This window comes from Anabrus simplex, chromosome 2 (assembly GCF_040414725.1).
Source record: "Anabrus simplex isolate iqAnaSimp1 chromosome 2, ASM4041472v1, whole genome shotgun sequence".
NCBI lineage: Eukaryota > Metazoa > Arthropoda > Insecta > Orthoptera > Tettigoniidae > Anabrus > Anabrus simplex.
The window spans coordinates 324104167-324680882 of NC_090266.1; the positions used below are offsets into that span (position 1 = coordinate 324104167).

Below are 576716 nucleotides of genomic sequence, written 5' to 3' on the forward strand. Positions count from 1 at the left end.
ACATCTAGTTACAAATCCAGTTGTACAATGCAATTTAGTAGGTAAGAAGAAACGTAATACGCTATTACAATTTACAGCGAAGTTAAAGGTACCTTCCAAAACTCTAGCGTACATCAAGTGACACGTAACTACCAGAGGCAAAACCCCAAGGTAAATATATTGTGCCCGTTCGCACGTCCACGACAGATTACAAAATGGCGCCGACCGAAGTATGGGCCTTGTAATCTAAAACAAGCAAGGGATAGTCACCTGCTATGATGTCTCAGAGGGCCATATACTTCATGGTATGGTCATGTATTCGAGTAAAACGGCAGTGGACGGTCTACAGTATTGTTTTCAAAAAAATAGAAAAAACATTATTATTAAATAATCTTCATCTTGAATTTTCACGACATCGAGAGCGGACGCAATTACCGTCATCGGAATATTTCTTTTGGAGAAGCAAAGGATTGCGTAAGAGAAAAGAAAGAATACAACGATTGAATAAGAATAAAGTATAAGTCTTCGCCAGAATTCAAAATCAATTGAGACGAAAATTAACGTATTGAAGTCGTTACGTAAGAAATTGCGGATACGTCGAAGAGTTGAGAAGAAAAATAAAAATAAATTAAATTAAGGATAAACGACGTCAGAGAAGAATATTAAAATGGCAGTATATTGCATTATTATCTTCAACATTGAGACTGTCAAGAAGATGATCAAGATGATGTGCTAAATTCAAATGATGGACCGACCTGGGAACAATTCATCTTACCATACGACCTGGAAATGACGAGGAAGGCGACGGGTAACCATCCGAACGAGCCATGACGTAGGAAGGCGACGGGTAACCAGATTGTACTACCAGAACGAAGGAGCGAATGACGTTCCAGATGTCTAACCCGTGACCGAACCGAAGACCCATCTACATCCAATGGGAATGGAACAGCTGGACCAGGGACAACCATGAGCGAGCTAAGTCACTCATAACATTTTATTGCATAATTTTTGGTTTGCTTACACATGTACCTTAGGTATGTGCTGATGGCAATTGTAGACCGATAATATAGCAATGCAAGTGATGATTACCAACAAAGTGTGAGATAATTAAGTTCGAAGTTACGATTTAGTAATATGGCAATAGTTTATGCTATATCGACCTGAACATTCGTAGGAAGCGTGAGGTTTGAAGAGAAATATGAAACAGCTGATTGAAATGACATACTGGGAGATTATAGACATTGAAGTAATGCATGAAGTTGACGTCACGTATGGTTGTGCGCGGTGTAGAAAGAAACATGGAATTACGCATTTGTTTGGTTCATATAAAGGGCATTGAACTTCGTCTGTAGGTTATGAGAATCTGCAACTTGTAAATATTATTAAGAATCAGTGTGGTATTTTATCGTAGTCGTCAAGTTGGGAAACGCGATATATTTTTATGGAGGCTACGGTGTTTATAATAGATTGATGTTGTTATGAGAATATGAATATGGTAATTGGATGGAAGTTTCGAGTTATGTATAGTGATTTGAGAAGGTTTTACGCGATGCAGGATCTTCGTGTACCTGCAAGTTATACCACACTACAAGGGAATTTTATGATTTATTTGCGTAAGAGTGCCCACACCGCTGGAGTTACACAAGCCAAGGTACGAACTGGATTTATTAGTATAGATGTATGCTCGTGACGTAATTCTATTTCTGTGTAGATGACTTGTTATGAACATTAGAATACTACGACTTTGAATAGCTGTAGTTAACCAGAAGCATTACGATACCGATAAATATGAGATTATGTTTTCCAAACCTCGCAGCTTAGCGCTTCCATGTTAATTGCAAGAAAGTATAGTAGCTTGCATTGTGGTTGAATGTTATTGAAAGATAACTATTAAAAGGGACATTGAACCTATAAGGGCAAGTGTGAGACAGCCAAAGATTAAGCTAAAGTTAGATAGATAGCTAGATCGGTTAATATTCTCCGTTTTTGAACGTACATTTCTTTAACGAACTTCAGCTAGGGAAAGGCTAGAGTAGGAGCCGTATTTAACTGGCACTAGGAAAGAATGCCTTAGTTCGTAAGGAGTTTCGATGCACAACGAGATCGTTGCAACAAAATCATGTTTTCGGATTTTATTAAAACCTAACTTAATATACTCAGTTCTATTTTCGTTTTCCTATAATTCACTCAGAACTACTTAAACGTATTCCAATTCATTCACATTTAATTTATTAGTGTATTTGAGATGCATTGCGGCTGGATATGGTATCCAAGTGAGACTGTTTAAATAAGACTAAAGAAAGTGAACTTTCGGAACGAGTTAATTCTGTCGATGTTATACTTACATTGCAAATGCGAGGTGGACCTCAGATCTGCCCAGTGATCATTGTAAATGAGCAAATATTGAACTTCAATTTCACAAAGGAACTGATCATTTTTAATAATTTAAATGCTGAATATTATTTCATTTTATTATACGAGCCAGCGCTGACTCATTTTCATTACGTATTTTCAGTTATTTTGAATAATGCGTTGCATAATATGAAGTTAGTTATTTAATATTTTATTAATAAATATTTTGTTATTTTTCTAATTGCTGGTGTCATGAGTTCTTTAATTACTGTCTAGATTGTAAGTTAACTACTAGCTAAGTAAGGTACCGTATAATTAAGTGTCTATTTAACCATGGTAAGTTCTCTCGAGATCAATATTCTAATTAGGTTGTCGGCAATGATTATCATTATGTCATGAGTAACGATAGGAATCACCCGTGAGTTGGAATTCTCTTGGACTCACGTAAAGCGAATTCTACAGTAGGATTACATGTCCTACTTGCCATAAGTAAACCCTGAGGTATCCGCTGAGCGACTCCATTTCGTCAAACTAGGCTGCCCAACGACGAGTTAGAAAATGGAGGTATCGGGCAAAGAATGTTTAACCCGGAGCGGTTGCAATATTAAACTACAATCTACATATTTAGCGAAACAAGAAACGGGGAATACCTCGAAAACAAACAGGCAAGCCCAGCTGAAAAGCTAAAGCATCATAATTAAGTGGCGAATCTGGGTTAGGTTAGGGCAGACTGCTATATGAAAAAGCAAGCGAACATTACAGGAAATTTAAGCTGGAAAGGAAATCAAGAGTGCTTACCCACAAGGTGGCCCATCCCGGTAGCGAGACGACGTCAAACCTTCGGACAACCAGATAGACTGCTGACAGATCACAGACAGACCAAGAAATGCTGCCTCGCTCTCTTTATAAGGGAAACCCTGGCCTTCGAGTAGCCAATCAGAACGCATGAGCCCGCCTATTGTCACCCAGATTCACCAATCACAACTCCTACTTCAGTCGCGAACTTTAACATATTTTCTCGAATACATACGATCGCGAATCTTCCATTTCCAGAATAGTCAGAAAATACTTTCTAGAATACATAACCAACAAAAGGCAACACACCCCGTTCAAAATTTCGCGTCACAAATTTTCTGGACTGTTCCAGCCAATATAGAAATGAAATCTACTATTTACAAATACCATATGTTATCAAAATATTACACTGTACAGTTTCGGTCGTTTCATGGAATACAAATAAAACATATCACAACACTTCAGATCATACAGTAAGTACTACGGAAGGTTTACAAATAAAGTCTTCAATAAACACTTTCCGCTTCCAATATATTCTACAATAACATTACCGTATTTATTCTAAACCAGAATATTGCATCTTTACTCAGACTGTTTATTCGTGCATTCCACTTGTACTCGGAATATATGAAATGCTGCAGTGATGTTGGGTTGGGAGTAATAAAGGTAGACGGGGGGGTTTTCATCCAAGGAGTCCAGGGTCCCGGGTTCGATTCCCGGGCGGGGCGGGGATTTTAATGGAGTCTGATTAATTCTTCTGGTTCGGGGACTAGGCGTTTGTCCCAACACTTTCCTCTTCATATTCAGACAACATACCTCACTACCAATCACCACAGAAACACGCAATAGTGCTTACATCCCTCCATACCGGGTTGGCGTCGGGTAGGATATCCGGCCGTAAAACAGGGCCAAATCCACATGTGCGGCACAGTTCACACCAGCGACCCCACAGATGTGGGAAAAACGGGGGAGGAGAAGAAGAAGAAGAAGATTACTATTAGCTTCCGGAATCCGCACGAATCTACCACTTTTACTTGGATCCGAGGACACTAATTTCCTTTTTAGGTATTCTACACCACCTAAACTCTGGAAGTTTGGACACCTATCAAAATAAAATTCTGGATGAATGGGCCCCCGCCCCCCAAATTGAAATCCTGGTTACGCTACTGGCGAACAGACACTATAGGGACTGTCAGACTGACAAATGCGCACGGCATACGGGTGAATCACTGGCGTAGCCAAGGGGGGGCAGGGGGCCGGGCCCCCCCCCGCAAAATATTTCCTGAAACTAGAGCGAGGATCAGCCGTTGTTTTACGGACGGTACCAACAACTTAAAAACTTACGCCGAAATGTTAAGTTAACGTAGCGACAAAGAATCTACTAGCAAGGCTCAATAGGGCCACACATAATTCTCCATATTTGTACTGTTTGAATGAAAGGAAAACAATTAGGATTGTGATGCGCGGGGATATTTCCCTGTAGACGTCTCACTATTGAGAATGTAACCGTGTGTTGACAATAATGTCAAGACATGAAGAAAGGGGCAATTAGCAAGGGATTACTCAGATTACCGAGATAACGGGGGCCACGTCCAGAAACATTTGCAAGCTTACAACATCGTGTCAGCTATTGCATATCGGTTCCAGGAAACAACAATGTCCTAGGGATCCTCGGGTTGTACTGTGGTTGAGAGATGTGCTGTGTTTAAGTTGCAGCGTTGGGAAGACTGTGACGGGATTGTGAGCTACACGTTAGTTCCTCATTTTGTGCCATATAAGTAACTTTTTTTGAAGAGGAGCCGTTTTGTCACTGAGAAGCCAACACTGTGCATTCTCGGTACGTTATGAAAAAAGTTTTTTTATTCTTTTTTACAGTAGCAAGACAATCGCGGATGCGTGCCTAAGTTCAATAGGTGGGCCTGTATATCTTGTCAAATGCCCGGAGACTGATTGGAACCTTAAATGGCACCATCAAAAGTGCTGGTAACTATCTTGTAATTGGCGGGCGTGATAACTCAGTCCCAATGGTTCTATCTTCTCAACAGGACGGCCCAGGCTTGAATCGCAGTCGATACATGAAGCCTTTTTAAAATGGGAATTCACGTTCTATTGATACGGATTCTACTTAAAACACTAGATCCCGTCCCTTACCTTTCCTTGTACTTTTGAGCCAGGACCTCATCATTTATGGTGGTGTATTTTGAGTATCCAACCATTCTTCGGACTTACCTTGTACCTTGAATGGTGAGTGGATGCAGTGGCGTACCCACAAAATAATTTCAGTGGGTGGGGTGTAAGTCCAGACCAGTAGTGTGGATCCAACTTTTCCTTGGAAGGGGTTGTGAAAAGATTTTTTAATTTTTATTTAGAATTTGCTTTACATCGCACCGTAGGTCTTATGGCGACGATGGGAAAGGAAAGGGCTGAGAGTGGGAAGAAGCGGCCGTGGCCTTAATTAAGGTATAGCCCCAGAATTTGCCTGGTGTGAAAATGGGAAACCACAGAAAACCATCTTTAGGGTTGCCGACAGTGGAGTTTGAACCCACTATCTCCCGGATACAAGTACACAGCTGTGTGCCCGTAACTGCAAGGCCAACTCGCCCGGTGAATATGAAAAGAAAGCCGGTCCTACCGAGTGCGGTGACGGATCTTCAGTAGATATTGTTGGTTTTGATTGTTACCATGTACAATCATACCTTCTGTACTCTTAACATAAACCGACTGCATTATTGAAACTGTTTCTTCTTCGTTTGTGAGGAAGTAGAATCTTAATTTAATTTGTCTTCTTAAAAAAAGGAACCACTTTGGTACTACATCCCGTGAAGGTGACTACCTTCCAGGTCGTAGATATTTCGATTACGGGAGACTCAAGGCCAACTCCACTGCACCCACAAACAAAGCTATATCCTCCCCATCCCATGCCTTTCTTAACTCTGTCAGTGCCGGGAATCGAATGCAGGATGCCTTCAGTCAAATTCTAAAATAAGGAGACCTAAAAGTATTCAGCCGGCCCCACGGTGTAGGGGTAGCGTGCCTGCCTCTTACCGGAGGCCCCGGGTTCGATTCCAGGCCAGGTCAGGGCTGGTTCGAGGTACACTCAGCCCACGTGTTTATAATTGAGGAGCTCTCTGACGATGAGATGGCGGCCCCGGTCTAGAAAGCCAGGAATAACGGCGGATAGGATTCGTCGTGCTGACCACACGACACCTCGTAATCTGCAGGCCTCCGGGCTGAACAGCCGTCGCTTGGTAGGCGATGGCCCTTCGGGGCTGTTACACCACGGAGTTTGGTTTGGAAAAGTGTACAGAGAAGGAAGCGACATCCCTGCAAGGCTCTTCAGCTTCCAGCTAGTTCTTCTGTCCGGCCTCGTGCATTTAGGGCAGTAAGAAAACGTACGCCTTAATAAATGTAAAAGTACTAACTGCATCTATTTATAACAATAATCACAAACGCCTCCTTTTCATGTGGTTCAGTTGGTTGAGTCGCTGCCCTTCTGAGTCTAAGTTCGCAGGTTCAAATCACGGCTTGGGTCGGTGGCCCTTAAAATGGTGTTGAAATGGCAACAGCTCAGTGTCGTTGGTTTCTGGCACGTAAATAAAAATTATACATACGAATATTAGCGTCATAAAACTCTAACTTTATACTACTATATTCTGTATCCCAGGCTTGCGTGGAAAAGTAATTAACAATGTACTTTACGTCGCACCGACACAGATAAGTCTTATGGCGACGGTGGGATAGGAAAGGCTTAGGAGTGGGAAGGAAGCGGCCGTGGCCTTAATTAAGGTACAGCCCCAGCATTTGCTTGGTGTGAAAATGGGAAACCGCGGGAAAACATGTTCAGGGCTGCCGACAGTGGGGTTCGAATCCACTATCTCCCGGATGCAAGCTCACAGGTGCGTGCCCCTAACTGCGAGGGAAACTAATAGGACAAGGTAAACCCTACACAGTATACGTTGTGAGGTGTACCCTTTCTTTACCAACTAACAAAATATCTATACCCATACGCTTTACATTATATATTTATTTGTTTGTTTGTTTATTTATTTATTAGTGCCTTCAGTACAGTGGTGAAGTTAGGGCTCCAGGCCCTCTCGTACACTTAACCGCATATTAATCAGAATCTTAAATAAAATACTGAGATACTTAAAATAGTTAAAACTACATAAATTAATAGAATTGAAAATAAATTTAAATAAATTACTCACTAACTTAATATTAGAACTAATAAATGAAAACTCTTAAAATGACTAATCCTCAGGAACGCACACATTCTTCAACCATTCAGTCAGCTGTCCTCAGCAGGTAGTCTCGGCAGGTGACCTTAAATCGTGATTAAAAACAGCTACTTTCTCTGACCTGGCAGGGAATTCCATAATCTGGCGACAGTTACTACTAATGATCTATTAATTTTATTTGTGCGGTGCAGTGGAATAGAAAGAATGAATCTAGAACGTGTATTTAAGTTGTGAAATGATAAGAAGTTGAAAATAGAAGAAATATACAGTACATTGGCTGACTTTCAGCTAACACTGATCACCATAGTTAAAGTGTGTAGCTGCCGACGTTTATCAGACATCAGCCATGAGACAGCTTGATAGTGTGGGGTGACATGAACATCGTACCTGATATTGTAAATAAATCGCAGGCAGGAATTCAGTGCTCGTTGAAGTTTAAAGTTTCTTCTCTCGTCATGTCAACTAAAACAACGTCACAATAATCAATAATAGGGAGAATGAGTGTCTGTATTAGTTTGGCTTGTAGCTCAAATGGAAATACATCCCTCTGCCGTTTAAGAGAGTGAAGAACTCCACAAATCTTTTTACGTATTTCTTTCGTGTGATTAGACCAATCAACTGTTTCATTCATCATTACGCCGGGATTTGTAACCGTTTTACTGTAGGGAATAATATTACCATTCAGTAGGATAGGCGGGATTGCGACATTGTTTGAGCAGTTCAATAATATTCGAGATCCAATTATAATTGAGATTTTTTGCAGTTTAGTATAAGAGAGCTTCGTTGTGCATATACACCGAGTCCTCGGAGGTCCCTGTTAACATCTTGTCTTGCAGTGTCGATATATTTGAAGATCGTCAGCAGAGAGGTAATGCGTGTTATTTCCTGTCACAGATGGTATGTCATTGATATAAATACAGAAAATTAGGGGCCGTAGAACACTGCCCTGTGGGGCAACACTAAGTTTAATTTTCCATTTAGAGGCCTTGTCGTTTACTGCTACACGCTGTTGACGGTTACTCAAATAAGAACTAAAAACCTTAAGCGCAGCCAGGTCGAAATTTAGCAGCTCCATTTTCTTTATCATAGTCGGAGTTACTATAGTGTCAAAGGCGCTACTGAAGTCAAGAAGGATAAGTATAGTGAGCAGTCGTTTGCAGGGGCGAAGCGTCAGGGGAGACAGGGTAGACAGCGTGTACCCTTAACATTTTGTGAAAGAAATATTGTCTAGTTAATTCAATTACTTTTTAGAACATTAATTATTTCCAGATTCGTGACATTATTGTATTCCCCGCTTTACTTATTTTCTTCTCACTTCGGCAATGCTAAGGCTCGCGTTAGTTACACGAAGCATGTAGGCGAAAGTAGACGCTGTCCATTCTGTGTATTTTCCCTTTGATTTTCAAAGGTTTCAGATAGAGCAACACTAACGCTATCTGTAGGTACTGACTGTGGAACTATGACTTTCCTATAGCTAGATGTCTCCGCCCAGTAGACAGACTTACCAGCGTCTCTTCTTGCTCCCATTGGCTAGTATTTGGATCTCTCTTATAAAGGTGCTCTTATTGGCTACCATCTTAGACATGCTTTTAATGTTATTAATTTGAACTTACTTTATTATAAGACACGTCTAAAAATAAATTAATAATATTTAAATACGAAGTATAGTAAACTTACACCTAATAAATGAATGACAGCATCAAAACCTTTCAAGTACGTGCATTTTCTTGCCCGCCAATATCAGTTGCGGTATTATAACCCCAACAACTATTGGCTTCCAGTCTTAATAAGGTATTCTAGAGTACGCATACGGAAAAAATTGCTTAACTTGAAGCTGTATATTCCGTTAAAGTCAGTTTCTAGTGAACGCGCTATGAGTGCATTCAAATAAATTAAAACGTATTTCTCTAGCTATAGAGAAGAAATTTCTGTGGAATCTTAGCAAAACGCCTGACTTCAAGACAAGAGTAATAGATATATTTGCCGAAATGAAGGACAGGCGAATTAAACTCATTTACAAGAATATTGTTTAAGGTGACTTGTACGAACAACTATTTATTTCTTATTTCTCTTAGTAAATCTACATAACAATGAAATATATTGCTATTTTTATTCTAAAAGTATGTTGTTATTTGATAACTCCCGCAGCCTATTTCGTCTATATGTAAAAATAAAGCAAGTGCACGTAGGGTTATAGGTTGTTATAGGGTTTGTCTTATTTTCAGAATCATTAATATAATACTGAATACAGATGTATGCGTCGAAAACAAAATTCCATATAATAATATTATTAAAACAGTTTAAATAAAAGAAATCTCTGTCTACCCCCTTACTTAGTTCACGCTTCGCCACTGGTCGTTTGTCCATAGCGTTTCTAATGTCTTCAGTAACCTTCAAAAGTGCTGTCGCGGTACTGTGACTCTTCTCAAATCCAGATTGCAAAGGGTCCAAAAGAGCATTTTCATTTAGGTATTCCAGAACTTCCTCGTATACTAAACGTTCAAAGTCTTTAGAAAGCGCAGGGAGTAGAGCGATAGTCAGAGGGTGATTGTGGGTTTAAACTCTTAGGTACCGATATAATATTGGCTGTTTTCCAGACAGTAGGGAAAGTTCCGTTTAGTAAACAGTAGTTCAGTATGTGCGTCAGTATAGGCAAGATAGCACCCATAATGTTATGTATAAAAGTAATAGGAATATCATCTATACCTGTAGTCTTTGATTTAATAGAGTACAATGCCTTTTAACCTGATTTTGTGACACTGTGAAATGTGAATGGTGGATTGGCTGGAGGGGAGGGCGGTGAGTCGGTGCAGTTAATTACTAAAGTAATCGTTCAGTTCGTCAAGTGGAATGTCAGGAGTTATCTGTCTCTGTTGATGTTTTCCTATTCCTAGAGCTCTAAGTTGGTTCCATGAGCGATTAGAATTTAAGTTGTTAGCTAAATTCCTGAAATATATACATTTTTTAATTTCTGATTAACTGCTTTGTGCGATTTCTGAAGATGCGGTTAGATTCGAAGTCTGTCATCTAGGGTTTGTTTATAATGTCGAAATAAACAGTCACGGTGGGCCATCATTCTCATGCCTTCATCATCTAGCCATGGACAACAAGAAGGATGAGAAACCTGTATTCGACGTGTGAGTGTGTATATCTTGGCCGCATTATTTGTATAAAATGTCGCTTCTTTATTGCTTATCACATGACCATTATTATAACATTACCGTATTTATTCTAAACCAGAATATTGCATCCTTACTCAAACTGTTTATTTTTGCATTCATTTCACTTGTACTCGGAATATATGAAATGCTGCAGTTATGTTGGGGTGGGAGTAATGGCGGTAGCCGGAGATGGGGGGGGGGGGGTGTCGTCCAAGGAGTCCAGACACCCCAGGAGTTTTAACGAATGTACTTTTATTAAGCATTTTATATAAAATGCATATTAATATTAGCTTCCGGAGTCCGAATCATTGGCTGAATGATCAGCGTTGAGGCCTTCGGTTCAGAGGGTCCCGGGTTCGATTCCCGGCTGGGTCAGGGATTTTAATCGCGTCTGAATAATTCTTCTGGCTGGGGACTGGGTGTTTGTCCGAACATATTCAGACAACATACTACACTACCAACCACCAGAGAAACACACAACACTGATTACATCTCTCTATATAGGGTTGGCATCGGGAAGGTCATCCGGCCGTAAAACAGGGCCAAATCCACATGTGCGACGCAGTTCGCACCCGCGACCCCACACATGTGGAAAAAGAAGAAGAATAATAAGAACAAGATTACTATTGGCCTCCGGAATCCACACGAATCCACCACTCTTACTTGGATCCAAGGACACTCATTTCCTTTTTAGGTATTCTACACCACCTAAACGATGGAAGTTTGGACAACTATCAAAATAAATTTCTGGATGAATGGGCCCCCCTCCAAACTGAAATCCTGGCTACGCTACTGGGGTGAATCATACCTCAGTGTCCATAACTTGGGCAAATAAAACACTGCTACCCTTCCTCACAGCACATGCAAATGAACTTGAACTTGAACTTGCTGTGGCGCTATACAAATCGGTTAGCAGCGACAAACGACATTTTGCGCGTATTTCCGCCAAACCGTTTTAACAAAATAGAGTAAGAACTGAAAAGACAACAGGGCTTGAATAAATTGCTTTAAAATAATAATTACCAGTTTCAGCCGGCTAAAATGTAATACAAATGCAATGTTTTCTCCACAAAGTTGGGGGAAATTGCCCCCCATCCCCTCTACTGTTTTTAAGTGCTGGATCATCCCAGAAGTATTTCTGCTGACGTATTTTACTCCTTTTGAACAAACAACACAGCTGGCTGTGCTATGTGGCATCTCTTCAAAATAACGCACATCCGTGACTTACGCTGCATTTCGGGCATCGTCTTCAAGTTGTCGCGTACAATTAGACACAATTACGCATTGCACCGTCATATTACGAAGTACCTAATTATGACGCGAATACTCTATGGCATTGTAAGGAATTATTTCCGTCACCAAAATATCGGTAAACACAGTGGTCATATGATATTGAATGTGGGGTCTGATAACTATATACAACTACTTGTCGAAAAAACTGGAGGAAACTCAGGCTCTCACGGGTAACGGTGGTTGCATATGCAGCAAGGCGCATCTTGTCCCGTCTCGAGTTCGAATAATGCACGTGTCTAGTATCCAGGTAGGGGTGCCTACAGAAGCCGTCAATTTCTGTACTTAGCCTGCTCATTCGTGTACTCACTGCTGCATACAATGCCAGAATGCCTTTATAATTATATTATACTGCGCCGAAGTAGACCCCTGTAGAAATGAAACAAATGAACGCCCTAGTCGCTTTTTGACACGTAGGCCTATTGACGGCATGGCGAAGGCTTGTGGCTGGCTATTCGCATAGTCGGCACAAACAACATTAAGCTCACGCTACCTGTTGGCCTACGACACGCTGCTCGCCACACAATGCGGAGACAACGCTCTCGAGATCTCTCGAAATTCCTCGTAAGAAATAGTGTCTGCGCTAGTCTCGAGAAATTTCGAGAAATCTCGAGACCTCATCTCAGACTGCCCATCACTAGGCCCGAGTGACCCCATCCTTACCTTGGCAGCAGCGGCCGCTCTTGCCACCAAACCTGAGCACTACAGATCAGACCTGGACTACTTCGACAACACTATCAAGACTACTTTATTGAATAAACAAACACGAATATATTCTCTATCAAGATACACTCCAACTTACATTTGTTTTTCTCAAAATTTTCTCATGATTCAAGATTTCAAAATTGTTCATACCATTGTAAAACCTTCGGGGGTGGAGATCTGTACTGGGAGTACATCTTCTCCGGCCAGTTAAACTGCGTGCCTTCTATGTAATTAACTTGAACTGACGTATTACAATATATTTTGGTTTTCAACTGTTACATGTCTCTACCATAGCTTTAATTGCTCCACCTTGCAGGATAACCTACAATTTGTAAATATTTTCTCTAGCCTGTCAAAATTGGGGGCGTGTACAGTAATCCAGCCTATCAGTAGAGTGTTCTGGAAGCTTCTCCAAAATACTATAAAAGCTGGGCAATTTAGGGCCGTATTGCCTTGTATGCTCCAGTTAATTGTGTGCGGCGGGTCCTAAGGGAGGCAGGGGCCGCGAGCAGCATTCGGAAGGCTCAGCAACGCAAGGCAATGGCAGAATTTCCTAAACATGTGATAGATCCTGCTGATAGCTTGATGGGAAGGTTTCAATCTCTTTTTTTCATGTCAATTTTTAAAGTTGGTGGTTTAAATGTAGAATTTTCAGCAAGTCTGAGGACTCTATTCTATTCTATTCCCTACTGGGAAATATGTAATGTAAGGGAACAAAGGGTGATTACCCTCTGTTGACTCCCATTCAGTTTGGCATGGGGTGACTAAAGTTTCGAAGTCTTTATTTTGGTATTTAATGTTTCTCACTTAGTCACCCAGGTGTAGAATAGGCTTAGCCTCTGTATCATTCGGCCATAAGCCCACATGGGGTTTTTACGTATTTCTAGAAGGAGTGCAAGTGCTTTGCCTCCTTGCATTTTGTTTTTGGCTGGTCCAAACCAAACTTTTCCTTTTACATTAACTCAATTTAGTATTGGCACTCGTGCCCCTGTTTATTTGGTAATTGTTTCTGGTGTTAGTACCCTCTAGGAACAGTGTGTTACAAACTGTTGAGCAATAAATAAGCCCACATCAGGGCTACGATGTGTAAATACTTTGATTAAGGACAACCGATAGGTTACAAGTGCGCAAATGAAATGGCGTACGGTATGGCTTTTAAAACCGGGAATGTCCGAGGACAAGTTCAGATTGCCAGATGCAGGTCTTTTGATTTGACAACACCCTAGGCGACCTGCGGGTCATAATGGGGATATGATGATGATGAGTACGCCACATACACCCAGCCCCTGTGCCAGCGAAATTAACCAATGATGGTTAAAAATCCCGGCCCTGACGGAAATCGAACCCGGGACCCCTGTGACCAAAGGCCAGCACGCTAACCATTTAGCCATGGAGCCGAACTAAGTGCACAATTAGAAACTGATCCCTCTGCGGGGCTGGATGATATATATGGAGCACAGAAATCGTGCTCTTGCAAATCTTGTAACTGCCAAGAGCAATTCAGCTCTTTTCTGTGTAAATTAGCATTTGTAATTCTCTCATGTTTTGTACCTGATTTTCGGACTTTAAGTCATTATTATTGTTGGAGCTGATGAGCTCATTATATGTTTTTTTTAAAAAATTCAGATTCTTTATTTATCAATTTTAAATTAGAACAAAAAGGAAAGAAATAAAATTTCAAAATTTGTTATGTTAAGTTATGCTGTACGAGTAGTTAATTCCTTGTCCACCCATTCAACCTTCACGCTTCCTTACACCTCTGTGAGCCACAGCATCCCCGGAACACTAACAAACACTTTGAACAACAATGTGGCCATCCTGTGCCAACACCCATCGGTGCTCAAAGCGATCATGTACCCGGTTTAAAATAGTTTTTCAAATACCTGTCAGAGTTTCTGCCAGTAGAAGCCCAGTTCCTTTAACCTTTTGCGGACGTATGTCGATATATGATTGACAAGCGTGATATGCTTACACGGTTGTTTGCCGATGTATATTCGACATCTTACATTTTCCGTTCCCTGCGGTCGCTTGTCACATATATATCGCAGTGTCCCCAAGGGATGTGTTCAAGGAACCATAGAGTAGCTTTTGCTGACATCTCTATGCAATATAGGAAAGCTGCAATGAAAAACTACAAGATACAGCATGTGCTCTGTGTCTCTTTGCAGTGCTTGACCATGTGGTTTCAGACGAGGTTGCAGCTGGCCCTTCCAGGTTGAATAGAAAGCGATATGATATTTTAGATGAGGAACAGATAAACGAAGTGTCGGGAGAAGAATCCAGCGGTGATGGTGATTTTGAGAATGAAATAAAGGGACAAATGAACAACTGCGTGATGAAAGTGCCAGTAGTGATGAAAATGCGGGAAGTTTGCCGTATGTTGACGGGTGGAAGGAAGTGAAGTCTGATGGAAAACCGAAGGAACACACGTTCTGTAATAATTCTGGACCTAAGACGAACTTGCCACATGATGCAGAACCTATCAACTATTTTCCCTATTTTTGGCCAATGAGCTGTTCGGCACAATTGTTAAACCAACAAGTACGCACGTAATATTATCGCCGAACTTCAGCTCAGCTCTAGGTCCATATGGAACAAGTGGACCGAAGTAAATGTTACTGAAATTAGGGCATTTATCATAATAAATATGGATATCATTCCATTGCCTGATAGAGCCTCCATGGCTCAGGCGGCAGCGCGCGGCCTTTCACCGCTGGATACCGTGGTTCAAATCCAGGACACTCCATGTGAGATTTGTGCTGGACAAAGAGGCAGGACAGGTTTTTCTCTGGGTACTCCGGTTTTCCCTGTCATCTTTCATTCCAGAAACACATTAACATTTCATTTCTTCTGTCAGTCATGTATCATTGCCCTAGAGGAGTGAGACAGGCTTCGGCAGCCGGCACATTTCCTATCCTCGCTGCTAGATGGGAGAGCTTCATTCATTCCATTCCTGACCCGGTCGAATGACTGGAAACAGGCTGTGGATATTCATTTTCCACTGCCTGATATAAAAGATCACTGGTCCAGTGAGTGGGTGTTAAGACATTTTTTTTGCTAGTGGCTTTATGTCGCACCAACACAGGTAAGTCTTACGGCGACGATGGGACAGGAAAGGCCTAGGAGTTGGAAGGAAGCGGCCGTGGCCTTAATTGAATTGATTATTTCAGAAAGCAGTCAAGTGCCAAAAAATGAAAAAATGAGTTAATGGCAAAATATGTTACTAAGAGGGTATACGCACATTTTGGTGCTGAAACCAGTCAAGAAACGTCCTCCTATAATGGTCGGGCTTTACACAGAATTTCGTATTTAGTTCAGAAACGAGTTAAGTGACACCGCTTGGCTGGTTTCTGCAGTAAACTGCTGGTACATTTTGTGATGTGGGTCATCTTGCCAGTTGCCGCTGCTGCTTGAATCCAGAATAGCCAGCTTTTCAGCTGTTTTTATTGTCATTGTAGTGTTTCTGGAATCGCATGTTCGTAGTTTTGTGAACAACTGATTGAAAAAGTGTTTCTTTTGTTTAGTGCAGTGTTTTTATAATCGTATTGATATGTCTGAAAGTTCAGAAGACGAACCTGTATCTAAAAGGAAACGAGGAGTGGCATACAAGCAAACTCACATGCGTAAGATTATTCGGAATGCAAGTGTAAAAGAAGTAGTTTATATTTCTTACTCAGGCAAGGAAGTACCTGGTCTGAGCCCTACATCATCATGATCCCATATTACAGAAAACCAGGGATATGAACACTTTTATGACAGCATTTTACAATGGCCTACTACAGAGACAGAATGTGCTGTGGAGTTTATTTATGAGGATTGATTATCTCCTGTCATGATAAGCAGGCATTGCTGATTTCATCCTTTTAATAATTATATTTATAGTCTAAACCTATTAAAATATTTTCTATTTCCTCACATATGGGTTTTATGACAAAATCCTTTCAAAATTCAAGAATTATCCCATAAAAATATGTTTGCAACACTCGTTTATTTCAGAAAATATTTTGGATTTTTACAGCATAGTTAATAAGCACAAAATAATTTTCCTTAGATAGAAAGTATTAAAAGATAGAATAATTTCAAGCTAAAATATTAAAACCCCTATTATAACATTTTGTCTGATGCTAGACAGTTTTTTAATTTTCCCAAAAATGACAGACCTGGCACTTGACTGGTTTCTGAAATAATCGATTCAATTAAGGTACAGCCCCAGCATTTGCCTGGTGTGAAAATTGGAAACCACGGAAAACCATCTTCAGGGCTGCCGATAGTGGGATTCGAACCCACTATCTCCCGGATGCAAGCTCACAGGCACGCGCCTCTAACCGCACGGCCGACTCGCCCGGCGACAAAATTCTTTCGTGACAATGTCAAGGAATCAGTTTCTACAGATCTCTTGGATGTTGCACGTGGGAAATGATTTAGTGGAATGTAACAAGAGAACTCTACGGAAAACAAGGAAAATTCATGGTGATGTAGAAAATATTGAAAGAATTTTCAGGAATATTTTGTACCACGAAAAAATGTTGCTATTGATGAGTCAGTTGGGTTCAAGGGTAAAATTTAATTCGAGACGTACAATCCGAAGAAACCTACCAAATGGGGCCTACGATTATTTGTTCTTGCGGACAGTTCTACAGAATACTTACATAGCATGATCCCATATTACAGAAAACCGACAGGTGAAGTGTGTAATTTACCCTATGCAGATAAACTGTTCACTGCAAGAATTGTTCTGTCATTCATGGACTGTCTTGAATGCAACGTTGCCAACATTGAAGGATATCATCTCTTCACTGACCGGTATTACAGCAGCACAGACTTGGCTAAAGAACTGGATAGCAGGAAATGCCATACTGCCAGTACAATTATTTGTGGAAGAGTCGATAATTCCAAGCCAGTAAAATGGGGAGCACTGAAGAAAATGAAGAGTGGGGATTTCCAGGGCTATAGGTCAGGTAATGTCCTGGTACTTGCATGGAAGGATAAGAAAGTGGTTATGGTGTCATGACACAAGTGCCGAACAGACAGCTACATTTCACAGAGGAGGACTACACAAGATAGTGATGAAACCAACTCGTGTCATCAGCTACACAAAAAATATGTGTAGTGTTGATCGGAATAATCATTATTGTAGTGATGGGCAGTCTGAGACGAGGTCTCGAGATTTCTCGAGACTAGCGCAGGCATTATTTCTCGCGAGAAATTTCGAGAGCGTTGTCCCCACAATGTGCGGCGAGCAGCGTGTCGTAGACGAATGTTGTTTGTTCCGAATATGCGAATAGCCAACCACGGGCCTTCTCATTTTCGTAAATACGTGTCAACAAGCGACTAGGGCGTTCATTTATACCGAGGTCTATTTTGACGCAGTATAACAATTATAAAGGATACACATTCGGGCATTGTATGCACTGGCAGGTACACGAATGAGTGGTTTAAGTACAGAACCTGACGGCTACTGTAGGTACATGTAACTGGATACTAGAGGCGTGCATTATTCAAACTCGAAACGAGGAAAGATGCGCCTTGCTGTATATGGAACCACCATGTTCCATGGTTACAATTGCTCTCTTCATTAGCCCAGCTCCTCTCCTTTCAACATCTATGCCATCACGCTACTCAAGGTCTCCACGTTTCCATACTGAACTGGGAATCGTGACGTTAATTCAAATTATGATCTTCACAAGACCACATTGTTGGCTTCAAAACCACCTGAATTAAGCCTGTTAATTACCGCAATTAAGAGAACAAGATTATTCTTCCTACTGATAACATATGAGGCCTTAAGATTTATGCACTTCAAGCTGGACTATTCTCTTGTTTATCAAGACTCAACAACTGGGATACCTTCTCAAAAATGTTATGTTTTACAGTCAGACACACCACATCATTTCAACTGGTTATAATCTAACAGTGACTTTATAGGTGCTGTCATATGTTTTAGATGGTTATACACACCATACCCTCATCATTTAAATGTTACATTTAAAATTTTCCTTAGTTGGTGCATTTAAATGTTGTATATAGATATGCCTTATGTTCTACAAACCTCAAGCTGGACTACTTTCTTGGGTATCATACCCTAACTATTGTTACCTTCTCTGTTTTGATTTCATTGTTTTAACTTTTGACAATTTAGCTTTCAACATTAATCCTTGTATTTGCTGTCATGTGTTTTATATTTCAACTAGTCATAGTTTAACATTTGTCTTGTAGGTGCTATCATGTGTTATATATTGCTATTCAATAAGTTGCATTCTGCTCAATTGATTTGTTGGCTGATGACGACGCGCAATGAGCGTCGAAACTAGTACCAACCTTCTCTAGACGTTATGTGATATATATTAACATCAATAAACATTCATGGTATTGAAAAGGTGGACCTTTAACATTTTCATTTTACTGTAATCCCAGATCAATATGGAACAAAACGAAGTTCTTCCACTGGACATTGGCGGGGAGCAGAGCTTTCACTGCCGTGAGACACAGTGAATCATGGCACACTGAAAGAATCGTGCGCAATCACAGCTGAGTGTCCGGCTCCATGGTTACAGGGGCCCCGAATTCGATTCCCGGCAGGGTCGGGAATTTTAACCAAAATTGGTTAATTTCGCTGGCCCGGGGGCTGGGCGTGTGTGTCGTCTTCGTCATCATTTCATAGTCATCACGATGCACAGGCCACCTAAGGGTGTCAAATCAAAAGACCTGCATCTGGCGAGCCGAACTTGTCGGACACTCCCGGCACTAAAAGGCTTACGCCATTTCATATTTTTTCACAACTCAGTGAGACACAAGACACACATGGCTCCTTATCGGTACACTGGACACTAGTGGGGAGCCGAGCTTCCACTGCAGCAAGACATACAGTGAGCCATGGCACACCGAAAGAATCATACGCAGTCACGGATCAGTGAGACACAATACAACACACACACACAGTTCATTATCGGTACACTGGACATTGGCAGGGAGACTAACTTCCTCTGAAGCAATACATACAGAGGCATGGTACACGGAAAGAATCGTGCACTATAACGGACTCTCGAGCTCAGCTCTTTTGAAAATAATACCCACTTCTATTCACTGTCCTCTTCTTGCAGGGAAATAATAGATGGATTTATTTGCAGTGTTAAAAAGGTAGTTAAAACATAGCTTGTAAGTAGGTAGGCTATTAGGTTATTCTATTTACCATATTAGTTTAATCAATCAGTATTTTTATAACCAGTTGATGTTCGACAATTAATTAAACTCAGCTCTCTAGCCTACCCGCCTGGCTGATCTTAACTTGGAAGGTTCGATCCTGGCTCAGTGCGATGGTATATGAAGGAGCTCACCCTCATGTCGGTAGGTTTACTGGTACGTGAAAGAGCTCTTGCAGGACTAAATTCCAGCACCTCAGCGTCCCCAAAATCCATAAAAGTTGTTAAGTGGGGCGTAAAGCCAATAGCATTAATATCTAGCCTACCCTATGACTATGAATCATGCTCATGACCACTCAAAATTGTCCGTTTTATATTCTGAAGAACTGCTCGGTATTCTCTGTTCGTATGACGCATCATTGCACAATACTTCAATAATCGAATCACCTGATCACTGGTGTAAATGGACAGTGAGTAAGTTAGCAGACTGATGCAACAGCTTAAATAAAAAGATGTTTAATAAGAAAACCAGTGGGCTACTGTACATCTCATGTAGCCTATACAAAATATGATGATTTAAAAAATCCTCTGCTGATAGAAAAAGACATTTTCAAAGATTACCAAGCTAGTTTACCGTGCATTTAGGGTCGCATAGCTATGAGCTTTCATTCGGGGGATAGTAGGTTCGAATCCTACCGTTGGCAGCCATTACGATGGTTTTCTGTGGTTCCCCATTTTCACACCAGGCACATGCTGGTGCTGTAGGCCTACCTTAATTAAGGCCACGGCTACTTCCTTCCCGCTTCTAGCCCTTTCCTATCCCTTCGTCATCATAAGACCTATCTGTGTCGGTGTGACGTACAGCAACTTATTTGATTTATATTCAAGAGTTGTGACTTTCAGAGAACTGTGGAAAACCACTAGGTAGTGTATAAAATTTGAATTAGATCAGTAACTATTATTATTAACTACGTAAGTTTTGTGCTGTAGTATAAGCAAGTATATTACTGAATCTGAAAGATGACTCATAGGAAAAGCAGTTCATGGAATGAAGACCAGATGGCAGCAGCAAGCACTGAATGTTGTTGCTGCTGTCTTATCAGTACACACTACACAGATGCAATAGGATCGATGATTCTAATGAGCCGTGAATAGGCTCACTGTATCAATTCAGTAACATGAATGGAATCAATTGATTTATTAAAATGAATCGAATATCCCATCACTAGTTTCAATACCATTCTAGGACGAAAACATCACAAGATGCAGTTCTCTGTGCTGGTCTAACAATTTTCTTTCTCTCACACGATTATTATGGCCTCCCTCACAGTCTATTCCTCATATTCATGCTTGGCCATCACTTACCTTCCTTCCTTATTCCAAATACTGCTCTGCAGAAGTAACTGAGCAAGTTTTAGACGTCCGAAGTTGCATCCTCCCTCAAGTTTAATTTTCTTCATCTGCATTTTATCCATCTCGCTCAATCAACCTGTATAGTCTTCTGAAACACCATGTGCAAAAGGGTTCAGAACCTTTGTTTGATCCATCCAGTACCCAGCTCTGACAGACATAATGTGAAATAGTATTGCAATTTGTGAATCTATCTTCAGAGTTCAAAAATTCTCTCCTGAAAGACCTGCTATGCTTGGGTTAGTCAACATTTTTGATCAGTCTACCTTTGGAATAACTGCCCATTACTTTTTAACTGGTGGAGCTCATCTACTGTGTTAACACTTCCATTACATAACCTGTGAGTTTCACAAATAGGAAAAGTCCCCTCAGTTTTAATTACTGCATTGATGGGGTGAAAGTTCCTTATGGGGATCATTGTAAGTACCTAGGTATTAATATAAAGAAAGATCTTCATTGGGGTAATCACATAAATGAGATTGTAAATGAAGGGTACAGATCTCTGCACACGGTTATGAGGGTGTTTAGGGGTTGTAGTAAGGATGTAAAGGAGAGGACATATAAGTCTCTGGCAAGACCCCAAATAGAGTATTGGACCCTCACCAGGATTATTTGATTCAAGAATTGGAAAAAATCCAAAGAAAAGCAGCTCAATTTGTTCTGGGTGATTTCCAACAAAAGAGTAGCGTTTCACAAATGTTGCAAAGTTTGGGCTGGGAAGACTTGGGAGAAAGAAGACGAGCTGCTCAACTAAGTGGTATGTACATTGAATCAATAACAGTAAATTTCCACCTTTTTGATACTTACATTTGCTTTAAGCAAATCAATCATTTACAAAGTATATTATCTTCCTACAAACATTTTAATGAGTACCTTGTTTTGCTTAAAATCTATGTGAATTTAAAAAGAAAATCAATGTTGATGGTGAAACGGGAAGGAAAAGGGTTTTACTTATTTTAACCTATATTAAAACTGTATCTATTCATTTGAACAGATGTTAAAAATGTTTTTGTTCCCAGCACTTTTTCCACCATGATGTATGATTTCCTAGTTGTCTACTAATAAAAAGTTTTTGAAAATTAGTTTTTCTTGTCACTGTTCTATTTTTTACAAGGATGTTCTCTTCATTAGCTCTTTCCAAGGCAAATGATATTCATTTTAATTTTATAAAAGTCTCTCTTGAATTCAGTCAATGCAGGATCCATAAAGCTGATTGCTGTCATACTATTATTAAAATAGCTTCCCCAAAATCTTGTTGACGGCAAATCTACTGTGTCCTTGGAGGAGCGACGGCTGATGTAGCCTTCTGTATTGTAAAATCAGGTTGCAGTAAGGGGTATGTTCCAAGCTGTCAACGAAGAGACTGCGTGGAATAACATTAGTAGACAAACAAGTTTGAGTGGTGTCATTAAAAGTAGGAAAGATCACAATATGAAGATGAACTTGGAATTCAAGAGGACAAATTGGGGTAAATATTCGTTTATAGGAAGGGGAGTTAGGGATTGGAATAACTTACCAAGGGAGATGTTCAATAAATATCCAATTTCTTTGAAATCATTTAAGAAAAGGACAGGTAGCTGTAATATCAAAAGATATCCCAATGCATCAGGTGTAGTGTCAACACTATGCATTCAAAATAGGAGGCATGACCCCAACTATGTTAGTCTGAATATTAGTCATCACTGGGCAGCTGTAATACATCTATGCAATTAGATTTCTCAATTCTGAAATTGGTAACTACAAAGGAATTTGGTAACTAATGCAAAGATCACAGTGACATTTCAGAGACCTGCACCTGGTATCCAAAGTCATAGTGTGATGATTATATTATTCAGTGAATGAAAAAATTTTTCTGGAAATTATTCCATTCTAACAAAAACATTCCATTTTTATCATAGTCTAAAGAACCTATTTTCATCATAATTTTTTAGGAACTTAATATTTAAGTACAACTGTGCTTAATGTTCTAGTCATTTATGTTAGACAAATTAAATTTCTTACTTTGAAGTTTATAACAAACCAAATATGCTTAACCCTATATCGAACTCTGTATGTTTCTCAGATGTAGTTGCCAAGAGAAATTAATCTGCACAATGGGGCTGCTGAATTCCTCGCAGTTTAATAAGTACAGAATCCAATATGGCAACAACAAAAACCTAGTGCTTCAACACCTTTTTGCAATTTTAAGTTGTCAGCCTGACAGCACAAGATCAAGGCATATTGTGAGGAAAAATCAACATGATCACCCCCAACTAATCTCAAATCAGAAAACTTTAATTAGATAATTTATTAGGTGAAATGGCTCCTGAACCATAATGTACAACAGTAGAAATGAACAGAAGCATCATATTAATAAATTATAAGTTATTTTCAACTTCACTTCCACTACTGTCCAAAGGATGAAGACTGATGTATATCAACAGCTAACGTCAATGTTTCTCAAGTGAAGTGCATGTGTGACAACAAATAGTTCTGAACTGAGTACAGTATACCCAACAGAATTAAAATTGTCACCTTTTGCTGCCTGTATCTTAAGTATAGGAATAAGCATTTGAGAGTCATCCAACGTTATTGCCAGTTATTTATAAGCAAAGAATGGAACTAAATATTACAGATTAATTTACAGAATCTGAAAACTTCACAGTAAATCAAGGTTCTATTGAAGGTCCAATTTAAATTCAGTGCCCTCTTAATTCCAGCTTGAACTAGCTGTACACACTACTTATCACAGTCTCAACACAGTCTAACAAACCATGCAGAATTTCAACAAGTTTTTAAAAATAAAATAAGGCTGATTAGAATGTAAAAAGTAAAGGTTATAATGGAATGAAATTTCTAAGGTGATAGGAAAGACAGAGCGAGAAATGAAGACGTCAGGAAGGAAACTGGAATAGAAAAGTTGAATGATACAACTGAGAACAAACTAAAATGGTTTAGGCATAGAGAATGAAGGATGAAAGGATAACAAAACAGGAGATGGAGGCTAAATTTTATGGAAGGAAAGCAAGAGGGACACCCAAAGCAAGATGGATAGACTTTATCAAGATCAGTTTAAGAAGAAGAAACCTAGAATGGAAGACAACAGAAGAATAATGGTGAAGGAAAGGCGAAAGTGGAGTAAGTACCATAAATTCCCCAACCCAACCAGAACTGAAGTGGAAATAATGATTCAGCAATGTATTTTATAAAATTATAACCTTAAAATGCAACATTAAATACATATTTGGAATATAAAGTTTAATTTCGCATGTTCCTTCTTGCCAGAAATGCACCAATGGTAGTGAAATGACTTAAAAGTGAGATAAATAGATTAGAGTCTTGTGATGAGCTGAGCATGTTTTACATTAAGCCCACAAGAAGCTGATGAATTTTGATAAAGCAAATCCAAATTTAAACAATTAAACTTTTAAAGACTTTGTGAAAAGAACAGCAAGTTTCAATCTTAAAGTAAAATATGTTCCCCTTTCTGTTCAAAATCATCTTACTGCAATAATTTTCATTTTTTCTACATTGACACATACTGTGTCCAGTTATACAAGGAGAATTCAACAATTATTTCGAACAGGAATAGGCTGCAACCTTAAACTTATTTCCACACATTAACAATTTTATTATATACATGTTCTTAGACTGAAATGCATTCCTACTGCCACACAGTCTTAGTTACCTTCTATGCTTTTCCCACATTCTTCTCCCAATGGACAAACTAAATATGATACTTACAAACAATAAGTGCATTTTCCATTAAAATAGGAAGTGTGGGATTTGGACCTGGAAAATCTGATGTATCTAAATTCAATGAATTATAACAGTCAATCAAATAGCCCAATTCTAAGACTGGAGAAAGATAATCCAGGGCCCAAAATAAGAATACAATACACAAATCAGTTCTCTGTACCCCCCAAAAATATAAAATGTCAACAACACATCTCAGTGAGTGAACGTGTTCCTCTATTATAATGTAGGCCGCGACTACTACCGAGCAGTGGAAAATGCACACTAGAACAATAACAACAAAGAAAACATTTAATTAGAAAATAAGTTTACATGTATTATAAACACCATGAAACTGCTCAAAATTTAGGTGAAATTCCATAAAAATTCTGAGATTTCATTTATAAGGCAGTTCACAAATACACACATTTCTTCAAATCACTGATGCCGCTTCTCACCAACTGTACTCCTCTTGCACACAATCCAAACAGAATACACCAGTAGTCCATTCTTCACACTTACTAGCAGAGAAATAAATCATCACAACTTTCACTTTTTTGCCAGTTCATTTGAAAGCCAGTCTAAGCCTTCATATAATCCATGACCTTGGGTAGCACATGTTGCTTGAATGTACCACTAGAAAGAGAAAAGGAAACAAACACTTAAATATTAAGCAATGAATATCCTATCTTCCTTATGTCTGTCTTTATAAAGACTAACGGCAAATAGGACTCCATAATCACAAACTATTTTTTTTTGCTAGTTGTTTTACAAAATTGGAATTGAGGAAAAGTTCAACCTATTCAATACTAAGTATGTCATATAAGATGTTTTAAAACATCTTGTGTATTAGTTTAAAGTACTGGTTTCGATGCATAGTAGCATCATCTTCAGCTTGAAGTTACAAGATGGGCAAGATACATAACACATTACTGTGTACAATATACAGTAGCAGTCCGTTATAGCGAGAATTCGTAACAGCGAAACATTCACTCTCTATAACGGATTGTCGTTATATCAGAATTTGTATAAAATGCGGAAAACCCTTCATGCACATTAAAATCGGTATGAAACGGCAATCAGTTTGTTCAAAACTTGCGTTTCCGCAGATGATATCGACACAACGGCTTACTTGTTTGTAATTTTTTTGTAATCCGATACTACGTGAAAGTGCATGTTTAATTTCATTCTGAAAAAATATAGTACCTTATCTCTCCGAATACTTCAAAAAATTGATATCAGGCTCAAAAAGAAGTTTGTAAAATCATATGAATGCCTTGTACAGTAGGCCTACGCATTTTTAGACGCCGAACATTGACTTCCGTCACGCCGTATTTCTTCTTTTTTTTTGCGGCTGCACAATTATTCTTTATTTCCGCGGGTTTGAGGACCATTAACTTAACATTGGCATCATAATACCGAAAAGAACTCGTTGAAAATGTTCCGGTAATACCTATTCCATGCCTCTCTACAATACAACAATCCATCAGGAAATTATTCCTGCTGTCTATAAAACTGTTACTTCTATTACGCAGCGTCAGATATAACCAGCTACCGCTACATCTCGTTTATTGGGTTCGGCCAAATTCAGCGGCTAGCGATGTATAGGCCTAATCGCGAACGTTGAAAGTCAACGAACGAGTTTATTGCGCCACGGTATGGCCATTCCGCTCTTGCGTTTTTCGTGCACATACCTCACAATTTCATCATCTACTTCTTTAAAGCATCACGGCGATCCACTGGTCTCTCTGACACCACAACAGCTTGTTCAGACCTCAATGGGACACTAGCAACGGTCAACACCTCTGTTGTCCTCAGCCCTAACGCACAGTCTCTCACTTACTTCACCACGGAATCCAACACTGACCGACTCCACCAGTGGTATCCATTAACTTACTGTTAGGCCGCGATTGCAACAACCCTTGAGTTTGCGCGCGACGGAACAGCAGGAGGTCCAGCTAGTTTAGTCTACCCGCGGATGCTTAATTCTTGCTTTCACTTACCCAAATCCAGTCACCTCATACAGCAGATGTGTGTAGACTGCTGGATCTGAACACAGGGCTAAGGGCCACTCGACACACGATGACTGTATTGCAAGCTGTCCACTTCATGGCCGTATCGATGAGTATAATAAAATTAATTTAAAAAGCCACCTAATCGATACTTTATAAATTAATTTGACATGATGACTGCTTGTTGGTTCGACTCCACAGACAGTCCAGTAATTCACACAGTCACATGCAGCGAACAACTGAACTCAACAGTATTCAACAGCGGGATGATACAACAGCAAACATTAACACAGGTCTTTTTTTTTTTTTGCTAGGGGCTTTACGTCGCACCGACACAGATAGGTCTTATGGCGACGATGGGATAAGAAAGGCCTAGGAGTTGGAAGGAAGCGGCCGTGGCCTTAATTAAGATACAGCCCCAGCATTTGCCTGGTGTGAAAATGGGAAACCACGGAAAACCATCTTCAGGGCTGCCGATAGTGGGATTCATCGAACCTACTATCTCCCGGATGCAAGCTCACAGCCGCGCGCCTCTACACGCACGGCCAACTCGCCCGGTATAACACAGGTCTATTTAGCCTCGCACTCACGATAGCGGGTTTCCTCACCGACTCACGGCGATCCACTGGTCTCTCGGACACCACAACAGCTTGTTCAGACCTCAATGGGACACTAGCAACGGTCAACACCTCTGTTGCCCTCAGCCCTAACGCACAGTCTCTCACTTACTTCACCACGGAATCCAACACTGACCAACTCCACCGCGGAGCCCAACTGTCACTCAGTGTCCGCGGCTAGTCTCACTTTTTATAACTTCGATAATCTGAGCCAGAAATTTTGCGATGTCACTACAGGCAGAACATTCTTGTTGAACCTCCAAGATACTCGCAGGCAAGCCGGCTGGGAGATACCAGGTCGGGTGAGTCACTAGCCCCTTCCTGGAAGTACCGAAAGAGGCTACCATGGGGTTGGCACGTAACAATATTAAATGCTGCATGCCCACTTACCACAGCTCCCCCAGCACAACAACTGCGCGTGGCTTTCACCATGGTGCGCCCAAACTTTTTCAGAGGCTGATAATTACCACTATAGAATATAAACTTCATGGTTTTGATCCATATTGAATTGTGATCACAATAATAAACTTATGTTGTAATGGTCCACCTTTTCAATACAATATTATGCAATGTTTAAATTACGTTTCTAATCTTGGAACTAGTTTCGGCCTTGGCTGGACATCATTAGCCTTAATCCAAAACTGTACAAACACATCCAATAACTAAAACAAACCTACAAACACACACAAATGACATTAAAAAATGTTAAAAACATCTGGGATGAACTATGTGCACAACGTGTAAAATATGACTAAATTAAAATCAGGCTCCACCGAGTTCGATAGCTGCAGTCGCTTAAGTGTAGCCAGTATCCAGTAATCGGGAGATAGTGGGTTCGAGCCCCACTGTCGGTAGCTCTGAAGATGGTTTCCGTGGTTTCCCATTTTCACATCAGGCAAATGCCGGGGCTGTACCTTAATTAAGGCCATGGTCGCTTCCTCCCAATTCCTAGGCCTTTCCTATCCCATCATCGCCATAAGACCTATCTGTGTCGGTGCGACGTAAAGCAAAAATCAGGCTCTAAAATTCTTTGATGCGTTGAATGATGTTAAAATGTTCCATTAGTGCTTGTTAAAATATGAAAATGCTGAAATGTTCCTCTGTTGGACATTGTTAATAATTGAATCAAGGAATGGCACACGAAGATATGGTTAAATAACTGGCATGTTCCTTATTTGTAGCTGGTAGATGTTCGCAATTGTGTAAAACACTAGGCCACACACCACATGCCGCAACAAAAGGTTAACTTCATGGACACCGAATTGAATTGTGAATGTCTACCAGCTACAAATTAAGAATGTGTCAGTTACTTAACCGTACCTGAACTACGCAGCCACTTGCTCTGTTAAAAATTAAAACAAAGCAATGAACTATAGATATATATTTCAAACCAGTATAAATATTTGTGTTTAACTGTGAAGTAATTAGATTTGAAGATAATATATTGCAAATTTTGTGTTTTCATCATCACATTTTCCTGTCTATGAAGTCCAAATCCTTGGGTTTTTTCAAAAATGTACTGACAAGATTCTATTGTATATAAATTTCTTGCTAAATATATAATAAATAATTCACAATCAATTATTTGAACGAGATAAAGCAAGAATTTCTTTCACTGATCTGTGTCTCAACCTTGGCTTTAATAATATACAGTAAAACCTCGATGCATAGTTTTTCAAGGGGGAGGGGGAAAAATTATGATGGATGACTGAAAACGATAAATGCGGGTGACAAAAAATTAGGGTGAAAGAAAAATAATGAAATAGGGGTACTCTATTTGGGCATTTTTCGTCATGTATATATAACAAAAATGATAATGGCGTGTGGCCTCCGAAGCCGGGTGCAGGTCCTTCGAGCTGTGGTGTGATAGGTGATCTACGCGCTTATGAAAATGTGGCCCTACCTAAGATGAATCCTCATCCGTAAGTCGGCGCGTGCACACACAGCCCCTGAACCATTGGAATTCATCAAGTTAAAATCCCCAACCCGGCAGACCTCTTGAACCAAAGGCCAGGACGTGCTAATCATTTAGCCATGGAGCCAAACTATATACATGACTGTATCAAAATATTGCAACCACGATATACGCAATGAAAATAAGAAGTGATTGCAACCACGATATACACAATGAAAATAAAAAGTGCGACTTACGCCGTTTTGTTTCACTTAACTTCACATCTCATTATAACTGTAAAACTTTAAGGTCAGTTCTCTTATTGCAAATTAATGATATACACGGCTATTACGGCTATAACCTGTAATATGGTAAAGGTTCCACAGACCCTTCGCGAACAATAGGTTAGAGATCTCACATGGTGCAGCTCGAACGAAGTCACAGCGGGCTAAGCGAGACTGCAAATTTAATTTGAATACCAGGCTACTGAAAAAGAGTATTGGTCTGGCTTGTAATAAGACAATTGGGCATGGGACAACAAAGTTGTCAACAGGCCTCTAGCATCCCACACACTCCACAAGGTACGACACGATTAATAACCCTGTGACTAATTAAAATGTACCCAGCGGCACACGTCGTGACTATTTTAAATTGCGTGATTTTCTCATTGTCAATGAAGACAGCAGCCCTAGCAAGCCAATAGCAACACAGAAAATCGTGACAAATTTGAGTTTTGCAGTGCCTCGGTTTAAATTCTTGAAAATAAAAGAACTTCTAGGGATCTGTTAGTGGGTCTAGGAGAACCGTTGGCACCAGGAGGCTCGTAGTGAGGTTGCGCGTGAATAACTTGCGAACAGCACTTCAGCCTACAAGATCCTTGCTCAAGACTAGCAACTCTGCATCGCTCGTACATTCTCGTGTAACAGGTTGCCGCTATTATATGCTGGAATATTGAGCAGTCTCTTTAAATTGAAAACAACTTTTACGTATATTTTCCTTACATACGATTGATCCATGCAGGAAAGTTGTGGCCGAGGACAAATACTTTTTTGAGGATCGATGCAATAAAATGATAGTTCGAGGAACGATAGTTGCAGGGAAATTTAACATCGGTTTATATGGAACATGTTTGGGACCGAATAAAACGAACGATGAATACGGGAAAACGACAGTTCCGGGAACAACGCATCGAGGTTGTATAAGCAACTGAGGTATGAGGAATACTATAGTGCATCTCTAACTTCGACTGCAGTATGCAGTGTGCACTGTTGCCAGATTTCTATAACCATATGATGAGACTGAGGATCCAGGCGCTGAACTGAACTTCGGTGACACCGAGTCGCACATTTACCCACGACTTATCTGTACAGATAATAGACTTCCTCAGATCCTTAAACCTTTTCACTTGTGCTGGGCCGAATAGCTCAAACAGTAAAGTGCTGAGCTCAAACTGGCAGGTTCAATCCAGGCTTAGTCTGGTGGTATTACATGGCACTCTAATACATCAGCCTCGTGTAAGTTATTTGCCAACACATGAAAGAACTCCTATGGGACAAAATTCCAGATTCTCAGTGTCTCCGAAAACCGTAAAAGCCTTTAGTGGATGTACAACATTATTATTAGTACACCTTTTCGGCTGTCTTTCATAAGGATAGTGCTGATCTATTATGCTATCTGCTTCTCTCTCTCTCTCTCTCTCTCTATGAATGCTGCTTAATTTTCCCTTCTTAGATATTCAAATCCAATATCATGAAAAAGTCTCTGAAAGGTGGAAGGAGAGAAATCAGGCAATGATTTGTCACTTAACTTCAGCTAAAATTATATTTAAAGTAGGGGCAATATTGGAAAAGAAAACTGTGCGCATATGCCGCGACACATTATTTTTTTACAATCTGCTTTACACTGCACCTACACAGATAGGTCTTATGGCGACAACGGGACAGGAAAAGGCTAGGAGTGGGAAAGAAGCGGCCATGGCCTCAAGGTACGCCCCAGCATTTGCCTGGTGTGAAAATGGGAAACCAAGGTAAACCATCTTCAGGACTGGGGTTCAAGCCCATTATCTTTCAGATGCAAGATGGTCAGAGCTAACCCATTTTCTACAATACAGTCATAACTTACTATTCTGTCCTTTTTCATTTCCCTTTCCTTTTTGGTTTCTCAGGTGGTCTTTCTGTTCTTCCCTGCTAATCTTTCTTTCAAAACACCCTGTTGCTCTGGAAGCTTCCTACTTACATTCATGGTTTTCAGGAAATGTTTAAAAACATTTTAACACTATTGCCTTTACATTCTTCAGGTCTGCTGACAGTAGGGTTCAAACTCAGCAATTCCCAAATACAAGTTCAGAGCTATGCAACCCCTAACATGCAGCCAACTTGCTTGGCGTTTCACTATCGTTCTCAAATGCGATTTTGACGGAAATAAATATCACACGAGAACACATTCCCTTCCTTGAGTAAATTACTTTATTGACACTGTAAGCAAATGCAGTAGAGATAATACGCGACACTGAGCGAGATATCGAGGGACAGCTACTGGAGCTCACTCTAGCGGATAGACCTGAACAGTACTGATTCTCCCACAAGAGCACGTGTATTTTTGTATGAAGTTTTTGGTGTTATTTGTGCATTTTCAGTGAGTTGACATAAATAGTAGTGTGTGTCATTTCTTGATATCTCCTCTCAACATGAGGGGAAAAGTATGTGCTGTGTTTGGCTGCAGTAATTACGAAGTAGAGAAAAATGCGCGCTCGTTCTTCAGGTTCCCTCGTGACAAGAACATGTAAGTAATATTGTGTTTGCATATATATTCTTCCAGTGACAGAGATTTTTATAGTACTTCATAATCATCTGACCTGCTCGACCCATATTTTAACTGGCATAAAATGTAATACGCATATTTTATTGTATAGTGCAGCGGTTAACCTTCAATACCGATGTGTTGTTGTAGGTGTGATCTGTGGGTTTTGAAATGTCACAGAAGCGATTTGGATAAGGTGTACAAGAAAGAAGGGACAGTACGCTTATATAAGAATTATAAGATCTGTTCAGATCATTTCCAGGCCAGCGACTGTAGAAATCCTCGACAATACAGCCAAGGGTATGTTAAATTTTTGCTCTAATTGTACGTAAATATTCCTTAAAGCATCACTATCGACAACATTTTCATACTTTTCTTTCTTTATCCCTCTTCTCAGATTAAAGCCAGGATTTTATAGATTATCTTTCTGTTAGTAGGCTTCATGTTAGGAGGAAAATTGTCCAGCTATTAATTGTTAATTCGCCGGGCTGAGTGGCTCAGACGGTTAAGGTGCTGGCCTTCTGACCCCAACTTGGCAGGGTCGATCCTGGCTCAGTCCGGTGGTATTTGAAGGTGCCCAAATAAGTCAGCCTCGTGTCGGTACATTTATTGGCACGTAAAAGAACTCCTGCGGGACTAAATTCCGGCACCTCGGCATCTCCGAAAACCGTAAAAGAGTAGTTAGTGGGACGTAAAACAAAAAACACTATTATTATTATTATTAAATGTTAATTCATTGCATCATATGTGTAAGGAATATCTTTCTGTTAGTAGGCTTCATGTTAAGAGGAAAATTGTCCTGCTATTAAATGTTAATTCACTGCATCATATGTGTAAGGAATGTGCCGATATTTTTATTGACAAGTGTCTTGATGTGATGATACAATGTTTTTAAATGAGAAAAAAGACAAATCCAACCGTAAGAGTTCAGGCAGGAATGCTAAAGCTAAAAAAGTAATGCATAAATGAAAGATCAAGCCATTTCACACTAGTCCATTTCACTTCTTGTTTATATGTCTCAGTCTTTGAATAATAACCTTTTAAATAATTCTTCATGTATTTATCCAGAATTGCTTTAGCAACTTCGAAGTTAATATCTCAATAACACTTTCTTTCTAGACGTAATTTATCCATTTCCGTATATACATTTCCATTGATATTTGAATTTAGCGCGATTTGTTCAGGTCAAGTCACTAGGAGCGCCACCGTCGAATTGTCTCCCATTTTAGCAATGCGAAATCCGTGTCGCGTATTATCTCTACTGTATTTGCTGTAAGTCACAACACACAATTATACACAGTAGAGAGTGACACTACAACACTTAACAGCAGAGTACCCTGAAGTCTATTCTGACAAGTACAGATATCAATAACACTGACTCGTGCACTATAACATACGCTCTCTTTAACTCACCGCCTCACTGACTGACGGCTCGCTATACGTAGGTCGAGTCTTAAGTCATGGCAACTAATTTTTTTCTTGCGAACAGGAGACAACACGGAAAATTTAAGATATGCATTTGGAAACGTACGGTATGTATGTATGTATGTATGTATGTATGATGCCACTAGATGGTGTATGTAAACTACAGTGTGGGTCTTAGCATGCCCCCAAGTTCAGTGTGTGAGTGAGAGCATCACAAAATGGAAGTCAACAAGCAGGAGCAACGATCGTATATTAAAATAGCAGTTCTCCGCGGCAGAAATGCAGAAATGAGCCCATGTGACTATGATCTAATCCCCAAAGTCAAGAAGCCATTACGTGGACAATGGTTTGCTAACAAAGAGAACATCGTTACAGCATTTCGGAGAGAGGTGTCACACAACCGCATGTCATGACGTACCCCTTTCATGTCTCAGTGCCGAGCGAATGGACTCTAGCAAGTCTCGAATCCGAGACTAAGGATATTGAATACCAATATAAAGTTAATATGATCATGTAACAGTGGCAAGGAGTTATAGTGTTTCAAAGCACAAGACTTCATACAAGTTTTACTTGAAACAAGCTGGTGTAACACAAGTGAGTTCGTGTGTAACATTGTGCAATAGTCAGCTACACGGTGTCAGTGTAAATCAGAGAACGCAAAAGAAGTTCTGTAAATGTTTCAAGAAACAATCGAAGCAAATATTGAGTAGACACCATCAACATATTAAATGTTAAATGTTGAATACTGTTTCATGTAACATTGTGTCCACACTTAATAAACATGTTAAACTTTACTTTCTTCGTTTATATATAGGTAGTTCAGCATATCAATTTGCGGTAATACATTTAGGTGGTATCTAGTGTTTTCAGTCAAGGACAATGGACTCAGATGAAGAGGATTTGGCCTTTGTTATTGCCACTGTTGCTTCTTGTTATGATTTAGAAATGCAGTTTTATTAAGACACATTTCCTCCCCTGATCATGCTCATTGCTTGAAACTTCGTCCGCTCCCGCCCCCCGACTTCCGACTTTTTTGATCTTGTTGCAATACTCGACTGTACTGGGAGCGGAGGGACGCTAGGTTTCTTTTTTTGATGCACTCGCGGGAATAATTACAGATCATTTAGAGTTCCTGGAAACTGTCGCCTTTCTTCGCTTTACCTCTGTATTCCTTTGATGAGACATCTCACAAAAAAGTCCTTTCTATTATGTCATTAAGTCCAAAGTAATCTTGCTCCACACCATTTCTGACTATAAATTTTTGTAAAGTGCAGAGAGAATGACACACATGCGTGTACCGGTACTGTATTTGTAGCTTATAACAAAGAGACGGTGTTGCGGAGTGTTGTAACTATAATCCTACTTCACGAGAAGCACGTCATTTGCGTCGTTTGGCTGTCTGTTGACATGGGAACAGCAAGAAAGTTGCCGAAGCTGTGCCAACATCTCACGAACAACAAATTGACTTGACATGTTTTCCACTTGGAGCGGTAAACACGCGAACATGTCAAAAGTGTTAACCTCAACATTCTGAGTTAACATGCAAAGTCAACTGGAAGACACAACCACAATATACATGTCAATTGTAACATGTTAAATTTAACAGGTTGGTGTTAAATGTTAATCAGTGGAGACCGGCCTTTAGTTTTGCGATACAGTAAAACTTCGTTAATTCGAAGTCTTTGTAATACAGAAATCGGACTTCCAATTATGTGATTTCGAATTAACAGCTATCTTGTAATTCAGAAATGCCAACCCTCGCCAGTTTTCGCGGATTCTGCTTTTCCGCGTACTGCCTTCTAGGTGATATTGTGGCATTCCTTAAAACGCTGAATACAAAAGAATTACAATTTCACGCTATTTTCAACTATGAAACACACTATAGACACACCGAAGCGAGTGAAAGTGCAGGGAGCTACCGCTGCACGTTCCGGAAGACGCGTTCTATTGTGACGCGGAGAAATTTTGAATTTGAATTACTCTGTAAAATACGGCACTATTTTTTTAAAAATGTAGTCAGTTTAGAATTAAAAGTCTGAATTGTTTTCCGTTTAAATATGACATACGGGGACAGTTTTCTTCCATCTACGGTTGCACAAAGCATAACTGTACACTCAGCATCGAAAACTAGGTGAGCCAGGAGCGTGTTGGCAACCTTGATGCAAATAAAACCCGCACCCCAATTTCGTACCTCAAATTTTAAAAAAAATATGCAGGGATTATTCGTGTAAGAACAGTAAACCTTACAATGAGTTTCCAGAACCCTTCATATATTATATCAAATTATAGCAGAATAAATCTAATATACGAACATTATACTGTAGTTTTCTACTGCTTTTGACTATATTGATTTTGAGGTTAAACCTATACACAATACGTATTTGAAGTTATACAAATTTATAATAAATATTTACAGGGAAACCATGTATTAGTCATATTTAACATTTAATAAAAGATAATTTTGCACTTAATAAAGTATGACCAACCACAATAATTGAAGGTTTTATACCAGTTACGATTTCGTAACTACGAACGCATATTTTACTACATTCCGGACATGTCACTGTGAAGAACTGATAATAAATCTCAGCACTTTTCATATACACAACACATTACATTACACTATATGCCAAATAACAAACTGATTAAAAGAACATTGCAGATAGAAAATAGGAAAATACCAAGTAAGGGTTCCCCTAAATCTCTAGGAAGAACTATCTTTTATCTTGTATACATTGCCTGCAACTTAATGAAAAATCACTATTGATACGAGAGCAAAACGTAATGAACCCTCTGTTCGCTTTCATCTTCTGCGCTACAAGCATCTGCTCAGTTATTCCGGACTATACAAGACACTACTAAAGCTACTGTGCTAGGGTTCTCCTAAAACAAATTCAAGCTGTCCTTAATATTTTTCACAATTTCACCTCTTTCTAACGTTAAAAACATTCTTGGCATTGTAACTTTTTGATGTATAGATTATTTAACACAATGCGGACCGGTCCCAAGAAAACTCATGTTTGCCTAGCCGAGCGTTGTGGACTGGTGCCGAGTTATCTCGTGTTAGCAGCAGACTGAACTTGAATGCTATCTTTTGAGATATACGGGATCTATTTGGAGGTCAAGGGTGATAGAACTTTGTTATGTATGGTTCTACACAAACAATAGTCTCATTTCTTTTCGAGTATTCTTCATATCGAAGATTTTCTTTGCATTTCTTGACAACATGTTTACAAAGTTCGAAGAGCCATGCAAGATGGCAGCGCCCAGGAATCGCACGCGTTTACACAAAGATAAAATTATTCTCAAATTATGTGCTGATACAGGCTCCGAATATCTAAGTGATACTGAATATTTAGAGTTCGATGATGAAATATCTTCTAACGGAAATGTTTCAAGTGATGACGAGGATATAGTCTTATCTTCAAGGTGTGGAACTCACGTAGCGCAGAACGAGTCTGATATTTGTGTTACGGGTGTAAATATTCTAAATAATGCACTGTTTTCTGACAAATGGGTTATGGACAACAGTGAACCTAGGCTAGAGGATTTTGAAGGTGCTCCTGGTATAAAGGTATGGCCTAATGAATCTGGAAACATAGGACAAGTAGCAGGACTTATGTTTGGTGAGGAATTTTTTCAGTATGTAGCTGAACAAACAAACTTATACTATGAGCAGAATTCACATTCTTATAATGTATCCCCTAAAACACTAAAGTGGATTAATGTCACTAGCAGGGAAATTTAAAAAATTATTCCTCTGTGTATATTGATAGGGCAGGTGAAGAAATCACGTCTGAAAGATTACTGACCAACCGATCCCCCAATAAAAAGACCCATATTTCCGAAAACTATGAGCCGAAATAGATTTAGAGAAATACCCTGCATTTCAACAACTATTCAAGAAGGCCACTAGAAAAATACAGAGTAGTCCTTCAAAAGCTAGTGAAGTTCTGACAGTTTATTTGAATGCATGCACTCCAGTTTAAAGGTAGTTAGAAAGTGACCGCGCATGGGGTGAAGGGCACCCGGTCCGCAATGTGTTAAAAATGCACATTGGGTTTGAAAACAATCTTTATTCATTAAACCATCAGGAGTTTATCCACGACACTTTTCTAGTAGTTACAAAAGGTTCAACCAGATGTATGTCTACCCCTTAGTCCCGTTTCCTAATACATGGGTTGGGAATAAGACGAAATGAAATTATCTCGCATGATTTTACGGCTGGATGCCTTTCCCGATGCCAACTTCAGTTGAGTTAACGAAGATGAAATGAATGATGGTGAATGAAATTGGATAAGCAGGTGGAAGGAATACGCTGTGTTCTATGAATAGGAACTGTCCCGGCATTTGCCTGGAAGTCAAAATGGGAAACCACAGAAAACCATTCTCAGGGCAGCTAACTGCAGAGTTCGAATCCACTCATCTCCTGAATGCGAGCTTGGCTTCATAGCCACAGCGCGTTAACACACACGGCCACTCCACTCTGTATAAAAGTTTCAACCAGATATGAAAGATATTATAGATGTTGAAATATTTGTCCCGAATGACATGTCGGTATCACAATGTGATAGGTGTATCAGAACTAATCGGAAGAAATTATGTGCAAGATTTCTTTCTTTTAATTCTTGTCACACCTCTGAACGGTCTTAAAGACTTATGAATGACCACATCGGGTGTGGCTTTTGGGGCTGTACTAAGATATAAACCATAGACTTACCTGACATGAGGAAATGCGTGTCAGGCACCGACCATCTAGTGCATAACAAAGTATCGACAAAGCCAGTGGTAGCGTCTTCGAATTGCTTTCAACAATCAAACGAGCCTCGGATGGAGATAAAAAGTAATACCGAAATTGACAAAGTCTTCGAGCAGATCTGGCAGGTATGCCGGCCAATATGGCTCCGATGAAAGACAGATATGTCCGAAGAACAATGAAGGAATTGGGACTATGAATACTTTGACCCTGACTGGAAAAACTGAAGAACTTATCGATATGATGAAGAGGAAAAATCTATCCATATTGGGAATGAGTGAAACAAAATGGAGAAGGCAGGTAGCAAGATTCTTAGAGATGGCTACAAACTGGTATGGAGTGGGCGCGAGGAAGAGGCCAGAAATGGTGTAGCTTTCCTGCTAACAAAAGACATGGACACCATTACTGAAGTATCCTATAAGAATGATAGGATCATTAAATTATCTATACAGCTGGAGTCCACAAATTATACGGTTGTCCAGGTATATGCACCACAGGTTGGATGTAGTGCTCAAGAGTAGGAACAATTCTGTCAAGATCTAGAAGGTATAATTGATGAAGAAAATATCATTGGGGACTTAAATGCACAAGCTGGGACAGACAGACTTGGTTATGAGGAAATCCTTGGACCACAATGGGTTTGGGACCAGAATTGCAGAAGGCGAACAACTGCTTGATTTGTGCAGAAGAAATGGATTGATCATCAAAAATACCTTCTTCCAAAAACAAGACAGCCGCAAGATAAGATATAGCTGGGATGGAAAACGCAAGTCTCTCATCGACTATATCATCACTAACAAAGGAGGAGGGAAATATGTAACCGATGTCAAAGTTATCTCCAGTGAGAGTATGGACAGTGATCATAGTTTATTCATTGCAGACCTAAATCATGTGGCTAACACAACCCCGAAGAAAAGAAAAAGAAAACGTAAAGTGAAGACTTGGAAATTAGAAGAAGCCAAGTCTAATACAGAAGAAGAATGGAAAATTTTTAAAGATACTTTGGTGGGTGAAGCTAAAGACCTATGTGGAGTAACAGGATCGACCATGAAAGAAAAAGACACCTTGGTGGAATGACAGAGTCAGATTGGCTATAAAAGAGAGAAATTGGAGAGAGAAAAAAAAAAGTTAGACAAAGAAAAGCAGAGAGATGCACAAGATCCAGGTGGCCAAAAAAATGACTTTACAGGAACTCTACAGGGCAAAAAAACTTACAGCTAAGAGGATAGTAAGAGAAGAGAAAGAGAAAACATGGAATGGGTTTGTGGAAGTTGGAAGAGGACAGCAAAGGAAACAAGAAACTTCTTTACAGAGTAATTAAAAACAAGCGAAATAACCTAGAAGACCTCAAGGTAATAGAGCAGGACAATGGATCAGTAGTACGAGAGGAAGATGGAATCAGGAGAGAATCAATTTCAATCACTACTGATCTGCATTTAGGGCAGTCACCCAGGTGGCATATTCCCTATCTGTTGTTTTCCTAGCCATTTCTTAAATGATCGCACAGAAATTGGAAAATTATTGAACATTTCCCTTGGTAGGTTATTCCAATCCCTAACTCCCCTTCCTATATACTAATATTTGCCCCAATTTGTACTCTTGAAATCCAACTTTATCTTCATATTGTGATCTTTCCCACTTTTAAAGACACCACTCAAACTTATTTGTCTACTAATGTCATTCCACGCCACCTCTCCGCTGACAGCTCAGAACATACCACTTAGTCAAGCAGCTCGTCTCCTTTCTCCCAAGTCTTCCCAGCCCAAACTTTGTAACATTTTTGTAACGCTACTCTTTTGTCGGAAATCACCCAGAACAAATCGAGCTGCTATTCTTTGGATTTTTTCCAGTTCTTGAATCAAGTAATCCTGGTGAGGGTCCCATACAGTGGAACCGTACTCTAGTTGGGGTCTTACCAGAGACTTGTATGCCCTCTCCTTTACATCCTTACTACAACCCCTAAATACCCTCATAACCATGTGCAGAGATCTGTACCCTTTCGTAACGATCATATTTATGCGATTACCCCAACGACTGTTTTTTCTTATATTAACATCCAGGTACTTACAATGATCCCCAAAAAGAACTTTCACCTCATCAACACAGTAATTAAAACTGAGAGGACTTTTCCTATTTGTGAAACTCACAACCTGACTTAACACTATCGAGGTCACCCTGCAGCCGCTCACAATCTTGTAACTTATTTTAGTATTCTGTACAAAATAACATCATCTGCAAACAGCCTTATCTCTGATTCCACTTCTTTACACATATGATTGATATATATAAGAAAACAAAGGTGCAATAATACTGCCTTGAAGAATTCCCCTCTTAATTATTACAGGGTCAGATAAAGCTTCACCTACTCCAATTCTGAGTTCTATTTTCTAGAAATATAGCCACCCATTCAGTCACTCTTTTTTCTAGTCCAATAGCAGTCATTTTTGTGAGTAGTCTACCATGATCTACCCTATCGAATGCCTTAGATAGGTCAATCGCAATACAGTCCATTTGGCCTCCTGAATCCAGAATATCTGCTTATCTCTTTCTGAAATCCTACAAGCTGAGCTTCAGTAGAATAACCTTTCCTAAACCCAAACTTCCTTCTGTCAAACCAGTTATTAATTTTGCAAACATGTCTAATATAATCAGAAAGAATGCTTTCCCAAAGCTTACATGCAATGCATGTCAAACTGACTGGCCTGTAATTTTCAGCTTTATGTCTATCATCCTTTCCTTTATACACAGGGGCTACTATAGCAACTCTCCATTCATTTGGTATAGCTCCTTCAACCAAACAATAATCAAATACATATTTCAGATATGGTACTATATCCCAACCCATTGCCTTTAGTATATCCTCAGAAATCTTATCAATTCCAGCTGCTTTTCTAGTTTTCAACTTTCCGTGCGCGAAGAGGCGCGCGGCTGTGAGCTTGCATCCGGGAGATAGTAGGTTCGAATCCCACTATCGGCAGCCTTGAAGATGGTTTTCCGTGGTTTCCCATTTTCACACCAGGCAAATGCTGGGGCTGTACCTTAATTAAGGCCACGGCCGCTTCCTTCCAACTCCTAGGCCTTTCCTCTCCCATCGTCGCCATAAGACCTATCTGTGTCGGTGCGACGTAAAGCCCCTAGCAAAAAAAAAAAAAAAAAAAGAGTTTTCAACTTTTGTATCTTACTGTAAATGTCATTGTTATCATAGGTAAATTTTAACAGTTCTTTAGTATTAGTTACCTCCCCTATCTGGACATTATCCTTGTAACCAACTATCTTTACATATTGCTGACTGAATACTTCTGCCTTTTGAACATCCTCGCATACACACTCCCCTTGTTCATTAAGGATTCCTGGAATGTCCTCCTTTGAACGTGTTTCTGCCTTAAGGTACTTATACATACCCTTCCATTTTTCACTAAAATTTGTATGACCACCAATTATGCTTGCCATCATGTTATCCTTACCTGACTTCTTTGCTAGTTTCAATTTCCTAGTAAGTTCCTTCAATTTCTCCTTACTTCCAAAACCATTTCTAACTCTATTTCGTTCCAACCTGCACCTCCTTCTTAGTCTCTATACTTCTCTGTTATAATATAGTGGATCTTTACCATTCCTTACCACCTTTAAAGCTACAAACTTGTTTTCACATTCCTCAACAATTGCTTTAAACTCATCCCAGAGTCTGTTTACAATTTTATTTACCATTTTCCAGCAATCATTGTTACTTTTTAAAAACTCCCTCATGCCTGTTTTATCAGCCATACAGTACTGGCTAATAGTCCTAATTTTAATTTCTTCCTTTCTTTCACATTTATTTTTAACTACGACAAAAACAGCTTCGTGATCACTAATACCGTCTATTACTTCGGTTTCTCTATGGAGCTCATCTGGTTTTATCAGCACCACATCCAAAATATTCTTCCTTCTAGTTGGTTCCATCACTTTCTGAATCAGCTGCCCTTCCCATATTAACTTATTTGCCATTTGTTGTTCATGCTTCCTGTCGTTCGCATTACCTTCCCAATTGACATTTGGTAAATTGAGATCACCCGCTACAATCACGTTCTTTTCCTTATCGTTTCCGACATAGCTGATTATCTTATCAAATAATTCTGAATCAGCGCCAGCGCTGCCCTTTCCCGGTCTGTACACTCCAAAGACATCAAGTTCAAGACCTCCTGGAAAAAGTGAAGAGCCCAGTAAAAATATGGAGCCATCAATCACATGGCTGGAGATAGAGAAGAGCCTTTAACCCGTAGAGAGCCAGACAACGATATATTGTCGTTTCATATAAACGCGTAAAGTGCCAACCATGATATATCGTTGTTTGGATAGCGCGCAATTCTATACGAGTTAGTACAACTTGGGCCGTCAGATTGCAACATCTTATGTGTCAAGTCCATAGATAATTGTCATTATATTTCAACTACGCCGCTAGATAGTGCGTAAATTCATTCGCTATCATGCATTGAATTTCTAAAGTCCGTGTTCATCTACGACGTACGATCTCCATGCCGCACGAGTAAAGTGGCGACTAGCGGGAGAAGTTATTTTGTTAACGATGACGAACTGGCTGTATATCTTATTACTTTTTAGTGAAGAAGAGGATGATGAAGACTCTGATGAGGAATTCATTCCTCCAACAAGTGAGGAAGGGTAAAGTGAAAGTGTTATTGGGACTGATAACGGCGAGTTTTCTGTAAACACTCAACCACATGCTCATTGTCTGAATGTAAACATTGAAAGTGGTAATGACCGTCTGAGAGAGAGTACTGATAATGGTGACGGCTGTAACAATATCCAACAGCAACAATTTCCTGTTTTTCGTGAAACCTGATTATTATGATACTCCTAGCCCGAGACAACCCCCTTCGTCAGACGCAAACCTATAGCGTATTTTTATTTTATTTTTCACGGCTCAATTAATGAATCTCATAACTAAAGAGACAAGCAGATATGAGAAATCACGTCTTGTCACCATATGCCAGAGCACAGCAGTGGCGCCCGGTTACATTGACTGAAATGAAGGCTTTCATTGCGGTTTTGTTGGAAATGGGCATAACTACAAGGCCGAGCATATTTTCTTATTGGGTCAAAAACTCCCGTTATATTCCGTGGTTTGGAAATATGTTCTCAAGAAACAGATTCCAAATGATCTTGAGATTCTTTCATCTTGTGAACAATGATAATGTATCACCATCTGGTCACTGTGACTACAACCCATGTGCCAGGTTTGATCCCATTGTTGAACATGCCAATTGTATATTACGATACCATTGTACATAACTCTTAAACTATTGAAGATAAAAATGTAAAACTTTACATGTTTATTCATCTAAAATAGGAAATTTCAAAGAAGTCATCAATATTTACCGTTGAGTTGAATTTTCTGTTTTTTCTGTTTTGTTTCTGATTTTTAATTTTTGGTGTTTTGAAATTGTTTGGAAAATATTTTTTTTTCAAAATACCCAAGAGCATTTTAGTGCTGTAATTTAGTTCAGCAGCAAGAATGTTTTCTTGTTAACATTTAATAAAAATTTCAAGTCATAGTTATAATATTTGTGAACTATATAGTCCAGAGAGTGAGAACCTGCAATATTCTCTAAATCTGTCTGGCACTCTTGGCATACTGTGAGCAACCGGGCCTGGCACTAAGAGGGTTAAAGTATGAAGAAAGGGAAAGCTGCAAGAATAGATGAGTTAATTGTGGACATGTTGAGAGCAGGAGGAACCCCAGCAATCCAAGGGCTATATTGACTCTTAAATGTAGTATGGCAGCAAAATACCATCCCAGAAGACTGTAAGAAGGGTATAATTGTACCTATATTCAAACCTATATTCAAGAAAGGCAGCAGACGGAAATGTACCAACTACCGTGGCATCACTCTACTCTCTCATGGACTAAAAATTCTGCAAAAAATTATAGAGTATAGATTACGAGAAATTGTAGAACCACTTTAGAACAATACGGCTTTAGGCCTCGAAGATCAACAACAGATCTTATATTTTCTGTCAGGATGCTTAATGGAAACACATCGAAAAGGCCTATGACAGCATACCAAGGGAGCTTATTTGGGAGTGCCTGAGAAGGCTCAAAGTTTGAGACAGTCTAATTTCAAAAGTTAAGGTGCTTTACGGGAAAACCAGAAGTTGTGTACAAGTCGGATCTGGACTGTCAGACTGGTTTGGGACAAAAAGGGGAGTACAACAAGGTAGTACTTTGTCGCCCCTATTATTTATCATTGTAATGGATACCATATTAAAGGCGCTAAAAGAAAAGGGGCAACAAGACTTAAAGCTTTTGCAGATGATGTAGTCATTTGGGGTACTCAGAGAAAGATGTGGAATAGAGACTGCAGGGGTGGAGTCAGGAGTTTGAGAGATACGGATTAAACATCAACAAGGCTAAAACAGTGGTGTTGAAGGTACAGAAGGGTGACAATCAGTCAGAAATCATACTAAATGGAGTTTGAGAGATACGGATTAAACATCAACAAGGCTAAAACAGTGGTGTTGAAGGTATAGAAGGGTGACAATCAGTCAGAAATCATACTAAATGGCTGGATTCCGTCTCGGCAGTGGAATACAGGTGTGACAGCCTACATGTAGAGCTAGGCAATCCGCACACATGTGGGCTGTTACATGAAGGAGTGGTGAGGAAATAACATTGACAGCTTAAGGGGTCTATGAGGTTCCGAGCCTCATGAGACATGTCTGGTCGTGACATCCCAGGGAAGGGTGGTATGAGTTCCTCACCAGGGGTGATGTCGCGGCCAGACAGATTTAGGATAGAGTTAGTATATATTTAATGTAGTAAAGTAGTTCGTTTAGTTCTAAGTAGAGGTGGTGTGTTGCATGTGGAGCTGGCGATCCGCCCATGTGCAGGATGCTGCATAGTAGATTTAGAGGTAGTTAAGTAGTAAGTAGTTAGTGCTTAGCTATAAATAGTCTGTAAGTGTTTATTCTGAATTGCATATTGGAACACTGTAACTTGGAAAAAGCCTGTTATGTTCGGTTCAATAAATACAAGAAGTAAATATTACTAAATGGCACTAAGCTGGACAGTGTCAGAGAATTTAAGTACTTGGGTAGTATAATGTCCAAGGATAACTTAGCTAAATATGCAGTAAACAGTCAAATCAGCAAAGCAATACATTTTTCCTCCAAGTAAGACACCTACTATGGGATAAACAAGTACCACTGAAAACCAAGATGACACTGTATAAATCATACTACACCCCTAGCCTCACATACAGCCTGGAAACCGCTACATTAACAAGAAAGGACAACTCGAAACTCTAAGCAGCAGAAATTAAGTTCCTATGCACAATGATCCAGAAGACCAGGAGGGATAAAATCAGGAATGAAAAAGTCGGAGAGGACATAGGACTAGAAGACTCATTACTCCAGAAGATCTGAAGTGGTTTGGTCATGTGAAAAGAATGAGTGCCAATAGGTCCGCAAGAAAGGAGTGTGAAAGAGAAATAAGGGGAAAGAAACCAGTGGGCAGACCTAGAGATAAATGGACAGACTTAGTCGACAAGGATGTAGAAAAGAGAGGTGAAGATTGGGAGCGGATTGTGAACAAAGAATGGTTCATGGACCAAACAAAATGGAAGGGGCTCGTATAACACACCTGGGAAACTGGAGTTGTCAACGATGATGATGATGATGATGATGACTAAGATATAACTTTACTCACCCATATTTCAATATTTACTATTTAAAGATACTTGACATTAGCTCACAAAAATACAAGGACATGATAAAGTATGTGTATTGGAAAGGAAAACCAGATGTTCACTGAACTGCATATTGCAGTCTAAGGTAAAGCCATTCCTTATATACAATGTCCTTGTTATGAATGGTAATACCTAGGTTATCTATGGCAGCTTATTGAACTGAAAACTCAACATACATCATACTATGAATTGTATCTATGGCAGCTTATTGAACTGAAAACTCAACATACATCATACTATGAATTGTATCTGTTATACCTGGTTCATTCTATGAGATAGCAACACCGTTGGCCATCAGTCCCACACATTTAGTAGGTACATCAATTCTGCTTGATAACCTGTATTAGTCCTATGAGTATATGTTTCATAGTAACTGGTTATGTTTATTATTAGGAAGGAAGGGACCTGATTACACCATTTGTCCACAGTTCAGTCAGCTAGAAAAAAAGCAGCTTAAATAATGAGCAGTTTCTAAATGTCTGTAAAAATGTACTCATTTCTGGTCATGCTAATTAATAATGAATGTATATGTGATTTCTACACCTACTCATAAGGAAAGTCCTAAATGTCTCATCACCTTCCACTGAGGATAAGGTATCCTTGGAATATCTATGTTAAAGGTGGTCTTATCTAGAATAGCAAGCTATTGTTAAAACTTTCCTTAACCCTTCAACACTCACATTTTGTGTTTAGTTTGTGTACATGAACAGTGATCACTTCAATAAAGTTGAATATGCTTGACAGAAGCCAGTGATATTGAGCCTTATAGAATTAGGTGGTGTCTGCAGACGTTCAGTGGCTTAATATTTGGCCACTTACTGTTTGTGTCATTTCCTGCACTGTGCTGCCATTTGGGACGAAAGTGGCTAAATATTTAGACACTGAGTTCTTGCATACCTAGCAGTATCACGTGTATATTCTCAGTTCGTTGCTATACAATGAGTGTTTCTGGAGTGATTGCTATATTATATCCCGATATTCATAATTTCATGTAAGTATAATGATTTTTAACCATTGTCAATAATCCATGTGAAGCTAATAGCTAATAGTACACATATTTAGCACCAGCCTATTGTCAGTAGGAATGAACAGTAGCTAAATAATTAGCCACCAGGTTCTGAAGTTCATTTGAAAGGGTTTTATGAAAAAAACCATATCAAATCCAAACACTTACCCCTGCTACAAATAATGTTCTTCTAATAAAATTTTTAAAAATGATCACTCGCCACTGACCTACAAAGGGTTAAATATTTTGCTGAAGATAACTTACATGTCGATTGCGAAGCTGATTTAGTCCCAACTTGTCGGTAAGTTCAGCTGCACTCATAGCATTGGGAAGATCTTGCTTGTTTGCAAAAACCAACAATACTGCATCTCGAAGTTCATCTTCTTGGAGCTATAAAAAAATACTATGAGTAAAGCCACAGTTCAACAATGCTGTTGCATATATAAAGCCATTTAAAGGTGCATTAGGAATATTTTTCATTAGCAATATTTTCAAAATTCAGACACATAGTATAAAAATACCATATGAATACAGAGAAATCCCTGAACCACTGCTTTATTTATATGCACCAAAGCCAATAAGCAGCAGGGAAAGTATATAAAACATTTCATCATCAGCATCACAGTTAACAGATGTGATATACTTAGCAAGTCTACTGCCTTCATCATTATTTCTAACAAATATACACAAATGTGGAATCAATTTACAAATATCAGTACACTATGGAGGTGTTATAATTAAATGCAGAAATACAACCACAAGACGTCACAATCACACTAATTCAACCCTACCTTCCACACTTGGGAATATCTTAAACCTGGCGAGTTGGCGCACGGTTAGGAGCGTGCAGCTGTGAGCTTGCATCCGGGAGATAGTGGGTTCGAGCCCCAGTGCCGGCAGTCCTGAAGATGGTTTTCCGTGGTTTCCCATTTTCACACCAGGCAAATGCTGGGGCTGTACCTTTTAAGCCACGGCTGCTTCCAACTCCTAAGCCTTTCCTATCCCATCGACGCCATAAGACCTATCTGTGTCAGTGGAATCTAAAATTGTAGGGAAAAAAAAAAAGTTCTGGGCGTGACGAGTTAATTTGTCTACCAATAGTTGTTAATCAGGTAATGATGAGTTAACTCATCTAGAGCCTTCGAAAATTGATATCTGCTGGGCGGGACGTGTTATCTTGTCTCTTATTGTTGTTTAGTGTAGTTCTGTGATCGCGTTATAGATGTCAGTATGTACAAGACTTGCTGCGATAGAATGCGCGCCAATATTTAATTGTATTTTCTACCGTACAAAAAGGCTAAGCACGGTCGTTTGTATGATGAAACTATTCTTCATCGCACTGATTCAAATGATGTATTAGATGACAACTCTTTGGATAGCAACGATAACAAGTAGTGAAAGTGGCAGTGAAATTGCTTCTGGAAATGAACAAGTGATGCAGCCACTTCGCACTGGCACAGCTAAGGTAATCCCCGTGCTCCCTTCAAGTTTGTATCGGGCAGTAAAATAAGTATTGATGTAAGCGATTCCAATAAAGCGAGCCCATTGTTCTGTTTTAGCCAGTTTATAGAGGAGGATCTAATGAATAATGTGAGCAAACAAATGAATATGCAGAACAATTTTTCGAAGTGCATGCGGTATTGAAGCCTTGGTCGCGAGCTCGCAATTGGACTCCAACTACCACACGAGAGATACAGTTATTCCTATCCCTTCTCATTTTTCAAGGAATAATAAAGAAGCCTACTTATGAACTGGACTTTAGTCTCAAGGATTCCATCTCGACACCATTCTCCAACAAAGTGATGAGTGAGAACATTTTTTCACCATTATTGAAATTTTGTTGACAATAAGACTTACGATGCCAACGAGAGTGGGAAGTAGTTCAAAATCTTACCTGTTTTGAATCCAATTCAAAAGAAGTGCCAAGAATTGTATACAGCACAGGAAAACATTTGTGTGGATGAATCACTAGTGCTGTGGAAAGGAAGGCTGCAGTGGAAGCAATTCGTACCTTCAAAAAGGAGTCGCTTTGGTTTCAAACTGTTCATTCTTTGTGAGAGTGGTTCAGGGTACATTTGACTTGGGGTACCTGATGTTCTCAAGAATGAACGCTTGAAGAAAGGTGAGCATATTGCCAGATATAAGGACAAGATTATGGTCCTGCGCTGGAAAGATAAGAGGGAAGTTACTATGATTAGTACGATTCACGACGAGACCTTCATAGAGTAAGAGAAAAGGAACAAAGTGGAATGAAAACCCAAGCTAGCAGTGGACTACAATGAGAATATGGGTGGAGTAGAGAAGAGCGATGGACAAATGGAGACATACCCTATTGCACGAGAAGGAGTAAAGAAGTACTACCTCGAACTCTTCATGCATTTGTTAGACATTGTTTGTTTCAATGCTTTCCAGCTATATACGAAAAACGGAGGAACCAAAGACAGGCTGCATTTTATGATTGAGCTAGGTGAACAGATAGTTCAAGAGAATCTCGAAGAAGCAGCCAACGGAATGTCAAGCCCCCACGTAGGAAGGCCATCATTGAAACCTGCACCAACATGACTTACACAGAGGCATTTCCCAGACTTCATCCCTTCTAGTGACCAAAAGAAGTGTGTGACAAGGAGGTGCAAAGTGTGTTATGACAAAGATGTTAGGAACAAAAGTCAGTATTAGTGCCCAGATTGCAAGGTTGGACTTTGTGTAGCTCCGTGCTTCAAGGTGTACCATTGCAAATAGAAATTCATTGAAGAGAAACAATTTTGAAGATTGTCTTACAATTCTTTTTTGTAATATCATGTACAGTATACTCCTCTACTTTTATTTTTGGCCGTTTTTCTTGCTATATTGTTATAAAACAAATTCATATAGTGTAATAATAACGTACTTTATTACAACAGTGACATCGTATTATTGGTTGTTAGTTACAAATTCAAATCAAAAGAAGCCAAGTTTCCCTTTGCAAAAATAAAATTATCATGAATATGTCTCTTGGTCATGGCAATCCATAAACGGCTGCTAATTACAGATGACCACCAGCCATCAGACATAGCCGGCACGGTTGCTAGGTAACATTGTATGTCCATCGATCCATACCTTACATCACAGCCTGCACGGTTGCAAGGGTTACACTTCCGTCACAACTTTTGTGACATTAACTTCCGTAACACAAATTTTCAGATGACCACCAGCCATAAGGCACATTTATGTCAAAATGGGCAGGCTAGATAACTCGTCTTCCGAGAAGGCATGCAAGCGTAATGGGCAGGAAGAGTTTCTTCGTCATTCGCGAAAGCATAATGGGTGTGACGAATTAACTCTTTTTCAGTCAAAATACATCCCCGCTTCAAATGTTTGTTTCTCGGTGAAAACTCCCCGGTCAAGAGGTTAAATAAATATTGTCCAAATAAAACACTTTATGACATCCCAGTTTTCTGCGTGTTTAAACCTTGGGGCTCGAATAAGTTTGTCTGGTTACACAACTTTACTCGTACTTATTTTTCTGGAAAAATATGGGCATAGTGCTATCTATTCTCATGGCTAAAAGTGAACAAAAACCAAAATGAAGTCTTTACGTAATTACGTAAATCTGGAAATGAATGAGTTTTTAGGTAGGCTTTCGTTGTTTAATTCTACCCGCTGTATTGCAAGTCTCGAAGCAAACATCTCAATGAAGACCTAGTTTCACAGGAAAGATTTCGAAGAAGAAATTAGTTTTTCTCTGCCTTTCTTTGTTGTGTCTATTACTGCACTTAGCAGAGTCGTTTGTAATATTCCGAGTGTGTGTCTAGATGAAGTGTGGCTTTCCATTCAGTAGCCCGTCATCTTGACTAAATTTTTTTTATTGAAATGGTACTTTACAGATGGGATACTGTCTAAGAGTTGCTAAAAGCTTCATGATGCCAATGACGTGTGCAGGTCTTGGAAAAAACTTATGTCGGAACATACCATATATATATATGTGCAAAGGGTTAAAAATAGTATAATGTGAATTATATTTCCTGCCACCTAAAGAACAAAAAGTACAATTCCAAGCAAAATAATTTCTTAATATCACAGAGATTGTATCCTATATTATAGTCAAATACAGAGTTCTAACAAATACATTTTCTTATGAAAGAAGCATGATTTTCAGCACACCAAATATATACATCTAATAAAGTATTATTCACTATTTCAAAAATATTTGGCGCACAAAAGTTCCTTCTATTACTGCAGCAATTTGGAAGAGACTAATGCGGTTACCTAATATGCCATGCCCTAAAACAATGATAATTTTGCAAAAGGTGTAACATATGGTCTCCGATCAAAACTGTGTGTGAGACTTATACGTACTACAAAAAATGTTGGGCCTCCTCCTACTTTCCAAATTACTTGAGGTTGGCAATATTTTAGGATTAACACATTGGAGACGCCACTCGTAGGAACTACGGGCGCGCTATTTCATTGCTGCTGATGGAGCTCTGAGAATCTACGCGCACATTTTCACTGTCGGTAAAAAAAAGTAGGAGCTGCCATCTGAGCGAGCTGTGACTTCACCAGGTTATTGCTGAATGCTTCTTTAAGCATAAAATGTACTAGTTATGAGCGTAAATCAGAAGCTCTTATTTCAAGGCACTGATAACACAGCCACATTCCTACATAAACTGGGGCTGCATCATCGTTGACTCTCAGCTGTGAAAAGGGCGGGTATGTACGTATGGTACATGCGGACAGGAAGAGTGTGTGTTCGAGAGGCAGGCTTGGTGGTGTAATTCTTGTGAATATTTAGCATATCTAATTAAAGTGTACGAATTTCGACAATGAATCCATAATGGATGTTGTTATGGAAGACACGAGTTCTGAAAATGAGGGTGAGGATAACAATTGCACACTAAGTAAACATGATGATTCTAGCCCTTCAGGCAAGTAAATGTAGATAATGGACTGATTTCAAATTGGTGTGAAGTGTAACGTAGTTTTATACAGCTTCCTTGAAGTGGATTCTGTAATATTGTTCTGTACCGCTTCCTAAAAGTGTGGGCGTTTCTCGTGTGCCAGCAGCAACTCGATGCAACCCCGTCATCTAACAACGAACAGTGGGAAAGCAAATTACTTCTTGTAAAAAAGGATATTGGTGCCAATTGACCAATTAGGTTAGAATCTGTATTAGTGTGTTTCAGTAGACGTGTCCACAATATTAGACAGATTTCGAAATATTAACTGAACTGGCATCCATAATTGCGTCAGATTTTTTTTCATTTGTAAAAGTTATCTTCATGAATTTATATTTAAAAATTGCTGCACTGTTATGATAATTATAACTTTTTTTTTTGTACAAGAAAGTGTGATTTTTCTAAATATTCCAAAAGTTGTTATAATCATGGCTTACTATGGCATTAAAAAAATGTCAAAAATCATTAAAAATCCCGAGATTTCTGGAGGGTAGTACATTCAAGTTATGGCCGTCTCCAGTGTGTTAAGCCCAGGCTTATGGGTGTATTCTTTTCCTGACCTCCGCCTCATGTGAGGGATTGCATTAATGTGTTTTCGTGCTTGTTGGAAGTGCGATATGTTGTGTGAAAATGAAGGATTGTAGTAAGACAAACACAAACCCCAGTCCCCAAGCTAGAGGAATTAACCTGGCCAGGAAATCAAATCCGTGAACTGAAGGCCACTACAATGATCAACCAATCAAGGAGCTAAGTACCTTCTACCATCATGGCTTCTAAACAAATTGCTGACATGCATTAACTAAAAGCAGTATACTGATTATTAGGGCTAGGATTCTGATGATTTTGCATTATTTTTTTTTGTAAGACTGACATGTAAATAAATAAATAAATAAATAAATAAATAAATAAATAAATAAATAAATAATTAAATAAATAAAATAAATAAATAAAATAAATAAATAAATAAATAAATAAATAAATAAATGTTTCACGAAAGAATGAGTTCAATGAAGTTATTTGTTAGTTTTTTTTCATTTTTTGCCATTTTTGAAGCATAGGGCATTTTTGGGGGAAATTTTAGGTCAATTTGGTCATTTTTCTACTATTTAAGAAAGGATAATTTTTTTTAATGTTTAGCTATTTTAATTCTGTATTTTACTAAATTTCCATGTTGAATATTTTGTTTGATTTCATACAAGCACAACATGGATTTTCCAGGAAACGGAAAATGGGGAACCACGGAAAACCATTTTCAGGGCTGCCGACAGTGGGGTTCGAACAAACTATCTCCCGATTACTGGATACTGGCCGCACTTAAGCGACTGCAGCTACTGAGCTCGGTGACTTCAGGATGAAGGAACATTACTACAACAGAAGCTTATTGGAGAAACCCATTCATCCTTTTCACCATTCTTTGAAGACTGTGTAGATTGTTTCTTTGTGCCGATATTCCTTTGAGTAAGTTAAACTACCCTAAATTGCACAATTTCTTAGAGAAGCACACGGGCAAATTCTTCTACGTTAAGGAAAATCTATGCTATGAAAAACTTTGGAAAAAATCAGGAAAAGAGTAGGAAATTAAAAAATATGGGTATCGATGGACGAGACGACAGACTGTTCAGGACGATATCTAGCTAATGTGGTGGTAGGAACACTGGATGAGGATGTTCCTGGGGAACACTTTCTACTCTATTGTGAGCATTACAAAATGTGAACTACTCAACAATCAGCAAAGTTCTTGATAAATCGTTGACGTTGTGACCTGATCATGACAATGTGTTGCTTTTAGTAACGGATGCAGCCCCCTATATAGTCAAGGCTGCTAATTCGCTTTGTGCTCTCTACTCTAAAATGGTGCATTTAACTTGCTTGGCCCAAGCATTACACGGAGTCGCGGAGGAGGTTCGCTGTCATTTGCCAGAAGTTGACCAATTGACAGGATGTGTGAAAAGGTATTCTTGAAGGCACCCTCTCGAGTTTCAACTTTCAAGTCAAAAGCTCCAGACATTCCACTTCCTCCTCCCGTTTTGACAAGATGGGTAACCTGGATTGAAGCCTGCACGTATTATAGCAAGAATTTAGAAGTGGTGAAACAAATCATGGATTCATTCGACAACAATGAAGCTGCATCAATCAAAGCAGTGCAAAAACATATGGCAGATAGTGAAATTGCAGGGAAACTTGCTTACATAAAATAAAATTTTGGATTTCTTCCTACTGTCATAACTGCTCTGGAAAAGTCGGAAGTGCCGCTAGTGCAGCAGTTACAACTTGTGCTGAAAGTGGTGAATGAATTGGATTGCACGTGTGGCAAAGTGGGACAAGCTGTGTCTGAGAAGATGAAGGTTTTGGAGAAAAATTTTCTCTTTGTGATGTTGATGACAGTGAATTAAATTCAAGTGACACTGTTTCCTTTAAGTATGTTCCTGATGCGTCGGTGGAGGTAGAAAGGAGCTTTTCTATGTATAGGCACCGTGTGTGTCGCTCTAGCGGCCGGGTGGAGAACAACACATGAGGCAGACTCCAGACTCGCAGTAGCTGTTCTGTTATGACTGAGCATGTAGTTACTCCGATGATACTGGCAGAGAAAAGGAGATCAAGTAAATGCAATTGTTGTGTTGTCGGATGTTCCAATACGCTAATACGGGAAGTGAAGTACAATGTTACTGTTTTCCAAAACGAACGATAGAAGTGGACCGAAGTAGGCGAGCACACAAGCAGTTAACCGAGCGAAGTAAGTAGGCCTACACATGTACTGCACATGTTGGCAATAAGTTCAATTGATCCAATTTAATTTAATTTTGGTTTTAATTTTTAGCACTGATAGATCACTTTGGCAACCTCCGACTTACTCAAGAATATGTAGTGCACAGTTCATCGGAAACAGAAGATCTGGACACCCATTAAATCCAGCCTATGTTCCGACAGTATTTCCGGATGAATACAAGAAGAGGAATGTGTCACCGGGACCCAGCTTACAGTGATTTCACAGACAACTCAAGCGATTAAGTAAAGGAAAAATCAGATGGAAAATTTTCAAGTACAGTTTGCCCAAATAACATAACCAAGGATGCATCAGTGGGAATAGATGCATTTGATTTTCATTTTTCAGACTTCATGTTTTCTTGTTCAATAAATGAAAGTGACGCAAATACACAAGCATGTATTCCACTTAATTTCGGTCTGGGAGGGGACATAACGAAACATGATAAAATGTGTGGAACGGAAGACGATCATGCAGACATCAAGGGTCCAGGTTTCCAAGGCTACAGTCCCATAAGGAACAATACACAAATGCGTGATTTAAGAGGTATGAACGTCTTTGCCTTGCTGCTTGCATTATTACCAAACTGCAATGTTTCAAAATTATGTAAAGAAACCAGATTGATTTTCCTAGTGAAAATGAAAACCAGACAGTCCTATTTTACTTTGAGAGTGCTATTCGGTGTTCACAGGACAACACGGTCAAGTATTATTAAGATTGTGCTTATGCAAGTGGAACTGCGTACGAAATATTTCATATTCTGGCCTAGTAAGGAAAGTATTCAAGAAACAATGTCTCCAGCAATGAAAAGAAATTACGATAATTGTCTAGTCATTATTGACTGCACGGAATTTAGGGTTGAACAGCCTCTCCAAGTAGATCAGAGTGTGTATTTCAGTTCTCAATACAAGGGTTGCTATACTGCAAAAGTTTTAATTGCAATCAGGCCTAGTGGTATGTTCGCCTTTAAATCCAAAAGTTACGGTGGAAGAGCTAACGACTCATTCATAACAACCGACAGTGGTTTATTACCTTTCCTTCAACCTGGCGATGAGGTCATGGCTGATAAAAGGATTTCCTGACATCAGAACTAATTTATCTGGCCACAGTGTCGTAATCGTTACACCACCATTCTTACACGGCGGGAGATTCACAACCGAGGAAGTTGAGAATACTTACAATATTACGAGTGTTAGAATTCACGTAGAAAGGTTTATTCAAAGAATCAAAATATACAATATATTACAGAAATTGCCAACAAATTTTTCCACACATGGATGACATCGTGCATATGTGTTGCGTGTTAACGAATTTGCCACCTACAATAATTAAAGAATAGTTTGAGAATTGTTCTACCATCAGTTTGTTTTATATATTCTTTGTTTACATTTTGATCTGTTCAGTGTTCAACAAGCAAGAATTGACAAATAAATACTTTATTATTATTATTATTATTATTATTATTATTATTATTATTATTATTATTATTAGGAATACTGCTAATTTTTGGAAAGTAATTATTGAAATAGAACTTTATCACTTTGATGAGACATTCCTCGACATACTTATTGCCCTGATAAATAGGCATTGTCAACTGTTGTGCTTTGCTATATAGACATAGATCACATTTTTCGAAGCCAGTTGCGTACATCAGTATTTGTGTGTAATAGATGTGACTTGTCTTTAACTGTATTCTATTTTGCTCATCAAAGTAAAGATAACGTACTCGCACATTTCCTGACTCATCTACTATTAGTTTAGCTTTACAGAAAGATGGACACTTAACTTCTAAAACTCTGTCAGCTACATTTTCTTTGAGAACTATGCCATCTGGAGATCCACAAATCCAAGGTTGTTTCTCGTGGATTATTAACCCACATCGAATAACACGAACACCAAGTGAACTTCCATAGCATTCTACAGCTTCACTTTCCATTTCACTTCCATAAGAAAGATTGTTCAAAGCAACTCCCCCAATTAGAAATTCAATTACAAATGCGAGAGCTAAAGTATCAAAGTTATGTCGCCCAGTTTTGATCCGATGTACTTTTGTGCTAGCGGATATTCTTATCTTTCTTTCTTGAAACCATCGAGGGCTACCTGACAGAGAGAGAGTCCAGGGAGATTTTAATTATATGATCTGTATCAACCTGCACTTTGTTGGTAAAAAACATTTCGTCACTCACTGTGCGAAAGGTGTATTTGTCTGGCAAGCGCATGTCGTTAGGGACTTGTAATAGTTGTGTCACAATTTCCTCAAATTCTTCTCTCTCCACATCATTGACTACCCTGCCTAACAATGAGGTGACTACGGCCCTGCACGATTGTTCAATTTCAGTACTTGCTTCTGCTCGAAGCATTGTATGAAGACTGCAAGGTATGCGTTTTAAAATATCCTCAGTTAATTCGAAGGGGGGAAGAGATGTCTCCAAAGTCTTTTTACTGAACAGTTCTTCTACACGTTTGCCTTTTCTATATTTTTCTCTTTGTTTTCGGGCTAGGCTTTCCCCATTGTTGCGGACGGTCTGTTTTGGAGGTAACACTTTCATTATTTATATAATACACTACCACAGCTATGTGTTCTCAAGTTCCTATGGCGCCAACAGGACAGGAACATTCGCTGGTAGACACATTACGATTCTGGTCAACCTGAACACACAATAAAAATGCGTACAACTTAGCAAACATGCATTAAGTAATCCTTACTAAATAAACTTCATAAATTGTTACCTAACTACACCTTGCCTACCTCAAGTTTCACGATATAAGGCAGCCAAGTGACAGACAGTTGTCGGGTGACTCTTCCTGTGATGTATCCTAAACCATTCGAAATTAACTCTTCAACGCCATTCACGTGGTCACTGACAACAAGGTTTCTTCCTTTATTGCATGATGATTCACTTAGATCCCAAAATTGAATCGCTTTTAAACCCGCAACTTGTTCGAATGTCACATGTTGTACTGAGACTCTCGCACTACGCCTCATCTCGTTTCAGAACGGGCCACTATGTAGCGCTAGTAGTAGCATTTCGATCTATCTGCACGGTGCCTATAAAGCTTTGTTGGCTGATAATAGACAAATCATTTTCATTTGAAAATCTACACCATGTATTCATTGTTCACTGCAACTCTGATATTTTGGAATGAACAATTGGGACCTTTATGATTGACAAATGTCTTTTGTAAACACGTGAGTATTATTTTCAAAATTCATAACTAAAAAAGTATTACAAAATGTCTGTTTTGCCAATAATAATAGCTTGAATTCATTTTGTTACCGCACAAGAATAAAATAATACAGAAATCATAGAAAATCAAAGGTCTTTTTTTAATTTTAGGTCATAAATGCATTTTTTATTTTACATTTTTGGCAGTTTTTTAGGTCATCATAATCCTAGCCCTACTGATTATACAAGTCAGGGCAGCAGATAAGAGCACCAACCAATCCAGAAAGAACATAGTTTTCAAGAACTACTACTTCCATGTGTGTGGTCTCACCGCACTTTTGCCTCTAATCTTCATCCATTTCATGAACTTATATTGCATACCAGTTGGTAATATTCTGTAGAGGAACTAAATACAGAAGCTAAATATACAAATATGTTATGAATCAACCACAATGCCACTCAATTTTAACTCAACTACAATGCTACTTAATTTTAACTCTCACATAAAAAAAAAAATGAACTCATCCAATTTAACCTGAATTTAAATCAGTTATTCCAGCTGAATTGCATGACCAGAGCACACTATTACAGATGTAATACATAAATAAATAAAAAACTGCACATTATACTTGACTCCCTTCCTAATATTTTTCACAAGGGTACAAATACTACAGAGTAGATCGACAGATGTCAACAATTTCAACAGTGTTTGCTTGGTAAGCACAACTGCAGTTATTTTCCTTTTCATATGAAAACACCTTCCTAGCTACATAGCAGCCTATTCTAAAATAAAAATAACATAAGCAACAAAATGGTAGAGATAATTACCATATTCTGGAGCTCTTTTTCTGCTTCCGCAATTCTCTCTCGATCATTTGAATCAACAACAAAGATGAGGCCTTGTGTGTTCTGAAAATAATGCCGCCATAATGGTCTGATCTTATCTTGACCACCAACATCCCAAACGGTAAAGCAAATGTTTTTGTATTCAACTGTCTCAACATTAAAACCTGCAAGCAATAACCACATTTTAGTCAATACTTGTACAAAGAAATCTATTTTACCATACTAATTCAGTATTTCCGTGCATACAAAATGAAACAAGAGGATCCATCATTTAAAAGGTTTCAAACATTAGCAACTCCTACAAAATGGGAGCAAAGCACTTGCAACAACATTTTGCCTCACTCAAACAATGAAGCACAATGACAGCATTCATAAGTAACTTATATAAATAAAAATTTTAATTCAATTTACCAAAGGAAAGAATGATTAATAATTGTCAAACATTCCCCTTTACACCTCTGTACTGCCACTGTATACAGTGCTGCTTGCACAACTCGTCAGCACACCAAACAGGGTTGAATTCAGGTTTGAGATCAAAATAGGAATGTGTTTTCTAAAACTGCACACTTTGGAAACAAAAGTCGAAAAGACATATTTAAGGGGGAAAAAAGCCATTATCCCATTGTTTTCACCTCATTAACAAGATTTAACCCATTGGGATCAAGAGCCCCATGTTTGGAATAAGTCTCTACACTTAACTATTGCTAGGAATGAGAAGGAAGCAGGTAAGGCCTACATGGTAGGTACTATCGTAACATCCACCTGGAGTTGAAGTAGTAAAACCATTTTCTAATAGCTGACAGCAGGGTTATCAAACCAGTCTCCTCCTGCATAATGCTCCAGTCCTTCAGTCTACTATGTGGCAGAGATGGGAACTGAACCCACAACTAGATGGGAAGTAACTATGGTTACCCCTAGGCCATAGCACTACAGTCCACCCATTTTCATAAAAATGCCTATGCTTTGACCCACAAGAGTTGGAGTCTGATGACATTTGAGCGGCTAAAGCAGCAACTACACTGTGAGCTGCATTGACGTAGTTACCTCCGCTTGTGATGCATCATCCTTTAATACAGGCCTAGTGTTTAATAAAACACGAAGGCCTAATGAAAGTCAAAAACCTTTGCCCATTCCTAAGCTCATACTACCAATTTCAGCATTTGAGTCAGAACATGTCATTGCTGATAAGTACGAGATCTCATAATCAATAACAAAAATCAACTGCTGATAATTACATAAGATACAAAAAAGTTGCCAGTCTATATCCATCAGCTGATCATAAGGAAGTCATACAGAATAGAGGTAGCAGATAGGGACCCTTTTCGGAGGCAGCCCTACCCAGGGAGTGGCGCCCCTGCCTGTGTGAGTCCCACAGCACACTGACCCGGTGTGTAACATCTGGTAAGGGTCCCAGCTCAGGGTTACGAGTGAAGACATTAACGACTTCTACAGCGGAGAAGGTGGACTTCGGTACGGTGGAGATGGCGGAAGAGGCAGCCCTGTATTCAGGGATTAATATGAGTACAACCTGCTGCCTTGTAGGTTGAGGTGACTGGACACCAAAGGCTAAGGGAGAAAACCCTGAAAGAAAATCTCCGTCTGCGTTAGGCTCAGCAGGTCAGAGGGATTGCTACAGCCCGATGTTACACCAGCTACCCAAACCAAACGAAGACAAAGTATCAGAGTGGGAACATTAAATATCCTGACATTGACTAACAAAACTGAAGAGCTGGTCGACCTCATGGAAAGGAGGAAACTTCTGATCATGGGCCTGAGTGAAACAAAGTGGAAGAAAACTTGGAAAATGAACATCAAATTGGACTATAGTCTCTACTGGTCTGGAAATGAAGAGTCTAAGAATGGAGTAGGATTTTTAATACATAAAGACATAGATGCTTGTAGTGAAGTTGAGTTTGTTAGTGAAAGGATAATTAAGTTATCTGTGAACTTAGGAGGGAAAAAGTACAATGTGATCCAAGTCTATGCTCCACAGGTAGGATGCTCAAAAGAGGAAAAGGCCAACTTCCTTAATAACTTAGAAGAACACACTGAGTACGACAATCTAATTGTAATGGGTGATTTTAATTCACAAGTTGGCTCACAACGAACAGGATATGAATCCATACTGGGCCCTCATGGAATGGGAAACAGAAATGAAGAGGGAGAATATATGCTAGATCTATGCATGAAAAACAACCTGATAGTGAGTAACACTTGGTTCAAGAAAAGAGACTCCCATAAAATCACAAGATATAGCTGGTATGACAAAATAGGTACAGTAATAGATTATATTCTGATAGATCAAAATGTATGGAAAAATGTCAATGATGTTAAGGTCATTTCAAGTGAAGACCTTGGTGGAGACCATAGACTGTTGGTTGCAGTTATTGCAGAGAAAAGATCTCCCGAAGTCTATAACAAAAGAGACCCAAAAATAAAAACTTGGCGACTAACCGAGCCAAGTGTAAAGGAAGAATTCAGGGAAGGTGTCTGCAGGTTGTTGCCAAGAGAAGAACTGCAATTTGTAGATGAAGAATGGGATACTCTAAAGAAGGTTGTGGTTGGTACAGCAGAAAAAGTATGTGGACGACAGAGTCAAATAAGAAAACCTAAAGAAACTGCCTGGTGGAATGATATTAAAAAGACTATCAATGACAGAAACCGTGCAAGAAGATCCTTATATCAAGCAAGAACGCGGGGAGATCAACATGAAATAGAGGAGAAGCTGTCACTTTACAGAAATAAAAAATTACATGTCAAACAGTTGGTTGTAGCTGAAAAGCAGAAATGCAAGGAAGATATGGCTACCAAAATAACGCAGGATGGAAATGAAAAACTGTTATACAGTATTGTTAAGAATAGAAGAACTCAAAATGAATCTACCCAATCTGTAGAACTTCCTAATGGTGAGGTGACTAGGGATAAGACCAAAATATTACAGGAGTTCCAAAGGCACTTTGAAACTTTGCTGAACTGTTATGAAAATGTCACCCCATTAGACAACGAACCTTATGATTTTGGCAGCACAAATACCACTAATCTGACATGGCTGGAAGTAGAGACAGCAATATCTAAGCTGAAAAACAGCACATCAACTGGATCAGATGAATTAAGTGTTGAGATGATCAAAGCACTAGGAGAGGTGGGACAACAGTGGATGTACAGGGTACTAAATAGAATCTGGAAAGAGAATGTAATACCCAATAACTGGAAGCAAGAAGTCATGATCCCATTGTTGAAAAAAGGTGATAGATAGAAATGTAACTAGTACAGAGGTATAATTCTGCTGTCACATGGCCTCAAAATCTACGAATCCATTCTTGAGAGCAGGATTAGAAAATATGTTGAACCTACACTTGAGGAGGAACAACATGGATTTAGACCTCATACATCAACTATAGACCTCATTTTTGCCACCAGAATGCTCTATGAGGAGTATTGGGAGAAAGGTAAAACACTTATAACAGTTTTTCTGGACATCGAGAAAGCATATGACCATGTACCACGCAGGCATATATGGGAATGTTTAAGACATAAGGAAGTGCCCGATGATGACATAGCACGAGTACTACGATTATATGATGAAACCAAGTGTGTCCAGGTCCAGGATGGAAGGTCAGGTTGGTTTGAAACGAAGAGTGGAGTCCAGCAAGGAAGTGTCTTTCACCACTTCTCTTCATAATCATAACGGATGAAGTTTTAAAAGCAGTTAAGAGAAAGGATCCAACAACTAATGCCCTGGTTTTTGCTGATGATGTAATGGTATGGGGTGAGACAGAAGTGGAAGTACAAACTAGACTAGATCTCTGGCATGAAGCTTTCACAACTTTACATCTCAAAATCAGCAAAACGAAGACAGTTGGCTTGGTGATGAGCAGAAACTCTCCAACTGTTCATCTAAGAATTGGAGATGATGAGATGGATATTGTAGACAACTTCCAGTATTTAGGTAGTGTTCTGTCATCAGAAAATACCATACATCAAGAGATTAGTAACAGAATATAGAAAACCTCCAAATTCTATCACGATGTACGTCAAATACTTTGGGATGGAACATTTCCGTTAGTTTCCAAGATCAGCTTGTACAAAATATATCTAGTACCTATACTGACGTATGGCCTGGAAGCAGCAACACTTACTGGACCAACAAAGAGTTGTCTTCAGGCAACAGAAATGAAGTTTCTCTGTTCTTGTCTACAAGAAACAAAAATTAATAAAATAAGGAATGTGGAGACAACAGCTTGGATTGGAAGCTTGCTGGAGACTCTAGAAGTGAAGAGATTGCAATGGTATGGTCACACAAAAAGAATGAACCCTCACAGGACTCCTCGAACATACTATGACCACAATGTTCCTGTGAAGAGACCAAGAGGAAGACCTCATGATGTTTGGGAAAAACATAAAGAAGGACCTTGAAATTAGAGACGCAAACTGGTGTTGCATATATTACCAGCATCTGTGGATGGACAGAACAAACTGGAGGAGGCACATACACAACCGCACCTGGCTTGCTGGAGCAAAGAAATGACGATGATGAAGATGACAGAAAATAACACTACTACACACGTAGCTACAGGCACATGAAACTCCATGAAACAGAGTTATTGCCTACAAAACTTATCCTCACCCTCCTAATTAGCTACAAAGACCAAGACCAGAAACATACAACTGATAGCAGTCTTACAGTAGCTGAAAGTAAAGGACGACAGCAACTAAGATGAGTACTGGAAAATTTCTATAATTTACTGAAGTGACAGTAGAGGACTAATACATTCATTATTTGTTCAAAACATCACCAATTCGTAATCATTGACTAGTTTACGCAACGTAAACAATATTGTACATACATGCAAATGGTTTAAAATGATTTGCTAAAAGCTCTGAATGTTCTTGTAGAATGAAACATGTCATTGTTTGTTCAATATTGTGTATTTTTATATAGATATGTTAAAGTGTTATGTATTATATTTTGAACTTGGTGTGTTTGACAGACTGAAAATCTTGTAAGTTACATTAACTAAGCTAACAATGGAAAGTATGGCTTCCTTCTTTAAACAAATTATTCTGCCAGGCACATTACAAAGCAAAAAAGCTCAAATCACTAAAAATTAAAATCATTAACATTGGTAAATCAATCTCATTTAACCACTCAACGTGGAGTGCCGTACAATGCATGCAGACTCCCCAACGCTCTCTGTCGCAGAGTGACGTACGATGCACGCGCGTAGCAGCTTCTGATTTGTACATCTATCTAGCGAATATTTCTTTTCTTTTTTTTTTTTTTGCTAGTTGCTTTATGTCGCACCGACACAGTTAGGTCTTATGGCGACGATGGGACAGGGAAGGGCTGGGAGTGGGAAGGAAGCGGCCGTGGCCTTAATGAAGGTACAGCCCCAGCATTAGCCTGGTATGAAAATGGGAAACCACGGAAAACCATTTTCAGGGCTGCCGACAGTGGGGCTCGAACCTACTATCTCCCGAATACTGGATACTGGCCTCAATTAAGCAACTGCAGCTATCGAGCTCAGTACGAATATTTCTTGAACTATTACAAATGTAGTAAGATATATCTATAGGCGAAGCATCGATCTTTTATTTGATGCATATATCTATTGAGTTTTTATCGATCACATATGATATATTAGTTACAATTTCTTGTTATTATATCCACCTATTCAATACATGAAAAGTTAAATGTCTCTAAAAGGTCCAAGAAATTGTAACTAATATTAGTAAGTTCAATACGGGTAAAAAAAAAAAAAACCCATGAAATTGGTCTTATGCAACACATGATATATCGCATCTGACAAACCAACAAGATCTGTTGTTGACATCATGGCAGCTAAGCGTTTTCTTGTGATCACGAATTCGAAAATTAACATTGTTTTACTGAATGATTATATGGAACATTTAGTTCCAAACGCAAGGACTAGGATATAGAATTTTAGAGTGAAAGTAATGATCATGACATTGATTTTGCTTTTGATACACAGGAAAATATCAGCCTTAATGTTATTGATAGTGGGTTTGTGTGAGAACACATGGATAATTACAGAGGGCAAAGGGAAATGTTTATGGCAAATTATGGGTCTCAGAATGCTGCAAAGAACTGTTTAAGTCCTGTGTGAAAAATTTTCAGCTGTTTTCTACTGTGGACTTCGTAATGATGATAGCAGATCAGGCAGATATTTATTCACAACATCGCATGCGGTCTCGTGGTATGTTATTTCCGTTCTGATTGAGGGTAAATGAATGTGTACTGGTTACTGTGGAGGGAATGTATGTGGTTTTTGCATTGTGTACGTTAATGAGCATAGTACAGAAACCTGTATCGAGATCTTACTTCTCAAAAAATCCGGGCACTAGCTACTTCTATATTTGGTTTAGTAAAGCAAGGACTAGGATATAGAATTTGAGAGTGATAGAAGTGATCATGACATTGATATTGCTTGTTCAATTTGAAAGCTCAGACGTTTCCTCCACTTCATTGACCTTGGATAATTCCAGTTTGTGCATTTATGCACTAATAACAAACGGAACATTTTGGTAAAATTGATTGAACCGCTTGTCATTTACGTCCAGGTAACTAAAAGCCTGCACTCATAGTATTCTTGGTGTTATACTCCTCCAGCAGCGCAGGGCAGCCAGGTAGTGAAAGTAGTTCCATGCTGAGAGGTTAATAAGGAATATCTAGAATTGAAGCTCTTTCCCAAATACAACTTTGGATAAAACATCCACATCCCGATCACAGTTGTTATAGATAAGTAACAAAATTAAATTTGCATACATAAACAAGAAATCAACAAATTCTTTGCATCCATTTAAACCTAAGCAAATTTTGGCACCCCATTCCATGCACAGGCTACATTAAATTTTTTACGTGATTTCATTAAAAAAGAAGTAACCAGAAAACAAAAGATCGCCAACAAAATCTGTAACCTAAAAAAAAAAAAGGAAACAATAACCACAACAAACTTGCTAATTTTCAGCCTAGATTAATTAATAGATTAATCGCTAGTTGCTTTACGTCGCACCGACACAGATAGGTCTTATGGCGACGATGGGACAGGGAAGGGCTAGTAGTGGGAAGGAAGCGGCCGTGGCCTTAAGGTACAGCCCCAGCATTTGCCTGGTGTGAAAATGGGAAACCACGGAAAACCATCTTCAGGGCTGCCGACAGTGGGGTTCGAACCTACTATCTCCCGAATACTGAATACTGGCTGCACTTAAGCGACTGCAGATATCGAGCTCGGTAATAGATCAATCGCTACCTTTTCAAATTAACACATGAGAGGTCGCACCCGCGGCAGTTTGCCGCACTTTTTAAATATTTGTTAATTTCGTTGCTAGCCACTGTAGGGTTTCGGGAGCTCGTTTCATCCCTTCCCTCCCTCTCTCTCGCCTCACGTTGATCATCATCAGTGTATTGCCTGCTGCGTTCCGGAGTAGTTTAAGTTTTCTTTCACTCTCGCATCTGCCGCGGCAAATTGCCTTTGTGCAACCCCTCGCGTAATGCATTCTTACACGACTGCATTTTTGAGAAAGTTTCTTGTTTCTTAAGTAACATTCATGAGGTTTATGGTGGCTTTCAGTGAAGTGAGGTGCTGTAGTTTTATCTTGAATTGTGACCAAATCATGTATTGAAATGTACAAATGCAAACGTTAGGCAATTTGCTCATGCGCGGCCTCTTGCGCTCTTTAAAAACTCAGTAGTTTTACCAGATTTTGCGATTAAAAATCATTGATTTTTTTACATTGAAAAAATACTGTTACTGGGTAATTATGTTAGTACTAGTTGAAAGTCAGTTAAACAAGGTACATATTTATATTTTTATCAAAGCATTAACTGTACAAGGAAAATAGCAACTCATTAAAATATTAAGCGTGAGCAATGTGCCTTTGCGCGACCTCTCCTGTGTTAAGGAATAAATCTGCTAGAAGAAGGCTTCAAGTTCAATTGCCATGGAACGTCACACTGAACACAACGTAAAACAGCTAATCACCAACGAAGAAATTACTTGCAACAACATACCCATACCACAAAGAGAAATAACAATGAACACAGGCACAGACCAAAACCCTAAAAATAATCAGACAAAATTCCACTGATCAATCACATTGTAAACTATCAGCATTTAAAACATTTAAGAATAAAGTAAAAAAAAACCCAACCTACTCATCACAAAAGCAGACCGAGGGAATACATACGTCATAATGGGAAAGACTAGTAGACAGAAAAAAAAAAACAATTCATAAACTATAGCTGAATTCAAGAGTTTCAACATGACCCAACAAATAAATTTCAAAACGAAATAAAGATTATGATGGTGATGATTATTGTTTAAAGGGGCCTAACGGCTAGGTCATCGGCCCCTAAATTGTACGAGGTGCAACAAAATTAAAAATTAAAACTTCAAAATGTAACCACTGACTAGAATCTAAAATTAATGTTGATGAAAAAATGATAGTAAAACCAGCCCCTCATAATGGTACAAATCACTGATAAAGCAGAACCATGGTGTTCCTCCTATAGTGGTACTAATCACAGGTAACTCAGACTAATGGTGCTTCTCACATGGTGGTATTAATAACAGGTAATATAGACCCTTGGTGTGTCAAACACAATGACACCACTCACAGGTAACACAAACCCATGGTGTTTCACACATAAAGGAACTACTCAGAAGCAATGCAGACCCACGGTGTTCTTTACATAGTGCGATTAATCACGGGTGCCGGTATTCCCGTGGTGTTCCTCACTTAGTGGAACTAATCACAGGCCACTTATACTCATGGTGTTGCTTACATAGTGGTACTAATCATAAGCAATGTAGACCCACGATGTACGACACATTATGGTAATGCCCACAGGTAACAAAAACCCAGGGTATTCTTCACATAATGTAACTACACTCAGGTAACGCAGACCCATGGTTTTCCACACAGTGTTACTAATCATGGGCACCAACTAAACTAGTGGTGCTTCTCACAGTGGTACTAATCACAGGCAATGCAGACCCATGATGTTTCTCATAAAGTGGTATTGCTTATAGGTAGCACAGACCCATTCTGAACCCTGGGGAACCGGCACATTCCAGCACAGCATTACGACACATGGACATTACTCCACACAGCCCAATGCCCCACCCCTCACTTCGGTGGAATACACACTATGGTACCACAGATCCATGGTGTTCCTTGCATAAGGGTACTACTCCTAGGTAATGTAGATCCATGGTGTTCATCACATAGTGGTACTAATCGCAAGTAAAGTCTATCCATGGTGGTCCTCATGTAATGGTACTAATTACAAGTAGTCTCATGGCTATAAAATTATCAACCCCCTTGGTCGCCCCTTTTAGTTGACTCTTACGACAAGCAGGGGATACCGTGGGTGTATTCTTCGTCTGTATCCCCCACCCACAGTGGGTAAATGAAATATACAAACGATCAAGAAAACTAACCTTATCCTCACAAAACAAGCAAAAGAATTCCATACACCCCACACTACGAGCCCTCCCCAAAATACACAAAAACTCATGTCCCTAGACCGGTAGTAAATTTCAAAGATACACCAAATTACAATGCAAGCGAACACCTCAATCAAATGATAAAAGGAAAAAAAAAATCTCAAATAAGATGGGTCAATTAAAAACAACCAACAACCAATAAGAACTAATAAGAACCAACCATCCATAAGAACTAAAAGAACTAAAACTAAAAATAACAGAGCAGAAGAATGATAACCTCTGACATCACCAACATTTATAACAATGTACCAATAGAAAAATCCATCTACATAAAAATTTGCTACAAGAAATACCTTAAATAAATTTTGCTTTACATCGAACAACACAGGTAGGTCTTAAGGCAGTGAGTGGATAGGAAATAGCTAGGAGTGAGAAGGAAGAGATTGTGGCCTTAATTGATGTAAACCAGAATCCTTTACATTCAACAACAAAATATATTACCAAAAGGATGGATTAGCCATGGGCTCACCATTATCAGGTATAACAGTCAACACTTTCCTAAATAACTCTGAAAACAATTTTTTAATCAACCAGCATTCTAAACAAATCTATATATATAAAATAAGAGTTTTGTCTGTACATTGCTCAGAATTTGAAAAGAATGCTATTTTTGTATCGGTCATGTTCACAATAACAAGAAAATGCATTTTTTACATTTCCGTAATTTCTGTCTGCCTGTCTGTCTGTCTGTATGTATGTACACGCATCACGAGAAAACGGTTGAAGAGAATTTAATGAAAATCGGAATGTAAAGTCGGGTGATGAACCGCTACAATCTAGGCTATAAATTATTTTAATCACGCTGAGTGAAATGGTAGTTTAGGGGAAGCCTGAAATTTAATTCTCAAATATTTATGTTATTAGTGGTCGTGTCTTAATGAAAATCGGTAGACAAACATGTGAAATAAGTCGCTACAATATAGGCTATACATGCTGAGAAACATGGTAGTTTAGGGGTAGGCCTAAAATTTAATTGTCAAATATTTATTGTATTAGTGGTCGTATCTTCACAAAAATTGGTGTGCGAAGTCGGGGAATAGGTCGCTATAATCTAGGCTATCAATAATGTTATTCACATTGAGTGAAATGGTAGTTTAGGGGAAGGCCTGAAATGTAATCTATATATATAAAATAAGAGTTTTGTCTGTACATTGCTCAGAATTTGAAAAGAATGCTATTTTTGTATCGGTCATGTTCACAATAACAAGAAAATGCATTTTTTACATTTCCGTAATTTCTGTCTGTCTGTATGTATGTATGTACACGCATCACGAGAAAACGGTTGAAGAGAATTTAATGAAAATCGGAATGTAAAGTCGGGTGATGAACCGCTACAATCTAGGCTATAAATTATTTTAATCACGCTGAGTGAAATGGTAGTTTAGGGGAAGCCTGAAATTTAATTCTCAAATATATATGTTATTAGTGGTCGTGTCTTAATGAAAATCGGTAGACAAACATGTGAAATAAGCCGCTACAATATAGGCTACACACGCTGAATAACATGGTAGTTTAGGGGTAGGCCTAAAATTTAATTGTCAAATATTTATTGTATTAGTGGTCGTATCTTCACAAAAATTGGTGTGCGAAGTCGGGGAATAGGTCGCTATAATCTAGGCTATCAATAATGTTATTCACATTGAGTGAAATGGTAGTTTAGGGGAAGGCTTGAAATGTAATCTATATATAAAATAAGAGTTTGTACATTGCTCAGAATTTGAAAAGAATGGCGTTTCTGTATCATTCATGTTCACAGTAACAAGAAAATAAATATTTTATTATTAGTGGTCGTGTCTTAATGAAAATCGGTAGACAAAGATGGGAAATAAGTCGCCACAGTATAGGCTATACACGCTGAGAATAATGGTAGTTTAGGGGAAGGCCTAAAATTAAATTGTCAAATATTTATTGTATTAGTGGTCTTATCTTCACGAAAATTAGTATGCAAAGTCGGGGAATAGGTCGCTATAATGTAGGCTATCAATAATGTTATTCACACTGAGTGAAATGGTAGTTTAGGGGAAGGCCTGAAATGTAATCTATATACAGAGTGAAGCGAAATTGGCGCACTCGGGCGTCGCAGTGCGACTCCCTACATGCCAGCAATAAAAAATGTATTTTACAAAAGTTCGTCCTGCGAGTTTATCATGCAGAGAAAGGACGTTGAATAGTGGCAATCTGGCAACACTGTAACCACATGTACGGTAAGTACCTCTGTCAGCATCATATATCCGTGCTGAGCAGTTGGTGCATTGGATAGGGTTTTGGGTTGGCATGCAGGCGGTAGAGGGTTTGATCCTGGATTAAGGCGCAATTTTTTGTTTACTAATTTCCATCGGACATTACATACTGTAATACAGTAAGACACCGTACCTTAGGTCTCATGTATCCTACATTTACAACATTTTGTAACGCTGAACACAACAAATACCTTGCTAGGCCTACTGGTAACGTAAGCCCTTACGAAATACAATGGACTTGAACGAGGCAAGAATAACAGTTGCTACTAATCTATGAGATCGTTGGAGGACGGTAGAAAGAAAACAGGTTTCGCATTTAGTATATGAATTTGTGCGAATAAATTCACACCCACGACGTGGAAAGGACATCTTTCAAAGCTGACCAAGGGAAACGATTGTTCGTCCATTTGTAGGATCGTAGTATGTACAGTAAGTGCAAAGGGTTTCTAGAGGACCCGCTGCAATGGCTGTTGACGATTTAGTTGCCAGATACCATACCACCTGGACTACATTTATGAAATAAAAAAATACGCTTCAACCCAGGATCGACCCCTCGACCTCCTGACTGCTAACCCAAAACTGTAACCACTGCACCAACTGTACAGCACAAAGAATACGTGCTGACAGAGGTAGTTACCCTACATGTGGTTACAGTGTTGCCAGATTGCCACTCTTCAACGCCCTTTTTCTGCCGGATATACTCGAAGGACGAACTTTTGTGAGAGACATTTTTTTATTGCTGGCATGTGAGCAGTCGCGCTGCGACGCCTGAGTGCGCGAATTTCGCTTCACCCTGTATATAAAATAAGAGTTTTGTCTGTACATTGCTTATAATTTGAAAATAATGGTATTTCTGTATCGGTCATGTTCACAGTAGCAAGTAAATGCATTTTTTACTTTTCCGTAATTTCTGTCTGTCTGTCTGTACACGCATCACGAGAAAACGGCTGAAGAGAATTTAATGAAAATCGGAATGTAAAGTCGGGTGATTAACCGCTACAATCTAGGCTATAAATTATTTTGATCGCGCTGAGTGAAATGATAGTTCAGGGGAAGGCCTGAAATTTAATTCTCAAATATTTATGTTATTAGTGGTCGTGCCTTAATGAAAATCAGTAGACAAACATTGGAAATAAGTCGCTACAATATAGGCTATACACGCTGAGAAAAATGGTAGTTTAGGGGAAGGCCTAAAATTTAATTGTCAAACATTTATTGTATTAGTGGTCGTATCTTCTCGAAAATTGGTATGCAAAGTCTGGGAATAGGTCACTATAATCTAAGCTATCAATAATGTAATTCACACTGAGTGAAATGGTAGTTTAGGGGAAGGCCTGAAATGTAATCTATACATGAAATAAGTGTTTTGCCTGTACATTGCTCAGAATTTGAAATGAATGGTATTTCTGTATCTGTCATGTCAACAAGGAAATGCTTTTTTTTTTACTTTCCCGTAATTTCTGTCTGTCCGTCTATATGTATGTATGTACACGCATCAAGAGGAAACGGCTGAGGAGAATTTAATGAAAATCGTCATGAAATGTCGGGTGATGATCCACTACAATCTAGGCTATAAATTATTTTATTCACGCTGAGTGAAATGGTAGTTTAGAGGAAGGCCTGAAATGTAATTCTCAAATAAGTTATTTATGTCATTAGTGGTCGTATAGATAAATCTATATATATCAATCTCACAGCTGCGCGCCCCTAACCACACGGCCAACTCGCCTGGTCGTACCGACTGAAACAGCCTGCCTGTATATTGGCGGGAAGTAGCATGCCATTCCTCTGGTTCATACATTTTCTGATATATCTGGTTCGTAACACATTGGTTCATCATAGTATTCGAGCTATTCAATCCCTACTCGGAGGCACTGATTGGAATGAGTAGTGTGCATGTTTAACGAAATAATGACAGAGGAGTGTTCACGGCAGTCTGCGACCTGGTTATTCCAGCTCTGGAACTTCGGACTCTTAGATCGGCACCGTAGTACTGTTCGTTGAAAGCGAGAAAGTTTGCGGTGTTTCATTTGATCGAGTATTTTATATGATAACATTGCTTTCAATCGCTACATTCCTACTGACGTTTTTGTAATGACCTATGTTGGATTAAGTTAGGAAAAACCACCAAGTCAGTCTTTCTGAGAATCCCGTAGCGAAGCACGGGTACATCAGCTAGTCTTACACTAAAGCAGATATGTAGATGACGTATTATGCGTGTGTGATACCATCACAAACACACACATTATTAAACACACTGAATTCTTTACACAAGTCAATCAAGTTCACAATGGAACCAGAAACTGACATGAAAATCAACATTTTAGAAATCACAATCATTAGGAATAATAATAACATGTCATGCAAAATATCCAGAAAACCCACACAGACATCGCACACAACTGACAATGAATCCAACCATCCATACACACAAATTAATAGGAATGAATACAATGGTACACAGAGCAATTTCCATACAATGAGCACAACAGATTTCAATGAAGGAATTCAAATAATAAAACAAATCACAAAATAAAACAACTACCACCCTGACACAGTAGATTTAAACTATTAAATAAACAAAGGAAAATCACAACAAAACGCATGAAAGAGAAAAATATGGTGTCCTCAACTACGTAAACAAGAACACATACAAGATAGTTAACATTTTCAAAAAACAAGGCCTAAAACTAGCCTTTAGAAGGAACAACACACTGCAAAGACACATCAGCAAATGCAACCTCAACAAGGACATCTCCACGTGAGGAGTTTATGAACTCAAATGTCAAGAAACAAAGTGCAGTGCCACACATACACACCAAACGAAATGTAATTTCCACACCAGATACAAAGAACACAGAAATGCAATCAAATAGAATCAGCATTCAGCCTTCGGAGAACATACACGACAACTCACACCACTTCCAGACTCGGCACAGCCCTCCTGAACCATATCATCATATGCTTCAATGGTGTAAATGTAATCATGATAGAATACTGCGGACGTATTGCGCAACATGGCTTTGTGTGGGAGTCTGTTTGGAAGACTATTAGATGCCAGCACAAAGGGAGCGGCCAGGGCAAGGCTTCATACGAGTTTTGTTTAAATTTGAACGCTGTTGTTAGGAACCGCCGCAGCACTCTTTGTCCAGCCAGTTTCGAACTCCGTCAATCATGAGCTAGGAGGACGACTTTGCGAACTGCCGAATTGCGATGGCAGGATAACAAACTCACTAAGTGCATCTTTGAACCAGTTTCATGTATTACGATAATCTGTCATTGCGCCGATATTCCATGGTTCTGATGCGTCCAGATGGACTAGCATAATTTTTCGGATGCTTGAGAACATATTTGGTGCCTACTTAAGGCCCAGATGTTTATTTCGCATTATTAACGGCTTCGCATTCAAACTAAACCACCGCTCAACAGACTTTCTATTCATCAGGTGGGGAGTCCCTGCCTCTGTCTAGATTTCGTGCCGTTAGTCGATCGCCCGCCGAGACCATATGATTAGAGGACACTTTGGCCTGATATTTGAGAACTGAACCACTGATAAGTGTTCGATTATAATATAACTTATAACTGTGTTTAACTGTGGCACAATGTATGTGCAGTATTTTAATTTGATCTGGGAGTGATCAGTATAAACGTTATAAGATAGTTACCTCTATCTGTAACAGATGTGTAAGCGACGCCTAGTGCGGGAGTGGCGTATTGATCCGACGCTATCAGGTCGGTAATGAACGGTGTTCAGTGCTACCCATCATCCGACTGATAATTCACATCTGTATTAGCATAACTGCTGTAACAATTCTCGTGTGCGATCGGGGAATTCTCGTAATCGTATGTTGCATAGCAGCGCCAAGGAAGATTCGCGTCCGGGCTGAGTTGCCCTTAAATTAATGGTGAGCAGGACGAACTAATTTTCGCTTGCAGGCTGTAGCCAATTAATGGCCAAGCATTAAGGGCGTGATCTAACATGTGTGCAACTAGCGGCGAAGAAGTGTCTAATTCAACAGTCTTACAGGAGCAGAATCAATAAGCACTATGAAGCCAGCGCCGAGGATCGATGGGGCGACTTCACATATCCTGGAGAATGGCTTAAGTTTGTGACGACGCCAGCGGTCATATGATCGTCATGGGTGATGAAGCCGACGCAAGATAAGCTTTCGTCATTTTTTAGCATGCCTGGGTAATAGTTGCACACTAGATCAGAGGTGTATAAATAATTTAAAGTTAACTGTCAGCCAGAGGGCACAGTGGTTTTACAATTCCATTTACAGTAAATACGTCCTGGGCTAATGCATGCTTTTTTATTTTCCTTTTTGTCCTTTTTTTAAGTTAGTTTAGGTGGGTTTAAGGGTATGTCAGAATAGATATAGGAGTCCTTTTTGTGTGTCTCAGTGTATTCCATTGTGTGGTCAATATGCAAGTTAGGGTCATTAATTACATAGGCTATACGCCGGTGGTGACTTATGGGAGATCATATTACAGTTGTAGTTTTTATCATATATTTTTTATTATTCATGCATGGGAATTTCGGATATGATCCGGAAGCAGAGTCGCGGAAATTCAACGTTGTTTAAATTATGGTCATTACTATTCGGGAAAAACATGACCAACGGTCTTATCGAACCAGCTGATTGGCCAAATAAGATGCCAGATATGCACGTATAGATGGAGGAATGTTAACCTGGGGCTGGCCATGTAAGCCGTGAGAATTCACGAGGGAAATGATGTATAATTTTGGGGATGCTATATGGAGACTTTTGAAGGAGGCTGGAATAGCCGTAGTCATGACACGAGGAGGGTAGAGAACCTGTGTACTGCCGAGTGCAAGGCCCGAGTTGGTTTCGAGATTTATAGTATGTGATGCGAGTATTCAAATGAGAGAGGTTGAAGCCCTTGTTGATGTGCATTGTATTAATCTGCGAACTGAGAACGCAGGTCGTTTTTATGTAAGAAGCAGCAACAGAGCTGTGAGTGTTGTGAATTTAGCCTTGTCTCCGAAGGAGAGTTGCAGGTAGAGATGCAGCCCCTTCTTGAAAAGTCAAGTGTACTGCCCCAAGGCCATGTTTTGTAGAAGGCTGGTTAGACCGTTATGCGTGTATCTCCCCAGACAACTCGGAAGTTCCAGGTATCAGCTGTTTGCAGCAGTGAAAGTGATTCTTAATGAATGGTACTTGCATCTCACTGCTGGATGCAAGTCATATGTTTGCCGGCTGAGGAAGATGCTGACGACCACATGTGGAGCATTTATGCATATTTTGTCCCGCACGACTTCCAACATAAAAAATGGGCTCAAACCAGTCTGGGCTTTCAACATATCGTGACCATCCTATACACGTGCCTCTATCGCCTCTAAACAAATTTTTATGGTTATTATAGAGTCCAAAACCCTGAAATCAACAATTTACGTAAAAATCAAATTTACTGCCCGAATTAAAGTCTTTTATGCCACATGTTATCTCCACATTAATTATTACTTTCACCAACGAACTCTCAAAGTATTATTATTATTATTATTATTATTATTTCCTTCCTTCACTTTAACATGCTCACTCACAAAGCATTCTTATTTCTCATGGCCTTCCGTACGCAAACACATAATTTATACACCCTGGCACTTTCATATATCTGGAGGTCTGGTAACAAATACGCCTAACTAAGGTACAAATAATCACCGCAGTGACTGAGAAATCAAAATAAAGTGGGTTGGCATAAAAGAAAAATCTGACACTTGAAATGAACTTCAATCAAAGTATTTAAAAACAGCAGGCATTAACTGAAAGATATAACCCATATTTACATTATATACAACAAACAAATAATCAATTAATTAGTCTAACCCATAATTACGTTAATGTAAATTAGTTTGTCCGTCTATCTTAAATAACTTATGGATTCGGGAAGTGATCCATGCGTTACGTTAAGTAACCATGATTAATTTACACGTATCCCCATCTTATCGCGATAACATCCAAAAATATATCAAATTTGTGTACTCATTCCTGTGTAGAATTCCACTGCCTTGTGGCGATTGAGAAGCCTCATGGCCCCATATTGGTTTACTCGTTCATCTTGCGGAACTTTATAATACCAACAAAAGAAACCTCTCCTGGGCGATTATCCATTATCAATGTCAAAAACATATCAGATGTAAGGTTTTTCAGGCGTTTGCTCTATTAACCAGCGTTTCGTCTTAGGTCTGACAATAGACTCATCAAAGTGGGATGTGTCAGACCCTACCCACTGACGCTGGGGTGTATGCAGGTGAACTTATCAGAAGCCCTTATAAGAGGCTAAATATCTAATTCCCTCCATGGGAATTTAGAATTTTCCATTCGGAATTCCTAGGTGGGCAATAATTCCATTGTGGAGATTTATCTCCCGTATGCAGTTACCAGACTGTGCCTCTTATAAGGGCTGCTGATAAGTTCACCTGCATACACCCCAGCGTCAGTGGGTAGGGTCTGACACATCCCACTCTGATGAGTCTAGTGTCAGACCTAAGACGAAACGCTGGTTAATAGAGCAAACGCCTGAAAAACCTTACATCTGATATGTTTTAGACATTTTTGACATGCTCTATTGGTGAAAAATATCTAATTCCCTCCATGGGAATTTAGAATTTTCCATAACCATTATCAATACCTTAATTATGAATTTACAATGATTTATACATTAAAACACTTATAGGTGCCTAAAGACCCATAACACTTTCACAATTCTTTTCTTCACTCGCGCCCGGAACAACAAGCTGCGACACTTTACGACGTGTCGTTTTATTCGACCCGGCGCGTATCGCGGTAGTAATCCGGCACTTCCTGACGTATTCTAGGCCATCTAGTGATCGCCACTCTTCTACAGTTCCCTGCTACAGATAATTGTTTCACCGTCTATCTTGAAATTATTACTTCAGGCTCCGCACACTGCCTTCAAAAAGTACTATCGGCGTACCGTTAATTATTTATTTTCGATCACATGAAACCTTTATAACTGTATTAACTTCAACGCACAGTTATACTGATTATTAACACTCTGTACTATGAATAATCTCACTGTTCATCTTCACTCTCACAACGACCCACGTACTTTCAGCTCTGACTTAGAATGCGTCCCGAGGTACTGACAGAGTCAACATGTCCGAGTACTGAACTATTTCAAACAACTGATGATGTGAGGTTCCACTATCCTGGTATTTATGGACGATATGGTATGGTTTCCCACCTGGGACATCTGCGGTCATACCAGAGGGAGGGGGATTGGTTATCCTAAATCGGCACTTGCAGGTGGATTTGGATCCCTTAATTTATCCCAGTTAATAAACTGGCGACACACATTCACGGGTCATATTCTGATCTCATATCGTTCAGCGATCACGAAGATATTACTTGATATCTGTCTTCCACTTTTTCGCGCGCTAAGTCAGCGTCTATGCTGGTGTGATCTTGCTGACCAATAGCAATATAGCGTGGGCCTTTTCCTAGAATTCTATATCTTAATTCATCAAACTTACAATTAATAAACATGGGGATGATATCTAAAAAATCTCATCTGTTCAATTCGGTGGTTGGAATACTTGATTTATTATCATCATCATCTGGGAAGATAACTGGAGTTCATATTGTATTCTGTCATGTTGGTGCATCAGGGAGCCCTTTAGAAATTTTATCATTGGCTTACACTGCAGCGGTTAGTTTAAATATCTCCCCCTGACAACTTAACAACAATATGGCTGGAGGCACGGGAAACTTCATTGAGACATTTTCTCCGTATTCGTGACGCACGGACTGCACCCTTGTTCAAGAATAAACGCTCCATTTCCTTGTACCAATCAGCACTGTTGTTCTGAGTTCTCGATTTAATCCTCTTACCTTTCGACAAGGAAATATATCACCCATTATGACAGACAGATTGTCGCGAGCACGTCTGACAATGTTGAAATCCTTCTGTCCACACCAGATTGCCAATGTGTATATTTCGATATTCTCATATGCCTTAATTTATTTTACAATATCAAATCACGATACCTACGGGCCATCTCATCCGGGTACAATATGAAGGGTAACTTGTTTACTTGTATAAAAAGTTATACAAACATTACTTTGAATTTACTTATGGAATATACAATAAAAACCATTGCAACACCAATGATATTTAGCAAAAATTAATTTTACAAACACACACACACACACTTTTTAGATTGAAATTTCTTGAAACCAGTACCACAATACTATTTATGAGAGTTTGTGGAGATTATAGTTTACAAGACTTCCTTAAAGAAAACTGGAAGTGATACAGTCTGTGATAGTACGTATATCACACCCTCGCACTTTATTTGAAGTGAGAGATATTATTGTCAGTATTTGATTTATTATTATTATTATTATTATCATCATCATCAGTATTTCAGTTGTATATTTTGTCATTAATATACATAATCTGGGATGTCTCCATATATGTAGTATGAGTAATTTGTTTTGAACAACGAGTGGGAAAACACTGCTATATTGGAACTTGGAAACTTTGCATGAGTCACGTATATATCCCAGTCTGATGAGATGAGCTTCTTGTTGTACTAGGAAAGTACCATGACTCATGTGAAACACCCCAGAGTGTGTTATTGCCTTGGGACACTGGAATGAGTTCACGGCGTGGTCTTGACAAGAGGATCACTCATGACTGGCTGGCAAAGAACAATCTCGACGTATCATGTGAGAGGAATGGAAATGCTGAGGTCTTTATATAGTTTGACATCACAGCAGAAGAGAACTACAACCAGACACACTGTACGAGAAGGAAGTAGTGTGGACACACTGTACGGGGAGGAAGTAGTGCTGGCGCATGATACCGGAGCGACACGGCTGCACTATACTGGACTGGACTTCAAACGTTCGTGGAACGTAGTCTTGTTATGTTCGTGGAAAGGGGCTGATCGACAAATTGTGGAGTGCTTACGCATTAAATATTGTAGCACTTGTGGCGGTCTGACATGTTGGTGAAAGCTATCTCAGACTTTCCATAATTTATGTTCAGGATCGACAAGCGTGTGCAGTTCAAATGTATATATCTTTACAAGTGTTAAAGTCTGTGAACACAGTATTACGAAGTACAGTATCTGTGTGATTTTATAAGTGCTGATTATGAGAACCGGCAAGTCGTGTTGATACAGAGACAGTGAAGGGTTCTTATATACATATATCTACATTGTTCAATGAACTAACTACAAATGGTGGCTTAGTTCTCACTTTTGTTTTCCCACTGTTATTGTTGATGTTGTAAATATGGAGTCTTCCAGCAATCTTTTGTTCGTGTATTATAAGTGTATTTTGGTGTGTTGATGAGGTGCTCATGCACATATTTTATTGAGAAAATAGTTATATATTTTAGAATCAGGGGAGTTATTGATGAACCTAGGTGCAGTTTTCACAAGGTTAGGCAAGGCCTGAAGCAGATGTACCAGTACGCAACATTATGTACACGCCCTGGGATATAAAGAATTATCATGCTCTATCTAAATTTGAGATATCCATTATGGTGAACTCTGGCGCCCATACTACGGACAACTATGTTTATTAATTTCATTTATTTCAAGTATTTTATTTGTATTCCCAAATTACAAGTCTTCCTTGAGAGATACAAAAATATTGGAAAAATATTTTGCTCTAAACAAAGCTAAAAAAAGTTGTCCATGCAAGAACACTGGATTGGGTAACTACAACCCCGCTCCTTGCAATGTTTGACCCTGTGATTTATTAATGGTCATAGCATAGGCAATTGTAATGGGACAGAAACATACCAATAATGAACAAAGACTAGCAAATAGGGCACTAAAAGAAAGCCTAGAATGTCTTCTTTATGACAAATCAATGATCAAGTTGTGACGTACCCACTTAGCCCACAGATGTTTGACAAAATATAACGTGGCGGGTCACTTTAATATTAAAATAAATTAATGATATCTCATTGTTTCTCCATAAACAATATCCCATGGGCGCCAGCCTTCAAGCTTATAGCTTGAAAACGAAAGTTGATAATTAATAATAATAATAATAATAATAATAATAATAATAATAATAATACGTAATGAGACTCAAAAAATCCCAGGAGTGAGGTGAAGGACACAAATCATTAAGTACAGTAACTTGGAATTTAAGAGTGAGAATCAGAATGTCCTCTCCAGCTCTTGTCTTCGGAGTATTTCCATTCAAAAGTCTTCTTCCATCAGCCATATCACATGGTCCCGTAAGATTCGAAGTCTCATCCCTTCTCCTATGTGTTGCTGTGAATCCATCACGTTGCTTCATTACGTTCATTCACATAGGCTGAACTTTCCCGCTGAAATAAAGCGTCAGGTAGCGAAGTTCGAAAAGTGGGCGTTTATAATGTATCAACCGTCTCTTCATGAGGTGGAGAGGGTGAGGTCTCTCGTAACCTAGATGACGTACTTTTCCTGGAAATGGGCTGAAATTAACCTGCTGACTCTGGTCACCTCACAACGGCTATTGCAAAATTTACTGCAAGTTATTAATATAAATGATGTTGAAATACTTTACCCAATTATTTGTTCGTTCAGAATATGTTATAGCCGTGATACAAAGAAATGAAATGATGATTGAAATGGATGATAAAACCCAATATATATAATATATATATTAATTTCAACATGACCTATCAGTGATTAAATATATACATCTTGTCAATTAATTATATAGTTCAATAATTGAAAACATGCAGTGATGTCCCAAACATCACATTCGCCCCTCTGAGCCTGAAACAAGTAGTACTTCCGTTGAGGGCTCACCTACACTTTGTCACTTATGTTTCACTTGTTTTCAAAACTGTACATTCATTCATTACTGTATACAACATAACAATATTAAACAAAATTACAACTTGATGATTCCACCTACAACTTATTAACAAATAATATATAACTCTTCAAAGTTTTCCTTTAAAACACAATATTACAACTTAGCAAGTTTCTGATGTCTCACATTTTCTCAAATGTTCATCTCTTGCTGATTTCATGAATCCAGTGTGTGCAACACTTGACCATTCAATTTAGATCTGTACAAAATTTACACAAACAAAATGCATCGTATTACTCTTTCAAGTGTTTACACGTTCTTGCTGTATGACTATCACTTCACACACGCTAACACATTCACGTGGTTTTAGCCTAGGGTAAAATTATTGCAAGTCTTTATGAAGACATCATATAGTCTACGGGGAATAAACAAATCTAACTCTGCAATATTAATGATCCTCGTTATAATAAATCAAATACTAGATTACCCATACATTGCATTACATAAAGAGAATAGGCGTAACCTTGGTCATGAACTCGTGTCAATCGTATACATACACATCGTGTAGCAAGCAAAACAAAACTTGGGAAACTCCACCTTCCAGAGAGCGGTCACTCCACGCTGCGACAGGTGTATATTATATAAGAGATAAGCGTGGCCTGGCCCACTGACCTATATTCCAGCTCTACGGGAAGTCCACCGGACTCGTAATATATTTACTTTAACTCCTAATGGTGTAGGAACCCAGTAAAATGCAATCGCCGTCAGATAATTTATAAGCACAAGGTCCTAGTTTCTTATGTATACGATAAGGTCATTGATATAAAAGGAGAAACTTTTTTGTGACTTTATCTTCACTGTTAGATAACATGGGAACTCTCAAAAAACAAGGTCACCTACCTCAAATTCATCCAGTACCTTACGTTTTTGCTGCTTCTTTCGAAGGTTGCCAGCTTTTACTAGGTTTTCTCTGGCCAATCTAACATAAAATTCAGCATTACGCTATGGCACCTCAGTAATACCCAATACTCTCACCAATTCATTTTGTGGCTTAGTACCGAAATAAACTTGCAAAGGTGTCAATCTAGTGCTTTCGTGCTGTACGGCACTGATCCATGTCTCAATAAGGGATATTTGCGCTAGCCAAGCGGAATGCCTCATGTGCACTAGTGACCTGAACATGCGCTCAAGTTCTTTCACCACCCGTTCACACATGTTCCCCTGAGGATTTCTGATGGATGAATGGACTTGAGTAATACCTAATTCACTAATTCCAGCTTTCCACTTCTTCGATGTAAATTGTGGTCCACTGTCTGACAGTATTCTCTGAGGAGTACCTAATTCAGGGACATACTTCTCTTGGATTATACGACTACAGGATTTTCCTGTTGCTTTCCTCATAGGGTATAATCTGACCAATTTAGAAAAAGCGTCTATCAAAACAAAAATATATTGAAAGCCGTATTGCCCTTTTACAATGGGACCGAAAAGGTCGATACACACCAAGTCACCAGATTTTTCTGCAATTACTGCCTGATGAGGTCCCTCCAAATAACGGTTCGGTATCTTACTTCTCTGACATAGATCACAAGTGGCAAGAACCTTTCTGATTTCTCTTCCCATCTTGTACCAGATAAAATTTTGTTGGATTTCAAACAGAACCTTCTTAGCACCATAATGCCCTAATTCCCTGTGGATGAACCAAATTAACTCCACACGTAGCGATTTGGGTACACAAATAACCCATTTATGTTCGCTACATTTTCTAGCAAGAAATCTGTCTAACAATTTGTCTACCGCGAGTCACAGTAACCTGCTCACCTCCCTGAAGTACGGTCAAAGGTTCCCTACATTCTTCGTCCACAGACTGTTCCACCAACAGGTTGCGTAATCTGTTTAGAGCAGGCTTATTCTCCTTACTAAGGCATGCACAAATTAAAATGCCTTCCTGCGTTTTCAGGAAACTTCCTTCATCATACAATTTCTGATCTCTGGACAACAGATCAACAAGGACATTGTCTTTTCCTTTTATATGCACAACAGAAAAATCGTACTCCTGTAAGGGCAGTATCCACCTACTAACCCTATTGGAAGATAGCTTACATGTAGGTATAAATGAAAGAGCATGATGATCAGTCCTAATCTCAAATTTTACACCTAAAATATACATCCTAAATTTACTTAAGGAATACACAATAGCTAAGAATTCAAGCTCGGTAACAGAATACCGTTTTTCCGGTCCACTTAAACCTCTAGATGCTAATTTCTTTTTTTTTTTTTTTTTTGCTATTTTGCTTTACGTCGCAAGGACACAGATAGGTCTTATGGCGACGATACTAGACGCTAATGACACAATTCCTAAGGCTCCGTTGTCATCCTCTTGACATAACATTCCAGCCAGACCATAGTGAGATACGTCAGTGAGTAACACATACTTCTTATTTGCCACGGGGTACTTAAGAACAACCGCTTTCCTGAAACCTTCTTTTAAATCATTAAAAGCTTTGTGGTGACCTTCTGTCCATCTCCACTTACTGCCGGCTTCTAACAAGTTTCTAAACGGCTCAAGTAAGTTTGCAAATCTTAGTACAAAGCGTCTAAAAAAATTGCATACTCCAATATACGACCTTAATTCCTTGATTTTTCTAGATGTACTGGTATTCAATATCTTCTCAATCCTTGTACTCTCAGGCGTAACCCCTATTGCAGATACACGGTGTCCCATTTTACCTCCTGTCTACCAAAAACACACCTATCTAACTTCAAAGTAAAACCAGCACGCTCTAACTTAGTAAACATCTTCTCTAAGTGACACAAGTGCTCTTCAAAGGTCCTAGACGCAAACACCAGATCATCAATATAAATCGTGGCAAAATCACCTGTATCATCACCCCATGCAATATTTAATGCTCTAATTAAGGCTGCAGAACTTGTCTTCGTCCCGTAGGGAACACGCTGAAACTGATACAAGCTGTACTTATGACTAAATGCTGTCAGAGGCCTGTCCTCCACTCGCAAAGGAATCTGCCAAAAAATACTTAAATCAACAGATGAAAACCATTTTTTACCCTGAAAGCCCTGAATTAACACTTCAATTGTCTGCGATTTTAACTGGTCAGCACTAACACGTCTATTCATATTTCGCGCGTCAATGCAAAGTCTGATGCCCCCATCAGTCTTAGGCACAATGATTAAAGAATTTAAATACTGGCTATTAGACACTTCAATAATCCCATCGGCTAACATAGCTTGTATTTGATCGTCAACTGCCTTGGCATATTTGTGTGGGATAGCATACCGTGGCCCGCTGAAAGGACTGTCATCCAGCAATGAAAAAGAATGCTCATGTGTTTTACCGGGTCTCTAGAAAAAAATCTCTGCGTGCTCACATAACACTGCCAACAATTCATCCCTCTGGACTTCCTCTAATTTACTGTTACTCGCAGTTTCAAATAAGGCATCCTTCTGATCCTCTTTCAACCACAACTGGCATAAATTAAACCCTTCACTGGGTTTCTCCTCATATCTAGAAACCTGAATAACACTCCACATAGCACAAACATTCGTTTTCCTCTGAATTTCATTCCTCAGTTCGAGTTTGACAAACTTATTATCCCACTTCAGATTTACCGTTACCTCTTTGTAATCTGAGCCGATTTCAAAGTCAGCCAGTCACATCCCAAGATGAGATCAAATACCAGGTGCGGAATAACCAAACATACCTGTACTGAAATAAAACCCTCTATACAAATAAGCACCGCAACCTGCTTGCATATTTGTTTCGACTTTTTACTAACTGTAATAATGATTGTATACTTAACAGGCATCTCTTTCATCATAATACCCTGTTTACCTAAAGTCATACCATTCTGAACTAATACATGATTTCTTACTTCCTGTATCAATTAACGCATTAACATATGCCCCCCAAACTTCTAATTGAACCACAGGATTAACCACTTCATCACCCGAATCTAAATAATTATGATCTGGTTCACACATAAGATCTTCCTTAACATCTAGGTCATACAGCAATAGTTTCATAACACAATTCCTAACTACTTCCTGGTAAGGCTGGAATTCTGACCCATCATCACAGCCTTCATTTAGTTTAAAGGTTGCGATCGTGTACCTACACTTGGCTCGTTAGTAACTTGTCCTCTGACTTGTTGGGCATTTCCCGTTCTATTTTCAGGTGCTCCACCCCTACCGTTATTCCTTGGCTGAAACTGATTACGATTCTCGTAGTTTGGCTGTCTCCTATTGTCCCTTGGTTCACTATGAGGAACAAAATTATGTGAGTTTCTTGTTCTATGCCCCATGTTTCCTACTGCATCAAAACTCCCTAATAACTGCTCCATTTCCTGAATAGTTTTAATACTTTGCATACACGCTGCTTTGTGTACCCTGTCTGGAAAATGTCGTAACAGTAATCTGACTGCATCTGAATCAGCCGTGATTCTGTCTAAATTCTGGCAAGTCATAACATGTGACAAGAAATACTCAGCCATAGAGATGCCTTCATTATGTTTGAATTTCCCAAATACTACCCTTTCTCTTTCACGGCTTTGAACGTTTTCGTTCCAGTATTTCTCTGTGAACTTCGCCTTAAATTCCTTCAGACTTTTCATGTTACTTTTATAGACTGAAAACCAGGAACGCGTCTCTCCCACAAAAGCATGATCAATAATGTCGATCGCTTCTTCCCAGTCCATAAATCCCTCCTCAATCCGTTTTTCTACTATTTTCAGAAATTCTAGTGGGTTAGTTTGTTTCCCATTGAACTACGGTAATTCAATTTCCTCACTGTGAATCCCTCCATGACTTTGCCTCTCAGTGTTACCTTGCCTTTCTCTTACTTCTTGTCGTATGCGTGCTTCTGCCATCGCTATGCGGTTCTCTACATCTTTCTCTCTTCTTTCAATTTCATTCACTACAGTGTTCTGTTTTTCTTTCAATGTCTTAATTTCCACTGTATTGCCTTCTACCATCGCAAACTTCTCTCTTTGTCTTCTATTATACACTTAACGGTATAGATATTGTTTTGTACCTGTTCCTTAAATTCTCTTATTTCTTCCTGTTGGGTCTCAACTTTATTACTAATACTTGTCACCTGTGTCTCTAACTCCTTTCTGGCGTTGTTGCTTTATTTTTCCATTAATCCCAACAACTCACTCCTCTGCTCTACAAATTTCTTTTCTACCTCTTTTTTGTTTTGCTTAGTTGTCTCTTTCTGTACCTCTATCTGCTTGTTAATCTTTCATTATGCTTAAATAATTCTTGTAACTGTTTGTTATGTTCGTCCATTCTTTTATTAGCTGCGACCTTGCGTTCATTCAATGCCTTAATTCTCGTTTAGTTTGTTCTACTTCATTTTCAATTTCTGATTTAGTTTGTTCCAATTCATTTTTATTTCAGATTTATTTTGTTCCATTTCATTTTTTATTTCAGATTTATTTTGTTCCATTTCATTTTTTATTTCAGATTTACTATCCTCTATCTTACTTAACATTAACTGCATCATTTCAAGTAACTGATTATTATTATTACTCTCAATGTTAGGGCTAACCTCCGCCTCGACCCCCATCGTACTATCGTCTGAATCTAACGTAACTTCGTCATTCATACTCTATTTCCTTCACCATCTTTGCTCCTATTATCAGTTTCCTCCTCTACACATTTATCTACCTCTGCCTTAGAATTACTTAAAGTATTACTCTTCAGCACGTGTCCACTACACAGCGTCATGTCTTTCTCCTCTTGCTCAGCCATGCTAACCCCAAAATCAAACACACAAGAAAAATATACTGTAGATACACAACAGTTACCCCAAAAATACTGATTCTAGCCGTTCTATACAAGTACTTAATGATTTACGAGCCCCATGCTTGCGGCGACAATATGTGGCGTACCCACTCGGCCCACAGATGTTTGACAAAATATAACATGGCAGGTCACTTTAATATTAAAATAAACGATATCTCATTGTTTCTCCATAAACAATATCCCATGGGCGCCAGCCTTCAAGCTTATGGCTTGAAAACGAAAGTTAATAATAATAATAATAATAATAATAATAATAATAATAATAATAATAATAATACGTAATGAGACTCAACAAACTCCCAGGGGTGAGGTGACAGACACAAACCATTAAGTACACTAACTTGGAATTTAAGGATCATTAATAATAATTTCAGAACATACCAAGTAAAACAGCTATTTATTAGGATGAAAAACGTGACGTAACGGCGTATTAACGAAATCTGAACTTACGGAAGCAAAAGAAAAATTGAATGAAATTAACTCTAAGAAAATTAACTGTTGCACGAAGACTTGCAGTAACTTATGCCATAAGCTCACCATATGCAGACTCTGTTGTCTTAAAGCTGATGATGGGTGGATCTCTCGTACCGGCTGTCTCATCTGTTGTTGGATTCCAGTCCTACTAATGCTTCTCCTGCCTTTAACACTTCCTACTTTACTCCTTACATAAAGACGTAATGAGCCCTAATTTTAAATGCAAAACCACCATGGGTTATGTCCACGGAGAGAATACACTTTTGTTCTTCCGTATTACGGAACAGTAGTGTAGCTAAATTCATAATAAAAGCTCTCCTTCCCTATACTAGTCAAAACCGGTCTCCCGTTGACTACCTCTCGTCATTGAGATAACAAGTCCCAATGAGAGTAACTTTTGAGTAGTATCCTAGGGTACTACTCAGATGCGAAGTGAACTAAGTCAAAATCTTCTCCGATGTGCAGACGTAGAATCGTAAGAGTGTCTTCCAAGAGTGAGATACAGAATGTCCTCTCCAGCTCTTGTCTTCGGAGTATTTCCATTCAAAAGTCTCCTTCCATCAGCCATATCACATGGTCCCGTAAGATTCGAAGTCTCATCCCTTCTCCTATGTATTGCTGTGAATCCATCACGTTGCTTCATTACGTTCATTCACATAGGCTGAACTTTCCCGCTGAAATAAAGCGTCAGGTAGCGAAGTTCGAAAAGTGGGCGTTTATAATGTATCAACTGTCTCTTCATGAGGTGGAGAGGGTGAGGTCTCTCGTAACCTAGATGACGTACTTTTCCTGGAAATGGGCTGAAATTAACCTGCTGAATCTGGTCACCTCACAACGGCTATTGGAAAATTTACTGCAAGTTATTAATATAAATGATGTTGAAATACTTTACCCAATTATTTGTTCGTTCAGAATACGTTATAGTTGCGATACAAAGAAATGATATGATTGAAATGGATGATAAAACCCAATATATATAATATATATATTAATTTCAACATGACCTATCAGTGATTAAATATATACATCTTATCAATTAATTATTTAGTTCAATAATTGAAAACATGCAGTGATGTCCCAAACATCACAAAGTTAGAAATAGCTCCATAACAAGCAGTAGATGGCATAGGAAGTAAGACCTGCATAACTATGTACTTCCTGGGCAAAAACATGCAGCTCTAACTTTAGTGAAAGTGTTTTTTTAACAAATCATTAATATTTATAAAGTGTAAGTGCAATTCACCAATGCTCCAGGAAATTCTCTCTTTTGACAACTCATTTCTTGTTTGAAGCAAAAAAGGGATCCATACTATACAAATATACTCTATATTACATGAACTGTGTCAGTATTTTACGCAAGCAAAGTAGATTAAACTGCTTTTTGTGAAACTCTTGCAACATACTATGATAAAAATTAAAATATCTCTACCAATATTAAGGAAATCAGTGCAGGTTAGTGGAACATTTCTGTAGGTTTAGATGTAGAATCAACCCATTTTAGCACAACACTTGTTTATTATAGAGCAGGTAAATATATTTAGCCATATGCACCTTTTCTTTATCACATTCTGGTATTTTTAGGGTATATCTGCCAGCATTTTTCTAGTTTCTTTAAGGTCCTAAACATACAAACCCTAGTGATAAAACACCAGAATCCCCAATCTATATATTTCTGAAACACCCTACTTCCAACAAAAACAAGGTAAGATCTACTTCACAGCCTTTACCAAGATATGGATCAAATCTACAAAAGAAATGTGATAATTTTATTGTCTTTATGTCCCGCTAACTACTTTTTATGGTTTTTTGAGATGCCGAGGTGCAGTAACTTAGTCCCACAGGAGTTCTTTTACGTGCCAGTAAATCTACCGACATGAGGCTGACGTATTTGAGCACCTTCAAATACTACCGGACTGAACCAGGTTCGAACCTGCCAAGTTGGGGTCAGAAGGCCAGCACCTCAACCGTCTGGGCCACTCAGCCCGGCAAACAAATGTGATGTAGCTGCCTTATCTTCATAAACAGTTCCACAAAAATTGTTAATCCTACACTATAAGACAGCAAAGAATGGATGATCCCATTTGTTTGCCACCGAGCAGTCTTTGTCCAAACAACTTTTGGGGCTTTTCTTTTCCATGTACTAGAAGTAAGCTTTGAATTCCAGATATGAAAGAATTAAAAACCAAATAAAATAAATTAGTCAAAAAAACTCATACATACAAAATAAATTTCACATACGTACCAATAGTAGGAATCGTGGTAACTATTTCTCCTAATTTCAACTTGTACAGAATAGTTGTCTTTCCCGCTGCATCAAGCCCAACTGCAACGAAAAAAATCAATACAAAACACATAATTTAAAACATCTTACATTCACAATACTGATGGTAGTAAATTTTTCAGCCCTCCAAGAACAACTACTCCCCTTAAGCTTGGATTTAACTCAAAGCTTGAAATCTCATTACAATGAGGCATAACACACAAGGATTAGAAATTTACTTCCATTCTAAGCTGCATGGAGCAGATTGTTGGCTGCTGTAGTGCACAGTTAATGATCTTTAAGCATCTCATTGATTTAATGGAATCATCAATCCAGTGCTATATTTTTTAGTAATTTCACATGTATAATATTAGGCAATTTTTGGAAATCATTTGCAAATAATACTGGTATAATTATCACTCCTGCAAGTCTTTGTGACTGAGTAATAAGTGAGGCACTGATGTGGGAAAGGTTGTTTAAGTGCCCAAAATGATATTCTTCAGAAGAAAAAAAAAAACCACACTTGATCACTCTTATTACAAAAATCACTTCCAAATTGAAGAAATCCACTGAACATATTATAAAATCAATTACAAGAATTAGCTCCTTCACTGTCTTAGAATGCCTTGCTTTCGCCACTGTGTTCTAAAACTCGTGCGCATAAACAAGAAATACATACAAACTATAACTCATTCAAAAAATTAATTTGAAAAAGTTAAATTCTGTAAAATTGTCAGTAATATCTATTTTCAATGCCTTTGCTGGCGACATGTAGTGTTTACAGTGCACTATGTCTTCTGGTATAGGCTAGAATAAAGTTGATACTTTAATTGACCTGTCTCAAGACTCATCCTTGGCTTTGACAATATGAAAGAGGTATGAGCGATACTAGTAATACTATTCGTTATGCAGCCAATGCCTGTTATGAATGGTGTGAAAATATCACTCATATTTTCTATTGGTGCTTGCATTTCAGTAGGCTTGGCAGACTTTTGTAATAGCGACTTCTGGCCCAGTGAGGAAAGCAACGGGACACTACCTCGCTCCTCATTTCCCTAGTATGCCTCTTCAGTGATGCCTAGGCTATTTATGACAGCTCTTGGAAGAGCTGTGGAGAATCATACCAGCCTTCGGGCTGAATATCCAGCACACACAACCCCACATCTATTTTCAAACTTTGTTGCCCAGTAAATTGTAGTTTACCTGAGACAGGAACAGAATCTACACATTTGGGGGAATTTGCAGCAGTGTGAAGTTCCGTTACCACCACCTGTTGCCGCAAAAACAATTTTAAGAATACCACTGTCGTCATCACGATTGATATTTTCATCATCACTAGGTTTACTTGAACTCTCACTTTCACTAAATAAATACCGGTAATTATCACAATACAATTCTCATCCAATATCATTAACAAAGAACACAAAGCATTGTGCAGGAAGCCATAGCAAAAACAAACAGTAGCTGGCATCATTCTTTTGTCTCTAGATCGACCTGACAAGGATAAATATTTAGAGCAGCGCTATTGCAAGAGAATATCTTCGGGATTCCAACAATTTGCAACAGATGGAGTTCGCATTCAATTTCTGCTACACACAAAGCAATTAAGTGAAAGCTGCACAAGCCCGAGTACCTCGGGCTGACACTATGCAGCGATAATGGAGAGCCCGAGTACGTACTTGGGTAGACAACGAAAGAGTTAGGCATAGTGTGGTGGAAAAGTCATTTGTTTATACATTACAGAATTCAACACAATCAATACTCCTACATAACACATTTTGTGAGGCACAAATGTCCCCAAAATGCATGACAATTTCTATCTCTGAAGTTCATCATTGATAGTAAGGAGTCTTATTTTGCCTTATTGATGACTCTTCTTTCAAGGGGTAGCTCTGAAGACTAGTGATGGACTTGAATGAATGAATGAATGACATACCTTTTGAATATATCAGTTTTCTTCCACATTTCAATTTTATTGAATGACTGTCTCATTTTAATCACTGGGAAATCATATCTTGAAATTCCAATCCAGCTGAGGGTATTTATTTTAAGTGCAGTCATACTCAGAAATTTATCAGATTCAGCAGAGAAGTCAAGGAAGTCGTCATTTTTCATCATAACACTATTAGGCTTGAATACTTGAACACTGCAAATCATTTCAGCTACATCTTCTGGAACTATAGTCTTACATTGTTTTATTTTTCTCTTTTTTGATGATGCCAAATTACCTGTCGAAGGGCATGTAGGAGTGCCCAGAAACCAGGAATCTTAACTCCATAGAATCAAAATAGTTTTCTGCAATGACACGAATCATAACCATTAACATCATTCTCTTATTCTGCCCTGTGCAGTTATTGCACCATATCTGCAAATTTATTTTGGCAGTGATACTGGAGGAAAGACCTTTAAGCATGCAAGATGCGATCTCGTTCCCACCATGCCCGAAAATGCCCTCATGCCGCAAGCACACGAAACTTTGCCCTGTGTCACCAAGGTGAAGGTACAAGTTATAATTTTATAAGTTGGTGGCAGTAAAACATATTATTGTATGAGTGAAAATAACTTATTGCATGTCTACACTCAAAGTGGATGATGTACTTGAGGGTGTATGTGACAGTGTTGTCATAGTTAACAGCTTTTGTAGCCTGACCTTTTCAGCTTTATGTAAGTGTAGTTCTTTCTGGGATATCAAAGAAATCTTTTCTGACCCAACTGCACAATTTGGTTTCATCTGACAACTTAGGAAACACTTAAAAATTCTACAGAAAAATCTGTGATCAATGTCTTTACCAGGATGCAGTAATTTGAATGCCCTGTACATTCTGTGAATGTTATAGTCAGGGCCCATGCAACATTTTGAAGATTTGTGCTGGGAACAGTGGCTTTCTTCAGTAAGAAATGACATAATATGAGATTTTACAAATTGTTTATCAGCTTGAGAGTATTTTACCTTGTGAGCATGTGAGTTAGGGACTTTTCCCCAGTGCTCTTTGAAGACTTTATTCCATTTCTTCAATGTTTAATCAAATATTCCATATCTTCAACATTTAATCAAAGTGTAAACACGTTTGATAGCCCTAACATATCTTTAAGCAATCTGCTGCACATCTGCACATGTCCACTGTCAGACGGTAAAGACTAGATTACAGAAACGTGCCTTTTACATGATGCTGGATCACTGTATTTTCCATTTCTCCTTCCCTGAATGTTGACAATATTAATTATACCCACCAGATATGTACTTTGCATGTCATCTGTCTGTCTCCAGAAATCAGTATGGAGTTTGCTTATATCCTCGAGTGAAACTGTGGCACTTGTAACGACATTTACACGTAGCCTAGAAAAGAAGAAAATTTTGGTTAAGGTATGTTTATTATTTAACTGAGTTTGGAAAAAAGTCAACAAAAACAGCTATAATAAAGTGAGAATATGTATTTTATGAAGTGTCATTATTTAAACTTACCATTTTAAAAGGAACAGGTTTTGAAGGCATGTCGATTTGCACAAAGTTTTCAGTATCACTTCCAAGCAACACAAGCAGAAACTTGTTTGGCGCGCAGAGCAGTTATCACACTCTCTGCGCCAAGAGCCTGGTACCTGCCACAGGAGCAATCTAATAGGAACACTTTTGAGCTGCTCTAATTACCGAAGGACTACCAAATTTCTCTGTGGTGCTAGCCTTGGATCTTACTACCTTTTTAACGAAGAAAAAGAAAAAAGTAAATTTTTGGCACTACTACCATTCCAATGTCAACACCTCAATGAGTCACAATGGATACTAAAAGAGCCTATTTCAAATCCTTGCAAGTAAAATTTTCAAGCACTGTTTCGAATATCATATAGTAAGCATACCTGCCAACCCTTCCGATTTACCCGGAAACTTTCCGGTTTTTAACTCGTCTTCCGATTGATTTTTACTCCTTCCTATTTTTGACCAATATAACCTCTACTACGGCCAATACTCTTCCCCTCGGATAAAGGATGAATTCTTATGTGCTTATGTAATTTACGAAACCTCATTTTCAAGCGTATTTATTTGATACTTTATTTCGCGAGTTTCGTCCGTCGCCTTAGTGTATCATGATTTGTAAACACACACACTCAGCAGCATTCTTAGAAATGAAACTCTCACACACGGCTCGGGTGGCTTCGCCTGCAAGAACGACGCACACTTCATACTCTTTGCTTTTTGCATAACATTTAAAACTTCTCAATCAGCCTATCTCCGTGATCATATCAAGCTCCTCTCCACAGACCATAACAAAAATACTCAATCCTGCAGCACCATGTGTTTATCCCTTCCTGTACACAGAACAGCAATCTACACAAAGTCATTCACTGTTACCACAGCCCGATAATGGAATCTCTTACCAGTGAACGTCAGAAGCATGTCCAGCAGCTCAGCTTTTAAACATACCTGTGTCAAAATACTAGGTAAACACGCATGAATCATGAAGTTTTGACCTGAAAACACCTCCTCCTACTGCTTTTTCATCATTATTTCCCCTCTTCCTTTCACGTATCATCATCTCCTTACTAATCCTTCTCTTCACCTCTCAACTGAAGGCGATATCAAGGTATATTGTAGAAATGTATATATTTTCTAAAATTTAACTTCAGTAGTTACAGTACTCATTATTCGTATATCTTTAACGTAGGCCTACTCTACGTGCGATGTGTATTATATAGATTTTTTTTTAAAATGTGTGATTACTTTTATTAATATTATTACTGTTATTATTGTTAATATTGTTTTCATATTATTGCCATCAGTAGTTATTAACAGTGTCCTAGGTTAAAACTGTTTAAGTATAAGAAAAGGAGTACATCCCTAAATTTGCCAGAAAAAATAAAACACATCATCATCATCAGTCTGATGGTGACGTAATGCCTTGATTAGACCCCTTCATGCTACTCGACAGGAGTAGGCTATGATGCCGGCACCAGTTTTCACCCTCTCCATTCCTACTATCATATATCACATCATTCATATCATCTCATTAACGCCTCTGATGAGGTTGATGTCAGGAAAGGCATCTGGTCATAAAACCTCGCTACAGAGGTTCATCTTACTTCATACCCGAGCTGAGGAGAAAAGGGACACACACATTAATGCTACAAAGGTGTCACAACTAATTTGTAAACACACATATTCAGCAGCATGCTTAGAAATGAAACTCTCAAACCTCCTGATGACAATAGCCACAAAACTTTCTGGGGTAAACAAGCAAGAGGAAGTAATTGTATGAAGTACAGCATTTCATAATCAACAGCAACCCCTAAAACAAGGCTTATGAAAGTAGAGTGCGCATCTAATATCTGCAGTTGCAGTGTGTCAAATACACTGTGAAATATGAGACATGTTAATGTTGAGATTATGTACACCCAACCATGCAAACATTGGCCATTGCAGAAGATGACTTTCTTCCAAAATCCTTGTTTGCAATAGGGTGAACATATTGTGCAGATGGTAGAATTCCAAGTTACATCTCTTCGGCCACCAGGGATTCACCGTTTACGAATATTCTCTCATTTTGAGAATATACAAAATTAAAAATTTATTTGCTGGCCAATTTTTGTGCAGTTGAGTGTACATCATCAATGATCAAATATCATGTACACGCTTAACTCTCTATTATAGTAATGTGGTGTGAGAAGGTAGTGCCACAAATAAAGTTTCATCTCACACCACAAGCAAATAATTATGGCACTGGAATCAAAGACAGGAGTGCTGCATGCGTCAATAACAGCAATACTGATGTCCAACACATTACAGAACGGACATAGCATGTCCTGTGACAAGAATCCAGACACCTCCCCTCCACAGCAAAGCATAGGCTGGTATCGTGGTGCACTTAACCAACTGTATATAAGAGTTATGCACTCTTCCAAGCATCACGCAAATCCTTTGTACTGGTGAAAGAAATGGACATCAGGAGACAGTATTTTTGTGGTTTTAGGTGGTACGATTGCTGAGTGCAAATTTAGATCCCTACCTACGAAGAGACGGTCAGTGAACTTGTTGATTTGATCAGACCATGAATCCAGCACTTCACATATCCAGGGCACTATGAGAGCTGTTGAAAACCTACCACTGGTCCTACTACAGTCATTCTATATTTGGAGGTTGCTTTTGTTGTAGTGTTAATCATGTTTGCAAAATTTACCACCTGCTTCTTGAAAGCAGACATACAGAATTCTTTGTGATGCGTCATGACACGGAAAGAACCACCCAAATGGCATGAGTGGATAGTAGATGCAATTCACTGAACAACAGCTTCAGCCATCTTACCACCAGTCAATAGCAGTGTCCTATTTGGCAAGAATTGATATCCAAACAGATTTCAGTCCGTTTGAATAGCAGAAATGAAAGCCATAACTTGGCATATAAAGTCCAAATGCTCTAAGTCCTCACACCGGTGTTTAAAGTAGCATCCCACCTAGTAATAAACCTTCTGAACTTGCGTGATATTTCAGAGCAGTGTTTGAAGCAGTGTGGGAAGTACTTGCTGGCTTTAAAACTGGGAATGTCGAGCAAGATAGCCGCTTCATTCATGCACTTCTTTAAATTACAGTAGTGAATCGCATGTCATATCACGTGTATTCCAAAATTTGGTGAATATATGCTCACAAATTCAAGCATTTGTGTTCTATAACGTTGAGAAAAGACTGGAGCATTATGGCAACAGTGTTTCCAGCTCTAGGCAGTGGTAGTGCACATATGGAGTGATTACATAGAACGGGTGAAAGAAATGGAAATCAACATGTGACAGGCAGATGGGCAGCATCTTGTGAGCTCTCTGTGAGCATATGTAATTACAATTCCAAGCGAGTCGTGAAATAATTTTTTTTACATCTTTCGTTTTGTATGTTGTATTATTCATTACTAGATAATGTTTAATTTAGCCCACACGAGTTCTATGGGGTTCGGTTCACAATGCTATGCAGGTAGGCGGAGCACTTCATGTCCCTGTTCTTGCACTATTTTGTCTATTTTATTAGAGTCATATTTCCATTTGATGGAATTCTCAACTTCTATAAGAGGCTTCTGAAGCACATATTCTTCATAGTGGACACCTTTGGACGTAAGTCATACTCGCATACTTTGCAGTTTCCCTGACATCAAGCACAATCACTGACCGATGCAGGAAATTGGGTAGTAACTGCTGTTTAAAACCATGTATGTAACACTCCCCATTCATTTCATTGTGCGCATTAGTGTTCTTTTTGCACAGGAAGACTAACCCTGTGTTGTCCACAAACCCACTCTCACTACCTGTACGAACAGAAAAGCAGAACCTATGCATTCTTCGTGCACTTAGGCCTGAAGAAAGTCCTTAACTGTAGTCTTGCTAGTGTCTTTCAGTGCAATGTCCCGTGTCTACCCATGTTTCATCCATATACACGATATTCCCCTTCTCTTGAAATGACTTTATTTCATACAAATATTGATGGCGGGCAATAATCAACTAGATTGTCTCCAACATTAGAGCTTTGTTACCTTCTTTTTCGTAAACAAAACCAAGAAGGGCATGAAACGTGCTTCGTCAGGGTCATTATTCACGGTTGTTAACAGAAATGATAATCATATGAAATGAATTTCATTTTGATCCGTATTGATGATTGATCACTATCAGCAAGGATGGGAAGGGCCACATTTTCAATACAGTTAATTTGATATTATTATTATTCGTTACATATCGGAACTAGTTTTGACCCTATTGTATTGGGTCATCTTCAGCCTTAATTCATAAATAGAAAAGATAGGCTATTACATGCACATTACAATCACCAATAACATAACTTATAGTACAATTGGCATGTCCTGACTTATTGACATGTTTATGCTTACATATGTGACTATTCACATTGATGTTTGCACATGAGTCTAAAATTTCTTGGGGTCACTTGTCCTTGTAAGAAAAAATGTGGTCTTGATATAAAACAGCATATAATAATGTAAACTCCAACACAGTTAAAACGGTGGAGGTTAAAATAACACATCAAAAAGTACCTCTGATATATGTATTTGTTATGTCCTTTGATGTGGTTCTGAACTTGCATTAGTGTTGGTGTCCGGCTCCATGGCTAAATGCTTAGCGTGCTGGCCTTTGGTCACAGGGGTTCCGGGTTCGATTCCCGGCAGGGTCGGGAATTTTAACCATCACTGGTTAATTTCGCTGGCACGGGGACTGGGTGTATGTGTCGTCTTCATCATCATTATTTCATCCTCATCATGACGTGCAGGTCGCCTACGGGAGTCAAATCAAAAGACCTGCACCCGGCAAGCCGAACATGTCCTTGGACACTCCCGGCACTAAAAGCCATACGACATTTCATTAGTGTTGGTATTAAAAAGTTGACCTACTGTATATGTGATGGCACCTTTGGTCCTCAAGTTGTAATTATTGATAAGAACATGGAAACTACCATTTTTGTAATGCTTATGGAAACATTCACAGCATGAATATGTGGCCTCCTGATCTGGCAGAGTGATCTGTCAAAACATTCCCTATAAAGTGAATGTCTGGGAAAGAAAAGTGATACATGATAATGTCAGTGGCTGATTCCTTAATAAAAAAGATAATTTGCATCTTGTGTTCAATAGCACTTTTAACAAAGTCACTAATTTTTGTAACACTGCTGTCTTTTCTTTTCAATTTTCTTCCCTGTTTCTTATTAGGTGTCTCCCAAGGTAGTTACAGTAAAGGATAGGGATAACGCGCAGGTCTCCCCACCACGCTTGGCCGTCGATGACGTCATCGTGAACCCTCAGCACCCTGTCTTCTGAGGTAGGCTAATACACAGCTGTGATCTGTTCTGTTTTAGCCACAAGTTAGAGATAAGAAAACTTCATTGATATTTTAACATCACCTCAGAAAAGGCATTCCACTTCACTACTACAGTAGAGTAATAATAGATCAAATACAGTGTGAATCAAGCAGCGTTTCTGAAGTATTTCGATCTGTATAAAAGGTTGTAACAATGCTAAGACTGATCGCAGTGGAATGGCCATTCCATATGTTCATGTTACCTGTGATAACAATAACAATGGGGCCCTAATTGTTACAGACTAACATTAAAGCTTGATGACTGCAAGAAATATGTCCGTTGTTACAAGCAATATTGGTAAACTATATACACTGTCAACAACACAAACAGCAAATGTTAGGAAACTGTCCACAACACAAACAGTACAGTAAAAATTCTCCAAGTGCCAGGAACCGACAAATTCCACGTTAACATTAGATAGGCTATATCAATTAATGGGCCTGTATATTAACATTCCTAGCACTGGTTTCATATACAACATAATGAATTGCCTTTCATAAAAAAATAACAGGTATGTTATACACAAGGAATAATGCTGATATTTTTTAAAAAAGAATATCAAACACACTTATCTATAGCATCAGTGGAATTTCTTTGCTTTTCTTCTTTTTTGTCAGTATTGTATTAGACCTAACTGAAACCCAGTCTCTTGAATGTCTTTCTTACTTTTGTTTAAAGCATCCATTCGAATAAAAGAACGGCTTCTCACGAAGCAACTTGTGAGCTCATAAATTTCGGGGAATTTCTTCTTCAGGATATCCGTAAGGTTTGTGATGTTAAAACCCTCTTTCAGTTCTTTCCCATGGTAAAATTTGAACACTCTTTCCATCTGCACTACTGTGGTGTACCATCTCTCTGTAGGCTGCATCAAACTGTCTCTAGACGTTTCTAAAATCTAATTTCCACCCCTGTTGACCTGTTTCTTATATCGAGGTTCTTCTTTACCCTAAAGACTATATAGCCAGTGAAGTCTTTATGCAGCTCATCACGATCCTTGGTTTCGCGACTGTCCTTGAGCTCTTTCACTACCTCTTCAAGGGCTTTAACGAACTCTTGCTCAACCTCCAGTAAGGAATAGGATGTTGTGGGCTCAACGCTGGCCTTTTTTTTCTTTTTTTAATATTTGTTTGTGGCGTCGACCTCTGTAGATCTTTTGCCAGTACTCTCACCATATGATAGGAACCTGCGGGTAAGTGTAATTGCGGAAGTGTAGAGTGATGAATGTGAGGAAAGGAAGGTTAAGGACAACACAAACACCCAGTCCACAGGCCAGGGATATTAATCATTTACAATTAAAAACCCCTGACCCGGCCGGGAATAGAACCCGGGGCCGCCGGGTGACAGGCGGACGCGTTTTCCCCCGATATCCAAGTTCTGATCGAGTTCATCAGTAGCATGTAATATATTTGGACTAATGTTTCATAATCTTCCGGAGAACAGTTCGAATTTCTTATCGCCTCGGAAGTATTGAGGCTAAGAAGCTATGATTTCACCTTATCCGTCACAGCTGTCGAAAGAGGATGGTCAAAGTCTTCCGAACCCTCGAAGCTGAGAAAGATAGCTTTCGATAATGTCTTGATTATTTCTGTCACCATTTATTTAGGCCAGTGGCTTTAGGGAATACATGAAAGTGTATGTTTCGTTCCTTCATGTGCCTGCTATGTTTTGTGCAGCCTGCACTTGCATGACAAACCATACTGAAAAGTATACACTATTACTGATTTTTATGTTTTATCACATAAAATAAACACACACAGTTTCTTATACACCACAGATATGTTACTATCGTGTATTATTACCACCTAGCTTCTGCAAGCACAGTGATTCTTATTCGAAGTACCTCTACCTCATTCAGGGCAGATTCAACGCGAGGGTCCTGCGTGATGTCATAGCTCTGCTTTGCTACTGCGCACCTCACTAGTGATCCCTACCTTGTATTCTACGTACCTTGGGTGTCTCCAAGGAGCCACGAACCGATTCACTGTGAAGTTTAACACTAATGATCTGGATGTATGTATAACACAGCAGTTTCTTTGGCAATTCAACTAATTTTTGCGAGGATTTCTGCTCTTTTAATATTTGAAGAAGTTTACAACTATTGTCCTCTCTATTGTCACCTCATTCGGTTTACCAAAATATCAACCATTTCAGTTCGATTGAACAAAAAATAAAATACACATACAGTGGCCTCAATGTAAGGTGTCTGGTTTGCGCATGTGCATGCATATTCTTTCCCCCACCATGATCTATTCTGACAGTGAGCCATATACAAGCTGCTTCTATGTTAATAAGTCAGCGTCAAATAGGATACAAGTGAAAATAAAATTATGGTGTAATTTAGTTACAATGTGAGCAGTTAGGTGAAATGTAGGTTTGTTTTTTCTTTTGCTATTGGCTTTACGTCGCACCGACACATGTCTTATGGCAACGATGGGACAGGAAAGGGCTAGGACTGGTAAGGAAGTGGCCGTGGCCTTAATTCAGGTACAGTCCCAACATTTGCCTGGTGTGAAAATGGGAAACCATGGAAAACCATCTTCAGGGCTGTAATTATCAGTTTCATGTCTGTACTGATACTTGGTATTCACAATCACAAAGAATGGGTACCGTCCACCTAATCATTACCTTATTATGTCTTGTTACTATGCAGTACCGGTTTCGACCTTCACAGAGGTCATCCTCAGCTTGTCACGAGATCTAAAGCTAACTTAATATACGTTGTGGTTTGAGTCACCAGTCCATAGATTGGTTTGATGCAGCCGTCCATGCCACCCTATCCTGTGCTAACCTTTTCATTTCTACGTAACTATTGCATCGTACATCTGCTCTAATCTGCTTGTCATATTCATACCTTGGTCCACCCCTACCGTTCTTACCACCTGCACTTCCTTCAAAAACCAACTGAACAAGTCCTGGGTTCTTAAGATGTGTCCTATCATTCTAACTCTTCTTCTCATCAAATTTAGCCAAATCGATCTCCTCTCACCAATTCGATTCAGTATCTCTTCACATTCGTGATTCGATCTATCCATCTCACCTTCAGCACTCTTCAGTAACACCACATTGCAAAAGCTTCTATTCTCTTTCTTTCTGAGCTAGTTATCGTCCATGTTTCACTTCCATACAATGCCACGCTCCACACAAAAGTCTTCAAAAACATCTATCTAATTCCGATATCAATGTTTGAAGTGAGCAAATTTCTTTTCTTAAGAAAGCTCTTCCTTGCTTGTGCCAGTCTGCATTTTATGTCCTCCTTACTTCTGCCATCGTTAGTTATTTTACTAGCCAAGTAACAATATTCATCTACTTCCTTTAAGACTTCATTTCCTAATCTAATATTTCCAGCATCACCTGCCTTCGTTCGACTGCACGCTATTACTTTTGTTTTGGACTTATTTATTTTCATCTTGTACTCCTTACCCAAGACTTCATCCATACCATTCAGCAACTTCAAGATCTTCTGCAGTCTCAGATAAAATAACAATATCATCGGCAAATCTCAACGTTTTGATTTGCTCTCCTTGGACTGTGATTCCCTTTCCAAATTTCTCCTTGATTTCCTTTACTGCCTGTTCTATGTAAACACTGAAAAGGAGGGGGGACAAACTGCAGCCTTGCCTCACTCCTTTCTGGATCGCTGCTTCTTTTTCAAAGCCCTCGATTCTTATCACTGCAGACTGATTTTTATACAGATTGTAGATAATTCTTCGTTCTCGGTATCTGATCCCTATCATCTTCAGAATCATAAATAGCTTGGTCCAATCAACATTATCGAATGCCTTTTCTAGATCTACAAATGCCATGTACGTGGGCTTGTCCTTCTTGATTCGATCCTCTAAGATCAGACGTAAAGTCAGTATTGCTTCACGTGTGCCTACATTTCTTCTGAAGCCAAATTGATCTTCTCCCAACTCAGCTTCTACTTCTTTTTCCATTCTTCTGTAAATAATACGTGTTAAAATTTTGCAGGCATGAGATACTAAACTAATGGTGCGGTAGTTTTCACACCTGTCAGCACCGGCTTTCTTGGGAATAGGTATAACAACATTCTGCCGAAAATCGGACGGGACTTCTCCTGTCTCATACATCTTACACACTAAATGGAATAACCTTGCCATGCTGGTTTCTCCTAAGGCAGTCAGTAATTCAGAGGGAATGTCATCAATTCCAGATGCCTTATTCCTATTTACGTCACTCACAGCTCTGTCAAACTGTGACCTCAAAATTGGGTCTCCCATTTCATCAGCATCAACAGCCTCTTCATGTTCCAGAACCAAATTATCTACATCTTTACCTTGATACACCTGTTGGATATGCTCCTGCCATCTTTCTGCTTTGTCTTCTTTCCCTAGAAGTGGCTTTCCATCTGAGCTCTTAATATTCATACACCTAGACTTCCTTTCCTTTCTCCAAAAGTTTCCTTGATTTTCCTGTATGCAGCATCTACCTTTCCCAGGACCATACAACCTTCGACATCCTTGCACTTCTCCTTCAGCCATTCTTCCTTAACTACCTTGCACTTTCTATCCACTTGATTCTTTAATCGCCTGTATTCTTTTCTGCCCTCTTCATTTCTAGCATTCTTGTATTTTCGTCGTTCATCAATCAGATCTAGTATCTCCTGAGTTATGCACTGATTCTTACTTGATCTTTTCTTCCTTCCTAACATTTCTTTAGCAGCCCTACTGACTTCATTTTTTATGACTATCCATTCTTCCTCTATTGTGTTTCCTTCAGCCTTTTCATTTAGACCTTGTGCAACATGTTCCTTGAAACAATCCCTCACACTCTTTTCTTTCAACTTGTCTAGATCCCATCTTTTTGCATTCTTTCCTTTTTTCAATTTCTTCAACTTCAGATGGCATTTCATGACCAACAAGTTGTGGTCAGAGTCCACGTCTGCTCCTGGGAAAGTTTTGCAATCTAACACCTGGTTTCTGAATCTCTGCCTAATCATAATGAAGTCTATTTGATACCTTCCAGAGTCTCCAGGTCTCATCCACGTATTCAGCCGTTGTTTTTGTGTTTGAACCAAGTATTGGCAAGGACTAAATCATGATCAGTGCAGAATTCAACCAGCCGACTTCCTCTTGCGTTCCTTTGTCCCAATCCAAATTCTCCTACTGTATAACCTTCTCTTCCTTGGCCTACCAATGCATTCCAGTCTCCCATCACAATTAGATTCTCGTCACCTTTTACATATTGTATTAAATCTTCTATCTCTTCATATATTCTTTCGATTTCCTCATCATTCGTGAACTAGTAGGCATATAGACCTGCACTATTGTGGTGGACATTGGTTTGGTGTCTATCTTGACGACAATAATTCTTTCACTATGCTGGTCGTAGTAGCTTACCCACTGCCCTATTTTCTTATTCATTATTAAACCAACTCCTGCATTTCCCCTGTTTGATTTTGTGTTGATAATTCGATAGTCGCCTGACCAAAAATCCCGTTCTTCCTGCCAACGTATTTCACTTTTACCAACTACATCTAATTTTAGTCTATCCATCTCCCTTTTCAGATTCTCTAACCTACCACAACGATTCAACCTTCTAACATTCCTCGCTCCGACTCGCAGAATGTCAGTATCCATCTTCCTGATGATTGCCTTCCCTCTCGTGTAGTCCCCACCCAGAGATCCAAATGGGGGACTAGTTTACCTCCAGAATATTTTACCAGGGAGGAAGCCATCATCAGTACATCATTCATACAGAGAGAGCTGAATGTCCTCGGGAGGTAGTTACGGCTGTAGTTTCCGTTGCTTTCAGCCGTGTAGCAGTATCACCACAGCTAAGCCATGTTGAGTATTATTACAAGGCCGTATCAGTCAATCATCTAGACTGCCGCCCTTGCAACTACCGAAAGGCTGCCACCCCCATTTGATGAACCATTCCTTAGTCTGGTCTCTCAACAGATACCCATCCGATATGGTTGCACCTGCGGCTTGGCTATCTGCTTCATTGGGACACGCAAGCCTGCCCACCGTGGCAAGGTCACATGGTTCGCAGGGAAGGACCGGTAATTTTAAAACATTACTAAATCTAATGAAGAGTGTCACATGATATGAGCGATAATATTAAAATATACAATGATATGATGCGTCTTCTGGTTTAAAAAACAAGCGTCGATATTCTATGACGTGTATATGTTCCATAAAATTATGGTGTACTGTTCGTAATAGATAATTTGGTGAAATACAATTTCTACACTTTGAATCGCATTTTAGATGGATATGGATGTGATTGTATGTATATGAACTTACAAGAAAAACAATATACATCGTTGAACATTCTAGAATATTTGGTACAAACATGCCTGTGAACGTACATAATGCTTTACCAACATTAATATAACTCCAAAGCGTACCGCAAGAATACTGTGAACATTTTATCGTATTTTAATGTATTATATGTTACTAGTTTTCATCACATCCATATCCTAGATTGTTCTAGAATGCTTAGTACAAACATACCAATGAACGTATGCAACGATTCATCAGTATGAACTAAACTTCAAAGTGTACCTCAAGAATGCTATAAACATGTTAAGTGCAGAAATTGCATTTCATCAAATTATCTATTACTCACGAACAGTACACCAGAATTTTATGTAACATATACATGTCATAGTATATCGACGCTTGTTTTTTAAACCAGAAGACACATAATATCATTGTATACTTTATATATTGTATATTTTAATATTATCACTCATTTCATGTGACATTCTTCATTAGATTTAGTAATGTTTTTAAATTATATATTAAGTTAGCTTTAGATCTTATGACCAGCTGAGGATGACCTCTGTGAATGTCAAAACCGGTACTGCATAGTAACAAGACATAATAAAGTATTGATTAGGTGGACGGTACCCATTCTTTGTATTGTGAATCTTCAGGGCTGCCGACAGTGGGGATCGAACCTACTATCTCCCAAATACTGGATACTGGCCGCGGTCACTTAAGTATCCAGTATTTGGGAGATAGGTTTGATACGTTTAGCAGATCGATATTTTTTAATTTTCCTTTAATATTTTTTCCCCTATCGGCTAACATGATAGAAAAGTAATAAAAATAAAATGTTTGATAACCCGTTAAGTGGTGTGTGGATACTTTTTACCCATGGCAAAATGAATAATTAATCAATTTTGGTTGAATGGGTATTTTGTCTTCTACCCCTTACTACTTTCCTAATGGAACCACCTGAACAACATTGTACTGATTTATATTTTACTAGTACCCATGTTATACGAGCTGGTGACATGTTTTCATGTTGTTGCCAGTCTTGGGTAATTTCTATCTACCCAGCGTGCGTGCTAGCGTAAGTTAGAACAAGTTTAAATTTTCTCGATTTACGTTTGCAGTGGTCAGACTAGCTTAACTGTAGAGTGGCACTCTCACACAGCTAAGGTGTAGTTTGGTGAGGTGTTGATGTTTGTGAGAGCTATTCAGCTCAACATGAAAACATTTGGATAGTAAGCACATTAAAACCTTAATCTATGTTCCCATAGGATCCTAAAAACTATTTCTATTCAGCTCCCGTGAAATGCAGCAATCGCCCATCCATGCGGATTTTAGGCCTACGTCGCTCAACTGTATCTCAGATTACTATTTAACGTATGAAATAAAAGGAACAGCGCCAGCCATAGAGTCGCTAAGCTCAGTGTATCACGTGGTGGAGCAGAGGATGTAAAAAAAAACCAAGGATAGTTTCGACATTCTGATAATATAGTGCAGTTCAGTTAAGGTAGAGAGAGAAACGCCTCAAAAACCAGTAAATACGAAATTCAAGCTTCGCTGGACTTTTATATCGTGCTGGTATGCTGCAATCAGCTCATGAATTACAATGCCGAGTGCGCATCCTGACTGATTAAGAAGGACAAGTTATGGGTTTGTAACTGATGGAAAATTAAAACAGGTCATTACCTCATTTAAAAAAAAAAAAAAAAAAAAAAACTGAAGAATTCCAGATATTATGATTTCTGACATATTCATTTATTCTTATTTATTCCATCACAATTCAATAGTTGCCCGAGATCCAGAGGTCTACTTTATATCTAAATGACAGTACGCAACTTCATTGAAGGCAGTGGGGGTCCCTCTTCCTCCATAACGTTTCTCCTCAGCGGGACACCTTTCTATGTTGAGGCCACTGTACAATTACGCAATAATGACACCAATAACAGACAGTGCTTCAGAACTTATGTTGTCAGTGAAACTGACCTGTGCTTGCTTCAGATGATCATGCAGCACAGGCTGTGTCTCTTCCTTCCAGCGTACTTAACCTCGAAACTTTTTTTTTTTTGCCGGTTGCTTTATGTCGCACCGACACAGACAGGTCTTAAGGCGACGGTGGGATAGGAAAGGCCTAGGAGTTGGAAGCAGCTGTGGCCTTAATTGAGGTACAGCCCCAGCATTTGCCTAGTGTGAAAATGGGAAACCACAGAAAACCATCTTCAGGGCTGCCGACAGTGGGATTCGAACCCACTATCTCCCGGATGCAAACAACTGTGCTATTGAAATAAAGCAAGGAGTGAGGCAAGGCTGTGTTCTATCTCCACTCGTCTTCAATATTTACTCTGAAAGGATATTTTCTGACGTACCATACTAAAGGAAAACAGGAGGGCAATGTTGTTAATGGGATTACAATAACCTGTGATATGCAGATGATACTGTTCTGTTTGCAGCAAGTGCTGAAGAACTACAAACATTACTAAACTGTGAGTTCAAACAGTGCTAGAGCAGGTATGCATTTAAACACAAAAAGATGGTCATAAGCAAACATGCCATTCAACCTGTTCACTTGACAATAGCTGGCACATCACTGGAGCAAGTCTAACGCTTCAAGTATCTCAGCAGCGTACTTGATCACAGCTGGAACAATGCTGGTAAATTAGGTCTCTGATTGAACAGGCAAGGACTGTATTCAAGAGAATGATCAAACTTCTCTGTAACAGAATCTCTGTCTCCGTTTACTTCGGTGTTATGTATTTTCTGTCTTACTTTATGATGCTCACATTTAGACCCTAACAGAGAACACCACCATAAAACTTTGATTCTTTGGGACGTGGTCCTACCAATGCTTGCTCAGAATATCATGGGTTGACAGAATAGATAACACGGAAGTACTCCAATGCCTGAATAAGGAGCTAGAGATCATGCACAACATCAAAAGGAAGAAAATGAGTAATTTGGCCAATCATTCGAAATGATAAATAATAATCCTTCAGCTTATCTTACAAGGTAAAATTGAAGGAAGGAGGAGAACAAGAATATCTTGGCTATGGAATCTACAAGAATGGTATGGGCTACGTACCCCCAACATTTTCCCACTTGCCGAGAACAAGAACCAAATTGCCCTGATGACAGCCGAAATCCAATGAGGATATGGTACAAGAAGTATCTGTAGTTAGACGCTTAGACCAGACATACAAAATACGTTACATAAAATAAATTTAATTGTGCTAAGCCCGTATTGTCATAAGTATTGCTTTAGCAATCCTTATCACCTATTCCGCCTTTACAATACAATTTCAATCTTTATTAATGGACTACATTAAAATCTATAAGTTCATCCCTAGCGGGACACCAGTAGTCGACACATGAATAACAGACCTTATAAAAACAGTCACATGGATATTTATACATATACACAGTCAAAAATGCATTCATTTTATAGATAAAAACATTATGACATCTTCTCTTTAAAAAAATCAAACGTGAGTGCAACTTTGTGATAAAAATCTTGAGGAGTCTGTCCGTATGTTAAGCATAATTGATATTCATGGATTGAAACTCATAAGTTATGAATTTCATTATGGTCCGTATTGACACTTGAAAGGGTAGAGGAAGGTCCATCTATTCAATACCATTAGCTTGAAATAGTATCCTATATAAATGGTACTAGTTTCGACCCTACATACACTGGGTCATCTTCGGCCATGATCTAATTGGAAACATATGTTTACATAACCCAATCCTATATATATATATATATATATATATATATAAATAAGAGTTTTGTCTGTACATTGCTCAGAATTTAAAAAGAATGGTATTTCTGTATTGGTCGTGACAACAGTAACAAGGAAATGCACTTTTTAATTTTCCATAATTTCTGTCTGTCTTGTCTGTCTGTATGTAGCCTATGTATGTACATACGTACGCGCATCACGAGAAAACAGCTGAAGAGAATTTAATGCAAATCAGTATGTAAAGTCGGGGGGATAAGTCGCTACAATCTAGGCCATAAATAATTTTATTCACACGGAGTGAAATGGTAGTTCAGGGGAAGGCATAAAATTTATTTCTCAAATATTTATGTTATTAGTGGCCCTGTCGATACATACTGCATAACTTAAGTTATATAGTATTACATTTCTGATCATTGATGTCTTTTATATTTTTACCATACCGGCTATGATAACAGAGATATTCATGAATTTGGATTTCTGTTGCTAGGTCCATATCAGCGTAGAGCCACGAGGAAAAAGGTAAACAGAATTTAATGAAAATCAGTATGTAAAGTCGAGGAATAAGGAACTACAGTCTACGCTATAAATAATTTTATTCACCCTGGTAGAAATGGTGGTTTAGGGGAAGGTACCTAAAATTTAATTTTTAATTGCTTATGTTGTTGGTCATATCGAAACATACTACTACATAACAAAAGTTACAGAGAATACAAGATCCGATCATTAATGTCTTATTCCGTTTTACCGTACTGACTATGATAGGATTGGTGGGGATGGTGATTAAATTGTGAAGATGATTATAAAAATGAGAAAAGACATGAAAGAACGATTGCTTGAATAATAACACAAGAGGGAGTCATAAAAGAAAGGACTCACTTTACATTAGATGCCCTAATATCACAAAGTCGGAAGAAAACTACATGTGATGGCCTGCAATATAGAAACCTCATAAAATTGATCAACTTTAACATTACACTGACCATCGTTTGTTGTGATGTGCTTTGTGTCTTCTGCTTCCATTCATTTCCGATAGATGTATTACTGCTGCATGCCGATTTAATAGCCTGGCTGAATACTGGCAGGAAATAGCTGGATAGTTAGATCTCTCTCTTCTTTAGCATGCCATTCCTCTGGTTCATACGTTTTGATACTACTGGTAGATAACAAACTGGTTCATCACAGCATTCCAACTATTCGATCCCTACTCTGAGGCATTCATTGAAATAAGCAGTGTGAACACTTACAAGAATAATGGCAGAGGAGTGCTCGCAGCTGTCTGCGGTCTGGTCATTCCTGCTCTGGAAGTTTGGACTGTTAAATTGACAGCGTAGTACTGTTCGTTAAAAGTGAGAAAATGTGCGGTTTTTATCTTGATTGAGTATTTCATATGATAGCATGGCATTTAATCACATTTTTACTGACATCACTGTAATGACCAATGTTGACTTCAGTTGGGAAAACCACAAAGAAAGTATTTCTGAGAATACCGTAGTGAAGCACGGGTACGTCAGCTAGTAAAGAATATAATTTAGTATGTCTTAATTTACAATCTACGACTAAAACAAAAGTTTTATGTAAACGTATGTTTCCAATTAGATCATGACTAAAGATGACCCAATGTATGTAGGGTCTAAACTAGTACCAATTATATAGGACACTACGTTAAGCTAACTGTATTGAATAGGTGGACCTTCCTCTACCCTTTGATATTGATAGATTGAATTGTTCAAAAACGTGGATGATTCAATTTGTAGGTGGAACATTTGACTAGGACTGCATGGCTGTTGGAGTACTGCATAAGTAATCCCCTGGCATCCTGTAAGTGCTGTAACCTTGAAGGAGCCAGGTTGATTCATACAGTCCTATCAGGCAAAACATAAGTAGGGTTTAATCCAGATTTTTATTCTGGTCTTATGGCAATGCTAGGATGGGCAGGACTGGGAACGTAGCAATAATGGCCTTAACTAAGGAACAGCGCAGCATTTGCCTGGTGTGAAAATGGGAAACCACTGAAAATCAACTTCAGGGTTGCCGGCAGTGGTTTTGGAAGCCAGCATTTCCTGAATGCAAGCCAACAGCTACATGACCCAAACCGTACAGCCAACTCGCTTGGTAAATCCAGTACAAAAGGATACAAAATCTTGGCCTTCTGCCATAGAAAAAGGTTGGAAATGTGTGGTAAACAAGCATGGAAGAAGCTTGTTCAGCTTCTTGTTCTGTGTATCGCTCATTTTCTTTCGTACTGGTAGAAATGATATCAACTGTTGCTGTACTGCCCCATGGGTTGCAGTCGATGACTAAGGACCAGGAGGGACAGGTACATGTGATGGTGCTTTCAATAGCTTTCCAGGGCCTGATATTTGAATACCATGAATACTATCAGAACTACACGCATTGCTAGAATTTTGAAATTTTTCTGCAAATTACAAACAGTTTCCCTGTAACTGACCTTTTTGCCCACATAAAATGCATTAGGTCTTTTTCGTTCATTGTCCACAACACTGCAAGAAACACAAAATGTAAAGTGGAAACAACACACGGAACTGTTTTGAGAAGCTACGCTACTGTACGTAAGTGAGCAAACTTAATATAGGGCCTAATACACTTAGAGTAACTAAAACATATCTGTAACAGTCCAACAAGTAAGAGCGTAGGAGTGTCAGTACTACTGTTCTTCTAAGCTGTTAAAAAATTATCGCTCGTATCGCTCGCACCTGCACAGGAGTATGTGCTTAAGGGAGCTGCTGTGCTTCCTGTTAGAATCTGATATCCATTAGCCAATCAGAAACTCCCTTCTCATCCCTTGGTTTCAGTGAGACAGTTGCTTTTGTATTAGTACCTCCAGTGGAAAATAATATGGAACAAGATACATTATCATGTTACAATACTGCACTTAACTCCTATCTCTACTAGTTAATGAAGGCTTTTCTAAGGGAGACCAAACAATGAGGCCATCAGTCCAAAATCATTAGATCTACAACAAATGGGGGACAGGTGTCCCAGGACTTAAATTAAGATATCATTAAATATTTTTTCAGGAATAGAGAAAAACCATACACTCTCGCTTTCAGTACTAGGATTCAAACTTCAGTATTAATTAGGCCAAATGAGCCCGAAGGGAAGGAGTTCTGAGAGAGGAGTACATTAAAACTACAAGAAAAAGTGTAAATTAATAAATTACAGAAAGTTACTGAAGAAAAATTATTTTAATTTCCTTATAAGATTGAACGAGCATTGCTAATGTATACAATTACACCTTGCTACACTTGGATACTGCCATATGGGTGCAGCAATATACCGGTAAGCTAGGGAAAACAAAAAAATAAAGGCATTTGGTTTCACATTCATTTTTTCAGTTGGAAAGTAACATTTTTGGAATAAGTTTTCAGTTAGAAAGTTACATTTTTGAAATAAGAACAACAACTCACATTTAGGAAACATTACAAGCAAAAAAAGGGAAAAAATTAATGAATCAGTCCTGGGGTTCTAGCCTACACTAGATACCACCTAATGAAAATAATGTTTTCGTTATCTATGCTTCCCATGAAGTCCATCTACAGGTCTAGGCCTAGCTGAACTTCTGTACAGGGTCGTTAAGGAATACGGTACTCACAGGAAAGAAACTTAGTCCTTAATGATTATAATCAAATTTTGTTAAGTGGGATTTTTATAGAAAAAATCCTACTCGAATAAGTGTTGAGGGGAAACAAGACACATATACTAAAGATGAACTGTGTTCCAAAGAATACCTCTATCTTACTTAAAGCTTCACAACAAGAAAATAGGTTAGGATATCAAATGACATTATTGGTCAAATATATGTCATATAAACAAACATATCAGGAAGACTATAATAATAATAATAATAATAATAATAATAATAATAATAATAATAATAATAATAATAATAATAATAATAATGCAATATTTCAAAAGCTTAATGAGTATTTTGTGAATCTACATCTACCATACACAATGACCAAAATTCAACAAGATTTTAGGGTACTGTTTAGATGTTATTTGCTAAGAAGTCTATACCATTACTGAATAACTGTACTGAATGCTACAGTAAGGAGGTACTGTCCGCACACTTTATCTTGATGCATTTGTGTACGGGGTGAGGAGTAAGGGGGGAGCTGTCCCGGTATCGATAGTGCTGCCTGGTGCTGCCAACTGAATGAAAATGAAATCTAAATTGAATCGAGAATATGATCGATCGATATGAAATTTCTAAACCGTTATCATCTTAAGCCAACAACTATGTCACATACACATTATATAACATTATAAAACATATCTCTCGATGCGAATCTTGTTCCTAGCATGAATTCTATACTTTGACTTTTATGTGTAAACAACAACAGTACCAGTATGTAAAGTTTACGCCAGATGTCGCACAACGAAGCTTAAGCGATTCATAGTTTGTGTTTCAAAGGTTGCCAGTATGAATCTCGAAGATCGCCGAGGTCGACCGATTCAGCACTAGGATGTAAATGCACCAAGATAAAGTGTGCGGATAGTATACAGGATTCCATTTTTTTATGAGAGTACATACACCCACAAATCTGACTGATCAAACCTCACACCAAAAAAATTAATAGAAATAAAGCCAACAAACTTAAAATCCTATCATAATTTATAACTTACATTTCCATGTTGACGTTTGCCTTATATAACAGGAATCAATCAAGTGATGTTCCACCATTCAACACTTTATATAATATGTAACATTTATTAAATGAAGTGCACCTCCAGCTTTCCTAGTGGCAGGGTAACAAGAGTGAGGAATATGAGAACATCCACCTTTTACGACTACTGTCCCATACAACCATGGCCATACAGTCATTTAAATTTTTACCTTCAAAAACATCAACAGTGACATTTTCAAAATACAGCAGCTGTTACATAACAACGAAGGATGTTCCCCAACTCCTCGGCAAACCGCCTTAACTGCAAATTGCCTTAACACCGGCACTTTCACAGGATTGTCAATTTCGACAAGTTTTTTATTTTTCATTGATTCAACTACGAATGTATGAACATTTTTTAACACGTGTTTTTATATCTGCAGCAACAACATAAGAACTTTATAACATTCCTCAACTTCAAGTTTTTTATATTATTTATAACTCTACTCAACATTGTACAAACACACTCCAATTATTTGTGACCTGGACCCTAGGACATTCTTTAAATTTTAACAGGTTTTTATGACATAACCCATGTCAACCATTTTAAGTGTGTTTTAAGACAGATTTCATGTTGAATGGGTGTTAATACCCTTTTGATTTATTTGCTTTGAACTGATGATGATTAATTTAATAAAAGTTACATATATAAAGTGTTGAATGGTCAAACCACCCTCGATTGATTCCTCTAAAACCAAGTTCAATGTTATGTACAACTGTAGTAATGGTACAACACTAGATCTGCGAGAGACAGCTGTGACGTGAACAGAGGAAGATACTCCGTTGTTCTTAGCAGCTTACCGAGATCATCTGATAATGCTACCAACTGTTATGTAAACATAAGTTCCGAGGTAACGATAAGAAGTATTCCACCACTAGTTATGTAACACCACATATGCCGAGCAAAGCGAGGTACATGGGGTTAGACTTTGTTTCGGTGTATGTGTTTATATTAATTTATCACCATTGGTTTAGGAGATTATCATTGCGGCACAGTGGTAAAATCTATGCTCTTTGCCGATGACATTGTAGTTTGGGGAGATAATGTAAAGAAAGTACAGATACAAGTTGATTTATGGAATGAGATAAGAAATTTTGGAATGAAGATTAGTACTGCGAAAAGCAAGGCTTTGATCATGACGAGAGATAACAGAAAATCCGGGGAGTGATAAAAATAGGAAATGAACCTAATGAAGTAGTGAAAATTTTGAAATATTTAGGCAGCATGATGTCATTGTCACAAGATGGAAATTTGGATGGAGAAACTGCAAGTTTCTACCAGTGTGTGAGAGACATTGTATGGAACAAAGATGTGCCAATGAAGTGCAAGAAGGTTTTATAGTCATCCCATTATAAACCTATACTGACCTATGCTTCAGCAGCCTGGACGTTGACTAAGCAGAACCAAAGTAAGATAGAAGCAGCGGAAATTAGGTTCTTGAGGAGCGTACAGAGAAAGACAAGACAAGATAGAATACGAAATGAGGAAATAAGGAGAAGCGTGGGAGTGTGTAAATTTCAAGAAGAGATTGATATAACAAAGCTAAAATGGTTTGGACACATGATGAGCATGCGAGGAGAGAGAATACCAAAGAGAACATTCATGGATACAGAGACTAGAAAGAGGCCTAGGGGACGGCCTAGAATGAGATGGAGCTCTGTTGTGGACTGTATTGCAAATAGAGTCGTCGATAGCAATAAAGTACTAGAAGAGGAATGGTGGAAAGACTGAGTAAGGTGGAGGGCTTTGGTACACCACCCTACCCACAGAGAATCTGGAAAAATGAATGGATGAAGAAGAGAAGAGAAAGAGTTGGTATGACATTTTTTTTCAAGTTGCTTTATGTCGCACCAACACAGATAGCTCTTACGGCAACGATTGACAGGAAAGGGCTAGGAGTGGGAAGGAAGCGGCCGTGGCCTTAATTAAGGTGTGCCTGGTGTGAAAATGGGAAACCACGGAAAACCATCTTCAGGGCTGCCGACAATGGGATTCGAACCCACTATCTCCCGAACACTGGCCGCTATGAAGCGACTGGAGCTATCGAGCTCTATCTAGTTAAGTATCTGTAGAGCCCTGCACAGATATCCGTGAAATTAATGTCTTGGTGGATGCAAACTGTATAGCAGTGCGGATAATTTTGCCGATAACTTCTAAATAATGAAATTTATTAATTTTCACTCAGATACACTATGGTTAGGTGACCCTTGGCCGTGGCATGGGAGAATGGTGATATATAAAGAGCCCTGAGACTATAAAGCCATAAATCTGCCTGCCCGCAACTAATGGAAGGAACAAAGGCCAATACATCGTTAATTGTCACAAGAGAAAATCCCTCATAAACCATTTTTGCCCGTGAGATATTAAAATAACTATATAACATTTTATTTTTCATAAATACATTCATAGGGAGGAAGTGCAATGGCAGGAACAGCCATCGCTTCGTTGCCTTGCTTCATTTGCCTTCTATGTTGCTCTGGTACAAGCATCTGAGACTGTGGGGAGGGGGGGGTCCGGTGCCAGGTATCAAGCCTATTAAGAGATCTATCCGTTTCAATACCTAGAGTGTAATATACTGTAGGTAAATATTGACAATATCTGCGGATAACCATAAACCGGATGCAGATAATATTTTGTACATCCGCACAGGGCTCCAAGTATCTGTACTCAATTATGGGAGTGATTTCTTATTAAAAAATTTCAGCCAAAAGCAGCTTTCCTTCACCTAACTAATATGGAAAATGTCCTCGGTTTTATGTTTTACGATAATAAAAAGATACCATTTTGTGCAGGTTGCATGTGTGTTTTTAGGCTGTAAATCAGTGCGTACTTGTCTTGTGTTGAGTGAGTGGTATGTGATTAATTAGCCTACTTATGCGATTTCTTTCTTTTAACATTAATACCGTGATTTCTTTTGCAGAGATATCTTTTACAGTATTTATTTGTTGCGTGTGTTTTTCAGCCTTTATATCGGTGTAGAGGCACAATTGTATTCTGTTGAATGAGTGTTATGTGATTAGCCTACGTGTGTGATTTCTTTCTTTTAACATTAATAGTGATAATCAATAGCGATTTGTGTTACAGGCGAGAACGTCCATAAAAATAAGCAGGGAGAGATAGTTAGGAAAAAACAAAAACAAACTGTGCTTAACATAATTACCTTTCTCGAAAGAATCCAGATAAAAGTCTCAGCTGGGTGGTTAAAGAAACTGTTGAAGCAACAGACTTTTCTGAGAGGACTGTTTATAAAGTGCGATCAGTAGCCACTACAGGACCTTCGGCTTCTCCGATTAAAACAAGAGAACGCAAAGCACCACGGAAAGACAGCAGGTCAGTCAAGTTCAATGATTTTGTTCGCAGTGGTGTAAGGCGTAAGGTGCAAGAGTTTTCCCTTAAAAACCAACCTCCAACCTTGCAGCAAGTCCTACAGTCTGTGAAGAATGATAAAGACCTCCCCGAGTTCAAAAGAACAACTTTGTATCGTTTGTTGAGAGACATGGGTTTCCAGTACGAAAAGAAAGGGAATTCAGCTCGTTTGATGGAAAGAGAGCACATATCTTGGCGCCACAAGTATCTGTCAACAGTTAAGAAATATCGAGACGAGGGAAGGACCATCTTTTACACTGATGAGTCTGGGTTAACACAGGGCACACTGTTGGGAAAGAATGGACAGATAAGACCATTTCAACTCCACGGGATGCTTTTCTGTTAGGACTCTCTTGCGGTCTCAAGTCACCTACAGGTCATGGTCCACGGTTCACATTAGTTCATGCCGGTAACGAGAACGGGTTCGTGCCAGGGGCAAAGTACGCGTTTTGGTGCAAGAAGAATACCACAGATGCCCACGACGAAATGGATGGTAACTGTTATGAGTATTTTAAAGAACGTCTACTACCGAACCTGCCACCAAACTCTGTCATTGTTCTTGACAATGCCTCCTATCACAGCCGCAAGAAAGAAGCTCTGCTTTCGAAGGCATGGAAAAAAGAGAACCTGCGGTCATGGCGTCGAGAACGTAGTGTAGATGATATAGATGTTCATTCCCATAGGGAATCTGAAATATTTGTCCTGAATGAGTAAATTTATAATACCAATATAAATGGTCCGTTATTGGACATTATAAAATTTTCAGCTAACTCATTCTTGGTTGCCAGCGTTTCGCCCTCGTGTGCTAGGGTGGGCTCATCAGTTGGTACCTAGCACACCTACCAATACGCTGGCTAGTGCATACCGTGGAGGCCACTGCGTAGGCTAATTGGAGCCACCAGCAGTGCCAATGCACTAAGAGACTTTGTCTCATTACAAAAATTGATGCCTGCTTGGCCTTCAGATGATATAGATGTTCATTCCCATACGGAATCTGAAATATTATTTATAATGTCCAATAACGGACCATTTATATTGGTATTATAACGTAGTGTAGTGTATGATGAAGACATGCTGGAAACAGACTTTATGGCCCTCATAAACAGAGTGCCACAGAATCGATGAAATGGCAAGAGAAAATGGTGTGACGGTTCTTCTTTTACCACCATACCATTGTGAGCTGAACACTATTGAACTTGTTTGGGCGCAAGTGAAACACTATGTTGCTATGAACCCCACATTCAAAACAAGGAAGATAGACTCTTCGATGAAGGTTTCCTACGGGTGACTACTGAAAACTGGGCGAACTACGTGAAACACGTGAAAAATATTGAAGCGGACATGTGGAAATCTGATTCGATCTAGGACGAAATGGAGCTCTTCATCATTGCTGTCGGCAGTGAATCTTCGTCCGATTCAAAATGATGGAGCACTTCAGCCTGCAGCGGCAAGGAAGTAACATTCAGTGAGTACCATAAAGTTGTCTAATGGCAGATATTTTACTTTGGTTGTATACTGCATAGTATTTGTGTGTTCTATTATTTTCGTACTGCCGGGCTGAGTGGCTCAGATGGTTAAGGCGCTGGCCTTCTGACCCCAACTTGGCAGGTTCGATCCTGGCTCAGTCCGGTGGTATTTGAAGGTGCTCAAATACGTCAGCCTCGTGTCGGTAGATTTACTGGCACGTAAAAGAACTCCTACGGGACTAATTTCCGGCACCTCGGCGTCTCCGAAAACCGTAAAAGAGAAGTTAGTGGGACGTAAAACAAATAACATTATTATTATTATTTTCGTACTGTACAGAAGGCGTTGCTGAAGATTTTGAAGTTGTGGTGTGCAGCAAAAAGTCATGGCATAACTTGTTCAGATACAAAAATTTGTCATGTGTTGTGCTTGGTTTTGTTATTTAGCTGTTCTTTCTTAAGCGCATTTTAATTACCGCTGTTTTCTTTAAGACTATTGTCTTTTGTTAAGCGATACAACAGCACAGCAGTACCCCGCGTTGCCTGGTGAAATTTAATAGTAATAATTGCTTTACGCCCCATTAACTACTTACGGATTTCGGAGACTCCGAGGTGCCGGAATTTTATCCCGCAGGAGTTCTTTTACCTGCCAGTAAATCTACTGACATGAGACTGAAGTATTTGAGCATCTTCATATAGCACCGGACTGAGCCAGGATTGAACCTGCCAAGTTGGGGTCAGAAGGCCAACGCCTCAACAGTCTGAGCCACTCAGCCCGTTTGTGGAATTTATTAAATGCATCCTTCACCCTTCGAGCCCATAAAAAATATTATGTGTCTACTTACTCTGCCGATTTACCATACACTTCAATGCTGAGGTTTTTTATGTGCCGTAGTTTACCTCTGATTCTGTACAAACTGTACAAACCAAAAATAGCCCCTCTAAACTCCCCGTCCGCTTTAGTACATACAAATTATTTGCAGCTTCGTTTATTCCGCTTGTTATCTTGAAGTGAAATATAGAATTTCGCAGATTTATGTGCTGCCATTTCCCCGTGATTGTATTGCGCAGAGCCATTCGATATAGCAACTCTTGTTGTCATAAGAGCAATACTGTTTCCTTAACGTGGAATGAAGTATTGTTATTCATATAGAAAAATTAAAATAGACCGTCAATCTGAAAAACGTTACTATTTCCTGTGTCCCTATTGCCAGAGCAATTTGCTATAGTCCTGACAAAGTTCACACCATGTGTGGCCATAGGGCTGCCACATTCTGTGAAAATAATGAAACCGTGAAGTTAGAATGTGCCATAACGTGTGCCGGATGTGAATATATTAAGTGTAGAAGGAGTGAAATTCAACACTTTAGCCATACAAATGGTCATGTCACTAGCCAATGGTCTAACCAATCCAGACCAATGGTAATGTCACTAGCCAATACAGTTCTAGGAAATATTAAGAGGCCAGTGGGCTACTTTGTAGCTCTAACCTGGTGGCTTACATGTCCAGACCCCCCTTGCTTGCCCTAAGATCAATGGTCTAACCTGTCCAGACCAATGTTCTTGTCATTAGCCACACCTTAGTTGACAGCCTTCTGTAGCAAATTATGACAGTTATGCCACGTTTGATTTTTAACCTCTCTTTTTCACCCGTGTTAGCAAAGTTTTCTTGGTCACATTTATAAGATTTCACTCCTTAATATGCACTTTATCTCTTATACCATTACTGAGGTTACATCCAATGCAAACAAGTACAGATGTGATTCATATTTCCTAAAGAAGGGAGCAAAATTTTGTCACAATCAACATCTGTCAAATGTCTAATGCCATAATTTCATGGCTACTCAGGGTGGGGAGTCTGCACATTACAAACTGTGCACCGTCCAAGCCATAATACAGACACAAATCAGTAACTATTGATTTATGCCCAACCTGATCTCCCCCTCTTGTTTCTTCATAGCTATTCCATACAGTACTGTAGCATGACTGATTATGTGAACAGAGAAGAAAGTGAAGAACAAATACAACCTGACAAATGCCCTACCCACTCCCAGCCCTAAAAACAAATAGACAATGGATTAAAAACCAGGACATAGCAGCAGAGGGAAAACAATGTGAAGGGGCCTACTTTCAATTTTCTGGAAAATTTAAAATTTCAGGTTAGAAAGCTTTAGAACCGATATATCTCTGCATAAGCTTCATGTCCGATCAGTTCTCCACGCCTATATCTGATTATTACAAACTTAAATCACTTCTTAGGCTACTGTAATGTATGGCTAAACCAATGCTGAGCGAGTTGGCCGTGATGTTAGGATTGCGCAGCTGCGAGGTTGCTGTCAGTCGATAGTGGGTTCGAATCCCACCGCCGGCAGCCTTGAAGATGGTTTTCCGTGGTTTCCCATTTTCACGCCAGGCAAATGGTGTACTTCTGTTAAGGCCACGGCTGCTACCTTCCCATTCCTAGTAGTTTCCCATCCTTCAGTCACCGAAAACATTTGACGTCTTATCTGTGATGTTAAACAAGTACCTAAGCCAATATTAACCAAGTTAAGTATTTATTTTATTAAAAAAACAACAGTAGTCATAAATAAAACAAGAAATGAACGGCACTGACAGAGCTGTCATATAATTCAATCACGAGAAACAAAGGTCAAGTCTGTATTTAAAAAATAGTTTTAAAAAGCCGGGTAAATCTATTAGAGGTTATAATAGTCCATATACTCAACAACAACACCAGACTAAAGCACGCACACACATTCGGATACAGAAATTTACAATACTCAAAACTTCACACACAACATAAAACTGAAGGGTGTGACAAGATAACAAATATCTGAAAATGAAGGAAAATGACGTCTCTACTTCGCCAAGAAAACATTACACAATAGCGACACGAAAACATGAACACTATGAAACTATGCCAAATGATCAAATATGTTTGTACGTAATCGCTACATATCAGAACCTTACCCATCAAAATCCTCATCTGCTTCTTCCCAAACAGTCGCGTCAAAACGCTGGAAAGCGTGAGACCCATGATTAAAGTGACTGATGGGAAATTCACTAAGAGTGAATAATCCTTGGACGAACAGGCGTGTTTCTGCTGTATTAGTAAAGCTACCTACACATGCATCCAAACAGTAGCGCACTAAAACACTATTGCCACGTCAATTACGACAAGTTGGACCAAGGATAACGTACACTAACCAACAACTGCCATTCAATCACCTCATCAAGGAAAAAAAAAAAATTAAAAAAATCCACACGGAATAATAAGCTTCGCCAAAGAACAAGAGGAGCATTGGATGATTACAACGAATTATAGGTGGGCGGTAGAAGGTAGCAATTGACAGTTATGGTTCATGTTGGCACTACTTCAAAAAAAATTAAAGAACGTCACCCGTCAATCAGAACGACCAATTCACTACTTTTATGTCAGATACAATTAAGATTTTATACATATAAGTTCGAATTTAATTTTGTACAGTGCGTATAACCTTTTATATACCTATATAAACATGAGCATTTAAAAAAATGTAATGTTTAAGCGAGCTGCAAAATAAAGATGAACTATTTTCATTTGGTTGTTGTTGGCAATATGGCTAGTATAGTGGTGCCATCTACAACTACCTTACTTCCGCACTGAAGTGTTGCCGCTTGTCTGTCTACACTATAGTAGGGCCCACGAGAGTTGAAGTCTGACAGGTGAGCGGCGAAAGCTGTAACTACGAAGTACGCTGCGTTGTCATAGTTACCTCCATTTGCAGCCTACCACCCTTTCAGACAGGCTGAGTGTTTAATAAAACATGTAGGCCTAGGCCTAATACAATTCATTTACCCTTGACCGGTTCCTAAGCTAGTGTTAATAATTCCAGCATTTAAGACAGAACACGACATTATCTATATATATATAAAAGATTTCATAATCACTAACAAAATCATCAGTTTCTGACAATAACCTCAACAAATGCACATGTTAATCACAGAATAGAATAACACTACCCACATTGATAGTTTTTTTTATTATTTAACTCGGATTGTTAACGGTACCTGTACAATTCAGGAATAAACTACGGTATAATAAACACAATAGGAAGACGATACTTCATCGAGAAAAGAAATCAGTCAGAATATGAACGACAAAAGTGACTGAGAGCAAGCCAATCCACGTGATGATAGCGTCCTAAAATGTTGCAACTCTGTTATCGTTGCCATAGCAACAGACCATTTTCGAGCAGTGTTAGTCAACTTTTTCTCGCAGGTGGCGCTAAAAGTCAGACTTCAACTCTCGTGGGCCCTACTGTAGCACGTAGGGATGGGCTTAGCAGTTATTTTTGATTAACAGTTATAACTGGAGTGGTTACCCAAGAATACTTGTTTACGTTAACGGTTAAAAACAACCTCTAGTGCCGAAATGAGTGGCTGAGACGGTTATGGCGCTGGCCTTTTGACCACAACTTAGCTGGTTAAGTCTGGTGGTATTTGAATACGTCAGCCTCGTGTCGGTAGATTTAATAATAATAGTATAGAATTTCGCACAATGTGCATGGAATAATTAATTTTCACAGAATTTTCTTAGAGAGGAGCCGAGTCGATTACACCATAGTACGTGATATCTGTCACATGGCCGTCCGCATAGTTCACACAGACACTGTATATCTCGTACGTGGAACTTCTTCATGCTACACACTCTATGGCAAGCTATTCCAACTGCGGTGCTCCCACGGCACCGGCCGGCCCCGGCAGCAGCCCCGGTGCTGTGCTATAGCACTGTTGTGGTGGTGGGGGAAGGAGGGGGAAGTGACAGAGGCAGAGCCACAAGTCGTCAAGTCTATGAAAACAATATTATTTATGACAGTTCCGTGAACACACAAACGCACAATTTATTCTGTACGTACTTTGCGTTTGCCTTAATGTACATTTAGCGTTTAAGTCGATTGCTGACATCGTTTTGTGGCAACTAATTTACCAATAATGAGTACAATCGATTTAGTAATAGAAATTCTAAGTACAGCCTCTAAGTCCGCATCAGACAGAGAAGTCCTGGTTCTCCATTTATTTAAATTCAGAATTGAAAACATCGGTTTTTTTTGCAATTTTCAGAGCAACAATAGCCCATAACGTGCTCGAACTGCGCCTTCTGAAGTATTGGGTTCAAGTATCTGTGGGACAGGGAGATAAAATAATTAAAAGCGTTATATTTGTGGGTTCTTTTTTGCAATAGGTCTTATGGCGATGATGGTATAGGAAAAGGCTATGAATGGGAAGGAAGCGGCCGTGGCCTTAATTAAGGAACAGCCCCAACATTTTCTTGGTTTGAAAATGGGAAACCACGGAAAACCATCTTTAGCGCTGCCGACAGTGGGGTTCGAGCCCACTATCTTCCGGATGCAAGTTCACAGCTGAGCGCCCCTAACCGCGCCGACAACTCGCCCGGTGTTTTTTCTTAGCAGCACTCTAAGTCTAATTCTAAACAGTTCTTAATAATACAAAACCAAAAACGAAAACAAATCTCCTAAATTGCATGTAAAACGATTCCTAATGAGTAAGTTATTACGTATCTCTGAAGAACTTAGCAATTTGTTCGGTTATTGCTGCGCCAACAATGTCATCATAGGTGGAAACATGTTTATTGTGATAGTGTCGTCGCACGTTTGAAGACTTTACGCTTAAAATGACATGACAAATTAAACACTGAGCTTTCCCTTCGGTAGTGAGAACAAAATATGAATCCACCCATGAAGGATTAAACGACATTTTTAACGAAGGTGAAACCAACTGCTCCACTGTCTGTTCTATCGAACAGATTCTACTGAGAATGACACACACAGAGAGAAAATGAGAATGAATGTACTGTCTCTTACGCACACATGCACCGGTCACTGCGCGGGGCAGGTGGGGAAGGAGGGGAACGGTGCTGCTGAGTGCAGCGCTGGTGCGCCCCAGCACTAAGTGCTCGAGTTGGAAAGGCCTGCTCTATGGTGAAACCCATGAACCACAAGGCGGGTAACTACATGTCGCAGCTCGTAGTTCGAGTCCATCCAGTCAGTCGACTGTAGTAAGGATGTTAAGGAGAGGGCATATAAGTCTCTGGTAAGACCCCAACTAGAGTATGGTTCCAGTGTATGGGACCCTTACCAGGATTACCTGATTCAAGAACTGGAAAAAATCCAAAGAAAAGCAGCTCGATTTGTTTTGGGTGATTTCCGACAAAAGAGTAGCGTTACAAAAATGTTGCAAAGTTTGGGTTGGGAAGAATTGAGAGAAAGAAGAAGAGCTGCTCGACTAAGTGGTATGTTCCGAGCTGTCAGCGGAGAGATGGCGTGGAATGGCATTAGTAGACGAATAAGTTTGAATGGCGTTTATAAAAGTAGGAAAAATCACAATATGAAGATAAAGTTGGAATTCAAGAGGACAAACTGGGGCAAATATTCATTTATAGGAAGGGGAGTTAGGGATTGGAATAACTTACCAAGGGAGATGTTCAATAAATTTCCAATTTCTTTGAAATCATTTAGGAAAAGGCTAGGAAAGCAACAGATAGGGAATCTGCCACCTGGGCGACTGTCCTAAATGCAGATCAGTATTGATTGATAATCATTGCTTCGGTCGTATAGAAATCGTCCCATGTTTCCTTCCGTTTCTCTTGCAGCTCATGAAACAGTTCTTAATAGGCCTCAGTAGATGGCACATGCAACTGCATGCGAAGCTCTTCAATGTAGTATTCCTGGCGAGCCAGGACATACACCAGGCGGAAATGGGTGAATTTTGATTCATAGCCTTTTTAAAGCACCTTGCTTTGACACTTTCTAATAGTTTCAGGTCTTTCTTCTTTAGGCGGTCCCATATGCATTCCAAAGCATACGTCAAGACTGGTGTCACTTTCAGATTAAATAGGTCCATAGCCGTTTTGAGCGCAAGTTTATTAATATTCCTCACATCACTCATTGAAGGCACTGCGGACGCTACCTTCTCATTTATATGTATGGTAAAGATATCACCATAGGTTTGGAATGTCAGACCCAGATACTTGAAGCTGTTCACTATTTGCAAGTTTATCCCTTATAATTTGATTACTTGGTTTGTAGCTAGTCTTCCTCCCTTTCTGAAGGAAGACTTTATTCATCCTTAGCCCATTCTCTTTAGACCATTTCAGTAATTTGTCGAAAGCTACTTGTAACTGCTCAATCGATTTCGAAGTTAGAACCATGTCGTCCGCATACATATAGATCGCGACGTTGTTCACGCTAACTACTTGTACTACATCCAGAACAGCTATGTTAAACAGTAGGGGGCTTAGTGGGTCGCCCTGCAATATACCGTTCGTTTGTTCTAACACACTGGATACTGATCTGTTGTCGTCGATCTGGACCACGTTGTTCGCAAGAATACTCCTTATAAGCATTGCTATGTAGTTTTGAGGTCCAATTAGGGATTCTAGTTTCTCTATTATAAGCTTTATAGGCCTTACAGTAGTCAATAAATGTGGCATGTAATTTGCCACCTTTTAGTCTCAATGATCTCTCGATATCATTTTGTAGGCATTTTACGCCGTCGATTGTTGAACGGCCCTTCCGGAAACCAAGTTGTTCTTCAGGTAATCTCCTATCCACTAAGTCTGATAGTCTTTCCGTCAATAATCTTGTCAGTATTTTGAAGTCTGCACATTCCAAAGCAATGTCCCTATATGAGGTAGAGTCACCTATGTCTCCTTTTCCCTTGTATAACACCTTTAGTAATGAACATCTCCACTTGTCTGGCACGTTGCACTCTAGTAGGCAGTTATTAAGCAACGGTGTCCAGTCTTCTGTCAGTACGTTTGTGCTCTCTGTTCCGTGTTCGTTGAAAATCTGATCAGGGCATGCTTTATTCTTCTTCAGCTGTTTTAATGCTCATTCTACTTCCTTTGCAGTAAACAGTTCTACGTTTACGCTGCTCTTGTGATCTTCAGCTGATGCCGGTCGTGTTTCTTCCTTCTGTAACACATCTTTGAAATGCGCTTCCCAGATCTCCATGAGTATATCCCTGGGGAATTGAGGTTGTTTTGCTTTCAGGGCTTTATATGGATGTTCCTTGGCTTCTTCAATTAATTTCTTTTCTTCCTCCAGCAGAAAATCTTTCCTTGTAGCTCTCAATATGCTTTTGTATTCCCTATTTTTCTTTGTATATTCCTGTAGGTCAGACTGAGACTGGGACTTTCTGAATAAGTACAGCGCTTGTAGCGCTTCCTTGCGGGCTTTGTAGCATAGCTTATTAAACCATGGCTTTGCACGTCTAGGGTTAACTAATGGTCGTTCAGCAGCTAATTTAATAATGCTCTCCAGATAATCCAGTACTTGATTCAGATCTCGCCCATCTGTGGGATTTAGGTCTTCTCGTGCCTTTTTGAGAATCTCTTGATTTAGTTTTCTGGAGTATGGATTTCTGCCCTCGGTCTTCTTCGGTGACAGTTGGTCTACACAGAGTGTGATTTCCACTGGTAAATGATTTCTGATGACCACATCATCCCTTACTCTACGGCCTGTTACTGTGCACATTTTCATGTTTGTAAAAACAAGGCCTATTGTGCTGCTCCCATTGCTGCATATACAGTATACGTCTTGCTATGGGGATCATTTACAAGGGACAGCCCTTCCACTTGTATATAACTGAGTATACACTCTGTTTTCTTGTTAACTCTGTCCACCCGACAGTTCAAGTCACTTGCTAGTATGACTGTCTCACTACTGCGAACTCTAGCTAGCGTTGTATCTATGTTCTCTATTATTTCTTCCTCTTTGCATTCTGGTTGAAAATATGCTCCGATAATTACACATGAGTTTGTTCTCACTGCCAATACATCGTCAGTATTATATATAGTCCTGATCGGGGCTAGTCTTGGACTCACCAAGCATGTGATGCCGCCTTTCGGTCTGCCTTTCTCTCCTTGTATAGCAAGAACATGCGCTGCATACACATTACTTTGTCACCACTCCTTCGTCAAAAATGTCCCCACCAAAATAACTATGTCGTATTCTGCGAGTATGTCTTTAGGCATCATATTCATGTCATTTACTAGACCCTCAATATTCCACGACACACATTTGATGGTTTTGTTCGTCTCTTCCTCTAAATCTCCAAGGGGGACGAAAAGTACGACAGATGACATTTTCCGGCCAGAACTTGCTGTCATATACCTTCTCGAGGTCATTCAGGGGCACACCAATTTTGAATGCTCGACTACAAGGTCTGGAGCTCACTAGTTGACAGTCAATGTAGCTTATTCTGTTTTCTTTTAGGTATTCCTCGAGGTCCTCATTCGTAATGTCAGCCTTGAGCATTCTAATGTATAACCAGCCCTTGCCCTCAGCTGCTTTGATCTTGCTCTCTCCCTGTTTACTGCCACGCTATTGCCCAGGTCACTGAAGTTGGCTTACCTGTCTTGTGCGTCCTTCATCCGTGGCGCCCGTTAATTGTGTGTTCCTTCTACGGCTACGCTGCAATTTTCAAGGGCCATCATGTCCTACTTCTACCTCTTTCTCTTCCATTCTCGCTCTCCTGCTGCCGGTTTGTTGAGTTTCCATTTGTATATATTGTGCTGGACGATATCCCTCGCTGGAGCTTCTTGGTCTTTGGATGATGCTGCCAGGTTCTGTTTCTTTTCTTTCCTTCGTCGACAGGTCTGAGTGCCGTTCTGTTACATTCTTTATTACAGTCTCCCTCTTGAGTGGCCTATTTTCATCTTCCATTGCATTTTTAATTTCATCTTTGATTTTTTCCCTGTAGATTCGATTCAAGAAACTTGAGAATTGCATCTACTTTCAAGGTTAGGCTGGCTATGGTGTCGTTGTCTCGTTCGGCTGTCGTTTGAGTTTTCAAAACTGTCGATTTACATGCAACATATAGCCATGTCAACTTGCACGTTCGTCTTTTAATAATACCGTATTCACCTTTATTTAACTTTATACAATTAGCGTGTTGCCAAATTCTACAACGTTCGCATTCAACTGCCTTTTCGTTCTCTCTCACAATTTCCACACAGATATTACAAACATCACCCCAGGCGCGGCTCCATAATACGATCTGCAGAGCTGCAGAACAATCACAATGAAAGATGTACAGTAATATATAGCGATTAGCGATCCCATCCTTCATATTGATTGTTTATCGAGCCAAAGATCCATACCCATACAGTTGCTGCTGATCTGGCAACCCTGTTTAGAACTGTGAACTACAGAACCGACATAACATTAGGCGAGCACACTTAACTACAACTTTCTTCCGACAGGTGGCTAAGGGTCGCCCATAAGGTTCTGTATGAACCAGTTCAATGGTATGAACTGCACGCCTTGCAGTACGTCTAACCTATTCCCGTGACCATAGAGTTAGTAAATAAGACACTAGACAGCGCCACCGTCCGTGAAAGAATCTCTGCAGCGAGCAAATACAGTAGAGATAATAGGCGACACATACGGATTTCGCCTTGCTATAATGGGAGACAATTCGCCGGTGGCGCTCCTAGTGACTTGACCTGAAAAAATCGCGCTAAATTCAAATATCAATGGAAATGTATATACGGAATAGGATAAATAAATTACGTCTAGAAAGAAAGTGTTATTGAGATATTAACTTCGAAGTTGCTAAAACAATTCTGGATAAATGAATGAAGAATTATTTAAAAGGTTATTTTTCAAAGACTGAAATTAGACATATAAACAAGAAGTGAAATGGACTGGTGTAAAATGGCTTGATCTTTGATTTATGCATTTCTTTTTTAGCTTTAGCATTCCTGCCTATACTCTTACGGTTAGATTTGTTTTTTTTTCTCATTTAAAAACAGTGTATCATCACATTAAGACACTTGTCAATAAAAATATCGGCATATTCCTTACACATATGATGCAATGAATTAACATTTAGTAATAATAATAATAATAATAATAATAATAATAATAATAATAATAATAATAATATTTTTGTTTTACGTCCCATTAACTACTCTTTTACGGTTTTCGGAGACGCCGAGGTGCCGGAATTTGGTCCCGCATGAGTTCTTCTACGTGCCAATAAATCTACCGACACGAGACTGACGTATTTGAGCACATTCAAATACCACCGGACTGAGCCAGGATTGAACCTGCCAAGTTGGGATCAGAAGGCGAGCGCCTTAACCATCTGAACCACTCAGCCCGGCGAATTAACATTTAATAGCTGGACAATTTTTCTCCTGACATGAAGCCTACTAACAGAAAGATAATCTATAAAATCCCGGCTTTAAACTGCGAAGAGGGATAAAGAAAGAAAAGTATGAAAATGTTGTCGATAGTGATTCTTTAAGGATTATTTACGTACAATTAGAGCAAAAATGTAACATACCCTTGGCTGTATTGTCGAGGATTTCTAAAGTCGCTGGCCTAGAAATGATCTGAACAGATCTTATAATTCTTATATAAGCGTAACGTCCCTTCTTTCTTGTACACCTTATCCAAATCGCTTCTGTGACATTTCAAAACCCACAGATCACACCTACAACAACACATCGGTATTGAAGGTTAACTGCTGCACTATACAATAAAATATGCGTATTACATTTTATGCCAGTTAAAATATGGGTCGAGCAGGTCAGATGATTATGAAGTACTATAAAAATCTCTGTTACTGGAAGAATATATATGCAAATACAATATTACTTACATGTTCTTGTCACGAGGGAACCTGAAGAACGACCGCGCATTTTTCTCTACTTCGTAATTACTGCAGCCAAACACAGCACATACCTTTCCCCTCATGTTGAGAGGAGATACCAAGGAATGACACACACTACTATTTATTTATGTCAACTCACTGAAAACGCATAAATTACACCAAAAACTTCACACAAAAATACACGTGCTCTTATGAGGGAATCAGTACTGTTCAGGTCTATCCGCTAGAGTGAGCTCCAGTAGCTGTCCCTCGATATCTCGTTCAGTGTTGCGTATTATCTCTACTGTATTTGCAGCGAGCGAGCATGTTATAATCTCAGCTGTTTGGGAAAAGTTCACTCCAGTGTACTCCTCAGTGTAAATAGAGAACTTATACGATTGCGTGGATATTGATATGGTTAAAAATTCTTACATGTTAACATTCTCAGATACTACAGTGTAGTTGTGATGCTTCTGTTCAGTAGAAAGAAGGCCAAAATAGCTTAAATACAGGATAAATGTGTGATAAAAGAGGATGGTTGTGATTAAGTAACACAAAATCAATTTACTGTCCATGTTAAGTCTTCAAACAACATACCTTATGATTGGGGGTATGTATATTTTTTTATCTTTGGTGTAAATGTCCAGCACTTCAGCAAAATTCTATCCAACGACCGAAAACATTCTCTCGTACGAAGCGAATGAGCGAGTTCTTAGGCCTACAAGTGTATACAGTAATCATGACTGTGTTTCTCCGTAATGGTAGTGAATTCTTCCGAGTTAGGTAGTCATGGAAATGAAAGCAGAAACGCTAGTACCATCAGATGATGTTCCCCCTCCATTAAGAAAGCCGGCTGCCAAAGATGTATGCAGGTCTCGGAACCTTTGTAAATATGAATGAGTCGATAGGTCAACATTTTTTTTCGATAAGCGGAAGAGGGGCTTTATTTTTTGTAACTTTTTAATTGTTTGTTGTACAAGTCAGTTATTTATATTGTCGATGTCCTTCGAAATCGGGGTCTCACAAATTGAGATGAACGTATACCTGTATTATTTCGGTACATTTTCGAGAACTTCACACTGATAGGACATGGAGTAAAGCGTTTCCGCGGGGTTGGAGGAAGGATTCACACGAGCTCAGCTGACATTTTCCGTGTGCAATACGAATTTAGATTTGTCTCTAACACTTACTGCAATGGACTGGGCGTCACAGAGCAGAACCACCAACATTATTCAGCACTAGCCGCCACTGCATCACCCATTTCAACCCCTCTGATTTCGGTATCTCTTAAGGCCGGTCTCCACTGATTTACATTTAAAAACAACATCTTAAATGTTAAAAGTGTTAAATGTTAACTGCTTACACCAGCAACATGTTAAATGTTGAATACTGTTTCATTTAACATTGTGTCCACACTTAATAAACATGTTAAACTTCCCTTTCTTTGTTTATATATAGGTAGTTCATCATATCAATTTGTGGTAATATATTTAGGTGGTGTCTGGTATTTTCAAACAAGGACAATGGACTCAGATGAAGAGCATTTGGCCTTTCCTATTGCTATAGTTGCTTCTTGTTATGATTTAGAAATGCAGTTCTATTAGACACATATCCTTCCATCATCCGGCTCATTGCTTCAAAAGCATACCACTTTGAAGTATAAATTGTGTCGGCTCCCGCCCCCGACTTTTCTGACTTTTTTGCAACACTCGACTGTACTGGGAGCCCAGGGACGCTAGGTTTTTCCTTCGATGCACTCGCGGGAACAATTATAGATAATTTAGAGTTCCTGGGAAATGTCGGCTTTCTTCGCTTTATCCCTACATTACTTTAATGAGACATCCCACAAACACGGCCTTTCTATTATATCATGAATTAAGTCCAAAGTAATCTTGCTCCACTCCATTTCTGACTATAAATGTTATTAAAAAGGCCGGTCTCCACTGTTTAACATTTAACACCAACATGTTCAATTTAACATGTTACAGTTGACATGTATATTGTGATTGTGTCTTCCAATTGACTTTGCATGTTAACTCAGAATGTTGAGTTAACACATTTAACATGTTGGCGTGTTTTCCGCTCCAAGTGGAAAACATGTCAAGTCAATTCGTTGTTCGTCGCTAACCTCACTGCTGCCATCTCGACGGGCCTAAACCTCAGGGCTGCCAACTTAACCTCACTAGCGCGAGATTTGAATTGGTAAACAAAACATCGTGCTTTTTTGACAGCTACGTGCTTTTTGACAGCCATCATCATCAAGAACAACAACAACGCATCGCTAGCATCAGTGCTGCCATCATGACGGGGCTAAACCACAGTGCTACGAACTAAGCCTTACTAACGCGAGATTTGAATCAGTAAACAAAGCCACGTGCTTTTTTGACAGCTGTCATCCGCCATCTTGCATCGCAAACCTCAGTGCTGCACTCTTTATCTACTTACATTTGAAATGTGGTAGTGCCAATTTCCACGTGCTCTTGTTTGGAAACAAACCTATGTGATTTTTTGACAGCAGCCATCTTTAATCAACAGAACATCGTGCTGCCCACTTTAGCTACTTACCTTTGAAATGTGGTGGGGAACAATTTGAAAAATTCTATTTGACAAACTGCCATCTTTATTCAAGAGAGCACCGTGCTGCTATCTTTACGGTTACTACCTTACGCACGTAGTAGCGGGTTGACAAGCAGCCATCTTTAATTAACAGAGCAACGTACTGCCCTCTTTAGCTACTTACCTTTGAAATTTGGTAGCGGGCAATTTGAAAAAATCCACGTGCTCTTGTTTGGAAACAAACCCACGTGCTTTTTTGACAGCTGACAGCAGCCATCTTTAATCAACAGAGCACAGTGCTGCCCTCTTTAGCTACATACCTTTGAAATGTGACGGAGGCAATTTTAAAAAATCTATTTTACAAACTGCCATAAGAGAGCACCGTGCTGCTATCTTTATCGTAGTAGTGGGCAATATCTACGTAACAGCTGTCATCCGCCATCTTGCATCGCAAACCTCAGTGCTGCACTCTTTAGCTACTTACCTTTGAAATGTGGTGGCGGGTAATTTGAAAAATTCTATTTGACAGCAGCCATCTTTAATCAACAGAGCATCGTGCTGCCGTCTTTAGCTACATACCTTTGAAATGTGGTGGCGAGCAATTTCTACGTGACAGCTGTCATCCCCATCTCGCATCGCAAACCTCAGTGCTGCACTCTTTAGCTACTTACCTTTGAAATGTGTTGGCGGATAATTTAAAAAATTCTATTTGACAGCAGCCATATTTAATCAACAGAACATCGTGCTGCTATACCTTTGAAATGTGGTGGCAGGCAGTGACAGCTGTCATCCGCCATCTTGCATCTCTAACCTTAGTGCTGCCCTCTTTACGGCACTGCTAGTAATTTAAAATCTACGTGCTTTTTGACAGCTGTCATCCTCCATCTTGATTCGCAAACCTCAGTGCTGCACTCTTTAGCTACTTACCTTTGAAATGTGGTGGCGGATAATTTGAAAAATTCTATTTGACAGCAGCCATCTTTAATCAACAGAGCATCGTGCTGCCATTTTTTGCTACTACTATCTTACATCGCTTACCTCGGTGCTGCTATCTATAGCTACTTACCTTTGAAATGTGGTGGCGGCAATTTTCACGTTATTTTTTGACAAGCTGTCACCTTTAATTAACAGAGCAAACAAAGCCACGTGCTTTTCTGACAGCTGTCATCTGCCATCTTACATCGCTTACCTCGGTGCTGCTATCTTTAGCTACTTACCTTTGAAATGTGGTGGTGGACAATTTAAAATATTCTACGTGCTTTTTGACAGCAGCCATCTTTATTCAACAGAGTACCGTGCTGCTATCTTTACGGCTACTACATCAATAATTAGCACTTAGAGGCTACTACACAAGATGGCGGTGGCTGTTATAGCCTCCTCCTCTACCTCCTCTGTTAAGGCATAGCTTTATCGAACAAGTTTAAACATGCATCGGGATAGCTAGAGTAAGCACGTGCTGTAGTGATGACGTCATTGTGTATGTTTAGAATTAATCGTTTTCTTAAGAGTAAGTAGGTGTATGGAATGCAATAAGTACAACATTTTGAATGCGATCAAATATTTATTTACAGTGCACTACTACAGTGTTCGTTTTGCTGCTGACAAGGTTGGTATGCTTCTTAACAACGTTTTGCTGTATGCTTCTGAAATGCCTCCTGCAACATTCAAATTAAACAAAACATTTAGAAATATATTATACTAAATATGTTATGCTTCACAGAGAAGTACATACACTTCCTACCTTGTTGTTATTCCTTTTCTGAATCATCATCATCATGAGGTACTAGAGAAAGTTCATTCATACACTGTGTACAGTGTTCAATCCTCGGATTTGGTCCATCCCAAATCATCATCACCATTTTCTCCTCGATGCTTGTAATGTCGTTGACAAGTTCAGCATAAAGCTACATCGATCGACATCTTACTGTGTAGAGGAAGGATGTCCCAAAAATTATGTACGTAAGAGGCAGCGTACGTAGATAAAAATCCTGGTGGTAAGTATTGAATAAGATGTTTGACATCGACGTTCTATGTTTATAGAACATCTTAACAGCCTCACTTACTCGTGTAAGATAAATAAGATGTTGGGTATTGCCCCCATTTTACCGGGCAACTCAGCCGGTGAGCGAGAGTCCCAGAGGCGAAACGTTCGCTTACAAGCAGTGCAAAAAATTTTAAGGGCAGGGATAACCTAAGGACTGGCGACAAATGAAAAACACTAAAATTGGGTTTTAACATTTATTTAAAAATAAGCACTTTCCATAAAATATCAAACATTTCAAAAATCTTGAAATAAAATAAAATGTTCCTTCCCAGCCGGTTCCTAGTTCAACGGGATTTCTTCCTAAAAAATTACGTTCTGTAGATATATGGAATAAAATTAGCTTGATTGATTGTTTTAAGAAATTAATCATTTCGTTATTTGAGATAACCCTATCTCAAATTTTCAAAATCTGATTTTTAAATCAATTAATTGAGTCGACAGTAATTTATCATTTACACTTGATTCATTGAATTTCCCTCTTCAAAAAAATTTAATAGTTATTTCTTCTGATGAAGTATTCCTACAATTAATTATTTAAATTATTTAACTGAAATAGTTTTAAGACTCTCATTTAACTTATCATATTTTTAAACTTTGCATAAATCAACGCAATGTTGTGCACAATTCACAATTCAATATCTTAAATTTTTCGACACGTAAGGTTATACATTTACATTCAGTGAAATCAATCCATGGACGTGGCCCTTGCCTATCTATTTTTATTTGAAGCAATAGACCAAAATCTATCTGATTTCACCGTGAAAATGCTTAAAGGTTCATTACCGAGTTAAATATACTCGTCTCAAACAACATGGAATCGAAGAAAATTTACGCGCATGGCGTACAAACATCATGACGAAAAATTACCATGAAAAAATCACAGTCATAAAATATTATCCAATCATCCATCTCACATTCATGCTTAGGCCCACGGCAACATTAATAAATAATTTTAACGAAATCTAGTCCTTGATGTTTATTTTTAATGCTTATTCGAAATTGGAGAAATTTTCCCAATGACAGTATCAGCTAATGACTACCATAGCGATCATTTGATATGTGATGGTATCAGGATTATCACTTTCACAATGAAATAATATTCACAACGATGTTCCAGGGAAATTTTAAAATAGAATTCACCACACATAATTCCATAAAATTGCCTACAGCATCAGATAAATACACATTCGCGTATGCGATCTATGAGTCACGTCGTCATTATTATTATTATTCTCCTACTATCTCAAAAATCTCAATTAATATGTGCTCCGCATGAAGAAACTATGTTCAGAGACATACTCTCTTCCAAAATTGACTCAAATAATGGACTCACAAATAAATACCTATCATCCGATCCATTTCCAAGTCTAAAATATCCAATAACACAGTAAATGCAAATAAGTGAACATTCAAAACACGACCGTATCCCAGGCCTACATTTACTCAAATATGAGCACACATTAACCTCTTATAAGCTCAATAATAAATATACTCATGACCATAAGTTATCCTTTAGACCGGAGTGATGTTAAATTATTATTATTATTATTATTATTATTATTATTATTATTATTATTATTATTATTATTATTATTATTATTATTGTGCGCGCGATCACGTCCTCGTAGGCTATAGCTTAATAAATCATAAATGACTCTATCATATCCCGAATCCATAACAGACCACAAAATCATCTGGGAAAAATCCTAAAATAATAGAACACATCAATATTCTGTCCCATTCAACTCAAAAATTATTTTAAATTATTTAATAAATTAATAATTATTATCGCATGGGTCAAATAATTTTAGAAATCTCCTATGCTTATTCTGGGACAGTGAGAACCCGTCTCGAAGATATTCACTCAAGTAGAACAAATTAATAGGTCCCAAGTACACTCTCACACTCATCTCAAATTCTACCAACACCAAGGAAAGAAGAATAAAATTTCTAACTACGAAGACTAATAGAAATTATCGCAAATAAATAAACAAGGACTACGATTACAATAATATTACAAAAGAGTGATAGAAAATAATTTAAAATCTTATCTGAAGTGGACATGGTTCTGGACTTGGCGGATGATCAAGGAAATTGGATCAGTCACCCATCTCGAATAATATTCTCCCCTCGGCTGAAGTACGCCTTACATTTTAATAATTCATGGCTGCAGTGAGGGTAGACATGGAACAGCTGCTGACTCCTTTATACTGTTGAGGTTCCATCCTTGGAAAAATTTCTGGACTGCTTGTAATCTTCCGTCTTCCGTCTGCTGGTAAATAGCTGAAACTAATAAATCAGTCTTAATAATAGTTCCAAACAAACACACGACGAGTTAGGATGGAAAAGATTACGTACTTTACTGTTTCTTTATTTCGTAGAATAAATGAAATCTGAACTGCTGTATTTCAGAAATTATTGCAAACTAAAATTTCCTCAGAAGCAGGAATATTGCCGTCCGGTATCAGATAAGTGCTTATAGCTGCTAAAGTCAAGTAGATCGCCTCCAAGTTAAATCAAGGAATGACGGCGAATGCAATCAGGGAATACGACGGCGAGAATGTAACAAATTTCCCCAGATGCACAAGTATATAATATTCTTGAGACGTAGGTGTGTCTTCAAGTCGTACGCTATTGGTTGAAATCTTGCGATCAGGCGAACCTTCCAATTCTGTTGGTGAAACATTTTGACATACAAATTCAGGAAGTATTGATCGCCCTAGACCTGGTAATTCCGTAGTCACGTGTTACACAGCTGGAGTCGAGGACACGGCACAAAAAACCCAAGGACACTGCTTGCTTGTCGGAAAAAACCCGTTTCTGCTGCACGCTCGCGGAGATACTGTAGAGTTGAAATCTCCGTTCTGACTGGCAGTTTAATGCACTAGTCCACCCTGATAATAAAATATTCTTCTCAAATAAACCAATTACCAATTTTCAAGGGTACATAATGTCCCTTGGTCGGAGAATGATTTGATGGGCAGATTAAATCATTTATATCTGGAAATATAATTAAAATGTTCCTTGAAAATTCGGACATACAGTTATGTGTCACACTATTCCAGAATTACTTAAGGTGAAGTTCCAGCACGTAGCCTGCTATTGTCCAATTCCAGCGCAGCACAAAGTAAGCGCAGTTGAACCATTATGGAACCTTGCATCTCTTGACATTCCTCACACATCTCTTCTGTCATATTAACCTGAGTTGACGCATGATGGTGGGTCGGATCCTCATTTTCGTTCCACGACATTTCCTCTTCAAGAATGACGTTTACTTGGTCTTGAACTGATTGTTTGGGATGGTAATAACTTTTCCGATTCAAACCATTGTGAACACCTTCTCATGACTGGTCGACACTTTGTATACGATAGGCGTTGTTTCCATAAACTTTAATAATTTTGTATGGTCCAATGAATAGTGGTGCAAACTTTGCGTAAAATTTACTCGTTGTTTCCGACGTAGCTGGTTTCTTTAATAATAAATGTTCATGTAGTTTCAATGGACGATGGAATTTCTTATTTCTAACCCGTGGTTATCGTCTCTCAGCTTGTTCTCGTAAAGATTTTTCTGCTCTTTCAATATTTTCCTCCAGAGTAGGCTTCCTATTCCCAGGGTATTGAATGATGTCATCCCAAGGTTGACGAGGTTGTCTGTCAAAATGAAGAATGACCGGGATCTGTGATGTAGCCTCGTGCACGGTGTTTTTTAAGCACTCCACCATAATTGGTAACACATCTACCCATAACCAATGTGCATTCCACAGAAGATACGGCAGAATTTCGACAGTTCCTGCATCACTCTCTCGGCTGGATTACTTTATGTATGGCGGGCAGAATTTAAAATATGTTTAATGCCTAATTGCTCCATAGCTTGACGAAATTCGATGGAGGTAAATTGTGATCCATGATCGGTCAGTATGGCGTTGGGCTTGCCCATATGAGGTATCGGGTTACGAGTTGTCCGGCGGATTACAGATTTAGAATTTGCTTCTTGAATAGGATATAAGATGATATATTTGGAAAACACATCAATAGTAACTATTACATGTCGGTTTCCTCTTCTAGAGATTGGAACGGGTCCGAATAGGTCCATTGCGAATAACTGCTTAGGTCCTGTAGGTATTATTGGAATTGGGCTATGTTGAAGTAGATGGGAGCTGGGCTTCACTCGTTGACAAGTGTCGCAGGTTCGAACTACGTTGCGGACAGTGGATCGAAGTTTTTCCCAGGTGAAGTTCTCTTGAATAGTGGCTAGCGTTTTATCAATACCACCATGACCAATTATCCTGTGCGTATGCCAGATAAGGGATTCTTGCAATTTTGAAGGTACTACAACTCTTAATTTAGATCTAGCAGAATCTGTGAATTTAAATAATATTTCATCCAAATATTGATAGCGTGCAGCTTTTCTTTTACATTTCCTATATCCAGGTTCTCCAGGCTTGATTTTTTCTCCAGGAAATCTATAATAGGTCTCAAATTTGTATCTCTTTTCTGGGCTTGCCGGATATAACGAAGCTTTCTTAAAAATTCATGGTCCTCTGGAACTAGTTCAATCTGATGACTTCCACAATCTCAGCTTTCGGATTTCGACTTAAACAATCAGCCAATAAATTGCTTTTCCCAGTACAATGTTCTAATTTGATATCAAAATGTTGGACAAACATCGTCCACCTGAATATCCGCTCAGACGCCATGGTCGTTTTCATCATAAAAGTTAGAGCTTTATGGTCGGTCCTGATAATAATTTGGAACCCATATATAATCTTTTGCCAGTATTTGAGGGCATAAACTATGGACAACATTTCCAGTTCTGTAACGGAGTAGTGCTTCTCGTGGTTACGTAATTTCCTACTGACGAAAGCAAGATAAACTTTCTTCTCAGGGTTTTCCTCATTTTCTTCGAATAACACTGCTCCAATTCCAATACCTGACACGTCCGTTTGCAAAATGAATTGTCTCTCGAAGTTCGGATATCCCAATTTGACATTATGGAGTAGCATTTCTTTGGTTTCAGTGAAGGATGTCTCAAATTCCTCATTCCACTTCCAACGGTTTCCTTTTTTTAGCAGTTCCTGTAGTGGCGCAACAGTGTGCGTAAAATTAGGGCAGTGGTCGGCAACAAATTTGGCCATCCCTAGAAATTGCCTAACTTGTTTCACTCTAATGGGCCTCGGAAATTTACTAATGGCTTCTATTTTGACAGGATTGCGGCTAATTCCTTCGCCATCTATTATATGACCTAGAAATAAAATTTCAGGTTGACAGAATCTCGACTTGGCTAGATTAATGTGAAATCCAATACTAGAAAGATTTTCCAGCAGTTTTTCCAGCTTAAATAGGTGTTCTTCGAAGGTTTCACTTGCCAGAAGTAAATCGTCTATGTATTTTGTTGTGAAGCTCTTTACTTCCTCCGTAAGACATCTATCTAGTGCTCGAATGAGAGCGCTTCCAGCATTATAAATTCCAAAGGGTAATTTCCGGAAAACATAAGTTTGTTGGTTGAACATAAACGCAGTTAGAAGTCTATATTTCTCCTCCAGAAGAATATGGTAGTAGGAAGAAGTGAAGTCTACCGATGTGAAGAGTTTCATCCTTCGAAATTTCCTTAAAACCTCTTTTATGGCAGGTGCCTGGTCTCTCTCAGGGATTAACTTACGGTTCATCTCGCGAGCATCCAAGCAAATCCTGATGGAAGCATCTGGTTTGTTTACTATGACCAGAGAACTAAGAAAAGGCGTACTAGCTTTCATAATGATCCCATCTCTTTCCATATCTTCGATCAATTTTTCTACCCTGGAATGAAATTTCTCCGGAATCGGATATGCCCTTTTCTTAAAAGGAATCCAGTCAGTTGCCACCAATGAATACTTGAAATCAGGAATTTGTCCAGGTTTATCGTCGAAAAGGTTTTTGTACTTGAATAGTAAATTCCGAAGTTGCTCTTTCTCTTTGTCTAACCCATGAGCTAAATTTACTTTTTGATTTATGAGATCAAGTGGGTATGTTCGGTTTTCGCCCTCTTCAACGATGTCATCCAGAGCCTGATTAATTTCTTCTGCGGCCTCCCGGTCTTCTTTTTCCCCACGATGTTAAGGCGCTATTTATGTGGAACACATCCTGGACAGTGACGTCAGCTGGATTCATTACTGCAGTTTCGGATGACTCTTCCATACGGAATAATATTTGGTTGGAGTCCAAGTCAATGTTGGCGTGGTAGGACGTTAGAAAATCCAGTCCCAGGATAATATTAAATTTAATGTTGTTCATGGCCAAAAATATGTTAGGGAACATGGTATTTCCGATTTCTACGTCGAGAAGTGTGTGCTGTTTACAAGTTACTGTTTTATCGGGGATGATTCCCTTAATTTTAACATGCGAGACCGGAATAATAGGAATCTCGTGTCTATCTTTCAAGTCATTCATAAATGACGTTGAAATCACACTAATAGTGGAGCCAGTGTCAACCAAACACTTTAGTCTGACACCGCAAACTCTGGCTAAAATTATGGGCAATGTCCTTGTATTATTTCTACTAGAGTCCAGGTTCTCTTCTAACAAATCCTCCTATTTGGTCATCCACGAGTCTATTTGTACAATAATCCATTTCTTAGTAATGTCAATACTACAAGGGCTAGAATTCGAACAATCATTTACAGGCTATATGGATGTTTTTTATGCACTTTGCGGGTTTGTTAATTTATTCCACATGAGAGAGTTCTCCTTACCCTACACATTCTACAGAGCATTGAGGGGTCCCTAATTAAAACAACGTTTTAAATGGGCTTCGGCGTGAAAATAACTAATCTAACTGTACACATAAAAATACGCTGAGTGGTAAAACAGCCTACCAAAATATACACCTCGATAACGAGTATCTTCGTGAATAAAAATCAGCTGTGGATCCGAATCACACACAAAGATTAACATAAATGGCAAAATAATCACAAGTCAAAGAGCAAAAACATGTTGTCATAATTTCTCTGGCATCACCAATAGAAGCATGCCGCATTCAGGCCTCTCAACCACACAGACTCGATAGAAAATATTAATGAAGTAAATTTTACATTTTGGGCAATCATTTCCCATTCAAGGTAGGCTCCGGAAATAGATTACATGAACATAACCAATCATCTGGTGGACCTCACAACGTCAAGCATAAATCAACGTGAGTTCTTGAAATAAAATGCATGGCAAAAAGTTCAAGGAAATATACACGGTGGGCTTTGACTTTCATCACATAACTCAGCGTTGGTCTCTGAAAAGATTACATGGCACAAATAATCCTCAGCGCGGTCATATCATACAGGAAAATCAACAAAATATGCCGCTATACAAAACTCTCCTCTGTAGAAATAAAAATCATCCCCGCCTCCCCCACGGCAGCAAATACCAAATATGTCCGTGGTCCAACCCTTAACGCACGCTGCGCACTAGTCTATCCGAAGCAAGTTACTCAAACATGAAAATGTAGACCTTTAAGAATGGGGAAGGCGTCCCCTTCCTCATCATCACACTTATAAATCACATGTTTTAAAGTTGCCAAAACTGATACAAATATAAATGACGTCATCTAACTTTCACTCTCTAAAACAAACAATACCGCGCTGGTCACATACGAGAGCACTCGCGCTCGTTAAGTTAAACATTATATAAAATAACCAGCTCTGATAAAACACTATAAATAGAAGACTGAGCAATTACTACCATAGACATAATTCATGGTTGAAAATCTGAAAGTTACTGAAATAGCTTACACTTTCAACTCGAGAAAAAGCAATAATGGCAAGATTTAAGGAAATGTGATTTAATATTCGGAACTTGAAATACGAATCTGCGATCGAGGAAATTGTGAACCAATTACAAATTCACACCGATAATAATTGCAACGAAATCTTGAGGCTACAAAGTACACTCATATTTACACTCAATTAATCATTATGACGATAACAAAGGTCGTGGATCTAAGCCCCACCACCACACACATTCTCATCCAGTCTTCATGCAATAAATCGGAAATCGTGACAGCATGTTTTCGTACACTTTGAAATCCCTTTGTATAATGAATCTAGTCATTCCTGACATTAATTTACATCCCTTTTACATTTTCATTTAAGTCCCGAGAAGTTCATTGCGTCTCAAACATCAGAGACATACAAATTATGAAACATGGCTAAAAGCAAGATTATGACTTATTAAAAAGACACAAGCCACTCCGCTATAGAATTACGATAAAAGAAAAAGGCAAGCAGTGAACTCGGGCAATTGGCCCACATGTATATTACGGGTATTTACATTTATATATACAGGATTCCCTACAGTTTACTTAGTTAAGTCGTAGTCAGCCCATGCAACAGATAAACCTACTGAAATTACATAATAAACCATTACCTATTTCCATAGCAACAATAAAACACGTGACAAGTACATTATGACATTGTGCACCCTTGAAAATTGGTTATTGGTTTGTATGGAAAGAATATTTTATTACTGGGGTGGAACAATGCATAAAATTATCATCCAGGAAGGAGATTTCAACTCCGCACTGTCTGCTAGCCCGCAGTGAAACAGGTTTTCCTCGTGCCGTGTAAGCGAGTCTGGGTTCTTTTGTGCCTTGTTGAAGACACCAGATGAGTAGCACGTGGACATGAACTCTACCAGACTAAAAGCGGTCAATACTTTGAGATTTTGACGTCATGATATTTAACCAATTGGATCGCAAGGTTAGCCCGATCGCTAAATCTCAGCCAATAAAATTCAATTAACAAACACACCTACGTCTTGAAGAAATAAATACCCATGTATCTGGGGAAATCTTTCTCATTTGCTCAGTTGCTCAGTTGCTCATTTGCTTTTGCTCTTTTGCTTTTGCTCTTTTGAGTGTCTTCAGTTGTCTACGGGAATAATTGCTTCGAGCACATGTGTTATTGGAGACGGCGTATCCGACGTTGAACATTACAAGCATTCATTTGATGAAAGATGATATGTTTTTCTGCTTCTGAGGAAATTTTGAGACACAGAAATATTGGAAACGCAGCAGTTCAGATTTCCTTAATTTTATAAATCTGAGGAAAAATTACAAGTAGGTAAAGACTGTGCCAGCTTGGAGAATCGAGTGTGTGTTGGGAACTATTTCTAAAACAGACCTTTTAGTTTCAGCTTTCACCAGAAGACGGAAGATCCCTAGCAGTCCTGTAATATTTCGGAAGAATGGAACTTCAGCATTACGACGGAGTTTGTAATTGTCCTAAGTCCTCGCCTGCTGCTGCCATGTATAATTAAAATGTGAGGCATAATTCAGCCCGGAAGAGAATAATATCGGAGATGGAGTTTGGTTAAATATTCACTGATCATCAACCGAGTCCAGAAGCCAAGTCTACTACAGCTAAGATTTTAAATTATACTTTCTCTATTTTCTGTTGTAATAATTATATAGACGTAGTCCTTACTTGAATATTTGAGATCGTTTCTAATAGTCTTTGTAGTTAGGAATTTCACTCTTCTTTCACTGGTGTTGGTAGATTTGATGTGTGTGAGAGAGTATTTGGGACCTATAATTTGTTCTATTTGAGTGAGTGCTTCGTGACATGTTCTCACTGTCCCATGATAAGTCGAGGAAAGTGTTAAAAATATTTGACCCACGCGATAACAGTTATTAATTTATAAAATAATGATGGAATAATTTTTGAATTATTTGGGACAGAATATCGACGTGTTCTGTGAATTTAGGATTTTTCCTTGATGTTTTGTGGTTTACCATAGATTCGAGATGGGATAGAGTCATCTATGATTTCATTAAACCATAGCCTACGATGACGCGACCGCGCGCGTATAATAATAATAATAATAATAATAATAATAATAATAATAATAATAATAATAATAATAATAATAATAATAATAATAATAATAATAATTGACATTATTACGGTCTAATAGAATGTTTAAAGGTCATGAGTGTAATTATTACTGTGCTTATAAATGATTAATGTGTGCTATATTGAAGTAGATGTTGGCCTGGAATATTGGTCGTGGCTTGAATGTCCACAAATTTTGCATTTACTGTTATTGGTATTTTTGAGACTTGTAAATGGATCTTAAGATAGGATTTTATTTGTGTGTCCATTACATGAGTTAGTTAAGGAAGAGAGTGTGTCTTTGAACATAATTTCTTCTTATGCAGCACATATTGATCGATAATTTGAGATCATAGGAGATTAAAAATAACGTAGTCGTGACTCATAGACCGTATGCGCGAATGCTTATTTATCTATGACTGTAGGCAATTCAATGGAATTTTTAGTGATGATTTCTACTGTAAAATTATCCTGGAACATCGTTGTGGAATCTATTTCATTGAAAAAGTGATAATCCTGTTACAATCACACGTCAGACGATCGTAATGGTAGCCATTGTCTGATATTGTCATCGGGAGAAACTCTCATATTTCAAATAAAATTAAAAATTAAAAATCAAGAGATAGGGTTCGATAAATCTATTTGATAATATTACCGTGGACCAAAGCTTGAATGTGAGATGGATGAATGACTGATTTTGTTTGTAAATGTGATTTTCATGGTTATATTTCGTCATGATATGTGGACGCTGAAGCGCGTAAAGTTCCGATTTTTTTTGTTGTCTTGTGGCAAGCATATTTGGCTCAATTATAAATCTTTAAGTAATTTTATGACGGAATAAGATTGATTAGGATCTTTGTTTGAGGGAAAATACTTAAGCAAGGATCGCGTCAATGAACTAAGCTCACAAAATGTAAAATGTTTAACTTTACAATGCGAGAATTTTAAGTCTTTATTGTGAGTTGTGCACAACACTAGGTCAATTGACACAAAGGTAAAAATCTAATGAGTTGGATATTGGATTTCAAAATAATTTAATTAAATAATTTGAAGCTTAAATAATTAATTAGAATAATATTTAATTAATAGAAATGATTTATTTGATTTTTCGTGTGAGGTAAAAATTTGACTCATTGCAAAACAAATCGCAGAGTATTGTTTATTTAAATAATAATTTGAAAAATCAGATTTTTGATATTTTGAGATAGGATTTTCTCAGATAGTAATTTAATTAATTCCCTAATACGATTTATTAAGACTCAGTCTCGTATCTTTGCAGAATGCAATTTAATGAAGAACTGTGGGTGAATTCCAGCAGGGAAGAGCTAAATATTTTTACTTCAAGATTTTGAAAATATTAATGGAATTTGAAAAGTGCTAATCTTTTATTTAATAAATGTTAAAACCCATTTCTTTTTAGTGTTTTCATTTGTCGTCAGTCCTTAGGTTGTCCCTGTCCTCTATAATTTAGCGTTGCCTGTAAGTGAACGTTCCGCCTCTGGGACTTACCGGCTGGGCTGCCCGGCAAAACGGGGGCAATTGCAAATCTAATACTCATCTTTAGTCAATTCCGCCACCTTTTTTCGGTCAGTCGGCTCCCAACCTTTTAGCGAGGAGCCATTCTCACTGTGAAGTCTGCAAACTGAATTTCGTGCAGTACGTTGATCTCCATCTTGGCGTAGAAATCACGTTCCCGTTGCCTTCCTGCTTCTGCTGGTTCGGAACCTGAGTACAACAATACTTTCATTCACGGTAGTTTAACGGGGTCAATGCAACCTGCCACTTCCTATCTAAAACAATCAGTCGTAGCTTCCCCGTGACAGTGATAACCAGTTCTCATTTAGCCGCGCGACGTTTCACTGCTTATTTAACACCGTAATTATCAATTATCATTTCACTCCGCACTTCACCCGTATTATGTCACAACTCTACATATGGTGCCAGTACGCAATGTGCTATCTTTCAGGCGTTCGTGTCCCATGAAAATCTACTTTACTCCACCCAGGTATAAACTTGAAATAGGCAGACAACTATATGTGTAAATAGTCATATCAAATTGTTCTTTCCACCTAAATTTTTCACATCAAATGTTAAATTTATCCGAGTTCACTTCCACCAAGAAATGCTAATGCGTAATGTTCAAGTTGTTACCTCGGCAGTGTTCTTATAGTTCCCCATGCCTACAAAATGTTCTTAGTTCGCTTCTAATGATGAATAACTAACTAAAGTCTGAGCAAATTGAGCTAGTGTTAAAATGTCCCAACAAACTTGTATTACCTGACTTCTCCGACTACACACACGCAGTAAGTAGACAATTCTTCTCGCAATTTGGCTACTTCGATAACTCGTGTCGAATCGACAACACCACTCCTCGAAACCTTCCGCAAAAATGGACAGCTAACCCACGCGCTGGTCACTTTTATTAATTCGCCTCCACAGTGGTTGGTCTACCCTCGTTCAGGGCACATCTCTCGTCTCAGCCAATGTCTTGCCACTATTGAAATGATGCTGCCATTCCATTGTTTCAAATCATCGCGTCACCTATGCTTACCTTAAACTCATGTCATATGACATTCTAGCCTCGTCTCGACATCTGAAATGTGGTCCGTTGGTCTCCCCCATTGTCTTCTGCCATTACCTTGTTCAGAAACATGTACGTGAAGATCGTTCGAGCGTCAGGTAGCAACCCTTATTCCTTAATTTAGCTTGCAGACAATAGACCATGGCCCCATACTCCCTGTCGAATTGTGAAACATATACCCTGATCACTCCAAATTACCAAGACTTAATAAAATGAATGTTCACTATACTTTCAATAAATTATAGTACAGCAATAAAATGAGCACTTTAATAACGGCTTAACACACGCACACACATACACACAACCAGTCCCTGAGCCATCGGAATTAACTTTTGAATTTAAAATCCCTGGCTAGAAATCAGTCCCGGGCTAACGTTCATCGCGACCAGCCATGGAGCCGGACAAAACTCGTGTCCTCGTTCCGAGGTGGGGCAGCTGTTTTCAGGCACATCCCCAATAGAGGTGTGCTGCATGAACCATTTTAATTACTTCCCAGCCATCTGCTATTCTTAAATATCTGGCGGTACCGGGAATCGAACCCGGACATTCGAAGACGTCAGTTAATAACACTAACAGTTACAATACGGAAGCGGACACTTGCGTGATTATTAATTCACTTTTATCAAGCAAATTTATTTTAACTTCGCATAGCTATGATTGTTATGTAGGCTACCACTTATCATGTCGAAAATTCCGCACCCATTTTACCTTAATATTCTTATCTATCTTATCTCACGCCTTCAGATGTTCAGCTTTTACAATTTAGATCTACACAAATCCCATTATAACTTCTATCTCATTGCACTGGTTAACATGCAGACGACAGGAAACGGAGTTCTATAGTTTCAAACTAGCCCTTGCCGCAAAGAATTCTGGTAGCCTGACCAGACCTGTGTATGTCCTACATTTGTAGACCAGATCAAGATCAACTCCAGTACTCAGACCTCAAGTCAGGTTCCGATTAGTGGTAAGATGGCGGTGAGCGCGGACCATGAATGAATTCAGTGTAATCGTGAATCCCAGTTTAACGTAATCGTTGCGACTGAAGTATTTCGGATCTGCTTTTGTGGCTGCTTTTAATAACTTTCAGTAGTGACAAGGAAGTATAGGAGTCGTCCGGTTTTTTCCTGAAAGTTTAATTTACTAAGTATAGGTTATCTCCTGTTTATACGTGGTCAATTATAGATTATGTGTTTGTTCATCTTTGTGTTCCTGCGTTCTTGTTAATATTATTAGTGTCGTTTTAGAATTTAATGAATATATTTTAGATTAACATCGGTCGGTCGTGTTGTGTACCTCTCTGTAAGTCTAATTATGGCAATTCTTCAGGAATTTCTGTCTTCACATTTCCGAAGGACAAAGTTTTACGACAGAAATGGATTCGTTGCATTCATCGTGAAAATTTCACTGTAAATAATAAGAGTGTTATCTGCATCAAATATTTTGAACATAAGTATATTGTGCGTGAAATTTTCTTCCCGTAGGGAATGGTGAACCGATTCGCATCCCTAGGAAGAATCCTAAATTAGCACCTAATACCTATCCAACCATATTTGACAAGCAGCCTTCGTATAATACCATAAGTTTGCCTCGAGAAAGAAAGGTCCCTGAAGAGCGTAACCAGCAATTGCGACAGAGAGACGAAGAAGTGTTTAAACGTAGGTGTGAAGAGGAGAAGATAGATAATTTTCAGGTTTTCACGACAGACGTGAAGAAGAGAAATGTGAGCCCATTCATTGTGATTGTAGAAGGTGATAGTGTTCTATTCTTAAAACTTCAAGACCAAGATATTCCATCAATAGTGGTGAGTTTTAAAGTGATGAGTGACCTAGAAGTGAAAGCGCATTTCAAAAACATTCCTTTAGCATCAAATTTTTTATTTCATATGAGGTTGTGAAAGACAGGGTGGCCTGAAGTGTGACAGATGGAGCAAATTCGAAAATCTGGTAAGTCTTCTTGGTAATTATGCAGAAAGTAGTATTGAACTGAGTGATATAGTACTTATTCTGGCGAACTTCCTGAATAAAGCCCTTGTTTTTAATTGTGAAAAGAAAAAATGAAACACAATAAAATTAAGTTTGCAGTAGAACAGTTTGGAATTAGTTTACTGAAGCAAGTGAGATATACTTCTGAGTTGCTAATATGAGCAGCAACTTTTTACTATTCTTTACCTGGGGCTTATCGAATGTTGAGGAATACACATGTGATGACTTTACCACACCCTGTCTACTTAGGACACTTTTTGACAAAAATAGGTCCAAATGGCACTGGTATTGGGCCTTCTCAAACAGAATTTTTGAAGGAGAAGGCTAAACTTCTCCAACACAATGATAAAATTGTGATATTGATGTTGGATGAAGTCTTTTTCAGTTCTAAACTGAGATAAATCTGGAAGGAATGTTTGAACTGTTGTGTGGTGGTTCTCTAAAACCTTGTATTTCATTGCGTGTCATTTATCTTCTTTTTGATAGGTAATTAACATACTCGAGGGTATCAGAAATAACTGTCTAAATAGGTCTAAACAAACATTCACTATTCCAAATGTTGAAGAGACTTTTCCAGTAATTAGTAACATGCTCACTATTCCTGATGGTACTGCTACATGCCAGTATTCTACATTTGAAGCTAGGTTTTCAGACTTGAAAGATGTATTCCACTCAGAAAAAATATGCCTTTGAAACTGGGACATAATTTATCAAGAAAAGCACTTTTTCCTATTACAGTACAACGTCAGAATGTTTCCTTGGCAGTAAATATTTTTGATGTAAAGAATATTGCAGCTCTAGGAGTGTTGAAGGGTGAAGATGTTGATATTTTTATTGGCAGAATTCAGTTCTTGAAGCTGATTGGTAGGTGGTCGGGAATATCCAGTGTTCAGCATCCAATGATGGGAAAATATACCAAAAATGATGACTCCAACCCCACTACTGGTCCTGATGACCCTAAACTTACTTTCCTAGAAAGTTTGAAAGTTTACATTGATATTTGGCACATGTCACATGCTTTAGGGAAAATGAGTAATGAAACTTCCCTTGCTTTGACCCGTACTTTGACAGCATTAGTTGAGTTGTGTAGGTACATTTTTTAATAATTTTAAATGGTCATATGTACTTACAGCAAAGGTACAGACTGATAGTTTGGAAGAAAGTTTTGAAGCCTATAGAAGGTTAAGTGGGTGTGCTTATAATGTTTCAGTTGAACAGATTCTTGAGTTGGAGAGAAAACTGAAAGTACTGAGCGTACTAAAATGCAATCATGTAAAATTGGTGAATTCACACTCGATGAAATTTCAACGGAAGAAACAAGTTTAGAATTTAGACAAGATAGAGCTAGAATTAGGCGACATAGATTGTGTAACAATCCCACACTACTCAAAGAGGATTCTTATTTGTATTGCCAGCTATACTAGTATAAGGTCATTGAGAAGCGTAAGAAGTATAGCAACTGTGCTAATTGTGTTGGGATGCTACAGTCTGAAGAAGAAATAGTGATACGCTGTGATGTTGACCAAATGCTCTCATATTTTAGGCAGTTAAACAGAGGTGGCTTGAAGTGCCCATCACCGATCATGGTTTCTATGTGTTGTAAAATATTCATGCTCTTTCAGGTCCTCATATGTAGTGCTTATGAAGCAGAATTTTCAAAGTTAGAAACCAAAGGGATGCAATTGTTGCTTTAGGAGTTGAATCCCTTGAAAGTAGTGTTGATAATACGAGTGATGTATGCAAGTGTGTTGTTTCTTTGACCAGAATTATGAAGAAGAGTGTGAAAATTCTGGCCAATATTTTTATTAACAAAGGTCTTAAATGAAAAGAAAATTTCCCAAGAAATTGCCAAGAAACTTTAAAAGCAGGTTGCCAAGAGAAAGACCGATGAAATAAATCTCGGGCAGAAACAGCCATTAACTAATGTTTATTTTTTGTTGTAGAAACTTTATTTAAAATTGTTTGTTGGATATGCACAGGGCTAGTTTTGTTCAAATGCAATATTTCTGTGAAGGGTGAATAATGAGCTAATGTGTATGTTGTGTTAGTGTTAATAAGTTAGGAGGAAAACTGATTTTTTTCTTTGCTTTGTGTTATGTTGCTTAGTATGTAGGCCTAATTTGTATGTTGGATGTGTGCACTACTAGTTTAGTTCGACTGCAATATTTTGGTGAAGTGTGAATGACGAGCTGATGGATATATTGTGTTGGTGTTAATACGTTAGGAGGAAAACTGATTTTTTCCTGTGCTTGGTGTTATGTTGTTTAGTCTGTAATTTGTTAGTTGGATGTGTACACTACTAGTTTTGTTCGACTGCAATATTTCGGTGAAGGGTGAAAAACGAGCTAATGGGTAAGTTGTGTTAGGGTTAATAAGTTACGAGGAAATCCGACTTTTTCTTTGCTTGGTGTTATGTTGCTGAGTCTGTAGGCCTAATTCAGATGTTGGATGTGTGCACTACTAGTTTGTTCGACTGCAATATTTTGGTGAAGGGTGAATAACGAGCTAATGGTTATGTTGTGTTAGTGTTAATAAATTAAAAGAAAAACTGATTTCTGCGCTTGGTGTTACGTTTCTTAGCATGTAATTTGTTCGTTGGATATTTGCTCTACAAGTTTCTTTTTGACTGCAATATTTGGGTGAAGGGTGAATAACGAGCTAATGTGTATGTTATGTTAGTGTTAATAAGTTAGGAGGAAAACTGATTTTTTCTTTGCTTGGTGTTATGCTGCATACTCTGTAGGCTTAATATGTATGCTGGATGTGTGCAATACTAGCTTTGCTCGACTGCAATATTTTGGTGAAGGGTGAATAATGAACTAATATGTACGTTGTGCTAGTGTTAAGAGAAGGAAAACTGATTTTTTGTTTGTGTTATGTTACTTAGTCTATAATTTTCTTGAATATGTTTTACATTTAAATGAAGTCGTACTTATAACTTGCTGTTTGTTGTAAAGCTTTCAAAGTCCGCGCTATGTAACATACCATCATAGACATGGTACAATTAAAATTACCACTGTTATTTTATGTTTAAAATATTGCGTGTTAGACAACCTTGGATAAATATTTTCGTTCTAAAAGTTTTTTACGAATATTATTAGGATATTCGTCGCCATGTCATCTTTGGCCCGGTACGGCAGCCATAATTTTTCTGCATTTTGGTCTGAGTATTGGAGTTGGTCTTGACTAGCTACAACAGTGAGCGGGTACAATGGAATGTTCGCTACAGCTACTGAAGAACACACACTCATCGTCAATGAGATACAAAATTGGCAAATATTTATATCAGTTTGGGCTACGGTTGTAGTCCACACGCGTACTGGAGAGCTAAATAGGAAGCGAATTCGTTGCACAAGATAAGATTATTTGTACCATATCTGTGTAAATAACAATTCAACCATCAATCCACACGGAAATGAAAATTATATCTTTACTATCTATATTACCTGGCGCTGCTCTGGCACTTACGCCGAAAACTATGGATTCGACAGTTATATTGGTAACTTTTTATTACTCTCAATGTATTGTATTGTATTTATTCATGAACATAACAGGCGTTCAGCCCCAAATACATGTTCACAATAAAATAATCCAACCGAAGCCCCACGTTCACAACAATAAATAAAATAATCGTAACACAAAAGAAAATAATAATAACCTAAAACCAACTGGCCTACGGTTGATTCCCTCGAGGAACCGTTAGCCTTATCGCATAAAAATATAAAATACCACTTTTCTTGACCCAATTCCTCATTGCTGGTCCCATACTACCCTACATAGAAAGGGAAAAGAAAAATCATACAATCAAGTCTCAACCCTGGTCTCCCTCCCACTTAACTTAAATACCATTTTTCTTTCAACACATTAATACCGCTCGTATTGCAACTTATCCTTATTTACTCCTGCTTGATCTCATTTAAAACCCAAGCCACACTCAGCATTAAATTTGCTATCGCAACCGTCACTCATTACGTGTCCTTGTGCATTCAGCACATACGTCATCTTCATTGTTCTCTAGCTTGCTCACTGTCCAAACCATAACAACCAACATTCCGCAATTGCATTCCAATCACCCATACACTACATTCACCAACCCGCATTTACTCCTACAAAATCCACCTACTATACCGGAAAGGTATAGAAAAATAATACAACACACGCCACCAAACCAAAATTTACAAAATGACACCACTTAATACAATCCCCCCTCCAACTCCAAAAATTTCAGCACTCATACCAAACACAAAGGCAATAATACCACCTCCCAACTCCAAACATTTCAGCAATAAATAAAACCATCTCAATACCAAACCATCTTCGTCTACAAAAACCCAACACTCATATACCAACACCACATTTCATTTCAATAGATAATAAATTCACCTCAACAACTCCAAACATTCATCAATACAACTACCATTTAATACCAACACATTACCTCATATACCACCTCTCACTCTCCCTAATTCAGTAATCAATGCTCCGATTACATCAACTTACTAATACCAAACACAAATACAATAATACCACTTCCTAACTCTAAAATAATTCAGCAATAAATAAACCATCTACATACCAACTCCCGGATTCAGATACCACCTCTTACCCACAATTTCCATCTCAGATCCACCTCATATACCTTCCACAAAACACCACCAAATTAAAATTTACAAAATCACACCGCGTCTCACCCCATTTCAACAATGGTCCTCAGTAACTTCAACCATTATGTACCGCCAACTCTCCAACACATCATTTCAGTAATATGACACATCATAAATTAATCATAACACATAATCATAAATACCAAGCCTCAATATCTCTACATATCAGTTCTCCATCACCACTTTTCAACCATCTTATACCACCACTTCTCCAATACCACATTTCAGCAATAGCCCTCAATAACTTATCCATCTCCGCCCTTTCCAAGACCACATTTCAGAATATAGCACCAGCCCACCTCATATACCACCCCTCCATCAAAAAAATTTCAGGAATAAATAATCAGATTAAATACCAAACCGTCTTCACTTACAACTTACTCATGAATACACCACCTCTTCTCCATACTTCTCCAACACCACATTTCAACATAAACCACCTCTACTTCTTCGTCAATAACACTCACCTTCTGCCATGCACCATATTATATCACCACTTCTCCAATACCACATTTCAACAATATAACACCTCCTAACTTAATCATAACACATAGTCATAAATACCAAGCCCTCAATAACTTCCAACATCACATTTCAGAAATATAACACCAACTCCACCCATATACCACCCCTACTTCTTCGACCATTACACTCACCTTCTGCCATCCACCATCTTATACCACCACTTCTCCAACACCACATTTCAGCCCTATAATACATCATAACTTACATACCACTTCTCCATCACCACATTTCAGCCTTCACAAATAAATACCATCATAACTTCGAACTCCACAAACACCACCTCCATCTCTTACTTCTTCGACAATCATGCCCTTAATTACTTACTTACTCATTTTATTATTGTTTATACCAACTACCATTCAATACATATAACACTCAAAATACCAAACACTCATATACCATCTCTTCACCAACGCCACATTTCAACCTCCACTATCCAAAACTCTGCTCCCTCTCAACACTCACTTATTTAGCATTAAATAAACATCATACCAAACACAAAAGCTATTACAACTACCATTCTATACCAACACCTCGCTTCATATACCACCTCTCAATCTCATACCACACACAAATACTATTGCCTCCACATATTTACCAAATAACACCTCTACTCAACACTACATTCTTACATCTAACATTCTCTATCTTCACTACTCACTAAACTATAGTTTTTTACTTCTAGTGATTACACCCCTCTCATTTCTACCTGTACCCCACATGTCAGTCAGATTTCTATACCTTCCTGCTTCTCTACCACCTCTCTTAGCCGCCAATTCATCACTATCTTCACTCTGTTGTGTAGCTTTGCCTCCAACTTCAGCTCTCATCATCTCCGTAAATTTTCTGCCCTTGCCTCTTTCCCAACTCAGATTGAGACACCCCACGGTTGCCTCTGACGTCACCTTTTTACCCTGCCCTGCCCTTACTTCACTGCTTTCACTCCCCTGCCTTTCTTCTTCACTTCTTATGGTCACTTACTCATTTGTCATCTCTTCCTGAACTTGGGCTTCTTCACTGTTTATGATCACATTTTCACTTGGTACACACTACACACTGTTACTGATATCTCGCCTCACTTCCCCACCTTTCGTTGCACTACTCACTTTTTCTTCGTCTTCTTTTATCCTCCTGTCTAAGTCAATCAATCTATTTACAGTCCAGATTCTCTTCCAATTTCTGCCTGCTACCACTAGTTCTTGCCCTTTAATATTCGCTCTCAACCCTTGATTTATTGCACGAATCTTGTGTTTTCTGAGTATTTTCTCGTTCCTGATCGCCTCCCATCCCACGTCTCTCTTGATCCATATTTTCTCTCTCTGCACAGTACTCGCATTTCTTATCACAGCATCAGCCATCAACGTAGAAAACAGTTCTAGTTTGATAGGCCTGTTGTCCCTAATTTTTCCCACCCTCTGCACATCGTCTATATCTACTTCACTAAAATTAAGTTTCAATTTCCCCTGTATTAAGTCCATTACTTTATAAGTTGTAAGTACTTTGTCTTCTCTCAACTCCTCAGTCACACCATATATAAATAAGCACTTCTTTCTTCGATATAAAGTATTGGCTTCCACTTCTACTTTCAGCTTCAAGTTCTCCTCTTCTAATCGTCCTATTTTTTCCCTTAATGTTACAACTTCTTCAGTGTTATGTCTCACTTGTGCTGTTATATCTTCCGTTTTTTCTCTTAACCATACCTCCATTTTTCCAAACTCCCTGGTTTGTTCTTTAATCATATATTTAATTTGCTCAAAAGGGTCAACTTCTTCCACCACCTCTTTTACGGCTCTTTCGAATGCGTCCATATTTTCCCTTTCCTCATTTCTACTAGAGGTCGGGCCTGGGTTCAGCTCGACACCCCCGATGCATAGCAAAATTATAATCACCGCCGCTGATAGCAATAATTCTCTCCAAATCCATTTTACACCCTCCTAATTTCATTTCTCCTTTCTTCATTTTTCCCTGCCATCTTCCTACCGTCGCCCTGTACTGCTCTACACTAATCATTATCGGCACACTTCTCCACAACCTTCCTGCACTCGGCACTATCACCCACACCTCCCATTCCCGGGACCCTCCACTCAATGCGACCTCACTCGTCCGTGGCTTAGGCAAGACTGAGTATTACTCTCAATGACATCCCCTTCGCTAGGGGTGTCTTACCACACATTATTTTTTCCAGATAGTATAACCAAATAAAAATCATTCACTACTGATCTGCATTGAGGGCAGTCGCCGAGCTGGCAGATTTCCTATCTGTTGGTTTCTTAGACATTTCTTACATCATTGCAAATAAATTGGAAATGTATTGAACATCTCCCTTGGTAAGTTATTCCAATACCTAACTCCCCTTTCTATAAACGAGTATTTGCCTCAATTTGTCCTCTTGACTTTCAACTTTATCTTCATATTCTGATATTTCTTATTTAAAAGACACCTCTCAAATGTATTCATACACTAATGTCATTTCACGCCACCTCTCCACTGACAGCTTGGAATATACCATTTTGTAGAGCAGCTTGTCCCCTTTCTCCCAAGTCTTCCCAGCTCAAATTTTGCAACATCAATCAATCAATACTGATCTGCATTTAGGACAGTCGCCCAGGTGGCAGATTTCCTATCTGTTGCTTTCCTAGCCTTTTCCTAAATGATTTCAAAGAAATTGGAAATTTATTGAACATCTCCCTTGGTAAGTTATTCCAATCCCTAACTCCCCTTCCTATAAATGGATATTTGCCCCAGTTTGTCCTCTTGCATTCCAACTTTATCTTCATATTGTGATCTTTCCTACTTTTATAAACGCCATTCAAACTTATTCGTCTACTAATGTCATTCCACGCCATCTCTCCGCTGACAGCTCGGAACATACCACTTAGTCGAGCAGATCGTCTTCTTTCTCTCAATTCTTCCCAATCCAAACATTGCAACATTTTTGTAACGCTACTCTTTTGTCGGAAATCACTCAGAATAAATCGAGCTGCTTTTCTTTGGATTTTTTCCAGTTCTTGAATCAGGTAATCCTGGTGAGAGTCCCATACACTGGAACCATACTCTAGTTGGGGTCTTACCAGACACTTATATGCCCTCTCCTTTACATCCTTACTAACCCCTAAACACCCTCATAACCATGTGCAGAGATCTGTACCCTTTATTTACAATCCCATTTATGTGATTACCCCAATGAAGATCTTTCCTTATATTAACACCTAGATACTTACAATGATCCCCAAAAGGAACTTTCACCCCATCAACGCAGTAATTAAAACTGAGAGGACTTTTCATATTTGTGAAACTCACAACCTGACTTTTAACCCCGTTTATCAACATACCATTGCCTGCTGTCCATCTCACAACATTTTCAAGGTCACGTTGCAGTTGCTCACAATCTTGTAACTTATTTATCACTCTATAGAGAATAACATCATCCGCAAAAGGCCTTACCTCCGATTCCACTCCTTTACTCATATCATTTATATATATAAGAAAACATAAAGGTCCGATAATACTGCCTTGAGGAATTCCCCTCTTAATTATTACAGGGTCAGATAAAGCTTCACCTACTCTAATCCTCTGAGATCTATTTTCTAGAAATATAGCAACCCATTCAGTCACTCTTTTGTCTAGTCCAATTGCACTCATTTTTGCCAGTAGTCTCCCATGATCCACCCTATCAAATGCTTTAGACAGGTCAATCGCGATACAGTCCATTTGACCTCCAGAATCCAAGATATCTGCTATATCTCGCTGGAATCCTACAAGTTGAGCTTCAGTGGAATAACATTTCCTAAAACCGAATTGCCTTCTATCGAACCAGTTATTAATTTCACAAACATGTCTAATATAATCAGAAAGAATGCCTTCCCAAAGCTTACATACAATGCATGTCAAACTTACTGGCCTGTAATTTTCAGCTTTATGTCTATCACCCTTTCCTTTATACACAGGGGCTACTATAGCAACTCTCCATTCATCTGGTATAGTTCCTCCGACCAAACAATAATCAAATAAGTACTTCAGATATGGTACTATATCCCAACCTATTGTCTTTAGTATATCCCCAGAAATCTTATCAATTCCAGCCGCTTTTCTACTTTTCAACTTTTGTATCTTATTGTAAATATCATTGTTATCATATGTAAATTTTATTACTTCTTTGGCCTTAGTCTCCTCCTCTACCTCGACATCATCCTTGTAACCAACAATCTTTACATACTGCTGACTGAATACTTCTGCCTTTTGAAGAACCTCACATACGGTACACACTCCCCTTGTTCATTAATTATTACTGGAATGTCCTTCTTGGAACCTGTTTCTGCCTTAAAATAACTATACATACCCTTCCATTTTTCACTAAAATTTGTATGACTGCCAATTATGCTTGCCATCATGTTATCCTTAGCTGCCTTCTTTGCTAGATTCAATTTGCTAGTAAGTTCCTTCAATTTCTCCTTACTTCCACAGCCATTTCTAACTCTATTTCTTTCCAGTCTGCACCTCCTTCTTAGTCTCTTTATTTCTCTATTATAATAAGGTGGGTCTTTACCATTCCTTACCACCCTTAAAGGTACAAACCTGTTTTTGCATTCCTCAACAATTTCTTTAAACCCATCCCAGAGTCTGTTTACATTTTTATTTACCGTTTTCCACCGATCATAGTTACTTTTTAGAAACTGCCTCATGCCTGCTTTATCAGCCATATGGTACTGCCTAACAGTCCTACTTTTAAGACCTTCCTTTCTATCACATTTATTTTGAACTACGACAAAAACAGCTTCATGATCACTAATACCATGTATTACTTCAGTTTTCCTATAGAGCTCATCTGGTTTTATCAGCACCACATCCAGGGTATCTTTCCCTCTGGTTGGTTCCATCACTTTCTGAATCAGCTGTCCTTCCCATATTAACTTATTTGCCATTTGTTGGTCATGCTTCCTGTCGTTCGCATTTCCTTCCCAATTGCCATCTTGCAAATTCAGATCTCCCAATACAATCACATTTCTTTCCATGTCGTTTCCCACATAGCTGACTATCCTATCAAATAATTCCGAATCCGCGTCAGTGCTACCCTTTCCAGATCTTTACACTCCAAATATATCAAGTTGCCTATTATCTTTAGAAATGAGCCTTACACCTAGAATTTCATGTGTCTCATCTTTAACTTTTTCGTAGCTTACAAATACTTCTTTCACCAGAATGAACACTCCCCCTTCCACCATTCCTATTCTATCTCTACGATACACACTCCAGTGCCGTGAGAAAATTTCTGCATTCGTTATATCATTTCTCAGCCATGATTCAACTCCTATTACAATACCTGGTAAATATATATCTATTAAATTACTTAATCCTATTCCTTTTTTTTTACAATACTTCTACAGTTCAACACTAACAATTTTATGTCATCCCTACTTGATTTCCAGTTCCCTGTTCCCTTATCACCGCTCCCTAGGCCATCCCGTTTCCCTGAATGTACCTCCTTATTACCCTTCCAAACAGATTTCCTAACTTATACGTACCACTGCGGTTTAAATGAAGGCCATCTGAGCGCAGATCCCTAAGGAGGAGAATATCAGCTCAGACACTTGATTACACGCTTTGCAATACATGGATTTCATTATAAGTTGTGTAAAACTAAGAAATTCCTTCAACCAGGTACGGACTGTGTATGTGAAAGTTGTGGTAAGAGCTGTGAACGTTATCATGCCATGATCTGTACTTGTCGGCGCGAATCGATAACAGCATTCTGCAAAGATGACTAATGTTGTGTTATTAACGTAAATATATTTTGGCCATTGGCTGCAATAAAATATATTATTTTCTACAAATTATTGAATCTTTGTAATATTTCTTGCATGTTATACTTTGGGGGAAACACCAGTCCTCCTACATGCAGCTCACTGCTATTGTCGGAACAATAATATGGTCTTCTACTGGTGTCCATTGTGTTGTGTCATGACCCTGCCCTTTTGTATTCATTAGAGGTGGGCCGGAGTAAGGTTGCACAAGACAGCTACGCAAAACGTTGGTCACACTGCAGTGGCGCACGAAGCGATGTTGCCGCCATAACAACAGCTGATTGCACGACACGTAAGATTTTAGAAACCTGAGAGAAATGTTTTCATATCATCGCGATGATACACGATGCAAATGAAATCAGCCTACAACAATCGCACTTTAAATACACCGATTAAGTTTAGAATAAAATGTGCCATCACACAAAATAATACCAGATAAATCTACTACGAAGTACTTATTATCGCGATGTTAGGGAATGCGGAAGAAATCGGCGACAATAATCTCACTTTGAATACACCAATCAATGTAACAATGATATACACCGGTGCTAACACAAAAGATTTCGAGCAAAATCGATTACATTTATGAAAATTCGGAGACGTTTACAGGCTCTATACCCTCCCGATCACTGTCATGGCCTTTGTTGTTGTTATTGTTCTCCTCCTCGTCGTCGTCCAAGCAGATTCTCAATTCCTGACAGTCACTGATGATGCAATTTTTAGCCATCGCCGAGTTAATTTTGCGACATGGCTAACTTTCTTCCTCCACGAAGCCCCATCCACTACAGCAATATCCTCTTGGAACAGTCTTTTCACTTCAGTAATTGTGAAGGATTTGTTATTTGTGCGTACATGTTCCACTTCACTCCATACCACCTCAATAGGGCTGAGTAACGGTGGCACGGCAGCAACCTAACAACCTTGTGTCCTTGTTCCTTCGCTTCCTCATCGACTACGTATGTCGGTGAAACCGGTTTGTTTTGTTTCACCAGTGCATATAAGGCTCATTTAGTCACACACATATGGGCTGGGATATTTCTTGCCTGCAGCCATTTCACTAACATCAATTTACGGGCATTCGAAGTAGGGTCTTGTCCATTATTACGGAGTGGTAAGGTGCATTGTCCATGACAATGACAGAAGGGCCTTTGAGCTGTTGTAGGAGCTTCTTAAACCAATCTGAAAAGCGAACATGGTCAACGTCTTCGTGACAATCGCCGTTTTTTCAATCGGAAGATTAGACTACCACCTTCCACAAAACCAATGGGTAAACCTGCGTGCGCTATGATTAATCTGGCGCCCTTCCCAGTCGGTTGATTACCGGAGCTTTTAGGACTGTCATCAGTCCAAGATTTAGGAATGCACTCCCCAGCATTCACCCACGTCTCATCTAACCATATTACCTCGTGGAGAACCTTACCGACAAGTTTATTTAGAAAAATACTCCTAGCCATCACGATTGCGACTTTTCAAGCAGCAGTTTTCTTCCGTTCAGTTTTTATATCTGAAATCTAAGACTCGCAGTACCAATTTTAAGAAAGTTTTGCCCCCGGAGAGAAGCTTTTCCTGTTTAAGGGAGACTAGTAATTTTGCCACTATAAGGTATTCCTTTCTGCTGTAATAATCGTACACGTGTCTACGTATTGCACCAGCCTGGAATGAATCAATTGCTGTTATAGGAGATGGCTTAAATCATTTCTTTCCTGGAGTGCTAAGAAACAAGTCACCATTATTAGCCCCGTTTCCGCTATTGCTATGTTCCCCAGTCCTTTTTTCCTTCAGCTCCTGGAGGAGAACACCTTTCTGAATAACAGTCCGCTTTGAAAGCCCTAATGTTTGACTTGAACGTTCCACGACTTGATCTGCAGGAATAGAGGGAGGACCATGCAAGCGTACGAATTCCCTCTCCCTTTCGTAAATCTCGCGAGTTCTCCGCATAAATTCACATGCCTGACTATTAAGGGGCACTCCACGTCCCAAAGGATTATCACTTCGCGATTCATCATATTGTCGTTTCCGTGATATCGTACTGCACTAGTTGCAAAAAAGTCATTTAACTTATCTCACAAAAAGCACCACTTTCATCAACGCGCGAATCACAACTGACCGCGTGCTAGTAGTGATGGCTAGTAACAAATACAGAAGAGATAATACGCGACACTTCCAGATTTAGCCTTGTTAAAATGGGAGCCAAGTCGCAAGTGGCGCTCCTAGTCGCTTGACCTGGAAATTCGCGCAAAATTCAAATATCATTGGAAATGTAAATACGGAAATGGATAAATAAATTACGTCTAGAAAGAAAGTGTTACTAAGATATTATCTTCAAAGTTGCTAAACCAATTCTGGAAAAGTGAATGAAGAATTATTTAACAGGTAATTATTTAAAGACTGATATTAGACATATAATTAAGATGTGAAATGTACTGCTGGGAAAGGGGTTGATCTTTCATTTGTACATTATTTTTTTAGCTTTAGAATTCCTGCCTGAACGTTCACGGCTAGAGTTTTCTTTCTTCTCATTTAAAAGTATTGTACCATCATATTAAAACACTTGTCAACAAAAATATCGGCACATTCCTTACACACATACGTTAGGGTAAAGCAAATTTGTATCATCATATTGTTTCAACAAAATATGTACATTTCTTAAATCACCCATATTTTCTTCAGTGCTTGACAACGCATTACGGCATTCCAAATGGGATAACTTTGAACACAACCAGCCACACTCATATGCATATGTATTTTCCTGAATTAAATCAAACCCATAGATCACACCTACAACAATACATCGATATTGAACGTTAACGTGTTGAGAGGAGATATCAAGGAATAACACACGCTACTCTTTAATTATGTCAACTCACTGAAAATGCATAAATAACCCCAAAAACGTCACACACAAATACAGGTGCTCTTATGACAGAATCAGAAGTTCTCAGGTCAATCCGCTAGAGAGAGCTCTAAGAGCTGTCCCTCGATATCTCGCTGAGTGTCGCGTATTGTCTATACTGTATTTGGTACGGCCGCCCCTGATGAGATGTTAAGTTTATGTAAAAATGTAAATATGAGTTTAACATTGAAGGGGGAATGCTGAGGTTCAATGTTCCCTCATATTGTATACTCTTTCGTTGAAGCATTAATTCAGTGTGAATGTATAGACTCCTTTGATCAGCTGTGTACCTATATTAAAACGTCAGTAGTAAGAGGCACCAGTTGCAGCAGTACTGCAGTAGATGTACAGTTGTTGAATATGTGTACGGTTGGATGGTACTTGTACATGAGTTTCGACGTAGTAAGCTATGTACTAGAAGATTGAACGTGTACAGAGATGATGGGATATTGAATAAACCACTCTCTTAACTAACATGTGGTATCGTGGTTATATTACTCCTCGCATAGCCCGATAGTTAATTCACCTACAGAGAAATCCCAATTTTGAATTCACCAATGAGATAGATTTTGTTCTCTCTAACATATCCCAAATCATTAAAGATGTATCAGTACTCAACAGATTCAATACTGGTAGTGACCACTGATTAGTAAGGGCTAGAGCCGGGTTAATCTTAAGGAACATCAACATAAACTAGTGCTGGTGAAGAAGAAAGAAATAAATCTTAAAACATCTAGTAGAAGGTAAAGAGAATTTCCATCAAGCCCTTCAGCAAAGCCTACATGAGAAGTTGTGAAAATTTGGCAAAAATTCTAATGGTTACTGCTGAAGTAAATTGGAGGGTTGAAAAAGAATAACACTCCAGATGAGAAACTCAGTGACGATACCAGGAACCTGCTAAAGAAGAGGAGAGAAATGAAAATTCAGCCCGACTGTGACAAAATACAGTACTCTGAGCTGTGCAAAACCATAAGAAAGAGAATTAAAACAGACTAAAAGAAATTCAATGAAGATACTCTAAGAACTCGCTTATCCAAAACAAAAGACCAGTTTAAAGTCTGGTAAAAGGAAGCTACAGATCGGCAAGAAGCAATTAATTGCATTAGATGGGGACAACGGCCGAATTACTGATAGGGAAGAACTTCTTGAGTTCATCACAGACTTGTATAGCAAGTTGTACGAAAAGGTTGATGATAACCTGTTTTTACCTGATTTATCAAACATTTCCCAAGTCCCAGAAGTTCTCCCATCTGAGGTCAGACATGCTATAAACAGTATGAAAAAGGAATGTCGCAGGTAGCGATAGCCTTTCAGTTAGCATTCTCAAACTTGCTGGTGATGAAACATTAAGCCACTTGGCAAAATATTCACGCCATGTCTACGCAATGCATTCATCCCTCCGTCTTGGAACAGAGCAATGATAATTCTCCTGCACTAAAAAGGGAATATACGTGACAGCAAAAACTATCGTCGTATTAGCTTGCTCTGTGTCCTATATAAGGTTTTCACCAAGGTACTGACAAATCGAATCAGTAAAATGCTTGATTTTGCCCAGCCAATTGAACAAACAGGTTTCCGCCGAGGTTTTGCAACAATCGACCACATACTCACCCTTCGTGAAATTATCAGCAGAAGTAATGAATATCAAATGTCGCTCTGTCTAGCCTTTGAAAAGTCTTTTGAGTCGGTGAGCCACGCTGCTGTTATGCAAGCCTTAGCCGAACATGGCGTCGATGCTGCCTACATAAGAGTACTCCAGCATATCTATGAAACCCCTTCAGCCTTCGCGAACATCAGTCTACCAACCACGGATTTTCCCATTCAAAGAGGTGTAAAGCAAGGTGACCCCGTATCTCCCAATCTGTTCTCAGCAGTAATGGCCATGTCAAAAATCAAGTGGCAAGTTGCAGGAATCAAAATCAATTGGAACGGCTGAACAATTTAAGATTTGCAGACATTACGCTTTTGGCCGACGACATCTATGAACTACAAACTCTAATACAAGATCTTGTCTCAGCCTGTCAAAAAGTGAGACTTTCCACGAACCTTTCTAAAACCAAAGTAATGCTCAACAAATGGGCCCCAGCAGGAAAGTTACACGTGAAAAACTCCACACTAGAACAGGTCAATGGGTATGTCTATCTTGGGGAGTTAGTTGAGCAGCTTGTCTCCTTTCCGCCAAGTCTTCCCAGCCCAAACTTTGCAACATTTTTGCAAAGCTACTCTTTTGTCTGAAATCACCCAGAACAAATCAAACTGCTTTGCTTTGGATTTTTCCAATTCTCGAATGAAGTAATCCTGGCTAGGGTTCCATACACTGGAACCATACTCTAGTTGGGGTCTTACAGAGACTTACATGCCCTCTCCTTTACATTCTTACTACAACCCTTAAACACCTTCATAACCATGTGCAGAGATCTGTACCCTTTATTTTACAATACTGCTTATGTGATTACCCCAATGAAAATCTTTTCTGATTCTAACACCTAGGTACTTACAATGATTCCTATAAGGAACTTTCATCCCATCAATGCAGTAATTAAAACTGAGAGGACTTCTCCTACTTGTGAAACTCAAAACCTGATTTTAAGCCCGTTTATCATCATGCCATTGCCTGCTGGCCATCTCACAGCATTATCGAGGTCATTTTGCAATTGCTCACTTATCAAGTTACAGAATAACATCATTGTTCAAGTTAGGTACCAAAATGGGTAAAAAACACAATGTACATTTAAGTCTTATAGCAGATGTACAGTATTATCTGAAATGATTTCACATACTATATATGAGTTGATAATCTGCATCCGGGAGATAGTGTGTTCGAACCCCAGCCCTGAAGATGGTTTTCCATGGTTTCTCATTTTCACACTGCCGCTTCATCGTCGACATATGACCTATGTGTCGGTGCGACGTACAGCAAATAGCAAAAAATGAGCTGATTATCTGTGTACGTACAGAAGATATGAGTAGAATTTTGTAAATAATATAAATTTATTAAAGATGAGATGTGTGTTTAACAGAAAGAATATTAATGGTAACTGTATAACATTGTACCTGTTAAGAAGGGTAAAATGACATCAGACCCTGTTTATTATACAAGGGAAATAAGAACATTAAAAAGAAAATGTAGAATAGTAAACAGAAAAATCAAAGCGGGCAGAGAGAATAGAGAAACTAGAAAACAGCTAATAAGGGAACTTAATAGAGTGAAAAAAGCAAAAGAGAATAACATGAAAGCATACATCATGAGGGTAATCACCATTAAGGGAAAATTAGAAAGGTGTACACGTATATTAGGGATAAAAATGGAAAAGGATTCCAAATTCCCACCATGGTGGGAGAAAGGGGTGAACCCTTTATCAACAGATAGGTGACCATAAGGCTGTAATAACGGATGCAAAAAAGGCATAATAAGAGGTCTATAAAGTATTACTATCACATTTATTTTTAACTACGATCAAATCACCCATGGTCGCTAATACCATCTATTACAGTACTTCGCGTTCTCTATAGAACTCATATGTTTTTTCCAGCACAACTTCCAGAATATTCTCTCTTCTAGTTGGTCCCATCACTTCCTGATTCAAATGTCCTTCTCAGATTAATGTATTTGCCATTTGTTGGTCATGCTTCCTGTCATTCATATTACCTTCCCAATTGATATTTGGTAAACTGAAATCACCTGCTACAATCATGTTCCTTTCCGTATAGTTTCCCCCATAGCTGATTATATTATCAAATAATTCTGAATCAGCGTTTGCGTCATCCTTCCTAGGCCTATACACCCCTAAAATATAAAGTTGCATATTATATTTAGAGATGTGCCTTTCGCCTAGAATTACATGTTTGTCAATTTCAAATTTTTTGTAGCTTACAAATTATTATTCTTCTTTCGCCTGAATGAATTCTCACCCACACATCCTCCTACCATTCCTATCCTGTCTCTACGATAAACGCTCCAGTTACGTGAGAAAATTTCAGCATCTATTATATCATTTCTCAGCAATGATTCAACTCTGGTAAGTATATATCTATTAAATTATGTAATTCTATTCCTTTCTTTACAATACTTCTACAGTTCAACACTAACATCTTTATGTCATCACTAATTGACGCCCAGATCCCCGTACCCTTATCACCACTCCCTAGTCTATCCCGTTTCCTCAAATGTACCTTCTTATAACCCTTCTAAACAAACTTCCTGACTTATACGTACCACTGCGGTTCAAGTGAAGGCCTTTTTAATATGGATCCATATCTCTTACCCATCCATTAGGATCTATAAATCTCACTTCCAGTTTCCAACTACCCATTCTATAGTCTCACTTAAATCCAAAATTACGCTCCAGTCAATATCCCTCCTACAGCGTATCCCACTGGTAACAATCTCTGCTTCCTTAAACTTTACCTGTGTTGCTGTAACCACATCGCACTCATCCCCAACTACGTTGGTATCTATTCTTGCTTGTATTACGTTATTGGTACCAACGTGGAAGATCGCCACCTTCTATTTTTCTCAACATCTGCCTTGACCTGATTCTTCGATAACACTCTATTCTGGTTCCCTTTCCTCCACATAATTTTCCCACATGCCTAAAAAGGAGTCACCCATGACCAGAGCCTTAACTCCACTCTCCTCATTTGATCCCCTCTTCGCCGTGCGGTTAGGAGCGCGCGGCTGTGAGCTTGCTGCCGGGAGATAGTGGGTTCGAATCCCACTGTCGCCAGCCCTGAAGATGGTTTTCCGTGGTTTCCCATTTTCACACCAGGCAAATGCTTGGACTGTACCTTAATTAAGGCCACGGCCGCTTCCTTCCAACTCCTAGGCCTTTCCTATCCCATCGTCATCATAAGATCTATCTGTGTTAGAGTGACGTAAAGCCACTAGCAAAAAAGAGATCCCCTCTTCTCCTGGACTCCTTTAACGTAGCTGATGCCTGCAGAACCCACTCCCTGAAAAGAGTGTTTCATGCAAACAACAGGCTTTCGTGATGTTCTGTACTGAGAGTGTTCAATTCAAACTCATTTTTCTGGTGTTGCCTCAGATGAAATTCAATTTAATCTTAGGATCTGACTTCATGGATAAATATCGAGTGACCATTGGCTACTCTGCCAAAGCCATTCGATTACATATAATGTTGATTCTGTAGAATTGCAGTTGGTAGATGGAAAAAATGTTGCAGTGCCCATCAAATGATCAAATGATTTCTATGGTGCAACAGATCATCGCCGTATGCTACGCTTTTCACAGCATTTATAATAAGAAGTATTTCTTATCCACCTATTCCATACATATCACCTTTATTAGTGTTTACATTTTTATACAATTAATTCTTTTAAGGGGCATGTTTCGCTCTTATAAAGAGCATCTTCAGCCATTAATAATAATCCTAAATGACGTTCGTGAACTGTTGTAAACATATTAAAAACAATAGTCAAAATTAAAATTATAGTATTTTAAAAATTTAATTACATCACATCTAAAAAACAACACTGAAACACTTAAAAACGTGATAATATGAACATTTAAACAATGTCCATTCAAAACCTTGTGTCTGAAACTATTATTGAATCTTCATCTTAAAAACAGTAGTAAATGTTTTTCTATAAAAACAGCACCAAGGTGAACATCATTCTTACGGAAAAACAAAATTAAAATGTAACTTATGTGACGTAGTATTTCCAGAATGTAAGTTAAAATAGAGTGCCCATAAGCTAAATTGTGAACACACAATGATCCATATTGCTTTAAACATAACAGGCAGGACATAGAAAGAATGCAGGAGTCAAATGTGGGCTCTAGTTGAAAATAATATTTAACTTGTTTACAAATGTAGGTCGTAAGCATGCGTCATGTTTACATTTGTAAACAAGTTAAACATTATTTTCAACTAGAGCCCACATTTGACTCCTGAATTCGTTCCATGTCCTGCCTGTTATGTTTACAGCAATATGGATCATAGTGTTTTCGCAATTTAGCTTGTGGGCACTCTATTTTAACTTACATTCTGGTAATACTACGTCACATAAGTTGCATTTTAATTTTCGTTTTTCCATAAGAATGATGCTCACCTTGGTGCTGTTTTTATAGAAAAACATTTACTACTGTTTTTAAGATGAAGATTCAATAATAGTTTCAGACACAAGGTTTTGAATGGACATTGTGATAATTTTTGAAGTGTTTTAAAGTTTTTTAGACGTGATGTAATTACATTTTTAGACTACTGTAATTTTAATTTTGACTATTGTCTTTTTAATATGTTTACAACTGTTCACGAACACCATTTCAAGATTAAATTAATGGCTGAAGATGCTCTTTATAAGAGCGAAACATGTCCCTTAAAAGAATTCATTGTATAAAAATGTAAACACCAATAAAGGTGATATGTATTGAAAAGATGGATAAGAAATACTTCTTATTATAATTGCTGTGATCAACATCATTCATTACGGAACAAACATGAGGATAATGACCTGTAACGCTACGCTTTTAACGCCTCGTCACTCCAGCCGGAACCTTGTACGAGAAGCAGTGTTACAGTCCACCGCTACTCACCTCAGAGTGCTGAAAGGATGTCCCTCACTGTCTTCCAGTCCGCTGCAAGCAGCTTACGCTCTTAATATCTTCCTCCTTAAAGGTTTTCCATTTAGGTACTTAACTGAATGGATGGAGGAGGACGGAGTTGGGGCGTATGTTTATGCCAGGATTGGTCTGTTCAGTCATCGTAAACACATCCATAAACTGAGTTGAACTCGTCAATGTATGCAGGAAGAAGTTATATATACTCGGACTGAGTTACAGCCGATGACTTAACATGTTACAGTCGTCGTGTTCTTTCGCGAGAAAGTTTTTCAAGAAAGATAGGAATCGCTATTTTATAAATCTGCTTGCTTAACTGCTCATTATGACCACTGTCAGAAGATGAGGAGCACATTAGGGAACGGTATTTTTTCAGCAGAGGCAGAACAATGTCAGTGAAAGTTTCACACAATCTGGTTGACACAAACGTTGTAACTTCGCACGTGAATTGGTAAATTTGTAACTATTTGAAGACTACCAATAAATAATAAAAATATATATAATTAATGAACGGAGTGAAATAAGTATAAATACCAAGACAATGGGCGCCACCTGTAAAACAATTACAGGAATATATAACTATATACAGCAATGAGTAACTCCCTCTCCCAAGGCGACGGTCATCAGGCTGACGAAGCTCCAAACTTACTTCATAACCATACCTGTTTACCCCTGAAATTAGATGAAGGTAGCATGCCAGGTTCATCCTCACTCCACTGATAAAAAGATTTACTGCAAGTTTGATACCAGAACTTTACTCCCAAAATAATAAACAAAAATATAATAAATACCACAATAATCATCACTTAAAGAGACCCCCTCCTGATTGCCGTCCGCAAAGGCAACGTACAAACAACTACGAACAACATTAATCATTACCTCACGAGACCTACTCGCTTGTCGTTTACAAAAGCAAATATACACACCACTAACAACAACCAAATCATTACTTCACGAGACCTACTCATTTGTCGTTTACAAAGGCAATATACACACTACTAACAACAATAAAATTGTTGATACTATATATACATTTCTTAACATACCTCCAGGTAAGAGTCCCACTACACTCACTACTGTTATAGAACAAAAATCGTATTCTGGTAGAGAAAAGTACGACGACTTTCTCTACGTACGGATGCAACCTTCTTTACGAAGAGCATCCCTAACCTTATTTACACACTTCATCGACGTCTTGAGTTCTTATCGAGTGCCGCACAGATTGGTGTAACGCCTCAGGTTTCTGCAACTGAAAGTGGATACTCGGCCGACGATTTCCTCGACCAAGAATCAGCTCTGTGCTCAAACACACATCCACTACCGAATCTCGATTCTGTACGCATCACCACATCCACTGTACATAATCTCGTAGAAGAATTGTAGTCCAACTTATTATACAGAGTTGGAGTTACAAATAAACACTTAAGTAGCGTCTTTGACCTAACAGCCGCCAGAAACTCATTAGCATCAGCAACATATAGCGTGCTCACTCCGAAAACGATACTCAAGAACAATACAACATTGCCTAGGACTATGCGCAAAGTAGCTCCCGCGCGCCGGTCCGAGTGAGAAAACACACAGAATCAGAGACAGAAACACAATCAGAAACAGCATTAGAGTTCGAATCAGAATCAGAGTGCCTCGCCGCACACGCGTACCCACTTATATATGCTTGCTCCACGTGGTAATAGCGTCCTGAAAAGTTTAGTGGTAGCAACGCTCACACCGGCACTTCTTCCCGCGTCACTCTGTCAACACATACCTCGCTCAAAACAAAGCCCTCTCATTGGCTATCGAGTATATGATGTGACATAGACCGTCTACTCATGTATGTCCACATTGATTCACTCCATTTCTTCAACCGATACAACCTGCCGTACCCCGTGTTTTCAAGCCACTTGTTGCAACACATCCAACTGACTTCAACCGTCCTTCCCGATATAGTCGCAGTTTTCCCAGTTGCACAATCCTTACGGCTAGGCCATATTTACGGACTCTTACCCAAACGGAAATTTATACAAAATATAATGATGAACATATGCAATATTCCCTAACTATACATTCTTCTTATAATATTACGTTTATACATTATAAATAAACAAAATTACATGATTTTAACCTAACAAACTATATACGAAAATTTCCTAACCTAAAAACTCGGGAGTCGTACATACGTACGGTTACAATACCTCCCCTTGATTTGTGAAGATTATATACAATACATCTGAGCAAATCACAGTCTTTTCAGTACAGCAGCCTACACAGCCTGTCAAAGTCACTCAGGATTTAAAGAAAATTCACATATTCTTCTTAACATACACAAAACATCTGAACTTACAATACTTCACCTTACATACCTCTTAAGATTGTGAATATTGTGTCTACCAATCATGTCACCTTTGTTGTTCAACAGGTGATAAGCACACTTGCCAACTTTCTTACCTACTGTATAAGGTCCCTGATACAATTTAAAAAACTTATGAATTTCTTTGTTGTCTGCAGATGAAATGTGTGGAACCTTTAGTAACACCTCCTCCCCTACTTCAAAACTATCTCCATGATGCCTCCCCTGCTGCATCATTCTCCTATCAGCTGCCTTCCTTAAATTCTGCCTCGCTAAATCAATCACCTTAGAAGATACCACTTCTGCTGAGGGTAGATCTCCCATGGTTGCCAATCTCACACAAAAACTCTCTTCCCATTCTTTCACACACAACTTACACAGACTTTCATTCGGAACACATATACATTTCACAATCCAAACATCCCTCCTGTTCTGAAAACACACCACAATCGCACCTCTTTCATCAATACTCTTCCACACTTCAATGAAATCATTCGTACGATCTTCAGGATCAGATATTCCACTCAACATACGTTTGAATCGACCTCCTGTTCTCTCATACACGTCACTCTCACTTTCTTTGAACTTTCTCCAAATACCAAAAAGCTTTCCAACACAATTACTCCTCATAAAATCTTCAAACCCTGAATCCCCATAATATTCACAACCACTCTTATGATTCTCATTATGCACAAAATGTGACCTAACCTCCACTTCACAAAGAATTTCACCCACAGCATCGACAGTTTTCCTCCACTCATCCTTATCGGACATACCAGCTTCAATCACCTCAATCTCATTCACACAACCCTTCTCACACTTTCCTTCACTCACACTCTCTCTCTTCCTGAAATCACTACTATCACTGAACTCGAGATCCCGACCATTACTACTAAATTCTCCCACTTCCATATCTTTCATCGCTGTTCCCACTCGCACATCATTCATGCCATCAACACTGTTGCTCTTGACCCTCTTAACGGAAGTTTCATTAATCTCAAAATCATCACTACTCAGACACATTATCGACGTAACATTAATCTCCTCAATTACACCATCTTCTACAACATGATATGTCTTCCTCAAAGACTCCTCCTCCACAAAATAATCTTCATCACCTTTACAACTAACTTCCTTTTCAATTTCTGCAACTTCCCAAAGAGCATCAATTACCACAGTGTTATCACCATCAATTTTAGCACATAGTAGGTCCTCCGACAAATCCTCCTCCTTTTCTTCACACCCCTTACCCCCAAAATCTCTCAAATCATCACCTTCCCTCCCTACATTATCAATTCCTTTCTCCACACTACTACCCCACTCATTAGCTGCCGTGCAATGCTTATCAATTAAATTACTTACCTCCTCCCCTACATTACTAATTTTATCACTTAATTCCTTCCCCTGATTAATAATTTGACTACTTAAATTATTCCCTTGGTCAATCAATTTGGCCAACTGCTCCAATACTAACTTCATAAACTCATTATTACCCCCCATGCTACTTTGATTTTGATCACTACCTTCCCCTTCACCCCCCATTACAATTCCATACACTTTTTCCATAGACATATTATCACTCTGAAAACTACTTTCATCAAACTTTGTGTGCTTGTGCCACAACTGCTCTCCTCATCATTAACTGACATACTTCCTTTATGCACTTTTCTCCTTCTCAAATTCATTACACTACTATTACTCTTACTATTATTCATATTCCACTGATAAAACATAGAACTCAAAACATGACAACACCGATACATAACTCCTGACACAAGCTCACTAAAACACTGGACCAAATGTGCCTACCAAGGTCATATAGCAAGTCTGGATATCATTCTGCCTCACGTTGGCGGCGCCAATTGTAACTATTTGAAGACTACCAATAAATAATAAAAATATATATAATTAATGAACGGAGTGAAATAAGTATAAATACCAAGACAATGGGCGCCACCTGTAAAACAATTACAGGAATATATAACTATATACAGCAATGAGTAACTCCCTCTCCCAAGGCGACGGTCATCAGGCTGACGAAGCTCCAAACTTACTTCATAACCATACCTGTTTACCCCTGAAATTAGATGAAGGTAGCATGCCAGGTTCATCCTCACTCCACTGATAAAAAGATTTACTGCAAGTTTGATACCAGAACTTTACTCCCAAAATAATAAACAAAAATATAATAAATACCACAATAATCATCACTTAAAGAGACCCCCTCCTGATTGCCGTCCGCAAAGGCAACGTACAAACAACTACGACCAACATTAATCATTACCTCACGAGACCTACTCGCTTGTCGTTTACAAAAGCAAATATACACACCACTAACAACAACCAAATCATTACTTCACGAGACCTACTCGTTTGTCGTTTGCAAAGGCAATATACACACTACTAACAACAATAAAATTGTTGATACTATATATACATTTCTTAACATACCTCCAGGTAAGAGTCCCACTACACTCACTACTGTTATAGAACAAAAATCGTATTCTGGTAGAGAAAAGTACGACGACTTTCTCTACGTACGGATGCAACCTTCTTTACGAAGAGCATCCCTAACCTTATTTACACACTTCATCGACGTCTTGAGTTCTTATCGAGTGCCGCACAGATTGGTGTAACGCCTCAGGTTTCTGCAACTGAAAGTGGATACTCGGCCGACGATTTCCTCGACCAAGAATCAGCTCTGTGCTCAAACACACATCCACTACCGAATCTCGATTCTGTACGCATCACCACATCCACTGTACATAATCTCGTAGAAGAATTGTAGTCCAACTTATTATACAGAGTTGGAGTTACAAATAAACACTTAAGTAGCGTCTTTGACCTAACAGCCGCCAGAAACTCATTAGCATCAGCAACATATAGCGTGCTCACTCCGAAAACGATACTCAAGAACAATACAACATTGCCTAGGACTATGCGCAAAGTAGCTCCCGCGCGCCGGTCCGAGTGAGAAAACACACAGAATCAGAGACAGAAACACAATCAGAAACAGCATTAGAGTTCGAATCAGAATCAGAGTGCCTCGCCGCACACGCGTGCCCACTTATATATGCTTGCTCCACGTGGTAATAGCGTCCTGAAAAGTTTAGTGGTAGCAACGCTCACACCGGCACTTCTTCCCGCGTCACTCTGTCAACACATACCTCGCTCAAAACAAAGCCCTCTCATTGGCTATCGAGTATATGATGTGACATAGACCGTCCACTCATGTATGTCCACATTGATTCACTCCATTTCTTCAACCGATACAACCTGCCGTACCCCGTGTTTTCAAGCCACTTGTTGCAACACATCCAACTGACTTCAACCGTCCTTCCCGATATAGTCGCAGTTTTCCCAGTTGCACAATCCTTACGGCTAGGCCATATTTACGGACTCTTACCCAAACGGAAATTTATACAAAATATAATGATGAACATATGCAATATTCCCTAACTATACATTCTTCTTATAATATTACGTTTATACATTATAAATAAACAAAATTACATGATTTTAACCTAACAAACTATATACGAAAATTTCCTAACCTAAAAACTCGGGAGTCGTACAAACGTACGGTTACAAATTATAGTTATTAACTTATCTGAAGCATCTCGGATGTAAATTAAATCTGTCAGCGGGGAAATAATTTTATTTTTGGCGATAGGCCGATAGCACAGTTTACTTTGAGATTCCTTCAGCACTTTATGTACTCTAAAACCACCAATGTACGTCATCGATGCTTGTACCATTGTAACAAATCCAAGACCTGAAATTTATTTAAACGGTAAGTGCATACAAATTACAGTAAACGTAATAGAATATATGGAAAATATTGTGGATAACTGAACTTACGTGGAGGTTCATTTAGGTTGTTTAAGATAATTGTCACTGAGCTTGGAATAGTACTCCGTAAACCTTCAATCCTCTGCACCTTCTTGCCTGATGTGATGTTTGTTTTGCTTTCCCTTTATTTCTCTGTGTGTAGGATGATAATGAAAATAAGCCTGTTTTCAATATACTGTTCATGCTGAATATTAGTGTTCTACAATCCGACATATAATTACTTCCTGAAATATATTTTAATTTACTAAAGACATTCTCTAATGAATCGCAGTTAAATGCTCTTGTAAGTACAAAATGAAATCCAGACGACAAAATATACTTGATACTTTTAACGGCCGAAGAAGTAGTCAAGAGAATAGTTACATATGTTTCTATACTTAGAAATCTGCTAGCCTTTTCTTCACTGCATTTCATAATTTCAGCCAAACACGAGGGAAATTCATTTTCTAACCAAGATTATATCTCGTCGCTTGTGTCAAAAATGCGTTTTCTCTTTATGGCGAAGTGCATTTGTCCTATTTATATCATGAACATCGAACAACTTCTTTATAAAGTTCCAAAAAGTTATAGTTGCACCGCAATTCCTGAAAGGTTATGATTTCAAATGCAAAGAATTTTCCTTCGAATATTCCAGAGCAGAGACGACCTCTGCAGAGAATACTTCTTTCGCTCCTTTTAAATTCATTTTCTCCAAGTTCAATCAATCAATCAATCAATCAATCAATCAATCAATCAATCAATCAATCAATCAATCAATCAATACTGATCTGCATTTAAGGCAGTCACCCAGGTGGCAGACTCCCTGGTTTATAGGTGTAACGTGTTTCCTTGTTAGGAAAGGAACAGGCCTAATTATTTCCTTTGATTGCAGTTTATACAAGTTTTCTAGTTGCCTTTCTGATATGTCTTCATGTTCATTTGTCATTGTTATTTCTAGCATTCTTCAATATGTGGCACTGGTTGAAAGCTAGAAATAAAGGTCTGCTTTGGTCTTCTGAATGACATATTTGTGGCTTTATTGCCTTTCCTTCAGACAATAGTCTCATCACGTTTTCATTAGTTTTGCGATAGTCAATAACTTTCCTCAGTAATACAAAACCACAAGCTTCCACTTGTTTCATTACTGACAGTGATAGGGTGTGAAGTTTGAGGCTAGAAATGCTTTTAGAAGAACTATGCCATAAGGATTCGGTACCGGTAGTTTGCTGATAAGCCATTCAGTAAGAAGCACAATAAATGGCCCGCAAGTACAGTACTATTTTATCTCGCATCTTGAAGAATAGGTACGTCATCAGATCTATTTTCACATTTAAGAACTACTGTATGTACTGAAGTGTCCTTACGACCAAAAAATGTATCTAGTTTCTTATCGTACTGTACCTACAAGACGTATTTCCTTTAATTCCTATGTGGAGCATAATAGGGCCTCGACGAAATTTCCCCAGCTTGTTCTATCTGCTGCCATTGCCTTCACCTCCCTCATCTTGTTGACTCCAGCAATCTCCCTGTCTATAGTTTTCTTCGAGGTAATTCTTGGTCAGCCTTACCTGGGACTACATTGTGGATTCCAGCTCAATGCCTGCCTTGTGATACTTTCTTGTGGTCTTCTCAGTGTGTGCCCAATCCATCTCCATTTTACTCATTATCTGTTGCTGTATAGGACTTTCACTTGTGGCCACCCAAAGGTCTTTGTCTGAGATGGTCTTAGGCCACCATAATCTTATAACGTACCTCAAACAACGATTTATAAGAGTCTTTAACCTTTTGGTAATACCTTTGGTCAATAAGAAACTCATTTACAATCACAAACACTTCATGAATAACCAAAACACGTGTATTAATACGGGAAACGCCCTGTGAGCAGAACGTAAACTACGAACTGTTCGCTTTTTAAAATAGAAGTGGAGGCAAATTGCAATGCGTTATAAGCATATCAAATGGCTGTGAATAGATGCACGTGAGGAAGGCGATGCTGCACCAATCGAGGATGTTGGTGTTGAAGAGGGCAATCTCGATGAAGAGGGACCCATTGAGGGCGATAGGATGTCCGTTGTAGAAGAGATTTCTGATGCAAGTCAGGATTTTTAGGCATGAATAACCAGTGCAGTTCCAAGCCCAGAGATTAACACGGAATTGGTTAAGACTACAGCAGAAATATTTGAGACTTACCCTGATGTGTTTGATGACAAGCCTAGAGAGATCCACAATTTTAAATATAATTTGAATGTTAAAGATAACTCGCCTTATAAAAGGAAGTCATACCTAACACCAGAAAAATATTGAGACAAAGCCAGAACACTTATCAGGCAAGTGAAAGATATTGGCATTACTTCCTAATGTATAACCCCCTACATGAACCCTTTAGCTGTTATACGTAAGCCCAATGGTAGTTAACGTCTATGTCTGGATGCTCGTCTGTTGAATGAGAGCGTAGTTCTAGAATATGATCATCCTCCCGTACTTCGAGACATTATAAGACAATTTCACGGCAATACATTTTCTACGAGTTGCGAATATACGCTAAATTCTGCCCACTGTTTAAAGGACCCTACTGCATAGCAGACATATTAACAAATGGAGCTTACCAAGTCACTCAGAAGCCCATGGCTGATCCCCTGAATAAGTGGACTAGCGTGGAACTGGATAATGACTTGTGCACGATACCTGTTCCCAACCAACACTCATACGTGAACATTTCCAGAGCCACATCCTTGCATGTGCTATCTACTACAAGACAGATTTTACATGTAGGCATTTTTCTATTTCCGCCTATGTGGTTTTGTCCTAACCCTTAATACCATCCTTTAGTACCACGATTCCATTATCAAGTCTGCGTGGTAGTATGTCTGACATGGAAACAGGCCGATACTCCTCACAGTATCACTTCCCAATCATCCCTGCTGTCTCTTCTTAGAACTAACGGCATGTCGGAGGCGATGTCGATTAGAGTTGATCCCCACGCGGGCGGGGAGCGAGCTTGGGGGCGTCCCCAAAATGAAAGAAACATACGATATACCGAGGAGCAAAATGGCAGCAACAGCGTAAGTACGCACGTGCTTCCCGCTAAGTCACTCCCTTCGCCAGGCTTATCAGTACAGTACAAGTCAGGCAATCTGTACTTCTCAGTACTGTTCCAAGAGAGCAAGCTTTGTCACTAGTCACGCATTTTTAAGTACACTCTAAAGCACATTGTCTATTGGCATTTCTCATTGCTAACTCTCTTTCACGATGTTTATTTCAGGTACCTGCAGGAATGATGGCGAACGACAGGGAACCAGTGGACAGTAAAACGGGCTACCTGAGCGGCAGTGAAAACGCTGGAATACGACTCCTTGAGAGCGGGATAAACCCAGCAGGTTACTGTTAGGACGCATCACGCTGACCCGGCCCTACCAGCCCTTTTGGTGTCACCGAAATAGGGAGGAAAGTATCACTCCCTTTCACCAGTAGCGCTATGATATCAGAGTAGGAGTAAGTGACATCCACAGAGGGCAGCACTATGGGTGTATGCGTTGTGTGTTCTATGGGCATCTTACGTCAGGATACAGTTGGAAAAATAAAGTGCGGGCTATGCAGCAACTGGTTTCATACTACTTGTGCAGGTTTCAAGGACGAAGCTGAACTCTCAAAAATTATTAAACAGAAATGGTATTGTGAAAATTGTTTAACAACGAAGTGCACAGACAAAGAAAGTATAGCAAATGATACTCCCAACTTGGAGCAAATGTTAAATCTCCTGCTGGAAATTAACTGTGAGGTGAAGAGTTTGACATCTGTTCGGAACACTACGATGGAATTACAATGGCAAACAAACATAATTGAAGGTGACTTGGGAAAATCACTAAACCTAGCTCATGAGAAGCTAGACGAGAACGCTCTACTGATTAAACAATATCAGATGATCAAAAATTGCATGAAGACAATAACGGAACTCAAGAATGAAAACTCCCTTCTCAAAAACAGTTAGCTGATGCAACAATGCTGATCGATGATCTTGAACAATATGGGAGAAGGAACACTGTGGAACTTCAGAGGATTCCAGAAGTAGCGAATGGAAACATCGTTGATATTGTTAAAACGGTGGGTCGCAGTCTCGATCTGGGCCTGTTCTACGAACGAACTTTGCAACTTTTCACTTTGCACTTTTCAGTTCAGATTTTGTTCCATCATCACTTTTCAGATTTACCTGGCAAAGTGAAAAGTGAGGAATCTTTTCACTTTTCAAGCCGGTTATGTTCCTCCATTGGTACAGAAATGCGAAGCGCAAAGAAATGAAGTGAAAAGTTTTCATAAATCTTGCAAAGAGATGATTCCCTTTTCATATATTAATTAACAAGTATGTACACTAGTTTCTCGGCGTAGAATTTGGCTTAGTGATATAAACACGTTACGACGTGAGCTTTTGTGAGCATCAAGTGAGGCCAGCGATGAAGAATCCAATAAGAGAACGTACAAAGACAGGATTAATTTTCATAACCTCACTTCGACGTAATTTCGTATTACCCCAACACAGGCTGAAATGATCGGTCATTTATTGAAACATGTAACAAAAACAAGTAAATTCCTTTCCGAAAAAAGAACACATTCTTATATGCTTATATACATTGGTCAGTAAATGGTGCCCAACTGCACGGTGTAGCAGCAATGCATGGGATATCAGAATCAATTATTTGCAGAACTGTTATCAAAGTCGTAGATGTTATAGCAAATGTAATATTTCCTAACAGTACGTTGGCCAGATAATCCATTTAATATAGCGACGGGCTTTCTAATGAAGGGTGAATTTCTTTCTGTGTGTGGATGTGTTGACGGTAGCCTACTCTCGTTAACATTGATGTGTGTCATCATTTGAGAGGTTATCTTTAAAGTTATCAAAACAGGTAGTCACGTTTCTCCTTGACAACTTCCGGTACAGCCAGCTTCTTGTAATAACCTTTCTTTCCCATGATAAAAACTTTAACGGTACGACAATTATACCGCCAAGTTCGCCGCGAAAAGTAAAGCATTAAAATCGTAGAGTATTAGGCCTAAACAGGTTGCTTATGGAATTAACTCGATCGGATCACTCATTCGCAAAGATTTTTCACTTTGCGAAGAAATTGAAAAGTACAACCTAGTTCATGGTGGAACAGAAAGTCTTTGCACTCTGCAAGAATTGAAAAGTGTAAAGTTGAAAAGTTGCGAAGTTCGTTCGTGGAACAGGCCCCCTGGACATCCGCGATCGACTGATCGACACCTGTCATCGGCTGAAGAAGTCTCAACACCAGAAAAATGTTAGAATAGCAGTAAAATTTGTTAGACGTATTGATAAGGACAATTTTATGGAACGATGAAAGGTGAAGAGGAATTTGAACACGACAGACACTGGATTCACATTCAGAGATTCTATTTACTTAAAACATAATTTAACAGTATTCAGAAGGAAGTTGTTCTCCGAAGTTAGAAAAATCAAGAAAGAAAACAATATGCCTATGTGTGGGTTTACAGGTCAGGTGCAATTAAGATGAAAAAGCAAGTGGATGATGGATATGTTTATACGGTATCAGTTGAAGACCTGGCCACTTTATCACAAAATTTACGATATATATCAAATTTACTTTTTAATTATTTTTCAGTATGTCTAGTAGCAAATATATTTCAATCTACTATCACAATGTGTGAGGTCTAAACAAAAAACGAATATGTTTTATAACAACATATTATCAGCTGAATATGACATTGTCATCCTCACAGAATCTTAGTTGAAGGAGAATGTATATGATGGTGAGCTTTTTGATAACAGATATACTGTGTACAGATGGGATCGAAAGTTTGCTAGAGCAGGTGAAGTTTTAATTGCTGAGAAGGATTATTTAGCCATTAACAGAATTGAGTTCAGAAGAGATAATATAAATATATTGTACATAGAGAGCTTTACTTACTATATCAGTGCAGTTTATTTTCAGTCTAATTCTAAACTGGAAACATACTTGTCTCTTTACGAACTATTTGATGACTGTCAAGATACTCAATTTAATAGGATAATAATAGCTGGAGATTTTAATCTACCAGCAATAAGTGATAATCAATATGACCTAACGCAGGGAGGTCCCTGTTACCGGGCTCTAGCAAACTTTCTCTCCTCTCACGACCTTAAATCAATGAACTGTGTTAAAGAACTATACCGGAAGAACACTTGACTTAATATTGACCAATATGACTAACGTTAACGTTACTAAAAGTGATTCTCCGTTGGTTACTGAAGATTTTCATCATCCTTCCCTCTTTATAGATTTTGAAACTCATTATAAAACGAATAAAATTGATAACCCTGAAAGAATAATGCACAATTTCTCAAAAGCAGACTTCCACAGTCTTTACAAAATGCTAGAAAGAGAACACTGGGATCATCTAAAAAACATTGAAAATTCTATTGAAGCTTTAAAATACTTCTATAATGTTTTTGCCAAGATTATGGACAAAACTGTTCCAAAAATGAAAATAAAAACTGGAAAGAAATACCCACCTTGGTTTACGAAGAAAAATGATTGAAATGGTCAAGTTACAGGAATATTATCGGAAACGTATGAAGAATTCGGAATACAATAAGATCATGTTTAAAGAGACAAAAAGCTTTCAAAATCATTGATAGAAAATGCATACAAAACGTTCAAAAGAAGTTCCGAAGAACTTATACACACCCATTATCATTTTGGAATTTCATTTTAAAAAATACATCAAATCCCAGGGTTATGACTAAACGGTGAACCTTTGTGAAGCACTAAGCAAATAGCCGATGGCTTTGACACATATTTCTTTTTTTTTGCTATTTGCTTTACGTCGTACCGACATAGATAGGTCTTATGGCGACGATGGGACAGGAAAGGCCTAGGAATGGGAAGGAAGTGGCCGTGGTCATAAATAAGGTATGATGTGAAAATGGGAAACCACGGAACACCATTTTTAGGGCTGCCGACAGTGGGATTCGAACCCACTATCTCCCGGATGCGAGCTCACAGCTGCGCGCCACATATTTCAGCAAGGTATTTGTAAGTAATAGTTACAAAGGTAATAATGAGGTAGGAGCTCCCATGAAAACAAACTCTTTACTCCCAATGTCGCTTGTAGGTGAAACAATATATTCAGGCTATAAAGAAACTTAAATCTACTAAGTCAAGTGGGCCAGGTGGGATTCCTCCTTATATAGTAAAGAGCTGTTCAGAATGCAACAATTATGTTACATATTTAATCTTATAATAGATACAGGTGTGTTCCCAGAAATGTGGAAAACGTCAAGGGTATGCCCGATATATAAAGCCGAAGAACATTCAGATGTACAAAATAAGGCCCATTTTCATAATATGTGCCTTCGTAAAAGTTTTCAAAACAAATATTTATTTCTGGATTTTTTATCATGTTAGAAGCTACACTTCACCCTATCAGCATGGATTCTATCCTGGTAGGTCAACTATCACAAACCTATCAAATTTAGTTCAAGATGTGACTAATGCTCTAAACAGTCATAAATTCGTTGATGTTAGTTATACGGACTTTGAGAAAGCGCTTGACAAGATTGATCACAGTGTGCTCTTTAGAAGGCTATCAGGATTTGGATTTGACAATCCTATGCTAAAATGTATCTCCTCCTATTTACGAAACAAGTATCAGTTTGTCACCTATTATCAGACCAAATCCTTTGTGTTAAATGTTAATTCAGGTGTACCTCAAGGTTTAAATTTAGGACCACACTTGTTTATGTTATTTATAAATGATATGCCAGATGTTGTTGTAAATTCCAAATGCCTCATGTCTGCTGACGATCTTAAGTTGTACAAGGGGGTATCACATGTTAGTGATTGCATTTCTCTAAGCAGGGACATTGAGAATATCTACATGTGGAGTGTCAAGAATAAAATCACATTTAATATCAGCAAATGCTTCGTGATGACTTATTCTACGGTGAATGATCCTTTTCAGTGTGAATACTTCATGAACGGGCAGAATCTAAAACGAGTCGTGTCTGTAAATGACTTAGGAGTTACAATGAGTAGTTAGTTATCATTCAGTGCACATATTGAAATAACAGTAAATACAGCACTCAAACAACTATGTTTTATCATATGAAACGGGAAGGACATAAATAACATTAAGACTTTATGTGTTCTCTATAACTTACTAGTGAGGTCAAAATTAGAATATGCATCCGTTATATGGATGCCAAATTACAAATCATATATAAATAAAACTGAAAAGGTTCAAAAGAGATTCTTATGGTTTATTTATTACAAGAAGCATAATCAGTCAGCATATAAGTTGAGAATTGCAAATAGTCACTTATTAGAAGAATTTAGCTACAATTCAATAAGCGCTCGCCGAGAATTATATAAACAACTGTTTCTACAAAAAATTATGAATGGCGTTATAGATAGTGATCTACTAGCCAGAATACATTTTAATGTAAGCAAATCAAACTTGCGTAGCCGGACGTACTTTTACAATCCCTTATCCAACATATTAATTCATACAAATTCGCTATTAGTAAGGATGTGTAGTACGTATAATGACTTATTCAAAAACCACGACATAGATCTCTCAATGTCCCTAACAGACTTCAAAAAAATGTCTAGTGATTTTCTTTAGTGAATATACTTAAACTATCTTCACAAATAGTATCTCAAAAAAAGAAAATATCTTCATGTCAACTCCACGAGGAGTTAAGTCCCCACCCTAGGCAGACGTCGTGGAAGCTATACTTCCCGAGGCGCTCCTACTACGCCCACTGGACCAAACATGGATAAGCTGGTACAAAAAGCAACTGAGGGATTTCCTGATCATCCCTTGGATGCCAGGATGACGAGGACAGAGGAAGACCCAGGTCAAACTGCTCGACTTCTCGAAGAGGACGCAGACGACTAAGGCCTCCAACCAGGAACGTCCACCACCCGCTCTGGCCACCCAGGAAGGCGCCCTGGAAGGAGGAAGACAGAGCAGAGACAGACGGCCCTGGGCACACGGAGACTGCTACTCAGGCCTCACGGCTTGACAGCACCTCCTTCACGATACGAATATCGATGAGCTCCCTACAAGACAGGGAATGCACTAACATACCAGCAATGAGCGACGCCACCACCAGCCAGGAGGCAGTAGCGGGCTTGGCAGCAGGGCGGCCCGCTACCCTACGGTCCCCAGGCCGGGATGAGGGCCACCACCAGGCCAAGGCCTCCTCTCCCGCCGAGAAGAGACCGCTGGCAGGAAACAGACGCCGCCCCTGAACCAGGAAGAAGATGCTGGTCCACCAAGAGAGGGCCACTCAAGCTGCAACATCGGACTGCTCCCAAGAAGGCAGCCGAACGAGGAGCCAAAATAAGGACGGGACCTCAACCAGAAGTGGCAGTCAGGTTAGACTGATACATCTCCCACAGCAGCTCCTGCAACATTTCCGCTCTACGAGGCACTGTCCGGGTAGCTACACACTGCAAGAACGATGCACCCGCTGTGCTGGTGATTACCTGCGCAGCACTTAGAGAGGCGGCGGTGTGCGCCAACTGCGTGGGTGGCCATCCAGCCTCTCATCGCAGTCGCTCGGTGTACAGGGCCATGGCCCAGGCGGAGAGGAAGGAGGCCCGGCGTCATGTGCCGCAACCATCCAACAGGTCCCCGCCTTGGTGGACGTAGCCTCATTCTCTGGGATCGGATACTGGGTACCAGGGACCCCAAAATGATCGGGCAGGTCCTAGGATTTTTCGCCGCATGGCTTTGTAACCGGCAAGGCCTACGCTAGTCACAGGAGTGACCAGAAGGACTGAACCCCTGAATAACTAAACTGGCGTGGAATGAGATAATGACTTGTGTATGACACCAGTTCCCAACCAATACTACTACTTATCAGATGCTTTGCCGTAAAATTCATGCAGAGTTGTGTAATCAAGACTAAAATTAATGCTTAGGAAACGTGTAAAATAATCTGTAAATACTGTACTCCATAGCTTGTGTGTTGATGTGTGCGAGTAGTTAGAATTATTTACCGGGCGAGTTGGCCGTGCGCGTAGAGGCGCGCGGCTGTGAGCTTGCATCCGGGAGATAGTAGGTTCGAATCCCACTATCGGCAGCCCTGAAAATGGTTTTCCGTGGTTTCCCATTTTCACACCAGGCAAATGCTGGGGCTGTACCTTAATTAAGGCCACGGCCGCTTCCTTCCAACTCCTAGGCCTTTCCTATCCCATCGTCGCCCTAAGACCTATCTGTGTCGGTGCGACGTAAAGCCCCTAGCAAAAAAAAAAAAAAGTTTTAGAATTATTTTGCCGTGTCCATGTTAAGTGATATTATATATTGTGGATTTTAGTTTCTCCTTGTGTTTTGTCATGGAGGAAAATCATTTTTGGCGTTGCCAGTCTATTTCCTTCTTTGTGGTGGAAATAATTGTGTCTTTTAGTGAATTTAGCTCAGGACAGACATAATAATTAAATGATTTGTTAATTTGCTTAAAACATAAAAATTGTAACATATTCTAGAAATGGAGGATCTGCCAACAAGAAAAAAAATGGAAAGTTAATAAATGTTAAAGACACTGTAAAATATAAAATTGTGACAGACTTAAAACTGATTATAGCAGGATCTGATCAGAAGCTTAAATATTAGGAATATGAAGGAATCATTTGATCCAGAAATATTATTAACAATTTAATACGAGAAAATTTAATCAATGATTTTCTTTAATCATAAATAATGATAGACTAGACCAAGAACATTTATATCAGTGTAATTTAAGCCAGATGATCTGTAAATAGTATAAATTATAATAATTTGTGTTTAATACGACTCAAATGGAGTTCGGTTTTGTTATTAATCGATGATGATTATGCGTGTGGTTTAAAGGGGCCTAACATCGAAGTCATCGGCCCCTAATGGTACGAAATGTTATAACCATTTAAAATCTAGAACCGAGTTCGATAGCTGCAGTCGCTTATTTGCAGCCAGTATCCAGTAATTGGGAGATAGTGGGTTTACAGAGACTTATAACAATAAAAATCTTCCACCTTTTTGATACTTATATTTCTATTTTAGCAAATTAATTAATTACATACAGTACATGTTTCGTTCTTTTTTTTAGAACATCTTCAGCTGTTACATAGCTTAGGTGAATCACTAAATTTTTATCTTTTTAAGTACATTATAATTAGGTACCTTGTTCTTCTTAATGAAATAATGCTAATAATAAAGGAGCTTCCTCATATTCTGAAATGAAATGAAATTTATTATTAGCAAACGGCAATCAGCTTCAAGGTTCCGCAATTAACCTACTTTAAGATATACTAAGCAAGTTCAAAAACAAATCGCAGCCACCTTGGAGGGAGTGAAAGAAGTGAACACTCAACAATATTTAGAACAGTGTCAAAGAGTCATATATTTTATCAAAAACTGTTTACTGGAAGACAAGCGAAATATTTTAGTGAAACAGTGCTGGAAACTTTTTAACAACAACTATTCAAATGAATAGAAATAGTTTCTAAAATAGGCTAACTATAAATATATCCATTCTGTCTCATTTCACTAACCCATTTAACCACCACATTGTTTTTAATTTCATTTTAATTCTTCTTAATATTTAAATAGTATTTAGTATTATAATGTACTTAAAAAGAGTATGCACCGTAATTAATTAATTTGCTAAAATGCAAATGTAAGTATCTAAAAGGTGGAAGATTTTTATTGTTATAAGTCTCTGTAAATAGGATTTGATACGGAAAATGAAGCTGATTTCTTGCAATCTTAAGGCCAACCAGGCGAATAAACAAGCCACCATCTATTTTAATCTAAAGGTGAAAGTAGCTAAGTTAACTAAGGACACAGATTTCCTAAAGAACTGTCTCAAGGATAACCTGGTAGGTACCCAAATTTTTAAGTAAAACCCAAAAGAAACAGGTGCCCTCCAGGTATCACTATGATACACAAAAAAAAAAATTAATCGAATTTGGCTACAAAACAAAATAAAATACCTTTATAGGAAGAAAGCATTTCTCAATGGTAATATGTATTTGGCATATTTCCAAAGTCCAACACTACTGTTGCCCTTGGAGTGGGATTCGTTTCAAGGATATATCCATGAAAAAATGGATACCTACCATTTTAAGCAAAAAACAAGAAACCCTTAATAACAAATTATTATCATTAAAAAATGTCAGGTCAAATGAAGAAAAAGGCAAGGCTCACTCTTTAAATTCAGAAACAGATTTTAATGAATACCCCTCTCTTGTTAAGAACATTTCTAAAGTCAATCTCACTGAGGAGGAAAAGAAAACGCTAAGTCAAGGCTCTAATTTCAATTAGATAGGAAATAACAAAGAAAAAGAGCTAATAACTACCACTGCAGAAGTCGAAGCAGCTATACAGAAACACCCCAACAAAGTTCAAAATGAAGTCACACACGAGGTAAAAAAGAAAATTCCATACCTTGTAAAAGACTTAAAAGTTTTCCAAAGTAGAAATAAACCCACTTTAAGTTTATCACGTAAAATAAAACAAGAAGAAATAGTAATTACCAACGCTGGTAAAGGGGGGACAATAGTAGTTTTAGATAAGGAGGAATATATTAGAAAAATGGAAACCTTTTTTCAGCAGTAGCACTTTTTCGGAGATAGATTGAGATACTACAATTAGTACTCAAAAAAGTAAAAAACAAGACTAAAAAATGCAACCTTCATTCTAAGTAAACAAGATGTCCAGAAATTGATTAATATGAATCCCGGTCTTCCAACTGCAAGGGCCTTACCCAAGTTACATAAAGAAGGAATACCCATAAGACCAGTTATAAACTTTCGCAGCAGTCCTACTTATAAAACATCGCAATACATACATTGCTAACCAATCATTACGTTTTTTTACAACAAAACACCAATAAAAAATTCCGTAGAATTTAGCAAAGTACTTAAGAATTTTAAATTAACACCACATCAAGTAACATGCTCCTTTGACATCAGGGACATCTATACAAATATTCTAGTGGAAGAAACAATAAAAATTATTAGGAAGAATATAATAGAACATAAGCAACTCAGCCTACCAGAAATAGAAGATTTCATTAATATACTCAAATTCATTACGAAACACAATTATTTCACTTTCAATAAGATATACAGACAGGAAGGCATCCCTATGGGAGCTCCCGCTTCTGGCATTTTAGCCAATATTTATCTAGATTATCTTGAACATATCAAAATAATAGGACAAATAGAGGGTCTCAATTTATGGATACGCTTTGTAGACAACACTTTTGTAGTAATAGATCATAGAGTGAACAACAGTGATAATATCCTCAATAAATTAAATTCATTAGATTCTAGAGCAAAGTTCATAGTAGAAGAAGAAAAAGAAGGTTCCATACATTTTTTTAGACATAAATATAAGACGGGATAAGGAAGAGTTTGTTTTCAAGATACACAGAAAAACCCACTTTTACTCCTATCACAATAAAGAATTACTCACTGCATCCGGAATCACACAAAAGATCGGCTTACTACAGTTACATATATAGAGCATTTAATATACCCCTCTCCTACACGGAACGAGAAAAAAACTGCTCTTTATCTGTAAACAAGCCTAATACAATGGCTTTGGACTAAATATACACATACATACATACATTATCATTATAGACTGTTATGCCTTTCAGCGTTCAGTCTGCAAGCCTCTGGGTATTTACTAAACGTCGCCACAATCCTCGATTTGCAACTAGTGTTGTGGCCTCATTTAGTTCTATGCCTCTTATCTTTAAATCGTTAGAAATCGAGTCTAACCATCGTCGTCTTGGTCTCCCTCTACTTCTCTTACCCTCCATAACAGAGTCCATTATTCTCCTAGGTAACCTATCCTCCTCCATTCGCCTCACATGACCCCACCACCGAAGCCGGTTTATGCGTACAGCTTCATCCATCGAGTTCATTCCTAAATAAGCCTTTATCTCCTCATTCCGAGTTCCCTCCTGCCATTGTTCCCACCTGTTTGTACCAGCAATCATTCTTGCTACTTTCATGTCTGTTACTTCTAACTTATGAATAAGATATCCTGAGTCCACCCAGCTTTCACTCCCGTAAAGCAAAGTTGGTCTGAAAACAGACCGATGTAAAGATAGTTTCGTCTGGGAGCTGACTTCCTTCTTACAGAATACTGCTGATCGCAACTGCGAGCTCACTGCATTAGTTTTACTACACCTTGAATCAATCTCATTTACTATATTACCATCCTGGGAAAACACATAACCTAAATACTTGAAATTATCGACCTGTTCTAGCTTTGTATCACCAATCTGACATTCAATTCTGTTGAATTTCTTACCTACTGACATCAATTTAGTCTTCGAGAGGCTAATTTTCATACCATACTCATTGCACCTATTTTCAAGTTCCAAGATGTTAGACTGCAGGCTTTCGGCACAATCTGCCATTAAGACCAAGTCGTCAGCATAGGCCAGACTGCGTACTACATTTCCACCTAACTGAATCCCTCCCTGCCATTTTATACCTTTCAGCAGATGATCCATGTAAACTACGAACAGCAAAGGCGAAAGATTACAGCCTTGTCTAACCCCTGTAAGTACCCTGAACCAAGAACTCATTCTACCATCAATTCTCACTGAAGCCCAATTGTCAACATAAATGCCTTTGATTGATTTTAATAATCTACCTTTAATTCCATAGTCCCCCAGTGTAGCGAACATCTTTTCCCTCGGTACCCTGTCATATGCTTTCTCTAGATCTACGAAACATAAACACAACTGCCTATTCCTCTCGTAGCATTTTTCAATTACCTGGCGCATACTGAAAATCTGATCATGACAGCCTCTCTGTGGACTGAAACCACACTGGTTTTCATCCAACTTCCTCTCTACGACTGATCGCACCCTCCCTTCCAAGATGCCAGTGAATACTTTGCCTGGTATACTAATCAATGAGATACCTCGATAGTTATTGCAATCCTTCCTGTTCCCTTGCTTATAGATAGGTGCAATTACTGCTTTTGTCCAATCTGAAGGTACCTTACAACACTCCACACTAATTTTACTACTCTATGAAGCCATTTCATCCCTGCCTTCCCACTATACTTCACCATTTCAGGTCTAATTTCATCTATTCCTGCTGCCTTATGACAATGGAGTTTATTTACTATCCTTTCCACTTCCTCAAGCATAATTTCACCAACATCATTTTCCTCCTCCCCATGAGCTTGGCTGTTTGCAACACCACCATGATGATTTCCTTTTACATTGAGAAGATGTTCAAAATATTCCCTCCACCTCTCCAGTGATTCCCTGGGATCTATTATGAGTTCACCTGAATTACTCAAAACACTGTTCATTTCCTTTTTCCCTCCCTTCCTAAGATTCATTATTACTGTCCAGAAAGGTTTCCCTGCTGCTTGACCTAGTCTTTCCAGGTTATTACCAAAATCTTCCCACGACTTCTTTTTGGATTCAACAACTATTTCTTTTGCTCCGTTTCTTTCATCTACGTACCAATCCCTGTCTGCCTCGGCCCTTGTTTGGAGCCATTTCTGATAAGCCTTCTTTTTACGTTTACAGGCTGCTCTCACTTCATCATTCCACCAAGATGTTCGCCTTTTCCCATCTTTACACACAGTTGTTCCTAGGCATTCCCTTGCTGTTTCTACTACAGCATCCCTGTATGCCACCCATTCACTTTCTATATCCTGAACCTGCTTACTGTCTACTGTTCGAAACTTCTCACTAATCATATCCATGTACTTCTCTCTAATTTCCTCGTCCTGGAGATTTTCTACCCTTATTCGTTTGCAGACAGATTTCACTTTCTCTACCCTAGGCCTAGAGATACTTAGTTCACTACAGATCAGATAGTGGTCTGTATCATCGAAAAATCCCCGAAAAACTCGTACATTTCTAAAAGATTTCCTGAATTCGAAGTCTGTTAAGATATAGTCTATTATGGATCTGGTACCCCTAGCCTCCCATGTGTAGCGGTGAATAGCCTTATGCTTGAAGAAAGTATTAGTAACAGCTAAACCCATACTAGCACAGAAGTCCAGCAAACACTTCCCATTCCCATTAGCTTCCATATCTTCACCACATTTACCAATCACCCTTTCATATCCTTCAGTTCTATTCCCAACTCTCGCATTGAAATTGCCCATTAGCACTATTCTATCCTTGCTGTTGACCCTGACCACGATGTCACTCAATGCTTCATAAAACTTGTCAACTTCATCCTCATCTGCACCCTCACATGGTGAATACACGGACACAATTCTTGTCCTAATTCCTCCCACTGACAAATCTACCCACATCATTCGCTCATTTACGTGCCTAACCGAAACTATGTTGCGTGCAATGGTATTCCTGATAAAGAGCCCTACCCCAGACTCTGCCCTTCCCTTTCTAACACCCGTCAAGTACACTTTATAATCTCCTATCTCTTCCTCCTTATCTCCCCTTACCCGAATATCACTTACTCCTAGCACATCCAGATGCATCCTCTTTGCTGACTCAGCCAGTTCTACCTTCTTTCTTCCATAAGCCCCATTAATATTGATAGCTCCCCATCGAATTCCATTTCGTTCGCCAAGTTGTTTCCAAGGAGTCCCTCGCCTGTCAAATGGGAGTGGGACTCCATTACTCCCATAGGTCCGAGGCTTGCTTAAAGTGTTCTGAGCTCGGTAAATTCATGAAGCAGGATGCTGCCCTACTTGCACATAGTCCAAGTGAGGATCTCTCCTCTAACGGGTTATGGACCACCGGTGAATTGTATAGTCCTAGCCGCCTGAGCACAAGGAGGGCCACGACTCAGAATATGTCCGAGATGCCCACTCCCATTCCATAGCAACTGGTATCCCGACTCTCAGGACCACTTACTAGGCCACTTAGCCGTTGCCCATGGTTCACGAACTAGGACGTGACTACAGTAACCCACAAACATGAACTTTTTTTTTTTTTTTTTTAATATGGTAAACAAAAAAATAAGAAAATTCAAACAGAAGTTTCACACTAATTTAACACCCGAAATAAAGAAGAAAGATAAATACGCCAAGTTTACGTTTAACAATCATAATTTATATACAGTAATGAATTTGTTCAGAAAACATAACTATAAGATCGCATATTCAACCAGTAATAATACAAAGCAAAACTTCTTTAATTACAATAGTGTTAATTCCCTAGGTAAAAACAAACATTCAGAATCAGGAGTTTACAAATTGAAATGTCATCAATGTGAAAAAAACTTATGTTGGGCAAACAGGCCGCAGTTTTACAGTAAGATACTTACAACATGTCAATGCTGAAAGGCACAAAAAAATTTCCGCGATGGGCCAACATATGAGTACAACCGGACATCAGTTCACAACTACAGAGCAGGATTTGACAATATTACACAAAATAAACAAAGGAGCTCTTCTAAACACATTAGGAAATTTATATATTTATTTGGAACAAAAAAGTAATCAGAACAATAACCTGAATGATATAATTGACAACAGGAACCGTTTATTCAAAGGGATATTATCAAATCTTGAAACATTAGGCAAAATAAACAACACAGACAAAAAAAGGAAGAAAATGAACGAGCTTCCGCCATCTTGTACATCCACTCCCCCTACCCCTTCTAAAGCCGAAACTGTGACTGTAAGCGACACGCCTCTTCCCCTCTCCACAGCCTTGCCTCCCCCGAAGGTGGAGCAAGCATTAGAACACACACATCATTATTAAACGTAGCTCCTCCAAGGTCACAGTAGGAATGGATTTTGACAACAGCAAGGTATGAAACCATTTTTATATACTAAGTTTCCTTGTACAGACACATTTTTCATCAAAAAGCAAATCCCCCATTTTATTTTTATTTCATTTCAGAATATGAGGAAGCTCCTTTATTATTAGCAAACGGCAATCAGCTTCAAGGTTCCGCAATTAATCTAATTTAAGATATATTAAGCAAGTTCAAAAGCAAATAGCAGCCATCTTGGAGGGAGTGAAAGAAGTGAACACTCAACAATATTTAGAACAGTGTCAAAGAGTCATATATTTTATCAAAAACTGTTTACTGGAAGACAAGAGAAACATTTTAGTGAAACAGTGCTGGAAACTTTTTAACAACAGCTATTCAAATGAATAGAAATAGTTTTTAAAATAGGCTAAGTATAAATATATCCATTCTGTCTCATTTCACGAAACCCATTTAACCACCACATTGTTTTTAATTTCATTTTAATTCAATTTATATTTAAATAGTATTTAAGAAGAACAAGGTACCTGATTATAATGTACTTAAAAAGATAAAAATTTAGTGATTCACCTAAGCTATGTAACAGCTGAAGATGTTCAAAAAAAAATGAAACGTGTACTGTTTGTAATTAATTAATTAATTTGCTAAAATGGAAATATAAGTATCAAAAAGGTGGAAGATTTTTATTGTTATAAGTCTCTGTAAATAGGATTTGATACGGAAAATGAAGCTGATTTCTTGCAAAAAAGACAGTGGGTTCGAATCCCACTGTCGGCAGCCCTGAAGATGGTTTTCCGTGGTTTCCCATTTTCACACCAGGCAAATGCCGGGCGTGTACCTTAATTAAGGTCACGGCCGCTTCCTTCCAATTCCTAGGCCTTTCCTATCCCATCGTTGCCATAGGACATCTCTGTGTCGGTGCGACGTAAAGTAAATAGCAACACAAAAAAAAATCTAGAATCCTCCACTGACCAGATTCGAAAACATTAGGGCGAAGAACGAATGGATGGATATGAAGTTAAAACAATCAGTGGATCCGACCCGCAATGCCCCACATTCCCAGAAACTAGCATTAAATAATAGTATTACTGACCAACGGATTGCATCTAAAGTATAATACTGAATCAAAGATGCTTGTAGTCTAAACAGGTCCAAAATCCAGGTCATCGACCTCTCAAAATGGTACTTATCGCTAGGAAAATAGAACCATGCTATTTGTCATGTTGCGGTACTAATCAAAAGTAGCATAGACTCGTGGTATTCCACACAGCATGGTACTACTCACAGGTAATGAAATTTGCACATGTAACACAGATCTATGGTGTTTCGCACACTGCGGCGCTATTTACAGGCAACTTTACAATGGCGAAAAATGAAAGTATCCTCCTATTCAATACATCATATATTCCGTCATTAGACGGAGTAAACAAGTTCAGACATGTTTCGGCTCGTTTGAGCCATCTTCAGTGGAAAAAATTAGGGGGGTTGGAATAATTTACATAATATGAGTTGAAAAAATGCTAAAAAACATAATGAAAGCGCAAATGAAAAAACAAACAAAAGAGAGCCTAGACGGAAACAAAATTAACACAAATATACAATATTTACATCAATATGCAGAGCAAAAAACAACTTATTGTGACAAAATTCAGTGAAACAGGTGTTAATTTGAAATAATAATTGATACTAAAAACTGCGTTAACCTAAGAAACAAGGGAATGAGAAAACAAATGATGCAGATGGAAATGAATAATAGTAGCACATGGTGAGGTTGTGGACCTCATAGTTTACAAATTATTAGTTTATGAAAACGACGAAACAGTTTGAAATCGCTGTCAAAATCCTAGTGGAAACCCATCACAACAAATTGGTCAGGAGGAGAGCGGGAGCAAACATTTTGAGAGAAACCAAGCCTGTGATCTCCTTATCACAGGCTTTTCGCCTGCAGGTTAATTCAGGCTTGGTTTCTCTCAAAATGTTTGCTCCCGCTCTCCTCCTGACCAATTTGTTGTGATGGGTTTCCACTAGGATTTTGACAGCGATTTCAAACTGTTTCGTCGTTTTCATAAACTAATAATTTGTAAACTATGAGGTCCACAACCTCACCATGTGCTACTATTATTCATTTCCATCTGCATCATTTGTTTTCTCATTCCCTTGTTTCTTAGGTTAACGCAGTTTTTAGTATCAATTATTATTTCAAATTAACACCTGTTTCACTGAATTTTGTCACAATAAGTTGTTTTTTGCTCTGCATATTGATGTAAATATTGTATATTTGTGTTAATTTTGTTTCCGTCTAGGCTCTCTTTTGTTTGTTTTTTCATTTGCGCTTTCATTATGTTTTTTAGCATTTTTTCAACTCATATTATGTAAATTATTCCAACCCCCCTAATTTTTTCCACTGAAGATGGCTCAAACGAGCCGAAACATGTCTGAACTTGTTTACTCCGTCTAATGACGGAATATATGATGTATTGAATAGGAGGATACTTTCATTTTTCGCCATTGTAAAGTGAAAACCGTCAATACGGAATGATTCTAATATCTTGTAATGTAATTTACAGGCAACGCAAACCTATGGCATTCCTCACATAAGTGAACTAACCACAGGGACCCGCACTATCCTGTGGTGTTCCTCACATAGTGGGTACTAAGCATAGGCAAGGCAGAACGATGCTGTCTCTAATCCCATGGTGTTGCGCATATAGGGGTACGTATCACAGGTACTGTAGAAGCCGGCAACGTACTCTATTGCTACTAATCACAAACCTATTTGGTACCTAACGTGGTGGTACTACACGCAAGTAAAAGCGACCCATGGTGTTCCCTGTGTGGTGGTAAATATCACAAGTAGTTTCATGGTTCTAATAAAATCATCCCCTGGTCGCCCCTTTTAATCGCCTCTTACAACAGGCAGGGGATACTGTGGGTATATTCTTCGTCTGCGTACCCCACCCACAGGGGGGTTGTGTGTTTGGTCCGCGAGATGTATTTTATTTCCCTCAAGTCCGCCGGCAAGCCGGTTAGGACCTCCCTTTCCGCCACCTGGAACGCGCCACGTGGGTGTATCACCTCTCCCCCTGCTACACCAGCGTAGTAGGTTCGTGGTTCTTATTAATCACGGGACATTTATTAGAGTAAGTGAACTCAATTCAAGTGCTTTATCGGAGATTATGTTTTATATAGGCCAAGATGACCTGAAATTAATTTGATGAGTGCACAAATTTATTCGTGTGAAGTAAGGTTGTTTTCTTTTCAGTGTGCTTTCACTTAACCAAGATATGAGGTTAATCTCTTGGTTCTTTCTGGTTTATTTCAGAACATAGTTGAAGTCATCGTCAAGCTTATCTTGAATTACATTGCATACATTTTTGTAAAATGTGTGAATGGAAATTATGGATTTTACCTTTGGAAAATTGATTGTGATGTGCTATATAATTAATAAATGTCAGCCTTATTTTAATTTGTCCTTTTAATGCCTCTTGATAATTGAACAGCCACCATTACGAACAGACCACTTCGGGATCTCCCATGTTGCCCAGCTGAGTTACACTTGGGAAAAAGGGGCCAATAAGTACATCTTCATTATAGACTGTTATGCCTTTCAGCATTCAGTCTGCGAAGCCTCTGTGAATTTACTATCTGCCACCGCAATCCTCTATTTGTAACTAGCTCTGTGGCCTCGTTAGAAACTGAGTCCAAACATCATCGTCTTGGTTTCTCTCTCTACTTCTCTTACCCTGCATAACAGAGTCCATTATTCTCCTACGTAAGCAATCCTCCTCCATTCGCCTCACATGACACCACCACCAAAGCCAGTTTATGTGTACAGCTTCATCAAGAGTTCATTCCTAACTTATCTTTTATCTAGCCATTCGAGTACCATCCTGCCATTGTTCCCACCTGTTTGTATTAGCAATCATTTTCGCTACTTTCATGTATATTACTTCTAACTTATTAGATATCGTCAGTCCACCCAGTTCTCTTTCCTGCAAAGCAGTTTGAAAATAGATTGATGTGGAGATAGTTACGTCCAGCAGCTGACTTTCTTTTTACAGAATACTGTTGATTGCAACAGCGAGCTCACTGCATTAACTTTACTGCACCTGGATTCAATCTCACCTACTAAACTACCATTGTCGGAGAACACAGATCCTAAAGACTTGACATTCTCTACCTGTTTCAGCTTTGTATAGCCAATATGACATTCCCTTTCATTTCATAAAGAGTGCAGAAAAATGTTTTCATTCAACGTGAAGTTTGTGTCCTGTACACTACAGCGTAATACCATAGTGGAAAAATTTGTGAGATAAAAGAAGTTCTTTTGCATCAACAAGTACCTAATCAATCTCTAGCTTGTGTTGTGTGCAGATACAATATATTTTTTTTTTTACATTTTCACTTGAAGGCCTTATCTATATTCAGAGAAGTACCTCCAAGTATATCATACTCAATACAAGTTTAATGGAACCACCTTAATGACACAATTTGGCAAGAGTGGCAGTTCTGTAGCATATGTGCTGAACTTCTGTGGTTACTTCCTGGCTCATTTTTTTTAACTTCTGCATGAACAAATCCACTTGAAACATGACATATTATTACTGCAAGTAAATAGTGCACTTCAAGCTAACCACTGCAGGATCATAACTTGGGAGTGCCTTCTGTGGGATTCTTCTAATGACAACCTGATATGTAAAATTTTGTCTTCAAACCATATTGAAGTTTGATTTACACTTATAAGCCAGCTGTTAAGAAGGAATCCACTTTTTTTTCTTTTCAGTTTCAACTTGGCTAATAAATATACTTTAAACCAGGTATGTAATACTAATAACTTCAGAGTATACTTGCATTATTTTAGTAACTTCTCCAACAGTTTGTATTTCTTGTTTTATAAAATATTTTGTATAAGTTACCACTGCCTGCAAAGGGTTAACTCATGATACTCCAGACTTTTGAAGAATAATACAAGAGAGGAGATAAACATGAAACCAATATTTATTCAGTATCAGATTCGATGAGGAAGATATCATCCAAACAGCGCACTTCTCAAGACATTTACTAACAGTCATAACTATATTCTTGGTTACAAATCAGCACAGAGCAATATGAGAACAACTCATTGAGATTTCTTCTTCTTAAAAACTGTAATCATAATAGGAAATCGATTTATGGTGACTCAGCAAGCATAGACACAATAAGACAGTTGTATGTACCACGGTAAAAATACAAGAGAGACAAGGTATACAGAAGACATATTCGTAATATGTGACATTTGTTAAAACATGTATAAACTGCATCTTTCTTTGAAGGTACGTAACAGTAAATGACAGCATAAAAATTAATTATCTTATTTGTTACATGCAGTGCTTCCCACATCTGATATCCCACCCTACGTTGTCAAGTCAGCTATTGTGCTCTACTGTCATATACTTAAAAAATTGACAAAGTTATGTAAAAACATTGTTTTCTATTTGGACAAAAATATAAGCTTTTAGAAATGATACATTTTAACATGGTACATTTTAGAAATCAACATTTAAAATATTCAATAATGAACCCATTTCAAACAGGAACATTATGAACCTGAAAGAATGACAGGATCATGTAAGAAGAATACAAAATACATAATGAAGTTTGTCAGAATTACACAATTATGTCAGAAATGCACTGAATATGATACACACTAGGAAGAGAAACAATTCTGTAATGGAAAATTACAAATAAATATACTGTATAAATTGCAAGACTTAAAAAAAAAAAAAAAAAAGAAAAAAGATGATCACTCATTTCCAGTCTTGGATTAGTATGTGACCTAGTTCCTTGCTGCAATTTGAACAAGAGTTCACATACAGGAATAATCCTCATTTAAGAGTTTAAACAAATGCTTTCCTCCTCATTAACAACTGGTATTAAAATAACTTTGGGATGAACATTTGAGTAAAAAAATGTTATCTAGTGAATAGTAACATTACAAAACAATATTATGAACTGCTCACTGGACAATGTTAGGGGCACTTGAGTTACTTGCTATTTAAGTTATGGTTGAAATTTATGAAAGTATGCACAACTACTTGCTTATTAATTAAATACAGTTTTATATTTGACACATCTTTTTACAGATAATGGTCCAAGGAGCCAAGATATTGTCCTATAAGAAGTTCAACATGCTAGTAAATCCATCAACATAGGTAAACTTGAACTAAGGACATTTTAAATGTTGAGATTTGGTCCCACGACTTTTGGAAGAGTTGGTTGGGGTGGGGGGGAACATGATAGGTTAGGAATTAATTCACTAGCTACTCATATAGGAGGCTCAGCTTGAATCTCAGATGCATGCAAGACTTGTGACTATATGCTCACAATAACAGTTACATGAAACTACAACCTTACACGTTTCTTTTTGCAAAGAAGGCGAGAGGTGTATGACTGCAGAATGTGCTGACCATTGAAAGGAGGACCCATGGTACACTTTTGGAAAATGTAATCAGATCAATAGGAAGAATGACCTCTTCAAGAGTAACAACTCAGTGTGACTGATCTCAGAGGTTTCACTGCACATATGTAGTGTATATATACACAATTTTATTAAAAAATAAAATACCGGGCGAGTTGGCTGTGCAGTTAGGGACGCGCAGCTGTGAGCTTGTATCCAGGAGATAGTGGGTTCAAAACACATTGTTGGCACCCTTGAAGATGGTGCTCCGTGGTTTTCCATTTTCACACCAGGTACCTTAATTAAGGCCAAGGCCAATTCCTTCCCACTCCCAGCCCTTTCCTATCCCATCATTGCCATAAGACCTATCTGTGTCGGTGCGACATAAAGCAAATTGTATATATTAAAAAAAATGCATGACAAAGTAAAAGATTTAAGAAATTATCAGCAATTCTTGCAGTTCCAGAATTAGCATTACTATTATAAGCAAGACACTGTTTTTTGCTATATTATTTAATTATGCTTAATATATCAATCAATTTCAAACAGTGCTGGCCAAGATTAGAGTGAGAAGAGGAGAAATTAATTTCTACCCCAGAAGCTATTAGTTATTCCCTCTATGCTACTGTACACACAATTGCTCAAAATGAGTGACAGTGATACATATACAGCAATGCAAAACATGATCTGTATTTACTAATTTCCAAAGAAGAATAAGAACTGATTATTCGATTTTTCAATAAAAACCACAAAACAAGGCAGAACGATAATAAAACAGAATGGAGGCAAAGAGAGTAAAGCACAAACAAAAATGAAAAAAATCTAAAGTATAAAGAAGGAGAGTAAATTCTAAACTCAATTAATGGCTTGGTTGAAAGTGTGAAGCTTGTTTCACCACAGATGGGATGATAAAGTTACTTTTCCAAAGACTAAAAGCAATTTATCAGATATGGAATGCCACGTTTCTGAGTTGATGTAATTCCTGTCAGGAAAGATGCCAATATCTGGCATATTTTCAGTTCAAAATTGTGCTGCAGAAAGCATTTTACTTTTGTCAATTTGATAAAAACGTTTGCATGTTTTCATCTCTAAACCAAAAAGGGTAGGGCACGAAGTTCTTGTTTAAATTAATGGCTTGCTTATGTATAAAAACTTTAAGAAGGTGTAATAGATTTGAAATATTTCTTCAAACTTCCTGAAACAATTAAAAACTGCGCTTGCTTGTTTGATTACACATTGCACAAATCCAAGCAATTTTAAATGTTCTCGTTTTCCAAGCCACTGATCCTCACATGAAGGAGAAGTCTTAATAATCAAGAATGGGAGCGTGCACTAGAGAAAGAGTACAAATGGATAGCACTGCTTGATTCTTAACTATATAACATTTACCATGGTACCAGTATTTCTTTTCACCTGAAAAGCTAATCCAGTAAAATTTTTCATAGCATTCATTACTTAGGTATGTGAGCAATGCGCTAAATCAACTGCATTTAGATTAAGAGAAAACAATGGTCACATGCACTGATTGGCAAAAAAGGGGATCATTTCAAATTAAAACCGGCTATATTAAGTTACCCGAAACTTTTATTTTTTATTGACACACAACATATGGCACTGATTGTGCCCCATGCACATTATTCTCATCATCAAAGGTCAGTGTTAAGTTTTTTTTTTACAATATTTTATATTTTTCAAAACAGATGCACATTTTTGCATTTTTACTGAATAGAATTAAATCTTGAAACTGAATGTTCTCTTGCTACCACTGACCACTTTCCTCACACTAGTAATGTTTTCTTACTACTGTACACCCCGTCAGTGATGCCTAGGCCATCTATGACAGCTGATGGCAGAGCTGTTGTCAGTCTTTGGGCTGAATACTCAACATAAACACACCCCTGGTGATGACGACAGGCTCCATGCACCGTGGCATGCTATCCACAAGGTTCAGGATTGTTTAAAGGGGGATGCGTATACACTCCTCCAATAGTGCTGGTCTCGTTTTATTTAGGGTGTCAAAATTTTGATTTCAGACATTTTGTCCAAGCATATCCCACAGGTTCTAACTGGCATTGATGTTGGGTTACGTGCTGGCTAGTTCAGGATTAGTATCCCAACGTCACGAAGGAATTCCAACTAACAACAAGCAACATGGCGATGGGCGTTGCCATACAACTGTCTGAAGCTTCTGCCAACAAACGGAGCAAAGGGGATTGTCTACTTCTTAACAACTCCAGCAACTCAGAGCACCTCCATCAATGCTGACAAACTCAGTTTGCACATCAAAACTGATACCATCCGAAACAATGACACAGCTACCTCCACAGGGTGAATATTGTTCCCCAGTCTTTTTCCACTCTCACGATGTTCTTTTCAAACCTCATGTCAATGAGTGCAAGTTTTGAAAATTAATTTGAAAGTTGCTATATCTGACTCATCTCAGTGCAGTTCTGGTACCGATGCGCAAATTCTAGCTACGTTGCTTGGTGCTGGGGAGTAAGCTGCACACTGGTGGCGGGGTCTTCTTGAGCTCTATGTGGCTTCCAGAAGTCTTTGTCTTACAGTTCTCTCACAATAACGTTTCTTACTGCTGGGACGATTCCTGGCCTGGACTGTTGTACAGTGGCTATCTTGCAAGACCTGAAGGACAAGGAGCCTGTCATTCCTGGCAGTTTTAGCCGACGGCCTGATCTACATAATCTCTAATAGGTACCAAGTCCATGGAATCACTTAACATCACACTAACACAAGTAGGCTTTTAACAATGCAGGGACAAGAAAGGGAAGTTAGCAGTCATGACATTAATTAATTATTTGTCTAGTGCAAAAATGAGAAACCAGGGAAAATCACCCATGAGGGCTTTCGATGGAGGGGTTCAAAGTCATGTCCTGACTGTAAGCTTTCAGCTTCATGACCTATACCATGTAAAGCAATTCCCCCCGGCCCCATTTGTTGTGAGAAAATGTGATTACGATGAATCCTCTGTATCTTGGATTGGATTAAGAGAAGTAATGTGATTTCCAATCCACCTGAAGATTTAACTACAATCAGCTCAAATTTTGCAGAATTTCTTCAGAAATAAATTTTCCTTTACTCTATTCTTGCAGTATCACAATCAACTCTACTACCTATGTCACTATATCATCAGAAGTTTTTTCAAGGACAAATTCATGTTTTAGGATGTTTTAGTGCAGTATAGAATTCAAAATACTGACAAATTCATAGATTCTGTACGATCATTTTGTAGTGTGGTTATAGTGAATTTTCACACAAACAGCATTTAAGATATGCTAATGCATTTTGTATTATGTTAAACACTGATCATGCTGAGCAATGATGAAGGTTAGGCATTCAAATGTATATCACACCACTGCAAAATATTTTTATTACAGTAAATTAGTGAAACTAGTTTAATGTATAATATATTAAGTTACCAGTATCTTAAAAAAATAGCACAAGAAAATTACTTGAGAGTATTGTTCATTTAAGTAAATACAGTAGTATTAGAGCTCTATTCCAAAACTTTGAAAGATTTTAGAGCGAGGTTTCACTGTATGCAGTTATGTTTTGAATCCATACCAAAGTTACTTTAGTACAGTCAAGTTAAAGATTATTTGATCATATTATATGATATATTTTAAATTTTCTTATGAAATTTCTTTCATATTTTTCTTTCACTATTTTAACCCTGAGCAAGTAGTTGAAAATGCAATACTACGCCTGTTACAAAGAAGCAAAATCATTTTGCAGCTTTGACTCAAAACTGTCACTAAGCTGGTTTTCACCTACAACTAAATATAATTTAAACAGAATTGTATTGCACAAAGCATACCAGCTACAATAAGAACAGAATTTAAAGTCTAACGAGGAAAGTAAAAAATATAATTTGAGTATTAATGAAGTAGTAATACCAAAAAAAGCTGCCCATCTGGAAAGCTACTATAGGAATTTATCAGTAATATTTCTGGAATAAATTAGCAGAAAATTGCTTTAAAATTCATACATTCAACACTGTACATATTTGGTAAACATCACACAGATGTGGGACCACAGATATATACATTATTACTATAATAATTAAAATATGAATACTCTGTTTACACACAATGTAAAACAGTTAAAAATATATACAACATTACTGCAATTAAAATGAATTTTTTTATGCATCATCTATTTTACAGGCTACAAACAGGATTCTATTTCAGCAGGCATAACAGCACTATAAATAATCTGTCTATACAGAGCAATTATTTTCCTAAGATTCATGGACTGTCAGTATCATATTGAAGTATACTCTTGGTTACAGCATGTGGTTTCTGTCATCATATTACACATTGCAGCCTTTGCTGATTTTCATAAATGTATGGTAATTGAAGTCCTTGATAACTTTCAAAACTACCTTGGGAATGCGTGCGTGCGTGTGTGTGTGTGTGTACAATAGCAAGGTTGCAGTATTAATCTCCGACAGAACAATGGGATTAATTATGAGCTGAGTATCTGTTCCTACTGCCGATCTAATTGAGCCTAGCGTGAAGCTGGAGATACGTTGTCCTTTCTGTCACTCAATATGTTAAGAGTGAGAAAGTTCAGGTTTAATCTCTTTCCTGACCAAATAGTGTAGTTTACATGTAAATACCTCGAAGAATGAGAAATGGATATGTCTACCAGGCCACCAACTGATTTTAACTATCTTGTAGGTAATTTTTTTGTTAACCATACTAATGTAAATTATATGGAAAGCAATTTAAAAAAACAAAAACATAGTACCATTGTTCAACCAGAAAGGTAGTTTCATCTCAGCAAAGTTAGGGTAACTTTTGCTCGCAACATTTAGTGTGATACATACAAAAATAATTTTTCCCCATTTCCAGGTAAAATTAGACAGGTAGGTAGAAGGCAACAGACACAGAAAGAGACAAACACAACTTTACTAGTACATGAGGATATTGAAAGAAAGCAGTGTAGGTAATGGACATCAGAAAAAAATTTCATCTATAAGAACATTATCTAGGTTACATTGTGAAACATCAAACGATTAACAGAAATCACATGCTATTAAACATATAATACACTTCAAAAGGTTTTAGAATGTCTGCCAATATTTTTCACAAATCAAATTAACAGTGTCACTCCATCAGAATAACTTTCATTATTAACAGATTCATCTTATCTAACATAGGTATAATTTTGAACAATGATGATTAGAAAAGGGAGCCATTTTAAGAGAACAACATTTACAATAATATGATAGCAAACTAAAACCGCAATGTCATACTGATAAAAACTCAACATATTTTTCACATATCACATGTCAATCGTTGCCAAGTCATGTTGGCTCACTCATCCCATGCGAGTTGCTATTCCACACCTTATTCTCACAGAACTGTTTCCAACAAGAGATCATCTGACACACTGTCTCCGTTCTTGGTGCTCTTTGATTGTGCTTCAACATTCCTCTTCTTGCGAATTCCAACCTTATAAGCTACAACAGCAGCATGATCTAATTTCCCTGGCACCATGGCTAATTTCTCGCACACTTTTTTACGTCTTGTTCGTTGTTCAGCACGACTTAATTCAGTAATCTGTTGATCTGAATTATCAGACACTGTGTAATACAAGTCTGGATCCTCCAAAATATGGCGCTTTGCAGCAGTAAGTCTAACAGCGAAATCTAAAAGCATTTCACAAAGTGTTTTTGCATCTTCACAAGGAGGTCCATCACCAGACACACCATTCTTTAATAAATCATCCATTCTCAATAGAGAGAGTTCATGTCTCTGGTAGGCTTCCACTGTTGGTAGAGAACTGGGAACAACTTCACTACTGACTGGTAGTTTAGATATATTTGATGCAGACAATCTTGAATTATGAGTAAGCATTTTCAGAGGATTCGTTGCTGTTTTAACGCTAGAGTTTTCATTCTGTTGTGCAGGAGGCAACACAGCAAATTTTCCAACAACAGGGTCAAAATTATCTGAAACTCCATCGGACGTTAGAAAAACAATGTCTCCTTTCTCTACTTCTGTCATGGAACATGTCAGATTATTCAGCTCTGGGTTTTGTCCATCCACAGGTCCCAAAGCTCCTAATGCATCTCTCATATCCCTCATACAGTGAATATCATGTGAACCTGAAAAAAAAAAGAAAAAAGAAGGAAATTTAATCATAATTCAATTAAGAGCATTTTCTTATGATCAAATTCAAATCAAGACAAATAATTAACTTCTTGCTATCTATACTTTTCAATTAAGAGAGAACACCTTGAACATGTGATACACTTTTGACGATTAAGCAAAGTTAATACTTCAAGAAGTATGGTTTTACAGTAGATTGGGGGAAGTAATGCACCATACAGTCTTGAGATGAAGGTAGTGTGCTCAACATTACTGCCTGATAGCCCTTTACCAACAGAGGAACTCACCAGATGCTATTCACATAAAAAATTGGTCAGGTCAACCAAGAGTTGTCTGCAATGTGGAGGATAGTTTTGAAATCTCCGCCATTACTGAGAACTGAACTTCAGACTACAGTTGGGAAGCAAATCCCTTACTAAATGAACCACCAGCTACTTTAACTTCAATGTAACATAAAAAAAATTATAAGATGGAAATGATTCTATACAAATACAGGAACTTGAAGCATATAACATATGGTATGAATCAATAAATTTGACCATTATTGGTCTTCGATTGGTCTGTGTTGGCTAAGCTCATGAAAAATGCCAGGGTTGGTTGTTGGGTCCACCCTGTCAATATTTATTATACAATTTGTAAGTTTACGTAATTATTACTCGTACATGTTTCGAGAGATGGCCTACTCTCTTCATCAGCGAACTATACATCTCAAAACAAAATTCCTCATATTTTAAGATCTAATAATACTAACTTATACTAAAAACATAAATAGATAAAATCATAAAATTTAAAAAAAAACTCTCTCTCTTCCACCCCCCACTGCCTCCCTCATTAATGCCTATCTAAATAGCATTAATAGTTCCTATATTTGTCCTTTTTGTTGAGGAAGCATTTCAAAAAATGCGTATGAAAAAATGTCTATCTTTTGTACTAACTCAAAATAAAACACCATCTTCGTCTTGCTTGCTCTTAAAAATCCATGTAAACCACTCTTATTCTCTACTGAATTTCTTACTACCTCATAAGATTTGATACTGTATAGGCTTTTGGGTTTATGCCGTGTCAAGAAAATAAGGTGAAATTCTTAACGTTTCGCAGAGAACTGTGCTCTGCGTCCTTAGAAGAAATCTCAACTGACCACGAGAAAGGCTTCTTAAACAATGATACTTTGAATTTGGACGTTATAATAGAAGTGGAAAGGGTACGTTCATTCATCACCAGATGGCCCCCAGGATGTGGCACAACGCTAGCGTTCGAAGCAGAAGCTGACCGAACCACCACAATCAGAGTAAGCGGTTCACGTAACGTGTTTGCGTAACATATGACATAGACAGGTGTATGATATAGACACAAGCCTAGAAAAAACATCTGGCGATGAGGAACGTACGAATTTGGAAAACACCGAGACAAAATAACAATACTAAAGGGACAGGGAAGGGAACTACCTACGTAAATTCTTAATGGCTGGCAACCAGGTATTACTTAATTGATAACCGATGTCCCTGTCGAAATTGTTAGGATTTCTATGTATTTCCACAGCTTCCTGTATTGTCCTGGACCTGTAGTGTCTAGTGTGGGTAAGAGCTCGAGCATCTTGGAACATGACATCATGACCCGACGATAGAGTGTGCTCAGCTATTGCAGATTTGTCTGGTTGGTTGAGACTAATATTACGTTCATGTTCTTTGATATAGGTACCAATGGACTGGCATGTTTGGCCGATGTATACCTTAGTCGCACATACAGGGAATTTTATATACCCCAGGATGTAAAGGGGGGGACAATTTGTCCTTGGTTTTACTCAGACTGTGAGCAATTTTAGTGGCAGTGTCAAACACGGTTTTTAATAAAAAGTAAAACCAAGGACAAATTGTCCCCCCTTTTACATCCTGGGGTATACAAAACTCCCTGTATGTGCGGTAAGGTTTACATGGCCAAACATGCCAGTCCATTGGCACCCGTATCAAAGAACATGAACGTAATATTCATCTCAACCAACCAGACAAATTGGCAATAGCTGAGCACGCTCTATCGTCGGGTCATGATATCATGTTCCAAGATGCTCGAGCTCTTACCCACACTAGACACTACAGGTCCAGGACTATTCAGGAAGCTGTGGAAATACGTAGAATTCCTAACACTTTCAAAAGGAGCACCGGCTATCAATTAAGTAATACCTGGTTGCCAGCCATCAAGAATTTATGTAGGTAGTTCCCTTCCCTGTCCCTTCACTACTGTTATTTTGTCTCTGTATTTTCCAACTTCGTATGTTCCTCGTCGCTAGATGTTTCATTCCAGGTTTGTGTCTATATCATACACCTGTCTATGTCATATGTTACGCAAACACGTTATGTGAACCGCTTAGCCTGATTGTGATGGTTTGGTCAGCTTCCGCTTCGAACGCTAGCATTGTGCCACGTCCTGGGGGCCATCTGGTGGCGAATGAACGTACCATTTCCACTTCTTTTTTTGCTAGTTGCTTTACGTCGCACCGACACAGATAGGTCTTATGGCGACGATGGGACAGGAAAGGGCTAGGAGTGGGAAGGAAGCGGCCATGGCCTTAATTAAGGTACAGCCCCAGCATTTGCCTGGTGTGAAAATGGGAAACCATTTTCAGGGCTGCCGACAGTGGGGTTCGAACCTACTATCTCCCGAATACTGGATACTGGCCGCACTTAAGCGACTGCAGCTATCGAGCTCGGTCATTTCTACTTCTATTATAACGTCCAAATTCAAAGTGTCATTGTTTAAGAAGCCTCTCTCGTGGTCAGTCGAGATTTCTTCTGAGGACGCAGAGCACAGTTCTCTGTGAAACGTTAAGAATTTCACCTTATTTTCTTGACATGGCGTAATCCCAAAAGTCTATACAGTATCACGTCTATAAGTACGGGCCGTGAAAGCATTAATGGCAACTCATAAGATTTGTTTAGAAACGAGTTGTCCCTTGAACTGTAACTTAGTTGTACAGACTCTTCTTATGATGGTGCTTGGCCATATCTATATATATAAAATAGCTTGTCCTGACTGACTGACTGACTGACTGACTGACTGATTCATCATCGCCGAGCCGAAACTACTGGACATAATGAAATGAAATTTTGGGGATACATTCACATTAAGATGTAGGTGCTCGCTAAGAGAGGATTTTTGGATATTCCGTTGCTAAGGGGGTGAAAAGGGGGGGGTGAAATTTTAAAATGAGTGCACCTATATCTTAAAACTTTAAAAGTTGATAAATGTAAAAATTGGTATTTAGAATCTCCTTTGAAAATAAGGAAACATGTATTTTTTTGTATTCAGAAAATCCCAATAGGACGGGTGAAAAAGGGTGAAAAACTGGTTGAATGCCTTTAATCAGGATACCGGTACTTATATCTCAGAAACTGAAGATATTACAGACCTGAAAATTGGTACTTTTGATCACTTTTAAAAATAAAGACACACGTATTTTTTGTTTTTGGAAAATCCAATTAATGGGAGGGGGAAAAGGGGGAATGGGAGGGGGGAAAAGGGGGTGAATTTTTAAAATGAGTGTATCTATATCTCAAAACTTTGAAAGTTTACAGATGTAAAAAATGGTATTTAGAATCTTCATTAAAAATAAAGAAACACGTATTTTTTGTTTTCGGAAAATCCCAATAGGAGGGGTGGGAAGGGGTGAAAAAGTGTTGAACGCATTTTATGAGGATACTTATATCTCAGAAAAGGAAGATATTGCAGACCTGAAAATTGGTGTTTTGGATCTCCTTTTAAAATAAACACGTATTTTTTTGTTTTTGGAAAATCCAATTAATCGGGGGGGGGGGGGGTGAAAAGGGGGTGAATTTTTAAAATGAGTGTATCTATATCTCCAAACTTTGAATGTTTAGAGATGTAAAATTTGGTATTTAGAATCATCATTAAAAGTAACGAAACACGTTTTTTTTTGTTTTCAGAAAATCCCAATAGGACGGGTGAAAAAGGGTGAAAAAGGGGCTGAATGCCTTGAATCAGGATACCGGTACTTATATTTCAGAAACTCTAGAAATTACAGACATGAAAATTGGTATTTTTGATCTCTTTTAAAAATAAAAAACACGTATTTTTTTGTTTTTGGAAAATCCAATTAATGGGAGGGGGGAAAGGGGGGGGGGTGTGCATTTTTAAAATTAGTGTATCTATATCTCAAAACTTTAAAAGTTTGTACATGTAAAAATTGATATTTAGAATCACCTTTAAAAATAAAGGAACAGGAATAGGAGGGGTGTAAAAGGGTGAATAATGGGTTGAATGCCTTTAATGAGGATACATATATCTCAGAAACTGATGATATTACATAACTGAAAATTTGTATATGGGATCTCCTTTAAAAATAAAGAAACACGTATTTTTTTGATTTTGGAAATTCCAATTAATGACGTTTAAACAGGAGTGACATATTGGTGTGAATTTTTTGAAAGACTATATCTACAGAATATCAGAGAAACGTAGAATGCTACAGACGTGAAAAGTGGTATTTGGAATCTCCTGTAAATGTAAAGAAACATAGGTGATTTGTTTTTGGAAACTCCTCTTAAGGGGAACCAAAAAGTGGGTGAAATTTTAAAATGAGAATTTATACAGTATATCTAAAAAAACTGAACATGTTACAGAAATGAAAAAATGGTATTTTTTATCTCTATTAAAATAAAGAAACGTGTATTTTTAGTTTTCGGAAATACCACTTGTGTGCGGGGGGGGGGGGGGGGGGTAAAAAAGATTGAAAATGGTGCTGAATTCTTTTAATTAGGCTACAGTTATCTCAAAAATGAAGATGTTACAGACGTGAAATTTGATATTTGGAATCTGCTTTAAAAGTAAAGAAACACGTATTCTCGGAAAATCCAATGAAGGAGGGGGGGAGGAGGTGAAACAGTTAAAAAATTAATTGACTTAATGGTATGAGAATACTTACATCTATTAAAAATTAAAGTTGTTAGGGCCTACAGACGTGAAAATTGGTATTTATCTCCTTTAAAAACAAAGAAAAACGTGTTTTGGGGAACAAATCATCTTGGGGGGCAGGAGTGAAAAGGAGTTGATTTCCTTTCATGAGGACACATAAATCAGAAACTGAAGAAGTTACAGAGTTACATTCGTGATGATTGGTATTTAGAAGATCCTTTACTATTAAAGGTACAAGTATTTTTTTGCCGGAAAATTCACTTGGGGGTTGGGGGGAGGAGTGTGAAAGTGAAAAAAAGTTAATTATTGTAATCTCAAAACTGAAGGTAATAGACGTAAACAATGATGTTTGGAATCTCCTTTAAACATAAAGAAACACGCCTTCTTTTAGTTTTTTGGGGGTGGAGGTAAATAAAATTTACGGCGGTGGGGTGTAAAAAGAGGTGAGACCAATTGATTTTACTGTTCATAATGTATATATAAGGGAGCCTCCGTTGCTCAGGCGGCTGCGCTCCGGTCTCTCACAGCTGGGTTCCGTGTTTCAAATCCCGGTCTCTCCATGTGACGTTCGTGCTGGACAAAACAGAGGCGGGACAGGTTTTCCTCCGGATACTCCGGTTTTCCCTGTCATCATTCATTCCAGCAACACTGTCCAATATCATTTCATTTCATTTGTCATCCACTAACCATTGCCACAGAGGAGTGTGACAGGTTTCGGCTGCCGGCACAATTCCTATTGTCGCCACTAGATGGGGGCTTTATTCATTCCATTCCTGATCCTGTCGAATGACTGGAAACAGGCTGTAGATTTTCGATGTACTTATTCTGATCATAAACCGATCATTTTTAATCTTTCCTGGGTTCGTTTTCAAGAGCCATCTTTTCCTTCGGAGAACGTTCTTAGATTACAGTAGATTCTCCTGGCATATAAATAAAAATTTAAACACATTTGAAATAAACGATAGGAATGAGATTGACCGCCCAATTTTTCGCCTCCATAATAAGGTCAATAATGCACGGAAGTATGTCAATCGTATGGCCAGAAATCCCGCACACTTGGCTACGCGCGACAATTGTGTTTGTCACTTTCTCAACAATGACAATGGCAGCAGATGTAATTTACCGGCATGTAGTGGTCTTGCATCTTGCTGTGGGGTCCAAAACATCTATAATAATAATAATAATAATAATAATAATAATAATAATAATAATAATAATAATAATAATAATAATAATGTTCTGGACCGTCGTCATATGTGCGGACCGCGCTGGAAATGGGTCCTGGACGGGTAATGACTAAGAATGCAGTCTGGCCGCTGGTTCAGTATCGCCAAGGTACCCAAGACGACACCACGCTGGATCTCCTGAAGGATTTGATCCATATTAAAAATGCTTATAGGAAAAGATGGCAAAGATTTAGGGACCCAATTGTCCGGGTGGAATACCTGGACTTAGCTCGGAAAGTACGAAATCGATTGCTGGAAAGAAAGAATGAAAAATGGGAGGAAAGTTGCCATAATCTATTAGAAAACGAGTCAGATCACTAATTTAGGTGGATAATATATAAAACAATAAGCATTCAATTCTAAATTTCAGTATAATACCGTAGCGAAGCACGGGTATCTTGCTAGTATAGTATAAAAACAGAGCGGATCAAATAATCGCGCCGTGCCCTTGGAATGAGTGCCTGGTAGATGTTCTTTTTATTGCAATGTACCAAAGCGTTGAACATCTATTCGCTCTCCAGCCAGACACACTACCAGAAGGTGTTGCAACAAGCCTGAAGCAACGAACGCATCCACAATGGGATCCACCAATGGACATCAATGTTCATGGAAGTTATGCTGCCCATACTTTCCCATTTTTCAACCTACATAGCTAATTTTATCATAGTTATCATAGAGTACATAGCACGCTTCCGACAAACACGTAAGTGATCAACTAGAGACAACAGAAAAATATTCCAACACAGCTATCAAAATTTCCAACAGATCAAAAATTAAGACGGAAGGAACACACTCACCATACTACTCTAAAACATTGGTCATTAAACTTAAGACAACCTGACCTTGAGCAGTGCTTAAACTATATGAAGATTTCAACTCAATTTACATGTTCCACCAAAATTGGCACTTTAAACATACAATATGTACCTGCTTTAACATAGAAATCATAAAAGTGTGTTAATAAAACATCAAGACTAGTGATACTTCATAAACAAACTTTCAGATAATTTTAGACTTTCTATTGACGCAAATTTTACCACAACATTGTATTAATTAAATTTAGAAATAAGTCATCTTAATCTTAGAATAAGTAGTGTCTAACTTTGTAATATTGAAATCAAAAGTGTGTTTTAAAGGAACATCAAGACCAGTGACAATTCACAACAAACTTTTAAATAATTTTAGACATTTATAATTCTCATTGACGCATGTTTTATCACAACAATGTATCATTTAAACTTGGAAATAAGTCGTCCTAAACTTAGAATAATTGTATGTTATATTAACGAAAACCAAGGTTGTTCAACAGCTGAAGATGGCCTATTTATAATGGCCGAAACCAGAACTGAAAAATATTTTAAGTACTTTAACATAAATAAAAATATTGATTAGTTGGGAAATCCGGCCTTATAATTGTGATCATAGCTAATTTTATGTTATCTTTTTCAGACATATTTATAACTCTGATCCAAATTGGAAAACAAACTTCACTCAACTTCGTTCTTTCTTCTAACATATCAAGACGCCCCTAATGGTATGCTACATGGTTCCATTCCACTCTAAATTAAGCAACAGTCAATTTCCATAAGCTTTGTTTTACAACGAAAATCATCCATGTGACTCTGTCCTACAACAATTTAAAACCACAAGCCTAAGAAAGAGTAACCTCACTTAATGTCTTACCAGAACGGTGACATAATTTTAATTCTACTCTAAACAAGCTACAGTTAGCTATGTATTATGATGCAAATTTTATTCATGTAATTCTGTACTGAACTATTTTTAACTACAAGCTTAAGAAAGTGAAACTTTGCTTAATGTTTCAGCAGGACTGTAACACAATTTCAATCCAACGATATATAGTAACTAAGACTTTCAAGTTTATATAATTCTTGGCTGAAGATCGAAACTAGTCCCAACTTAATTAGCCTTTAGTATTGATTAGGTGGGACCATTCTAGTTTTTTTACTTTATGGATCAATGTGAAACATACTGCTTATGATTCAGGTAATTGAAACACATGAAACATGATTCTTACCAACTAAAGGCCCTCTTCCCATACAGCATCCTCAGTGAGACCAGCATCTGCACCAGATATTTGGGTGGATGTTGACGCTATGCACTTCATGTTGTAAAATCTAATTGGCCCCCTTTGTCCTATGCAGTTCCTTCTTGGTAGAAGTACTCTAATAATATGGTTTTCCATTTGAAATCATCTGAATTTTTTGCACTCACAGAGAATTCGTAGTTTGGTGTTCATATTTGCATGGAATTCTGCTTTGTTCTTTCTCACTAAATTAAAAATTATTTCTGCTGGAGAGCTACTCCATAGAACTCGAAGAATATCCATCATTAAAAGGAAACACATAAAATTGGAAGTGACCAAATTCTGTTTCCAAGGATTCAATTTCTTCTGTTGTCAGACTGTTAAGGAAACTGGTCAATCATATATCCAACATATTAAAAAATTTTGGATCTTTGCTGGAAAACAACAATTTCAGTATGCTCTAAAACCTAATCCTTAAGGTATGTATTCACGTTTCGGACCAAAATCTATACTATTTTATCAATGATTTTGAAATTTTTACAATGAAATACTTGCATTTACGGAATATATTTACACTATAAAAATTTCACACTTAAGGTACCGTTTCCTAAATAATTGACAAAAACTCCGAAATTTTGCATAAATTTCCAAAAATCATAGCTTTCTGGAAAATAGTTCAATTCCAATTATTTTTGCGCATAATTCATCCTAATAATGCATATAATGTGAAGAACTAAACAGAATTTAATAATTCACTGATATCATATTTTTATAATATATTTTTCATGGCGGTCAAAATTTTAGAATATTTAGATTTGTTTTTTTCATTTGGTACCTTTTTATTATAGTCTTATTTATTATTATGTTTAGTTCAGAACATTCTACTTTTAATAAGCTTCAATTTGACATATCAATGTATTCTATAACTTAAAATTTGAAGACGTTATGATTTTTTGAATTATGAAAAATCTGGAGAAATTCACTGTGTGGAAAATTGAACTTGAATCTTGGAAGTTTATTTCGGGATTGAAATTGCTTACTTTGGCTAATTAAAACCCTCCTGAGGCATAAGTGCCGGCCCCGTGGTGTAGGGGTAGTGTGCCTACCTCTTACCCGGAGGCCCCGGGTTCCATTCCCGGCCAGATCAGGGATTTTTACCTGGACCTGAGGGCTGGTTCGAGGTCCACTCAGCCTACGTGATTAGAATTGAGGAGCTACCTGACGGTGAGATAGCGGTCCCGGTCTAGGAAGCCAAGAATAATGCCAGAGAGGATTCTTCATGCTAACCACACGACACCTCGAAATCCGCAGGCCTTCGGGCTGAGCAGCGGTCGCTTGGTAGGCCAAGGCCATTCAAGGGCTCTAGTGCCAGTGAGTTTGGTTTGGTTTGATGCATAAGTAGGTCCCTCTTATTGTAGTATTTTGTCCTCTTTGAGTCGTTTTCTTCCTGTGAGATTCTTTCAGTGGTAACTTCAGCCAGAATCTTGACATGTTCAGTATATACTGCAGGTGCGGGCGGTGGAGGTAAATTCAAAATATTCGAAAATTTTCTTGCTTCACTTCCACCACACCCATTGAAGCGCATCCCATACACAAGTCTTCTATTAATTTCATAATATGACAATTTCCCCTTGATGTACACTGAGGTTCAGATTGAAAATCACTATTACTACACACCAAACTAACAAAAAAAAAAAATGCCCAACCTAACCTCTGTTTACAGAAGTTTTTCAGCGATATTGATCTACATTTCATACAGACAGGACATACCAGCAAAGATAACAGTTTTTCTACACATTACACACTAAATGTAATGTTAAAAATACTTCAGAATCACCACAATTACTGTCATAATGCGAAGTAGAAAGTTTTAGACTCAGAAGCACTACTGACATTGGGAAGTTGATTTTTATTGTTCTCATTTTGGACTACTGTCTCAATAATATTTGTTTTTATTCATTGTATACTTATTTCCATAGCAACGGCGCTTTCTTTTATAGCCACTATGTCTATTACTACCCATTATTCACTTAGCAGAAGTTAGTTACTCGATATAAACACAAATAACACAGCACGTGGCATTCATAATTGGATTGCACAGCATTTATGCAAGATTCAACATTCCTTCTCCAGAGATATATCATGTGACAACCACTGCTATCTTTTGGTTCACAAAGGTACTACATGGGGAAACACCAGTGCGATGTATTGAAATGTAATTATGTGGAAAAAACTGCTTGAGTATGGAAAGCTAGTGAATGTTAGCACCTGACCACGCCCCCAGAGCAGATAAATCATGAATGCAGTGGTCCATTTAAATGCAATTTACGGCCGTTCTATATGTCTCAGGCCAATGATACTTACATATTTGGAAACTAGAAATTCCAGGCTTTCATTTGACATCAAAAGCTAAATATTGATTATTTTGACCTAAATCGCAATTTCAAACGTGAATACATACCTTAATAGACCATTTATGTATTAACATGTTTTAGTATAAAATGTTACTGACATCAGAATAGGATGTTCTCAACTTGGCATCATCTAAGTAAACTTCCGTCATGTATGCCCTTGTCTTTGCTCCAATGACCAGCTCAGTCACTTTTCTGAAGATTCGAAGAAGCAAATTTCAAATCACATGAAGTACTGTCAGTTTCTGTAACTGATGATGCCCTCACAATGCAAATAATTATGTCCCTGAAAAGGCAACTTAACTTGTTATAAAATTTATGAATGAGTGGCTTATCATGTTCGAAGAATACATTCAGAGAATTGAAAAATGGAAGGATAGAGCTGAGAAACTCCTTTTTTAACATGCCAAACCTCTGGTTCGTACATGTTCTGATAACTACTGGTACATGACACATTGGTTCATTAAGGTATTTCAGGGGTACAGTCTGGTAGTTTGGTAGATGGGTTTTCAAACTCTTCCTTAATTTTATGACATTATGAGCTTGTGTTGCCTGAGTCTCATTCATAGAACATTTTTTTTTTTTTCAAAGAATTTGATTGCTCTAAGATTCTCTCTACACAATGTAACAGAGATAACCACCTAGTCTAAACATATTTTGCAAGACTTTTCTCCAAAGACTTGTTGACAAAGTTTTAAAATGTTTTGCCCCTTTGAAATCTTTTACAAGTAGTAACTAACATCAATAAAAACAGTTCTGAATGTTTTGCTTGCCACCATGTTGCAAGGGCCGGAGGGAAGGTGTATTTGTAGATTACACCACAGCAAGGTCCGGAGGGAAGATGTATTTGTGGATTACACCATGTTGTCATTGAATGAGATATTGAATCCTCTTGCAATGTTGAAGTTACCAAGGAAATTAGTCGCTTTGTGTTGGAAGCTACTGGGTGCAGTGTTGCTACATTTGCCGTGAATATATTTGCAGAGTGAATTGGTGTTATTACTGTGACCCAGATTCCAAAAGTATTTGTTGCAGCTGGAGTGAATCATGTTCCTCACCTAGTTTCTATTCAACTGGAACCTCTCTTATTTTCTTCACTGGGGTTAATTTTCGAATGCTGAAACAGCCTGTCTTACTTTCTGATTTCTCATATCATGTTCCTAGGAATTTTTATTGGAGGAACTTAGCAATGATTCACACATTGCCAGAAAGTGTCCATCCACTGTGTCACAGCTGTCTCAATTTTCATATTTTCTGGGGAATGTTGTGGCAACAATGCGGATGGTAGCTCTTGAGTAGGTCAGCAGAGGTTTTGTTACTGGGCATGGTTTCCGATTATCTATATTTATTGCAGCCTTTACAACTCGGTGATCACTTAGTTCAGAAAGGACTTATACGCTATCAATTATGGAGAGGTAATTACAGAATAGGAGGTCTAGGAGAGATGAGTATGTGTCTGTTCACCAAAATGTTAAAGATGAATAAGTTACCTTTCTTGCGACCATTCACCGAAAAATTTACGATGGATGTAGTACAATTCCTGGACCTAAAACAGAACAAAAATCCCCCCTTCACTTTCGATTATGGTAGCACATCTGCCATGTAGGAATTTTATCAACCGAATAAACAAGTGTCACCAAAGCTGAAGATGATGCCAATGACAGTGATGATAATTTGCCCTTATCTGAATTGCTGCGAAAAACAGACAGTGAAATTCTGTATCAATGTGAATGGGACTTATGGAAAATACACTATGACGTAGTTACAACGAAGGTAAAAATGAACAAAAATATGGTAAATGAAGTAAAGAATTAAGGCCACTGTAACCATGAAAAGGAAGACTATTCCTATTTTGCTACAGGCTTTATGTAGCACCACACAGATAGGTCTTGTGGTGACTATGGAATAAGAAAGGGCTGGGACTGGGAAGGAAGTTCCTGTGGTCTTATAGCCTTGTATTTTCCTTATGTGAAAATGGAAAACCACAGAAAACTATACTGAAGGTTGCCAACAATGGGATTCGACTCACCATCTCCAGAAAGCAAGTTCAAAACTAAGCGAGCTAAACTGCATAGCCATCTTGCTTGGTAGAGGAAGAAGAAAAGTCTACTCTATCAGCCATGGGGTTATGAACATGTTCTACGAAGGTAGGGGAATGTTCAAAGTAATTGTGATGCAAAATTATAATCATAGAACGTAATTAAGGAAGTGTGTGTTGGGCAAGCAGGAGAAGGGAGACAAAAAGTACTCATTATTCTAAATGAAGAAGCTTAGTGTACACTCTACATACTGCACTGTAGTTGTAAGTTTAATAATACAAGCTGAAACTCTTTGATGAAATTCAATACTGTACTGTATGTACATCGATTTCGTACTTCAACATCAGGATTAGAAGTGAACATGCATAACATAAAATCAGCCTAATTAAATTTTGTTCTATATCATTTTCCATCTCACTTGACTGACAGTATTCCGGTAAATCTTGGTTACACCACCACTTGTTTATAACAACACAATAGATCAGGTCCTTTGTATGTTGTTATAACCAAGTTCTACTGCATTTACCTGCTAAATTTAGGAGTGCTACCAGTCTTTTTCTATTAACAATTGTTTGACACATTAGAAGTTCTTATGACATACCAAGAAAAAGTGAATTCGTCATGAAAGAGAAACTTGACTGAAGTTGGAAAAAGTTATGCATGATGAAAAGAGAAGAGATTTTGTAATCATTATCACCAGGACTTCTAGTCAAGTAACTGAAATGAAATTCCATGTACCATACTATTATAAACAGATGCCACATTACATGATGAGATTTGACCTTGATGCTCATGACATAACTATAGTAGTAGTAGTAGTAGTAGTAGTAGTAGTAGTAGTATCTCAGAAAGTGGAAAAGAGACATGAAACTAACCCAAACATGTAAATGTGTACCTTTTTTGATACAAAAAGAACAGAATTTCACAGATTTAGAAATTTTATCATAGATATATTCTTCAGAAATAATCAGCATATACTTTCAGTCAATAATGTTAAGATTTACTTGAACTTCCAATTACTAGCCATGATGGTTAAGTTTAAAGCCAGTTATGCAGAAGATCTAGTGAACAAAATATTTCAATTTATGTCATTAGTTAAGAAAACATAAAAACTTGGGGTGATTTAAAATTTGATTAATTCCCCTACTTTTCAGTATAAATTAACAGTACAACTATACCAAAATAGTCAATTCATTTTTAATGTTTCTGAACAGTACATTTTGACCATGCTTTCAGTTCTTCAGTATATATTTTAATTCATTGGCAAGTTGTATCAAAGTCAGCTTTTTCTTTTAGATGACTGCCAAATAATCCAGAAGAAAAATATTTTATAGAATATATCACTTATTGGATTGAAATTATATTCCAAACTGTATATTATATTTCAAACCCTTTTCTATATTTGGAATGTTTGTGAAAGATTCATAGCAAATATTTCTTGTAAATTTAAACTAGAAGATTAAAAGAAAAGTGATTTAAATGGTTGGGGAGGAATTGAAGTAGCCCAAAGAGGGGTTGAAATACAACTGCTGAATAGGAATGTTTAGTCTGGGACAAAACCTTGCATCAGAGCAAGCCTGAGACTGTCAAGAACAATACAATGGACAATTTGTTTTATTTATTGTTCCAAAACGTTCTACATTCCTTAACAATTCAGAACTGAATCAAACGATAGAAGGCCATTGAGAATGTATTAGCCAAGAATACTGCATGTGATCTTGTATAGGGTTATTCTTTTAAAGCCCGGTTTATTCAATCTTAGTTAAAAGAACAATAAAACACTTCCTGGGAACTGTTAGCTAACACGGTGTTAACTCTCACAAGAGTCACGACCAGTGAGAATCTATAAGGCAGTGGCAGAACCATGCAGTTTGTGAGTGTGCTTCAATGCGCTTTTGTTTGAATACAGCTGTAAACCAAGGCACATGAAGTCGACATTTATTCAAATTTTTTGTCTTGACCGTGAATTTTCTGTTGCTCTAAAGAGTATAGACCAATATGAAAAAAAGCTGAGAATGTGTAGTTCAAATTTCTCTCCTTTCTGGAAATTATTTCCCTAAGTGTTCTCCCTAGGACCTTTTTAATAGGTGCACCGCCTGGCTAACACAAACTAGATATGCGTTAGTTTCATAACATTAATATATATGTGAGTCAAAGGGGTTCCAAATTAAAATGTAAGTACTGTGAAACTGTTTATTTAAATGATCAATCTTCATTATTGTCAGCACAATGCATCAATTACACCCGAGTTCAAATGTTCAGCTTGACTATCACGTAGTATCGTGCGCGATCAGTGTCCACGAGCGAGCACTAGATTCCGCATGGCACTCCACAGCAACAGAGTGGTAAGTCCCTGTGTTACATAATGGTGAACGAGCAGCAGAACACGATAAGTTCAAAATACTCTTGTCTTATATGTGATAATAACACTAAAATAGTTCATTTTCACAGTTGATGTTTACCTGTCTGATATTATTGTTAATGCTCTGAGGGGAACAAACTGAAATTTGATCATTAGTATTTCCGGCCCAGCTGCTCATTTTTGCCACCCGGGTGACAAAAATTTCTGGGGAGAACACCGTAATACATATTATAGAAAGTAAGCAAACTAATGGATTCCTGCTCAAAGCTACAGTAAGTGATGCTTGGCAGAAAATTTGTAATGAATATCCTGCAGACATGGTACTATTCTTACAAAAGTAGTCTAGGTAGATATTTCTATGCCTCCCAGTATGTGACCAAATCCTCATTCAGAATATCATGTACAGAATGTATATTAATACTAATGTTGGCAGCAATTTACCTGACCATCAAACAATAATTTTCCAAGATCAAACTTTGTACTTCCTCAACAAATACTGCACTGCAGCTTGTTGGCAGCCTCCTACAATGCAGGTCATTCTCTGTCAACATGTGGTCATCTTTGCAATGGTTTTACATTATTTTATTTGTAAAACACCTATGTATCACCAGAACTTATCACCAAAACCCCACTGACTTTTGTTGTTCCATTTGCATGCCTCCAAGCATTCGACAAAACGTGGTCAGTATCGCAGCTCCATGTGTCACGTCACCCCCGTTTAAGTGAATATATGGCAAACACGAAGCACACCGCCTCACAAACTGGTTGCCTACATGCAACTGATAACACTGTTCAATCCACCAAACAATCAGGATATGTACAAAGATTTCCTGCACAGATTGTGCAGTGTGGGCACCTTATAATTATTACAGTCTGCAGGGAAGAGATAAGACTTTTGGGTAAATTTTGTAGTTTGTAATGCAAACATTCCCTTTCCAATTGTGTCCTATATTCCTGCCATCAAACTCAATTCACATGCACAGTTTCAACTTTTTTTTTTTTGCTAGGGCTTTACGTTGCACCGACACAGATAGGTCTTATGGCGACGATGGGATAGGAAAGGCCTAGGAATTGGAAGGAAGCGGCCGTGGCCTTAATTAAGGTACAGCCCCAGCATTTACCCGGTGTGAAAATGGGAAACCACGGAAAACCATTTTCAGGGCTGCCGATAGTGGGATTTGAACCTACTATCTCCCGGATGCAAGCTCACAGCTGCGCGCCTCTACGCGCACGGCCAACTCGCCCGGTACAGTTTCAACTAATGGGTTTAACACTAATATTCTTTCAAATTTACAAGCAAGAGTGAAAAGCATATTAAATGCTTCTTGACTTCCCCTGGAATTGAAGACTATTTGCTTCAATGGTAAGATTTTTGTATAATCTAGCAAGCTTGTTTCAAGTTTGGAATAAGTTTATCACATTGCGCCAGGCTGAGTGGCTCAGACGGTTGAGGTGATGACTTTTTGACCCCAGCTTGGCAGGTTCGATCCTGGCTCAGGCCGGTGGTATTTGAAGATGCTCAAATACGTCAGCCTTGTGTCAGTAGATTTACTGGCACGTAAAAGAACTCCTGCGGGACTAAATTCCGACATCTCGGCGTCTCCGAAAACTGTAAAAGTAGTTAGTGGGACGTAAAGCAAATAACATTATTATTATCATCATATTGCATGTGTCATTTATGTGCTACAGGCAAGAAGTGGCTGCAATCTCACATTTCCATCTAATGGGTCAGAGGGTTTCATTTTTATATCTGCAATGATTGACACTTTAGAAAGCAAGCTCTTTTCCATATGCTGACAGTGGTGAATGCTGTTTCACTTCATTGACTTGACTGTGGGTTCTTAAGAGCCAGTGACTTGTCTACCTTGAGAACTTTAGCACAGCAGATGTTCTAGCTGAAATTTTCACAAGTTTTTTACCCGCAACATCCAATCACAATATCCCATGCCTGTTCATGTCAGATGTGCCTCAACTGAAGTGAATAAATTACTTTGTTGTAACTCATGGAGGTAGTTACTTGAGCATATAAGAAGAAAATTAACTTTCTCATGCTCGTAAATTTATTTCTTATTAACATGTATGTATGTTTACTGATTCAAGTCTTCAACTTGCTGGAAAAGGAAGAATAGTTAAACATTACAATTAAAAGGTTTTATCATGTGCCATTTTAATGTATGTGTCATAAAGTTTTTATCTTATGTAAATAAGTTAATATTTATCATGAGATTTATATAATTGCCTGTTTAAGTTCTTTGTACAGCTGAAGCTGATGCAAAAATGCATTGAAACTAGTTCTGAATAAATTTAGAATGCTGTAATTACATCTAGACAACATTATTATTGTACTGAATAGGTGGACCCTATAATGTCTAATCACTGTATATACAGAACATTCAGAAAGTGAACACAATTTAACTTAAAAAAAAAAAAAAAAGCTCAGGTTTTCAAAAGATTAAATGCTTGGAAGGGGAAGGGTCTCGCTGCTTAGTAGAACAGCCTTGCTGAGGTTGTAATAATAGAGCTGCTGTTACAAACTTAATAACTTACCAAGGGAGACGTTCAATAAATTTCCAATTTCTTTGAAATCATTTAGGAAAAGGCTAGGAAAGCAACAGGTAGGGAATCTGCCACCTGGGTGACTGCCCTAAATGCAGATCAGTATTGACTGACTGACTGATTGATTGATTGATTGATTGATTGAAACAAGGTCAAGTTGGAGAACATTTCTCGTATGTGCTAGATGATTTATGGTACTTTTGACTATGTCAACAACACTGCACTTTCCTGACCTTGAAGTGGGCTTGGTTCATCATTCGAGTTTTGGATTTACAAACAGCAGTATATGTTACCTTACGAGAATTGTATATAAATGTGAGATCATCTATATTCAATTAATGAAGCAGCAAAAATTCAAGTACACCCTTCTATCCTTTGTAAGTAAAATCTAATTTAAATATTAAAATAATATGTTCCTACTCCTCCTCCTCCTCCTCCTCCTCCTCCTCCTCCTCCTCAGCTTCCCCTTTTGGTGGACCTCTCCTTGTTTACAGTCACTGGATGATGTATTGCAAAGAGACACAACGCTTGAGAAAGGTACTGTGAGTGGTTCTTAAACATATATACAGCATAGCTCTTTCTAGTAAAGCCACTTATTAAGAAAAGAGAAAATAAACAAATATTTCAAGATAGTCGGCCACTACGCTACATTCTTACCCTTTGTGATTTCACGAACACCATGCTGAGTACTGTACACATAAGCCAAACTATCACCAACGTTACACACACAAGCAACGTAGCTATCTTGAGCCACAAGCGGTAAAACGACAGCTGCAGTCAATGTAGTCAATGTGCCTTCCTCTTGAAGGATCAAGCTATGTGCTGCATGGAAGGAGCGCAACAAGGCTACAAACACCTCCTATAAATGCATAACCAGACATGAAATTACCAAACATACTTCAATAATACAAATAACAGAGTCCAGATGTTAATAGCCTCAACAAGAAAATGATTTCATCAACTGAAAATACAAACATGAAATAAGCTAAAAAGTACTCTCCCATTTTCATGATTCTTTGAAAGGTAGCAGCTTCTTCATATATCATCCCCCCCTCTAGCAAACTAACGAATATGCAAACTGTAAAAAAATTAGGAGAGCTGAAAGAAGTTGTGATTACTCATGTCAAATCAAATTTCATACTTAATGACTGGTATTGTGTGTTAACCATACAGAACAAGCTGCAGATGTAAGACTTTGTCAGAGGGTGGATATTACATAAATAATAAAATCTAGACCAAAACTTCAGAACTACAGGTTCCCTAGTTCGTCACACTTTCGCTAGTTTGCCATAGTGGCGATGATATTATACTTAATTTAGAACACAACTTTTTTTTTCACAATTTCCAAAACACAATATTGGTCTTTAATAGAATATACAATCTAGACATTTTTAAAAAAATTTGCTTTATGTCGCACAGACACAGATACGTCTTATGGCGATGATGGGATAGGAAAGGGCTAGGAGTGGGAAGGAAGCGGCTGTAGCCTTAATTAAGGTACAGCCCCAGCATTTGCCTGGTGTGAAAATAGGAAACCACTGAAAACATTCAGGGCTGCCGACAGTGGGGTTCGAACCCACTACCTCCTGGATACAAGCTCACAGCTGCGTGCCCCTAACCACACGGCCAACTCGCCCGGTCAATCTAGACATAACAATGCAACAGATAAGAGACAGTAGTGCTCAAAAGTATTTTTGTTCTGAAAGAGATGGCGGCACATTAACAAACAAAAGTCCTGTACTGTATAGTATAGCGTACATTATTATTATTATTATTATTATTATTATTATTATTATTATTATTATTATTATTATTATCTATATCTCTGATTTTATCATGTTTCTGACAATGTAACAATTTTGCTCCTTCTTAGTTATAATATTTTTTTTATTTACTAGTGTTGTTAGTATGTAAACTTGTTGGATACAGATCATGAACAGGTTTCCAAATCTGCTATTTAACAGAAGGACTGAAGGTGCTTAAATCAATATTCCAGAAAACACAATGCACTTATTATTATACTTTCTTCTGGATTTTCTCTATAATCCTTTGTGATAGATTTCCAGAAACAAATTATTTTATTACTAAACATACAGTAGTGCCTTTAATGATGTGAGATATTTTGTAAAGTTTGTGAGATGAATTACTACTTGAAAATAAAGAGCAATAAAAGTAAATTTCCACAATGACCTGAATATAAGATAGATTTTAGATTAAAATGCACTGATAAAAACCATAGTCCTTTATGTGCAGCCTAACATTTTCAAGACTACATCATATGTCAACTGCAGTGACTTGTGCGGCCGGAGTCAAAACTGGCATCATAGCTGTGCTAAAGGTCACGAATATACCAAAATTTATCGAGCTTTGATGATTCTCTCCCAATCTGTAGCTTGTAATATATTGTCGCTTGGGTTGGTGTCATTATGTTAATGCATCCAGATTTGGTCAATATTCTAGTCATGGCAGATCGAGTGCAAAGGAGATTATATTTGTCAGTTCAGTTAAATAAAGGAGAGGGGTTACAATATAAACTTCAAATTGTGGGTTTTACACAAGGTAAAATGTAATAATAATGTACATGCTGCGAAAAAGCTCAGTGTTTTAGAGTGTAACGTGATGTTGGCAGAGAGATGAAGAAAAGTGGAAGAATATCAGCACATTATGAAGACAGGCATTTAGAGGACCGAAGACAGAAACATTTAACAAAAATGATAGGCTTGTTACTGGATTTGTGCAGGAGAAGTGAAAGCAGAGTTATCAAATAAGTCACTAAGTTGATAAAGGCACTGGAGATGGCATGCAAGTTAAAAGTTCCAGTTACTGAATTAAAGGCAAGCGTGGGGTGATATAAAGTTATGGCTGGACAGGTGCTTTTAAATGCAACATTTGTCCATTGAATAATGATGAATATGCACAGTGGTGTGAAATATAATGTGGCTTGATACTATGGAAGCTATCATGCAATATCGAAGTACAAAGCTGTCCCCAAAGTCAAATGGATCATAGCTCATAATCTTCTGGTAATGAGACATTCTGACATTTTTACTCTTCCTACCTGTCATCTGTATCAGTTTCATAGACTAATTGACTACTATCATCTTAGAATATGGGTTGCTGGAATTTTGCCTGTTCACACACACTCACTCACTCTCTCTCTCTCTCTCTCTCTCTCTCTCTCTCTCTCTCTCTCTCTCTCTCTAAATTAATCGCTCCTAAGGGGACAGGAAAGGAACCTTTAGAATGCATCAATAAACTAGCATTTACACATCCCTTGGGTACCAGTAACAGCTGATCCTTTCAGTATGAAAGCATCACTTTAACTTGACGCAAGTGTGATAAACAGATATAACTTGAAAACAATATTTTCTCACCCATGGGTAAATAATGCAAGTATCGAGCTCAAATTATTTATTATTATTATTATTATTATTATTATTATTATTACTACTACTACTACTTGTGATGTACATTCATTTAGTATTATCATTATTTACATAGTCTATTGATTGTATTGTGTACGAGGTTACGTCATGAAACATGTGCTGTACATAAATATTCATATGAGTTCAGTTAATGCAAATACCTATAAACTGAAAATGAAAACCTGCAACCTGTTTTCCAGTCTTTGACCGAGTCAGGGATGTGATGAATGAATCATATATAGGCTATTGGTACGATATGGGGTCGCCACTCCCAAAGTGATTTATTAATGAGTGATAGATGCCATGAAATGAGAATGGAGAGTGTTGCTGGAATGAAAGATGACAGGGAAAACTGGAGTACCGGAGAAAAACCTGTCCCGCCTCCACATTGTCCAGCACAAATCTCACATGGAGTGACCGGAATTTGAACCACGCTAACTAGCAGTGAGAGGCCGACGCGCTGCCGCCTGAGCCACGGAGGCTCCCTACCTATAAATTAATATTATATAATTTATTCTTAACTGTATATATAATTTGTAATCCGCTACGGAATTTCAAAACACACTGTAACTTCCAGAAAGGCACTAGATGATGGTAGAATTTTCGAGAAGGTATTTTTTTGTAATGTAGCTTTCCAGAAGCGTGGCCAGGCACATATATAAGGAGGTGGTCTTGATGATAACGACAAGTTATTGTTTAGTAGAGTTATGGTGTAGCAAGAACATACTTGTGACATGCAGTGGTTGCATTCTCCATGTTGAATCGATAGGCAGTTGTTTAAAATGGCGGCTTTGTTGATGTTCACGGAGTGAAGCGTTTTGTTTGTGATACTGTGATTAAGGTTATGTGTGTGTGTGTGTTAATTTGTAAATATATGTGAATAAACAAATGTACCAACTGACAGCATTTCGTGTGCGCCTTTGTGGATACGTTAACTGGCGAGCGTGACAGGACGTAAAAATTTACGAGCGAATACGAGTGTAGTAGATCAAAATGCAAGTCATACTAGAGAATATGTCGCTGAAACAGCTAGAAGACAAAAGAACCACAAGGAATCTCCCAACAAACGGGAAGAAGAAATCACTACAGGCGCGGCTACGGGAATATCTCGTGGGAAAAGGAGAAGATCCCGAAAAGTTTTTCATCGAAGTCAATGAAGAATCCGAGACAGAAGAAGAGGTAAATATCCCTAAAATGTGTTCTAACTTAATGACCAGGATGCAGGCACCATGACAAACATTCAGACAAAATTTCAGACGAAATTTCTCAAGCTAACTCAGTTTTAACCAGACAGATAGCACAGGTTTACAAAGCAGAACAGGGCCTAAAAACGAAAATTTCAACCGTAAATGACAAAATTTCATTGCAAATTAGCAACATCACCGATCGATTAATGCAGCAGGTATCGGACATCAGGTCAAAACTGGGACAGGTTGACCAGATCGATAGTAGAGTAAGCCAGCTGGAAGGGGATATCTTGAACCTCAAGGAGGGGGTGGAAATCCAGGTTTCCGGCATAAAAAACAGGTTGAGGGGAGGATTTCTAACATCGAGGGAAATTTCGAAAGCCGTATCTTTGCCGTCGAAGGAAATCTTGGGAGCCGTATTACTGCTGTTGAAGGAAGGTTAGAAAACCGGTTTCCGACCTTCAAGGGAGATAAGCAGAATATAAGGGAAAACATCCTTCACACAGTAGAAGATAGATTAACACAAACAGGACATATCATCACACCTCTAAACCCCTCAAACCTAACCGACAATACAGCACACCTAAACCCGAAAGTGATTATAGAGAGCCTTCCAGAATACCACAGACGACTAGAGGAGAACCCGACTAGCTTCGACCAGGGATCAGTCAACCTATTACTATTAGGAAGGGCTAATTTTCCAGAGGACATCTTCATGCAACTCATCACACCGCAATTAAAGGGGCAAGCCGCTACTTGGTGGAAGAACTTGAAGGGTTTAAATCTAAACTGGACGGACTTCAGGAGGGAATTCCTCACTAGGTTTAATTCCGAAGGGATGAAGAGCTCCATGAAAAGGAAGCTACTGACTGAGGCACAACCCACTGGCATGAGAGCTAGCGGCTTCGTCTTACAGAAGTACCAACTCTTCAAGTGGCTGCACCCGGAAGGAAGTGAAAACGAGATCTAATCAGATATCACAGAGCTACTCCACGATAAGATTCGACCCTTAAAGAAAGTATCACAACCCAGATCCTTTTATGATCTACGCAGAATTATTGCCCAGCTGGAGGAGGAACACAAGAGCAAAGCTACGGAAGAGACCAGCGCAGTTAGGAAGTGCTACCAGTGTGGAAGAGCGGGACACCAGAAGAACAAGTGCCCAACCTTGACGTCGGAGAAAGTAGATCTGGCCCATTCTGGATTAAGGGGGGATGGGACTGAGAACAGGAAGGTGCCTCAAGACCGGACAGACGAGCAACCCTGGTCAAGTAAGAGAGGGATTGGTCAGATAGTGAGCAGAATAGGCCAACCCCGTCCAGCTATCATATTAAGGATTGGCCACGAGAAATTTTCAGCCATACTCGACAGCCAAGCAAGTCATTCATTTGTCAACGGGACTGTTGCTAGATTACTACCGCGTATGAAATCTCACCATCTCGGAAGGGTGGTGGGAGCAGCGGATGGGGTAACCTATTCCATCCAAGGACAGACTAACCTAACTGCTAAATGCATGAATATGCCTATTGTAATTGATGTTGCAGTGATTCAGAACCTGACACATGACATCACATTAGGTCATGACTTTCTGGTGGAATACAAGGTGATCCTAGACTATGCAGCTCATGAGGTCTTTTTGGGAAAAGACAGACGCGTGAGGGTTGCCTGGCACGATGGAAATCTCCGGACTTGCAAGGATACGGAAGTCGACGTAGACCTGGGAGATATCCAGTTCAAGCATCTTCGACTGAGTGAAGAAGAGGAGCTGAGGCACACCTTAAAGGACTTTCCGGAAGTCATCACTAATAAAATAGGATGGACTACAGCGGTAACGCACACCACTGAATGCAGCGCATCCTCACCCATAAGGCAAAGTCCATATACAATCAACCCGAATAAGCGCAACTTCGTCATCCAGATGATTCAAGAGATCATCCTACCGAAGAAGAATGAGGAGTATCGACTGAGTATGGACTTCCGCAGGATGAACGAGAAGACCGTTAGTGATGCCTACCCAATGCCTGATCTCAAAGACTCGTTGAAACAAGGAAGTGGATCTAGGATTTTCAGCACGCTGGATCTCAACTCCGGATACTGGCAAGTGGAGGTCAAGGAAAGTTCTAGACCACTGAACGCCTTCATGACACAGAGAGGATTGTACCAGTTTGCAGTAATGCCCTTTGGATTGAAGAATGCTCCAGCCACCTTCGTGCGACTGATGGATAAGGTATTATCAGGATATGTTGGAAATTTTTGCCAAGTGTATCTCGATGACATTTTAATTCATAGCAAGAATTTTCAAGAACACCTTGTACACCTGAGGAAAGTGCTGGAACAACTGAAGATTCATGGACTGACTTGCCAACTGGAGAAGTGCTACTTCGCCCAGTCCCGCATAGAATATCTTGGCCATGTCCTAACCTCTGATGGCTTAGAACTGCAACCGGAGAAGAATCGACCTATCGAAGAAGCTGAACACCTGCGGACCAAATGACAAGTACGCCAGTTCCTTGGTTTGTGTGGATGGTATAGCAGCTTCGTGCCACACTTTGAAGAGAAGGCAATACCACTCACCGATATACTCCATAACAACCGCCCGTTCTGATGGACCAGCAAAGAAGATGCAGCATTCCAAGGCGTTAAGACTACGATATGCGACACTTGCAGTCTAGCTCATCCTGACCCTCAACAGAAAATGTGCCTGCAGATGGATGCCAGTGACTCCGGCTTAGGAGCAGTGTTATTCCAGGAGAGGAGTGATGGCGGAGGGACATCATCGAGTATGCCAGCAGGAAGCTATCTCCCACCGAACAACGCTACTGCACTGCCGAGAACGAAGCCTTAGCTGTGGTGTGGGCCATGGGCAAATTCAGAGGCTACTTGGAGGGAAGTTCCAGCTGTACACTGATAACGCCGCTCTCAAATGGTTTAACTCTGTCTCTGGCTCAAAATCTAAATTGATGCGATGGGGTCTGTTATCGCAGAATTTGATTTCGATGTGTGTCACGTCTGAGGACTGATGAACATAGGAGCAGACAGGTTATTTACGCACCCGGCAATGGACCCTGAAACTAGGAGCACCATTGTCGAGAAGGAGTTCTCACGTAAACACCAGAGTGAGCCTAAGGAACATGTCCTTATGACCATCAGGAAGGACCTTGATCTGGGAGTGATCAAATGGCGGCAGGAAGACGACAAGCCCTGTGGGACCATGACGCAGTGGATTAGGAGACAGAACATAGATAGTCGACTTGTCCCGAGGGAATTAAAGATGTGCTACAAGAACTTCAAGGTTGACGGAGGATTCTTAATGTACAGGTCGCACCTCTCCGACATGCCTGCAGTAGTGGTGATCCCCACACAGCACGCGACGGACATCTTCGAGAAATTCCACGACAGCACTGAAGGCCGACATCCAGGAGGCGAAGAGACCTATCAGCCTATCCGATAAAAGATTCATCTGGGTCAACATGGGGAAAGACATCCTGGACTACGTGAAGGGGTACTGCATCTGTGCCTGCACCAAGGCGAGCAAAAGGAAGGCAGATTCCAGCAAACGAGGAAGACGGCCACAACGCCCGTGTGAGGTCATAGCCCTGCACTTGATGGGTCCTTACCCTAGAACACCACGGGGTAAAACAGGACTCCTTGTAATCACCGACCTCTTTACAAGCTGGACTGAGGCCTTTCCGATACCTCAAGCCATGACGGGATGCATCACCAGCCTGCTACAAAACGAGGTATTCAGCTGCTTCAGTTATCCATGGTGCATTCTGTCAGACAATGGGAGTCAGTTCACGTCGAGGAAGTGGCAGCAAATGATAACAGAATGGGGTGTGGAGCACTGGACCACCCCTATCTACAACTCAAGGGCCAATCCATCAGAACGACAAAACCAGGAGCTGAAAAGGATGCTACGGGTTCACCTGATAGACCTGATGACCGTGAGACCATCAGATACCGCAGTCACTCTTTGCCTTGCGATGACGCATCAACCGTGTCACCGGCTATTCCTCAGTGGAGCTGTTCCTTGGTCGAGAGCTAATACAGCACCGGGGGTTGGGAGATTCGTCCACCACTCACTTGGGGTCAAGATGATGCAGCCGTTTCCCTGGCAGAGTGGCAGCAGCAGCAGCAGCAGCAGAAAATCAAGGAGAAGCAAGTTTGGCCCAGAGGAGATCCCTTACCCCGGCCAAGGCTTAAGATTAAAATTACACAATTAAAAATAGGAAAGAATTTCCACCAATCAATACTTGTTTCTTTATTGCTTATATTAAGCTACAGGACCGGTTTCGACCCCATATACAAGGTCATCTTCAGCTGAACCATGAATACATATTTATATGATGAAGCTTTGATTAAATTGCATTGTCAAAGGAATGTTATATGATGTGCATTTAGTCACATACAAATGGGGCATGTCTTATCGTGAATTGGTATATATGTCAGTATGTACAATATTGCAACTGTATGTCTAAAATATTATGTTGAGGTCTTAAAATTAGTGTATAAAACATATCTTCACTTAAACTAACTTATATATATATATATGTACAGGATAAAATACAATATATAAAAAACATTTCGTGCACATGAACATTCGTATCTTGCTTGTTGGTCAATTCATCAACTCTCGTATTTAAGTCCCATTTACATTTGTACACTCAGCTGCTGTTCTTGGAGTTTAAAAGATATGGTTGTAAAATTGCATGAGTAAAAGATTAGTCTTCATGTGGGATAAAACACTTTCCAATTTTAAAACAAGGGTGCCAGATGTATGGATAAAATTCGGCTAAAATATGTTCAGCTCTGCTATGTATGTATCCTTATGTTAGAATCAAATCTTGTTGTCCTGTGGCGTCCGTAAAATTGGGTTCAAAGTAATGGCTCCTTTCCCATTTGTAGCTGTGCAATGGTGTTATGTTTATCTGTGGAAGATAAGATTGAGCTATGAGAGATATTATGTTGGAGGAATGTCTAAAGGTTATGTGTGTAAATTTGAATATGTACTTACTATTGTTGGTGTAGCCGAGTTGCGTTTGACGTGCGAGCTTGTAGTGTACTACTTCGTGTTCTTCTTGGGCTCATACTAGCTGCTGTGAGGGGAAGGGAAGGAGGGGTAGGGAGAGTTGTTGTTGTGGGGGTAGGGGTGGAGCTGGGTGTGTTGTTTGATGTTTTTCTGTTACGTGTCGCGTTCTGTTTGTCAATTAACTTAAGGTAAGAGTTTCTTAGAGTGGGGATAACTGTATTGAAGATGATGTTAGTTTTTTCTGTAATTTCATTTATGTTGTAATTTGGATTGGTGTACTGATCTAGAGTAATGTAAAATTCTTCTGTTATGTTGAGCAGGGGGCCTTTGGGGTTTATGTTTAGGATTTGCATATCGTTATCGATGTTTGTAAAACTGTGTTTATAGTCTGCGACATGTTGTCCTATTGAGGAAAAATGATTGTGTTTTATCGCATTTATGTGTTCGTTATATCGGGTTAGGAAGTTTCTACCGGTGCGTCCGACATAGCTTGTCTCGCAATTATTACATTTGATACGGTATACCCCTGAGTGGTTGTATTTGTTGTTGCTATTGATTGTTCTGACGTTGTGTATGATGTTGGTACTGTTGTGTGTAGTTCTGAAAACTATTCTTAGGTTATGTTTTTAAAAAAACATAACCTAAGAATAGCTTTTTAAAAAACATAACCTAAGAATAGCTTTCAGAACTACACACAACAGTACCAACATCATACACAACGTCAGAACAATCAATAGCAACAACAAATACAACCACTCAGGGGTATACCGTATCAAATGTAATAATTGCGAGACAAGCTATGTCGGACGCACCGGTAGAAACTTCCTAACCCGATATAACGAACACATAAATGCGATAAAACACAATCATTTTTCCTCAATAGGACAACATGTCGCAGACTATAAACACAGTTTTACAAACATCGATAACGATATGCAAATCCTAAACATAAACCCCAAAGGCCCCCTGCTCAACATAACAGAAGAATTTTACATTACTCTAGATCAGTACACCAATCCAAATTACAACATAAATGAAATTACAGAAAAAAACTAACATCATCTTCAATACAGTTATCCCCACTCTAAAAAACTCTTACCTTAAGTTAATTGACAAACAGAACGCGACACGTAACAGAAAAACATCAAACAACACACCCAGCTCCACCCCTACCCCCACAACAACAACTCTCCCTACCCCTCCTTCCCTTCCCCTCACAGCAGCTAGTATGAGCCCAAGAAGAACACGAAGTAGTACACTACAAGCTCGCACGTCAAACGCAACTCGGCTACACCAACAATAGTAAGTACATATTCAAATTTACACACATAACCTTTAGACATTCCTCCAACATAATATCTCTCATAGCTCAATCTTATCTTCCACAGATAAACATAACACCATTGCACAGCTACAAATGGGAAAGGAGCCATTACTTTGAACCCAATTTTACGGACGCCACAGGACAACAAGATTTGATTCTAACATAAGGATACATACATAGCAGAGCTGAACATATTTTAGCCGAATTTTATCCATACATCTGGCACCCTTGTTTTAAAATTGGAAAGTGTTTTATCCCACATGAAGACTAATCTTTTACTCATGCAATTTTACAACCATATCTTTTAAACTCCAAGAACAGCAGCTGAGTGTACAAATGTAAATGGGACTTAAATACGAGAGTTGATGAATTGACCAACAAGCAAGATACGAATGTTCATGTGCACGAAATGTTTTTTATATATTGTATTTTATCCTGTACATATATATATATATAAGTTAGTTTAAGTGAAGATATGTTTTATACACTAATTTTAAGACCTCAACATAATATTTTAGACATACAGTTGCAATATTGTACATACTGACATATATGCCAATTCACGATAAGACATGCCCCATTTGTATGTGACTAAATGCACATCATATAACATTCCTCTGACAATGCAATTTAATCAAAGCTTCATCATATAAATATGTATTCATGGTTCAGCTGAAGATGACCTTGTATATGGGGTCGAAACCGGTCCTGTAGCTTAATATAAGCAATAAAAAAACAAGTATTGATTGGTGGAAATTCTTTCCTATTTTTAATTGTGTAATTCGTCAATACAGAAATGAAGATTATAGATTACGACAAGGCTTAAGATTACAAGTGACTAATCTCATGTTTTAATCCGTATTGAAATCTGTTAGTATACAATAATATAGTTTTATTATGAATCCACCTGTTCAATACATTATAATGTTGTTACATTAAAATAATTTCATTAGTTAAAAAGTTATATATGGGACATGTTTCGCTCCCTTATAGAGCATCATCAGCCAAATCCGAATCTCAAACAATTGTTATTTACGTAACAAAGACTTAAGAACCATTAGAACACTTTTGACAAACTTAAAACTTATTCTATTCAAAAATCATAAAATATAAAATCCTTGTATACATGGCTCAATTACACGTGCTTAATAGGAACATACATTAAAATTATGGAAGAGAGAGTACTAAAATATAAAATAAATAATATGTATATCATGTCCAAAATCCTAGAAAGATGTGAAGATCAATCTTAGGAGCCAAATTTGTGGATCTTCTTAGCAATGAGATCTGGTAAAAAAGTTATTTATCCCTTGTGGATAAGAGTCTATAAAGATTCAAAATTTATCGTCAAATTTGATGATTGAACTTATAACAGGATAAATGTTGGTCTTCAAGAAATTTAATGCTTGTCATGTGACCTCGGCGAATGCTGTTGAAAAGATATGTTCTTATAGTTGTCAATGACCGTTCGTTGAACTAATGGATTTGATAAGGATGATTGAAAGGGACGTAAATCAACGTTTGTATTGAAAGCTGCTGCTTGGTTTATCTTGTTGAATGTCTGTAACAAGAAAAGGAATCTTGTAAGTAATCGGAATTTGTGTTGCTAGTTAAGAGTGTGTTTCTAGAAACTTCACTTACCCCTCCAGTTGCTGTTTGTCGGTTTGGTGTTGTCCGAGGTTATGTGGTGACTGTCTGTTCTGTGTCTACTCCTTGTGTTGTAAGAGTGAGGTGGTGGGGGTTGAGGGGAGGGAGTAGGGGTAGGAGGAGAAATGTTTGTGGGTGTGGTTTTGGAAGGGGAATGTCTAGTAGGAGCGCAGGGAGGGGTTGAGTTTTTTAATGTTGGATGATTATTAGTTATTTTGGGAATGAAAACTTTGGCAAAAGTACTTTTTTCTAGATTAAGCGTCTTTAAGAGTTTCGGTAATTGTTCGTGCAACGGATTTCTTATTTCAATTTCGTCATTTAAATTTTTTTCCTTATTGAAATACTGGTCTAAAATTCAATAGAATTTTGTAATAAACTAAGAAAATTCAATTTACAACCACAACATAAAATGGTTTCATTCGACGTAACCAACATGTATCCAAATATACCGGTTAAAGAAACCATCAATATCATCAAACACAATCTCCTTACATACAGCAAATTAAGTAGATGTGAAATAGATGAATTCGTAAACCTACTGAAATTTGTATTAAACAATAATTACTTCACATTTAATAAAAAGATTTACCACCAAACATGCCTAGCAATGGGAGACCCCACGTCGGGCATACTGGCAGACATATATATGGATCATTTGGAGCAAAACAAAATAAACACAAAAATAAATGGTCTTTGCCTTTGGATCAGGTATGTAGACGACACCTTTGTCATAATAGATAGCCAAAAAAATGATAGTGAAAAAATCCTAAGTTTCTTAAATAATATTGACCCAAATATAAAATTCACGAAAGAAGATGAAACTGACAACTCAATAAACTTCCTGGATATTAATGTAACACGAATAAGAGATAGTTTTGAATTTCAAATATTTAGAAAACCATCATACGCTCCTCTAACGATAAAAAATGATTCTCTTCACCCAAAATCACATAAACAGGCGGCTTTTTACAGTTTAGTTTATAGAGCTTTCAAAATCCCCCTTTCAGAGAGTAACTTAAAAAAGGAACTCAATTTTATAAAAGATCTGGCCTCAATTAATGGATATAAAATAAATACAGTCAATCGGATCATCAATAAAGTAAAACAAAAGTTAGTAACTAATCTTACTCCCGAAAAAACTAAGCAGTCCAAATTCGCAACATTTACATTCACCAATCCAGCCATTTTTCAAATAACTAATCCTATCAAAAAACGAGATGTGAATGTAGCATTCAAAACACAAAATACAAACAGAAACATTTTTTTCAACCACAATAGTATAAATTCCAACAAGAACCCTTATCTAAGTTCTGGCATCTATAGATTAACATGTGTAGAATGTAAATGTTCATATGTTGGCCAAACTGGCCGTAACTTTCTCACAAGATACCTTGAACACGTTAATGCTACAAAGCACAACAAACATTCTGCGATGAGTGCTCACATGAGAGAGTCAGGCCACCAATTTACAACCATAGAGAAAGACCTAAAAATTATAAAGAAGATAGAAAAAGGTAAACTAATGACAGAATTAGAAAATATTTATATCCACTTAGACCAGTATTTCAATAAGGAAAAAAATTTAAATGACGAAATTGAAATAAGAAATCCGTTGCACGAACAATTACCGAAACTCTTAAAGACGCTTAATCTAGAAAAAAGTACTTTTGCCAAAGTTTTCATTCCCAAAATAACTAATAATCATCCAACATTAAAAAACTCAACCCCTCCCTGCGCTCCTACTAGACATTCCCCTTCCAAAACCACACCCACAAACATTTCTCCTCCTACCCCTACTCCCTCCCCTCAACCCCCACCACCTCACTCTTACAACACAAGGAGTAGACACAGAACAGACAGTCACCACATAACCTCGGACAACACCAAACCGACAAACAGCAACTGGAGGGGTAAGTGAAGTTTCTAGAAACACACTCTTAACTAGCAACACAAATTCCGATTACTTACAAGATTCCTTTTCTTGTTACAGACATTCAACAAGATAAACCAAGCAGCAGCTTTCAATACAAACGTTGATTTACGTCCCTTTCAATCATCCTTATCAAATCCATTAGTTCAACGAACGGTCATTGACAACTATAAGAACATATCTTTTCAACAGCATTCGCCGAGGTCACATGACAAGCATTAAATTTCTTGAAGACCAACATTTATCCTGTTATAAGTTCAATCATCAAATTTGACGATAAATTTTGAATCTTTATAGACTTTTATCCACAAGGGATAAATAACTTTTTTACCAGATCTCATTGCTAAGAAGATCCACAAATTTGGCTCCTAAGATTGATCTTCACATCTTTCTAGGATTTTGGACATGATATACATATTATTTATTTTATATTTTAGTACTCTCTCTTCCATAATTTTAATGTATGTTCCTATTAAGCACGTGTAATTGAGCCATGTATACAAGGATTTTATATTTTATGATTTTTGAATAGAATAAGTTTTAAGTTTGTCAAAAGTGTTCTAATGGTTCTTAAGTCTTTGTTACGTAAATAACAATTGTTTGAGATTCGGATTTGGCTGATGATGCTCTATAAGGGAGCGAAACATGTCCCATATATAACTTTTTAACTAATGAAATTATTTTAATGTAACAACATTATAATGTATTGAACAGGTGGATTCATAATAAAACTATATTATTGTATACTAAGGCTTAAGATGTCGAAGAGACCAAGATCTTTCTACCAGGCCAACAATTAATGCGACGTAACCACCCAGTCAGTAATAAGATTGGAGGGTTTCACGCAGGTCTCGCACCTAAGTGGGTTGGTCCCATCGAGGTGGATAAACAGCTGGGCCATGGGTTCTACCTACTAAAGACCAATCCTCCTGTCAAGGTCCATGCATAGGAGTTGTGGCGAGTCACCCAACCACTGCGCATACAGAGTAAGCCTGGAGGAGAGACTACTAATGACACAGCAACATCTGGTCTCGTGAGAACGCATCGACTATCATCGAGGAAGAGGCTGGCAGCGAGGCAACCCCGTCCCCCGACATGGCACAAGCTGGGCAAGAAGAGGAGAGCACATCCAGCGACATTGAGGAAGAAAGAAGATACAATCTACGTCCAAGGCAATGTCGACGAGTGTGACAAAGTGTGATAAACTGATATAACTTGAAAACAATACTCTCTCACCCATAGGTAAATAACGCAGGTATCAAGCTCGAATGATTTATTGCTATTATTTTACGATTCTTCTTCTTCTTATTATTGTTGTTGTTATTATTATGACTTGTGATGTACATCCACTTAGTATTATTTACGTAGTCGAATGATCGGATTGTGTGTCAGGTTATGTCATAAAACGTGCTGTATATAAATATTTATATGAGTTCGGTTAATGTAAATACCTGTAAATTAATATTATATAATTTATTCTTACCTATATATAATTTGTAATCCACTATGGAAGTTTAAGAAACACTAACTTCCAGAAAGGCACTAAATGATGGTAGAATATTCTGTACATTATAATCATGTTATTAGGTTCTCTAGAATTTTTGAGAAGGTATTTTTTTTTGAAATGCAGCTTTCTAGAAGACTGGCCAGGCACATATATAAGGAGGTGGTCTTGATGGTAGCAACGAGTTATAGTTTAGCAGAGTTATGGTGTAGCAAGAATATACTTGTGACATGCAGTGGTTGCAGTCTCCATGTTGAAGCGATAGGCAGTTGTTTAAAATGGCGCCTTTGTTGCTGTTCTCGGAGTGAAGCTTTTGTTTGTGATACTGTGATTAAGGTTATGTGTGTGTTAATTTGTAAATAGATGTGAATAAATAACTGTACCAACTGACAGCATTTCATGTGCGTCTTTGTGGATACATTAAACCAACTTGGGAGTAAACAATTCACCTTCATATCGGTCGTTATCAGAACCGAACAATCATTTCCATAAATTAGAAGGTCTATCCCTATCTAAACAAGATTTGCTGAAACAACTGTGCATCGATCAAAAGTGTGACGTCCTCTGCGTCCAAGAAACCCATAAGGACAGCAGTCAGGCAATCCCCAAAATATCTGGTATGATACTTGCTGCTGAGAGGACCCTATGGAGGTATGGAAGTTCAGCGTTTGTCAGATCTGGCATCCAGATTCTATTCGGTGATGTGAGAAAGCATGAGAAATTGGAGGTTGTTACATTCAAACAGTTTAGAAAACAGCTACTTGATGAAGACGTTCTTGTTGAACAGTACAGAACTCTTATCGTACATGAAGGTCACCGATGAAGATGATTCTGAAAGTGATATTGGGGATGTTAAGCGTTGCGGCTAGAAAATGAGATGACTTCATAAAGCGGTCCAGCATTATGTGGCAGCAATGCGAACAGTGGTTCCTCGTATTACCCATCACCACCAAAGAAGAATGGAACAAAATTTCCTGAAGGTTACTTGGCTGATGCTTACAAAATCTGGACAAAGCAGCCAAGAGAAAATGATCCTACATAATGCTGCCTCTTGGAGTAGCTCTAGACATTTCCTCTAAAGTCAAATTCACTACCATAATGTCACAAAAAAAAAAAAAACCGAATGCTACGAATCTGGGCGATGTCTTTTAAAGCACAAATTGATCCAAACAATACCTTAACATCCAGAGCTTCCAAATCATGGGCTGCAGCAGATCAAGAGGAAAAGCAAGACTGTTTCTAGCAAGATCATGCATAACGTTGCAGTAGATTTGTTGACGATGCCGCTGATATAAAAGAGAAAGCTGATGAGTTTGTTACGGAAGTAAGGCATTCCATTGAAGAATATAATTTCACACTACAGCAGATAATTAATGCAGATCAGTCAAGATTTTATAAAGAGTTGCGTTCTAAGAGAATTCTTGCCTTTAAGGGACCAAAGACAATTTAAGGTACCATGGATTCAGTTGCAGCAACCACTCATTCATACATGATAATGCCTGTTATTCTATGGATGGCACCCTTCTTCCACACATGTATGTTCTCGTCTTGGAACCCTGTGAGAAATTTCCAGGAAACATGACACTTGAATTACCCAATATGAAAGTGTTCCTGGACCAGATTTCATGGCTGGATTTGCATGGCAGAGATCAAATTCTTCTTTTGGTTGATTCTTGGACAGCAAATAAAGATGATGCTATACAATGAGACAGTTCCAGAAGATGTTGAATTTCACAAGAAGCTGATCCCTGCAAAATGTACTTGACTGGTACAACCAGCAGACATTTTCTTTTTCTGTCCATTCAAAAGTATGGTACAGATAATACGATAGTGTTATCATCCACAATTGAAGTGTGGCAAAGAGAACAATTTCTTCGCATTCAATCATTTGGGCACTTCCAATTTTCGGCACATAGATTCAAACAACTGATCCGAAATGCTTTCATCAAATGTGGTTACACCGACATACATTAATATTTACATAACTTTTAAATAATAATGTAATCAAAGTTCAATACGGACCAATCAACATGAAAAATATATCCTACAACCAATGAACATCCAGGATAACTTCTGACACCTTCTGAATACTGTTTCAAGAGTGGTTTGGAAGAAGATTAATTCAAAGATAACTGTGTTCAGCTTGCCTTCATTCGATGTGATCACTGGGAAAGATGTTTTTGTCTTGACCACGGATTACTTATCGACTTTCATGTCTACTGCACTTTAACTGTTATGGGTGCGTAATGTATTTTGTTTCCAGTATTTAAACATTACTGAATGCATTTGCTTGCCTATCTACAATATTCTGGCGCGTTCACACTAATCTGCAAGAGGATTCATCTTCATGTGTACTCAAAGTCTATATTTGGCAGCTCGCAGCTGCTATGTTTTTTGCCCATAACAGCTGTAATTTGCATGGTATGCATGTTTCGCTATTGCCTATTCAACACACTGTATAGATTCAAAATGTGCATGACAATGGCTGGGAACACTTCCTTGTCAGATTCTCTGACCTTCGTCTCTCCTTGTTTCTTCCCTACCATACTCCTCAGGAACTTCATCCCACTGGCCTGAATTTTACTCTCATTTCTTGCTATCAAAGACCAAATCTCTGATGCATAACCATATTGCATATTATCTCTTTACATTTCATAGGAACTTGTGTGTTCCACACCAAGTTCATTACTACTGGTACAACGTATTCTCCACTTGTACCCATCTGCTGATCTCCTAATCCAATCTTGCATTATAATCCACTTCCCAAATATCTGAAGTATTCAACAATCTCCAAGTTTTGTCCTGTGATACAAATGATTTCTTTTCCTTCTCTTTCTCCTCTAGTCATCACCACTGTTTTGCTCTTCTCTACACTGATTTTCATACCACATTTCTGAATATTGTCAGTTGAAATGAAATGCCGTGCGGCCCTGCCGGGAATCGAACCTGGGACCCCTGTGACCAAAGGCCAGCATGCTAACCACTTAGCCATACAGCCGGACTATTGTCAGTTAAATCCCTTAGTTGGATTTGCACTTCTGTACTGCTGGCTCTCCAGGACACTATGTCATCTGCAAACAATATTTTCATTCCCCACAATATCTTGTCTTTGTTTCCTGTAGAATTTCATCCATAACCATTATAAACATAAATGGAGACAATATGCTTCCCTCTTTTAGTCCAGCTCTCATCACCCTTGAGCTTGCTAGACTAAACACAGATGTCACTGCACTGAGCGAAACTAGACTATCAGATGAAGGGAAGATCGTTGAGTATGGATTGGGCTATGCCATCTTTTGGAAAGGGGAGGAGGATGGAAAGAACCGTATTCATGGGGTTGGATTCGCAGTTAAGACAAAACTGGTAAATGTTCATCAGCTCACAACCATTGTATTCAGTGAAAGGCTCATGTCACTCCGTATACCACTCTCCGGAGCTAGGTTCATTCCATTCATCTCTGCATATGCCCCCACCCTGAAAGCTGATGAAGAAACTAAGAACCATTTCCACCACCAGCTGAACTCCATCATCACCAAGATAGCACCGTCAGACAAACTGCTACTGCTTGGAGACTTCAATGCCAGAGTAGGAAGGGATAATCGGTTGTGGTGAAGTGTAATGGGCAAACATGGTATTGGTAATTGCAATGCCAATGGTCTGCTAAATCTCGGCCTGTGGGCAGAACACGAGCTGTTCATCACTAACACTCAGTTTCGCCTACCTAACCGTTACAAGGCCACATGGATGCACCCACGATCTAAGCACTGGCACATCCTTGACTACGTCATCACCAGACAGTGTGACAAGAAAGATGTTCTCATCACTAAGACTGCGAGGAGTATTGATGATTGTTGGACAGATCACAAACTTCTGATCTGTCGACTCAGAATATCCTTCCATCGGAAACCAACTGTGTACCACACAAACAAGCCCCAAGGCAAGTTTGCCACTTTCAAACTCTCAGATAAATTTACATCGTCACAGACTTCCGAAATGCGATCATGAACGGACTGGCAAGCAATCCAGTATACACAAATGATGTAGGGCAAGAATGGTCAACACTCCAAAGGGTTATCATTGAGCCAACTGATGAAATCATTGGCTATGAGAAAAGAAAGAAGCAAGACTGGTTCGAGGAAAACAATGAAGAAATTCTGAGCCTTATCAGTGCCAAAAGGGAAGGCCACTTATCCCTTCTTCAAAATCCATCATCCAGTGTGAAGGAAACTGTGTTTCAAGCTCTGAAACAGAAATGTCAGACTCAAATAAAAGAAATGAAGAACAACTGGTGGCAGGAGAAGGCCCTAGAACTCCAAAAACTATCTGATGCCAGAGACCTACAGAACTTCTACGTGGGAATAAAAGAGATCTACGGTCCATCTTGCTCTTCAATTGGAACTCTGAAAACAGTTGATGGTGCTAACACCCTTACCAAGAGTAGAGACATCATGCAGCATTGGAAGGAACACTTCTCCACTCTTTTAAATCGAAGCTCCACTGCTGCTGATGACTTTCTAGGCATTTGCCACAACTTCCCCCTCAACCATGGATAATGATGCCACCAACTTATCAGGAATTCTGTGTGGCACTTGATAGGTTGAAACCTAGGAAAGCAACTGGACCAGACATCACTCTGGAACTAATTCAAGGAGGCGGCTTACTCCTAAAAATGAGGCTCTTCACCCTCATCCTGTAAATTTGGGAAACCCAAAAGTACTTGGCAATCTCAAAAATGCCAATATCATCACTATTTTCGAGAAAGGTGACCGTAGTATATTTGGAAACTACCGTGGCATTTCTCTGTTATCCACTGTAAGTAAACTTCTCGCAAGGATCCTGCTTAGCCGCCTGCATGTCATCTTTGAGAGGACTCTACCAGAGTCTCAATGTGGTTTCCAAGCCTCCAGAGGTACTGTTCACATGATCTTTTGTGCAAATCAATTGCAAGAGAAATGCAAAGAACAACAGAAGACTCTCTTTTTTGTGTTTTATGATCTGGAAAAGGCCTTTGATAGTGTTCCAAGACTCGCTATGTGGGGAGCTCTGAGATGCTTTGGCTGTCCTGAGCATTTTGTGGGCCTGGTACAAGCACTTCATGATGGTAGGACTGGACATATTCTCCATCAAAACAACTTCTCCGAACCATTCCCAATCACACATGGATTGAAGCAGCTTTGCGTACTTGCTCCAACTCTGTTTGCCTTGTATCTGGCGGCCATGCTTTATGAAATAACAGACAACCCAGGTGTAGAGATTAAATACTGCTTTGATGGCAGCCTCTTCAACTTGGCTAGACTTCACTCGCGAAGACATACCAGTGTTACTCGAGTAACTGAAATGCCGTGTGCTGATGATACTGCATCACTGGCTCTTACAGCTGAGGATCTGCAACAATCAGTCAACAGTTTCAAGGATGCATATGACCTTTTTGGCCTCACCATTAATGCCAAAAAAACCAAGGTATTTGCTCAACCTGCACCAGGGATTAACATCCCAGAACTTTCAAAAAGAGAAATCCGGAAGATCCTAGAGACGATATTATCAGTCTTTTAGGGAGGCATATTCTGCTTAATTTCCTTGTTTCATACGATCACGGAAAGTGTTCCCAGTGTTAAGTGGAAACAGATGAGCACTCATCAAAACGTAACTTTGTGTAAGTATTTTAATTTCAGGGGTGACATAACAAATATTTGACTCTTATTTTTATTGTTTATAATCTCCCCCCCTTGCCGTCCTTTTTCATTACGTCTCACGACTTTGCGACGCATGCACGTGTCTTTAAAAACTTTCCGCTTTAGGAGGTATTACTCCAGCCCGGCTGACAACATATTTCTAATGTTATAAGTGGAAATTAATGAAATCTTACTGGGAGTGCATCTCAGAGGAGAGATGAGTTCATTGTGATACCCAGGAACCCACCATCCCGTCCCAAGAAGTACATTTACTTTTACAACCTAATAAAGAATATTACACGCCATTTTCATTTCTGAAGTAGCTACTTGCATTCCTATTGGCCAATGTAAAGTGGCACGTGATCTCATTCGAGTCAATAATGTTAATCATAATCTGTTAACAAACCCAGCACAATAAAGTCCAGATCCTATTCTAATGTCCGCATGGCAAGAACCACTCCAGACCAATGGTCTTGTCCAGGTCCTATCCTAACATCCGCACGCCAAGAACCAGTCCAGACCAATCGTGTTTCCACACAAAACTAGAGGCCTAGGGCTGCTTCGCAGCTTCTAACATGGGGCTTACGCCCCCAGACCCCCTTTGCTTGTCCCTATATCACTGGTCTTGTCCAGGTCCTATCCTAACATCCGCACGGCAAGAACAACTCCTCACCAATCATGTAACAATAATCACCACCACCAGCTATCGAAGCACCACTCACTCATTAGTTCTTAAGTACAGAGGTTGACAGCACTGAGCACCGCTTGACAACATCCTTCCCGAGAAGGTCGCGAGCATGTAAACAAATGACAGTAGTTCCGCGGGTGTTAAAGTCTTGTCAGCTGGGCTGGAGTAATGATTGTTTCTTAGCTGAACTCATTACGAACACCACTAAAAATACTAAATCGCTTACAAATTCGTCACACAATTCCAAGAGTTTCAGAACTACCGCCAATGGTACTCACACCCACACACAAACAAAGCCTTTCACAGCTGCTACGAAGCACAAAGCAGTTACTAAAGTTGTTATAAATTCACAGCCTGCTACTTTTCATGGATTTCTTTTCTTCAAAATCACAGCCTGCTACTTGTTTGGGAACATCTCAGTGAATGAAGTAGCAGTTGAGGTCAAACAGGTGACAAAAGCACGGTGATAATCGATAATGTGATTATTGATACATTTACCGGTCGAATTTCAAACACTGCATCCTGTATTACCACCTACTATTGAAAGTCAAACAAATCTGATTTGACTGCAGAAAGCGAAACCAAACGCGGATATTCAAAATCCATACAATAATGTTGTTCAACCATACAACTGCAAAACACACTCAAAATCCATACATTTTATGGAAAAAACAGAATACTTGGCAAGTATGCATTACCATCTCAAACACCAAATTAGAACAAGTAGACCACTTCACTTACCATGGTAGCATCTTGTCAAAGAGCTATACCTCAAAACAGGATGTGGAAAAGAGGTTTTGTGTTGCCCATGTGGTCTTTGGCCGACTATCACAGAGAGTCTTCAGGAATAAAAACCTTACAATTTGCACGAAACCACGACGAATAGAATACCTAGTGGATCACTCACCGAGTTCAAGCGCGCTCCCGCAGAGCAGCACTAGTGGAGCCTAACACCAACACTACACGGTCAGCTGATTTAATGGAAGTTACGATGATACGCAAATAATCGAATACAACGCATGAATAATACTGTCAGAGAGTTATAAATAATAAATAATATTCCCAATCCCCACAAAGAAATATCTTTGAACTTTAATCAGAGAACACACAAAATAAAATGAAATATTGAAAAAAGCGAAAGCAATATTTTACTTACTTAAAGAATACTTTTTAAACAGAGCACATTTAACATACACCAGACTGTAAATAACACTGACACTTTCCTCAAATAAATTAAATGAAGTAAATTACTCATCAAAACTAGTTTGAGGCCACTTTCGATAGTTTACAAGTACATTTAGCAGATTGTCGAGTTTGCAGTTCTCTGAAGATTTCTCTTGCTCTGAAGAAGAATCGGCACTTTAAATAGTGGTGGTGACAGACCAGTTTTGGAATAATGTCCAAAGTGTGTTCAATAAAACAGCCAGCTCCTGATGGCACAACTGAAATTGCCTCAATTGAGTCGAGACACCCGTGAAAAATATCGCCCCACATCAACCTAGATGAGCTCAGTTTTTCATTAATTTTCCTTTCAGTCTGAAAAAGAATGTCACACACACTTTTAGACGGACATGTTAGAAACCTTGTGCCACTGCCGGATCCATAATCTTTATTTTCTGTAAGAACTGAAAAACGTTGTATCGAAGGATCGGGAGCAGGGTTCAACTCCGGCACAGCACTTTTCCAATCTTCAATATTTAAAATGTCTTGAATAACGATTTTTTTCTTTTATGGAAGTTTCCACTGACTTTTTTACCATCTCGTTGTGCACTTTCACATCCTGAGCCAACATTCGCATTTGGTTTACGAAGGACGTCAGCACTAATTCCCTTTGAGGCTCACAGTTTCCTTCAGGTGATAGTGCCTGCTTTACAGGAACGTAGATACATTGTCGTAAATGCAAATGAAGAAAATCGATCGTGGATGGATGGTCATCCGAACTGAGCGAACACATGATCCCAAAGTATCGCTCCAAGGGATCCTGAGCGAGTTTTCCTGTCAATACAGATGCATAACCTCTTTCCCAGAGCCAATTGCTCATCTCTAATGTACTTTAAAGCGTTACCATTAAGGATTCCATGGTCCTGGATGAGGCAAACGTGTTATCTGTAGATTTTAGAGCTAGAAAAAAAGTGAGGATAGTTGTGTGGGATGATGAGTTTTTATAGAGAGCCTTAGAAGTTATAAATGCATTCATTAAGTGCATCAGAAACATTGTTTAAGTCACTTTTGAATGCCTCAGTGTCCTCACTGCCTACAAATCCGGTCAGTTCCATTTCTCGATAAAATTTTAGTCCTTTAGGGACACTATCGCTGAATAGTTGGAATGCTAGCCTGGCATTCATTCTTTGAAAGGAGGAAGGATCTAAATGAGCTGTTGTCAGCTTGGGGCAAGCTCTAAGTCCTGCATACCCACAGAGATCTTCCTGAAACAGTTCCCTATGAAAGTCAAAATTTATATATTTGCTGTTGTAATATAGTCCTACTTTATCATGGAAAAAGTTTCTTATACAGTTCAATATGCCCAGATCTTCCATTTTACATCAGCTGGATTCACAATATAACACTGTGCTTGATTTTTCTTCCCATCAATTCCTAAAAATTTCCAGGCATTCTTATTTCACTGTCTACCATCACACGTGAAATCTACCACTCTCGCCCTAGCCTTTTCTAGCTGCAATATAACCTGAATTAGAATTTTAGCAAGGATATCTCCTGGAGTACCATTCCTGCTTGCATAAATGGTGATAGGTTGCACCCAGTTCTGCAAAAGAGGCACAAACATAAAAACTAATGCATGATTTGCCACCTGTGATTTCTTTGACAATCTGACGTTAGTTCACCTAAATCGACACAGCCATCTACTTTCAGTGAAGAACAATTAAATAGATTATCTTAGTTTAACCTTATCGACTATAACTATCCTGTACCATCTGAAATAGCATTTATACAATGAGGATTTACACCACAGGGACATTTAAGTGCTTTGTGGAGTTTCCTCAAATGGCTTTGTGAGGGAGGAGGTAACAAACTATGCCGCAAACAGATGCCTATATCCTTTGGGTGATTTTATTCTAAGTAATAAACTCTCTAAAAGAAAATCACTATTGTTCATACCATTGGGAGATTTTACTTGGTGTTTCTTTAACATAGTGTCTATAATAATTTTCTGCTTCTTACTAAGAAATTTACAATCTTTAAATTGAAATTCTGTGTTCTAAATCTGCTCCTGTAGGAAATTAATCCCAACTTTGGCTGAGGAAAGACTGCATTTAGCTCGCACTTAATGGCGAGTTGCATTCTTTAGTCGCCTTCTGAGAGACAGTATTGCCTTTTCGGCATCAGTAAGGGAACTAGACTGACCCTGAATTTGACTACAACTAGGCTACAACTTCACCGCCTACTGTTGTCATAACTGCTTCACTCACTTTGTGATTCTTGTTCCTTATTCTCTTAATACTGTCCTCACTCCTTTTCCTACTGGGTGCCTTTTGTGATTTGACATCAGTGGATAGGTATTTCGATAAATTTGGTAATATATAAAGCACAGCTCCTGGTTTTAATTTCCACCTCACACGAGGAAGTTCAAAGTTTTCACCATTCACAACGAAACAGTCCGCCTTAATAATTAATTCTGCCAAAAAAATGCAGGTCACATATTCTGCTTTTGGCCAACAATTGCTTATCTTTCTGCGGGATAACTTTAGCCCACTTCACAAACAGATCATTTTCTTTTGGTGGTGTAAAAAATTGTCTACAATCATGCTTCCTTCCGTAACCCAATTTACAACCAGGAACGAAACAGTATGACATTTTCTTGAAATAATAGAAAACTAGTTAATTGCACACACAAAATACTGCACAAACACTAACATGGATTTTCAGAAAATATTAAAACACACAAATAGACGTTAAAATTATCACCATGACTTCACACACGCTCGCTATACCTTCGCCGACAATTTGGCGCACGTGTTCTTGCAGCTGGTTTGTTGAGACTGCAGTGTCACACTCTGGCAGTACCACCAACTACAATGTTAAGAGAGCGGAGTGATCACATTTGGTATTCTATTAGTCATGAGAAAACTAATGGTGTACCAGGCTGTAGTTATCTCTACACTTCTCTAGGGCTGTGAAACGTGGACCTTATACCGCCGTGACATAAAAAAGCTGGAGCGCTTTCACCAGGAAAAACTATGCTCCATCATGAACATCAAGTGGGAAAACTACGTCTTTAATGTTGAAGTTCTCGGGACAGCATGTGCTAAGTGTAGAAGCATTGGTCGTTGGCCATCTCCTCAGATGGGCAGGACATGTGTGCTGTATGAATGACTCCAGACTACCGTGCCAGATCCTCTATGGTGAACTTGGCTCCGGTTCAAGACCACGGGGTGCCCCCCGAGACGTTTCAAAGGCCAACTGAAACAAACCTTACAGATGGCAGAAATAAAGCCACAAATCTGGGAAACACTTGCCAAGGACAGTTTACTTTGGCAGCAAAGCATCTGTGCCTCAGTTTGACACTTCAAACAAGAAAGCTGTAGACATGAAGATATTAAGAGACAGGAACACAAACTTCGCCAAACCCAGGCAAGATCTCCCCCGTTTCTCAGCTGCGCAATGTATGTGGATGTATGTTCTATGCAAGAATTGGCCTGTAGAGTCACCAGAAGTTTAAACACAAACTACTGTGAATTGAAGTGAGCTATTAGCCAGGAAATCCGTAAACTCGGAAACGAATAACAGCCGACAACGGCTGGTTGGATGTAAAGCACGAGCAAAGTGCATAAGATACAAAGAGGAAGAAGAAGTGAGAGACTTCATACTTCCTCCCCTCATCATAGGAAAGTTCGATAAACCACGATGTTGTAAGAGTATCGGATACTTTCCGTGCAAGTACAAGGCAGTACAGTAATCCAATGAATAAAGCACTTGCACAGGGGAGCCAGCATAGATTTCTCCTCACATTCAAATAATAAAATTATTTTTCTTTCGTTAGATGAGGTTATGTTTGCCAGTGAATTATCCAAGTGCATTTTTGAACACTGTAAATGTACCTTGTTAGATACTTTTTGGAAAAAGTATTTTTCATGACATCTGAAACTTTTAAACTGAGAATCAATGTTAATTGCATGCAGTACTGTAATGGGTTTTAGAATATTTTGTGACGCTGCGAGGTTTGGCATTTCTGAATTACAAGTTGGCAGTTAATTCAAAATCACGTAATTCGAAGTCCATTTCTGCGTTCCACAGACTTTGAATTAACGAGGTTTTACTGTAACGCTAAACTAACACCCGATTTTGCCGGTGTGTCTGTTTCAAGTGCTTACATTGCACGAAAAGAATTATCCACCACCGGTCGTGCTACTAATCGAGTAAAAAGAGACTGCATGTGAGAAGTGTTCTAGACGAGGAGTGTCACGAATACATAAGTAATTTATGAGAGGATTCTAGTTATGCAAGAGACAACGAATCTTCCGATTTACAGGGAACCGAGCCTATTGCAAGTTCAGATTAATGAAATATCTGTCACGTATAAGTAGACCTACATGCTAATTTTCATGGCAAATATAATTCATGGCAGTGATATTAAATTTTTATCATCTCAGGCAAAGCAGCTATATCCGTAAATTTACATGTTTATATTTGCGTAAAGACCACGTGGACCTCGCGGATTGATATGAAATATTCGTTTACGCCTACGTTTCTCTTTTGATGGACGGAATTTTAGTTCATATCATTTTTTTCCCTAAAATTAGGATGTGGGGATTATTCGGCGGCGGAGATTATTCACGTAAATACGGTACCAACATAGTTCGGAATGTGTGGAATCCAGTAAATGCAGCAGCACGGGTGAAGTTTATGAAGTGGAGATTCTTATCTGTGAAATACTGTGGAGGGGGCATAATGACTGGAAGGTGATTTGGGATTTAAATGAGACTAGGGAGTGGGTATGTGGGAAACTGGGAGTGAGATTTCTAGAACCTAATGGGTGGGTAGGAGATATGGATCTGCGGTCAGATAGCCTTCACTTAAACCGCGGTGGTATGTATAAGTTAGGAAATTTGTTTAGAAGGGTTATAGGGAGGTACTTTTAGGGAAACGGGGTGGTCTAGGGAGTGGTGATAAGGGTACAGGGATCTGGAAGACAAGTAGGGATGACTTAAAAAAGTTAGTGTTGAACTGTAGAAGTATTGTAAAGAAAGGAATAGAATTAAGTAATTTAACAGATACACTATGTGATCGAAAGTATCCGGACACCTGGCTGAACATGACGTACAACTTTGTGGCCCCCTCCATCAGTAATGCTGGAATGACAGCTTCCACTCTCGCAGGCATACGTTCAATCAGGTGCTGGAAGGTTGCGATGTCGGTCGGTGAGGCCTGGCAAGAAGTCGACGTTCCAAAACATCCCAAAGGTGTTCTGTAGGATTCAGTTTGGGACTCTGTGCAGGCCAGTCCATGACAGGGCTGTTATTGTCGTGTAACCACTCCGTCACAGGCCGTGCATCATGAACAGGTGCTCGATCATGTTGAAAGATGCAATCGCCATCCCTGAAGTTCTCTTCAATAGTGGGAAGCAAGAAGGTGCTTAAAACATCAATGTAGGCCTGTGCTGTGATAGTGCCACGCAAAACAACAAGGGGTGCAAGCCCACTCCATGAGAAGCACGACCACACCATAACACCACCGCCTCCAAATTTTACTGTTGGCACTACACACGCTGGCAGATTACGTTCACTGGGCATTCGCCATACCCACACCCTGCCATCGGATTGCCACACTGTGTACCGTGATTTGTCACTCTACACAATGTTTTTCCACAGTTCAATCGTCAAATGTTTATGCTCCTTACACCAAGCGAGGCATCGTTTGGCATTGACCAGCGTGATGTGTGGCTTATGGGCAGCCGCTTAACCATGAAATCCAAGTTTTCTTACCTCCTGTCGAACTGTCATAGTACTTGGAGTGGATCCAGATGCAACTGTCGGCGGTCTCTGTCAGTCAACAGACGAGGTCGGCCTGTACACTTTTGTGCTGTACGTGTCCCTTCACGTTTCCACTTCACTATCACATCAGAAACAGTGGACCTACAGATGTTTAGGAGTGTGGAAATCTTCCATACAGACTTCTGACACAAGTAACACCCAAACACCTGACCACGTTTGAAGTCCGTGAGTACCCGCGGAGCGCCCCATTCTGCTCTCGCACGATGTCTAATGAATACTGAGGTCGCTGCTATGGAATACGTGGGAGTAGGTGGCAGCACATGCACTTAAGATGAAAAACGTATGTTTTTTGGGGTGTCCAGATACTTTTGATCACATAGTGTATATACTTACCAGATATTGTAATAGGAGTTGAATCATGGCTGAGAAATGACATAATGGATGAGGAAATTTCCTCACGGAACTGGAGTGTGTATCGTAGAGACAGGATAGGCATGGCAGAAGAGGGAGTATTCTATCTCGTGAAAAAAGAACTTTAAAGTACAAAAACGAAGATGACATACATGAAATTCTAGGCATAATGCTCATTTCTAAAGATTATAGACAAGTTGATGTTTTTGGAGTGTACAGACCGGGAAAAGGTAGTGCTGACGCTGATTCAGAATTATTTGATAAGATAATCAGCTATGTGGGAAACGATACAGAAAGGAATGTGATTGTAGCGGGAGATCTCAATTTACCAAATGTCAATTGGGAAGGTAATGTGAACGACAGGAAGCATGGACAACAAATGGCAAATAAGTTAATATGGGAAGGACAGCTGATTCAGAAAGTGATGGAACCAACTAGAGGGAAGAATATTTTGGACATGGCACTGGTAAAACCAGATGAGCTCTATAGAGAAAACGAAGTAATAGATGGTATTAGTGATCACCGAAGCGGTTTTTGCCGTAGTTAAAGATAAATGTGATAGAAAGGAAGGTCTTAAAAGTAGGACTATTAGGCAGTACCATATGGCTGATAAAACAGGCATGGGGAGTTTAAAAAATAAGTAACTATGGTTGGTGGAAAACGGTAAATAACTATGTAAACAGACTCACGGATGGGTTTAATGCAATTGTTCAGGAATGTGAAAACAGGTTTTTACCTTAAAGGTGGTAAGGAATGGTAATGACCCACTATATAATAGCAGAGAAGTAAAGAGACTAAGAAGGAGGTGCAGATTGGAAAGAATTACAGTTAGAAATGGGTGTGGAAGTAAGGAGAAATTGAAGAAATTTACTACGAAATCGAATCTAGCAAAGAAGTCAGCTAAGGATAACATGATGGCAAGCATAATTGGCAGTCATACAAATTTTAGTGAAAAATGGAAAGGTATGTATAGGTTCATTAAGGCAGAAACAGGTTCCAAGAAGGGCATTCCAAGAATCATTAATGAACACAGGGAGCAAAGGGAGTGTATATATCCAGTCAGCAGAATGTAAAGATTGTAGGTTACAAGGATAATGTCCAAATAGAGGAGGTGACTAATACTAAAGAGGTATTAACATTTACCTATGATAACAACATTTACAATAAGATACAGAAGTTGAAAACTAGAACAACGGCTATAAATGATAAGATTTCTGGGGATATACTAAAGACAATGGGTTGGGATATAGCACCCTATCTGAAGTACTTATCTGATTATTGTTTGCAAGAAGGAGCCATACCAAATGAATGGAGAGTTGCTATAATAGCCCCTGGGTATAAAGGAAAGGGTGATAGACATAAAGCTGAAAATCACAGGCTAGTCAGTTTGATAAGCATTGCATGTAAGCTTTGGGAAAGCATTCTTTCTGATCATATTAAGACATGTCTGTGAAATTAATAACTTGTTCGATGGAAGGTAGTTCTGGTTTAGGAAATATTATTCCACTGAAGCTTTATTTGTAGTAGGATTCCAGCAAGATATAGCACATATCCTGGATTCACGAGGTCAAATGGATTGTATCACGATTGACCTCTCAAATCATTTGATAGAGTGAATCATGGGAGACTACTGGCGAAAATGAGTGCAATTAGACTAGATTAGACTAGAGTGACTGAATGGGTGGCTATATTTCTAGAAAATAGAACTCAGAAAATCAGAGTAGGCGAAGCTTAACCTCACTCTGTAATAATTAAAAGGGGGAATTCCTCAAGGCAGTATTATTGGACCTTTGTTTTCTTATATATATAAACTAGCAATTACCTGCGGCTTCGCTAGCGTGGATTTGGTAATTTGATCAAAGTAATCGTTCCTCGGCATTGTACTAAGACATTACCTGAAAATTCCTAAAGTATAAAAACTCACTTAAAAATTGTATGTTATTTCCCAGAAATTCTTTGTAAACCATGTTTGTGGTATTACCTTTTGGGGCTAAGACGACCATGCGACACAGAACTGTACATGTGAGAAACAGTCTTCTCTCAAGTCGAAAAAATGAATACATGTTTCTTTATTTTTAAAGGAGATTCCAAATACCTATTCCCACATCTGTAACACCTTCAGTTTTTGAGATATGGAAATATCCCCATTAAAAGAATTCAATCCCTTGATCCGTCCTTCCTCAATCCCCACCCCCATAAAAGTGTATTTTCCAAAAACAAAAATACATAAAAATAATTCAACTATTTTTCACTTCTTTTCACCCCCCCCCCCGTTAAATGCCTCCTCCGAAAACAAAAAGGTACATGTTCCTGTACTTTTAAAGTACTTTCCAAATTCCAATTTTCTTGTCTCTAACATGTTAAGTTATTGGCATAGAATGTAGATATACCGGTACTCATTTTTAAAATTCACCCGCTTTTCCAATTCCTTTCAGCCCCTTAACTGGATTTTCCGAAAACCAAAAATTCCTGTTTCATTATTTTTACATGAGGTTCCAAATACCAGTTTTCATGCCTGTATGTCTGTAACACCTTCAGTTTTTGAGATAAATATATACTCATACTTCACTTCACTTCTTTACACACCTCTCCTGCCTTACGTGGACTTTCCAAAAACAAAAATATGTGTTTCTTTATTTTGAAAGGAAATTCAAAATACCAACTTTCACGTCTGTAACAGCTTCAGTTTTTAAGATAAAGTATCCTCATAAATATATTACAACTCCTTATTTACTTATTTTCAACCCCACACCCCTTACGTTGATTTTCCAAAAAAAAGTGTATTTCTTTATTTTTAAAGGAGATTCCAAATACTAATTTTCACCTCTGTAATATCTTCAGTTTTTGAGATATAAGTATCTTCATAAACGTGTCTCTCTCTCTCTCGCCTCCTGTTTCCTACCCGCTAAGTTGATTCACCCCTCCCCAAAAGTGCGTTTTTCTTTATTTTTAAAGGAGATTCCAAATACCAATTTTCACGTCTTTAACATCTTCAGTTTTTGAGATGTAAGTATCCTCATACAAAGAATTCGACTAACATTTCAATTCATTCATCAGCCCCCAAGTGTTTTTTTCCCAAGACAAAAGAACATGTGTTTCTTTACTTTTAAAGAAGATTCCAAATACAAATGTTCATGCCTCTAACAACAAGAATTCAACTCCTTTTTCATCCCAATCCGTTGATTCCCCCCCCCTCCAAAAAATCTGTGTTTCTTTATTTTTAAAGGAGATTACAAAAAACTAATTTTCAAGTCTGTAACAACTTTAGTTTTTGAGATATAAGTATCCTCATACAGAGAATTCAACTAATTCTTCAATTAATTCACCCCTCTTAAGTGGACTTCCCAAACACAAAAAATTACATGTTTCTTTACTTTGAAACAAAATTCCAAATACGAATTTTCATGTCCGTAACATCTTCAGTTTTTGAGATGTAAATATCCTCTAGAAAATACTTCAACTCCTTTTTCACTCCACCTCCGCCCGTTAAGTAAATCCCCCACCCCCTCCAAAAAATCTGCGTTCCTTTATTTTTAAAGGAGATTCCAAATACCAGTTTTCACGTTTGTAACATATTTAGATTTTTTGGTATACATACGTATGTTATCATACAAAGAATTCTACTAATTTTTCAATCCTTTCACCCCCCCGTTAAGAGGTTTTTTTTCCGAAAACCAAAGAATAGGTGTTTGCTTATTTTTAATGGAGATTCCAAATACCAATTTTCACGTCTGCAACATGTTATGGTTTTGAGATATACTGTAGATATGCTAATTTTAAAAATTCACCCACTTTTTCAGTTCCCCTTAATTGGATTTTCCAAAAAAAAAAAAGTTTCTGTACTTTTACAGGAAATTCCAAATACCAGTTTTCAAATCTGTAATATGTTACTTGTCTTAATGAAGTTACAGCAGATACTTGAGAAAATACTGTCAATCTTTTTATCCTTTCTCTGTCAATCTATCAGTTACAAACATTAGTAAGGCAGAAATTTACAACAAACTGATATCTCTGGAATTAAAGAAAACTGTAGGACCTGATGGTGTTTCAACTTACCTGCTCAAGTACTGCTCATTTATTTTACGTGAAGCACTCTTTTATCTGTTCAACGTATCATTAAACCAAGGCGTTTTTCCAGTTGAATGGAAGAAAGGATTTGTTAGTCCAGTTTTCCAAAATGGTGATAAAACTGACATAAAACAACATAGACTAGTTATAATTTCTTCTCATATTTCCAAAATTTTTGACTCAATAATTCCTGACAAAATCACACCTCTCTTTAGAAACATCATCATTGATGAGCAACATGGATTCTTTTCAGGACGGTCAACCTGTAGCAATCTTCTTTTATTCTATTAGTTCCTCTTGGATGCAATGGAGAACCACTCCCAAGTGGACTGCATTTATACAGACTTCTCAAAAGCTTTTGACACCGTCGACCACGATATCTTGCTGCAAAAACTAACAGCCTACCGAATTAATGGGCCTCTCCTCTCATGGTTTGAATCGTATCTTAAAAATCGCCTGCAGATTGTTAAAATAAGGAATCATTTTTCTGCACCAGTGGAGTTCATCAAGGGTCTCACCTTGCGCCCTTACTTTTTACTCTCTACATAAATGACATTAAAAATATACTTAAGAATTCTGAATTGCTTTTATTTGTCGACGATGCAAAAAATTTTATGCAAATTAATTGTCCACTTGATTGTTTAAAACTTCAAGAAGATTTACATCATATGGAAAAGTACTGTATTCAAAATGGGTTGAAACTTAATCATGAGAAATGTAAACTAATATCGTTTTTTAAAAACAAGAAGAAAATATCATTTTAGTACAAATTTAGTAATAACAACATTCTAACTCCTATTTCACAAGTGTTTTATTCAGTTATAACCTATCGTTTAATGAACATATTGAAAATATTTGTAAGAAAGCATTTCAAAGATTGGGTTGCATTACTAGATATTCTAGAGAATTTTCAAACTTAGCTACCTATCGATTGCTGTATGTGTCTATGGTACGGCCTATACTAGAATACTGTACACCTGTTTGGAACCCTTCTCATCAGACCTCTATCCATAGATTAGATTCAGTACAACATAAATTTCTTCGTTTACATTCATTTAAAGCAGGATTCTCATATGATAATGTTGATTATACATCCCTACAACAGTCCTTAAATCTGCATAGCCTGTCACACAGCTGTGAATTATTGGATACACTCTTCCTTTTTAAATTGCTTCATTCCTTGGTGAATTGTCCACAACTCCTTGCAAAAATTAACGTACATCTATCAGACAGATGCACAAGGTTCAAGAATATATTGTCTACAAATTGGCATAGAACTAACTACGCATTCAATGGGCCAATTGAACGAATGTCAAGATCTCTAAACAAAGTGGATGTTGATATATTTAACTGCTCATTGTCAGAATTTAGAAATCACTTACATAATCTCCAGAATTGATTATTAATTTCCTGTGCTTACTTGTAATATAACCTGTGTATATATCTGTACATATTTTTCTACTTATACTCCACTGAACTTTCTTTTTAGTGTGTTTTGTTTATTCTTCTCTACTGTTACGTAAAATGGTATTACCGTTAATAAAGTATTATTATTATTTAAAAATTCACCCCGTTTGTCACTCCTGTTCACCCTTTATTCATCAGATTATGCAAAAACACAAAAATACGTGTTTTGTTATTTTCAAAGGAGATTTCAAATACCAATTCTCATGTCTAACATTTTCAATTTTTGAGATATGAATCTATTCATAATAAATGTTCAACCCCTTTTCCTCCTTTTTTCAACCCCCCCCCAATGGGATTTTTTTAAAACAAAAAAATGTGTGTTGCTTTGCTTTAAAAGGAGATTCCAAATACCAATTTTCATGTCTGCAACATGTTATGTTTTTGAGATATACTGGAAATATGCTAATTTCACAAATTCACCCCCTTTTTCAGTTCCCCTTAACTGGATTTTCCAAAAAAGAATATTTATGTTTCTTTACTTTTACAAGAAATTCCAAATACCAGTTTTCAAATCTATAATATTTACATGGCTGAGATAATTGGCAGATATATTCTTCTTAAAAATTCACCCCGCTTGTCACTCCTGTTCACCCCAGGTTCATCGGATTATCCACAAATACATGTTTCGTTATTTTCAAAGGAGATGCCAAATACCAATTTTCATGTCTGTAATATCTTCAGTTTTTGAGATATAAGTCTCCTCATAACAGTATTAAACCCCTTTTCCCCCTTTTTCAACCCCCCAATGAGATTTTCTGAAAACAAAAAATATATATGTTTCTTTATTTTTAAAGGAGATTCCAAATACCAATTTGTACATCTGTAAACTTCTAAGTTTTTGAGATATAGATATCCTCGTTTGAAAATTTCACCCTCCTTTTCACCCCGTTAGCGATGGAATATCCAAAAATCCTCCCTTAGTGAGCACCTACACCCTAATATAAATGTATCCCCAAAATTTCATTTTTTTATGTCCAGCAGTTTTGGCTCTGAGTCAGTCAATCGGTCGGTCAGTCGGTCAGTCAGTCAGTCAGTCAGTCAGACAGAACACGTTATTTTATATATATAGATGATATGAGTAAAGAAGTGGAATCAGAATAAGGCTTTTTGCGGATGATGTTATCTTGTATAGTGTAATAAATAAGTTACAAGATTATGAGCAAATGCAAAATGATCTTGATAATGTTGTGAGATGGACAGTAGGTAATGGTATGATGATAAACAGGGTTAAAAGTCAGGTTGTGAGTTTCACAAATAGGAGAAGTCCTCTCAGTTTTAATCACTGCGTTGATAGGGTGAAAGTTCCTTATGGGAATCACTGTAAGTATCTAGGTGTTAATATAAGGAGTAATACATAAATGGGATTGTAAATTAAGTGTACAGATCTCTGCACATGGTTATGAGGTGTTTAGAGGTTGTAGTAAGGATGTAAAGGAGAGGTCATATAAGTCTCTGGTAAGCCCCCAACTACAGCATGTTTCCAGTGTACGTAAAAACTGCAGCGTGCTAAGTACAGGGACTGCGTTAGGTCGGTAGAAGATTATGTCATCACACGCCTTAAGCGCTTTTGAAATTTCATTAATAATAAAAGAAAATCTTCCCGTCTGCCTCCCACTATGCTCACAAATGGAACTGAAATCCACGATAAAGATAAAATTCTAAACACATTTGCGCAAACTTTCGCGAAGTACCATTCTCCTTCCGAGCCCTGCAATTCAACTTTCCTCCCCCCATTTTCAATAGATCCAGTGTCTATTCAAACTTCTGTGGTAGAAGTGAGACTGATCCTGTCATCGGTGGATATCAACAAATCATGTGGGCCTGATGAGATACCTGGCATCGTCCTCCGTGAACGTGCTTCCAAACTGGCAATTCCAATATGTGAAATTATAAATAAATCATTTAAGTGTGGGTGTTTTCCAGCTGAGTGGAAAAAGTGTTATGTAATCCCTATCTTTAAGAAAGGTGATAAGGTGTTGTTCGATAATTATAGACCAGTAGTGCTGCTCTCACTTTTATCGAAGGTGGCAGAGAAAGTCATATATAATCGCCTGTATGACTCTTTTAGTCAGTACATAGACCCATCTCAGCATGGATTTGTTAAAGGCAGGTCAACTGTTACCAATCTGGCAGTTTATTTATCTTCAATTTCCGATGCATTGGACAAAGGTAAACAGGTTGATGTGATATATACTGATTTCTCCAAAGCCTTCGACTCTTTACAACATGAAGCCTTATTGAGAAAGCTGTCTGCGTATGGAGTGTCCGGGAGTATTTTCGAGTGCCTAAAGAGCTACTTGACAAAACGAATATGTTTTGTCAAGTCCGAGGGTTTGATCTCTAACCTCTATCAACCTTCATCTGGCATCCCACAGGGATCACTGTTAGGGCCTCTTCTATTTGTTTTGTTTCTAAATGATATTAGTACAGTCATTCAAAGCAGCGAGTGTCTCTTGTACGCTGATGACTTGAAACTATATAAAGTCATAGAAGACAGTGATGGCGATTATCTACAAGAGGATCTGAAGAAAATATGCGAGTGGTGTGATAAGTGGTCCCTTAAAGTGAATAAATTCAAGTGTGGTGGTGTCATGTCATTTACTCGGAAATTAACACCTGTATTTTACAGGTATAAAATCAGTGGAGAAAGTTTAAATCATGTGGAGGAGTTTAATGATCTAGGTGTAATTCTTAGTAACAGGAATGGCTTATCCTTCGAGAAACACATGGATGGTATTATAAAGAAATCTTTCAGACTCCTGGGGTTTGTCAAGAGGAATTGTAAAGATTTCAGTAATATTTCATGTGTCAAAACACTGTTTTGTTCCCTGGTGAGACCCTGTCTCGAGTATGGTTGTGAGGTGTAGCTCCCGTATCAGAAAGGCCACGTACACCATCTCGAAAGAGTACAGATAAGGTTCATGGAGTGGATTAGTTTCGTATTCCTGGGCATGCCACTCTCTTCAAGCAGGTATGAAGGGTTTGTAAACATTCTTGGAATGAATACGCTGGCAATACGCCGAAAGTGTGCGAACGCAATGTTAGCGATTAAATGCTTGAAGAGTAAAGTGGACAGTCCGGCTATACTGGGGTTGATCCCACTTCATGTTCCAAGCAGACGAACAAGGCAGAAATGTACATTCCACCTGCTCAAATATAGCCCTTAGGACAATAAATCAGCTGGAAGGGTCACTCAACATTTTTCACCACCCTTCCACTGCAATTCGTAAAGTTCTTCTCAAGGAAGGAACGTGATAATTTTGTAAATTATGTGAATACTCTGTATAAAACATGTGAAGATTTATATCTGCTTGTATATATATACACACACACACATATATATATGTATATTTGTATGTATATTATTTAATTTTTTTATTTAATTTAATTATTTAATTTAATTTTTCTATTACATCATCTGTAATTAGGACATCCTGTAGGTGATAAATAAATATATTCTATTCTATGAGACGCTCACCAGGATTACTTGATTCAGGAAGTGGAAAAAATCTAAAGGAAAGCAGCTCGATTTGTTCTGGGTGATTTCCAACAAAAGAGTAGCGTTACAAAAATATTGCAAAGTTTGGGCTAGGAAGACTTTGAGATAAAGGAGACGAGCTGCTCAACTAAACGATATGTTGCAATTTACAAACTTCATCATATAGATCCGTATTGATACAGCTTAATTAAGTCTCTTAACTAATTAAGATACATAATTATTACTGTCTATTAATTTAAAATGGATGAACCCAAGTCCTTTACGAAATGTTTGAAAATACACTAAAACATTACACACTATTTTTCCATAAAACTGTCCATTAGCATGGCGAGAAGCAAGTCAGAGCTAGGCTTGGATGGGAACCGGCTTTAGGGAAATACACCAACTTTGAGGACCTTGTCTTTTGAAAGGAATCTTTATTAGAATTAAAGCTTTCAGTATTCTTCAGTTGATAAGGTTCCATTTTCCTATCCTGAGGCCAATGTTCAAATCTCCCTCAGTCAGTACACTGAAGCTACCGGCTACTGGCACCATATGTCAAATTTCAAGAAATATCTTTTAGAATCAAATTTTAACATATAAAGAATTTTTGCAAGAAAGTGATGGACAGTTTTATGGAAAAATAGTTTGTAATGTTTTTAGTGTATTTTCAAATATTTTGTAAAGTACATGGGTTCATCCATTTTTAAATTATTAGACAGTAATAATTATGTATCTTAATTAGTTGCGAGACGCTATGGCTGAAGAAGTCTTAAATTAGACGAAACATGTTCCAAAGAATGTATTATATATTTTAATATTGAATGTATTCTCACTTGTAAAGTGAAGTGTACTGAGTGGGTGGACCATTAAACCTAATACTAATTCTTATTAAAAGGTATGTTCCGAGCTGTCAGTGGAAAGATGGCGTGAAATGACATTAGTAGACAAATAAGTTTGAGAGGTGTCTTTGAAAGTAGGAAAGATCACAATATGAAGATAAAGTTGGAATTCAAGAGGACAAATTGGGGCAAATATTTGTTTATAGGAAGGGGAGTTAGAGATTGGAATAAGTTACCAAGGGAGATGTTCAATAATTTCCAATTTCTTTGCAATCATTTAAGAAAAGGCTAGGAAAACAACAGACAGGGAATCTGCCACCTGGGCGACTGCCCTAAATGCAAATCAGTAGTGACTGAAGTACATTTCTACACTCTTCCTTCATTTGTCCTGAGTAGATTTTTTCTTTTCTCTTACTTTTTATCAATGCATACAAAATCCTTTTTCCACCATTTACATCCTTTCCCAACTCTTGTATGAATCCCTCCCAACATTTTTTCTTTTCCTTGTTTACCACTTTATACACTTACTTTTAATCTTACTTAATCGTACTTCCTTCTTTCCTATCTCTATTCCATTCTTGCCATGCTTTCTTTGTTTGACATCCTCCTACACCTTTTCATTCCACCAAGGTGTCTCCCTTTCCTTTTCTCTCGCCAAAGTTCTGCCACAAATTTTCTCTGCCCAGCTTACAAATTTGTTTTTAAATTTTGTCCATTCTTCTTCTACACTTTGTATTTCTGATATAAGGTTGTGCTGTTTTAATTCCTCCCAAAATTTCTTCTGAGATTTCCATACTTCTATTTTCTTGTGTCTTATTTCTTTTACTGTCACAATTTTATCTATTTTCAATTTTGCTACCACTACTCTGTGGTCTCCATCAAACGTCTCACCTGGTAGTGCTGTTACATCCATTAACTGTTTAAGATTTATTTTCTCAACCAAAATTAATCAATAACTGTTTTTGTCCTTTTTTTTCATCCCAGCCATATCTAGTGATCTTTCTATTATTCTTCTTTCTAAACCAAGTGTTGCCCACAATCTTTCCATTTCTCTCACAATACTCAATCAAATTATCTCCCTTGCTGTTTCTTTCTCCATATCCAACTGGAACAATCACTTCTTTACCAATTCTGTTATTTCCAACCTGCGCATTGAGGTCCCCCACAACTATCAATTCCACATCGGTGATTACTTTGAGTGTCTCCAAGAATTCGTCTAGATTTTCCTCACTGTTTCCAGTTTGAGGTGCATAACTTCGAAGAAATCTTTCACTCCTCCTTCCGTCCTCAGTTGTGCTCTGATAATTCTATCACTAACGTAGTCTACCCTGTCCACATTTTCATCCAGGATTTCGTTAACAATCACTCCTACTCCATTCTTTGCCTCCAGTATAAGGTGTACCTTCTACTCATCCTCTTCACTCCCTTTCCCATCCACTTGACCTCACTCAGTTCCATCACTGCAACATTCTCTTTATCCATAAAAGTCAATCAATCAATCAATCAATCAATCAATCAATCAATCAATCAATCAATCAATCAATTAATTTATTTTTCCACCATGGTCACAACATTTATTATTCCCACCTTCATAATATTAATTGACCGCTGCTTGCCCACTTATCACAGCTCGCCCAACACAAGAATTGCACGTCACTTTTAGCAGAGTATGCCCTAGCCTTTTCCAAGGCTGATAATTACCACCACTCATTTTATGCTATTGTTCTGGTGGGGTCACCACTCCCAAAGGGATTTTAGAGCTACTGCCAGCACTTATTCAGGCCACCCCTACATGGGAAACAAATGCCGCTGATGAATATTGTCCTCGTACTATTCCCCGAATACTGGGCTGCCTCTTCCGCAATCTCCACTGTTCCAAAGTCCATCTTTTCCACTATAGATTCTGTTGAGTTCTTAGCTCTTAACCCTGAGCTGGGACCCTTACCAGATTCTACACAATGGGTCAGTGTGCTCTGGGACTCTCATATGAAAGGGCGGCACTCCCCGGGCAGGGCTATCTCCGTAGAGGGTCCCTACCTGCTAACTGATAGTGTTCCATTTGACACTAATTCATACTCAAATCGTCTTTGGTCCGTGTTGAAGATCCCATCGGTGTCTATTTCTTAGTAGATCTAAAGGTTGTACATTCACGTATAAATTCCAACGCTCTGGTGCTCATGGTGGTGTCGAGTAACATCCCATTTAGCAACGAACCTTATGTTTGAAATGGTACAGGAAATAGTGTGTGATGAGATATGTTTTACTCTCACGCATGCAGTGTTTTTCCTGTGGGTGAGCACCCTGCTCGTTTGCTGCGTATCGGAAGGGGATGCACAATTTTGACAAGTTTGATCCAATTGGTCTGTACTGACTGTTACAATTAGCATTTCAGTATCTTTTATTGGATCTGCCCTGTCAATAACTAAATATTCAATCACAAAGATTGATGTTTACATTAATTCTAAAAGTTACATATTTTGAGAACCTTCATTCTCTTCTTCAGCTCACAAATGACCGAGCTCAATAGCTGCAGTCGCTTAAGTGCGGCCAGTATCCAGTAATCGGGAGATAGTGGGTTTGAGTCCCACTGTCGGCAGCCCTGAAGCTGGTTTTCCGTGGTTTCCCATTTTCACACCAGGCAAATGCCGGGGCTGTACCTTAATTAAGGCCACGGCCGCTTCCTTCCAATTTCTAGGCCTTTCCTATCCCATCGTCGCCATAAGACATATCTGTGTCGGTGCGACGCAAAAAAAAACCTCACAAATGCAAAAATGCTGTACCTTAAGACCACGTCTGCTTCCTTCCCCATTCCATCATCGCTATAAGACCTATCTGTGTTGGTGCAAAGTAAAGTAAATTGTAAAGGAAAAAGAAATCACGTTCTGTTACTTACGTGAATACCATACTAACCCCGCTTTTCAGATAATTAACCGACATGGAGCATGATATTGCATTTTTTCAACAGGACTGAAGAAGAGTACAAGCCTACCTCAAGCCCAGGAAACTGCCTATATCTCCTGGTGCCCGCCTACATGCGATGTGATGGTGTTGCCAGCTGGCCGGCGCAAGCTTCCTAGTGTTCACGCTGGGAAGTGAGCAAGCCCAGTGGTTCACAAGGTCAAGTCATGCTGAGCTCAAAGATCTTGGGCCAAATTAGTAACGAACCCAGAACACCTGTCTTCAGTTCAATGACGTTAGATGTTCGTTGAACACTGATATTCTAAGTGAAGTTAAGATGAAATTAAAAATGAATCAAATGCATTAAAAGAAAATAACGCTGGGAAGGGTGAAGTATGGGAATGATCTTATGTTGTTATTGAAGACAAGAGACAGAAAACAAAATTTGTGCAATGCAAAAGAGGATACTGCCTCTTAAAAAGCTCAAATACCAGCACATTAGCAAGGCATTATTGTAATCGTTCTCCTTCGAGTCAGATGAGTGATTCATGCAGTAGAGTTATTCCTATCTATACAGATCGTAAAATAACACAGACTTGTGTTAAAATGTCTTCCGTATACCTATGCCCTTTCAATATTAAGTCAGGTACAGGGTTTCAAATGGTAGACCAAGAATTAATGTATGAAATGACTTCCGCACTGGACGACTGTTTCCCGGTGATGTCATGAAATGGACAATGATATTCATCGCTCTACAATATTGAACATTTGTGACGCACTACAATATTATTCTTGTGCTACAACTACAAACATGTGGACGGATGATTAAAAAAAAAAAAAAAATATATTATTTCCCTTTGGGTTCACTACATTAATGAGTGGGCAATAACAAACAGAGTTCTTTTAACCTGCCTCTTCCTCAATACTCCCAAGTCTGGCAAAAACATTGTGAAAGAATTTACTACCCAGTGTGCTGCATTAAGAGTTCAGCAGCCAGATTTACAGAGGGTTATGTTTGTACTAGATCAAGTTATGTGAATACCTTGTGTAGGGCATTGTTTAAATACAGTTTTGCAGCACACATTCCAAAATGATTTTCTTAATTCTCAGGTGCAGGTACATAATTAAGAAAACAGAGAAAGCTGTGACCTATTTATAACGTATAGGTTAAGTTAGTCGTGTTGAGCATACTCTGTATCAGGATGTAGAAATAAGATGGAATAAGCTGATCATGCTAAAATCTGTACATAACCAGTACAGTAAAATGATTGAGGAACTATCGGCTTCTACTGCAGGCAAAAGAGAAAGTAGGATAAGTGAGAAATAAACTGGAAGCAATCAATAAAGTACTCATGAGTGACTTGATTTACTTTCTAGAACCTCTCAAAGAAGCCATGAATGATTTAGAAAAAGACAGCAGTCCAACAATACAAAAAAATGCTCGTTTGGTTTGAACATCTAGTACCAGGAATTGCACTTGGATGAGGAGCTAGAACGCTATCCTGGGATTACGGCAGTGGTCAAACATGATTATTACAACTATGTTATCTACAAAAAGGAATGTTTCTTTCCTTAAACCCAGAAGGGAAAGGTGCAAACTGTCAGTGACGCAGCATGCTAGTAATCGCTGCTCAGAAAGCCTGGCTGGTATACCAGCGCTAGCAAGCCCAGCCTGCAAAGGAAACCAAGCCCTTTAGGCGAGCTGCCTTGATGTGGCCCTCAAGATGTAACAAGCCCAGCCTAGCTCTCCAGTGCTGTCCCATGATGCAAGGCTAGCTTAGCCAGCAGACACGCACAAGTGCAGCCGAGACTGAGACCGCTTATTGCTCATCTCTATCTGCCACTGCTTACACTGGTAAACAGAGTTATTAGTAGGGATTTTGGACTGTACAGACTGGGAAAGTGTAGCGCTGACGCTGATCCAGAATTATTTTATAAGATAATCAGCTGGCGACTGGTGACTGGAGTGGGACACTGATGATGATGATGATGATGATGATGATGATGATAATAATAATCAACTATGTGGGAAATGATATGGAAAGGAACGTGATTATAGCGTGATCTCAATTTACCAAATGTCAATTGGGAAGATAATGCGAATGACAGGAAGCATGAACAACAAATGGTAAATAGGTTCATATGGGAAGGGCAGCTGATTCAGAAAGTGATGGAAGCAACTAGGGGGAAGAATATTCTGGACGTGGTGCTCGTAAAACGAGATGAGCTCTATACACAAACCTAAGTAATTAATGCTACTAGTGATAATGAAGCTGTTTTTGTTGTAGTTAAAAATAAATGTGATAGAAAGGAAGATCTTAAAATTATGATTATTAGGCAGTACCATATGGCTGATAAAACAGGCATGAGGGAGATTTTAAAAATTCATATGATCGGTGGAAAACGGTAAACAAAAATGTAAACAGACTCTGAGATGGATTTAAAGCAATTGTTGAGGAATGTGAAAAAAGGTTTGTACCTTTAAAGGTGGTAAGGAATGGTAAAGATCCCACTATATTATAACAGGGAAGTTAAGAGCCTAAGAAGGAGGTGCAGGTTGGAAAGAAATAGATTTAGAAATGGCTATGGAAGTAAGGAGAAATTGAAGGAACTTGCTAGGAAATTGAATCTAGCAAAGAAGTCAGCTAAGGATAACATGATGGCAAGCATAATTCTGCCCCCATAAGACAGAAAGCCCTATGTCCGACGAACAACATTTTACAGGAGAGAAAGAAAACAAATTTCTTCACCTGCATCACAGTTTTGATACTTAAAAAGGCTTTTGCTGTGTAAAAGTTGTTGTTTTAATGTACCCAACTTTGTGATAATGATAATATAATTGTTTAATATTTATTTTTACAAGAAATGGATTTAGGACTTTTTATTTTAAAGTTTGGTGCTGTAATACACTGTCTCGAAATGCCTTAACTCCCTTTCTGGAAGGTGGGCCTTTTTATTGTCATAATTATAACATTTACAAACCCTAAATAATAGCTTTGCATACAATAACATTTAAAAACTGTGTAATACCATGAAATACAAAGAACACATTCAGTAATTTTCAGTTTTCTAATTCACATAAAACTAGCTTACATATATATGAACCTTGTTCTTGATCAGTCTGGCATTAGTCAGCTCGTAATAAGACAGGGTCTTCTGATTTTTCAATGCTCAACCAAAATCCACGGTGGTTAGATGGTATAAGGGGGTTCAAAGTTTTTCAATGATTTCTTTTTTCCTTTGCCTTATTGAATCCTTGTATTTTGTCCATTTTTGCAGGCATGGGAAAGTTTTTGATGCATTTAGCTTGCAAGAAGTTCAATACTTTTGAACAAGATTCCTCACATTTCGTAGAATACAAAAGACTTGTAGAACCTCGTTTAGGAGTTAATTTAACAACATGTGTGAGATACGGTATGTTGTCACCTTGATGCGGAATTTTTTGTTTTGAGGTGCAGTCTTTTCATGCAAAAAGGTCCCCAACACCAAGTTCTCTGATGTCTACTTTTCCCGAGTTTGCTTGTTGAACACGTTTAACAAAATCCTCGAAATCATAAACCTTTCCACACTGTTTCATAGCCAGTTCAACCTGATGATGAAAGGAGTCAGCAGCCATAAACGTATGTCCTGGTTCGAAGTAAAAAATGTCAATGGTGTCTACAGAAATCTGTGGACAATAATTTAAAAGATACACCAGAAAGGTAAAAAGAGTCCAGTTTTTGTTTTGTGCTGAGCATTGTCCAGCCAAATACAGATATGCTTTACATCTCTGAAATGATTGCAAATGTATACAATGCATTTAAAATGTCTTCTTTATTTCTTCCACTTATTGTCTCGTGCCACAAGACTGCGAGAGGTTTAGCCTTCTGTTTGGTACCAATAGGAACAAAACTTTCATTAAATACCACCATTCTTCAGGTAAACACAACTTCTTTAAAGGAATCCATCCATGGCAACATAATTACCTTCTGTAAATCAGCACAAACGTATAAGGTGTCAGTAGAAGGCTGCTGCTTAGTGTGTTCTTTATAGAGGTCTCTTGCCTTTTCAGCCTTTTCAATGTGGCACTTCCAATTAATGCAAGTCTCGCAGTCTGGTGATAATTTTTCCTGATTGTGGTCTTTGTCATGTTCATTAAACTTGAAGCACATGCCTCATTCTTCATAACCAAGTTTTGTAAAAGGTATATTCAGCTCATTAACGACCTTCCTATACAGATCGTAAGAACAGTCACAAATGTTTTTAGCTCATATGAAATGATCATACATCCTTTTAATAGTCACATCGTTTGGGAGGTATCGTCGATTTGGCGCATGTTCTCTCCTATAGTGACGAATACTTGGGTTGTAGCTCTCTATATGACAATAAGGCTCCCATCAATTTTCTTATGATTAGGATGCTTTCGTCTTTTGTCAGTCGAACATGATGTCATACCAGTCATGGAATCTTTATGAACAGATGTTAAAGTGTCATAAATAACCGAGTTATTTTCTTTAGAACACACAAGAGTAGTGAGAAAAAACCATTTACACACTCTGACTCTTTCGGTGTCTTTGTCATTAAAAAAATATTGCAATGAATTGTTTCTAGTTTCCGATTCACCCCGACATCTCTTCACCGGGAGCTTAGTGGCACACATCACGATAAAGTCCTGTATTTCACTGAAATTTTTGTTCAAAAATTCAGTGTTACATTGGTTTTTCCACTCTTCTGAAAATTTTGTTCTGCATTTGTAGATAAATTTGTCACCACAAGGATCACGTGGAGGATGATTTTCTTTTAACTTTTTGATTCTGTGTTGTGTTTTTCCTGTTGGAGTTTCTTCCTTACTCTTTTCATTCCCCTTTTTGTGAAACCAGGATATTGTTGTTGTTCTTTTTCTTCTGGAGGTACAGTATTGTTTAAAGTTTCACGACCGTGACAAAATTTCCTATTTAATTTTATACTGGATCATTTTCAACTTCAATAGGCTCTTCAAAATTGGATGGAACCATAACCTCCAGTGTTGTGTAAATCAATGTGCTTTCATCTTCATTAGTTTTCATTGATCCACAAGCATCCAATATTGATTGTGGCTCCTGAAATTAAATGCACGATCGTCAGAACCCATGTAAAAGATCGACTGACTAGGTGAACAATAAACTCTTGAAGGTACTGTATGTTAATTGTTCATTACATATAAAAGAATCAGACAATGCAGCAGCTCATACAAATGTAGGCCTAATCAGTAAACAAAGTCAGCTGTGTTCAAATTGTGAGAACACAAGGAACTTTGTTACTATTTGCTTAAATGAGAAAGCATTATTATGGAAAATTCTAAATTTCCATGGAGGGAATTATTAGGCGAATGTTTGTTTCTGTTACAACAACAACATACTGTTTGTGTTAATTTCATTTATTTACATTTCTTATAGTGGCATGTATGCCAACTGTTACTGCGGAATGCTTGGTATTTATTACTGATAACGCATAGGAGATGGGGTGTCATCAGCCATGCCAGAATGATGTCTGTCACTCCGTTCTTACTTGATCTTCACTACTTCTTCACACATCGGCAAATGAAGAGCATTTACATGTAAACAAATACTTTTAATAAAACTTCCTTTTCATACGATATCTCCTGTAATTATAAGTCGCACGTTGTCACCTCAGTCACGCTTCCTGACTGAAGTGGAAATAAGCCACGACCCATCAGATTCCACTGCGTGGAGACAGAAAGGAATTCCCTTGACCATGATGTAATGTTCCCCCTAGTGCTATCTTATTGGTCTTGATGCGATAGCAGACCCTGCTTGAAGAAAATGAGGTATTGCTTTAACACTTACAAATGGAACAAGTAAACAAAAGAGAACAGACTGAACTGCACTTAGTGTGTCACAATAGAGAAAGGGAGAATGTAACAATGGGATTGTCAACAGACACTCCAGCCAGGCTGTTGAAAAAACGGCCAGTCACATTGACAGGTCCGATGTCTTAAGGAGGAAGGCCCTAATTCCTTGATAGGATGCTTAACTTGAAGAGTGAAGGCCCTAAGTACAACTCTTTGTGGATTTAGGGTGTTTTTAATATGCTCTTGTTACATAGGGCCTTCTTTCATTGAAACCTACCTCAAACTGGAGTTAGGGGCAATATAAATTCAATATAACTCAATACTGTTTTGGATTTAGGGCTTTCTAATGGCATAGAAAGGTGTATTCTTGTACACTGATTCGGAAAAGCTAAAAAATAAATAAATAAATAAGCATTTGGAAAAAAGTTGGAGTTAGGGGCTTTTAACTTATCAGGGCAGAATTGGCAGTCGTACAAATTTTAGTGAAAAATGGAAGGGTATGAATTACTTTAAGGCAGAAACAGGTTCCAAGAAGGACATTCCAGGAATCATTAATAAACAAGGAGAGTCTGTATGCAAGGATTTTCAAAAGGCAGAAGTATTCAGTCAGCAGTATGTAAAGATTGCTGGTTACAGGGATCAAAATCAAATCAAAATCTCTTTATTTGCAAATGAGGTGTCTACCTCGGTGGCAAATGGTACACTAAAATACATTATTGTCAAGCACTAAATTTTAGACTAACAAGAGAAGAAAATTTTCCGAGAATACAATACTACAATTTACGCTAATAATTTTTTCTATTAAACACACAGCTCATCCTTAATAAATTTACATTGTTTACAAAATACTACTTATAATATCTCCTGTACTTACAAATATAGTCAACTCATATACAGCATTTGGAATTACTTCAAATAATACTATACAACTAGTATAAGATTAAAATTTACATTGCATTTATTTACTTATTTATTTTTTACCCATTTTGGAACCTAAGTAGCATAACGACCTGCTGCGTCTTAACCAGAGCCTCTTTTGCCACCACTTTTCAGAGTTCCTGAAGGGCCTTCACAGCTACCGTAGCGGTCACAGGGCCCTCAAAGTCCCCACTGTACTTCACCCCTACAGGCATTTCCCTACTTGGGCTGTCCAAACTCCATAGACCAGGGGATGGAATTAATTTAATCACACACATTTTTTATTTACAACATCCTGCACTGGTCGAATGCCCTCTAACATTTCATTTATTTTCTCTGTTGCTATTCTCTTCTTGAATATCTGTACAGATTTTGGAAAAGGATCAAAGACTACCCCTGGTAAAATGTTCGACTCCCTCACGCCCTTCCCAATGAATGAAAATTTACCCCAATCGCTTCTGTTAAAATTCCTTCTAATTTTATACTTGTGGTCAGTCCTGCCGATATAATTATTATCCAACTGAAGCCTCTCACGGATATCTCCCCATGCTTCTTCTCCTGTATAGGCTCTATATAATCCTGTAAGTCTAGTTTTCTCCCTTCTCTTACTTAAAGTTTCCCACCCAAGTTCCTTTAACATTTCTGATACACTACTCTTTCTCCTGAAATCCCGTTACAAATCTTGCTGCTTTCCTCCGCACACTATCTATTTCTTTTATTAGGTATTCTTGGTGAGGATCCCAAACACCGTTTGCATATTCCAATAATGGACGAACCATACTTAAGTAACTTTTCTAATTCTTTGTTGCTTCCTTTAAGTAGCCTCATTATGACATGTAACGATCTGTATGCTTTCCCAACAAGGTCATCCACATGACCCTTCCAGTGCAAATTATTTTTAAATCTCACACCTAAGTATTTGCACTGGCCATCTTTTGGGATAACTACCTCATCCAAAGTATATTCAAATTTAGTTTTAAAACTCCTGTTTGTAAATGTTGTAACCGTTGATTTGCCTCCATTAACCTTCATATTATTTTCTTCAACCCATTGTTGGATACTCTCAAGGTCCCTTTGTAATTCTGAACAATCTTCAATGTTATTTATTTCCCTATAAACAATTATGTCATCTGCATACAATCTTATTTTTGATGTTATATTATTCCCTTTGCCTGCTGCCATTTCTTGATGGATACAGTACTTTTGTATCCATCTCTTGGCACAGGCCAGAGTAAAGTGTAGCTTTCACCGAAGTCCCAGTCTCATCCATGGCTGTGACAATATGCAAGCTGCTGGGGTATGGGTGGTACTGAGTAATGGCATTCAGAGCACGACTAGTGCATCTGAGTGTTATGAAAGGTGTTGCTCATAGGGTCAGTCGTGCTGCAATAGCACTTTCTGACACAGCGAGGAAAGCAATGGCAAACTACCTCACTCCTCGTCTTGCCTAGTACGCCTCATTTTGGTGCTGCCATTGGTTTTTGCGGTTTCCTTATAACCGCATAACCTTTGGTGGTGCTATTTGAGGATCCAACCAGCCTCTAGGCTGATGACCTAACAGACAGACATTATTCCCTAAATCATTTGCGTATATTAAGAAAAGTAACGGACCGATTATACTACCCTGTGCAATTCCCTTCCAATCTTTCTCTTCCTGCGATACATTATTTCCTACTTTGACTTTCTGAACCCTTGAATTTAGAAATGTTTTTATCCAATGTGTAACCCTTACGTCTAATCCTATTCCCTCCAATTTCTTTAATAATATTCCATGTTCCACCCTATCAAAGGCTTTGGAAAGATCAATGGCTATGCAATCTAACTGGCCTCCTGAACCCAACTGATCTGATATGTCCCGCTGAAATCCCACCAGTTGTGCCTCACAAGAAAATTTCTTTCTAAATCCATACTGGCTCCTCGTGAACCAGTTTTTATCATCACATATCCCTCTGATGTACTTTGATATTAAACTCTCCAGTATCTTACAAACTATACTGGTCAGGCTGCTTGGTCGGTAGTTCTCTGGTTTCCTTTTATCACCCTTTCCTTTATAAATTGGTATTATTATAGATTCCTTCCATTCCTTTGGTATCACACTATTATTTATGACATAGTCAAAGAGAAATTTTAAATAAGGCACTACATACCACCCCAGTAATTTGATCACTTCCTGCTGCTTTTCCTTGCTGAAGCAGTTGGACTTCTCTGAAAATATCTTCATTTGTGAATGAGAAGCTTTTTTTAATTTCCCTATGTGTCTCTCCCCCTCTATCTTCTGTTTCGGTTTCCAACTCCTAACAATCTTCTACTGAATCTCTGAATTCTCTACTAAATAGGTTTGCTTTCTCAGTATCTGTTAAATAGTGTTCACCCCCTTCTCCCACCATTATAGGAATTTGGATTCCTTTTCCTTTTTTGATTCCTGATATACGAATACAGCTTTTCCCATTTCCCTTTGTGGTCATTACCATCTTGAAGTATGCCATTCATATAATTCTCTTTTGCTTCTTTTTTTCACTCTATTCAGTTCCCTCATTAGCTGTTTTCTAGTTTCTCTGATGATGATGATGATGATGGCCCCATTTTTATCACCAATTTCCTATGGTTTAACCAAGAATAAATCTAGTAAGTTATTGAGACGAGTCAGTCCTTGTACTACTTGTGTATATCCTCCCTCCCAAATTAACTTATTTGCCAGTTTCTGTTCATGGGCTTCACTTGCAGCTCCATTCCATTCAACTTCATGCAAGTTTAGATCTCCCCCAAATATTACCATATCATTGTTATTGCTTTTATGAGTATAATCTATTATTTTCTCAAATATTTCCATGTCTCTTTCCTCTCTTCCAGGCCTGTATGTTCCTATGATTCCCACCTCCTTCATATTATCACAAACTAATTTTATCCCTAATATTTCATCCCTTTCATAGGTAAACCATTCATGTGAACAATAAGTTTCCTTCACCAGAAGAAACACCCCCTCCCTCCCATTTTATCTCCTTGGTCTCTACGATAGACTGTATACCCTTCTGGAAATACTTCTCTATTACCCACCCCTTCTCTCAACCACGATTCCACTCCTATCGCCACATCCGTCTCATAAGATTCCATCAATGTACCGAATTTTAAATCGTCTATTTACTACACTCTGACAGTTTACCAAGAGCAATCTCAGACCCCCTTCCTTCCTGAAACTTGACTGTTGCAATTGGGTAACTTGAAATTCCTTACTTTCCTGAGATTCATTTTCTACTTGACTGAGCCAGCTTGAAGTACAGCTGGCTCTTTCTACTAGTTTTCCTGGTCAGTATTATAGTACATATTGTATCTTAAGATAAATAAAATCTAGAACAATATTTGCAATCTTACGTTTACCTGAATTGTTTACATGAAGGCCATGCTTTGTGTAACAGTGTCTCTCAAAATTGCTGCATTCAATTACCTGAGTATTACGAAATTTTTAAAATATTTTAACCATATCTGTATTAACTTTGTCCACTTCAATGTTCACACACGAGTCTAATCAAATCATGCCTGTGGGGCACGTTCACTACAAAGATGTTAGTGAGAGTCAGCTTACCTAGTGTACCTTTAAGTTGAGAAATGCCATTCTTAGCATCGTCGTGAGCTACGTTGTTCGTCCCGCCGATGATCACTACTGCATCACGACTTCCGAGATTTCTTGCTGCCTGCTCCGTGTTTTCCAGTACATTCTTGATGGGAGCCCCAGGATAGGTGACTGCCGATGCTGCAATATCTTCATTGTTCATTTCCTTCACAATTCCTCTCGCCTGGCTATGACCAAATATAAGAATGTTCGCACTTTCGCCGGTGCACTGTGTGGGATTTTAGGCCTAACTTTGCCGCATCTCATAATGGAGTTTGCGCTATACATTTCACTGCTTCCCATACGGATAAGTCCTTGCATATCGCTTACTTCCCTCAAGCTGAAAATCTAGTTTTGGTATCAATTACAAAGTTGTCCTTATTTAACTGTGCACTTTTCCTCCTAGAATCTGAAGCAACTTGACAACATGCGCTAGAATTCATGGAGCCACCTGTGTTCTGAGTGTTTACTGGTACCGGTACTTTCGATTTCAGTAAACGTACCTTCTCCTTTAAAATCTCATTCTCTGCTTTTATTGCTTGTAAATCCTGTTGCAATAAAGAGAGAATTACAAGTACATTATCATTACCTCCATCCTCCAAGGAATGAGACGCCAGCGATTCGTTGACCATTGTAGGCCTAGGTTTGTTACCGCTATTCAAATTGCACTCACCACAGCTCACACAGGTCCAAGTATCTTCATTTTTAGCAAAACCAGCACTACATATACACTCAAAATGGTACCAAATTAAACACTTTTCACACTGGATACCATTCTTCACTCGCTTCTTGTTTACACCACACTTATTCCCGACTATTTCGCAAGAGAACCGGGAGCTATCTTCACTTACATCCGTCGCTGACACCATCTTAAACTAGGTGTCCAGATAGAGGAAGTGACTAATACTAAAGAAGTATTAAAATTTACCTATGATAACAATGACATTTACAGTAAGATACAAAAGTTGAAAACTAGAAAAGCAGCTGGAATTGATAAGGTTTCTGGGGATATACTAAAGACAATGGGTTGGGATATTGTACCATATCTGGAGTACTTATCTGATTATTGTTTGCATGAAGGAGCTATATCAAATGAATGGAGAGTTGGTATAATAGCCCCTGTGTATAAATGAAAGGGTGATAGACTTTGACATAGACATAGTCAGTGTGATATGCATTGCATGTAAGCTTTGGGAAGATTATATTAGACATGTTTGCAAAATTAATAACTGGTTCCATAGAAGGCAGTTCGGGTTTAGGACATGTTATTCCACTGAAGCTCAACTTGTAGGATTCCAGCAAGATATAGCAGATATCCTGGATTCAGGAGCTCAAATGGACTGTATCGAGATTGGTCTATCTACGGCATTTGATAGGGTAGATCAGATGTCATCACGTAGTTGCTCTAGGGAGCCAGTGTTACTTGCTCCGCTCGGGACAGGTGTTTGTCACGTGACAAAAGAGCAACAGTCAGGTGGGTTGCATATACTGTGGCCGTATTGTACTTGCGCCACTGGCCTTCAGTACATACTACATCATGCACTTCCCCTACCTGCTCGTTAAGCTGCTCTCGTTCCTTGAGAGTGGGGAGCAAACTGGCTCCGAAAATATTTCACTCTCGATTGACAATGCCTAGGGTAGATCATGGGAGACTATTGGCAAATTGGAGTGCAACTGGACTAGACAAAAGAGCGACTAAATGGGCGGCCACATTTCTAGAAAACAGAACTCTGAGAATTAGGGCAGGCGAATCTTTACCTGACCCTGTATCAATTAAAGGGGGGAATTTCTTATGGCAGTATTATTGGACCTTTATGTTGTCTTATGTATATAAATTATATGAGTAGAGAAGTTGAATCAGAGATTAGGCTTTTACAGATGATGATATTCTGCACAGAATAATAAATAAGTTTCAAGATTGTGAGCAACTGCAAAATGACCTTGATAATGTTGATTTGAACCCATAATTCTACGGAGAGAAAAATACTTTTTTTTTTTTCTCAATATTTATTTGGTATCAAGAAGCTACTTTTATGTTTGAGGGCAGCCATGTTGTGCTCCTAAGAACCCCGATGTCGCGTGGGAAGGATCTCACTCACGGCTAGCTCGTGAAATACCGGGACACCTCGGCGGAACTCGAGTGCCCGACAATTCTTTAAATTCATGGAATTCTATATAACGAGGGATTTTGGCAACACAGTAAATAAAGAAATAAAATAAGTTAAATTATTCGTACACCCTACGTGAAGACAGAGCCCCCAGGGAAAAACATAAATGCAGTTAAGCCCAAGTACATGTTAGCGTCAGATCTGTGAACCAGCTACACGTGCCAAGGTCAGTGGATGAAGAAAACGCGCGAAACACACGGGCAGAAATAATTTATTTCCCCTGTTGTGAGTGTGGTAAAATTGTAAGATTAACATCTAAATTAATTCCAAGCCTGTCCGGAAGTCTGGGACAAGTCTCATCAAAATCAGTCTATTGGACGCAAAATTGGCAGATTACACAATCAAGCTTAATAGTGGGGATAGCGTCCCTCCTGAGATTATAAAAGAAACCCCCCACCGTATATTTTTCAGTGTCGATCTGGAACTTGAAGCCGCGGGAGCTTGTGCCCGTCGTCATTGGAAATTTGCGCCAGATTGATCGACAAATAATTAAATACATGTCCGTGGCTAAGGTCCACATACTCGGTTAAGAAGAGAAGGTGATTGGAAAAGTTCTGAACGTTTGCCGACGAACTAGGAAAGTGTAGGCGTTGGTTAAAATATACACAGCAGATTTTATTTATATCATCTCATGTACCTTTGAAAGTGAAGAGGGTTGGGGAAGCTATTCAGAGTAGTTCTGCTCCCTTTATCTGTTGAACACCTGTTTTATTGGAGTAACAGAGAGAGACAACGTCGGGAACGGGCCAGACAGTCGCAGCCGACTGCAGAACGAGGGAAGTTTGTGATGCAAATTACAGAGAAAAGTGCGTGATTTATGTGGTAATTTTAATATCGTGTGTGAGAAGGGTAGTGTTTGTAAGAGTGAGATGTTGGAAATGATAATGTTATCTGTGAAAATGTACGGCTAAGCACGAGGTCTGCTGGTGACGATGTAACCAGAATACTGGGAATAACGCCATGTGCAGGTCTGTCTACATTTGTATTATGTTGTAGTTAGTTTTATTTGTTCTGTCCCAACAAATTTTTCCAGATGATTGTCGGGTTGATATTCGTAATTATCAGGCGAAAGGTGTTGTAATTTTTGGTCAGCGTGTGAAAATTTCAGTGTGTAAATTTCATGTCAAGAAACGGTAAAATGCGATGTTTAAAATTTGGTGTTAATGTTCGATGAGATAGGTCCAAAGCGTGGATTTTTGGAAAGTTATAAGTGTAAATTAGTCGTGGCGAATATCTAAATTTCAAATATCAGTTGAATTCGGAAATGTTTGTCGATAATAATAATAATAATAATAATGTCTACCGCGGGATAAAGAAATTTTTCTATGTTAAAAGTGCATTTAACCAGTATATTTTTACAAGGATCGCAGGCATATTTAGATAATTTCCGTGAAATTCGGTAGTGTTACATTTATTCATGGGAAGTAAAATTTCGAGACATCGTGTATATCAATGATACGAAAAATCGTGGTGTGTTCTTGGATTCTCAAGGTCCGAAAGTCGTAATATAACAGTAAGAGATGTGTTTTATAGTGGTTGTTGTTTTCACCAGGGGATTGAATTATGAAAAAGGGTCTTGGAAATATAAGAAAAAGGGATTGAGAGCGACGAATTTATATGTATGTGGAGATGAGAGAGATAGATGAAATGAAGCCTGGATTTTAAGTGATACCGCTGGAATAAAGCGAGGAGAATGAGTTTGAGACAGGCTATAATTTGCAGAGGAAGTATTTAGGAACAGGCTGTATTGAGGCAGGCTGTATTGTTTTCCGCTACCAATCCGAATTTTGAGACGACTACTGTGTGAAGCACCGTAGATTTCTAGTAAGATCCCAAGTGAAAATGACTCTAGTAAAAGGTTAAAATCTTGGTAGTAAACGTCCAGCGATTTGTTACTTAAAGCCCGTATGAATAGTAAGATAATGCGACCTCAAGGATAAAAGAGCATTTTGGACCCATGGTTGGTGTGGTATTGAATTTGTTCACTGGATATGTCATTGACATAAATAGTTGGAATTGACGATAGGCGATTTGAGAGTTTCGAATGCGGTAGTGATGATTATTATTTTGAAGGCATCCACAATGGTAAACGTGTGTTGGGAATTATCATTGCTTCCCTAAACTTCAGTGCACAGGCTGAGATTGTGTTTGAGGTGGAGAATTGTTCGTCACGTATATTTATTTTTGAGTTCACGTATTGTAACGAGGTAGAGACTTACTGTATTTTTTTGACTTGCATTCGTTTGATAGTAAGAGACGTGGTTCCGTCGTGCGTTATTTGTCTGACCAGGTTTAGTATTGAATGTCGGAGTTGTTTGAAATTGCTAGTTCGCCTGATATGTTAAGGGAGGCGTAGTACGACCCACTTTGACGCCCGACGATAGATTTAGGACGTCACATGTTATCCTTGGAGTCACTGATGATGAGACGTCCTAGTTCACGCCCGACGATAGAATTTGGAAGGTATCATGTACATAGTGATTAGTGTTAGGATGTACAGATTTTAAGTGAGCCCGACGATAGGTCTGGGATGGCAGCTGTACACACTCAAGTCTCAGATTAGATGTTTCTTTTGTTTTTTTGTTGAAGTGGCCTGGACGAAGGTAGCATCTACAGTATGATATGATTTATGAAGAGGGTCAATGCGTAGCTCTCCTTGAGATAACGGGACCGCTATCTGTGAGTGAGGGTTGCCCAAATGTTGGATATCGGCCCGATCTAGATTAAATATTTTACTGTAATTCTCCGCGCGTGTTGAGCTTTAATGACTTCGATATGTTAATTTATTTTACGGGCTTAATTGTTTTATCGTTTTGACGTCCGTTTCGTTTGATAGTGTGCATATTGACACTCAGTGTATTAGTGTGAGACTTGAGTTGCGAATGCGGTTTCGATTCGTCAGCCAGTAACAATATTTTATTTTCAATCTTGTCGTACTTTCATTTTATTTATAGTTGAAAGTAATTAAGTAATCACTTTATAAGTAGTGTTGGGACAGACAGTAAATAGATAGATCTGTACTGGTAGCATAGTTTTTCAAGGGAAAGAATTCCTTAAAGTTGTAATAATTTCTAACGTGGACTGGTAATTTTATTTAGCGTAACAAACCATTTCTAACCTGAAAATCGGTTCGATAATAATACTTTTCAAGTGACTTTCCACTTTTTAATTAACTTCAGTGTTTGGCATTTCTTCTAAATGCAAGATGAATAAGTGTTTCCTGCATTTCGCAGTTTTGTTCCTTTAGAACGACATAACGTAAGATCCTCACGGATCATGTTGTTGTTGGTTCCTTCCGAACAGCTGTTTTGGGTGATGCACATTTAGCATCGGGATTACCTTATCACTTAAGGGTGTCATGAATGACAAATACATGGTGGGATTTTATTTCAATTGTGAATGATGCTGTTAACTCGTAGTGAACACCATGCTTTCCCATAATATTTCGCAACCTATCCAAAGCAACTGATAGTCAGTTTGGTTCGATTAAGGGTCCATTCGGCGGGTGTTCCGTATCCGTAAAGGGTATTCGACTGGTGGATAACCTTAATTGAGAGAAAATCAGGCATTCTACTTGTTGAAAGTCAGATTTTCCACGGATCGTGTGGATTAACTCTCAGTTCTCGTTTGGAATAATATGTGCCCGGTTTTCAGGTCTTCCCTTTTTCAGTTGTTCAGTTTCGCTGTCCACTAATATATTAACTTCTCCGAAGCAACTCTTCGATATTGTAAGAAACAAATCAACGCTATGTAATGTGACTGTGTCTGAAACATTCAAAAATAAATAATTTATAATTTTTTTTTTTTTTAATTTCAAGAATGCATATTAAAATAATAATGTTATCGTGCTATTTCAATTTAATAAAAGTTAGTAAGCACATTTTGCTCCTCATTTCAAGTAGTTAGGCTCTCTTCTGAACCCCATCATTTGGTTAAGATCGTGACCGAATTTATTCCCGCAACGACCCATGATTTAAGAGTTCTAGATTGTTCTACTGTAGCAGCCGTGGCCGACCAACGATGGAATGGTAAGTTCAAGGGTTCAATGTTGTCTTATGTATATAAATTATATGAGTAGAGAAGTGGAATCAGAGATTAGGCTTTTACAGATGATGATATTCTGTACAGAATAATAAATAAGTTTCAAGATTGTGAGCACCTGCAAAATGACCTTGATAATGTTGTGAGATGGACAGCAGGCAATGGTATGATGATAAACAGGGTTAAAATTCAGGTTGTGAGTTTCACAAATAGGAAAAGTCCTCTCAATTTTAATTACTGCATTGATGGGGTGAAAGTTCCTTTTGGGGATCATTGTAAGTACTAGGTGTTAATATAGGGAAAGATCTACATTAAGGTAATCACTTAAATGTGACTGTAAATAAAGGGTACAGATCTCTGCACATGGTTATGAGGGATTTTAGGGGTTGTAGTAAGAATGTAAAAGAGAGAGCATATAAGTCTCTTGTATGACCCCAAGTAGAGTATGCAGATGTCCCACATGTCAAAAGTTAAAAACCAGGAGACTACGACAAACTTACAACAATTGAAAAATATTTAAGACATTCAAAATAATAATAATATTTATTTATTTATTTATTTATTTATTTATTTATTTATTTATTTATTTAATCTGATCCAGGACACCCTAGATTTGCCATAAGACACAAAATAATACACAATAACAATTTTGAGGGAAGATAAAGAAGATTAATGTTTTTTAAAAAATGATAGGTTACAATTAACCACATTAAATGGCATGAATTCCATATAAATGGTGTCGAAGAATCGAAACAGAGTATTTGATGAGTGAGACGACTATCTCATCTTGTAGACTTCTCACTAGTTTATATTTTTCTCGCCATGTGACGAAATATTTGGGAATTGTTCCCCTCGCACCAAAGAAAAGTCCAGTCACAGTAATTTTTTTAAAGGTTATACGACTCAAGAAAGAAAGGGATGGATTGTCTACGTCAGTCGGCTGAGAGGCTGAAGATTCAAAGCGTACCGTAGGATCAATAATTTCTGCTTCGTTCCTCCATCTGTCAATCGCTATATCAATCCTGCGAGTGCTGCCTCCATTTGCTTTACGTCCCACTAACTACTTTTACGGTTTTCGGAGACGCCGAGGTACCGGAATTTAGTCCTGCAGGAGTTATTTTACGTGCCAGTAGATGTACCGACATAGACCGACGTATTTGAGCACCTTCAAATATCACCAGACTTAGTCAGGATTGAACCTGCCAAGTTTGGGTCAGAAGGCCAGCACCTCAACCGTCTGAGTCACTCAGCTCGGCATTTAAGACATTATACTGTTCTATTACATAATTCCTCTTATTTATTTATTTATTTATTTATTTATTTATTTATTTATACTGCATATATCTGAACACGATTCTTCATCGTAACTGCCTTAGACCTCTCTAAAACTTCCGAACTAAAAGATCTGCTGAAAGCACTTGCCTTGCCGAATAGATTTTAAGATTGTTTCTTTTTATTTCAAGGATTCCTTTTCAGGATATCATCTTCATCCATTCCCTTTTCCAGATCCTCTCTGGGTAGGGTAGTGTACCAAAGCCCTCCATCTTACTCGATCTTTCCACCATTCCTCTTCTAGTACTTTATTGCTATCGACTCCTCTATTTGCTATACAGTCCAACACAGAGCTCCTCCTCTATTTGCTATACAGTCCAACACAGAGCTCCTCCATCTCATTCTAGGACGTCCCTAGGTCACTATCCAGTCTCTGTATCCATGAGTGTTCTCTTTGGTATTCTCTCTCCTGGCATTTTCATGATGTGTACAAACCATTTTAGCTTTGCTATATCAATCTCTTCTTGAAGTTTACACACTCCCACGCTTCCCCTTATTTCCTTATTTCATATTCTATCTCATCTTGTCTTTCCCTGTATGCTCCTAAAGAACCTCATTTCAGCTGCTTGTATCTTACTTTGGTTCTGCTTAGTCAACGTCCAGGCTGCTGAAGCATAGGTCAGTATAGGTTTATAACAGGACGAGTATAAAACCTTCTTGCGCTTCATTTGCAAATATTTTTTCCTTAATGTTTCACACAAACTGGTAGAAACTTGCAGACTGCTGTATTCTTAAATCAATTTCTCCATCCAAATTTCCATCTTGTGACATCATGCTGCCCAAATATTTAAAAATTTTCACTACTTCAAGAGGTTCATTTCCTATTTTTATCATTCCCCTGGATTTTCTGTTACCTCTTGTCATGATCAAAGTCTTGCTTTTCGCAGTACTAATCTTCATTCCAAAATTTCTTATCTCCTCATTCCATAAATCAACTTGTGTCTGTCTGTGCTTCCTCTTCATTATCTCCCCAAACTACGATGTCATCAGCAAAGAGCACAGACCTCACTTGCTCGCCCAGCATCTTCTCCTTGATGTTATGTAAAATTCCATCCATGATTATAATGAAGAGTAAGGGAGACAATACACTTCTCCGTCTTTTCAGGATATATTGACCTCAAAATGTGCTTTTGTCTTTGTTAACATGCTTAAAGTATCTCACAGTCTGCATTCCTATGTGGAAATAATAAAATAAAAAGGATTACGTTAGAGATTCTGTCATTTAAGATCACCGCCAGCTGATTGCATCTGTCTTGCCAATGCCCACTAAACATCAATTCTCATCAGCTACTTAAGGAATGAGGAAAAACCTGGTATTTACAAACAAGACTGTTCTCTAAATTGGGAGATAAGTCTCTGCGATCAGGAGAGTGGGAGAAAGGACCAAAAATCGGGAGTCTCCTGCTTAAATCGGGAGAATTGGCACGACTGAGTATGGGTCCACCGTATGGGAACCTCACCAGGATTACTTGATTCAAGGACTGGAAAAAATCTAAAGAAAAGCAGCGTTGCTCTGGATGATTTCCGAGAAAAGAGTAGCGTTACAAAAATGATGCAAAGTTTGGGCTGGGAAGACTTGGAAGAAGGGAGACCAGCTGCTTGACGAAGTGGTATGTAAGTAAAATTCTTTCAAGAATAAAATTTAATATACACTGACTGACAGAGCAAATGCAACACCAAGAAGGAGTGGTCAGAACTTTATGCCAATTGCAGGGTAGACTGACGTCACTGAGGTATGCTCATGATGTGAAATGCGCCGCTGTGCTGCGCACGTAGCGAACGATAAATGGGACACGGCGTTGGCGAATGGCCCACTTCGTACCGTGATTTCTCAGCCGACAGTCATTGTAGAACGTGTTGTCGTGTGCCACAGGACACGTGTATAGCTAAGAATGCCAGGCCGCCGTCAACGGAGGCATTTCCAGCAGACAGACGACTTTACGAGGGGTATGGTGATCGGGCTGAGAAGGGCAGGTTGGTCGCTTCGTCAAATCGCAGCCGATACCCATAGGGATGTGTCCACGGTGCAGCGCCTGTGGCGAAGATGGTTGGCGCAGGGACATGTGGCACGTGCGAGGGGTCCAGGCGCAGCCCGAGTGACGTCAGCACGCGAGGATCGGCGCATCCGCCGCCAAGCGGTGGCAGCCCCGCACGCCACGTCAACCGCCATTCTTCAGCATGTGCAAGACACCCTGGCTGTTCCAATATCGACCAGAACAATTTCCCGTCGATTGGTTGAAGGAGGCCTGCACTCCCGGCGTTAGCTCAGAAGACTACCATTGACTCCACAGCATAGACGTGCACGCCTGGCATGGTGCCGGGCTAGAGCGACTTGGATGAGGGAATGGCGGAACGTCGTGTTCTCCGATGAGTCACGCTTCTGTTCTGTCAGTGGTAGTCACCGCAGACGAGTGTGGCGTCGGCGTGGAGAAAGGTCAAATCCGGCAGTAACTGTGGAGCGCCCTACCGCTAGACAACGCGGCATCATGGTTTGGGGTGCTATTGCGTATGATTCCACGTCACCTCTAGTGCGTATTCAAGGCACGTTAAATGCCCACCGCTACGTGCAGCATGTGCTGCGGCCGGTGGCACTCCCGTACCTTCAGGGGCTGCCCAGTGCTCTGTTTCAGCAGGATAATGCCCGCCCACACACTGCTCGCATCTCCCAACAGGCTCTACGAGGTGTACAGATGCTTCCATGGCCAGCGTACTCTCCGGATCTCTCACCAATCGAACACGTGTGCGATCTCATTGGACGCCATTTGCAAACTCTGCCCCAGCCTCGTACGGACGACCAACTGTGGCAAATGGTTGACAGAGAATGGAGAACCATCCCTCGGGACACCATCCGCACTCTTATTGACTCTGTACCTCGACGTGTTTCTGCGTGCATCGCCGCTCGCGGTGGTCCTACATCCTACTGAGTCGATGCCGTGCGCATTGTGTAACGTGCATATCGGTTTGAAATAAACATCAATTATTCATCCGTGCCGTCTCTGTTTTTTCCCCAACTTTCATCCCTTTCGAACCACTCCTTCTTGGTGTTGCATTTGCTCTGTCAGTCAGTGTATATATTTTTTTTTTCAGTATATAATGATTAAGTCCGCCTCTGTGGTGTAGTGGTTAGCGTGATTAGCTGCCACCCCCGGAGGCCCGGGTTCGATTCCCGGCTCTGCCACAAAATTTGAAAAGTGGTACGAGGGCTGGAACGGGGTCCACTCAGCCTCGGGAGGTCAACTGAGTAGAGGTGGGTTCGATTCCCACCTCAGCCATCCTGGAAGTGGTTTTCCGTGGTTTCCCACTTCTCCTCCAGGCGAATGCCGGTATGGTACCTAACTTAAGGCCACGGCCGCTTCCTTCCCTCTTCCTTGCCTATCCCTTCCAATCTTCCCATCCTTCCACAAGGCATAGCATAGCAGGTGAGGCCGCCTGGGCGAGGTACTAGTCATACTCCCCAGTTGTATCCCCGACCAAGAGTCTGAAGCTCCAGGACACTGCCCTTGAGGCGGTAGAGGTGGGATCCCTCGCTAAGTCCGGGGGAAAAACCGAACCTGGAGGTAATGATTAAATTCTACATGAATTACATACACTTTTTAGGTACATGTTTTGCCCTTCTTGGGCATCTTCAGCCTATTGACAATCTTAAGGTCAAGTCCAAGGCCTTGATTGAGTTAAACATTTAAACTTAATACTATACAAAATGATCTTATTCAAAAAAAATTTTTATAAAAAGGTTTTTCTTTAGATGCTGTGTATATGGGTTTAAAATGTGTACATTGAATAAAATCAAAATTTGTGACATGAATACAATAGCAATGATCTACATTTAATTAAAATTAAAATTGTCCAAAGCAAAAATTGGATCTTCATCAATTATTGGATGAATCATTAGGTTAGAAGGTATGTTCATCCAAAGATGCTTTTTAATCACCTATGTTGTACGTTTGGCAGCAACAAAACCAGAACTGTGGTATGTTGTCAATCATGCGTAGCTTTAATATTCCATGTGGAAAGAAGCGAGGTTGGATGATACTATATTTAAGGAAATTAGTATAATTATGGGTTAAATGGGTGTGTGTGTGTGTGTGTGTGTGTGTGTGTGTGTGTGCGCGCGTGTTGAAATTATGTTGTCAAATATCCTTCATAGGCAGCTGCTGCTCTAAAAAAATGCTTCCTGGATTTTTTATGCCGTTCTTATTAGGCTACTGTTCTCATTGATTTGATTCGTCGTTCTACCTTGGAATGGATTAAGAATATTGTCTGTAATTGAATAAAAAGAAATTTAGAATGACGAATGTTAGAGCCTGCATTGATAATTATAAAGATAATAGTATAATAGCCCATAATAGTGGTCAAACTTACTCATCCAGTCTGATGTTTGTTGGATCCACCTGTTCCGGTTGCATCTGATCGACTAACCTTTCTACTTCTAGTGAAGTATTGATGCGGTAATGAAGGGGTGGAGCATAGAGGGGGAAGGGGAGTGGGTTGTACTTTGTGCGCCTGTGTCATTGCTAGAGAGGTGTTACCCGAATTGGTGTGGGTGGGCAGAGCATTAGGCGTGGTAAATGGAACATTTGAGTGCTGTGATTGAAAAATAGTAGTCGTCACTTCAGTCGTCACTCCACCAAACTTAAAAAAGATGACTTATATGATGTGTAATAACCATGGAATGAATTATTAGTCCAATTTTGTCTCCCCGCAAAACTATAAATTCTGAAAAATACACCAAATTTATTTTTGAATAAGTTTTCTTTCAACATGAGATGAAAAGTTTTATGTTTTTAGAAAATACACTGCAACTACAAATACAGCTTGAATTCATTAGGTGCAGTAAATTCCGACGTCCACGACCGACCAAAGTGACAAATGGAATGTTCTAAGACAGTGTCTCGTTAGACTTCTTAAGAAATTTAAAGTGGGAAGTACGCTAGACCTACATACATCGAAACCGCAAACTAGGTGAATGTTTATTCAGCGACAAAAGTACCATTCATAATGAAATTTATTTGTTTTTCATATACTGTACATCTGAAACAGATATAACTGAAATTTTTCAGGACTAAATGTTCTGGGAAAGAAGTTAGAGATATGAACATTATTATATGTTGCATATTAATAAAACAAATGTAAGTAAACTGCTGAAAACAATCAGAGCATCAAAATTTGGAATACATACATTATTGCGCGAGTTGTGTTTACAGTGATTTATTATTCATAACCAGACAACTCAAACCTTTATCCAACAGTAGTGCACATCTTGTTCATGTCTGATTGTACACATGGGTGCTGCTAGCAGACATTGAACACACTGTCCTGTCCATTAATGTCACAATATTCACATAAGGAAAGCCTTCAGTATACGGAAGGCCTCCATGTGTCTGTAAGGCTGCTTCTCATCTTTTAGGCATATTTCTGACCAGTTGAAGCACCTTCCCTTGCACAATATTCTCTCATTTGTTGATCACAGCATCTGAAGTGTATGAGGGGCTGTAGAACGATAATGGACTCTAGCTTGTCCCATACCACTGTTCAAGGTAATTTATGTTGGGAGTGCGAACAGCACACTGCAAAGTTGTGAACCTATCAGCTCTGATGTGTCTGCACAAATCTCTTACAAATTTGTACAAAATTATATTGAGTATCCTCCTACTCAATACTACAATATTTACATCCAATTAAGACGAAACTTTACATAGACATGTTTTGATCCGGCACAGGGTCATCCTCAGTACGACATATAATAAATCAAAAATATCAGACACATGATGTGAAGTTTTGTTGAACATTTTTTTCTTAAAAAACATGATGAAAATTACAAAATGAGAGGTAGTGATCATTAAAACAGTCTTGAGCTGGAGGCCTTTTTTGTTTGAATGTTTTTGTTCTCCCCTGATGTAGTTCAACTGATACCTGTACACTATTGACTTAGTTATTACCCGTTAAAGGAGAGATCCTCACTTGGACTATGTGCAAGTAGGGTAGCATCCTGCTTCATGAAAACATTATAAGCAAACGACTTGGTTTTAATGGCAGATTGTGCCGAAAGCCTGCAGTCTAATATCTTGGAACTTCAAAATAGGTGCAATGAGTATGGTATGAAAATTAGCCTCTAGAACACTAAATTGATGTCAGTAGGTAAGAAATTCAACAGAATTGAATGTCTGATTGGTGATACAAAGCTAGAACAGGTCGATAATTTCAAGTATTTAGGTTGTGTGTTCTCCCAGGATGGTAATATAGTAAGTGAGATTGAATCAAGGTGTAGTAAAGCTAATGCAGTGAGCTCGCAGTTGTGATCAGCAGTATTCTGTAAGAAGGAAGTCAGCTCCCAGACGAAACTGTCCTTACATCAGTCTGTTTTCAGACCAACTTTGCTTTATGGGAGCGAAAGTTGGGTGGACTCAGGATACCTTATTCATAAGTTAGAAGTAACAGACATGAAAGTAGCAAGAATGATTGCTGGTACAAACAGGTGGAAACAATGGCAGGAGGGTACTCAGAATGAGGATATAAAGGCTAATTTAGAAATGAATTTGATGGATGAAGCTGTACGCACAAACTGGTTTCGGTGGTGGGGTCATGTGAGGCAAATGGAGGAGGATAGGTTACCTAGGAGAATAATGGACTCTGCTATGGAGGGTAAGAGAAGTAGAGGGAGACCAAGACGACGATGGTTAGACTCGATTTCTAACGATTTAAAGATAAGAGGTATAGAACTAAATGAGGCCACAACACTAGTTGCAAATCGAGGATTGTGGCGACGTTTAGTAAATTCTCAGAGGCTTGCAGACTGAACGCTGAAAGGCATAACAGTCTATAATGTATGTATGTATGTATGTATGTATGTATGTATGTATGTATGTATGTATGTACGAGTAGGAGGATAATCAACATAATTTTGTACAATTTTGTAAGAAGTTCAACTGTCAATACGGATTTAACGCGAGATTTATATTCTGTAATGCACAAATCTCAGTCAATCTGTCTTGCGATGAGGCTCTTATTCTATGTTCTTTTGAGGCCTTCTTGAACTTAAGCCTGCTTTTCTAAGTCAGCCATGAACTGGTTGGTCACCGACAATTTGGTGGTCGCAAGCAGTAGCACTGCACAGTCGAAGTGCACTGTTGAGTACATTTTGGTCTTATACGGCAGAAGTTTTCTGCTTTCCACTCTGTCCTGGTCCCCAAATGAATAATCCTGTTTCCTCTGAATTGTTCCAGGTCCTACCAAGAACAGATTTAGCCATTTAGACACATTAAGGTCTGTAGCCATTACCTAAATAGTCCTGCTATCTTACACCATCTGCACAGTTTCTACCTCAGTTAGATAACTCATTTTGACTGACTGAATGTAAACAAGCCACACAAATAACATAAGCTTGTCACCTACAGACACTAGATGTCAGAGTAAGACTACGTGCCTCATTGATCACCTACTTCAATATCAGATATAACACAATATGTTTCACACAGAGAAAATAAGTATGACTAGGACGGTTAATTTAACAGACTGCTTACCTTTGTTGAGCACGTTGGACCAATAAAAAACAATATTTACATCTTAAACAGCAATAACTGGTTAAATGCTACAGCTGACCAAAATGATGTCCCTCTAACATCTCTTAGCAGTGCATTATGGCAAATGAGGTAAAAAGAGCAACTACAAAGAAATTCTACAATTATTACACAAGTAATGAATAAAATCCAAATACTACAGAAGTTACTTTTCCTTTCCATAGACCAAAGAGATATAAGATATAAACAATCATCTCTAGGCTTCAAAAAATCTTTAAAGAAATACTTTACAATAAAAGGTTCCATACCGTTGTGTTTGTAATGGCTGAAGCAGAGACTGCAGGACTAAAGAGAGCCTTGTTTAGGTACTCTACACAACCATGAATAGCACTTCTAGCAGCAACACAAGCCTTTTCACCCCAATTGACTCCATCTGCAAGGGCTAGAATGGCAGAATCTTCTCGAGCAACAACAGCAAAACAATCAGCAATAGGATTACCGGCATTCTCATTTGTAATTGGATGCTTCTCATATAATGTAGTGGCAGCTCCATATGCATCAGTATGGGGACAATACCAGTCTGGTATACCAGCAATCTCTTCATGTTTTGATGTTGCGCTCAGGGACATATCTGAAACATGAAGCAATACAACATATAATTAAAAATTTGCTACAAAGATACAACATATTTGAAATTTAACAAAATAATTCAATCTTCCTTGAGATACAAACTTTGATACATACATACAATTCATGACATACAGCATAATTTACACAAGCATCATGACTAACAAAGGATTACACTGAAATTATCCAATGAAAAGTTGAATACTACGGAAACTTGTCCAAAACAGAGCTTTATCTTGGCCCTCAGTAAAGCCCTGGATTGCGAGAATAATTAATTCTGCAAACGTACTTGTAATCAGTAACACTATCAAAGCAAATTTTCACGTAAGAAATAATTGAAACACAGATGATTTGTTCCTCAACCTAAAAATATGTAGTGATATGAGATGATTCACACAAGAAGAACTTTCCTACATCTTCCAGAACACATCGCTGTCATTATGATATTCCCATGACTCCTTTTGCTGCATCCAGACCCATTACTTCTTTCGTCTTTAATAATGCGTAAATAGTTTTGATGCAGGCTCTGTGTAAAATCTTGCAATATCAGGCACATGCACACATTGTTCATACTTCGATGATTTCCTTCTTAACTTGCATCGTAATCATCTCCTTACTGCCTTCCTCTTCAACGTTTTTCTTCACGGGGCCCATTGCTGTAGTAAAGTTACTTAATAATAGTCACTACACGTGGACAGAAGATAGAAAATGCTTTATTTATGCATGCATGTGATTACAAGGCTACAGTATACAGTACAAATGGATGGAAGATTACCCATGATCCCACAGTGAGGGAAATGATCGACTGTTGTGGTTATATGAAGCTCAGTAGACAGATCAGTACTAATCATAGTGCAAAACCTTGCTTGTTTATCAAGTTAGAATTCATTTCAAATTTCTAATACCAGTAGTCTTGCAAAACATTTCCAGACTAAGTTGTTCACAAACCAAGGTTTTACTGTATGTTATTCATTCTGTATACAGCAAAATCTCCCCAACATGGAAACGAAAAGGAATATTAAAAACTGCTTATACAATGCAGAAAAATAAAGAACTGATGTACAGTGGAACCTCGATATCTTGAATCACCTCGGGAGCTACATTTTATTTTGAGTTATCAAAATTTTGAGATATAGAGAATACTGTTTTTGAGCATGTATAGCACATAATTGAATTATATGTATCTATGGGCTTACACTAAATACATTATTTTTTGCTACTTTTTTTTGTTTTACGTCGCACCGACACAAATAGGTCTTATGGCGACGATCGGATAGGGAAGGCCTAGGAATGGGAAGGAAGCGGCCTTAATTAAGGTACAGACCCAGCATTTGCCTGGTGTAAAAATGGGAAACCACGGAAAACCATCTTCAGGGCTGCTGACAGTGGGATTCGAATCCACTATCTCCCGGATGCAAGCTCACAGCTGCGCGCTCCTAACTGCATGGCCAACTCGCCCGGTACATTACTTTTAACAGTATTTAAAAATATACAAACTAACTACTTTACGGCAACACTTTAATTATAATACTTATTTTAGCAACTTTTTAAAAGACAGGACACAGTACATAGGTCTACAGTAGTGAAATAAGAAAAATACCTTGGTTAACACTTTTGGAAGATATCCATTAGTCTCTTCTGTTTGTTACTGTTAACCTTTCCTCCCTTCATGTTGAAACTTCTCTTCAATACCACGCAGCAGAGATTCGTAGATGGAGCTTGTCATCGGCGACTTGGGGGGTTGCTTTTGTACGTGACCGGTAATTAATTCACACCAGAGAAATAGCGAGGCATCACCATTTTCCTATCATTAGAAGTTCTAGTTTTACGGTTCCCGTCATATTAGCTCCCAGCATCACTGTAGACCTTTTTTTACTTGTTAACTGTTCCCCACAAACAATAAATGCCGTATTGCACAGTTAATGTTGCACAAAATTCGAGTTAGAGTATTTTTTGCTCAAGGGAGGAAATGATTGCTTCAAAAAAAAAAAAAAAAAAAAAAAAAAAAAAAAAAAAAAAAAAAAAAAAAAACCGAGAAATTCCTGTAACCAAATTTGGAGTAATAGAGAAATAAATACACGTGAAGAAGAGGACAAACAGACGGGAAATTTAAGTTACTTTGAGGTACTGGAAAGTCGAGTAATTGAGGTTCGAGATAGAGGCTCGACTGTAGTTACCATATCATTCTGTAAACTCCTCTTGTCGATCTTTCAGTTGTAGAATTAATGTCATTGTTTGGACAAAATTATCTACGTAACTATGTAAAGCCATATCATTTACAATTTCCTTCATCCCTTATGAAGAAAGATGCAATGTACTACACTCCTGTTATTCTTGAGGACACTTAGGAAATTTCCATAAGGGGAGTCCAGTAATCTCTCTTCCACGAGAAAAACCAGGTATTTGAAACCTGGCAAGCCATTTAATGAGTCTCTCAGAATGTATCATTAATGACAAATCGGAGGCAGCGTTACAATCTAAACACAACACTTTTTTTTTCTGAAATATTTGCATTGAATCAGTTGATTTCTGTACTCTACTGGTAAAATTGATGAACATGTGGAAATCTTGTCTAAATCTTAAATGATACTGTCAGTGTGAGAGTGGTTCAACAGCGCAAGGTTAAAACATGCATACGTATATCCAGTCTGATGCTCCAAAGCGAAGCTTTAGAAGCGTAATAGACAAGTAGAAATCACAGCAGCTAGATTTTATTTCAGACTATTACTTTCAAATTTTTTTAAACATGGATGAAACAGGACTGTTTTTTGGTCATAACCCACAAAATCACTTGCGATTAAAGAAGAAAAGTCTATCGAAAGTTAAGTATCTAATATATCTCCCAATGACGTTTCCACTCATGAACAGTTCCAGCTCTACGTGTAATGGTTGATGCTAATCCTGGATGCCTTAGCCCAACAAGATTTTTCATAAACTGGCCAGAATTGTACTACAGCCAGTGCTCAGAAATTTGTGAGGCTAATAACAGATTCATGCCTATTGTCACTGAAAACATACAGTGTTTTTGTTGGGGTACATGGCAGGAGAACTGGAAAAGCCTCTCACGACTGGGAAGGCAGCAAAACCAAAATGTTTCAAAAACCTAAAAATCAGTAACCTTCCTGTGGTTTGGTGAAACAATAAGAAGTCTTGGTTGACAACGGTTTAAAAGGATGAGTGGCTAAATGGGTTCAATGTGCAACAAAAAGAAACTGAAAGGTTATTATTTTCCTTGACAATGCCACCCAAAGATAACACTGTTAAAGTTGAAACTAGCCAGGTTCCACCTAATGCAACAAGTGTAATCCATCTACAAGCCAACATTGTGAATACGAGAGTTGGGACAAAAGTCATTGCAACCATTTTCTTTCTTGCAGATACCAGCCCGGTTGGAAAATGAGACGTACAGATGAAAGAACAAGGTGGGAACTACACGTGCGGACACTGAAGAACACGCAAACAGTGTGCCTCACATATTTATTACGGTAGTATAGAGGACAAGACTGGTTTCATGGTGCAAAATAATTACAGTCAAGCACACCACCTATATTACAGCACAACACAATTACAGCTGACATGACAAAACTGGGTCTAAAGGTCCTCAAAGTAGTCCCCTGCAATGTTCACCCCACGCTGCCAACGATGTGGGGGGCAATGAATACCATCCGCATCACCATTTACCGCACCATGTGTAAATCAGGTAATCTGTTGTCGCACAGCACTGGCAATGTCCTCTCATGCCACAAACTGCCTGCCACATAGTTGTTTCTTTACCTTTCATATGAGATGAAAGTCAGAGGGTGAAAGATCAGGAGAATACAGCGGGTGCTCCAATTCTTCCCATCCACAGCGTCGCAGTTGCTGCCGTACACACTCTGCTTTATGTGGTTTTGCATTGTTGTGCAGTACGATTGCATTATCCAGAAGATCTGGATATTTTTCCCAAATGCCACGTCATACGTCATACCTGTCGCACCTGGAAGTCCCTGTTGTACTCGGCACTCACTGTTCTGCCACGTGGAACGAAGTGGCATGCTATGACACCCCTGATGTCATACACAATGATCACCATAAATTTAATGGGGAAAGGATTCTGACGTAACTTCTGGCGCTTTGGTGATGCGGCATATCGCTACTCCGCGGAATGACATTTGAGTTCCAGTATGTACACCCCGGCCCAAAATTCATCGATGGAGATTATTCATGACAGGAAGTGGTTGCCGTCATGTTACCAGTGTGCTAGGTTGTCGGAACATGTTGCATATCGCAACCACCATTGAACTTCCGTCAGTGCATTGCGCTACCCACCGCAAAGTGATTTTGCGCAGTTGAAGCTCTGTCCACAATATTGTGTGCATGGTGCATATTTCAATGCCACTTGCCCCATCTCTAACTCCAGTAGCATCCATCGTTTGTCTTCTTCCAGGAGCTGCTCACTGATGGCACACTGGCAGGTCGTCCTGAGCGTTGTTGATCACTGGTTGCCATACATCCTTGCTGAAACTTTCTACCCACCATGCTACTGTACAGGATGAGAGGGCATTACTCTCAAGGGCTTCCACCAATTCACTGTGACATTCTCTCGCATTTCTCTCCTGGAGAACAGCTACTTTGATGTGTGCGCACTGCTCAACACGGTTACATCCATCTCGCACAACGCTCGCCACACAAATATTTTCACAGTGGTCTCTGTGCTACTAACATCAACCACAGTGCCATCTGTTGTTGTGAATACACTATTCCTGCGAAACTTCCACACGACAAATAACAGTTTGTAATCTGCTCATATGTTTGCAAGAAGAAAAATAGTTGGAATGACTTTTGCCTCAACCCTTGTATATGGGAGAGCAGAATCATACCTGCAGCTTGGAAAATGGCTTTGATTCACCTACATGGGCAGCTGACCTTAGATGTTAGGCCCCTTTAAACAACGAGCATCATCATGATTCACCCACTGCATGAAAAGGGCAACAAGATGGATCCGAATTTTTTTTTTTTTTTTGCTAGGGGCTTTATGTCGCACCGACACAGATAGGTCTTATGGCGACGATGGGATAGTAAAGGCCTAGGGTTGGAAGGAAGCGGCCGTGGCCTTAATTAAGGTACAGCCCCAGCATTTGCCTGGTGTGAAAATGGGAAACCACGGAAAACCATTTTCAGGGCTGCCGATAGTGGGATTCGAACCTACTATCTCCTGGATGCAAGCACACAGCCGCGCACCTCTACGCGCACGGCCAACTCGCCTGGTGATCCAAACATTTAACATTCCCGCCAATCACCTACAAAGTGCTCTCACGTGCCCTCCTTACCAGACTGGAGCAACAGACAGAATATAAGATCAGCGAATACCAGGCAGGCTTCTGACCACACTGATTGTGCGCGAAACCGACATGGAACCTCAAGAAGACATTCCAGCCCTGCCAGTTGAACCACACAGTGGTCACTTTCATAAACTTAAAAAATGCAAACCACACCACCCTGTTTAATGTACTATGGGAATACAGTGTAGACATTAAAAACAACTGCCTTCATCCAAAAGACTTTGACAGACACAACGTCTAAAGCAAAATTCTTGGGTGAAATCTCCAAACCTTTAGAAATTAGAATAGGAGTAAGGCAAGGTGATGTACTGTCCCCGCTACTGTTCAACCTGGCACTAGATAAAATAATTAAAACATGGTAGAAAGAAATACCAGGAATAAATATGGAAAAAGAAGGTAATTGGAACAACCTGACAATCTAATAATAACAAACCGGACTCTCAGAGAAGCCAGATGTGCCAAAACGTTTCATGAGATTGCCATCAAAGCCAGCCTCCAAATTTCTTATGAGAAAGCAAAGTACATTGATTCCTACAACTCAAATCTGACATCACCTGGGACCAAACATGGCAACAGCATACAAGTTAATCGCTTCATGTACTTGGGTGAAATTATCGGATGAACTTCATTCACTGACCGAACCATTCACTAAGAAAATCTTCCACATCATCAATGGAAACTAACAAACCAAAGTATGCAGGCTAGTAGATACCCAAAAGGATCTCACAGAAGTCAATACTGACCCTCTGGCATCTACATGGACTACATGTAGACAGAAAATCAACTCTCACACATTAACCCCAAGGAACCGAAGCCAAAAATTTGAAACCCGAAAACACATGGACATAAAAAAGAAGACATGCTTACAGCGAGAAGACAAAGTTTTGGGAAGATAAGAACAATAAGACCAATGCTAACTAATGTATCTATGTGTTCCTGAGAGGGCCAAATTAATAATACAACAACAACAACAACAACAACAATAATAATAATAATAATAATAATAATAATAAAATCATTACAGAAATTAGCATATCTCTCATGCACATCATTCAGGATAGCAGAGCATGATCCATATAAAGACAGGCAAGATCTTCATATTTTTCAGAATCTCTGTTTTGTATATGTGGGAACTGGTCCAAAAAAAAAAAAAAAAACTTTAGTCCCTTATGATTCCACTTTGAACATGTTTCACAGTATAAAGAAATAAAAAACAATCTTTAAAGCTAACACCTGAGAGGTTAATCAAGAAGTGACCTCTCTCTCTCTCAACTCCAGAGAGGATCCCAAACCAGTCAATATTTGAAATTATAACATAGCAAAGAAGATAGCAGTTTTAAGCAACTGCTGATACTGTAATCATAGCCATAGGACATCCGTATTTACACAGAACCTGAACCACAGAAGAAAGACATTTTATTTAAAAAATTTCACATGCATAAGCTGGGATTCGAATCATGCCTTCTGTGAGGAACCAATGATGATTACATACATTCTCATTATACAGCATTCAGTCTGCAAGCCTCTGTGATTTTACTAAACTCTGCCAAAATACTCAATTTGTAACTAGCTCTGTGGCCTCATTTAGTTCTAAACCTCTTTTCTTTAAATCATTAGCAACTGTGTTTAACCATGATCATCTTAAGTCTTCCACAATTTATCTTACCCTTCATGACGAAGTCCATTATTCACCTAGGTAACCTATCTTCCTCCATTCACTTCAGGTGACCCCACCACCCAAGGCAATTTATGCATACAGCTTTATCAATAAAGTTCATTCCTAACTCAGCCTTTATCCCCTCATTCTGAGTACCCTCTTGCCATTGTTCCCACCTGTTTGTATCAGTGATCATTCTTGCTATTTTCATGTCTATTACTTCTAAGTTATGAATAAGATATCCTGAGTCCTCCCAGCTTTCACTCCAGTAAAGCAAAGTTGGTCTGAAAACAAACATGTGTAAAGATATTTACGCACAGGAGCCGATTGCACTCTTACAGAATACTGCTAATTGCAACTACAAGCTCACTGCACTAGCTTTCCTGCACCTTGATTCAACCTCACTTGCTATGCTACCATCATGGGAGAATACACATACTAAATAGGCCTACTTGAAATTATCTACCTGTCCCAGCTTTGTATTCCAAACCTGACATTCAGTTATCTTATGGTTCTTATCTACTGATATCACTTCAGTCTGGGAAAAACTAATTTTCATATCATACTCATTGCACCCATTTTGAGGTTTCATTAGACTGCACAACCTGCCCTTACGACCAAGTCGCCTGCATAGGTCAAACTGCTTATTACATTTCCACCTAACTGAATCCCTCCTTGCCGTGATAATCCATGTGTAGAGCCCTGTGCGGATATAAAAAATATTATCCACATCCGCTCCGCACTTCCCTCATCCGCACCCGCATCCGCGAGTGGTTATCCGCAGATATTATAAATATTTAACTTCAGTACATTACATCCAAGGTATTGAAACGGATAGATCTGTTAACATAATACGAAAGCCCTGACACCTGGCACCAGAACCCCTACAGTCACAGGTTTATGAGGGATTTCCTCTTGCGACAACTAGTGACGTATTGACCTTTGTTCCTTCTTTCCATCAAATGCGGGTAGGAGCCAGGTAGGCTTAGGTCAGATTTACGGCTTTATGGTGTCAAGGCTCTTTATATATTACTATTCTCCTATACCACTGTCAAGGGTTGCCTCACCGCAAGCAGAAATAAGAGCATATCTGAGTGAAAATCAATAAACTTCATTATTTAGGATTTATCCACAAAATTATCCGCGCTGTCATACAGTTTTCATCCGCCGAGACATTAACTTAGTGGATATCCACGGATATTCGCATCCGTGCAGGGCTCCATCCATGTGAATCATGAACAAAGGTGTCTGACCCCTGTAAGTAACTAGAACCAAGAACTCATTCTACCAACAATTCTCTCTGCAACCCTACCGTCGATATAAATTACTTTGACTGCTTTGAATAATCTAGGTTACCCTTAATCCCATAGTCCCCAGTATAGCGAACATTCCCCCCCCCCCCCCCCCTTGGTACTCCATCATATGCCGTCTCTACATTTTTATTTTTATTTCTAGAATGTGCTTTATGTTGCCCCAAAACATAGAGGACTTATGGCGACGATGGGATAGGAAAGGGCTAGGAGTGGGAAGGAAGTGGCCGTGGCTTTAACTAAGGTACAGCCCAAGCATTTGCCTGGTGTGAAAATGAGAAACCATGGAAAACCATCTTCAGGGCTGCCGACAGTGAGATTCGAACCCACTATCTCCCGGATGCAAGCTCACAGCCGCGCGCCCCTAACCGCACAACCAACTCGCCCGGTACACTATACTTTACAAGACATTATACAACTTAATGGTATTGAATAGATGTACCCTTCTCTATCCTTTGATAGTGATCAATTGTCAATACAGACCATAATGGAATTCATAACCTATGACTGTCACTTTGTAACAGTGCAAACTGGATCGCAATAGTCGTTCATATAAAACTTTTGCAAGCGGTTTCTGCTCTGTTCATGGTGAATTAACTTTGAAATTACATCGATCAATTACTATACAATGAAAAAAAAAAAAATGAAAAAAAAATCCTATTACTTGTATTTTAGCTGTGGGTGAACAAGACGAAAATTTCACTCCCCACATATGCTGTGTAATGTGTTACGCAAAGTTAACAGAGCAGTTGTGGGGGGGAAAAATAACAGCATGTCTTTTACTGTTCCAATAATTTGGCAACAGCCTACCAGTCATCTGGAGGATTGTTTCTTCTACATTACCAAAACAGAGGGCTTTTCAAGGAAAACTAAAACTGACATTTTGTATCCCAAAACTCTCATCGCGCACAAGAGCCGTGACACATTCAACTGAACTTCTCGTCCCCATTCCTCTGCCCAGTGGGGAAGATTACATCATTCCAAAGGAACATGAGCTGTCAGAATCCTCAGACTACCCTTCAACCTCCAATGATCCCACCTGTGTTCCCGAACATCATAAACCACCACATACAATATCACAGACAGAACTTTATGACCTAGTTAGGGATTTAGGTTTTTCCAAGCAACACGCTAAGCAATTAGGTTCTAGATTATAAGAACGGAAGTTAATACCAGAAGATACCAAGGTTTCAGTGTTCAGAAATAGAAACAAATAGCTGACAAGTTATTTTGCAATGGAAAGTTCTGTTTGTGCCTGCAAAATGTGAACATATACCACATGGATGAATTAGACATTGAATATAATCCGGAAAAATGGAGTCTGTTCACTGATTCTTCAAAACTTCTTAAAAACAGACTTACCGAGCTCGATAGCTGCAGTCGCTTAAGTGCGGCCAGTATCCAGTATTCGGGAGATAGTAGGTTCGAACCCCACTGTCGGCAGCCCTGAAAATGGTTTTCCGTGGTTTCCCATTTTCACACCAGGCAAATGCTGGGGCTGTACCTTAATTACGGCCACGGCCCCTTCCTTCCTACTCCTAGCCCTTTCCTGTCCCATCGTCGCCGTAAGACCTATCTGTGTCGGTGCGATGTAAAACAACCAGCAAGAAGAAGAAAAACAGATTTACTGCACCACGGCAGTACAAACCCTTCCATTCCAGTGGCTCATTCAGTCGCAATGAAAGAAACTTATGAAAACATGTCACTAATATTGAATATAGTAAATTATAATGAACATCACTGGGTAATTTGTGGTGATTTGAAAGTAATAACAATGTTGCAAGGATTAGAAGGTGGGTTTTCTAAGTTATGTTGTTTTTTATGTTTGTGGGACAGTCAAGCAACAGCACAACATTATGGGGTAAAGAACTGGCCTATCAGACAAGTATATATTCCTGGTGAGCATAATATTAACCTGATGAGTGCTACGCCCGCCTATAGACGGGCTGGCGCAGCCGGTCCACCAATGCTATGCTCGTCTATAGACGGTGCACGAGAATTTTTTTTTGGTTTCCCCGTTCACTTTCGAGTGCGAATTTGATCTCTGACATGTTTTGCCATCTGTTGGGCATTATGTAGAACAAACTGATCCGAGATTATAGCTTCGGGAAGTAACTTGCAGAGCTTTTTGTAGACGTCTGTGGAGTTCATCTGTGATGTAAACAAACATGGCAGAACTCCAATTTAGTTGCTCTTGCAGCGATGTTATTTCATATCACAGAATCTTTCAGTTATTAACCACAGCGGAAAGTGATAATGGAGATAATCATTTTAAGGAATTGTTAAGTGACTTTGAAAGTGAGAGTGATAGAGAGAGTGCCGAAAATCTATATATATAAAATAACTTTCCTGACTGACTGATTCATCATCGCTGAGCCAAAACTACTGGACATAAAGAAATGAAATTTTGAGGATATATTCATTCTTAGATGTAGGTGCTCGCTAAGAGAGGATTTTTGGATATTCGTTTGCTAAGGGGGTGAAAAGGGGGGGGGGATTGAAATTTTAAAATGTGTGTATCTATATCTCAAAACTTTAAAAGTTTACAGATGTAAAAATTGGTATTTAGAATCTTCTTTTAAAATAAGGAAACATGTATTTTTTTGTTTTCAGAAAATCCCAATAGTAGGGGTGAAAAACGGTGAAAAAGGGGTTGAATGCCTTTAATCAGGATACCGGTACTTATATCTCAGAAACTGAAGATATTACAGACCTGAAAATTGGTACATTTGATCTCTTATAAAAATAAAGAAACACGTATTTTTTTTTGTTTTTGGAAAATCCAATTAATGGGAGGGTGAAAAGGGGGGTGAATTTTTAAAATGCGTGCATCTATATCTCAAAACTTTTAAAGTTTACAGATGTAAAAACTGGTACTTAAAATCTTCATTAAAAATAAAGAAACACGTATTTTTTTGTTTACGGAAAATCCCAAAAGGAGGGGTGAAAAGGGGTGAAAAATGGGCTGAATGCCTTTAAGGAGGATACTTATATCTCAAAAACTTAAGATATTACAGACCTAAAAATTGGTACATTTGATCTCTTAAAAATAAAGAAACGTATTTTTTTGTTTTTGGAAAATCCAATTAATGGGAGGGTGAAAAGGGGGGAGGGGGTGAATTTTTAAAAGGAGTGCATCTATATCTCAAAACCTTTAAAGTTTATTGATGTATAAATTGGTATTTAGAATCCCCTTTAAAATAAAGAAACACAAATTTTTTTGTTTTTGGAAAATCCCAAAGGGAAGGGTAGAAAAGTGGTAGAATGCCTGTAATGAGGCTACTTAAAATTCAGAACCTGAAGATATTACAGACCTGAAAATTGGTGTTTGGGATCTCCTTTAGAAAGAAAGAAACACTTTTTTTTTTGTTTTTGGAAAATCCAATTAATGGGGGGTGAAAAGGGGGCGAATTTTAAAATGAGTGTATCTATATTTCAAAACGTTTAAAGTTTATAGATGTAAAAATTGGTCTTTAGAATCTCCTTTAAAAATAAAGAAGCACGTATTTTTTGTTTTTGGAAAATTCAATTAATGGGAGGGTGAAAAGGGGGTGAAATTTCAAAATGAGTGCATCTATAGCTCAAAACTTTTAAAGTTTACAGATGTAAAAATTGGTACGTAGAATCTTCATTAAAAATAAAGAGAGACATATTTTTTTGTTTTTGGAAAATCCCAATAGGAAGGGTGGAAAAGGGTGAAAATGTGGTTGAATGCCTTTAATAAGGCTACTTATATTTCAGAAAATGAAGATATTACAGACCTGAAAATTGGTATTTGGGATCTACTTTAAAAATGAAGAAACAGGTATTTTTTCGTTTTTGGAAAATCCAAATAATGGGGGGTGAAGAGGGGAGTGAATTTTTAAAATGAGTGTGTCTACATCTTAAAACTTTAAAAGTTTACAGATGTAAAAATTGGTATTTAGGATCTCCCTTAAAAATAAAGGAACATTTATTTCTTTGTTTTCTGTAAATCCCAATAGGAGGGGTGTAAAAGGGTGAATAATGGGTTGAATGCCTTTAGTGAGGATACATATACCTCAGAAACTGAAGATGTTACAGAACTGATAATTTACATATGGGATCTCCTTTAAAAATAAGGAAACATGTATTTTTATGCTTTTAGAATATCCAATTAATGGCGGTTAAACAGGAGTGACAAATTGGGGTGAATTTTTTTAAAGACTATATCTACAGAATATCTGAGAAACATAAAGTGTTACAGGTGTAAAAAGTGGGTATTTGGAATCTCCTGTAGATTTAAAGAAACATAGGTGATTTGTTTTCGGAAATTCCACTTAAGGGGAACTAAAACGGGGTGAAATTTTAAAATGAGAATTTCTACAGTATATCTAAAAAAACTTAACATGTTACAGAAGTGAAAAATGGTATTTTTTATCTCTATTAAAAATAAAGAAACGTGTATTTTTAGTTTTCGGAAATACACTTGGGAGGGGGGGTTAAAGTGACTGAAAATGGTGTTGAATTCTTTCAATTAGGCTACTGAAATCTCAAAAATGAAGATGTTACAGACGTGAAATTTGATATTTGGAATCTGCTTTAAAAGTAAAGAAATACGTTTTCTCAGAAAATCCATGAAGGGGAGGGGGGTGAAATAACTGAATAATTAATTGACTTAATTGTATGAGAATACATACATCTAATAAAAACTAAAGTTGTTACAGACGTGAAAATTGGTATTCTGATCTCCTTTAAAAACAAAGAAAAGCGCGTTGGGGGGGGGGGGACATCTTGGGGGGCGGAAGTGAAAAGGAGTTGAATTCCTTTTATGAGAACACATAAATAAAAAACTGAAGAATTTAGAGTCGTGATAATTGGTACTTAGAAGATCCTTTACTATTAAAGAAACAAGTATTTTTGCTGGAAAATTCACTTGAGGGGTGGGGGGGGAGAGGATTGTGAAAGGAAGTAAAAAAAGTGAATTATTTTTATGGGGATACTTATATCTCATAACTGAAGGTAGTAGACGCGAACATTGGTGTTTGCAATCTCCTTTAAACATAAAAAAACACGCTGTCTTAATTTTTTTTTGGGGGGGGGGTGAATAAACTTAACGGCGGTGGGGTGGAAAAGGAGGTAAGACCGATTGATTTTACTGTTCATAATGTACTTATGAGGAGCCTCCGTTGACATTCGTGCTGGACAAAACGGAAGCGGGACAGGTTTTTCTCCGGATGCTCCGGTTTTACCTGTCATCATTCATTCCAGCAACACTGTCCAATATTTCATTTCATTTGTCATTCATCGATCATTGGCCCAGAGGAGTGCTTCGGCAGCTGGCACAATTGTCACCGCTAGATGGGGCTTTATTCATTCCAGTCCTGACCCTATCGAATGACTGGAAACAGGCTGTAGATTTTCGATGTACTTATTCTGATCATAAACCGATCATTTTTAATCTTTCCTGGGTTCGTTTTCAACAGCCATCTTTTCCTTCAGAGAACGTTCTTAGATTACAGTAGATTCTCCTGGCATATAAATAAAAATGTAAACACATTTGAAATAAACGATAGGAATGCGATTTACCGTCAAATTGTTTACGTCTATAATAAGGTCAATAATGCACGGAAGTATGTCATTCGTATCGCCAGAAATCCCGCACACTTGCCTACGCGCGACAATGGTGCTGGTCACATTGTGAACAATGACAATGGCAGGGGATGTAATTTACCGCCAAGTAGCGGTCTTACATCTTGCTGTGGGGTCCAGAACATCTAATAATAGTAATAATAATAATAATAATAATAAGGTTCTGGACCGTCGTCAAATGTGCGGACCGCGCTGGAAACGGTTCCTGGACAGGTAATGACTAAGAATGCAGTCCGGTCTCGGGTTCAGTACTGCCAAGGCACCCAAGACGACACCACGCGGGACATCCTGAAGGATTTGATCCATATTAAAAATGCTTATAGGAAAAGATGGCAAAGATTTAGGGACCCAACTGACCGGGTGGAATACCTGGACCTAGCCTGGGAAGTACAAAATCGATTGCTGGTAAGAAAGATTGAAAAATTGGAGGAAACTTGCCGTAATCTATTAGAAAACGAGTTAGATCGCAAATTTTGGCGGATTATATATAAAACAATAAGCATTCAATTATAAATTTCAGTATAATACCATAGCGAAGCACGGGTATCTTGCTAGTATTGTATATGAGAGAGAAACAGAGCCTCCTTTTAAACGAAAGAAGAAAAACATGGTGAGTACAAAAGCTATTTTATCGCTAATTTTGTGGCAGATTGATTACTTTTCTTCACCAGAGTTTCAGGGAACTGTGACAGGCTCTGAGGGCCAGGTAGTGCTTGATGACAACCGGAAAATCATTGATTTTTTAGAAACTTTTGTGCCGGTGGAGTTGGTGCAGATAGTTGAAAAAATTGGCATCACAAACAACCAGTAGAAAACATTTAACTATCACCACATTCCAGGTTTGGAAAGTATTTTAAAATATCAACTTATATACTTCTAAGAAGTTACATGTATTAGCTGCCTACAGCTTTTCGGAAATAATATTATTTTGGGCTCTTTACTTTGTATAAAGATAATGCACTCATGGGCACATAAATGTAATTTTGTTTTCTCTCAAAATAATATTGAACATACAGTGTAGGATTTTCCATTTACATTTAGATTTATAAACAACCAACATTTATAAACATTTTATGCTAATCACCCAACTGATAAGTTAAAAATTGAGGCTTCTACAAATTTTTTTACATGCAAATGAAAAAACTCAGCACTGAGGTACCAAACAGTCAACGGGTAACTCAGCACTTAAAAGGTTAAATATCCTACGCTAGTTCAAAGTGAAAAAGTACTTCCTCCACTTCCAGGGCTAATGAAGGATTTTGTGAAAGCTCTAGATAAATAGGGGTGAAGCCTTTCAATACTTATGGACTCTGTTTCCTGCACTCAGTGATGCTACTGTAAATTAAAAGAAGGCACATTTGTCAGTCTACATATTAGATTGAACACCAGCATTTTTGAGAAAAAACTTAACCCTAAGGAATTGCCAGCATGGAAATCTTTTGTATCTGTCATCAAGGAGTGTTTAGAGAATCATACAGTAGAAAATTATTGCCAGTTAATAGCGGCGTTACTAGGAAACTACGAAACTGCCCTATATCACTAAAGATGAACTTCCCACACTCATATTTGGACTTCTTTCCTGAGAACTTGGAGGCTGTAAGTGATGAGCAGCGAGCTATTGCTATAATGGAGCAACGATATCAAAGAAGATGGGATCCAGTGATGATGAGCGACTATTACTGATTTTAAAAAGGGAAGATTCTAGTTCTCATAAGAGAAATTTTTTTTCTCCATTTTATTGCATGAAAGTGGTTTTTATATGTTTTAATAGCTGGTAAGGTATTAGTTAATTAGTTTTATCATAGTTACGCTTGCCTTGAAAATTTTCAAACAAAAACTGAGAACAAAATAATAATGTTTAATAGTTAAAAAATATTGATTTTGCAAAGTATCAAGTAAATATCTATAATACAAAAACGTTACATGTTATGAACTATTTGCAGGCATTTTCATGTTCAGCACATGCAAATTAGTTAAGATGAGCCTATTTTATTCATATTATGAAGAAAAAGTTCAAATTTGTTGAGTAGTGTAATAATTTTATCCAACTACAATGCTAACAGGAAAGAAAACTGCAATTAAAGGCTGAAAATTTGAAAGGATTACACAACAATAAAACTTGCAAGATACTACTATACTGAAATGAAATTAAGAATATCCTAATTACAATATATTAACTGAAACAAAAGAAATTTAGTTAAAAATAAAGCTCAAATACATTAAAAAAATTCCCTACCAAGTGTAGCAGAAATTAAAACTTCCCTTAAATGCTAAACTATTGAAAGTACAAGGGAAGATGTCAATGGTTAACTGGAACTATAGAAAGGTACGTAGGTAGATTATTATTAACATACTACCCACTAACAGAAACAAAATCTGCCATTAAATGATAAATTATAAAAAAAATTACACAAGAACTGCATAACAATAAAGCAAGCAAGATACTATCTAATAAAATAACTACAATACAATTCTAAACTGCACTTAGCATATTGCAATGAGGACTGTCAGTCCTCTTGAAGCTCCCCCCACCTTCAGTATTTCCTGGGAGGAATGACCGAGTCGGGTTGGGGAGCAGTCCTGAAGATGATTTTCCATGTTTTCCCATTTTTACATCAAGCAAATGCTAGGGCTGTACCTTAAGTAAGGCCATGGTTGTTTTCTTTCCACTCCCCTTTCTTCCCATTGTCGCCATAAGATCTATTTGTGTCAGTTCAACGTTAAGCAAATTGTAAAAAACAGAAATGGCCAGTGTTATTTTGTATTATTGTGGTGAGTGTTCAGTACTCAGTTACGAGTCGTGAGCTGAGAGTTCAGTATGTGGAGCGGTAAAGTGTGTATATTTTGCAAGTTATTGATCTTGTCTGGAGTCGAGCCAAGTGTACAGCCGTTGTGTGATGTGATAACCAACGGAGATGCGTTTCAATCCTGGCTGCGTGAAGTGACTGGTAAGTGCAAATCAAAGTGAAAGGCGAAACCTGCCAGTCAAGGTTATGCAAGATCGTGCAGTTCCAGGAAGACAGTCAGGAACCGGCGAAGTGTCACCATTCGGTACAATTGAGGGGGTCAGCGCAACAGTGGTCCTAACCCTCTCCAATACGGAAAATGAGATATTGGTGCCATCTGTTGTCTAGTGAGGTGAACTACCTTTCTATCATGTGGCATAGACCAATATCACCTCGTATATATATTTTTTAGAAACCACTAATTTCTTCCTTCGAACAAAATTCCGTTTTGTTTGCGTGCAACATTGGTCCAACCTCAACCAGCCAATGAGGGGTCAGTATCTGGATTACGTGTAATAACATCACGTATGGCTGACGTTCAGGACGAGAGTGATGTCTCAAGCAATGAAAATAATGAACAAACAGTGGAAAACTGTGGAAGGAAAAGGTCAATGTGCATAAATTCTTGGGACAGGAATATAAAGAAGAGGAAAAGGAACACAGGAGAAGAATATGTAGGGAGAACAGGCAAGAAAGTCCACAACGTAAACAAGGCCCACCATGTGGTTGTGAACGTAAGTCATGCTTCAGTGAAGAACAAAGCGACACAGTGTTTAAAAGGTTTTGGAATGTGTGTGATTTTAGTTTACAAAATGTGTATATTAGTGGGTGTGTGAAAATAAACCTAGTGAAGAAAAGATATGGTGCAAGTGGAAATGAGAGCAGGAGACAACACACCCGTGAGTATTATATTTTGTTAGATGGTAGCGATAAAAAGTTTGCAAACAGGCGTTCATATCTTTGCTTGGAATCAGTAATGGTAGACTTTCGAGGGCAGTTTCAAAGAAACAGACTGAGGGAACACCAAAACAAGATCGTCGTGGTAGACATGTAAATAGACCCAATAAAACTAGTGATCATTAGTCCAATTTAGTTGTAGTTTTCTGTTGCGTGAAAGTCATTATTCTAGAGTTTCTGCTCCAAACAGAAAATGCAGCTGTGATGTATAAACTTTATGTTATTTGGATGAAACAGGAACATAATTCTGAAGATATTGTTACTGAGTATATTTACAGGGATATTTTAAATACAAAATTCAATCTCTCTTTTTCCTCACCATCTACTGACACATGCAAGATGTGTGATTCACTGCGCATAAAACTTTAAGATGCGGAGGAAGATGCTGAAAAAGCAAATTTCAAAAAAAGAGTTTGATTTGCATCAATTAAAAGCGCAACAGGCATATAATAATCTAAAGACTGATACAGCTTATTCTGAAGACCACAGTTCTGTGAAAGTGATAGCATTCGATTTACAACAAGCTCTTCCTACTCCCCATCTACACACTAGTGAAGTTTTTCTCAAGAGACAACTGTGGACTTATAACTTTTGTGTGCATTATTGTACCTCAGATGATGTGCACACGTATGTATGGCCAGAACATAATGCAGGACGGGGTGCTGATGAAATAATATCAAGTTTAATTAAATATACTTTCAACAATCTTTGAAATATTGATAAATTAATCGTGTATTCTGATAACTGTTTTGCTCAAAATAAGAATATATCTTTAGCATGTTTTTGGTTGCAAATTATTCACAAATACATTAAGGAAATAGTTCACAAATACGGTATCTAGTATCAAGTCATAGCTACCTACCTACCTACCTACCCTGTGATAGGGACTTTGGACTCATAAGAGGAAAAAAAAAAGAGTGGAAAAATATGTGTATACACCTGCTGGGTGGGTAGATCTTATAAAAAAATACTAGGACAGGTAACAGAAAATTCAACGTAACTGAAATGCAACAGCCTTTAACTGATAAAATTACTAATCGTAGATTTACTGAGGATAAAGAACCTGTTGCTTTCAGTCACATTTCAATGATGAAAGTCTCTATTGAACAACCATGGAAATATTGTGTCAGGTATTGTTATTCAGATGGTATAGAGCAAAGTGCATAGGTGAATATCGTTAAAGGACAAAAGAGAAAGAATAAACACACCCTTGAACTACAACATGTTCAGTTAATACCAAAATATTCCAACCCAAGGCCAATAAAGCCAATGAAACGAAGATATTAATATCATTTTAAAATATGTTCCGCCCATTCACCATTCATTTTACAATAGTCTGGTATCTCAAAATAGAAAGGAAGATGACGAAAATATACAACATACTGTGGAGGATGATAGTGAAGACATTTTTGATATTCCCGATTATGTATAGTAGGCCTACTGTGTAATCTTGCAAAAAAACATACTGAAAAGTATACAGAACTGAAAGCTCTTGCTTGTAGTGATAAGTTTATAATCTTAATATTTTATTGACAGAACCACTTTGTGTACTGTGTAGTCATTTTAAATTCATATTAAAACTTGTAAAAGAACTATTAGGATGAAAGTATGATTCATTACATTTATTCAAATAACATTTTTTCTTCTTTCTCATGTATAAATAAACTAGCAAGATACCCGTGCTTCGCTACGGTATTATACTGAAATTTATAATGCTTATTGTTTTATATATAATCAGCCGAAATTCGCGATATGACTCGTTTTCTGCAAGAATCCACCAAAATTCCCGATCTGACTGGTTTTCTATTATTTTACGGCAAGTTTCCTCACATTTTTCAATCTTCCTTTCCAGCAATCGATTTCGTACATCCCGGGCTAGGCTTAGGTATTCCTCCCGGTCAGTTGGGTCCGTAAATCTTTGCCATACCGTATTTTCCTATAATCATTTTTAATCTGGATAAAATCCTTCAGGAGATCCGGCGTGGTGTCATATTGGGTGCCTTGGCGGCACTGAACCCACGGCCGGACTGCATTCTTAGTCATTACCCGTCCAGGAGCCGTTTCCAGCGCGGTCCGCACATTTGACGACGGTCCGGAACATTATTATTATTATTATTATTATTATTAATGCTATTCTTCTTCTTATTATTACTATTATGTGTTGCTGAGATGAACGATGACAGGGAAAACCGGAGTATCCGGAGAAAAATCTGTCCCGCCTCCGTTTTGTCCAGCACGAATGTCACATGGAGTGACCGGGATTTGAACCACGGAACCCAGCTGTGAGAGGCCGGCGCGCTGCCGCCTGAGCAACGGAGGATCCTTATAAGTACATTAAGAACAGTAAAATCAATTGGTCTCACCTCCTTTTACACCTCACCGCCGTTAGTTTTTACTGCCAACCCCCCCCCCCCGCCCAAAAAATATTAAAAGAAGGCGTGTTTCTTTATGTTTAAGGGAGATTCCAAACACCAATCTTCACGTCTATTACCTTTAGTTTTGAGATATAAGTATCCCCATAAATATGATTTACTTTTGTCACTTCATTTCAAACTACTCCCCCCCCCCCCAAGTGAATTTTCCCGCAAAAAGTACTTGTTTCTTTAATAGTGAAGGATCTTCTAAATACCAATTATCACGACTCTAACTTTTTGATTTATGTGTCCTCATGAAAGGAATTCAACTCCTTTACACTCCCGTCCCCCAAGATGGTTTCCCCCCCAAAACGCGTTTTTCTTTGTTTTTAAAGGAGATCCAAATACGAATTTTCACGTCTGTAACAACTTTAGTTTTTATTAGATGTATATATTCTCATACAATTAAAGTCAATTAATTTTTCTATTCTTTCACCCCCTCCCCCCGCTTCATTGGATTTTCCGAGAATACGCGTTTCTTTACTTTTAAAGCAGATTGCAAATATCAAATTTCACGTCTGTAACATCTTCATTTTTAAGATATCAGTAGCCTAATTAAAAGAATTCAACACCATTTTCAGTCACTTTCACCCCCCTCCACCCAAGTGGTATTTCCGAAAATTAAAAATACACGTTTCTTTCTGTTTAATAGAGATTAAAAAATACCATTTTTCACTTCTGTAACATGTTAAGTTTTTTTAGATATACTGTAAAAATTCTCATTTTAAAATTTCACACCTTTTGGGTTCCCCTTAAGTGGAGTTTCCAAAAACAAATCACCTATGTTTCTTTACATTTACAGGAGATTCCAAACACCCACTTTTTACGTCTGTAACATTTTACGTTTCCAAGATGATCTTTAAAAATTCACCCCAATTTGTCACTTCTGTTTAACCGCCGTTAATAGGATTTTCCAAAAACTAAAAAAATTAGTGTTTCTTTATTTTTAAAGGAGATCCCATATACAAATTTTCAGTTCTGTAATATCTTCCGTTTCTGAGATATATGTATCCTCATTAAAGGCATTCAACCCATTTTTCACCCTTTTACACCCCTCCTATTGGGATTTACAGGAAACAAAAAAATACGTGTTCCTTTATTTTTAGAGGAGATTCTAACTACCAATTTTTACATCTGTAAATTTTAAAGTTTTAAGATGTAGACACATTCATTTTAAAAAATTCACCCCCCTTTTCACCCCTCAATATTTGGATTTTCCAAAAACGAAAAAATACGTGTTTCTTTACATTTAAAGTAGATCCCAAATACCAATTTTCAGGTCTGTAATATCTTCAGGTTATAAGTAGCCTCATTAAAGGCATTCAACCCATTATTCACCCTTTTACACCCTTCCTATTGGGATTTTCCGAAAATAAAAGAATACGTGTTTCTTTATTTTTAAAGGAGATTCTAAATACCAATTTTTACATCTATAAACTGTAACAGTTTTGAGATATAGATACACTCATTTTAAAAAATCACCCCCTTTTCACCCCCCATTAATTGGATTTTCCAAAAACAAAAAAATGCGTGTTTCTTTATTTTTAAAGGAGATCCCAAACACCAATTTTCAGGTCTGTAATATCTTCAGTTTCTAAAATATAAGTAGCCTCATCAAAGGCATTCAACCCCCTTTTTCACCCCTTTTCACCCCTCCTATTCTGATTTTCCGAAAACAAAAAAATACGTGTTTCTTTATGTTTAATGAAGATTCTAAATACCAATTTTTATATCTGCAAACTTTAAAGTTTGGAGATATAGATTCACTCATTTTAAAAATTCACCCCCTTTTCACCCTCCCATTAATTGGATTTTCCAAAAACCAAAAAAATACGTGTTTCTTTATTTTTAAAAGAGATCAAAAGTACCAATTTTCAGGTCTGTAATATCTTCAGTTTCTGAGATATAAGTACTGGTATCCTGATTAAGGGCATTCAACCCATTTTCCCCATTTTCACCCCTTTTCACCCCTCCTATTGGGATTTTCAGAAAACAAAAAAATACGGGTTTCCTTATTTTTAAAGAAGATTCTAAATACCAATTTTTACATCTGTAAACTTTTAAACTTTCGAGATATAGACACACTCATTTTAAAATTTCACCCCTCTTTTCACCCCCTTAGCGAAGGAATATCCAAAAATCCTCTCTTAGCGAGCACCTACATCTTAATATGAATATATCCCCAAAATTTCATTTCTTTACGTCCAGTAGTTTTGGCTCTGCGATGATGAATCAGTCAGTCAGTCAGGACAAGTTATTTTATATATATAGAAGATGTCATTGCAACAGTGGTCTAACCAAGAAAAAGAGTTGCAGGTTCCTCATAAAAACTGCAATATTTCTAAAACTACTTAACAAAAGACTTGATAACATTGTGGTTAAGTTAACGAAACATCATGGAATACACCACTACCAAAAAAAAGTGGGATTTCCAAATTCCAAGAAAAACCACAATTGTATAACTTTGACTTGCTGTTTCTCTAATTTTTTTTTAAAGTGGCTTTGGCCACTGTTGCGCTGACCCCCTCAATTGTATGACAACTCGCTGGGTCATCCTTGATTAAATTTGTTCAATAAAACAGTGAGTGCTTTATTCGTAACAGAAGTGGTGTCAGACATAGCATAGACCCCACGTGTGACACGTTGTAATTGGCGTTAGTCAGTGAACCAGGTAAGGTAGTTTTGAACTATCATCGGGAGCATTTCAGAACATCTGTATCTATTGAGTACACACACATATAAATCTCCAGGTTTGACATGAAACGAACCCAACTTGGCAGGTTTGATCCAAGCTCAGTACAGTGGTATTTGAAGGTGCTCAAATATGTCAGCCTGGTGTTGGTAGATTTACTGGCATGTAAAAGAACTCCTGCGGGACTAAACTCCGGCACCCCGGCACCTCCGAAAAGCATAAAAGTAGTTAGTGGGACGTAAAGCAAGTAACATTATTATTATTTAAAAATCAGGGATGTCCGTGTTATGTTAAGAACGATGTAGCAATCGGATTGGCAGATAAATATTTTCTTTTCGAGAAAATTATGTTAATTTGTTACTTCCAGACACATGATTCAAATTGACAAACTTGCCGCATTTACTATGCCAGAGAGCCAGCCGCTGCCTGTTGCATCAGAGGTAGCCCCAGTAGGTAGTGTACAGTTTCTTCTGCACAAGGACTACAACTTTACAAAGGAAATTTAATTTGTCCTCCTAGTCAATACATAACTCCATCTTTAGATGGAGTAATATTAAAAGAATATGTTAAAAGAATATGTTAAAACACAATGAAGGAGAGAATGAAAACAAATGAGACATGGTGGAATTAAAACAATAAGTAATTACGGTGAGGTTGTGGACATCTTAGTCTAGATCTGCAGTGTGATACAATTAAAAAAACGAGGATGAGTTCACTATGCTAAAATTTAAAATGACAGTCTGTCTTCATTGAGTCAAAATGTCAAATAGTCAAGAGGGCAGCAAAAATTGATTGGGATGACCAGCTCTCAAAGGGGGGCAATGGGCAATGCCACATGGTAATGCAACTGTCAGCCCTCTTGAAGCCCCCTTTGGTATTTCCAGGAAGGTATGAGCGAGTCAGACTGGAGAGCTACTGGCCGCCCTGCGGGCATGTGACGACCTTGTCTTCTGTCGTGTTTTATTTTGCCAGGCGCCTCCGCAAATTTCCTGGAAGATGAAACGTGAACAGTTCTATTCTGGCTGTACCCTGAAGACAGTAGAACTTCATCACCTGCTATATAAAAGCAGGATCGTCTCGAACAGGAGTGGCTAGTGTTGTTTTGTGTTGAGTTGTGAGTGCTGAGTAGCCAGTTACGAGTTGTGAGCTGAGAGTTCAATGTGTGGAGTGGTCATGCAAGTTGGCTGTGAGAGTTATCGATCTTGTCTGGAATCAAGCCAAGTGCACAGCAGTCATAGTTCGAACCTGTTTGCAGAAAGCTGCTGCATAAAGTTACTGGTTCGTGTGAAGCAAAGTGAAAGGCTAGGTCTGTCAGTGAAGATCACAGAGGATTGTGCCATTCCAGGTAAAGTCTGTCAGCCTCATACTTGCTGTGAGGACAAGAGACTTCTGTAAATAGCCAGTAATTAGTGAAGTGTTGTTATTCTTTGTAAAGTATAACTGTGTGTGCATACTAATTGGGCCATCCTCCATTAAATTTGTTCAATAAAACAGTCAGTGTTTTATTCATAACAGTATCTTAACAAGTTAACGAACATTATCATCATCATCATCATCATCATCACCACCAGCTGTAGCCGGGTAGGGGCAAATATGGATCCTCTCCACTTTCTTCGGTCTTTCCACCACTTCTCCTCCAAAATTGCATCCCAGTCCAGATTTCTTTCTATAATATTGCGTTGGATTGTGTCCTTCCATCTCAATTGTGGTCATCCACGGCCTCTCCTTCCTTGCATTTGCATTCGCTTTATGTGCCCAAACCATTTTAGTCGGCTCTCCTCTATTCTATCATTAATTTTTTTCCACTCCAATTTCTTCCCAGATTTTCTTATTCCTTATTTTGTCTCTTCTACTCTTCTGTATCATACTCCTCAAGAACTTCATTTCGGCTGCCTGTATTCGACTCTCATCCTTCTTTGTCATTGCCCAAGTTTCTGCTCTATAAGTTGTTAGGGGTACGTAATACATCTTGTACACAGTTTCCTTTGCTTCCATTGGCATATCTTTGTCCCATAACATGTTTCTTACACTATGACAGAAAACGCTTCCAGCTTGAATCCTCTTACTAATCTCAGCATCCAGTCATGCATTCTCCATTAATTCATTCCCCAGGTATTTGAAGGTCTCCACTACTTCCACGGGCTTGTCTGCAAGCCTATTCTGACCTTTTCCTTCTTTCTCCCCTCTACTGTCGGATTTTTTATTATGGACACACGAGTTTAGGCTTTAATTACAAACAAACCAATAGGCCTATTGCAATGCGAGTTATTCCAATATTTTCCTTGTTTAATTCCACATTAGCGTATATAAGACAGATTGTTTTCCACGTTCATTAAATATTTTTTATTTGTGGTTGTATTAAAAATTGCCTGGGTTTTTAGCTTCTACTCTAGGAAGCACTCACTTTGGAATATATACAAGGAAAACTACCTGTTTGATGGTAATGAAATTTTTATATGTTATAACCACATGTATTTGTAGTGTAATACTCAAGTTACAATTTTCTTCAACCACCCCGAAAAAAGTTCTTATCATTTTTCTAAAGCAACTCTTTCTCAGCCCAGGATAAACGTACAGCAGCAAACTTGGGCTTGTTTTGAAGCACTCAGTCATGGTTATCAGAAACTACAACTGTAACCATACAGTGTGGTACCGAATTAATGAAGAGTAGTATTGAAAGGAGGTTTTGTGTACGCCGGATCGTGCAATTAACAGCAGGCCGGGTGGTGAAATCGGGCACAGTGTTGCCGCGTTCAGTAGTTATCACGCGCGCAACGAACACAGCTTTTTGTTTACCTTAACCTTCAATTTTATTTCCTCTTGTAATTTCCACTTCCCATCACCTTTTCTCATAAGGGCTTAGGAGCTTCACTGGCAGGTTTAAAAATGGTTAACTTCCTGATTTAGAAATATCACACTGTACAATTTTGCAAGAGTTATTTGTATTATTATTTACATATATTTATGGTATTTAATTCTATCAATTTTCTTTGTATGAAAAATCACTGCGTTCCGATGAATCGGTGCTGCTGTAATTCATGTTGATTATGACTGGCTCGAAATAAGGGACATTTTCAGACAGTCCATCTTTTTCCCAGTAGTGGTCTTCAATTTTCTTAGCGTGTTTAATACATTGTTTCCAGAGTTCAGGAGTCACAGTACGTAAGGCTTCTCGGCATAAAGCGTTAATTGCTTTCGTACCTCTACCATTTTCTAATGTGATAGCCATATTTGTTTTTGCTATTTTCCCTTTTACGAAAGCCCAAATGAGCTCGAGTGGATTAAGCTCGCAATGGGCCACTGGTAACCAAACAAGCTGTACATCTGGTCGAAGTCGTTTAGTCAGTTGTTCCAGCTTCTTTACCGGTGTTTGAAAATAAGCCCTGGCAAGGACAATCAGCTCTGATTTATTTAATTTGTTATAATCCTCAACTCCAGGTGGTAGTGAAATATTCTTTGATGATTTTTTTGCTAGTTTCTTTACGTTGCACCGACACAGATAGGTCTTATGGCGACGATGGGACAGGGAAGGCCTAGGAATGGGAAGGAAGCGACCGTGGCTTTAATTAAGGTACAGCCCCAGCATTTGCCTGGTGTGAAAATGGGAAACCACGGAAAAGTATTTTCAGCGCTGCCGACAGTGGGGTTCGAACCCACTACCTTCCGGATGTTCTTTGATGTTATCCAAGGTATAATTTCAGGTTTCAGCCATGACATGTTCGGGTTTTTAGACGAAGGATCAACCATTGTATGATATGGAGCTTGATCTATAACGACAGCCGACCTTTGAGGCAATAAATTTAGGACTTTCGTGAACCATTCTTCATAATGAGTCGAGTTCATCTCATTGTGGTAATCACCACTTCCCTTCTTGCCAATAAAACAAAGTTCTGGACTGTCAAGAAATCCTTCTTCACTTTCGATGTGTAAAATTATGATGCGTTTCCCAGCTCCAGGCGGTGTTTTGAACCCTCCACGCCATCCATAAATTTGCTGAATGTACCCTCTGTACAGATTATAGTTGTCAAAGTTGTTTTCTAAAGCTTCAAGCACGTTTTCTTGCCACCCATATTTCACAGTATGGTTCTGTCCGCCGAGGTCTCGTCTGTAAAGATCTTGTAGCCCTATGCCCTTAAGTCTCTAATTCATCTAAGGTTGGTATTTTGGATGCAGCAACTGTCACAGATTCAATTAGCACTGGTTACCTTTTTAGTTTTTTAAAAATCTGAATCCCAAGCTTTGAACTACTTTCTAAAGCGTAGAAATTGACATATCAGGAAAATCCGCCATATTTTCCAACAGTTTCATGTGGAGGCTTTTAATTGTGGGAAATATCTTATTCATATAAAAATCGTGCGTATTTCTTCGTACTGTGCCCAAAGTAAAATCATCGAGATGGATTTCCGGACACATCGGTCTCACACACTACTCCTTTCTTGACCAGGATAATGTATTTCCATCATTCTCCTTTGAAGCGGCTCCTACTCTCTTCACTGACGACAGCGATAATCCAAGGCAATCTGCCACCCTCTAGTACACAGGGAACTTCTTAACCCCTACTTCTCCCCCCCCCCCCCTCACATTGAAAGAAACAGATAGCACTCAAAATCATCGCAAGTTGAAAGTAAAGGTTGAAAGTAAACGAAAAGCTGTGTTTGTTGCGCGCGTGATAACTACTGAACGCGGCAACACTGCGCCTGATTTCACCAACCGGCCTGCTGTTAATCGCACGGTCCGGCGTACACAAAACCTCCTTCCAATATTACTCTTCATAAATTCGGTACCACACTGTACGGTTACAGTTGTTGTAGTTTCTGATAACCATGACTGAGTGCTTCAAAACAAGCCCAAGTTTGCTACTGTACGTTTATCCTGGGCTGAGAAAGAGTTGCATTAGAAAAACGATAAGAACTTTTTTCGGGGTGGTTGAAGAAAATTGTAACTTGAGTATTACACTACAAATACATGTGGTTATAACATATAAAAATTTCATTACCATCAAACAGGTAGTTTTCCTTGTATATATTCCTAAGCGAGCACTTCCTAGAGAAGAAGCCAAAAACCCGGGCAATATTTATTACAACCACAAATAAAAAATATTTAATGAATGTTGAAAACAATCTGTCTTATATACACTAATGTGGAATTAAACAAGGAAAATATTGGTATAACTCGTATTGCAATAGGCCTATTGGTTAGTTTGTAACTAAAGCCTAAACTCGAGTGTCCATAATAAAAAATCCGACAGTAGTCATAACAAGAGTTTTACTCTTTTCTACACTTATTTTCAATCCACATTCTTCGATCTTCCCATTCACCACATCCAACTGTTCTTGAACATTCATGTCTTCTCCCCAAATCACAATATCATCTGCAAATAACAACATGTTCATTTCTCTTCCTCCATATGTTGCTTTTGCTGTTCTCATGATGTCGTCCATTGCTATTGTAAACAGGATTGGTGATAGAACACTTCCCTGTCTCAGCCCAGAAGTCATTTTGAACCAAAATGTCCAGCCAACTTGTGTTTGCACGCTACTACAACATTCCTTGTACATTGCCATGATCATTTTTATTAATCCCTGTCCAATTCCTTTTTGCTCCAGACTGTCCCAAACTTTAGTCCTGGGAACACTGTCATATGCCTTTTCAATGTCAATGAATGTCATTACCATATCATTCCCATACTCCCATTGCTTTTCCAATAGTTGTCTCATAACGAAAATGAGCACTATTGAAACCAAACTGATTTTCCTGTATCTGATTTTCAACCCTCAACCTTATCGTACTTTCCAGTATCCTCTCCATTATCTTAGCAACAAGGGATATCAGAGTGATTCCCCTGTAGTTCTTCAATACTTTCTTATCCCCTTTCTTGAAAAGAAGGGACCTCCTTATTCTCCTAGACAATCCTGAGAACTCGATACATCCACTGCAGGCCTACAGCTTCAGCTGGCTTCATCATCTCCACTGAAATTTCACCTATTCCAGCAGTTTTTCCATTCTTCATCCTTCTTACTGCCATTTCAATTTCATTCATTGTAGTTTCTTTATCCATTTCTTCATCAACTAATTGCCCTTCCTGGTGGTCCATTGAATGATTGTCATTATTTCTCATGTTCAGCAACTTCTGAAAATAATCCCTCCATCTATTTCTTATTTCTTCTGGCCTTGTTAATATTATGCCATCTTCATCCTTTACAAATCTGGTGTTTACTTGATCTCTCTTTTTGTTTCTTAAGATACCGGTACCATACAATAATTTCTTGCTGCCCTGCATATCATCTCTCAATTTCTGTGTGAATAAGGCCCAGCTTTTCCTCTTTCCTTCCTCCACTACTTTCTAGATCAAATTCTTTGCCTCCACATATTTTCTTCTAATTTCTTCAGTCTTAGATGTTTTCCATGCTTTCCATACCATTTTCTTTTCCTTCACTTTAATCTTTACCCTATCATTCCACCAGTGTGTCTCTTTGTCTTTCACATTTCCTGAGTTCTACCACCTACCTTTTCTGCACATCCAACCAGTGGTTCCTTAAATCTTTTCCATTCATCTTCAACATCCCCCCATCTCCATCCTAGGTACCAAGGGTTTTATTTCCCTTTGAAATTCTTCTTGTATGCTTTTCTCCTTCAACTTCCATGCTTTAATTATTTTCTCTCTTCTTAATGGGGGTTTTTCAATCTTTCCCACTTTCAATTTTCCTACATATCACAACTATATCTCCACCAAAGGCTTCTTCAGATATGGCTGTAACATCTAATAGATTCTTCTGGTGTTCTTTCTTGATGATCAGCATATTTTCCACAGACCTAGGATAGAAAAGGTACCAGCCCAGGCATTTAGCTGGAGTGAAAAAAAGGAAAACTACCTTCAAGGTAGCCAACGGTAGGAGTTTAACCCACGCTTTCCCATATGAATATTTACAACCAAAAGACTCTCTCTCTCTCTCTCTCCTGAAAAAGGATATTTCCTCAGTAATCTTTGTTATTATGAGTTAACAACCATAATTTGTTTTCATGTTATTGAGTTATTGACTAGAAGGTCTAATATCTCTTGCCCAAAATAACATTCATCTGCACATTTCTAAGAAAGAAAACAGTACTTTCCTTTATATTTCTTATAATTTCACATTTAAAGCACTTGTCATTGAAGACCTTCCTTACACATCTGTGTATACATTCTAGTTAACTCAAATACAACTGAATTTTTAAATGATTTAATACATCTTAAAATACTTTCAGTAAAATTGTGATTTTGGAGCATTATACCTGCAGGATAGCCCACACATGAAAACAAGTTAAAGTTCAGTTCTATCACTTGAAAAGCAATGAACATACTTTCAGAATGATTGTCTATACACAGTTATCTCTACTCGCAAGTTAGTTAATTTCACAGATACAATTTATATCTTCAATGAGAACCTTTAATATACCATCCACTTCATATACTTGTAACATGACTTCATTATGAAAGGTTAACAATTTTATGGTAGATCAGTAAACTCGCTAAGTATTGAAAAGCATCTTGAAACAGCAAAATCCTGAAGATTGTGATAGAATTTATGCAATTTTTGTTACCAGATAATGAAAAGAATTTGGGTGATCAAAGCTGCTGAACTGAAAGAAGTTTCCACAGGAAACTGACGAAGTTTCCCTGGTAAAACCGAATATAAAGTATCGAGACGTTTTACTCACGTACCGGTAATTAATATTTGAAGTCGGACCCGCGGTCTAATTTCCCTGCCTCTCACCCGGAGAGCCCGGGTTCGATTCCAGGCCAGGTATTTTTACCTGGATATAAGGGCTAGTTCCAGGCCCACTCCGTCTATGAGATTACCTTTACTGGAGGAGCTATTTAATGAGGAGACGGCGACCCCGGTCAAGAGAGCCAGGAATAACGCTCGAGAGGATTTGTCACACTGACATTCCAATTGCTTGACAAAAGTTACTTGACGTTGGCATGCGTATGTCCGTGATATTTATTGGTCAACATTTCGTAGGTTATTTTAGATTTATTCGGCAAGATTGCGTTGACAAGAAGTTCACCAGATGTTTATAGTTGGCCTAATTTGTAAAAAGAAAGTTGCAGAGATGATGATGGGTGGAAATTCTCAACGTTGGTATGGTTTTTTGACGTGAAGGTTGGAGAGCTGTTGTGTTCTTCTTCGATGACAATATATTTTATAAAACGTTGATTGTAAATAATTTATACTATTGAAGAGTATGGAATGTTTTTCCTTCATATTTTTTTATACTAAGCTGTATATTTTGACTTATATCTTTTTACCATATATTTAGCAGTTATTTGACCTACATTTCAAACTTTGACTACGGCTTTAAGCCATCAACTGTCTTTTATAGTCACATGACGCCTTCATTTTTAAATGTACCTCTTATGAATCTACCAGTTTTTATGTATCAATTGTTTGTATTATATATTCTCATTGAACTGATTTCATATGCCTTCCACGATGTATTAGACATCTATTAATGACTACGGCTTTAAGCCGTACAATCTTACGACGTCCTAATTAACAAAGAACTACATATGTGTTTATCATTTTATTAGATCTATAGTTATTTCATTGAACATTTTATATGTACTACCTTTGAATCCACTAGTTTTTAGTATCTTTTTTTTTTTTTTTTTGCTAGGGGCTTAACGTCGCACCGACACAGATAGGTCTTATGGCGACGATGGGATAGGAAAGGCCTAGGAGTTGGAAGGAAGCGGCCGTGGCCTTAATTAAGGTACAGCCCCAGCATTTGCCTGGTGTGAAAATGGGAAACCACGGAAAACCATCTTCAGGGCTGCCGATAGTGGGATTCGAACCTACTATCTCCCGGATGCAAGCTCACGGCCGCGCGCCTCTACGCGCACGGCCAACTCGCCCGGTGTTTTTAGTATCATTTGAATGTTATGTATATTCTCATAGAACTGATATTTTATGCCTTCCACTATGTATTAGACATCTATTAATGACTACGGCTTCAAGCCACCTTCTCTTACTATAGTAGAATCAAACAAGTCCTATTCAACAAAGAACTACATATGTTTTTATCAATATATTGGATTTTTAGTTACTTCATGAACATGTTTATAACTAACGTAAATCTTACCTCTCTTATAATCATCAAACACATTTATGAATATCTTTAACCAGATGCCTGTAAAATAATAAGGTTTTTGATAATGACTGAAGATGCCTCACAGTGAGAGGCGAAACATGTCTCATCTGAATAATGTTTTAAAGTAAATGCCAACTTCTTGTAATGTATTGAATAGGTGGAAATAAACAAAAGATATTATCCTATATACAGTTTATGAAACTTTCAATACGGACGAAAAATGATTTTCATCACTTGTAATAAACATACCACTTAGTCGAGCAGCTCGTCTCCTTTCTACCAAGTCTTCCCAGCCCAAACTTTGCAACATTTTTGTAACGCTACTCTTTTGTCGGAAATCGCCCAGAACAAATCGAGCTGCTTTTCTTTGGATTTTTTCTAGTTCCTGAATCAAGTAATCCTGGTAAGGGTCCCATACACTGGAACCATACTCAAGTTGAGGTCTCACCAGAGACGAATATGCTCTCTCCTTTACATCCTTACTACAACCCCTAAATACTCTCATAACCATGTGCAGAGATCTGTACCCTTTATTTACAATCATATTTATGTGATTACCCCAATGAAGATCTTTCCTTATATTTATACCTAGGTATTTACAATGATTCCCAAAGGGAACATTCACCCCATCAACGCAGTAATTAAAACTGAGAGGACTTTTCCTATTTGTGAAACTCACAACCTGACTTTTATCCCCATTTATCATCATACCATTGCCTACTGTCCATCTCACAACATTATCGAGGTCATTTTGCAGTTGCTCACAATCTTGTAACTTACTTATTACTCTGTACAGAATAACATCATCTGCGAAAAGCCTTATCTCTGATTCCACTTTTTTACACATATCATTGATATATATAATAAAACATAAAGGTCCAATAATACTGCCAGGAGGAATTCCCCTTTTAATTTTTACAGGGACAGATAAAGCTTCACCTACTCTAATTCTCTGAGTTCTATTTTCTAGAAACAGAGCAACCCGTTCAGTTACTCTTTTGTCAAGTCCAATTGCACTCATTTTGGCCAGTAGTTTCCCATGATCTACCCTATCAAATGCCTTAGATAAGTCAATCGCAATACAGTCCAACTGACCTCCTGAATCCAGGACATCTGCTATATCTTGCTGGAATCCTACAAGTTGGGCTTCAGTGGAATAACCTTTCCTAAACCCAAACTGCCTTCTGTCAAACCAATTATTAATTTTGCAAACATGTCTTTTCTTAATCAGAAAGAATGTTTTCCCAAAGCTTACATACAATGCATGTCAAACTGACTGGCCTGTAATTTTCAGCTTTATGCCTATCACCCATTCCTTTATATACAGGGGCTACTATAGCAACTCTCCATTCATTTGGTAAAGTTCCTTCATGCAAAACAAAAATCAACAAGTACTTCAGATATGGTACTATATCCCAACCCATTGTCTTTAGTATATCCCCCGAAACCTTATCAATTCCAGCAGCTTTTCTAGTTTTCAACTTTTGTATCTTACTGTAAATGTCATTGCTGTCAGAGATAAATTTTAATACTTCTTTAGTATTAGTCACCTCCTCTATATGGACATTATCCTTGTAACCAACAATCTTTACATACTGCTGACTGAATACTTCTGCCTTTTTTCGATATCGCATACACACTCCCCTTGTTCATTAATTATTCCTGGAATGTCCTTCTTGGAACCTGTTTCTGCTTTAAAGTACCTATACATACTCTTCCATTTTTCACTAAAATTTGTGTGGCCACCAATTATGCTTTCCATCATGTTATCCTTAGCTGACTTCTTTGCTGAAGTCAATTTCCTAGTAAGTTCCTTCAATTTCTCCTTACTTCCACAGCCATTTCTAACTCTATTTCTTTCCAACCTGCACCTCCTTCTTAGTCTCTTTATTTCCCTGTTATAATATAGTGGATCTTTACCACTCCTTACCACCTTTAAAGGTACAAACCTATTTTCACATTCCTCAACAATTGCTTTTAACCCATCCCAGAGTCTGTTTACATTTTTATTTACTGTTTTCCACCAATCATAGTTGCTTATTAAAAACTCCCTCATGCCTGTTTTATCAGCCATATGGTACTGCCTAACAGCCCTAATTTTAATCTCTTCCTTTCTTTCACATTTATTTTTAATTACCACAAAAACAGCTTCGTGATCACTACTACAATCTATTACTTCGGTTTCTCTATAGAGCTCATCTGGTTTTACCAGCACCACATCCAGAATATTCTTCCCTCTAGTTGGTTCCATCACTTTCTGAATCAGGTGCCCTTCCCATATTAACTTATTTGCCATTTGTTGGTCATGCTTCCTGTCGTTCGCATGACCTTCCCAATTGACACTGTAGCTAAAGCTTCATCATCCAAATTTTGATTTTTCAAAAGACCCCTGTGAGATGATGGTAGCTGCCAACATTCCTCTCAATAAAGTGAACAATGAACACTTTAGAAACTATATGTTGAAGTATACGACATGCTATTTCAGAAGAAGCGACGCTGAGAAAAAAGTACCTACTTTCCTCTTATAAAACTGCACTGGAAGGAATCAGAAGTACTGTAGGTGACAACAAGATTTGGGTGTCTATGAGGGTGTGGATGCTAGTGGGAGATATGTTGTCAACATTGTAATTGGACTCTGTTTCCTGATTGTCCTGGCAGTATATTCTTACTACATTATGAAGTGCTGGATGCTGTCAACCATTCTGTAATAGCAAATCTTCACGAGTACCATGACATGAAATTGCTGTGGAAAAATAGTTAAGTAGGAACAAGTCTTTCTGTCAGTCAAAGACTCTGCACTGTTCAAGGTAAAATCTGAGAAATGGCCCTAAGGTTATGTTAATAAAAACTGTGCACCTAACAAGCCTTATACATGACCTGAACAGACCAGCTGAAGAAAAACAACAACATTTTCCCCATGTTGACAGTAATTCCAAATGCCAAATAAATATTCCTCAAGGCTCAATTGAGGGTGGCAAAAGTTGAAGAACACTGACCTTCACTGCTTCTTCCACCCCCAACCAGTATTTACACGATTGTTTATGTGGCTCAAGGCAGCAGAGTATTACTGCGAGAATTATGAAGCTGTGTAAAATGTTTCATTTGTTCAATACTAGTGATGCTTCTCTATGAGAATTGTTCAAGGATCATTTGCTAACAGTCTGCCTGGGAATTTGGCTGATATCAAGTCTAAATACGGAGAAATTACTAAGGTAGTAGTTGTTCACGGACCAATAGTTGAGAGTTACATGAGTGTTTAGAACTTGTGCAAGATTTGAAATGCAAGGTAGGGAAGACAAAAGGCAATGTATCTGTTTCCATAATGACCAAGCCTGAAAAAGTGCTGAGTGGGAATGAGTGAGAATCCTGGATACACCATGATGTGCAAAATTAGTGACATACAACAGGATACCAATATAAATGGTCCGTTATTGGACATTATAAATTTTCCAGCTAACTCATTCCTGGTTGTCAGCATTTCGCCCCCATGTGCTAGGCTGGGCTCATCAGTTGGTACCTAGCACACCTACCAAGACGCATGGCTAGTGCATACCATGGAGGCCACTGCGTAGGCTAATTGTAGCCACCGGCAGTGCCAATGCACTATGACAGACTTTGTCTCATTACCAAAGATTGATGCCTGCTTGGCCATCGGATGATCTATATCATACAACAGGATAGTGATGCTTCTGTTGGAGAAGATAACACAGTTTAACTGCAGTGACCTACTTACTGCTCTCTCAGTATGCACCCATGATGTCTTGTGACGTTTAAAGGAGCTTTCCCAATACAAAGGACTGTTGGGTGATAATCAAAGATGATTTCAATTTGAACATTTGAAGAAGCATGTGGTTATATTGTGTAATGCTGAAATAAATGGGGAGTAACAGGTATGTATTTTTTCCTTATATTTTACTTCAATTAAATATTTTGTGCCCATTGTGACTGTTGTCACATGTTTAATTCTGATAACTAATGCGATTTTAATCGATTTGCAGCAGTAATGTATTCTCAGTCATCATTGGTGTAAGACGGGAATATTAATTAAAACATATCTTTAGAATGACAAAAGTTTAATGACTAATAATGAATTTTTGATAGATACTAGTGGAATTAAGTTAAAAGAAATTAATTGAAGTAGTGTAAGTAAGACTGTATAATGAATTATATCTTCAATATAAAAGAACTAGTGGCAAAAATCATTCACTGGATGTACATATATTTTGCCATATTTTCCCTTTTCTGGGCCATATTTAGCTACTTATTCTAACCCTCCATAAGGGTGCACTGTCATTATATAGCTAGTATCTTGATGACACGTCTCCAAGAGTCTCTGCCCTGGGCATGGTGAATTGCTTGTTGTAAGTTCTTTCCTATTAGGCTCTTGAGTCCTCTGGAATTAATCCAGCGACTTTCCCTTCAATGATAATCTTCTCCAGTAACACTGGGTCGTGTAACTATGTGACTGAAGAATCTGAGCTGTTGTTGTTTGATAATTGTTGATAGTATTATTTTGATTTCGAGCTGTTTTTAGGATTCCCTCGTTCATTCGGTGTGCCGTCCAAGGTATTAGAAATATTCTTCTGTGGTACCTTATTTCCAAAGAGTAATACCGCAGCTGTTTGTCGTATTTAACATCCAGGTTTCTGCTGTGTAGGTGGCAATGTGAAAAATGAGTGTCCGCAAAAGCATAAGTTTTGTCGTTGCAGTATTACCTGCATATTTGGGTGATTTTTAGGTCTTAAACATCAAACACTAATCATTAACAAGAACATACGAGAAAAACCATGCATGAAGGGAGAGTACCTTTTCAAAGAAGTTATTGCATATGCTAATCATTTGCTCGACATGAAGTGAAATGACATGCAAATACATTTTGATTAACCTGCTGCAACTCTGTTTGTGAAAAGTAGCCTACTTCCTGAATTCTGTCTTGGTCATCGGCAGTCAGTGGATGGATTTATAAACTCCGTGTTCTGGTAAAAAATTAAAAAGAAATATGCCTGACATTACGTCAACTCATCACTAATTAATCTGTCACTAAACAAGTAAGGAATCAATCATAATGAAATATGGGTGGCATGGGGCCTTTTCATATCTTACTGGAAGACACTATACATATATTCTTAGTCAGTTAATTGAGGGAAAAACTGTTTAAGGTCAATGTACTGTGCAGCTCTAATTTTCAATAAAACAGAGCTGACAAACATTCCACATGAGGGTCATTCAAAAACTAATGTACCATGCTTTTGTTCTTTGTAAAGCCAATTTTTGATGATGATGCTTGTTGTTTTAAGGGGCCTAACATCGAAGTTCATCAGCCCAAAAGCCAATTTTTATTCAACATTATGGACCTAAAGGATGAATTATATCTTTAATATAAAAGAACTAGTGGCATAATATTACTCACTGGAAGTACATATATTTTGTCATGTTTTCCATTTTCTGGGTCATATTTAGTTATTTTTGAAAGCAAATATACCTGCATGTGTGTCTTATTCTAACCCTCCATACAGGTGTAGTGGCATCATGTAGCTAGTCTCTTGACGACATGTCTCCAAGATCCATAAAGTCACTTGTCTATATAATCTATGTCCCATTCAACTGCCTTACACCACGTTGAAACGAGTGCATGTACGCTTGTACAGTAAGAGTTAAGTCCAGCATATCTATACCAGTTTGTAGTAAATGCTATGAGGCAGCAGTTACCTTGAAACATCTTTCTGCAAAACGAGTCCTTCAGTCTACCAAAGAGATGGCATTCAGAGAACACCAAATCAGGGATGTAAGGCAGATGTGGCCATATGATCTATCCCCACCCACTAATGGTTGGTTTCACCCATGTGCTGTCCCATGGCTGAAAATCTGTTGTTTCAGGGTGTTAACATGCTTTAAGTATCTTGTATGGAAGTTCCTACCTGTTTGACTGATATAAGATGCGATACAATTATTAAAATCGAGTCTATAAACACTAACAAAAATTAGATTTTAAGAAGAATTAAAATTGAGTCTATAAACACTAACAAAAATTAGATTTTAAGAAAATCACTGACAATGATCTAATCATAACGAAAGTCGATAAAGGCAACTCCACTGTTATTAGGAATAAGTCGGATGACATAGAATAAACTACATATTTCTTCACAGACAGCTCATTTTCTGTGATGAAAATAGACCCTACACTAAAAATTCAGCATCAGCTTAAGTAACCACTAAAAAAAAATGTATCATGTCTATTAACAAAGAAAGAAATAAGTTAATATGAATCCAGGCCTGCCAACTGCCAAGCACTTCCCAAAATACATAGAACTGATGTTCATTAATTACAGACCCAGCCCTTTATATAAAATTTCACAGTTCATCCAATATTTCCTCAAAAGAAATGACCATTTTTTATCTGGGAATTAAGAACACTAATAATCTGGTTGAAAAACTAAATCATGTTACTATTCAACCCAACTATTCTCTCTATTCCTTCGATATTGTTAACATGCATCAAAACCGCATGTTGTAACACGCCCCTTTCATATCTCAGTGCCGAGCAAAGGGACTCAAGCGAGTCTCAAATCCGTGACTTCCGAGAATGAAGAGATTGGGAGTATTGGTCTAGAACCTAAGAGAATGTGTAACAGTGGCAAGAAGTTACAGTGCTTTGAATATTTAAGCAAGTGAATTTTATTTGAGTGGAAATTCAAAATATTCAAGGCATAAGATTTCATTCCAGTCTAACATGAAGTTTAGTGGAAAGCAAAACCAGTGTGTGTGCAATATTGTGAAATATCCGACAGCACGGCGCCAGTGTAGAAACAGGAGTGCAATAGGAGCCCTAGGGGTATTTCGAGAAGCCAGTGGAAGGAAATATCACGTAGACCAACGCAGTGCTTTTGACGCATTAGAAAAATACTTTGTTCGAGAGTGTTCCATGACACCCCCCAATAGTTTAGTTGGAGGCAGACTGAGACACAACAGAACTCTGGGAGAGTAGGGGATGATGTTCTAGAAAATTCAAACTAAGCATATAGACGGACGTTTTGAGAGACCGGGGAGAGAATCAGTCGAGATACTGTGGCAGTAAGTCACAGTACAAGTCGTATGTGGCAGGGCACCACTGAGAGGAACGGTCCAGCGATAGTGCAAGACGTATGTGGCAGGGCGCCACTGAGAAGCTATGTAGCTACTGTGTAAGACGTGGGTGGCACGTAGCCACAGGAAGAATTAGAGCTGCGACGATTAAATTACGTGTCGTGGCTGTAAGCCTAGAAACTGGAAAAGATTACTGACCAACTGCTAGAAAGGCTTAAGTAATGATAGTGTGCCTTTACTCACAGCAACTTAAACCCGCAACCAGCAGTGAAGAGAAATTAATCAAGGAAGAGAAATTAATCAAGCTGAATGACGACGGAGTGTGAACGTGCCGAGTTCAAGTTCTGGATTTGTACTTCCCATACAACAAGTCATCGCGATGCCCAAGGCAAACTACGGCATCTTGGAGAGAAGAATCAAGAGAGAACAAGAGAGAAGACGGAAGAAGGATAAGAAAGAAGCTCCTCGAACCTGAGCTAAGTATTCATCAAGTTTCCCAAGGCTTTAGCATTTCTAAAGTAAAGAGTGTAGAGAGAAATTGGGGAGACAAGGACTTGAGAGTCAACCTCAAACCTAGTTATACATAATTGTAAAATGAACAAGTCTCTTTATAGAATATGTATATTTGTGTTATGTTCAGTGTTTTAAGTAATACAGATGAAGGGAGTTCTGTGTGAATGGAAGGTTTAGCCTTTTCAATGCCTAGCATAAGCTCCAGAAAACCCAAACTCAAGTCCTCAGCCTGACCAGTCCTTAGGATCACGACAGGTGGATTAAAATTCTTGGTTTCAGATGTGGGGTTTTGCACAATTAGTTTGTGATAAATAAGTAAAATCATTGGTGTCAGATTGTGACAGAGCGTATTTGCATTTAGTATTATTCTGTGTTACTTATTTTGCAATTACCGAAGTATACCACTTGGTGATTCGCCTTTTTAAGCTGATTGGTGATTATTTTGGGTTGTGTACAGAGCAACAAATTGCGAATTGAGAATTCCTCGCTGGCATAGGGAAGAAAGGAGAGTTCCGGTGTCACTCAGCGGCAGTACACAGAAGGAGCAGTAAATAGTGGAGGAGTCAGAACCAATTCCAGAGTCTGACGGTCATCAGTAGTTTGAGTTGAATTGCTTATTATGGCAGAGTCTACTAGATCAAATAGTTGAGCTCCCAGTAATGCTGAGGAGCATGTAGGTGTAGTGCATGAAGATACTTATTTATCTGTAACAGGCTCTTGAATTGATAGGTACAGAATTTGATGATACGCAACCTGCCAGACTGCACACGTTTTGTGAGAATGTAGAGACTACTTTAGACTTGGTTAGGCCAGCTAATTATGATTTGTTTTGCAGACTAATTTGACTCAAATCACTAAGGAAGCTCGTTGTAAATTATTGGTGTGACTTTATATGCGTACTTTGGAGGAGATAAAAGCCGTCTTACTCGATAGCTGCAGTCGCTTAAGTGCGGCCAGTATCCAGTATTCGGGAGATAGTAGGTTCGAACCCCACTGTCGGCAGCCCTAAAAATGGTTTTCCATGGTTTCCCATTTTCACACCAGGCAAATGCTGGGGCTGTACCTTAATTAAGGCCACGGCCACTTCCTTCCCACTCCTAGCCCTTTCCTGTCCCATCGTTGCCGTAAGACCTATCTGTGTCGGTGCGATGTAAAAAAAAAAAAAAAGCCGTCTTAGAGGAATATTACAGTGAGAAACATACTGTAGATTTCATGTTTGTCAGTTGTTTGCCGCTAGGCAAAGTGTAGGTGAAATGGTAACCCACTAGACGCATAGGATAGACCACATGGGAACAGACCCACAAAATACCGCGCTGCAGGGAGAAATATCCATAGCTAGAGAGTACCAGGCGCATATAATTCGAAAGCTCGTAAAAGCTAGTTTCGTACAGGGTTTGCACGATGTGCGAATTCAAAGCTTAATCAAAAGCTGAAACTCCCAAACTCTTGAGCAGGCTATAGATAGTGCACGTGAAGAAGAGACAGCTATATTGTCCAGTAAAGCTAAACAAATGAGGGGCCAAGCAAGACCGACAGAATTCCGGCTGAAGCCGAGACCCCAGGTGCCGCAGCCAGTACCCAAGTCTAGTAGCCAGAGACTTTATAGAAGAGCTAAAGTGCGAATGATCTGTTATAATTGTGACCGGGAAGGGCACATACCACGTGAGTGTAAGGCTTTGAAAACCCATGAAAAGGAGCCTCCATTGTGCAGACACTGTAATAGGACAGGCCGTATGCAGAAAGAGTGTAGGATTAAACACAGAGAAACAGTAAAAGATGGGTCACATGAAATTAAAAGTTTGTGCCATAACCTGTTGGTATAATTGCAACAAGACGGGACACAGTATGAATGCTGGGAGTGGCAAAGACAAGCAGGTGAAAGGAAGTGTTTTACCTGCAGCCGTGAGGGCCACTTGCAACAAAACCTGCTGGTTCCATAAGACAGAAAATACCTCACACAATATACAAAGCAACTATTTGAGTAATAGAGGGACGTCTTCACAAACTTCTAAACGAACAGAAGAACAGAACGAGAAAAAAGCAAGGGATGAAGGGTTAAACGAAAGATGGACCGCCAAGTTAGACCGAGGAGCGAGTCCCAAGAAATAGGAGGCCCGTGGCGGTGTAGCTAGCAAAGTAAAGGGAAAGTCGTGCACCCTACCACAGCATGAGAGTAATGCTCATAATAAGGATAATAGGAGTGATAATAAGAGTTATCCTGAGGGCATTCAGTTAGCAAGTAATTTGGAGCAGTCCCAAAGGGAGCACGACCGTCTGGCTCCATAGAAGTCTATGCTAAAGGACGACGTAGGCCCTGTCGTTTTCTTGTGGACACTGGGACCGATGTGAGCCACATACGAGAGAGGACTGAGTGAAAGGGAGAAATAGATTACCGCAAACCAGCCATAGAATTACATGGGGTAAAAGGACGAACCTTTCCAACTAAGGGAAATGTCTGTCACTCTGAATATAAGAGACTTTTCTCCCAAATTTGATGTTGTAGGGGATAAATTTTGATTGTCTGTTGATGCTTTGATAGAAAGAGACCTACAAGAGAGTGTAATAAATTATTGTGACGATTATGTGGAGATCTTCGGAAGAAGATTTCCGATGAGTTTGAGTGTTCGAGAAATGTGTAGGATAACCGTGCTCCATAGTGAATTCCCGAACAGAAGGCAGAATAGAAATTGGTGTGTCAGATCAGGAGAATCTACTCCAATTTGTGCTGGATACTGGAAGCAAAGTATCTCATAAAATGGCAGTTTGTGCCTCGAGAGTCGATGATTATAAGGGAAACTGTCCTGCAATTAACGAGTGTAGATTCAGAAAGGGTCAGAACCAGAGGGAGAATAAGACTCCCAGTCGGAGAGTCAAATGCTGATTTTCAGTTGGTGAGGATGTACACACTGATAATGATGGAATCATATGGAGGAGTATACTTAAAGATAGTATATTAAATTTTAAGGAAGGCTATGCCATTGTGAAGGGAGCTCAATATTACATGACAGGATATAGTGCTAGAGTGTATAAGATCTGTCTCAAACCCAGGACAGAGATAACTGTTGAAGTAAGAACAGACAAAGAAGAGGCTGAAGGTGTGATTGATAAGCAAGAAATTCTGCCAGGGGGGTATCGAGCTGTATAACAAAGGCTTGTAATCATAAGGCTTTAGTTTGCCTGTTAAATACAAGAGAAACAAAGCCAAGTTTGAGAGCTCATTATTTAGCATTGAGGAGTTTGAACCCGTTGAATCTCCTGAATGGGCACAGTCGAAAGAAATAAATCAGGTGACTCAGGTGTAAAAAGATAGTAGAAAACCCCAAGAACAGAGAGTAATAGATCAATTAAGAGTAGATCATTTAGCACCTAGAGAAAAGGAACAATGTATACCATATCTGCTGCATACAATGACATATTTCATTTAGAGGGTTTACTGCAGCACAAGATTTGAATTAGAGAAAAATCAGCCTCCAGTTAATGTGAGACCTTACAGGTTACCCGAAGCTCAGGGGGAGGAGATTCAAAAGCAAATTGACAAAATGTTACAGGACGAGATAATTATCCATAGTAGGCTTACCTCAGCTTAGAATCCTCCTCTCTTACTTGTACCGAAGCGATTGGACGCCTCAGGGAAGCAGAAATATCCTGTATGCATACATTATAGAGCTCTGAACTCTGTTTCCATAGGTTCTACACATTCAATTCCTTTTATTTCGGAATTATTAGATGCACTAGGGAAGGCCCACATTTTTCAACAATGGATTCAGCGTCTAGCTACCATCAAGTCCTACTGAGGCCCAAGGCCCGTGAGAAGACTGTATTCTCTGCCTTAGGTAAACACTACGAGTACCTACGAATGCCGATGGGTTTGAAGGACGCCCCTAGTACGTTTGTAAGGCTAATGAATATGTCATGGTTAATTGGTGTAAAATGTGTGATTTATCTTGATGACATTTTAATATTTGCAAGTTTTATTGAGGAACACAACCAGAGGCTTAGAGACGTGTTCCAGAGATTGAGGGAACAGCAACTGAAATTACAGCCAGACAAGTGTGAATTCCTAAGAACGGAAGTGGCATTTCTAGGCCACACTATTACTGCAAACGGGGTACATCCAGACGAATGAAAGGTTGAGGCAGCGAGGAATTTTCCCAGACCTACAACCACTAAACAGCTAAAGGGATTTTTAGGCTTGAGTGGGTACTACCGTAGGTTCATACCAGAATATAGCAAGATAGCATACCTCTGTATGAACTTCTGAAGAATAATGTCCCTTATGTGTGGACAGATCTTGTAGGCTGGAGTGCTGTGCACACGTTATTCACAGGCAACCTCACTACGAGCCTCCTGGTGCCAACGTTTCTCCTCAATCCACTAATCCCTAGAAGTACTCTTAAAATGTAGACAGTATAAAACTAAGATTTGCCACCATTTTCTGTGTTGCTATAGTCTGGCTAGGGCTTCCACCTTCAATGAACATGACAAAATGTAGACAGTATAAAACTAAGATTTGCCACCATTTTCTGTGTTGCTATAGTCTGGCTAGGGCTTCCACCTTCAATGAACATGACAAAATCGCGCAGTGTGCCAAATACGTTTTAATTAGTCACAGGGTGATTAATCGCGCCATACCTTGTGGAGTGTGTGGGATGCTCTGGACCGCTTTGTTGCCCTCTGCCCAATAGTCTTGTTACAAGCTGGACCCAACCAAGCCTAATCTGTTCTCATAGCCTAGTCTTGTAACTAGTTCCTAAGTTGACAGCCTCGCACAGGCTGCTGTGACATCGTTCGAGATGCGCCACATTGAATTTTTATCCTCTGTTACATCGTCTGAGCCGAGCTGCGGAAGCTGCACCGTGTTGGGCATCTATTCTAATCTATCATTCTTGAAGGGTCTAAGGATCTTTTCCTGCATACAGGTTATCGCCGTAATATGCACGTATATCCTTAGTTTGCAATAAGAGAACTGAACTTAAAAGGTTTTCAATTATTACAAAATGTGTAAAGAAAAGTGAAATGAAACGGCGTAAATGTCAACCTTTTTATTTTCATCGCGTTGGTCTATATCATGGTTGCAATATTTTGATACCGTTATGTATAGTATGAGCTAAAGGGTTAGCGCATGTTGGCCTTTGGTTCAAGGGGTCTCGATCGGGTCGAGGATTTTAATTTTCTTTCGTTAATTCCAACAGTTTGGGGTCTGCTTGTTTGCCGAATTAAACAGTAGAATTTATTTTAGGTAGGGCCGCATTTTCATATGCGCAGAGATCACCCTTCACGCGACAACTCGAAAGACCTGCACCCAGCTCCAGAGGCCACACGCCATTATTGTTGTTTGTATTATAATAATATATTTACATAATGAAAAATATCCAAATACAGTACCCGTATATTTTTGCTTTCCCCCTATTTTTTATGTTGCCCGCATCCGTCGCAATTTTTCCCCTCTCCCTAATAAAATTATGCATCGAGGTTTGACTGTATCTTAGAATTTTCTAATTCCATTGCCTATATCTTATATTTGTGTTTGTTTTTTGCATAGGAGGGTATAAAAGCAGACGGATGCGTACGTTATAAACTTTGAGCCAGCGGGCACCTGAGTCCTTGAAAATAAATTTTATCGTACCAGAATGTATAATTTTGAAGGCTGGTGCGTGAATTATAAGCAAATGGGACTTGATAGATATTCAATATGGACAAATTCCACATAAAAGCGGACAAGTGCATACGTTCCCAATTTTGAGCCAGCGGACACCCCTATCCGCTGCGGCCTAGCAGGAAATTTAAAAATAGACACCAGTGTCCGCTGTGGCGCTCAAAGTGTTAATGCACTATTGGTATGGAGACAAGCTCTTCATTCAGGAGACGGGTGGATTTGAACCCCACCACTGTCTGTCCTGGGTATATTTATCTGTGGTTTCCCTACTTGCACTTGCAGGCAAATGCCAGGGCAGTTCCTATTCATAGGACACAACCTATTCCTTCCATCCACTTATCCAACTTCATTCACCATCATTCATTTCATGTTCATTATCTCCTTAACTGTGGTCGGTGTCAGAAAAGGCATCGAGCCATACAAACATGCCATATAATTTCATCTCACCTCACCCTGACCCCGTATCAGGAAATGGGACTTAGGGGTAGATATCACACACATACAATACATACTACAGTGTCTGATGAAGCAGATCTCCATGGATTATGTCATGTTCCAAATCACCGCAGAGCATATTCTTGAGGTACCTACATAACCTTGCTGCAGTTCCCACCCAATTAGTTGCTTTCAGAGGATTTACATTCTTGTTCATTTGTCTTACTATATTCTGACACAATTTTACAACCCCATAATTTTATTATATATTTAGTTAATGTTCAAAATCATAAGTGATGGGAATATGGCCAGATTTACAATTTGGTCAAGAGGTAACGTAGGGCATAGTTCGTAAGGTAAACGAAAGATGGCACTAGCATATTCTCCCAGACATGTCTCTTAAGGGTTCCCTGTAATCGCTGCTGGTGGGGAGTGTGTGAAGTGAGGTTGAGCTGCCATTTTCTGTAGTGGATGTGGTATGGAGAATGCACTTCTTATTTCCCTCCAGTAAGGCCACGCTTTTCCGCATACCCTATCAACACTTAACTATAATTGTTTGTTCGCATGGTGTCCAGTTTTCTACACTGGTTAGTGTAGAGATATCAAAATATAATTTTCTTTATCCAGTCATTAAATATTTAAGACAGTTTTAAAAATCAACCTTGTTGTTAAAATGGCCGGTCTTGGGCATAATAGGAGCAGTTTGGCATATTAGCTGCATCAAGGGGCAAAAAGTTTATTTGAAGCTAAGAAAGAGACCAGGAAGAACGACAAACTAGCTATCAACAAAAAACAGCAAGACTGTACGCAAGCTACGGGGAATACTATCCCCAAGAAAACTTCATCAGAACGGACTGAGAGCTGGTATTGTACAATGATGGTATTTAAAAGATCTCTAGTGATACATTTGTCATTTACCGGACAAAATTAATCAGATCACACAGAAGAGATCCATTCCTTTGTAATCTATTGGAGTAAAACGAAACGTCAAAATTGATACGCAGGCAAACTAAATGACGTCAAATAAAAATACACTGTACTGTATGCTGTGAAGTTGAAGAGCAAGATATGAGACTTTGTTCTGTCTGTGGAAATTATGTTAATGAATTTTGTGTTGTACTTACTAAGGAAGACAAAGAATTGTTTATTTGTCCAAAGTGCTTAAACCGATATCAACCGAAAGGAATCTACATCTTAAGATAGAATTTTTAATGCAGTGGTTTATTAATAAATAAAAATACAAAGGAGATCTTTATTAATCAACATTAATGATAATTTCCAATAAATATACATTTCACAATGGTTAAAAGTTGAAAAATTGCATTTAATGACTTACCAAACATTGGTGGCCATATTAACTTCATATGCTTTTAATATGGTACAAAGCAAGACTTATGATAATGAGTTTCTTTCCTGTGAGTGTAATGTAATGAAATGCTTTATTATTTTTCTTCGTTTACTCAATGAAGCCTATTCAAGATGTAAAAATGAATATAAACATGAAATGTTTAGTATCAATTCTCTGTATATTTAATTTAAATTATAATCTAATGTAGGTGGTAGAATCAGTGCATTCGATATCCTTATTCCCTGGAGATCTCTTGGACCTAATTCTTGTACTCTGGTGAATTTTTACAAACTCCCACACAACGTGGCACATTAACCTCTGGAAAGTTTACACAAAATCATCTGCCACTGGGCAATCAATTTGTTTTCAAATAAATTACAATCTGTGAAAAATCTCTGTTCTTTCCTATATCTATGAGCCACGAATTAACAGTAAATATCCAGGCAGAGAGTGAAAGTATAAATTAATTTAAATTATCAAATCACTGCAATAGTGTGGCTCATGTGCAGGAAGACTGTTGAGTGCCTGGCCTTCAACTAGAACTGCTGCAGAACAGAAATGCACTGCAACCTTACCTACCTTTTCTGCATTCACTTCAACGTTGAGGTAAATGCTAGTGTTGCAGTAATTAATTAATTAATTAATTAATTAATAAACAAACAAACAAAATCTTCATTACAGAGTTATCTGCATTTCAGCATTCAGTCTGCAAGCCTCTGTGACTTTACATTACATTACTCCCCGTTTTGTAATTATTTCTGTGGCCTTGTTTATTTCTATACCTCTTATCTTTATACGATTAGAAAATAATCTAACCATCATCATCTTTGTTTCCCTCTACTGCTCTTACCCTCCATGGCAGAGTCCATTATTCTTCTAAGTAACCTATCTTCCTCCATTCGCATCAATCAATCAATCAATCAATCAATCAATCAATCAATCAATCAATCAATCAATCACTACTGATCTGCATTTAGGGTAGTCGACCAGGTGGAAGATTCCCTATCTGTTGCTTTCCTAGCCTTTTCTTAAATGATTGCAAAGAAATTGGAAACTTATTGTACATCTCCCTTGGTAAGTTATTCCAATCCCTAACTCCCCTTCCTGTAAACGAATATTTGCCCCAATTTGTCCTCTTGGATTCCAACTTTATCACATGACCCCACCACCAAAGCCGATTTATGTGTACAGCTTCATCGTTTGAGTTCATTCTTAACTTAGGTTTTATCTCCTGATTCCAAGTACACTCCTGCCATTATTCCCACAGGATTGTACCAGCGATCATTCTTGCTACTTTCATGTCTGCCGGGCTGAGTGGCTCAGAGGGTTGAGGCGCTGACCTTCTGACCCCAACTTGACAGGTTCGATCCTGGCTCAGTCCGGTGGTATTTGAAGGTACTTAAATACATCAGCGTCATGTCGGTAGATTTACGGGCACATAAAAGAACTCCTGCGGGACAAAATTCTGGCACCTCGGTGTTTCCAAAAACCGTAAAAGTAGTTAGTGGGACATCAAGCAAATAACATTATTTATTATTCCTTTCATGTCTCTCACTTCTAACATGAATAAGATAGCCTCAGTCCACCTTTCAGGCTACAACTCCTGTAAAGTGAAGTTGGTCTGAAAACAGACCGGTGTAATGATAGTATTTAATGGGAGCTAACTTCCTTCTTATAAAATACTGTTAATCGCAACGGCGAACCCATTACATGGTCTTTGCCGCACCTCGATTTAACACATCCTAAATACTTGAAATTATCTACCTAAGCATTGTATTCCCAACGTGACATTTACTTCTTAGTTTTCTTACCTACTGACATCACTTTAGTCTTGGAAAGGCTAATTTTCATATCATACCCATTGCACCTATTTGCATGTTACAAGATATCAGACTGCAAGTTTTCAGCACAATCTGCTATGAAGACCTAGTCAGAGGCTTAGGCCAAACTGCTTATTACTTTTCCACCTCAGTTAATCCCTCTCTGCCATGCTATACCTTTCAGTAGATGATTCATGTAAACTATGAACAACAAAGAAAAAAAGATCCTTGAACCAAGAACTCATTCTACCATCAATTAAATCTGCAGCCCAATGGTTGACATAAATACCTTTGATTGCTTTTCGTAAACTGCCCTTAACTTCATAGTCCCCCAGTATACCGAACATCTTTTCCCTCTGTACTCTGTCATATGCCTTCTCTAGGTCAACAAAACAAACATAACTGTTATTCCTCTCACAGCATTTTTCAATTACCTGGAGCATACTGAAAATCTGATCCTGACAGCCCGTCTGTGGTCTGAAATCACATTGGTTTTCATCCAACCTACTCTCAACCACTGACTGCACCCTCCCTTCCAAAATGCGAGTGAATACCTTGCCTGGGTAATGATCAATGAAATACCTCGATGTGTGTTGCAATCTTTCCTGTTCCCTTGGTCACAGACAGGTGCAATTACTGCTTTCACCCAATCACAAGGTACACTACTAGTATTCCATCCTAATCTTATTACTCTATGAAACCATTCCTTCCCTGCCTTTCCACTATAGTTCACCATTTCCGGTTTATCCACTTCCTCAAGCGTAATTTCACGAACATCACTGTCCTCATTCCCATGAACTCTGTTGCTCACGATGTCACGAGAAAGATTCCCTTTTACATTGCGAAGATATTTGAAATATTCCTTCCACCTATCCAGTGATTCCCTGGGATCTATGATGAGTTAACATGATTTACCCAAAACATTATTCATTTTCTTCTCCCTTCCCTTTATAAGATTCTCTATTACTGTCCAGAAATTTCCCTGCTGCTTGACCAAGCCTTTCTAGGTTATTGCCGAAATCTTCCCAAGACAACTTCTTGGATTCAACAATTATTTGTTTTGCTCTGTTTTCTCCACCTACTTACAATTTTCATTTTCATCAGTACTTGTTTGAAGCCATTTCTGATGCCTTATTTTCACGTTTACAAGCTGCCCTCACTTGATCATTCCACCACGATGTTCGCCTTCACCCATTTATACACACAGTATTTCCAGGCACACCATTGCTGCTTTTATGTTCTCATTCTTATTTCCTGAACCACCTTCCTGTCTATTGTTTGTAACTTTTCACTAATCATATCTATGTAGTTCTATCTAATTTCTTCATACTGGAGATTTTCTACACTTATTTGTCTGCAGACAGATTTCACTTTCTCTATTCTAGGTGTAGAGATACTTAGTTCACTAGAGAACAATCAGTGGTCTGTGTCACAAAAAAAATCTGTGGAAAACGTGCACATTTCTAACAGATTTCCTGAACTCAAAGTCAGTTATAATATAGTCTATTATGGATCTGCTGCCACTACTATGTGTAGCGATGATTAGTCTTGTGCTTGAAGAATGTATTTTTAACTCCGAATCCAATACTAGCACACAAGTCCAATAAGCGGTTCCCATTCCTGCTTGCTTCCATATCTTCCCCACATTTACCAATTAACTTTTCGTACCCCTCAGTTTTACATCCAACTCTCGCATTGAAATCGCCCATTAACACTATCCTCTCCTCGCACTAACACAGGTAGGTCTTACAGTCCCAGCACTTGCCTGGTGTGAAAATGGGAAAACCACGAAAGACCATCTTCTGGGCTGCCGATAGTGGGGTTCAAACCCACCGTCTCCCAAATTCAAGCTGATAACTACGTAACCCAAACCGTGCAGTGTTCAGTTATCCTAACCTTGGTGTTGACTGTGACTATGATATCACATGGTGCTTCATAAAATTTGTCAACTTCCTCCTTATCTGCACCCTGACATAGTGAATATACTGAGACAATTCTCGTCCTAATTCCTCGAACTGCCAAATCTACACATATCTTTTGCTTATTTACGTGTTTAACAGAAACTATGTTGCATGCACTAATATTCCTGATGAACAGTTCTACACCACACCCTGCCCTTACTTTTTTAACACCCATCAAGGAAACTTTATTATCTCATCCCTTTTATTGTTATACTCCCTTACCCAAATATCATTAACTCCAAACACACCCAGATGCATTCTCTTTGCTGACTGAGTCAGTACTACTTTCTTTTTTTCTTTCTTCCTTCCTTCCTTCCATAAACCCCATCGAATTCCATTTCTATCACAAAATTGTTCCCAAGTTTGGTAAAGATCTGAGAAGCAGGATGCTATCCTACTTACACATAGTCCCACTGAGGATCTCTCCTTTAACGGGTTAGGGACCATCAGTGTATTGTATAGTCCTAGCCACCTGAGCACAACGAGGGCCATGACTCAGAATATGTCCGAGATAGCCACTACCACTCCACAGCAACTGGTATCCTATCAGGACCACTTTCCAGGCCACTCGGCCATTGCCCATAGTTCACAAACTAGGACGTGACTACAGTAACTCACACCATGAACCATAAAAACAAATAAATGTTAAAGAAAAACATTTTTAAAATAATTAAAAATTATCTGGGCAAATGATGGTTATCATATTATCATCATCATTACAGTGTCTAATGAAACAAAATTATAAAAAACTCACTCACAAGAGAAATCATTCTGTTATTATGCTGTATTACTCAACTTCAATAACATAACTGTAAGAGACTGAGTGGCTCATGCTGAACATTACAATCAAGAATATTTAGGACCAAGAATAAAATACGAGTGTGAGAGAGAGAGAGAGAGAGAGAGAGATGAAAACAAACTTCTTTAGCTAGTTTGCTCTAATGAATACAACAAAAATTACTACATGTACTGCTAATACACACAGGTATTCACGGAACTTTTTGATGACAATAGACAACTAAGTTACGGCTACCCAATTATTATCACTACACTGGACGTGCAATGTGCGAGATCTCTCTGCACAAAAATAAAGGTGGGAAGTCTTGAGAACAAGGAAATACAAAATACATAAGCAAGATGTTTTCAGAAATAGACAGTAAGGATGTTCAACACAATTGAAAAGAAAAAGTGACCAAAAAAACAAAAGAATTCTACACAAGAAATACAGAAGGATATTAACACAGTGTAACTAAAGCAAAAGGAAAATGGCCTAGTGCAATGTCCATGTCATTGCAAGGTGTAAAAAATAAAAATCCAAAACAGTTTCTAACAGGATTCTTGCTAACACATAGCATAACAGAGAAAAAGAAGACCGTCAAAATGCCAAAATGCCCCTACATTAGTTTGACCACTATATTCAGTTTAAGAAGGGAATCAGCTTGTCAGTACAACCATTTATTAACCAACCTAACAGATTCCTTCAAGAATAATTTACGATTTTAAAAATGTATTTAGAAGAGTAAATTAAACCATTTGGCTTATAAAACCAATAACAATAATAATAATAATAATAATAATAATAATAATAATAATAATAATAATAATAATAATAATAATAATAATAAAAAACAACAATAAATTTCGTCCTAAAATAATACTGCTACCTCCCACGCTGGTATCTTCATCTTGTCACGATATGGGAGCTTGCGTGCCTAAGTGATCCTGAGAGCTATGCTGGCGGGAGCACAAGCTCAAGGTAGGGCCACCCAAGCCGGACAGGTCAAAGGTGATAGGCCAGACTAAGAGCGATACCCTGGTCCTCCAAGTTGGGGGTTGATCATGGGGCTAACAACCCTATATCAGAAAAACAACTCGTTACGAAACTCATAGACAAGAATAGCCGGACAGATGACAATAATAAACGCTCCCCCCTGCGAGGAAATGGAAGATGCAAACGGAAATATGATATGTATACAGCAACCTGGAATGTACGAACCCTGAATAAACCAGGAGCCCTAAACAGTCTGAAACAAGAAATGGAGAAATATAATATTGGAATAGCAGCAATTCAGTAAGTCAGATGGAAAGGAAATGGTGTTTTTAGAAGTGGTAGATATACAGTTCTGCATAGTGGTGGAGCCAGAGGTACAATAGGTGGAACAGGCTTCCTAGTGGATGACAGATATAAGTCAGCAGTTTTGAATTTTAAACCTGTAAATGAAAGAATATGCACTCTAAGGATGAAGGCCCATTTTTTCAATATCATGCTTGTATGTGTGTATGCACCTACAGAGGAGGCTGAGGATAAATGAAAGATATGTTCTATGGACAATTGGAACAAGAAATAGAATGCATCCCAAGACAAGATGTAAAAATCATACTTGGAGATTTCAACGCTAAAGTGGGTAAAGAAGAAGCCTATAGGGAGACAGTTGGGAAGGAAAGTTTACATGATGAGTTAAATGATAATGGACAGAGGCTAATTGATTTTGCCATGGGAAACTCGATGGTGGTGAAGAGTACATGGTTTCAGAGAAAGAATATATGGAAAGCCACTTGGTGTTCACCAGATGGTGTCACCTTGAATCAACTAGACCATGTAGTAATCGATCGGAGACATGGATCTGACATACTGCAAGTTGACAGTTGTAGGGGAGCTGATTGTGATTCGGACCATTACTTGGTACGGGTAAAATACAGGCAAAGTATTGCAACTTACAGATCTGCTAAGAAAGGGAAAGCTCCATGGAGATATATGGTCTCAAAATTGAAAGATAAAGAAACTGCGCAGCTATATGAATCCAGGATGGAGAAGAAATTGGAGGCTAAACAACAAAGCACCGAGCTCGATAGCTGCAGTCACTTAAGTGCGGCCAGTATCCAGTAATCAGGAGATAGTGGGTTCGAGCCCCACTGTCGGATGCCCTGAAGATGGTTTTCCGTGGTTTCCCATTTTCACACCAGGCAAATACCGGGGCTGTACCTTAATTAAGGCCACGGCCGCTTCCTTCCAAATCCTAGGCCTTTCCTATCCCATCGTCGCCATAAGACCTATCTGTGTCGGCGCGACGTAAAGCAAATAGCAAAAAAAAAAAAAAAAAAAACAACAACAACAAAGCTGGGCGGTGGAAAACATCGAAAGAAAGTGGATTTTATTGAGGGATGCATTGCAGGAAACTGCGGATGAAGCACTAGGAGTGGAAGTAAAGAATGAACGGCAAGGATGGTTTGATGATGATTGCAGAAGAGCAACTGAGGAGAGAAATGAAGCAAGGAAGAAAATGTTTAGCAGGAAAACAAGAACATATGTAGAAGAATTTAGGAAGAAGAGGAAAGAGGCAGACAGAATTTGTAGGAGAAAGAAGAGAGAGGCAGAAAGGAAATGGATTACAGATTTGGGGGAACAATATGATAAGCAAGAAGTATGGAAGTTCTATGGGAAAATAAAGGACATACAGAAAGGTTTTCAACCACATGCTGTATTCTGTAGAGATAAAGTAAACATGATTGGGGGAAGAGACCGGATTCTTGACCGATGGGCGGAATACTTTAGTGAACTGTTGAATGTGGCTGCAGAGACGGTGAGATTGGAAGAAGAGGATGGGCAGCCTTGGCAGGATCCTAGCCTAGATTTAAAACCATTGCCTGTACCATCTATTGAAGAAGAGAGGACGGCAATTAAGGACTTGAAGAATAATAAGGCTCCAGGAAGCGACAACATTTCAGCTGAGATGATTAAATACGGGGGTGAACAGTTGACGCAACTAGTTCACCAACTAATTGTGGAAGTTTGGGAAACAGAACAAATGCCAGAGCATTGGAGCTTAGCGATTATTTGCCCAATTCATAAGAAGAAAGATAAAGCAAATTGTGAAAATTATGGAGGTATATCTTTGCTTAGTGTGGTTTATAAGGTCTTAGCCAAGGTTTTGTCCATGAGACTCATTCCACTGGTTGAGCAGATGCTAGGAGACTACCAAAGTGGTTTTCGACATGGTAGATCAACAACAGATCACATCTTCACTGTCAAGCAAATAATGGAGAAATGCTATGAATATAATGTGGATGTGCATCAGCTGTTTGTGAATTTTCGACAGGCTTATGATAGTGTGAAAAGGAGGAAACTGTATCAAACAATAATGGACATGGAGTTCCCAACTAAATTGATAAGACTGGTACAAATGACCCTAACAGGTACTAAATGCATGGTTAAAATAGAAGGAAATCTTACTAAAGAGCTTGAAGTAAACCAAGGTCTGTGGCAAGGGGATGTGTTATCTACTCTGCTCTTCAATGTGGTTTTAGAGCATGTGATGCGAAAGATGGAGGTCAGTAATCCAGGTGGCACGCTGTTCAACCGTGTAACACAGAATCTGGCTTATGCTGATGATGATGATATGCTGTCTAGAAGATTGAAGGACCTAGAGGAAGGATTGGATAGATTAGAAAAGGAAGGAGGAGAAATGGGCCTAAGAGTGAATAATGCCAAAATTCATTACCTGTTTGCATCTAGGAGGACCGTAGTTAGGGAAGACAAGTGCATAAAATTAAAATGGGATTAACTATGAGAGATGTGAAAAGTAAGTATTTAGGAGTGCTGGTGACAAAAGATTATGACATGAAAGAGGAAATAAAAGCGAGGATTGCTGCAGGTAATAGGGCTTACTTAGCTTTACTGAAAGTGTTTAGATCACACAGCCTTGGTAGAAGATTAAAGATGACAGTCTATCGAACAGTATTACGACCAGTGGTAACCTCTGAAACATGGACAATGACCAAAGTAGATGAAGAACTGTTGAACAGATGGGAGAGAAAAATACTGAGAGAGATTTTTGGCCCAATGAAGGAAGGGGAATTGTGGAGAATAAGGAAAAACAATGAATTGGAAGAACTCTATGGACATCCAAGTATCGTAACCAAAATAAAAAACAATAGATTAAGGTAGTTGGGACATGTGGAGAGAATGCCAGATAATAGGGCTGTCAAGAAGATCTATAAAGGAAATCCAGGTGGTAGAAGATGGAAAGGAAGACCCTGGAAAAGATGGCTGGATGATGTGGAGGAGGATTTAAGAAAGATGGGAATAAGAAGATGGAGGAGGCGTGCAGAAGATCGTGAAGATTGGGCTACAATCGTCAGAGAGGCCAAGGCCCTACAAGGGCTGTAGTGCCGAGTAGTAAGTAAGTAATACTGCTACCAGGTTAACAACACACTAATGCATTGAAGGTTTTCTGGGACAGAAGGATGAGTGAGGAAAGGGCTAGAAATGGGGAGGTAGCAGCCGGTGTGTAAAAATGGGAACCCATAGAAAACCATCCTTGGGGTTCATGACTGTGGGTTTCAAACCCACGATCTCCCAAATGCAAGTTCACAGATGCACGACCCTAACTGCACAGCCAACTCGCTCAATTTAAAATATGCTAAGTATACAATGCCTTCTTGCACTCGTGCACTTAGCACAGACCAACTGTCCCAGGATATGACTATGTAAATTCAAGCTTAGGAGATGATCTCATCAGCAGTGCTTTATAACTGGCACCAGTGTTTCACACATGATGTAACAGGCACGTAGGTATCAGTTACATCATATAGTACACAATACGTAGCTTATATACATAAATTTCAGTGACTCTAATGGCTGCCTACTTCTTATAAACTAAAGAATATGGTCAAACAAACCATAGAATCCAGAAAGAATACTGCAAGGGAAATATAGAGATAAATTGGAAACTTTACGTCAGACAACAGGGAAACACTTTTAGACTAATGGAAGAGATGGCCTAGTGATCCTAATTTCAACACATAAAATCCATCAAAACTAACCTTCTTCCAAAAAAATTGAAGGAAAAAAAAAAAAAAAGCAAAGAGCAGTGTTCTGGATAACACACAGTATATACTACAGTACAGTAAAACATTACAGTCTGAATATTTTCAAAGCCTGCAGAATATAAATGGAAAATTTTCCAGTCCAGTGTTTGATTTCAGAATTCAGTGCAACAGCTATGAAGAAAGGATAAAAGAATCAACTGTCAATGTGAAGAGTATGATAAATAAATTACAGGGTCATAAAATAAGAAATAAAGATGTGGCCAGAAATTGTACACTATAATTACAAGCCAAGGATGAAATGATAACAGAGAATAATGCAATAGAGAACTAGTAGAGGATTTTTCATAATACAGTAAGTTGAAAAGTTTACAGGGTTGGTATGATCTAGGCTGATAGAATGTAGGCAGTTTGGCTCAAGATGACGTACTATGATGAAAACCAAACAGAAGTGCACCAAGAATGAATGTCAGCATTTTATTAAGCATTAACAAAATCATAAAAGAATAAAGCTTTTCAAGTATGCCGCTTAGACTATACTGAGGCAGAGAGACTATCTCCCCCCCCCTTTCTATATCCAGACCGACTGCCATATTTACATGAAAAAAATGTCTGAAAACCGTGTTTCACTTATAAACTTGATGTAATAGGCATGAATGTGATAAGAATGATTGCTGACATGAAGAGTTTGGAACAAAGGCAGAAAAATATTTGTGATGACGAGACACTAACAAAGTCATGAATGACTGCACAGAATGGAGCAATGCATGAATTGTTGGCATAGATACGGGAAGGGCCGTAACACACAAACAGAAGATAATAAGCTAGGAGACTAACAGACAATTCTAGAGGGTAAGAAAAGAAGAGATACCCAAAGAATGATGCATGTCATACTTAATACTCCAACATCAAAGCTTTAGGGGCAGTACACAGAATGGAATTTTACATGACTATTAATATAATGATGGTACAGTGATCATTTAGCTACAGGACCTACAGATACACATGGAATCAAAACTACAGAAAAACCATTATTAATTTCCAAATGTCCACGTGCATTGCCTGGGATTCAAACCAAAGCTGCCATGGTGAGAAAATTGTGACAAAATGTCACTTAGCTACAACACTTGTGGGACAGGATAGGCCACAGTACAATTTGTGAATAGAGAATTATAGAGGCACTTAGTTTACAAGGGATGCAAACTCTTGAAAAGCTCAACCTACAATGACCTATGTATGTACATGTACATACATACATGAGTTTGAATGTGTATGTAAGCAGGCATAAGAAATACTCCCGTTGAAAATTTTAAAAAATTGAGAAATCAAATCATGCACCTCAGAAATAACATTTCATGCATACTTCAAGTAAGGTGACAGATGCAAGAAAGGTAAATACAAAAATATCTAGCAGCATTCACATAAACTTATTTGCTGACTCACCATGTCTATGGTGAGAACTCCCACAATCATTTCTACCAGCAGACAAAGGCGGTGGAGCACTCTTTGATTTTCTCATAGGTGTAAATCCTCCAACAGGGAAATTATTTGTTGCATATTCTGCAGGGGGTGGAATCACAAAGTCTTCCCCAATTGAACATTCAATTCCAATGTCATTATCCCTACTGGATACATTCAGATCTTTTTGGGAGTTACTAAGCAAACTATCATTTTTGTTTCCATTTATTTCTTGAAGAGTCTGTGAATGGTTATTTGGTATTTCATTTTTTGTGACACTCTTTTTCTCCAGAAAAGTATCTTCAGCTCCCAAAGAATAGATTTCCTTTTCACCACTTGATGCTACTGTAGATTCTTCACAAAGCCAGCCTTTCTCTGTTTTATGCTCTTTATTGCTTATATCAACCACAACAGTCTTCTGCACTGAAAAATGATCAGAGAAGGTTTGCACATTTTTTGAATATTCTTCTAAGTCTCCAGTTACATGCAAGTCTGTGTATGTTCCTTTCAAAAAGACATCTGAGCTGACAAGATTTGAATCACAAATATTACTTCCTATATTCAGATTACCAATCATAATATCCTTATTTGTATTACTTCCAAAAATGTCATCTGTATTTGATTCTTTGTCATTCACTTCAGCCTGCAAGTCTGTTACACTTGTGTGGACAGATCTTTTGCCAACACTGAATACAGAACCAGCAGCTCGAATATGCATCACAGAGTTATCTATAGGGTGAGTGCCAGCCACCGGTGGTCGAATGGTAAACCAACGACCATAACCACGACTGAAGATGCAGTTACTGGATGACACTGGGAGAGAGAATTGAGAATCAAAACCATCACCAAGAAGTTAAAAAATAATCAGCAAGAAATGTGCAAGTCCAGCAACCCTTGACTGGAATCTACTGAAAAATAAACTAAATCCATGGCCTCCACAGCCTGTTAAGGGGACTGGGCCAGCCAAGACAGCAACAGCCCACCCACACTAAAGTCACAAGACCAATGCAGTAACTTCCGCAATTTTACTGCTTGGATTTCTTGACTAAGTTTGGCTGGTTCTCATTCACGACAGCTTTTCTGTTGTCATTACCACAATGCTCCTTTTCTGTTGACTTCAAGGGAAGTGAACCTCATTTCAATGCTCAGGCAAAGATTCAAATCCTTGGATAAACCAGGAATTGAACCTGGGTTCTCCATACAAGAAGCAGAGATTCTACCCTGAACTTAATTGCTGGCTTAACTGGCATAAGACTATTAAAATGACATACGGTAATCCTCCTAATATTTCACAATCATCATCATAATATTAACTGAATATCTTCCAGAATTACTCATTTTTACCAAGACAAGAATTGCTGGACTACAGTCTGAAGTCCTTATAACTACATTCAAAAAGTACCACATGGTTTTATTTATCAAACTTCGAGTATATTACATATTTTCAAACATAATCTTGTACATAACCCCACCCCCTAAAATAACAAGACACAAGATCAAAAGTAGGAATAACTGGTAAAGTAAACAATTCTTGCAGTGAGTGCATTTGTGTATATAAGCATTCTTGCGAAAAGCTGAATAAAACATCAAAAATATAGCACTGAGCTGCTCAGATATGACTACAAAAACATGCTAACTTCTGTTCAAACTGCCTTCACCAGCAATTATTTTTATGTCTAATTACGGTAGCATAGCTCATCAAAGCGCAAGCCAGTGTGATGACTTCCTGGAATTGGACAGTGAATTTGAATTCCACCAAGGGTTATAGTTGAGGACAAAATATGACGACCTCAGTTCCTAGAAGCGAGCTGGAAGCCAGCAGTCAATCACACCCTGCACCCTGCTGAGTTAACGAGTTCTAAGTGATCCTTGTTTGTTGTTGAGAGGCTGCCAAACCACTTTCTTCCTCACTATCTGTAGTATTTACCCTTTCTTCGTGTTGAGTGAAGTAGCCAATTTGGCAACTATGGCTGCAGTAGAGGTAGTAAATCCTATAAGTCGCTAATAGACACTGATCTGCCGCTGGAAAGTAGTGGTGTGAGGCGAGGTAGTCATAATTTGTCCCCAACTATACCATTTCAACTGCAGGAAAATACTGCAACATAGCATTTTTCAATTCTATTTGTGCTTACCTCTCAGTACACACCAACAGAAAACCAGGATCAGCATAGAATTCAAACACAGAATAAGCACGTAGGTTAGGGCTGATTACCACAATGCTCATAGAGTCTAGTTACCAAACATCAGCAAATAAAACAATCATTTATATTCATTCTTCACTTCTTGCAAAATACAGAACATTTAAAACCTGATGTCATAAATTGACAGATTGTACCCAATTTTGCTTAGGGATTAGTTGTTGTGTATGTGTAACTCCTTGTGAAGGTTTTACAGACCATGTTATTAAAAAACTTGTCATTAGTACATTAGGGCTGATGCCTCAGTTAAAAATATTCTAACAAATAGATTAAATTCATGGCTGTTGCAAGGGATAAGAGAAGCTAGGGAACTTACACGTCTTGTTTTATAATATGCTATATTATTTACGTATATGTTATGACAGAAAGGTGAAATGAGGAGAGCAGTGAATTACCAAATACGTATTTATGGTTGACTGGACCCCAGTCTTCTCATCAGCACTGCCTAATATTGACCAAAAGTTTACCAACATGATGTCTTTCTTGTGTTTGAAATCACCTACTGTATATTCTTACCTAGCAAGTCAACACATTAATTCTTATCTTCTTTAGCTATCTTACCTAACCAACTAAGTTATTTTAAATTAACCCTAATGCAATAAAAGAGTAAATGTACAAAAATGTCTCAGTGTAACACTAAGAGTAGCCACATACACCAAAATAAATACTCATAAGCAGGTAACTCTACTGGACTGGTAAAGTGAAAGATAGAATAGAGAAGAGCCGAATAAGATGGTTTGGGCACATAAAGCGAATGAGTAATGAAAGAATGCCAAACAAGGTGATGGAAATGCTAATGCAAGGAAGGAGAGGCCGCAGACGACCACGATTGAGATGAAAGGATATAATCCAACGCAGTATTAGAGAAAGAAACCTGGACTGGGACACAGTAATGGAGGAGAAGTGGTGGAAATACCAAAGAAAGTGGAGAGGAACCATATTTGCACCTACCCGGCTACAGCTGGAGAATGGGAGATGATCCTCCGTAGCGTAACGGTTAGTGTTATTAGCTACCGTCCTCGGGGGCCCGGGTTCGATTCCCGGTACTACCAGGAATTTAAGCATGGTAGGAGGGCTGGTATGTGGTTGAAATGGTACACGAAGCTCACCTTCAATGGGGGTGTGCCTGAAAAGAACTGCACCATCTCGGGATGAGGACACAAGTTTACTTTTGTCCGACTCGTTGGCTGAATGGTCAGCGTACTGACCTTCGGTTCAGAGGGTCCCAGGTTCGATTCCCGGCCGGGTCGGGGATTTTAACCTTCATTGGTTAATTCCAGTGGCCCGGGGGCTGGATGTTTGTGCTGTCCCCAACATCTCTGCATCTACACACCACACAAAACACTATCCTCCACCACAATCACACGCAGTTACCTACTCATGGCAGATGCCGCCCACCCTCATCGGAGGGTCTGCCTTGCAAGGGCTGCACCTGGCTAGAAATAGCCACATGAAATTAATTAAATGGGAAATGATGCTGATGAAGCAGGTAACTCTATAGCATCCAAGTTTGAGACACATTACTGTATGCCTAAATATTAAAGAGAAGGGCAGAAACATTAAAAGTTTCATAACACATTAATCAACTGCAGGAAAATCCAGTTATTATATCTCTGCTATCCCGTTTATTACACTCTTTCTGTAAGGTCCCTGGATGGCTCATATACAGGATGTGCACAAATGATTGGAGAGGTTTCAAAAAATTCCTTAAATTTCTTAATGAGACAGAAAAACTCATTAAGTTATTTTATGAGCCTACAAGTGCTCGATATGTGCTCCACGAGTGACTCTACACACATCAACTCTATAGCCAAGTTCGACCCACACCCGACATAGCATGTTGCTATCAATTTGACCAAAGGCGTTGATGATGCGGGCCCGCAGTTCTGTTACATCAGTCGGTAATGGTGGCGTAAAAACTGCGTCTTACACATGACCCCATACAAAGCAGTCGCAAGAGATGAGGTCAGGAGAGTGTGGAGGACATGACATGAGGGCGTGATTTTAATTCCCTATACGACCAATCCATCTTTCTGGAAGTCTGCTGTTCAGAAAGTCACGAACATCAACATGGAAATGTGGTGGAGCACCATCCTGTTGGTAGATGAAGTTCATGCTACCGGTCTCCAACTGTGGCAGGAGTCAATTCTCCAGCATACCCAGGTAGATGTGCCCTGCAATGGATTTTTCAGCAAAAAAGAAGCGACCATAAACTTTAAATTTCGAGATGGCACAGAAAACATTGAGCTAGGGAGAGTCATGAATGTGCTGCACACAGGTACAGGGATTTTCAGTCCACCAAATTTGTACATTATGCCAGTTAAATTTACCACTCAGAAAAATTCTATCTCATCACTGAAGACAAGCTTGTCACAAAATTGAACATCTTCCATATGCTCCTGAAAACTTGTACAAAACTCAAAACGGTTCACTTTGTCAGCCGGTGACAATGCTTGGAGCAGGGGCAAACGGTAAGGGCACATCTGCAATCTTTTCCTTACGACTTTCCAAATAATGGTCGAACAAAGCATGTTCATTTCCCTGCTCGCCCGACGAGTTGTTTTCGTGGGTTACGTTCAAACCTGCGTCGCACTCGCTCAACCATTTCTTCAGGCACACTAGGCCGGCTTGTTGATTTTCCCTTGCACAAACATCCCGCAGTTTTGAATTGTTCATGCCATTGGCCAATGGAGTTGGCACTGGGTGGATCTTTCTGATACTTTGTTCTAAAGTTTCGTCGCATGGTTGTCACAGATTGGCTGGAATAAAATTCCAGAACAGCATATGCTTTTTCACTGTTACTCGCCATCTTTGCAACTGTTGAAGTAGATGACGCATGATGTCTGTCGGATGTTGCAACTGTTGCACTCTCGTGGGCATTGGGGGAAGCACAATGTATGGAGGGCTATTCAAACAAAACAAAACAAAACTTTGAGAGATACTTGCCTTACAACATCAAACACAATCATCATATCTCTAATAATATGGCTAGAAATAATTGACAAAACCACTCAAATCATTTGTACGCACCCTGTATAATACTGCACGATTTTACCTATTATAACGCTTTCCAAGTGGAAAAAAAAAAAAAAAAAAGAAGGAAAATACCATATAAATTGTAAAAAAACCTGTACTGTATTTGAGACGTTCTAATGGCGTGACAAAAAACTCGTTGGTTTCCCTGTACTGGAGGTCATTATAGTTCAAGTAGCTGAAAGGAATTCCAAACCCTAAGAGGAGAAACCCTCTGGCCAACAATGTCAAAATTTTACCTAAAGGTACTTGCCTTTCATGGAAAGGGATTAAACACCAACAAGTCTAATTGGCAATACAGCTCATTTCTGTCCTGTCTTCTTAGTCATTTTCTGAATTCTTGTCAGTGCAGTTGTGAATGGTGCAAAATGGCACAGTGTAAATCTCTTTCTATGAGTGAAAAACTACAAATTCTCCATAAGTGCGATGAAAATTCTACACTGAATCAAAAGGATTTTTCTGAATCTGTGGGTATATACCTTCAACCAGGTTACGAACATTAATAAAAAGTAGGGATGCTATTACCAACGCATTGAAAGGTGGTTGCAAACATAAAAAGCGAGACGTGGAGAACAGGATGACATTGAGGAAATTCTTACTGAATGGATTCACAAATCCTGTGAGGTTTAAATCCCATTAAGCGCCAAAATCATGCAAGAAAAAGCACAAGAAATAGCAGACAAATTAAACGGCTGTGGTTGTTGCTGCAAATGCCGATGGATCTGAAAATGTTAATGTCGGTTAATGTTGGGGAAGTCAGCTAGACCTCAATGTTTTAAAAACATTTGTCTTCCTTGTGAATATAAAAATCAAGCACATGCCTGGATGACTAGTGACTTGTTAGTTAATTGGCTCAAAGAATTGGACCAAAAAAAATGGTAAAACCAATCGCAAGATCATGCTTTTTGTTGACAACTGTTCAACTCACCCGAAAAATGTGAACAGGAAAAATGTAGAAGTAGCATTCCTGCCTGACAACACAACCAGCAAACTCAGACCAATGGACCAGGAGGGTCATAAAAGCGTGTTGTTCTACAATATCTGCAGTGCATTGACAGTGGAGCTAAAAAGCGCATCACCTTATTGGACGCAAAGAAATTCATCTCAACTGCATGGGAAGGGATGAAAGTGCAGACCATCTGCAGTTACTTTAATAAAGAAGGCTTTTTCAAGGTGAGATTCTAAACACTGTTAGATAAGGATACTGTATTTTGTCGATCTTCTGTATAAAACAAGCCCCGCGGTGGCGCAGACTGTGAAACGTCGGCCTCTCAATGCTGCTCCGGTGGTTCAATTCCCGGTTACTCCATGAGAGGTTTATGCTGGACAAAGCGGAGATAAAATATGTTTTCTCCAGGCACTCCGGTTTCTCCTGTCATCATTCATTCCAGCAACACTCTCCACAATCATTTAATTTTATTCATCATTTGTTAACCGAACCACATCCGTAAGCATACCAGTACATTGATGCGATAAACGGCTCAATAGCCATACGCGTACTAGTACGCAGTGAACATTTGTCCACCAAAAACGAGATGGACTGCTTTCTGTCAGTACACCTGTTCAACTACTTGGTAGTTCTTAACAACTGTTTAAAGGAGATGAGATAGCCTGCACCCTGAGGGCTGATTTAAGAACTGGCTGATGAACAGAAGCATGTGTTCGTTAGTGGCAAGGATGTGAAGAATAAATGCGTTTTATCAAACTTCTAGGCTCTGATTATAGTAGTGGTGATGATGAGGAAGATCCTGGTGATAATATGCATGTACTTATGAATCGTTGTGAGGCAACAGCAAGTGAAAGTGAAATGGAACTTGACAACATTACGACAGCAGCAGATGAAATTATGCATGATAATGGTTGCAGTTTCGGGGTCGTTGTTGAATGAGATGGTGAGCAAAAGCCTGCGACACCAACAGAGCACCCGTTTACTTGAGTTAGTGGCTTGGGTCCTGGAGTGAATTTACCGACTGGTGTTAGCAGTGCAGCAATATTTTCTTTGTACGTGAATGATAATTTTATCGATTATATAGTAGATCAAACCAACAAGTTTGGATCTAGTGACAGCCAGTTTATGAAAATATCGTCTAATGAACTCAGGGTATGTTTTGCACTTGTGATTTTGATGGGTCTGGTACAGAAACCTACACTTTAGAGTTACTGGAGCAGAGAAGTAAGTGTTGACACACCCTACTTCAGAACTATTTTGCCCTGAAATTGACTTTTAGGCATAAATAAATACCTACATTTTGTGGATAATGAAACGATGGACATATCAGAACCATTAAAAAAAATAAGACCAGTAGTTGATATGACGTCAGCAACATTTTGATAGTCTATATTCCTAAGAGTAAAGATGTAAAGATGAATCACCGACAAAATGCAGGGGAATATTGGATTTTATACAGTACAAGTCCAAGAGAGCAAGGTTTGGTGTCAAATTTTACAAACTATCAGACAAAGGAAGGACAAAGTTGATAATACACCTGTTCGTAGAAAAGTAGTGATGGACGTGATGCAGACATGTGGTCTACAAAATAAAGGCTACTCCCTTTTTATGAATAATTGGTACAGTTCACCCGATTTGTCTACAGACTGCATAATGCAGGGATGAACGTGTGTGGAACAGCGTGTACTAACAGGAGAAACATGCCGAAAGACTTTGGTAAGGTTCGCTTAGAAGTAGGTGAAGCAGTGGCTTAGTACACCAACAATATTACTGCAATCAGGTGAAAAGATAAGAAAGACGTGTGCTTACTAACAACAATGCATTCTCTTGATTTCACCGAATCGGGGAAGGTCAACCTTAAATCAGGTACAAAGAAAATGAAGCCTACTGCTGCTTTAGGTTACACAAGGGGAATGCAGGGGGGGGGGCTTGGAGATCAACTTCCGAGTAGGTTCGATGTTATGCGCAGGTACATTAACTTTACAAATAAAAAAGTCTTATACAGTGATACATCAGAATGCAAGTAACTTGGTCTACGAGTGTTTTGCAAGACGAGCAAACATTTTAAATAAATTGTAACTTGATAAGCGAGTGAGGTTCCGCAATACAAGCGTCACGTGTGCCTACGTTTACCCCTCCCCTGTGCCTTTGTTGAATGGATGAACGTGGTCTTTGATCCTGTAGTGAAGAAATATTTTTCAGAAAGTAATCTGCTGCTCAAAGTCTTGCTGGTTATGGACATTGCTCCTGCTCATCCTCCAGGCTTTGAGGCCTAACAACGACTTACTGGAGGAATTCAAGTTCGTTAAGGGTAAGTTCCTTCCTCCCAACACTACTCCAGCCTATGGATCAGCAAGTCATTTCGAACTTCAAGCAGCTATACACCAAAGCACTATTTCAGCGATGCTTCGAAGTGACCGAAGGAATAAACCTTACCCTCCGTGAGTTTGGGAGAAATAATTTCCCCATCGTGAACTGCCTGAAGATCACTGATAAAGCCGGGGATGGAGTCACCAAGAGAACTATCACTTTTGTTTGGGGAAAGCTGTGGCCTGACTGTGTTCTTGGACGTGACTATGAGGGGGATTGTTGGTGACAGTGAGCTGCTGATTTTTGATGAAACTGTGTCCTTAGGGAAGACTATGGGGCTGAAGGTGAATAGCGTGGACATTCAAAAGCTGGTGGAAGAACATAGCCAGGAACTGACCACCAATGAACTGATGGACCTGCATTGCGAACAACAGGAGGAGGTTATGGAGGAGATCTCGTCCGGGGAAGAGGAGGAAAAGTCAATGGAATCTCTCATTTCAACTGAGGTTCAGGAGAAGTGCAAAATGTGGGAAACGGTACAAAATTTTGTAGAGAAACACCACTCGAATAAGGCTGTAGCAGTGCAAGCGATAATCCAGTTCCATGACAATGCAATGTCACATTTTCGTGAAATCCTCTAAAAGAGGCATTGTCGTTTGACAGGTTCCTCATTAAAGTTGCACAAAAAGAAAACAATTCCAGTGAGCCAACAGATAGTGATTCCGTTTGTGAAATTCGTTCTACACAGTAACCTTTCTTTTGCTAGTTGTTTTACATCGGTCCGACACTGATAGGTCTTACGGCGACGATGGGACAGGAAAGGGCTAGGAGTGGGAAGGAAGCGGCCGTGGCCTTAATTAAGGCACAGCCCCAGCATTTGCCTGGTGTGAAAATGGGAAACCATGGAAAACCATTTTCAGGGCTGCCGATAGTGGGGTTCGAACCTACTATCTCCCAAATACTGGATACTGGCCGCACTTAAGCGACTGCAGCTATCGAGCTCAGTAGTAACTTTTCTCATGTCATCTCTCGTCTCCCTCACACCAACAATGATTCAATGGTAAGGTAAAGTGCACTTTAATTTGTTTTACGTTATATTTTGTTCTAGAAATGGTATGCGAATAAATATTTTTGTGTTGTGGACGAATCATCCGCGTTTCAATTGTTTCTTATGGGAAAACTTCCTTTGATATACGAGTGCTTTGGATTACAAGCATGTTGCTGGAACGAATTATGCTCGCAATCGAAGGTTACACTGTATTATCCTTTTATTGAAAATGAAGCCTACTGCTGCTTTAGGTTACACAAGGGGAATGCGGAGGAAGGGCCTTTGGAGATCAACTTCCGACGGTAACTTTACAAATTAAAAAGTTTTATATTATCCTTTTATTGAAAATGAAGCCTACTGCTGCTTTAGGTTACACAAGGGGAATGCGGAGGACGGGGGAGGGTTGGAGATCAAATTCTGAGTAGGTTCAACGTTATGCGCTATCCTCCTTTTATTGAAAAGGAGGATAACATACGATTTTTTTTTATTTTTTAAAGTGATAACAGTCAATACAGAATGAGATTTATAACATGCACAGGTACAGTAAAGTGGACAAGAAAATGTTCCTTTATTTGATCGACATGACGCTACTCAATGCCTACTTGTTGCACAGACTAGTGAATGGGAATACAGACAGAACGTTTCAAGTGTTCAAACAGAAACTTGCAGAGGAAATGATTGCTTATCACTTCAAAGAAGGCGCTGTCAAGTGACTAGCAGCTACACCTGGAGAATTGCTGTAACAACTGACTGGCCGACATTTTCCCGTCAAGATCCCCCCAACAGAAGCCAAAGGAACTAAAACTGCAAAATTCTGTGTAGCATGTCGGCAAAAGAAGACCAGGCGGGAACGTACATGGCAATGTGACTCCTGCAATATTCCATTGTGTCTGGAGCATTTCCAGCAATACCACACAAAAAAGGCCTACTGACTTTCGAATCCCGGACTCCAAGCAACAAGGAACCTGTCCCGTGTAAGTGCCTAAATTATATGACTGTTGCTTCACAACCCTTTTTCTATAAAGAATCTTGAATTATGTAAATAAATATGGAATTTATGCAGACTTATTCAGAGGTCTACAAACTGAACAAATTATGTGAAAATTCATGGTTTCCAAGCTCTTTCTACTAAAGGAGGAGGTGGAGGCAGATGTGGATGGGTTAATCATTGCCCTGGAGAGCAACAGGCCTCACCAGCCACAATTCCTTTCCTTAGCGCTAGTTACAAGGTTCGTTCATCCCATTCCAGATCTGGTCAGTTGATATGAACATGTTGTAGATTTTCATCATTCTGTATAAAATGTTTTAGTTTTGCCAGGGGGTAAATTAGCCCTTTTTAGTTATCTTTTTAGAGACGTGGTGCAACACCCAGTGAAGCAAATGCCCCTGTAACAACTGATAATTACAGTTAATTGTGTCCAAGTTCCGCATAGTCAATACAATTTTTTTTATTTAAACCTAGGAATTTCATTTTTGTCCGTATTGAACTGAGAAAGGATGATAGGAAAACTTAAAACGGTCCACCTTTTCAATACAAAAATGTTATAGTTTATTTGTAACATGTATTTGTACTTGGAACTAGTTTCAACGCTGATTTGCGTCAACATCAGCCAAAATGTGGGAATAGGCAAGCATGTAGGCATTTATATTACACAAGGCGTTACATTAAACAATACACATCTTACAAGGAGATAAAAACAGGGACGAGTATAGAAACAAATGAATCGTTGAGAAAACAAAAGTTATACATATTAAAAATAACCTTAACCACACATCTTGCAGTGCGAAAGTGTTCTTCTTGAATGAAGAGCCAGCAGGCAGGAAAAAGTAAAGTGAAACCTTAAGAGTTCTTCTGAGAAGAGTTCATCATTTTTTCTTTTTTTTCCATGTTCCGACTAACTAATGAAGTCTCCCTTGAGTTCCTGAGTTCCTGCCTGCTGGCTCTTCAGAAATGTGTGCGCGTGTGTTTTGTATTCAGGAATCATTCAAGATGAAGATTTTCGCACTACAAGATGTGTGGTTAAGGTTATTTTTAATATGTATAACTTTCCCTGTTTTCATCTCCTTGTAAGATGTGTATTGTTTAATTTCCTGTTGTGTATGTTTATCAGGAACTCAAGGGAGACTTCATTAGTTAGTCAGATCATAGAAAGAATGATGAACTCTTCTCAGAAGAACTCTTAAGGTTTCACCTTACTTTTTCCCCGCCTGCTGGCTCTTTAGAAATGTGTGCGCGTGCGTTTTGTATTCAGGAATCATTCAAGGCAAATATTTTCGCACTGCAAGTTGTGTGGTTAAGCTTATTTTTAATATGTATAACTTTGCTTTCTCAACGATGCATGTGTTTCTACATTCGTCCCTGTTTTTATCTCCTCGTAAGATGTGTATTATTTAATGTAACACCTTGTGTAAAAAACTGGGTTATATGAAGGAGTTATATCATGTTCAAAATCATGCTTTCACGTCTCTGCACAATATTTAAAATGAAATTTTACCGTTGGTCTTTATAGCTATTGTTGAGAGTGAAGGAGAATTTCCTGTTTTGTATGTTTATCAGGAACTCAAGGGAGACTTCATTAGTTAGTCAGAACATAGAAAAATGAGAACTCTTAAGGTTTCACTTTACTTTGTCCTGCCTGCTGGCTCTTCAGAAATGTGTGCACGTGTGTTTTATATTCAGGAATCATTCAATAAGAACACTTTCGCACTGCAAGATGTGTGGTTAAGGTTATTTTTAATATGTATAACTTTTGTTTTCTCAACGATTCATTTGTTTCTATACTCGTCCCTGTTTTTATCTCCTTGTAAGATGTGTATTGTTTAATGTAACGCCTTGTGTAATATAAATGCCTACATGCTTGCCTATTCCCACATTTTGGCTGATGATGACGCAAATCAGCGTTGAAACTAGTTCCAAGTACAAATACATGTTATAAATAAACTATAACATTTTTGTATTGAAAAGGTGGACCGTTTTAAGTTTTCCTATCATCCCTAGTCAATACAATTCAAAATGTATTCAAAAATGTATTAAATACCTAAAAAAACACACACACGCACGCACGCACACACACACACACAAGTACACGTTTCAAGAAATTTTAAATTCTCTTCTTCAGCTTATGGATAAAATCACATGCATTTGAAGACCTCATTTAAAATATTTTATGTCCTAACAGTATCCGATTAAAATGACAACACAACTACATTAAAAATTCAAACATGAAAACCTTCCATGTTATGTCCAATTCTATAAAACGTCTGTATGTACTGTAATGAAATTCAGCTGGTTGACTGTTGATACAATGTATTTATATGTGGTGTTATTTATGGTCTTTCACCGGGCGAGTTAGCCGTGCGCGTAGAGGCGCACAGCTGTGAGCTTGCATCCGGGAGATAGTAGGTTCGAATCCCACTATCGGCAGCCCTGAAAATGGTTTTCCGTGGTTTCCCATTTTCACACCAGGCAAATGCTGGGGCTGTACCTTAATTAAGACCACAACTCCTAGGCCTTTCCTCTCCCATCGTCGCCATAAGACCTATCTGTGTCTGTGCGACATAAAGCCCCTAGCAAAAAAAATAAAAAATAATTTATGGTCTTTCATAGTCCCACCACATGGTGTTGAGACCGTCTCCGTATCCATTACAGTATTTTAACAGAAAGTAATTCTATTATTTGTAGAGCAAGCCTGCCAGGTTAAATTGGACTTTTCATCTGTTTGTAAGAGAAATAAAAACCAGCGGAATAATATTATTATCACGAAAGCAGATAAGGGCAACACCATAGTTTTGATTAATGAAGATGATTACATTAATAAAACGAATGACTTCTTAACCTAGGATAAATTTAGTCAAATATGAAGGGATCCTACTAATACCATACAAAAGAAATTTAAACAAATTTTGTCAAATACCAACTTTTTGACAGAGTCGAAAGAAGCAAATTATTTAGTACATATGAACCCAGGATTGCCCACGTTGTGGGCAATGCCTAAAGAACACAAACAAGGAATACCGATTAGATCTGTAGTCTATTTTAGAAACAGTCCCACATACAAAACAGCAAAATTCATACATAAGTTCTTAAAGAAACAACATAAGTTTAACGCAAAAAGGAGTCTTTGCAATACTATAGATTTTTTTTTTCTAGGGGCTTTACGTCACTCCGACACAGATAGGTTTTATGGCGACGATGGGACAGGAAAGGCCTAAGAGTTGGAAGGAAGCGGCCGTGGCCTTAATTAAGGTACAGCCCCAGCATTTGCCTGGTGTGAAAATGGGAAACCACGGAAAACCATCTTCAGGGCTGCCGATAGTGGGATTCGAACCTACTATCTCCCGGATGCAAGCTCACAGCCGCGCGCCTCAACGCGCACGGCCAACTCTCCCGGTATATAGATTTTTGTAATAGAACCAAAAACATAAGATTATCTAAGGACAATACTATCCATAGTTTCGATGTCAAGGATATGTATTCCAACATTCCGATCTGTGAAACAAATAATATAGTCAAAGAAAATTTAGCAACATAGAGTCCTTTAAGCAAAGTGGAAATTAACAAATTTATTAATTTATTAACGTTCACACTTGAGAATAACTTTTTTACCTATAATAATAAGAAGAAGAATAAGAATAAGAAAGAGGTTTGGCTATGGGATCACTTGCATCCAGTATCCTGGCAGACATCTACTGTATATGAACTACCTAGAATCAACCAAAATAGTAAACGGAATAAAAGGATTAGATCTTTCGTTAAGGTACGTGAATGACGCATTCGTTATAAATTATCAATGAACAGGAACTTAAGCCGGACAGTTTGTTAGACCAGTTGAATAATATACATAAATACGTCAAGTTTACAACTGAAAAGGAGAACAAAAGTTTGAATTACTTAGATGTACCGTAACAATAACTAGAAATAATGAAAATCTGGTATACGAAGTACAGTATATAGGAAACCCACATAAACAGATACAATAATTACAGATAACCACCCGAGACAACACAAAAAATTGGCATTCTATAGCATGATTAATAGAGTCATTCAACACACCATTGGAGAAAAATGAATTCAATAAAGAGATGAATATCACCTACGGCATTGCCAAGAGAAATGGTTACTTCAAAAATTAGGTAAATAGGATCAAGAGTAAGATCATCAATAAACCTAAAACTTTTCTCGTAAACAAGAAAGAAAAGAAGAAATCTGTGACTTATTTATAAGAATAGGCAGTCATATAGTTTGGCCAAACTGTTCACAAAACATAATATTAATGTGTCCTTCAGGACTAATAATAATAATAATAATAATAATAATAATAATAATAATAATAATAATAATAATAATAATAATCCTGTTCAATTCTAATAAGAGTGAACACAACCAGTATTTATAGTAAATCGGGAGTGTATAGGTTGACATGCCAAGAGTGCAAAAAAAGAAGTATAAGGGGCAGTCAGGTAGAAGTGTAGCAGTATGCTACAAAGAGCATGTCAACGCAAGAAAATATGCTAGATACTCTGCCACGTGTGAACATATGCATGATAACAATCACCAGTTCACAAACATTGAAAGTGGTATGGATCTGCTACACCCTTTAAATAAGGGTAAACAGATGAATATTCTCGAGAAATCAGAAATTTACAAATTACAGAAACTTGACAACGAAAATAGTCTAAAGGAACACATGGCAGATGATAACCAGTTATTTAAACTAGCAATCCAATATTATAGAAAGAGAAAAAAAAGGGGAAAGGGCAACAAGAAAGGGGGACAATTAAGAAAAGCGCAAGTGGGACGGTAAACTCAAATCCCCTCCTAAGCTGCAGACTTCTCCCACTCCACCCTTCCAGCTGTCCAACCCACCAGCTCGACATCTGCATCTAAAGTAAGTTGCTTTTAATTTCAATGTCGGATTCTCAGTTTGTCGTATTGCCTTTAGAACCATTACATTTTAGTTGTTTTTTCTTCTTCTTTTTCTTACATGAAAAGTCCAATTTAACCCTTTTATACGGAATATCTTTGACTCACTGCCGGGCGAAACCTAGAGTAATAATTTGCTTGTCAGGTATAGTTGTGGAGTACCTTCACTGAGTAATTTATTCTGTAAAAACCCTTAAGATATCACTTTAAAATTTTGTAACAATGGAAAATACATTATAGTTATTCTAAAATGATACAATGAGATCACCTAATTACACGCAGGAACCCCCCCCTGTTCAAAATGATACATCAAGAAGAATCCAATATGGTGCATAATGTTAAATTGCTTCTTCTTGAAGTCAGTCTGAATTGCTGGACCTGATGGGGCTCTTTATTTCTTTGGCAATGCAGAGAACGCAGGAATTCACCCTGAATCTCCCAATTTATTTAATTTTCAGGATCAGTCGGATGAAGATGTTTAGAGAGCACATCGTACTTCCTCTCGGTCATACAAACTATAAACAATTTTTCACTGAATGGGATTGGAAGATAAATTGACATTAGTTGGAATATTATGTAATTACGTAGAGGCTCATAGTACGAAACAGAATTAACTAAAGAATTAAAACTGATAATTATGTTTTTAACAAGTATTTTAAATCTTAATATTTTAATATTTTAAAAGGAGACGGTACATGAATGAACATTTCCTGTCCTGTGCCGTAACTCGATTCCCCTCAGATTCATATCCTGTCCCAACTGCTTCCCATACCATTTTTATTATCATACATACAACTTCAAACTCGCTACCATAGCATTTGCCAACATATTGATCTAATTTGCAACAAATATCCTCCGCACTCAACTGGTTATGAGCAGCCATGTTGCTGCAATGTGTTTACATTCAGTCAGCTGTCTGTTCTATCTAAGAAAACGTATACAAGAACACTTTATTTTAGGATTCCGTGCATGCCAGTTGTATCTAGGAAGCGTAGGGAAATCACTGGTTCCAAAAAGTTATATCTTTAGCAGACAGATTGCAGAGGAAGTCGGTTTGAATGTCGAGTACGCTTCACTACGCAACCCGCGGGAGAAAACGTGCGACACGAGTACGCTTTACTACGCAATCCGCGGGAAAGAGTTAACCTGGCAGGCTTGATCTAGAAATAATAGAATTACTTTCTGTTAAGATAGGGGGCCAAAGGGGTAGTATGTGGTCCTGTGGGTACACTTCTTGCTGATGGAAGTGCACTAGCAAAACACAGGAATTGCCGTGTATTCCTACCAAGTCCGATATATACACGTCCACGCCGTGGCCTCTGGGCAACGGGTACATTCTTTAAGGTACACGGCTAAGTCATGTAAGGGCGGAAAGCGAGTTCCCAATGCTTAAATGGGGACCAATCAGCTAAGGGAGACAACCCTAACAGAAAACATCGGTCCTCCAGGACTGCTGGGGGTTGGAGCAAGGCTAACAACCTCGCTCCAGAAAACAAACTGTTGTGAAGCCCCAGAATATGCCTCGGAATGGTGGATTTAATAGACGAAGAGCTAAGCTAAAGGAAATGGACTATGCAATTGGCACATGGAATGTACGCACCCTTCTACGAGCCGGGGCATTGAAAGTATTGATGCAGAAACTAGAAGTCAACGAAGTGGACATAGCAGCCATCCAAGAAACAAGATGGTCAGGAAGAGATGAGATTTGGGATACCAAAACCCACACAATATTCAGTAGTGGGAAGTCAAGGAATGCACAAGGAGGAGGAGTAGCATTTATAGTACGAACACAAGCCAAAGGTGATGTACTACAGTTTTTGGCAGTAAATGAAAGATTGGCAACACTGCATGTTAAAATGTTATTCTATAATCTAACAATCGTAAATGTATATGCACCAATGGAAGACAAGGAACAGATAGTCAAGGAATTGGAACGAGTGCTAGATTCAATCTCATCAAACGATGCTAAGATGATAATAGGAGACCTAAATGCACAAATTGGGAAGGGGGAGATATATCAAGGAATAATAGGGATCCATAGTTTACACAACAATACTAATGATAATGGACAGAGATTGCTTGACCTTGCTACCAGCAGAAACATGAAAGTGATGTCAAATTGTTTCCCTCATAAAGAGGTACACAAGCAAACATGGATATCACCAGATGGACAGACCTGTAATCAAATAGACCATGTAGTGATGGAGAAAAGACGGACATCCAATATCATGGATATCAGATCATACAGTGGAACAAGTGTGGCTCCAACCACTTTCAAGTTAAGGCAATCTTAAGGTGTCGCATTATGAAAGAAAGGAAGGAGTGAGTAGGATAGAAAAGTACAATACTAGTGAACTGAAGAATAAGGAAGTATCAGAAAGATATGGGGAAAGAATGGCAGAAGTTCTGGTACAGAAATATAATAAGGACCAAACAGCAATGGTCAAAACCAAATGGGTTGCTCTGAAGGAAAGTGTTAAAGCGGTGGCAAAGGTCACACTAGACATTGTACCCAAAAGGAACTCAAAGGAATGGTTTGATGTGGAATGCCAAAAAGCCATAGAAGAAAGAGACAAGGCATATAAAGCATACCTAGAGAGACCAACAAGGGTGAAGAAACAAGAGGTTGAAAATCAGAATAAAGAAGTAAAGAATATATGTCGAAGAAAGAAGAGAAGAAAATCAAATGAGAAAATGGCTAGAATAGTGGAGGAATTTATAGAAGATAATAGCTACATGGTTTACAAAGAAGTTAAGGAAGTGGAAGAAGGATTCAAGGCAAGAACAAACGTGTGTAAGGACAGAGATGGACAACTTTTGGGAGATAAAGAAGGAATCCAAGATAGATGGAAGGAATATTTCCAACACCTCCTGAACCCAGTAGAAATGGAAGGGAAAACACCACCTACCTCAAGGAATAACAATGAGACAAATGAATCGGAAGTCACAGCACCATCTATGCAAGAAGTGATAGAAGCCATACAGCAACTGAAAAACAATAAAGCACCAGGTATCGATGGAATCCCTACAGAGTTGTGGAAATACGGAGGAACTACACTACAAGAAGATATATACGATCTAATTGTGAGTGTGTGGTATACAGAAAAATCCCTGAAGACTGGCGCAAAGGCATCATATGCCCAATATACAAGAAAGGGATAAGTTGGTGTGTAGCAATTATAGAGGGATTACACTGCTGTGTACAGTATATAAGCTGTTCACCTCCATCCTGAAGAAGAGACTAGAAACCCTGGCAGAAGATATTCTAGGAGAATACCAGGCAGGGTTCAGGAAATGAAGATCCACTATTGATCAGATATTTACTGGGAAACAAGTGTTGGAGAAGTGTTGGGAACGGGGCATAGATATGGTGCAGATCTTTATCGACTTTCAACAAGCATATGACTCTACTGACAGGGATAAATTAATGGTGATATTAAGAGAGTTCAAGATACCAGAAAAGCTGGTGTGAGTAGTGGAATTAATATGAAAAATACGACAGTGGGAGTGAAAATTCAGACTGAAGTAGGCAGCTTCTTTGAAGTGAATCAGGGATTGAAGCAAGGAGATGGCTTAGCACCAATTCTATTTAACCTGGCAATGGAATCAGTGATTAGAAATTTAAGGGTGGACACCAGTAGAACACTTTATACAAAACAGCTCTACTAGTTGGATATGCTGATGACATTAATTTGGTGGGAAGAACAACAAGAACAATAAAAGAAGCATTTGAAGACTTGAATAGAGAAGGCAAAGAGATTGGACTTAAGATCAATGAACAAAAGACGAAGGTAATGGTGCAGGCTCGGAGAAGGAAGTATACAGATGACCAACTTGTCCCTGAAGGATCCAATGTGGAAGTGGTGGATGAGTTTAAATATCTTGGCGTACATCTAACCAACGAGAATGAGGAAATGGTAGAAATACAGGCAAGAATTCAAGCTGCCAATAGAACATACTTCTTTTCAGAAGTAGATATATAAACAAGAGCCTAAAAGTTATGCTATACAAAACCCTCATTCGCAGTATAGTGATGTATAGAAGTGATACGTGGACCCTCCCAAAGAAAGCCGTGGAGAAGATAGATTCCTTCGAAAGGAAAATCCTGAGGAGAATTTATGGACCCATATGCGTGCAAGGGGAATGGAGAATTAGATATAACAATGAACTATATTCCCTGTATGGGGAGGCACCCCTGTCACATGCCATTCGAATTAAGAGACTTAATTGGGCAGGTCATCTAATTAGGACGGAAGAACACCGAATCCCAAAGAAGGTATTCTTAGGAGACTATGGAGGAGGAAGGCCTGTGGGAAGGCCACGTAACAGATGGGAAGAGGGTGTACATCAGGACGCAGCACACATCCTCAAGATTCGGAATTGGAGAGTTGCTGCGCAAAATTGAAAAGTTTGGCAGAGAGTAACTGGGGAGGCCATGACCTGAAAATGGGCCGTCGTGCCATTGGTAAGGTAAGGTTCTGTGTAATGGATAGACGGTCTCAACACCATGCAGTGGGACTATGAAAGACCATAAATAACACCGCATATAAATACATTGGATCAACAGTCAACCAGCTGAATTCCAATACAGTACATACGGACGTTATATAGAATTGGACCTAACATGGAAGATTTTAATGTTTGAATTTTTATTGTTGTATTGTCATTTTAATTGCATTCTGTTAGGACATAAAATATTTTAAATGAGGTTTTCAAATGCCTGTGATTTTATCCATAAGCTGAAGAAGAGAATTTAAAATTTCTCAAAACGTACGTGAGAGAGAGAGAGAGAGATATATATATAGTTTAGGTATATAATACATTTTGAATTGTACTGACAAGGCAGAACTTTGACACAATTAACTGTAGTAATTAAGTTAATACGGACCATTGGTGGCCATCACGGTCAAGCTTATAGATAACTGATAATCACTAGGATTGGGCCGCTCATAGGTAATAAATTTCATATTAATCTCTCTTGAAGAGCAATATAGTGTAAAACAAGAGCTAAAAGTTACCACCTTAAAAAAGTTACACATATCTGATGAAACTAGTTTTGGTCTTACTAGAGACCATCATCAGTCAAATTCAAAGAAAAATAAATAAATACATAAATAAATAACACACACACATATATATATATGAAGCAAGCATGAAATTCAAGACAAGTAAAGATTTTAAATACACTCATCACAATCACATGTCCTGTGCAAGATCTCAGCTTTCCTCCAATTGGAAGACCGCACCTCACAGAAGACCAGGTGAAACACTAAAATATCAGCACTAGAGGAATTTTCTAGAATTCAGCTCAGCTGAAACAAGTATGAACAGAATTATGTTGATGGGAAAGAGTAGTTAAGATCTTTCCTTGTTTTGAATTTCATGATTTATTTATTTATTTATTTATTTATTTATTTATTTATTTATTTATTTATTTATTTATTTATTTATGTCTTGCCTTTTCTTTGCTTTTGACTGATGATGGTCTCTGGTAAGACCGAAACTAGTTTCAACGAATATATGCAACTTTTTTAAGGTCACAAAGAACAGTATTGAATAGGTGGAAACCTTTAGCTTTTGTTTAACACTGTATTCCTCTTCAATACGGATTTACCGGTATATGACATTTATTGCCTATGATTGTCATGCCAACCAGGCAAAGAAAACAGCCTACTTATACTGATGCAGTGCGATAAACTGATATAACTTGAAAACAATATTCTCTCACCCAGGGTAAATACTGTAAGTATCGAGCTTGAATTATTATTATTATTATTATTGTAATGTATAGCCATGAAGTGTTTACATCCATTTAGTATTAGTATTATAATTATTATTACATCATAATAACATACGATACGATGCCGTTGTTTGTGAGGTTATGCCATAAAACACGCACTGTATATAGACATTTATATCAGTTCAATTAATGTAAGAACCTGTATATATAATTTGTAATCCACTACAACATTGTGAAACACACTGTAACTTCCAGAATGGTACTGGGTAGACGAAAACGAAGGAGAATATTCTGTACACTATATCTATGTATTAAGCACTCCAGAATTTTGGAGAAGATATTTTTTGTAACATATCTTTCTGGAAGCCTGGCCAGGCACATATAAAAGGAGGCGATCTTGACGGTAGAGTAGAGTTATTGTTCAGTAGAGTTATGAGTTAACAGGTTATACTGTGACCACGTGTTGTGACATGCTTTTAAGCAGTGATCAGTTTCAACTGTGTTTTAAGGTTGCAATCTCCATGTACAGTGATTGGCAATTGTTCAAATGGCAGCTTTGTTGATGTGTGTACTTTGCCAGTCACAGCAGTGATTAAGGTTATGTGTGTGTGTAATTTGTAGATAGATGTGAATAAATAACTGTACCAACTGACAGCATTTCGTGCGCGTCCTTGTGGATACGTTAACTGGCGACCAGGAGGACTTAAAAATTTACGAGTAAATACAAGCGTAAGTGTGTAGTAGATCAAAATACAAGTGATACTGGAAAATATGTCGCTGAAAAACTCAAGTACAAACTCACCAAGAGTAACCTCCCGACAAACAGGAAGAAAAAAAACCGCTGCAGATGCGGCTATGGGAAGATCTCGTGGAAAAAAGGAGAAGATCCCGAACAGTTTTTCATCGAACTAGACAAAGATTCAGAGACACAAGAAGAGGTAAATATAACCTAAATGTGTTCTAACCTAATGACCATGATGCAGGCACTAAATAACAAAATTTCAGACATAAATGACAAAATTTCAGGCGTCAGTTCCGGACTAACTTGACAGATTGAAGATCAAAATTCGAAAGTAAATAAAATATCAGATGTAAATTACAAAATTTCAGACGTAAATGATGAACTTTCAGGCAAAATTTCTCAAGCTAACTCAGTTTTAACCGGACAGATAGCACAAGTGTACACACAAGTTTACAATGTAGAACAGGGTCTAGAATAGAAAATTTCAACCGTACATGACAAAATTTCATCACAAATTAACGACGTCACCAATAGATTAATGCAGCAGATATCGGACGTCAGGTCAAAACTGGGACAGGTTGATCAGATCAATAGTAGAGTAAGCCAGCTGGAAGGGGATATCTTGAACCTCAAGGAGGAGGTGAAAATCCAGGTTTCTGGCATAAAGTAACAGGTTGATGGGAAGATTTCTAACATCGAGGGAAATTTTGAAAGCCGTATATCTGCCGTCGATGGAAATCTTGGGAACCGTAATTCTGCTGTTGAAGAAAGGTTAGAAAACCAGTTTTCGACCATCAAGGGAGATATGCAGATATAAAGGGAAACATCCTTCACGCAGTAGAAGATAGATTAACACAAACAGGACGTATCACCACACCTCTAACCCCCCCAAACCTGACCAGCAATAATGCACACCTGGACCCGATGATGATTATAGAGAGCCTTCCAGAATACCACGGGCGACTGGAGGAGAACCCTACCAGCTTCGTCGAGGGATCGGTCAGCCTATTAGGAAGGACTAATTTACCAGAGGATACAGAAGTTGACGTAGACCTGAGAGATATCCAGTTAACACATCATCGACTGAGTGAAGAGGAGGAGCTCAGACACACCTTAAAGGACTTTCCGGAAGTCATCACCAATAAAATAGGATGGATTACCGTGGTATAACGCACACCACTGAATGCAGCACTTCCTTACCCATCAAGCAACGTCTATATCCAATCAACCCGGATAAGCGCAACTTCGTCTCTCGAGATGGAAGGGCAAGGTCTCATCGAACCCTCTACATCCTGTTGGGCTTCACCTATCGTCCTGCCAAAGAAGAATAATGGGGAGTATCAACTGTGTGTGGACTTCCGCAGGTTGAACGTGAAGACCGTTAGTGATGCCTACCCCATGACCTGAAAGACTCCCTGAAACAAGTAAGTGGGTCTAGGATTTTCAGCACATTGGATCTCAACTCCGGATACTGGCAAGTAAAGGTCGATGAAAGTTCTAGACCACTGACTGTTTTCATGACACTCAGAGGATTGTACCAGTTTGCAGTAATGCCCTTTGGATTGAAGAATGCTCCTGCCACCTTCATGCGACTGACGGATAAGGTATTACCAGGATATGTTGGAGAATTTTGCCAAGTGTATCTCGACAACATTTTAATTCCCAGCAATAATTTTCAAGAAACGACTGAAGATTCATGGACTGATTTGCCAACTGGGAAGTGCCACTTCACCCAGTCCCGCGTAGAATATCTTGGCCGTGCCGTAACCTCTCAAGGCTTAGAAAGGCAACCGGAGAAGAATCGAGCTATCGAAGAAGCTGAACGCACGCGGACCAGGCAACAAGTACATCAGTTCCTTGGCTTGTGTGGATGATACAGCAGCTTCGTGCCACACTTTAAAGAGAAAGCAATACCACTCACCAATCTACTCCATAACAATCGCCCGTTTGTATGAACCAGCAAGGAAGAGGCAGCATTCCAAAGCATTAAGGCTGCGATATGCAACGCTTCCAGCCTAGCCCATCCCGACCCTCAACGGAAGGTGTGCCTGCAGACGGATGCCAGCGACTCCGGCTTAAGAGCAGTGTTATTCCGGGACAGGAGTGACGGTGGAAGGGACATCATCGAGTATGCCAGCACGAAGCTATCTCCCACCGAACAACGCTACTGCACAGTGGTCGAAAAATACCGGGTGCCCAGTCGCCATGGCGCCTGAAGTTTTTTATCTGGCGCCGGAATTTTCAAATTCGGATTTGAAATTTTTTTCCTGAAATCCGGAGTTCCCTAACATGTAAGTCCCTACCACTTTGTGAAGTAACAAGTCGTAACTTATTGTGTTCCGCGTGTTTACTGTACCTCATATATTCTAATATCTGCAATAAACATTTTCACCGCTTTTAGCAGAGTTTTGGAATTCTGTAATTGGCACTTCGTACCTTGGAACTTGACGTTTCAGTTCTGTGCGATAGCTGCCTCGCGGTCAAAAGAGACATCGTTATAACCCGTCAAACAAGTAGCCTTTCATGTGGACATATAACAAATCGAGTTCCATTACAGATGATCAGTTATCGGTAGCTGAGTACAAGGATCAAACCAGAGTTGTGGAGAAATGCACAATACTACTACGTTAAATAATTCCACAAATTCCACACTACCGCCTTCATTACCGAGACTAGTCGACTTCCGTCTAGCGACTGACACTTAGGAGCCTTCATCGCCTTTATTCGTTGTTACTTGGCTCATAGAGCCGAATGCATCGTGTCGTGAAAAGTTCCGCTCACCTTTGATTCTTTGAGAATCTGGGAATGAAATGATTAATTAAGTTACTGTAGTACTGAATTATAAAGGAGTCCTGAATAACTTACAGTGCCCAGTATATTCTACCAGTACAACCTTTAATTATAGACAAGTCCTTCTTCCCTTTCTTGTAGTGTATGCTTTCCAGAATATCCCACACAAAAATATGCTTTCTCTCAATCTGTAACTTGCGGTAGTCTGATGACGTTTGTTAAAACGAGGACTTTATTTATTTACTTTTTAAAAATTTTGAGTGAAATTATTAATGAAGCTAGTGTACTACCTACTTAATTCTAGAGTATTCATAAATAACTTGGTGTGCTCATTGTGTTTTACATGCTTTAATTATAGAAAATTGAATCGTCAGTTTAAGACGAAACATTCAAGTGAAGCAGTGATATTTATGTGTGACTTCCGCAACCACAATATTATATGGACTTCCATAATCACGATATGATAATGCGAATATTTGTAAATAGATATACGCCTTTTATAATAATATTAGCCACTTATTTTCTCTTTAGGATGTTAGAAATAATGCATGTGTACGAAGGAGTATTAGAACGGATTATAAACTGGACATACAGTAGCATTGTGAGCGCTCAGTTATATCACTGAGCCTATAATACTATTCACAATACTACGCAATACACTGAGCTCGAGGCAAGTGAAAATCCTTAGTTTTGTAAAGCTCAAGCAGAGGGAGGGTGTATCTAAACGTCCTGCCACGATGACGACGGCTCCTGATGTCAGGCGCTAGAACAAAAGTGACCAGCCGTTCCTGAACTATTGCCGCCAAAGTAGTGCTGATAAATTCCCATGGAATATATTCTTTGCATTTAAAGATACAGAATGACGGTTTATCAATTCTTGTATTTTCAGTGAACATCATTTGTACTTTTAACTTTTATTTTTTATTTTTGCTTCACGTCGCACCAACACAGATAGGTCTTGTCACGCCGATGGGGCAGGAGAGGGCTAGGATAGGGAAGGAAGCGACTGTAGCCTTAATTAAGGTACAGCCCCAGCATTTGCCTGGTGTGAAAATGGGAAAACACAGAAAACCATCTTCACGGTTGCCGACAGTGGGTTTCGAACCCAGTATCTCCAGAATACTGGATAATGGCCGCACTTAAGTGACTGGAACTATCAAGCTCAGTACTTTTAATTTAATTACAGCAGTTTGCACTTTATAAACTGGCAACGTTGCATCAGAAATCGAAGCCCACGAACTCGGAAGCCATTTAACGCTGGTGATTTCTTGTAGACCATTACGTGTTTTATGTTTCTGTGTTATACTTGAGAAAAAAATGAAATGGACAAAGTGATACAGAAGTGAGTGAATGTGGGGAAACAGCTGATGAAAGTGCCGATTGTAGTGTTGAGGACGACAATGACCAGTGTGAAATTTATCGTGTTCAAAACAATGATATACCGGGCGAGTTGGCCGTGCGCGTAGAGGCGCGCGGCTGTGAGCTTGCATCCGGGAGATAGTAGGTTCGAATCCCACTATCGGCAGCCCTGAAAATGGTTTTCCATGGTTTCCCATTTTCACACCAGGCAAATGCTGGGGCTGTACCTTAATTAAGGCCACGGCCGCTTCCTTCCAACTCCTAGGCCTTTCCTATCCCATCGTCGCCATAAGACCTACCTGTGTCGGTGCGACGTAAAGCCCCTACCAAAAAAGAAAAAAAAAAAAATGATAAATCAAACATTAAAAATACGTCAAAATTTCAGTTGTCAGGCAAACGGAAATTTCAGCAATCGTGGCTTGAATTACTGCCGTTGCTGCGCTATGAAGAAGGAATTGCGATGTGTGAACTGTGCAGTAAATTTCCTAGTATTTCTGACCAAAATTCTAAAGTTGTATCCGGATTTTCAGGACCATTTAAACTGGAAACTTAAAAAAAAAAAAAACATGAAAAATCCTATCCTCATTCGAAGTGTCAGGAGGATGAAAGTTTCAAGAAAAATCCTGAATGTGCACCTTTAGCTAAGTGCGTAAAGAAAATGGATGCTAACATGTTACATATGAATGCATTGTTCCTGGCATCCTATCATATTGCAAAAATAACAGACCCTACACTGATTTTGAAGGTTTGGTTGCATTGTTAGGCCGGCTCCATGGTGTAGGGGTAGCGTGCCTTCCTCTTACCCAGAGGCGCCGGGTGTTATTCCCGGCCAAGTCAGGGATTTTTACCTGCATCTGAGGGCTGGTTCGAAGTCCACTCTGCCTACGTAATTACAATTGAGGAGCTATCTGATGGTGAGATAGCGGTCCCGGTCCATAAAGCCAAGAATAACGGCCGAGAGGATCCATCGTGCTGACCACACAACACCTCGAAATATGTAAGCCTTCGGGCTGGGCAACGGTCGCTTGGTAGGCCACGGTCCTTTGGGGCTGTTGCGCCATGGGGTTTGGTTAGGTTTGCTTTTGGTTGCATTGTTAAGCAAGTTGAATGTTACTGATTCAGAGAAGTATGTGAATATGATAAACAATGCAGAGAATTTATTTCATACATTGCCTCAGATCTTCGTGAAGATTCGATATGTGAAATTAAGGAAAATTCATGTCAGAATCTTACTCAACAGATCAAAAGATAAATCTGATGGTGAGGAGCTCATACCTTACATTTGTTTTTTAAAAGAAAATAAGGTGAAGGAGACATTTCTTTCTATTGCTTTCTTTTTCTTTTTTTTACCATTTACTCTACGTCGCATCGACACAGATAGGTCTTATGGCGATGATAGGATAGGAAAGGCCTAGGAATGGGAAGGAAGCGGCCGTGGCCTTAATTAAGGTACAGCCCCAGCATTTGCCTGGTGTAAAAATGGGAAACCATGGAAAACCTGGTGTAAAAATGGGAAACCATGGAAAACCATCTTCAGGGCTGCCGTCAATGGGGTTCGAATCCACTATCTCCCAATTACTGGATACTGGCCGCACTTAAGTGACTGCAACTTCTTTCTACTGTGTCATTGGAGCATGCAACATGTGATAGCTATATGGAAGCTTTAGAAACAGAATTGCTTCAGTTAGGGCTTGGAGAACTTTTCACATGTACAAAACTAATAGGTATAGGGACTGATGGAGCACTATGTATGATTGGTGTTCGTTATGGTTTGGTAACAAAAATATCTGAAAAAATTAAGAACTTCATTGTGTTGCACATCAACTCCAACTCACCGTTCTTCACTCACTGAAAAATGTGAAACTTAAAATTATTGATAAAATTTATTCTACACTAAAAAACTATATAGGTTTTATCGACATTCACCAAAACGACTTCACGAACTGAAGAAAATTTTGGAGTTGCTGGAATGTGAAATATCTAAATTGCAGTACTTACACCAAGTTAGATGGGTAGAGGCAAATTAAATGCTATGCATGCAGTTGTCAAAGGCTGGGAATGCCTAGGGGTGCATTTATAGAATGTTTATAAAAGGAAAGGTGAAGAAGGAATCACGGATAAAGGTCTTCTAAAGATCAAGGACTTCAAATTTTTCATCACAATTCACTTCTTGTATGATTATCTGAGTATATTCAAAAGACTTTCACTTGTTTTTCAGAGGCATTATCTGATTTTAAGTCAGATAAGAGTGCATGTAAATAATGCAATTAATCCATTGCAGCAACTTCACAACACCAAGGGCCCAACGGAAGAAATGTTTGTTTCTGCTACAACACTTGCAGGAGTTTTCAGTGGAATACAGTTATCCGGTGTGTCGGATAAGAATTTCACGAGCGACAAGGAACATATTTTGGCAGGTGCAATTAACTTTCTGAAAGACACATTTCTTCAAAATGAAGATATGCAAAGTGCCACTGGTGTTTTGACACATATTCCTGACCATCAGGAAAACAATTGGAAAATTATGGCAACAGTGAAAAACAACTTCTTGCCAGTCATTTTTCAAAACATACTGAAGACATACTGAGCAAGTGGAATGAGTTCAAAGTAGTCAGGAAAGGTCTTCCACCGAGTGATCTACTTGAAAAGTCGCGGACTGTGAAAGGACAATTTCTGATTTTAGGAAAGCTTCTCAGTATAGTGGCAACAATTCCTGTATTGACCTCATCATGTGAGAGAGGGTTCAGCACAATGAATATTATTAAACACAAACTGTGAAGCAAGCTTCCCGTGAAGAACTTAGGTGATCTCTTGATGATATTTTATGAATGCACCATCTTTAAAGGACTCTGATGCAACAAAAAATGTAATGATCTTTGGTCTTTTGGTGGAAAATCAAACAGTCGCATGCAGTGTAATTTCAAAAGATGCTAACTTTGAAGGCGATTGGTGACTATTTGGGTTACTACTTCTTAAAATATAAACTGTTTCTATTCCATTCTTATATGAATTAATAGACTAGACTACGGTAAAACCTTGTTAATTTGAAGTCGTTGGGACGCAAAAATCAGACTTCAAATTACGTGATTTTGAATTAACCGCAACACGTACTTCGGAAATGCCAACTCTTGCGGCGTCACAATATATTCTAAGACCCGTTACTGCATGCAATTAACTTTGATTCACAGTTTAAAACTCTCAAATGCCATGGAAAAAAAACTACTTCCAAAATTTATCCAACACGGTGAATTTACAGCATTAAAATAATGCACTTGGATAACTCACTGGCGAACCCAACCTCACGCAATGAAATTGAAAGAAAGAAAACACGATTCCAAGACGAGCAAAATGTATACTGGTTCCCCTGTGCAAGTGCTTCATTCATTCGATTATTGTTCTGTGAACATTTAAGATGCCTTGAGCTTGCACGGAAAGTACCCGATGCCCTTAAAACATCGTGGCTTATCGAACCTTCCTATGATGAGGGGAGAATGTCTCTCACTTCCGTCCACATTACAACAGGACAGTGACTATACTTGTACGATTTCCCGCCATGGCACTTCTAATATCCATTAATGCATGCAATCACCTTGATTCTCAGTTTAAACTTTTCAATGCCATGGAAAACACTATTTCAGAAATGTATCCAACAAGGTGCATATACATTATTCAAATAATGCACTTGTATAAAACCATGGCAAAATATAACCTCACGCAACGAAAGGAAGAAGAACACGATTCAAAGACGAAGAAAAATTATGCTGGCTCCCCTGTTCAAATGCTTTATCTTTTGGATTACTGTACTGTTTGTAGCATTTTTAGATGCCTTGTACTGGCATGGAAAGTGCCCGATGCCCTTAAAACATCGTGGCTTTTCGAACTTTCCTATGACGGGGGAAGGAAGTCTTTCGCTTCCATGTGCACTGCATAGCAACACAGTACATTTCTGAGCTGACAATTCTCTCCTTTAAAACCATTAGTCCGTTTGGCCTCAACATTTAAAAAATAAAACAATGCAGTTTCATCGGCATTGACAATATTGTTTGGTGTGTACGAATTGATTATAGGCTATAAGCCACGCTTTTTCGCCAAATGTCGGCATAACCAGTGTTCGCGGATTCTACCTCCCCGCACACTGCCTGCTACGTGATATTGTGGCGTTCCTTAAACGCCGAATACAAAATAATTACAATTCCGCTCGAACATAGCAGATATGATGAAGTACACTGCAGACATGCCGAAGTATGTGGAAGTGCGCAAAGTTACCCCTGCACATTCCGCAAGATGTGTTCTTTCATGACGTGGAGAAATTTTGAATTTAAATTACTCTGTGAAATACTGGGGGTTTTTTCAAAATGTTAAGGAAGTTTCAAATTAAAAGTCTGAATTTCGGTAATGGGACCAACATTGTTATTCAAATTACGAATTATCCGTATTTTGAATTAAACGATTCAAATAACATGCACAACTGTACCTCATGTTTCCGGGAACGAGAGCTGCTTCGAATTAGGTGAGACTTCGAATTAACCAATTTTGAATTATCAAGGTTCTACTGTACTTAGGGACATATTTCAAAAACAATATGTAGCGTTATCCTAGTCTAACCTGTGGTTTTTATGATGTTTATTTGCAAAAAAAAGTGCTGGCTCCTGATAAAAAAGGGCAGGCTACTGAATTATTTCTATTTTTTTCTACCCCTGCTACTGCACTGCTGAGAATGAAGCCTTAGCTGCGGTGTGGGCCATGGGCAAATTCAGAGGCTACTTGGACGGAAGGAAGTTCCAGCTCTACACCGATAACACCGCTCTCAAATGGTTAAACTCTGTCTCTGGCTCAAAATTAAATTGATGCAATGGGCTCTGTTAATCGCAGCATTTGATTTCGATGTGTGTTGTCACGTCCAAGGACCGACGAACAGAGGAGAAGACAGCTTATCTAGGCACCTGGCAAGGGAACCTGAAGCTAGGAGCACCATTGTCGAGAGGTAGTTCCCATGAAAACACCACAGTGAGCCTAAGGAACCTGTCCTTATGACCATCAAGAAGGAACTTGATCTGGGAGTGATCAAACAGTGGCAGGACCAAGATAAGCCCTGTAGGATCATGACAAAGTGGATTGGGAGACAGAACATAGTCGACTTGTCCCGAGGGAATTCAAGATGTGCTACAAGAACTTCCAGGTTGATGGAGGACTCTTGATGTACAGGTCGCACCTCTCCGACATGCCTGCAGTAGTGGTGATCCCAGACAGCACACGACGGACATCCTCGAGAAGTTCCACGACAGCACTGAAGCCGGACATCCAGGAGGCGAAGAGACCTATCAGCCTATCCATTGATATTTAGAAATTTCATGATCCGTAATGAAAGTGGGATTACAATAACTGAAATTATTAGGGGTCCTCCTATTCAATACAAAGACATTTTATTAATGTGAACTGATCACATGCTGTTCACATGAGGTACTAGTTTCAGCAATTAACTCGTACCATCATGAGCCAATGGGTCAAATCGGGCAAATATAAACAACTCTAAAACAATTTTAAAACACACTGTAACACCTGCATAGATGAGTGTTAAATAAAATATGGTACATGATGAAATTGGACTTCAGTATAAAATCCTTTTAAAAATGACGACTCCGTTCTTTTATACTCAGGGTGGTTTGACCAGCTTGTATATGTCTTTAGTTCTTTAATCTTGTTGAAAATACGCTGTAGAGTTTTAATGTCATGTGAAATTGACACTGTTTTATCTGGTTCTGAAAAAATAAACGTGCATGTGATGGACTTGGTTAGACCCAAAGAATTAATTCTCACTTCAATATGGGGTTTTGAAACCTGGAGAAGAAATTAAAAGCCGAATTAGGCAAAAGATAGGAAAGAAAGAATAAAAAGAAAAGTCAAGAAATGACTAGAAATGAACTCACCTTGAGCAGCCTGTTTGATCGGTGGAGGGAGCAGGACTGATGGATGCGATCATAAGGTTAAGGCCGAGGCGAAGAGGAGGAGAGGGGAGGGGAGGGGTAGAGGCGGAGCAATTGTCAGGGAGCTAGGGTGGAGCGGAAGGATGTGGTAGTGAGGGTAAATGATGAGGATATACATTACGTATGGTTTGAAAAATCGAATTGTCTTTTGGCGGTCTAATATTTTTTAACCATTTAATTAAGAGACCAAAAAGAATATTAGATCTCTTGGAAATTTCATTTTAATTATAGTTAGGATTGAAATATTGATCATAATGAATAAAACAATTTCTGACAATGTTCATGATTGGCCCTTTGTTTGCTATTGGAAGTATCTCAAAGGGCCTGTACTACGACAGCCAGATAAAAGTGCGATTTAAATTTATCTGGCAGTTTTCACATTTATCTGCAAGTTCAGTTGAAAACGCGTACTACGACTTTCGTTTATGTGCTATCTGGGAGAATATTCTCGAGGATAGCTATGCCGAAGTTGTAGAGGCAGTTAACGCTCTTATCTGGGACTTCGCTCCTATCGGTGACGCTACTGTAAGAATCAAGATGGCTACACATCAAGATGAATCTACATCTGCATGATGCTGTACGAAATTAAGTTGTTACAATGTAATCTATGTATATATTTATAAAGTATAGCATGCTTCCTGTCCAGCTAACACAAAATTCGTAGATATTCCAAGCTAGCAAGTTGTTGCTACTGAGTATATGGGTTGCACACAAACAAGTCTACAGCAAGCTTCATGGGTAGCTGTGGTCGTTAGATCAAGATCGCTTGCTGTTATACAGTTCTTCGTGGGTTCGAGCCCGAATTGTCTTACATTTTTTTACGTTCTAAATGTTAGTCGGTAGGGTACTAGAGGTGATAGTACACATTTCCTATCATTAGAATGGAATTCAAAAGCGTGGTTTCTATTCCAAATCTATCCGTGACGCACATATGGAGTGAAGTTACACGACGTTGTTCATGGCGATTCGTCCGTCGAATGAGGATGTTATGGAGGTTATATTTCTTTGACTTCATAACAACTTGCTACTAAGTATTTACACTAAAGTGAGATAAATGCTTACCAGTTACTATTCTCACACTATATTGAAAAGAAAGAAACTAGCTACTTATTCAATGAGCAAACACTAAATTGAATTAATAATAAAATGGATGATCCTACGCTGCATCAGTGGCATTAATTACGAATATAAACTTTACTTTCGCCGTAACGCGCATCCTCGTAAATAGTACTAGCCAGAAAAGATACATAACCTGAATCTTAACTTTTGCGTCCAGGTTACATTTTATTACATTTTCCGTGTTTTTATTTTCTATAACAGTTTCAGTTATACAGTTAATTAATTTTAACATTTCTTCGTATGTGTAGATTTCAGTCCTAATTCTGTTTTTGACCTGATCTTCCACATTGTAGCTTAAGAAGAGTCTGATATTGGATTCTAGTAATACAATTTCAAAAGGAATAGAGCTAAACAAACAAAAACACCAGGGAACACGTATACCACCGTGCTAAATTTCACTATATTTTCAGTAACCTTATTACCAACCCAATAAAAATGTTACTACATCTTCCGCATTATAACACCGTCATTAAAATCCGTTGGTCGTACGCAAGAAAATATTTAGTTTGCAAAACTGCAGCCTACGTATCTGGCTGTTTACCTGACAGTCGTAGTACAGGCCCAAAGTCATGTTCAATGTCAGTAAACTTACGATTAGAGTCGTGAATGTGAAGCTTCACAAACAGATATTCAGAGCACGTCAACGTAGTAAGATATAATAAGTTTTCTGCTATAGGCCAACACAGCAGGAATCGTGAGCGCCACTATTAATTCATTATGGGTTCCTCGAATGAACCTGAAAAACGAGTACAGATAAGCAGAACACATGCTTTAAAACAGGAGGTGGACGCACAGACCAGGAGAACAGTACGGTATAGGCTGGGAAGTGGGCGCCGAACGTCAAGTGTCGCAGTTGCTCACATGGCAAGCGGGCGAGGAGATATGTGATAGCTGACAGTGCTTGAGGTAGGAAGTTTGAATCTGACATAAGAAATTTTTAACAGCCAGTTGCCTGGAATGTGGTATGGTTGCATACTTTATAGCTCCCAAGGACTGATTTCTTTATTTGACCCTGTAAAATACTGTATGTATCATTTCTAACTACTGCGTTGACTGGGTGAAAGTTCCTTATGGGGATCACTGTAAGTACTTAGGTATTAATATAAGGAAAATTCTTCTCTCGATTAATCGCATAAATGGGATTGTAAATAAAGGGTACAGATATCTGCACATTATTATGAGGGTATTTAGCGGTTCCAGCAAGGATGTAAAGGAGAGGGCATATAAGTCTCTGGTAAAACCCCAACTAGAGTATTGCTCCAGTTTATGGGACCCTCACCAGGATTACTTGATTCAAGAACTGGAAAAAAATCCATAGATTAACAGCTCGACTTATTCTGGTGATTTCCGACAAAAGAGTAGCATTACAAAATTGTTGCAAAGTTAGGGCTGGGAAGACATGGTACAGAGGAGACGAGCGGCTCGACTAAGTTGTATATTATAGGTGATAAATATAATTTTTGATCCGTATTGACGATATTTGATTGAAATAATAACAATAATTTATTTTATTAATTTGACCACCTAATCAATACAATAAATCTTGTCTTTGTTGAATTACATTGACATGTTAATTAAAACAGTACATGTTTCGCCTTACGTATAAGCATCATCAGCCATAGGTTTAACCTTGAAATAAAGTCAGGCACCTGATTTACATATAAATAAAGTAAAACTAATTTATAAAAAGCCTTGAAGAGATTTGAAAGAAAATTAACATATGGTAAAAGACTAGTACAATGTCGGTTTTAAAGACTATGCTATGAGTAAGAAGTTTACATTTGGTGAAAGTATTTGGAGTAGTGACATTGGAAGACTACTATTATAAGTAAAATGAATAAAGCAACAGTTTGTTATAGACAAGTGGCAAAATTGCTATAAAATGATGTTGACCGACTAGCGGTTAGAACTAGATAATAATGAGAAAGATGATCAAAATTGTATTTTTTAAAACATAATGTTGAATAAAATAATGTTAAAAGATGGTCAAGTGACCTGTAATTATTTGTTTACGTAAGATAAAAGTCAAAAGTCAATAGCATATGGTGGTGATGTGGTTCACTTTGATGAAGAAGTACCAGGTTGTAATTGAAGGTTAATATACAATGTTGATATTGGACCTCTATGGACCATCTCATTTGATATGATGCTATGATGTTGTTAAGACATGTAGGTTTGTTGACATGCTGGTAGAAAAGGCAATGTGACAGTTGAATGTAGCTAACATGTTGAATGTTGGATTTAAAGTAGAATCTGTAAAAGGAAACCAGAAGCGTGGTGTTAATTATATGAAAAAAATCGTAATAAAATTTAGGTGGAAATCGTGTACACGTACCATTTGACAATGGTGAGGGTAACTTGTTATGTTATGAGCTAAAAGTAGTTGACGATTGTCTAGCTTTTACTACCATCTGATGGCCAGGCAGGCATCAAAAAATTTTTGAAAATGAGACAAAGTCTCTCATAGTGCATTGGCACTACCGGTGGCTCCAAGTAGCCTACGCAGTGGCCTCCATGGTATGCACTAGCCATGCATCTTGGTAGGTGTGCTATTTTCCAACTGATGAGCCCAACTTAGCACACTGGGGCAAAACACTGGCAACCAGGAATGAGTTAGCTGGAAAATTTATAATGTCCAATAACTAAGGTTCTTATTTTTTGGTGAAATAAATCAGTTTATTTTGGTGTAAAAACTGACACTATTTTGGTAGGGTAGATATTTCATGAAATAAATTGTCATACTGATCGATGTTTCTTGTGAAATCTTCCTTATAGTATCGGGTAAATCTAACTTATTTTTTGATAAGGGGTTTTAAAGTGAACTCTTATAATGTACCCTTGTTATTAGATCTCAGAAAAACCAAATATACAAACTGTTATAGAAATAAATGAATAAATCACTGATACCTCGAAATGAAGTTAGGTGATCTGGCCTGTAATATGAATTTATACATTGCTACATTTTTTTTTTTTTTTTTACACGTTGAATCATTTGTCTCCAAAGTATAAACTAAACATGGTTTCAACATTATCATGATGCAGAGTTGTGCGACAGTCAGAAAGTATCTTCGTGTAAGCAGAGAAGCGAACACTTGGATGCAAATTCAGTGTGGTCTTCTATCAAACCTCCTGAAACATCGCTAACAATTTCTTCTCCTCAACCAGACGTGCTTTCACTACGTTTTTCAAAGCCATATATAGCCCTGGAAGATGTTCATGGATATGCTGGTACTCCCCGGTGCGGGATGAGTAGCTCAGAGGGTTAAGGCGCTGGCTTTCTGATCCCAAGTTCGCAGATTCGATCCTGGCTCCGTCCAGTGTTATTTGAAGGTGCTCAAATACATCAGCCCGATGTCACTTGTTTTACTGGCACGTAAAAGAAGTACTGCGGGACAACATTCCGGCATCTTGGAGTCTTTGAAAACCGTAAGAGTAAAAAAAGAGACGTAATAGTAACATTATTACTACTCAAGCAGGCGATTTATTTTTAATAGGCCTACTAATACCGTCATATTTCACAATAAAGACAGTATTATTTACCTTCCCTTTTATATACATCTGCTTCCTCATGCCAGGATTATCCAATTTCTCAAGAGGAATGTTAGCTTACATGAATGAATGAATGAATGAATGAATGAATGAATGAATGTGTCTATTACAAATTGCTGTCTATCACTCTTCAACTTCTTTGCGATGTGTCAAGTACCGTCGATTGTTAATTGCCGCTTAGAATTATGTTAATTGTGTTTCTGATTCCCTGCAATGTTTATAGCACGTGTTGCATTCCTCATCCCTCGAAAAAAATGTTGTGACTTTCATTTTCGGCCACTGCCACAGAGTATATTCCGCACTGTGTATCTACGACCGGTCTTCTTATGACCACGACGCCATTTTCTGCAATCGATAACAGATATCGATTTTTATCGATTGCCTTAGAGATCGTGGAACTGAATACACATTTCTGATACACAGTGTGCATCACTTTGTGTGCATTTGTGTAGAGAATATATAGCGCTATCAAGCAAATGAGAAGGAAATTACCCATAGCCGCGTTCTCAGAAGCATTTGAACGTTTATTGGGATAGCTTTTCCGATACTATTTCACTTTATCGTATTAAGTTGGGTATATTTTGTGATTATTTGCACAATTCGCACAATATATCAGATTTTGCGATATTTCGCGAGTTCATTTTGCTAAAATACGGTACTTTTAAGTACCTAGAAGGTCATATATGGGCAAGAAAGAAGATATGAAAAAAATTGTGCATATCGCTATTACAAAAAAATATGGCCCCTACCAATAACGGACCAACTATATCGCTACCTCCATGCAGATTCTCACCACCATGCAGCACAAAAGCAGGGCATCTCACAACACCCCCCACGAGAGCGACAAGAATTTATGAACCGTCAAATATCCAGGAGATAGACACACTCAAGGTCACATTCAAGGGTAATGGTTACAATGATGCACAGATCCATAGAACCCTGCATCCCAGAGGGACAACTAATCTAAGCTCACAGAAAGAAGTAAAGGAAACTGTCTACCTGCCTTACAGCCAGCATACAGCGAGCCACCTGGTGACGAATGGGCATACTACTACAATTCTCCCACAGAGAAATATTCTTAAATTCAAACCTTCATTATTGTAGAAAACTTCATCGTGAACAGTCGAGATTTTCTTCTGAAGATGCGGTACAAAGTCTTCTGCGTAACGTACAGAGTTTCACATTGTTTACTTGACATGGCATAAGCCCAAAAGCCTGCATCATGTCTATAAGTACAGGCTGTGAAAGCACCAATTTTAACATAAATGAGATTCTATCAAATTACACCCTTTTTATAACTTAGGAACTAATTAATATTACTGAGAAATGTAAAACCATTTTTTGTTAAAACCAGTGTCCACTATTCTAATAATTTTTGAAATGTTATAACATAGTTAGTACCCCACAACGGAATCTTCAGCGGAGGAGATGGACTTTGGAACGGTGGAGATTAGGGACGAAGCAGCCATTGCCCAGGGTTACGGGTGAAGCCCATAATGGCACCTTTAGCAGAGAAGGCAACCTTCAGAATGGCAGAGATGGTGGATGTGGCAACCCATCCTCTCTGGGGTTAGTTAGAATGCTGCTGCCTTGTAAAAGTGGCAGGGGACTGCCAAAGGCCAAGGGAGTAAACCTTAACAGAAACTCCTTTCCAGTGTTAGGCTTAGCAAGCCATCTAAAGAGTAATTTGGATTGCTTTCAAAACTAAAACGAGCCTCGGAAAGAAAAAAAAATACCGGACTGACAAATCTCCTCAAACATTTGTAATGTATGATGACCGAAATGCTGATGATCTTTTACAATGTTATGCGAAGAAATCCCAAATCAAGAAAATCAAACACAGGATTGGAACACTAAATATCCTTACATTGACAAGTAAATGTGAAGAACTGGTGGATTTGATGGAGAGAAGGAAACTTTGCATCCTTGGCATAAGTGAGACAAAATGGAAAAGCACAGGAGTAAAACAACTGATTAAAGGATATAAACTTCACTGGATGGGTAATGAAACCAAAGCTAGGAATGATGTCAGATTTGTGCTGAGAGAAGATACAGATGCTGTAACTGAAGTGATACATGTGAATGATAGAATCATCAAACTGGATGTCTCCTTCAATAAGGAGGTGTTAACAGTCAAACAGGTATATGCCCCCACAGTCTGGATGTGATGAAGTAGAAAAGGAGCAATTTCGATCTGACCTCAAGGAAGCTACTAAAGGAGCGGAAAATGTATTAGTGACAATAATAATAATAATGCTACTTGCTTTACGTCCCACTAACTATTTTTACGGTCTCTGGAGACGCCGAGGTGCCGGAATTTTGTCCCGCAGGAGTTCTTTTACATGCCAGTAAATCTACCGACACGAGGCTGACATATTTGAGCACCTTCAAATATCACCGGACTGAGCCAGGATCAAACCTGCCATGTTGGGGTCAGAAGGTCAGCGCCTCAACTGTCTGAGCCACTCAGCCCAGCATGTATTAGTGATGGGTGATCTGAATGCACAAGTGGGAACAGACAGACTTGGGTATGAAAATGTGTTGGCCTGCAAGGATTTGGTACCAGGAACCAGGAAGGTGAACAACTTCTAGATTTTTGTGTGAGAAATGGCTTAAAAATACAGGTGAACCTGACTTATACATATCTCAAGGGGAAAAGGAAAAACTACTTGTAACTCAGAATTACTTAAAAATCAGACTTACGCAATACATCACCTATTTACTGAAAAACCAATGGAATAGACCTATGTGTGTAAATCCTTGCAAATAATAAATACATTAAGACAGAAAATATTATTTTGAACTTGGTCCAGCCTTAAAGAAATCAGATAGTTTGGCTTGATTCACTTTTCTTGCATTAAGAGTATACACCTCCTTTGGCAAACTTAGTAATGAATTCAAAGCATTTTCACTACAACTTTTCGCACTGATCTAACGCCTACACACACTGATTGCACTAAACACTTCACTCAGTTCAGGTGTTTCAAGATTCAAGTCCTTTTTACCATCTCGAATGTTACTATCGCTTGTAGCTGGTCCATCACCACCGCATTGTTGGCATACATCACCAATAATCTCTTCATCCGGTAGTTCTCCACATACAGCCAGATTATCATCGAAATGCTAAAAGTATTGAATTATACACCCTCCAGTGCGTTAGCTCATTGCCAGACAAAACTTCGTCCCCATAATCATCATTAGAGACAGCCCCTTCTAGTAAGACACCAGCTTTGCGGAAACAGTTGCTGATTGTGGAGGATGACACCTGCTTCCAGGTAGCCGAAATAAAGTCCATGGCTTGCAGCAAATTAATGGAGAGAGGTTCATTTCTTGCATAAATAAGTGTTATTAAATGTTGAACCAGCATTTTTCGATAATGCGCTTTGAAATTTGCAATGATGTCCAAATCAAGCGGTTGTAGAACACCGGTACAGTTAGGAGGGAAAAATTCCACTCAGACATTGTGCAGAACGATTTGAGGTGGATGTGCTGCATATCGATCCATAAGAAGGAGCTTCTTCTGTTTCTTTTTCACTTTAATGTCCAGTTTTCAACCACTGTTCCATTAGAAGCATAGTCGTCCAAGAATTTCTGTTGGATTCATATTCCGTAGGTTTTGTTTTCGCACCCTTAAAACACCTATGATTCTTCGATTTTCCTATCACAAGTGGAGGAAGTTTGTCAGATCTATCTGCATTGGTGGCGAGAAGTACTTTCCTTCCCTCCATGGAATGAGTCACCTTTTTCAGATAATGTTTTATTAGGAAGGAGATTGTAGAATAGGCCAGTCTTATCACAATTGTAGATGTTTGGAGGCTGATAATCGCTTATGATATCCGGCAGAACATCTTCTTTCCAGTGTCGCACCGTGTCGTCGTCCACAGCTTTTGAATCGCCACAAATTTTTCTCCCTGTGATTCAATGACGATCTTTAAATCCTTGCAACCACCCTGATGAATACTTGGAATCAGCAGTTATACTCATCATTTTAGCTAAATCTATCGCCTTTGTCTTCAGCATGTCTCCACTAATTGGTAGAGCTGCAGCCCGCTTTTGCTGGATCCATGTGAAAAGTGCTTTCTCCAAATCTACGTACCTTCCCTCTTGCTGACGGCTGCACTTTGCTGATTTTGAACACAGTTTTAAGAACTAACCCAAAATAGCGTTTCTTTTACTGATGACTGAACATAGCATGGTATAAGCAATCCATAAGTCTGAAGCAATTTCAGGTTTTGTTTTGTGTGGATTAGTGTCCACTTCTCATATAAATTTTACTTTTTCATCTAGGGTATAACTTTTCATTTTTCTGTTTTCCATGGGTAATCAAAAGTAACTGAATGACAAAACTACTGTTCAACAGTAAACACCAGATACCGGCACCGTGGACATTTTACTTCTCAGTTGTTCCTACGAAAGAAATTCTCATGTTCAAACAAATTTACCGTATTTTCTTTTCTTTCGTTGCTTGTAATGTATCTTAATCTGTGGCGGCAGGTCAAAAAAGACCAAGGTAAAGGAGGAGCGAAGAGGACTCGCTCGGTTGGCCTTTGTTGAACCGCCAGTAAGTAAGGGTCAACACGGCGAAACTCTTTGTTCTGTTTCAGAACCGAAACATGACCGCTCTACTTCCGCCTACGCCGACAAAGAGGAAACTTCATAAATACATTTGTTTCTTTTAAAAAAGCACGTGCTCATTACAATTACGCAAAACTCAGTTATATTTCAATGACACTTAATATGCATAACAGCGAATTACGTATAAACGGATTACGTATAAGTAAGGTTTAATTAACATGCTTTTAAATTACATTTTACCGGGACCTAAAGGAAATTACGTACAAATACGAATTACGTAGAACAGAGATACGTAGAAAGCAGGTTCAACTGTAAATAACACCTGGTTTCAAAAACAATTATCTCACAAAATAACAAGGTATAGTTGGAATGGACAATCCAAATCCTGAATAGATTACACAATATCTGATTGAAAAGCTAGTCAAACTATTTGTGATGTTAAGGTTGTACCAAGTGAGAGCTTAGATAGTGACCACAGACTGCTTCTTGCAATCATCAAAAATGTAAAAATCCACACACCAAGGAAAACCAAAAAACCTAAAATTAAAACCTGGGAACCGGAAAAAGTAGAAAACAAAATGATGTATACAAAAAAGGTGGCCTCCAAAATACCTGCAGACAGAACACAAGGAGGAAATATAAGAGTGGAACAGACTCAAAAAATGTCTTGTTGGAACTGCTGTAGAAATATGTGGCAAAACTAGTACAGTAGAGTCTCGTTAATCTGAACTAATTGGGAGCGGAGTCTGTTTGGATCACAGAGACTTACAATAATTGAAAATCTACCACCTTTTTAATACTTTTTATTTGCTTTTTAGCAACTTATTAATTATAAACAGTACATGTTTCGTTCTCACTTGAGAACATCTTCAGCTGTTGTTAAGCTTAGGTGAATCGCTAAGTTTCTGAATACATTATTTCCAGGTACATGTTCCTCTTAAAGATTATTTGAATATAAATTAAATTAAAATGATGTTAAAACAATGTGGGGTTAATGGGTTGATGAAATGAGACAGGATGAATGCATAGTTAGCCTGCTTAAAAACTCTATCTATACATTGGAATAGTTGTTAAAAGTTTCAACTCTGTTACACTAAAAATATGTTTGTCTTCCAGTTAAAAGGTTTAAAAAAAAAAATTGGCTTCTTGACACTGTTCCAATTATTGTTGAATGTTCATTTCTTTCACTCCTTCCAGGTAGGCTGTTATTTATTTTGAGCTTGCTTAATGTGCACTAAATTGAGTCTAATGCGGAACTTGGAAGCTGATTGCCGGTCACTTTTTGAGAAGCGAGCTTCGTCTCAATTTCTTACTGTTGTTAGACTCCAATTCTACCATGACCCTGGAGGGGGAACGTTTGAACCTGCTTTACGTCTAGTATTATAATACTAGTATTACACGAGATACCGGCACCGTGGACATTTTACTTCTCTGTTGTTACTACGAAAGAAATTCTCATGTTCAAACAAATTTACCGTATTTTCTTTTGTTTCGTTGCTTGTAATGTATCTTAACCTGTGGCGGCGGGTCAAAAAAGACCAAGGTAGAGGAGGAGCGAAGAGGACTTGCTCAGTTGGCCTTTGTTGAGCCGGTGATTCACCTTTGTTGGGCACATTAAGCAAGCTCAAAATAAATAACAGCCTACCTGGAAGGAGTGAAAGAAATGAACATTCAACAATAATTGGAACAGTGTCAAGAAGCCAATCATTTTAAAAAAAACCTTTTAACTGGAAGACAAACAGATATTTTTAGTGTAACAGAGTTGAAACTTTTAACAACTATTCCACTGTATAGATAGAGTTTTTAAGCAGGCTAACCATGTATTCATCCTGACTCATTTCATCAACCCATTAACCCCCACATTGTTTTAACATCATTTTAATTTAATTTATATTCAAATAATCTTTAAGAGGAACATGTACCTGGAAATAATGTATTCAGAAACTTAGCGATTCACCTAAGCTTAACAACAGCTGAAGATGTTCTCAAGTGAGAACGAAACATGTACTGTTTATAATTCATAATTTGCTAAAAAGCAAATAAAAAGTATCAAAAAGGTGGTAGATTTTCAATTATTGTAAGTCTCTGTGATTAGAATTTGATACCGAAAATGAAGCTGATTACTTGCAGTCTGTTCGGATTAACCAGAAAATATTTTATAATAACAATGTTATTGTTTTTACGTCCCGCTAACTACTTTTACGGTTTCCGGAGACACCTAGATGCCAGGATTTTCTCGCGCAGGAGCTCTTTTACGTGCCAGTAAATCTACTTACACGAGGCTGACGTATTTGAGCATCTTCAAATACCACCGGACTGAGCCAGGATCAAACCTGCCAAGTTGGGATCAGAAGCCCAGCGCCTCAACCATCTGAGGAAAATAATATCTACAATACAGTACAGTACATACTGTAATTTGAAATGTCCATTCTCTAACAGTTACATTAATGGAATACTGTGTAAAATTACAGTAGAGTAGTTAAGAAACCGTAGTGGAGAAAACGACTACAACTTGTCTCCTAAAACTGCTGAAATTCGGTAACGGGTTACACCTTTGCATTGTGCCTGGGATGCAAAGAGCTGCTTGTGATGTTTATTTAATAGCTCTGCCGCTCTCTCAGTGGTAGCGCTGCAGAACATGAAAACGTGACTCACCGCATCACGCCACAGTCGTGAAGGTCTCTGGGTGATTCTGCCTCCTCAGCTGCTGGCTTTGTCTCAGCTTATTAGCAGCGCTATACTGTGATAAATTTGATTAAGTTAAGGCTTGAAAATGGCAAGCAAACGAAAGCACAGGTCTTGAACTCATAAAGAAAAACTTGAAGCCCTGAAACGGTTGGATAAGGGTGACAGTGCATCAAAATTACCTGTCGAGTTTGGTGTTGGAAAAGCTACGATTTCCAACTGGAAGAGAATCCGCTCTAAAATCAAACAGTTTTGTACAGCATCGTCAACAGACATCCTTGAAATTTGCCAAACATCAAAAGTGTCCAAATTCGATAAACTTCACGAAGCGCTTTATTTATGGTTTTTACAGAAGAGGCAAAAAGGTACTCCGTTAAGTGGGCCTCTTGTTCAAGAAAAGGCGTGTCATTTAAGTACATTACTGAATGGAGATGTTTCATTCACTGCCAGTAGTGGATGTTTAGATAAATGGAAGAAAAGACATGGAATACGTCAGTTAACAATAACGGGAGAACAGTTTTCAGGTGAACATGCCGCTGCAGATGATTACATCAGGGAATTTAATGACTTGGTAGCATCAGGAAGTTATTAACTGCAACAAGTGTATAATGCTGATGAAACAGGTTTAAATTTCCAGACCCTTCCCAGTAAAAGCCTTGCGTCTGCGCAGGAGTCTCGTGCACCTGGGTTTAAGATGAGTAAGAAACGTGTTACTGTATTAACGTGTAGTAATGCTGCAGGAACAAATAAATTGCCCCTAATGGTTATCAGCATATCAGCAAAACCAAGGGCATTTAAAAACTGTAACATGAACACTCTTCCAGTCGTAGCTATCGTGGAGAAAGAATCTGGAGTTGGTGAGGAACAGAGTGACAACGAAGAAGACCACAATGAACAACTAGTGCCACATTCAGATGCCGCAGCCGCCTTAGAACTTGCCGTACGCTACATTGAGCAACACTCCGCTGCTACGCCCATTGATGTGATGTAATGAGGTGCTGGTTTAACACAGTATCTTCGAGTAGGTTCCCATCACTACGGCACAAGAAACTAACAGACTTTGTAAAGATAAACGACCAGTGATTGATGGTTTATGATGTGTAATTATGTTTACATTAAGTTATTCTAGTAAAATATGACTAATAAAATGCGAGTAAATCTTCATTCTATAACATGTTCTTTCATTTCAATAAGGAGATTTTTAAAAAATTGAATATTTCAGTTCGGATTAACCGGACTTTCGGATTAACGGGGTTCGGATTAACGGGACACTAGTGTAGTAAAGGAAAGAAAAACAGCGTGGTGGCATGATGAAGTAAAGAGTGCAGTTCAGAAGAAAAATGAAGCAAGAAAGGCTCGAGATAAAGAAATTCAGAAAGGAGATGAGAAAGATGAATTAAAAATGTGTGAATTACAACAGACATACAGAGATTGCAGACTGCGAGTGAAACTAATAGTCGCAGAAGAAAAACAAAAGTTTTGGATTGATTTTACAAATAAATTGGAAGAAGACAGTAAAGCAAATTCCAAATTGCTGTACAGTGTTATTAGAAATACCAGGAGTAATTATGAGCAAATAACAGCTTTACAGAAACCAGATGGGAGCATCACTAGGGAAGACACAGAAATGAGAGAAATTATGAAATTGTACTTTGAGAATTTATACGATGGTATAAAGGACTCCATTCCTAATGCACAAATTCAGTCAAGCTGCAGTGATAATATATCTAAAGAAACACCACTAACTTGGAGTGAAGTAGAATTAGCCCTCAAAAGTATGCGCAATGAACGAGCTACTGGCTTTGATGAACTAAGTGCTGGGCCCACAAGGAATTCAATGGCTATACAGGGTGATAAGGGCAATATGTAAGGATAAAATAATACCAGATGACTTGAAAAAGGGAGTTATAGTTCCCCTGTTCAAGAAAGGAAGTCGAAAAAAGTGCAGGAACTATAGAACTATGCTGTCCCATGGTTTAAAAAAGGAAAATTATTGAACCAACTACAAGAAGAACAATACGGATTTACGAAAGCTAGATCAACTATAGACCTCACAATCACACTGAAAATATTACGAAAAGCACTGGGAAAAAGATCGTAACTTGACATTTCTGTTTTTGTTTTTGTTTTGTTTTTTCGCTAGTTGTTTTACGTCGCACCGACACAGATAGGTCTTATGACGACGATCATTTCTGTTTCTAGACATCAAAAAAAAAAAAGCATTCAACAGTGTCCCTAGAACAACTATATAGGAGTGTCTTAAAAAGAAGAATGTATCTATGGAACTCATTCAGAGAATACAAATGCTTTATGATGACTGCTACAACTCTGTTCAAAAAGGAAATGGATATTCAGATTGGTTCCAGACATCTAGAGGAGTGCAACAAGATAGTGCCCTTTCACAATGTCTATTCGACACCATCATGGATGAAATCATAAAAGAATTGTAATAGAACACCAACATGGATCTTAAAGCATTTGCTTTTGCAGATGATATAGTTATCTGGGGAAATAGTGAGATGGAAATCCAGGAAAGGCAGAACGTCTGGAACGATCATCTGAATAAAATATGGACTGAAAGTAAATGCTACAAAAACTGCTACAATGTCTGTTAATAGACAAAGAAGTGAAGATAATATAATGCTGGAGGGTGTACAATTGGAAACAGTAAACCAGTATCAGTACCTTGGATGCATAATATCAAGTGACAAAAGAATACAGCTTGAATTAAATAAATGTATTCAGAAATCCAGTCAATTCTATCAGCAAGTTTGAGATCTGCTCTGGAATAAACAAGTGTTACTAAGATCAAAACAAACTCTGTTTCGAACATTGACTTACGGGTTGGAAACATGCACAACTACCAAAAAAGATGACAGCAGACTTCAGGCTTCAGAAATGAAGTTTAACGTATGACAGAAAGAAGAATTGAAAAACAATGGTTGCATACTAAGATTACTGGAAAGAGACCTGTTGGAAGACCGAGGAGGAAATGGCTGGACCAAGTGAAGGAAGATATCACATCCAAAGGAATCAACTGGGATGAAGTCTTGAAGGAACAGTGATACATGAATAGACTAAAATGGAGAGCGCTCATAAACCACACCCAGGAAACTGGAGTGGAAACTTGATGATGATGATGATGATGATGATGATGATGATGATGAAGATGATTATGATGATGATGATAATTAATTTCGTGTGACTATTACTAGCCGAGTGCAGCCCTTGTAAGGCAGACCCTCCGACGAGGGTGGGCGGCATCTGCCATGTGTAGGTAACTGCGTGTTATTGTGGTGGAGGATAGTGTCATGTGTGGTGTGTGAGTTGCAGGAATGTTGGGGACAGCACAAACACCCAGCCCCCGGGCCATTGGAATTAACCAATGAAGGTTAAAATCCCCGACCCGGCCGGGAATCGAACCCGGGACCCTCTGAACCGAAGGCCAGTACGCTGACCATTCAGCCAACGAGTCGGACATGATGATGATGATGATGATGATGATGAATCCGCATGTAGTACTTCCCTGATCACTAACCCACCTAGGAATGCAACGTTGAGCAATACGCTGTGACTGTCATTGCGCCAAGTGGCTTGTTTACCGTAACTTTCCATTATGTCATGTTCCGGTGAAGTCTTTGATCTTCCAGAGTAGTAATTACAGCCTATAGTAGTAATAATAATAATAACAATAACAACAACAACAACAACAACTCGGGGAACACACATCACCACTGCAACTGAGAGAGTATTGAGCAACGTCGCACTCCTAGGTGGACCAGTGAGGACAGAAAAACCACGAGGAGTACTTCATTATGTTATAACATTTCAACAATTAATAAAAAAAGTAGACACAGGTTTTAACATCAAGGGTTTTAAACTTCTCAATAAGATTAATAGATTCATAAGTTATAAAAAGTGTCTGATTTGATAGAAACTCATGACGTTCTTTCAAGAACGAAACATGTTATTCTATTTTAATTGTTTCTTTTTTCTGGTATAATCTGTCATTATGAGTTTGTGGTTTTTAGCATTTGCAATAAATGCGAAATATGTTGAAACTTTGTCAGTGTATGTGCCTTCATCTTCAAATTAGCAATAAAAATGCAAAATTGTTTAAAAACCGTGAAATTATACAATTTATGCAAAATAAATACGAAATTCTCAGTTTTATGCAGAATAATCTCTCTTTAAAAACGATGCATTTTTCTTAAAAATAAGATACAGAATATGTTATTATTCATTTCGGGGGAAAGAATTATTATTGTGCCTCAAATCTTTCAATGTGTGGAATATCTTTCAACGGCCAAAGAGCAGTGCAAAAAAACAACCAATCAAATAGCTTAATACAGTTTTTTCAAGCACACTCGTTCATTCACTTTATGTTGACCCTTGATCACAGTCGGTTATTCTTCACATAGGTGTTGAGTAGTAGTTCCGTTTTGAAGTACAGAAGCGATTTATTGTCTGGTAACCATGGGTGGAAGTGAAGTGACGATCAAACAGCGTGCCACGAGGTACAAATCGGAACATTTTTATGTAAGCGATACAGTTATACTAATGTGCCAACTTTGCAATCAAAGACTTGAATGGAAGAAGAAAGAGTTTTTGGGTAAACGCTGCAAAAGCAGTGTGCTACTAAAGGAGCAATTTGTCCCGACAAACATGTGAACAGCGCGGCGGCAAGCGGCAAGCCACAATTGAAGAAATGGATCGACAGGCAAAAAGAGCAAAAAGCGAGCCATCCTGCGATACTACCTTGTTAAGTAGGTGCCCATTTCAGATATATTTTTCGGCGATATTTATATTTGTGTTTAAAATACATTTACATCACCTTGAGTGGTATAGCCTAACTTACTGTGAAATATTCATAAACTAGCATATACCCTTCTCCCCCAAACATGAACCACGTGGATGGCTGTTTTGAAGTATTATGATTGTTATACGGCCTTGCTGAATTTTAGGTTAGGTCGCTTAAACTTTCAACCAATACCACGTGGATGTATGTTTCCTAACATGACAACTTCACGTAGAATTTTAGGCTAGGTTATTCAAATATTTGACAAAAAAAAAAAAAATGAACAAGTGTGGATAGATATTATTTTAAAATGTTACAATTTAATAGACCATCTAGGATGTAAAATAATAGCTTGTTTTTCATGTACATAAATGGAAGTGTATAGGGAAAAGCTTCAAAACTTGTTCAGTGATTCACTAGACCAGCACTACACCAAATGTTTAAGTATTTGTCCTTACCTCTAAACTTAATTATTATTATTATTATTATTATTATTATTATTATTATTATTATTATTATTATTATTATTATTATTATTATTATTATCATGTTTAATGAAATTTTATTGCCCCATAAGTAAGTTCCACGATCACGAGATCTGCCTCAAGGTAGTACCCTTAGCAGTATGTTCCACATTGCAGAGATTCAGCAAGGGCAAAGGTGAATGCTGCATTGGATGGGAAGCCCATTGCAGTAATCGCAGACGAGACGTGGGACAACCTAAGTACATGTGTCTTTGCTGTTTTGTTCAGGATGATAATGCCAACTGCAGAACAACAAGTTTATTTGGCAAGCTGTTCATTTCTGGATGCTGCAGCCAAACCATCATTGATGCTCTCAAAGATAATTGATTATGAAAACGTGCTGGGATTAGTATCAGACTCTGCCAGATACATGGGTACATGTTTCCAGGCATTACAGACGGTAATTGGAGACCATATTTTCACTTCCAGTGCTTTGAACATAAGTTGCATCTTGTAGGGGATGTTATTCTCAAGGAACAGTCACAGTTGAACAATTTGGTTTCAAAACTTAAGATGGTTTCTATCCACTGCAGGAAGTTGAAGAACTCCATCTAAATATACTCCAAGGTAATTTCGTTGTTCCCAGTTCCTGTCATCACCCAATGGAACTCTTGGTTTCGCTCAGTCCAGTATCTTGACAAGTACTTCACACCTCTGGTAGAGGGGCTGATGACTTTCGATGTTAGGCCCCTTAAAACAACAAGCATCCGCATCACCTCTGGTAGAATTCTTTGGGTCTCTTGATGAGAATTACCTAAATAGCAGTGGCCATTCAATGCTGGATATGTTTAGAGGTCAGGATATGCTTCCCTTGCTGAAAGTTCAGATAAAGATTGCTTCACAGACATCTGTGAAAATTAATGCAGCACTCACAGTACTCGAGGGATTGTCCTACCCGTATGCTCACAAGTTGTGGGATGATCTTTCCACTATTTTGTGAAGAATTGAGGAGGTGTGCTGACGGATGGTTTCCATTGGAAACAAGTAACCTGCTGGAGAGTTGCAGAAACAATACGAAGAAAGAGGAAATTAAGGTGCAATTTAAGCAGTGTATGCTTAAATGCACAAATAAACTCTCGAAACACATGAGCGTCAGTGATAAATGTTTTTCAATGAAGTGTGTAATTTATTTAAACCTGCAGTTGCAGGGCAAAACAGTGCTCTGGAACCCAAATCATTTGTGTCTTTGAAGCATAAGTTACCATTTCTTGGAAGTGTCACTGTTGATCAGTTTGTCGAGGGCTGCGGAGGCATATCACCAACAGATGCTGCAGAATATTAAAATGGAAAAAAACACAGACACTCTTCAAAGGTTGATGACACTTAGCTTAAAGTTTCCTTCCTTTGCCGCACAGCACTGCAGTGCATTTGGGCCCCTATGAATAGAGTTGATGTAGAGAGGTGTTTTGGCATGTACAACATGTTTGTAACTGATAGGCTGTATTAAATGAAGGACACCATTCAAACAATTGGCACGTTGTACTTCAATCATCACTGAAATTCCTCTTCCTTGTAGGTCAGTCATACTGTGTTAAATAAATACGTTCCGAATACTATTTTTCACTTTGAAATTGTGTTTGTAAATTTGTAAATATGCATATTCATGTGTGTGTTAATACTTCTTGCAGTCTTATGTTTATGTTTGCCTTAATTTGCATAGTGTATTCAAAACTACATGACGAACAATGTGTGACTGAACAGTATGACTTTACTCCCAACCATTGTGTGTGCAATTTCACAAATTATGCCTATTTTTAAGCAGCCTGAATAGAATATATTTATTTATCACCTTCAGGATGTCCCAATTACAGATGATGTAACAGAAAGCTACAAAACGCTGAATTTGAGGAGTATAGATGCTACAAAACACTAAATTCGAAAATCGAAACGCTAAATCTCTGATTTATAAATGTAACAAACCACAAACTCTAGTCATTATATGTTTTCTTTTTCAGGTATTTTCCAAATTTTATTTCTTCATAAATTAATATCAATTGACTGAAGAACCTAACAGTTATAAATTTCCCCGAGTCCAAAATGGAAAAAGAGGCTTCCACTACAACAAAATTTTCCTCATCTCTTACCCAAATATTGTTAATTCCTAATATATCCAGATGTGTTTTCTGAACAAACCAGCTGTACTTTCCTTCATACACCAGAGTGATAGCAATTCCCTGAATCCATTTCGTTTGCCGAGTTGTTTCCAAGAATCCCAGTCCCCTTTAAAAGGAAGTAGGTGTCCATCTTTCCCATAGGTTTAAAATTTCCTAAAAACAATGCGAGTGCATTTGAAAAATTTTTAGAAAAGAAGGATGCTAAACTTTTTATACATACCAGTACGATTCTTCAAACTTAATCCCTCTTTGGGACTATCAGTGGATTCGGTAGTCCTAGCTACCCAAACATAAGGAAGGCCATGACTTAGAATATGCCCGAGATGCCTACTCGTATTCCATAACAAGTCAAGGATTTGTTGAATACTAAGTTATACAATTAACTTTCATAAATTTTATGCTTTTTCATCTATCACTTGCAAGGACACTCAGCTATTGACCACAGTTCACAAACTACGATGCAATCACAGGAACCCACACCATGAACACAGATTTCTATTTCCAAATATTTAAAAAAATTAAAGAAAACACTGAACCCCACTGTCGGCAGCCCTGAAGATGGTTTTCAGTGGTTTCCCATTTTCACACCAGGGGCTGTACCTTAATTAAGCCCGTGGTTGCTTCCTTCCCACACCTATCCCATCGTCGCCATAAGACCTATCTGTGTCAGTGCAACGTAAAGGAAATTAATGAAGAAGCATCTTTTCTAATTCAATTTCTTTCAATGAATTATCTCTGAAACAGTCCCTAGCCTGCAACATGGAAGTTGTACTCCTGGAACGATTCTACAAACATGGTTGACCTATTTGCAAAATTTAGGAAGTTCATGTAAAGAAATAATTCCTCCAAACATCATAAAGTTATCAAATACAATCTTACAGCAACACCTGCTTTGGTAGTTCAAGAGATGTTCTTTCTGGATCAGAAAGAGCAGAGGTGTATCACATTCTTTCCCATTTCATTAGCTCATTACACAGGTTATATACCACTGAAATCCCATATTTTATAACAAGTGCTATGAAACTTGTCTTGTGCATTCTTTACCAATCAGATTTTTTAAATACTAAACAATTAACTCCCGTGAATTTCATGCTTTTGTACATCTCGACACAAGATTATGCTAAGTTTCAATAAATCACAACCTAGGATAGTAGCATCATTTTTCAAGGTTATAAACCATGGTTGTGTTGAAATCCATCCCTGACTACTGTGTGTCCAATTGTAAAGGATAAAGAAACAGCCTTCATGCTTAGTATGAAAATGGAGTAGCCATAAAATGTCTGAACAACATTGGAAAGTCAGCTACTGAGAATTCATAAACCACAAAGTCCATGAAGTTTTAAAAAAATTGTTTAGAGAACAATACAATGATTTGGCAATACTGGTACCATGATAGTTTTTTCGAAAGTCAGTAAACCTCAAAGTGTACGAACAGTAGCAGTTGTTAACTAGTGGCAGCTTGTACCCCCCCAAGGAATTCCACCCAGAAGCACTTGATAATTGCAGGGGAACTCAAAATTTAACAACAATCAATGTCCAGTGTATTTACTGAAGTTCTTGAACTAGAGCTTAATGGCAGAGCAGAAGATATTATTTATTTATTTATTTATTTATTTATTTATTTATTTATTTATTTATTTATTTATTCATTTATTGACTTTTGCAGTGGCGGAGTTAGGGCTCATGGACTTCTCTTACACTTAACCACGTAATTAATTTACAGATAATACATATATAAATGGAATGTACTATTCTATTATAAAATCAAAGATAAGCTAAAAATTACAGATTTGGACAACATATAATGAAGAAAGAAAGTAGAGTTCAACAAATAAAATGGAATAAAATTAAAAAATATATATTTGGAGTGTAAAGATAAAAAGAGACAAAGTCATAATGAAAAAGTAAGATACAAACAAAAATATAAGCAATGCATAAAAAAGAACACAATACGTAATTAAGTAAATGGTAATATAAGTATGGCCATAAAAGTGATATATGTACACGAGTAAGAAGCTAAATATTATGTACATTTTGACTGCAATAATAATAATAATAATAATAATAATAATAATAATAATAATAATAATAATATGTACATTTACACTATAATAATATCAATAATAATAATAATAATAATAATAATAATAATAATAATAATAATAATAATAATAATAATCAGAATCACACAACCTATCATACGTCGTCATACACGCGAAACAATCCGCGGTATTCAACAGGTAATCTCTGCATACTATTTTAAATTTTGTTGTTCAGTTAGAGTGGTTGACGGGAATAGCGAGGGAAGTGCCAGATCTTGCGTTACAATTATGGAATGAGGATAATAAATGGAATTTTGAAGAAATGTATTTGGATAGATTTTCCTTCTGAGTTCGATATAACAACGTACGCACGTGGAATTTCCGTCGCCTCTCAGGTTTCAGCCAAGAAAGAAATATGTAGCTAAGGGTTACGTGAGCATCGTAACTCAAGTTAAAAACAAGTTTCATAGTTTGTTCACGGATCGCATCAACGAGGACAATGTCGCAGTAGTCAAGTATTGGTAGTATCAAAGTTTGGAAAGGTTTTATCTTTACGTCTTGTGGCTAAATGTCCTTATGTCGTTTCAGAGGGTGTAGCGTTCGTACATCTTCCTACATGTATTTCTTAAGTGTGCAGACCAATCAAGAGTTTCAGTCAGGGTCATACCTAGGTTCTTCACTTCCTTACTGAACGGGATAACGGTGGCATTTAATGTCACCGGAGGATTAGCATAATTTATATACATGATGTTTAATAATTTCTGGGAACTGATTACGATTGAGTTTTTTTGCGGTTGAGGGGGAGAGAGTTTTCACTGGTGTCCACACTGAGTTGTTGAATGTAGATGTTGATTCCTATAGGGAATGTTGGATGTCGGATTTAATATCTCTTTATCGCATTTCATATATCATTTATATTAACACAGCAGTAAATTTGGAGGTTGTCGGCAAACCTATTATACTTTATTTTTATTATAGTAATAATAATAATAATGTTATTTGTTTTACGTCCCACTAACTACTCTTTTACAGTTTTCGGAGACGCCGAGGTGCCGGAATTTAGTCCCGCAGGAGTTCTGTTACGTGCCAATAAATCTACCGACACGAGGCTGACGTATTTGAGCACCTTCAAATACCACCGGACTAAGCCAGGATCGAACCTGCCAAGTTGGGGTCAGAAGGCCAGCGCCTTAACCGTCTGAGCCACTCAGCCCGGCATACTTTATTTTTAGACGAGATGTCATTAATATAGAGGACAAACAAAAGGGGGCCAAGATCAGAACCTTGGGGGGTTCATGCATTCCGGAGTCGCCACTTTGAAGCAGTATCTTGTATTATAACATGTTGCATACGATCTGTAAGATATGCAGTGAAAAATTTTAAAGCAACATTACAGAAAAACGATTTAAACTTCATCAACAATATCTGGATGTTTATCATGTCAAAAGCACTGCTGAAGTCAAGAAGTGTGAGTATTGTCACTTGTCTTTCCTCCATTGCTTGTCTGATGTCCCCAGTCACTTTGAGTAAGGCAGCTGCTGTGCTATGGCCCTTCTTGAAGCCAGATTAAAGCAGGTCAGAGAGTGAGCGTGCAGGTATTCCAGTATTTGTGCATGTACCAACCATTCTAATGTTTTGGAGAGAGCAGGGAGAATCGAAATGAGACAGTAATCGGATAGGAGTTTTGAACTGTGGTTTTAAGGAAGTGGAATTACATTGGCATACTTCCAAATTGTCGGTAATGTGCTGTTTCTGAGACAGTAATTAAAAATATGGGTGAGAATGGGTAGATTAGTCCCAATAATATTATGTATGAAAGTAATAGGAATTTTACTGACAGCACATGCTTTGGATTTAATAGAATATACGACTTTCTTAACCCTCCGTTAGTGACATGAATTTTACTCTCAACTTTAGTGACTTCGGTCCAGTAAACTGGCCTTAAATAATTCCATACTTTTCATTATTTTAGAGTACTGTATATTTTTAAGGAAGGGTATAATACATAAGTATTTTATCATCTTAACTTAACATTTGTTTAAAATACACTTAAGTAATCTATAAGCAATAATAAGGAGAAATTATAACTGAGTTGTGACAAGTGAAATTAGCAAAATATCCAATGATAAACTCTGTTGAAAAGAAAACAATCATGACTGAGATCTAAAGTTTGTAAATTTGCATCAGTACACAATTGACCTTCAAGAGTCAAGGCATACAACATTTGCGCGTTCAAGGCACAAATCCTTATGACACTTCTTACAGAAGTACTTTGTCTTCCGGTTCTGCTTAGACATGCAGACCCTGCACCTTTCCACTTCCTTTGATGGTTCTAATTATTATTATTATTATTATTATTATTATTATTAAAGCGCCTTTACTGTGGCGAAGTTAGGGTTCCCGGCCCTTTCTTACACCTAACCACTTCATGTATACACAATATAATTTTTACATAAAATTTAAACATATGAAATCTTTACAACCTAAAGTATAACTAAAGCAACTAAAGTATCACTAACTAAACCAACTAAAGAGAGCAAAGTATAACTAAAGTACAAACAGGAAAACATTACAATAAACAACCATATTCACTCTCATTCATGCATCCCATTCACACTCAAGAAAGACTGGAAGTGCTTATAAGATGATGCTGGCCAAGGATTTTAAATTTTGTCTTAGATTTAGCTTCCCTGATGTCATTGGGGAGTTCATTCCACCAGCTCGTGGCGGTGATCGTGAACGATCTGTTGTAGGTTGCGGTTCGATGCACAGGAATTTCTAGCGTACAGCCTGACCAGGTATTGAAAACAGGTGTAGGGAACTAAGGTAGCGAAATCTGGTGGATAGGTAAGGAGGAGTGTTTTCAGAAAGCACTTGATACACCAAAGTAGTTGCATGGAGTCTACGTCTGTCATTCAGTCGTAACCAAGATAATTGTCTATAGTGTGGGGATACGTGGGCATATGGTCGTATGTCGAATGCATACCTGATGCATGCATTCTGGGCACGTTGCAGTCTCATGCCTTGCTCGTTATTGATATCAATAAAAACTGTATCACAGTATTCAAGAATTGGAAACAAAAGTGACTGAATGAGCTTTATTTTCAGGGACCAAGGAAATATATTTTTAAACCGCTTCATGGGATGCAGGCTTTGATATATCTTTTGGCACACTTTCGTCACTTGTTGCGACCAGTTCAATGTTTCGCTTATAGCCACACCAAGATTCATAACTGTTTCACAATATGGAATAATGGTATTGTTTAGTGCTACAGGAGGAATTTCGTATTGTTTTAAGACGTGCAAGTTTTTCGAAGTACCAATGATTATTGCTTGTGTTTTAAGAGGATTAATTTTGAGATTGTTACTCAATGCAAAATTACTTATGAGCCTTAAATCTGCATTAACTTCTTGTACAGCACTCTGAATTTTATCAGTTCATGAGTGGTAGTAGATCTGCAGATCATCAGCATAAAGATGATACTTGCAATGTGTAATCGATTTGGCAACATCGTGTAAATAAATTGCAAACAGCAATGGCCCATGTACAGACCCTTGGGGTCACCGAGGGGTTTGTCAAGCCACTCAGATCTGCTATTATTTACTTTAACACACTGACGGCGATTTTTGAGGTACGAACTGAAAAAGTTTATTGCCGTCTTGCTGAAATTTAATGAATCTAATTTTGAAAGTAGCAGTTGAGGAACAACAGTATCAAAAGCACTAGAAAAATCAAGTAGAACCAGTTCAGTCACTTGTCGAGCATCCATTGCGTGTCGGATATCATCAGTTACTTTCAGTAGGGCAGTCGTTGCGCTGTGTCCTTTCTTGAAACCAGATTGGTAAGGGTCAAGCAGTGAGTAGTTAGTCAAGTAAGTGAGGAGTTGTTCGTGTTCCAAGCGTTCTAGTATTTTGGAAAGGGGTGGGAGAATGGATATAGGGCGATAATATGATGGTAAACTAGGAGAATTCTTCTTAGGAATGGGAATGACGATACCGTACTTCCACACAGTTGGAAATACTCCCTGTATGAGGCAATGATTAAATATATGTGTCAGAATAGGTAATATTGCACCAATAATAATTTTTATGAAAGATAATGGTATGTCATCATTACCCGCAACATCTGACTTGAGGGTGTAAATTACACGCTTCACATCGTTTGCACCAACTTTTTTGAATGTGAATTTTACTTGATTTACTCGGGAATGAGCACTTATGGCATTAAAATCATCATCAGTTAGGTCAACTGATAATAATAATAATAATAATAATCTATCATCATCATCATCATCATCATCATCATCATCATCATCATTATTAGGATAGTTATCATGGTCATTATTGTTAGCAATATCATTATTAGTGTATGCAGCTTTCGTAAAATGAGAATTTAGATCATCAAGTGGTATACTGGGTACCTGCTTGGTTTCCATATTAGTGCTGAACTTCGTCGGTTTGTTATCTCTTGAATATATTTATACTTGCTGTTACGAATTAATTGCTTAACTTGATTTCGAAGAATACGGTAATTTTCGAAATCACTAGTGCTTTCAGTTCGCCTAAATCGCCTATACCATGCATCATGATTTGCCATGACCGACTTAATTTCATTTGTTAGCCAAGGAGACGAAGGGTGAGAAACTCGAATTTGCTTCTTCGGAGCGTGTTTGTCATACAGTCCAAATATTAAAAAGAGTTCAGTCTGTCAACCTTATCATCAATGTCATTAGTCAGTAGAATGTCATTCCACGGCAGTTGATATGCTTCATTTCGTATTATCTCAGTATTAAAATGCTTGAAGTCCCTTCGCATTATGTACCTGGTTTTGTACTTTGGTACCTTGAGAGAGTAACATAAGTATATGAGATCGTGGGTCGAAATTCCTGGCACAGCAAGCCGTCCATGTCTTACCACTTTCTGCGGATTGTTTGTTATAATAAGGTCAATCAGTGTGGTTTATTTTGTGAACGTGGTTAGTCGTGTCTAGTGTCAGTATATTGAAATCCATGCCATGGAATATGTTTTGTAAGTATGTTGATTCGTTACTTGTAACTAGGAGATTAGTATTGAAGTCACCAATAATGATTATGTTTTCGTACAGCGGAGTTAACTTCGATAAAGCCACTTCAAGGTCAGATATGTGTAGTATGTCCGGCGCCTTGTATACCATTCCGATAAGTAGTTTTAGATTATTAACCAAGAGTTCAACAAACATGAATTCAGGTCGAAAAGGAATCTTAGGATCTGAGGTCATAATTATTTTACTTTTTAAGTCGCTACGGCAATATATAGCGCAACCGCTCCCTACATGATTTAAACGATCTAGGCGATGTAATGTCATGTTATTCAGTTTAATGAGATCAGATTTGAGTGACTGTTGTAACCATGTCTCTGTTACACAAATACAATGCAAGTTACTCTTTCTAAATAGAGCCTGTATTTTGTCAAAGTGACAAAGAAGCGACTGTGCATTGATGTGACAACACTGAAAATATTGTTGGTGGAGGCTAACCTTTCCTTAAGAATGTCTCCTACCACAGCTGGTGAAGGGGAAGGTAAGGGTGAAGGAGGTCGACAATGAAGAGGGATAGGGTCAATGACATCACGGACATGCTGTTCGGTATAAATAATTGACTCAGTTACGTTAGCCATTGTCAACAGAAAAATTCAAACTACTCACCTTAGTTGTTTCAGAAGCACCTCCAGAAATATTTACACAATCACTCTCGCACACACTATCACTTTCACGTACACAAACATTATACGCTATTATATCACTCATTATTATTTTCCCAGTCAATCTCGTCGCTCACATAAGGCTTATTAATTGTGCCATGCTGCTAACAAACATTTCTGTCCATTGTCTTTCAAAACAACAATGCAGCCGTCCTGTGTTCACACGCGTCGGAGCCCGAAGTGATCACGTGCGCTGTTTAAAATAGTTTTTCTGATACCTGTCAGGGATTCTGTCAGTAGAAGGCCAAATCCTTTTAACAGTCGCTTAGCCCTCCGAACTCTGTCCCGGTCATGATAATGCACGAACTTTATGATTATAGGGCGCTTACCCATAGCAACAACCTGAGCTGTGGTTTGTTTTAACACCCCTAATCGATGGCAACGATCTATATCAGACATAGTTATATCTACATTTAACTTGTCCTTCATCGTGCCGATAACTTTATCGTATGGAAATTCTAAATTCCCATGGAGGGAATTAGATATTTTTCACCAATAGAGCATGTCAACAATGTCAAAAAACATATCAGATGTAAACGTTCTCTGCCGGTTCCTCCGGAATACCATGCAGCACTAAGCAGTTCCGCCGGCTGTACTGTTCAGCTTCATCAAGCAGTTCAGCCTGTTGTTCGAGGTGCTGTTCAGTATATTCCATTTTTTTTTTATGTCTTTCAGCTCACTAGACACCCTTTCTTGAAACTGGGAGAACTCAGCCTTTAGCCGCTGCAACTCTTCCGCGCGGCAGGTGCAGCTTGCGACGTGTTCCAAGCGGCCTTGGAAGTCCTTCATAACATCTTCAATAGACGCTACAGGACGAATAGCTTCTTTAGCAGACATACCGAAAGATGCTTCAGGTCAATGACAGATTAGTTACACTGAGAATGTCACAAATGGCACTTGTTGGCTGTTAATCTTGCCAACTGACGAGATTTACTGGAGAGGCGTTTCACACAACAGCAGCAGTTGGCGCCATCAAGGGAAGTTGGTTGGACATCTTCCTTGATGTTGTAAATTTCCTTTAGCCTCTCTCTGGTTATTCTGGGAATATTGGAAACAGAAGCTCTTCGAACGGTATGGTTCTTCATTAGGTCAATAGCCAACCCAGTCTGGAATTTACGCTGGACAATTTTGGCAGATGGACAGTTATGACTAAATATCACCTGAGTATTTATACCTGAAATATTACCTAATCCAAAGAAAATAATCAGGGGCCAGCGAGCAGTATTCCTAGCGCAATTATAATTAGCACTCAGTTGATCGACCACGTCAACACCGATTTTAGTCTTGTTATATGACACAATAATTTCGGCTTTCCCTGTTGCGTCATCGTCGTGCATGGAACTGATGAGTAGAACATTTTCCCCCTTCGCAGCAATATGAGAAACTAGCGTGCAATCCTTGCGAAACCCAAACATTGTTGATGGAATAGGCCTTGATTGCTGCTGGTAGAAACTCAGAGGGAATCTGACGTTTGTTCTTCCGAATGGTACCTAACAAAGTTAGATTATATTGACCACGGAGTAAGTCACTAAGCTCAATGCTAGTGAACCAATCATCTGTAGTGACATTTCTACCAGTATGATAAATCGGTTCACACAGCCTCTCAACATCTGCTCGAGGAGAGTTGCTGGTTTTGAAAGGACCATCAGGCTGCTTGCCTACGTAAACTTCTAAATTTGATGTATAAAACTCCTTGGCTTCTCAAAGAGCATATACTTTTAAGCCGTACTTGTCCAGCTTAGATGGTATAAATTGACGGAAATTACAGCGTCCGTGAAACCCCAACAACATTTCATCGATGGTCACGCATTGAGACATACTGTAATGGGCTTTGCAATTTACTACAAAGCTGTCAAAGATATCTCGAATGGGAGCAATTTTACCACTGGATCTTCTTTCCTGGCGTGTATTTCTGTCATCAAATCTTAGGTGCTGTAGGAGAAATCTGAATCTCTGCAGTGACATAACTAGGCGAAATATTTCTGGTGAACTACCATCAGTAGCAAAGAGTTCGTCTGCATTCAGCCAATTAGATTTTTTCACACCACTCAATATTAGAGTTCCAATCAGAGCTTCAATTTCATTACTATCAGTTGGTCTGATACAAGTTTCCCTTTTATACCGCCCCAGAGATTTTTGCACTATGTGTTGATTAGTATACTGCAAAATCATTTCTATCATAGGACCATCAAATAATTTCCACCAGATTTCAATCAGTTTTTTGATGCCCTTCACTGACGCCCTACACCCTGGAAACTGTGTCACAATGTTTTTTTGATCTTGTTTTTTACAGCCTTCGGAGGAAAATGTATCTTCCATTTGGTCATATCCTTTCCTACATAGAACTGAAAATCACTACCTACATAAAACTATATTTCATCAATGGTATCTAATTCTTTTTCACTGTTAGAATCTTCTTCTTGTATTTCAACAGAGTCGATTTCTTCAATGCCGCTTTCACTGTCACAGACATCAGCATCTGAGAAGTCAGCTTTATCCTCTTGACTAGAAGGGTCGGCTAAAACAGCTTCAAGGAGCTCCCTAATGCGGGACTCTTCGCTTTCCAAATTCATATCCTTGAATACACAAGAAGAAAAAACATAACCATATTGTCTTGACGAGTAAAGAAACATTAGTGTTAGTACAACAATCTAACAATTCTAACAGTGAACACAACAATTGACACTGCTTACGCTACCAAGTTCTGGAATATGATAAGCTAATGGGTACACATAAATCCACAAAAATCTAGATCATACCTTTCATTTGCATGCAACCATAAAACGAGTTTGGAGACTTCGGTCTATTGGACCATGTACACTCTTAGTGACCTCTGTGTGTGAGACTTTGAGACAGAAAAGACTTCCACTGACATGTACGGTTATCGTTTGAACTTGTGCAGTGGTGAGTATACTCGAGAATGAAATTGATGAAGGTAACCTGATGCGCAGCTAGCTCACTCCAACGGGCAAAGAAGGAGGTACAATCGTTTATGACGTCGGTCTGTGACACCGTGCGTCACTAACGGAGGGTTAACTTCATTAGTGCTGACAATACGAAAGGCAAAGCAAGGGTGATTTTGTGGGACAGGTGCTGGGACGTTATTTACGTGTGGTCTGTTAAGCAGATTAGGCTGAGCTCTTTCTTCAGTGAAATACGCATTTAAATAGTCGAGTGGAACGTCAGGTACATGAAGCTGTTCATGTGTTTTCCGATGCCCATGGCTCGGAGATGCCTCCAGGCACTAGCCGTATTTAGGTTACTTACTGATTCGCGAACATTTAAAAATTTAAGATTACGGATGATTTGTTTAGTTTTATTCTTAATTATTCTATAATATTCATAGTGATTTGGATCATGAGTACGTTTCTAATGTCAGTAAAGAGCATCACGTTGAGACGACATATTTTTAACTGCAGAGGTTAGCCATGGATTAGGTTTGCAGGATATTCTGATCTGCCCTTTCGTTGTACGTTTGTTGTATAGATCGTGTATTAACGAATTAAATGTATTTATTTTTGCATCAATGTCTGTCAGATTTAAAATGCTATTCCACGGAAGATTGCAGGCATCGTGTCTTAATTCATACATGTCAATATCTTTCATATTCCTGCACATTATATACCTAGGTTTATATTTTGGAACGCAAAGTGAGTAGGCAAGAAATATAAGATCGTGGGTGGACACGGTCGGTACTGAAATTTGTCCATGGGTTACCACTTTCTGAGAGTTGTTAGTCTCTTTGAGATCTATTAAGGTGTGGGAAATGATGTTGGCAGTATGTACATGGTTAGTAAGGTCAGAGAGAAGGATAGTCAAGTCACATGAGGAAAACAAGTCTTCTAGTTTCTTAGTATCCACAAAAATCTAGATCATACCTTTCATTTGCATGCAACCATAGTATTAGTATTAAAGTCCCCTAATATAATGATATGTTTATAGGCTGGTAGCAAGCTAAGAAGGTGCGTTTCAAACTCGGTTAAGTAAGATACTTTAGGTGGTCAGTAAACCACTTCAATAAGTATTTTGTGACCACTAGCAACTACTTCAACGAGCATTAACTCTGTCCTCGGCAATTCACCGGTCAATGAGGTACAAATGACATGGCTCTTTAGCTCATCTCTACAGTAGAGATCAATACTTCCTCTCCTCTTATTTGTACTATCATGGTGGTAGAGGTTATAGCCAACAAGGCGAACCATGTTGTTTGGAATTGATGGCGATAACCAGCTTTCACTAATACCTATCAAATGGACACTAGCCTGAATTTCGTCAAAGTGTGCGAGCAAACTTAGGCCATTCAAATGACAACACTGGAGAGTATGAGGATATAGTGAAAGTTCCTGTTTTAAAAGATTGCCGGCATCTATGTTTTGGGAATGTGTGAGGGGTATGCTATTCTTAAAAAGGCCATTGCCATGGGAAAATACTGTGCCTACCTGACTAACAGGCATAATTTAACTGAGAGCAAAAAAAAAAAAAATCTTAGCTGGTTTTCCTGAAGAAATGGACTGCGATTTTTAAGGCAAAAAAAACACACACACATAAACCTAATAATAATAATAATATTATGTAGTGGGCACATCATAAGGGTCATATCACTGATAATCCACCTAACTGCCTCATACGCAAGTTCAATTAATTAGGTGAACTAATGTGGAGCTTTTTCCCGTCTTCTGAATGAACAATAATACAGGTGTCTCTTTCATGGTACCTGAGGAATTTAATGACGATCGGCCTATTTCCTGCGGACACCACCTCAGCTGCTGTCCTTTTCATACGCCCCAGTCTATGACATCGATCTATACTGTCTATAGACAATACGATGTTCAGACTGTTTCTTTTAACGTACCCAGCGCCACAGCGTATGTGTCCTCGTCGGGGGTCTCACAGACACCATGAAGGAGTAGGCAGTTCCTTCTGCTATATTCTTCTGCCTCGTCAATAAAAATGTCCTGCTGATCGAGATGTTCCTGTAGATGGCTACCTTCCTTCTCCATTTCACTTAATTCCTCCAAAATTATTTCCCGAAAGCCACTGTCTTATAGGGAGCATGCACGGCCGCTCTTAGCACCTGTAGTGGAAGAAATCGGTGTGGTGGTGGTGGTGGTGGTGGTGGTGGTGGTGGTGGTGGTGGTGGTGGTGGTGGTGGTGGTGGTGGTGGTGGTGGTGGTGGTGGTGGTGGTGGTGGTGGTGGTGGTGGTGGTGGTGGTGGTGGTGGTGGTGGTGGTGGTGGTGGTGGTGGTGGTGGTGGTGGTGGTGGTGGTGGTGGTGGTGGTGGTGGTGGTGGTGGTGGTGGTGGTGGTGGTGGTGGTGGTGGTGGTGGTGGTGGTGGTGGTGGTGGTGGTGGTGGTGGTGGTGGTGGTGGTGGTGGTGGTGGTGGTGGTGGTGGTGGTGGTGGTGGTGGTGGTGGTGGTGGTGGTGGTGGTGGTGGTGGTGGTGGTGGTGGTGGTGGTGGTGGTGGTGGTGGTGGTGGTGGTGGTGGTGGTGGTGGTGGTGGTGGTGGTGGTGGTGGTGGTGGTGGTGGTGGTGGTGGTGGTGGTGGTGGTGGTGGTGGTGGTGGTGGTGGTGGTGGTGGTGGTGGTGGTGGTGGTGGTGGTGGTGGTGGTGGTGGTGGTGGTGGTGGTGGTGGTGGTGGTGGTGGTGGTGGTGGTGGTGGTGGTGGTGGTGGTGGTGGTGGTGGTGGTGGTGGTGGTGGTGGTGGTGGTGGTGGTGGTGGTGGTGGTGGTGGTGGTGGTGGTGGTGGTGGTGGTGGTGGTGGTGGTGGTGGTGGTGGTGGTGGTGGTGGTGGTGGTGGTGGTGGTGGTGGTGGTGGTGGTGGTGGTGGTGGTGGTGGTGGTGGTGGTGGTGGTGGTGGTGGTGGTGGTGGTGGTGGTGGTGGTGGTGGTGGTGGTGGTGGTGGTGGTGGTGGTGGTGGTGGTGGTGGTGGGTGGTGGGTGGTGGTGGTGGTGGTGGTGGTGGTGGTGGTGGTGGTGGTGGTGGTGGTGGTGGTGGTGGTGGTGGTGGTGGTATATCAAAATGCCTAAATCAAATAGAAACTGTTGTGCAGTAAACTGCCACAACACACAAAGAAACACGCATGGAAAAGGAATTTCATTTCACACATTTCCTGGTCATCCATGGGAATCGGACACTCAGAAAGTGGATTTCGGCTATGGGAAGAATAAAGTGAGAACAGTACCTTATTTCATTTGTGACATAAATCACAGATTTCATATCACACAAATCAAACATACCAGCTACGCCAAGTCAAGCACACGTTCATTTATGTACACTTTGAAATAGTACATTTCATTTCAAGTATGCATTGCAGCAGGTTCGTATGTTTACATTCATGTCCTTCCATGTGCACATGTCTCCACTACGCCGAATATTTATAATAATAATAATAAATGTTTTCCTGAATTTCAGTGCAGATGGAACTCCATGGGAACCCACCAAATGCTCCGTCATTTGCAGTGAACGTTTTTTTGGAGGAAAGCCAAGTAATATTGAAAATCATCCATCATATATACCATCTGTTTTTCATGAGAGCTATAAGAAGAAACTGAACAGAGAATGTGATGTATCCCGGTTTGAAAGAGCGAGTAAACAAATGAAATGCTCAAATATGCATATGTCTTCTAATCAGGAAACTCATGAATTTATTGTGAAAAACTACATAAGTCGGTGCAAGCAGCATTTGAGATTGAAGCAACGACTTTCAAATTGACTTGTGTTTTAGTGGGAATGATGTAGGCATACACTGCAACTCAAGCACAGTACCTCCAAGTATTTTGGAGAAGGTGGATAAAAGTTGTGGTCCCAACACCCCCCTCGACATATGCAGAGGGTTTCATGGATACCAGAGCACAAAAAGTGAGGCACAGTTGAAGGATTTAACATGTTTCATTTAAAACATTCAATTTTTTACTTTATTTCTTTCTTTGTTTCTAAAGTGTCTATAAATATAAGTAATAATGATGTTTGTTTACTCTCTTTAATGAAAATGAAATTGGGTATAACCTTAGCCGCCTTGGCAGTCATATTTGATGTACATCGAACTACTGCTGCGCGGAGTAGTCAAGAAACGCACTTCTAATTTTATTTTCTAGCCTAGCAAACTATCCATGCAAAATACTTTGCCTTGTACTTTTAAAACATTTTATCCTGACGCATGAGTTATAACAGATTGTACAGAAATGAAATCAGAAACGCCAGCGAGAATAGATGAGAGATGTTCCATGTACTCTTCATACAAGTCATGTTATACATTTAAATTTTTATTAGCTGTGTCCCCAAACGGAACTATTGTTTTTGCTTCCCCTCATTATGGTAACTAGTGATACTTTTTATTGTTAACAATTCAGGCTCCCTAAATCTTTTGAGTGAAGGGAAAGTTATATTAGCCGACAAAGGATTTCCAGGTATTAAAACACAGTTACGTCATTCTTTACTTGTTATGCCACCTTTTCTTCACAATGGGAGATTTACAGAAGATGAAGTGTTACAAACTCAGAGTGTAGCAAGTGTGCGAATTCATGTTGAAAGATGCATACAGAGGGTGAAAGTTTTCAAAATCTTGAAAAATATTCCTAAAAATCTGTTTCCTTATATCAGCGACATTGTTTACGTAGCTTGTGTGCTAGCAAATTTCTTGCCACTAATAATAAAGAACGTAGAAATGTAACACATAGCCACTGTCAACTAGTTTCTGCGCTTTATTCACTGTTGACTTGCGACTATTTTAGAAGTGTATGTACCCAAACCCATATTGTATTACAATTTTTACAGCACTACTTCATATCTTGATGACAAGATGCAACAATATTTTTTTGCCGTAGATATGACGCAGTCTTCACTTCAGCGGAATGCACTCTCACCGTATTAATTCTCTGAACTCCGCCAGAGAGCTCTGTTACTAGTACCATGCACGCTCCCCATTGGCTGAGATAGAATCATGCTGGAATCTGTAGGGCTCATTTTCAATTTGTGGTTTAATTCAATTCCGTCATGAATAAAACCAGGCTAGTTTCCATATGTCCTACATATTAACACTGGTATTTTTCACAAAAATTAAGCCTGGTGAAACTCTGAGCTCACTTGCCACAAAACCATTAATGAGGAAGGATAGGATAGTGGGTGTGAACTTGAGAACTTTCTCACATACATCCTCATATCTTGAGATATACACCTTGTCAGCTTGGCAGTTATAAACTTCAATGGTGAACACTTTTTCATTTGAAAAGAGAATCCTATGATGCTCACTCATTTTGCCTTACCATTGTTGGAACAATATTAGTTTGTTCTGTTGTTTCCCTAGTGGTAACTGGAGCACACTGCACAAGTATGTGCTCCGCAATTCGCCTGCCATGTCATATCAGCCAGATAATAATCAGTTAAATTTTCATGGGTGTGCTAGTGCTTTATTTAAGTGTAAACTTGAAGTACTATGACACTGAAGGCTGTAAATGAACATCTTTCGAAGTTCAAGAAGCAAATGGCAGAATTCCAAGCACGCTTGGAGGAAGCCATGGCTGCTGGCACGACCAGTGCTGCCAACCCTGGCGACACACTAACAGGCCTCACTTCAGAGTTCCAGAACTTTCGGGAAATAATTTTGGAGGAATTAAGAGAAATGGAGAAGGAGGTAAGACATCTACAGGAATGTCTCGACCAGCAGAACGTTTCGATTGACGAGGCAGAACAATATAGCAGAAGGAACTGCGTACTCCTTCATGGTGTCTGTGAGACCCCCGACGAGGACACATACGCTGTGGCGCTGGGTACATCAAAAGAACAGTCTGAACATCGAATTGTCTATAGACAGTATAGATCGATGTCATAGACTGGTGCGTATGAAAAGGACAGCAGCTGAGGTGGTGTCCGCAGGAAATAGGCCGATCGTCATTAAATTCCTCAGGTACCATGAAAGAGACTGCATGTGGCGCTCCAAGCGAGCTCTTAAAGGTAGCAAATTATTAATCACCGAATCTGACGCCCACAAGGAAAGAAGTATTGCGTAAAGCCCGGGACTTCTGGGGTATGCGGCGGGTTCATTTAGAAGATAGGAGAAAGCTCCACTTTACTTCACCTAATGAATTGAACTTACATATGAGGCGGTTAGGTGGATTATCAGAGTGATATGACCCTTGTGATGTGCCCACTAAATGATGATATCATTATTAGGTTTACACGCGCGCGCGCGCGCGTGTGTGTGTGTGTGTGTGTGTGTGTGTGTGGTGCCTTAGTCAGCAGTCCATTTCTTCAGGAAATCCAGGTAAGATGGTTTTTTTTTTTTTTTTTTTTTTTTTTTTTTTGTCAGTTAAATTATGCTTGTTAGGTAGCTACAGTATTTTTCCATGACAATAACCTCTTTAAGAATCGCACACCCTTCACACCTTCCCAGAACATAGATGCCGGCAACGTTTTGAAACGAGAACTTTCACTATATACTCATACTCTCCAGTGTTGTCACTTGAACATCCTAAGTTTGAACACACACTTTGACGAACTTCAGGCATATTTAACAAAAATAGTGTCCATTTGATAGGTATTAGTGAAAGCTGGTTATCGCCGTCAATTCCAAACAACATGGTTCACCTTGATGGCTATAACCTCTAATGCCATGATCGTACAAATAAGAGGAGAGGAGGTATTGTTCTCTACTGTAGAGATGACCTGAAGAGCTGTGTCATTTGTACCTCATCGACCGGTGAATTGCCGAGGATGGAGTTTATGCTCGTTGAAGTAGCTGCTAGTGGACAGAAAATATTTAGTGGAGTGGTTTACCGACCACCTAAATTATCTTACTTGACCGAGTTTGAAACGCACCTAGTTAACTTTCTACCAGCGCGACAACGAATCACCCCACCCCCCTCTCACACCCCCTCCACACCTCAGCCAACCCAAAGCAAGCCATCGCCCTTTCCCCCCCACCCCCACCCCTCCTCTCATAACCCACAATAAGCACCACACACACAAACACATTCGAGCAGAACACATCCTACGCTTGTAACGGTAGGTCAACACAAGCGGGAACAAGGGAGTAAGTACATTCAAATCCCTTTATAATTAAACCCGAACACACACATTAGTTTCTCATTCTTTTTATTTTTCCTCAGGCATCCACCTTCAACAATACGGTAGCATAAACCAAGGCCATACCATCATCAATTCTTAAATCAACAACAATAGTAGACGACAGTTTCAACTTCAAAAGCAGATGTTCCATAACTAAGGATGTTCCCCCAACCCCTCAGCTAATTTTAACTGCCAATTATTCTCAACATCAGCTCTCCACAAGACCAACAAGTTTGATCCATAATGTACAAAAGCACTGCAAGATTATGTGACCTAGAGCAAAGCAAATTCCATATTTGTCATATGTTTCATTGTCAAATGTGTTTTATTTCAACTAGTTAATATGTTTTCAAGTTGATTTAAACAAGACCGACAAGTCTATTCCATGTTCTACAAACACACGGCAGTATTTTAAACCCAGATCCAAGAACTTTCTTAAAGTGCCAAGCGTTTCATGTCATTGTGTATATAATTTTGTCATTATGTCAACCTATTGATATGTATTTAGGCAATTCTCATGTTGGTTGTTATCAGATTCCCTTTGATTTAATTATTCTGCATGAATTGATGATGACTCCAAGGGAGTCGAAACCGGTCTTCGCTTGATAAATTTCAAATATTTTACGTTGTGTTGAATGGTGGAACATCCCTCAAATCCTATTATATTAGAATTTACATGTCAGTACCGGAACAGGACTGTGGGCCAGTAGTCACTGGTGCTCTTCACAGATGTCACAATTTTGTCTCCGGTCCCCTAATGGTGGAGTATGGAGAAGGACTGGCGAGCGATATTCCCCCTGCAATATCTCTGAGAGGATGCTGTTTGGAGGTTGCTCTATCATAGTTTGGGGTAGTATCAGCCTTGAGGCATGAACAGAGCTGCTCATCATTGAAGGAGGTGCTTCGAATTCACACCAACACATTGAGATGTTACCAGAACAGGGTCCTTTCACTGGAGAAAACTTCAGACCGACGCTTGATAACACCCACCCCTATGTCACTCGTGATGGAATGCCTTCACAACTTCAAGATACAAACCCTGAACTGGCCAGCACGTAGCCCACAAGTCGGTCCCCTTCAGCCCCTACGGGATATGCTTTGGTAAAATGTCCGACATTGAAATTTTGACACCCTATTTAAAATGAGACATGCACTATTGAAATAGTAAATGTGAATCCCCCAGGAAAGCGTCCAGGACCTTGTCGGTAGCATGCCCCAACGCATGGAGACTGACATCGTTGCTGTGGGTGGAAACACACATTACAAGTGTTAGAAAAGTGGTCACTGACAGTAAGAGAAAGTTCAGTTACAAGACTGTGAATCAATCAATCAATCAATCAATCAATCAATCAATCAATCAATCAATCACCACTGATGTCCATTTAGGGACGTTGTCCTGGAGGCATATTCCCTATCAATTGTTCACCTAATCTTAAATTATTTCAAAGGAGTTGGAAATTTATCAAACATCTCCCTTGGTAAATTATTAAATCAGGTGATGCAGGAAACATTAGACTAGGAAATAAAAGTCTTAAAGGAAGTAGATGAGAATTGTTACTTGCATAGTAAAATAAGTAGTGATGGCAGAAGTAAGGAGGACATAAAATGCAGACTAGCACAAGCAAGGAAAGCCTTCTTTTGGCGAAGAAATTTGCTCACTTCGAACATTGATATAGGAATTAGAAAGATGTTTTTGAAGACTTTCGACTGGAGTGTGGCATTGTATGGAAGTGAAACATGGATAATAACTAGCTCAGAAAGAGGATAAAAGCTTTTGAAATATGGTGTTAAAGAAGAATCCTGACGGCGAAATGGATAGATCGAATCACGAATGAGGAGATACTGAATCGAATTGGGGGGGAGGAGATCAATTTGACTAAATTTGAACAGAAGACAAGATAGAACGATAGGACACACCTTAAGACACCCATGACTTGTGTAGTTGGCTTTTGAGGGAAGTGTAGGCGGTAAGAACGGTAGAGGTAGACCAAGGTATGAATATGACAGGCAGATTAGAAGAGATGTAGGATGTAGTAATTACGTAGAAATAAAAAGTTTAGCACAGGATAGGGTGGCATGGAGAGCTGCATCAAACCAGTCTAAAGACTAATGACTCAAACAACAACAACAACAACATTACTGATGATTACAGAACAATTTACCATTAGTGCTACTAGTTTTGAAAGATATATTAAAGTTCTGTTTCTTGATAAGATTAGTAATTTGTAAAATGTTGTTGCTGGTTTAAGTAAATGTAGCAGAGTGTTCGTTTTTCTTTGTATCCTTAATGTATGTTTACTTTGTTGATTTTATTTACGAAATCCATTACCAAATGCAATTTTATGGATGGTTTTAATTTCCTTTTTGAAGTCTTCATGTGACAGGGGAATACAGTAAGCTCTGGAGACCACACTGAAAAAAAGATACTCTCTTATGAGCTCCAAGATGAAGAGAATCCTTGTTTAATTGTATTAATGGTTTGAGTGGATTTTCTGAAAATTTTGAAGGAGAAAATATGATTGTTTGTTATCATTGTGATATCCAGAAAATTGAGTGAGTTGTTACAGTCTCATTTTCCAGAGTGAACTTAAAACAGCGGTCTAGGATGTTGATTTGATCTAAACCTCCACAACTCCTCGTAATTCATTGCTCAAATATAGTACAAATATAGTCTACATATCTGACTGATAACATGATACCTTTGATGTTAAGGATTGGCAGAAATTTATATAGACAACCTTGAGAAATCTAAAATCCTAAATTCAGTGAGATAAATACATGTCCTTTTCAAAGATTTAATTAAATTTATCCTTTTATCTAGCGAAACAACAAGAACGCAATGAACCCAACAGTCTTCCTCTTCCCATAACTCAGCCCTGCCCATTACATCCTCCTCCTTTCTCCTTAGAGCATATAAAAAAAACACACACACCAGGGGAGTGAGTGACTCTCTCATTTGTCTTTTTCTATTCCTTCCCATTCAACATATTTTGATCTCTGCACATGGTTATGAGGGTGTTTAGAAGTTGCAGTAAAGATGTAAAGGAGAGGGCATATAAGTCTCTGGTAAGACCCCAACTAGAGTATGGTTTGACCGCATGGGACCCTCACCAGGATTACTTGATTCATGAACTGGAAAAAATCCAAAGAAAAGCAGCTCGACTTCTTCTGGGCGATTTCCGACAAAAGAGTAGCGTTACAAAAATGTTGCAAAGTTTGGGCTGGGAAGACTAGGGAGACAGAAAACTAGCTGCTCGACGAAGTGATATGTGACTTAAAAACCAATGAAGGTATTTATTAATCCACTTACACAATACAGTTTGTTCACTTATATGTGGTTACAAATACATACTAACACTTCACACTTTTGGGACATGTTTCGCCCTTTTTAGGGCATCTTCAGCCGTGATACAATCTTAAATATATTACACATAATATTAAAGAAGAAGCTAGAAAATTAGCCTTGTAAACTTATTACTTAAAATATTGGTACAAATAATGTGAAAATGGAAAACAGTTGATAAAATCATGGTAAAATGTCAATGAGGCACTGTCTATGGTCATTCTAAAATTCCTATAAAAAGAAGTTTTTGTTTCGGTCCAAATGATTTTAGAATGGCCATAGACAGTGCTCCACTGACATTTTACCATGACATTAGTAGACGAATAAGTTTGAGTGGTGCCTTTAAAATTAGAAAAGATCACAATATGAAGATAAAGTTGGAATTCAAGACGACAAATTGGGACAAATGTTAGTTTATAGGAAGGGAAGTTAGGGACTGGAATAACTTACCAAGGGAGATGTTCAATAAATTTCCGATTTCTTTGAAATCATATAAGAAAAGGCTAGGATACAACAGATAGGGAATCTGCCACCTGGGCGACTGCCCTAAATGCAGATCAGTATAGATTGATTTATACTTCTTATGGTCAATTTTAACATGTCTCTGAACATTGGATGTCTTCTAATTTCTCTTCATCGGCTGAAAATGACCCTAACTAGGGCACAAAAGATATATTCTTTTTGAATATCAATTTTATTTTAGTCACAGTATCCGCAACCTAACTATAGAATGATCATGTCATTAACCAACTGTCTTGCCATTAGCCAATACTGTCACAAGGGATACTAGGGGCCTGCGAGCTGCTTTGCAGTTCTGACCTGCAGGCTAATGCCCCCAAACCCCCTCTGCTTGCCCCCAGCTCAACGGTCTTGTCACTAGCTGGACCTAACCAATACAGACGAATGGTCCTCTCACTAGCCAGATATATCTTGTATTCTGTTATGTTCTTGTCATTAGCCAATGATCTTGTCACTAGCCTGACAACAGTTCCAATGTTGGCAGCCTTGTGTAGCACGCTGGGACGACGTGTGTGCCGTGCAATGTTGGATTCTTAACCTCCCTTTTGAGCACATCTCTATGAAGCAACCACAACAGCTTTATCACTGACTGTAATGAAGTGTTCAAGCTAAGTTTCCACAGGGCAGTTTGGACAGTGAAATAGATGCTCAAGGTCTTAAAATGTACCACAGCTGCAATCAGCATTCTGGGTATAACCCCATCTTTTGAGAGCAGTTTTGCATTTTTGTCTTCACCATTTGGAACATCTCCATATTTCCCCAAGTTTGATGATGATGATAATGCTTGTTGTCTGAAGGGGCCTAACATCTAAGATATTCTGCCCTAATGGTACAAGATGGACGACATGATATGATATAAAGATTAAAATTTCAAAATGTATCCACTGACTGGATTAAAATAAATGGTGATGAAAAATGATAATGAGATTAAAACAATCAATGGATCTAATTTGTAATGCCTTATTTTCAAATAAAATTATAGAAAATGCAGGTGGCAATGGAATACAGCATTGCCTGGAAGTACAGATATATATATAATTCAAGTTAGAAGTTAAAATAACATATTAAAATACGCAAACACCAACTAAAATAGAGTCTATGGGATAAAAGCACAGTTAACACAAATACACAAGGACTAAGGACATAATTACACGGGATAAAATAGACCACTATCCCTGATAAAACGGATGACGAGGTCTGCTGACTGCTCGTCATCTCGCAAGATGAGGGAGATTGTACTCGGGAGTGTTAGCCTACGGTGCAGATTGACCAGGGGTACCACGGTAAGATGATCGCACCAAGTACACACCGGAGGGGGTTCTCTTTTCAGTAAGAAGGAGTGCATTAGTATAATTTGGCTGATCTGAAGACGACAATACCACTGCTTCCCTCCGAGAAGCCCGAAGGGAAGTCCTCCATACGTTCGTTGTTCCTTTTATCACTCTCAGCTTATTTGGAAGTGGAATGGCCTGCCACTCCATCTCCCAATGGGACCTAACCAAATGTCTCAGCTGAGAGCGAATATCACTTGCTGAAACCTTGTAAGGCAACGGGAGCAATGTAACAGCCTCCATGGCAGCCGTATCTGCTAACTAGTTTCCCTCTACACCCATGTGGCTTGGGAGCCACATAAACACGATTCTAGTACCAGTACGATTCTAGTACCAGCATCTGAAACACCCAGCCAGCAGGTCCTGGATCCGCTGCACCAGTGGGTGCCAAGGGAAACAGGTATCAATAGACTGTAGCGAGCTCATGGAGTCAGTACACAGAAGAAAGTGTCAGCGCTCATCAGACAGTGCGAACCCCACAGCTTCACAGATAGCATAGAGCTCTGCTGTGTACAGACTACAATTTTTCAGGAGAGCAAAAATAAAACCTATCATTGTTGACAACGAACGCACAGCCCACCTTCGTTTCTGTCCTCGAACCAGCCATGTAAACAATGACTGAACCTGGATACGAGCTAACAACGGACAGAAAGAGCGAAAAGGTCCATGTTTTCCTTCGGGCCAGTGTGCAGATCCAGGATTATCTCAGGTCATCGTATTATCCACGGAGGTACAGCACTTGGCTGCCTGACAACGCAGGGAACCGAAGGTACATCAAACAATCTGTGACTGCTATCCAAGCGTATTCCAACCGGCAGCGTTGCTCAAGGATGAGCATCGTACAGCGGACGGTTTCCATTCTGAAATACACAAGGATACCTTGGGTGAAGTGGCATCTGTTGCAAATTTGCAGTATACGACAGAAGCATTTGCTGGCGCCTCAGGCGTAAAGGCGGCACACCAGGTTCAGCGAGCAGGCTAGCAACGGGGCTTGTACAAAAAGCTCCCGTAGCCAACCTAACCCCGCTGTGGTGGATGCTGTTCAGTTTTGCAAGGACACTTTGTCATGCTGATCCATATGCTGCATTGCCATAGTCTAACCTGGATAATATATGTGCCCTATAAAATCGTAGGAGCACCGTGTGGTCAGCCCCCCAACTTCAAGATATTTAACTGCTTGGTGCATTGCACTTTCAACTGCCGCACATGCGGCTCACACAATAATTCGCTATCGAACAGGAGCCCAAGAAATCGGTAAGCGTCAGCTACGGGAAGAGCAACATTTCCTAAATAAAGCTCAGGATGCCGGCAAGAGTGGACAAAAGAGGTCTTTGCAGTTGAAAACCGAAAGCCTTGTTCTAAAGTCCACCATTCCTCTCTCTTAATAGCTTGCTGTAATTGTTGCTCTGCGACTGCCATGTTATGCAAGCTATAATACAGAGCAAAATCGTCAACATATAGCGACAGTATTACTGCTGATCCAGCAGCAGTGACAATAGGATTTAAGGCAATCGCAAACAGAGTGACACTAAGAACCGATCCCTGTGGGACTCGGTTTTCTTGAACACGGTATTGCGAATATGCCCTCCCAACTCGGACAGGGAATAGACAGAAAGACAAAAAATTCGCAATAAATAGCGGCAAGTTACCTCGGAATCTCCATTGATGCAGGACTGAAAGGATACCATATCGCCATGCGGTGTCATAGGGTCGAAGAAAACAGCCATCAAATGCTGTTTGCGGAGAAATGCACCTGGATAGAACTCTCCAGGTGTACCAGGTGGTCAGTGGTCGAACGTGCGGCTCGAAAACCACATTAGTACTTTTTTTTTTTTTGCTAGGGGTTTTACGTCGCACCGACACAGATAGGTCTTATGGCGACGATGAGATAGGAATGGCCTAGGAGTTGGAAGGAAGCGGCCGTGGCCTTAATTAAGGTACAGCCCCAGCATTTGCCTGGTGTGAAAATGGGAAACCACGGAAAACCATCTTCAGGGCTGCCGATAGTGGGATTCGAACCTACTATCTCCCGGATGCAAACTCACAGCCGCGCGCCTCTACGCGCACGGCCAACTCGCCCGGTAACATTAGTACTCGGACAAAAGTTCTTGCTTCTCAAGACACCACACAGTCTGCGATTTACCATCCTCTCAAATAGCTTACACAAGCAGTTAGTGAGACAAATAGGTCTATAGCTTCCTGCATACTTAGGATTTCTGTCAGGCTTGAAGACAGGAATGACTGTGCCCTCTAGCCACTGAGACGGAAACTCAACCTCTATCCAGATTCAGCTGAACACTCGAAGGAGATATAATAGACTATCCTCACTAAGGTGTTTCAACATTTGGTTATGGACATTGTCTGCCCAGGAGACGTGTTCTTGCAAAACACCAATGCGCTGCAGAGTTCCCACTCTGTAAAGGGCACGTTATAGTCCTCTGAAGCTTGAGTGGCAAAACTAAGGTGATGACGTTCTGCCTCACGCTTCAGAGCAAGGAAATCACAATGGTAATTCCCAGAGCCAGTAATATCCGTAAAATGACTTGCAAGACGGTTAGCAACCGAGAGTGCTTCAGTGTCGATACTGCCTGCAATGGAAATTCCCGGTACAGAAGATGATCGTTGGATACCCTAAATACGATGCGTGTTTTTTAAGTAAGGTCCGTTTGAAAATAAGTACACAATGAAAGGTTATTTCAAAAAAGTAAATTTATCTTCAGAAAGTACATACTTCACTCTATTTTTCAACATAGTTGCAAAGTTTGTTCAAACACTTATCATACTTCGTAACCAATTTTAAAAAACCCTCTTCATAGAAACTTACCGCCTGCTCCGATAACCAAGAGTTCACTGCCGTTTTCACATCGTCGTCATCATTGTAATGGCTGTGATGTTTGAGGTGGAGGAACAGATGGTAATCGCTCGGCGCACGATCAAGACTGTAGTGTGGGTGGTCTAAAACTTCCCAGCCAAAACTGTCCAATAAATCGCGGGTCTGACCTGCAGTGCGAGGTCTTGCATTGTCATGGAGAAGGGCATTCTCTCTGTCAGCATGCCGCGTCTTTTGTTTTGAATCACTCCGCGTAGCTTTCTCAGGGTTTGGCAGTATGCTTCTGCATTGATAGTGGTTCCTCGTTGCATGAAGTCGACCAACAACACACAGACGCCATGATTTTGCGCTGGGACAGAATCTGTTTGACCTTCACTTTTAGAGGCAAGTGTGTCTCTCTCCATTCCATGCCCTGTTGCTTCGATTTGAACGTGATGTGCGAAACCCATGTTTAGTCTCCAGTTACGATCTGACTCAAGAAGCCGTCGCCTTCTTCGTCATAATGAGTCAAGAACTTCATCGCACACTCCTCTGTTAGGAGTTTCGGGAACTTAAACCTTAGGTGTTCAGAAACAATGTTGCAAAGCCCTGAACTAGACATGTCAGGAAATTCGTTTGAGATACCTGTTATTGTGAAGCACCTGTTCTCACGAACCTTTGCTTCAATTGAAGCCAAAAAAACGTCCGTAATCAAAGAAGGGCGACCGGAGCGGTCCTCATCATGGACGTTGTCACGGCCATCCTTGAATTGCCGTACCCACTTACGCACTTTGCTTTCACTCATAACAGTATCTCCGTACACTTCGCAAATCTGTCGAATTTCTGCAGCAAACAGGTTCCTTGCTGACAAAAACCATATCACTGATCGAACCTCACATGCGGCAGACGAGTTGATAGTCTTAAATGTTTTGAAAGCACAGAACATAACCGTACAGGTTAGCTACAGAGCTGAAACTGAGCACAGTTGTTTGCGAGGCATGCCGGTACACGACGCACACGCTCGTTGCAATATGCGCGCGAACTACTAGTGTCTACAACAAAACAGACCTTACTTAAAAAACACGCTTCGTACAATAACAAAGTCTTATTATAATCCACCTGTTCAATACATTATAATGTTGTCACATTTAAAATTCATACGTACATTATCATTATAGACTGTTATGCCTTTCAGCGTTCAGTCTGCAAGCCTCTGAGAATTTACTAAACTTCGCCACAATCCTCGATTTACAACTAGTGTTGTGGCCTCATTTAGTTCTATACCTCTTATCTTTAAATCGTTAGAAACCGAGTCTAACCAGTCGTCTTGGTCTCCCTCTACTTCTCTTACCCTCCATAGCAGAGTCCATTATTCTCCTAGGTAACCTATCCTCCTCCATTCCCCTCACATGACCCCACCACCGAAGCCGGTTTATGCGTACAGCTTCATCCATCGAGTTCATTCCTACATTAGCCTTTATCTCCTCATTCCGAGTACCCTCCTGCCATTGTTCCCTACTGTTTGTACCAGCAATCATTCTTGCTACTTTCATGTCTGTTACTTCTAACTTATGAATAAGATATCCTGAGTAAACCCAAATTTCGCTCCCGTAAAGCAAAGTTGGTCTGAAAACAGACCGATGTAAAGATAGTTACATCTGGGAGCTAAGTTCCTTCTTACAAAATACTGCTGATCACAACTGCGAGCTCACTGCATTAGCTTTACGACACCTTGATTCAATCTCACTATATTACCATCCTGGGAGAACACACAACCTAAATACTTGAAATTATCGACCTGTTCTAGCTTTGTATCACCAATCTGACATTCAATTCTGTTGAATTTCTTACCTACCGACATCAATTTAGTCTTTGAGAGGCTAATTTTCATACCATATTCATTGCACCTATTTTCAAGTTCCAAGATATTACACTGCAGGTTTTCGGCACAATGTGCCATTAAGACCAAGTCGTCAGCATAGGCCAGACTGCTTACTACATTTCCATCGAACTGAATCCCTCCCTGCCATTTTATACCTTTCAGCAGATGATCCATGTAAACTACGAACAGCAAAGGTGAAAGATTACAGCCTTGTCTAACCCGTGTAAGTACCCTGAACCAAGAACTCATTCTACCATCAATTCTCACTGAAGCCCAATTGTCAACATAAATGCCTTTGATTGATTTTAATAATCTACATTTAATTCCACAGTCCCCCAGTATAGTGAACATCTTTTCCCTCGTACCCTGTCATATGCTTTCTCTAGATCTACGAAACAAACACAACTGCCTATTCCTCTCGTAGCATTTTTCAATTACCTGGCGCATACTGAAAATATTATCCTGACAGCCTTTCTGTGGTCTGAAACCACACTGGTTTTTCATCCAACTTCCTCTCAACGACTGATCGCACCCTCCCTTCCAAGATGCCAATGAATACTTTGCCTGGTATACTAATCAATGAGATACCTCGATAGTTGTTGCAATCCTTCCTGTTCCCTTGCTTATAGATAGGTGCAATTACTGCTTTTGTCCAATCTGAAGGTACCTTACCAACACTCCCGCTAATTTTACTACTCTATGAAGCCATTTCATCCCTGCCTTCCCACTATACTTCACCATTTCAGGTCTAATTTCATCTATTCCTGCTGCCTTATGACAATGGAGTTTATTTACCATCCTTTCCACTTCCTCAAGCATAATATCACCAACACCATTTTCCTCCTCCCCATGAGCTTGGCTGTTTGCAACACCACCAGGATGATTTCCTTTTACATTGAAAAGATGTTCAAAATATTCCCTCCACCTCTCCAGTGATTCCATGGGATCTATTATGAGTTCACCTGAATTACTCAAAACACTGTTCATTTCCTTTTTCCCTCCCTTCCTAAGATTCTTTATTACTGCTTGACCTAGCCTTTCCAGGTTATTACCAAAATCTTCCCATGACTTCTTTTTGGATTCAAAACTATTTGTTTCGCTCGGTTTCTTTCATGTACGTACAAATCCTTGTCTGCCTCGGCCCTTGTTTGGAGCCATTTCTGATATGCCTTCTTTTTACGTTTACAGGCTGCTCTCACTTTATCATTCCACCAAGATGTTCACCTTTTCCCATCTTAACACACAGTTGTTCTAAGGCATTCCCTTGCTGTTTCTACTACAGCATCCCTGTATGCCACTCATTCACTTTCTATATCCTGAACCTGCTTATTGTCTACTGTTCGAAACTTCTCACTAATCATATCCATGTACTTCTGTCTAATATCCTCGTCCTGGAGATTTTCTACCCTTATTTGTTTGCAGACAGATTTCACTTTCTCTACCCTAGGCCGAGAGATGCCTAGTTCACTACAGATCAGATAGGGGTCTGTATCATCGAAAAATCCCGCGAAAAACTCGTACATTCCTAACAGATTTCCTGAATTCAAAGTCTGTTAAGATATAGTCTATTATGGATCTGGTACCCCTAGCCTCCCATGTGTAGCGTTGAATAGCCTTATGCTTGAAGAATGTATTTGTAACTGGTAAACCCATACTAGCACAGAAGTCCAGCAAACGCTTCCCATTCCCATTAGCTTCCATATCTTCCCCAAATTTACCAATCACCCTTTCGTATCCTTCAGTTCTATTCCCAACTCTCGCATTGAAATTGCACATTAGCACTATTCTATCCTTGCTGTTGACCCTGACCACGAAGTCACTCAAGGCTTCATAAAACTTGCCAACTTCATCCTCATCTGCATCCTCACAAGGTGAATACACGGACACAATTCTTGTCCCAATTCCTCCAACTGACAAATCTACCCACATCATTCACTCATGTACGTGCCTAACAGAAACTATGTTGCGTGCAATGGTATTCCTGTTAAAGAGCCCTACCTCAGACTCTGCCCTTCCCTTTCTAACACCCATCAAGTACACTTTATAATCTCCCCTTACCCGAATATCACTTACTCCTAGCACATCCAGATGCATCCTCTTTGCTGACTCAGCCAGTTCTACCTTCTTTCTTCCATAAGCCCCATTAATATTGATAGCTCCCCATCGAATTCCATTTCGTTCGCCAAGTTGTTTCCAAAGAGACCCTCACCTGTCAAAGAAAAGGAATCTTGTAAGTAATCGTAAGTTGTTTTCCTAGTTAATTGCATGCTTCTCGAATTTGACTTACCCCTCCAACCGTCGTTTGTCAGTTAGTTTGTCAGTTTCTTGTTACAGACATACAACAAGATAAACTACTTAACAACTTTTAAACATGATCGTCGCTCTACATCTGTTTCAATCATACCTTATTAAATCTATTATTTCAACGTATCGTCACTGACATCAACAAGAGCATATTTATTCAACAGTACTCGCCGAGGTCAAATGACAACAAGCATTTAAATTTCATGAAGACCAATATTATCCCGTGACAAGTTCAATTATCAAATCGATTAGATTCTTGAAACTTTATAGACTCTTATCCTTAATGGATATAAAACTTTTTTACCAGTTCTCATTGCAAATAAATTTTCAAATTTAGATCTTAATATTGAATTTCGGCTCCTTCAAAGATGTTAGACATGCTACTTGTTTTAAGTATTGTAAAACAACTCATTCTACCACAATTTTAATGTATCTCTCCTACTAAACCCAAGTTATTAAGGCATGTCACCAAAGATTATCTATTTTATGATATTCTAGTAGAGTTGATATTCTAGTAGAGTAAGTTTGTGACAAAATGGTTTAATAGTTCTTAAGTCATTATTTACGAACATAACCATTCTTCGAGATTCAGATTTGGCTGATGATGCTCTATAAGGGAGCGAAACATGTCCCACAAATAACTTTTTAATTAAAGAAGATATTTTAAATGTGACAACATTATAATATATTGAACAGTTTGGAATATAATAAAACTTTGTTATTGTAAATAACAGATTTCAATACGGATTAAAACATGAGATTAATCATTTACCCTAAATAAGTCGAAGTTTAGTCCACACTTGAGATGATGGAGTATCTGAAGTCACAGACAACACGTATCTCTCCCATGAAGCTTTCTTAGTTTGGCGAATAAGAACTCGTGCCTTACCGCGGAGTTTTTTAACTGTTACCAAGTTGGCCACAGTAGGCTGCCTACGATAACGTTTATGAGCGCAACGGCGTTCTTGGATAACTACTGAAATTTCTTCGTTCCACCAAGGAACGATTTTTCGGCGAGGAGTCCCTGAGGAGGGAATAGACTCCTCACCAACAGCAAGGGTAACATGTGTTATGTAAGTCATTTTACCGTCTATGGTCCGCCTGGTCTCGTCAAAGACAGCTAGGGATGTGAACTTAGACTTTAGTCTATGCGAGAGTATGTTCCGTAATATACACTGAAATGAGTGGGTTCACCTGTGTTCAAAATACGTAAGTCCAGCTCTGTTACTAATATTTCCAACTCCCATCCACTGGGGCAAGGCGCTTCAGAGCCCCATATGGGATGATGGGCGTCAGATCACCCTATAAGAGTGAGGGAGGTGGAAGCTGATCTATAAGATCAGCGACATAATTTATGTTAAGAGGCTGGCCTGGTGGAAAATAAACATTACACACTGTTGCTATGACAGGCAGCGGAACGCGAACTGATACAGCCTCCAGTGGGGTTCTTAGTGGAATCTCTTCGCTGTAGGTATCAGATCGGGCAAAAATGCCAAAGCCACCAGAAGCCCGGTCAGCATAATGTTGTTCTGTCGAGTATAGTCAAAAATTTCTCAGGACCATATGATGACCAGGCCTGAAATTTGTTTCCTGAATACAGACTATACTCGCCGAATACTCACTAATGAGCTGCTGCAGCTCAGCAAGATGCCTATCATAACCGTTCAATTCCATTGTAACAGTGCCATTGTGTGGGTGTGGACTTCTGCTTGTTGCTTGTTGTTCTAAGGGGCCTAACATCGAAGGTCATCGGCCCTGGTGTGGACTTCTGAGGTTTAGGTTAGAAGCAGCAAAATGCTACCTAACCTACACTCACATCCCCATCCAAAGATGGAGACAAATGCTCCATGTGCATCACCTCGTCACCAGACTATGTGATGCATGCCTTAAATTTCTTCGATGCAGTCCGGGGGTGGGGTTTCTTCTTACGAGGAGAGCGTGCAGGTTTTCCAGGAGGAAAACCCGCTGGCGCAGACTCAGACCCTCCAGGTGGAGGGCGTGAGACCCCATTCGTAGGAAAGGTGGAAGAACGCCCTGTAAGGACACTCTTCTTACCGCCGTCGATTCTTATTTAGACAGGCTGGGAATTGATTTCCCAGTCCTGGTCGACGATAACACCTCCGCCGTCTTAGGCGTGGCTTTCGCCGACCTCGTGAGGGAAGGAGACGTTGTCTTCTTCCCCTGCTGTGCTGGCGTAGGTTTCTTAGCTGGCACAGGCTTGTTGGTGGTCGAAGGCAGGGATGACCCCGCCTTCGAGCTCTTTCTCTATGCGGCGGTGCTCACAGGAGCAACTGGCGCCTTGGGTGCAGCGATCTTCTGGGAAGGTGTTCCAGTTGTATATGACGAACCTCAGAGAGACTGTGCTATCATGCTGAAGTCTAGTGGCTTGGCCGGTGCATTCAGAGAATTAAACTTACAGCACGCATCCTGGTAGGAAAGACCATCTTAATCTCCTGGATCTTCTCTCTCAGGTATACCGGACAGTTCCGATCTCGAGGAGAATGAAGACCAGGGCAGTTAGCGCACCTATGTGGAGTTGTGCACTCTTCCACGCAGTGAGCTTTTCTTCCACACGTACCACACACAGATGGATTTGAACAACGAGATACCGTGTGCTCGAATCTCTGGCATTGATAGCATCACATAGGAGGCCGGATGTACTGCCTCACATCACAACAATAGGCTGTTACCTTGACTTTCTCTAGCAACACTGACAATCTGAAGGAGACTATGAACGCACCCGTGGCAACTTCTTCACCAATGACTTTACACGTGATGGGCTAGACATGCATCACGCAATGGTGCTTCATGTCTTCCATCAATTCATCGTCAGTGTTCACAACAAGATGACGGTGGAAAATAACTCCAAAAACCAGATTCAAGGTTTCGTGCTCTTCCACTTTTACCGGGATTTTGCCAAAGTGGTCGCAATTAAGCAACTGATCTGCTTGGAGCGCAGCGCTCGTCTTCAGAAGCAAACCACCATTGCACATTTTCTTAAGATGCTCAAGTTCACCGTATACACCTTCGATATGTCGAATGAAAAGAATCAATATGACCAGCTTGAAATCTTACCCATCAGTTCTGGTAGCAACCAGGAACCTAGGGAAGCTGGAACCCAGAATAATACGCTGCACTTGTTCCCAAGGGGTTGCCCTCCTTAGGGAATCAAATGGTTGGGTAGCAAGCTACCCGAGGAGGCAGGCGGAAGTGGTTTTGACGCCATGCCCGAAATCATCTTCCCCGAATGCCACCTACTCTGATCAGGGGTCTCTGTAGCCGAACTAAGCAGCCAAGAGAATACCCACCTGATCGTAACCGGTATTGCCCAGGGTCAGTTGTTGGATGATGCCTAATACGGGATGACTGAGGCAATGAGCACTAGGACTCCCTTCCTCAAATCACCCGCGATAGCATGTACCCCATAGCATGTACAGAGCACTAAATATAGAGAATTAAAAAAAAAAAAATAATAAAATGTCCTTCTGGCATTCGGCTGTGCGGGTACCTGTGTTGTCAGGCGGATACTACTGCAAGGGTACATGATACTCCCACCCGCTGATCCCTAGGGGGTCACTGCACGGGCTTTCAAGTGAATCGCACATGTAGCAGGCCCATCCCCAAGCAGCACGCACATGAGAATTTTGAATCGGTCTACAACTAACCCTCACAAAACAATAAAAAATAAGGAGGGGACCCTGGCCACATGACCCTTTTAGTCGCCTCTTACGACAGGCAGGGGATACCTCGGGTGTATTTTACATGTGGGTCCCCCACCTGCACGGGGTATTCCCAAGTTTGAAGTAGAAGTCAATGTTGATACGCTGCTTATAAACTTCAGACATCCCACCTGATACACTTGCAAACTAACACCTGCTGAAGGATACTGAACAGCTTACAGAAATTCAAGGCAAATGGCTAGTTATTTGTTATTGATCTCGCTTACCCCAAGTATAAGCAGCTATTTTACCAATCCTCACACTCGCAGGTTGCAATAACTCAACACATTTCTACTCTGTTCAACTCCACTTCCATTTAACTAATACCGAATGATGTCCTATGAACAAACAAGCGATGCCACTTCCACATAGCCTCTGCTTATAAAAGCGTATTTGTCTCATTACTTTTAGCCAAGTGAAATGTACTCAATCCACATGCAGCACAGAGAGGATGTAATTGAATTCAGCCTTTTGAACAAAATCTCAAGTAGTACATGACCAACTGAACCAAATTTTCATTGGCAAAAATACAGCATTATTTGTCTCGGAAAGCAGGAGCAAAAGATACCACATATATTCTAGCAAATAAATTTTCAAGTATGTCCTACAAAAAGAAAAAGAAAAGCACAGCCAGGAAACATATCAAATGAAACAAAACTTTTAATTGAATGAGGAATAAGAAATTCTTGCTACAGCAGTTCAATTCATACCATGCATAAACAATGTGCAGAAGACAGCAGTTTCTTAAATATACAATAAAATGTTTATGACAACCGTTTTCAATGCAACAAATTCTACAAAAGGAACTTTCACCAAACACATTAAAAAGATGGCCAAGTCTAGAGTCATGCAAGAAATGAATAATTAAAATGTTGGTAACTACCAGCATTGCTTTCACGTTCAGCTTGCTGCTCTAAGATATCAATGTAATCCACATCAGGATCACTTGTAGACAGGTGCCTCTGACGACGATTGACTGTTGTCAAGCCTCCATCAGGTCCTGTTAATGCAGCAAACACAGACTGCGTACCAAGAGAGAATGTCCCAAGACATCTTTTGGGCAATTCATGTGGATTGCGACCGTGCAAAATTACAGGCTCATTCTGCCGAACATCATGCCTAAAAAAAAGGAAAAAACAAATGAATACAAAACGTGCAACAAACCTACATTTCAACACTCTGCAGTTTAGGGATCTGTTGATGATGATGATGATGATGATTGTTGTTTGTAGGGGTCTGTACCATATTAAAAATTAGTAGCAAAAACTATGATATTAATATGATTTTAATTTATAGTGATGATAGGAGGATTAGGAAAGGAAAATAAGAAGTGCAACTTGCATAAGCATCAACTAGACAGCAAATCAGAGACTCCTCCTTTTCTCATAGTACAAATGATTTGATCAAATAAGTCATTTTTGTCATGCAAAAAAAGAGACGGCAGTTCTAACTGCAAATGCAGACTCATGAAGGCATTTGGTTTCTTCACAAGGATCTCCAGACAGATGATGAAAAGCATACAGGTGTATAATGGAAGTGAGCCTATGTATAACAGGTATCAGAACATATCTGTAAAATCTCAATCTCTAACCTAACCTCACACGTTTAATCATCAAATTTTCTATCCAATATTAAATGTAGTACTAACCCACAACAGTAATTTGAGCCTATATTAAGACCACCCATGAAGTTGGTTTAATATCTGTGACTACAGTGAAACAACGCACATACCGTCAATGCTTGCAACAGATCTGTGGAATCTAGGATTGTTCAGTTGAAAAGCAGGTACAAAGCTTAAGGCAACACTCCGGAGATAAAAATCAATATTTTGGTCATTTTGATGAAAATTTTTTATGACTGAAATTGAAATTATTGAGTTTCTTTTTTCTTCTCACGAAGTTATTCTGTGAATTCAAACAATTTATCACTGACATAATGCTTTGTTTGCCAATTGTAATTTTACATTTAAATTCCATTTTTCTCCCATAATATTCTACCAAATGTAACAAAATTTTAGAACATAAAAATTACACAAACTTTAGTACGATATATCTCTTATATAAATTATGTACAGAAAAATCGATACGTAATGCTTTTAAAAGATGTATTATCTACCTAATTACGAATTTACATTAACATGTTAATTAAATACCATGAAATAAATAGAATTAAAAATTTCAAAAACAAAAATTTATTTTGGAAAACGATTAATTGTATATGAAAGAAATGTTTGTGATATCTCTACTTTCATGTATGTGATATTCCCACAAAGTTTCGTGAAAATCCATGCATTAGGTGAAAATATCTTTTTATCTCCAGAGTGTCGCCGTAAGACTGAAAAATGACCACTGAAAAGTCATCCCAATGCTCTTCAAGAGAATGATGTTCCGACTGCAGGCTAAGGACTCTATTCAGGATCAGAATTCAGGACACGTGTCTGTGAGAAATCGGTACAAGTCACTGCAGGTGGAACAGAGAACTGTTGCTGAGAGGTGTGGAAGAAGGAGGAAAGGTAAAGGTAGGAGAGGGAAATCTAGAACAGAGGATAGGAAAAGACAGGGGGGGCACGGTCATGAGAGGGAGAAAAGGGAGGAGGAAGTAGTTTCTGCAGCAGTGAGGAAAGATAGGGCTGACCAGGAGGGAAGGATATCAAATGAAGTGGGTAGGGTTGAGGCTCTTGTCACGGGGTTTCCATAGTTACACGTGTAGGGAAAGTATGAGGAAAGGGAACCAGGGTAGAGTGCTATCCAGGAATTAGGTTAAGGCAGATGCTGAGGAAGGTAGAAGAGAAGGAGGAGGTGGTTGTGTTTCACGTTGGTATCAACAAGTAAGCCAAGCAGGTATAAGTACCAACATGCTTGGGGATGTGTGGGATCTGGTAAATGCAGCACGGGTGAAGTTTAAGGAAGCGGAGATTTTTATCAGTGGAGTACTGTGTAGGAGGGATACTTACTGAAGGGTGATTGGGGATTTAAATGAGACTATGGAGTGGGTATGTGGGAAACTGGGAGTGAGATTTCTAGGAGAAAGGGATCTGCACTCAGATGGCCTTCACTTAAACCGCAGTGGTAAATATAGGTTAGGAAATTTGTTTAGAAGCGTTATACGGAGGTACATTCAGGGAAACAGGGTGGTCTAGGGAGCAGTGATAAGGGTACAGCGATCTGGAAGTCCAGTAGGGATGACATTAAAATGTTAGTGCTGAACTGTAGAAGTATTGTAAAGAAAGGAATAGAATTAAGTAATTTAATAGATATATATATACATACAAAATATTATAAAAGGAGTTTAATCATGGCTGAAAAATGACATTATGGATGCAGAATTATTCTCACGGAACTGGAATGTGTATCCTAGAGATAGGATAGGAATGGTAGGAGGAGGAGTATTCATTCTGGTGAAAGAAGAACTTGTAAGCTAAGAAAAGTTAAAGATGACAAACATGAAATTCTAGGTGTAAGGCTCATCTCTAAAGATAATAGGCAACTTGATGTCTTTGGTGTGCAGAGACCGGGAAAGGGTAGCTTTGACACTGATACAGAATTATTTGATGAGATAATCAGCTATTTGGGAAACTATATGGAAAGGAACGTGATTGTAGTGGGTGATTTCAATTCACCAAATGTCACTTGGGAAGGTAATGGCGAACGACAGGAAGCATGTCCAACAAATGGCAAACAATATGGGAAGGGCAGCTGATTCAGAACGTGATGGAACCAACTAGAGGGAAGAATATTCTGGATGTGGTGCCAGTAAAACCAGATGAGTTCTACCTGTATAGAGAAACTGAAGTAATTAGTGGTATTAGTGATCACGAAGCTGTTTTTGTTGTAGTTAAAAATAAATGTGATAGAAAGGAAGTTATTACAATTACGACTATTAGGCAGTACCATATAGCTGATAAAACAGGCATGAGGCAGTTTTTAATAATTAACTATAATCGGTGGAAAATGGTAAATAAAAATGTAAACAGACTCTGCGATGAGTTTAAAGCAATTGCTGAGGAATGTGAATAGAGGTTTGTACCTTTAAAAGTGGTAAGAAATGGTTAAGGTCCACTATATCATAACAGAAAGCTAATGAGTCTAAGGAGGAGGTGCAGGTTGGAAAGAAATAGACCTAGAAATGGCTGTGGAAGTAAGGAGAAAGTGAAGGAACCTACTAGGAAAATGAATCTCGCAAAGAAGTCAGCTAGGGATAACATGACTGCAAGCATAATTGGCAGTCAAACAAATTTTAGTGGAAAATGGAAGAATAAGTATAGGTACTTTCAGGCAGAAACAGGTTCCAAGAAGGACATTCCAGGTATCATTAATGAACAAGGGGAGTGTGTATGCGATATCGAAAAAAGGCAGAAGTATTCAGTCGGCAATATGTAAAGATTGTTGGTTACAAGGATAATGTCCAAATAGAGGAGGTGACTAATACTAAAGAAGTATTAAAATTTACCTTTGATAACAATGATATTTACAGTAAGATACAAAAGTTGAAAACTAGAATAGCAGCTGGAATTGATAAGGTTTCGGGGTGTATACTAAAGACAATGGGTAGGGATACAGTATATCTGAAGTACATGTTTCATTATTGTTTGGTTGAAGGAGCTATACCAAATGAATGGAGAGTTGCTATAGTAGCCCCTGTGTGTAAAGGAAAGGGTGATAGACATAAAGCTGAAAATTACAGGCCAGTCAGTTGGAAATGCATAGCATGTAAGCTTTGGGAAAGCATTCTTTCTGATTATATTAGACATGTTTGCAAAATTAATAATTGGTTCGATAGAACGCATTTCGGGTTTAGCTCAACTTGAAGGATTCCAGCAAGATAAAGCAGACATCCTGGATTCAGGAGGTCAAATTGACTGTATCGCAATTGACCAATGTAAGGCATTTGATAGGGTAGATGATGGGAGACTACAGGCAAAAATGAGTGCCACTGGATTAAATTTCTGTAAAAATGTTTTCACTGCCTTGTCAATACTTTATACATTTTATTTTATTTAATTACCGTACATGTACATGTTTCGAGAGCCACCGCTCTCTTCTTCAGCGGTGCCAAACATTAACTGATCCTTGGACTATGGTACAATGTTATAATATAACAAGTATATATGAATTTTGAAAATTGTTACAACAATTTCTCTTAGTTTCACCTTTTCTATTTACGTCATTTGTTGCAGATTTTACTGGAATTTTCCTAAATAATGAAATCTATTAAATTAATCTCTATATGTCAATTTATGTCCTTATTTACATCTGAAAGAATAAATATTTCTTCTTGTCTAAATTTAACATTTACTTGTCATTTAGTGGAAATCCTTAAATAAATCAATTTGTAAAATAATAGATAACATCTATAAAAGAGTCCTTATCCAAAAATGTTAAATTTAGACAAGAAGAAATATTTATTCTTTCAGATGTAAATAAGGACATAAATTAACATATAGAGATTAATTTAATAGATTTCATTATTTAGGAAAATTCCAGTAAAATCTGCAACAAATGACATAGTAAATAGGAAAGGTGAAACTAAGAGAAATTGTTGTAACAATTTTCAAAATTCATATATACTTGTTATATTATACCATTTTACCATAGTCCAAGGATCAATAAATGTTTGGCACCGCTGAAGAAGAGAGCAGTGGCTCTCGAAACATGTACGGTAATTAAATAAAATAAAATGTATAAAGTATTGACAAGGCGGTGAAAATATTTTTACAGAAATTTGAATGTAAGTCAATACGGACCAACATGGTAAAAATAATCAATTCTGCCACTGGATTAGACAAAAGAGTGACTGAATGGGTGGCTATATTTCTAGAAAATAGAACTCAGAGAATTAGAGTAGAACTTTTTCTGACCCTGTAATAATTAAGAGGGGAATTCCTGAAGGCAGTATTATTGGACCTTTACATTTTCTTATATCAATGATATGAGTTAAGAAGTGGAATCAGAGATAAGGCTTTTTTCAGATGACGTTATTCTGTACAGAGTAATAAATAAGTTACAAGATTGTGAGCAATTGCAAAATAACCTTGATAATGTTGTGAGCTGGACAGAAGGCAATGGTATGATGAAAAACGGGGTTAAAAGTTAGGTTGCAAATTTCACACATAGGAAAAGTCCTCACAGTTTTCATAACTGCATTGATGGCATGAAAGTTCCTTTTAGGGATCATTGTAAGTACGTAGGTGTTAATATAAGGAAAGATCTTCATTGGGGTGATCACATAAATATTACTAAATAAAGGGTACAGATCTCTGCACATATGGTTATGAGGGTATTTAGGGGTTGTAGTAAGTATGTAGAGGAGAGGGCATTTATGTCTCTGGTATGACCCCAACTAGAGTTTGGTTCCTTTTTGTATGGGACCCTCACCAGGATTACTTGATTAAAGAACTGGAAAAAATCCAAAGAAAAGCAGCTCGATTTCTTCTGGGTGATTTCCGACAAAAGAGTAGAGTTACAAAAATGTTGCAAAGTTTGGGCTGGGAAGACTTGGGAGAAAGGAGACAAGCTGCTCGACTAAGTGGTATGTTCCGAGCTGGCGTGGAATGACATAAGTAGGCAAATAAGTTTGAGTGGTGGTCTTTAAAAGTAGGAAAGATCATAATATGAAGATAAAGCTGGAATTCAAGGACAAAATGGGGCAAATATTTGTTTACAGGAAGTGTTTTAGGGATTGGAATAACTTACCAAAGGAGATGTTCAACAAATTTCCAAATTTCTTTGCAATCATTTAGGAAAACGCCAGGAAAACAACAGAAATGGTATCTGCCACCTGGGCGACTGCCCTACATGCAGATCAGTAGTGATTGATTTGCCTGGTGTGAAAATGGGAAACCACAGAATAGTGTGATGTTAAAAAAAAGTAATAAAAAAAAAAATAGGAAACCTCATACAGTCGGCATCAATAAGGACAGCCATAATAACACTGGACTGACCCGAATGTGTGACAATACTGATCTGTTTATTTTGATCCAGTTTGGGTATTAGAATATTCCGCTTCATTCCCATAGCACGACAGCTAAATTCCTTAGAACAGTTTAGATGGAAATGGTGAAATCTTTATCTTTAAATATACAATATTTTATACGTGGATTAACATTATATCATACACAAACATGTATTAGTAGAACTGACAAGTTAAAAACGTATTTATGGAGACGTAGAATTTTCAGAACAAGCAAAATGTTTGGTTGGTTAGAGTTGAAAATACTGATAATTCTGTTTTTATGGATCAAAATAATTTACCTTATCCCCACCAAGATCATCCTGATTTTCAAGTGGTTTGAACTGAAAAGAACTCAAATTTATTTAAAGTAGTCTATGTCAGTCTTCTGTAAAGGGACCTCTTGTTTTTATGGGGAAATAACTTTGGCCCGACAACTCGCTACTCAGTATGCGTTGCTTCACGAAATAGCCTCTCGTGAATTCCAGCGGCATTTTACGAAACTCTGAATAGCTTTGTATAAAAGGAGAATGCTTTCTGATTAAAATAATGCCTGCTGTCACAAAAGGCCAATTTGCAATTCTCTTTCTCGCTGGGAGTATTTGCCTTTAAATTTAATAATTAAATTACAATAATATTATTTTGCATCATGAAGAATGATAGAAAAGTTTGCTTTTAGCATGTTACGTATAATGTATTGATTGGCAGCCCTATTATTATTATTATTATTATTATTATTATTATTATTATTATTATTATTAATATCCAATACAAATGAACCCTATTTTATACGTATTTTAGGGTTATAGTTGAAACATACAATTATAAATTAAACATAATGATGGTGATTTACAGGACCAGTTTACGAAAGACGCGATGAATGAAAATTAGGAAATGTTTGTAACAGCATTTCTGTATGAAAATATGGTTTAGTGGTTGTGAAAGCTGAATATTACAGCACTTCAAATGAGAATCCAAATCAAATCTTGCTCTTGTAAACAAAGGACAATTAAAATATTAAATGATCAACTGTTTGAGTAGACCCACAAAACCAAGAATAGTCACCTGTCAAAATAATTTTAAAATGTTCGAAATATGATTTGAAATTATCATGGCCTCACTTAAATTGTGGAACTCAAACTTTGGCACCAAAAGTTTGCACTGAAGTCGGTTGTAAACTGTGGGAAAATATATTCTTCTAGTAACGGATCCATTTGAAGCAGAGGTCCAAAGGATGATCCACTGATTCAAGATATGTTCTTTGATTTGTCTTCTTGAATAGCATAAGGGAGAACTGTCATACAGGACTTCCCGATTTGATTGAGCAGCAGCTTTTGCTAGTTGATCAGGAAATGCAGATGACAGTTTTGGTGAGTTGTAGTTCTTATAGCAACTGCTAACGGGTTCATATTATATTTGTTATCTATAGACTTGAACGCAGCTTGCAAGTCACTGAGTATTTGGACCCTTTTGATGTTGTCATGACACCACTGTATTGCACATTTAATGGCTAGTAGTTCTACCTGAAAGACCGAACAGAAGGAGGATAGTTTATACTGCGCCATAAAAACACTTTCATTTTCATATACTATAAAAGCACACCCAACAAGGTCCTTACTGTCGTTGCTTGACGTACGAGAGCCATCAGTATAAATGATGCAGTCATGAGTATCTATGCATTTGTTGCGAAGAATCTTCTTGAACAATCTTGGATGACCAGACTAAAAAGTGGCATTGTTGTTCTATAAGGGTATTGATGATAGGCTGAGGTAATGGCCTATTTTTCTTAAGTAATGTCAGTTTGGCTAGTCCAATTGCAGTCAAAAAGAGTGGCTCAGTTCCCGTAATAATAAGTGCTGCATCGGTAGAAGTTGTCCGGTAAGCTCGGGAGATCCGGAGCACAAAGCCTCTTTGAATTTGCAATAATTTATTCCGGGCCCATTTCTTTCTAAGTGTGTTTCAGAAAGAAGAGGCACAGTATAGAATCGGTAGCACAAATGCCGTATAATAAATTATTTTAAGTACTTCTGAATTCAGTCACCACGACGGTCTGCATGAAGCCCTAAAACAACGGAAGATAGCTGACGTTACCATTGTTCAATGTCAAACAACAACAACATGAACATGTTTACTTGTTGCACATTATAAAGTTTTAAATGAGTGAAGATAAAGTTGTGAAACTACTAAGTTATATCTGTGATGAAGACCATCAAGTGTTTCAATATTATTTCACAGAAGGAACACAAAGCAGACCTAATGACAATATAAGTGATGAACTGGAACCTCATGAAGAGTCAATAAAACCTCCCAATATTTCTTTATTATGAGACTTTCGGAAGTTTGATCATGCCGTAGGTAACAACGAGAATATTATTGATATTGATAATGCTATTGTTGAAATAGAAGAAAGTGGTAATAGTGACAATGATGGCATCATAAACTGATGGTTGCATAGATTTAGTTGACACTTTTGATACTGAACAAGACCATTATTTGGTTTCAAAGTTTTCAGAAACAGACTGAGGATGTAAGGAAGAATGTTATAACTTTTCTGTTGTAGGGTTGGGCAGACCGGAACATTCAGTTGTTCCGCAACATTAGGAGCTTGAGGCGGAGTGTTTCGGTACTGAGTGCCGGCAGAGCGGACATGGGACTGTAACTGCGTAGTAGAGAGAACTTCAAGAGGCAACATTACATGCTCCGCGCCAGCGGGAATGCGCCTGTACCGACCGTGCTGTGTGGTGTGTGTAGCTATGGCCATGTCCAGCATAAAGCTGCATGGAACATGAATGAACAGTCAGAACACTGAAATTCGCACCCAATAATCATGTTTAAAGGCTGCTTTTAGGTTAAGATTTTTCTGGTCAATATGAAATACACATAACACGGTTACAATGGCACAACAGGTGTTTAAAAGTAACTAACTCAAGAATATTTTCACCAGTTGAATGTATCGGCCTGTATTGTGAGTAATTAGGGCCAGGATAAAACCTTACGGCACGTGAGAAAGCATGGACCTATAAATATTGTAATCATATTTGAGACATCCGTCAACTTCAATACGGAACCAAAATGAGAATAGTTACTTGTAACGTGAGAAAGCAGTTGGAACTCGGAATGAAATACGCACCCAAAAGATCATGTGTAAATTTTCTTTTTAGAATAAGAGTGTTTTCATTCTGAAATACACCTGTCACAATTACACTGGCAGTACATGTGTTTACAAATGTCACAATGTTATTTTCACCAATTAAAAGTATACTCGCACAGTTGAAGAAACATTCGTCAGTACCCTATTCACGTACACAATATACAAGCGGAACATGAAAATAATAATTAATCCAAATACAAGCGAAACACGAAGATAAAAATTAAACACTATATACAAAGATTAAAAATAATACTATACAAGCAGAACATGAAAATAAAACTTTAACACAATATACACGCAGAACACGAAAATAAAAACTGTAGGATGTTTTAAGTTTGAAATGTCTTGTCATTGTGCCGGTTGAAGTTCCCTTTGTAGACAAAATAGAAGAACATAAATTGCATTTCACTCTGTCCAGTTTTCTTCTAGTAAAAAAGTCCTGAACAGGACTTCGATGCGACATTACGCAACGTTTACCGTCTTTCGTATGGTTTAATTACTTTCGTGCTGTTATGCTCTTTGCACTTCGAATTCCTTCCTTGTCAACTTCCATTTACCTTCTTTAATATCTCGAAAATTTCCCTCAACACTTTCTCGGGGTTTGATATTAAAAATTAATTTGGACTCTACAGAAACTTTTAAGCCCACGAAAAATATAGGCCATCGCTTTGGAACTAAAAATATAACTGGATGAAAACAATTTTATACTTTCGTGGTGTTCCGCTCTCTGCACTTCACCGTTCATTTCTCTCAGCTTCCATTTACCTTCTTTAATATCTCGAAAATTTCCCTCAACACTTTCTCGGGAATTGACGCTAAAAATTAATTTGGACTTTCAGGAAACTTTGAAGCCCATGAAAAATATAGGTCATAGCTTTGGGATTAAAGATATAACTGGATGAAAAAATGTTTACACTGCAGCACAGGGCGGCACACAGCTGGTATCAACAGTCAGCTAGTAGGAGCAGGGCAGTGCATAGTGGCGTTTCTGACGGGACAGCGAGTCAGTGTCTCCGTCTCGCTTGAGAATGTTTCGGAACCATTGACACTCGGTGTTCCGGAACAGCGGAACATAACTGTGCACCGGCACAGTGTGCCAAAACAGGAATATAGTGCCCAACCCTATTCTGTTGGTGAATACGTACAAATCCAACGTGAATATGCTGAGATTGATCCTTATGAAAACTGTTAACACATTAGATCAAGTAACTTTAGATAATACTCTGACAGCTCATTATCATCAAGTGCACACTGATAGGAAACAACAACAAACCCATTATTTTGTAAAAACACTCACATGTCTGCCCATCATATTAAAAATGAAAGATTGAAGCACTTAACAAAAATATATGATTGGGGCTTGGCTGCTAAAGCACACTGTAAAGCAAGAAAACTTCCTGACTGCCAGAGCAAGAAAACTTCCTAAGAATGAGACTTAAGTTTTTGATACCGAGTTTGCTATATGATTTTTGCACAATTATGCAGAAGATAACAAAATCTTGCTAGGCAGAAATAGCACTGTGTGCAAATGTAAAACTGTTGCCTTCACCATTTTTTTTAAATTTAAGGGTTTTTTTTTTTTTTTTTTTTACAAATCAAATGCTCCAAAAACATGTATCAAGTAGGGTGTTTCCTAACATCTGGAAGTAAATCAGCTCAGAAATATTAGTCATGAAACCCAAATCATATCTTTGTGCATTTTGCCAGAGGCTTTTCACATCTGTAACTACAATGCCTTTAATGCATGAGGGGAAAAAAATTGGAAACTACTGAAAACATGAGATCCATCTACAATTTGTTGCAAAAGAAAGGGAATTTCCTAAGGGAACTATCAATAAAACTAAGGCAAATTTTAAAGATGGTGATAAAACTTTTGTACACTACAGCTTTGACATGGCACAGCAGATTCACATAGCAATGAGCCTGTTTCAGCTTGGGCCTATTTATTTCTTGGTTCCATTCAGAATTGGAATATTTGAATTTGTGTCTGTAAATGAATAAGCATAGAAAATCTCCAGGACGAGGAAACTGGGCAGAAGTACGTGGGTGGCATACAGAGATGCAGTAGTAGCAACAGCAAGGGAATGCCTAGGAACAACTGTGTGTAAAGATGGGAAAAAGCGAACATCTTGGTGGAATGATGAAATGAGAGCAGCTTGTAAACGTAAAAAGAAGGCTTACCAGAAATGGCTCCAGACAAGGGCTGATGCAGACAGGGAATTGTACACAGATGAAAGAAACAGAGCGAAAAAAATAGTTGCTGAATCCAAAAAGAAGTCGTGGGAAGATTTTGGTAATAACCTGGAAAGGCTAGGTCAAGCAGCAGGGAAACCTTTCTGGACAGTAATAAAGAATCTTAGGAAGGGAAGGAAAAAGGAAATGAACAGTGTTTTGGGTCATTCAGGTGAACTCATAATAGATCCCAGGGAATCACTGGACAGGTGGAGGGAATATTTTGAAAATCTTCTCAACGTAAAAGGAAATCTTCATGGTGGTATTGTGAACAACGGAGCTCATGGTGAGGAGGAAAATGATGGTGAAATTATGCTTGAGAAAGTGGAAAGGATGGTAAATAAACTCCACTGTAAGCAGCAAGAATAAAAGAAATCAGACCTGAAATGGTAAAGTATAGTGGGAAGGCGGGGATGAAATGGCTTCATAGAATAATGAGATTAGCATGGAGTATTGGTAAGGTACCTTTAGATTGGACAAAAGCAGTAATTGCACCTATCTATAAGCAAGGGAACAGGAAGGATTGCAACAACTATTGAGGTATCTCGTTGATTAGTGTACCAGGCAAAGTTTTCACTGGCATCTTGGAAGGGAGGGTGCGATCAGTCTTTGAGAGGAAGTTGGATGAAAATCAGTGTGGTTTCAGACCACAGAGTGGCTGTCAGGATCAGATTTTCAGTATGCGCCAGGTAACTGAAAAATTCTACGAGAGGATTAGACAGTTGTGTTAATGTTTTGTAGATCTAGAGAAAGCATATGGCAGGGTACCGAGGGAAAAAATGTTCATACTGAGGGACTATGGGATTAAGGGTAGATTATTAAAATCAATCAAAGGCATTTATGTTGACAATTGGGCTGCAGTGAGAATTAATGGTAGAATGAGTTCTTCGTTTAGGGTACTGGCAGGGGTTAGACAAGGCTATAATCTTTCACCTTTGTTTTTCGTAGTTTACATGAATCATCTGCTGAAAACCTACAGTATAATATACTGCAACTTGAAAATACTGTAGGTGCAATGAGTATGGTATGAAAATTAGCCTTATGAAGACTAAATTGATGTCAGTAGGTAAGAAATCCGAGAGAATCCCAGACCAAATTATCTTTACGTCGGTCTGTTTTCAGACCAACTTTGCTTTACGGGAGCGAAAGCTGTGTGGACTCAGGATATCTTATTCATAAGTTAGAAGTACAGACATGAAAGTGGCGAGAATGATTGCTGGCACAAACAGGTGGGAACAATGGCAGGAGGGTATTCGGAATGAGGAGATAAGGACTAAGTTAGGAATGAACTTGATGGATGAAGCTGTACGCATAAACCGGCTTCAGTGGTGGGGTCATGTGAGGCGAATGGAGGAGGATAAGTTACCTACGAGAATAATGGACTCAGTTATGGAGGGTAAGAGAAGTAGAGGGAGACCAAGACCAAGACGACGATGGTTAGGTTCAGTTTCTAACGATTTAAAGATAAGAGGTATAGAACTAAATGAGGTCACAGCACTAGTTGCAAATAGAGGATTGTGGCGACATTTAGTAAATTCACGGAGGCTTGCAGACTGAACAGTGAAAAGAATAACGGTCTATAATGATGTATGTATGGATTTAAAAAGTAAAGTTTTAGGGGGTCCGCTGTTTGTCATTTAATTATTTCGCCACATTTTGATATATTTATTCGTTCTACGTCAACTCAAGATCGTATTGATAGATTTTATATTTTTTTGTGTCTGTTTTTTTGTTCCAGCATCACAGGTAAACAGATGAATAGATCACAACCAAACTTCATATTTAGAGTCTACTCATCCAGGATCAGGTTTGGATATGCATTTGATTTAAAAATCACTGAACAGAAATGGGAATTTATAAGAAGACCAGAAGAGATTTTTTTTCTATTTCCTCTTACACTATTGAGTATATGTAAAATCTGCACACTATATTTGAAACATGCCTTCGTTTAAAATTTTTTTTTTTTAATGTACATAATTTTGCTTACTCTCCAAATGACAGAGAAAAATACTATTTTCAACGGGTTTCATGCTCTACAGCCAGTTATGGAACCCTTGCAGACCTACAGTGAATCTACTGATTTTCATGACGTCTCAGTCTGCTTGCCTACATAGAAGTAACATCACCATTCGAGTAAATTCTTGGCATCAAGCTACCATTATTTGGGATATTTGCGGAATATTGTTGAAGGTTACTGTCATGTTTGAATAGTGCTAAGCATAGTTGTTATATTTTCAAAGGTACCACGGAGTGCTGCCCATTATTTCAAACTATAAACTGTTTTCTGATATTTGCTACAAGTGCTACCGTATCTCTCCTTTACTTCCACTTTCTGCTTTAACTTCCTGCCCCTTTAGGCTTAAGTAGTAACACCACCACCTATTATCATCTAATCAGCTTTATGTCGCACCAACACCAATCGTCTTATGGTGATGAAGGGTTAGGAACAGGAAGGAAGCTACCATGGCTTTAATTAAGGTACAGGTGCAGAATTTGACTGGTGTGAAAATGGGAAACCATGGAAACCCATGTTCAGAGCTGCCCACAGTGGGGTTGGAGCCCACAATCTTCTGAATACCAGTTGAAGGCTACCTATGTGAGGGATATTTAATTTTTCTAATACATCTATATGGTATTTACATATTTGTCCCATCCCAGTGTCCTCAAATATTATTCTATCTTCCAACTATTTTCAACTTTACAGTTCTCCTTCTTATACCGTGTTTCCTATACCTGTTGGGTCGCGGGTGTGAACAGTGTAGCACAAGTGGATTGGGTCCTGTTTCACGGCCGTGAGCCCTTCCTATGTGGCGGGATGTAATCACTACTGTGCAGTGCTAAGGTGATTGAGAGTTTGGTGTGTGGTCTGAATAAGAAGAGGAGCGTGTTGGCACAAACACCAAAACCGAGAGCCAGAAGAATTAATCACACGCGATTAAAATCCGGGAATTGAACCAGGGACCCTCTGAACAGAAGGCCTCAACACTGACCTTTCAGCCAATGAGTCAGAATCCAAAAATCCAAAAAACTGGACTCTCCTTTCTTTCAGTGATGTTATGCAGTATTTCTTTCATTAAAGTATTTAGTGGGATGTATTGATAGATACGATTATCTTTTGGGTGTCTTCAGAAGAGAAAATATGTCTGTCCACCAGGAAGACTTCTCTAACAATGACAGTTAGAAGCTGAAAATATAGTACCATGGTACTGTCGTTCGCCACTTGATGACTCACAGTGGCTCATTGTTTCTTCCGAGTATGAAAATGACTATGCCATCTTACCACAAAGTAAGATTTTTTTCCTATTCTACACGTCCAATAAGTCTGCGTGTTTCAAAATAGATAGCAAGGTCATCAGATGAATCAAAGATGATGGGGGCAGGAATACTGAAGAATAATAGAAGAAAATGACATTAAAATTATTAATATAATAATAATAATAATAATAATAATAATAATAATAATAACAATAATAATAATAATAATAATAATAATAATAATAATAATAATAATAATAATAATGTTATTGGCTTTACGTTCCACTAACTACTTTTTTGGTTTTTGGAGTTCTTTTATGTGCCAGTAAATCTACCGACACAAGACTTATTGTGGTCAAGTCCCTTCAAATACCACCTGTATGAGCCAGGATCAAATCTGCCTGCTGAGGTCAGAAGGCCAGCGCCTCAACCATCTGAGCCACTCAGCACGGCATACACTAGATCATTCATTTCATCTCATTAACTCCTCTGATGAGGTTCAGTGTTTTCCCCAGAAATTCTCGTCAGCCGGGTGGCAGGAATGCATAGCCGGGCGGGGTAAACTTCATAAAAAATAAAATTTCAATTTATCCCCCTCTGGCCATTAACAATAATATCAGGTAGTAAACATTAACTGTATAATGGAACTATTTTAGTGTTATTATCACGAACAAGACATAACAGAGTATTTTGAACTTCTAGTGTTCTTCTACAGCACGTTCATATTCATGTAAAACTGGGGTTTACCACTCGGATGCTGTGGAGTGCGATACGGGTTTGAAACGTCATGCAGAAACGAGTGCTCGCATGTGATACCACGCTACTCCAGATACCGCTCCCACACGACACTATGTGACAGTCAACCTAAAGGAACTCCGATCTAATTAACGCAATTATGCTGACAATAATGAAAATGTGTCATTTAAATAAATTGTTTTACAGTATTTACGTTTTAATTCGGAACACCCAATGACTCAAATATGCATTAATATTATGTAACTAACACTTATCTAGGTTATATTAGCTGGGCAGCCTCTAAAAACGGCAGGGCGTTGCGCCCATTAAAAACGTCCTAAAGAGAACACTGAGGTTGACGTCAAGAAGGTAATCTGGTAATAAGAACTTGCTACGAAGATTCATATCACTTCATATCTGACCCCGTAGGGAAACGGCACAAGAGTTGAACATAGAAATTATTATTTAGTTCATAGTGTGCTGATTATTATTATTATTATTATTATTATTATTATTATTATTATTATTATTATTATTATTATCATCATCATCTACATACACTGGGCCAGGATCAAACCTGCCAATTTGAAATGTTTTAGAAAACTACAGACATGGAGAAGACAATGTTCATTTATGCTGACAATTGTATTGGACAGAACAATATATTACTAGGGTATCTTGCTGGGAGAATCTGTAATAACAAAAACAAGAGAACTGTTTTGTCATTCATGCCAGCAAACCACACAAAATCACTAAGTACTTAGTGTAAATATAAGGAAATATCTTCATTGGGGTAAACACATAAATGGGATTGTAAATAAAGGATACAGATCTCTGCACATGGTTATGAACATGACAATATTTAGGGTTTGTAGTAAGGATGTAAAGGGAAGGGCATAGAAGACTGGTAAGATCCCAACTAGAGTACGGTTCCCTCAGCAGGATTACTTGATTTGAGAACTAGAAGAAATCCAAAGACAGCTCGATTTGTTCTGGGTGTTTTCCGATAAAATAATAGTGTTACGAAAATATTGCAAAGTTTGGGCAGGGAAGACATGGGGGAAAAGAATCTAGCTGCTCAACTAAGAGGCATGTTCTGAACTGTCAGTGGAGAGATGGCGTGTAATGACGTTTGTAGACAAATAAATTTGAGTGGTATTTTTAACAGTAGGAAAGATCACAATACGAAGATAAAATTGGAATTCAAGAGGACAAATTGGGGAAAATATTTGTTTACAGGAAGAGGGGTTAGGGACTGGAAATATTTACCAAGAGATATGTTCAATAAATTTCCAAATTCTTTGTATTTATTTAAGTAAACAACAGATAAGGGATCTACCACCTGGACGACTGCACTAAATGCAGATCAAGGGTGACAGATTGATTGGCATTCTGTGTCCTGAAGTTGAACCTAAAACAGTTACTGAAACCAGTACCAATGGGGATTGTAGGGAAAAACCTAACTAACCAGATCCTCCAGAACCAAAGAAGAGGCAAAAATGGTGTATTTAAACGAACTTGGGAGTTAATGTAATATACGAACTTAAAAAAAACTATACCATTTGAAAGGTAATCTTTAGGTATAATTTCTTCTTAAATATGTCAAATTAACCAATGGTAATATTGTGAAGCTTCAAAACGCTTTTTTCTCAAAATACCCCTTTTCAGTCACAAATATTCAAATTGAAATAACTCCCTTAAAGTTTACGACCTAAATCTAAATTGTGTTCCAAATTGTTCAGGACTGAATGCTGAATTTGTAAATAAGAATAACTCAAAATCATAAATTTCTGAAAAGACATCCCTTTTTGCTAACTCCTCACATATAATTTATTAAAGAGAAGTAGTGGGCACTACAACAAAACCCTTGTATTTTACTGGTTAATTAAGTAGTGACCAAACGTCCCACACGGAACAGCCCTGCAATTCAGTACATTTAAAATCATCCCACTTTTGCTCTGAACATTTGTCATGACATTATTTTTAAGCTTTGCTGGAATTTTACTTCTGGAAACAGATTTTAGTGCTGCTATTACTTAAAGCATCTATTATATGAATCACTGTTGGTTACATCGTATTTGGTTAATCGTTATGTGTGTTTGTAAGTTGTAATAACTACGGAGCGGATTTTTCTGTGCTAAAAATATTTTTTGTGCTAAGAATCCTAAAAATATTTGACAAAAGTTTTAAAATATTCTCCTTTAAATATCACATAACCACTCCCGTTCAGGTAATATTATTATGATGCATGAAATGTCCCTTTCGGAAAGCTTTATTTATGATTTCGTTTGCGGAGGATCCAGGATGCTTTCATTTGTCGTCTAAAGATCCTCCTCCTTTCTTTCATCCACTTGGTACCTGCTCTTTTTGGTACTTCATTCTCTGGAGTAACTTCCCACTTGTCACTTTTCTTTCTATATTTCGATTCAAAATTTCTTCAGGTTGAATTTGTGTGTTCTTCATGTCTGCCTTTGTTTGTTTTATCCAAGGGTAAATCTTCAGTTTATCAAGTCTTTCAAGAACTTGATAGGTTAGTCTGGTTTCTGGAAGCCTCTTAACATGTCCATAAAATTTTAGCCTTCTTTTCCTGAGGTCTGCCGCAATATTAGATAATTTTTCTGTGGATTTCCGGGTTTGGAGGCGGTACCCTTCTTCCGTGTGTCTTGGCCCTAAGATTTTCCTCATGATTTTTCGCTCTTCTATTAGGATATTTTCCAGCTTGCCCTTTTTATGAAGTGTTAGAGTTTCCCTTGCATATAAAGCCTCAGGTTTGATTACAGTATTTTAAAGTTTAATCTTAACGTGGAGAGACATACATTTTTTGTTGTAGATTTCTCATGTTTTCCCACATGCTTTTCTGAGTTTTTGGACACGGTTGTTTTGGGCTTTTTTTCTTGTCTGGTTGGTTCGAGGATTTTGCCCAGGTATTTGAAGTGAGGGACTCTGTTGATTTGTCCGTATTTTCAGCTAGTTGCTTTACGTCGCACCGACACAGATAGGTCTTATGGCAACGATGGGACAGGGAAGGGCTGGGAGTGGGAAGGAAGCGACCGTGGCCTTAATTAAGGTATAGCCCCAGCATTTGCCTGGTGTGAAAATGGGAAACCACGGAAAACCATCTTCAGGGCTGCCGACAGTGGGGTTCGAACCTACTGTCTGTATTTTGCATGGAGACTATGGATGTCTAGTCTTGAACAGAAAAATTCAGTTTTCTGGAAGGAGATATGAAGTCCGACCTTTCTGGCACATTCATGGACAATTTCAACTTGCTTTATCGCTGTGACTTCATCGCTGGACAAAAGGGCCAGGTCATCCGCAAAGGCTAAGCATGGAATTTCAAGCTTGTTTTTTTGTGTCCCAATGTTTAATGGGTTCCAGCTATTTTGTGCTTTCAGTTCTTTTCCCAATTACCTGATCACCTTATCTAGGATGAGGTTAAATAGGAGAGGTGACAATCCATCTCCTTGCCGGACACCATTTTTTATCAGGAATTCGTCTGAGATTTCTCCCATGAATTTCACTCTTGACTTCGTGTCAGTGAGGGTCTGTTTAGTCAAGTTTAGCATTTTGGAGTCTAGTCCCTGTTCTTTCAGGATGCAGAACAGAGATTGATGATCAATTGAATCATAAGCCTTCTTGAAATCTACGAAGGTACAGATGATAGGCAGGTTTCTGAGGGACCTGAATTATGAGCGGTTTTGAAGTTTAAGATCTGTTCAGTGCACAATCTGTGAGGGCGGAACCCAGCTTGATATTCACCAATCTTATGCTCGAGTTGGTCTTGTATTCTTTTCAACAGGCATGCAGAGAAAATTTTGTAGCCGACTTCAAGGATGGAGATTCCTCTATAGTTGTTGACATCAGTTTTGTCTCCTTTTTGTGAAGTGGGTGAATCAAGGCACATTTCTAGTCTTCGGGGAATTTTTCGTTTTTCCAGATTTTCTGTAAGTTCTTTGAGTGAATCTGGACCATGTTTCATAAGGAATTCTGCAACAATCCCATCTCTTCCTGAGGTTCTATTGTTCTTTAGTCATTTAATGTGACTGAATTTCTTCCTGTTTTGGTGGAGGTGATTCTGGGTGAATGAAACTGGATGCATCTTCAAGAAATCTTTCAGTGGGTTCGGGGCAGTTAAGAAGTTCTGAGAAGTACTGTGCAAGTTCTTGGGAGTTTTCTTTATTAGTAAGTGCCAATTTTTAGTCTTGTTTCCTGAAACATAAGTTCTGTGGAATGTATCCTCGGATTTTTTCTGTGAACGTTCTGTAGAAATTCCTTGTGTTGTAGTTTCTAGTTTTCTTCAATTGAGTCCAGTTGTTCTTTCAGGTGCTTTCTTTTTCCTTGCCTGAAGGTTTTGGATACTTATTATCCGGTCTCAAATTCTTGTTGAGTTTTCAGGGGATTTTCTACTGTTATATTTCTGAACTGCAGATTTTCTTATCTCTAGGACTTGGTCGCATATCGAGTTCCACCAGGGTTTTTTTTTTTTTTTTTGCTAGGCGCTTTACGTCGCACCGACACAGATAGGTCTTATGGCGACGATGGGATAGGAAAGGCTTAGGAGTTGGAAGGAAGCGGCCGTGGCCTTAATCAAGGTACAGCCCCAGCATTTGCCTGGTGTGAAAATGGGAAACCACGGAAAACCATTTTCAGGGCTGCCGATAGTGGGATTCGAACCTACTATCTCCCGGATGCAAGCTCACAGCCGCGCGCCTCTACGCGCACAGCCAACTTGCCCGGTTGTATTCCTTTTTAAGGGTACAATTTCTCGTGCCTTCTGTATGATTTTGGTGTGGAATTCTTCCCATATTTTCACTGGTTGATTTTCTCATGCTTCTTTTAAATCCGTAACAGGAATCCTTTTTATGTAAAATTTCTGATTTTGGATTTTCTTGGGGTGGTATTTTCTTGGAGTAAGTTTTACTTCAACTCTTTTCAGATAGTGATCAGAGTCGATGTTTGCTCCTCTTCTCACTTGTACATCGTGTACCTCTTTCTGTAGTGGATATCGGATAGCTACATGATCAATCTGAAATTCGCCAATGGATTCAATGGGGGACCTCCAGGTTTTTTGTTTCTTGGGATGATTCCTGAGGTATGTGAACATAATTTTAAGGTTGCACTGTTGACACAGTTCAATGAGTCTTGAACCGTTTTTGTTGGTAAATTTGTGCGCCGGATAGAGCCTGATGGTTTTCTTGTGTTCCTTTTCTCGGCCAATTTGTGCATTGACATAGCCTAAGAGGATTTTGACGTCATCCTTTGGAATTTCTGACATTACCTTTTCAAGTTTGTTCCAAAATTTGTCCACGTTTTGGGGGTTCTTCTTGTTTATATTTTTGGGGCGTGTGCATTTATTAATGTATATTTTTTATTGTCACACTGAATCCTCATGGTCATTACGCGATTGTTGATGGAATTAACTTCTTGGATCGAGTTCAGTATACTTTTATGTACTACGAAGCTCTCACCAAATAAAAGGGCCCTATTTAGAATCTTTTGGTCCGTTTTACTTTTGAATATACGGTAATTTCCATAATCCAAGCTGGCATCATCAGTAAATTGGGTTTCCTGCAGGGTAAGGATAAGAATTTTTTGGTGATCAAGTTCTGTGACTAAATATACCGGTAGTCATTTTCCTGGTTGAATCAAAGTGTTGATATTGAATGTACCAATGTATGTGGGGGCTCCCCGGAATCCGAAAGCCTGGTTGCCGTCTCAATGCAATGGGTGGATTGGGTACCACCTGGGGTAATGTTCTTACTACACTCACGAATCATGTTTGGCTTGTAATAGAAGATCCAGCAGTGCTAGGTGCTTGGAACCAGGGATTGTTAGTTCGTGAAGTTTGGTGTTACCGCCGCACCCACAAGGTGTCAGACGCAGACCAGGAAGCCAGTGGATACCACTCAGATGCACCTGGATTTTAAACAGGCTTTTTATTACTATCCCAAAAAAGCAAGGATGCCTCTTCCGCCAGTTCCACCGTACCAATGATCATCTCAGCCTTCACTGCCGATGAGTGAACCCTGAGCTGGGGCACTTACCAGGACGATACACACCGGGTCAGTGTTCTCTGGGACTCACATAGGCAAGGGCGCCACTCCCTGGGCAGGGCTGCCTCAAAAGGGGGTCCTTACCTGCTTCAAGAGGTAATTAAATATAGTTTTGTAATAAAATATGGTGCTACCAAATGTGTCCTTAAGGCAAATGGATGTCTGAATATGGAAAAGTAAAGTACGGTATATTAATTTCTGATGTGTCTGACTAGATATTACAGCATTTACAAGAACTGTAATATTTTAACTATAGCAAAAACAACCTATCATCTTTGAAAAATTGTACCAGTTCGTACTCACCAATCACACACTGGAATATTAGTTGCTAGAAGTAGTCTCAGAATTGCAGTGAACAACAAAGGTCATCTCCAAATTGTCCATCACAAGGGCATGGCGATTATATCTGAAGAATGCCTTATACTGCAAAAACGATAGCTCCACATCAAAGGACGTCAGATGTTTATAGTTAAAGAGAGGAATGTCACCACAACTAACACCTTCAATTTCACCATCAGCAACTTCACACTTTTTTTTGCTAGTTGCTTTACGTCGCACCGACACAGATAGTTCTTATGGCGACGATGGGACAGGAAAGGGCTAGGAGTGGGAAGGAAGCGGCCGTGGCCTTAATTAAGGTACAGCCCCAGCCAGCATTTGACTGGTGTGGAAATGGGAAACCACGGAAGACCATTTTCAGGGCTGCAACCCCTGTACTGCGAAGCTGAGAGTGAATCTAACTTATTTTCAACAGCACGTACTTCCTTCATTGTTGTGGAGAAACAGGTTAGTGAATTTATCAAGTATGTCCATGGGTTTTACACAAGAAGCTTAGATTGGCAGATATAAATGCCAAATCACTTTTCAGAGAGCTGTCTTTCAGTAACTCTTGAAGAATTTCAATTGAAGACGAGTCATTTTTATCTAGTGTATTCACAACAGATGAAAAACTTTTGAAATTGTCTGGAGAGTATACGCACTGAGCCAGGTACCCCGCTGTGTGACAATAAGCAGAGGAGGAAGTGCAGGACCTGGACTTTTCTCTTTAAACAGATAGATTCTTGAGGGTGCCTTTACAAAGACTTGTTTGCCATTAGACATTAATTTATCCACTTTGGGTTACTGAGCCCTTACAGTTTCACATAACCTGTGTAGAGCATGAACTACGGAAGTTACGTGTATCATTTTCGGAAAGCTTACAGGAAGGCCTTCGGTTGCTTTTTTCATGTGAGCTGCACTATCAGTAAGTAAAAGCAAAACATTGTTGTATTTTACACCTTTTGGCTAAAGTAAGTGCATGGCTTCATAAACAACCAAGCTACAGTGACATGGTTTGCAGCAGGCATTTCTTACACACTAGCAAATAAGAATGTTCGCAAGCAGTTGAATCATTCTTCAACACACCAACTACAACGCTTCCTACTTTTCTGCCACTTGAATCAGTGGTTTCATCAATGCTCACCAACAGTTTTTTGCTGTCACAAACTGCCCGAATTCTTTGTAAAGTTTCTTCGTAACATCTTGGAAGATATTTTTCCTTAATGTGTATTCGTCTGGAGGCTCAAAATTAATGTGTTTTTTTGGGAAATTTCTCAGCCCCGGATTATTTATTTTGCGAAGAGGAATGTTGGCGCACACAAATGCTCTGCATAAATCTAAATAATACTGGGAGTATTTGGATGGGCCTGCATTTGAAGGAGCTGGTTCATCTATTAGTAATTGTCGCCAACGCACATGCGAAGCAGCCGCAATGTGCTTATCTCCAGACAAATGCTGGGTTACGTGAGAACGTTGATAGGCACTTACTGTTTTACCACATGGCTGGCAAAACAATACTTTTCCATCGGTAGTGAAAATGTTTTTAAAATACCTCTTGAAGACTCGAGTTGTACTTGACTTCACTTTCGACATTGTTTTGCAGGTTACGCACGCATTTAGGGTGAATCACTGTGTCAATAAAAAAGAATAGCAGCAGACACTGAAAGAAATATTTCTTCTCTCTTTGAAATTCAGAAAAAATCACACCACCATGAGAATGATATATGGACCTGAACAACTAACCTTACTCTTAGGAGTGACAATCCCACTGAGAATATCTTCCCAGTCCCCAGTGAGCAGTTTAATTTACAGTATTTCCCGTCACCTTATCTCTCTGTGTTTGCCTTTCACTGACATTCTATAAACAAAACCAGAGCTGACTGACTAACAAGAGCGAGTTAGAATGCTACCTAAGGTATATATAGTCAGTGACCAGCAAGTCTTCGAACTTACTGAGGGAGGTCCATAAATAGCCACAATATTAAGAAATATGACGTAAGGTACACCGTTAAAAAAGTAGACCGTAATCGTAAAGTAAGAATATGAGCACCATTTTATAACACAGTAGCATTTTAAATTTTGATGAGTTAACAAATATTGCCAATTTATGTGCTTATTATGGATTTTCTCAAAATATGTATCTAGATTTTTTAAATTGTGAAAATATGGGTTTTTATGTTAAATAACATTGGGTTTTAACACTTGGGGATACACAACAGGAATAATGAACATTGTAAATTGTGTTAAAACATGCACACAAAAAAAAAAAGTAATTACATAGAAATCCACTCCCTAGTAATTACTCAGTCAAGGTTGGCACATTGGCAGCAATGTATCATTTCCAATATTTTTTAAATCTCTGAAGTGATCAAAGTTTATCATAATGCTGTTTATAATATGCCTTACTGATATTTGGATTGTGGTTCAAGATTAGTGCCTGTGTTATTTCCAGACTCACAAATAGCCAGTAATATTTCTTTGGGAAGGACAAAAGCTACAGCAATAGTAACAGATGTACTAGCGCCCTTATCCACCCAAAATCACATTAAACAACTTGTGGAGGGAGGCTTATTTTATTCAGAACAAATTAATTCATCTAATTGTGGACATACTAACATGTCCCAAGGGTAAGCCTCCTCTTTCAATTTTTTCTTTTCTCCTTCTTCATTTTCCATTATAACATAACTTCATTTTCCTCCCTTTTCTTTCATTCCAGATTTCAAACTCCAATTGTGCCATAATCTGCTTCATCCATCTACGGATTGCCAGAACTCTCCCTATATTCAAGATCGCAGTTACTCTTTAATGAGTTCATCATTGATGTTCTACGTTGTATACGATTTTAATTTTATTGCTAGTGCGTGAATGTGGACTAGTTCAACTTGTATTTCCTTCTGGCATTATGATTGTCTCTCCTACAGAATTCGCAACTATCGGAGATCATGTCATATCAACCTTAGTTACGTCGTCATGCGCCTTTTGACTGGTTGAATTTGACTCGTACTATTCAATTAACTCTATTTCAACTTTAGTTTTTGCACAATTGAAAGAACTCCATTGTCAATAATTGGGAACATGCATCATTTTCAAAAATATTTTTTTTGAAAAGTACACCAATGAAATAGTACGTAAACGTATTACATTGTGGTATGTTGCCTTGTTTTCTACCATTAAAAAAATATTTAATAGTGCCTTTCCGCAAGGCGAGTGAAACGGCCTCTGACGTAAGCGGCGCGCTGTGACGTCACGATCCCGTATCGCATGGAGCTCTACCAGCCGTTGTGCATCAGCCGTTGCTAAAGCCGATTGTTTATTATTCATGATCGCGAATAACTTCAGAATGACAGAAGAAAGGTTCAAAACAGCACAATCAGACAATCTATCATGTGTAGATGTCATCATTCTTGAAAAATAGTGACTTTTGTGGCCGCAGAATTTCGCGGATAAAAAGCAAGTTTGTAAGTGGCATCTTTTATATACGTGCAATGTACTGTAACCCATAGTATTAGGATAACAACTGAACCTGGATAGATATCACATCACTTTCAACATTTCCTTCTAGACTGATTCCCCTATTAAAGAATAACATTACATTTTCGGGCTTTCAGCATTAGTAAAGTAAGAAATCGGATTTCAGCACTAACATAAACATATAGGTAGCATTATAGTACTAGTCCGCTTCTGTGGTGTAGTGGTTAATGTGTGCCATTCCCGGAGGCCCGGTTTCGATTCCCGGCTCTGCCATGAAAGTTGAAAACAAATAGTACGAGGGCTGGAACGGGGTCTACTCAGCCTCGGGAGGTCAACTGAGTAGAAGGGTTTCGAATCCCACCTCAGCCATCCTCGAAGTGGTTTTTCGTATTTTCCTACTTCTCCTCCAGGCACCTAAGGCCACAGCCGTTTCCTTCCCTCTTCCTTGTCTATCCCTTCCGATCCTCCCATCCTCCAACAAGGCCCCTGTTGAGCATAACAGGTGAGGCCTCCTGGGCGAGGTAATGGCCCTCCTCACCAGCTGCATCACCATACTCAAAGTCTCACGTTCCAGGACACTGCCCTTGAAGTGGTAGAGGTGAAATCCCTAGCTGAGTCCGAGAGAAAACCAACCCTGAAGGATAAACTGATTAAGAAAGAAAGAAAGAAGGAAAGAAAGAAAGATCATAGTACTATAGGGCTATAATCTATCATTCCCCAAAAAATATATATTTATGGTTGGGACAACTGGCCTACCCACTTCCGGGGCCCATGAAATAGAATTAAATATCTTTGTGGAGGGAAAAAGTTAAACATGATAAAGGTAAATATGACTTCATCTAGTTTTCACAAGTCGGGCTGAGTGGTTCAGACTGTTGAGGTGCTGGCCTTCTGACCCCAACTTGGCAGGTTCGATCCTGGTTCAGTCCGGTGGTAGTTGAAGGTGCTCAAATACGTCAGCCTCGTGTCGGTAGATTTAATGGCACGTAAAATAACTCCTGCAGGACTAAATTCCTGCACATCGGCGTCTCCGAAAATCGTAGAGGTAGCTAGCGGGGCGTGAAGCCAATAACATTAATTACATTTGGCTTTTAACAAGCTGAGCATATCAGGAAAGAAAAGTGTCCTGGTGACATTTTAGTCGTTCAATACAGGAATGTCTTTGGGTGCTGTGACTTTAATTTTTTTTCTGTTTGCTTTACGTCACACCGTCACATAATGGCGACGATGGGACAGGAAAGGCCTAGGAATGGGAACAAAGCGGCCGTGGCCTTAGGTACAGCCTCAACATTTGCCTGGTGTGAAAATGGGAAACCACGGAAAACCATCTTCAGGGCTGCCGGCAGTGGGGTTCAAAACCCACTATCTCCCGGATGCGAGCTCACAGCTGCGCGCTCCTAACCGCACGGCCAACTCGCGCGGTATTTTTACCCTTCGGTTTATTGACTTGGCTTGTATAACCTAAAACTTAGGCTAAGTTGGATTATATTTTAAACACCTACATCACTATTTTCACCTGTGTGCAATTATGTTATTTATTTCATTAATATTATGATAATTATTATAATTGAGCATTGTTAACTTATAAGACTCCAACAGACAAGCATTGGTTTTGTGTAGAGTTATACATTTGTTAAATTCACGTCGTTTCCTTTCATGATGTACACGCCTATTCTTTGCTACATTATAGGGTATTTAGATATAGCCTGAATTTCTTTACCAATTAAGCTCTTCAATAAAGACATACATAACTCTCCCATGCCAAGATATATTGGTAGAATTAGAGCTGTCAAAATGGTTCATAACCCCTTTGATTTATTATCTTGACATGGATCACCCAAAACATAGGTTAGGTTTGGAGAATACTTTAATAATCAGCATTATTTAATGCACCGTTTATTACTTTCATATTCCAAGATGTAATTGAAGCATTTAAATAAAGCATCATACATTAAAATTTAAAGTTTTACCACTAGAACAGCTGACATGGAAAAGTGATTTGAAAATTCAAACAAATTCATCTTACGTTAAAATTTTCAAAAAAATAAACTGTAGACTTTTCCGATATATCACCAGCATTTCTGCAGCTCGCCAAAATCCATTTCTCCCTAGTTTTAGCGTCTTTGGAACGTTTATAAACAATTTGTTTGGGATGGTATGCGATGTGCTATTGCACATCGGAACTCTACACCATTTATAAGTTTTCTGCCTCACTGTCTGCACAGGATTCATTTTAAGTCTAAAATATACCACTCAGATTATTATCCAATGTATAGACCTCGAATTTAACCATACTAAGACACCAACGTAAAGTAGAAATACGCGAAGTGTATCCTGCTTCTCACAGCACACTGCGTGTTATTTCGTCTGCTAATTCAGTCAACCTGTACGATGACGTCAGGCCAATGAGATCGCGTACTTGCGTGACGTGACATTTTCGTAGATTTTTATCATGTTTGGAGTTATTATTTGTACATTCTGATCACATTTTTGAATTCTGCATGCAATTTTGTATCAGATTAGCATATTTTTAATTAAAACCCCGGATCATGCATGTTCCCTATTAATCCACGCTTCATGCACTGACGTATATTTTAAATGTCCACAATATCTATTTTTTTACTTTAACAACCCCACGATTGTTTTTACCTTCACAGACTGCCATCGTTCAATGTATTTCACCACAAATTCTCGCTGTTGATCTGTACATACTGTTACAAATTAAGTCTAATGTTATCATATTACTTTTTATTACGACATTGTTATTCTTTTAACAATTTTGATCACTTAAGCTCAGGGCCCTGACCTAGTCTTTATACATTAATGGCTGATGATGTTCGCTATGCCGAACGAAACATGTTCCATTATTTAAGACACCTCATGATTATTTTATAATTCAATGAGTGTATTGTATTGAGTAGGTGGTTGTTAATAAAATAATTTTATAATTTTAATATATTATTCTCAATATGGTTCTATTATGAGATTAATTACATATATACTAACATGTTGCCAATAATTATTATTTCAATTCCTTCAGTGGTATTGTACGTTTTCATTTGGACTATTACGATAATAATCATTAAATTGCTCCTGGTATAATTTGAGCCTTACGAACATTTCAACATATTCAGCCAACAGTGCAAATGTTAATTCTGGACATGAACATTCAATGTACACACTCTTAAAAAAAGAAAAAACACATTAATACACTCCTCGTGTTCAGCCTATAAAGTACATAATACTGCTAAATATGCAATTGAAAGACTTCAAACTTTTAATTTAGAGGCCTGTGTAAACAGAGTGTATACCATAATCACTTTTTTTCAACTTCAAAAAGAATGGAGAGATTAAGAGTGTTCTTTGAGTTTTGTGTAATTGACTATGCTGAAATTCTTCGGCATGTGCCAACAAGGTGGCTTAGCATTTACCCTGCTATTGATTGAATTTTACACAGTTTGCCTGCCGGAAGTCTTATATCATTTCACTGGAACACTGTGCATTATTGATACACAAATTCTTCCAAGATGCTGAAACTGATGTTTCTAGGACAAAGTGTTACTTGCAGTTTTTATACAACACTCTGAAGCTGTTCCATAAGACTGTCAAACCCCTAGGGATTAATGACCTGCTTGCTGTAGTTGTTTATAAAATAATGGAAACATGTAAGTAAAAATTGAAACAATGAATAGAAGACTTTTTTTTTTTTTCATTTCAAAACTATCACCTTTTTAAAGAAGTTACTCAAAGAAGAAAAACTTCCTATGCAGAATGGTTTCAACAAGTGGTATGAAACTGGATTGATTTAACATCCACATTCGATTTTTAACAAGAGAATGTTTTCTTCCAGTTCGGTGTTATGGTTATGGAAAAAGAAATTGACTTTGAAAATGTGCTCCGATTAATTCAAGATTTGGATTTAGAGAACATACTAGATGTTGATTAACTGTATGAAGAACTTTTGGTCCCTAAAGAATCTATAAACATTAGTGTAAACAAAACCAGTGAAGATTGCCTTAAAAAGTGGTTGACACTAATTAAACAAAGCTCATGGCAGGTTTTGTAAATTCATTAATTTCTTGTTGTCAATCCCACCATCAAATGTATTTGTGGAGAGAACCTTCAGTCAAGCCAGAATTTCGTGGTCTGAAGTTAGAAAGAGGCTTCATGTAGATACCTTGAACGCTGAACTCCAAGTCAAAATTAACTTCAATTGAGGGTGCAAGGACATCTTTGAAAGAATGCTGAAAGATAAAGACATTAGAATGTGCCAGGAGTAGCAAGAAGTACAAATATCTTTAAAAGTGCTGTGTTTGTGAATCATAAGCAGCAAAATCAACAAGTATGGTTTTATAACAGAAAACAGGTATGATTTTATAACAGAAAAATGACATAACAGTTTTACTAATAACTTTGTCCCTCATAATGATTAAATGTCCCTAATTTTTACCATTCCTGTCTCTCTTTTGTCCATCAATGATTTGGTCACCTTAATAACTCCCCTAGATTATTTAAGCTTACTTTTCTCTTACCTTAGATCCAATGGAGTGAAATAATGGTGTTGTTGGCTTTAAAAAAAATTTCCCTTGTTGATGATCAAAATCATGAATAAAATGCAGCTGCAAGGCATCTTCCTTTTTGGCACCACTTTGTCAACTCTTAATATATGGAAAATAGTACAATACTGAACAGTGCAGCATCTACTGTCGATATTTGAGTTCACTGTGAAAATTTTGGTATTCCCTCTTCACTTCTAGATAAGTATGATTCTACAGATTTAAAGATTCTGTTGTGTCTAACAAATACAGAAAACTGAACGATTTAAAAAATGCAAACAACTATTCACTTTGCTAATAAAAGCCCTTTCACTGGCAGTCAGTGGTATTGCTTTAAAAATAACAGAATAAGCCTCCAGAAGAGGCTTGCTCATTCTCACAGCCAGACTGCCTGAGTGAAAATCAACGATGATGATGATGATGATGATTATGACCATCAAGAGCTGAGACGTAAAACCACTCTTAGAAAAGAAGGAAAAGTCAAAAAAAGGTAGGAGGAGGAGCACAGAGAACACCTCTATAAGGGACAGGAATTTCATGAACAGAGGCTGGAATGAGAAGAGATGGTGGACAATGATGAGAGGGAAGACCCAATTCTGAGATCAGAATCTGACAAGGCAACGACAGATCTCACCAGAAAAAAAGCACCAGGAACTGGTGATATTCCTTTACAATTTTCTTCATGGCACACTGACATAGATAGGTCTTATGGTGACGATGGGATAGGAAAGGCCTAGGTGTGGGAAGGAAATGGCCGTGTCCTCAATTAATGTACAGCTCCAGCATTTGCCTGGTGTGAAAATTGGAGAACACGGAAAACCATCTTCAGGGCTGCTGAGAGTGGGGTTCAAACCATCTATCCCCTGAACACAGCATGAATATACAGTAATAGCCTGATGACCCTAAAAATCCCTTTAATTGCATTGTAATGGTCAGCTGAGGAAAGTCCCTAACTGCTTGGATTTTTCTTTCATCTGGTTGGATCCAATCTTCTGTAATTACTAATTACATGTCCTAGTAAGGCGACTTCCATTTGTAAAAATTTGCATTTATCTGGCCCTAATTTCAAATTGGACTCTGTTAGTCTTTGAAACATGTCTCGAAGCTTCTGGTTATGATATTTTCAACTCGTTAACACAATATCATCCAAGTAACAAAGGCATTTAATACCCTCTAGGCTTGTTAGAACTGTCTTCATTGACCACTCAGCACCGCAGCCATTTAGGCCCGGTTTCTTCAACTGTGTGTTAAATTTTACTTAACAAATGTTAACTAATAATTGTTATTAATTTAACACTTTGTTTAAAAGTGCTCTGTTTCACGGACACATTTCCAACATTTGATATGAAACAATTGTTAAAGACAAATTAACACATTTCAGTGAGATTTCTGAACGTGTTTGGCAGTGAGCGTCTTTTGTTTCTTTACATAAAGCACTCCTAGTGGTGTGTTGAAATAGAATTTTGTCACACAGACAGATGGTTGACATTATTATAGGTTATGGTTAGCGGAGACCGATAAGACGTAAACATTTTATTGTTTATAAATTTCATTTTTCCGTATTGATAGATTCAATGTATAGACAAGAAATGTGTTTTTCCCCCAATCAATACACAATTTATTGTAAATAGATTACACTAGTATCGGTTTCGGCCCTTAGCGGCCATCATCAGCTAGTACATGATTGGTTTCCAGCCATTAGACAAAAACACAAGTTGTTATTGTGTTAGACATCCGGATGTCTAATGGGGGATTGAAATGCAGTATACAGTAGCATGAAGTTAAAATATCTGTGGTCAAAGGTAAAAAGTTACAATAAGTTAGAACATGAGTATACAGAACACATTAAAACATATGGGCCACAATATAAACCACTTAAGAAGTTTTAACACATTAAAATGCTTATTAAAAGTTCATGTTGCTTAGATTCCATTCTTCTATCTTCTGTATGGTTCCTTTGCTTCTATGTCATGTTGGTATGAACCTTCGTCATGCAAAAATTTTGTGTTATATAATCCAACTGTGATGTACTCCAGTAAATTTTAATATAATAAACTGCAGGTCTTGAGTTTGAATATAGAAGCTGTTGGTGGCAACACCTCTCTCGTCTATGTTTGTTTGTGGTGTAGTCTGTAAAGATAAGCTAATATAGGCCTAAGTATAATGTACGTATGAAGGAATGCCTGGTGTGTATATGGAGAGAGTACTTACTATTGTTGTTGTGGAGGTCTTGTACCAATATGTCTGAAGGCTTGCTGTGTTCTACTACGAGTGCGTCTGGGGCTCATGTTAGCTGTGGAGGGGGATGTAGGTGGAGGGGAAGAAGGAGTGACTATTGGGGAAGTAGGGGCGGGGTCAGGCTTGTGATTCGTTAGTTTGTTAGACCGTGTGTTTACTATTTTGAGGTAATCATTCTTTAATGCCGGAATGGCTTTATCAAAAATGATGCTGGTTTTCTCTGTAATATCATTAATGTTATGATTAGGATTAGCATATTGGTCCAAAGAAATACAGAAGTCTTCGGTTATGTTGAGCAGGGGGCCCTTAGAGTTTATGTTTAGTATCGTCATTGATGTCTGTGAAGCTATGCTCACGATTCCAGCTGCCTTATAGCCCGTAAACACACCTCATTATATTACCCTGGTTTAGGGAGAAGGACCGATGTCTTTCAGAATTGTAGTAAACATGAAGGGATGCATAAAACTGGATCGTAAGTCACTGGCTGACCACCCGGTTTCTCTTTGTAGTCTCTTACTGCTAAGTGATCTATTCCCAAATATTCGTGTATTCTCTGAGCTATGGTTTTACCAACGTGGGAATAATAATAATTATTATATTCGGAATGTTATCCAACACCGTTACTTTCTTTAGATAAGGGGGATCTCTCAACCTTGTATACTACAGCTACTGATACAGTCACTTCCCTCAAGTCTACCATTTCCACAACAGGGCTTCTCAATCTCCACTCCTTACCTGTTGTGTTCAGCATGCTAACAAGTGACATGATCTTTTGACCTTGTTAAGCATAATAATAACTAAATTTATGCCGTAATGGTCCACCTTTTCAATATTAAATTATGCAATGTTTACATTACATTTCTAATCTAGGAACTAGTTTCAGCCTTGGCTGGCCATCATCAACCTTAACACAAAACTGTACAAACACATCCAATAACTAAAACAAATGTACAAACACACACAAATGAAATTAAAAAGTGTTAAAAACATCTGGGATGAACTCTGTGCACAACATGTAAAATATGACGAAATTAAACTCAGGCTCTATGGTTAAATAACTGGCACGTTCTTAATTTGCAGCTGGTATACATTCGCAATTCAATGCGGTGTCCATGAAGTTAACCTGAATAAATGATAGACAAAGTAATGAACCGAAGGAGAGAGAGTGCTAATCAAATGGCACAGGTTATATGAGACTTACCGAGCTCGATAGCTGCAGTAGCTTAAGTGCGGCCAGTATCCAGTATTCGGGAGATAGTAGGTTCGAACCCCACTGTCGGCAGCCCTGAAAATGGTTTTCCGTGGTTTCCCATTTTCACACTAGGCAAATGCTGGGGCTGTACCTTAATTAAGGCCACTGCCGCTTCCTTCCCACTCCTAGCCCTTTCCTGTCCCATCGCCGCCATAAGACCTATCTGTGTCGGTGCAACGTAAAGCAACTAGCAACTATATGAGACTTACCTTTCGTTACGGCATGTGGTGCGTAGCCTACTGTTATGTGCCTCGTACTAAAGGTTGTGAGAATCAAACGAAGAGGGCGGGGATAGGGAAGGGGAGAGAAGGAAAGGGGGATTTAATTAATGAGGAAAGGGGCTGTGAATAGTATGAAAAATTGTATTATGACTTCTTGGTTTGACGTTCCTAAAAATGGGAATTGGAGGGTCAAACAGGATATTTGGCTTTTCTGAAGTGTCATTGATCTATATGTAAGAAGCAGCTTTCTATAATGTTAAGAAGGGGTCCTTTGTTGACGATTTTGAGAATTTCCATATCTTGCTTTTATGTCTGTGAATTTGTGATTATGGTCATGCATATGCTGTCCTACAGCTGAAAATTTATTGTACTTCAGGACATTTCCTTGTTAGGCATGCTGCTAAATAAACACCAGATTTTATTTGCTGCTTTTCAACTAGCCTCTTTACAGTGTCCTTATGGGTTTCCAGTGGCCCCTTGTTAGTTTGGTAACATAGCATTTCGCAAGCTAAACCAACAATCCTTACTCATGGCAACCAGTTTTCAGATGCCACATTGCACCTTCTTATGGGATACAATAATTATGTTATTGTTTTTACGTCCCACTAACTACTTTTTGATGGTTTTCGTAGATGCCAAGTTGCCGGAATGTTGTCCTGCAGAAGTTCTTTTACGTGTCAGTAAATCTACCGACACGAGGCTGACTTATTTGAGCACCTTCAAATACCACCGGACTGAGCCTACCAATTTGGGTTCAGAAGGCCAGCGCCTCAACCGTGTGAGCCACTCAGCCCGGCTGTCGGGATACAAACTTACTACCAGGTTCTTGGTCTTACTTCCAGGGTTTGCTTTCAATTCATGGCTGATGTCAAATTTACATTGCCATTGTAGGTGTCCTGGTATACCGCAGGTGTAACATTGCTTGGGCATAAGCCATGCATTTCTAGGTGGGCATTCAGTCTTTTCATGGCCCACCTGATTACATTCGTAACATCACGTGGTATTTTTCGACCGCTTTTCTGGCATTCGGTCTGCTTATGACCAGCCCCATTGTACTTGTAGCTCGTAATACTATTCAGACTTTTATTTCAGTTCCATTCTTGCTGTGATCAGACTATGTTTACGTCCCTTTTCGCATTTTTCTCTCTGTCCCTCTGTTTTTGCTTACACTCTCATTCTTCATGGCCAAACTCTTTACAGTTGACACATCTGACCGTGTCCACAGAATACGTTGCACCTTGCGGATAGCCTATGGCATTCTGTCACCTACATCCTTGGCTATATGACTTTCCTTTCCACACTCAAACAAGTAACAAGCACGTCCTTCGTTTTATAAGGTTTACAAGACTTATCTCCAGATTTTCTCAGCCACTAGTGCTTATTCCCTTTGACGGGTTTTTTATATCAGCCTTCCTTCGAGTTCCAGACTGGCGTTGCCTATTTAGAGCTTCACTTTCTCTCTGGGAGTTTACTAACCCACTCAACTCATTTAACGTGACATTCATGTATCATCCTGATTTTTATCTTTGAGTATGAGTGTAAAAAGGCTGACGATGCCCTTTTAAAGGGCAAAACATGTCCCTTCAAATTTTAGTTTAATAGGATGTAAGTCCTAACTCTGTAAATTCTATTGTATTGAATAGGTTGATCCTAATAAATTTTAGTAATATCTTAAATTGATGTACATTTCAATATGGACCAAATATGAAATTTGTAACATGTAATTCATGTACTAGCTTATATTTTGATCAACCCTGAAAAGCGTGAATATAACCGGAATGTGGCTTGTTTACAGCTCTCCTCCTAAGAACTTGCACTGTTATTTATTGCCTAATTGTAGCCTCCGATAGCATGAACATTTCCAAAGGTGTTAGTCAATCTCCTAGCCATGGTTCTGGGCATAGTACAGGCAAGTTACACCAATGCTATTGCTGAGTTAATCGAAAGTGTTTTAGTTTCAGAGGACAGTGATGATGATTATGGTAATATTGCAGAAGATATTTAAGTGAAAGTTCGTCTCATATGAGTGACCGTGAAATCATACATAAACCCCCGTGTGTGAAACCAAAACATAGTGACGGTGTGGGTTAGTAATAATGATAACCAACCAATTCTTCATCACTTTACAGACACTCCAGGGGTATCAGGAGACTGAGAGACAAATATTTAGGTCATTCTGAATCAAAGTTGTCTGTATTCTTGGAGTTTATGGACCCGTCGTTTCCCACATTGCACGGGAAACAAATATTTATGCTACAAAACAATTATCAGGTGCAGGAAACTAATATTTATGCTACAGAACAATTATCAGACCTACATAGAAAAGATGGCTTTTTTTGCCATTTGCTTTACGTTGCACCGACGATGGGGACGATGAGACAGGAAAGGCCTAAGAATGGGCAGGAAGCAGCCGTGGTAGCATAAATATTTGTTCTCCCAGAAATCGTATCTCGCAAGTACATCTATGCAGATGATATCAACCTCACCATACAAAGAACAGACTTCAACGAGGCCGAAGACATTCTAACCCAAGATCTTGAGAAGATGGATGATTATTTCAAAAAATGGCGCCTGAAACCTAGTCCACTAAAGACAGAGATAGCTACGTTCCACCTAAATAACAGGCTGGCAAACTATCAACCTACGATCAGGTTTGGAAACCACACACTGCCGTGTAATACCAACCCAAAATATCTGGGTGTAACTTTAGACAGGTCTTTAACCTATCTACGTCATCTTGAGAAACTGGCTGCTAAGCTTAAAAGCCATAACACAACTTGCTGGGTAGATTAGCTGGTACTTCATGTGGCGCAGATGCATGTTCACTACGAACAACTGCTCTAGAAAAAGTATATTCACCAGCTGAATATTGCTCCTCTGTATGGCTCAATAGCTCCCACACTAGTCTGGTTGATGTCCTACTGCACCACACAATGAGAATTATATCTGGTACATTGCGCTCTACTCCTATTCAATGGTTACCATTACTGAGCAACATTCAGCCTCCTCACATCAGACGGCAAAGCGCCCTTGTCAGACTGTAGACCAGGATAGCGAAGAACAGTTACCTCCCAATACATCAGGATACAGATGAAAATGCCATAATGAGACTCAAATCACGGAAACCTGCCTGGAAGGCAGGCAAAGGAATTAGTTAATTCACATTTCAAGCCTGATGAAATATGGAAACATGAATGGTCTGAATCACACCCTCATGGCATTGTCAACATCAGGGAACCAACTACAAAGTTGCCTGGGTTCAACCTTCCTCGCTCCACCTGGACCACACTCAATAGGATATGCTGCGGAGTTGGGAGAAGTGCTTCTGCTCTGCTTCAGTGGGGCAGGAAAGACTCTCCAGCTTGTGACTGTGGTGCTGCAGTACAAACCATCCTGCACATTCTGAAGGACTGCCATCTGCGAGCTTTTGCTGGTTCCATCGAGGACATTCATTGTGTGACCCCTGAGCCACTCTCTTGGCTGGAAAAGCTGGACATTCGTCTATGAGAGACTGAAAAACACCCACATTAACCTTTTTGATGTGGAGTTTGTGTATATATATTATGTATATAGAATAATTTTTTTGTGCCTGTTAAGAACTTGTACATAATCGATTGTCAACTGTAGCATCATACGCTAAATAATAAATCCTCTCAAATATTTTACACCGACAGTTAGTGAGGCAAATATGACTGTAACTTCCTACATACTTAGGATCTTTGTCAGGCTTGAGGAGGGGAATTACTATTCCCTCTTGCCACTGTGACAGAAACTCACCCTCTATCCAGATTCTGTTGAATACCCCAAGAAGATATAACAGGCTATCATCGCTGAGGTGTTTCAACATCTGGTTATGAACATTATCTGGTCTGGGAACCATGTCCTTGCAAAGCACCAAAGCACTCCGGAATTCCCACTCCATAAAGGGCATGTTACAATCCTCTAAGTTCGAGTGGCAAAACTCAGGTGATTGCATTCTGCCTCCCGCTTCAGAACAAGGAAATCAGGATGGTGATTCCTGCAACCAGACACAACTGCAAAAAAACTTGCTAGATGATTAGCAACTGTGGGTGGATCTGTGACGATACTACCTGCAACTGAAATTCCCAGTATTGAGGATGATCCTTCCACTCCCAAAATGTGTCAAAGTTTAGTCCACACTTGAGATGACAGTGTATGTGATGTCATGAACGACATCTTTCCCCAGGAAGCTTTCTTACTCTGTCAAATTAAGAACTCGCCACTTAGCATCTAGTTTTTTAAATATTACCAAGTTGGCCATAGTAAACTGCCAACGGTAGCATTTATGAACGCAGCGCCATTCTTTTACAGCTGCTGCAATTTCTTCATTCCACCATGGAACGAGTTTACGCCGAGGAATTCCACAAAAAAATGGAATGGACTCATCAACAGCTGCAAGAATAACTTCTATGATATAAGTTACAGGATCATGCGTCATTAAAAGACAGCTAATGATGTGAACTTTGGCCAATCAGCATGCTTTAGAATCCATCGGGGAGGAGCCTGGATGGATTTCTGTTCAACAAAGTAAGAATAATGGGGAACTGATCACTGTCGCAGAGGTAGGTCATAGTGTAAATCCCACCGAAGCAGAGGAACGAGCACACGGCTGAACAGATTACACTATGCTAAAATGCGTTGGTTCCCCTATATTCAAAATGCATAAATCCAACTATCCTATTAAATGATTCAATTCCTTCCTCTGGGGCAAGGCATTTCAGACCTCCATAATGGGTGATGGGCATTAAAATCACCCAATAATGGAAAAGGAGGTTGGAGCTGATCTATAAGGTCAATTATATCATTGATATTAAGAGGCTGGCCTGATGGGAAATAAAAATTACAAACTGTAGTTATGACAGGCAACAAAACACGTACCGCTATTGCCTCCAGGCAGGTTCCTCCGGTGTAGGTATCAGAATGAGTAAAAGTACCAATGCCACTGGAAGCCCGGTTACTATAATTCCATTCTGTCGAGTATAGTCTAAAATTTCTCAAGACCGTATGATGACCTTGCCTGAGATAAGTTTCTTGAATATAGATTATATCTGCTGCGAATTGACTGATTAGCTGGCACAGCTCAATAAGATGCCTGTCATAACTGTTACAATTCCACTTTTTTTTTTTGCTTTACGTCGCACCGACACAGATACATCTTATGGCGACGATGGGACAGGAAAGGGCTAGGAGTGGGAAGGAAGCCGCCTTAATTAAGGTACAGCCCCAGCATTTGCCTGGTGTGAAAATGGGAAACCACGGAAAAACATTTTCAGGGCTGCCGACAGTGGGGTTCGAACCTACTATCTCCCGAATACTAGATACTGGCCGCACTTAAGCGACTGCAGCTATCGAGCTCGGTTTACAATTCCACTCTAACAGTGATATAGTGTGGACTTTTTAAAGGAGTTTTAGACTATAAGCAGTGAGATGCTTTTCAAAATATATTAACATCAGTTATCAATCCATGCAGCTTTGTCACTATCTGGCACACTTCATTAATTCAACTTTCTGCCACTGCCAAACAGAATGAGCTGCTCTGTCTCTCTAGGAAATGTTAAAGGCATAATGGCCATTTTGCAGCAGCCTTAACTTGGGGGCATATGCCCCCAGCCCAACTGTTTTGTCACTAGCCAGACCTAAACAATCCAAACCAATGGCTTTGTCACTATCCAGCATACTTTATTAATTCAGCTTTTAGCCACTAGTGAACATAGAATGTGCTACTGTCACCCTAGGGAATGCTGGCAAAACCAAACCTGAGGGCTTACAACCCCAGATCCCTTTGATTACCCCAAGCACAAATTTTTGTGACTAGCCAGATTTATCAATGTACACCAATGGTGTTGTCCATGGTTGCTAAGTCCCCTTGAGTTTGTGCACCCTTGAGCAGTGCTAAGTCTTCTGAGAGAAACAAACAAAAGACAGTCATACTGGATGTCCGCGCTGCAAATTGTGACTGCTGTTGCTAATGTTGAGCAGCAAATAGTTGAATTTTGTCTTACATAAAAAATTGGGGGCATATCTTTAAAATTCCTCCACTGATAATCAGAACTACAGAATTGTAAATATATTCTTATGAATGTAGGGAGCATTTTGTAATTGCCTGGCAATTGACTTTTGGGGCAACTACAGAAACTATAGTTGAGAAATGTTCCAATACCCTACTTAAAAAAAAAAAAAAAAAAAAAAAAAGGGAGATTCTACACCAGGATGGACAAACTCCAAATTGTATGACCTAGTTACTTGAAAGGAAAAAAGGCTGTGTATTGGTAGAATCATTAAGCACACACACACACAAAACTGCACTGTGCTCAAAGCAAAACAGACCACCACTCGCATCACCATATCATACACGACAGCCGTCATAATGGAACAATATGTCATGGCAATTAAATACACCACAAGTACGAGACAAAAATAAAAGTAATAGCCTGCTACAGAAATATAAATAAGGGTCCGGTATGATACATAACATAACATTAAGACACATTAAGGCACATTCGGGAACACTTTATTCCTAGGAAGGTTAATTCTGAGAACTCCACTGATGTATAACCAATCTACTTTAAAATAAAATAACCAATGACAACATTTGTATTTTTATTTCTACACTACGAACACTGTACACGGAATGCAGGAAAAATGTTTACATGTTTACGAACATTACTACAACTTACATACGGTATATTTTTAAGTTATTTCACACGCAAATAACTAATTATTAATCAAGCACTCAAGAACAAAGACACGGTGATATACATACCCGCTTAAGTACCGCTGAATGAAACAACCAGACGATGACCCTGAAGAATCACACTGGTCGCTGGCAACATTTTCAGCTTGATTGTTCACAGAAAGTTGCCTAATAAAACCAGCAACCTTCTTTCTAATGGAAGGCATCATTGATTGACAGATCACACATGAAACTTCTTACCAATTATGATAACATGTCAAAACAAACACTACGCCACAGACGTGCACTGTACAATCAATACACAAAGCAGAGATTTAGAATTCTTGATAAAGAATCCCACACTCCCTGCCACAGGTCAAAGAGGCTATGAAGGAAGGGATACCAACAGCCGAACTCGGACTACTGATAAGTCGGTCATGATATACAGAATGAAGCGTAATTCGCGCACTCGGACGTCGCAGCGCGACTCCTCACATGCCAGCAATAAAAAAATGTCTCTTACAAAATTTCGTCTTGCGAGTATATCCGGCAGAAAAACGACGTTAAAGAGTAGCAATCTGGCAACACTGTAACCACATGTATGGTAAGTACCTCTGTCAACAGGAGTTTGTCGGACTGTACAGTTGGTGCAGTGGATAGAGTTTTGGGTTACCATGCAGTGGTCGATCCTGGGTTCAGGCGTATGTTTTTTCTTTCGTAAATGTAGTACAGGTGTAGTGGTTAGCGTGATTAGCTGCCACCCCGGGAGGACCGGGTTCGATTCTCGGCTCTGCCACGAAATTTGAAAAGTGGTACGAGGGCTGGAACGGGGTCCACTCAGCCTCGGGAGGTCAACTGTCAAACTATGAGTAGAGATTCCCACCTCAGCCATCCTCGAAGTGGTTTTCCGTGGTTTCCCACTTCTCCTCCAGGCGAATGCCGGGATGGTACCTAACTTAAGGCCACGGCCGTTTCCTTCCCTCTTCCTGCCTATCCCTTCCAATCTTCCCATCCCTCCACAAGGCCCCTGTTCAGCATAGCAGGTGAGGCCGCCTGGGCGAGGTACTGATCATACTCCCCAGTTGTATCCCCCGACCAAGAGTCTGAAGCTCCAGGACACTGCCCTTGAGGCGGTAGAGGTGGGATCCCTCGCTAAGTCCGAGGAAAAAACCGAACCTGGAGGGTAAACAGATGATGATGATGATGAAATGTAGTACAGGTGGTATGGTATCTGGCATCTTAATCGTCAACAGCGATTGCAGTGGGTCCTCTAGAAACCATTTGCACTTACATACTACGATCCTAGAAATGGACGAACAGCTTTGAAAGGCGCCCTTTCCACGTCGTGAGGGTGAATTTATTCGCACCACTTCATATACTAGATGTGAAACCTGTTTGTTTCAGCTGTCTATTTCTTATTAGTCTAACCAGGTATTTGTTATTTAAGCGTTACAAAATGTTGTAAATGTACGATACATGTCACCTCAGAAACGGTGTCAGATGGAAATTAGCAAATAAAAAATGCGCCTCAACCCAGGATCGAACCATCGACCTCCTGCATGCCAACCAAAAACTCTACCCGCTGCACCAACTGTACAGCACAACGAGAACGTGCTGACAGCGGTAGTTACCCTACATATGGTTACAGTGTTGCCAGATTGCTACTCTTCAACGTCCGTTTTCTACCGGATATACTCGCAAGACGAAATTTTGTAAGAGACATTTTTTTATTGGCATGTGAGGAGTCGCGCTGCGACGCCCGAGTGCGCGAATTACGCTTCACCCTGTATACATATATCTCGTAGGCAACGGTCATGCCTAGACGTCCACCAATTGGCCTAGATTGCTCGAAAGATAACAAGGCACATAGGAAGGAGCATAAGAACAGATTTTATTTCAACTTACCCCGTTAATGCACCCCAGCAACTTAAGTTACCATGCCGTATTTCATGCTCTGGTGATAAATGAAAACAATTGACAACCCTGGAGTTGACCTAACAGTAACAATGGAGACTCCTAGAAACTCAACAGAGAGCTTCATTTTTGTTCTAAACCAGATTGTTTCCTAAATGAACAGTTATTCAACTACAGCTTCCATTTGCTTGTTGTTACAGAACTTCAAATATATAAGTAATTTTCATTCATTCATTCACTTGTTTAGCTTCCATATACTGTACAATTACATATTTTGAAATATGCCAACAGTATATGAGCTTTCAAGTGATTTCCTAAACTAACAATAACATATGCGGCAGTGACATATGCACAATAATGAATAATTTGAAAAAGAAGAAAACAGAAACACCAAATACCTCAATGGTAGGAGAGCACATCTTACTTTTTAAATAATAAATAATAATAATAATAACCAATATTGACAAGACAAAATAAAAATCTATTGGTGTGGTGTTAATAATACGTACATAATCAATGTGACATTAACATATTTTAAGGCTATATACTAGATATAAAGAAAGTTTAGAAGTTAATAAGTAATAGCATCATTACCAGCACTTCATCATGTATTCTTCTGTAGGTACTGTAGAAGCAGCTACTCAGCAGGCGATTTTTTTAAAGCTGTGGTAAATGAACTGACGGGATTAATATCTTTAATCTTATTTGGAAGCGTATTATACAATCTGATTCCAAGAGAGTCTACATGTCTCAAGGCAATGGTTTTACTCTTGTGCTCAATAAAATATTATTTCTTGTTCGCGTCTGGTAATTGTGATTGTGAAAACTCTTTCTGAAGTGATCAATATTTTTTTCACGTGTAGAATACATTGCATGATGTATATGCTTGGTTCTGGGAGTATCCTTAGTCTATTAAATAATGGTCTGCAATGATCTAACCAGTTACGTCTCGATATAATTCTGATAGCTCGTTTCTGTATTCGAAAAATAACATCAAGATTTGAAATGTAGCAGCCCCAGAGACCAATAGCATAAGTGATGACTGAATGGAAATATCCAAAATACCATATGCTATTCTAAAATATTCCTCTCTACAACTATTAGACAAAATCCTTAAGGCAAAACAAACAGAACTCAGAGACGTCTCTATTTTTTTAATATGACAATCCCATTTTATTTTTCATCTGAATGGACACCTCAAAATGTTGTGGTCAACGTATTTTCAATTGCATTTGCATTTAATATAAGGTTGTGTTTTTTGCAGTTTTGTCATGGTAGTTAGATGCCTTGAATTCCATGTATCGGGTCTTTTTTTAAATTCAATTTTAATTTGTTTTTCCTGAACCATGATTCTAACCTAGACAGGACTGTATTTGCTGCAGTTTCTATAGACATAGGGTCAGGATTATTAATAATTATGTTTGTATCATCAGCATACAGAACTGCTGCTTCTACTTGATTATAGTGAGGAATATTATTCACATAGATCAAGAAAAGAACAGGCCCCAAAGTACTACCGTGCGGAATACCTAAGTCTATGCTTTTACCTGAGAGTGATATGTCTCATACTCTTACAATGTGTAATTTCAATATACTGGGATCGTTTATCCAGGTATGATCTAAACCAGTCAACAATTCCTCCAACTCCAGTCTGATGTAATTTGTGCAACAATATTTTATGATCAAGAGTATCAAATCCCTTTGAAGGTCAAGAAATAGTCCTATCACAGTTTCATCATTATCAAGAGCATTTACGACCAACTGTATAAAATGTGATAAAGCAGACAAAGTACTTCTGCCAGCCCTGAACCCGTGTTGTGCATTATTTAACAAGTTATATTTGATTAAAAATTTAGTAAGCCGATCTTTCATAGCACATTCAAATATTTTTGAAGTAACAGTAAGTATTGATATTGGTCTGTAGTCATGTAAATCGTGTAAGTTTCCATTTTTAAAGACTGGGATAATCATGTAAATCGTGTAAGTTTCCATTTTTAAAGACTGGGATAATTTTAGCTATTTTTAGGAAATTAGGAAACTGACCACTAGAAAATGATTCATTGATGAGATAAGTTAAAGGCTGTACCAGATACGGAGCATATTTCGTAATGAGTTTTGTGGGAACTTCATCTACACCTGTGGAGGTTTTGTTCTTCAAAGACTGTGTGACTTTAAGAACTTCCAATTCTATTAGGCACTACTGGAGTTAACTGCATAGAGTTTTGAACAAAGGTTGGGAGTTTTGGTAATACATCTGATTTATTTGCATTTTCAAGTTTGTATGGTAGGGATAGAAAGAAATCATTTTTATAATTAGCCAAATGATGAGGGTCGTTCATTTCTACTCCCTTAAATTTTTTTATGGCAGCAACTTTATTTCCAACTGCGTGTCTGTTGGTTTCTCCCTTGATCACATACCATATGGTTGTTGATTTATTGCACGACTCTTTAACTTCCTTGTTATTTTGCATTATCTTAGCCGCCCTAAGAACTCTTCGATAGACTGATTTGTAGTTTTTAACATACTTACAGAAAACCTGGTCACATTTCTGCTGAGCTAATCTAATTAGTAATTTACATTTTTGACTTGAAATATGTATACCCTCCGTGATCCATGGCTTTTTTGAAGATTCATTAATTACTGCAAATTTTTTGGAAAAATGTAATTCAAATTGCGTTAAAAATTCTTTAAAAGTGAGCCCTTATTGAAGTGCTCATTTAATTAATCAGTTATTTATTCGAATGTACAGAGAATATTTCATTTTATTAAGTACTAGTAGCTGGCAGGAAACATCTACATTCAACAGCACATCTCGCAATTTCTGCAGGAAGCGTGGAACTCTGGTTTGTTTGCTCACAAGCTAAGTTTGGAAGGTGGAATTTCGACATGACGCACACAAAGCCGAACAAGGGAGCAATATAACTCCAACGGACAACATTTCGGATGCTCGGGCGAGAGGCTAGGATCGCTTATAAGAGGTGTTTGAAGTAAGCGTCAGGTACACGATGTGTTGAGCCAATGAAACGATAGAGCCACCGTCGATATGGCGAGGCATTGGCCTAGGGAAGAGGTGGCCCCAATCGAGGATACGACGGCGTCTTGGAGGACGAGTTAATAAAAACGATGACCGCGTCAGTTAGTTGCCCTATTATTCGGCGAGATTCTGTGCAGGTAACATCGTAAGAAGAAGTTTTTATTTACGCGAGTGATCGTGTGGGGACTCGTAAGATTTTGTTGGAAGACGCTCAGTCTGTATTTGATATACTCAAGTTTTCTAATACTGGGAGAATGGCATTTAACTTACAATTACCAAAGGGAGAGAATTCTTCTTCTTCTTTCGGTGCCTATCCGTTTCGGATGTTGGCGATCATGATGGCTATTTTCGTCTTGTTTGTGGCAGAGCGGAACAGTTCAACTGATGACATATTGCACCAGCCTCTAAGATTGTCCCATTTAATCATTTCAAAATACATAGTAGCCTGCCTGTGTAAATAGCTTTCCGAGGGCATAAACTTTACAATTTCCAGTCCAGCCGTTTATAAAATGGAAAACATTTGACCTAGTTACGGGAGTAGATAAGAGAAGCGGTTCCGCTACTGATTGGGAACTTGTTTCACGGTCAGTAGAATTTACCCCCCCCCCCGGCTGTAGTATTCTAGTAACCGGCCGGTTGATCTTGACCTAGTTTGTATATCGTGAACGAGGGGGTGTTTTAGACGACATCCAGAAGCAGAAGCCGCAACGGAAAATACGACATCACCTTTCTACCCCTCGATGGAGAAAAAAGGACTGATGCAAGACTTTTCTGAAGGCGGCATGATCATCGATATCGCTGGCTAAAAACTAGATGGGGTCGGCTGTCTCCTGAAGACGAGCGGCCATAAGTCAACAAAGCAGATGCGTACTGAGCTTTAATGTAATTGTGTGAGTGTGAACGTGTTTAATGTTGCAAAAGGTGATAGGTTAGTTTGATATTTAATTTCTGTGGATGTAGCTTTGTTTGGAAGTACTACGTCCCATTTAAAGTAAATGATAGGAAGCTTGTTAATGTAAATATTTAAAAAATTGTAAATATTCAAAATATTTTTTATATTTACATTAACAAGCTACCTATCAATATTCAAAATATTCAAATATTCAAAATATGTTTTATATTCACATTAACGAGCTTCCTATCATTTACATTAAATGGGACATAGTCCTTCCAAACAAAGCTACATCTACAGAAATTAAATATCAAACTAATCTATCCCCTTTTGCAACATTAAACACGTTCATACTCACATAATTACATTAAATTGTAACTTAAATGTGGACCGTTTGCATGAGGTCGCAGCTTGCTTTCTTACATTTTATTCTGATTTATTTAGTTGAGTGGTTAGCGTCATTTCTTTTTCTTTACGAGTCAGTTTCATATTTTACCCTGATATTATATTTTGATTTGTTTGCTTTGATGTTTGAGACGCAGTGTACGTCTCGGGGCTTAATTGTAATTGTAAATAAGGATTCAAATTAAAGTCAGGAAGGACTAGAATGTATTATTAATGGGAGCTCAAAGTGTACGGAAACATGTCTTCAAGTTTTCCGGGATTTATTGCATGATTTGTGAATGAGAGTGTTTAAGACGGTGGAGTGTGGGTTCACGAAGTTGTTAGCGTCATCTTCAGGACTATTTTGTATATCTAGGTGGTAAATTAGTAATAGGTTCACGAGTTCCACGAACGCTGTTTTGTATTTCGAGTTCCGAATCTTAGAACAAAATTTCTGTGAAATTTATTATTATTATTATTATTATTATTATTATTATTATTATTATTATTATTATTATTATTATTATTATTACGAGTTTCTCGCGATGTAGGATTGAGATATTTAAGTAACTTTCCGATGTTCAGACATGACCGAATGTCAATGTGGCAATTTCTTACTTTCAGTTTACCATATTTATCACAGAGTTGACCACTTTATTATTCATGTTTACTTTGAGCGCGAGTGCTTTGATTTGTGACCAGCTCGGTCTTGTTTCTTTTCATGCGAGCGAATGTTAGACGACGTCCTTTATATTTCTTCAGTTTTACGCAACTTTAGGACATGAGATACTATTTGTGTAATTTTGAGTAAGAGGATGCGTTCCTCATCTGACAGGCCTGCATTTTCTTGATTGTGTGGCTTGCCTCGGGTAGACTGTTGAGCAGCGTGTGTAAAGGGTTGGACCCTGTGGTTTTGATGTTTGCTGCATTATTTTGGGAGACGTTGATCTCCACTTTGAGTCATTCTGCCGTGTGGTGGGGTGGGTGATATGTTTGTCTACCGAGGAGAGTTTTATTTGAGCGGCCTATACTTTGTGATTGTTTTGTTTCTGTCCATGTCTCTACGGTTGTGGCAGTCGACCAGAGTTTTATATCGCGATGTTTGTTCGGATTTTCTTTTATGATATAACCGCGCTGAGGAATATTTGTGTCATGTCATCACTTCCAGGTTACAACGTTGAAATAGGTGTTGAAAAGTAAAACCTACTCTGTCATTTTTAATTGATTTTGGGTCATGTAATTATTTTTCAGGAACCTGTGTTGGATAGGAAGTGTTGCTTAACGTGTAGTTATGTTTCCTTTTATTTTCGTTGAGGCTTTGAGTGAATGCGAGTTGAGTGAATGCCGCACGCTTCTCTTGGTGAGCCCTGGAAAATATGATATCATATTTTTATTTCTTTGAATGTATATATTGCAATTTACATGTTTGTTTTGTATGGTTCCGATCCACATTGTTTGTTGTGCTCATGAGATTGCTCATGACTCGAGATGTATATTTTGTGCGTAGGATGTTTAATCACTCAGCGTGTTATATATTGTACAGTTAGGTTAGTGTTGTCCCCCCACCTTTTGCGCATTAGACACGTCTTTTTTAAGGTTAGTGACCCCACTGCAATGTCAAGTGTGCAGATATGTGTGTCGGCATGCACTGTAAATTTGTGATATTTTCTAATTCTCAAGATGGCCTTTATCCAGCTGGAAGAAAAGAACAATCTGAGTCATGTAATATCTGCATCATTTGATACTTTGCCATTTTTTAAATATTCATCTCTTTTATTTTTAATAAAGAGATTTTCGTCCAAAACTGACGTCATGCTTCGCCTTAATTTATTTGTAGTTCTAAATTGACCTCACCGTGTGCGTATTTAGTTGTATGTTCCCATCATGATCCAGGGTATATGTATATGTAGGGCATTATTTTTTATCATAATTTCTAATGAGAAGGCCTGGGATCGGCTGACTAGTCTGGGGCAAATTACCTTGATGGTAGAAACGGGGACAAAAGGTTCTATACTTTTGGTCAATGCTATGACCAAATGCTTTTGGAGCCCAGGTCTGAAGTTTAAGGCTTTCAATGTAACTGCCACATGCAGCTGCAGAGAAAAAACGAGTTAATTGTGCTCGCTTAATTATGGTTGAATGCTTCTTAGCATTCTCACTTTCTAGTTATAAAATTTGAGCATGATGATCTGATAATCCAAAATTTTTATTGGACGCTTGCATTTTAGAACAATGGAAATTAATATAAATGTTGTCTATCGTTGTAGCTGAGGTGGCAGTTACCAGGTGGTTGTAAAAATTAAGTGTTTTAGATTACAGCTTTGAAGAACATGCAGTAGTTGTGATGTTGACGGAAGGTTTTCTTCAGCAAAATCTATGTTAAATCACCACAATTCTGCGCTGCTATTCCTACCGAAAATGTTATGAAGGACTTGATCTAATTTTCCTAAGAAAATTTCAACATCAGCATCCCGTGAACGGTGCACGGTTATCACAATTACCCTTTTACCATAGGGAAGCTTAAATTCCACTGAAGTTAGCTCAAATTCTAATTCAGAATTACGCACTTCAATATCCTTCTTTTTTACATTCAATTCCTGACTTAGCAAAAATACAAACTCCCCCATGCTCTTTATTAAACCGACTGTAATTGCCAGATAATAACCTTCAATATTAATGAATTCATGTTCATCAGTTTTACACCAATGTTCATCCAAACAGATAAACATAACATCCTGTATTGAATTGAAAACTGCTTGTAATGCTAAAATTTTGAACTGCCTATTCCCACCCTCCAAGTCATTATCGGTATTTAATTCTGGACCCACATTCTGGATTGAAATGTTATTGGGTCCAGAATCTAATATACGTTCCCAGGAATAGGTAGTTCTAGGACAGACTTTTCCTGATCTTTACTTGTAATGATGTTACTTATTAACATTAACTTGCTAACATATTGCTTCCCATGTCTATTCAAGTGCATGCCATGCCTCGTATGAGAAGTTCGGTTTAATTTACTGATGTCTAACAGTGTAACATTTTTGAAAAGACTACATATTTGCCTGAATTACTCATTTGTGTCCTTGACAGCTTTATTCACAATTGATCAGTCAGTTAAATCATGTCTATGGAGTATCTTTGTCACTATCACGTTTGTATGGGTCAGCTTACCTAAGATCCTTTTCAGAATACTTGCAGCCTGATGGCCTTCATTTCTCACCACGTCGTTGGTTCCACCGACAATAACTATGACGTCGTTTGACGAGAGTTCATCAGCATTTCTCAACAAGGGTTTCACTGAAAAGGGGGCACCTGGTTGAATAACACCCGACACTTCACTGTCGGCTCGCAGTGCTGCTATATTTGGTGAAAGGCCTCGACCGTTACTATCACCAAACAGATTAACTTTCTTCTCCTTCCTTACTTTCTTGATCACGTTATTGGCGTGAATTCGGCGTTTTTCCACGGAGAACTCGCATCTTGGGAGAAAGAAGAGCTTGCTTGCTCTTCCCCAACTTCGTGTAAAACGCTGAATCTGTTCATTACTGCAGGATGATTTCCAGATGAATTAGGCCTAATTAGCGTCACTTTCCTTTTGCCGCGACGTAACCTCACTCCACGACGCGCCAACGCAAACACCGTCGCATTGTTTTTCGACCTCTTCAATGAGATTTTTCTTTCTAGACCGTAATTTTTTAATTACAAGGCTTGCTTCTACCAAATCCTTATGTAGCGCTTCTATTATTTTGTGTAGTGATTCAACAGTTTCATGGAGATGAAGCCATTATTTTAGGCCTACACACACACTCGCATTCGTAGATATTACCGGTAAAAATGTATTTTTTTCTGGAGAGAAGGAGTGATTACTTTCACTACTGAGAAGTCCTTGACTGCTCTTCTCACCATCTGTAACATTTTCTGTGCATCTTGCAGCACATTTCACTTCGTGTTCTAACAAAATATGGGAACACTCATTACAAGCTTGCACTGCCGACGCCATTTTCGAATTGGTAGCGCCATTTGCCAATACTCAATAATTTTACAAATTTCAAAATTATTACTTGCTTAGATGAAAGGATATACAAGTGAAACAATTGATGATCAAGCACTTATGAGGGATATTTTGATGTACAGATACAGTTTCATATTAGTGGGAACTAAAGTTGCCGAGGAGCACTTGGAATACCAATGGGCCACACTTAGTGATATACAAGCAAGCCTATCAAAAAGGAATCGTATTGCAGTACTGTCCTCTTCCTGTGCGTTCATATGAGAGAGAGGGAGAGAGAGAGAGAGAGAAAATTGAATCGAATTTATTGATCGTGATTTACATGCCACCGAGGCTGAAAATCTCCTTTATATAGCGTCTTCTTATAATACAATACAGGTTTATGAACACAGTAACTACATTTTTATAATATTAAAGTATTAAATTAACATTAAATTTTAAAAAATGAAAATACAGATACCAAATCCAGTAAGGTTAAGACATACATTATATAATACCGGTAAGTAAGAAAGTAAATAATTAAGCCCTTCTGTTATATTGGACTACATGGATTTAAAGAATATAAAGCTAAAGCAGAGAAACAATTTTCTTCGCAATATACATATTTCTGATTGTTCTACACAAGAATGCCTGATCTCAGCCTCTTGCGTACTCCTCCAGAAAGATAGATGTTAAGAATTGCTTTAGTTGGGTACAGATAGTGTTATTTGCGAAACGGTGAAGATTAAAGGCGTTAAGGATACGTGATGCAGTGCAAACAAAGGATTTGTTAAATTTAGTGGTACGATGTAGGGAATTTGAAGGGTGGTTTTTGTAAACCTATTATCACTGTTATGTACCGACTCCATAGGTTTAAATGCATTATAAAGGTAAGATGGTGTCTTCAGTTTGAGAATTTTCTGCGTAGCAACAGCTACTGAGATTTCCTGACCTTCATGGCGTTTCAACCATTGTAGCTGTATGTAATAGGGTGTTATGTGTTCATCACGCCTGGCATTTGTAACGTAACGAACACACGCGTTTTGTACCTCTGTAGTTTTATGTTCAAAGTTTCAGATAAGTGTTTGTATACGACTGAACCATAGTCAATTATTGAAAATATAAGACTTTGAACAAGTAGTTTTCGCATGAAAGGTGGTGTACATGACACGTTACGTTTCAAAATATGCATGGATGACACAACTTATTGGAATACATTTGATGTATGATCAGACCAGGATAAGGTCCTGTCGAAAATTAGACCTTTAGCAGGTTAGCAAACTTGATTTGCTAACTCGGCGGGGCCACACAGTTTGGTCTGCCTCTGCTATGCAGAGTCCTGGAGGGGCGTGCCATTCCAGCTGATGAGTCCAAATGGCACGTCTGGACGAAACTCTGCATTATGCACACGGCCTAACCACCCAAAAGCTGGTTCTATTGCTGTGATTATAAGATCTGCGGCCGTGAAAGCCTTTTTTGATGTTGTATCTCCAATGGGGGAGCATTTTTTGAACGGAGAAATCTTTTCTCCTTTAGCAGGTTAGCAAACTTGATTTGCTAACTCGGCGGGGCCACACAGTTTGGTCCGATGATCCTTCTCGCGCAACTCGAAACTTGACTGCCTTATTCCCTGCGCATCTCCAATTACTTTTTCTTCGGCCTGGTGGCTCACCAACTCTAACTTTGCTGCCTCGCCGAACCCAAAAAAGCATATCAGGCTGACACCAAGATGGAAGTCGGCCTCCCCACTCTGTATATCTGTCTTGCCAGGAATGTGAATCCAGCTATCCCCGAAGAAGAAATTGAAGCAGAACTCCGTGCGATTGGCATCCACCATGCCATACGATCTTCCGCTGGCCCAGGACCATCAACTGATGTGCTACTCTATACTCCATCTGCAGCTGACTTCTGGAATGCTGTTGATAATGGCGTTTATATTCAAGGCAAGCTCCATCGAGTAGAAGAAATTCCGGCAACAACTACGTCCGCCCAGCCAACTGCCTATACTACAGCCGAGCCTACCACTACACCATCACAGAAACCACCACAACTACAGACTTCGTCAAATTTCTACATCACTCCCATTACCACCACCTACACCACCACGACCACCACTGTCACCTCGACCACTCCAACATCTACCCTCCGTACTTCCCAGATCGCTGTTACAACAGTTGTCCCATGCCACCCACCTTCACTAATGACCTCTTCACTCCTCACTTCGCCCTTCCCTTCACATCCCTATGTATTTCCTGGAACAACGAATACCACAGTCGACGCACCGCCTTCGCCAGCTTCACCCAGAACAGCAGCCTCCGCAACATCATCGCCCTCGCAGGCACCAACAACTTCTCACAGAATGTCCAGCTGTGTCATCCGTGGAGTGGACCCGGCTCTCTCCGAACGGACCATATTTCAGCAACTACAAGCTAAAGACATCCCAGTCCGCCGAGTCTTCCGCATCAAGAATGCAACAGGGCCAACATTCATGGTACGCATCCATGTCCCGAGCGCCACAGATGTTCAACACCTCATTGACCACGGAGCTTACATATATGGCCAACGTCATCGAGTAGAACCGTCCATCTCTCCCCCTAATCCTGTCAGACAACCCACCAACAATTCTCCCCGTCGCCCCCAGGCAGCCAACTTCTCACCTAGTCAATCTGTCAGTCCACCTCCTCACCCATATAGCTTCTTTCCTTACCCACCTCCACCATTCCATCTCATCCGGTACTTAATATCTTCCCTTCATAATCTCACTACGTCCTTGCATCTCCTCACCTTTCAATGCTATCCTCACAATCTTCTCTAAATTTCAATCCTAGCGAAAATCCCCTAAAATTCGCACATCCGTAGCCCACCTCCTTAAATTTGTCACATCGCTCCTCCCATCTCACTCATTCCTTGCTCCTCACAGTTATTGTCGCTCCCCTTGGCCCGAGAGATCGCGACACGATCTAGGGGGCCCGCCCCGTCCTTCGGGCGGGGAATGAAAACTCTCAAGCAGCAGCAGCAGTTTGGTCGATCTTCTCTCCAGGATCTCAAATCTGGGTAAACCTCAAGTGAACTCCACAACTCGTCGCAGAAGACACTCCTGTTATTTTTGATCGGCCGGGTGGCTACACATCTTTACTTTCCACTCGCGCCGAGCCAACAAAGCATATAGGCCGACTCCTCGTTGGATGTCAGCCTCCCTACCACCATGACGACCATCACCACTACCTTTGCGACCGCTGCTCACACCTTTTCCTCGCTTTCCATCACAACTGTTACGTCGTCCCATTCATCGCCGCTTCTATCCACCTCTCTCCCCGCGCTACCTCCTGTTGATCCACCTCGACTATTACGTATTCCTCCCCGCTACTTCACCCGCCCTTCTACGCTGTCTACATCTGCCTTGCCGACCACGACATCACCACCACCATTGTCCGTCGTAACAGCAGCAGCCGCTCATCAACCTCCAACACCGTCAGACACATCAGCCACAAACGAAGTCTTCAGTTGCGTCGTCCGCGGCGTAAGCCCACTCATCCCGGCAACCGACATTCAAGAACAACTTCGCCTTCAAGCCATACCCGTCAAGAGGGCATTCCGTATCTACAACTCCACCGGTCCGACGTATTTAATCAGACTTCAGCTTTCCAGTGCAGCAGCCGTCGCCCACCTGATCTCCAGCGGAGCACTTCTCTACGGCCGTCGTCATCCCGTCGAACCCTCTCGTTCACCTCCCCGCCCTAGATATCGCCACTCCAACTCTCATTGCCATACCCGGCCTGATCATCCTCCCTTCCAACGCTCTATCTATGTCCGTCCAACTCCTTCTTCTGCTAATATCTCCCTCCCACCACCACCGACCCTTGAACATCTCCGACACCTCACAACTGTCCTCTATCACATCGCTTCAACACTTTACCACCTTACACTTCCACGAAACTTCCTTCTCGACACTCCTGTATAAATCTCAATCCGTATAGCCAGTCATCCAAATTTTCACACCGTTTTTCCCTCTTCTTCATTTCAAACATCCCACTGTTCTCTCCACATCTCCCGGCCCGAGAGATCGCGACACGATCTAGGGGGCCCGCCCCGTCCTTCGGGCGGGGAATGAAAGCTCTGCAGCAGCAGCAGCAGCAGTTTGGTCCATACCTCCACCTAACTTCTTCTATCAACCTCCTCTGCAACTTGAACTCCTCAGACTCCTCACCACCTCATTATACAATATAACCGCAACATTACACCTTCTAACTCTTCAATTCCATCCTAGCCCTCCCATCTAAAACTTGTCAATCATTGCACTCTCCTCTAAATATGTAATCCTTGCACACATCTCCGATCATTAACTACTATCCGCACACACCTCCTAATTCCATACATCAAATTACCCACCTCCCTCTTTTCTCACATCTTCTCAACCCCGTCATCTCTCCTGGCCAGAGAGAGGGCGACACCCTCTAGATGGCCCGCCCCACCCCTTCAGGGTGGGGAATGAAAGCATTTGAACAACAACAACAGTTTGGTCCCCCGGGGATCTTACCGCTGCATTCTCGAGGAGCGCTGGTTTCAAAAATCTCTGAAGACTCTCCTTATTTTTTGTTGCCGGCCGGGTGGCTCTACATCTTTAACTCAGCTCCCCGCCGGACTCTAAAGAATATAGGCCTGACACCGAGTTGGAAGTCGGCCGTTCCCACACCATGCGCACCTGTGTCATCCCCGATGTTAATCCTGCCATATCCGAAGAAGAGATTTGCTACGCCCTTCGCACCGCTGGCTACCCAGTCCACGATGCCCACCGGATGTTGGATGCCTCAACTTCATCACCATCATCGCAGGTTCTTCTTTATATCCCTACGTTGGACGACTGGAAGCGCCTCCTTGACACGGGAGTGTCTATTCACGACCGATACTACCTAGTGGAGCCTACCAGCCAGCCTATATTAGCCCAGCTTACAGCAGATCCCACCACATTGCCTGTCGTCAACGCGCCTCACCACAAGCCTCTGCTACAACAAACATCGCCCTCCTTTCCCCCTCATCACACACCACCTACTACTACCACCGCGACCACTACGATGTCAGCCACTACTCGCCACCATATTCCTGTTACTACCGTTACGTCATGCCATCCTTCCCCTGTAATGATATCCTCCCTCTCTTCTACCCTGACTTCTGTACAACCTCGTTCCCAGCAAATTCCCGACAACATCCTAGACTCCCCTGCCGTGTCACCACCAGACGACACCACAACAGCCGCCGCAACATCGTCGCAACGGTCGCAACCACCATCTCTGGACACTATGTCAAGCTGTGTCATCCGCGGCGTAGAACCTACCATCTCAGAACGGGAAATTCTCCAAGAACTCCAGGAAGCAGACATCCCCGCTCGTCGTGCGTTCAGGATTTACAACGCCTCCGGCCCTACTTTTATGGTCCGCATTCACCTTCCCACCGCCAATGATGTGGAACAACTTATCAACACTGGTGCCTACATCTTTCAACGTCGCTTCAAAGTGGAGCCCTCACGTTCCCCACCCCAACCTTTTCGTCACACTTCCAACACTCCCTTTCGTCGCCCCCGGCCAGCCAGTCCTTCATTTCAACCTTGTCAACCCGTCCGTCCACCCCTACCTCCACCTAACTTCTTCTATCAACCTCCTCTGCAACTTGAACTCCTCAGACTCCTCACCACCTCCTTATGCAATATAACCGCAACATTACACCTTCTAACTCTTCAATTCCATCCTAGCCCTCTCACGTAAAACTTGTCAATCCTTGCACTCTCCTCTAAATATTTAATCGTTACACACATCTCCGATCATTCAATACTATCCGCACACACCTCCTAATTCCATACATCAAAGTACCCACCTCCCTCTTTTCTCACATCTTCTCAACCCCGTCATCTCTCCTGGCCAGAGAGAGGGCGACACCCTCTAGGTGGCCCGCCCCACCCCTTCAGGGTGGGGAATGAAAGCATTTAAAGACAAGACAGTTTGGTCTGCCTCTGCTATGCAGAGTCCTGGAGGGGCGTGCCATTCCAGCTGATGAGTCCAAATGGCACGTCTGGACGAAACTCTGCATTATGCACACGGCCTAACCACCCAAAAGCTGGTTCTATTGCTGTGATTATAAGATCTGCGGCCGTGAAAGCCTTTTTTGATGTAGACCTAGATTGTTAACGGTGTCACTATAATGAATATCTGCCTCTAGAATTTTTATTGCTGGGAGGATTTGAGGTCAACAGTTTTCAGGAGTTTTCTGTAACCTATGCAAATAAGCTGGGTCTTAGCCACATTTAATTGGAGGTTATGATTTGAGCTCCATTCAATCAATCGAGAGATGTCATGGTTAAAATGCGTTATACAAGAAGATGCGTTAGTGGGACAAAAGTGGAAGTAAGCTTGTAAGTCATCCGCATACATGTGAAAGGTACTGCTTTCAATGACTTCAGATATGTCATTAATATAAATAGAAAAACATAAAGGACCGAGGACTGATCGTTGTGGTACGCCACAGTTTACTGATTCCCAGCTAGAGAATCGAGCGTCAACGAACGTGACTCTTTGTGATCTATTTGACAAATATGATTCAAACCACGACAGAACAATCTGGGAGAAGCCAATTGACTTCAGCTTAGCAAGAAACAACTCGCGATTAACAGAGTTAAATGCCGTAGAGAAAGCAAAGAGACATAAGGTGGTAAGCTGCCTCTTATCAGTGGCCGCACGTATATCATATGTAACCTTCAGAAGAGCAGTAGTAGTACTACAGCCCTTCTTGAAGCCAGATTGGTAGGGATTTAGAATGTTGTATTTAGACAAATATTCACATATCTGCTCATGAACAATTTTTTCTAGTCCCTTACTAAGTGCACAGAGGATGTTGATAGGCCTAAAATCACTACAGATTGTTGGTATTTTCTTTTTGGGCACAGGACGTACATTGGCACGCTTCCACTCTGAGGGATAAACTCCATTCTGTAGACAGAAGTTAAATAAGTGCACAAGGGCAGGAAGAAATATGTCCATGCAGGTAGAAATGATAGATATTGGAATATTATCTAGACCTTTAGCTTTAGTTTGTATTGATCTGACCGCTTTTCTACCTGTGAAGGGTGTACGTACATGAAATAGAATTTACCTCTGTTACTTGGAGTGAGATGTCTATAATGTTTGGCAGTCTCTGATACTTTCGGAGTGTTAGAGTTAGAGACTGATGTCATGTAATATTCACTTAATTCATATGGAGTAACGGGCATCTAGAGAGTGACTGACTCCAATACCAAGAGATTTTTCAGCACGCCAAGAAGCTGAGGTGCTCTTTCAATTACGGAAGTTGTTGTACGTATACTTCACTTTAGTGTTCCTAATTACTTGTTTGGTCTCGTTACGTAAGATCCTGAATTGCTCGTAATCATCTGGAAGTTTAGTTTTAATAAATTTCTTCCTAGCTCTGTCCCGTTTACTTATCAATTCCTTAATACGCTTATTGAACCATGGTGATGACCGGTGTTTTGCGAGAATTCTTTGTTGGGGCGCATGCTTGTCAAGAGTGAAAGTACAAAGCTGTTGAAAAGAGATACCTTTTGATCTACGTCATTAGACTGAAAAAAACATATTCCAGGGTAGTAATTCATCGTCAGCACGAAAATTGTTCACGTCAAATTTACTGAAGTCTCGAACAAGAATAGTTTTAGGAATTTGTTTTGGCGTGGATAAAGTGAATACAGCATACAGCAAGTCATGACCAGAAAAACCGGCAGCTGGTTCCTGTCCGTATTCCACTACCAACTCATGATGAGATTATGTCGAGAGTGCTATCGGAAGTGGCAGTATGAATGGTTGGATTGAATGGAAGGCAGTCGAGATTACAAGCGTTGAGCACATCACGTATATTTTCGCTTTCAAACGTCCCAGTTCCGAATCGAGCATTAACATCGCCGACAACGAATATATATTTATAATTCATAACATGAGAATACATATCATTCATGAATGTATCCATGAACCCTACTTTTGGTGGACGATATATACAAGGGAAAAGAATTTTAGTATCTGAAAGGGCTATATCAAGGATTATGTACGCAGGATTCTTACTGTACTCTGCAGGAGATTTACTAAGTACAATACATTTTATGCTATTCTTCAAAAAAACTGCATCACCACCAGCGGCTCTGTTTAATCTGTCGTTACGGAAAATATTATACCCTTCGAGACAGATGGCAGAATCTTGTACTGAAGATTTAAGAAATGTTTCACTGACTGCGATAATATCAAAGGAACTCTTGCCAAAAAAGTGCCGGAACTCAGATATAGGGGAGGAGTCGACAAGAGACTGAGAATTGATATGAATGATCTTAAGATTTCTTGTGTTTCTCACACTAACATCGTATAGTAAATCAGATAAAACACACTCATTACTTGTCATGAGTACAATATGGTACAAAGGGTTCAATAGAACAATAGTACATCGTTCAAAGATGTACGATGATTTTAGTAGCCTATACAAATATAAAATAATTTAAGGATTTTGAAATTATGTGATGAAGTGAGAAAAATAAATGAGTAGAAAATTGGTATAAAATGAATCGCGTTAGCAGATATTTCTAAGTATTAAAAAAATTATAACTAATATAGAATAGTTGCGAAATAGAATGGTTGCGAAAGAGAGACTTTTGTATTGTTAGCCTCGCCAGAATTATCTCTACTTCTCGTCCTAAGTATTTCCAGTAATAGAGTGATACAAAGGAATACGAATTATCTCACCGCATCATTTCAGTGGAGTTGGGTGGCGTTTCTTCAGTTCCTCAAGGTCACGTTCTGTCTTCACTCGATGTTTCACATCACCAGCGGGCACCATTATATCACCATACATAGTCCACACTGAATTTAGTCTGAAATGGCTCACAGCACGTTTGCGAATATCAGTACGGGCCTTAGTTAGGTCCTATCGTATAGTTATACCGCTGTTCTTTAACAGCCTTTTTGATCTGAAGACTGCATTTCGGTAGGCGTATGAAACAAATTTCACAATGATGTGCCTGGTTTTGTTGTGACTTCTGGTACCAACTCTGTGTGAACGGTCGATCATTGCTGGATCAAGTGGAACATTGATCCGAGTGGCAATCTCCTGAATGCACTTGTCCGTGTCTTCCCCTGCAGTTTCAGGTACTCCAAATATACGTAAACTGTTCCGACGTTGATAACTTTCCAACTCATCTGTCCTATCGTCTAACTGCCCTTGATGTTCAGTTATTGTCTCGTCTCGTCTGCTGAGTTTACATTTTAATTCTCTTATTACATCAGTATTAAAATCAGTACTTCCCTTAAGTTTCTGTATGACCTTATCGGTTACACCGTCTACAAGTTCGTCGAGGAGTGAACTGTTCTTAATGAGGTTATCCAACGTTAGCGACGCCGTAGTATCTATAACCACCTTGCTTACACTGGTTCGCAAAATCTCCGATGGAGTGCACTGATCATCACAGGCCAAGAAGTTGGCAGCGCTGTTCTGTGAATTTACAGAAGGGTTGGTGTTCTTCACTTGTTCCCGCGTAGTTTCAGTACTAGCCACATGAGAGCGTGGGCTGTCACGGTTTCTTTCCTTGCCGTTAGAGAGTGGGGTGGCACTCCTGCTCGCGGGCTGAGCGATGCGGGCTTTAGCCTTCACGTCTTTACGTGAGTTACCAATTGTAATTCGATAAACTTTTGCAAATTACTTACGAATCACGATACCTTCTTCCAATTAAAGTACCACTGCACATGCACAGGTTAAAACACCATTGAATGCACACTTGAAATACACTTAACACCGTCTTATGACACCTTCGCAATGATAAATACTGGAGAGGCTCTCACTCGTGTCTATACCACCATGAGGTAACAGGAAAAGAGAGAGAGAGAGAGAGAGGGTGTGCGGCGATCCAACAGGCAAAATTCTAAAGATGGGTACATTTGAAGAACATGCCAAGACGTACTCAGGACAGATAGTGAATAATGACATAAAATATTACAAACTTTTGGAACGCCAAATGTTTAATTTGATATGCTAACAATTTTAGAAGTTTAGAAAACACAATCCTTCAATCAACCTTGCCTTTTACGGGGTCATCAAGATAGAAGGGGGCTAGGCATAAATTTAGATCAAATTCTTGAGGAACTTGCTAAAGGAAATAAGGAAGATGGGGAAATTTCTAAATACTATTGCGGTTTTCCCGCCCATGGAAAATCCAGCAGGTGACAACGACGAGGACTCCGATAAGTCTGATGAAGAGGTGACGGATGATTTTGATCATTTTCCATTGCGTGTTCTACAGTCCGAAATGTTGCTAACTTTCAACAGTGACAATGGTAGATCTTGCTTAGAAGAAGAGAAAGATCCACAACCAAGCACATCATCAACTCGTGCCAGCGTTCCTCGTAAAAGAGTCAGGCAACAGTCGCAATCGTTGTCATGGAAATTGCACCAAACGTCTACTTCTTTCAGTATTCCTGAACTAACTCCTGTCTATAAACCTACCTGTGAGGACATGTTACGAGAGACAGTTACACGTCCTCTAGATGCACTTCAGCTATACCTCACTAGTGACCTTTTCGATCATATAGTAAAAGAGAATACTAGGTATGCTGCTCAGCATTTAATGCATGATTCAGGATATACAACAAACGAAATACTGACCCTTGTTAGTGTAAAGCTATTCACAGGTTATCACACACTTCCATCAAAAAGAATTTACTGGAGAAATTAACCAGACATGCACATACCTCTACTTACCGAAGCTATACGAGTAATCGCTTCGAGGAAATTTTACGACACCTCCATCTGACAATGATGAAAATACAGGAGAAGATCGCATGTTCAATGTTCGTCCAATTTTCAATTTCTTGAATAATCCATTCAAGATTGAAGCCCCGGCAGTACTATCAGTATTGATGAAACAATTATACCATACTATGGAAAGCATGGGTGCAAGCAATGTATTCGCGGCAACCCGATAAGATGTGGGTGGCTGCCGATCCTTCTTTGGAGCCTTACTATGGTGCGTTTACTCAGCTTCCAACCACAAACTTAGGCCAGGGTGGTGATGTGGTTCTATGTTTGTTGGACTGTGTAGATCCTGTACCTGGTACTAAGGGGTACTTTGATAACTTGTTCACCTCCATACCTCTCCTGAAGGAGCTAACAAGGAGGAGATTAGGAGGCACTGGGACTCTCCTAGGAAACAGATGCCTTCCAAGCATGCACTTGCCAGACAAGAAAACGTGGAAAAAAAGATCCCCAATTTGCAACGGCAGTATCGTCTATTAAGGACCTTTTGGTGGTAAGGTGGAATGACAACAATGTTTTAACAGTACTAACCAACTGTGACAGCATTGAACCAAAGAAAAAGTGTTACAGATATTCATGTACAAGGAAGAAAAGAATATTGGTGGATATTCCACGTCTCATCGCCCAGTATAATAAACACGTGGGTAGTGTAGATGTCAATGACTTGTTCGTACCTACATACCGCTGCAATATTAGGACAAAGAAATAGTGGTGGCCATTCTTCGCTTGGGCCGTTGACGTTTCCTGTGTGCAAGCATGGCTGCTGTTCCGCAGATTTGGGCACAATATGGCATTGTTGGAATTTCGTCGTCAATGTGCTGTATGTCTTCTGAAGTATTTCGTGACGCCATAGCAATCTTCAGGCATCCGACAAACATTACAGTTCTCACCAGTGTTAGATGATGTGAGGTGAGACCGGATGGATCATATTATTGAGAAGGGAACATCCAAGTACAGGCGTTGCACAGTGTGCGGAAATCGCACGACGTATTTGTGTAGAAAGTGTGATGCACCTCTGCATCCAAACGAATGCTTCAAAGTATTCCACAAGCAGTGAACTGACAATGACATTTCCACAAAATGGATATAAGATGTGGATTACGATTGTAAAAAGTTATTGTTTCCTTCTGGCTTTGACTATGTTGAAATAAGATGTGGATAATGATTGTAAAATGTTATTGTTTCCGTGTGGCTTTGACTCTGTATGTGCTCTTCGGCACAAATTTGGAATAAAATATGAACTGTAAATATGAGTGTAATAAGTTATATTTTCCTTCTGATTATGACTATGTGTGTGCTCCCCGGCAACTTAAGTTACGAGTCAAATATGACTACCCGGTGAATATATTTTTTTGAAATTTCAATTCTTACTTCGTACTAGGTTCATTATAAACCAGAAACGATGAAAAATATGTTTAGAATTATTTACCATTATTAGGAGCACTAATGGGTTAAAGCATAATTTTATCAATGCATCTCATACTTCAAAACATCACCATCATCATCCACTCCCGTTTTCCAGCTGACAACGGGTGAGAGAAAATATGGTTCTTCTCTACTGCGTCCTGCCTCACCAATATTCCTCACCCACCAGTGTGTTCTATAGTCCAGGTTCCATTGTTCTAGGTTGCGTTCCCAAAGTATTTCTTCTTCTTCTTTCTTGGTGCTTATGAGCTCACTTAACTGTTACCCAGTCACAAAACTTGTTGATAGAAGTAATCACTCGAAAAAATGTATCCGTAACGCACATACAGAATAATTCTTACTCATATGCAAAAGGATATATAGACATGTAGTAACATGTCGGTATTTCCAATATTTTCATAGATCACGGTTGGAATGGAAGCAGGAGCGCACTGTCTGATGGTAGACAAATGAAACATGAAGGTTTAAAAATTCAATTGAGCAAGGAATTGATTAATAACATGTATTTTCGTAGGGGAGAGGTCTGATAACAAAAAGGAAATACTAGTAGGGAAAGGTATTTTCATCCGCGTGAGACTTGTGAATAATTTACGGCGTGGGAGGAAATATGCAGGACATTGGAAAAGTAATGATTAAGATCGCCGTCTGAATCACGGCACACACAATAGGGCAGATTAGCTAAACGAAAACGGTATTTATATTGAGGGGTAAGAGCATGATTGAATCTTAATCGTGTGATGTGGCGGTGTGAATATGTACCTTGCAAAAACCATGGTTTGGATGGGATGTGTGGTTGAAGCTGATAATTGTAATTGCCTTTAGAACGTGCAAATTGGCTCCACTGTTTATGCCAAGTACTATAGGCGGTTTCTTTAACACAAGGATATAAATCAAGGAGCGGTATGGCTACTGTATGGGGTGGGGTGTGAAGATAGCTGGCCACTTTGGCAGCAACAATCGCTTGATAGTTACCGACGATGTTAGAATGTATAGGAATCCATACGAGCGTTAAATATACTCCAGCTTGGTTGAGTTGGTAAGTAGAGATTTGTCATGTAAGTACCAGTTTGAGGATGGGGCAAATGACGATAAAGATTGTAAAACGCTTTGAGCATCCGTGTAAATGGTGACTTTTGTAAAAGTATGTTGTTGAGTATAAATTAAAACTTGTTGAACGGCAAACAATTTTTCAGAGAAGATTGAAAAATTAGTCGGGAGATGATAGCGTTCAATTGTGCGGGAATGGGAAATAAAGAAAGCAGCACTAACTCCCTCGAATTTTTTGAGCCGTCTGTATAGATATTGACACCACGGGCAGAAGGGGTTATTCGCAGTTTTTTCGGCGGGGAAAATGGAAAACTTGAACAAAAATTTGGCGTGGATAAGGAGGCTTTGGAGGAAATTATAATATTAGGTGTATAATGTAGACTGGCAAAGGCAAAGGAATACATAGGTAGCGTAGGGGCCTTGAAAAGCGAGGCTCGAAAATAGTTTGAGGTGATATATGCATGATATATTGCAGAGGTTCGTCCGGATAGAGGAGGGCGTTCTTGATAATATTCGCGTAATAGCTGGAGCTTCGGTAATAATGGTGAATTCGGAAAGGCAAACGATTAAGTATATGTTTCTGAGCAAGCATATATCTTCTAATTACAAGCGGGAATTCACCCGCATCTACCAATAAAGTGTTGGTGGGAGTGGTCTAAGGGCTCCAAAGCAAAGACGTAATGGGTGATATCGTAATGTATTAAGAAGCTTGAGATATGTTAACGATGCAGTGTCTACTATATGAGAGCAATAATCCATATAGGTGCGGATAGTTGCTTTATATAGTGATGGTGTTGTTATGGGTTCCGCACCCCATTGGCGCCTTATGACGGCTTTAAGTATTTTAAGAAATCCGTCAGCATTTTGACATAGAGACGTAATATAACGTTGCCAAGTGAGCTTGTGATTATAAATTATCCCGAGATATTTATAATGAGTAGTAAAATGTACACTGTAGTCGTTGAAGGTAATGGGGGAGTGGTCATGGGAGGGCTTATCAGTAAAAATCATTCAGCACATTTAGCGATAGAAAGCTGGAGGCCATGTGCATGAAAAAACTGTTGTGCTTTACTCATTACGTCCGCCATGAGTGTTCGTGTTACATCTATGCAATCATGCGAGGCATATAGAACAATGTCATTTGTATAAGAAAGCACCCTGGAAGATTGCGTGATAAGGTGTTCTAAATCAATAATATAGAGTGCAAATAAAATTAATATGTCACCCTGAGGCATACCGCTTGATGAATAGCGGCTAGAAAGTTGATAATAGGCAGATTTGTTAGTTAATGAACGGTGGGTGTATAATTTTTGTAAAATGACTAACAATGTAGGAGGTGGGCCTTCCGAACCATGTTTTTTCCATAGGAGATGTAAAGGGACAGACACATAGGGCTCTTTTTATTAGAAATATTGCAATTGTACTATGTTTACGTTGCTTGGCGAGGAGAGGATCTATTGTCAAAATATTGATTGGGTCGTGTGTACTTCGTCCTTTTAGGAATGCGTATTGGTATTTTGGAAGTAAATTGTAGTACTCCAGTGTCCTCATCAGCCGTTGCATGGGGATTTTAAAGAAAGTTTTGTGAACACATGATCCCAAAAAGATTCCACGATAGTTCTCAGGTTCCGTCGGGAGTTTTTGTGGTTTGAGAACAGAAATTAAGACAAAGTCGTTCCATTGGACAGGTATATGGTTATTAATTAGGATATTCTTGTAGAGTTGAAGGACGCCTTATTGTGCGCGAATGGTAATAATCGGAGCATGTGATATGTGATATAATCCGGACCGTGGGATGATCTGGATGTAGAATAGAGGGCAGATTGTACTTTACATAATTGGATGGGTTGTCGAAGGGTGGAATATTGTGAGTGCGGAGCGTAGTTGGGAAGATCAAACATCAGCAACAAATAATCCGGGGTTAGTGAATTAAAAAAGGAAGTGAGGGTATCGTGTGGTATGACCTGTTGTGCTTTGTGTTGGGAGGCACCTGACAACATCATGATTGATTTACATAAATGTATTGGGTGATATGAGAATTGATTGAGGATACGAACAATCTCCATGCCGCACGTCGTTCCGGACTGAAATTTTCTTTAGTTCTGGCAATGTGGTGTTTCAGCCGTAAATAATTTGTACGGGTTAAGGATTGACGATACGTGCGGAATAACATTGTATGTGTCAATATAAGTTGGTGGTACTCACTGTCCCACAAATGAATATGTTGGAAAGGACGGGGGCTAAAGTAACGAAGGGTTTTCGTGGGTGGATAATATCAAGGTATTGGTTAAGAAGTGTTATAAGAGACTTATGCCGGAAAGTGGGTCCCGATAATCTTCGAAGGTGATGCTGGCGGTAGGAGTTATATGTCTGTTCATCAAAATGCCTTAGAGATCTAATATTACTTGTGGGCATGGGAGTATGGGGAAAATGCAGGGTCTTGCAGATGCCATATATTATCCAGATAGGATAATGGTCACTGGTGTAGGTGTCCGAAAAAGTTGACCACGTGATAATAGGAGTCAGAGTAGAACGGCAAAAGGTTAGATCCCCAGCACTAGGTGGGGATCCAGGTAGGGAGAGTCTCGTAGGTGAGCCATCATTGAGAAGGGTTAAATCGTGCTACTGGGAAGATAAGAGAAGGTGCGAAACTTGAGTATTGTCGCTGTTGCCTCCCCATGCGGTATGGTGAAGGTTAAAATCACCGAAGAAGGTGACGTTCGATAAATGATCGAATTGATGGAAAAAATGAGACCATTGCATGTTCGCGATATAAACATCGGAGGGGTGGGGGAAATAAAGAAGGTGTAGATGATTATAGGAAATCCCGACAATGAAGGTATTTGGGTTATAATAAGGAATGGGTAAGGTTTGGTAAGATATGGAGTGATGAATAAAAAGGGCAGACCTACCATAACCTGGGCCGTCGTGACGCTCATGTTTATATCCTGGTATAGAAAATTCGGGTTAGGCCGTGAACTACGTTTCCTTCAAAGCAAGAATATGTGCAAAGGTTTCATTTATAATTAATTCAGTTCGTATTTTTTATTAAGTTCGCTACTGGCATTCCATTGAACTATATTTATCATAAAAGTTTAAATTGTCACATAGACGGTCTCGTAATAGATGTACAACGTGAGCTATTGATGGATTCTCTCCTAATGCTTGGAGTAAAAGTACGAGTATATTTTGTAGCGTATTTGTTTTTGAAGGTGCAACTTTTGACAGTGAACTGGGTGCTCGTTGTGTAATATAGGAGCTATAGGGCTAGTACCAGCGGCAGTGGATGTCGAGGGGTGTGGTTTTGGAGGAAGTGGAGCGGGAACAGTTATAGGCACAGTCGTAGTGTGCGGAATATGTTTATCTTGATAAGGGACATATAACCAGCTCCATCGAAACCAGGAGGGGTGTGGGTCTAAGCGATTGCATAAAGACTTGGGTAAACTTGCGTTTTCTTGGATTTTCAATGGGAGGGGAATATGATTCCCGAAGAAGGGGAGGAAAGTACTGTTGATGCTGTTCGGGGAAATATACCGGAGTAGAGATTTTGATTTGGCTTCTGGAAAGGAAATTTGTTCGGTACGCATATTTTGTTTACTAATTGCTGGTGCTTATGTTCCGGGCATGTAAAGTGTCCTGTTGAATGTACCCCTTTGCAATGTGCACATTTCCGTATCTGTTCCGTGCACTGGTCCGTAGCATACTGCATTGAACATTTGCCGCATCAGTAGGTTTGAGCTTCACACTGTCGTGCGGTATGTCCGTACCGCTGACATTCCTTACAAAGAATTGGAGTAAAGATGAATGATTCGACGTCCTGATAAACGCTATAGAGTGATACTTATCTTGGTAGGTTTTGAGAGCGAAAAACCACCTTAATAGATCCTGTTGGTATATACACATTGGTTTCATTTGGGACAGCCTTACGGTGTAGCCTATGAACAGATTTAACATTTTCAGTTGATTTAAGGTGCTTGAGAATGACGTCATCTCTCAGATGCTTATTCACTCCATTTATAATGCCAACACGGAATATATTGGAACTTGGTATGTAAGCTTTTGCTTTAATGGTTTCGAGTACGCTAATTCGTAAAAAATCGTTTGCCTGAACGGTATAGTTGAATTCAACCCGCAAGCGGATCCTCCCTTTGAGCGTGACTGACTTTACAGGAACGTCATTATCATAAAAATCCGACATTTTGGTTATCAGTTGCTTGCTCCTGAGTGGACTGTTTATCCAAAGTCTCATCTTCCATGTGTACTATGACCTCTCTACCTACAGGCCACTATATATTATCTAACAGCACACCCCCTCCACTGAAAGCCGCCATCCCTCGTATTACGCACTGCGGAAAGTATGAGATAGTTTAGACGCGCTGACTGTCGCCACAATACACACACTGACAAAACTACCCACACACGACACTACCTGTTTGGTTCGCTGCTCTGTAGATACTATGGTTCACAAAATACTACTCTACAACTCCGAGCAAACTCAGAGTTTACTTTATCCGTTCACAAAAGTAGAGAGTTAACTCTACAAGGTGTTCAGAAAATGCATTCGGGTTAACTCTGAGTATATCCTTTTTTCTCCGCGTGAATAGGTGGATCGATTTAACTCGACATGCGTAGTAATGCGTTCATTGGTGGCGGTGAAAAAAGATTAAAATACGAGTATATATTAACATGGCAAAGAATTCAATTTTTTTCTAGTTGTCGAAAAAGAAAGGGGAGAAGAAGAAGGAGATATTTTCGTTCAAAACATTAAAAATAGTTAATAATCGGCGGAAACAAGATGATTGAATTTTTATAAGAATACACATGTTATGAATGTTCAGCTGATTTATTAACATCAACATTCTAAGATGTCCTTGGTAAATGTATAATACGTAACTTTTTTATTTTAGGCGATCTTCTGAATGAGACAATTTAATTATATTATCCGAAATACCACACAGTGCTATTATAAATCTCACGAAACGGATCTATATGAATCAGATGCTAAGAGCCAAATTACAACCAGAAGTTGCTTTCGTGGGTCCTTCAATGGTATTCCTCGTTCTACGATTTTGGGTTTAGAGCAGATGTTCGAATGCTGATCCCGGCAATCGGAAATGTTGTTTAAATTCAATTTCGTCGTAGTTGTTAACAACATAATCTACATAGCTAGTGGTCCTAAATGGCGCACGCTGCTATGAAGAAACTCACCTGAAAATTAGACATTAAATTCCTCGCAAAATAGGTTATGGTAAAACAAATAACTTTCGTTAATTGATTAGCATGTTTGTTACTCTCTAATCACTCAAGGAGTTCACGAAATACCGTTACTCGGATTTAACCTTACTAGTTACTCCGCGATACTCTAAAACTACTCGGCGCCGTATTCTGTGAACGCAGCCCTGTGCTATGCTTTACAGAGTCCACCCTTCGTAATCCTTGTCCCTCTCGTCCATTCTTCCCAGTCATCTGCTTTTCCAGTGCTTGCCCTGGCAGACTTCTTGCTTTCATCCGGTCTCTCTCTTTCTATTCGTTTAGTCTATTCCTACTCACCGTGACCCCATGAACTAAAATACGTCAATTTCTTCTGTCCTGCACTGCCTCCCGAAGATTTTCCAAGCTGGAATTTAGTATTTCTGTGATGCCATCAACCAATCTCATTCTTTGCCGTCCTCTTTTTCTTGTGCCTTCGATCTTCTCCAGCATTCTTACGGTTCAGGTCTCACATCCCTACATCACAACTGGAAAAAGCATAGCCCTTACTATATGGATCTTTGTCGTTAATGTTATGTATCTACTCCTTAAGATATTGTCAAGATTGGTCATTGCCTTTCTAGCAAGTAACAATCCTCTTTTGATTTCATGGCTACAGTTACCATCAGCAGAAATCTTTGAGCCAAGATAGTCGAAAACGGAGACTACCTCCATTTTTTCTCCTCCTACATGTCATGAATTGACGGGTGTAGTTGCCATAATTTTTGTTTTCTTGACATTCAACATTAGTCCAGCCTTTTAACATTCTTCTTTCACTTTAATTAAGAAGGTTCCCAAGTCTTCTCCAGTTTCTGCCATTATGTTACGGGTAGTATCATCTGCATATCAGAGAATGTTTATATTTAACCCAGCTATTTCGTTTCCTCTTTCTTCTTCACCTAACCTCACATTCCTCATAATGTGTTCCGCATTCAGATTGAAAAAGTAAGGTGGCAATATACAGCCTTGCCGTTCTGCTTTCTGAATCTTGACCCATTTAGTTGTTCCATATAAGGCTCTCACCGTAGCTTCTTGGTCAGAGTATAAGTTCCGTATGAGGTTAATGATATGATGTGGCACTCCCTTGTGTATTAGTACTTTCCATCATTAATTATGATTGACACAGTCATCCGCTAGGCATCTTCAAACCATCTCTCCTTTTCTATTCCACTTTGCCATTTAGATTGTGTGTATTTATTCGTATTTATTAATTTAATTTCTCACTACATCCCTACTTGTCTTCTGTACCATACTCCTCAAGAATTTCATTTCAGCTCCCTGTACACTTTCTGAGTCATTGTCAAGGTTTCAGCTGGATATGTCAATATCGGTCAATAATATCCCGTGTACATTACTTCATTAGCCTTCAATGATACATCTTTATTCCATATTAATCTGCGTAGCTGGTGGAAAATTGTACTCCCCTGTTGTATCCTTCTACGAATTTCGATATCAAGTTTTCCATTTTCTGTTAGTTCAGTTCCCAAGTTTTTGAATTGTTCTAATGTTCCCACTTCATTGTCTCCAAATTTGATAGTTCTTTGTCTTCATTACTTCCTATATTCATAACATTCATCCTCCATCCCCATTGTTTAATATTTCTATTCAGTATATTCAGCGGTTGCTGTACCTCCATTTTCACCCCAGATCATAACATTGACCGCAAAAATAATTACATTCATGTTCATCCTTTCCCCTGTATATTAATGACTAAATGCGGCATCCAGAAGCAAAACACGGTGAGTGCATAAGAACATTTTTTTATCGCATTAATTTCATTACTTTGGCGCCTTGTAGTAAAAAATGCGTTCACTATCTCTTCAATAAGTATAAAGCAATACAACATCACACCCCTCCTGACGCTTCAAACCAATCCAAGTAGTCAACTCTCAACGACCTTCTAGCACATTGCGCAGTTAGTTCGAACAATCAAGGTTATTCAGGCGGCACGGGACGAGCGAGGAGGTGAAGGGCCGAATGGGTCCGTACTTACTGCATAACACACTTCGCTTATCTATTTTCGCTTACAGTTTTGCCACCCCCTTTTCAGGCCCGCATGGACAATAACATCAACACGACCAACTTGTGAGTGACATGATAAGTCTGCTTTCACTGACTCGTTTTATGAAACTACATTTACGTTGACATTATACTTGTAGAGTCCAGGCATACAAATTATAACGTGTGCAAATGCTGGGTCAATATTAACACGATCAATTTATTTTATAAATCATGTTGCATTAAATCTGTGCAGTTCACGGACATCGTTGAAACAATATATGCAATACCGGTATTTGTATATTGTGATCCAAGTTACACCCATGTCTAGGGCCCAGTTTCATCAACACATGTTAAATATATACTAACAAGTAGTTAGTTAATACGGAGGTAAAATTTTAACATCTTGCTAGGTTTCTTGCGTTTCATTGTTTTCTTGTGAAATGTTAACTAATCGGCTGTTAACTCTCCCAACATTGCGAACTGGTGCGATTCAAGGAGGCAGTGGTACGAACATGCTGTTTTACAGTGCGCTCCGATGCACTTTTGTTTGCGTACAGCTGTAAAATATGGCGCGAGAAGTGAAACGGAATCGTAGTTCTAATCTTTCCTCCTTCGAAAAAGAGTTGTTAATTGAATTAGTTAGTAAATGTATGTAAGTTATTGAGAGCAAGCGCACGGACGGCTTGACGATAAAACAAAAGGACGAGGCGTGGGAGAAAGTCCGCGATGGTTTCAATGGGGTTAACAGATACTTTTTTAGCGGGTATCCACTGTCACCTAACAAAATCACTTCGTTAATTGTCCAACTTCAAACTGTGCTCCGATATGGGAGTAATTTAATATTGTATTGTCATGTGCAGAACCAGACCACCTAGCAAGTATATCCCTGATTTGGAGGTTAGGCTCATTAATCGCATGAACATTAACAGAGAAATATCCCTTCCGATTACGATATATTTCGGCCCAATTCCCTCCAGGTGATTGGATTCTTATATGTGTGTAATCTATTGCACTTAGAACAAACACTAGGAAAACGGCTTATTTCATAGAAGTCGCGGATAATTTGCTGACGCTCTTCTACTGAAGGGAATGTAATGTTATATGCCTCCTCCTCATGGATGCTATTGTTGCAGACACTCGTCAAACAACTCTACTAACAGTGGCTTTAGAAATTCCAGCATTGTCTCCGACCATTATGTGAAAATAACCAGTAGCAAAAAAATCGTAATATTATCAGTACCTGCAACATTGGAGAAAGAGGTTTTCTCTTCGTAGGATATACTAACCTCACTCGAACTTCGTCAACAACCTTAGCAACGACTATTTTCGATAATCTGTATCTATGAAGAAATTCCGCATCCATCAAATTTTCAAAAGACATTGCGTCGCTGAACTCTTCTTCGATCAGGATTGTTTTATAAAAGATCTAAATAGAGCAATTCCGCATCGAAAGCGAGATTCACAGCAGCCATTTTGGAACATGTTGCTAAATGCTAATGTTAGCCACTTAACATTGCAAATGGCTGATGTTAACTTTAATACGCAGTTCAACATTTGTTAATGTTAACAGTTGTTGATGAAACGCAAATTTTCTTAAATCGTATGTTAAAATGATTTAATACCTTGTTTTTACATATTAACAAAGGTCTGTTGCAATTCAGGCACAAGGTGAAAGGACGCAAAAGTGCTGAGCGAGTGACACGTGTAGGAAGTGCAAAGGCGAGTGAAACATGGGAGTATCAATAGAGCAATATCGGTGTGCTATATGTAGAGCCCTGCACGGATGCGGATATCCGCGGATATATCAATTAGCGTTTTGGCTGTTACAAACTGTATGCCAGTGCGGATAATTTTGCTGATAATTTCTAAATAATGAAGTTTATTGATTTTCACTCAAGTATACTCTTACTTTTGCTTGTAGTTAGGCGACCCTTGACATTGATATGAGAGAACGGTGATATATAGAGCCTTGATAACATAAAAGAATCCAAATTCCTGTAATGGTGAGAGAAGGGGGTGAACACTATTTAACAGATACTGAGAAAGCAAACCTCTCTAGTAGGGAATTCAGAGATTCAGTAGATGATTGTCAGGAGTTGGAAACCGAAACAGAAGATACAGAGGGAGAGACACAGAAGGAAACAAGAAGCTTCTCATTCACAAATGAAGGTATTTTCAGAGAAATCCAACTGCTTCAGCGAGGAAAAGCAGCAGGAAGTGATCAAATTACTGGGGAGGTGTTAAAGACAATGGGGTGGTACATAGTGCCTTATTTAAAATTTCTCTTTGACTATGTCATAAATAATAGTGTAATACCAAAGGAAAGGAAGGAATCTATAATAATACCAATTTATAAAGGAAAGGGTGATAAAAGGAAACCAGAGAACTACAGACCAATCAGCCTGGCCAGTATAGTTTGTAAAATACTGGAGGGTTTAATAGCAAAGTACATCAGAGGGATATGTGATGATAAAAATTGGTTCATGAGGAGCCAGTATAGATTTAGAAAGAAATATTCTTGTGTGGCACAACTGGTGGGATTTCAGCAGGACATATCAGATCAATTGGATTCAGGAGGCCAGTTAGATTGCATAGCCATAGATCTTTCCAAAGCCTTTGATAGAGTGGAACATGGAATATTATTAAAGAAATTGGAGGGAATAGGATTGGACGTAAGGGTTACACGTTGGGTAAAACATTTCTAAATTGAAGGGCTCAGAAAGTCAAAGTAGGAATTAATGTATCGCAGGAAGAGAAAGTTTGGAAGGGAATTGCACAGGGTAGTATAATCTGTCCGTTACTTTTTTTAATATACGTAAATGATTTAGGGAATAATATAACATCAGAAATAAGATTGTATGCGGATGACATAATTGTTTATAGGGAATAAATACCATTGAGGATTGTTCAGAATTACAAAGGGACCTTGAGAGTATCCAACAATGGGTTGAAGAGAATAACATGAAGGTTAATGGGGGCAAATCAACTGTTACAACATTTACAAACAGGAGTTTTAAAACTGAATTTGAATATACTTTGGATGAGGTAGTTATCCCAAAAAATAGCAAGTGCTAATACTTAGGTGTAAGATTTGAAAGTAATTTGCACTGGAAGGGTCATGTGGATGACATTGTTGGGAAAGCATACAGATCGTTACATGTCATTATGAGGCTAATTAAAGGATGCAACAAAGAATTAAAAGAGAAAAGTTACTTAAGTATGGTTCGTCCATTATTGGAATATGCAAACAGTGTTTGGGATCCTCACCAAGAATACCTAATAAAAGAAATAGATAGTGTTCAGAGGAAGGCAGCAAGATTTGTAACAGGGGATTTCAGGAGAAAGAGTAGTGTATCAGAAATGTTAAAGGAACTTGGGTGGGAAACTTTAAGTAAGAGAAGGGAGAAAACTAGACTTATAGGATTATATAGAGCCTATACAGGAGAAGCAGCATGGGGAGATATCCGTGAGAGGCTTCAGTTGGAAAATCATTATATCGGCAGGACTGTCCATAAATATAAGATTAGAAGGAATTTTAGCAGAAGCGATTGGGGTAAATTTTCATTCATTGGGAAGGGTGTGAAGGAGTGGAACAGTTTACCAGGGGTAGTGTTTGATCCTTTTCCAAAATCTGTACAGATATTCAAAAAGAGAATAAACAGTAACAGAGAAAATAAAAGAAATGATAGAGTGCATTCGACCAGTGCAGGTTAATGTAAATAACAAATGTGGGTGAATAAATTAATTCCTTCCCCTGGTCTAATGAGTTTGGACAGCCCACATAGGGGATGCCTGTAGGGGTGAAGTTCAGTGGGGCATCGAGGGCCCTGGGACCGCTACGGTAGCAGTGAAGGCCCTTCAGGAACTCTGAAAAGTGGTGGTAAATGGAGCTCTGCTGAAGATGCAGCAGGTCGTTATGCTACTTAGGTTCCAGAATGGGTAAAGAAAAGAAAAAGTAAATAAATGCAATGTAAATTTTAATCTTATACCAGTTGTACAGTATCATTTGAAGTAATTCCACATACTGTATATCAGTTGACTATATTTGCAAGTAGTACAGGAGATATTATAAGTAGAATTTTGTAAACATTGTTAATTTATTAAGGATGAGCTGTGTGTTTAATAGAAAACATTGTTAGCGTAAATTATATAATATTGTATTATAGGAAAATTTTCTTATCCTGTTAATTTAATATTTAGTGCTTGACAATAATGTATTTTAGTGTACCATTTGCCACCGAGGTAGACACCTCATTTGCAAATAAAGAGATTTTGATTTGATTTGATTTTGAACCGTAAATATGACCTTAGCATTACTGCCTTCTGCTCGCAATTGGTGGAAGAAAGGAGCAAAGGTCAATACGTCAGTAGTTGTCGCAAGAGAAAATCCCTCATAAACCTGTGACTGAAGGGGTTGTGATGCCAGGTATCAGGCATATGGTATTATGGTTAACAGATCTATCTGTTTCAATATCATAGGTGTAATATACTGTAGGTAAATATTTGTAATACCCATGGATAACCATTTGCGGATGCGGATAACAATTCGCGGATGCGGATAACCATTCGCAGATGCGGGTGCCGATGAAGGAAGTGCGTATGCAGAGCGGATGCGGATGTTATTTTGCATATCCGCGCAGGGCTCTAGCTTTAGGGAGGTGGCAATGCAGAATGAAAATTAAAGCAATACAGACCGGAATCAATAACCATAACATCATTCAGATGGCGTTAACATCAGTGGTGGTGTTGGTGCTATTGGTGATCGGTGGTATTGAACTAAACCCAGGCCCCGGCATGTCTTGAGAAGATATGGAGAAGCTTAAGGAGGTCTTGAAAATGGACAAGACAAGTAATTTATAGTGGAACGAAGTAGAGAATCGAAGGAATTGAGGACCTTCTTAGAAGCAAAACTCAATGAGATAAAGGAGAGCCTGCTACAGGATAAGACTGAGATGGCTGAAATGATTAATACGGTACTGGAATTAGAAGAAAGGAGAAGAAAGATGGAAGTAATGTAATTGATTCGAGAGAAGGTAGAGAGGAGGAGAAATATAATAATCTACGGGTTGGTAGAGACAGATAAAGGGAACTCAAATGAATTGCTGGATAGAGTACTTTCTTTAGTCAGGGAAAACTGGAAGTTGAATGCTATGACAGTAACATTGGTACGTATTAAGATTAGGGAAAAATTCGAAAAGGATGTATCGAGCTAGAAGGCTCCAAAAATTTTGGAGAATGCGAAGAACCTGAAAGTATAAAAAATCTGGATCAAGAAAGAACTTGAAGAAGAGGAAATGATAAATATGAAAACTCTTCCCTTCCACCTACAAACATCCTATGTCCGCGGAAGAACAGTCGTGGTTGTGCGTGACACGTAGAATAGGCAGAGGTTGGTGAACCAGCTACGTGAGATGGAGCAACGGCCTGTTGTGTCAGCTATGCGGAAGGTCAGATATACGGACAACGAGCAAGGCCCAGCTGAATCAGTAGCAGCAGAGGAAAAAACTGCAGCAGCAGCCTCAGCAGGTGTAGCTTATCAAAGCGGAAATGGAGGCCATTACGACCCAGTTATGAAAGTGAGTCATCACCAATCCAGACAATCAGCACAGAAAGGAGTGGTTCCAAGGAGAGATACCAGCTCAGGAAGAAGAGCAGGAAGAAAACGTAAGCCAGCGTTAAACTTAAAGGAAATTTGGGTAAAGTAAGGGCCGGCGAACTCTACAGATATACTCGCAAATAAATAACTCGGCTGGGTGTGGAATTAAGAAGTATAGAGTGTATACTGAGTAAACTGGGAAATGATAAGGCCAGGGATTTAATGCGGGAAAATGAGATTCCGGCAATGGTTGAAACGTGGATGGCGGATGGATATGTTACAAATACCGGTTTGTAACAGCTGGAGTAAAACGAAGCAAGGAAGGAGCCTAAAAGGGCCTATCCCGGAGAAATATATGTATTCATAAAAGATAAAATATGTAACCAGGTATAGATAAAGGAATCAGGATTCGCTGAAATGATTTGGTAAAAAATAACTAAAAGTAAGCAGTAGGAAAGATAAATTTTCATAGGTTTTTGCTACAACCATCCCTTGGGGTCCCCCTTTGAGAAAAATCCTTCTTAGATGATCTTGTCAGTGAAATAAACGAGATCAGATGTGTTTTCAATTCAATGAGCTCAACCTTCAAGGATCACGACCTTACCATGGATACCAAAATGCGGCTCCTTAGGTGCTATGTGTTTTCAGTTCTCTTTTACAGTGTGGAAACATGGACGCTTACAAAAGCCACTGCTGGACTGGAAGCATTTGAACTCTGGCTATACAGAAGAATTTTGAGAATATCATGGACTCAGAAGATTGCAAACGTTGTGGTTCTACGCCGAGCTAACAAGAGACCAGTGCTGATCAACACCATCAAGTGTCGTAAACTACAATATTTTGGACACATCATCAAGAATCAGAAAAGGTATGAGCTGCTTCAACTTATCCTGCAAGGGAAAATAGAAGGAAAAAGATCTCCTGGGCGAAGAAGAATTTCCTGGTTCGACAAGCTTAAAACCTGTTTCAACAAAACATCTGCAGAACTGTTCCGAATTTCAATGGATAAAGCCCGAATAGCCATGTTGATCGCCAACGTCCGAGGCGGACAGTCACGCTAAGAGGAAGAAGAAAAATATGATTAAAGAATAAAGCATCAGAACTAATTATAAATGGAAAACTCAATGCAAGGGTGGGAAAAAAATCCAATGTACGATAGAGAAATTGATGAAATTGTGATAGAAGCAAGAAGAAGCGAAGGTAAAATATGTAACAACAATGGCGAGAAATTACTAGGAATATGTGCAATGGAGGAATCATATATTCTGAACGGTGGATGGGCGGGGATTACAACAAGAAATTTAACGTATATTGTTGAGTCAGGAGGGAGTGGGATAGACCGAGTTTTAGCACCCCGGGAAGCGCTAACTTTTATCAAAGACTTTCGGGTACGGAACTTGGACATTATCCCATTATTTCCAGGTTGTTGTCCGATTAATGAGAGATGATGGTAAACCAAAATAATTACACTACGTTAACTATGTACAAATACATCTGTTTACGTATAGATGGATGGAGGAACGGAGAGAAGAATTCAGTAATTATTACAGGGGGAAACGTTTGAAATTTTGAATTTGGGTATTGAGAACATGATAGAGAAAAATAACGTATAAGAAGCAATGCAAATGGCTGAAAGATCAATAACAATAGCGGGGAAAAGTTATTGTAAGAAGCGTAGGGAAAACCAACATGATTCATGGTACAATGATGAGTGTGAGAAAGAGAAAATCGATGTGGTAACTGCACTAAAAGTATACAGAAATGAGGGATCAAAGGACTTAAGGGGAGCCTTTTGCAAAATGAGGGAAGAGTACAAAGATTTATTGAGTGAAAAGAAAGAGAACTGGCTGAACAAAGAGGTAGAATTATTAGACAGATATTGTAATGAAAATGAAACAAAGAATATATGGAACAATATAAGGAATATCTGTAAAGAATATAAAAGTAATAATGAAGCAGCCATAAGCAATGAAGTGTTGTTATTATATTTCAAAGTTTTGCTGTTGGGTAAAGATTCATGGAAAATGAACGAAACACATACTGGTATGTTTAGGCATGTGGGGTACACTCTGCCTGCATTAGACGACCCAATAAAAACAGCTGAAATGGCAGACACTTTGAAAAAATGTAAGCGGGGTTAAGCAAGGGCTATCAGTGGAATTTTGGAACGAGTAAGGTAAAAACAGCCAGGTGCTGGAAGCAGAATAGAATAGTGAACAACATATTTGTTGATAGGAAAATTCCTATTTCTTAGAAAGAAGGAATTATATGTCAGGTATACAAACGGAAAGGGAAGAGATCTAATACAAACAACTATAGGGGTATTACCTTGCTGGAAACACTTAGTAAGAATTATATCGGGATTCTGGCAAAAATAATTAGAAAATGGGGAGAAGGTTACCCTATACTCTCAGTGTACCAACCAGGTTTAGGAAAAGAAGGAGAACCACAGATAATATATTTATAATTGAAGCAAAAAAAAGATTTAAAGAGAGAAGGTAGGAGATTATATATTACATCGATAGATCTGCAAAAAGGTTTTGATTCAGTGAGCAGCGGGCTGTTGTTGCGAAGTAGGCTAGGATAGGGTTGTCAAACAAAATGATCACGGCCATAGAAAAATTATACACAGATGTGATATGCACGATTAACATAAAGGACGACTTGGCAGTAGGAGAGATACACTCAAATACTGGACTATAGCAGGGATAAAAATGATCACCAATATTGTGCACAATTTTCATTAGCGATGTCTTAGATAATCAAGGGAAGGAGTATAGAACATGCCCATATATGAATAACTAGCAATTACTCGCCGCTTCGCTCGCTTGGATTTCGTAATTTGATTAAAGTAATGGTTCCTCGGCATTGTACAAAGACAATATCTGAAAATCCCTAAAGTATAAAATCTCACCACAAAATTGAGTTTCATTTACCCCAGAAATTATTTGTTAACCATGTTTGTGGTATCACCTTTTGGGGGTAAGGCGACCATGCGACATAGAACTGTACATGTGAGAAAGTCTTCTCTCAAGTCGAAAAAATAAATACATGTTTATTTATTTTTAAAGGAGATACCAAATACCAATGTTTACGTCTGTGACATCTTCAGTTTTTAAGATATAAGTAACCTCATAAAAAATAATTCAACTATTTTTCACTTCTTTTCACCCACTGTTAAGCGCTTTCTCCGAAAACAAAAACGTACAGGTTCCTGTATTTTTAAAGGACTTTCCAAATACCAAGTTTCTTGTCTCTAACATGTTAAGTTTTTGACATGTAATGTAGATATACCGGTATTCATTTTAAAAATTCACCGGCTTTTTTAATTCTTTTCAGTCCCTTAACTGGATTTTCCGAAAACAAGAAATACGTTTCATTAATTTTAAAGGAGATTCCAAAAAACAGTTTTCATGTCTGTACGTCTACAACACCGTCACGTTTTAGATAAATGTATACTCATAAGAACAATTCAACTTCTCCTTCTTCGCTTCTTTCCACCCTTCTCCCGCCTTAAGTCGACTTTCCGAAAACAAAAAATACGTGTCTTTTTATTTTTAAAGGAAATTGAAAATACCAACTTTCACGTCTGTAAGAGCTTCAGTTTTTAAGATAAGGTATCCTCATAAACATATTTCAACTCCTTATTTCGATATTTTCAACCCCACACCCCTTACGTCCATTTTCCGAGAAAAAAACAAATGCGAGTTTCTGCATTTTTGAAGGAGATTCCAAATACTAACTTTCATGCCTGTAACATCTTCAGGTTTTGAGCTATAAGTTTACTCATAAGAGTAATTCAACTCCTTTTGCCCTCTCCTTCCTACCCGTTAAGTGGATATTTCTTCATTTTTAAAAGAGATTCATTATACCAATTTTCACGTCTTTAACATTTTTATTTTTTGAGATATAAGTATCCTCACACAAAGAATTCAACTAATTTTTCAATTCATTCACCCCAAATTAAGTGGATTTTCCGAAGACAAAAGAGCGCGTGTTTCTTTACTTTGAAATAAGATTCCAAATACAAATGTTCATGCCTCTAACATGTTCAGATTTTGGATTTAAGTATCCTCATAAAAGAATTCAACTCTTTTTCACCCCAACCCGTTAAGTTGATTCACCCACCCACCTCCAAAAATGCGTGCTTCTTTATTTTTTAAGGTGATTCCAAATCCAAATGTTCACGTGTGTAACGTAAAGTTTCTGACATGTAAGTTTCTCCTAAAAAAGAATTAAATATTTCACTACCTTTTACCCTCCCCCTTAAGTTAATTTTCCGAAAACCTAAAGAACGTGTTTCTTTATTTATAAAGGAGCTTCCAAATGACAAGTATCACGAATGTAACGTCTTCAATTTTGAGATATACCAGGTGGCTCACGGACGCCGTACTTTCTACTTATAAATGTCCCGCATGCATAAGTGATTTTAACAGGGGAACTACTGCGAGCGGGCAGGTTACGTCAGAATATGAAGAGATAAGAAATAGAGTCACACTCGCAGCATGTTACTCAGCGCTGCCGGTCGAATGCATCCCTTGCATTCGTAAACATCGTTTTCGACCGCATAGATCTAGGCTGGTGTATGGTACAGCCGCACTATAGTTGCTGTCTACATATCGGCAATGGCTAGTGTGATCAGCAGAGATAAATACATAGACATTATTTTAAGCTGGACAACCTGGTCGGAACGAAACAGAAGCTCCCTCGCGTGATCCGATTCGAGGACACTGCCAGGCGGGGAGTTTGACTGGGGCGGTACATCTGTCAAAGAATAACGCAGGTGTCCTAAGGCCAAGGCAGCGAGGACAGAAACCTCGCATGGAGCAAAAGGGCAAAAGCTGGCTTGATCCCGATATTCAGTACGCACAGGGACTGCGAAATCACGGCCTATCGATCCTTTTGGCTTGGAGAGTTTCCAGAAAGAGGTGTCAGAAAAGTTACCACAGGGATAACTGGCTTGTGGCTGCCAAGCGTTCATAGCGACGTTGCTTTTTGATCCTTCGATGACGGCTCTTCTTATCATTGAGAAGCAGAATTCGCCAAGCGTTGGATTGTTCACCCAGTAATAGGGAACGTGAGCTGGGTTTAGACCGTCGTGAGTTAGGTTAGTTTTACCGTACTGATGAATGGTCGTTGAGATAGTAATCCTGCTCAGCACGATAGGAACCGCAGGTTCGGACATTTGGTTCACGCACTCGGTCGAGCGGCCGGTGGTGCGAAGCTACCATCCGTGGGATTAAGCCTGAACGCCTCTAAGGCCGAATCCCTTCTAGCTAATGTTGGCAACGATATCTCTCGGGAGTCCCGTGAGTCGAAAGGCTCCAAACAATGTGACTTTACTAGGCGCGTCTCGTCAGTGGGGCGCGCCGTACAGGCCCTGTGACTTTGTCGAATGGAGCAAATCTGGCGGTCGTGTCGGGATTTATCCCTTCCGTCCGCCTGCTCCTAGCGGTCGATCATGGGTATACCTCTGTTCGATGTCGGAACTCGAAATCGTCTGTAGACGACTTAGGTACCGGGCGGGATGTTGTACTCGGTAGAGCAGTTTCCACGCTGCGATCTATTGAGACTCAGCCCTAGCTTGGGGGATTCGTCTGGTCGGATGACGACCCCCAACAATAGGGCCGTACTGCCCCAAGGAGCAGAAGGTCCCCGAAGGGCTGCTGTAGTAGTGTTAGGAAGAAAGGAAAGATCAACTAAGGATCAACGGTAACTCAGAAATTACTGGAACTGACTGATGAACGATGAAAATAAAAGAATGCAAAAGTGAGGAGGGCCGAAATGAATACAGGGGATTAAAGTATTAAATAGAAAGAAAGTACCGATAAGGAAGAATGGCTGAAGGAGAAGTGCAAGTATGATGGTTTTGCATGATCCTAAGAAATTTAGCTGCTGCAATACAAGAAAATCAAGGAAACGTATGGAGATACGAAAATTAGGGTTATGATTATTAAGACTTCAGACGGAAATCCACTTCTAGGGAAAGAGAACAAGGCAGAAAGACGGCAGGAACATATCCTACATTTGTATCAAGGTACAAGGATTTAGATGGTAAAGCTCTGTAACAACAACATGCTGTTGATGTTGACGAAATCGGAGACTCCATTTTGAGGTCAGAATTCGACAGAGTTTTGAGGGACCTAAATAGGAACAAGGCACTTGGAATTGATTACAAAACTAGGATGGCCTTGTTTTGCCACTTACTGTGAAAGTTGTATGATACAGGAAAAGTGCCATCCGATATTTGGGAGAATGTTGTTATACATATTCCCAAGATAGCCGATGCTAACGAGTTTGAGAACTACCTCACCATTATTTTTTTGTCTCAAGGCTGCAAAATTTTAACACGCATTATTTAAGGCAGAATGGAAAGACGCGTTGAAACATAGTTGTGATACGATCGATTTGGCTTCAGAAAGATTGACATTCTTAAATGAATGCTTGGTTACTGGTCCAGATTGAGAGGATGTGACGGGGACCTAATTCTGCAGTCGGCTTACCAGTATCAAATGAAGTGCAATTATGGGGATTACTGGGCTGATAAGGTGATTTACGCCTTAGATAGACTGGGGTAAGGCGAGTTTTATAATATCGAATGTGGGAAGAGATGGGGGTACGTATTGGAAACTAGTGATTATGAGGGCGAAAGCTATTGCTGAACAAGAGCTGGTAGCCGAATCTAGGAAGAGAGCTACTCTAAGGATGTTTGCGGTTTAATCAGGTGGTGAATTAGATAGTGGTAAATGTAAATAGCACGGTGAGAAGAAGTTTAATTTGGTGGCTTTTAGATATTTATATGCATAGAGGATGGACGATGTTACAGGAAATACGTTGTGTGTACTATGTGGCGATGAGAAGGAGAGGACTTTCATTTACTGTCATTGTATAAAGAAACGATTGATGAGAGGCGGGTCTTTTGAATTTGATTGCTCATCCGTGTAATGGAGATAAGCTTTTAAGGTGCTTAGTGTCTGAGTGGAAGTGTGCTGGTAATTTTTGTAGGTTTTTGATCGGAATTAGTAGCAGATGTACAGCCGCTTTAAAAGCTCAATCTCAGTTGTGTCAAGAGGAGAACGAACCAGGCTATGAATTATCATGACACAGGCAGAGCGTTAAATTTCACTAGACTCAGCGCAAGAGAATGGTGGCCTTCCCCACTACTAGCTATCAGTGGGGAAAGGGGGAAGGTAATGGCATGTGTCACCAGAGGGGGGACCCCAGCATACAGGTATTATGCTAGGTCAGGAGAGATTGAGTTACACATGCTATCACGTACCCAGGAAGTCGGGAGGTAGTTAACCTTGTGTTGCCGTGTTGCCATTATTTTGTATGTACGCAGTTTTGTTTTGTTTTTCCGTGTTGCCATTGTTTATCCCTTTTTCTTTTGTTTTCGTTTCAGTTTTGTTTTGTTCACTAGCGTTGGGTATTATTCTATCTGCATAGTGTACTGTCTGATATGTTGTCTTGGTTCGCTTGTTTTTTTGCTTGTAATTTTTCCTAGGTTTGCTTGGTTGTTTGATTGTTTTTCTATTTTCACGGGTGAGATCGATTAGGTTGGAAAACTCTAAGATCTGGATAAAATAAAGGTTAAATTAACTTGGCTCCAGAAGAAATGTGGGAACACGTGAAGCAATTCTGACTTAACGTCTGATCCTTGAGGATGGAATTAACAAGGACAAACCCACGTGCGTGGCGTTCGTGGATCTAGAAAAGGCATTCGATAATGTTGATCAGACCAAGCTAATTGAGATTCAGAAGGTGATCGGGATCAGATACCGTGGACGAAAATTGATCTACAATCTCTATAAATATCAGTCTGCAATAGTAGAGCGCATTATTCGAACTTGAGAAGGGTAACCAAGACGAAACAACATGTGCCTTGCTGCCCATGCAGCAATGTCACTCATGAGTGGAGCGTGCAAGCTAAAATGTCCGAGTTAGCTCTAATTCGTTCGATATGGCACGTTCGAATCGAAGTTTGTTGACTAGGGAGAATGACTTTGCTTACTTTACTGGCATCGCAATCAATATGGTTCTTCCAGATATGAGAAAACACGTGTTTACGAAGAGCAAAGGCAGGGATTCAAAGGTATAATTACCAAGGGAGATGATCAATAAATTTCCAATTTCTTTACAATCATTTAAGAAAAGGCTAGGAAAACAACAGATAAGGAATCTGCCACCTGGGTGACTAACCTAACGCAGATCCATAGTGATTGATTGATTGATTGATTGATTGATTGATTGATTGATTGATTGATTGATTGATTGATTGATTGATTGATTGATTGATTGATTGATTGATTGATTGATTGATTGATTGATTGATTGATTGATTGATTGATTGATTGATTGATTGATTTGATAAAACGTTGATGGAATATTTGAGTTAAGATTCGGGGGATGCAGTGTGGGTCTCGGCCCGCAAGTGGCCATGGCTGGTTCTTGGTCCGGCCGCTCTACACTCCGACCGGGCAACCGAGCAGAGGAAGGGTGGCCACGGCTCTACCGTGGTTATACAACTCTGTATTCGGGAGACGGTGAGAGGCCACCCCACACGTCGGCTGACCTGAATATGTCTTTCCGGGATTTCAAATCCTCCTGATTGGATGAACATGAAATCAGTCTACCTAATCTGTCAGTAATTGCCAGATATACTTTGTGCACTCCAGCAACCAATGAAAGCAGCGAAATGAACTTTAGTAAAGCTGGCATACTTTTATCGAGTCGTAGGATTCAGCTATACCCAAGCCAAGTCAGTGAACTATTATTAACCATAACAATAAATAATTAGTTTATAAGATTTATAGAAGTCCTTCTCGTAATGTTGAAACTCTTTATAATAATATTGAAATTATTTTAGATGACCTACAGAATAAGAATTAAAATGTAATAATCATGGGTGACTTCAATGTAGATTTTTTAGGGAATAATGGTGGGCGAGATAAGCAAAGTCTAGAAATGTTGTTTTCCTTGTACTGTCTAAAGGCAGTTGTAAATCAACCAACTAGAATATCTGGGGATACAAAGTCAGCAGTAGATCAAGTTGTATTGAATGAGGAAATGTGGAACTATGAAATAGAAGTTTATGATACAGGTTTTTCAGATCATTTTGCTCAAATTGTGCATCTAAATTTTAGGGTAATAGGAAACCATAATTTAAAAAACAACAATGTAATTTACAGGGAAACTAGAATGTGCAACAAGGAAAATATTTCATATTTTAACCAGTTATTGGCCAAGGAATCTTGGGAGATTGTATATAGAAATAACTCAACTAATGAGGCCTTCAGTGAGTTATTGGGTTTGTTCGATTATTATTATCAAGTGGCAATACCAGTCAAAGGGTAATTGTAAAGAATTATAGGAATGGGTGGATTACAACAGGAATTAGAAATTCAAGTAGACGATTAAAGTTTTTAAGCAAATGTGTGAAAGGGAGTAACACTTCATCTGAATTGAAGGATTATTATAAGAAATATAAGAACATATATCAAGAAGTTTTGAAGGCTGCCAAAAGATTGCATAATGAGAATGAGCTAAAAAATTCTAAAAACAGGTCTAAATGTATGTGGAACATTATAAAAAGGGAGAAAGGTGCTCTAGTTCCATTAAAAATAATATTACTCTTACAAATGCAGGGAAAGAAGTCAGTGATCAAGAAGAAGTTGCAGAAATATTTAGTAACTATTTTCTGGAAGCAGTTTTGAGGTTAACGGAAAATTTTCAATCATCAGTGACAAGAACAAACTTGAATACAGTTCACAGGAATATATCATCCACGTTTCTTACTCCTGTGACTGAGCAAGAGATAGATAACATAATAAAACAGATGGGTAAAAAGAAGTCTTCTGGTTTAGATGGTTATTCAGACTATCTTATTAAATGTTGTTACCAATACATAATCAAGCCTCTCTGTTACTTGATAAATTTGTCACTAACCACTGGTAATTTCCAGACAAATTCAAGGTAACCAAAGTTGTACCGATACATAGAAATGGTAGTGAAGAAGATGCTGGTAACTATAGGCCTGCCTCCCCTCTGTATTCTCCAAAATACTGGAAAGAATTATGCAGTGATCATAATCAACGGTACCCCTTCCTTTTCAATGTTTATATAGGTTAGGCGGTAAAGGAAATCAAAGAGTAATTTGGAAATTTAATCGCAATCCATGAAGAAGAAAAGCAGAACCTAAGATTTGCCGATGGTGTAGTTTTTAATTTGAGACTGCAGAAGATCTAGAGAAATTATTGAAATGTATACACAGTGTATAGGTGAGGAGTACAAGATGAAAATAATGAGTCCAAAAAAGTAAACTAAAGAAATGGAATGCAGTTAAACGAAGTCAGGTAAAGCTGCAGGAAATATTAGATTAGGAAATGAAGTATTAAAGGGAGTAGATGAATATTGTTACTTGGGTAGTAAATAACTAACGATGGGAGAAGTAAGGAGGACATAAATAGTAGATTAGCATAAGTAAGGAAAGCCTTTCTTAAGACAAGTCATTTGCTAACTTCGATAATTGATATTGGAATTGTATTGTATTTATTCTTGAACTTAACAGGCGTTCAGCCCCAAATACATGTTCACAATAAAACAAATTATAAAAACAGGAAAAAGGAACAAAGAAAAACAACAACACGAGACTCTTAGGGCAGGCCATGTGGTCCACCAGATACTCCGGAAACGTGACACTCCCTAGGGAGGATCACCACGCCAGTCATCCTCAGTCCCTACGTGCCACGTACACCTACCCAGCTGGATAAAGAAATAAACTACTGCTGTCCGGCCATGTCATCATCCCTGGTGAGAAAACGACCGCCCTCCAATGATGACAGGATCGGTCGTACCCGTGGGGCCCATAAGACGCCCCCAACCGTCCCTACCAAATGACAGTGCAGCTTTCTCACCATTCCATTAGCCCTCGACCTTGTGAGGCTGTAACCGTTCTCCAACTGTACCCCGCCTCTCTCCTCCTCGTTCCGCATATATACCACGTTTATTTCTAAGGGGTAGGCCCTTCCTACCCCTCCATTTCCGGAAATGTCCTGCGCTCTCTTACCAGCTACTCCTTACTGTCTCTTACTGTATATAAATCGTGAGAAAACTGCACCTGTCCAAATCTGAAAGTACAATAATAAGAAAAAAGCAAAAGCAAAACAAAAACAATAATAATAATCTACTAATAATACTAAACTGAAGCTCTATATACTATTTGGCTACCTGACTAAATACTCATTACCTACCCTAACATACCAGATATATCCGATACAAATCATTTTTGCTGCAAGAGTCACAGACTCCTAGTTCAGCACACTCATCACGTGTCCTTATGTACTCAGCAAAATGCGTCACATTCATTGTTCCCTGACCTGCTCTCGTACAATTCCAGAACATCGATAGTCAGCAATTACATTCCATCCTGCCATATCACAAACAATAAGTCCACTACCGTTGCAAAATAACACATCATTTACCCAACTCCACCAACTCACCAACTCAATTAAGTACACAACACCAGTACTCCTCTCACCATCAAATCTACCATACAATCTCCATCCAGTTCACATCATTGAATTATTAAACAAGCTTCCCATAACTACACACCTTTATTCCAGACACATACCCCCGCATCCACCCTATTACCCTCCCTCTCCCATCTTGCTCTGATATGACTTTTTTACTGCACATAGGTACCTATTCAACTCGCCTCCGTCTTCCCACTGCTTGATAATCCACCTTAAAATAGTCTCATCCCCTTTTCCCAATAGTTTCCGATGTTCGGCAGTGAATAATCTATTTCTTACCTTACTTTTTCTTCACAGTCACCTAATAAGTGAAAATCGTCATTCACTGCCCGACATAGTATACAAACCGTCTTGTCCCTCCCTTTTAACCAACCCTTGTTCTTATGCTCCCCATCAGCCACCACACAAACCCACCCCTATTTAACCTGTCAACGTATCTCATATTTATCCCCGATACTTCCTCTACTTTAATAAAAACATTCAGTGAAATTCTTAGTCTACTTTCCCCCCAAAATTTCTGCCTATGAATGACTCTAATCCTCCTATAAAGTACCCCCAGCCCTCCGGCTTCTGTATTCGTCCAGCCCTCCCCCCACATGTGCCCTAATCCTATCATCTCCAAATGTCTTTTAAATTTGACTAGCCAGCAACCCTTATACATACTCTTCAGTTGTTGTTCGTACGCTGCTTGTAGCACACTCCCGCCATCTTCTCTCTTCAAAATCATCCAATATTTCACTATTCGTTTCACACACTCAGACTCCAAGCCTTCCCCACACAGTAATTCCAAGGCTGCATTAGCTGTGCACTGCGGGAGCCGCATCACCGACTTACCGAAATTGCTAATAATTCGTCTTATTTCTACTCTTTTCTCACCCACCCCACAAATTCAGCCCCATACATTACCCTACCAAAAACCACCGATCTTAAGACTAACCTCAAAGTTTTATAACTGATACCCGGAAATTTAGCCAGCAAGTTTTTGACTGAGGCAAGGGCGGCCATCCCTTTTTTCTCGCATGCCTTATCTGATCATCCCAAGTCCCTTTTCTGTTAATAATGACTCCAAAATATTCCTTCTTACTTACTTGTTCCAACCTTTCTCCCTGCACGACCCATTTCCCTTCCTCCTTCCTTCCTTTGTGTACCTGGACCACTAGCACTTTCGATTTATTCCCGTTAATTTTCAATGCCAGTTTCTTTGCGATATCTGACACTGTATTCAAGCTCCTCTGCATCCCTGTTGAAGTTAGAGTCATAAATATCACATCATCAGCAAAAATCAAACCCGGTATCTCCATTCCATTAATCACCGGTAAGGCCCTGTTGTCGCCCCTTGTCCATCCAAGATATCGTTAATAAATAAAATAAACAATATTGGGGATAATTTACACCCTTGCTTTAAACCCACCCTGGACTCTAGTGGTCTGCTCAACCTATCATCACCCAATTTTACACAACACCTAATCACTTTATATATCGCCTCCACTGCCCTTAGCATCTTTACCGACACTCTTAACCTACCCAATTTCTATAATAGAGCCCCTCTATTGACGTTATCGAACGCCTTTTCAAAGTCGATTGCCGCTACATGCACCTTACCGTCGGACGAGCTCATATACTTCTCCAAAACCGTCTTCACATTATAGAGTCCACTGTTCTTTTCTTTTTTCTAAATCCCCCTTGGAAGTCTGACAAAACTTCGTTTCTTTCAGCCCACTCACTTAACCTGTTCGCTAATACACCTGTATACATTTTACTTAAGGATTCTAACAGAGAAATTCCCCTATAACTATTCATACCGTCTTTGCTACCATTTCCCTTGTATATTGGACATACAATTCCTGTTTTCCACTCCCTATGGTACTTCCCCCATCAAAAACCTTATTGAATAGTTTAACTATGCCATCTATCATTGTCCCATTTTTGCTAATATTCAACTTATTATTGATACCATTACAACCCCCCCCCCGCCGCCCTGTCCCTAATTCTTCTCATCACTCCCAAAGTTCTTTCTCTTGTGATTTCCTTGTCTAGTTCGTAAATAGCCACTCTTCTATTCCTCGAAATTACTTCGTCCCTCGTCTCACTCCACCATACCTCCCCCCGAGTAAGTCCCCAAAGTAGCTAACCCACTGTACATCCTCAATACTCGATTTCTCAATGCCCCTTCCACCCTTAATTATTCTATTTACCCTTCTCCAAACTATCTCAGTGTTGTTCAACTTACATTATTTATTTATGGCTTCCGTCTGTTCCTCTAACCACTCCTTTTTTACTTCACAAATTTTCTTTCCGTAATCTTTCCTTAATTTACATAAACCTCCCTTTCAAAGCTCTCGCCTTTTTCCATATACTCCCCTAACGCTCCCAGCACCCTCTTTCGCGTACTCTCATACACTATATTGAACCATTGTTCTCCCTCTTTCTTTTTTCTTCTTCCACCGTTATATATCCGAGCTGTCCGACACGTTGGCTGAATGGTCAGCGTACTGACCTTCGGTTCAGAGGGTCCCGGGTTCGATTCCCGGCCGCGTCGGGGATTTTAATCGCTTCTGATTAATACTTCTGGCTCGGGGACTGTGTGTTTGTGTCCGTCGCAACACTCTCATCTTCATATTCACACAACACAACACACTACACTACCAACCACCACAGAAACACGCAATAGTGATTACATCCCTCCATATAGGGTTGGCGTCAGGAAGGGCATCCGGCCGTAAAACAGGGCCAAATCCACATGTGCGACACAGATCGCACCCGCAACCCCACAGGTGTGGGAATAGCGATAGGAAAAGAAGAAGAAGAAGACCGTTATATATCCGAGCTATCATCTTTATTGGATGTAGCAGCAATTAAAAAGCTTTATCGATATTATTCTCCTCTAACGCCCTTTCCCATCCATATTTCAGTAGGTGTACTTCTTCCTTTGCTAACCTGTCCCAATCACTTTTCACTTTCTCTGTCCATTTTTACTTATTATACCCTCTCCCTAGTTCGTCCTTCATCTCCACTTCTTTTTTATATTCTTCTCCTCTCCCCTTTTTAACAGAACCCACACTGGGAAATGGAGTGATCCAATCCAGTCTCCTACTTCGATCCTTATAATATCTTCTAACACTCCCTCCGAGCTTAAAACTATACCTATCACACTACCCCCCTGCTCTGAAACATAGGTCACTTCCCCCGTACTGTCTCCCTCCTTCCATCCATTCAGAATATATAAATCCCCCGCTGCGCATAACTCTAAGAGCTTCTTCCCATAACTGTTAATAGTTTTATCCTCACTTCTTCTACTTCTCAACATACAACTCCCGTCTTCTCTACTATATAGTGGGCTCTGCTCCCCTCTTCTCGCCTTCCAATCTTCAAATAGTAGCATATCCTCTTCTTCTGCAAACTTCTCCCTTATCATACTAATCTCCACCAATAATTCTTCACAAAGATGCTTATTTGTGTATACGGAACTACTAGGATGCCAACATACGAACGCTAGGATTATTCTCTTCATCCTTCCCTCTACCAATCCCATATTAAGCCTTCCTACATATCTGTCTCAATATCTTCTACTAGTTCACTAATATCTTCTTTAATTAATACTACCATTCCTCTTAGGGCGCGTCCCTTATTCCTCTCCTTCCCTCTATATTCATATTTAATACAAACCCCTTCCAAGAAAACTCTTTCCCTTCTTCCAACCACTTCTCCAAGAGTGCCACAACATCGAAATTTTCTACTACTCCCCCAACCTTTCTATTTCCTATTTTGTTTCTTATCCCATCTATATTCACACATCCTATTTTCCAATATAGTTATAACTTATCCTCCCTCCCTTCTAAATTGCCTCCCTTATTCTTAGTCCTTGTAGCTCTCACCCCCTCATTCCCTGTTTCGATACCTCCTTTTCTTAACATTCTTTGCCGTTCCATGCCCTCCGTATCCTCCAAACCCTTGCACACTTTACACCACAAGTCTTTTAGGCTCCTACTTCTTCCTCCGTTCATAACCTCTTTACCTTTTTGTTGAATTCTCTTCTCATGTTCTTTCTTGCTCTCAAAACCACTACACCCTACACTCGCCGGTTCTTGCGCTCACCCTCACTAGACCCCTCACTACTCTGCTCTTCTGTATTCGCATTTCATTGTCCACTTCCACATGTGTTGATCTCCACTCCTTTGTCCACTTCACCCCTAGTTGTTTCTGCTTCCTGCCTTCCATCTTGCGCTGCCATCACTCCCCTCTCAGAACTGACGTGTTCGTCCATCTCTTTCAGCTTCGCCACTGGGTGCTCCCTAACCCATCTCCCATTCGTCACCACTAGTCTCTGACCTCTTATGCGGGCTTTTAGCCCTTGCTGCCTCCCTTTCCAAAGATGCCTATTCAGAATCTTCATGTTTTCCACACTTTCTTTTCAGATGTCCCTCCTCACAGATACTTTCTGACCCTGCAAGTTACGGCCGTTCCTTAGCACAATTTCTGCCATTAGGGTAGAGAAAAATTGCACCCTAATTGGTCTTCGTCCTTTTGCTTTGCCCACACTCTCCACATCGTCAATGTCCACTTCACTGGAATTTATCTTCATCCTATCCCGTATGACCTCTAGCATCTTATAGATTAAATCAATCCTTCTTTCTCACCTTCTTCCACACCTTATATAAATATGGCTTTCTTCATTCTCTCCTTCCTGTACCCCTCTGCTTCCTTCTTCATCATGAACACCTCCTTTTCTTGATGTTTCACCTTCCCTCTTAATAACTATTTATTTCTCATTGTTGTACACTTTATTGTTCGATTCCTCAATCTTAGTTTCTAACCATTTCTTCATGTACCCTATCTCCTTTCTCTGCTCTTCCATCATGTCCTTTATTTCTTGCACCTTATTGCAGTGACAATGTTCTTGTATCATTTCCTTCACTACCACCTTAAGTGCTGCCAAATATGCCATGCTCAAAGTGCCACTGGTATTGACGCCTGGGTTTAATTCAACCCCCCCCCCCAATGACCATAAGCACTGCTAACCCTGCTGCTACCAGCACCGCTTCTCCCCATTTCACCTCCTCTTCTCTTATTGCCAGTCCATTTTTGGCCTCCTTCCTCTGCTTCAGCTGCTATCTCCCAATCGCGGCACGGTACTGCTCAATACCAACCATGTTCCCGTCACGCACTGTACAACGATACCTCGCTCCTCGCTTGCTCAAGCCAGACTGGATATTGGAATTAGAATGATGTTCTTGAATACTTTCGTCTAGAGCGTGACACTGTATGGAATTGAAACATAAAAGGAAAGGTATTAGCACCTTTTGAAATATGGTGTTACAGAAGAACGTTGAAGGCGAGAGGGATAGGTTGGTTCACAAATGAAGAGTTAACAGAATTGGTGAGATGAGATCGCTTTGGCTAAATTGTGCGAGAAGAGGAGATAGAACGACAGTACACATCTTAAGACACCCAGGACTTGTTCAGTGTGTTTATGAGGGAATCGAGAAGTTGTAGGCGGTAAGAACAGTAGGGGTAGACCAAATATGAATGTGACAAACAGTTCAGAACAGATGTAGGTTACAGTAGTTACGTAGAAATAAAAATATTACCCAGTGTAAGATGGCAAGGAGAGTTGCATCAAACCAACCTACGGACTGAAGGCTCAAAACACACGGTGACATGATCAAATAGTCAAAATTAAAAAAATATTGCTGCGAAGAATTGTGAAAAATTATCTCGAAAAATGTGGCATATGGTAATAAATGCCTTCTAATTTATCGAAAACTGATTCAAGAGTGGAGGTTGGATTGTCAGAATTCCAAAATGTCCAAAGTCGTCAATGCCTAGGCTCACAAGTCTTTCGATGGACGTATCAAATTTACAGTGACCAAGTGTTATAAGGCATGGGGTGTAATTTATTCAGTGGCTTATCTGCTGGGTTTCCATTCGGATGGCTGAGATTCAAATCGCGACTGGTTCTGAGTCGAGATTTTCATATCAAGTACCACGTGATGTGAAGAAACTAATCCGGACTTAAGGGGGGTCATACACTAGTCATGCCATGTTTAGTTACCACTTGACAAAAAATTACTATTTCCTACATTATTTGAAGTAGGACATTGAAAATGAATATAGTTATATATAACTTCCTATCCTATTGTTTATATAGTACAAATCAAAATTTAATGTAAAGTAGCCACATTATTAATTAATAAATTTTGATAAAATTATTAACCACATGATATGACAAAACCATGATAATTCTTTAAATATGAGCTTAACGGTCGTTTTATTTCTTTTGAATTGAAACCGACAGAATATTATAGAGGATGGTTTAAGATGAAATCTCTTAGTGCATTCATATTAATTGGTCAGATTTAAAAAAATATACACGTAATTTTTGCATTTTTATGATATGTTTATATCATTATATTAAGCCTAAGTTTTGTCTCAGTTCCATTATTTTAGTTCATCCTCTATAGAATTCCTATTTGAATAACTGTGCAAAGTTTCATTTAGATCAGACAAATGGTTTTTGTGACATTACGTTTCTTGTTTGAAAAAAAATGTTTTCAGGAAATCCCATGTGAAGTTGTCGCACATAGTTCTACTCACAGTTCACCTTAGAAGGACCAACTGGCATATGTTATACACTCTTTGTGGATGTCCTTGGATTGTTATTCCAGTCCGAGTCTTTGCTTAGTCCTTCTAGCCTCCAAAGTTGAGGTATTTTTTTACATTTTTCAGTTGAATCTAGACGTACCTGGTCAAACTTGCTCAAAGCTTCCACAGTATTCTTCCCAACTTTGATTCCCAATGCCATCTGTACTTATAGACTACTGCTAGCTCCATCATTAAAACTGGCCACTGCACTGTAGGTTGCTACTTGAACAATTTTATTACAATTGCATGATATTTTGGGACAAATGGGCCAAAATTTACAGTTGAATGACACATTTGCATTTTGGTTTCTCCCTTTTAGTATGTCTCAGTAACTCTCCTTTGCTAAGATCTATAAAACAGGCTTTATTGTGTCCATTACAGGTTTGGAAATTGGATGTGGGTGCTTGTAAGTACTAACTGTCCCCACTGATTCAGCTCGTCGATAGCCATACAAAGATTCTGAGCCCTTGGAACAAAAGTAATGAGTGAGATTCAGATCATTTGAACCCTCATGGTACCAAATTGCCCACACTGCAGCCCTCATGTCACTCAAAGTGTCTTTATTTGCCCTGATTGCATTGCCATAATAAACTTGCAATTTGTCTATTCTGGTATCGGTAAGTCTACCCGAGCCACCTACACTCTTGATATCCGGAAACTGTCTTCCACTCAGGCTGTTCTTGAGATTTCAATGTCTAGTCCCCATCCCTTTCTGGACATGACCTGCACATTCCACTTTCCTTATTTCTAGTTCTGGACCACATGGCTTAGAATCACGGAAAATGTCTACCATACTATTACACTCCATGCTAGCTGCACTTCCTTTAAGATTTGCTGTTCAGTGAGGAAGGTGTTCTTCAATCCATGTATTATATTCTGCTCCTTTTTAAGTCCCTTTCTTTGATCACACACAGAACACTTGACTTCTAGTGTATAGTCACGAAATACGAGGCTCGTGGTTTGTGCGGCATTAGGAGGTGAATTTTAGCAGTTTGACAGTCGCAAGTGTGATACATTACTCTAACTAGTACAGTTATTCACGTCAGAGTGTTCGTGAAGTGTTCAGTGAAACCTGAAGCGAAATATCTACAAAAACAACCCATGCAGCAACAAGCAACCAGGAAACAAATGCCTCTAGTTTCAGCCTCTCCAACCCGTAGTCCCAAGCAGGTCACTACCTGTATCTCCCAGCCCCCACCGTAAGTACCGCTAATCACCTTCAAGACATTCATTCGCCTTACCTTACCTCCTTACAAATAGCTCATGTAAACACTCAGAGAATTCTCCCACATTTCCCGGAATTCTCTGAAATATTCTCAACCTGCAACCTACATGTCATACTATTCTCCGAGTCGTGGTTGCGTCAGTCTATCCCTTCATCTCTTGTTAGTATGAATGGTTATTCATTATTTAGGAATGACAGGAGCGGTAAGCTCGGTGGAGGAGTCGGTATGTATATACCGGGATGATGTGAAATATAGGGTGATATTAAAATCCCCCAGTAAGTTCTCCAATAGCCACGAAATCTTGTTTGTTGAGCTCATAGTTCGCGGTACGAAGTGCTTGCTTGGTGTGGTGTATCGTCCACCGTAGACTGGTAACATCACAAATCTAGAGGAAGCCCTACATGATCTAACACCCAGGTATGAGCATTTGATTTTAATGGGAGACTATAATACAGACTTGAGAAACAAATCTACCGAAACAAAACGATTGACTGAGATGTTTTCATCCATTAATTTGACAATACTACCTCTTAACCCTACACACCATGTTGCCAACTCACGTACGCTCCTCGATCTAATAATTACTAATAATAGCAACCGAATCCTAACTCATGGACAAATGCCCGTTCCCGGTCTTTCCCGACATGACATGGTTTACGCTGCATATTCCTTGAAGTGCCCAAAATTCAAGCCGAAATTAATTACATATAGAGATTTTAAACACTTTAATGAAGACGCATTTTTTGAAGATGCTCTTAACACACCATGGCACAATATTCAGTTCATAAATGACATTGACGGAAAAGTAAATCATTTTAACGAACTGCTTCTGACTCTGTATGACAGACATGCACCACTACGCACTGTTAGGGTAAAGGGACCTTCAAACCCATGGCTGTCCCAAGAAATAAGCAACCAGATTAAAATAAGGGACGCAGCCTATAATTATTACGTGAAATATCCTACATCTGACAATTTCGGAAAGTATAAAAAACTCCGAAACAGAACAACACAGTTAATTAGAAATGCTAAAATACGTCACTCTTATGATATTTTGAACACTCAAAATTCTAGTCAGATTTGGAAATCTCTTCGCGAAATGGGATTATGCAAAAACAAGACAAATGACAACTGTAATGTACCACTAGCTGACCTAAACATTACTTTAGCTCACGATAGTCTCATATTGACGATCAGACCAAAGCAGCAGTAATTAACAGAATATCCTCAAAAACAAGACATAATGGCGAGCAGTTCTACTTTTCTCATGTGACCCCCAGTGACGTTAGAGAAGTCTTCAGTGAAATAAAGTCAGGGTCCACTGGCCATGATGGAATCAACCTGTCTCTTTTAAAAAGAATCATAGACATCATACTTCCAACGGTCACGCATATCATTAATACCTCACTCATGACTGGAGTATTTCCTTCGAATTGGAAACATGCAATCATCCGGCCTTTCCCTAAAGACAACAACCCCAACAATCCCGAAGATTATCGTCCTGTAAGTATACTTCCTATATTAGGAAAATTGTTGGAGAAAATAGTACATAAACAAATGACTGAATATCTTATTCAGTACAACTTACTTGACAAATATCAATCGGGATTCACACAAAACCACAGTACTGCCATTGCAGTAGTTAAAGTGACAAATGACATGCAACTAGCGATAGATAAAGGGCAAATGACTATACTTGTTCTCTTGGACTTAAGCAAAGCCTTCGATTGTGTAGATAGAGACATATTACTTGCTAAACGTAAGGCGCTGAAATTTTCTTACAGCACTTTAACCTGGGTACACTCCTATCTTAGTGATCGTCAGCAGCGCGTATCAGTGGGAAACGATACATCTTCCTGGCAAACCACTAAGATAGGCGTGGCTCAGGGAGGAGTATTGTCACCACTTTTGTTCTCATTGTACATGAACGACTTATCTGAGAAGCTGACCAATTGTAAATATCACCTGTATGCAGATGATGTTCAGTTATATATTCACACAAAGCCTAATGACTTTAACAATTCAATCACTAAGTTAAACGAAGACCTAGCAAATGTTAATGACTGGACTAGCAGACATGGCCTGAAAGTGAACCCATCAAAATCACAGGCCATCATAATTGGCACGTATAAATCTCATGCTAAAATACAAAACACGTCTATACCCAGTGTTATGCTCAGTGGAATACCAGTAACATTTAGCGATCATGTAAAGAACCTTGGAGTAGTATTCGATAAATATTTAAGTTGGTCGGAACATGTCACAAAAATTTGTCAAAGGGTATTCTACTCATTACATTCTGCAGAAAGGATGAGGGACTTCCTTCCAAGAAACACAAGAAAATTATTAGTACAGAGTCTAATATTTCCAATATTTGACTACGGAGATGTAGTTTATAATAGTATGAGCAAAACACTTTCATGTCGACTACAGCGAGCCTACAATGCGTGTGCTCGATTCGTACTAAATATCCCAATCCAAACTCATATTAGCCCTTTCCTCTCTCAGCTGTCGTGGCTAAGATTGATTGAACGACGTAAATACCACGCTGTTTCCCTTCTCAGTAGTATTCTGCAAACAAACAAACCAGACTATCTTAGAACAGACTTTAAATACCTCTCCCCTTCCGATAGAGCTCGAGCAAGGTCATCCACACGTTCCCTCTTGTCCATTTCCATTCACCAGAGTAACATCGTACAACAACTCATTCAAACCTGCTACCATACGTTCCTGGAACTCAATCCCAGCTGAAATTAGAGTCATAGGCAATCCGAAGTTATTTAAAAGGAAATGTTTAATGTGATACACAAATATGTAAAAAGGAGATTTCACCAAGGTAAAAATTTAATAATTAGCTCTTAATTATCAATAAGGATACAAAATTATAGAGGTTAAGTAAATTAATTTTAGTGATTTTTAGAAATGTATGTAAAAATGATTTTATGTACATTATTCTGTAAATTTATAAAGCTGTTGTATAATATGGTTTGGCATAATAGCAGGCTTCATAGCCTGAGCCCCGCCATATAAGAAAGGCAATAAACTAAACTAAACTAAACTAAACTAAACTAAACTAAACTAAACTAAACTAAACTAAACTAAACTAAACTAAACTAAACTTTCCACCCCAATGACAGACACAATGCCATGGCGAGGTACGTGCCCACAAGTTTTCCAAGTCCCATCCCCAGAAACTGAAATCTCATAATCCTCTGGATTTTCTATGAGACTAACCTCCTGTTTTGCTGCTACATCCATGCTTTCTTCAGCAACATCCGTGGTAGCAGAGAGAGTTCTGTTACAGATGAGGGCATAAGTAGGTTGCTTTATAGCTGGTGGGAGATCCATAAGACTACAACAATTTTCCTGCCCCCAAGACCTAAAATCCGCATAGCATGCACTATTCTCCTGTTTATTTCAGTGACTCTTTTATTAGTTGATGGACTGTTCTCGAAATAATGTTTGAAGTCACAATTCTCACACAATAAACAAAATGTGCTTGCCAACCCAAATATATTACTTTGAGTTAATTTCACATTTCTATGACACAATTTTCAAGACAAAGGTTCAGATAGTTTGTTGCTTCCAACATAAAGTACAGAAAATGTACACTAGGTATTGTTAGTATTAATAAAATGAGTCGTTAGAAAAATTATTTTAGCTACACCATAAAATGTCTTTTTCCTTAAAAATTGTGACAGTACCCTGTCAAATGCACTATTGTCTAATGTTCGAATAGGTAGTGGAAACTTATTGTCTATCTTAAGCTGTTGGTAACAGTGGCTGTTTGTGCTTTTACTAAGCCTGGAGTGAGGAGTATCCAGATCATTTATTTACCTTGTGTCGTGCATGTGAACTGTACATCTTTCTTTAAATTCTGAAAGATTCTCTTTCCCATGCATAATATTTGTAAGAATATATAAGCAGGGAACTGTCATAATTTTTAGGCTCACAAAGGAAGTTTTACAGGAGTCTTTAATTCTAATCCAGCAATTAGACGGCTGCCTTTTTCTGCCAAATAAATACATTATTTGATGTAGGACAATTGCCCCATAAACTGATCCCATACAATATATGAGGGTGAAAGAAAGCATGATAGGATGCAAGTAGCATATCCCGACTGATCCAGGTTTTCAGTTTCCGCAACAGATACCACACCCTGGCTAAACTCTTACGGAGTTCTGATGTTTGTATTTCCCAGGTAAGTCTTGTATCTACATGTAGGCCTAATAATTTAAGAGAATTACGGCAGCCATTATTTACAGTGTGATCCAAGTTAAATAGGATATTTTCTGTTTTAGTGACATTAATAGTTAATTTATTGTGATGAAACCAGTTTTCAGCCATTTTAACAGATGTGTTGACTTGGTTTTGTAGTGTTGTGATATCAACATTACTATTTAGGAAAGTTGTATCATCAGCATATAGAACTGATGTGCAGAGAACATTACCTGCTAGGTCATTGATATAGACCAAAAACAGGAAAGGTTCCAAAACAGACCCTTGTGGGACACCTGCTTTAACCGTTTCCATATCAGATATTTTATCACTTATTACCACCATCAGTTTCCTTTGATGAAGATAGGATGCCGTTAATTTCAGTTCATGACACCTTACTTCATAATAACTGAGCCTATGAATTAAGATTTCATGCGAGACACAATCAATAGCTTTTGTCAGGTCAATTAATGTAGCACCTGCGTTATTCTCAAAATTATTTAATATGTCTTTGATGACACATTCAACTGCTTTTATAGTTGAATGACCCTTTCTAAATCCAAACTGTTTGTTGTAAAGCAAATTATTTTTGAAAAAGTACTCTTCGAGTTGTATAAATATACAGGATTCAATCATTTTGCTCAGAATGGGTACTATTATTATAGGGCGGTAATTTGATGGGCACATTCTATCCCCCTTTTAAACATAGGTATCACTTTAGACATCTTAAAACACTCAGAAGAAACACCTTGTCTAAGCATTAAATTTATTTAAAATGTCAATGGAATTAATAGCATGTCAATATCTGTTTTGATTGTATTGTCGGAGAGACCATAAATGTCTTGGGTACTAGATGAATTCAAATTTGTAAAAATACTTCTGACTGTTTGCAGATTTACTTCCACCCACCTAAAATCATTATTCAATATATTTGAGGGAAGATCAAAGTTATGCAACCAGTCTAAGAAATTATGTTTACTTGCATCCCCATCTGATAAAATACTGTTATCCTGATCACATGTGCTTTGATGTGCACTATCACACTGATCAGCTTCTAGGGGAATCACATCTTTGTTATTTGAAGTGTGACTAGCTCTTTTTATGATAGACCATGCAGCTTTGCATTTATTGTTCACACTTTAGATATACCTGTCTTTTGCTGCAAGTTTAGCCTCACGTATATGTTTTATATATAATTTCCTGTAGTTTTTAATATTTATTTATCCTCGAAATTATTATTTAGTTTATACTTATTATAATAAGGTTACATAATGCCACGCTCTTCACCCAAATCAGGCGTAAACCAGTTTTTACCTCTATTTCTTGATTTAGGGTTGTTGGCCTTAATAGTTACAACTTTTTTAGGGAAGGCTGATTAATATGTTTAATTATCATATTAATGAAATAAGAAAATACCAAGTTGACATCACTCATGGCATAAGGGCTAGTCCAGTCTGTTCTTATTAATTTGTCTTGGAATTCATTAGCTTTTTAATTGATATGACACGTCTGATGTTTTTAATTATTTTTTTGACTCAAAAAATTTCTCTTACAGTTAACATTCAATTCAACCCAAATACCACCATGGTCTGATAATACATCTTGACCTAGGAACGAACATTTGTAAAAGGATTTGTCTACATTGCTTACAACATTATCTAGGCATGCATTATTTCTTATGGGTTCACCATGTGTACAATATTAGTCATGCGGTCTTAACATATTAACGAGGTTTTGAGTATTTTGTGATACCTCTAAGATATTTATATTGAAGTCACCAGTTACAGCAATCCTTTGATTATATTTACAAGTTAAATAAGAAATCAACTTCCTTAACTGTGTTATAAATAATTTTACGTTCGTGTTAGGGGCGCGATACACAGATACTACAACAAAATCATATTCACACAATCTAATAGCTACTGATTCACGTAGGTTATTAATGCAAAAGGAAGAAATATCTATTACTTCAAATTTAAGTGATTTCTTAACATGTATTGCAGCTCCACCATGAGTTAGTGGGAAGTCTCTAGTAAAAATACTTCCTAATTCAAAATCGTGAGGCATATATAGATTGGTCTCAGCTCTAGTCAGCCAGTGCTCATTTACACACAAAATATCAGTACGCCTTTTATTGAGTATTTCATCTAACTCATCCAGTTTATTTCTAATTGACTGTAAGTTAATATGAAAATTGACTATGTTGTTCATGATTGTTTCTAGTTTTGTTTCTACAGGTTCATTGATTTCGGTGAGCTGATGAGAACCTAACGAACTCTGTCAACCTTGCACATTAATACTATTCCCCAATACAGTTTTAAAAGTACCTAACCTGTCTAGACTACCATAAACATTAATATCATTCCTTAATTCTAACACAGAAAACCGGCCTGCACCTGTCACTTTCTCTGGTTTTTTAGAGGAATGGGAGAGGTTTTACACTCTACATCTTTAATTGCATTGGCAAACTCCTTAGCATTAACGAACACATCTTTTTCCCAACCTACTTAGGTGCAGACCATGCCAGGTAAAAAATCTTCTTCCTAAATTACTTAGATCTACATATTTTACATTTTTGAAGTTCCTGCAAGTAGAGTAGAAAGAAGAATTCTGGACCAGCGCTGCGAGAGAAGAATTCTGGACCAGCGGCAGCCACTGCGCATGCCCGTGCGCTTCCTCTCCCCCTGAAGGGGCCCCTTACTTGCCAAGGCACGTGCGGAGGGCGTCTCTCGCTGTCAAGGCTACACACAAGTGTGGAATGTCGCTCCTTGCGGTAGCTTTCTACTGCTATGCCTAGGTGGGTGGGCGTGATAGGTAACATCACTTGTTATAGTGCGTAAATGAGTATCTTTTTACTGAAAGGTATTGTAAGAGCAAAACAAGTTCACTATTAACCTTACTCTTCTAGTAGAGATTTATAAAGAACCTCTATTGAGTGTAATTAACTGCTTAGTTCAATTATCAAAAAAAATATTCTACCCTACTTGCCTATGTGATTACCTCTTGAATTGTGTATGTTGGTGACAGGAAAGACATTTAGACATAAATCATCATGTTAGATATGGTACTAAATTTATATATATTTTTTTGCAGAGTTATTTTACTTGTTAGGGTGCATGTAGGAAATGTTAACTACACTTACCCAGAGGTCTTTATGTAAAAGGTAAATATTTCTTGAAAGGTGTTGGGGCAAGGTTCTGTGAGTAGATTTGCTTCTAAAAGTTACTTGCTGGAGTTCCTCTCACTGCTCAAGGTGAGACAGCTACATGTGAAATAATTGCAGCAACTGGATTTGCTTTGCAAGGTTACTTGCTGGCGAAAGGTGAACAGGATATGAGAATTTTTTTTGTAAAAAAGAATCGCTCCTCTCCTCCTGCTTACCTGTCTGTTGAAGGTTAGCTACTAACGACTCTAGCCAACTGGTGATGAGTGAAGGCGACACAAAAGTGCTTAGTTTAATTAATTAATAAAAATATTTTTCTCGACTACTTACCTTTAATTATTTTTCGACAGGATGCACATCTAGCTGTAATTCTTGACGATAGATACACGCATTGTTTACTAACCTTACATCAATAAATGTCATCTATGAAATATCACTGTACTAGGTAAAAACAAATAAAAAAACCTCGGATAAAGTCTGAAATCAGAGGTTGATTAAGAAATTCCGTCGTTACGAACGCGATAGTATAAATTTTTACATACGGAATAAAACAAAAACATCTCGCCATTTTTGTTGTATACGTCGGCAACTGTTTGTTCTCATCGAGGTCAAACAGCCCATACATGAGAGTGTCATGTCTGTGATTTCTTATTATCTTTGTCCAAGATGGCTAACACAAAAAAATGCATTATGATCTCTGAACTAATAAATTAGTTAGGCTAACACATGATGTGCTATCTCATCAAAAATTATATCGAATATATATCTGTTTAGCACGGACGATGAAATAATAAATCGTCTAATGAATCAGTTAGGGGCACGTCATAAAACAACAGCAAAGAACTACAGTGAACAAAGACATCAAACACGATAGTGTTTTAACAAAACAAAAGAACGTGCTGCCACGTAGCCGAAATATTGGTTGAAAAACTGTAAAGCATGGTTTCCTTTAAAATAAAATACTACGAATTATTTCTTAATCAACCTCTGAATTGAGACAGTGTGTGAGTGAGAGCTATAATTTGTCACACCTACACAGGTTGGTGATTTGATGATAGAAAAATAAAATCTGGTAAAGGATTCAAGGTTATAGCATTTGGTTGGTGAAAAAATGTGTATGCATATATAGGTTAGGATGAATTATTCAAGCAACTCGAATAATAAGTGGAACATCGCACTGTTTTATTTACCTGTTAGTTCAAAATACATGATTAAATTCTTTCTTGCATCCCTCACAGTCCTTAATCATTGGATTAGGGCTGTCAATATCATCAACTTCATCTTGCGCTCTGTAGCAATAGTGCTTGACACATCGCCTGCACATCGCTATTTCCATTTTCGATCTGGTGTAGAAGGGAAGTTTCTCCCATGCTTCATCTAAATCTTTAGCAGCATATGTTGAGAGAAACCCAGATGGTAAATAGTGAATTAGATGTTGTGGCATTCGAAGTAAACTACCATGTGTATAGTATGATGTAATAGCCTCACTTACTAGTGAGAAATATATTGTACGTAAAGGATCAGGTTTAATATTTGGTGTACAAAGTTCACATTTACAGTGGATGTTACGGTTTCTCTTCTCACCAAACTTATTCTTTACTTGTCGCTCCATGACTGATGACACGCACACACTGTTGCCAACAAGGACAATACCTTAATATTTATTCACACTCTTTTTTAAATAGTGTGCAACAGTTTACGTTACGTCACACTGACATGGCGTATAGTCCAGTTAGCTTTAAGGTATACTTCCCTTAGCAGTTGCCTAGTGTGAAAATAGCGAACTAGGGAGAATCATTTTATGATTGCCAACGAAGAGGATCGAACTTGTACTCATCTAGATGTGAGCGAATTCACTTGCTTTATATACAAATTTTAATGTTAGGTGTAAGATAATCTCACATTATATTACCAGACGCGACTTTATTGTGTGTAAAATTATTATTTTGTAGACATATGTTTGAAGCAGAACATTCCTTTGTAGTGTATATCTATCCCGGATGTTTCCTGCAAGCAGCTTTCGCATAAACCGGTTAACGCCTTACTTCTTTCGCGGTCATTGCTGGTCATGGCCGTGCTTTGACCACGGTTTCGTCAAGGCTACAAAAAAGGATGCGTAAACTGAAGTCCGGGTCGCCACGCAGCTTACTAGCAGATGTTGTATCTAAGCAGGTTTTTTTGAAACTAGTTTTTTTTTTCAAATTACATGTCGCCGTTAGAACGGGTATATATACTGCGAATCGCTTGCTGTAGGTACGTTACACTTTCAAACAGCTATCGAAATGCCATCTGTCCAAGAAACTCTCTACGAAAAGCTTCTAGCGTTGCGGGAAGTAGTTAGATTGCAAGAAATGTGTGAGATAAATAATATAGTGGAAGTACAGGGCGCATTTGAAAGAGCGATTGTAAACAGAATACATCATTTGACTAACGAAGAGTTTCGGCTTCTCGTTAGGGTGCATACTCGTATTCTTTTACGACGCGAAAGTCCGAACTTTCATCAATTGTTTATTCACAAATTCAGCTTTTTTCCTGCAACGTTATGTTAGCTGAGCTAAGAGAGTTAATGGACGATCACGGAAGTGATGGTGATATTTTTGGTGAGTTTTAACTTTCTTTAAATTTCAAGACTTCGTCTATTGTAGGATTGCGAAAGATTTTAATTTTACATTAACTTTTTCTTTCCATATAGTAGAAGAACAAGAAGTGAGCCTGGAGGAGGTGGAGAATTTAATTTATTTGAACCGTTATAGGTGAGTGCAAAAATATATTTTATTTATCTTGCTTTCTTTTCTGCTCTTAGACAGATAATCTAATTAAAGAGAATTTTTTTACGTCGCACTAACACAGATACGTAAAGGAGTAGGAAAAAGGAGGGAGTTTAATTTTTTATTAAAAAATTATAAGAGGTTATCTTTAGTTAAATTTTGTTTAATATAATTTATTAAGATACATTTTACACAAATGTTTCGAATTAATTATGCAGAGTTGAGGTGAAAATATCTTCTTGCTTGAGGTAATGTCCAACGTTGCCATCAACAAAACAAACAGCACAGTTTCTTGAGCAAGGGAAGTCTGCAACAATAGAGAGAGGACACTATAAGATGGTAAATCTATCAGACATTAGAGTAAAAAATTAAAAATATATTATACTAGCGTACTTACTATTGATTTTTTTAGAATACATATTCCTTCGGAATCCATGAATTATGCCTGGCGTCGAATCCTAGCCACGATACGAAAACCTTGTCGTTCTTTCTTCTTAAAATTTTATCAATGAGGAATATTTTAGGATGTTTTGTCTTCTGCAGTTCTTGTTCATAGAACGCACCATATATTGGTTTATTTTGATAGTCGTGAAGCAAGTAAGTTCTCGGTGATGTTCCTTTTACTTTTCTTACAGTAAATAATGCATTACTCCAATTAGGAGTATAGCCCTTTGTAAAATATCGCTTAATTTTACTTATTCGTATTGTGTCACCTACTTTAAATTTTGGTGGATAAGGTGACTTTTTTTCTTCATTTCCCGTAATTTGTACACAGTAGCAAGTTGTTGTAGATTATTTGTGACGTCTATAGGTTTCATACCAATCGTACGATGTTTTCGATTATTATATTCATCTAATAGTTTTGGTAGCATGCGAAGCCAGTGGTATGATCCACACGCCGAGAATTTCCTCCACATCCACTGCTTCAGTGTTCGATTGAAGCGTTCAACTACGCTTGCCTTCAAGCTACTCCCTGTCGAATAGTGTTTAATTTTTCTTATTGTAATCCACTGTTGAAAAATCTTATTATAAAATTCTTTTCCCCTGTCAGTTTGCAGACGTTTTGGATAGCGTTTACATTTTGAATAGATGCGTTCCATATTCTCCACTACTTCGTTTCCTGTTTTTGTTTTAAGTGGAACTGCCCAGGCATACTTTGAATAAACATCAATAACAGTTAACATGTATTTATATCCACTATTAACGTTCGAGAACAGAGACATATCAACAAGATCCGCTTGATGTAAATCATCTCTTCCGAGGCTAATAACGCTCCGTCTTTCAAAATTCTTTCGCACTGGAGCGTGGAGTTCTTTCGCTATTTCTTCTCTGATTTTGTTCATAAAGTATAGGTAAAAGAATTCGTTCTGTGTCGTCTATTCGTTTCTTGAATCGCAGTCGATCTATAGCCAGTTGTTGCCAGTTGCTTCTTCTGTCTTCACATCCAATTTCATAGATTACTGAAATATCTTGCCTTTTCTGGCAAGATGTAGTGTTTACAGTGCACTATGTCTTCTGGTATGGGCTAGAATAAAATTGTTACTTTCATTGACCTGTCTCAGTCTTATACTTGGCTTTGACAATATGAAAGTGGCTGAGGTATGAGTGACACTAGTAATGCCATTCCTTATGCAGCCAGTCCCTGCTATGAAGGGTGTGAAAATGTTGCTCATAGGATCGGTTGGTGCATGCATCTCAGTGGGCTTGGCAGACTGATGTGCAGAAGCAACTTCTGGCTCAGTGAGGAAAGCAACGGGAAACTACCTCACTCCTCATTTCCCTAGTACGCCTCTTCAGTGACACCTAGGCCATCTATGACAGCTAATGGTGAACCTGTTGAGGATCCAACCAGCCTTTCTGGCTGAATACCTAACATACATACACTGAAATATCCTTTGAGAATCTAACCGCTTTAAATATATTTGCGAACGGAAGTTCGTCCCACCGCGCAGTGTTCATTTATTCGATGTACCTCGACTTTCGAAGTTCTTCTTCGATTGACAAGATTTCGTTTTCGTGTGACGAATGACCAGCACTTCTAGATGCTATTAACTTTTTCAGTCTCTCCACTAGATTGTTTGGATCATTCCAATGAACTAATTCGATCTTCTTTCTTTGTTCATTTTTCCACTTGGCTACTTTTGATCCTCTTCCTGTACGTTTGTATTTGTGTACACTTACAAATTTTGGTGTGCTCCTTCCTTTTTCACTTTTGCATCTTCTACTAATGGGTTGATATTTTTTTGAAATTTGAGCGATTTCGTGCCTCTCATTGGCTTGCCTGCGTCATACTGTTTCCTGTGCACGTTAGTGTAATTTAATATATGACTGTACGCTGACAGATCCTTATCATCATACAACTGTGCGTCCGGATCTTTCTGAAATATTAATTCAAGGAGACCTTCAGTTAAAGGATAGTTAAAATTGTCAATTATAAGATTGTTATCGCGAAACAGTACTTTTTACTCCCTAAATAGTGTTCTCCATGAACTACTCGAACCACGAATATTCTATCAACTTTGTGTCTCAATTGTGGGTTAAGATAATTTTGCAGGAGAGTTGTAACCTTTCTGTCCAGAGCTTCTTCTTCTTCTTCTTCTTCATAACTTATATAACTATTTAATTTTCGATTTTTCTTTGCATTTAATCCATTCGAGTTAACTGTAAGCTGCTGTAGTTTATTTAATGGTGCAGTTATTGGTTTAAATGTTTCTTCTAACTTTAGTTGGTTTAAAGCCATATCTGCTTTACGAGAGTTATATTTTTTTTACATCTTTTCTTAATTTTGCTAGTTTATCCTTTACACGACTTTTTTCCACTATGTTCGCTGCATTTTTTAAACTGAAGTGTAACGTCTATTGTTTTACTCATATATAGTATATTCAAAGAGTATATGGAGCGGAAGATCGTTAGTATTCCATTGTTCTGGATCTTTTAGGCGGAATTGAATTTCATCACCTTCCTTTACAGCAATTGGTGTACCTACTTCTAATTCGATTGGATTGTTCACGTGATTAATCATCGCATATACCAGAGAACCACGTGAAACTGTTAACCCGTGTAGGGAAGCTTATACATAAGTCGACAGTTTTGTAGCATATATATTGGTGACTGATTTGACGGTAGACTGTTAATTTGAAAAAGAGCTTTTCTTGGTTTTTTGTGCAGTTCCTTTTTCATCACTTCAAACTCTTCTTTTGCAGTAGCAAACGTTTCTAAATACAGTTTGTTAACAACATCTTGCTCGTGGATAGGTGAATCAACATTTGTAATTCGTTTGTTCTTCATATTTAATTCTCCGTTAGATTCTACTGGTAGAGAATTTTTCTGAAGTTTAGATATGACAAGTTTTAACTCGTCAACTTCTCTCCGCGCAGCTGCATACTGTTCTACAAAGATTTTATTTGCAACATCTTTCTCATTTAACGGATTATGTACGTTAGTAATTCGCTTATTTTCCATACTCAAAGTACCACCCACATCAACGTTTAGTTTCTGTTGATTGCTTATTTCATTCTTCAGTTTTTCGAGTTCTTCACGCGCTGCTGAATGTTTTTCTAGGTATGCTTTATTAATCGCATCCGTCGAATGTATAGGTTTGCCGAAGTTTGTTACTCGTTTATTTTGCATATCTATCGATCCATCGTCATTCAGTTGTAGTAGTCTACCTTTTGTATGCTTTTCTAAAAATAAAAGCGAAATTGCATCTTGTTCCTCTTCAGGATCTGCCACACCCGATATCCTCTTGTTGTTCATGTTGAGGTTATTGTCAGTTACAGGACGGTGATCATCCACAATATCACGTAAAAGAGAATCAACATATTCTATGCGTGCAGAAACGTCGTTAACTCGTTTCTCTAAATTTCTCTGCATTTGGTTAGTGTGCGTACGCATTGTGTCAAGCGAAACTGCTTCGTTTCCATTCATCGCTGGAGCTATTCCTTTCAGCCTTTTGTTCTTAAAATCAACTACATCCTCTTCTTGTTCACATATGTCATGTATTTCATTTTTAAGATCTAAAATATCACGTTGTATTTCTTCTTTATTAATACTGTTCTTAACGGTTTTTAACACATAATTTTTATTACAAGCATCCTCCATGTTTATAGGATTGCCGACGTTCTTTAAATGTTTACCATGAATACTTAAGTTTCCGTCAGATGTTGATGTTACCTAATTTGTATTAACCATCATTTTTTCATCTACATATGATTTAGTAGCAATATCATGTCGTGATGATGGTCGCGTTACATACACGTTACTGGTTCTGTTGTTTGATGCCATCGTGATGTTCTTTCTCTACTCAACAATTCGAAAATGAGTTCGTTAATGTATACACATAAAATATATCGAATCCATTTCGATATCCACCTTTGCTTATTTCGCTATCCTTATCGATAACGAGAAAGCTGAATTTCGACTGCGACCAACAACGATAACATAAATCAGTGAACTGGTTGTAACTCATATCGATGTTCACGTGATCGTCGTAGACATGTCGAAGATTTCTTGCATCTTGTTTAAACAGAATAATGAAATTAGCGCTGTCTCTAATAAGTTGTTTGGGAATGCAGGAATAGCTCTGACATAAGTAAAATACATCCACGATATGGTGTCGACCTCTACTAAAGTAGTCTTTCATGTGCTGCTGTTTGTCGCTTGCTACATCGTCAAAAATAAAAACGGAATTTCTTTGAGCTATTTCTGGCGGTATTATTTGCTCACGATCAGAGTAAAACTCACATTTTATTTCTTTAATAGATTTTAAAAGCTTCTCTAGCTCAATATATTTCTTCTGCGACAATGATTTTGAGGAAACATACACATTCTCAAAACGTAACCCGTTCGGTTGCAATAACAAATTAATCATTACATTAGTCTTCCCTGCATTCGATGGTCCGCATATGTGACCGCGTATTGTGTCCGGCAACAGTTTACTATGTTTATTTTTCTTTCTTACTGAACGTTTTGTGTCGTTCAGATTTGCAACAGGTAAAGATATCGATTGTTTTATTGTCTTTATCATCACTTTCTTTTGATGATAATAATTTTCAACGATCGAGTGCACAGTGGATTTCTTTTTTCTGAAAGTTATTGTTGATTACTAAATAAACACGAACTTTTTACCTTCTGTTTTACTTATCTAGTTCCCAAATGGTTTGTGCATCACACTACACGTAGTATTAAGAAGTGCTGGAAGAGCTGTCCTGTTATAGTGATCTAATAATATGTTGCCAACTTCACAACCCCTCATATACCGACAAGAAGGTGACCATTTTCTATGTTCTGTTAACGGATCATCATCTTTATCCCACGAAAATAATTCGATTCCGCAAAAAATACATTTAACTGCGTCTAGGTATCCCGTGAAGTAAAATCCAGCATTAGCCTAACTTACGGGGTCTATCCACGGTACACGTCATCTAGCGAAAGTCCTTATCCGATCTACCTCAGATTTTAAATTTAACGGACTAGGAATGTACGCCATGTCGCTGTAAAATGAGGAGAGCTGAAAAATATATCCCTTATTTATATATATATATATATATATCTTTCAACCTTTCAAAGAAAGAATAAAAATAAACTTACATACATTTTTAGTACTCAACAGTTGCACATCGTGTAAAAATGTAATTCGTATATAATAACACACTTGATAGCAGGAGCTCTTATTTGAGTATGCTGCGTCGAAGACGCAACGTTGTAGCAGCTCCATGTAAACGAGTAGGGAAAGAGGAATAATAGGCAAAGTTCTTAATAAAGCTATAGATAATTTACCAGTAGAATTGCACATACCAGGTTATGAATTCTGTAGACCTGGGACAAAGGTAGAAAATCACTAAGCGTGGTGATCAAGGAATAAATCTATTAGATAAGACATGTAAAGAACACGATATCGCTTACGCTACATACAAAGACCAGAACAGAAGGAAAGAAGCAGATGAAATCTTAGCCTCTAAGGCTTGGTCTCGTGTAAACTCTCAGGACGCATCATTGGGAGGAAGAGCAGCTGCACTAGCAGTTACGGGTATTATGAAAGCGAAAACTAAAGTAGGTGGCGGAAGACGAAGAAGAAAATCAAAACATCGAAGAGAACGAGTAAAACCGAAAAAAGACAACATGCTGTAAAAAAAGAAAGGTGGTTTTCTTCCACTCCTTCCGATATTTGCAGCCTTGTCGGGCTTGGGCGGTCTAGCAAGTGGAGCTGCGGGCATAGCATCGGCTGTAAACAAGGCGAAAGCCGCACAGGAAGAATTAAAAGAAATGAAGTGCCACAATCGAATGCTAGAAGCTTTCTACTCGAAACAAAGGAAAGGGCTTTTACTTAAATCCTCCAGCATACAAAAGATAATGGAAAGTCTGCCGAATAGAGCATTAACTAACATAGATCTATATCGTTACGCATATCGTTTAAAAATTCCATACTTCAGAGGTGTGTTTATGCGAGATACGTTACCGAAAATTTCTCGTAAAAATGAGAGTTGTATTTTGAATTTAGATCCGATAAGTAAATCTGGTTCGCACTGGGTTGCGTTCTGTAAACGAGGTGCGTATGTCTACTACTTCGATAGTTTTGGTAATTTACGTCCCCCTAAAGAGGTATTAGAATATTTAAGAAACTGTTACATTCGATATAATTTTCATTCATATCAAACTTTTAATTCATCAATTTGTGGTCATCTGTGTTTACTATTTTTATACTGTATAAATAAAGCTTGACCTTAGTATTTGTGTTCAGTGTGCACGATGCCGTATGTAAGACGCATTACACTCGAGGGTAGAGGCTCGAAGACCGGGCGAGTTGGCCGTGCGCGTAGAGGCGCGCGGCTGGGAGCTTGCATCCGGGAGATAGTAGGTTCGAATCCCACTATCGGCAGCCCTGAAGATGGTTTTCCGTGATTTCCCATTTTCACACCAGGCAAATGCTGGGGCTGTACCTTAATTAAGGCCACGGCCGCTTCCTTCCAACTCCTAGGCCCTTCCTATCCCATCGTCGCCATAAGACCTATCTGTGTCGGTGCGACGTAAAGCCCCTAGCAAAAAAGAGGCTCGAAGATTGATGTAGTATTAGAAACTCCGATTTATTTGAATAGAGCTTCTTTCTATGAAATAGGTCTTGCCGCACTATTTACATCTAATAGTATTCGAAATGCCACTAATAAAAATAATAAGTTTGCTATATATTTGAATGGTAAAAAAATTCTTTTGAGTGTAGCAGAAGGCATTTATGAATTCGAAGATCTTGTTGCAAAAATAGAAAGTTTGCTAACTATTAAAAATGTGAAACTATTTCTGCGGGAGTACACTCCAAAACTTAGTTTTTTATCTCGACTATTAACAACAAACCTACTATGCATTCTCCGTTTGACAATGATTTCAATGTACCGAACAGTGTTGGTACTAGCTTAGGTTATCTGTTAAATGTATGTGAGAAATATGCTAACCATGAATCACAGCTGAAGGAAATAGGTAACGTAATCGTTAATAGCACAAATAACCAGATTGGTATTAAAATGAAGGGAGACAAAACAACTGTACTCACATTACCGGAAAGTAGTTACACTTTTTCGGAAATAGGAGCTCTAGTTCAAGAAGCAATAATTAACAACTTTCCTATTCTCGAAGAGGAGAATGACCCTCTAGATGGAGATAGTAAACTTATTACTATTACTTACGAAAAGACCTATCTTCGCTCTAAAATGTCCTCCAACTTAGACGTAGACTTTGATGTTTCCGATTCAATTGCTGATTTGTTAGGATTTTCACGTCGAAAATATGATGCTAATAAATTACATATTTCAGGGGAGATTATTAAAATTAATAACGTGAACTCGATTCGTGTATGTTGTAATCTCGTGTTAGGTTCCGGTTCCTACCTCAACGATAAACAAACACATTCGTTATACAATTTTAAACCGCTTGTTCCAGCAGGCTATCCTATCGTAGTTCAACCGTCAACTATAAGCTTCTTACCGTTAAACACTAGTGTTATTCAACATATATCCGTCGTACTCGAAGATCAGTTCGAAAACCCCATCGACTTACAAAATGAGGATGTAACAGTAGAGTTAATTATTCGTCCAGTAAAAATACAGTAATCATATATAACATAAAGCGTACACTTATGTACTATCATTCGACTAAGGAACAGTTGAACAACAACATCATGGTAGTAATTTACAACAACCAGTCAAAAAACCGAGGATTAAAAGAGGAAGCAGCTAGAGTAGTAAAATATAGAGTAAAGCTAAAAAACAATATCATCGTGTACGCGACAAGAAAAAATTATCCGCAAACAATAAAGACTTTTTACAATCGCTAGGCTACCGACTACTATAAGTTCTATTTCTCCTACGGAAACTACTTTACTCTCTTTTCGTGTGAAATCACTTTACAATGCTACCGACTGCCACAGGATAAAGCATATAAATTCTAATTCTCTACCAAAAACTACTTTAGTCCCTTTTTGTGTACAATCACGCTAACATCAAGGAGAAATATGTTCAACGTAACGGACAAAGTTATATTTGACAACAGAGTTGCCAGGCGGGAAGTAAGGAGTTATCATCCATATGCGGGCACAAAATATGAAAACAACGACGAAATTCGATTTCCTGTACACAACCAAGAACATATCTTTTTACTCTCTGAAGCTGATGTTCACATCGAAGGTGAAATAGATCAAGCGCAGATAATACACCTTCAGCTACAGCCGCTCCCGATCAAAACTTGCAGCAAATCTCTTCGATGAAATTCGTATTGAATTGAATGGGAAAGAGATTGAAAGAACACGACTTGTAGGCACGACTAGTGCTATAAAAACTTTCGCCTCTTATTCTAAAAATGAAATGTTAGCGCTGCAAAATGCTGGCTATTTTCCATCAATTTCTACACCACCAAAAGAAGCTAATATTGCCCACGCAACTACAAAGCTGTTCCATGCAATTATCCCACTGAGTCTTCTTTGCGGATTATTTGAAGACTACAGGAAACCATTCTTAAACTGTAAACTTGAATTTACCTTTATTCGTTCTAGAGATGATAAATGTGCACTGTTTTCAGCCAACGCGGAAGATACAGCTAAGGTCAAAGTACGAAAAATATATATAAAGCTACCAACTCTAATACTGTCCGACGAGGAAGAAGTTAAACGCATAAAGTTAATCCAAAAAATCCTTCTATTCCTGTAGCATTTCGATCGTGGAGTTATCACGAGTTACCTACTATTCCAAATTCAACGAAAATTAATTGGACTGTTATGACTACGTCACAAATAGAAAAACCGAGAGTTTTTATGCTTGCTTTCCAAACCGATCGTAAGAAAATTAATGCTTCTTCTTCTCTGTTCGATCACTGTAATATTCGATCCGTTGCCGTATTCTTAAATTCAAACTTTTATCCCTATGAAAAGGCTGTAGCTAATTTTAACAATGGCGACTACAGTGAATTGTATGATATGTTCATCAAGTTTCGTAATGCGTACTATCAGCTTGATGATAATCGTTCCGAACCGAACATATCACGAAGTGAATTTCACTCGCATTGTCCTATTGTTGTTATTAATTGCATGGAACAGGTTGAATCGATAAAATCTTCCTCTGTAGATGTTCGCGTTGAAATTGAAACAAACGAACCTATTCCAACCAACACTACTCTGCATTGCATTATTATTCATGATCGCATAATAAATTATAAACCACTAACGAATGAAGTATTTTTCTTCCAATAATCTTGCGCGAGTTTTTCTTCCTTATTTCTAATAGTGTATATAAACGAGAGAGTGAAGATTCTCTGCTTCAGTTCTTCGTTATCAAGCACACCATGAGTGCAAAACTCAGAGGAGTGATAGTTGACATTCAGAGGTTACCTACTGGAGGTTACGAGATAGCCTGTTGTAATATAGATCCGTCTACAAATGTGTTATCTACTGCTCTATTAGGTATGAGTGTACCTAATTTAGATTTCACGCTTACGTCGTTTTTCAATCTTCTCAGTGAACAACAATATCAATATCTGGTTGTGTGCAACTGTGTTAATGAGTTACGTCTATTAGCACTGCGAGAGTATCCTCGTACATGCATAATTGACTTGAACACTATAGAAGGTGTTCCTGATTTAAGAACAATGCGTAACGAGTGTTTCCCCGTTGACTGTCCGCGCCATTTACCACATGTTGCAAGATATTCAGGCAGCTGTGCTATGTTCAACGTTCAGGCAGTTCATAGTTGGTTAAAATCGTCAGATGGTGTGATGAGAATAGTGTGTTCAGTGATAAACAAATTTAAGAAAGAAGGTGTGAGCAGATTCAATAAATTTGAGTGGGCTTTCTTCACTGAAAACATATTATCTATTTACGAACAACATCAGTTAAGTGCGCTCTGGCAGTATCTACCAGATCATCTGAAGGCGAACTTACACCAGGCTTGTCAGGATTCAGGAGCTAACAACAACGACATCGTCCGAGCTTGATATCAGCTACTAATACATCAATTATTAAGGTGAAAAAAATAGATATAATACCATTCTTTTTTCCTTGCTGGTTTTTCGGTTTTATTCAGCGACTAACTATTTTTTTCTCCTCTGCAGATCTCTCCTCATAGTGGCAACAACAACAACGTCTGAGCTTGATATTAGTTACTATTTCATCAATTATTAAGGTAAAGAAAAAAATTAGTTTCCTTTTCTTTCTTGCTTGCTTTTTCTGTTTTATGCTGCTATCAACTAATTTTTCTTTCTTTTTTCCCCCTCTGCAGGACCCTCCTCTGGTGGCGGTCGAAGATTCAGTCTCTGCAGATCTCTCCTCGTGGTTGCAGTTACAAATTCAATCAAAAGTTTATATTTTGAAAATCCTCTGTACTTTCCTATTCAACAAACTTGATTGTAAAAAAGAAATATGTTCTCTTTTTTTCATTCTCCTACTCCTACTTTAGTTAGAGTACAAGGAATAAAAGGAGAGGCTGCGCAGGATAGTTGAAAGAAAAACAACTTTTTGATCATCTAGTGTAGAGTTTTTATTTTTTCGAAAAAGAAAAAAGATTAAGTAAAGGTGTACAATGCACTTTAATATATAAATGATAGAAAGTTAACTTACAGTACAATACTAGTTAGTACAATAGTATACAATGTACTTAAACAGCGAGTGAAATTCTATAAGATTTTTTTTCATAATTAAATAAATATAATAGTATGCAATGTACTTTAAAAGTATAAATACAGTACAATACATTGAATAAAAGAAACAGCGAGTGAAATGTTTATCTAGTTTGAAATTCTATAAGATTACGTTTTTTTAATTAATTACAGAATGAAACAAAAGTTTCTAAAGTAATCACAGGAGCTTCTCCTCTTATTACTTAATATTCACCTTCAGAGGAAATTACATTATTTTACATACAGAGGGGTAAACTGTTGACAAAGTGGAGGAGGTGCTCACAAAAAAAGCAAACCTACATTCCAAGATAGCTATACATTAGTTATACTTCTTTTCTCTGCAAGACTGTAATGTCCAAATGGTAATGTATTAATTTTGTTATCTCTGATGTACCTTTTGTCATCATTAGCTGTGAGTGCTAGTTTGTATTGACGAACAGTGAACACAGAATGAGAATTGGAAGTAATGCACACTTGTAGTTTGGTCACTTGTTCACCTTCATACAGACATCGTCTATACTGATCAATTGTTAGGTGATCGACAACATTTTTTGACACCCTTAGCTTTACATGTAGGTTTCTCTTTTTCACACAACTTAATAGCATACATCTTTGGTCGCAAACCTACAAATTCTTCAACAATACTTCCACCGTTTTCATCCTTCATCAAACCTATTTCACCTGAATTTTTTCTTTCAATTTGGAAAGGATTATTTTCATCATAATTTCCTGTATCAAACAAAACTGAATTTTCCTTCATAAGCTCATATATATCAAATGAAAAATTGTATATCAAACTGTCGGTGTCAGTGTATAGTAGTTGTGAGTTTGAATCTATGTTTCTCAAAATAACGTTGTAGTGAAAATCGTTCATTTTCATTTTTGGCAAATCTAAAATTGTAGCACCGAGGTAAACCGGTTGATTGTGAAGAATTTGAAGTTTCTTCATTTCGATAACCATACACTGTTCGTCTACTACAATACGACGTTTGAAGTTTGCTCTTGAGATCAACGTACCTGCACCTGAACGACCCTCCCACTGTGTGACCCATCTGACGTCGCGCAGCTTCCTTACGTTCATTAATGAACGACCAAAAATTGCGTTATTCATTAATTTATAGAAACTTTTCTCGAACTCATTTTTTGCTAACTTTCGTTTCTCTGTGTTCAAATCAATGTAGCATTTTAACCATGCGCTCTGATTAAACTGAATCGCTCTGTAAATGTGAGCTACTTTCATACCTAATTCTACACACTGTTTTAATAGCCTATAATGAAGAACATACCGTTCCTTGTTGTAAAGAGTGCTCATTAGTTTCGTAGATTTTTCAGGACACAATGGATAATCGGCATGTTTATCATGAAGTTCTGGCGGGTAGATTAAATCAACTTCTACCATAAACCCAACATCTGCTTCATCTCCTACATTCATAATGTCCAAATTCTCAACGTTTTCGACCCATTGAAAGCCGCCCTTTGGAAGAAACCGTTGCATAGCGAATCCATACAAATTGTTCACGTCAAAGTACATTATGTATGATTCCGGTTTGGACTCATCGTATGTTAACATGTACTTGTTATTTGCTACTGCATGCCGCGTCACGCATTGCACATTACCACCGCGTATGGAGCGTTCGAAAAACTTCAGCATGTCGATATCTTGAAGTAATTCTAGCTGGACAGCTGTTATTTTCTTCATAGCACTCCATGCCATAGACGGTACCGTGTAGAAATGAGCGGCATCAATACCATATGTCTCTTTTCCACTCAATCTAAAGTTTTCAAATACATCGGCCAAGAGTAAAGTATCGATTTTCAAGTAAAGATCAGAATATTCACCCAACGATTTACAGTTAAACTTATTCCAAATAAGCTGAGCAAACGCGTAGTTTTCTTCCGAAACAGTTTCACCCTTTAAAGAGCTAAAGAATGAACTCCTTGAGGGTAAACTAGTGTCGTCTAACACCTCCATACTAGTAACATATTCGTATGGAAATATCCCTTTCCGAGAAGCGAGTTTAAACTGTAAATCATCGGTGAAATACCGTCTCGTTACAAGCTTTGACTCGTCACTAAGTAATAGGAACATTTTGTCCAGCGAAAAAGGAATAAAGTTGTAAGTGTCTATAAATCTTAGTTCAACACACTGTCTTTGGTTATAACGTATAAAGTTTGAAAATCCTTTGTACCGTTCCATGTTCACTGCTGATAGTTTAATGTTCGTTCTGAGATTTGTCACAACATCCCCTCCCTTCCTATGCAGTTCTCTAATTATGAAATGACCATCATAGGCTGTCAAATTATGGAATGCTACCGGCAAGATAGAAATTTTACGATACTGTAAGTTACACAGTTGATGTGCTGATCCCCTGTAAACACCCGTTAAATGACAATGATCGCGAACTTTAATTTCATTATCTGCAATTTCCTTCTTACATATGTGACATAATGTAGACGAAAGAAATTCATTTTCTTGCTCAACAGTTAATGGTAACATTGGTTTCGTTTCAAAATAATAGGGCACAAGCGTGTCCACCAAGTTATACATCTCATCTACGAACCATTTTACACAATCACTACCTCGATAGAGTTTGAAAGAGCACAAATCTCTGTCAAAACTACAGTGTAAATAATATGCTACGCTGTATGGCACATGTTCGTGAATTGGAGTTGAATGTGAGGTGTTATCGCTTGGAAAACAAGTAGACACAGGTTTCAGTATGCATTCTGTGTCAGCATACACAATAAAAGGCACTGACTCTTTAACCTTATACTCGGTAAAGTACACTAGCCGTTCCCTATCCGAAGGCATTATACTTTTGCCCACCGGAAATTGTATACAGTTATTGATATGCAAAGCTAATTTTTCCTAATTAGAAAAGTAAGACAAACACCATCTGCAAATATAAATTCTATTATGGTTCTTCGTAAGAGATGAGCGCACAAGACGTGGAAGATTCTTAATCAAACAAAAGTGATACTTCTCACTGTCGCCAATCTGAAGCATTAGAAGATCTACGATCTTTTCACACGTTTTATGTGAAATGTACAAAGGTACAAGAGTAAACTCTTTTTTGTCATCATTCCGTCCTATGCACACCCAGTTGTTCTCGTCATACTGCGCTCCGAATACATTCACGGAGATTTCGTTTTGATCTTCAAATTTTCTCAGGTATCTCATTTCCATCGGGATTGGTATGTATTTTAAATTTAAAATTGCATTATAATGTGGATAAGAAGAAATGCGATCTACATGATGTTTAGCTGGAACTAAGCCAGCAACTACACTCCACGCAAAGCAAGCATCACGTGTGTTCTGCAGATTAATAACTGCTTTCTTGTTTCGAATTGATGTAGGCAACGTTAGACAAGTTGGCGACTTGCCCACGTGAAAACCTACATTTTTATTAATGTTTATCCGCAATTCGCGAATTCGTAGCAGAGACCATCCCGAATCACGAGCCTCGAACTCTGATAATTTTTTCAGAATCGGTTTCGTTACATGTTCGTTGTACCATTCTCTTAAATTAGTACCTTCAGTAATTTCAGCGTTCCTTGAATGAAAATAATTGTTATCGATTTTATCGTGAAGGACATGTTGTGTGCAGAGAACGGTATTTACTTTTAATGCTTGTGTCTTGAGTGCTTCCTTCACGTATTTATTAAACCACACGTAAGATTTATCTAGGAACTCTTCGGGGAGTAAGAAATCATTGTTAACATTTACCACCGCTAGTGTGTACACTCTGCGCCGAAAAGCTTCCTCGATTTGTTTACACTGGAAAGCAGACAAATCTTCTATCTGAAAAGTTAGTCCATTAACAGCGCGAGCGTGAAAATAAATTTCTAACATCTGATTACGCATTTCCTCTAGCTCGTTAAGATTTTCAATCAGCTTGAACTGAGCTTCTTCTCGCTCCTCGCTAGGTTCGAACCGATATGAAATTACTATTGATCCATTTACCTCCCTCATAAACTCGCGAATGCGATCAAACGCTCTATCAAAATGAGCTTGCATTCTTCCCATATCTTCATCTGTCTGTAAATTAATGTCTAGTTTTCTACGTTTGCTCGAAGGATACTCCAAGACTACAAAAAAATTACGATTTAATGCTAAATTTTTCAGCGATCTCAAGGCAAGTCCAGCAGTTGCTGTAGCAACGACTTATCAAGAATGTACAATCCGTCATTACACAGTATAACCATCGAGCTAGGTCACTCCCTTCTACATCAAGTGAACAGTGTACAGCTTCGCTTGGAAACTCGTCCTGAAGCTTCCCTAACAATGTATTCCGGTAATAGGAAATTTTATTCGATTCTTGTGAAGAAAAGGAAAATTCAATTTTATAAATTTCTTCGAATGTATTATACCCAAGAAATAGTAAAAAATGTTCATTACTTGAAAATTCACTCAAAAGAAATCGCACTACAGCAGCTGTCACTTCCTGCTGGCTTTCGTAAGCTTTACTCAGGTTCGTCACATATACTGTATAATTAAAAAGAGGAGCCCCTCTGTTCCATAGTTCAATACAATTAGCACTCACTTCTTGTTGTTGTTGTTGTGCGCTCAGTTGTCCCGCTTCATCTTCAACAGGCTGCGAAGTAGCGACCACATCCTCCTCAGGATGTACTTGCAGACGACGACTCTGTATGCTTGGATATGCTTGATGTTCAGTTCCTGGTTTAATCTCAACTTTCTTCCACTTCATCATATTACCACCACGAACCTAGAAAGAAACACCACATACTATTTTCAATTAACAAAACAATTATCCAAATACGGCGGAAAAAAGTTACATTAAGAACGAAAATACTCTGTGCATACTTACTTAGTTAAAATAGATGTCGTAACTGTTGACATTCTACTGTAGGAAGCACACTTGATGGTAGCCCCTCTCCATGCCTCTGTACATCATTTTCAAGTTGTTTTTTAAAGAATTTATTTCTTCTATTTCTTCTGCTGTAAGTTTTGAGAATTGCGCCGGCAGGAAAACACTCACAGTCTCCTCATCTTCCCCTTCTATATCAACGATTATTTTCCTCCCAAATCTTGTTTCTACCGCTCTCAGCGCTTTAACCTTAAATGGATGGTTAAATTGCAACTCACTTAACTTTCTATTATGAAATTGTGGTGCCTTTGCAATTTTGTTTAATTTCATTAACATATCCATTCTGTTGAAGCTGCTATATCTTTTTAAAATTAACAAACTAAATAAACTTACACTTACTGAAGAGGAAAGAAAAGTAGTAGTAGTAGTAGTAGTAGTAGTAGAGAACTCTTCCAACTAGATGATAGTTTTCATGTTTGCTCTGCTCCTTAAATACTCCCTGCCACCACCTTCACTCCTCACCAGTAGGCTGGACTTGACACTAGTTCACCTTCACTCAAAATTACAACCTACAATAAACATCCTGTTCGTGACAGAGATAACCTTCAACAAGTTAGAAAGCGGATCTTGCCTAGTAACAGCTGCACTGTAGCACTCCTTAGTGTTTCCCCCTCACCCACAGTAAGAGAGGAGTGAGGGATCATTTTTTTTTTACATAATCTAACATCCTGTTCAGCTTTCACCAGCAAGTGACCTATTAAAGCAAATCCAGTTGCCACATAGTTACTGTACCTTGCCCACAAGAGTAACCTTTCAAGAAAATTAATTACCTCTTATATAAAGACCTCTGAGTGTGTTGTCCTCATTCTACATGTGGTTGACCCCCTTAGCCAGTGAAAGCTAGTTCAGCAAATCCAGTCACAGCACCTTGCCCCACACCTTTCAAGAATTAATTACCTCTTACATAAAGACTTTGCAGGATGTGTAGTTAACATTCCACACACGCCTTGGCAAGTAAGAGGCCCCCTTCATGGGGAGAGGAAGCGCACGGGCATGCGCAGTGGCTGCCGCTGGTCCAGAATTCTTCTCTCGCAGCGCTGGTCCAGAATTCTTCTTTCTACTCTACTCCTGCATATTTTCAAAAGTTCTTCATTAACCTTGTTTACCTCCTTTTTAACACAAGACCATGCCGGAAGATCGTGTCTATGAGGAACCGAAAATACCACAACATTGGTGTGATGCATCTCCTGTAGTCTTGATCTGAGGGAAGAGGTCATTCCTCTTGCATTATTTCTCCCCACGTCGTTAGTCCCTGCTAGATAAGCAGCAACCCCCGTAGCTCCTAAATGTTTACAGTATTTTTGACTTTCAGAGGTTATGTCATTAAAATTTGCACCAGGCTTAATCACAGCAGAAACATCATGCTTACTGTTTCTAATTAGTTCCGTAGCAATATTCCTCCCCTGACTATCGGCAAAAAGTCTTATCTTCACAGATTTCCGCGAGGTTTTTTAACTTGGTTTTACTGGATTCTTGTTACTTTAAGGTCGAACATCCAAGAAATTTACTTCAGAGGTGTTATCTACAGATTCATGAGTGCCACTTCCAAGGGGTTTAAACCTATTCTTTAAAACAGGAAAGTAGCAATCGTCCTTTATCCGCTTTCTGAAACCCGGGTCTTTTACCGGCACCGACTCCCATCGTCTAGAGTTTTTAGGCTTGATTGTTTCAGTTCACACAGGTTTACAATTCGAATTCAAGTCGAGCACTAATCCACAGTTCATATACTTACACTCCATCACATTAATCTTATCCTTAAGTGCGTCATTTTCAGCTTTAAGATCCTCAATGTCATTTCGCAAAATATTGATAATTTCCAACGCATTTTCATACTCTCTATCTTGAGATTTCGAGATGCCATCACCGATAACAACATTCGCAACGCACTGATCACAAAACCGGTCTTCAATTGCGTTAACTTTTTCCTCTCCCAGCCTCTTCCCGCACTTAAAATGCCATCAACCATCACACAATTTACACAGGACGCAGTTTTTAACTGTTTTACGTCATTTACCGCACTTAAAATCAAGTTTTACACTTACTTTCACGGGAGTAGACATAACCGTGTTTACAATATTCACTAAAGAACAAAATCTATAATCCTAATGACACGCTGTCAGTATCCTTAGCATCACTGACACAGTGTTCTCCCCAGAAACTTTCGTTAGCTGCGTGGCAGGAATGAGTAGCCGGGCGGTGAATACTACGTACAAAAGTAATTATGATACAATTTCAACTTCTTACCCTAAGGCCATGAACAATAATATTGGACAGGTAAATATTAACTGCTAAAATGAACTATTTTAGTGTTATCACGAAAAAGACGTAACAGAGTAGTTTGTACTTCTAGTGTTCTACAGCTCGTTCATATTCACTCGGTTGCTGTGGAGAGCCAGACGGGTTTGTTACGTCCCGCGGAATCGAGTGCTCGCATGCAATTCCACGCTAATCCAGACACCGCACGTGCACGTCACTAAGTGATAAGCTGATCTTCGATATGAATCGCTCAATTATGCTGACAATAATGAAGATTTATCATTTAAATAAACATTTTACAGTGTTTATATTTTAATTTGGAACATACAATGACTGAAATATGTGCAGCCTCCGTAGCTCAGGTGGCAGTGCACCGGCCTCTCACCGTTGAGTTCCGTGGTTCAAATCCTGGTCACTCCATGTGAGATTTGTGCTGGACAATGCGGAGGCGGGGTAGGTTTTTCTCCGGGTACTCCAGTTTTCCCTGTCATCTTCCATTCCAGCCAAACTCTCGACTATCATTTCATTTCATTTCATTTGTCAGTCATTAATCATTGCCCCAGAGGAGTGAGACAGGCTTCGGCAGCCGGCACAATTCCTATCCTCGCCTATAGATGGGACTTCATTCATTCCATCCCTGACTCGGTCACTGACTGGAAAACAAGTTGTAAGATTTCAATGACTGAAATATGTATTAATATCACGTAAACCGAGTGAGTTAGGAGCGCGCAGCTGTGAGCTTGCATTCGGTAAATAGTGGGTTCGAACCATACTGTCGGCAGCACTGAAGATGGTTTCCGTGGTACCTTAATTAAGTCCACGGCCGCTTTCTTCCCACTTCTAGCACTTTCCTTTCGTCGGCATAAGACCTATCTGTGTCGGTGCGACGTAAAGCAACTTGAAATATTATGTAACTAGCGGATATCTAGCTTATGCTAGCCGGGCGGTCAGTGAAAATGGCTGGGCAGTGCGCCCATTAGAAAAGTCCTAGGGAGAACACTGACTGACAGGTTTCAAGTTTCCTGGACCAGGCCAGTTGGCCGTGCGGTTAAGGGCGTGCGTCTGTGAGGTTGCATCCGGGAGATAGTGGGTTCGAATCCCACTGTCGGCAGCCCTGAAGAAGTTTATCCGTGGTTACCCATTTTTACACCAGGCAAATGCTGGGGCTGTACCTTAATTAAGGCCACGGCCGTTTCCTTCCAACTCCTAGGCCTTTCCTATCCCATCGTCGCCGTAAGATCTATCTGTGTCGGTACGACATAAAGAAACAAGCAAAAATATGTTTCCTGGTTGATGCACTAGGCCTACTGGTTACGTCAATAATAGCATTGCCATTATCACCTCTCTCTTCATTAGAAAAGCGATTTCCAGGAAATCTCCCCTTCACAACATAATGTAATAAAAGCACGTGGAAAGTTTCAAAACAAATGCTACTATCGCCAAGGAGTACACAACAGAGACCTTGGAAACAGAAGTTCAAAGATTTCCACTCTCAAATCTCACTAAACCAAGGATACAGACATAGCCTACGTGTATACTACCCATGCAGCCAGTTCTATAAAAAATTGACGAAAAGTGTAACCGCACAACCGTCTTGCGCTGTACGTTTGCATCCATTGCTACATAGCCACGCCCATCACAATGCACAAGCTGTCACTAAAATGCAAATATCTCTAAAACTATGAGGAATTTTTACATAAAACTTCGTATCTATGTTTAGAAAGCCTCAACCTTTCGTCTGAGATTTATTTTTAAAATTATATTTTTTAGTATACGGTAATCGACTGTATGTACCCGCTCCCCTCCCTTAAACACTGGGTGGCTCCATCAACCTCAAAATTAACTAGGATAAGCTGAAGAAAACAGTATGGTACAGAGCGTTATGAGGCAAGTTCCATTGTAGCCAAGGACTACTGCCCTCGCACGGAAACATTTTCAAACTCATAACTAAGTACTTTAAGTTGACATGGGGTAAATATTCCTTATCGTAACTTACGGCTGGGACCTCGGCAACGCCACGTTTTTATTGTTGTGAATAGTTGAAGAATTTACCTTATGTGCCTAGCCTGCGAGCAAGCAAAATGTTGATGTTATGGTGTCGAAACCTTTGTAACCTACGTGAGATAATCGTGCAAAGAATTTTACGAATGAAAATTACATCTCTACGAATTACTTAATATTATTGGTTGACCATGCTCTACATACAAGCGTCTATAGTTGGATTTGGATGTTCACAATTATATACTGTACTGACAGGTGTATAATAAGTATTGTTTATTTGAAACAGATTAATTTTCGTGTATATTTACTTTTCTGTTATGCTTTTTTATTCATTAATCAGACGAATATCTATCGATTAGTGTTTATCTCTTTTGATAACGTTGTCAAGTACCTACTCTTACTGCACGGGATCATTACACAATGGGCTGTCGGAATTTTTCCTCAGTTTCATGAGTTGTAGAAGAAGTGTTTGTCTTCTGTATTTGTGTTTGAGACGTATAATACTAAATGCGTGTGTTTCGAATTACCATGGGAATTGGATGCGCGTCTTACGTTTGTATATTTCGATTTTACGAGATAGAGGGTGAAAAAAATGCCGCACTTGTAGTTCGGCATGCGATTCCTCATCCCATTGGAAGACAAAATTGTCTATAGCCAAATCGGATCTGGTGCTGTTGAAAAACAAGTCGAAAACGAGAAACTGGCAACACTGTCATATCCTGCAGCTCATCGGAATGTAATAGAGAAACGTTCATCATCCCGCGTTACCGTACCCGTCGTCGCAGCTCACTGAGCAAGCGGCTGGGGTATCAAACCAACATGCACCATGGAGCTACGGCTCGAATCTACGTCAGGTTGTTCGTTTTATCTTTTGTGTGTGTGACGTGAGATCCGTAGTTCCCGTAGTGTAACTGCGTTTGTAAGCATGACATCCTGTTGTCACATGACAATAGTCGAACACATGACTTTGTGATCCATTCAGCTGAATGCACGAGTTGACGAACCTCGCAGTGCACAACCATAACTGGTCCTGTAAAGTGCATGTAGGGCGGCTTCCTGATGGAGTACACAAACGGCGAATACGTTGATATGCTTTGAGTGTTGGGTGCATCTGACAACCAAGCTTCTACTGCTGCTATTGAGTATGCAGCACGTTACCCTCAAAAGCGCCATCCCGATAAGAATGATTTTCATTGCCTTGAGCAACGCCTGCGGGAAACCGGTAATCTTCGTCCACAAGTAGTGGACAGAGGTCGTCCAAGGACTAGACGTACTCCGCAAACAGAGGACGATATTCTTGAAGCCATTCTCCATTCACGAATTACCCGTGATTTTGCAAGGCCGTTCCAGGTATCTCAAACAGTGGTTGTTGACGTGTTGCACGACGAAAAACTGCATCCATATCAGTACACGTCAAGTCAACACCAGCGTCCAGAAGACCGCATTCAACGAGTACGTTTCTGTGAATGGCTTTTGTAAGAAGTTGAAGATAACGAACATTTTACAAAGAATGTGATATGGAGTGACGAATGTAGCTTCACCCGGGAAGGTATTTTCAACCATCACAAAAGCCATTATTGGTCTGACCATAACCCACATGTCACCCGTGAACATGGCTTTCAGGCACGCTTTGGCATTAACCTGCTGGCTGGAATCGTGGGAGGAGTGCTTTTAGGCCCTTACCTATTGCCGGACAAGTTGAATGCGCCCCGTTATCGTACGTTTCTGGGCAATACTCCGTCTGACGCTTTAGAAAACGTTCCACTAGGTGTTCGGCGACAGTTGTGGTTTCAGCATGATGGTGCAATGCCACCCTTTGGAATGACTCTGCGTAACTTGTTAAATGAAGCGTTTCCAGGGAAATGGATTGGTCTTGGAGGTCCAATGTTCTGGCTTCCACTTTCCCCGGACCTTAATCCGCTAGATTTTTATTTGTGGGGCACTTAAAGGAACATGTTAATAGTACTCCACCCATGAATGTACAAGACCTAATAGCTCGCGTGCATGTTGCATCGGCAATGATGGATGCAGTTGTTTTGCGTAGGGTCCAGCAAAGTATGCTCCAGCGAGTGACAAAATGTTTGCAAAAGCAAGGTGGTCGCTTTGAACATCTGCTGTGAAGTGAACGTTGCTCGTGAGTGTACGTACCGGCTCTGTGCAGATAAGACTGGACGTCACACGTACACTATGGAGTTATTGTGCGTAGCATAATGGGCAATCTAGTGTACCTACCTACTGTACTGCATTGTGTTTCCTTGTACCGCATGTGATAGAGACGATGTCACTGTATCCATTATTATGTTCTACGTATTGGCTTTTTTGTGCCATGGACGAAAGAAAGTTGTCGTTTACGTCTGTAAGAAGTTCATATTATGTCTGAAAGTTTAAATAAAGGTAACTGTAACGGTAAGACAGAACACTGTATTGCATAGTGGAGGTGTACATTAGATACTATTTGATACATTAACCGAAAAATCATAGGCGCGAACGTGACTCGAACATCGGCGCGTCCGCACAACCGGCGTTTATGGCATTACCTCGTTTCACTGAGCTAATAAGGCAGATCCGGCAGAGCGCCGAGTTCATGCGACCTGTGCTCCTCCACGCTGCACGCCGTCACAGCGTTGCTAGAGCTTCGTTTCTTAACTCGTATTTCTATCATACCTATTGGTGGGACTAGGTTTTGCAAGATAACATTTTGTCGTGAATTTTGACGAAGAACCGCATGCCGACCTCCACGTGCGGCATTTTTTGTTCAACCTGTATGTAAAATGTATTTGGCGTTGTTGATTTCAACGCTTTAGGTGATATCTAGTGGCATATTCTGAAAGTTGGTTTGACTTGTGGATTATTTCAAAGGCCACATTCCCGTAGGTCTTGTTCAAGTAATTCTGCGGTTGTTTGAACATGTCAATATGGCCGCTGAGACTATGTTTCACGATTCTTATTTGGGACAACTAGCCAATTATCTTGGTGCAACAGAGCCAGCGTTGCGTCTGTTGCTATCCATTTTAATCGGTAATTAGTATCTATTAAAACGAATTGTCCATTTTGTTGTATTCTTGGATGTCAGCGTACTCTGTCTGAATTCTAACCTTTCTATTAGCCCTTACTATGCTCGTAATTTTGTGTTTAAGTACACATTCATGTTCATGTTGATTGTCATTATCAAAACTTATCACTTAATCTTATTTTCATTCTAGGTTATCCTTTGGCTTTGGTTCATAGATATACATTATATGGAAAAGGGAGCACTCTCCAGCATATATTTTTCATTGTTAGTGGGCTCAGCATTGGATATTTTAATTATGGTAAGTTTATTTTCGTTTTCGCTATAATTGCTGTTTAATTACCCATTTGTTCCGTTAGCGTACAGGGCGTTAACTTTTTCTGCACGGGATCGTTACACGATGTTACGTACTGTCTGAATTGTCCCTCAATTTCATAAGTTGTAATGGAAGTGGTAAGTTGATTGGCTTCTATATTTGTGTTCGGGACGTGTAATAAATGTGTGTTTTTGAACTACCATGGGAATTGGATTAGTGTCTCACGTTTGTATATTTCGATTTTACGATTTTTAGGGAAGTCTTCGTACTGAATCCTTTGTCTTGAATAGAAATCATATACATTTTCAGTCACCGAAACTGTTAGAATTATTTTTATTCCTGATAATTAAACTAAAATGCTTGTGGAAGGTTATTTCCTGTGTAGGAGTGCTGACTGCACACTGACCTTGACTTTGAGAAATTGAAGGAAATGTCTGTTATAAAATTATATATATCTTTTGCAATGTGTGGTGTGGTTTGTTTCATTTTACATTAATCAGTTAGTAGGTCTATCACTTTATATTTGAATATATTATAGATGAAAATCCTTTGAAGTCTCTATTAAGCTAGTACACTCTTCATACACCTTGTTGCATTGCACTTAATGTTTCATACATGTATCTCTTGTTCTATCGATGTGGTTATTAACAGTGTTCGAGTGTAGGCCTATTGTTAGTAGCACGATAAGGGGTGGTTTTGAAAGGCTAGATCGCATTTGTATAGGTTTGCGTTGCCTGTAAATAGCGACACAATGTGCGAAACATCATAAGTCTGTGTTACATGTGCGCATTACATTACCTGTGAGTAGTACCATCACGTGTGGAATACCGTGAGTCTACTCTTGATTAGTACCGCAACATGCCAAATACCATGGCTCTACTTTCCTAGCGATAATTACCATTATGAGGGGCCGATGACCTGGATTTTGGACCCGTTTAGACTACAAGCATCATCAATTCAGTATTGTGCTTTAGAAACAGTCCCTCGGTCAGTAATACTATTTTTTAACGCTAGTTTCTGGAATGTGGTGCATTGCAGATCGGATCCACTGATTGTTTTATCTTCATATCCATCCATTCATTCTTCGTCCTCACGTTTTGAATTCTGGTCAGTGGAGGATTATGGATTTTTAATTGTCCTTTCATTTCGTGCCATTAGGGGCCAATGATCTAGATGTTAGGCCCCTTCAAACAACAAACATCATCAGATCCCATTTGGAAATTTTCAGCCCTAGTAGAACTTGCATTATGATTTGATTTCAAAATTTCAACACCATGTTGATAACTGCATGTTTGTGAATTTATATACTGTATTAATTCATGCTAGATTCTGTGCAGTATCAAGGAAAGAGACTTATTTGGGTAAAACTGTAGTAACGGAGGTGGAAAGGAGAAGTTAGACCTTAAACATGGCGGGGCATGCATGATATCACAGCATGCTGCCACAAGGCTGTTCAGTTTTGAACTTAAGTCCAGCAAGTGACAAGACCACGACTGTATTGGTTAGGTCTGGCTATTGACGGGACAGTTGGGCTGTTTTGGTTAGATCTGGCTGGTGCCAAGACCATTGGGCTGGGTGTAAGTAAAGGAGATCTGGCAGTGTTAGCCCCCAGGTTAGAGCTGCAAAGCAACCAACAGGCCTGTAGTATCCCCTGTGACGGTATTGGCTACTGATAAGACCATTGGCCCCACACTTTCGCTTTGAGGCACACATCGCTTTCAAACTGTGGTTTCATAATTTTCACAATATGGCAGCAGGTGGCCACACATGATGCAGGCTCTCTTGGAGATTATAGAAACTGCCCTCCAGCCAATAGGAACACAGGAAATAGTCAAATTTCTGATATTTACATTGTCAGTTTTTTTATAATAATGCTTCTGGGGGGCAGGGTGGTGGTCCCTGAGAAGCATAAAGGAAGGATCTCTCCTCTTGTCTACTTTAGGTATCTTTTTACATAATTTTTGCATGATTTCCTCATTCTTAAAAATCCACTCCTGCTAGAAAAGTGTATCTCTTGTTTGTTCACAGTTTACTTATAGGTACTTTTAAAATGTTCTTAGATTTATTCATTGATATAGGTTAACATACATAACTTCATCTTAATTCAATTTACACAGTAGTACTGGGGCCTGTTCCACAAAAGTATGGTCTTGTACATTACAAGTAAATTCTCTAGTAACTTGTACAAATACCAGAGTTTCTGTTCCACAAAAGAATTCTCTACAGTTGTACTTTACTACTCCATACTTACAAATTACTAGTGAATTTTTATAGGCGTGTTCCACAAAAGTACTAGTACTTGTAACTTACTAGCGAATTGAGAAGAATTCTCTACCAGTGAAAGGACAATAATATATAAATGTACTAGTGCTATTTAAATACGCTTATTTTGGATACATTTTGATAAATATGTGGTCTAGCAGTAGTGATAGTGATGGTGATGAAAATGAAAACTATCGTCTGTACAGGGAAAGAATAAACTTCCAGTTTAACACTGTATTTGAATAAAATGAACGTTTTAGGTTAAGCACAGTACAAGTGGAAGAACTTTTGATAGATATTGGCTATAGGTTAAAATATCCTACGAACAGAAATAAATCTCCCTCTGCTAAACAACATTTACTAACAACATTACATTGGCTTGGGATGGCAAAATATTCGGTCCGTGGTAGCTGCAATAAATGATATAAAATTTCCTCAAATTGTTTGTTGGCCTGAAAATACTGAAAAAAACATATTCCAAGAAGGACATTCCTGGAATCATTAATGAGCAGAATATCTCTTACATACGTCCAACTTTTCCCCTCAAAAGCTCCATGAGCTTTTCCCAAGTCAAATATTTCCATCCAACCATTTATTTCGTCTTGTTTTTTCAGACTCTCGCTGAATCCAACGAAACAAATATCTTTCCTACCTTCTATTTCCTTCAAAATGAATAACTTTGTTTCTCTTGACATCATTTTAACAATTCATGCAGAGTTTGCAATTTCGTAACAATTAAGTTTGGCGGCCGAATATCGGTATTAGCGGCATCTGATTCCTAATGACAGACCAAGGTAGGTATGTTAGACTCTCGTAGAACATACGCGAGGATCGCGGAAGAACAGAATGGGTGATAACGGAGTAATTTCCTATCATCAAAGAAATAAACTGAAAAATAACATCGTAGCATTAAAAAATTCACAGGAATATTAGTTCTTTCAATCTTTGCTGCATAAGTTACAGTAAAATACGATATTACGATAAATGAGGCAAGCATAACCTAATTCAACGAATGGAATACGAAGATAAACAGCTGATTCATGCTATGACGTAGTATGTTTATTGATATGTCGTCACTTGTAAAACTTGTAACAATTCACTGGTAAAATACAAGAGACTATCAATCTTTTGTGGAACAGAAATGTACAACTCCATACATTACAAGAACCCACACTAGTAACTTGTAATGTACAAGACCATACTTTTGTGGAATAGGCCCCTGTAGTAGCAGAGGTGCGTGTTTAGTGGTTAGAAAATCATGCGTAAATGATACGAAGTGTTACCTGAAGTAACAGAGGGAAGAGATCCTTCCTCTATGTTTGCTGGAGTTACCAACTCACCTCTAGAAGTATTCTTACTTATATTAAAAAATTAAAACAAAGACTATGTCAATTTGGGAATTGCAACTGTTTTCTGTGTTCTTATTGGCTGGAGCAGTTTGCTACTGTCTCAGATTGTTACATTTTCCTAAATAGTTTGCATTTTTAGGAAGGAAAAAATCGTGCAAAAATGAAATGAAACGATACCTAAAGTATATGAGGGGAGATATCCTTTCTTTTTGCTTGCCATGGACCCATCATCCTGCCCCTAGAAGTATTATTTCTTAATAGAAAAATGAAATAAGACACTATGACTGATGCATGACCATTCCCTGTGCTGCTGTTGGCTGCAGGTAGGGGTAGAAAAAATAGAATAATTCAGTAGCCAGCCCCTTTTTATCAGGAGCCAGCACATTTTTTGCAAGTAAAGATTATTAAAAAAGCACTGGTTAGACTGGGATAAAGCTACACATTGTTTTTGAAATGTGTCCTTACCGGTAAGTATTCATATAGGAATGGAATAGAAACAACTTATATTTTAAGAGATACTAACTCATATAATGACCAGTCGCCTTCAAGGTCAGCATCTTTTGAAATTACACTACATTTGTCAGTTTGATTTCCCACCAAAATATCAATGATCAATACATTCTGTTGCGACAGAGTCCTTTCCTTCAAGGTCAGCATCTTTTGAAATTACACTACATTTGTCAGTTTGATTTCCCACCAAAATATCAATGATCAATACATTCTGTTGCGACAGAGTCCTTTATAGATGGTCCATCTAAAGATATCATGAGATTACTTAAGTTCATCGCGGCAAGCTTGGTTTTGCAGTATGTGTTTACTAATATTCATTGTGCTGAACCCTCGCTCACGTGATGTTGATACAGGAATTATTGCCGCTGTACTGAGGAGCTTTCCCAAAATCGGAAATTGTCTTTTCACAGTCCATGATTTTTCAAGTAGATCATGTAGTGGAAGACCTTTCCCGACTACTCTGAACTCGTACCATTCGCTCAGTCTGTGTGTCTTCTACGTTGTTCTTTTCAATTTGAAGATGTTTTGAAAGGTGAGTGGCAAGAAGCTGTTTTTCACTGATGCCATAATTTTCCAATTGTTTTCCTGATGCCCAGGAATGTGTGACAAAAACACCAGTGGCACTTTGAATAACCTCATTTTGAAGAAATGTGTCTTTCAGAAAGTTAATCCCACTTGCTGAAATATGTTCCTTGTTGCTCGTGAAATTCTTACCTGACATACCTGATAACTGTATTCCACTGAAAACTCCTGACTTAAAATCAGATCATGCCTCTGAAATACAAGTGGAAGTCTTTTGAATATATTCAGATAGCCATACAAGAAGTAGATTTTGATGACATTTGAAGTCCTTGATGTTCTTTAGAAGACACTTTAGCTATGATTACTTCTTCACTTTTCCTTTCAGAAATATTCTTTAAATGCACCTCTAGGCATTCGAAGTCTTTCACAACTGCATGCAGAGCATTTAATTTGCTTGCTACGCATCTTGGTGTAAATACTGTAATTTAGATATTTCACATTCCAGAAACTCTGAAATTTTTTCAGTTCACAAAGTCGTTTTGGTGCATGTCCATAAAACTTATATAGTTTCCTGAGTGTAGAATCACTGTCATCAATGATTTTAAGTTTCACATTTTTCAGTGAGTGAAGAACAATGAGTTGCAGTTGATGTGCAACACAGTGAACGTTTACCAAGTTCACGATTTTTTCAGATATCTTTGTTACCAAACCATTACGAATACCAATCATACATGGTGCTCCATCAGTCCCTATTCCTATCAGTTTTGTACCCATGAAGAATTCTCCAGGCCCTAACTGAAGTAATTCTGTTTCTAGAGCTTCCATACGACCATCTCTTGTTGCATGCTCCAATGACACAATAGAAAGAAATGTCTCTTTCACCTTAATTTCCATAAAAAAGAAAAGAATGTAAGGTATCAGCTCCTCATCATCAAATTTATCTGTCGATCCATTGAGTAAGAACTTTCCTTAATTTCACATATCAAATTTTCACTAAGATCTGAATCGACCAAACCTTCAAAATCAGTGTAGGGTCTGTTATTTTTTGCAATGTGATGAGACGCCATGAACAATGCATTCATATGCTGTAACATATTAGCATCCATTTTCTTTATGCAGTTAGTTAAATGTGCACATTCAGGAGTTTCTTGAAACTTTCAGCCTCCTGACACTTCGAGTGAGGATAGGATTTTTTGTGATTTTTAAAAGTTTCCAGTTCAAATGGTCCTGAAAATCCGGATACAACTTTAGAATTTTGGTTGTCAATACTACACAATTCACACTTTGCAATTCCTTCTTCATAGCACAGCCACGATAGTAATTCAAGCTACGATTGCTGAAATTTCAGTTTGCCTGATTATTGAAATTTCGACGTATTTTTAATGTTTGATGTTGTCTTGAGCACCATAAATTTCACACTGGTCATTGTCGTCCTGAACACTAAATCGGCATTTCCATCAAGTGTTTTCTCACGTTCACTCACTCCTATATCAATTCATGTTACATTTACGAAGAAATCTGAAAGAGTACACTGTTTTTTACTCACATCAGTCAATTTGTGTGGCTTTGTTAGTTTCATTTTTCCAATTTTCTCAACTATAGCCAGCCCCGTGGTGTAGGGGTAGCGTGCCTGCCTCTTACCCGGTGGCCCTGGGTTCAATTCCCGGCCAGTTCAGGGATTTTTATCTAGACCTGAGGGCTGGTTCGAGGTCCACTCAGCCTACGTGATTTGAATTGAGGAGCTATATGACGGTGAGATAGCGGCCCTGGTCTCGAAAGCCAAGAATAACGGCCGAGAGGATTCGTCGTGCTTACCACACGACACCTCATAATCTGCAGGCCTTTGGGCTGAGCAGCGGTCGCTTGGTAGGCTAAGGCCTTCAAGGGCTGTAGTGCCATGGGGAGTTTTTCTCAATTATAACACAAACATAAGCCACATAGTAGACTACAACAAATCACCAGCGTTAAATGGCTTCCGAGTTTGCGGGCTTCAATGTCTGATGCAACGTTGCTGATTTCCCATAACCGCACAGGAATGAAAACAACTATATACACAAGACTACGTACAAAGGACAGGTATCTATTGGTTACAGGCCTTTGAAATAATCGCCCAAGGTTTCCACTGTGTGTTGCCAGTGGTGGGGCAGGCGCTGAATACCATTCACTGCATGTGTATCGCTAACGTGTGACACCTCTCTCCGAAATGCTGTTACGATGTCCTCTTTGTTAGCAAACCGTTGTCCACGTAATGGCTTCTTGACTTTGGGGATTAGATCATAGTCGCAAACCTGATGCTTTCCGCAGCTCTGCATGGCATTGGCATGCATTTCTGCTGCAGAGAACAGCTATTTTAATATATGATCGTTGCTTCTGCTTGTTGACTTCTATTTTGTGACGCTCTCACTCACACTCTGAACTTGGGGGCATGCTTACATACACCATCTTGTAGAGGCGCGCGGCTGTGAGCTTGCATCTGGGAGATAGTAGGTTCGAATCCCACTATCGGCAGCCCTGAAAATGGTTTTCCGTGGTTTCCCATTTTCACACCAGGCAAATGCTGGGGCTGTACCTTAATTAAGGCCATGGCCGCTTCCTTCCAACTCCTAGGCCTTTCCCATCCCATCGTCGCCATAAGACCTATCTGTGTCGGTGCGACGTAAAACCTCTAGCAAAAAAAAACAAACCACCATCTTGTGGCATCATACGCAAGTACATACCGTACGTTTCCAAATGTATATCTTAGATTTTCCGTGTTGTCTCCTCTTTGCGAGAAAAAAAAAATTTGCCATGACTTACGACTCGATCTCCGTATTTGTGTATGATTTAAAATATAACTTTAAATATTCAAATACTATATATTGGACTGTGTGATGTAGAAAAAACTACTTTAAAGGGTAAGTTGACATTCAATTACAGTATATTAAAAATCGGTTTCTAGCTTCCAGTCAATCTACGATTTCTTACTTTTCAGTCTGTATTAATTTTGGCTGCTCCTGTTGCCATAACCTCTTTTGTTCTACTAACAACACTTTGTATACTTTCTTAGTTTACAATACTGTTCACATACCTCAGGATACCTTTTCTGTATGCCTTTAGGACTCTAATCACTTCTAATTTCTTAGTTTTACACATTTCACTATACCATCCTTTATCCTTGTCTTTATTATTATTCTGATTTCTTTTTACATGATCTGTGGTCATACAGGGTTTCTCTACTAGTTCTAGTGCTAGGACCACATTATTACTCGATAACACTACCTCTATTCCACACTTAATCATTTGAAGTTCTTCTCCTCTTAAATATGTCCCTATTCTTTTTTTTTAGGTATTCCTGCTCCACTTATGTTTGTTCATTATTCCATTATCCTCATTTTTTCTTACAGTATTACCCTCCTCCTGCTCCTTCCCATACTCCCATAATGTAACAGATACTGGGGAATGATGTGATTTGGCCCATTCTTTTATCTCTATTTTATTTACCATCTCTAAAATATCTCCTGTACACACAACCAAATCAATTGCACTACCTCTGTGCATTGATGGATGTCAGCTTTCCCACTTCATCTCCCTGCCACCATCCATTCAGATATATAGATTTTCTGCAGCACATAGTTCTAAGAGTTTATCCCCATATACATTCCATTCTTTATCCTGACTGCTTCTGCTACCTCTCATTGGCTCCAGTCCGTCTTTTCTATATGCTGGAATTGACTCCCCAATTTGTGCATTCCAATCTCCCAACATAATTCCTGCTTTTTCAAAGTTACCTCTCATTAAGTTAATCTCCTCTACTAAATCCTCAACAAAATTCATGTTTGTACAGGGTGACGCTAGTGGATGATTATATAAGAAGCGTATACATATATCTCTCTGTCTACTACCTTCCAGTTTGACCTTTATCTAAACTAAATCATATCATTAGGTAATCCTTATATCTGATTACTAATTTCCTCCTTTAATAGAAGTGATATTCCTCCAAGGGTTCTCCCTTGTTCCCCTCTCTTTCTTTTCATTACACTTCTCGAAACATAGCCCTCCATGATAAGATCCTCCCTTCGGGCATGCATGTTTTAAAAAAGGCAAATATCTCAAAAATTTTCACAAGCTCACACGTTCTATCATTCCCCAGTTTATTTAATAAGCCTTCTATATTAACAAAGCCAACGCTTCATTCTAGTTATTTCGCTTTTGTGTTATGTCACACTTCCTGTTTTACTTCTTGTGTTTATTGTTTATCAATTTGGTCTATACTTCCATGAGGAGAGCTATAAATTCCCCCTAAAATCTTTCCTTCCTGCTTATTTCCCTTTCCCTCTATGGGATCCTCCTCATCAGCCCAAATGTCTTTCAAGTTCTGTTATTGTTTCATTTTCTTATGATCTTGTATTTTGCTACTGCTTTTTACAGCTACCGGTGTACTACAGGTGCTAGCCCCCGATTCAACATCAGGTGTTAAGCATTTACTCACAGGCCGCCGCTCGCCACTGGTGACAATGTCTTCATTCTCTGTAGCTCTCAGCAAACCTGTTGGCATGTGCTCCACCCTTGTTTCTTGCGAGTCATTCCTTCTTCTGTGTTGTGGTGCTGGCACTGCACTGTGTTCTCGTGCCAAGGCTTCCAGCTGAGATGATTAATTCTTTCTCCAACCATCGCCTGTGATGAAAAGTCTTTTGCCCCTGATGAACGCTGTAAGATCCTCTTTTCTTGCTTTCCCCAGGTGGAACCAAAGAACCCTCACCTCCTTTCTTTTGTTCAACTCCCAGGTGTCTCTGGATCCAGACTTCCGTCTCTTTTAAATTCTTGGCATTCCGGAGAATTCGATAGTCTTTCATCCCAGATACCAATTGAACCTCAATCAGCCTATTTCCTTGGGTCCTTCCTATTCTCTGCACGTCATCCACATCAGATTCCATGCATTTTACTTTCACTCCTGCGGTAAGCACTTCTAACACAGAAGATAAAAATGCCAATTTATCCTCGCCCCTATTCTCTTTCATCCCATATATGATCAGGCATTTGCTACATTGAGCAAGTGTTGATCTTTGGACATGCATCTCCAGCTCCCATGTGCACTGCTTCAACACCAAGCGATGATCCTGTGCAATTTCCACTTCCTCCTGATATTTATCTAGGCATTCTGTTATACCTGCCATGTCACCTCACAGGCTATTTTTCAAGTCCTGAATGTCCTTATTCTGTTCCATGATCAACTCTCTCTTCGTGTCTCCTTGGCTGACCTCTTTTACCATCTCTTTAATGTTTTCAATATCCTCCCAACTTGATAGCCCAAGATTGCTTTCCACTCCTCCAATTACTGATAGCACCACGATCACTATCGCTGCCAACACCATTTCAAAGTAATTTACATTCCATTTTAGTCCACATACCTGGTACATTATGTGGTTATTCCATCGGCCTACGACTGCTTGGTAGAGTTCTATTCCTATCAACATTTTGTTTACTCAACAAGCACTCATCACTCCTGCACACACGTCTGCTTCACTTGTGGGGCTCCAATCGACTGAAGTTCACTTCATATACAGCACTTGTTCGTTTGGTCAGGAATATTTGTCTCTTTAATTGCCTCTTGTGTGTTTCTGTAGAATCTCTACACAGAATCCAGCAGTAATTCGCAATCATTGTATTCCATTGCCCTTGGTGTCTCCATTCCATTTCCTCGAATATCCTGGTGGAACCTCTCTTCCTCACTGACTGTCCCCAGGTTGTTGGGAATTACGTTCAAATGTGAAAAGAGAGTGTGTAATTTGAGATGTATGTTGCATCCTAAAGTTCTGAATGCCTGTAGCATGTTGTGCACAATCTTAACATAATCAGGATGTTTGTTTCCTAGAAAATTTGCAATAACGTCCTTAAATGCATTCCAAGTATCCTTTTTTCTATGAGAGTCATTTCATTTTCAAATTGCCTGTCTTTAACTAGAGCTCTGATATGCAGACCTACAAAAATTCCTTCTTTTATTTTTGTATCTGAAAGGTTAGGAAATTTGTTGTTGAGTTATTTAAAAGTCTCCACCTTTAAGTGGTATTACAAATTTTCATTACACCAAGTTTTATGTGAAGAGGTGGAAAAAGAACTTTCTTAGGCTCCTGTAGGCTACCCTGTATTATGTTCTTACTACCTGGTGTTATTTTCTTTTGGGCCATTGTTTGTCTCTTGCCCTTCTATCCCGCTCACACAAATAACATGGATATTTTGTAAATTACTGTTGCTGGCCTAATTTCATACAGATCACTTTCAAAACTCCATAC

The 576716-nt window shown here is 38.8% G+C and overlaps 3 protein-coding genes across 4 annotated transcripts in view; 1 reads left to right on the forward strand and 2 right to left on the reverse strand.

Moving 5' to 3' along the window:
• Positions 1-22877: 22877 nt before the first annotated feature.
• On the reverse strand, positions 22878-121461 carry Arf4 (ADP-ribosylation factor 2). The gene is made up of 5 exons (XM_067140679.2): positions 121186-121461; positions 89872-89952; positions 58728-58909; positions 47299-47424; positions 22878-25419 (listed from the first exon to the last, which is right to left on the reverse strand). The coding sequence occupies exons 1-5, from the start codon at positions 121250-121252 to the stop codon at positions 25333-25335; spliced, it is 543 nt and encodes a 180-aa protein (XP_066996780.1). The 5' UTR covers positions 121253-121461; the 3' UTR covers positions 22878-25332.
• A 76803-nt stretch (positions 121462-198264) lies between these two features.
• On the reverse strand, positions 198265-476600 carry LOC136864106 (PP2C-like domain-containing protein CG9801). Its single transcript, XM_067140681.2, has 5 exons — positions 476365-476600; positions 436034-436269; positions 291663-291985; positions 224079-224280; positions 198265-205850 (listed from the first exon to the last, which is right to left on the reverse strand). Exons 1-5 carry the CDS (start codon positions 476502-476504, stop codon positions 205096-205098), a joined length of 1656 nt encoding a protein of 551 aa, XP_066996782.2. The 5' UTR covers positions 476505-476600; the 3' UTR covers positions 198265-205095.
• Positions 476601-565386: 88786 nt separating this feature from the next.
• nes (lysophosphatidylcholine acyltransferase 3 protein nessy) overlaps positions 565387-576716 on the forward strand; it is a 478088-nt gene continuing 466758 nt past the window's right edge. For both annotated transcript variants that reach the window (XM_067140683.2, XM_067140682.2), the window contains exons 1-2: positions 565387-565496; positions 565682-565789. In XM_067140683.2, the coding sequence (XP_066996784.2) occupies positions 565394-565496; positions 565682-565789 (211 nt within the window). In that variant the 5' untranslated portion in view covers positions 565387-565393. The remainder of the gene's footprint in view (positions 565497-565681; positions 565790-576716) is intronic.

Excerpts from the sequence above, each read along its gene's own strand:
- Arf4 (XM_067140679.2), bottom strand. The coding sequence starts at position 121,252 with ATGGGTCTCACGCTTTCCAGCGTTTTGACGCGACTGTTTGGGAAGAAG. Across the intron at positions 89,953-121,185 it reads GCAGATGAGGATTTTGATGG|TTGGGCTTGATGCAGCGGGA; the intron begins GTAAGGTTCTGA and ends TTTTCGTTGCAG. Across the intron at positions 58,910-89,871 it reads TACCACGATTCCTACTATTG|GTTTTAATGTTGAGACAGTT; the intron begins GTACGTATGTGA and ends TATTGCTTGCAG.
- LOC136864106 (XM_067140681.2), bottom strand. The coding sequence starts at position 476,504 with ATGATGCCTTCCATTAGAAAGAAGGTTGCTGGTTTTATTAGGCAACTT. Across the intron at positions 291,986-436,033 it reads TGAACGTGAAAGCAATGCTG|ATATGTCCCTGAGCGCAACA; the intron begins GTAGTTACCAAC and ends TTCATGTTTCAG. Across the intron at positions 224,281-291,662 it reads CAGCCATTACAAACACAACG|GAGGTGTTTGTAGCCTTGTT; the intron begins GTATGGAACCTT and ends ATGCATTTATAG.